The sequence below is a fragment of the Salmo salar genome, chromosome ssa09 (genome assembly GCF_905237065.1).
Source record: "Salmo salar chromosome ssa09, Ssal_v3.1, whole genome shotgun sequence".
Lineage (NCBI taxonomy): Eukaryota > Metazoa > Chordata > Actinopteri > Salmoniformes > Salmonidae > Salmo > Salmo salar.
Window position 1 is genome coordinate 71239377 of NC_059450.1, and position 576716 is coordinate 71816092.

At 43.9% G+C, this 576716-nt stretch overlaps 13 protein-coding genes, 2 long non-coding RNA genes and 1 other non-coding gene across 42 annotated transcripts; 7 read left to right on the forward strand and 9 right to left on the reverse strand.

The window, feature by feature from the left end:
• The first annotated feature begins 5886 nt into the window (after positions 1 to 5886).
• On the forward strand, positions 5887 to 7725 carry LOC123744786 (extensin-3-like). The gene is made up of 4 exons (XM_045724974.1): positions 5887 to 5935; positions 6309 to 7112; positions 7218 to 7409; positions 7688 to 7725. The coding sequence occupies exons 1-4, from the start codon at positions 5887 to 5889 to the stop codon at positions 7723 to 7725; spliced, it is 1083 nt and encodes a 360-aa protein (XP_045580930.1).
• Positions 7726 to 10674: 2949 nt separating this feature from the next.
• LOC106611719 (ensconsin) lies at positions 10675 to 58556 on the forward strand. Of its 19 annotated transcripts, none has more exons than XM_014212220.2 (21): positions 10675 to 10824; positions 25511 to 25633; positions 26228 to 26308; positions 26656 to 26819; positions 28063 to 28171; positions 28996 to 29076; positions 30447 to 30554; positions 33881 to 33991; positions 34504 to 34602; positions 39108 to 39230; positions 41089 to 41231; positions 47853 to 47983; positions 48135 to 48421; positions 50579 to 50705; positions 50792 to 50972; positions 51062 to 51166; positions 51406 to 51453; positions 51605 to 51698; positions 54280 to 54466; positions 54575 to 54858; positions 54999 to 58556. In XM_014212220.2, exons 1-21 carry the CDS (start codon positions 10779 to 10781, stop codon positions 55004 to 55006), a joined length of 2640 nt encoding a protein of 879 aa, XP_014067695.2. In that variant the 5' UTR covers positions 10675 to 10778; the 3' UTR covers positions 55007 to 58556. The 19 variants fall into 19 exon arrangements, with proteins under 19 accessions (XP_014067695.2, XP_045579875.1, XP_045579878.1 ...); XM_045723919.1 differs by having other exon boundaries at positions 41113 to 41231; XM_045723922.1 differs by lacking the exon at positions 39108 to 39230.
• Positions 57633 to 80002, reverse strand: LOC106611720 (four and a half LIM domains protein 1). Of its 2 annotated transcripts, none has more exons than XM_014212223.2 (6): positions 79699 to 80002; positions 67434 to 67615; positions 66781 to 66958; positions 66459 to 66628; positions 59568 to 59754; positions 57633 to 59380 (listed from the first exon to the last, which is right to left on the reverse strand). In XM_014212223.2, the coding sequence occupies exons 2-6, from the start codon at positions 67587 to 67589 to the stop codon at positions 59226 to 59228; spliced, it is 846 nt and encodes a 281-aa protein (XP_014067698.1). In that variant the 5' UTR covers positions 67590 to 67615; positions 79699 to 80002; the 3' UTR covers positions 57633 to 59225. The 2 variants fall into 2 exon arrangements, with proteins under 2 accessions (XP_014067698.1, XP_014067697.1); XM_014212222.2 differs by lacking the exon at positions 79699 to 80002 and adding an exon at positions 70837 to 70968 and having other exon boundaries at positions 58813 to 59380.
• Positions 80003 to 88444: 8442 nt separating this feature from the next.
• Positions 88445 to 108404, reverse strand: LOC106611718 (sodium/hydrogen exchanger 6). The gene is made up of 16 exons (XM_014212219.2): positions 107585 to 108404; positions 105331 to 105530; positions 104609 to 104686; positions 104065 to 104141; positions 103828 to 103940; positions 103329 to 103434; positions 100687 to 100828; positions 98107 to 98212; positions 97890 to 97978; positions 97654 to 97767; positions 97299 to 97410; positions 93498 to 93651; positions 93252 to 93282; positions 93069 to 93154; positions 92770 to 92875; positions 88445 to 92486 (listed from the first exon to the last, which is right to left on the reverse strand). The coding sequence occupies exons 1-16, from the start codon at positions 107874 to 107876 to the stop codon at positions 92208 to 92210; spliced, it is 2085 nt and encodes a 694-aa protein (XP_014067694.1). The 5' UTR covers positions 107877 to 108404; the 3' UTR covers positions 88445 to 92207.
• Positions 108405 to 110151: 1747 nt separating this feature from the next.
• On the forward strand, positions 110152 to 123890 carry taf7 (TATA-box binding protein associated factor 7). Its single transcript, NM_001140248.1, is given in 12 exon segments — positions 110152 to 110249; positions 110438 to 110514; positions 110847 to 110925; positions 111382 to 111515; positions 111867 to 111987; positions 113758 to 113816; positions 114259 to 114331; positions 114860 to 114973; positions 117257 to 117457; positions 122105 to 122217; positions 122983 to 123042; positions 123547 to 123890. Coding segments are annotated over 12 exon segments (1116 nt in total). The 5' UTR covers positions 110152 to 110209; the 3' UTR covers positions 123592 to 123890.
• A 19271-nt stretch (positions 123891 to 143161) lies between these two features.
• Positions 143162 to 381155, reverse strand: LOC106611717 (dystrophin-related protein 2). Of its 2 annotated transcripts, XM_014212218.2 has the most exons (25): positions 380785 to 381155; positions 326229 to 326361; positions 283700 to 283877; positions 254794 to 254950; positions 249164 to 249284; positions 248194 to 248305; positions 247732 to 247888; positions 241985 to 242131; positions 238119 to 238197; positions 237031 to 237091; positions 235181 to 235242; positions 234614 to 234688; positions 233323 to 233527; positions 217835 to 217920; positions 207456 to 207613; positions 169150 to 169316; positions 168873 to 168987; positions 167152 to 167288; positions 164950 to 165015; positions 159649 to 159714; positions 157958 to 158107; positions 149504 to 149753; positions 148426 to 148543; positions 148053 to 148142; positions 143162 to 147816 (listed from the first exon to the last, which is right to left on the reverse strand). In XM_014212218.2, the coding sequence occupies exons 3-25, from the start codon at positions 283744 to 283746 to the stop codon at positions 147797 to 147799; spliced, it is 2646 nt and encodes an 881-aa protein (XP_014067693.1). In that variant the 5' UTR covers positions 283747 to 283877; positions 326229 to 326361; positions 380785 to 381155; the 3' UTR covers positions 143162 to 147796. The 2 variants fall into 2 exon arrangements, with proteins under 2 accessions (XP_014067693.1, XP_014067692.1); XM_014212217.2 differs by lacking the exons at positions 326229 to 326361; positions 380785 to 381155 and adding an exon at positions 288289 to 288914.
• Positions 381156 to 389398: 8243 nt separating this feature from the next.
• On the reverse strand, positions 389399 to 403654 carry LOC106611716 (centromere protein I). Of its 2 annotated transcripts, none has more exons than XM_014212214.1 (20): positions 403392 to 403654; positions 402649 to 402786; positions 402386 to 402504; positions 402117 to 402224; positions 401969 to 402017; positions 401819 to 401865; positions 401401 to 401490; positions 401072 to 401203; positions 400196 to 400333; positions 398854 to 398974; positions 398327 to 398421; positions 397998 to 398115; positions 397720 to 397784; positions 397313 to 397422; positions 396654 to 396789; positions 396281 to 396405; positions 394451 to 394499; positions 391738 to 391953; positions 391235 to 391276; positions 389399 to 391062 (listed from the first exon to the last, which is right to left on the reverse strand). In XM_014212214.1, the coding sequence occupies exons 1-20, from the start codon at positions 403558 to 403560 to the stop codon at positions 390913 to 390915; spliced, it is 2217 nt and encodes a 738-aa protein (XP_014067689.1). In that variant the 5' UTR covers positions 403561 to 403654; the 3' UTR covers positions 389399 to 390912. The 2 variants fall into 2 exon arrangements, with proteins under 2 accessions (XP_014067689.1, XP_014067690.1); XM_014212215.2 differs by having other exon boundaries at positions 402649 to 402805; positions 403392 to 403642.
• A 520-nt stretch (positions 403655 to 404174) lies between these two features.
• On the reverse strand, positions 404175 to 407073 carry LOC106611715 (novel acetylcholine receptor chaperone). The gene is made up of 2 exons (XM_014212213.2): positions 406806 to 407073; positions 404175 to 405640 (listed from the first exon to the last, which is right to left on the reverse strand). Exons 1-2 carry the CDS (start codon positions 406923 to 406925, stop codon positions 405278 to 405280), a joined length of 483 nt encoding a protein of 160 aa, XP_014067688.1. The 5' UTR covers positions 406926 to 407073; the 3' UTR covers positions 404175 to 405277.
• Positions 407074 to 409483: 2410 nt separating this feature from the next.
• Positions 409484 to 411955, reverse strand: LOC106611795 (uncharacterized). The gene is made up of 4 exons (XR_001330164.2): positions 411244 to 411955; positions 410829 to 410934; positions 410426 to 410511; positions 409484 to 410238 (listed from the first exon to the last, which is right to left on the reverse strand). It is a non-coding gene; the product is annotated as an uncharacterized lncRNA (long non-coding RNA).
• Positions 411956 to 430124: 18169 nt separating this feature from the next.
• LOC106611714 (membrane transport protein XK) lies at positions 430125 to 439442 on the forward strand. The gene is made up of 3 exons (XM_014212212.2): positions 430125 to 431211; positions 437402 to 437661; positions 437747 to 439442. Exons 1-3 carry the CDS (start codon positions 430865 to 430867, stop codon positions 438583 to 438585), a joined length of 1446 nt encoding a protein of 481 aa, XP_014067687.1. The 5' UTR covers positions 430125 to 430864; the 3' UTR covers positions 438586 to 439442.
• Positions 439443 to 442034: 2592 nt separating this feature from the next.
• On the forward strand, positions 442035 to 453554 carry LOC106611713 (cytochrome b-245 heavy chain). The gene is made up of 13 exons (XM_014212211.2): positions 442035 to 442304; positions 442604 to 442699; positions 442954 to 443064; positions 443333 to 443417; positions 445110 to 445255; positions 448332 to 448513; positions 448604 to 448730; positions 448845 to 448937; positions 449045 to 449286; positions 449526 to 449688; positions 449952 to 450098; positions 450208 to 450332; positions 450505 to 453554. The coding sequence occupies exons 1-13, from the start codon at positions 442260 to 442262 to the stop codon at positions 450629 to 450631; spliced, it is 1689 nt and encodes a 562-aa protein (XP_014067686.1). The 5' UTR covers positions 442035 to 442259; the 3' UTR covers positions 450632 to 453554.
• Position 453555: 1 nt separating this feature from the next.
• Positions 453556 to 465666, reverse strand: LOC106611711 (cleavage stimulation factor subunit 2). Of its 2 annotated transcripts, XM_014212207.2 has the most exons (14): positions 465532 to 465666; positions 463986 to 464064; positions 463264 to 463433; positions 462830 to 462966; positions 462523 to 462642; positions 462185 to 462307; positions 461848 to 461947; positions 461032 to 461091; positions 457860 to 457959; positions 455146 to 455642; positions 454823 to 454947; positions 454670 to 454744; positions 454214 to 454359; positions 453556 to 453877 (listed from the first exon to the last, which is right to left on the reverse strand). In XM_014212207.2, exons 1-13 carry the CDS (start codon positions 465611 to 465613, stop codon positions 454237 to 454239), a joined length of 1791 nt encoding a protein of 596 aa, XP_014067682.2. In that variant the 5' UTR covers positions 465614 to 465666; the 3' UTR covers positions 453556 to 453877; positions 454214 to 454236. The 2 variants fall into 2 exon arrangements, with proteins under 2 accessions (XP_014067682.2, XP_014067684.2); XM_014212209.2 differs by lacking the exon at positions 461032 to 461091 and having other exon boundaries at positions 465532 to 465665.
• Positions 465667 to 471481: 5815 nt separating this feature from the next.
• trnav-uac (transfer RNA valine (anticodon UAC)) lies at positions 471482 to 471554 on the reverse strand. Its single transcript has one exon. It is a non-coding gene; the product is annotated as a tRNA-Val (tRNA).
• Positions 471555 to 475470: 3916 nt separating this feature from the next.
• On the forward strand, positions 475471 to 497096 carry LOC106611712 (BCL-6 corepressor-like protein 1). The gene is given in 13 exon segments (XM_014212210.2): positions 475471 to 475663; positions 486910 to 486997; positions 487125 to 489677; positions 490031 to 490154; positions 490262 to 490473; positions 490476 to 490743; positions 491149 to 491357; positions 491639 to 491908; positions 493626 to 493792; positions 494005 to 494150; positions 494273 to 494350; positions 494600 to 494762; positions 494975 to 497096. Coding segments are annotated over 12 exon segments (4506 nt in total). The 5' UTR covers positions 475471 to 475663; positions 486910 to 486991; the 3' UTR covers positions 495285 to 497096.
• A 28942-nt stretch (positions 497097 to 526038) lies between these two features.
• On the reverse strand, positions 526039 to 528631 carry LOC106611710 (mid1-interacting protein 1-like). Its single transcript, XM_014212206.2, has 2 exons — positions 528428 to 528631; positions 526039 to 527400 (listed from the first exon to the last, which is right to left on the reverse strand). Exon 2 carries the CDS (start codon positions 527305 to 527307, stop codon positions 526816 to 526818), a length of 492 nt encoding a protein of 163 aa, XP_014067681.2. The 5' UTR covers positions 527308 to 527400; positions 528428 to 528631; the 3' UTR covers positions 526039 to 526815.
• Positions 528632 to 563896: 35265 nt separating this feature from the next.
• LOC106611709 (uncharacterized) lies at positions 563897 to 568561 on the forward strand. Of its 5 annotated transcripts, none has more exons than XR_001330143.2 (6): positions 563897 to 563994; positions 564612 to 566799; positions 566975 to 567091; positions 567186 to 567414; positions 567518 to 567622; positions 567739 to 568561. It is a non-coding gene; the product is annotated as an uncharacterized lncRNA (long non-coding RNA). The 5 variants fall into 5 exon arrangements; XR_006771048.1 differs by having other exon boundaries at positions 567266 to 567414; XR_006771047.1 differs by having other exon boundaries at positions 566995 to 567091.
• Positions 568562 to 576716: the final 8155 nt, after the last annotated feature.

Consider the following 576716-nt stretch of genomic DNA (forward strand, 5'->3'; position numbering starts at 1 on the left):
CCACAAGTCTGGTTCATCCTTGGGAGCAATTTCCAAACGCCTGAAGGTACCACGTTCATCTGTGCAAACAATAGTAAGCAAGTATAAACACCATGGGACCACGCAGCCGTCATACCGCTCAGGAAGGAGACACGTTCTGTCTCCTAGAGATGAACGTACTTGGTGCGAAAAGTGCAAATCAATCCCAGAACAACAGAAAAGTACCCTTTGAAGATGCTGGAGGAAGCTATATCTATATCCACAGTAAAACGAGTCCTATATTGACATAACCTGAAAGGCCGCTCAGCAAGGAAGAAGCCACTTCTCCAAAACCGCCGTAAAAAGCCAGACTATGGTTTGCAACTGGACATGGGGACAAAGATCGTACTTTTTGGAGAAATGCCCTCTGATCTGATGAAACAAAAATAGAACTGTTTGGCCATAATGACCATTGTTATGTTTGGATGAAAAAGGGGACGCTTGCAAGCCGAAGACCACCATTTCAACCGTGAAGCACGGGGCTTGCAGCTTCATGTTGTGGGGGTGCTTTGCTGCAGGAGGGACTGATGCACTTCACAAAATAGATGGCATCATGAGGGAGGAAAATTATGTGTATATATTGAAGTGGCATCTCAAGACATCAGTCAGGAAGTTAAAGCTTGGTCGCAAATGGGTCTTCCAAATGGATAATGACGCCAAGCATACTTCCAAAGTTGTGGCAAAATGGCTTAAGGACATCAAAGTCAAGGTATTGGAGTGGCCATCACAAAGCCCTGACCTCAATCCCATGGGAAATTTGTGGGCAGAACTGAAAAAGCGGGTGTGAGCAAGGAGGCCTACAAACCTGACTCAGTTACACCAGCTCTGTCAGGAGTAATGGGCCACAATTCACCCAACTTATTGTGGGAAGCTTGTGGAAGGCTACCCGACACGTTTGACCCAAGATAAACAATTTAAAAGCAATGCTACCAAATACTAATTGAGTGTATGTAAACTTCTGACCCACTGGGAATGTGATGAAAGAAATAAAAGCTGAAATAAATCATTCTCTCTACTATTATTCTGACATTTCACGTTCCAAAAATAAAGTGGTGATCCTAACTGACCTAAGACAGGGAATTTTTACTAGGATTAAATGTCAGGAATTGTGAAAAACTGAGTTTAAATGTATTTGGCTAAGGTGTATGTAAACTTCCGACTTCAACTGTACATGTGGGTTGAATTATTAAAGTCACTTATGTATAGATAATAACAGAGAGTAGCAGCAGCGTAAGGGGGGGGGTCATTGCAAGTAGTCTGGGTAGCCATTTGATTAGATGTTCAGTAGTCTTATGGCTTGAGGGTAGAAGCTGTTTAGAAGCCTCTTGTACCTAGACTTGATGCTCCGGTACCGCTTGCCGTGTGGTAGCAGAGAGATCAGTCTATGATTAGGGTGGCTGGAGTCTTTGACAATTTTTAGGGCCTTCCTCTGACACCACCTGGTATAGAGGTCCTGTATGGCAGGAAGTTTGGCCCCAGTGATGTACTGGGCCGTACGCACTACCCTCTGTAGTGCCTTTAGGTCGGAGGCCGAGCAGTTGCCATACCTGTCACGTCCTGGCCAGTATAAGGGTTAATTGTTATTGTAGTTTGGTCAGGACGTGGCAGAGGGTATTTGGTTTATGTGGTTCGGGGTGGTGGTTTTACTAAAAGGGCATTTGATTTATGTATTCCGGGGTTTTTGGGCACTGTTCCTTGTTTATGAAATTCTATGTTTAATCTAGGTAATCTGTTTCTATGTTGAGTTAATTGGGGTGGACTTCCAATTGAAGGCAGCTGTGTGGTGTTGCCTTTGATTGGAAGTCCTATATTAGTTGGGTATGTTTGTCTGTGTATTTGTGGGAGATTTTTTCTTGTTTAGCGTGAGTGAGCCTAACAGGACTGTCTAGAAATCGTGAGTTCATTTTTGTTATTTTGTATGTTCATTTTTGAGTTCATTAAATGTTCAAAATGAACTATCTCAACTCTGCTGCATATTGGTCCTCATTTTCCGATGATGATTTCGCCATATCGTCTGATGACGAAGAAATCCCTGACAGAATCTCCCACCACCAAAGGACCAAGCAGCAGAGGAAGGAGCAAAGGGATTTTGAGTTGGACCATGGTGAGAGATGGACTTGGGAGGAGATCTTGGGGGGAGAAGGCTCCTACACTTGGGAGGATATCCAAGCAGGAAAGGATCGCCTTCCATGGGGACAGGTGGTAAGAGAGAGGGAGGAAAGGCGAAAGGCTGGTATGGACCGGGAACGTTTCCGAGGGACACGACTGGCGTTGAAGCACGAGAGGCATCCCCAATAAAAAAAATTGGGGGGGCACACGGGTAGTTTGGCTAGGCCTTGGAAGAGCCGGAAGCCAGCTACCCGTGGTTATATGGAGGAGCGTATGAGGTGGAGAGCGCCATGTTTCGCTGAGGAGCGCACTATCTCACCCATACGCACGCACAGTCCGGTGCGCGTTATTCCAGCCCCTCGCAGGTGCCGTGCTAGAACGGGCATCCAGCCTGGTAGGAGGATGCCTGCGCAGCGCATCTGGTCGCCGGTACGCCTCCGAGAACCAGGCTACCCAACTCCCGCTCTACGCACGGCTACCATCAGGCCCCTGCACAGCCCAGTCCGCCCTGTACAAGCACCCCGCTCGTACAGGGCTACTAGTTCCATCCAGCCAGGACGGGTTGTGCAGGAGGTAAGATCAAGACCGCCTGTGCGCCTCCATAGCCCTGGGTTTCCAGCTCCTGTCTCTCGTGCGGACCCGGAAGTGCGTCAGCCCAGTCCGACTCGTCCTGTTCCCGCTCCCCGCACTAGCCTGGAGGTGCGTGTTCCCAGTCTGGTACGTCCAGTACCAGCACCACGCACCAGGCTTCAAGTGCGTCATCCCAGTCCGGCGTCGCTAGAACTGCCCGTCAGTCAAGAGTCGCCAGAACTGCCCGTCAGTCAAGAGTCGCCAGAACTGCCCGTCAGTCAAGAGTCGCCAGAACTGCCCGTCAGTCAAGAGTCTCCAGAACTGCCCGTCAGTCAAGAGTCGCCAGAGCCGCCCGTCAGTGAGGAATCGCCAGAGCCGCCCGTCAGTGAAGAGTCGCCAGAGCCACCCACTAGTCAGGAGCTGCCAGAGTGGCCAGACTGCCCGGAGATGCCAGAGTGGCCAGACTGCCCGGCGATGCCAGACTGCCCGGCGATGCCAGACTGCCCGGCGATGCCAGACTGCCCGGCGATGCCAGAGTGGCCAGACTGTCTTCCGGGTCTGCCAGAGTGGCCCGACTGTCTTCCGGGTCTGCGAGAGTGGCCCGACTGTCCTCCGTCCCAGCCCGAGTGGCCCGTCTACCCGGAGCTACCGGGGTGGGTCGTCTGCCCGGAACTGCCAGAACCAGAGCCACCTCCAGATATAGGTGGGTTGGGGAGGGGGGGTGTAGCACAGTGCCGTCGTTGACAGCAGCCACCCTCCCTTCCCTCCCTTTAGTTTAGGGGGATTTTTTTGTTGTTGTTGGGGTTTTTGTTATTTTTGAGGTGCTTCCGGGGTTAGCACCTTTAGGGGGGGGGGGGGGGTACTGTCACGTCCTGGCCAGTATAAGGGTTAATTGTTATTGTAGTTTGGTCAGGACGTGGCAGAGGTTATTTGGTTTATGTGGTTCGAGGTGAAGGTTTTTCTAAAAGGGCATTTGATTTATGTATTCCGGGGTTTTTGGGCACTGTTCCTTGTTTATGAAATTCTATGTTTAGTCTAGGTAATCTGTTTCTATGTTGAGTTACGTTGAGTTAATTGGGGTGGACTTCCAATTGAAGGCAGCTGTGTGGTGTTGCCTTTGATTGGAAGTCCTATATTAGTTGGGTATGTTTGTCTGTGTATTTGTGGGAGATTGTTTCTTGTTTAGCGTGAGTGAGCCTAACAGGACTGTCTAGAAATCGTGAGTTCATTTTTGTTATTTTGTATGTTCATTTTTGAGTTCATTAAATGTTCAAAATGAACTATCTCAACTCTGCTGCATATCGGTCCTCATTTTCCGATGATGATTTCGCCATATCGTCTGATGACGAAGAAATCCCTGACAATACCAGGCAGTGATGCGACCAGTCAGGATGCTCTCGATGGGACCCATAAGATTTGAGTGAGAACACACTCGGAATAAGCATACAGGGAATTTAGTATGATTATTGTTGTTCTTTTTAATACTGGCTCATCTTCTTCTTTGGTGTTTATGGTACTGTGCAGACCAACGTTAAGGTGCATTAATGCCACCTACCTGGCATAAGTGTGATAGTGACTGGACTTTGGATATAACCGAAATTCTGAAATCAAATCAATATTGGCTTCAATGTAATTCATTATGAATTCACCTGTCATTGACAGAATGTTTGTGACATTTTGCCAAAAACCCAAGTTGAAACTCCTAGAGCAAGGGTATTCAACACTTTCCTGTCTTCCACATTCAGCAGCCAAGACTGTAGGACCACTGAGGGTCTGTCTATTTTACCTTTATTTAACTAGGCAAGTCAGTTAAGAACAAATTCTTATTTTCAATGACGGCCTAGGAACAGTGGGTTAACTGCCTGTTCAGGGGCAGCACGACAGATTTGTACCTTGTCAGCTCAGGGATTCGAACTTGCAGAGATGCAGAAACACTGGCCTCCGATGCAGAAACACTGGCCTCCATAGACGAGGCAGCAGGGTAGCCTAGTGGTTAGAGCGTTTTACCTTTATTTAACAAGACAAGTCAGTTAAGAACAAATTCTTATTTTCAATGACAGCCTAGGAACAGTGGGTTAACTGCCTGTTCAGCGGCAGAATGACAGATTTGTACCTTGTCAGCTCAAGGATTCAAACTTGCAACCTTTCAGTTACTAGTCCAACGCTCTAACCACTAGGCTACCCTGCCGCCTCGTCTATGGAGGTCAGTGTTTCTGCATCTCTGCTGTGTTATGTTGTGGGGGCATTTCACCATAGAGTTATGCCAATTAATGGTTTGTGTGTGTTGTGTTTCTCCACAGGCATCCTGTCTGCCGGCACTGTCTGAGTTCAGCTATAATCAGACACAGTTTCTACACTTTAATGGCAGTTGTGTGGCCTGTCCTGTCTGGACCTGATAACAGACGTAACAAATGGAGTTAGTCTGTCTGTCTGTCTGTCTGTCTGTCTGTCTGTCTGTCTGTCTGTCTGTCTGTCTGTCTGTCTGTCTGTCTGTCTGTCTGTCTGTCTGTCTGTCTGTCTGTCTGTCTGTCTGTCTGTCTGTCTGTCTGTCTGCCTGTCTGCCTGTCTTCCTATCTGTCTTTCTGCCTGTCTATGTATCTGTTAACCTACACCTGTGCTTACTGTCCCAGCACTGTGGCTATGGGGATGGGGAGAGGGGGGCTTCTGTGTGCCGTGTGCTGAGGGGCAATTCAGTGCCTAGACTGGGTTAGCCTCCTGCTGGCAGTGCATTCGGTGTATTCTGCTATACCGCCAGGAGAGTACAGCGTAGTCACCCACCAACAATGCCCAGTGTGACAACTGCCCCCCAGGGTTCGATATCTATAGGGTACTGGTGGCACCTTAACTGGGGAGGACGGGCTCATAGTAATGTCAGGAACCGAATAAATGGAATTGGTTCTAACACATCAAACATATAGTTTTTTATTCCAATAACTTTCAAGATAACCGAAGCCACTGTAATCTTAGAGAGCAGTAAGGAAACAGGATTGGTCATGATCATCCCTATAGGCCATTCTGCGTACATCATTATGTGTGGTGTTTATGTATGGTGTTTATGTATGGTGTTTATGTGTGGTGTTTATGTGTGGTGTTTATGTGTGGTGTTTATGTATGGTGTTTATGTGTGGTGTTTATGTGTGGTGTTTATGTGTGGTGTTTATGTGTGGTGTTTATGTGTGGTGTTTATGTATGGTGGACCTGTCGTGGACCTGTCGTGCATGCCCTCACAGCAGGCAAGGTCAACAGCCAGCCAACAGATTAATGCTGTTTAGCAAACAACTACAACATCACCGTAGCTTTCCACTGGTAGCTCCTGTTGATTTTTAAGTGATTCTTCTCAGAGTGAGAATTAGTCAACAGAATTTCATTTAATCAGAATTGGCCATCACTATTTCCAGGAGAAGTTCCAAAGGAGTTACAGAGAACACTGAGTAATAGTACATGAAGTCGTAAAACTAGTTGTGTAGATGAGGGTTATGTGTGTATTGTTGAGCTACAGTAGTGACACTGGATATGGTTCATGTCTCCATGGCTCTTATTGGTTCAGTGACTTCCACATCGACCTACCTACTACTTCTGTTGCTCTGGGCCTTTCTACTGTTCATTGAAAGATTCAGTGAGTTTTGCCTTTACTGAAAAGAGAACATTAGTACCCCCTCAGAGAGACTACCAGTACCCCTTCAGAGAGACTACCAGTACCCCCTCAGAGAGACTACCAGTACCCCCTCAGAGAGACTACCAGTACCCCCTCAGAGAGACTACCAGTACCCCCTCAGAGAGACTACCAGTACCCCCTCAGAGAGACTACCAGTACCCCTCAGAGAGACAACCAGTACCCCCTCAGAGAAACAACCAGTACCCCCTCAGAGAGACTACCAGTACCCCCTCAGAGAGACAACCAGTACCCCCTCAGAGAGACAACCAGTACCCCCTCAGAGAGACTACCAGTACCCCCTCAGAGAGACTACCAGTACCCCCTCAGAGAGACTACCAGTACCCCCTCAGAGAGACTACCAGTACCCCCTCAGAGAGACAACCAGTACCCCCTCAGAGAGACTACCAGTACCCCCTCAGAGAGACAACCAGTACCCCCTCAGAGAGACTACCAGTACCCCCTCAGAGAGACAACCAGTACCCCTCAGAGAGACAACCAGTACCCCCTCAGAGAGACAACCAGTACCCCCTCAGAGAGACTACCAGTACCCCCTCAGAGAGACAACCAGTACCCCCTCAAAGAGACAACCAGTACCCCCTCAGAGAGAACCAGTACCCCCTCAGAGAGACAACCAGTACCCCCTCAGTGAGTCCACCAGTACCCCCTCAGAGAGACAACCAGTACCCCCTCAGAGAGACTACCAGTACCCCCTCAGAGAGACTACCAGTATCCCCTCAGAGAGACTACCAGTACCCCCTCAGTGAGTCCACCAGTACCCCCTAAGAGATACCACCAGTACCCCCTCAGAGAGACAACCAGTATCCCCTCAGAGATGCCACCAGTACCCCCAATGTGAGGCCACCAGTACACCTTCAGAGAGACCACCAGTACCCCTCAGAGAGACCACCAGTATCCCCTCAGATAGACCACCAGTACCCCCTCAGAGAGACCACCAGTATCCCCTCAGATAGACCACCAGTATCCCCTCAGAGAGACCACCAGTACCCCTCAGAGAGACCACCAGTATCCCCTCAGATAGACCACCAGTATCCCCTCGGTGAGTCCACTAGGGGGTACTGGTGGTATCTCTGAGAGAGATCGTTTTCTTTACCCTGTTCAAATAATACACTACTGTGGCCCACTAAATGCTGTTACACAATCAGTTCATGCCCTTGGATTTTTACATGAACATACGACCAACTGTATGTTTTCTTAAACTGAAATCAGGTTTTCTGTGTCAAACTGTTTTCAACTCTCTATCACTGCGCTGACACCAATATTTAAGTAATTGACTGACACTGAATTCCTTGTCTTCTTGTGTCCTTGTTGGTCCAGATGAAGAGGCTGGGCTATTCCCTGGGTTTCTCCCCTGAGGTCCTTTCTAACCTCCATGGGTTCCAGGATCTGTTCCAGTACCTACACCCTACTGTCCCAAGCAGCCGCCCTCCTGCCCCGCCTTGACATCGTTGCTAGGATACATCGCGCTCTGGTGGCCACTCACACGGTGACGTCCAGGCCCTAGGGACATGTTGCCATGACTCCAAGCAATTAAAGCCCAACTTGGCCTTTGTGACATATACACTCCCCTACATATTTATTTGTACACTGAAGCTAAAACATTTCATTTGTCTCTATATTGCAGTATTTTGGATTTGAGATCAAATGTGTCATATGAGGCGACAGTACTTAATGTCACCTTTTATTTGAGGGTATTTTCATACAAAACTATTTTACCATTATGAAATGAAATCACATAATGTATTTAGTTCCCCCATTTGAAGTATTTGGATGAATTCACGTATTAAAGTAGTCAAAAGTTTAGTATTTGGTTTCATATTCCGATATATCAGCAATATTATACCCCCAGAAATATGACCCTCCCCTGTTATTGGTTATGGTGAGAGGTTAGCATGTCTTGGGGGTATGATCTTTGTGTGTCTAACTTCCTCACTCATCATTATTCCTGATTCACTCAGGATTATCTGTAATCATGGTAGCATCCACATTAATGTAGAAGTAGTAAAGTAGTCAAAAGTTTGGTATTTGGTCCCATATTCCTAGTACGCAATGACTACATCAAGCTTGTGACTCTACAAACATGTTGGATACATTTGCACTTTGTTTTGGTTGTTGCAAATTATGTTGTGCCCAGTAGAAATGCCATTTTGGACTCACTTTACGGAGCATCCTGAATGAATTGTGAATAATACTGTGTGAGAAAGTTACAGATGCACAAATATCATATAGCCAAGACATGCTAACCTCTCACCATTACAATAACAGGGGATGTTAGCATTTTATATCATGGGGGGGTATGATCTTTGTGCCTCTGTAACTTTCTCACACCTTAATATTTACTCAATATTTACTATTCATTCATGATAATCGGTAATCATGGTAGCATCCACATTAATGTAGAAGTGTTCAGAAACATATTATAGTCTTATTTAAAATAAAAGTGACTCCAAAATGACACTACATTATTTACCATTCATTTCTGTTGGCCAACATAATCTGAAACACAACCAAAACAAACTGCAAATGCTTCCAACAAGTTTGTAGAGTCACAAGCTTTATGTAGTCATTGCGTGCTAGGAATATGGGACTAAATACAAACATTTTGACTACTAATGAGTGAATTTGTCCAAATACTTATGACACCTTCAATTGGGGGGACTATATGCAGTACAGAAAGTGTTTTCATTTCTAAACGGTAGAACAGATATGTATGAATGAAAATATCCTCAAATAAAAGGTGACATTCTGTACTGTTGCCTCACATGAACCATTTTAACTCAATTCCAAAATGCTGGAGCATAGAGCCAAATCAAACGTTTTAGCTTCACCGTACAAATAAATATGTAGGGGAGTGTACTGTACGTAGCACTATGACCTGAATCCTCATCATGGTATGTCACACCATGGGCTAGGGACACCAGTATGGTGCAGAGTTTGACATGAGACTCCTGGATAATGTTCTAGTTCTGCAACTTATTGTTAGACAGTGGGGCTGCCAGCTTGTTTTATGATATCCAATTATGTCAATGTTCCTTTAGTAAAACAACTCAAACGGAAAAGGGAGCAGAACTTGACAGTTTGAAACTTGATTTTTTTGGGCTAGAAACTGCTATTGCTTGTTCACTGTGGGTTAAATGAATCCATTCAATGTATAGCCATTATATATGTAATACCCTTGAACTATTTTCTGTTGCGCAAGACAGAATGGTATAATTTGTCTGCATACTGTAAGGTGTGAATAGTCAGCATTGTAATGTGACCTAGATTACTTTTTCATCTGAGTCACAGGATGCAAAGCACAGAGACTTGGCAATGAGGCCCTTTATCTACCTCCCCAGAGTCAGATGAACTTGTTGATAAGATTTGTATGTCTCTGTGTCCAGTATGAAGGAAGTAAGAGGTAGTTTCGCGAGCCAATGCTAACTAGCTTTAGTGCAATGATTGGAAGTCTATGGGTATCTGCTAGCATGCTTTTCAATGCGAAGCTAACTCTAACTTCCTTCATACTGGACACAGAGACATACAAATACTATCCACAAGTTAATCTGACTCTGGGGAAGTAGACAAAGGGCCTCATTACCAAAATCTTTGAAGCATCCCTTTAATCATGTTAATGGGAAGGCTATGAGCCTATGATGAATACCGGTATAGAGTTTATGGTATCTCACAGCTATACCGGCCCAACCTCTCACTAACACTTCCATGATTTGTGATGGTTGTTAGTGTTAAATAACCTCTTCTGTATTATTCAGGGCAGTATAACTGAACCCACAATGTATTCTTTTTTTATCCTGTTTTCCATGTAAAATGAATGAGGTCCCCGCTGGCTAAGGCATGTGAGATGGGGTAGGACAGAAGCGTTAGTGTTAGATGAAAATAGACAGGACAGAGCGCAGGGAGGATGTGGTGTTTTCTTTATTTGAGGGGTTGGTTCACTACTGCTGCAAAGCAGTTCCTCCTGAAACTAACTCCTTAGACTCTTCAACTCTCTCCATAAGGTAAGTCCTCAAGGAAGCCAATGCCTTGACTTCTCTAAACTGCTTCTCTAATGTAATGTGATGACAGAAACAGAACAATATGATTGACACACAAATGCATCTCTAACTTTTATAGTGCATCTGACAAAGTTGAGTTTTTATGCTCTGACATAAATATTACTTCCTGTTTGAGTTCTAATTAATTGTATTCACACTATCATTCCCTGGGTGGTTTGATTACACTTTATATTCAACATGGAAAACTTTGATAAGCAGCTGTTGCCTCTCACAACCATAGATTTTCACGCTAGGTGGCGCAATTGCCTATCTATGGCCCGTTCCCTTGTTTTACTTGGATGTCCACGTAACCGCGTACGTATTATGCGCGCATCTGTTGTCCAAAAAACATTGAGAAGGAAAACTTAATAGAAATGGCGGAGGGTGCAACATCTCTGAAGGGGTTGCGAGCTCAAATGGGTAAGGAATACACTTAGCATAACTAATTATTGATGTGCCAATGTAGCTACTTAATGAAGTCGAATTTCCTCTACGTTGCTTGCTAAGTGACCCCTCTAACGGTAACCTACTCAGTTTGAACATGTTTTGTGGCTAGCGAGGTAACCTTATCCGCTGACAAAAGGGGTTGGAAGTCCGCAACTCTGATCCCCTCCGGCTAGTTTGAAAGCTAGCTGTACACCCTACTAAGCTAGCTGCATGAAAATCAACGTTTACCGGGTCGTTTATTTTGCACTATATGTAACTAGTACAACGTTCCTATTGAATGTACTTATTGTAAACTAACATTAAAACCTACTCTAACGGAGTTAGCCAAAGTAGCAGAACCAGAGAGCCAATCCTTGTTGGATCCAAAATTAAATGTAATCACCGGTTGGATCGGATCTGTGTGCGTGCGTGCTGTTGAGGCGCCATAAATTGCTACCTAGCTAACGTTACACATCAAACTTGTTGAAATAGTTGCCTAATTATTTAGCTAATTATTAACTAAATATTTTTTTTGCCAATAAGCATAGTTAACTTAGCTAGCTGGGTAGCGAATTTATACAGTTAGCTAGCGTCATAACAGTGCCTCTTTTCTGACTAGCTAATTTAACTAACATTAGCTACAGTAGCTACTTCATGGGTCATCTTTGACATCTCCAAGTTCAAGCTAGGAGTTAACGTTAGCTAATGACTTGCTAGCCATTGTCTGCGAAGGCGCAAACCGTATTTTGTGGTTGGCTAACTAGCCAGTTTAACCAGATGACCCTGGAGAGGGCAGTTTATTCGAGTAATTTTATTACATTACGGTAGCTAGCTGATTAAGGAAGCAATTTTCCAACTTGTCTAGCTACTAGGCTGCACGAAACTGTAGTGTAAACCACACAAATTGTCTGTTGTCATGTTAAATGACGCTAGGCTAATTCTAAAACAATTATGTGCAAGTAACGTTAGCTACGTAAGTATTGCAATTTTTTGTGCCTGTCTTAATGCCCAGAGAGGACGTTTGTTGTGGTATTCCTGAGGGCTTTGTATGAGAGTGTTCCTGTGGGCTTTGGATGTTGACAGGTTTTGACCTGGAACTGGGAGGTGATTGGTGGTTTCATGGGATTTGAGAGGAAGTTATGGTGTGGTTTTTGTGTTGCTTGCCTACCTAGCTAATTCCTCTCTAGAGACAAGTCACCAATGCACAGTTTCCCCTCATTGCATGTGGCTCATTGGTATTCAAGCAGTGAAGAGAATCTGAAATTAAAGCTATTTGTTTAAGCTTGTTGACATGTGACAGATTCTGTTGTCTTGGCAAGGTAGCTAGCTGCTACATTTATTTATTTAACCTTTATTTAACTAGGCAAGTCAGTTAAGAACAAATTCTTATTTACAATGACGGCCTATGAACAGTGGGTTAACTGCCTTGTTCAGGAGCAGAACTACAGATTTTACCTTGTCAGCTCAGGGATTCGATCTACATAACGATGTCTGATGTGGTTTTGCACTGAGTTCCACAGACACTGAACCAAAAGTCCACAAAGCTGCTCATGGGATGATAAGACTGTTTGTTTGTTTCTTGGGTATTTGGTTCCACTTTTTCACTGCAAAATTGCTGTATAAGCCAACACTTTTTCTATGTCTTAACATTGTTTTACACAGAAGTTATTTTACGTCGTAAGCTGGGCCTCTTCCTGAGTGGCAGCCAAATGCACAGATGTTTACTGTGTGTCTGCATCAGAAGGTCTGAATGCCCAGTTTGTTTTGTACTCAAACTGTTGGACTGGGCTGAAATGCTAGTCTTTCTTTCCGTCAACATACCAGGTGTGAAGGGGTGTTTCTGAAACTAGGTCGTATCTTTTCTTCATCCACTTTCTCATTCACTATTTTCACTCTGAAAGCTATATCCACTGAAATGTGTCTTTGTGAAAGTATTTTCCAGAGATATTCAATCTTGCCTGTCAGTGGACTGCTGAGAAAGAGGGTGATGTGGGGAGGTTTGAAAACCCCAACCGCACTGTGTTCATACATAGGAAGGCTAACAAAAGAATGGCTGGAATCCAGTACAGCGTTAAAACACACAAATACTTGGTTATCTCCGCAAGATTGTGGGTTGTACCTACACTGTCATTATGAGTGCAGATCAGATGATTGTGACTGGAACCTAGCAAGGCTATCTGAATCCTGGCTCTGCCTGGCCTGAAGAATCAAAAGCATGAAAAATATTTCTGAATTGTTCTGAGGGAACCGAAGGAGGAAATTGTTTAGCCTTTTTTTGTGCAGAAGCTTGTAGCAATGAAACAGAAACAACTAGTTAGGAGGAGCTCCTCTCATCCCTGCCTTCTACAGGAGGTTAACCCTGAGTTCAGAGGTCATGACCTGCTACAGTCTGAGATTGCAGAGCCCCCGACAGTGACACGGTTTGGTTCCATGGCAGGCATTACAGCACAGAGAAACGTGCCCCAGGCAGGTCAACTCTTTTTATAGGGTGAATAAGAGCTGATTCATGTGTTGCAGTAAAATATCATGGAAGTTTGGATGTGCCCACTCATGCAAAAGCCTCCCGTCCTCTCACCATGGTGGAAAGATTTGGGAAGTAAAAGTAGGCTACATTATTTGAATAAGAGGCCAGTCCATGGCCCTCCCATTCTGACTACATAGAGTAGTAAGTGACTCACTGAAAAGCAAAGATAGGCCTAGTTTATAAAATCAGCAAAAAAAGCAACGTCCCTTTTTCAGGACCCTGTCTTTCAAATATAATTCGTAAAATTAACAAATAACTTCACCGTTCTTCATTGTAAAGGGTTTAAACACTGTTTCCCATGCTTGTTCAATGAACCATAAACAATTAATGAACATGCACCTGTGGAACGGTCGTTAAGACACTAACAGCTCACAGATGGTAGGTAATTAAAGTCACAGTTATGAAAACTTAGGACACTAAAGAGGCCTTTCTACTTACTCTGTAAAACGGCAAAAGAAAGATGCCCAGGGTCCCTGCTCATCTGCGTGAATGTGCCTTGGGCATGCTGCAAGGAGGCATGAGGACTGCAGATGTGGCCAGGGCAATAAATTGCAATGTCCGTACTGTGAGACGCCTAAGACAGGGCGGACAGCTGATCGTCCTCGCAGTGGCAGACCACGTGTAACAACATCTGCACAGGATTGGTACAGCCGAAGATCACACCTGCGGGACAGGTACAGGATGGCAACAACTGCCCGAGTTGCACCAGGAACGCACAATCCCTCCAGTGCTCAGACTGTCCGCAATAGGCTGAGAGAGGCTGGACTGAGGGCTTGTAGGCCTGTTATAAGGCAGGTCCTCACCAGACATCACCGGCAACAACGTCGCGTATGGGCACAAACCCATCGTCGCTGGACCAGACAGGACTGGCAAAAAGTGCTCTTCACTGACGAGTCGTGGTTTTGTCTCACCATTGGTGATGGTCGGATTCGCGTTTATCGTTGAAGGAATGAGCGTTGCACCGAGGCCTTTACTCTGGAGCAGGATTTCTGAGGTGGAGGGTCCATCGTGGTCTGGGGCGGTGTGTCACAGCATCATCAGACTGAGCTTGTTGTCATTGCAGGCAATCTCAACGCTCTGCGTAACAGGCAAGACATCCTCCTCCCTCATGTGGTACCCTTCCTGCAGGCTCATCCTGACATGACCCTCCAGCATGACAATGCCACCAGCCATGCTGCTCGTTCTGTGTGTGATTTCCTGCAAGACAGGAATGTCTGTGTTCTGCCATGGCCAGCGAAGAGCCCGGATCTCAATCCCATTGAGCACGTCTGGGACCTGTTGGATCGGAGGGTGAGGGCTAGGGCCATTCCCCCCCAGAAATGTCTGGGAACTTGCAGGTGCCTTGGTGGAAGAGTGGGGTAACATCTCACAGCAAGAACTGGCAAATCTGGAGCAGTCCATGAGGAGGAGATGCTCTGCAGTACTTAATGCAGCTGGTGGCCACACCAGATACTGACTGTTATTTTTGATTTTGACACCGCCCTTTGTTCAGGGACACATTATTCCATTTCTGTTAGTCACATGTCTGTGGAACTTGTTCAGTTTATGTCTGTTGTTGAATCTTGTTATGTTCATACAAATATTTACACGTGTTAAGTTTGCTGAAGATAAATGCCATTGACAGTGAGAAGACATTTATTTTTTGTTGAGTTTAGATGCTTTGTATCAGTTGGCTGTATAAGCATTGAGCCTAGGCCTATCCACCCCATTGTGCTTGTTGGCCTGCCATGAGTGATGCTGATGAAACGTGATGTGTGGGTTACACATCTGAGACAGTCCTTGTGTGAACCCTAACGAGCCCAACTCTGGTCAGGGCATTCTGTCATTAGCCAGTGAGAATGGAGCTCAACCTGCTGTCGTCAAGGTGTCATCATCCCGGTGGCTCTGGAAATAGCCCCGGCTTACCTCTGAGTAAATGTGTCCCCAATAATCCTGGACAAGATCTGCTGTGTGTGTGTGCACCCTCCTCACAGCTGTGCCCGGTGAAGGCTGTCATTATTAGACAGTGTGGACACATTCCCCTCCAGTCATCTGCAGTACTGCACTTCCTGCTAGCCAAGAAACACCCAACCACTGCTACTGCTGGGCCCCAGAGGGAATGAGAGGTCACTTCACTGAACTCACTATTGTCTCTGACTGATATTTTTGTGTGTGTGGAGTGGTGGGTGGGTGTGTGGTTGTGTTAAGAGTGGGGTGGGGGGGCTGTAGTTGTTACTGTTTCTTTTTGCCCTGTCTACTGACGAGTGGCTGGACTCTATGCTTTATTTTTGGCTGACTGGTACTGAGCACTGAGGTGTCAATCTCACTGTGGCTTTGCACAAGAGGCACGAACGCAGCAGTCAGCATGTCTTCTTCAGCAGTGGCCCAATGTAAATTTATTGTGAATAGTATGTAATTTATGAACACAAGGTTATATGCCTCATACTCTTTTATATTGGTGTTCATTACCCATAGTGCTTTGAAGTTAGACATTTCCTGTTTGAGTACTGGTGGTTTTGTCCGGCTGTGAACAGAACTGCAGCTGCATGATGGTGCAGGCTGGCCTGCTTCCTGTTTATGACCAGTGACTGCCCTGTCTGTGGAGCCATGATGAGTGTTCCAGGACAAGACGGGAGCCCCCTGATGAGTTGGATTTTACTGCCTCCCCTAACTGCTCTGCTTGGGGGATGTTTCCTAGCCTAGCTAGCCTAATCAATATAGCCAGTCTATTTACTATGTTGTGTGTTATTATAGACAGCAAAGCTGTTGCAGTGCATACTGTACCCTAACTGCCTAATAGGATAAGTTAGGTACTACAGACTAATCGGTTGAGGTGTTTCCCCCATCGCAGCAATGTAGTGCCGCTGCATAGGCTAATGAAAATTGTATGTCCTCTATGGTTTGATGAAAAAAAAAGTAGGTTGTTTTTAAACATATTGTATTTTAGTTGTGGACATAAAATAAAACATATTTTTTCCCCAGGTTAGTATCATTGTTAATCTCAGTCTCTTTTACAAGAGAGACCTGGCCAAAATGGCAGCACACAAAGTTGCAGACACATTTACAACATAAAACACGAAGCACTACAGTTTAAAAAAAAACATACATTTACATACAGAAAAGCAAGATGGTGTGGGAAAGTGTGGTGCAACTGTGGGTCAAAACATTGATAGCCCTCTTTTATTTTCCATCATAGTGTTCAACCTAACTTTAAACACATTTTTAAATGGGATGAGCTCCTGTCATTTTAGGACCTTTTCAAGCATGTTCCAAGTGGAAGGGGCAGAGTCCTAAAAAGCTTTTTGACCTAGCTTTGTACAGGCCTTAGGCACAATCAACTAGACACATTCATCTGTGCACAGATTATAGTTTTCATTTGACTGCTAGACAATGTAGTTACAAAAGTAAAATGGTAGTTGTCTCAATATGGCCTTATAAATAAAAATGTACCAACGATTTAATCTCTGAAGAGCTAACGAAGGCCAACCCACTCTCATGTAGAGGATACAGTGATGTGAGAGCTTTGGAGTTAGTAACAAACCTTAGCTCCTCATGGCTTTTATTTGTATTTATTTTTTTATTGCAGAAAAACCAGCAGACAATGGCAAAATAAATGCAAAACTCTTTCTGGATGCTCAACACAAAGTACAGTTAATGTATTTTTTGTTTCATCGGGTAATGATTCGCAGGGTAATACTTATGGATCATTCTGAAAGAGACCTCTTTGACCTTGTTAACGAGCAGGTATTTGTGTGGTAATAACCAGACTTTTTCTCCAACAGATATTATTGACAAATGTATTCCAGTAAGTTGTGACATGAGAAATTGATTCTATATCCCTTTTAAATAAAGCAGGGATGGATCTGTTGTTCTGAGGGAGCAAGGAGAAACACATTTTTTGTATTGGAGAGTCAACTGGATTAAGTGAGGGTATGTCAAGAAGGTGAGGTCTGGTTACACCTCTAAACAACATGAGAGTTCCAGATGGAATAGCATCAGACTATGGTGAACTCTCTAGGTGTGACAGGGATATTGTAAAGAGAGAAATTCCTTATAATGATTGACAACCCTTCTGCATTAAAACGTTGACTCATCAGCAGGATATGATTATTAAACCAGTTCTTAAAAAAAATAGACTTGTTTCTATACAAAATATCCTTATTGTTCCAAATGAAATGCCTATGCTGGGAAAAATTGTTTATATATTAACGACCACGCTAAGAATAATTGTCTATGAAAAGCAGATCATTTTGTAGGAATCTAATCATTGTTATAGTTACAAAGTAACACAAAATTGAAGCCACCTAAACGGGAGAAGATATGAGGGATGAAATTCCAAATTGAAGTTGTATTCTTTAGGAAATGTTTAGCCCAATTTATCTTAAGTATTATTCAAAGTATGAAAACCCCAAAAAAATGAGACCACCATATTCATGTGTTCATAGCGACAGATTTCGTAATATAATGTGTATGATTTTTCCAGATGGAGTTGAAGAGCATCTAGTCAACCGGTTTACTTATTTTGTTAAGCTGTAGGGACTGGGCTGCATATGTAAGTCTGGAGATAGCTTTAGAAAGCAATACTTGACCTTTTCAAGGATAAATCCCTCAGCAACCAATGGTTAAACTTTTCTTTTCAAAAATAGGTATGACATTTAATGAGCATCTTGTCTGTTGATCCTTAGATCAACATGGTAATCCCAAGGTACGTTACTTTTTCCTTGACTGGAATATTGCATATAGAGAGTATCACACAGTCTTTAACAGCAAACAATTCACACTTAAGGCAAAGACCAGATGCTTTGGAAAAAATATTTATCACATCGACTGCTCTAGGAATCTGGTCAGCATCTTTCAAAAAGAGGGTGGTGTCGTCTACAAGCTTACTGGTGATATCTCTGTCAGCAATAGAGATCCCTTTTATATCGCTGGATTTAACAAAACTTGTAAAAGTTGGGTTGCAAGTAGGAAGAGTTAAGGTGAAATTGGGCAACCTTGCCTAGTTCCTCTTTTCAATTCTAGGGGGAGTGCCATGCTCTAATTTAATGGAACTGTTCCCATTCGCCCCATGTTAGTGTCCAGCATGCGTAATGATGTCACAGGGACAAACAAGTACAAGATATCACCATAATCAATTACAGGCACGAAAGTAGCGGAAACGAGCCTCTTTCTCTCTTCAAAAGAAAAACATGACTTATTATGAAAATAAAAACCCAACTTGAACCTTCGATGTGGGTTTTAAGGTGAGACACTCATCTATCAAGAGACCCCAAGTACTTGTAAGTTGCTTCTCTTATACTCTATCTGCATAGTGACTATACATGGGAGAGTCTGAGGTTTCATCTTAGATTTTGTGAAAACCATCAACTTTGTTTTTTTCAGCATTTTAAAAGCCACTTCAGCTGACAGAGCTGAGTCTGGACAATAGTAAAGGCAGATTGCAGTTCTTCAAAGGCCTTATTCAATGTTGCGGCACAACAATAAATAACTGTCGTCAGCATAAAAATGAAAACTAGCATTTGACACGTCATTATTATACCAACATTATTAAAGGGATTCTTCGGGATTTTGTCAATGAGGCCCTTTATCTGCTTCCCCGTAGTCCGATGAACTCATGGATTCCATTTTGTATGAGTGTGCGGTTTGAAGAAAGTTGCTAACTAGTGATAGCGCAAATGCTAACTAGCGTTAGCGCAATGACTTGAAGTCTATACCCATAGATTTCTAATTGTGCTAAAACTAGTTAGCATGGGCTCGCAAAACTTCCTCCAACGTTCTTCATACTGGACACAGAGACACAAAAATGGTATCCAGAAGTTCATCTGACTCATTGCCAAAATCCAGAAGTGTCCCTTTAATATAAATAGTGAACAGTGGTCCTGCCCCCTTCTGGACAGTTAACCTATCTGGTGACTTGCCATCAGAACTCTGTCCAGTTTCTGACACGCAGCTTTTGAACCAAGAGACTGCCTGATCAGATAATTCTGTGTTGGCAAGTCTTTGCAACATGTCGTGATCAACTGTGTCAAATGCCTTTGACAGATCGATTAATAAGGGTGCCGTTTCTTGTCCATGGCATCAATGATATAATTAACAACATTTGTTGCTACAGTAGAAGTGCCATGCTGTTTTCTGAAACCTGATTGAAACGTAGATAAAATACCATTGAAACGTAACTCCAATTGACATCGGCTAGGCAGGCAAATTTGTTGTGTGTGTGCTAATGGTTTTGCTTAATACCTTCACTCAGTCACCATTGCTGTTGTCCCCATTGTCATTACTGTTATAAAAACGCCACCCACGCTCTTGTCCGGCTTTGTGCTGCGTCATCCAGTCTGTCTGATTTACTGCAGCCAGCCCACTCGGGTCTAATGTATGCTTATCAATGCAAATCTCCATAGTGATGGATGCAGGTGCCCTCTCCCTCCTCTTGTCAGCTCCTTTCAGTGTGCACAAGGACACCTGGCTCTTTCAGTTCTACAATACGTGGTCCTGTGTGGCTCAGTTGGTAGAGCATGGCTCGAACCCAGGGTTGTGGGTTCGATTCCCACAGGGGACCAGTACGAAAATGTATGCACTCACTACTGTAAGTTGCTTTGAATAAGAGCGTCTGCTAAATGACTAAAATGTAAAATGCGTATAAGTCTGTGGTGAAAAGACCTGAATAAAAGCATTATATTCAATTGAAACCCCTATTGCATTGTCCAGTTAATGTAGGCTAGTCTATGACCAATATTAACTTAGGATAAATTGATGGTATCACTAGCCTCCCAGGTGTGGCAGGGTTAATGGGTATGGACTGGAGCATAGATGGTGTAACCAGGGACTCAGTCCTTTATTGTTGCTATGGTGTAATGTTATTTGCATGCTTTGTGCTGGAGGAGAGGGCTCACTGTTTGCCCACTGTCCTCCTTTGTGAGTGACCGAGAGGATGAGGACAGTGACTCAGACAATCCCTTTTGCATATTCTCTATGTCCTCTGGCCTGCTCTTTTAATCTGCGTCTGTGAGGGCAGGCTGCACCTACTTCTAATCACGCTATCACACAAGCAGGGAATTATTTCAACTTCTTTTAAAGATGACTGTCTTCAGTGGAACTCTTTTTGGATCGACAATCTGAATGACCACTACCTGGACCAAGAGTCTGTCTATGAATAGAGTATGAACACTCCAAAGGAACTCAGACCCCTCAAAAGAGCCCCAGATGTGAATTGAACTGAGACCATCTCGATAGGTTGTCTGAGTTTGGTTTGCTTGAATTCTGTGATCTGGTCCCTTTTTTGGGGCAATGTGAACACAAAGCTCTCCAGGTTCGCTTGTCATTATTCCCACACCACACAGTAGACTACTGCAACACCGTTTCCCCTGCCATAACCCCTCACACTGGTGAGAGAAGATGATGTGCAGGTTCGTGGGGAAAAAAGTGTGCTGTTTATGGATATTAATTAGAGATTGTCAAGGATGCACAGAAATTCAAAAATACCGCTTTGTACTGACACGATGTTAAGATTATTTCTTTGCAATATGTTGATCTATAGGCTAAAATAGCTTCATAAGCTGTTTATTGATTGTGGGGTTTGAATAGTGAGAAGACAACATATTTGGTGAGAATCCCTGTGGCTCAGTTGGTAGAGCATGGTGTGTGCAACGCCAGGGTTGTGGGTTCGATTCCCACGGGGGGCCAGTCCAAAAAAATACATGAAATGAAAATGAAACGTATGAAATGTATGTATTCACTACTAAGTCGCTCTGGATAAGAGCGTCTGCTAAATGACTAAAATGTAAATGTAAATCATAACATGGGTACAAAATCCGTTCTAGCTCTTAAAGGGGCAGTAGCCTACATTGGGTGTATAATTTTAAATTGGGCCTACAGCATTATTTAATCAGCAGTTATTCTACTGGTATTTTAATGTTAAAATTTAAATATTATTGTATCTTCTGATTACAATTGTCATCTTTTAACGAAATGCTATCTATTAGCTTCCAAAATGTAAGTAGGTACAGTATATCTAGTTGTCCGATAGCACATTCTGATGGAGTGGCTTGTCCTGTACTTTTACCCAGAGTGCATTGAGGGAATGTTGGAAAAATACACGAATATAAATGTAAAGTGTTGATCCCATGTTTCATGAGCTGAAATAAAAATATGCACAAAAATAATCTCAAAATTTTGTGCACAAATTTGTTTACATCCCTGTAGGTGAGCATTTCTCTTTTGCCAAGATAATCCATCCACCTGACAGGTGTGACATCAAGAAGCTGATTTATACAGCATGGTCGTTACACATGTGCGCCTGGGTACAATGAAAGGCCATTCTAAAATGTGCAGTTTTGTCAAACGACACAATGCCACGGACGTCTCAAGTTTTGAGTGTGTGTGCAATTAGCATGCTGACTGCAGGAATGTCCACCAGAGCTGTTGCCAGAGAACTGAAAGTAAATTTCTCTACCATAAGCTGCCTCCAATGTCATTTTAGAAAAATGTGTCAGTACGTCCAACTGGCCTCACAACCACAGATCACCTCATCCGGCTTCTTCACCAGCGGGATCGTCTGAGACCAGCAACCCAGACAGCTGATAAAACTGAGGAGTATTTCTGTCTATAATAAAGCCCTTTGGTGGAGAAAAGCTCAGTTGGCTGGGCCTGGCTCCCCCACCCATGGCTGCACCCTTGCCCAGTCATGTGAAATCCATAGATTAGGGCCTATTCAATTCATTTAAATTGGCAAATTACCTTACATGCACTAACTCCGTAAAATCGTTGAAATTGTTGCATGTTGCGTTTTTATATTTTTGTTAAGTATATCTTGGTTGCTTTCTAAACATAGCAATGTGAATGCAAAGACTATTCGGACCTAAAAAAGTTTAATTGAACTGGCAGTAAAGTTAAGTCCTCGTTCAAAGGCAAGGGCAGTGTGAATTCTTTACCTTTTTTTACCCAGAGCCCTGCCCAACTACATGACATGCTACCTCAGACCTGGCCCCTGATGACAGACCACAGACTTTCATTTGATAAATGTGGTCAATATATTTCCCAAGTGTTCATGTAAAGGAACTACTAACCTAAAGTTGGTCATTATGAAATTGACTGCAATCTTTTTAAAAGCATTGTTCTGGATTTTGGCAATGAAGCCCTTTTTATCTACTTCCCCAGAGTCGGATGAACTGGTGAATACCATTTTTATGTGTCTGCGTGCAGTTTGTAGGATGTTGCTATCTAGCGTTTGCGCAATTACTAACTAGCATGCTAGCTGTTCCCATAGACTTTCAATAATTGTGCTAACGCTAGTTGGCATTGGTTTGCAAATCTACCTCAAACCTCCTTCATACTGGACGCAGAAACGTAAGAAGGTATTCACAAGTTCATCTGACTTAGGGCTCCCGAGTGGCGCAGCGGTCTAAGGCACTGCATCTTAGTGCTAGAGTCGTCACGACAGAACCTGCTTCGATTCCAGGCTGTATCACAACTGGCCTTGATTGGGAGTCCCATAGTGCGGCGCACAATTGGCCCAGCGTCGTCCGGATTTGGCCGGGGTAGGCCGTCATTGAAAATAAGAATTTGTTCTAAACTGCCTTGCCTAGTTAAATAAAACAATAAAAATCCCACACTGAAAAGACTTTGGTGCTTGGAGTGAGTGTGAATTGAGGCTTGGATCGACAGTGAGTGAGATGCATAAGCCCTTGTCTGGTCTCTCAAGCTGTACTCTGCATTGCTGAACAACAGTTGCCATGTGACAGAACTGCCTAAGTATTGGCAGGGCGAGGAGGACACCAGATGAATGGTGTGTTGTAAGAGTCCCTTTTAGGCTGATTTGATGAGGTTTTGAACTTCGTCTAGTGGATGATTCCTTATCTCCCCCGACTTGGATCGGATTATATATTTTCTCCTCTGTTTCATACATTCAAGAGCTGTATATTGGCCTATGTTTTATCTCATTTCACACCCTCTCATTGTGTTTTGTTTATTCCCCTGAGGGCAGGATGGATGTTAGTTGCTAGCTCACGAGACACCGCTATTTAACCACTCACCCCAAATGTGTAATCTAATACTGCGCACCCCTCAGTTTCTACAGAGGCAGTGGGTTAGCTAATTTGTCTATTAGGCTTATCTGAGTCTTAGGAAGGTAATCAGACAGTCATAAGGCCGTTAGAACACTTTTCACTTAACTGGGATTCCCACTCTGTGAAGCGTGATGAGAGGAAAAGTAAACTGATGTCCACTTCCTATGGGATTATCAGCAGACTTTGACCGAGTCATTCATCTGTGACGACCTGAGTGAAACATATTGAAGACTAAGGTATTGATGCAGCTTTGTTTGTCATGTTGGTTTTGTCCTCCTGTTGACTTTTGCTATCAGCTCTGTAAAGGCCAATGGCTAAAGATATACATCAATACCAGTCCGTTTGGGAGTGGAGGACTGTTGAACTTAGAGATCCATTGTCTGTCTTTTGAGGTTTCTCTTCTCCAGTCAGAACCACACTGATATGGGCTAATGTAAAGAGCTGTAGTATGTCTTCTTCTGTAGTCCACTTCATGTTCCTGATTTTGGAGTTTCCACTCACTGATAACCTGCCTTTTGGTTTTATTGTGTATATCCGGCTGAGTTTTCTCCCGCAGATTCTCATCCTCTGTATATGAGCTTTCCTGTACTATTTATTTATTGATTTATTTCACCTTTATTTAACCAGGTAGGCAAGTTGAGAACAAGTTCTCATTTACAATTGCGACCTGGCCAAGATAAAGCAAAGCAGTTCGACAACATACAAAAACACAGAGTTACACATGGAGTAAAACAACAATCAATGATGCAGTAGATAAAAAATAAGACTATATACAATGTGAGCAAATGATGTGAGATAAGGGAGGTAAAGGCAAAAAAATGCCATGGTGGCAAAGTAAATAAAGTATAGCAAGAAAAACACTGGAATGGTAGATATGTAGTTTGAAGAAAGTTCAAAGTTAAAATATAAATAATATGGTGCAAAGGAGCAAAATAAATAAATACAGGGGAAGAGGTAGTAGTTTGGGCTAAATTATAGATGGGCTATGTACAGGTGCAGTGATCTGGGAGCTGGTGCTTAAAGCTAGTGAGGGAGATAAGTGTTTCCAGTTTCAGATTTTTGTAGTTCGTTCCAGTCATTGGCAGCAGAGAACTGGAAGGAGAGACGACCAAAGGAGGAGTTGGCTTTAGGGGTGACCAGAGAGATATACCTGCTGGAGCGCGTGCTACAGGTGGGTGCTGCTATGGTGACCAGTGAGCGGAGATAAGGGGGGACTTTACCTAGCAGGGTCTTGTAGATGACCTGGAGCCAATGTGTTTGGCGACGATTATGAAGCGAAGGCCAGCCAACGAGAGCGTACAGGTCGCAGTGGTGGGTAGTATATGGGGCTTTGGTGACAAAACGGATGGCACTGTGATAGACTGCATCCAGTTTGTTGAGTAGGGTATTGGATGCTATTTTGTAAATGACATCGCCGAAGTCGAGGATTGGTAGGATGGTCAGTTTTACGAGGGTATGTTTGGCAGCATGAGTGAAGGATGCTTTGTTGCGAAATGCTCATTACCTCATTCTGCACATTTTGCCATCGGGAAGAGAACATTTGACAATTTTATTTATTTAAAAAAAAATCTAGTTTCCTGTAATTCTACACATTTGTCATGTGGCTGAGAGCGAATTCTGTATTAAAACAAAGTAACTGCAATTCTACACATTTTACCATGGCTTATGCCTTGTTCATATGTTATCTTAGTGACTCAAACATTATAACAAAGTCAATGGTGGGCCCATGCCATGACATTTTTTTACATTTCAGGTTCTTCCTGGGATGTTTGTATAGAAAAGCCCAGCACTTAGTGTCGTGACCAAAGCCCATCTGACCCAGTGTGTCACAGAGCCCTGTGTACAGCTGCCTGGCTGACCATTGATGAGGGCGAGGCTAGTGGCTATAGGCTGACTAGATGGATTGTTCTGTAGTGTTAAATCATCTGGATCTCTCTAGAACATGCATTCCTATGGAGGATAAACAAAGCACAGTGTAAACTGCTTGCTCAGCAGCTCGTTATTCCAAAATCATTTTCATTTCGTTAGATGTCTTTTTTTATTTCTTTTTATTGATCATACTAGACCGCGTGACTCTGTCTCTCTCTCTCTCTGTGTGTGTGTGCGCTTACAGCTTCAGCTGCGCAGGCACAGGCAGAAGAGCGGCGCAGCCTAGCAGGGAGCAGCCCAGGGCCTGCATCCCCAGCAGCAGGTAACACGCCATCCCCAGCAGCAGCAGCGAAGTCTCCCCAGCCAGGTAACAAAACAGCCCCTGCCTGCTGCATCTGTATAAACTCACACAGTCACGCACACACACATGTACGAACATAGAGTACACACACATGTATATATTATGCACAGGTCTACACAAGCATACATACCACCAGAATGACTCCTATGTCACCCTAAGCCTCTGCCGTTCTTCAAGGAGGCCTAGCTAATGTTGTATGTTTTTATCATGCGCTAACATGATCTTAACCTCAGTAGTCATAAATTAGGCCTACCTGCTGTAATTCATTGCAGAGTAGCCTAATCAGTCCCTCCGTGATTCCGCGATCACAATTTTATTTTTGTGCAAAATCAATAATTCCCTGAATTATGCAAGGGCTTGGAAATTAGACCGATCTCCTCGCTATTTCCACGTAACACAGTTACAGTAATATAACTCAAAGTGCATTAATGTCAGGTAGGCACATGATGGACACATCTGCCTGTCAGGTGATTCACTCAGTGACACTGCAGCTCATTATAATCCACCAACGATGCTTCACCCATGTCCACACTTTCTCCACCGCATGTGTGTGAAAGTGAGTGTGTTCCCACTTACCTGTGTGTCTGTGTGTGCATGCAGTCATTGATGGTGCTGCACTAAGGATAGACGAACGTCTTCGAGTGGCGAAAGAGAGACGAGAGGAGGCCGATAGACAGCAAGGTAAGAGCTCAGTCTGAATGGTGGTTCAGAATCCAACAGAACATTCTAGTAACATCCTCTTTAATGGGCCCAGTCTCTGACCCTGACCATTTCAGCCCTAATCAAATCATTGGGTTAGCAACATACACAAGTACATACATTGCAAGTCCTCAGAGGCATTTCCTGTTAAGACAGGAAATGCCTTCTTTAGAGTGTAGAGGGACTTTACTGGGAGATTTAATGAGGTGACCTCTGGGCTGGTCACAAAGTAAACAAACCAATGTGTTTTCCCTTGTGTTTTTTTCACCACACCCTTTCACACTGACCCACACTTGCATCCTCACAACCCCCCCCCCACCCATCTTTAGCTACAAAGGAAACTCAGATTCTGGAGCGGGAGCGTAAGGCCAAGCTGCAGGTGGAGCGTCAGATGGAGGAGCGCCAGAAGAAGCTGGACGAGCAGCGCAGGAAGGAGGAGCAGAGACGCTCGGCCGTGGAGGGGAAGAGGAAGCAGAAACAGGAGGAGGAGAAGGTACGGGCCCCTGGGGTCATCCTCAACACCAGCGTGGCACTACAGATACAGCTGGTATTATTGGGATATATTCCAGTCAACTCTGGTGTGTGCTGGGCATGGAACCTTTTGGTCCACCAGCTACTGTGGCAGGTAGATGAGAAAAATGTATTTCCGCTACAATTACTGCTGCATTTATTTTGGTGATAAATGTTCTCGTACTTTACTTAATTCTTATTTATTCGCTAATGCGAGTGAAATGCTTGCACTGTGGGGCCCAGACCACCCGCCAACGCGGCTGACCGACCTGTATTTGGCATGTGTAAATTTTAGGCCCTGAGATGCAGTGGTTTGGGAATGATACAAATGTGTCTGAACCAGGCTATGCAGATGTACAAGTAAGCAAGAAGAATGTATTTAAATTGGTACTGGTGAACTTAACTCATCACGAGGTGGCCATGCTCACTGCTCAGGTCTGTGGTATTTTATGGTGTAGCCTAATTGGCAGAGTTAATGCTATGTCTCGGTTAGAGCATGGGTGAAGAACTTCAATAAAGTCTGCATACTTTGGTACTTGTTATGAATGAAACCATATCCTGTTTTAGCTTCTTTTCATGGGCGTCTGCTGCAGGAAGCTCAGTCCCTCAGAGTTCTTATTCCAGACACTTTGTTATTAGTGGCCTGCTGCTTTTCACCACTACAGCAACGGCCCCAGAACAATTTAGTGTTGGTCGTGACATCTGAAAGATTTCAGAATTTAAAAGATATTATAGTGATATGTGTCTTTGTTTCAAAGCAGAACAGACAATTTGGCTTGATCGCTCTCAAATATGATGTTATCTTACATCTCTCAAAATGATCTCCCTCACCCCCTCTCTCATCACTATGGTCATATTGTAGTGAACTGTTATTGTCAGCTAGTCAGACGGAAAATAGCATTTCACCTTGAGTTACCGACTCATCATTCTGGGACATATGTTCATGTCGTCATTTTTGTCCCATTATCTGTTTGACCTTGTTTATTTTGGTTTGGGAGACCAAGATTATTTCTGAATGACTTTGCATTCCGCCACTGTGCCATCTCTCTCTCCGTAACTCTTAAACTCCCCCTCTCTCTCTTTTTCCTCTCCATTCCCCCCTCTCTCATATCTCTCGCTCGCTATCCCCCCTCTCTCACTATCACCCCTCTCTCGCTCCCCCCGTCTCGCTCTCGCTCCCCCCGTCTCGCCCCTCGTCTCTCTCTGTGTGTGTGTGTATGCTGCAGGAGCACTATGAGGCGGTGATGCGGCGGACCCTGGAGCGCAGCCAGAGAGTGGAGCAGAAGCAGAAGAGGTGGTCCTGGGGAGGGCTTTCAGAGTCAGACAACCGACCTGGTAAGGAACCCTCCATCATACCATTCCCACTCTGCTCTCTATACCATATAGATAGGACTACAAAGTGTATAGGACTCCACGTGGTGTGTGTGTGTGTGTGTGTGTGTGTGTGTGTGTGTGTGTGTGTGTGTGTGTGTGTGTAAGAAGTTTCTGCTTGTCTGACAGCGGGACGCTGAATGACACAAGTCGGTAAAACTTGCTGATGCATCCTCACATTGACTGGCTCGTTATTGGTTGGCTGTCAGCTGGAGTTATGTTGATTGGCTCTGTGTTCTCTATGTAGGTTGTTACCGATGTTTCTCAATGTTTTCTGTTATTATTTGAAGTCTGACTGCCTTTAGTTAATGAAGCATTAATGTGCAGTGACATACAGTGAGGCAGCTATCACAAACATTTATTTTTTTGTTTTTGTTTCAGGCAAGGCATTTATTGTACAAATAGGGCAGTTTCCCAGGAATAGATTACACCTAGTTCTGGATTTAAAAATATGATAGTCTCCATTTGAAAGTGCTTTTCAGTCCAGGATTGTGCTTAATCTGTGTCAGGGAATCCGGCCCATACTGTATAAAACTAATGTACTTATTATAGGTCCAAAATATGTACGTTATCAGTCAAAAAAAATTGACATTTCTGTGGTCTGATCCATTAGAGCCTCTTATGATGTGAGCCTGTTTCCTAGCAGCTGTGTTGTGGGCTCTGATGGTCAGAGAGCTGAATCTATTGATGTTTGTCAGCCAGCCCTGTTCCTCTTCCACTCTGTCCGTGTGGGGGGGGGTTTATGTGTCTTCTCCCCTCTCCCTGCTGAGACCCTTTCTCGCCCACAGGAGACCCTGACGCAGGCGCCTCCTCTCCAGTAGCTATAGTTATCTCCCCCGCGTCTCCAGAAAAGCCCCCCAGGACACAAGGTGCTGGTTGATACCTGTACTATACATACCTACAGTACAGTAGCATGGACTGGCACTGTTATGTTAACCAACAGCCCTTTTCTTAGTCACTCACTGCCTCACTAATATCTTCCTGTTCTCCCAGGGATGGGTTGATGTTGCTTGTATGCACAGATCTAGGATCAGCTTACCCTCCCCCAATCCTAAAATGAACCTTCAGGAGGGAAAATGCAAGGCTGATCTTAGATCAACATGTAAGGGGAACTTCACTGTCGCTTCTGTCCCACATGCCTTGGGCTCGCTGAATGGAAACGCAGCCTGTGGATGTCCTCTCCTTCTTTCACTCTCTCTCACTCTCTAGCACTTCCAGGTCAGCTGTCACATGGAGGCACTGAGCACTCTGAGGAGCACTACTGTTTCACGCATGTGCCAACTACTGTCCACGTTCTCTTGACTGTTCACCTGTGGTGTCTATTCAGTTGATATTTTCTGGATTTTCAGTTCTTTCCACTAATTGCTGTGCCTGGCTAAGAATTTGAATGGCTTTGGTCTGGCCCTTGATGTTCATGTATAAAGAATGTATGAAGTAAAGATGCCGGTGTAATGCTATTTGCCAAGAAATGTCAGCACTAAAATATGCATCAATATTCAGAATTGCCTTAGATTGATCAATAGTAATGGGGGGGGGGGGATCTGTACAGTTACATCGCAATATTATTTAAATCCTATGACTTCTAGTATCGAATTATATATTTTTTGCTAGGTAGCATTAGCTAGTGCGAGTTGGCTGTACCTGCGCCAAAACGCCGTTATTTTTCATCCTATGGCTTGTTCTCCATCTTTTTAAATAGTGAGCAAACATGTTGTGCCTCACTTTTATATCCATGACTGATCTAAAACTCTCTCTTGTCTCTCTGCAGCAGACATATAGGCTGCATTTCAACAGGCAGCCCAAATCTGATATTTTTTCCACTAATTGGTCTTTTGACCGATCACATCAGGTCTTTTTCGGAGCTGTTCTGATTGGTCAGAAGGCCAATTAGTGAAGGGGGAAAAAATCTGAATTGGGCTGTCTGTGTAAACGCAGCCATAGTAAGCAATATGTTTTGGAACATCAAATTACAGTATCGGCACAATATCGTATTGTGAGGTCCCTGGCAATTCCCATCCCTATTGATCAATGTTTGGTTTAAATATTGCCCCACCAGTGCAGTATACTATAGACATGACTAAATTAGTGTTGAATATTAGCTGCAGGCAGGGCATTCGGACCCTGCAAAAACCCTGCCCCCATCTCCCTCTATTTCCTCTCCCCCACGCCCAGTCTCCTAGTGGTCCTCCTGTATAACTCCCTCGTCCCTCCCTGTCTGTCTGTCCCTGCCTCCCCTTAGCTGACAAGCGCTCTACCTCCACCATGAACCTGAAACAGACGGCCGATTCTGGCATCAACAAGCGCCTGTCCTCCTCCTCCGCCACCCTCATCAAATCACCTGACAAAAGTAAGTCCCTACCCACCCTCATGCCCAGCCACTGTCACAGTTGTTGTCAACCTTGTTGACCCTCTTCTTCCTATGTCCAGGAACTGAGTGACAAGCCGATCAGAGGAGCATTAAGAGACTGGTAAACAAATGCTGTGGCTCGCTGTCTCTGATCTCAACCAATGACAAACCCAGCATGAACTTGTGATTCCATTGCATCCATTTAGTGCTCCCTTCCACTTTTTAGCGCACTTTGTGACACAGGGAAGTGTCTCGGAATCATAAGGAGGGGTGCCAAAGGATCAGTAATCTGTTTATGGTCTACCTTCTCCCTCTCCTCTTCAGTAGTCATTGTACTGTACCTTCCTTTCTTATCCTAATGCAGTTCATCCTGATTTGATTCACAAGGAATTGCACTGTTTCTGACCTTTTTGAGAAGAATCATCATTCTGGGTCCAATCTAGGCTTGGGCAGTATAGTGTATATACTGGGATATTTTGAAATACCGGTGGTATGATTTTCAATACTGTCCCTATTTATTATTTTTATGTATTTTATTTATTTTTATTCACAAAAAATCAATTGAGCCAGTCACATGGTATGCTTGTTTACAAAGAGCACGTGGAGCCAACTGACGTTTCCTAACATGACGCCCACTGTTGAGCAGCACAAGAGAGGCTGATCAGGTTGCACTTGAAATTCACTACTATTGTTTTCCAGCTAAATATCTTAAATTCTAGTTCTAACTTTCTAAGTGCCAAATCATTTTCTCCAGCTCAGGGCTCCAGCTATGCGTTTGGTTTGCTAACTTGCTAGGAATAGGTGGCTAGCTTGCAAAATCAAAGTTCTGGGTTACAGCAGAGACAATCAATCCCCCCCTGGATCAATTATGAGTAGCCTTTTGACATAGTTTATAACTTGGGCTGGGTTGTCTGTCCTTGCATTTACTTTATGTTCTCTTGCGCTTGTTAGCATTTAGCTAGCGTCCGCTATGGCAATTCGCTACTACTTTTGTTCTCATCAATATATACAGTACCAGTCAAAAATTTGGACACCTACTCATTCAAGGTTTTTCTTAATTTGTACTATTTTCTACATTGTAGAATAATAGTGACGACATCAAAACTATGAAATAATACATATGGAATCATGTACAGTTGAAGTCGGAAGTTTACATACACCTTAGCCAAATACATTTAAACTCAGTTTTTCACAATTCCTGACATTTAATCCTAGTAAAAAGTCCCTGTCTTAGGTCAAAATGTCACAATAATAGTGTAGAGTGATTTTATTTCAGCTTTTATTTCTTTCATCACATTCCTAGTGGGTCAGAAGTTTACATACACTCAATTAGTATTTTGTAGCATCGCCTTAAAATTGTTTAACTTGGGTCAAACGTTTCAGGTAGCCTTCCACAAGCTTCCCACAATAAGTTGGGTGAATTTTGGCCCATTCCTCCTGACATAGCGGGTGTAACTGAGTCAGGTTTGTAGGCCTCCTTGCTCGCACACGCTTTTTCAGTTCTGCCCACAAATGTTCTATAGGATTGAGGTCAGGGCTTTGTGATGGCTACTCCAATACCTTGACTTTGTTGTCCTTAAGCCATTTTGCCACAACTTTGGAAGTATGCTTGGGGTCATTGTCCATTTGGAAGACCCATTTGCGACCAAGCTTTAACTTCCTGACTGATGTCTTGAGATGTTGCTTCAATATATCCACATCATTTTCCTCCCTCATGATGCCATCTATTTTGTGAAGTGCACCAGTCCCTCCTGCAGCAAAGCACCCCCACAACATGATGCTGCCACCCCTGTGTTTCACTGTTGGGATGGTGTTCTTCGGCTTGCAAGCCTTCCCCTTTTTCCTCCAAACATAACAATGGTCATTATGGCCAAACAGTTCTATTTTTGTTTCATCAGACCAGAGGACATTTCTCCAAAAAGTACGATCTTTGTCCCCATGTGCAGTTGCAAACCGTAGTCTGGCTTTTTTTATGGCGGTTTTGGAGCATTGGCTTTTTCCTTGCTGAGCGGCCTTTCAGGTTATGTCGAAATAGGACTGGTTTTACTGTGGGTGTTAGAGCCTATTTGGACATATTTGTATAAAAGACAGAACATTCAGAGCTCCATGTATATTTGTGTAAATATGAATGTATATGATGAAATATTAGGTACGTACCTTTATGATTTATATTTACCTGATTGAGATGTATTCATTTGTTGTTAGTGTAACTTAGTTTTGTCCCCCCCCTCTTGCCCATTCATTGTACTGCAGTAAGTGTGTTAGGATAAAAGCAGGAAGTTGGGCCTTTGGGGGGAGGAGTCCTTGCTAGACGCGGGAGCGGTATAGTTTTTTGACCATACAGACATACAGACAGGTCATATTGTGTATTTTCCATATCAAGTAATCTATGTTTTAAGTTGATTGGATATTCATTTTCCTGTTAGATATAAGAGGAATAAACATTTTTGTTGCACCATATCCCTGGATCACATTGAATGTTTGGCCTTTTGGAAACCTTGAGTGTGGACTGTATGCGTACCAAACAACCCCGCTTCAGGCTTGGGCAGTGGCTATGGTAAAGAGGAAAGGAAGCCACTACAGTGGGTATAGATACTTTTGTACCTGTTTCCTCCAGCATCTTCACAAGGTCCTTTGCTGTTGTTCTGGGATTGATTTGCACTTTTCGCACCAAAGTACGTTCATCCCTAGGAGACAGAACGCATCTCCTTCCTGAGCGGTATGACAGCTGCGTGGTTCCATGGTGTTTATACTTGCGTACTATTGTTTGTACAGATGAACGTGGTACCTTCAGGCGTTTGGAAATTGCCCCCAAGGATGAACCAGACTTGTGGAGGTCTACAATTTATTTTCTGAGGTCTTGGCTGATTTCTTTAGATTTTCCTATGATGTCAAGCAAAGAGGCACTGAGTTTGAAGGTAGGCCCTGAAATACATCCACAGGTACACCTCCAATTGACTCAAATGATGTCAGTAAGCCTATCAGAAGCTTCTAAAGCCATGACATAATTTTCTGGAATTTTCCAAGCTGTTTAAAGGCACAGTCAACTTAGTGTATGTAAACTTCTGACCCACTGGAATTGTGATACAGTGAATTGTAAGTGAAATAAAACAATTGTTGGAAAAATGACTTGTCATGCACAAAGTAGATGTCCTAACCAACTTGCCCAAACTATAGTTTGTAAACAAGAAGTTTGTGGAGTGGTTGAAAAACGAGTTTTAATGCCTCTAACCTAAGTGTGTGTAAACCTCCGACTTCAGCTGTAAAGAGAAATGGCTGTGTCACAGCTTCACCGTTTCAGTGGGTGTCTCCTCGTTGTCTCTCAGGTGCTCGTGTGAGGAGTTCGTCACTGAACCGGTTGCCTAGAAACAACAAAGTCGACCTAGACACTCAGCCCACTAAGGAAGGCAGAAAAAAGCTTCAGGTGGAACAGACAGGTGCATATTAAGGCCCCCCCCATACACCACTATCCTCGCCCAACACAGCCATCCTCTTCATGCTCTACACTCCATTTCATAGGTCTGAGCAAACGTTGCCTGGTGTGGCTCTGAAGCTTTTGACAACGCTCTTTTTCCACACAGGAAACGAGTGCCTTAGAGAATAACATAATTGTTCTAGAGAGTATTACGTAGACATTGTTTGCTTGTTAGAGAAACAAATGTTTTCTTTAAGCCTGAATAGTTGGCAGATGCAGGCTAACATCATACAGTACCGTGGTGCTAGACATGTAGCCCTCTATAGAGAGAGAGCAAGTAATCGGATTATGATCATAGTGTCATTTAGCTACACAGTCCACTAAGGTAGAATTCAAGGCATATTGATTTGTACTGTAATGATATAACAAAATTACTCTTAATGAAATCCATGTGGTTCATTAGGGCCTTTCGGGGGAACTTGCTCCTGGCCCCTCTGTCCTTGATAGGCTGTAACCCCACTCTCCTGTCTGTAGGCCCCTCCCTGAAGAAGAGAAGCTCCTCCCTGACACGAGCTGGGGGGGGCAGAACACTGACCCCCTCCAAGCTCGATAAGGGGACGTCAGACGACCAAGGTGGCTAGCATGAACCAAGTTTATATTTTATTTTCTTGTCCTTGTCTGCATTACTCAGGCCTCCTCCTTTTATAATAACATGAACGCATCTCCTCCAACGTTTGTCTGCTCACTCACTTCGCTCATATTCAGCTCCTAGTACTAATTTGTATGCGCAAGCTAGGGAGGTTTAGGCAGTTCAGGCTACTGTTGGTGCAGTGATTGTAAAGTGCAGCAAGCTAGTGATTTAAGACTTCCAAACCGACCTTTGTCCCTCTCCTCCACTCTTTCCCCGTCTCTCTATAGGTGTGCTCTTTTCCAGCCAACACTACACCCTCGACTGCCCCGAACTCCTGTGCCTTTGTCTGTCCCTGGTCTCTACCAGGGGTTCTCTCTGGTGCCTCATGTCACTAACTCACCCTGCTCTTTCTCTAACAGATCTCTCCTGTATTGTTGCTCGCCTGCTGTGATTAACTCCCAGCTAATCTTGTCTTAACCTCTCTCTCTCGCTCTCTATCAGCGGCTAAGCACCAGGAATGGCTCCTAACTAACACAATGTTTTGTTTGTGTGTCACGTTGTGTTTGTTGTTTTGCCTGCAGATGACGTTTGTAAGCATTGGGTTTGCCACATGGGGTCTCGTGCACTGCGCTGTGTCTCAGTGCCATCCCACTGTAGCTCCTAGGGTTTAGAGAGCACTGACATGGCCACTGTCTCTCCTTGTTGAAATACTGTGCTACTGCTACTAATTATGTTGTATGTCTGTGTTAACCATATCCCACTGCATCCAACATACTGTATGTCTGTGTTAACCATATCCCACTGTATCCAACATACTGTATGTCTGTATTAACCATATCCCACTGTATCCAACATACTGTGTCTGTGTTAACCATATCCCACTGTATCCAACATACTGTATGTCTGTGTTAACCATATCCCACTGCATCCAACAATACTGTATGTCTTGTAGTAGTTGTTCAGTGACTGTATTTACAGTATTCTCATTTACAGGACAAATAGTTTCTCAGTGATATGAGACGCCATGAACTGTTTAAACATCCTTTAGTCTTTTTAGTTTATCAACTCAGTCTTTGAATCTCACGTACTGAGCGGAATCCCACAACGAGCCATCCATGTCTGTCCTTAACCTGTATCCCTTCACTAACCAGATAGGGAAAACTCTCCCATCCCCAACCGTTCCCTGGCCGACCCTGACCTCCAATCAGTCTGGAGCTTCACAACTGGATCTGAAGCAGTATAAGGGTCTTGCTCCATGCTTTAAGAGGCTGGTCCACTCTACATCTAACATGAGTGTCTGCAACAGATGTCCCCTCTCTGTCAGGGAGCCTGAAGGAGGCCTCGACGCAAATCCCTTTAGAGCAACGGCCGATTACCTTAACATTTCTGTTTATCGACCTTTGTTACTGGGATACTGGGCTTCCATAGGAACCAAGGGGGAACTGTAATCCTTCATTTCGTGAGATCAGGAGCTTTTGGTTTCTACTGTCAGACTCCAGGTCTCCTGCTAATATGTACCCCACTGTCTATTCACATACAGTGCATTCTGAAACTATTCAGACCCCTTGACTTTTTCCACATTTTGTTAAGTTGCAGCCTTATTCAAAAATGGATGTTCCATCATCAATCTACACACAATACCCCCTAATGACAAAACAGATTTTAGCAAATGTATTAAAAATGTAACTGAAATATCACATTTACATAAGTATTCAGACCCTTTACTCAGTACTTTGTTGAAGCACCTTTGGCAGTGATTACAGCCTCAAGTCATCTTGGGTATGGCACTACAAGCTTGGCAAACCTGTATTTGGAGTTTCTCCCATTATTCTCTGCAGATCCTCTCCAGCTCTGTCAGGTTGGATGTGGAGTGTCTCTGCACAGCTATTTTCAGGTCTCCCCAGAGATGTTCAAGTCCGGGCTCTGGCTGGGCCACTTAAGGACATTCAGAGACTTGTCCCGAATCCATTCCTGCATTGTCTTGGCTGTGGGCTTAGGTTAGTTGGCCTGTTGGAAGGTGAACCTTCGCCCCAGTCTGAGGTCCTGAGCACTCTGGAGCAGGTTTTCATTAAGGAACTCTCAACTTTGCTCAGTTCATCTTTCCCTCGATGACTAGTCTCAGTCCCTGCCGCTGAAAAGCATCCCCACAGCATGATGCTGCCACCACCATGCTTCACCGTAGGGATGGTGCCAGGTTTCCTCCAGACATGACACTTGGCATTCAGGCCATTCAGGCTTTGGATGACTACTGGCTGTAAGGAACGAGTGATGCGCGTTTGGAGCAATAATGACTGTATCCAAGACTCAGCCAATCGTTCACATAACAGAATGCAGCACGTGACTGAAGAGAGAAGTGACAACCAATGTGCTAGTTACAGCATCAGCGCGTTGTGAAGGAGCGAAGAGGGGAATGGTAGTTCACCAGCTACAGCAGCGCGTTGTGAAGGAGCGGAGAGGGGAATGGTAGTTTACCAGCCACAGCAGCGCGTTGTGAAGGAGCGGAGAGGGGAATGGTAGTTTACCAGCTACAGCAGCGCGTTGTGAAGGAGAGGGGAATGGTAGTTTACCAGCTACAGCAGCATTGTGAAGGAGCGGAGAGGGGAATGCCAGTTTACCAGCTACAGCAGCGCGTCCGCTGAACGATAACGGAGAGGTAGGTGAGAAGCCTGACCACGGAGACCGGGGTGAGAAGGTGATGAAGCTTACTTCATGAGCTGTAACTGAAAAACAACTGGCATTTGGAAAGTTTGAGGTGAGCGAGAAAGTGTGGTGGAAGTATTGTTAGCATTAAGTATCTTGCTACAGTAGCTGGATTGAATTCTCCGTTAGCTAGCCAGAGAAATGTTGAGCAACATTAGCCAACTTAACTGATCAAATAATTGAGTTTATGGCGTGAAAATTAGCTGGCTAATAAGGTCAGACAGCTAACGTTACAACATCAGATGAGCTAACGTTAGTAACCTAACCATATAACAACTGTTATACGACTCCTTGCCGTTCCTCGAGTTATAACGCGTTAGTTGCTTACTGGACCCTGGCAATCTGTAAAATGTTAATAAATTAACGAACTGTCTGTGAACTAATCTTTTCCCTCTACAGTATGTGGAGAGTTAAATGAAATGGGGTGTTGCTTGTTAAACAAGTGGATTCAGGGATCAAGTGTAACTGGAGTTGGGACAGGCTTAAACTGGAAGCCACTATACAGTTGAAAGGAACACCACACAATTTCCCACTTTTTCAATACAGTGGATAAAAAAGGGTATGCCAGGTGTACTCTGCCTGAAGGATATCAATTATTCCAACGAAGGGTATCATCCTCACATTGTAGAATAGATGTCCACAGGCAGAAAGTGTACGATGTAATAATGTGCAATGTAGCCCAAATATATTGTTCTTGTGTGTGGTAACACGCGTTCTATTATAAAGGCTGTCATGGCTAACTGCAATATTAATGTTGTTTTTTGCAGTCAAGTCTAGGCAAAAATAACATCTTTCTTTAAAAAAAATGTTTAGCTGTAAGTTAGGTTCACATTAACCACTTTTTTTATTTTACACAGAGACTGATCATGTAGATTATATTCTTTGTTTAATTAGTTAAAACCTGCATTTCTCCCTAGCAGGGATTTTTTTTGCATGTTTCGGTGCAAAAAAAAGTGTCACCTTTTTGGGCCCTCACCAGTTTCCATCCCTGAGGAAGTCTTCTTGGTGGTTCCAAACTTCTTCCATTTAAGAATTATGGAGGCCACTGTGTTCTTGGGGACCTTCAATGGTGTTGACATTTTTTGGTACCCTTCCCCAGATCTGTGCCTCGATTCAATCCTGTCTCGGAGCTCTACAGACAATTCCTTCAATCTCATGGCTTGGTTTTTGCTCTGACATGAACTGTCAACTGTGGTACCTTAGACAGGTGTGTGCCTTTCCAAATCATGTTCAATCAATTGAATTTACCACAAGTGGACTCCAATCAAGTTGTAGAAACGTCGCAAGGATGATCAATGGAAACAGGATGCACCTGAGCTCATTTTTGAGTCTCATAGCAAAGGGTCTGAATACTTACATTAAGTTATTTTTTATTTATTTTTTTTCTAAATTTGCACAAAAAAATCCACCTGTTTTTGCTTCGTCATTATGGGTTATTGTGTGTAGATTCATTCGGAAATTGTTTTATTTAATCCATTTAGAATAAGGCTGTAACATAACAAAATGTGGAAAAAGTCAAGGGGTCTGAATACTTTAGGCCCTGCCCACTATGCATTTGTAGAGTGGGTGAAAGGACTAGGTTTCCTCAAGGACTCCCTTTAAGACTATTGAGACACAGCCTTGGTTTCTTATGTGGATTCTCTCCTGTTACTGGTTGAAATCATATGGTGACCCCCCCCCCCCCCCAAATCCTGCCCCCCTTCTGCCCCTTTCTTTGTGTTGACCCCCCCCCCCCTCGCCTCCTTCTTTTCTTCTTGTTTTGGCTTCTCCATTTTTTGGGGGGGTTCGGCTTGTTCCGGACGTGTAGCTCGCAAGCCCCTGGCGAGCCCCGTGGACGGAGGGTTCCTCAGTCGCCTTCTCACCCCCACCCAGGCCTCAATAGCTAGGAGCAAGAGCGCCGCAGCCCTGTCCGAAGGAGGCGAAGTCCCAGGTAACCCCCACAGAGGAGACCCCCTGTAGAGAGTGAGGACCCAGCAACGCACAGGGACCCACCCCACTGCTGTCCTCCATTACATCACTAGATACAGTATCATATAATTCCACCTCAATCCACACCCCTGCCCCCATTACATCACCAGTTAATAGCTATAAAACACTCACCCCAGGTCCCTACTATGTTCCTAGCTGTATAGACCTATATCTCTCTAGCCCAGAGCCCTGCTACTGGCTAGGCAAATCCTTTGAAGAAAACTGTCCCTTTTCTGATTTATTGTTTGGTGGTGGTGGCTAAAGGCTATAGTCCGGCGGTGGCTAAAGGCTATATCACTGTTGATGGGGCCTGCTTGCTCAGTGGTACATGTCTTGAACAGAATGGTTGTGCATACATATGTAGATGGGCGCCACACATACAGGTGCAGGACCTGCTCACATGCTCAGACACAATTGGCTGGGGTGTGTGTAGAGTCTTGTCTGGGAGCTGGTTCAGTGTCTGAGGAGCCTTGGGAATCAGAGTTCATGCTGGGTGGCTTTGCACTAAGCTAATTTCTTGTGGACCCAGTGCAGCGCGCAACTGGTTGCCTGAGAGATTGTGTGTTGTTTGTGCTGGTAACTGGTCAATGAACCCAGGGAGATGGAGACTTGCTAGACGCTAATAAGAACCTGAGTCTCAAACCACAGACCAGCAGTTTACACTGGCTCTCTGTATGAAAGACCTACTCATTAGCACCCTTATAGAGCTACTGCAACACGCAGGGTTGTAGCTGACGTACATCATTCTCTGTGAAGGATTTGTCCTATTCAACTTTTGGGTTTGGATTGGATTCTAGCTGGATATAATATTGTGTGGCATTGGCATACTAGACTAAGCCCCCAAAACTCTGTCTTTTAAAACACAGAAAATGCTAGAAAGCCTGAAATGACCTGATGAAACAAAAAATATGAATGAATAGGGATGGGAATTGCCAGGGACCTCACGATACCATATTGTCACAGTACTTAGGTGCCGATACGAAATACAGTATATTGTGACTCTCACGATTGTATATGTATTGTGATTCGATATTCCAAACATTTTGCTCACCATATGTCTGCTGCAGAGGGACAAGCGAACCATGGGAAAACGAGTTTTGATCAGTCATGGAAATAAAAGTGACGAAAACAAATTGGCTCCAAAAAATATACATACTGGAGTTTTGGTGCAGGTCCAGCCACTAGAGCAAAAATATTGTGATATTGTCAAAAATAATATTGCTATATATCTCTCGCTCTCTCTAAATGTATATCCCGACATGTAACTACCAATTTTTTTTCCCCCACCCATCACCATAAATGAATACTAGAAATGAATGCACTCCTCCAGCATGCTTGAGTGTTGCTATTGGGTTGTGATGGTTTAGGGTGTTTCTAGACTAATGTGTGTGTGTGAGCGCTGCCAGCGTTTTCTGCTTTGATGTGATGATTTTTTGATGGTGGGTTGTATGTGCGCTGTGGCGGTGTGCTCATTGCCGTGTTGTGTCGATGTGTTTTGCTATGAGCAGCACCGGAGCTTTGGCACCAATCAGGGGATGCCAGTCTGTCTGTCCTTGCCTCTCTCTGGCTCCACCCTCCAACCCTGCCACTTCCAGTTTAGCCCCAATGCTTCAACAACCAGCCGTGTGCTATAATCTAACAATAGGTTGTTTTGTGCTCTTATCCCCCAAACCATCGTCTTCCTCTCTTTCTACTCTCTCTCTCTCCATCGCTCTCTTTTTTTCCCCCATGCCTCTGCTTTGCTCACCCAACTCGGCTGCTTCTACCCGTGCTCCCATTGGCTGGTTTCCCTGCGCTGCGATGACTGTGTCCTTTACCAGAGTGTCACCTGTGTCCTCGTTCAGCCTCGCCCAGCCCCCTGCACCTGATGCAGCGAGGACCCGTGCGCAGCCGCAGCATCGACCGGCAGAAGAGCACCACCCTGCCCACCTCGGCCTCGGCAGACCAACTGAACCCCTCACTGGTGAGACGTCATGAATCTAGAAGACATAGAATTAGCATTCATAGAAGGGACAAATGGAAGACACAGAATTAGCATTAATAGAATGGACAAATGGAAGACACATAATTTGGAGTGGGGCATACGTAGAGCACTTAGAACTATTGTGTTCATGTGCATGATGACAAACTGTTAATGGGGTGTAATTAGGTCCTGTCTCGACTGTTTCATTTTTAGAGACTTAGCAGTCAGCTATGCGTGCGTCGTTTCTGTGTTCTTAGCAAGTACAGTCCCCTCCCAGGTCATCAAAAATTAATGAAGGAGACAGTGGAAATGTAGATCATGTAAAGGTGTGTGGGTTGTCTTTCCCAGAAGCCCTTTGGACACCAGGATTAAGTTACAGGAACAAGGTGATAACACACTCGCCAAACCTGCAATGATGTCGGACAAAATAACTCCAGTATACAAATGTCACTCAGTTATATGCGTACATCCTCTATAATTTGCCAGTCAAAGCAGCCCTGTAGGTTATCCATCCATGATACTGAGCTGTGTTCGCTTAGAATCCCACTGCTCTCCCACGACTCGGACCAAGTCGGAATTAAATTGAATACCTTCATTGTCCATTGGGGAGAAGACCATTGTTCACTAGAGAAATGCTTCTTTCACTCTTGCTGCATTAGAGATGTTTACCAAACAATTGAGTAAGACGAGGATGCCACTACTGCATTCAAGTGTTTTAGCCCCCAAGTAGATTAATTGGGCATCAGCAGCGTCATGTTAGCCTCGAGACATGTTCCATGCAGCCTGAGGCAAGCTTTGATTCGTTCAGTGTCCTCCACTGCCTGGCTCTCTCGCCATCCCTGTCCTTTCTCCATGGTCCTTCATGGATATGAAGGAGTGCCTTTGTCACAGACAGATGGACAAAGGAGCCCACAACAGGCTGAGTACAGTTGGAGTGGCTGGCTGTTGCTGGTTCAGGCCATGCAGAGCAGGACAGACAGACGGAGCAGGCAACACCCTGGGCCTATCAAATTGTATATGTCACATGAGCCGAATACAACAGGTATAGATAGACCTTACAGTGAAATGCTTACTTACAAGCCCTTAACCAACAATGCAGTTTTAAGAAAAGTGTTAAGTAAAAAATATATAAATAACAAATAATTAAAGAGCAGCAGTAAAATAACAGTAGCAAGGCTATATACAGGGGGTACCGGTACAGAGTTGATGTGCGGGGGCACCGGTTAGTTGAGGTAATATGTACATGTGCAGTAGGTAGAGTTATTAAAGTGACTAGGCATATATAGTAAGAGTAGCAGTGGTGTAAAAGAGGGTAGCCCTTTGAGCTGTTCAGGAGTCTTAAGGCTTGGGGGTAGAAGCTGTTAAGAAGCCTTTTGGACCAAGACGTGGCACTCCGGTACCGCTTGCTGTGCGGTAGCAGAGCGAACAGTCTATGACTGGGGTGGCTGGAGTCTTTGACAATTTTTAGGGCCTTCCTCTGACACCGCCTGGTATAGAGGTCCTGGATGGCAGGAATCTTGGCCCCAGTGATGTACTGAGCCGTATGCACTACCCTCTGTAGTGGCTTGCGGTCGGAGGCTGAGCAGTTGCCATATCAGGCAGTGATGCAACCAGTCAGAATGCTCTCGATGGTGCAGCTGTATAACTTTTTGAGGATCTGAGGACCCATGCCAAATCTTTTCAGTCTCCTGAGGGGGAATAGGCTTTTTGTGCCCTCTTCACAACTGTCTTGGTGTGCTTAGACCATGTTAGTTTGTTGGTGATGTGGACACCAAGGAACTTGAAGCTCTCAACTTGCTCCACTACAGCCCCATCGATGAGAATGGGGGTGTGCTCGGTCCTCCTTTTCCTGTAGTCCACAATCATCTCCTTTGTCTTGATCACGTTGAGGGAGAGGTTGTTATCCTGGCACCACACGGCCAGGTCTCTGACCTCCTCCCTATAGGCTGTCTCATCGTTGTCGGTGATCAGGCCTACCACTGTTGTCGTCGGAAAACTTAATGATTGTGTTGGAGTCGTGCCTGGCCTTGCGGTTATGAGTGAACAGGGAGTACTGGAGGGGACTGAGCACGTCCCCCTGAGGGGCCCAAATGTTGAGGATCAGCGTCGCAGATGTTGTTACCTACCCTTACCACCTGGGGGCGGCCCGTCAGGAAGTCCAGGATCCAGTTACAGAGGGAGGTGTTTAGTCCTAGTGTCCTTAGCTTAGTGATGCGCTTTGAGGGCACTATGGTGTTGAACGCTGAGCTGTAGTCAATGAATAGCATTCTCACGTAGGTGTTCCTTTTGTCCAGGTGGGAAAGGGCAGTGTGGAGTGCAATAGAGATTGCATCATCTGTGGATCTGTTGGGGAGGTATGCAAATTGAAGTGGGTCTAGGGTTTCTAGGATAATGGTGTTGATGTGAGCCATGACCAGCCTTTCAAAGCACTTCATGGCTACAGACGTGAGGGCTACGGGTCGATAGTCATTTAGGCAGGTTACCTTAGTGTTCTTGGGCCCAGGGACTATGGTGGTCTGCTTGAAACATGTTGGTATTAGACTGTCAGGGACAGGTTGAAAATGTCAGTGAAGACACTTGCCAGTTGGTCAGCACATGCTTGGAATACACATCCTGGTAATCCATCTGGCCCTGTGGCCTTGTGAATGTTGACCTGTTTAAAGGTCTTGCTCACATCGGCAGCGGAGAGCGTGATCACACAGGTCGTCCGGAATAGCTGATGCTCTCATGTATGTTTCAGTGTTGCTTGCATTGAATCGAGCATAGAAGAAGTTTAGCTCATCTGGTAGGCTCGTGTCACTGGGTAGCTCGCGGCTGTGCTTCTCTTTGTAGTCTGTAATACTTTGCAAGCCCTGCCACATCTGACGAGCGTTGGAGCCGGTGTAGTACGATTCAATGTTAGTCCTGTATTGACGCTTTGCCTGTTTGATGGTTCGTCAGAGGGCATAACAGGATTAGCGTCCGGGTTAGAATCCCGCTCCTTGCAAGCGGCAGCTCTGCCCTTTAGCTCAGTGCGGATGTTGCCTGTAATCCATGGCTTCTGGTTGGGGTATGTATGTACAGTCACTGTAGGGGTGACGTCATCTTTGCACTTATTGATGAAGCCAGTGACTGTACTCCTCACTGCCATCGGAATAATCCCAGAACATATTCCAGTCGGTAGTAGCAAAAAAGTCCTGTAGCTTATCTGCTTCATCTGACCACTTTTTTTATAGACCGAGTCACTGGTGCTTCCTGCTTTAGTTTTCACTGGTAAACAGGAATCAGGAGCATATAATTATGGTCAGTTTTGCCAAATGGAGGGAGAGCTTTTATTTGCGTCTCTGTGTGTGGAGTAAATGTGGTCTAGAATTATTTGAATTTTTTTCGTTCTGGTTGCACATTTAACATGTTGATAGAAATGTGGTAAAACAGATTTTTTTCCCCCCCTGCATTAAAGTCCCTGGACACTAGGAGTGCCGCCTCAATGAGTTTTTCTGTTTGCTTATGGCTTTAGACCGTACTCAATAAGCTGTATTAGTGCCAGCATCAGTTTGTGGTGGTAAATAGATAGGTACGAAAAAATATAGATGTAAGCTCTCGAGGTAAATAGTGTGGTCTACATCTTATCATGAGATACTCTACCTCAGGTGAGCAAAACCTTGAGACTTCCTTACTTTTAGATTTTGTGCACCAGCTGTTGTTTACAAATATACACAGAACTGCCGCCTCCGGTAAGGGGTGGAGGTCTATCTAGCAGATACATCTGGCAGGGTTTACGATGCATGTTATCCATGTCGTCGTTTAGCCACGACTCGGTGAAACATAAGATATTACAGTTTTTTATGTCCCGTTGGTAGGATATTTGTGACCGTAGCTCGTCTATTTTGTTATCCAATGATTGTACATTGACTAATAGGACTGATGGTAGAGGCAGATTACCCACTCGCCATCGGATTCTTTCAAAGCACCCCGACCTACGTCCCTGATATCTCCGTCTCTTTCTCATGCGAATCACAGGGATGTGGGCCTTGTCGGGTGTCTGAAGTAAATCCTTTGCGTCCGACTCGTTAAAGAAGAAATCTTGGTCCAGTACGAGGGGAGTAATCGCTGTCCTGATATCTAGAAGCTCTTTTCGTGTCATAAGAGACGGTGGCAGAAACATTGTGTACAAAATACGTAAGAAATAATGTGAAAAAACACACACAATTGGTTAGGAGACCGTAAAACGGCCGCCATCTCCTCCGACGCCATTATGTTATCTCTCAATAGCCTGAGGTGGCTTCTTCCCCTTGGCTCTTTTCCTCCACTAACTGGACAGGGAAAAGCAAATTCCTGGTAGGTAGCCGCCATCTGGTTTTGACCTAGTCTGTGTTTCCAGATCAACAAGAATGAATGAGGAGATAAAGAGATGAAGCCACTTTAGACTGTTGAGATAAACCCTTGTGTGTCCAATTCAAGGAGAGGTAGTCAGAGAGAGATTGCAGAGACAGACTCATGGGTAGGTATCTCCCCAAGGCTTGAGACGACAGCGCTGAGCTAGGGTATGTGAAAATGTATGGTTATCCAGAGTGCACATTAAAGGGAGACATGACGTGGGCAGACAGGCCAGTTTCTTTGTGTGTGTGGATGGGACGGCACTCCCTCGTATGAAACATCCCTCTCTTCTAGTCTCATCTCCTCACAACTCCTCTCCTCACAGTAGAATGATCATACATGGCATGCACTTTGTCTAGTGTGCTTTGTGAATGCTTTGAAAGCTATTTCTACTAGAGGTCGACCGACTATGATTTTTCAACGCCGATACCGATTATTGGAGGACCAAAAACCCGGTACCGATTTAATCGGACAATTTGTTAAAAAAAATGTATATATTTTTAAATGTTCTTTTTTTTATACATGTGTATATATATTTGTAATAATGACAATTACAGCAATACTGGATGAACAATGAACACTTATTTTAACTTAATATAATACATAAATAAAAAACATTTAATCATAAATAATTAAACATGTTAATTTGGTTTAAATAATGCAAAAACAAAGTTTTGGACAATGATAGTATAAGTGCAATATGTGTCATGTTACAAAGATAACATTTAAGTTCCTTGCTCAGAACATGAGAACACGAAAGCTGGTGGTTCCTTTTAACATGAGTCTTCAATATTCCCCGTTAAGAAGTTTTAGTTTGTAGTTATTACAGGACTATTTCTCTCTTTACCATTTGTATTTCAAACACCTTTATCTATTGGATGTTCTTATAGGTACTTTAGTATTGCCAGCCTAATCTCGGGAGTTGATAGGCTTGAAGTCCTAAACAGCGCTGTGCTTCAAGCATTGCGAAGAGCTTCTGGCAAATGCAGGAAAGTGCTGTTTGAATGAATGCTTACGAGCCTGCTGCTGCCTACCACCGCTCAGTCAGACTGCTCTATCAAATATCAAATCATAGACTTAATTATAATATAATAAACACAGAAATACGAGCCTTAGATCATTAATATGGTCAAATCCGGAAACTATCATTTCGTAAACAAAATGTTTATTCTTTCAGTGAAATACGGAACCGTTCCGTATTTATAGAACGGGTGGGTACCCTAAGTCTAAATATTGCTGTTACATTGCACAACCTTCAATGTTATGTCATAATTATGTACAATTCTGGCAAATTAATTCCGGTCTTTGTTAGGAAGAAATGGTTTTCACACAGTTCGCAACGAGCCAGGCGACCCAAACTGCTGCATATACCCTGACTCTGCTTACATTGAACGCAAGAGAAGTGACACAATTTCAGGCACCGTATTGATTATATGCAACGCAAGACAAGTTCGTTAAACTAGTAATATCATCAACCATGTGTAGTTAACTAGGGATTATGTTAAGATTGATAGTTTTTTTTTATAAGATAAGTTTAATGCTAGCTAGCAACTTACCATGGCTCCTCACTGCCTGCACTCGTAACATGTGGTCAGCCTGCCACGCAGTCTCCTCGTGGAGCGCAATATAATCGGCCATAATCGGCGTCCAAAAATGCCGATTACCAATTGTTATGAAAACTTGAAATTGGCCCTAATCAATCGGCCATTCCGATTAATCGGTCGACCTCTAATTTCTACCCCAATAGAAGCAAACAGTTTAGAACTAAATTCACCCTGCTCTTTTACTCAGCAGTGTTCAGATAAACCCTGATGAAATAGTTATACAGCCGTACACACACACCTCCTGAGTTTGGCATTCGTGTCAGTTTTCATGTGTGTCCCTCTGTGTTACCAGGTGTGGGTGTCCTTGCTGTGCCCGTCAGCATACCCCTCTCGTGGTACAGACTTTTTATAAATGGATTTATTTGAATCAGACATGCCCACATGGTAACCTTCATGGTGATGGTCAGTGCTGTGACGTTATTTAAAGCCTGCTTTGGGCTGCAGTAGGGAGGACACTCTGAGACCACATGGGGAGACTGTCTGTGTCATGGATCAGGTGCTATCTGGTCACTCCATGTTATCGATCCACTTCTACTGGTTCACTGTATTCTCATGAAGGATTGCTGTTCTAGTATTAATCCAATGTGTTATTTTAAGGATACCCTAGTCGGATGACGTAATGGACTGAATTGTCTCTCTCTCTCTCTTTGTGGAACGACAGAAGGAGAAACAGTTCTCATCGCCTGGAGGGAAACGCCCCGCCTCGCCCTCCAACATCGCGGGACGCCACCGCTCGCCCTCCCCCGCCCCCCTCCCGACCAGCAAGAGAACCCCCTCCCCCAGTGCAGCAAAGTAAGACATCACATCTCTCCCCCAGAAAATGTGTTAACAATATTGAATATAAAACAATATTAGATGTTTCTTGTTTAATTGTGTACTATTGAAATTGTTTAGATTTGTTGGATAATTGCTAAAACTGTCAAATCTTGTCTCCCCTCTACAGGCAAAGCCCCCGTAACCGTCCCCCGTCACCCGGAGGTACCAAACATCGCCCCCCGTCCCCTCAGCCCAACTCGGCCAAGCCCCCATCCCCTCAGCCCAGCTCGGCCAAGCCACCACCCATCCAGAGACCGGCCCTCACCCCCACTGGCCCCCCCACCCTGCGGAAGAAAGACTCCAAGCCAAAGGACCTGTGTCCCATCCAGGCTGTGGCCCCCCAGTCCCCAGAGCCCCCCCAGACCAGCTCAACACCGGCTCCTAATCCCACGTCCTCCAGTAAGACCAAGGACGGTGAGCAAAGAGAACCTACAACCTCACTGAGATCACCTTTCTCTCTGGGCTGAGTTAGCTATTTCCATCTGTTAGTACCACAGTCATGACATAGGGCCGAAATCTCACTTGAGTAAGGACTTTGCCGAGCTCAGGTTAAGCAAGAACAAATGCTGACAATCTGTCTTCTGAGACTCACTTTCTTCAAATAAGGGGAGAGGGGGCCTATACTGTAAGCCCCTGAAGCAGTGCGTTGGAAACCCTGTATTGTATTACTGAGTTCCCATAAAGGGCATCAGCCTCTGCTCTGTCCTCAATCCGGAGGTATCTAAATGATTTATGGCAGTGATCATCAACTAGATTCAGCCGCGGGCATGTTTTTGTTGTTGAGTGGATGGATCGGGGGCCAGATCATAATTATAAATGATTTGTAGACTGCAAATTGACCGCAAGAAGCCCAAACAGATATATGTGTATGATCTCTCTATTATACGTGGAAATACTTGGGAACAGATTTCCCAAATTAAATTCACTTGGACCTGATTTCCTTGTATAAAAAAAACAACTAATATGTCCAACATAGAGGGCCAAATAAAAACCCACGGGATGCCAGTTGGGCAACCCTGATCTATGGCTTAATAGCTGTTTCAACACAGTGTGTTAGTGGGCTCCTCTCCTGTGCGGTTCATTAGCAAGGGAAAGTGACATGGCAGCCCCAGTAGCAGCTTAGTGTGGAGCTGTAAATGCTCTGTGAACCAGCTGTAGTTACATCCTGTTAGCCCTAGAGGTCTAGTACCCCCTTCTGGTTGGAGTCCTGTACTACTACTGTAGAACTCATTAGGAGAGGGTTAATGCATTTGTGTGTGTGTGTGTGTGTGTGTGTGTGTGTGTGTGTGTGTGTGTGTGTGTGTGTGCTGAAGGTCCTCACTGCTCCCAATGGGACTTATTCTGAAGTAGGAGACATATCTTTTTATGACCAGCAGCCACAGAGATGGCTGTGTCACTCTCTGTGTGTGTGTAATCTGTAGTAGTGCTATGGCTGCTGTGTGGTTGTGGCTTGGTTATGTCATTAAAGGAAAGGTTCACCTATTTTGAATGTTTTGTGGTTTTAGTGCATCTGAGTGATCTATCGATTCCCTGGGTCATTTCATGTGTATCTGAGTGATTGGCGGTGAAGCAGGTAGAAATCCGTAGCGTTGTGATAAAGTCGCTATCACTACACTGGAAGTTCTAAGTTGCAATATTCCTACCTGGAGAAATGTGTCATTTAACAGAGGGTCTAGCACATTCTTCCTGTTTGTCTGCCTCTTTAGTCCAGGGTGCATTGCATGGTGACGCTGCCAGAGATATTATAGAAAGGAGATAGGAATCCAATGAATGAAGGAACGTATAACGCCCCACCCAGCAGACTGTTGACCAATCGCGTTGTCATGCTGTGTCACGCGGTTGCTAAGCTAATCGTCACGCAATCCCTTCTCAGCCTTTTTTCCTCAATGTCACGATTCCAAAGCTATACGATACTATAGATGGCAATTTAATTCTCACATCTCAGAAAAGATTTGTAATGATGTACTTCTTGTTGACGAAATTCGTGCTAATGTTGGGTGTTTGAGCTAGCGCCCAATAGACTCCCATTCACTCCTTGAAGGAGAGCACTCCTTGTTCCAGAATTGCCCAGAATGCACCGCGCGGCCCATTGACGTTTCCCATCGCCTCAAAAGTATATCTGCGGTTGTGAATGTCAGACTGCTGTGTGAGGCACATGGATCTGCAGGTTGAACATGGTGAGATTGTAGACTCTTAAATTGATAGTGCAGTTTGTTTAGGCGATTTCTACAGCTAACTAGCTACTTTACATGCTGATATTGTCTTTCGAGTTTATTGTGTGTAGCAACGTTTGCTAGCTAGCTACCTAGCTAGATAGCCAGCCAGCCCATAGAGAACATTGCATTGTGGATTTTGTAGTCGACTTGAGCTGCAACAGATTTCCACAACAATTTTCCTTGTTGCTACCAACCTCTATTATAACGCTGAAATGAAACATTTGTTCACAAAAAATATTCTCACATATTAGTGTTATTTAACACTGTAAATTAAAGCAATGGTTTTGGGTGGATTTTTCCTTTAATGAAACAATACATTTACTAACCTCCTGTGTGGCTGATATCTGTCTCTCAGAGAAGTCCATGGCGGGCACCAACTCCGCAGCCGAGGCCGCCATGATCCTTGCCGAGAACCGCCGTCTGGCGCGGGAAAAGAAGGAGCGAGAGGAGGCACTCCGAGTACTGAGAGAGGAGGAGGAGAAGTAAGGAGACATGCTGCTAGAACACTTTCAAGTGGTCTCTCCATCTTTCTGTGGGGGGGCATTGACCTTTCCTATCCTATCTACAGGCTGAGGAAGGAGGAGGAGAAACGCTTGGCCGAGGAGGCACGGTTGAAACGCCTGGAGGAGGAGAGGAGGCTGGCGGAGGAGAGGAAGAAAAAGGAGGAGGAGGACGCTCTCATGGCGGAGGCAGACCGAGAGAGACTGGAGGCTGAGGAGGCCTGGAGACAGGCTGAGCTACAGAAAGAGGTAGGGACACACACACATTCAGTGTTGTTGGTGTAATTTTATTGTTTGATTGGTTGCTTGTGATTGACCACCGGTTTGTCCAATCGCAGCGTGAAGAGGCGGAGGCACAGGCTGCAATTGATGCAGAGAAGGTCCGCATTGAGAGGGAGAGGGTAATGGCCCAGAACCATAAGGAACGCATGGAGAGGAAGAAGGTGGGTGGAGAATCACCATCACATCATGCATGCTTGATCATACACACTGCATACGTTGACTGGATGTTTCAGTAACCTGTTCATCATACACATTCAGTATGCACACTCAGTGAAAATAGCCCCTGCATCCACTCCCTGTATACCAACACTTGAACGTAAAGGCAGTCCAACCATTCAACCAGGGTGTAATTTGCCAGAAATTGGTCACGTCAATCTCCCTGTTGCTCTTCGACTTGCAGAGAATTGAGGAGATCATGAAGAGAACCAGAAAAGGGGACCAAGAAAAGGTGAGTTCACATTTCTCAAGCTCTGATATCTCCATGGAAACTGTGCTTTCCACAATAGCCAAATCAGCTTGGATTAAAAACATCCAGTAATCCTCCCACATACTAGTTGATACATATTTTAACCGGCGCTCTGTCCATGTGTCCTGTGTAGGGAGATGATGATGATGATGATGATGAGGATGAGAAAGACATACAGGATGGAGAGGAGGAGGGCGAAGAAGAAACCAACTGTGTCAAAACCAAGGGTAAGTGTCCACCATCACTTAACCATCCCTTTGACACAACGGGGTGTGTGTGAGACAGCTGGGCAGTATGGGCAAAAATCCCTATCATGAATGGACTGAGTTATAGCGATAAATAGAACAATTCACTTTAATGAGTACTTGCTGCTGCTGCTACTACTACTTTAGATATAACTATCAACTGTCGTGTTAGAAATGTCCCAAATTAGCAGACTTCTTTCATTTCAAACTTCACATTTCTCTGGTACAGGCTATTTATCCCAGTTATCGATATCAGTAAAATGCCTTTGGTAAGTGGTCGTCGTTGTTGATCATTTTCAGTATGTCATCCCAGCTCTAGCGTATGTTAGGGGTGTGAACTTTTAAACATTCAAATGTTTAAACAAAGTTGGGATCATTAACATGAAGTTTTTTTTTTTTGCCAAATTTAAATCACAATGCAGTTATCACAAAACATATTATTTTCTGTGTTATAGCCTAACTAGATGGTTGGCTATGAAGGCCTGGGGAATGTTGTCATTTAAATCAAAGCAGACGGGAAGAGGCCAACTTTGGGCTACTTTTTGGCGAATTTGCAAGGCATGAAAATCAAGACATTGTGAGACACAGATTTCCAAGACTTTCTTTCTGCCTGCCCCCTCCTCCCTCTCTCTTACCCTGGCTCGCCTGCTCTTGGCCAGAGTTCTGTGTATGATGACGAGACGCTCATGTCTCCGCCCTAACAATGGGAATCGTTGTCCCAAAGGCGGGAAAGCAGGCGACAAGCTCAGGTCCAAAATAAATAAGATTTTGGCAAGAGTGAACCTCTTGCTTTGCCTCTTCCTGTGTGTGTGTGTGTGTGTGTGTGTGTGTGTGTGTGTGTGTGTGTGTGTGTGTTTTCAGTCTTCGGTCTGTTGCACGTAGAATATCCTAGCCCCTTCATTGATGATAGGCCCTACTTTACTGAAGTTGCAAGACATTGCAAGCCAAGAAATTGTGGGATGCAGCTTTTTCTTGCCGATAGATAGGCCTGGTGCACGGTTCAGACTGTCTGGTGGCTGACCTGCCTATACTGATAGATAGACCTAGTACACGGTTCTGTCTGTCTGGTGGCTGACCTGCCTATACTGATAGATAGATAGACCTAGTACATGGTTCTGTCTGTCTGGTGGCTGACCTGCCTATACTGATAGATAGGCCTAGTACACGGTTCTGACTGTCTGTCTGGTGGCTGACCTGCCTATACTGATAGATAGACCTAGTGCACGGTTCTGACTGTCTGGTGGCTGACCTGCCTATACTGATAGATAGACCTAGTACACGGTTCTGACTGTCTGGTGGCTGACCTGCCTATACTGATAGATAGACCTAGTACACGGTTCTGACTGTCTGGTGGCTGACCTGCCTATACTGATAGATAGACCTAGTACACGGTTCTGACTGTCTGTCTGGTGGCTGACCTGCCTATACTGATAGACAGACCTAGTACACGGTTCTGACTGTCTGGTGGCTGACCTGCCTATACTGATAGATAGACCTAGTACACGGTTCTGACTGTCTGGTGGCTGACCTGCCTATACTGATAGATAGACCTAGTACACGGTTCTGTCTGTCTGGTGGCTGACCTGCCTATACTGATAGACCTAGTGCACAGTTCTGACTGGTGGCTGACCTGCCTATACTGATAGACCTAGTGCACGGTTCTGACTGTCTGGTGGCTGACCTGCCTATGCTGATAGACCTAGTGCACGGTTCTGACTGTCTGGTGGCTGACCTGCCTACTGATTTAGGCCTAGTACATGGTTCTGACTGTCTGGTGGCTGACCTGCCTATACTGATAGATAGACCTAGTGCACAGTTCTGACTGTCTGGTGGCTGACCTGCCTATACTGATAGACCTAGTGCACGGTTCTGACTGTCTGGTGGCTGACCTGCCTATACTGATAGATAGACCTAGTGCACGGTTCTGACTGTCTGGTGGCTGACCTGCCTATACTGATAGATAGACCTAGTGCACGGTTCTGACTGTCTGGTGGCTGACCTGCCTATACTGATAGATAGACCTAGTACACAGTTCTGACTGTCTGGTGGCTGACCTGCCTATACTGATAGATAGGCCTAGTACACGGTTCTGACTGTCTGGTGGCTGACCTGCCTATACTGATAGATAGACCTAGTACACGGTTCTGGGTGTCTGGTGGCTGACCTGCCTATACTGATAGATAGGCCTAGTACACGGTTCTGGGTGTCTGGTGGCTGACCTGCCTATACTGATAGATAGGCCTAGTACACGGTTCTGACTGTCTGGTGGCTGACCTGCCTATACTGATAGATAGACCTAGTACACGGTTCTGACTGTCTGGTGGCTGACCTGCCTATACTGATAGATTGTTGTGAATTGACAAAAATCTGTCTGAATTTTTCTTATAGTTTTAACGGAAACCGATACAAAAATGGCAGTTTAAACATTAAGAAAAATTGTCCATCTGTCACATCCCTAGTGAGTGCATACACTGTATGTGATTAACTTGTCTGTTTGCACAAACACCACTGTTTGTGAGTGTACATATTGAGTCATCTGCCATCTGCTTATTTGTCCCCGCAGACGACGAGTCAACCCAGGCCGGAGATGTTGCCTTGGAGACGGATGGCCTGGATGAGGAGGAGCGTGGACTGGCCCGCAGCGAACCAATGGGAGTGCGGGAGGAGCCGTTGGGATGCGTGAACGGGATACCGGAGGCAGACAACAAGGAGAACAACAGAACCACCGCTGAGGAGCCTCTGGCTGTTAGGTATAACACACCCACACACGGTATACCACTCCCAAATGCTCTAGACACAATGATATAGGATTATTTTGGCTATAGGCATCTTTCATTCACTCCCTCTCTCCCCTCCAGTCCAGTGCCTAAGGGTCATTTAGTGGGGGGCTCAGAGTTCTTGAACGAGGACTCTAACAAGCTGGCCCCGGGGCTGAACGGTAAGCCTGGCCCCTGGAGCTTTGAGGAGCTCATTGACCTGGGCGTCAACTCCAAGGGCTGTCCACTCATCGACGCTGACGACCACAACCAGGGCCTCATCGACTGTGACGGGGCCCCCAAGGGACCCAGGGTGGTCTTCGAGGACAAGGGGACCCCCGTGGCCACCCTCCACCCTTCCAGTCAGCCCATCGAAGCCCTGTCAGGTGTGAGAGTTATTTTGGAAACAACTGTTTGTATAGCTTATTTACTGTTACTGTACTGCACATGTTGTATAGAAAAGTGAATAGCTTTGTGGATATCAAATATTGACACTTGTTCTCTTTGTGTCCCTCTCTCTCTCTAGAGATGTGAGGCTGCAGCTCTCCCTTCAGAGGCCTGTGAATATTGCACTTCCAGAGTTCCTGTCCAACTGAGCTCCAGACCCCCCTTACCCCCTCCACACGTACACACCCGCCCTCAGCCAGAGGAAGAGCACAGGGGGGGACAGGGACTCCCAGAACGCTAACTTTGCACCCCCACCACATGAAAAGGAAAAACGGTTTAAAAAATATCTAAAAAGAGAAACAAAGCTTCAAGGGAAAATCTCTATTCCTCCTTCAATGTGCTCACTTCAAGGGCTCTCATCCTCCCATACTTACAACAGTTGACACTTGGTTATTTTTTAAATGTTTTGTTCATACTGTTGTTTTTTAAGTGTTGTGCAACGTAATTTATTAATTTTGTTGTCTTCGTTAAATGTAATTGCTGTTATCTCATGTCTGTCTAGTTTTAGGGGGGATAGTCTGGTTTGAGAATATTCCAGGACGTATGTACATAACACTTTGCTACATGATGGCTATGAGTTCATTACTTCTTGTGTCATGAGTGAGTCAGGAAACTCTAGTACTCCCCCAGATGTGATAAAACACATTCTGATTGGTGGGCTGGGGAACCTGGGTACTGTAGTCTCTCAGGGTCTGCCTACATGAGCCCTAAGTATCTCCAGTGGATGAGGGAGTATTTACACAAATGTGTGTTACGACTTGCAGGTTCCCAAACCAGAAGCGGCACTATGTAACTCTAATCCCATCCTACCCAAATTGTAATCCGACCTAGAATTCTGGATTTGACCCAGACTTGCTCTCCTTTAAACTCTCCAGGACTTATTCTCTCATGGTTTACCCCTCTCCCCTATGCCCCAAAGGGCTGGTCAGAGCCCCTCCGCCTTCCCTTGCCATCTCCAAGCAGTCTTCACTCCTGCTCTTCTCCTTATGGCCACTAGGGGGCACTCAGGTCTATGAATCAAACAAATGGTTTTATGAAATGACTGTTGCCTACTAACCTAAGGTAGCAGGCATAAAATAAATGTCTGAGCGGGGTCGGAAGTAACCGGAAGCATACGGCTTTCAAGCTTTGCCTCTTCTCAGCTTTTCCCCTGAAAACCGGATGCTTCCGGTTTCTTCCGACACTGCTGAGGGTGGTTGCCTACTATTTCAAATTTACAAACTGAAGGATGTAGGAATTTGACAAAGCTGGTGATTTAGTAAATATTTGTGAACTGTTGCTGTTAACTTTCGGTTCCTGGTCTTTAGGTTTATGTCCTCAGATCTTGACATGTTATGTTTTTACATGTATGTAGACTTAATGTTTAACTAACTCATATCAAATTTGAATGTAATTGCATCCTGAGCGCTGAGGTATAACTTGACCCTCAGCAATGACTGCATGAATTTATACTCTTACCATATGAATGGCTATAGCCCGTAACGGATTAACGTGTGTGTATGCTGGTTAATTGCAGTCAGACGAGGTCCATGAGTTTCATTTTACGTCACTTTTCTCTAAGGGGTGTACTAGTCCAGAAACTAACTTGAATGGTTGGACATTTTCTCTTACGACGCCCAAAGTTCCTTTTTCCAGGGCTAAAACACAGTTTTGACCTGGCTGTAGATGTATGGAGTGTCTCCTACATTCGCTGTCTGTCTGTCTAGCTCGTTCCATACAAATTCCAGTGCTTCTCCACTAAGCTTCTATGTTACTTCTCCTGGCAAAAAAAAAAACCTTGTTTCAATTATTTGTGTCATAATTTGGCCGTCTGTTTATATACAATATATGAAAATATATTTCCTCATATTTAAGTGTTATTGTATTATGTATGTAATCAGTATTGGGCCAATGCATCTGTGTGGGTGGTGTACTGGGAATGGATGTTACTTTATTTAAATGTTGGTTCTGTTAGACTCGTGCCCTTTGCCAGGGTAGTCAGTGCTGTTACCCTATGCTCTGTTCTAAATCAAGCCCTGTCTCCTACCCACTAGGCACTTTAGTAGTTTGGATTGGTGTAAGCAATATGGCAACGATTCCACAAGGTGAAGCTATTATATTGCTTATACCTATCAAATACTTACAAATGACCTCAAGTGCCAAGGGATAGGGCCTAAGGTTTGGTGTGGAATTGAGTCAGGTCCAGTTTTGGTGTTACCCAGGAGGCTACAGGAAACCCTCCTGTTCTCCAGTACTCTGAGCCTAGGGCAGGGGATCCTCATACTGTAGAGGGAATATGTCAGTGTATGTTGATTTGAGGGCATTTTGTGAAGTTCTGACTTTCATCCCCCGACCACCTCTGGCAATCGCCTTGGTTCCCGACAGGGGTGGACTGAGGGGTGGGAATGTTTCAGTGCTTTATCACATAGTGAAGGTTTGCAGGCATATGGTGTCTGAAGTTTGCAATAGGAAGGTAAACATGGACTCTGACTACTGCGCCACACACTTCTCTGTATAGAAGCAGTGTGACGGAGTGAGTCTACCGCTAAATGATGGAGATGGGCGCAAATGCGATTTGGTCAGTCTTGTTCTTGTCTAGTTTATGGGTTCCTTAAAATCTGTGTCGAGAAGCTTGAATTCCCTATGCTTGAATCGTCCAAACGGAGAGGTTTGGGGACCTTGTTTTTTGCTTCATAATAAACCTGTTGACTCTCACATTTAATAAACCAGAAGGTTTCTCTGAAATAGCTTTATATTTTACATACCTTATGTCTGGACATAGACCCATGAGCTTAGCTTTGAGAATGTAACTTTAACTAAACAAACAAGCCCTTAATCATTTAACATGCTTCTCTCTCTCTCTGAGGAGAAACCTTTTTTGTTTTCATGTGCAAACAGTTATATTATTCATCACAACATAAGACGCTTTGCACTGTGGGAGGTTTTCCACTTCTTGAAAGGTTTGAAAAGCTTTCTGAAATTAATTACATGGGGTTGACTTGTCACCAAGAAGTAACTTTACTGTATAGGCCTGTTAGAGAGATGTGTGTGGTATTCTGGAAAGATAAAGTTTTCTCTATCCTCTCCGGTCTCCTCCCATCCAGGCCTTTTATAAACTCACTTCCTTGACTTGACTAACCTTTTTATCTATTCAAAGTGCAGGGGATTGCTGTAGACTTGTTCAATATGAAACGCTTGTTCCTTGGTCAGGTCTACATGTGCTTAGCTAATGGCAGTGGCGCTGGCACATCCAGTCACATACTGTAGATCGGGCCAATACATGTCAGCTGCTTTAATACTAGAAATGTTCCAGGTCCTGTTTTGTTTTATTCCGATCCCTTTCTGCATCTGTGGGCCTGAATACAGAGCTAACTGTTCTTAATTGACCTCATGATTCAGTCGCTATGACGGTAGAATAGAATGCCTTAGATTGAGAATAGGCTGTATTTTTATTTTATAGTAATTAATAACTAATCAAATGTGTCACGTGTCCTTACATTGGCCATGACAATCATTCTAACCGACCAGGGCTACAATGCGAGTATCAATAGCTTTTTCAGACCCTAACCCAAGCCATGTCCACAAATTATATTTGTAAATATATCTAAAGTGTTCTGAGAAGATATGAACTGTTAAAATAAAGTTTTGTTAAATAAAAGTAGGCTTTTGTTATTTCTGTCTAGCAGGTGGAAATACTCAATTTTTTTATCACTTGCCTTTATTGAGCCATCATAATGTGCATTCACATCCTAAACTTTCACTCCATGTCAGAAAGTTACAGTATGAGTACATGATTAGATTACCATCTCATAACACCACTTGATACCTACAGAATACCTAGTTTGTCCATGCTGATTATTACAAGAAGCGTTCGTTATATGTGAAACCCTCATACGTCACTCTGCAAACACCACTTCAGAGATGCCATGACCGATTTATTTAGTAAAGCTAGTATATAATTCAAGAAGCAATGGGAAGCATGTAACTGCCATATTAGTATTATCAAAGCACTGTTCCAGTAAGGCAGTGAAAATAGCATTCCCTAATATGGCTATGCAGTGTTCAAGCTTGTTTAGTATTGTGTATCGCAGGCCCACAAAAGCAAACCAGTTGGCGTGTGTTAGTATTCAACAATGACAAAACACTGGAACAAGATTCATATTCGGCTGCTGTTCAAATTCACTCAGGTAATTGACCTTTCTCTCTAGTTTTAACCCTTGGATTGACCTCTCAACTTGAGTTAGTTGGCACTAATTTATGTTCCTGACCCTGTCAAAACACCCCAACATGAATGACAGAACTTTTTTGGCCCCCTGGCTGGCTGTGCTCACAGCTTCTTAGCACAGTCAGGGCAGTAGATGTTCTCTCCGTTGATGACAAAGCGCTTGTTGGCCAGGGAGAGGGAGCATTTCTTGCAGTTGAAGCAGTACTCGTGCCAGGAGTGACCCTCGTAGTTCACCACGTTGGTCCCATGGCCAAACCCTGTATTATGGGAGATGGTATGTAGAGCAGTCAGCATAGTAATGGGCAAGATATGATGACCAGTGCCGCTTACAGTCAAAATATAATCTCAACAAAACAGAATGTCACATAATTAAATCCTTTATCATAAAAACAGCATAATATCAGGCATACATGTTCATGTAAACTATGTGTGTGGGTGCCTGACCTGTGATGGGGTTCTTGCAGCCGTTGCACTGCTTGGCAACGGAGGTCTTGTAGCAGTCCACACAGTAGACGTGCTCTTCGTGGGAGGTGAAGCGGGTTCCGGCCAGGTTCTTACGGCAGGTACGACACACAAAGCACTCAGAGTGCCATGGCTGATCCTGGTAGCTTATACCACCTGAAGTGATGGGCTGAGGGGAGAGAAACACCATGGTAGTTGTATTGGAAGACAGACTTATTCTCTATGAATAATAACAGAAAGCATTTCCTTTAACTTGTACTTTAAGAATACTATAAGTAGGTCCACTGTAATTACACTGTCATAAGGGACAGATTGAAATGTATTGGGGGGAGGGGTGGTCCAAAATAGGGGAGGGTTGTCAATTTTATTTATTTTTTGCTTTGGAGAGGGTATTGTGTTTTTTGGGGGACTCAGGAGGGTAGTGTGTTTTTTGGGGAGGCACGGGAGGTTAGTGTGTTTTTTGGGGGGAACGGGAGGGTAGTGTGTTTTTTGGGGAGCACGGGAGGGTAGTGTGTTTTTGGGAGGAACGGGAGGGTAGTGTGTTTTTGGGGAGGAACGGGAGGGTAGTGGTTTTTGGGGAGGCACGGGAGGGTAGTGGTTTTTGGGGAGGCACGGGAGGGTAGTGTGTTTTTGGGAGGAACGAGAGGGTAGTGTGTTTTTGGGAGGAACGGGAGGGTAGTGTGTTTTTGGGAGGAACGGGAGGGTAGTGTGGTTTTGGGAGGAACGGGAGGGTAGTGTGTTTTTGGGAGGAACGAGAGGGTAGTGTGTTTTTGGGAGGAACGAGAGGGTAGTGTGTTTTTTGAGGAGGCACGGGAGGGTAGTGTGTTTGGAGGAACGGTAGGGTAGTGTGTTTTTTGGAGGAACGGTAGGGTAGTGTGTTTTTGGGAGGAACGGTAGGGTAGTGTGTTTTTGGGAGGAACGGGAGGGTAGTGTGTTTTTTTGGGAGGCACGGGAGGGTAGTGTGTTTTTGGGGAGGAACGGGAGGGTAGTGTGTTTTTTTTGGGAGGCACGGGAGGGTAGTGTGTTTTTTTTGGGGAGGCACGGGAGGGTAGTGTGTTTTTTGGGGGAGGCACGGGAGGGTAGTGTGTGTTTTGGGAGGCACGGGAGGGTAGTGGTTTTTGGGGAGGCACGGGAGGGTAGTGTGTTTTTTGGGGAGGCACGGGAGGGTAGTGTGTTTTTGGGGAGGCACGGGAGGGTAGTGTGTTTTTGGGAGGAACGGGAGGGTAGTGTGTTTTTGGGAGGAACGGGAGGGTAGTGTGTTTTTGGGAGGAACGGGAGGGTAGTGTGTTTTTGGGAGGAACGGGAGGGTAGTGTGTTTTTGGGAGGAACGGGAGGGTAGTGTGTTTTTGGGAGGAACGGGAGGGTAGTGTGTTTTTGGGAGGAACGGGAGGGTAGTGTGTTTTTTGGGAGGAACGGGAGGGTAGTGTGTTTTTTGGGGAGGAACGGGAGGGTAGTGTGTTTTTGGGAGGAACGGGAGGGTAGTGTGTTTTTGGGAGGAACGGGAGGGTAGTGTGTTTTTTTGGGAGGAACGGGAGGGTAGTGTGTTTTTGGGAGGAACGGGAGGGTAGTGTGTTTTTGGGAGGAACGGGAGGGTAGTGTGTTTTTGGGAGGAACGGGAGGGTAGTGTGTTTTTTTGGGGAGGCACGGGAGGGTAGTGTGTTTTTGGGGAGGAACGGGAGGGTAGTGTGTTTTTTTGGGGAGGCACGGGAGGGTAGTGTGTTTTTGGGGAGGCACGGGAGGGTAGTGTGTTTTTGGGGAGGCACGGGAGGGTAGTGTGTTTTTGGGGAGGCACGGGAGGGTAGTGTGTTTTTTGGGGAGGCACGGGAGGGTAGTGTGTTTTTTGGGGAGGCACGGGAGGGTAGTGTGTTTTTGGGGAGGCATGGGAGGGTAGTGTGTTTTTGGGGAGGAACGGGAGGGTAGTGTGTTTTTTGGGGAGGAACGGGAGGGTAGTGTGTTTTTGGGAGGAACGGGAGGGTAGTGTGTTTTTTGGGAGGAACGGGAGGGTAGTGTGTTTTTGGGAGGAACGGGAGGGTAGTGTGTTTTTGGGAGGAACGCGAGGGTAGTGTGTTTTTGGGAGGAACGCGAGGGTAGTGTGTTTTTGGGAGGAACGCGAGGGTAGTGTGTTTTTGGGAGGAACGGGAGGGTAGTGTGTTTTTGGGAGGAACGGGAGGGTAGTGTGTTTTTGGGAGGAACAGGAGGGTAGTGTGTTTTTGGGAGGAACGGGAGGGTAGTGTGTTTTTGGGAGGAACGGGAGGGTAGTGTGTTTTTGGGAGGAACGGGAGGGTAGTGTGTTTTTGGGAGGAACGGGAGGGTAGTGTGGTTTTGGGAGGAACGGGAGGGTAGTGTGTTTTTGGGAGGAACGGGAGGGTAGTGTGTTTTGGGAGGAACGGGAGGGTAGTGTTTTTTTTGGGAGGAACGGGAGGGTAGTGTGTTTTTGGGAGGAACGGGAGGGTAGTGTGTTTTTGGGAGGAACGGGAGGGTAGTGTGGTTTTGGGAGGAACGGGAGGGTAGTGTGTTTTTGGGAGGAACGGGAGGGTAGTGTGTTTTTGGGAGGAACGGGAGGGTAGTGTGTTTTTGGGAGGAACGGGAGGGTAGTGTGTTTTTGGGAGGAACGGGAGGGTAGTGTGTTTTTGGGAGGAACGGGAGGGTAGTGTGTTTTTGGGAGGAACGGGAGGGTAGTGTGTTTTTGGGAGGAACGGGAGGGTAGTGTGTTTTTGGGAGGAACGGGAGGGTAGTGTGTTTTTGGGAGGAACGGGAGGGTAGTGTGTTTTTGGGAGGAACGGGAGGGTAGTGTGTTTTTTGGGAGGAACGGGAGGGTAGTGTGTTTTTGGGAGGAACGGGAGGGTAGTGTGTTTTTGGGAGGAACGGGAGGGTAGTGTGTTTTTGGGAGGAACGGGAGGGTAGTGTGTTTTTGGGAGGAACGGGAGGGTAGTGTGTTTTTGGGAGGAACGGGAGGGTAGTGTGTTTTTGGGAGGAACGGGAGGGTAGTGTGTTTTTGGGAGGAACGGGAGGGTAGTGTGTTTTTGGGAGGAACGGGAGGGTAGTGTGTTTTTGGGAGGAACGGGAGGGTAGTGTGTTTTTTGGGAGGAACGGGAGGGTAGTGTGTTTTTGGGAGGAACGGGAGGGTAGTGTGTTTTTGGGGAGGCACGGGAGGGTAGTGTGTTTTGGAGGAACGGTAGGGTAGTGTGTTTTTTGGAGGAACGGTAGGGTAGTGTGTTTTTGGGAGGAACGGGAGGGTAGTGTGTTTTTGGGAGGAACGGGAGGGTAGTGTGTTTTTTGAGGAGGCACGGGAGGGTAGTGTGTTTGGAGGAACGGTAGGGTAGTGTGTTTTTTGGAGGAGCACGGGTAGGGTAGTGTGTTTTTTGGGAGGAACGGGAGGGTAGTGTGTTTTTGGGAGGAACGGGAGGGTAGTGTGTTTTTTGGGGAGGCACGGGAGGGTAGTGTGTTTTTTGGGGGAGGCACGGGAGGGTAGTGTGTTTTTTTGGGGAGGCACGGGAGGGTAGTGTGTTTTTTGGGGGAGGCACGGGAGGGTAGTGTGTTTTTTGGGAGGCACGGGAGGGTAGTGTGTGTTTTTGGGGAGGCACGGGAGGGTAGTGTGTTTTTTGGGGAGGCACGGGAGGGTAGTGTGTTTTTGGGGAGGCACGGGAGGGTAGTGTGTTTTTGGGGGGGCACGGGAGGGTAGTGTGTGTTTTGGGGAGGCACGGGAGGGTAGTGTGTTTTTTGGGAGGAACGGGAGGGTAGTGTGTTTTTTGGGGAGGCACGGGAGGGTAGTGTGTTTTTGGGAGGAACGTGAGGGTAGTGTGTTTTTGGGAGGAACGGGAGGGTAGTGTGTTTTTTGGGGAGGCACGGGAGGGTAGTGTGTTTTTGGGGGAGGCACGGGAGGGTAGTGTGTGTTTTTGGGGAGGCACGGGAGGGTAGTGTGTTTTTTGGGGAGGAACGGGAGGGTAGTGTGTTTTTGGGAGGAACGGGAGGGTAGTGTGTTTTTTTGGGAGGAACGGGAGGGTAGTGTGTTTTTGGGAGGAACGGGAGGGTAGTGTGTTTTTGGGAGGAACGGGAGGGTAGTGTGTTTTTGGGAGGAACGGGAGGGTAGTGTGTTTTTGGGAGGAACGGGAGGGTAGTGTGTTTTTTGGGAGGAACGGGAGGGTAGTGTGTTTTTGGGAGGAACGGGAGGGTAGTGTGTTTTTTGGGAGGAACGGGAGGGTAGTGTTTTTTTGGGAGGAACGGGAGGGTAGTGTGTTTTTGGGAGGAACGGGAGGGTAGTGTGTTTTTGGGAGGAACGGGAGGGTAGTGTGTTTTTTGGGGAGGCACGGGAGGGTAGTGTGTTTTTTGGGAGGAACGGGAGGGTAGTGTGTTTTTGGGAGGAACGGGAGGGTAGTGTGGTTTTTTTGGGAGGAACGGGAGGGTAGTGTGTTTTGGGAGGAGCACGGGAGGGTAGTGTGTTTTTGGGAGGAACGGGAGGGTAGTGTGTTTTTGGGAGGAACGGGAGGGTAGTGTGTTTTTTGGGAGGCACGGGAGGGTAGTGTGTTTTTTGGGAGGAACGGGAGGGTAGTGTGTTTTTGGGGGGGCACGGGAGGGAAGTGTGTGTTTTGGGGAGGAACGGGAGGGTAGTGTGTTTTTGGGAGGAACAGGAGGGTAGTGTGTTTTTGGGAGGAACGGGAGGGTAGTGTGTTTTTGGGAGGAACGGGAGGGTAGTGTGTTTTTTGGGAGGAACGGGAGGGTAGTGTGTTTTTGGGAGGAACGGGAGGGTAGTGTGTTTTTAGATTGAAAATGTACGAATTACCCTCCTGTACGTGAAAATCTGTAGAGCAGACACAGTACCCATCTGACAAAGAAAAGCATGTTGTCATAGCATGCTGCTGGCATATCTCTCTCTCTGGGGTATAAAATATTCATACCAGACAGTGGACACCTAAGCCTATAGGTTTTTGAATGCAATGTCCTGATGCATTTAGTGCTCAAATCTCTGACAGCTGAACTGTGAGGTGGACAATTATTGTTTTAGGAAAAGTAGCTCCCCAAAAAAAGAGGCTATAAAGTTTTGCATATGCTACACATCGAAACACAAGGAATAGTGCTTTTGTAATTGGTCCTCGTCTTTAAGGACACGTAAATGTGGCTCATTTGGCCAACATCCCTTGTTTATTGATGGCGCTGACTGCGCCAAGTTGGCTCTGAATGCATATAGATCTCCATTAAATTTCTCAATTGTCCGGTAAATTAAAATCTTCCCTGTCATGTCCGGTGCCAAATTTTCCTAAAGGAAACTGAAATGGCATATTGTTTTTATGAACATTTTAGAATATTCACATCAATCTGTCTACAATTGGATGGAAACCTCGCTATAGACCCTAAAGACTCTGGCAAGTGCGCTAGTCCAATGTCACTTTGATTATGCCTACACATCATGGTTTACCAGCAGCCCCAAACATCTAAAGATAAAGACTAAGAATAAAGAATAGGCTACCAGCCAAACAAGCTTGTAAGAATTGAACTTAAACTCCCTCCTCATACTCATCTGGAGGTTGAGCATTTTTTAGTCTGCATCTCTGTAATGTGTCTGTATCTCTGTAATGTGTCTGTATCTCTGTAATGTGTCTGTATCTCTGTAATGTGTCTGTATCTCTGTAATGTGTCTGTATCTCTGTAATGTGTCTGTATCTCTGTAATGTGTCTGTATCTCTGTAATGTGTCTGTATCTCTGTAATGTGTCTGTATCTCTAATGTGTCTATCTCTAATGTGTCTGTATCTCTAATGTGTCTGTATCTCTAATGTGTCTGTATCTCTAATGTGTCTGTATCTCTGTAATGTGTCTGTATCTCTGTAATGTGTCTGTATCTCTAATGTGTCTGTATCTCTGTAATGTGTCTGTATCTCTGTAATGTGTCTGTATCTCTGTAATGTGTCTGTATCTCTAATGTGTCTGTATCTCTAATGTGTCTGTATCTCTAATGTGTCTGTATCTCTGTAATTGTATATGTATTTATGTAAAACATAGGGACCGCAATGGAAGTAGGTCCCTGACTTTATTGTGCAATCCTGGCCACTATTAACATGTTTGTGTATATATGTATTTTTTTAACTGACAAATCAGATCAATCAATCAATGCAAACTGTGCAGCGGCCAATTGATGAAAGGAAAGGGACATCCTGTTACAAAACAAAAAGTGTAATGACATTCGGAGATTCAAGCCAAGCCTTCGATACTGGGTAAGACTACAAGGTGGGCAGGGATGTATTTTCTGTTTGTTGACATAGTCTATTTATTGTGGTGTTGAAAACGCAAACCATGATATTGAAATGCTTGAAGTCGGTATACTTTGTTTATTGGTTGTATGGGGCATTGGCACAGAAACCTGTTGGTGGAAAATTTGTTGCATATATTTTATATAATAATGAATATTGCATCAAAATGTTAAATCTGATTTTCCCCCTAGCTGATCATTGTCTGCTGCCGGCTTTGATCGTAATATAATGAAACAGGCAGGGAGAGTAAGCTAATCTGTGGTGGTCGGTGAACCATCAACCTTCTGGCCTGTAGCCCTAAGTGGCAGCCCTAAGTCAATATGCACGCTTATAAACACAAATTCACTCTAGTTATTTGTGGTAGTAAACATACTTTAGATTTAATTATATGATGGAAGGATGTTCAATTTATTTTACAGTACAAGAGGGTCATGTGAAAATGTATTTAACTTTGGGGCGGGGGTACATTTTTTTTGTTATGAAACCTTGAGTTGGATTAGTCCCCCCCCCTGTACATTTCTATCTGTCCCTAACATGAAATAACATGGCAGGATAAAATGAACCAAAATGTACCATCTAATAAAAACAAATCTGTATGTGGGTGTGAAGGGGAACATTTTGTTATTCACCTGCTTGCAGTGGAAGCATTTCTTGGCAAACTTCTTGTCGTGGCACGGGCCGCAGTAGATGTCATCGCCCTTGTTCAAGAAGCTCTGTGAGCGGATTGGCTGCTTGCACTCAAAGCAGGTGAAGCACTCCTCATGCCACACCTTCTTCTTATACTCCACGTTCTGGGTGCCTGGCAATGCAAGATACAGAAGAATAGAATTTAAAAAAAAAAATGTTTCATACAGTGTGGGAATTGAAAATGTCAACAGCAGCCACGTGCACAGCGCTAGGTCACTTTAAAGAAAAGATGAAGAGGTGCATTGTGGTTATGGTTAAGCCCACCTGGCATGACCACCTTGTAGCAGGCCTGGCACCGGTTGCCATCCTCGCGGGAGCCACACTTGCCACACATGATCTTGCCGTCGTCCCTGGCGCTGAAGGGCTCGTTGGCCAGGGGCTTGTAGCACTTGGCGCAGCGGAAGCAGTCCTCATGCCAGTGGCGGTTCTTATGGTTCAGCTCCTGGACAGGAAGGAGGGGAGAGGGTCAGGAGTGAGACACATTAATACACACGGGCTTCATACACACCTCATTAAACTGAGGCTCATTTCCCTATCAATTGTAGGCTACGGTATTCAGAGGAGTTTGCCAGAAAACAGACTATTTCCATCTGGAAAGAATTATTAGCATTGGAGATGAAGTGAATTTGAGTGCAGCGTAGCATGAAGGACTGACAGCCAATACAGACAGACTACAGCCATGGGGAAACGATCCTACGGGGTTAGTCAGTAATGATCGTGTCTATAAGACAAGTGTCCGTGACTGAACGTTGACTGTTATGTTGTGGAAGCTGCTGCTCATTGAGGAAGAACAGATATGAAACACTGGTCTTAATCTGGACATATGAACTGAAGCCAGTCAGCCTACTGAACACAAACACATTCACACATTGAAAGGCACACTCACAAGGACACTCCTACACACACACAATACCCACCTTGGCATCAGCCCCAATGGGGCGACGGCATTCTGCGCAGGTGTTGGCGCAGAGCTTGTCGAAGCACTTTGTACACACGTGCTTCTCATCCTTCTTAATATACTTCTTCCCATGCAGGTTGTCACGGCAGTAGTAACAGTCGAAGCGTTCAGTCATGGTGGAAGTAGCGTAGCTCCTGGGTCCTGTACCAACACACACAACAATCACATTTACTATTGAGGATCAAGTCATGTGTACATGATCTACTCATCACATTCATTGATTGACAAGTAAATAAATGTCATTGGAGATGAATTGACTGGAGGTACGTAAACTGTCAAGGCTCTGGTTCAGCTGGATGTGATGTCTCAGAGTCACCACAGGGAGGCAGTGTAGGTTACAATTTGATTGAATAGAGCCCTAGATCTCAATATGGTCCATGTGGGCCTAGGAGAGAGTAATACCTACATGACTTATTCATCATATTCTTATACTACAACGATGATCCTCAGCTATCTGCATCCCTGCCCTGTGTAATTCCTCACCTGCCATTAACACACACAGACACACACACAGACATAACACACACTTACATGTATTCATTGACAAAACACGGTCTTGTCTATGGAGCACCCAGACACACAAAATCCTTTCCATAATCCAACATCCAAGCTAAGAGGAAGACATGTTCAAGCTGGCATCCCAGCATGTGTCCTGTCCTGTAATCAGAACCAGCCAGGTGAGGGGCTTAGCGCCGGCATGCCAAACAGCTGAGGGAAGTGGAAAATGGCTGCCTCAAAATGGCCCACAGATGTCTGCCTGTCCTGAACAGGGCTTTAGCATGTAGTCATCACTCCATGTCGGACTCGGCCCCACGGGGGGCTTTGCTGTAAAGTTTAGGCCATATTTTTAGAGTGGCTGGTTCACTCACTACAACACACCCCATCCAACCAACTCCTCCTCTCTCCCCCTTTGTGTCCTTTTTGGCAGTGTTGTTTCATTGGCTGTTAGTGTAAACAAAAACGTCCCCCTGCTCCTCTCATCAACATACCAACATTCCCATCACAACGGGCAGAGACCTAGCTGTTTCCTGGAAGAGATTGGTGTGTTTATATGTTTGTGCTCTTGGGTCTTCCTGGAACGAACTATGCTCTTTCAACCTTTTAGTGACTTATGTTTCATCTGGGTCATCTAAATTACACCAAAACTACCAAAGGTCAATCAAAATGGATCTCTATGCTGGGTTTAGCCATTTGGGAGCCAGAATGAAAATATCTGTGATTTATGAGACACAACAGATGAGATATTATTGTGAGTTCTCAAGTATCTTAATCCAGTTTAATAAAATGAGCGTGATGGAGGGAAATACTAACAAGGGAATGACATTATATCCTGGTAGCCATGGGAACACTGCAAATATTTACGAAAGCCAATTGGTGCTCTTCGAGGTGTCTGGGGATGTGTGTGGTGAACTGAACGGGATGAGTTACAGACGCTGTGGTATGTGCTCTCTCCCAGCTGTAGTGTCCAGTGAGGATGGATGGGTTGGTGGAACAGGGGAAAGAGACAGGCTTGTCTTCAGCTGTGCCAGAGGGATAAAGGAGGCCGCCCGGCTTAAGCCCCTATACTGAGTCACCGGTGAGTCACCCCCATTCTTATCTCAGTGGTACGAGCCAGCCAGGATCAGTCCAACAGAATCTAACTTGCAGGATTGGATCAGTGGCTTGATTATGGGGAGTAGGGTAGCAAGGTATCACAGTCTCAGAAGCCCGAATTCATCTAAAACGGAGTAAACCATGCATTCCATTCTGAGTGTATAAGCACTGTGCACTTGTGGCAGGGACATCACTGGGGCTGAGCTCCTGCCATCCAGGACCTCTATACCAGGTGGTGTCAGAGGGCCTTAAAAATGGTCAGACTCCAGCCACCCAAGTTAGAGACTGTTCTCTTTGCTACTGCACAGAAAATGGTACCGGAGTGCCAAGTCTGGGACCAAAAGGCTCCTGAACAGCTTCTACCCACAAGCCATAAGACTCCTGAACAGTTCATAAAATGGCCACCCAGCTATTTGCATTGACCCCTTTTTTTGCACTGGCTCTATGCACACTCACTGGACTCTACCCACACACACACACATAGTACACTGACACTTAAACACACACATACACACACACTACATATGCTCACACATAACACACACATGCATATTGATGCCACACTCACAGATAGACACAGTTTCACACTCTTTCTTTCTCTTCACATACGCTGCTGCTACTCTGTTTATTATCTATCATGATTGCCTAGTCACTTTTACCCCTATGTACATATTACCTCAATTACCTCAACTACCACATATCCGTGTACATTGACTCCATACCGGTACTCCTTGTATATAGCCTCGTTATTGTTATTTTATTGTGTTACTATTTCCTTTTTTATTGAGCAAATTTTTCTTACCTTTTAACTCTGCATTGTTGGGAAAGGATTCATAAGTAAGCATTTCACAATCAGGTCTACACCTGTTGTATTCAGCAAGTGACAAATAAATGTTTGATTTGATTTGATCTAGGCCCACAAACTCAGAGGAGTGACTTTTGAGGACACTATGGGTGCCACTGTGCCACCGTGACCATTATAGGTCTAGATTCCTAATAAAAGGGCAGAGTAATTAAACACTAAGCCCTTCAGCTACCACCAATCACATAGCTCCCCCCCACAAAAACAGCTATGGTATGCACCAGCGCTCTGTAGGAGAGGTTGGGGTATACCACTTTGGTCCCTGTGGTGGGAAGCACTCTACATTGGAAAGGTCAGAGTAAGAGCACAGTAAGTGGTGAACCAGGATGGTGCCAGGGAGCCTGGCTCTCATCTCTCACTGATGGCAGATCAAAGCCAAACGGCTCCCAAAGAGAGAGTTATAGAGGTTAGGCAGATCAACTGTTAGTATCTACCATGTGATAACTCTGTCTGACTCATAATGTATCAATATTAAATGAAACATCTTTGATTCACCACTGACAGCCTAAATGATGCTGTCCCAAGGACTTAACTTCCATGAAGTGCAATAATTCTGCTGTAAATAGCATTGCCTTGAAAAAGGTCAAACTATCACTTTTCTCCCCAAAAACTCGTTTGACTTCTTTCTACCTCTATGGACCTTTTTTCTCCCTCTGTGTCACAAGACCTTCATTTTCCTTCCACCAAAAAAAGAATCAATAATCAGATAAAGTACTCCAGGTTCCCAAAATGTTTTCAATTCTGACCCACTAAACAAACCCATGTTTCTAACCAAGACCCAAGAGGAACTTCCCACAACCCACCAGTCAGTCTCTGACCGGACTTGAGAAAATCTCCCCAAACCACCACCACTATTCCAGCACTAGGTATCAGTAGTGGAATAAAATCATCTATCACAATTCTTTACCTGAAAGTCTGTAAGCCATGTTTAGGTCCAGGTAAGAGAGGTCAGGACAGAACCAAGGACCGGAGGAGAGAGTAGCATCCACACAGGGTGATCCACACACCCCACCAAGGTATAGGCTATATATACACCCCCTCTGATCCACGCCCTGAGGCTAACAGCTGCCCCTCACCCCGACACCCCACACCCCCTCACCCACACCCCCTAACCCCACACACAAACCCAACCATGAACCATTCCATTTTAGGATATGCATCAAAAGAATAGAGTGTAGGGGAGGGGAAGAGGGATTCCAAAGCTCTGGAATGAGGACCACGAGGAACAACAGATAGTACACCCCCACTACCACTATGATATTTGTTTGTTAGTGTGTAGAATGTGTTTGTAGTACATGAATGGATTAATATCAAGCACTGAAGGACTGCAACCGACCAGCATGTTGATATCATTACTCAGTGAAAGGCATTGTGCAAACAGGCTGAGTGTCAATCAAACCTTAATTTATGGTTTGTTTATTTAGTAACACTTTATATTACCATAAACACTTAGAACATGGTGGAAGGCTTTATAGGAAATATGAAAAAAATGTGTGTGTGCGTGCATGCCCATGTTGCGTGTGTGTGTGTGTGTGTGTGTGTGTGTGTGTGTGTGTGTGTGTGTGTGTGTGTGTGTGTGTGTGTGTGTGTGTGTGTGTACTCCCATAACTCAATGATGTGTGCTCAAAACTATGTCCTAAAGCGCTCCCAGCCAAGGTTATTCAAGGCACATGCGGATAATACATTTTCAAGCACTTAGTTTTTCAGTGTTGAATACCTCTGTGACCTCAGTGGCTCTCAGCAAAAATATTTCATTGAAAGTAGCGAAGATGACATTTGTAACACCAGGGATCATCAACTAGATTCAGCCGCGGGACGTTTTTTTCCTTGAGCGGATGGTCGGTGGGGCCGGAACATAATTACTGATCATTTGTAGACTGTAAATTGAACGCAAGAATTCCAAACAGATATAACATTTGACTACAACATAATAATTTCAAATTTTGTGTACGATCGCATACACTGAGTGTACAAAACATTAGGAACACCTGCTCTTTCCATGACATAGACTGACCAGGTGAATCCAGGTGAAAACTATGATCCCTTATTGATGTCACTTGTTAAATCCACTTCAATCAGTGTAGATGAAGGGGAGGAGACAGGTTAAAGAAGGATTTTTAAACCTTGAGACAATTGAGACATGGATTGTATATGTGTGCCATTCAAAGGGTGAATGGGCAAGACAAAATATTTAAGTGCCTTTGAATGGGGTATGGTAATAGGTGCCAGGCGCACCGGTTTGTGTAAAGAACTGCAAAGCTGCTGGGTTTTTCACGCTCAACCATTTCCTGTGTGTATCAAGGACATCCAGCCAACTTAACCCAACTGTGGGAAGCATTGGAGTCAACATGGGCCAGCATCCCTGTGGAACGCTTTCGACAGAGTCCACGCCCTGATAAATTGAGGCTGTTCTGAGGGCAAAAGGGGGTGCAACTCAATATTAGGAAGGTGTTCCTAATGTTTTGTGCACTCAGTGTTTATCTCTCTATTATGTGTGAGAAGACCTTGGAACAGATTTCCAAAATGAACATTTTGAGATGATTTGCTGGTGTTTTCACAGTTTTCTTATGTCCAAAATAAATCAATAAAAACTTGGAGGCCAAATAAAATCCCCTGTGGGCCGCATGTTGGGGAACCCTGCCATAGACAGACAGTACAACAGTATTAACTCAAATAAGGTTTGGAGGAGAGGGAGGGGAAGAGACAAAGAGAGGCAGAGAGAGGGAGAGAGAGAGAGAGAGAGAGCGAAAGAGACACAGAACAGAAAAGTATTGGAGGTAATGACGGAAACTTGGGTGGGAAGGCCAGTAACTGGATTGAATAATCAGGACTCATCATCAAGTCAATGACCTGAGTAAAGAGATCCCCATTGTTTATTGTTGCCCTAATGAGTCTACCATGTCTCCGCACTTAAATGACATCCTATCCTCTGCAAAGAGCACTACATTTGACTAGAGCCCTATGGACCATGGTCAAAAGCAGTGCACTATATAGGGAATAGGGTGCCATATAAACCAGGAGAATAAAAACACTCGGCCAGACAGAGGACAACAGATCCAACAGGAAGGAATAGGAAGCAGTGGATGTTTGTTTAAGGCATCTGGTCGTATTTTCAGATTTGATTTGTCCCATTACTGAGGATCGAACATCATGTTTTTTCATTCATTGCCTGGCTGTTTATATCATCTGTCCCTCAAACTAAACCCACAGAGAAACATTAATGATCAGGCAGGCGCCATGGACACCACACCACTTAAAGCCCCCTGAGGAAGAGTCCTGTCTTCTCTCCTCTGTTGAGTATATATATATAGGATCTTAATTTGAGCCAGTTTGCTACAGCAGGAAAGTAATCCTGCAGCAACAGGAAATGTGAATTATTATGTGGATTATAATGGATGGACATTTTTGTAGGGGTTGATGTTTTCGTAACGGAAAATCAAGTCCAAAATGTCCCTCTTCAGAAACCTTTTTAAACCCCAAACACATTACAAGATTAACATTTACTACGTTGCAGGAAATTTCTCCAGCAACAGGGTGATCAAATTAAAATCCTACATCTGTACACTCACCCCCCACACCTCCCCTTTCTGCCTTGTACAGCCTCCATTAGTTCTTCTCTTCATTCTTCTCTCCTTCTATCTCCCTCCACCTCTCCCTCCACCTCTCCCTCCACCTCTCCCTCCACCTCTCCCCTCCACCTCTTCCCTCCACCTCTTCCCTCCACCTCTCCCTCCACCTCTCCCTCCACCTCTCCCTCCACCTCTTCCCTCCACCTCTTCCCTCCACCTCTCCCTCCACCTCTCCCTCCACCTCTCCCTCCACCTCTCCCTCCACCTCTCCCTCCACCTCTCCCTCCACCTCTCCCTCCACCTCTCCCTCCACCTCTCCCTCCACCTCTCCCTCTGTCTGGACAGGCAGTTGTTTTGTTGATTAAAGCTTTAAAGCTGTTTATGGTTTAGTACTGTACAACAATATAAATCAGTGTTTGTGTGTGTGTGTGTTTGTGTGTGAATGTGCGTGTGTCCGTGCTTATCCCTGTGCACATGCGTGTGTGTAATGTTAACAGTGGTGTGACAGGCTCATTTGCAGGTACTGCTGAGACAGTGCCTATTATCCTGGTAGACAGTAGCAGAGGAACTCACGCCCACCTGCAAGTCCCTTAGGTCCTGCCCTATACAAGACAGAAATAGCACCACACACTCACCCTGGCTCCATCAGCAAAACCAAACCAGAACCACAAAGAGCTTTTCCAACTACAAGATGTTCTTGGTTAGTGGGCCAAAAGCCATACAGACGTGACACATACTGTAGGAAAATTGACTACCTTCAGTTTCCTATCTTTGTAATCTATTGCGTCATGTTGCAGTGTGTCAGCTTGTCCAACAGAGATGGGGACTCTTTAAAGTCTCAATACATCCAGAGTTCTAGAGCATGGAAAGCTATTTCCCACACAAATGAGATGTGATGTGTGTTGATGGAGTGTTCCTCACTCTGGGGTGTGGCCTCAATCTCTACTCTCTCTAGGAGAGATCAAAGAGGCTGTTGGGAGGAAATCCTGGCAGCAGTTCTGTAGTGGTGGTGGGGGGGATGGTTAATGGGAAAACTATGTGCATTAACATCACATATCTAACCAGGCAGAGTCTTATTGCTCATGTTACCAGGGGGATTAAATAGGACGCCTGGAGTGGACATTCTGACCAGACGCAGGAATAGGGCCCGACTGTGTCATTAGAACATACCTCCACCTCTTCTACTGTGCAGACTAGTGTACTGACAGAACCTAAGATCACCATGAGACAGACAGATATATCACTGAGGTCCATTGGCAACAGGCATTATTCATCTGGTGTTTGACTTGTCAATTACACACTTTCCGACCAACAAATGCCAGCCTCTGATCATGATATATCAGTTAATGGATGGTTGTTATAGCCCAGACAGAAACAAAAGGAAAGGCTTTCCAATGGTTCATTTCTCAGAATGTTCCCTCTGTGTGTCTCTCTGAGTTCTGTTGTGGCTCAGTCACCATCTGTTCCTGATCCTGGTCTCTCTGAGTTCTGTTGTGACTCAGTCACCATCTGTTCCTGATCCTGGTCTCTCTGAGTTCTGTTGTGGCTCAGTCACCATCTGTTCCTGATCCTGGTCTATCTGAGTTCTGTTGTGACTCAGTCACCATCTGTTCCTGATCCTGGTCTCTCTGAGTTCTGTTGTGGCTCAGTCACCATCTGTTCCTGATCCTGGTCTCTCTGAGTTTGTTGCTCAGTACATTGTTCCTGATCCTGGTCTCTCTAAGTTCTGTTGTGACTCAGTCACCATCTGTTCCTGATCCTGGTCTCTCTGAGTTCTGTTGTGGCTCAGTCACCATCTGTTCCTGATCCTGGTCTCTCTGAGTTCTGTTGTGACTCAGTCACCATCTGTTCCTGATCCTGGTCTCTCTGAGTTCTGTTGTGACTCAGTCACCATCTGTTCCTGATCCTGGTCTCTCTGAGTTCTGTTGTGACTCAGTCACCATCTGTTCCTGATATGTGGGCTCAGTCACCATCTGTTCCTGATCCTGGTCTCTCTGAGTTCTGTTGTGACTCAGTCACCATCTGTTCCTGATCCTGGTCTCTCTAAGTTCTGTTGTGACTCAGTCACCATCTGTTCCTGGTCCCGGGCAGTGGACAGGGTAGTGATAGGACCATCTTATCTCTGTCAGGGGAGTACTAAAGTATTACTGACTCACCACCACACACAGGGAGACAGTGACACAGCCACGGCACTACTGTACATCAACACACATTACCTAGCAACAGCAGAGGAGCGGGGAGAGTTGTGAGGTGTAGACTGACAGGGTCAAATATGTGTGATTTCTGAGTGGACACGAGGCTGAAATGCCACGGCCATTTTGTCAACAAATTGACATTGTCACATCTCACAACAGGACGTGGCACGGACATAATATCCACAGCACTCGATTCAGGAATGACTCGTAGTCGCGCACAGAGGTGTGTGTGTGTGTCCATCAAGGACAGCAGGGCACCAAACAAGGTGGGGTACGTGGGGGGATTACTGTATGTGTGTCCTTTTCCATTCAACAGCCACCAAACTTCTTCTCCCATGATGCAGAATTCAGACACACACACGCACACATTGATTAAGACTTCACGGTGGGCAGGCCAACACTTCAAGCTCTCGTTGCTTCTGTATGACTCACAGCTCTCTGGAACTCCGCAAAGGTCAACTGCTCCAATAGCTCAGTCTGCTCGGTTCGTAGGGATGGAGAAGTCTGTCCACAATATGTGTCAAGTTGACAAGATAGGACAATGGAAAGAGCACGTAAAGAAGGACAGACACATGTTCAATAGGTGTGAGTTTCCCGCTGACTTCATCCGTCTTTATAAGCCAGCAGACCACACTTAAAAAGTGGTGAGACCCCAAGTTGTAGAATATGGTTACATTCACAGTCATGGGATGGAGAAGCATGATTACATCAGTTTAGTGTTTGAAGAGCGACACACAGCTAATGGGAAAGAGGGAGATCTGGTCTGGGAGAGGGTTATGAGCTCTCTCTTTCTCTACCTCTTTACCTCTCTCTCTCTCTTTACCTCTCTCTCTACCTCTACCTCTCTCTACCTCTCTCTACCTCTCTTTCTCTTAATTCAATTCAATTTAAGGGGCTTTATTGGCATGGGAAACATATTTTTGCACTGCCAAAGCAAGTGAAATAGATAATAAACACAAGTGAAATAAACAATAAAAAATGTACAGTAAACATTACACTCACAGAAGTTCCAAAATAATAAAGATATTTCAAATGGCATAGTATGTCTATATACAGTGTTGTCAAGATATGAAAATAGTTCAAGTACAAAAGGGAAAATAAATAAACATAAATATGGGTTGTATTTACAATGTTGTTTGTTCTTCACTGGTTGCCCTTATCTTGTGGCAACAGGTCATAAATATTGCTGCTGTGATGTCACACTGTGGTATTTCCCCCAGTAGATATCAAATCAAAGTTTATTAGTCATGTGCTGTGAATACAACAGGTGTAGACCTTACAGTGAAATGCTTACTTACAGGCTCTAACCAATAGTGCAAAAAAAGTATTAGGTGAACAATAGGTAGGTAAAGAAATAAAACAACAGTAAAAAGACAGGCTATATACAGTAGAGAGGCTATATACAGTAGAGAGGCTATATACAGTAGAGAGGCTATATACAGTAGCGAGGCTATATACAGTAGAGGCTATATACAGTAGAGGCTATATACAGTAGAGAGGCTATATACAGTAGAGGCTATATACAGTAGAGAGGCTATATACAGTAGAGGCTATATACAGTAGAGAGGCTATATACAGTAGCGAGGCTATATACAGTAGAGGCTATATACAGTAGAGGCTATATACAGTAGAGAGGCTATATACAGTAGAGAGGCTATATACAGTAGAGAGGCTATATACAGTAGCGAGGCTATATACAGTAGAGAGGCTATATACAGTAGAGGCTATATACAGTAGAGAGGCTATATACAGTAGAGAGGCTATATACAGTAGAGAGGCTATATACAGTAGCGAGGCTATATACAGTAGAGAGGCTATATACAGTAGAGAGGCTATATACAGTAGAGAGGCTATATACAGTAGAGAGGCTATATACAGTAGCGAGGCTATATACAGTAGAGAGGCTATATACAGTAGAGAGGCTATATACAGTAGAGAGGCTATATACAGGCACCGGTTAGTTGGGAGTTTATCAAAATTAGATTTGTTTTTTAATTCTTTGTGGGTCTGTGTAATCTGAGAGAAATATGTGTCTCTAATATGGTCATACATTTGGCAGAAGATTAGGAAGTGCAGCTCAGTTTCCACCTCATTTTGTGGGCAGTGTGCACATAGCCTGTCTTCTCTTGAGAGCCAGGTCTGCCTACAGCGGCCTTTCTGAATAGCAAGGCTATGCTCACTGAGTCTGTACATAGTCAAAGCTTTCCTTAATTTTGGGTCAGTCACGGTGGTCAGGTATTCTGCCACTGTGCACTCTCTGTTTAGGACCAAAAAGCATTCTAGTTTGCTCACTTTTTTTTGTTAATTGTTTCTAATGTGTCAATTAATGATATTTTTGTTTTCTCATGATTTGGTTGGGTCTAATGGTGTTGCTGGGTCTAATGGTGTTCCTTGTCCAGTAACTGATGTGGTCCATACAGGAAGCACAAGGCTCTCCAGTAACTGATGTGGGCCATACAGGAAACACAAGGTCCTCCAGTAACTGAGCCCACTTGTCACAATGTGACAATGTGTTCCAATGGGCATCCTGTCTGTGAACATTGGGTCCTGCTGATATTGCTGGTGTGTCAGGCTTATGCGACTGGTTGATAAGACTAAACTTTGCATGAACAAATTCTTCATGAAGGCACAAATGCTCACTTTACAAACAAATGGAACTTCATCAATCAGTCTGATTAGAAACAAGGACTGTACAGTAAAGTACCATATCATTTATCTACCATATTCTGAAAAGCTATGGGCACTAAACCCAATCCAAAAGAGAATTTTTTTGTGTGTTTTATTGATTAAAATGGTGACGTCATTGTAACAATGAGAGCCAGTCACAGTAGAGGAGGAGGAGCCTCCCTGTGTGTTCTGAGGCTGCTGCTGCTGGGAGAAAATGACATCATGCATTTGACTTGGCAGCTGGCCAAGCCAGTAAAGTGTAGCAGGGCTGAGGGCAACCTATTGTACTGTGTGTTTCCTCGAGGGTTTTTGGGCTGACCTTGAATAACCCACTGGGGAAATGTAGGCTACTATTATGATGGTATTGTTGAGCACTGATGATTTTGACATGGGCTCAGGGCCCTATTCAATTAAAACAGGTTACCACATTTAAACTACAGGAAATGTCCAAAACAGCATTATTTGCAGTCCAGTTTATTTTTGTGTCCCGTTGTAAACAATACTTTGCCTGAGGTAGACAAATGCTGCTTTTGACTTTTGCCAGAAACCTGGTTTCGGGGTTTGATTGAATCGATGACATCATGCATGTACAGAACCATAATAATCCGTCTATAAAAAAGTTTTTCAGTGAATCATTTTTCCTTATGTCAGTAAAACTATGAAACTTGGAATAACAATCATTAGTAAATGTAATTTACTAAACTGCTCATGATAAACCATTCAAATCTGGCCACATAGGCTACAGTAAATTACCAAGTCACACACTCCCCATATGCATATAGACACTTACAAATCCTTGGTTTCATCTGAACTTTGAAAATCTATACATTTTTGGTCAACAAAATGTACTGCAGCAGCTACTTTACAAATAATACGTATGATGAATGATTGCCAATAGGCTAACATGCACTACGAATAAATAACAGCACATGCCTCCAGGGAAGGGAAATTACTTTATATCACTGACTATTAAAATTCCAGCCCTCCTTATCAGACCTCTTAAGCTGCTTCAACGCTATGCTGCCCACTACAAGGAATTTGATTCTGTAAACCAGCATTCAATGACCAAAATGCACATGCACATTGTGTATAATGTTTTTTGCATGGACCCAAAACCAAAATATTACAAAAACTGACAACAAATTAAATTCAAACATTTACTCATGTCATAGACAACCGGAGTAAAGAAATATAAAAACACGTTCACCTTTTACGCACAACAGTCGTTCCACTGAACTTTTCCCAGTCAAAGAAAAACTTTATTCAACCATTATAACATATTTTCAGTAGGTTTTAGATTGTTTTTTTTTTATTCTCAAAATATGGCATTTGACTCACCTATCTCCACACCGATGTGTCCAACGGCAAGATTTTTAGCGTGGATATACCAGACGCGTCGTTGACGCTCCTTAAAAGCGAGTGGAGCTCAGAAAAAAAACTGCAGGATATGATCCAAACCTCTCCGTTCATATCAACAATGACCTCAGCCAGGAATTTACAAGCTGTAGCTAATAGGTTCTCGCTGGCTAACACTGGAGGTAATGGAAGCAATACTGTTGCATTCAAAAGGGCCTCTGCTTCACAATGCGTAATAAGCTACTCTTTGAGAACAGGTATATGAATCAGTAAACTCAATAGAAGTTTGTAATATTTTAGTATGGCCTGCATCTCTTGATTTAGCACTAGCCCTATGCTTTCTTCATTACATATCGAGGTTACCTAGCCAGCTACACGTTCAAAGTCAACAACGCAGCCACTGCTAGCTAGCCTACTCCACCAGCCAGCAGTACTGTATCATTTTAGTCAATAAGATTTTTGCAACGTAAGCTTAACTTCCTGAACATTCGAGACGTGTAGTCCACTTGTCATTCCAATCTCCTTTGCATTAGCGTAGCCTCTTCTGTAGCTTGTCTACTATGTGTCTGTCTATCCCTGTTCTCTCTCCTCTGCACAGGCCATACAAACGCTCCACACCGCGTGGCCGCTGCCACTCTAACCTGGTGGTCCCAGCGCGCACGACCCACGTGGAGTTCCAGGTCTCCGGCAGCCTCTGGAACTGCCGGTCTGCGGCCAACAAGGCTGAGTTCATCTCAGCCTATGCTACCCCTCCAGTCCCTAGACTTCCTGGCGCTGACGGAAACATGGATTACCACAGATAACACTGCTACTCCTACTGCTCTCTCCTCGTCTGACTACGTGTTCTCGCATACCCCTAGAGCATCGAGCCAGCGGGGTGGTGGCACTGGAATCCTCATCTCTCCCAAGTGGACATTCTCTCTTTCTCCCCTCACCCATCTGTCTATCTCCTCATTTGAATTCCATGCTGTCACAGTTACCAGCCCTTTCAAGCTCAACATCCTTATCATTTATCGCCCTCCAGGTTCCCTTGGAGAGTTCATCAATGAGCTTGACGCCTTGATAAGTTCCTTTCCTGAGGATGGCTCACCTCTCACAGTTCTGGGTGACTTTAACCTCCCCACGTTTACCTTCAACTCATTCCTCTCTGCCTCCTTCTTTCCACTCCTCTCCTCTTTCGACCTCACCCTCTCACCTTCCCCCCCTACTCACAAGGCAGGCAATACGCTTGACCTCATCTTTACTAGATGCTGTTCTTCCACTAATCTCATTGCAACTCCCCTCCAAGTCTCCGACCACTACCTTGTATCCTTTTCCCTCTCGCTCTCATCCAACACTTCTCACTCTGCCCCTACTCGGATGGTATTGCGCCGTCCCAACCTTCGCTCTCTGTCTCCCGCTACTCTCTCCTCTTCCATCCTATCATCTCTTCCCTCTGCTCAAACCTTCTCCAACCTATCTCCTGATTCTGCCTCCTCAACCCTCCTCTCTGCATCCTTTGATTTCCTCTGTCCCCTATCCTCCAGGCCGGCTCGGTCCTCCCCTCCTGCTCCGTGGCTCGACGACTCACTGCGAGCTCACAGAACAGGGCTCCGGGCAGCCGAGCGGAAATGGAGGAAAACTCACCTCCCTGCGGACCTGGCATCCTTTCACTCCCTCCTCTCTACATTTTCCTCTTCTGTCTCTGCTGCTAAAGCCACTTTCTACCACTCTAAACTCCAAGCATCTGCCTCTAACCCTAGGAAGCTCTTTGCTACCTTCTCCTCCCTCCTGAATCCTCCTCCCCCTCCCCCCCTCCTCCCTCTCTGCGGATGACTTCGTCAACCATTTTGAAAAGAAGGTTGACGACATCCGATCCTCGTTTGCTAAGTCAAACGACACTGCTGGTCCTGCTCACACTGCCCTACCCTGTGCTTTGACCTCTTTCTCCCCTCTCTCTCCAGATGAAATCTCGCGTCTTGTGACGGCCGGCCGCCCAACAACCTGCCCACTTGACCCTATCCCCTCCTCTCTTCTCCAGACCATTTCCGGAGACCTTCTCCCCTACCTCACCTCGCTCATCAACTCATCCTTGACCGCTGGCTACGTCCCTTCCGTCTTCAAGAGAGCGAGAGTTGCACCCCTTCTGAAAAAACCTACACTCGATCCCTCCGATGTCAACAACTACAGACCAGTATCCCTTCTTTCCTTTCTCTCCAAAACTCTTGAACGTGCCGTCCTTGGCCAGCTCTCTTGCTATCTCTCTCAGAATGACCTTCTTGATCCTAATCAGTCAGGTTTCAAGACTGGGCATTCAACTGAGACTGCTCTTCTCTGTGTCACGGAGGCTCTCCGCACTGCTAAAGCTAACTCTCTCTCCTCTGCTCTCATCCTTCTAGACCTATCTGCTGCCTTTGATACCGTGAACCATCAGATCCTCCTCTCCACCCTCTCCGAGCTGGGCATCTCCGGCACCGCCCACGCTTGGATTGCGTCCTACCTGACAGGTCGCTCCTACCAGATGGCGTGGCGAGAATCTGTCTCCGCACCACGTGCTCTCACCACTGGTGTCCCCCAGGGCTCTGTTCTTGGCCCACTCCTATTCTCGCTATACACCAAGTCACTTGGCTCTGTCATATCCTCACATGGTCTCTCATATCATTGCTATGCAGATGACACACAATTAATCTTCTCCTTTCCCCCTTCTGACAACCAGGTGGCGAATCGCATCTCTGCATGTCTGGCAGACATATCAGTGTGGATGACGGATCACCACCTCAAGCTGAACCTCGGCAAGACGGAGCTGCTCTTCCTCCCGGGGAAGGACTGCCCGTTCCATGATCTCGCCATCACGGTTGACAACTCCCTTGTGTCCTCCTCCCAGAGTGCTAAGAGCCTTGGCGTGACCCTGGACAACACCCTGTCGTTCTCCACCAACATCAAGGCGGTGACCCGATCCTGTAGGTTCATGCTCTACAACATTCGCAGAGTACGACCCTGCCTCACACAGGAAGCGGTGCAGGTCCTAATCCAGGCACTTGTCATCTCCCGTCTGGATTATTGCAACTCGCTGTTGGCTGGGCTCCCTGCCTGTGCCATTAAACCCCTACAACTCATCCAGAATGCCGCAGCCCGTCTGGTGTTCAACCTTCCCAAGTTCTCTCACGTCACCCCGCTCCTCCGCTCTCTCCACTGGCTTCCAGTCGAAGCTCGCATCCGCTACAAGACCATGGTGCTTGCCTACGGAGCTGTGAGGGGAACGGCACCTCCGTACCTTCAGGCTCTGATCAGGCCCTACACCCAAACAAGGGCACTCCGTTCATCCACCTCTGGCCTGCTCGCCTCCCTACCTCTGAGGAAGCACAGTTCCCGCTCAGCCCAGTCAAAACTGTTCGCTGCTCTGGCACCCCAATGGTGGAACAAGCTCCCTCACGACGCCAGGACAGCGGAGTCAATCACCACCTTCCGGAGACACCTGAAACCCCACCTCTTCAAGGAATACCTGGGATAGGATAAAGTAATCCTTCTAACCCCCCCCCTTAAAAGATTTAGATGCACTATTGTAAAGTGGTTGTTCCACTGGATATTATAAGGTGAATGCACCAATTTGTAAGTCGCTCTGAATAAGAGCGTCTGCTAAATGACTTAAATGTAAATGTAATTACATAGATAGATTTAATGGCCTCATTAAAAGGATGACTTGTGTTGTTCAAAAACGAATTAAGGATGAACAGTTTGACATCTATGTTAACCATACAGTATGCATGCCGGTATTCCCCAGTGCATAAGCACCTCCATCTTTGGTAAGAAATATATTTTGCTGAAAGAGATTGCAACCAGATGAGTCACACTCAGCCTAAGTAGATACAGTAGGTGTTTTCTTGCTTACCCCTCCACCAGCCTGAACAGCTGTGTTACTACAAAGGTATAGCACAAGTAAATATTATTTAGGATACAATGGAACCACACACGTTCTATCATGTCAGGTACTGTATCAACGACATAAGAATAACCATATTTTCTATTCTTTCAGTCATATCAAAGCATCATTCTATCAACATAGATAGAAATTGCTTGACTTTACTATTGGCATTTATGGATGGGAAATCCCAGGGGGGTTCACACCCCTCTCCCAGTGGTTCTGTTACCCTGCTGGAAGGGCTCCTGGTTGGGCTGCCAGCCGCGCTGCCAGGTCCAGTATGATTAGCTGTCTCAAGGGCATGGCAGGAGGCTTGGCTGGCAGCTCAGCTTTTGTAAGGATCTACACATTTTTTTAATAAGCTAAAACGCTAAAGTATCCAGAGAGACCTGGACTCAATTTACACTGAACAAAAATATAAACACAACATGTAAAGTGTTGGTCCCATGTTTCATGAGCTGAAATAAAAGATCCCAGAAATGTTTCATACGCACATCAAGCTTATTTCTCTCAAATTTTGTACACAAATTTGCTTACATCTGTGTTATTGAACATTTCTCCTTGGCCAAGATAATCCATCCACCTGACAGGTGTGGCATATCAAATTAGCTGAATAAACAGGATGATCATTACACAGGTGCACCTTGTGCTGGGGACAATAAAAGGCTACTCGAAAATGTGCAGTTTTGTCACACAACACAAGTTTTGAGGGAGTGCGGAATTGGCACGCTGACTGCAGGAATTTCCACCAGAGCTGCTGCCAGAGAATTGAATGTTCATTTCTCTACCATAAACAGCCTCCAATGTTGTTTTAGAGAATTTGGCAGTACGTGTAACCAGTACGTGCAACCAATTTGGCAGTACGCCAGCCCAGGACCTACACATCTGGCTTCTTCACATGAGGGATCGTCTGAGACCAGCCACCCGGACAGCTGATGAAACTGTCAGAAACCGTCTCAGGGAAGCTCATTTCTGTGCTCGTCGTCCTCACCAGGGTCTTGACCTGACTGCAGTTCGGCGTTGTAACCGACTTCAGTGGGCAAATGTTCACCTTCGATGGACACTGGCATGCTGGAGAAGTGTGCTCTTCACGGATGAGTGCCTGTTTCAACTGTACCAGGCAGATGGCAGACAGCATGTATGTCGTCGTGTGGGTGAGAGGTTTGCTGATGTCAACGTTGTGAACAGAGTGCCCCATGGTGGCAGTGGGGTTATGGTATGGGCAGGCATAAGCTATGGACGACAAACACAATTGCATTTTATCGATGGCAATTTGAATGCTGTGAGATACCGTGATGAGATCCTGAGGCCCATTGTTGTGCAATTCATCTGCCGCCATCACCTCATGTTTCAGTATGATAATGCACAGCCCCATGTCGCAATGATCTGTACACAATTCCTTGAAGCTGAAAATGTCGTGTTCCAGTTCCCGCCAATATCCAGCTACTTCACACAGCCATTGAAGAGGAGTGGGACAACATTCCACAGGCCACAATCAACATCCTGATCAACTCTATGTGAAGGAGATGTGTCGAGCTGCATATGGCAAATGGTGGTCATACCAGATACTGACTGGTTTTCTGATCCATGCCCCTACTTTAAAAAAAGTTTCTGTGACCAACAGATATCTGTATTCCCAGTCATGTGAAATCAATAGATTAAGGCTTAGTGGATTTATTTAAATTGACTGAGTTCCTTATGTTGAAATTGTCGCTTGTTGCGTTTATATTTTTGTTCAGTGTAAATACCTCCAATTTTATTTTTATGGTGTCTTTTACAATTTCATAGGCAATGGATGCCTAACATGTTGGCTAAGGCTCCAGTCCACTTACAACAAGTCTATGGCAATAGTCAGCTAAACTTATCAACAAGAATAAAATGTTCTCTCAAACAGTTGTTACGTAACTTGGTTTCAGTTTGTGTATATCTCTACTCCAAAGTCACTAATCTGACCATCTTCACTCTTTAGAGATTTGAGAGTCATAAATGATCATTTAAGAGCCACAGATGGGGATTTGAGAGCCACAGATGGAGATTTGAGAGCCACAGATGGAGATTTGAGAGCCACATATGGGGATTTGAGAGCCACACTTTTCGCTGAGAGAAATTTGGTCGACTTGAATCTGTAATGTTTTCTAGGTGTCTGAGCTTACGTAGAGCTGGTGTTCCTTTCTACTGAAGGGGAGGGTAAAGGCAGACACACTAATCTGGTTACTGCCGTCTCTCTCGCTCTCTCTCTCTCTCGCACGCACGCACGCACTCTCAAGCAGAAACAAATGCACAGTATCACAGAGAAAGCTCCCATCTTCTCTAAGAGAGATTGACATCTCACTTAGTTGTAAACAAGCACTGGTGACACAGTTAATGAGAGTAAACACATACCTCTCTCTGGGCATTACTGGCATGACTAACAACACTTCCCTTCCGTAAACTGACGATGATGAGACCCTGCCATTGGGCCTCCTCTGTATGCTAATGAGGAGGATGATGAAGGTGATGCTATTGTCTTCCTGTAGAAACCAAGGGCATCAGTATTGAGATTCAACAACCACTCTGTAAATGAAAGCATGACATATTTCCTGGATGACAGCTTTTCCTGACATACTGCCACAAATTTAGCGGAAGAAGAATCTTAGACAGGTGTGCTATGTCTTCCATTGTAATTTGAGGGTCTGGCTGGCTAGCAGAGTTAGCTACCTCATGCCATGTGTTTGCCATGACATTTAGCTTTCCTGTCCCCGTTACAATTTAGTAGGTGAGGAGTGGTTGCTAAGCCACCATACACTGTGAAGACTCACAGACACTCCATACAGGGTCAAACTTACAAGAGGCTCAGCCAAGGAGATGCATTTCTGAGAGGTGTGTGTGTGAGAGAGAGAGAAAGATAGTCACAGAGGGTACTGGCATTCAAGAGAAGACAGGCTATGTGCACACTGCCCACAAAAAGAGGTGGAAACTGAGCTGCACTTCCTAACCTCCTGCCAAACGTATGACCATATTAGAGACACATTTTTCCCTCAGATTACACAGATCCACAAAGAATTTGAAAACAAACCCAATTTTGATAAACTCCCATATCTACTGGGTGAAATACCACAGTGTGCCATCACAGCAGCAAGATTTTGCGACCTGTTGCCACAAGAAAAGGGCAACCAGTGAATTGTATTTATTTATTTATTTCACCTTTATTTAACCAGGTCGGCTAGTTGAGAACAAGTTCTCATTTACAACTGCGACCTGGCCAAGATAAAGCAAAGCAGTGTTACACAGACAACAACACAGAGTTACACATGGAATAAACAATAAACAAGCCAATAACACAAAACAAGTCAATGACACAGTAGAAAAAAAGAAAGTCTATATACAGTGTGTGCAAAAGGCATGAGGAGATAGGCCATAGTAGCAAAGAATTACAATTTAGCAGATTAACACTGGAGTGATAAATGAGCAGATGATGATGTGCAAGTAGAGATACTGGGGTGCAAAACAGCAGAAAAGTAAATAAATACAGTATGGGGATGAAGTAGGTAGATTGGGTGGGCAATTTACAGATGGACTATGTACAGCTGCAGCGATCGGTTAGCAGCGATCGGTTAGCTGCTCAGATAGCTGATGTTTAAAGTTGGTGAGGGAAATAAAATAAATGAAGAACAAACTCCATTGTAAATACAACCCATATTTATGTTTATTTATTTTCCCTTTTGTACTTGAACTATTTGCACATCGTTACAACACTGTACACATGACATTTGAAATGTCTTAATTCTTTTGGAACTTCTGAGTGTAATGTTTACTGTTCATGTTTGTTGTTTATTTCACTTTTGTTTATTATCTACTTCACTTGCTTTGGCAATGTAAACATATGTTTCCCATGCCAATAAAACCCTTAAATTGAAATTGAATTGAAAGAGAGAAGAAAAGGGGGTGAGAGAGACAATGGAGGGAAGGAGGGAGGGAGAGAGAGAGAAAGTGGCAAAGACCCTCAAGAGAACATAAGGTCGTCCCAGTCTCCCTTTAATAAAGTTGATATTTCCTCCCTGTGCTTTAATGGAACCAAACAGGCATTCTGGAGTTGTGCCCTTATTAGGAATGTATCCTGATACTGAGGAAATGTGCTGGAGGGAGAACACCTAACAATCTGGCAGTAGAGAGTCGCCTCTCATCTGAAACACATCTCCTCTCTGGAATGGTGAATGGGAAATGTCTATCCCTAGACGATGGTTAGGGTCAGGACAGTAGTGTCTCGTGACTAGGGAAAACTCTGGGTCCTATTTATTCTTGGGTCGTCACTCGTCAGAAATTGATAAACCCGGCCTATTTCTAAAATGTATCTTCTTAAAATAGGACTTTTAAACCTAATCTTAACGAAGACCTAAAAGCTCATTTTTGTTTTCATCATTTATTTATATTATAGCCAATTTTGACTTTGTGGCTGTGGTAACTAGTGGCAATCTTATTTTTGGTCAGGAAAATCTCCAAGTGCACCTCCCATACCTACATCTGCTCTGGGAGGAAAACTTACCCCACCTCAGCCTGTCGGTCCATGAGAAGGATTCTCTATGGAGAGGTGAAAAAAGAAAAGAGATGGCTGAGACTCAGGGGTTGAAGGCCAATGCTGGTGGAGAAATTACTGGGATGAATTCAGTTTTTCCCTGTTCTCATTCCCAGCCAAACCTTAGGGGAAGGTCAGGACTGGACTTTCTGGATCTGGTAAGCTATTAGCTAACATTACATTCTTCCACCGGGACATGTTCAGAGACAAACCAGACCGTGTCAACATCATCATGTTGATGTGAAATCAGCAGGTCAATAAGGAGACATTACAGAGGGTTCAATCAAAAGCACAGGCTTTGTTTATTGACCATTGCACGCAACTTGAACAGGTGAGAATATTTACAGAGATGTAAACAGTCAGTACCGGCAACACTGAGGAAGCACAGTGCGACACACACAGCGAAGTAGCAGTATAAACACATCGCACAGTCTGAAAACACAGAGTACAACAAGCCCCTTTGGTCAGCTACTTCAGACTAGTGTCAACGTGTTAATTACAAGTTACCATAGTTACCATTCATCGTTCAAAACAATAGAACACATACTGTAAGAACAGTACAGGCAAGGTATAAGGTGACCTATAATGGGTCTTTTTTGACATTACATTACTTCATATGTTAGTTATAGACTGGTACACAGTCCTGATCTGGCTTGATTTCTTTTTTTCCTTAAAGTGAAGACGGAGTCAGAGTCAATGGCATGGAAAAGCAAGGAGGCCAATCTTGTTTCTCTTGGTTACATAGATCATAACAACCTGTACATCAATGGATACAACCCTTCCGTTCGTGACCTCTGACAGTTATGACATGACTCCATGAGTTTCTACTAAAAATCATAATTCACAGGATTCATGTCAATTCCTTCATAACCCCAACAAAAGCCGGTTAAAAACAGCAACACAAACATGACAAATGGAACTTACAAGACAAATCTAACTCAAACAAAGGTTTCTTAAAAGACAAGTGCAAATGCTGCGCCATCGCGGACACTCGCCGTACTTCCCTTCTTCCTCAAGAATAAACAAAATAGAGAGAGAGAAAAAAACTATATATAAAATGGTGGGATGAAAAAATCTTTTCCTGCACATTGTGGTGTCAAGAGGCATGCTTGATAAATAAAAAAACTCACACGCCGTCAGAGGTTCCTGCACAACAGGAGATAACACTGGGTGGTCAACAGGAGATAACACTGGGTGGTCAACAGGAGATAACGCTGGGTGGTCAACAGGAGATAACGCTGGGTGGTCAACAGGAGATAACGCTGGGTGGTACACTGCCCTCCTCTACCCCTCCCTCCCCAGGTGCAAAAGTGAATAACATTGAATATAGGTAGAATGTCAACTATTTCTCTCTCTACCTCCCTTTCCTCTTCTCCTACCCTGTCCCTCTTTGTACTTCCCTCCTACCCTGTCCCTCTCTTTGTACTTCCCTCATACCCTGTCCCCCTCTTTGTAATTCCCCTCCTACCCTGTCCCCCTCTTTGTACTTCCCTCCTACCCTGCCCCCCTCTTTGTACTTCCCTCCTACCCTGTCCCCCTCTTTGTACTTCCCTCCTACCCTGCCCCCCTCTTTGTACTTCCCTCCTACCCTGCCATCCTCTTTGTACTTCCCTCCTACCCTGTCCCCCCTCTTTGTACTTCCCTCCTACCCTGTCCATCCTCTTTGTACTTCCCTCCTACCCTGTCCCCCTCTTTGTACTTCCCTCCTACCCTGTCCCCCCTCTTTGTACTTCCCTCCTACCCTGTCCCCCTCTTTGTACTTCCCTCCTACCCTGTCCCCCTCTTTGTACCTCCCTCCTACCCTGTCCCCCTCTTTGTACTTCTTTCCTACCCTGTCCCCCTCTTTGTACTACTACCCCCCCCCCCTACCCCTCCCTCCCCAGGTGCAAAAGTGAATAACATTGAATATAGGTAGAATGTCAACTATTTCTCTCTCTACCTCCCTTTCCTCTGCTGCTACCCTGCTCCTACCCCCCCCGCTCTCTTTGTCTCCTCTGTAATGCTGTCTGGCACGGGGCCTGATTCCATCCACATCAACAGTGCGTCGTCAGGGTGGTGTCCGGTCAACACTTCCTGCTACACCACATTAACAGCCACCACTGATCCCAGACCAGTCACAGAGCCAACCCCCATGTAGCCAAGCAGCTCAAAGGAGCTACTCACTCTGGTGCCAGACTTCAGCTATAAATCAACCCAACACCCATACACTGTAGCGCGAGGCATATAGGAAACATTAGACTCTAATATAACCTACTGTATGATTATTTTACACAAATAAAGTATTGCACACATACATTTTTCTACAAGTGATCCCTACCAGCTTTTCTCTAAATATCTACTCTGAATCAGAAGTGATTGCTTCAAACATATCTTCGTATAATTTCAATAACAAATATGTCTGTAGTTTTGGATCATTTAAAATCGAAATGTTATGATTCCAACTGGCCTATTCAAGTTGTTTCTGATAGTATGTACCAATCCTTTGTCACATCATACAGTACTAGGGACAATATAATCAATAACTCAAGGCAGTTAACAGTTGAACTGCGGTCCACTACATACAATGTAGCTGCAGCACCTCAACAATGTTTGACATGGACATGCTCAGGCCATTTCCATAAATAATCCAACCAAGCAAATTCGATTTGAAATAGAATTGAATAAGAAATTAATGTTTATCCAGATAAATTTGCCAAAAACAAAGCAAATTAGATCCTTAATTATGAGCTACTGTAACATGTTCCTACTCCGGTGAATAAACCAGATAGATCTTAGCCAGTAGGAAGCAAGGGCTTAGCCCAGATGGAAGTACACACTAGGTTTGATTTGAGTAACATTTCAATCCCTAATGTCAAATATACACCATGTTACACGTGTATAGTATTAGAATTACAGTGAAAACGAGGATGTAGCTAAAGTACTTATAGTATGTTGCAAAATACATTAAAGTTTTTTCAGGCTGCCTGCACTCAATTTTCATCAAATGTCAATGAAGGAGGAATGGCACCAACTTTCCCCGTACAGGAGATTTAGAACTCGCACTCGAAACGACAGCCCTTCTTTCTGCTTCTGTGGTGAGTGACATCAGCTTCTAAAAGAAGGTGTCAAAACCTCCCAAAGTCACAGTCTGAGGTCATTGTGGGAGATCCAAGACGTGTGCTAGGTTACACAGAGCGAGCTGAATTATATTGTTAGCTTGGTTGAACCAGGCTAGAACATCGTTAACTATCTACAGACCAATGGCTCAAAAACACAGGCAGCCTGTCACCCGGAGAGAGGTCGCCACCCAGTGGACGGAGGAGTGTATCACTTCTAAAAAGGGAATATAAACTTGCGGTCACTCAGGCACTTGATTCTAACCGTATGCATAGCAACACAATGCAGCGCCGAGCCACTTAGTCAGCCAGCATCCCTTGGATCACACAGAGAAGGCAGAAACATTCAGAATCAGACCCAAAAACAGGGCTACAAAACTCAGTCAACCCCTCGACCTACCCACTCCCCACGCGTTAAAAAACTATGTTATTATGGACCCTGTGATACAGAGACAAATGGTATTAGCTAAGCTAGCTGTTGCACTGTGACCTCCACATCCAGACTAATGCATGCGTATAGACGACTCTGCAGCGCTACGGTGAGCGGATTGCCACGTGATTTCAGTGTGGTCCTGTTAGAAGACAAACTGACAAAAGCTATCGGTTTAACCAAATCAAAAGAAAAAGGAAACATGAATAAATAATTCATATTATAATGATGGCAACAGGAGTAGAAATGAACAAACAATAATGAGGTAGACATGGATTAACCACTTGAGAAACTCAAAGAGGAGAGGCAGTGGGGGAGAGAGAGAGAGACAGATGAGGAGCGGTATGAGAGAAGAGGAAAGACAGAGAGAGTGGAGAGAGAGAAAGACAGACAGAGAGACAGACAGACAGAGAGAGACCAGTCTCTTGCTGATCTTAGTTGATCTAATTCCTGCAGCCTGCGGGGAACAGGACGTAGAGTGAATTGGTCATCTGGCTAGCTGGCCTCTCTTTCGCCTCACATCCGCATGCGGTGACGTGGGTCGGCGAGCGGGGGCTCGGAGTCGTCCATGGGCAGGACCAGACGAGTACCCCTCATCACCAGCTCGTGGTCCCCGTACGTCAGCTCGCGGTCCAGGTCATCAGCGGAGATGATGGCGGAGGTGGTGCCCGCGGGCCCAGCACTGGTGTGGGCGCCGCTGGCGTCCGTGCTCACAGTGATGTCACCGTAGGTCAGGCTGATGTCCCCGTCCGTCAGGATGAGGTCCGAGTCGTCGTCCTTCAGCTGGCACTCGTTCTGGTGGCAGGAAAGAAAGATTTTAAAATAGGTTACCACTAGATGACATTCTGATTATGACAACTATCACTAATCAAATACTCCTGCTATAACTGAACTAATGCTTTAGCTTTGATGAAATCAGCAACTCTTCATTTGCGTTCATTCAAATATACACTATCCGCTGTGATACTCATTAAAACAAAGAAGAAAACACTTCCTCACACATGTCATCACGATTACCATAATCCCCCTAACAGGGTCACGGGGTTAATAGGAACACATTTGGTTTGTGAGGCCTGACCTCATAGGCCTGTGGGCTGGTGAGACATCTGGCCAGCGGTCCACAGCAGGCAGGCATGGTGACGGTGAGTGGGGGGCCACTGTGGGTCAGGATGGGCTTCAGGTAGCTGGAGAGGGCGTAGAGTCAAGGCCTCAACTGTGTCACATAGTAACAAAACAAACTGCTCAAATATGTAATGGGAGACTTACTATAGGAGAACCATCCGCCTCTTCTTCAGTACACCTCTGCTGTAGGCTAGTATGTTATTGCAGTAGTTACACATATATATATACAATCAAATATATGACATCAAAGGATACTTGTGGTCAAAGTTGTACCAGATCCTGAAGAGCCAGGCACTCTCGTGTTTGGTGCTCCGCCGCTCTGATCCCTCTGTAATGCTCATCTGATGAGACACACAAGACTGATACAGCGATCCACTCAGAACAGACAATTACAGCATTCAAGTCAAATAAGTCAACTTTCAGAGTCTTAATACTCACTGTGTTATCTGCGTCCGAATCGACTCCAACACTGTTACAAACGCAGATACACATAAATGAGTCGACCAGATCACAGTGGTCACAGACGATCATATTGAAGATGGACAGGCAACCTTATGTGCTTTGTGTATCCTCGATTAGAATAAACATCAATTCAACAAAGATTTCGTTTGAAGGCAACAAAAATAAATAGGCAGACACCAACACCGACATCCCCTAACCTTTGACCCCCCGCGGTGGACCTACCGTATGTGCTGGCAGGAAAGCATCTGAGTGGTTCCCCCTCCACAGACCCACACGGTGAAGAAGACGATGAGGAGTGTGGTGGTGAACATCATCTGACGGGCGTATGTAGCCGTGTCCCGGATGGAAAGGGCAAAGGTCATCGCCCCGCGCAGACCTGTGGAGGAGGACAAATCAAATTTGTATTGGTCACACATATTATTGCGGTTGTAGCGAAATGCTTGTGGATAATGTAAGAAATAACACACAAAAAAAACTAAATACTGCAAAGTTTCTTAGGAGCCTGGATTCTTCTGGAAACAAGGAGGGGTAATACTGTGTGTGTGTGTGTGTGTGTGTGTGTGTGTGTGTGTGAGTGAGTGAGTGAGAGAGAGAGAGAGAGAGAGAGAGAGAGAGAATCTCCACAAGTAATATCACTTAAAATAGCTTTTTGTTAGATAACGTCGCTGGTGTGGGAACTCTGAACATTTCCAACTATAGTGATCACATGACAATCAGTCAAAACAGGTCCATAGGGGTCATTGAAACAACAGGTGCTGGTATGACTCAAGTTACTACATTAATATTCTATAAAGGATGTACTGTATTAGCAAAACAGCATCTCCTAAATCACCGGACACACAAAAGCAGACTCATAAATCAACATATACATATATAAAAAAGCTCTAGGACAAAAATTGGGAGGATATTTCAAAAAATTCCCCAAACATTTTATATACAGTACCAGTCAAAAGTTTGGACACACCTACTCATTCAAGGGTTTGTCTTTATTTTTACTATTTTCTACATTGTAGAATAATAGTGAAGACATCAAAACTATGAAGTAACACATATGGAGTAACCAAAAAAAGTGTTAAACAAATTAAACTATATTTTATATTTGAGATTCTTCAAAGTAGCCATCCTTTGCCTTGATGACAGCTTTGCATAATATTGGCATTCTCTCAACCAGCTTCATGAGGAAGTCACCTGGAATGCATTTCAATTAACAGGTGTACCTGGTTAAAAGTTAATTTGTGGAATTTCTTTCCTTCTTAATGCGCTTGAGCCAGTTGTGTTGTGACAAGGTAGGGGTGGTATACAGAATATAGCCTTATTTGGTAAAAGACCAAGTCCATATTATGGCAAGAACAGCTCAAATAAGCAAAGAGAAATGACAGTCCATCATTACTTTAAGATATGAAGGTCAGTCAATACAGAACATTTAAGAGCAGTCAAAAAAAAATCAGGTGCTATGCTGAAACTGGCTCTCATGAGGACCGCCACAGGAAAGGAAGACCCAGAGTTACCTCTGCTGCAGAGGATAAGTTCCTTAGAGTTACCAGCCTCAGAAATTGCAGCCCAAATAAATGCTTCACAGAGTTCAAGTAACAGACACACCTCATCATCAACTGTTCAGAGGAGACTGCCTGAATCAGGTCTTCATGGTCGAATTGCTGCAAAGAAACCACTACTAAAGGACACTATTGTGTCTATGTGAGACGCAGAGTAGGTGAACGGATGATCTCTGCATGTGTGGTTCCCACCGTGAAGCATGGAGGTGGTGTGATGGTATGAGGGTGCTTTGCTCGTGACACTGTCAGTGATTAATTTAGAATTCAAAGCACACTTTACCAGCATGGCTACCACAGCATTCTGCAGCGATACGCTATCCCACCTGGTTTGCGCTTAGTGGGACAATCATTTGTTTTTCAACAGGACAATGACCCAACACACCTCCAGACTGTGTAAGGGCTATTTTATCAAGGAGCGTGATGGAGTGCTGCATCAGATGACCTGGCCTCCACAATGAGATGGTTTGGGATGAGTTGGACCGCAAAGTGAAGGAAAAGTACACAAGTGCTCAGCATATGTGGGAACTTCCTTTAACCTGTTAGGGCTAGGGGGCAGTATTTGCACGGCTGGATAAAAAAAAATGTACCCGATTTAATCTGGTTACTAATCCTACCCAGTAACTAGAATATGCATATACTTATTATATATGGATAGAAAACACTCTAAAGTTTCTAAAACTGTTTGAATGGTGTCTGTGAGTATAACAGAACTCATTTGGCAGGCAAAACCCTGAGACATTTTCTGACAGGAAGTGGATACCTGATGTGTTGTATTACCTTTAAACCTATCCCATTGAAAAACACAGGGGCTGAGGAATATTTTGGCACTTCCTATTGCTTCCACTAGATGTCACCAGCCTTTACAAAGTGTTTTGAGTCTTCTGGAGGGAGATCTGACCGAACAAGAGCCATGGAACGATGATGGCCCATTAGACACCTGGCGCGCGAGTTCATGTTTGGGTACCCTCGTTCCAATACGTTATAAAAGAGTATGCATTCGTCCACCTTGAATATTATTCATGTTCTGGTTAAAAAAGGCCCTAATGATTTATGCTATACAACGTTTGACATGTTTGAACGAACGTAAATATATTTTTTCCCCTCGTTCATGACGAGAAGTCCGGCTGGCTTAGATCATGTGCTAACAAGACGGAGATTTTTGGACATAAATGATGAGCTTTTTTGAACAAAACTACATTCGTTATGGACCTGTGATACCTGGAAGTGACATCTGATGAAGAGAATCAAAGGTAATGGATTATTTACATAGTATTTTCGATTTTAGATCTCCCCAACATGACGGCTAGTCTGTATCGCAACGCGTATTTTTCTGGGCGCAGTGCTCAGATTATTGCAAAGTGTGATTTCCCAGTAAGGTTATTTTTAAATCTGGCAAGTTGATTGCGTTCAAGAGATGTAAATCTATAATTCTTTAAATGACAATATAATATTTTACCAATGTTTTCTAATTTTAATTATTTAATTTGTGGTGCTGACTTGACTGCCGGTTATTGGAGGGAAACGATTTCCTCAACATCAATGCCATAGTAAAACGCTGTTTTTGGATATAAATATGAACTTGATAGAACTAAAAATGCATGCATTGTCTAACATAATGTCCTAGGAGTGTCATCTGATGGAGATTGTAAAAGGTTAGTGCATCATTTTAGCTGGTTTTATGGTTTTGGTGACCCTGTCTTTGAATTGACAAAACATTACACACAACTCTTGTAAATGTACTGTCCTAACATACTCTAAATTTATGCTTTCGCCGTAAAACCTTTTTGAAATCGTAAAACGTGGTTAGATTAAGGAGATGTTTATCTTTCAAAGGGTGTAAAATAGTTGTATGTTTGAAAAATTTGAATTTTGACATTTATTTGGATTCAAATTTGCCGCTCTTGAAATGCACCTGCTGTTGATGGAGTGCACCACGGGTGGGACGCTAGCGTCCCACCTAGCCCATAGAGGTTAAGACTGTTGGAAAAGCATTCCTTATGAAGCTGGTTGAGAGAATACCAAAAGTGTGCAAAGATGTCATCAAGGCAAAGGATGGCTACTTTGAAGAATCCAAAATATATTTAGATTTGTTTTAAAACTTTTTTGGTTACTACATGATTCCACATGTGTTATTTCATAGTATTTAATGTCTTTACTATTATTCTACAATGTAGAAAATAGCAAAAATAAAGAAAAACCCTTGAATAAGTAGGTGTCCAAAATTTGACTGGTAATGTGTGTGTGTGTGTATATATATATATATATATATATATATATATATATATATATATATATATATATACACACACACACACAAAAAGGATAGCGTATTTTCCTTCACACGCCTTTTCTCTTCAAGTAAATACAAAGTTATTTATTCTGGTGACTGAACTTAAGCTGCATTTTATGAGAAAAGGAAATTGACAAGCTGTGGCGCCAGATCTCTGTCTGACCACGTCACACACTGTACCAGCAAACATCATCATGTGTTGGAAGTTGGAGCTGATCTTGTTCCTGCGTCCCAGGTTGAGCAGGAAGGACAGGGGGTAGATGTTGGCTGCTCTTCCCAGGAACACTGCCAGCTGGGAGGGGAACACTGTCAAGGAGGCCTCCAAACAGTCCAGACAAAGAAAGAAACCACTTCAGTCTACTGAATATTTACACTCTAAAAAACAAAAGCTATAGAATTTTTGTTCTTACCATGAACTTTCTGGTTTCACCAACTTTACATGCAATATATTCGATACTCCACATTAACTCCCTACAGTGCTACTAAATCAAAAGTTGAATATTAATTGAAGTATTATAGTTTTGAGTAAAGATACGAAAGCCCCGACGATGAAGGTGGGGTTGAAGATGTGGTTCTTGAAGGTGAACAACGCCAGACCCATGTAGGAGAAGATGAAATTCTCCGCCAGGAAGTTCAGCAGCTCAAACAACTACAGGACAACACAAAAACAACCTTCCAGGAACACTGATGGAACATCAACATTTAGCAGATGACCTTGCTGTCCAAAGTAGCTTGCCCGTAAATAACTGCAATGGTAAACATCGTCCTCACCTGTTTGGTCCTCTCCTGGGACTCAGGGGACAGGTTGTTGAAGGTGTAGTGAGCCTGAGTGATCCCACAGAACAGCACCGCCACCACACCTGCACACACAACATCAAGCAGACACACCCACATCGTGATTAACCATAATAAGCTGGGTGATGGAAAAAATAACCCGTGGGGTGGGACCATGACCTGAGTGTAGCTTTGCAGTAAGATGAGGGTTTACCTGTGAAGCCACAGGCCTCAGCCATTAAGAAGGTGCTCCAGGACATGAGGAAGAAGAGAGCCGTCTCCAGTAGCTGGAAGTCTCTCAGCTTAGTGAACTTAGTGACGTGAGGAGAACAGTCAAGGAGACAATACGACATGAAACACTACACTGACATTAGGAACACCTGCTATTTCCGTGACATAGACTGACCAGGTGAAAGCTATGATCCCTTATTGATGTCACTTGTTAAATCCACTTCAAATCAGTGTCGACGAAGGGGAGGAGACAGGTTAAAGAAGGATTTTTAAGCCTCCAGACATGGATTGTGTATGTGTGCCATTCAGAGGGTGAAGGGGCAAGACAAAATATTTACAGTGGGGGAAAAAAGTATTTGATCCCCTGCTGATTTTGTACGTTTGCCCACTGACAAAGAAAGGATCAGTCTATAATTTTAATGGTAGGTTTATTTGAACAGTGAGAGACAGAATAACAACAAAAATATCCAGAAAAACACATGTCAGAAATGTTATAAATTGATTTGCATTTTAATGAGGGAAAAAAGTATTTGACCCCCTCTCAATCAGAAAGATTTCTGGCTCCCAGGTGTCTTTTATACAGGTAACGAGCTGAGATTAGGAGCACACTCTTAAAGGGAGTGCTCCTAACCGCAGCTTGTTAACTGTAAAAAAAACACCTGTCCACAGAAGCAATCAATCAATCAGATTCCAAACTCTCCACCATGGCCAAGACCAAAGAGCTCTCCAAGGATGTTAGGGACAAGATTGTAGACCTACACAAGGCTGGAATGGGCTACAAGACCATCGCCAAGCAGCTTGGTGAGAAGGTGACAACATTTGGTGCGATTATTCGCAAATGGAAGAAACACAAAAGAACTGTCAATCTCCCTCGGCCTGGGGCTCCATGCAAGATCTCACCTCGTGGAGTTGCAATGATCATGAGAACGGTGAGGAATCAGCCCAGAACTACACGGGAGGATCTTGTCAATGATCTCAAGGCAGCTGGGACCATAGTCACCAGAAAACAATTGGTAACACACTACGCCATGAAGGACTGAAATCCTGCAGCGCCCGCAAGGTCCCCCTGCTCAAGAATACATATACATGCCCGTCTGAAGTTTGCCAATGAACATCTGAATGATTCAGAGGACAACTGGTGAAAGTGTTGTGGTCAGATGAGACAAATTGAGCTCTTTGACATCAACTCAACTCGCCGTGTTTGGAGGAGGAATGCTGCCTATGACCCCAAGAACACCATCAAACATGGAGGTGGAAACATTATGCTTTGGGGGTGTTTTTCTGCTAAGGGGACAGGACAACTTCACCGCATCAAAGGGACGATGGACGGGGCCATGTACTGTCAAATCTTGGGTGAGAACCTCCTTCCCTCAGCCAGGGCATTGAAAATGGGTCGTGGATGGCTATTCCAGCATGCCAATGACCCAAAACACATGGCCAAGGCAACAAAGGAGTGGCTCAAGAAGAAGTGGCCTAGCCAGTCTACAGACCTTAATCCCATAGAAAATCTGTGGAAGGAGCTGAAGGTTCGAATTGCCAAACGTCAGCCTCGAAACCTTAATGACATGGAGAAGATCTGCAAAGAGGAGTGGGACAAAATCCCTCCTGAGAAGTGTGCAAACCTGGTGGCCAACTACAAGAAACATCTGACCTCTGTGATTGCCAACAAGGGTTTTGCCATCAAGTACTAAGTCATGTTTTGCAGAGGGGTCAAATACTCATTTCCCTCATTAAAATGCAAATCATTTTATAACATTTTTGACATGCGTTTTTCTGGATTTTTTTGTTGTTATTCTGTCTCTCACTGTTCAAATAAACCTACTATTAAAATGATAGACTGATCAATTTCTTTGTAAGTGGGCAAACGTACAAAATCAGCAGGGGATCAAATACTTTTTTCCCCCACTGTAAGTGCCTTTGAACGGGATATGGTAGTAGGTGCCAGGCGCACTGGTTTGAGTGTGTCAAGAACTGCAACGCTGCTGGGTTTTTCACCCTCAACAGTTTCCTGTGTGTATCAAGAATGGTCCTGGTCCACCACCCAAAGGACATTCAGCCAACTTGTCACAACTGTGGGAAGCATTGGAGTCAACATGGACCAGCATCCCTGTGGAACACTTGAAACCTGTTGAGGGCAACTCAATATTGGGAAGGTGTTCCTAATGTTTTATACACTTAGTGTATACATTACACAACTCACTATACACTAGCTATTGCCACCATGGCAGAGATGTAGAAGAATGGCTCAGACAGCGTGGCCAATTCTCAGTTCCCACATTTCATGGAGGAAGGGAAAATTGCAGTGAACTAGTTTTGAAATGGAAGAAGGCAGTTTTATCCGTTTTGTTTAGTTTTTTTTTTTTTTTACAGAGAAGCTTAGAGAATTAAGTTTTACATATAGCAACAAGCAAGTTGATCATTCCAAAAACCATAACTTCATACATTCTAATACAAGAACAAAAGCATTTCCATCTGTTTCTAACCTTGACGTTATTGCAATATCAATCTATATATTTCTAGACACTCAAATCACACAGGAAATATATCCCTGCATAAAGGATATGAGTGCTGTCATGACCCCGGTGGCCACCCCCAGGGCGAAGGATCCACTGAAAACACCCAGGAACACCCCGAAGGACTTCAACATGGCCATAACCTCAAAGGTGTGACTGTTGTCCCCCTCCGGCTGGTACGCCACGATGGATCTGGTACAAACACAGTCAATATTAGAAAAGGTACAACATAACAGAACAGTTCAGGTGGCCTACGTGGGTGGATGAAGTGTTATAAGGCTGGAAATGAAATACTGGTATGTACTGTAGCATTTCTGGAGCCTAGAAAGAATGTGCTTTGCTTGCAGAATACTTAAAGAAAACATTGGTAATTTGGTAGAATTACAGAACTAAAGAGCTGCTTTACAATGTGCTTCCATCCTGAGAAGGTGGAAAGTCTTGAATAATCTGCAACCCATTGATATCAGAACCAAGGTATGGTATATTCCTACAGACCAGGGGAGGGCTTAATCCTAGTGGCCCCCATAACTGATGATCAGAACGGTCCTAGTGGCCCCCATAACTGATGATCAGAACGATCCTGGTGGCCCCCATAACTGATGATCAGAACGATCCTAGTGGCCCCCATAACTGATGATCAGAACGAGCCTAGTGGCCCCCATAACTGATGATCAGAACGATCCTAGTGGCCCCCATAACTGATGATCAGAACGATCCTAGTGGCCCCCATAACTGATGATCAGAACGATCCTGGTGGCCCCCATAACTGATGATCAGAACGATCCTAGTGGCCCCCATAACTGATGATCAGAACGATCCTAGTGGCCAGAGACTACACTGTATAGTACTAAGTACTACCGTTTGCATGCCCAGTCTGTTTGAAGTGCAGATGGGTCTCTTAGGCAAATACGTTGTGGCTTGCTTTCATAGTATCATATGGAAATCATTAAGGAATGATGAGATCGTACTAAAGTATGTAAATATTTGTGTATGGACATCTGCTAGTAAGTACTGTACGTGATGCCATTCTTTTAGTAGCAATGTGCTACACTAGATCCATCTTCAGGTATTCCAGCTACCAAGTTAGATCCATCTTCAGGTATTCCAGCTACCAAGTGAGATCCATCTTCAGGTATTCCAGCTACCAAGTGAGATTCATCTTCAGGTATTCCAGCTACCAAGTGAGATCCATCTTCAGGTATTCCAGCTACCAAGTGAGATCCATCTTCAGGTATTCCAGCTACCAAGTGAGATCCATCTTCAGGTATTCCAGCTACCAAGTGAGATCCATCTTCAGGTATTCCAGCTACCAAGTGAGATCCATCTTCAGGTATTCCAGCTACCAAGTGAGATCCATCTTCAGGTATTCCAGCTACCAAGTGAGATCCATCTTCAGGTATTCCAGCTACCAAGTGAGATCCATCTTCAGGTATTCCAGCTACCAAGTGAGATCCATCTTCAGGTATTCCAGCTACCAAGTGAGATATATCTTCAGGTATTCCAGCTACCAAGTGAGATATATCTTCAGGTATTCCAGCTACCAAGTGAGATACATCTTCAGGTATTCCAGCTACCAAGTTAGATACATCTATCCCTAAGAACTTCGGCAGAAACACTTCAACAGCTTTTCATTCAATTCAAACTGGAGGAACTATTAGGCCTAGATATTGAAACTGGTAGAATATGGGGAACCACTCGTGAAAGATTAGCTGAAGCTTGGAATTAGTGATGTTAGATAACATGTTAAAATCCAAATGGAGTCAATGGAATGGAAACCACTTGTTTTATGTGATTGATACCATTCCATTGACTCCATTACAGCCGTTATTATGAGCCGTCCTCCCCTCAGCAGCCCCCACTGGACGTAACAACAAATTTGTATCACCCAAACAGCAAATCACCAGGATTCCATACCACCAGAACCAGGTTGCAGTTTTAATTGGTGCCTCAAGATTTTCCCTAATGCATACCTCTGGATCTAATATGGGCTCAATACTCAAAACTTTAACGTTCTGCAAACACCTGACGAACTTTGATTTGAGTGAACTATCCCTTTCTGGGTTGTACTCGTGCTGTGGTTCATATCTGCTATCTGGAGTGTAATGGTTGGTCATTTGCCGTGCATGTTCTAACGACGCAAAAAGAAACCACTGCAAAAGCGCTGGGCTAGCACACCAGTTCAGGGGAGTGTCTCGCGTCACCGCCACACCCTCTACCCACTGATTGGCTCCAGGGGCGTGCCGCACCCCCGCACTGAGCCAACCATAACACAACCGAATTCTGAAATAATAAGAGTTCCCAGCAGAGGGAATGTAGTGGTTAGGGTTACCAAAAGGTCAGCCTCACACATTCCACAGTATTAATACTAGGCTTGTTATTGGTATAGTGCCAGGTCACAACGCACAGGACAATTCATACCAACAAGTTGTTTGAGGGTGTCTGTGTGCACATGTCCATGAACCTGTGTGGGTGTGTAGGCCAAACGCCCCCTTATCCTGCCCAAATATATATAAAACTTAAAAAACGTTTAAAAAAGTTCCAAAGCACATCTGTTGAAAGATGAGGTTTGTCAGCCAAAGCTTCACAACAATGGATCGCAAAGACAAACACAAAACGTCACAACGTGAGTGTGTACATACAGACGCACAGACAGACGGTAGACAGGTGGGTCAGGTTAAGACGGAGGACTCACGAGGACAGCACCACGGCCACGGCGTCGTTGAGAACGCTCTCTCCAAACAGCAGAACGTACAGATCCACGTCCACCTGCAGCTCGTTGAAGATGGCCAGCACCGTCACTGCAGGACGAGAGACACAGTAACCCACTTTAGACTGTCTACAGAATGGCACAATGACATGCAGATGGACCCCCAAGACCACATTCTAGAATGTAAGACGGGCAACATATAGTTGGCAACATTCTACTAGAATGAACCCACAAACAGAGCCCTATAGGTTAGAAATAGTTGGTGGTGTGTGCAGTCATAACATTCAGTAAATCAGCCTATGCTATATTCCACAACTCACATTATTCCAGTCACTAAGATAATTAGTGGCAGTGCATGTATTTGCATCTTGTGAATCAGGAAAACCCCCTTTAAATAACTATGAATGACTAGGCATATTACTAGTGAAGCAAGCGGTTGACCATTATGTACTAAAGATGTGACTGAGGTGAACGGGGTCCGTACCGGGGTCAGTGGCAGAGACGATGGCTCCAAACAACAGGCAGTCAGTGAAGAAGAAGTCCCCGTCAAGCTGTCCCACTTGCTTCATCAGTGTGACACAGCCGTACATCAGCAACCTGTACAGAGATAGAGATCATACTTCTTCAGCTGAGCATTTCTCTGACATGTCACACAAAGGACTAACGGTGCATAAACACACAGAGGTAATGCATACATGTATAATACAGGGTATAAACTCACCCAATGATGAAACATGATATGACTGTTCCCAGAAAGGCATAGGCTAGGATGGACCCCATGTTCCTGAAGAAGTGTCTCTGGGAGATAGAATTAGATGAAGGATTAGGCCTAAATATTACCCAAGAACAAATCAACACTGTGATTTAACTATCGTTTAAAGCTACAAATATGTAACTTTTTGGGCGACCTGACCAAATTCACATGGAAATGCGTGTGATAGATCTGTCATTATCATTGAAAGCAAGTCTAAGAAGTGCTAAATCTGTTCTGTGTGCACTATTTCTATGCTCCCCATATTTAAGTTTAGTGTTTGTATCTTTTACTTTTGGTTTTGTACACCAGCTTCAAACATCTGAAAATACAATATTTGTGGTTATGGAAAATATTTCTCACTGCAGTTTAGATGGTACAATGATTATCTACACTATACTTGCTTGTTTTATCACAAACTGAAATTAGGCAAACTGTTAGCATTTTAGCAACCAGGAAATGGCAGAGCGATTTCTGCATAGAGCATCTTTAAACAACTAACTACATGTCTTACCCTCTTCAGACTGTAGCCGGCATGGAAGATGATGGGGGGCAGGAGGATGTTAAAGAACACTTCTGGGTCAAAGGTCACCTATAGAAAAGAGGAAAAACACAAGAGGGATTGTATTACATGACTGAACTGTAGTGTCCCACTGACTATGGAACTAATAGAACCTGTTATTATTAGTTAGAAACTAATTAGAACTACGTAATAATAACTAACAAGGGTTCTAAATCCCTTTTCAATTGTGTTGCTGGATGAAAATATTGCTAGTTGTTATGTTTGTTAATCTAATGTCCTACGGTTAGGCCTAGTTCTGATCAAGCCTCTTTAGGCTGACATCAACTCTAAGTCCTAAATGGCATCAAGGAAAGGTTTATTGTCTCTGACCAGGTGACACAGCGTTTGCATAGAACAGAGCTGAATAGTGCTCTGTAGGCTACCTCAGGACATGACTGATTACATATGCTATGCTCCGAGTTATACACAGTCTCATGAGTGTGTGTCAGACAGTGAGTAAGTGTGGAAAATGTCTAGGGAAAGATTGAGAATGAAATATGTCAACAAAGGCAACCTACTTGCCCGATTCGTACTAAGCCTTCCAAACAGCAATTCAGATATGAAGAAACACTTTCAGACAACAACAATTCCATCTGTAAGCATCCACTGTTTTGGTCAGTCAAGCCATTCATATGCGTCACATTAACAAGGACCACATCTGTTTGGGACTCTACCTTGCGAAGCATCTCGTTGTCTTGTACATCATTGATCTCAGAGGGGCTGATCTCACCCTTCAGACTGTACTCGTAGAACTTGCCACTGACGTTGACGAGCAGTGTGGGCGGGCTGGCGTTGACATGGCAACTGAGGGTGACGTTACTAATGTCACGGGGTACGTGGATACCATAGCGCAGGACCACCCCAACCAGCACACCTGGAGGGAGAGAGCGGGAACAGAGGGAATTAAATGGGGTGAACAAACACAGAATTGCACCTATGAAAGCCCCTACAGTACATGCCACAAGGCAACCCCTGCTAACTGGGTTCACAGTTGTCCTCTCCACCCTTAAAGCTGGTACAGCAGCACCTTGTGAATTGTAAATAAATAACCAGGTAACAGGCTTCAGGGAAGTGCATGGAGTGTAGTAGAGAGTATTATACTAAACTACAGTAAAACACTGAAGCAAGTTGGACCTTCCTGGGTGTATAACACAGAACGGTATGGGTTTAGTGCATGCACACAGTCGCAAAACTGATCAGGCATGAATATTGTTTCCCAACAACAGAGATGTACACTGAACAAAAATATAAACACAACAGGTAAAGTGTTGGTCCCATGTTTCATGAGCTGAAATAAAACATCCCAGAAATGTTCCATACGCACATCAAGCATATTTCTCTAAAATGTTGTGCACAAATTGGTTTACATGCCTGTTAGTGAGCATTTCTCCTTTACCAAGATAATCCATCCACCTGACAGGTGTGGCATATCAAGAAGCTGATTAAATAGAATGATCATTACACAGGTGCACCTTGTGCTGGGGACAATAAAATTGTGCCGTTTTGTCACACAATGCCAGATTACTAAAGTTGAGGGAGCGTGCAATTGGCATGATAACTGCAGGAATGTCCACCAGAGCTGTTGCCAGAGAATTTAATGCTAATTTCTCTACACTAAGCTGCCTCCAATGTCGCTTTAAAGAATTTGGCAGTACGTCTAAGCGGCCTCACAACCGCAGACCACGTGTAACCACGCCATCCCAGGATCTCCACATCCGGCTTCTTCACCTGCGGGATCGTCAGAGACCAGCCAGCCGGAAAACTGATGAAACTGTGGGTTTGCACAACCGAATACATTCTGCGTAAATTGTCGGAAACCATCTTAGGGAAGCTCATCTGCATGCTCGTCGTCCTCATCAGGGTCTTGACCTGACTGCAGCTCGGCGTCATAACCGAATTCATGGCCACTGGCTCGCTGGAGAAGTGTGCTCTTCACGGATTAATCCCGGTTTCAACTGTACCGAGCAGATGACAGACGTGTAAGAGGTTTGCTGATGTCAACGTTGTGTACAGAGTGTCCCATGGTGGCAGTGGGGTTATGGTATGGGCAGGCATAAGCTACGGACGACAAACACAATTGCATTTTATTCGATGGCAATTTGAATGCTGTGAGATACCATGATGAGATCCTGAGGCCCATTGTTGTGCATAATCACCCATGTTTGGGATGCTCTGGATCAACATGTATGACAGCGTGTTCCAGTTCCCGACAATATCCAGCAACTTCGCACAGCCATTGAAGAGGAACGGGACAACATTCCACAATCAACAACCTGGTCAAACTCTATCCGAACAAGATGTGTCGCGCTGCATGAGGCAAAAAATGGTGGTCATACCGACTGGTTTTCTGATCCATGCCCCTACTTTTCTTTTTTAAAGGTTTCTGTGACCAACAGATATCTGTATACCCAGTCATTTGAAATGCATAGATTAGGGCCTAATGAATTTATTTCAATTGACTGATTTCCTTCTATGAACTATAATTCAGTAAAATCTTTAAATTGTTGCATGTTGGGTGTATATTTTTGTTCAGTATAACATATTGATACAGCCATTCTAGGACTCACATAGACCTAGGCATTATGTTGTCTCTACCGCATCCCTATAGGAATGACAACACTGTCAGCATATTTCCAGGTAATGTTAAAGGAATACTGTGAGAGTTGGTCCTTGTTCTACTTACTCAGAGCCCGATGAACTCGTACATACCATTTTTTTATGTCTCTGCGTGCAGCATGAATGAAGTTAGCGGTAGTTTCGCGAGACAATGTTAACTAGCGTAGCCGCAATGACTGGAAGTCTACAGGTATATTAGAAATGCTACATAAACATGCAATGACCTGTATAGCTAACGACATAAACAATATGACGATGAGTAATAATATCAATGACATCATGCTGACAAGTGGGCCTCTCACCCATACTCACCATAGATCATAGCTAGTCCCGTTTCATGCAAAAACCTGAAACGACGGTGCTTGAATAACCATATAGTTAAAATCGTGAGGGTTAGGAGCATGATGAAAATCAGCAGGTCGGCACTGTCTTGTCTGTGGTTATCTTCAACCTTCCTCTCTGTTACGATGTTCTCCATGGCACTATCCTCTGCCCTGCAAACACTGATGCAGAACGACAAACAGGTTAGAACGGTCAAGGCTAACGTCTTCGACATCTTCCGAGTAGCGTTGACTCTGAATTTATTGTAACCCATGTTGAACATTCAATTTTCAAGATAGTGGCTGCGTTGTCGTTATTCGAGGTTTCTAGATATATATTTCACGCGAGATAACTAAGCGGAGACAGCAACAGTAGATTGATGTTTTCCTTCTCTTCCGTGGGGTTTATCGGCGGTTGGCATCAGACGTTATGGTGCATTATCGCCACCTTCTGTACTGGAGTATGGGCCAGAACTAGGGAGAAACTCAATTCTACCTGCCAGCCCCGTAGCTTTTAAAAAATATAACAAGATATTTGAGACTATATCTAATAATGTTCTACTCAATATAATGTTTAAAATAATTTCCTGTATCCCCTTCTCCCTCATACTAGATCTCATCTTCTCTCTTTCCCTCTGATACTGCCCACACTGTAGCAATACATGCTCCGCGGTCTCTGTTTCCTGGCAATAATCACACTTTCCTGTTGGATGCTTTCCTATCACAATTAAAATCTTATTCAATCGGCTGTGTCCCACTCTTAATCTTCTAAAAATAGCCTCCTCTCTTCTGTCCCTTCCTGGCGATGGATGGTTCCGGAAGGGAAAATGTTTTTCGTTTCCGTATTGCATTTTTTTGTTGTTCAAATTAAAAGTATTTTCGGGTTGATAAAAATAAAACATGATAATGCTGCTAATTGTATGTGCCCATATTGGTGATTAATGTGTCAAACTATATATTGATTTGTATATATTATTATTAACTCTTGAGATATAGTTTTTCTGGTCAGAACTCTTATTATGAAGTTTGCTTTGGATTTTGACCGGGAAGTTAAAGACGTCACTCCAGTAGTACGATGGTTACTAGTTACCACAGCCACAAAGTCATAAACCCCGCCCATACAATTTCTCTTCTTAAAATAAAAATAAAACCTTAACCCTAACCACACTGCTAACCTTATGCCTAACCCTAAACTTAAATTAAGATAAAAAAGCCTATTTTTGTTGTTATGGATTTTTGTCATACCCTCTTCACAACTGTGTTGGTGTGTTTGGACCATGATAGGACCTTAGTGATAGGTCCAGAGGAACTTGAAGCTTATGACCGTCTCCACTACAGCCCCATCGATGTGAATGGGGGCGTGTTTGGCCCTCTGTTTCTTGTAGTTTCAGCTCCTTTATCTTGCTGACGTTAAAGGAGAGGTTGTTGTCCTGGCACCACACTGCCAGGTCTCTGACCTCCTCCCTGTAGGCTGTCTCATCATCATCGGTGATCAGGCCTACTACCATCATATCAACAGTAAACTTAATGATGGTGTTGGAGTCATGTGCGACCACACAGTCGTGGGTAAACAGGGAGTAGAGGAGGGGGCTAAGCACGCACCCCTGAGGAGCCCCTGTGTTGCGGGTCAGCGTGGCAGATGTGTTGTTGCTTAGCCTTACCACCTGAGAGCGGTCTGTCAAAAAGTTCAGTATCCGTTTGCAGAGGTAGGTGTTTAATCCCAGGGTATTTAGCTTAGTGATGATCTTGAAGGGCACTATGGTGTTGAAAGCTGAGCTGTAGTCAATGAACGGCATTCTCACGTAGGAGTTCCTTTTGTCCAGGAGGGAAAGGGCAGTGTGGCGTGCAATAGAGATTGTCATCTGTGGATCTGTTGGAGTGTAACCGATGTGAAATGGCTAGTTAGTTAGCGGTGGTGCGCACTAATAGCGTTTCAATCGGGTGACGTCACTCGCTCTGAGACCTGAAGTAGTTGTTCCCCTTGCTCTGCAAGTGCCGCGGCTTTTGTGGCATGATGGGTAACGATGCTTTGTGGGTGTTAGTTGTTGATGTGTGCAGAGAGTCCCTGGTTTGAGCCCAGGTTGGGGCGAGGAGAGGGACAGAAGTTATACTGTTACAGGGGCTGTATGCGAATTAGAGCGGGTCTAGGCTAACGCAAAATGGTACGCAGCATCATCTGGATATGTGTGCAACAAAAGTTCAACATTCACCTTCTGCTACCATTTCTGTCAAACCATTCACACATACAGTTTGACTCATATGTTCCATAAATCCAACTTATGCAACACACAGAACGCACTACAACTGCCTCTGCAACCCAATGCTGGAAGGCAAACGCAGCGTTCCATCGGAAATGAATGTACTTCGGTGTATCAACTCTGTCGGTGTGATCGTGGCGTTATACTGCACTGTGTGTGCTGCAGTTACACTGCACTGACTGCAATATTTTTCCGGAAGGGATATACTACCGTCCTGCTCCCATTCTGACCAGTAGGTGGCGGAATAGTCCATTGAATTAGGTCAAACGTAATCAAAGAAGAGTCTTCCGGTTTGCTGTGTTGTTTCTAGCTGTGTGTGCATCGACAAGGCTATTTATTTTTCATTTCAAGTAGTCACCATGCAGAACAAAAAGACCAAATCGACCTCAAAAATAAAAGGTACGTTTTGTTAACATGTGGAATAGGAGATCGTCCGTCTTCGATGAAGCTAGCGTAACGTTAACGTTAATAGAAACTCAACCAGACAGCTAACTAGCCAGCTAGCTAACTAACCAGCTGGCTAGCTCGCTAGATAATCAAACCTACCAAATATGACTATTAATATGTTATTATGCACTGATTTGTAGTGGGGAAGGTCGGTTCGAAAAACAAAGATGATGCACCCCATGAGCTGGAGAGTCAATTTGTCCTGCGGCTGCCTACGGTAAGGAAACCGATGGAATAGAATGGGATGAGAGCATTTTTGGTTTTGTGTATTTTTTTAATAGCCATGTATCTCAAATTCAAAATGATGCTATTTTTTAACCAACTTAGCTACAGTCTACATGCTGAAACTTGTGAATATTGTATCAGAATGAATGTCACCATGATTGATTAATAATTGCCAACCATAATTAAACCTCAGACTCAAACACTCGTTTGCCTGTATTGTACCTTTCTGTGCACCCATATCTTGAAATAAAGGAAATTATACTTGACATGGCATAAACTGTTTCGGGATTGATGTATATCTTGACTGCATGATCTCTGTCAAAGGAATATGCCTCAACAGTGAGATGTATTGCCCAGTCTAGCAGCATGAACCTCAAAGACAGACTCACCATTGAACTGCACGGTAGGTATTGAGCCTTCATGTCTTGTTAGTTCAAGTGTACCTTGTTGATTTCATGGAATGGTCCTAACTGTTCACTCACAATATTACCATCTGCCGCAAAGGAAGTTGGTCACACTCTGTAATGTAGAAAGTTAGGCTTTGTCATTTGCATAATTCAAATCAAGGATAAGGTAAATTGGCCTCATTAATCATGCTAAAGAAGCAACTTCAAATGAAAGTAGAGAGAACCTTGTTTAACCCTGGTGCTCATTTAACCTTTTTTGGTTCAGAAGCAGTTATACCAGCATCACATTACAGAATGGCCATTCCTTCCCAAGAAAGCACCTATTGCCAACATAAGGATGAAATCATAGAAGTAGGATAATTACAACGGACATTCAAGTAAACCTGTGATAGGTGACCAGTAGTCAAATGTATTTTTCTATGTGTGAAATGACATCATATGATGTTCTGCAGCTGATGGTCGTCATGGCATCGTGAGAGTGGACCGTGTGCCTTTGGCGTGTAAACTGGTGGATCTGCCCTGCATCCTGGAGTCTCTGAAAACAGTGGACAAGAAGACCTTCTATAAGACTGCTGACGTCTGTCAGGTAGGACAGGAAGGATGCTCTCATACAAGCACCATATGGGAGTAGGATGGTGTATGAAGTCTCCAGACCATTTGTCAACGGCTGCAGTGTCTGCTCTAAGATTTAGAATGCCCTGTTTCTGTGTGACATTTCAGTCATTTAACAGACACTCTTATCCAGAGCAACTTACAGGAGCAATTAGGGTTCAGTGCCTTGCTCAAAGGCAAGCCGAGAGATTTTTCACCTAGTCGGCCCGGGGATTAGAACCAGGGATTATTGATAATGACCTCACATAGTGTTGGTTTATATATTTTCAAGCATTCTATAAGGTCGATTATTCATTGCTCTTTGACCCTGTTCTGTGTGGGGTAGATGCTGGTGTGCACGTTAGATGGAGACCTCTACCCTCCCTTGGAGGAACCCACCGGTACTGTAGACCCCAAGAAGAAGAAGGACAAAGACAAGGACAAGAAGTTTGTGTGGAACCATGGCAGTAAGTGCCTTGCGAAAGTATTCGGCCCCCTTGAACTTTTCGACCTTTTGCCACATTTCAGGCTTCAAACATAAAGATATAAAACTGTATTTTTTGTGAAGAATCAACAACAAGTGGGACACAATTATGAAGTGGAACAAAATTTATTGGATATTTAAAACTTTTTTAACAAATAAAAAACGGAAAAATTGGCCGTGCAAAATTATTCAGCCCCTTTACTTTCAGTGCAGCAAACTCTCTCCAGAAGTTCAGTGAGGATCTCTGAATGATCCAATGTTGACCTAAATGACTAATGATGATAAATAGAATCCACCTGTGTGTAATCAAGTCTCCGTATAAATGCACCTGCTCTGTGATAGTCTCAGAGGTCCGTTTAAAGCGCAGAGAGCATCATGAAGAACAAGGAACACACCAGGCAGGTCCGAGATACTGTTGTGGAGAAGTTTAAAGCCGGATTTGGATACAAAAAGATTTCCCAAGCTTTAAACATCCCAAGGAGCACTGTGCAAGCGATAATATTGAAATGGAAGGAGTATCAGACCACTGCAAATATCTAAGAAGACCCGGCCGTCCCTCTAAACTTTCAGCTCATACAAGGAGAAGACTGATCAGAGATGCAGCCAAGAGGCCCATGATCACTCTGGATGAACTGCAGAGATCTACAGCTGAGGTGGGAGACTCTGTCCATAGGACAACAATCAGTCCTATACTGCACAAATCTGGCCTTTATGGAAGAGTGGCAAGAAGAAAGCCATTTCTTAAAGATATCCATAAAAAGTGTCATTTAAAGTTTGCCACTAGCCACCTGGGAGACACACCAAACATGTGGAAGAAGGTGCTCTGGTCAGATGAAACCAAAATCGAACTTTTTGGCAACAATGCAAAACGTTATGTTTGGCGTAAAAGCAACACGGCTCATCACCCTGAACACACCATCCCCACTGTCAAACATGGTGGTGGCAGCATCATGGTTTGGGCCTGCTTTTCTTCAACAGGGGCAGGGAAGATGGTTAAAATTGATGGGAAGATGGATGGAGCCAAATACAGGACCATTCTGGACGAAAACCTGATGGAGTCTGCAAAAGACCTGAGACTGGGACGGAGATTTGTCTTCCAACAAGACAATGATCCAAAACATAAAGCAAAATCTACAATGGAATGGTTCACAAATAAACATATCCAGGTGTTAGAATGGCCAAGTCAAAGTCCAGACCTGAATCCAATCGAGAATCTGTGGAAAGAACTGAAAACTGCTGTTCACAAACGCTCCCCATCCAACCTCACTGAGCTCGAGCTGTTTTGCAAGGAGGAATGGGCAAAAGTTTCAGTCTCTCGATGTGCAAAACTGATAGAGACATACCCCAAGCGACTTACAGCTGTAATCGCAGCAAAAGGTGGCGCTACAAAGTATTAACTTAAGGGGGCTGAATAATTTTGCACGCCCAATTTTTCAGTTTTTTATTTGTTAAAAAAGTTTGAAATATCCAATAAATTTCGTTCCACTTCATGATTGTGTCCCACTTGTCGTTGATTCTTCACAAAAAATTACAGTTTTATATCTTTATGTTTGAAGCCTGAAATGTGGCAAAAGGTCGAAAAGTTCAAGGGGGCCGAATACTTTCGCAAGGCACTGTATATCCTCTCTGTATTGAATTATGCTGAATCTAGCACTTTGCAGCCCACAGAGACTTAACTTCAAGCCTCAGCCAATCTGAAAGTTTCCTTTCTGATGGTTCTGTTAACTTTAAATCATGATGTTTTGGTCTCCAGTCACCTGTCCTCTAAAGAACACAAGGAAGAGAAGATTCAGGAAGACGGCAAAAAAGAAGGTACTGACATCTTGTGTTTTCCCTAGAGCGCTCTCTCTCCCCCTCATCTTGTGAATATTTTCTTCAGATGATGTCGGGATCTCGTCCCAGGCCCTTAATTCAAACAACACATTTACATTTCATAAAAGAGGAACTGCAGCGGAAGTAAAAACTAAGATTTACATAAAAATAAAGGCCTTCCATCTTCATTTGCCCCAAAGGTTTCCAAGAGAGCAATCTAACTCTCTGCTTTGATCCAAGTGACAGAGAGCGAGTGAGAGGAAAGATTCCTACTTTGTCTTTGAATAAATCTTCTTTAAGGTGCAACACCATATTGGTTTGGCTCGCTGTTCTTAATCGCTAATGTGTTTGCTGGCACATGGCCAGCCATTCGCTAGGAATGGTGTGTGTGCGTGCAGTAGTCTGGAGGCATGAAGTAAGTCTAACCTGATTTCCTCTGCAGTACATCGAGTCTCCCGACGTGGAGAAGGAGGTGAAGAGATTACTGAGCACAGACGCAGAGGCCGTTAGTGTCCGTATCCTTTTAGCTCACTCACTGGGGCAAACGCGCACACACACTCTGTCTCTAACGCTGCACCAAACCGTCACAAGGTATTGCGGTACCCTTTTATACACACACTGTAAATGAAGCACAACACATCCAATAGCTGTTGACCAGCGGGGGCCTACTCTGCTCTGCTGGGCCTCACCTGAACTGACTTCTGCTAATGTGTTCATGTGAGACCTGCCCACCAACACCTTCGTCAATAAGCACCGTGATGAAATGATAAAGCAGGAGGAACTATTCCCCAGGTCGTTGCTGTAAATGAGATTGTGTTCTCAGTCAACTTACCTGGTGGGGGGGGGGCGACGAACACAGAACATGGGACAGCATCAACGGAATGCACCTCCCTTAGTGTTGATTTTAATGGACGGTGGTACATGTTAATATGTCCTTGTAGGCCCATAGTGAAGCCAGTTTTGAGTAGCTGGAACGTGACATAACTTAATGAAAGCAGTGAGGTAGTGTTTGGTGTACAACGTTTCCCTAACTTGGCGTTCAGGCTGGGAGGTGATAGCTGAGGATGAGACCAAGGAGGCAGACAACCATGGCTCTCTGGCCAACCTGGACTCATCACCTGGGACATCGGGACACAAGATGGGGCATGGCTCCTCAGGTAAGCAAATCAAAATCAAATCAAATTTATTTTTATATAGCCCTTCGTACATCAGCTGATATTCTCAAAGTGCTGTACAGAAACCCAGCCTAAAACCCCAAACAGCAAGCAAAGCATGTGAAAGAAGCACGGTGGCTAGGAAAAACTCCCTAGGAAAAACTCCCTAGAAAGGCCAAAAACCTAGGAAGAAACCTAGAGAGGAACCAGGCTATGAGGGGTGGCCAGTCCTCTTCTGGCTGTGCAGGGTGGATATTATAACAGAACATGGTCAAAATGTTAAAATGTTCATAAATGACCAGCATGGTCAAATAATAATAATCATAGTAGTTGTCGAGGGTGCAACAAGCACGTCCGGTGAACAGGTCAGGGTTCCATAGCCGCAGGCAGAACAGTTGAAACTGGAGCAGCAGCACGGCCAGGTGGACTGGGGACAGCAAGGAGTCATCATACCAGGTAGTCCTGAGGCATGGTCCTAGGGCTCAGGTCCTCCGAGAGAAAGACAGAAAGAGAGAAAGAGAGAATTAGAGAGAGCATATTTAAATACACACAGGACACCGGATAAGACAAGAGAAATACTCCAGATGTAACAGACTGACCCTAGCCCCCCGACACATAAACTACTGCAGCATAAATACTGGAGGCTGAGACAGGAGGGATCAGAAGACACTGTGGAAGTGGGCAAAATGTAGTAATTCTATAATATGATCATTTAGGAGATGCGTCGGTTCCATGCAGAGTGACTCTCAGTTAACTTAATACATGTATTCAATATGTGGACTATGTTTGGAATGAGAGTCATAACTGATATTACAGGCTCCTACTACCTTAGAGCCATCACACCCACACAGAAGTTAGAACATACAGTATGCCACATAGCCTTTCACTGTTCCAACGCAGTACAGTAGTACAGTAGGCCTTAGTGCAGGGTTTCCCTAACTTTTGGCCCACAACCCTATTTTGGTATCAACATTTTTTCGCGACCCCCCCCCCCACCATGTAACAAAGTGATGTCATCAACGGCCAATGTTAACTTTTTTAATTGGGGCTATGACAGTCTATTACAAATCAGTCTGACAGTACTTTTGACAGTATTTCAGTCTGAAGGAAGTATGGTTTGAAGTGACTGAAATGCATCAGAAAGGTATTGGGATGTTCAGATCATCAGACAATCATTTTGTTTGATCTTAATGATTGTTATTTCCCCCCCCCAGTCTGATGTAGTGCCTGGTCTTGTCCACTCTGTTCTAATGAGGCTTGTTGGGTATTGTAAAGAGAAACAGAAGACACATACGTGTTCCTGAGAGTCTAATCTTTCAGTGATGGGGTCATAATATGTAGTTTAAACCAATCAAAAGATAGAGCCATATTTGTAGGAAGGAAACAGAAACCTCTCTGTTTATTATAGTCACATCTAGCAGCTACCAGAGGTTACTGACATAACCCTGGTTCTATGAACCTAACAAGATTATTGTTATTATTTATTTATTTTTCGCGTCCACTAGTTTGGGATACACTGCTATAGCTTGTTCTCCATCTTTTAACTAGTGAGCCAACATGTTTTCAGCACTTATTTCCCTGACTGATTAAAACTTGTTTACTCGCGCTCTCGTCTCTGCAACAGACATACAGTTCCTTCAGAAAGTATTCACACCCTTGACTTTTTCCTTTTTTTGTTGTCACAGTCTGTATTTAAAATGGATTCAATATAGATGTGTGTGTCCCTGGCCTACACACAATACCCCATAATGTCAAAGTGGAATATTAAAAAATCATTTTTTTTAACGAATTAATAAAAAAGGAAAAGCTGAAATGTCTTGAGTCAATAATATTTTGTAGCTTAAAGCGGCAATCAGCAGTTGAATCACTGTGTACATATCATTCATTTATAGGTCTAAAATGTATGTACAGTAGCTACTGCATATTGCCCCTTTAAACCGTTCAAAAGATAGAGCCATATTTGTATTAAGGAAACAGAAACCTCTCTGTTTATTACAGTCACATCTAGCAGCTACCAGAGGTTACTGACGTTTTCCCGGTTTTATGAACCAAGTGCGAATGGATTTATTTTTTTTTTTTTCTGCGGTCCCATTTTCAAATTAGGTGACTGCACATGGGGTCCGGACCCCTAGTTTGGGAAAAGCTGCCTTGGTGTTTTTAAAACTGTCCTAAAGGGAGGACTGTGTTTTGTTGGTGAGGAGTGGTCGCAGTAAGAAGACTGAATTATTATTATTATTATTTTGATATTTTATTTGACAAAATGTGAAAATCAATGTTTTCTTCCAGCCCAACGTGACGAGCTGAGGGAGATCTTCAACGACATCAGCAGCAGCAGCGATGATGAGGAGGACGAGGGGGACCTTCGTCATGAGGACGAGGACCTGAACATCATGGACATGGAGGAAGACCTGGTTAGACAGCTCCAAGACAAACTCAACGAGTCATCAGACGGTGCCCGGGACGAGGCAGACAGGAACAACCAGATAGGTGAGGCCGGAGGGAGAAGAGGGGTGGGGGGAAAGAGAAAGAAGGGCAACGGAGAGTGGGCATCGCCGGGGCGATTGGAGGGGGTTGAAGATTGCAGTCATAGATATTAAGAGATTGGCATACCGTCCCCATGTTGGCGCAACATGTTCCTTGGCAATAACATTGTTATTTCTATTCTAAGTGGAGTGTGATTGTTTTGTAATTGGTGTAAACATGGCGCCTGTCTACAGTATTGGAATAGCAGCCAATGTGGGGAGAGGAGGAGCGGGGGGGGGTGGTATGTGGCTGTAATAGCAGAACAGAAGCACAGAGTACGGACAGACAGTAAGAGGACCTCAAATCACATGAACCACTCTCAATGTCCCCATGTCGAAACGGACGACGGCAATACCCCACCCTACACTAGTGAGCTTGAGTTGGAATGAAGCTGAGTTTTCTAGGTCAGAGAGACATCTCCCCCTATCCCTTCATCTCCAGTTATATCCCCATTCAGGAGACGGACAGGTACTCGCACTCTTCTCCTGGGGCTGGTTCAGCCACTGTGCTTTCTGTGACAGCTCACTGGCTTACATGGAGCCGTCTGTCACACAGCCAACACTGCACCCCCGTCCTGCAGCTCTCCCGACAGACTGTTGTAGGGCTGCCTCTTTCAAAGTCTGGCTGCGGCCGTCTACACGTAGTGCTTGTAATGAGGACCCTGTCATCTGAAAAAAGGTTTTCAATCAATACTGACTGTGTGGGGTGATGTTAGCTAAGACGGTGGCTCATTGTGTATTAGGTTTTGATTGAACTGAATGGAAGCCACATGACCGCTGTTCCTTAGTAATACGAGCCCCTGTGGACCAGAGAATGAGAGCAGTCCGTTCTATTCCTTCTATTTCTATGGAGCAGACAGCTAACATTCACCTCAGTCACGTAGCCTGGTCTTATATTTACTTTAAATTGGCCTATTGCACACTTTAAAACCCAAAGTAATCTGTCAGGCTGAATCCGCGTCCTATCACATCAGTTGTGTAGATCCGTCTAAATGCCTCAATCCCCAAATGAATGGAAAAGATAAGCACCGACTAAAATCAGGAAATTGATACCTGGGTTCTGTATTCTTAATTTTTTTATTTAACTAGGCAAGTCAGTAAAAACAAATTCTTATTTACAATGACGACCTACCCCGGCCACACCCTCCCCTAATCCGGAAGACGATGGGCCAATTGTGCGCCACCCTATGGGACTCCCGATCACGGCCGGTTGTGATACAGCCCGGGATCGAATCAGGGTCTGTAGTGACGCCTCTAGCACTGATAAGACTGAGATGCAGTGCCTTAGACCACTGTGCCATCTCAATAGTCTCACAACGTTGCGTCTTCTCTCATCTTTTTTTATACCCTGAACAAAAATCTAAATGCAACATGTAAAGTGTTGGTCCCATGTTTCATGAGCTGAAATAAAAGCTCCCAGAAATGTTCCACACGCACAAAAAGCTTATTTAAAAAAAATTCTCCCTGTTAGTGACAATTTCTCCTTTGCCAAGATAATCCATCCAACTGACAAGTGTGGTATATCAAGAAGCTGATTAAACAGCATGATCATTACACAGGTGCACCTTGTGCTGGGGACAATAAAAGGCCACTCTAAAATGTGCCGTTTTGTCACACAACACAACGCCACAGATGTGTCTGGTGTCGTGTGGACGAACGGTTTGCTGATGTCAACGTTGTGAACAGAGTGCCCCGTGGCGGTGGGGTTATGGTATGGGCAGGCATAAGCTACGGACAACAAACACAATTGCATTTTATTGACGGCAATTTGAATGCACAGAGATACCGTGACGAGATCATGAGGCCCAAGGTATCTGTAACCCTAATAGATGCATATCTGTATTCCCAGTCATGTGAAATCCATAGATTAGGGCCTAATGAATTTATTTCAGTTGACTGATTTCCTCATGAGCTGTAACTCAGGAAAATCTTTGACATTTTTGCATGTTGCATTCATATTTTTGTTCAGTAAATAATTTTTTTTACAAAACATCCACGTACAGAGGCTCACCAACATCCACTATATCATCCCTGCCCAGACCCACAGCCCAGTCTCCAGCGCCCGCATCACTCTCCACCACATGGCCTCAAACTGCACCATTTTGTTCCTCTCTGTCACCCACGCACTTAACATTTAGATAATAAAGCATTTGGACCTTTCCATTGTGCGATGGAGGATTGGTTGATTTCCAGTTAAGTACCGGTATATGTTTTTTTCAAGATGATATATGAGAAAAGTATCATCTAACCCAGCAGGTTTCTCACTACACCCCCATATGCCATGTCTTGAAATATGCAGACAGACGGATTAAAAGTTAATGTACATTGTAATACTACTGACAGCCAACGTTCTAACTCCGCCCATAACTTTTGGATTTTATAGTATTCCCAGAAGGCGTGCATAATTTAGTCATTGTTCGTTTTACACTTAAGTCATGACTCTGCCTTTGTGCTGTAGAATTGGTGAATTCTGTCTCTTGTATAATCAATTCTATACATTAGTTTATACTGGATTAAGCGTAGATTTTCATTACCTGGAATTTCATTAGTTCCAACATTCCCTCCATCCTGTGCAAATATCAGTTAATTTTAAGTCTTGGTTCCAATAGTTTATATTTATTTTTATTTTTGTATATCTTAACTATCATATGAATATCCTTTTCTTACTCAGATAGGGTTTCTTCAAATTTACTCTGATGTCCAAAAGATTTCAAATCGACATTTCTTGATAGGAAACTTTTAAGTTGCATGTGTTTGAAAATATTTACACTACCGTTCAAAAGTTTGGGGTCACTTAGAAATGTCCTTGTTTTTGAAAGAAAAGCAAAAAATGTTTGTCCATTAAAATAACATAAAATTGATCAGAAATACAGTGTAGACATTGTTAATGTTGTAAATGACTATTGTAGCTGGAAACAGCTGACAAGTCTTCAACTGGCAGCTTCATTAAATAGTACCCACAAAACACCAGCCTCAACGTCAACAGTGAAGAGGCGACTCCGGGATGCTGGCCTTCTAGGCAGAGTTCCTCTGTCCAGTGTCTGTGTTCTTTTGCCCATTTTAATCTTTTCTTTTTATTGGTCAGTCTGAGATATGGCTTTTTCTTTGCAACTCTGCCTAGAAGGCCAGCATCCCGGAGTCGCCTCTTCACTGTTGACGTTGAGACTGGTGTTTTGTGGGTACTATTTAATGAAGCTGCCAGTTGAGGACTTGTGAGGCGTCCGTTTCTCAAACTAGACACTCTAATGTACTTGTCCTCTTGCTCAGTTGTGCACCGGGGCCTCCCACTCCTCTTTCTATTCTGGTTAGAGACAGTTTGCACTGTTCTGTGAAGGGAGTAGTACACTGCGTTGTACGAGATCTTCAGTTTCTTGGCAATTTCTCGCATGGAATAGCCTTCGTTTCTCAGAGCAAGAATAGACTGACGAGTTTCAGAAGAAAGTTCTTAGTTTCTGGACATTTTGAGCCTGTAATCGAACCCACAAATGCTGATGCTCCAGATACTCAACTAGTCTAAAGAAGGCCAGTTTTATTGCTTCTTTAATCAGGACAACAGTTTTCAGCTGTGCTAACATAATTGCAAAACGGTTTTCTGATGATCAATTAGCCATTTAAAATGATAAACTTGGATTAGCTAACACAACGTGCCATTGGAACACAGGAGTGATGGTTGCTGATAATGGGCCTTGCTTTTTTAATTCTGTAATGGAAATGAATGTATTTCCTATGACCAAGTCATTTACAGTTTCTATGCCTTTTAGTTTTCCATGTGGACCATTTTATCTGTGAATTCTGATAAGCGATGCAAGTATTGTTTCGTGGGGTTGTGTTTTAGGGAGTGTTATTGGTTCTTGTGGAATACGTAACATTTTCTTCCATGTTGTTGTAGTGTTCATAACTATGAAGTTGTTAATGTGCTTAGCTTTAACCTTAGAAAATAGACACGTCAAAATATTCTTGGGATGAGCATGCTCATCTTCAATGTGTACCCATGTTCCTCTTTAGTGCGTTTAACCATGTCGCAAGTAAAAGCCCTGGGTGGCCGCTTCTCAATCTCCTTTTCATCATTCACACTCAAATTAAGGAGCTGGAAGAAGGAAGCTTGTCCGCTGTGTTCTGATCAGTGCAGGTCAAAGAGAGGAAGCACTGGTTGTTTTTTTTCTCAATTGGGCCTGTAGCAAATGGCTGGTCTTGGTGCTGCTGTGTGTGGAAGAGTCAGCTGGTTGAATCTCCATACAGGTTGCCTCCTTTCCTTGCTTCCTACGTTTCTTAAATTGATGCATATCTCGTGGTAGGCGTCCAGCGTATTGTTTTCACTCTAATGTAGGTTAAAGCAATAGCTATCTTTCTGTGTTTTTTTCCTTCTTCATTAGTCCACTATTGATACGGTCCTGACATGTTTTGCGTGTCAGCAATCAAGTTCAAGATATAGGACTTTCAAAATGCAAATTGTAACTTCGACATTTTGGGACGAATGAAGAAAATTTTGTGTGGGTGATTCCTTTCAAAAGTGGAGACAAGCAGAGGAATACACTTGATACTATGGAGATATTAAGTAGACTATGTGTTTTGTTGACGAAGATGGGAATGGTTCCTCTGTCTGTTCCTGTAGTGATGGAGTACCAGATGCAGATAGACGGTGTGAAGGCCAAGCTGAAGGAGACGCGCGCCCGCAAGAAACAACAGGAGGACCTCATCATGAAGGTGGAGAACCAGGCCCTGAAGGTGAATTATAGACACACACAACTTTTGACGTTACGTTTGATTCATTCAGCAGACTGAGACGACCACAAAGGCCGAGTCATAAATAAGGCCTTCAAAAACAAGTCTTAGTAGCAGGCTCATAGTCACACTTTCACTCACACACACACTCACTCACTCACACACACAGACACACACCGAGGCAACCTTGGAGGGAGAAGTCTTTATGCGGAATATAACCCCTCTAAGCGACTGAGTGTAAAACTTCCCAAACTCAGACCATAAAGAAGGCATAAATATTACATTTCCAACATCAGCCCTTTGGGAGGGGGGCATTAAAAAATCATTGTTCCGCCAACTGCTCTTCGGGGACAGATTTACACCGTGTGAGACACGGGTGGGGGACAGATTTACACCGTGTGAGACACGGGTGGGGGACAGATTTACACCGTGTGAGACACGGGCGGGGACAGATTTACACCGTGTGAGACACGGGCGGGGACAGATTTACAACGTGTGAGACACGGGCGGGGACAGATTTATTTTTTTACCATGTCGTTTCAGCTCTGTGCTCGGCTGGCCGGGCCTGGCTGTGATCTATCTTTCACCGTTATTGTCACAGCCACAGGAAAAGGTCACGGTTGTCTGCCTGGCATTCCAAAGGGCCATTCTGTCAGATGGAAGATGCGCTCTCCAGGAAACGCCAGCACGCTGAAATTTCAAACATCAAAACAAGCTAAGGGAACTGTCTAATGACTGAACTCTCTCCCCCCCCTCTTCTTTTTGCAGAACCGCTTTCAGGCTCTGCTTAATGAAATTATCCATCAGGAGGAGAGGGAGATGGAGCAGGTAATGTTGTCTGAGGAAGACGGGAAAGGACATTTTAAAACTGCAGCAGTTTATGAGCACATGTTGGTTATGAGTTATAAATGTAATGAATTATTGTCTTTGGTATCAAGCAGCATTTGCAGTAAAGGAATGTAAACTTGCAACTACGCTGCTTGAATAAGAGACAAAAACAAACCAAAACATGTTTGTTTGTAAGAACTGCTATTGTTTTCCTCTAGTGACTGAACATCCCTACACATCCAACTTTTAGAAGGATAAGGGTGGTTTTTATAGCTAACATCCAAGCCAATTGGTTTACTCAATCTTAATTTGAATTGTCAAGAACTCCTAACACCAATCTGAGTATTTGTATCAACTTGTGTCTGTCTTCACATCAGCTTGGTTTGCTGTTTGTATTGACAAATGAATAATGTTGCAAGATGTGTTAATCATCCACTTAGCCTACCAATTACACCCGGGCGTTCGGCATTAACCAATCTCTGCTCCGTTTCTCTGTTCCAACAGCTGGCCTCGCTTCAGGAGCAGCTGGACTCGCTGATTGAAAAGTGACCCAAGTGACCACCAGGGGGCAGCCAAGTGTCAAATAGGCGCAGTGAGAACCACTGGGAAGAGCGAAGAAGCATCTGCCACCTCTGCCAGCCCTCCTCAGTGACATGCTGTGTCATTCCATTATACATTTTCCCTTTAGCCTCCAGACATCATGACATAATTTGTTGAAGGATTCATTTTTTTTCCTTCTTTTGTATTGTTCCTATTTTAATTCTGGGATGTTGTCGTGTTAGTAGGATTACAGAATGAGGGTTGTCTGTCTGCTCCTGTATGAATAAACACTTTGTTTTACCATTCAATTGTGTGTCTGTATTTCACATTTTCTAGTGACACTATTTTACTTCATCTGAGTCTGACCATACCTATTACATACTAAGTCATCAACCCTGTTGACTGAACCGTGGTCTCCTATATCCTCTCTGATTACCCTCCTACCTTCTAGAAAGATTTTCTTCCACAGTGATCTCTCTCTACCTCGCCCTCACATGTTCCTCTGGTCACCCGCCTCTTTGCCTTCTTACAGGGGATTATTCTGAGGATTGGGGGGGGGGGATTAGCACACTCAGATTAAAATGACCATCTCCAAAACTCTGGTAATCCAGCCATCTGTCAGAGAGCAGGAGGGATGCCCCGGGCTGCAGCAGGACACCAACACAAACAATCCCGCCTCACTAGGCTAATTAGGGAGAGCAGGAGAGTGAGAGGAGAAAGACACACACTGGGAAGTGGCACACGCTCCACTGCCTTTCTCCCAGAGCCTGCAGTGTAGCCCCATGGTATGAAATACACCTTTATACCTTCTGACAGTTTACAGAAAAGGAGGTTTGGTCCCGAAATGGAGTAGACGTACCTACTGAACAGCCAAGAATAACGTTCTGGCTGGAGGGACTGGCCCAATGCCACGCTTAACGCCAGGGACCAAGCTAACACCCTGCATTCGTGATGGCATCGATTCCTTATAGGGCAATACTGTGGACCAGGGCCAGCATAAAGTGCTCGGGTCAACAGCAGCGTCCTATATACTGTACGGAATCGGTTGCCATTTCAGAAAACGCTGAACTCTAGATATGCCTAGGGATTAATGTGTGGAGGAAATGATGCAATGTATAATTAGCATTGTGTAGTAATTAATACTTCACAGACTGATGCATATTTTTAGAGAGCATTGTATCTCTCTGCCCACCTCAATTAGACTCTGTTGAATAATTCATGTAAGGAATTAAAATATTCTGTATCTGAGCGTAACACACCACAAACATTTGGTCAACGCAATTGCTACACAGCGTATTGGCATCTGTGGGGTTTGAACAGTCGCGGATCGGTGTGTTCGTGCACAGGCTTTGTGGTACTGATCTATGGCTGATGACGTCCCCTAACCAGACACCTCACCACATCCAGCCATATGGCCCCGGGCCTGAAGTCCAAGGATGACAAAGATTTTCCGGGACAATGCCAACATGAATATCTGGCCCGTTCCCCAATTGTGTTCTGTGCTGCTCCCATTCTGTCGAGGAGCCTCCCACTCGGTGCCACACAGTTCAAACCAACACAGCATACAAATGACTCACATTAAAGAGAGCAAAAGAGGTTGGGGCCATAGCACTCCAAATACATACAGACAGAATTGAGCTGAGGGTCAGCCAGAGTCCATAAACACACCCCAAATGACACTGTGTGTGTATGTGTGTGTTGACTGTGGAACGTTCTGGAACATATGACAACAGCCTCCTCTCCTCTGCTCTGCCACCTAATCCCCACTCTCTATTCCCCCCAACCCCCCAGACGCTGTTGGACAACTTTGAGCACAGGGTGATTGACGGCAGTCATAAAACCAAAGTGCCGGCACTAGATTTTTGTGGGGAAGATGTTCAAGATGGAGGTGTGGGAGACACTGCTGACCTTCGTGAGGATCGGAGAGGCGGCCGAGTTCTGGTGTGATGCCGTTGTGAGTCCAGCGACCGTTCAATCAAATACACACACACAACGTACCTCGACTGGCACAAACGCACAGACACACACACTTTCCCCTACCCGAGGTAAAACAGAGGTCAGAGACAGAAGACTCAGGGACTTTCCATTTTCTGGTAATTAGTGTTCACTGGGATGGGGCAGGAAGCTGCTCCTCTTCTCATTCTCAGGCAGATGAAGCAGCCTCCGGTGGCCACCTACATGCTCTTATTAAAAACTGTTTTTGTGCGCCTCAATTTCTCTATTTCTCTCTCCATCTGGAGAAACAAAGAGTAGGAAGCATTTGCAAGTCAAATGGGCTATTGATTGTGGTTCGTTAGTTTAGGGCCGCTGGTTCAGCAACCAGCAGGGGTGAGGTGAGTCACATCAATGTTTGTGTGGTGTTCCTGTCTCAAGTCAACTTACATTTTATTTGTCACGTGCTTCGTAAACAACAGGTGTAGACTAACAGTGAAATGCTTAATTACGGGTCCTTTTCCAACAATGCAGAGTTAAAGACTAAGAGGAATAAATACACAGAGAATAACAAATAAATAGTCAAAATAACATGGCTAGAGTATAAACAGGGAGTAGCAGTACAGAGTCGATGTGGAGGGGTATGAGGTAATAACATGACTACAGTATAAACAGGAAGTAGCAGTACAGAGTTGATGTGGAGGGGTACGAGGTAATAACATGGCTAGAGTATAAACAGGGAGCAGCAGTACTGAGTCGATGTGGAGGGGTATGAGATAATAACATGGCTACAGTATAAACAGGGAGTAGCAGTACAGAGTCGATGTGGAGGGGTATGAGGTAATAACATGACTACAGTATAAACAGGAAGTAGCAGTACAGAGTTGATGTGGAGGGGTACGAGGTAATAACATGGCTAGAGTATAAACAGGGAGCAGCAGTACTGAGTCGATGTGGAGGGGTATGAGATAATAACATGGCTACAGTATAAACAGGGAGTAGCAGTACAGAGTCGATGTGGAGGGGTATGAGGTAATTGAGGTAGCTATGTACATATAGGTAGGGGTAAAGTGACTAGGCAACTAGATAGATAATAGACAGTAGCAGAAGCGTATGTGGTGAAAGTGTGTGGTGTCAGTATGCATCTGTGCGCATGTTATGTGTGTGGGCGTATGTAGTGTGTGTGTGTATATGTGTGTGTTTTAGTCTCAGTGTAAGCATGTATGAGTGTGTAGGTTGAGTCCAGTGTGTCAATCCAGAAACTATCAAGCGCTATGATGAAACAGGCTCTCATGAGGACCGCCACAGGAAAGGAAGACCCAGAGATACCTCTGCTGCAGAGGATAAGTTCATTAGAGTTACCAGCCTCAGAAATGGCACCCCAGATAAATGCTTCACAGAGTTCAAGTAACAGACACATCTCATCATCAACTGTTCAGAGGAGACTGCATCAGGCCTTCATGGTTAAATTGCTGCAAAGAAACCACTACTAAAGGACACCAATAAGAAGAACAGACTTGCTTGGGCCAAGAAACATGAGCAATGGACATTAGACTGGTGGAAATCTGTCCTTTGGTCTGATGAGTCCAAATTTGAGATTTTTGGTTCCAACCGCCATGTCTTTGTGAGACGCAGAGTAGGTGAATGGATGATCTCCGCATGTGTGGTTCCCACCGTGAAGCATGGAGGAGGAGGTGTGATGTGTGGGGGTGATTTGTTGGTCACACTGTCAGTGATTTATTTAGAATTCAAGGCACACTTAACCAGCATGGCTACCACAGCATTCTGCAGCGATACGCCATCCTATCTGGTTTGCGCTTAGTGGGAATATCAATTGTTTTTCAACAGGACAATGACCCAACACACCTCCAGGCTGTGTAAGGGCTATTTGACCAAGAAGGAGAGTGATGGAGTGCTGCATCAGATGACCTGGCCTCCACAATCACCCGACCTCAACCCAATTGAGATGGTTTGAGATGAGTTGGACCGCAGAGTGAAGGAAAAGCAGCCAACAATTGCTCAGCATATGTTGGACCTCCTTCAAGACTGTTGGAAAAGCATTCCAGGTGAAGCTGGTTGATAGAATGCCAAGAGTGTACAAAGCTGTCATCAAGGCAAAGGGTGGCTACTTTGAAGAATCTAAAATCTGAATATATATTTTGATTTGTTTAACACTTTTTTTGGTTACTATATGATTCCATGTGTGTTATTTCATAGTTTTGATGTCTTCACTATTATTCTACAATGTAGAAAATAGTAAATATGAAGAAAAACACTTGAATGAGTAGGTGTGTCCAAACTTTTGACTGGTACTGTATATATAGGGGTAAGGTGACTAGGCATCAGGATATATGATAAACAGAGAAGCAGCTGCGTAAATGATGATTGTATGTGAGTGTGTGTGTCGAGTCAGTATAAATGTGTGTGGGTGTTATGTATGTGTTGGAATGTTAGTGTGTGCGAGTGTGTAGTGTCCTGTGAGTGTGCATAAAGACACAAATTAAAATAAAATACAAGGCTCAACTCAGACTTGTACCGCTTGCCATGCAGAAGCATAGATAACAGTTTATGGCTTTGGTGGCTGGAGTCTTTAATAATTTTCCGGGCTTTCCTTCCACACCACCTGATATAGAGGTCCTGGATGGCAGGGAGCTCGGCCCCAGTGATGTACTGTGCTGTCCGCACCACCCTCTGTAGCGCCATGCAATTGAGGGCGTCACTGTTGCCATACCAAGCAGTGACGACACTGAGGGTACAAAACATTAGGAACACCTTCCCAATATTGAGTTGAACCCCCCCTTTTGCCTTCAGAAAAACCTCAATTCGTCGGTGCATGGACTCTACAAGGTGTCGAAAGCGTTCCACAGGGATGCTGGCCCATGTTGACTGATGCTTCCCACAGTTGTGTCAAGTTGGCTGGATGTCCTTTGGGTGGTGGACCATTCTTGATACACACAGGAAACTGTTGCGTGTCAAACACCCAGCAGCGTTGCCGTTCTTGACACAAACTCGTGCGCCTGGCACCTACTACCATACCCTGTTCAAAGGCACTTAAATCTCTTGCCTATTCACCCTCTGAATGGCACACATACACAATACATGTCTCAATGGTCTCAAGGCTTAAACATCCTTCTTTAATCTGTCTCCTGCCCTTCATGTACACTGATTGAAGTGGATTTAACAAGTGACGTCAATAAAAGATCACAGCTTTCACCTGGATTCACTTGGTCAGTCTTTGTTACGGAAAGAGCAGGTGTTCTTAATGTTTTGTCTACTCAGTGTTCAGCTATGATTGGGGAAGGGTTAAAGGGAGAGGAGAAAAGAGGGGTTGAATGCATTACACACGACACACACAGGTTTAATAGGTAGTACACACACACCAGTGATAATACATACAACCCCCCCATCTCTCTCTCACACACACACACACACACACACACACACACACACACACACACACACACACACACACACACACACACACACACACACACACACACACACACACACACACACACACACACACACACACACACACACACACACACACACACACCTGTCCAAACAAACACATCTTGGCGCCCACAAATACATCTCCAGACGACCATTCCAACCAGTTACATTACAAGTCAACTCCAAACACAGCCTTCTCTCTCTGTCTCCAACAAAAAACATCTCATCCTGCCTCAACCACTCAGCTCACAAACAAAACGGGTTACGCAACCAGCCACTAAGCACCAGGGGTACAGACGGAGGCAATAACAACAACCTGGATCCTTGGGATGTCATTACCCCGTTTAAAATGATTATGGTAAGGGTTAAGTGTAGGGACGTCCTAAGGATCTCGGATACCACTAACCAACATTAAATCCTCAGCCAAGTGGAGCTGGGTCGTGTTCAGTAGGCACCAAATGAAGAAAACTAGGAGGGACCTAAAGGTCTTGTCCAATAAGAAATGCTAATTTTTGTTTTCAGTTGCAAAACTTTTTTGTTACTGTGTGCGTTATTAAACTAGACCCTGGATGACTTTTTCATTTGCTCTGCCTGTTGCCCCTGCTCTCCCCAGATGGGAGACCCCTTCTCCTACAAGCGGGATTTGTGGATATTGGACAAGGATGAGAAGATGAAGGAATTTCCACATTTCCAGGGATTAGCACTGTGCTGCCTTCTATGATTGTCTCCATAATCCTCAAGGAGTCTGACATGCACTATATAGCTCAGTACCCTATGAATCATACTGAACCCTGAGACCCTGAGAGGCTGTCTTGTCTTGGCTTCACTCTCTGTTCCACTGCATCGACTTATAGCGATGGCTGTGTGCGTGCGTGAGAGAGCGAGAGCGAGAGCGAGAGAGAGAGAGAGAGAGAGAGAGAGAGAGAGAGAGAGAAATGGTGCAATCCCTCCCAGCTCCAGTAGACCAGTAGGAACTGTTGAGTCCCAGTCCTCATAATGAGGCTTATGGGAACGGCCTGCCTGCTGGTTCCTATTGCCTTCCTTCTTCTCATCTATGAGAGCACCTTTCCTCCCTCTCTTCCTCTCAGTCTCCTCCTCTCCTCTCCCCTCCCATCCTTTTCCCCTTTGCCATCTCTCACTCTCTCCCCTCCTCTTGTCGTGTCACATTATCTTCTAGTCTCCATCACTTCCTGTCTGCCATCCACCTCTCCTTAGCGTCCCCTCCTTCACTCCTTCCCTCCATCTGGGGAGACATCTTCTTTCTGAGAGGGACTCTGAGTCGGCGGAGCCTCTCCGTGGACCACTGTTATTGCCAGAGGCTATGAAGAAATCTATTTAAATGTTGGAAGAATGAAAGATTTAGAGGGAAGTGGGGATGAAATAGAGCGGAAAAGAGAGGAGAGCCATCAATGGGGATCTAAACTGGGCATTCCAGCCCACTCCTCAGAGAGACAGGATTAGGTGGTGTTTCTGAGACAGGGGGCCTGAGTCAGAAGGACATTCTGTTTCTTTCTCAGTCTCTCTCTTTTATATTTCTCTCTTTTTCTGTCTCTCTCTCACTCCTCAGCTCTCTCACACGCAAACGCTCTATGTCTCTCCCTCTGTTTCTCTCTCTCTCTCTCTCACACATGGCATCTCATGTGCACACACACACCCACACACACAATAACACACACACACACACACACACGACATTAAATCCCTCAGTAGGTTTGACGTGTTCTGCGCTGATAAGAAAACACAGTAATTGGTGATGTACCATATTCAAGCATGCACAGGCCTAGATGAATAAAAATGACTATCACAGCTATTTCATATTGGTTAATGACACTACACTGGGGGATCCATTCTAATGAAGCCTCCATTTCAAAGATAGTAGGGAATATTGATGAATATTTCCATCGTATACCTTAATAGTGTCTCTCTGTCTCTCTCTCCCGTTCTCTCTCTCCACACTACCATTAATAACATCTATCTCGCTCTCTCCCGTTCTCTCTCTCCACGCTACCATTAATAACATCTTCTCTCTCTCTCTCTCTCTCTCCATGCTTCCATCTCCCCCTCCCCCCGTCCTACAGACTGTGTCGAGACCTACTATAAGAGGCCTAAAAAGCAATCCGCCTTCTGCGTTGTGGCAATACAGCTTTTACGGTGATACGGCCTCTGCAGAAGTCAGGGCATTCATAATTCTTGTGCTTTGTGTAGCAGATCAGCTGTTGTCAAGGAAGTGAGTTTGTGTTTATAAAGGACCTCCCGCCCCCACCTACCTTCAACCACACTGTTACAACATTTGGTAGGCGCACTGATATGCGGTTAAGAGCTCGATTTGGCCTCAGCATGCGTATGGAGGCTCCACGATTGCGTCACACCATTCATAAGGCGCCTCCGGACACAAATTTCTGATCAAGCATTTCAATTGGCTTTAAGGCCTAGGCTCAGAGCTGCCAACTGACAGCATTGGTCGTGAGACACATGCATTTGACACGCTTCTCACGTGCACACGCCACACCTCTTATATCTCACCTATTGGAAAGTACTGCTTTTATTATTTGTATTGGTCCATTGTATAGTGCGTATGCAATGTTTACTTTTCAACTGTGCTCCAAATCGTTTTGAAATCGAAACATCTGCGACCGCAATATAACACCACGCGCGGAACCTCTATCATTGTCCGGTCTTGCCACAGCGCACGTTGAAGCATATGATTGGTTTAGTTATGTAAGGGATCAAACGGGATTGGATGCGAGTATTAAAGAAATGCCCATCAAGATTAGAGTGGCGCTGAATGGAGAGAACGGAGAGAGAACGGAGAGAGAACGGAGAGAGAACGAAGAGAGAATGGAGAGAGAACGGAGAGAGAACGAAGAGAGAACGGAGAGAGAACGAAGAGAGAACGGAGAGAGAACGGAGAGAGAACGGAGAGAGAACAAAGAGAGAACGGAGAGAGAACGGAGAGAGAACGGAGAGAGAACGGAGAAAGAACGGAGAGAGAACGGAGAGAGAACGGAGAGAGAACGGAGAGAGAACGAAGAGAGAACGGAGAGAGAACGAAGAGAGAACGGAGAGAGAACGAAGAGAGAACGGAGAGAGAACGGAGAGAGAACGGAGAGAGAACGTTCTCAACTGAGATGTACAACTGTTAAAAGAGCAGGACTGTAGCGCTGTTTTATGTACAATGTTGTCAACACAATTAGATTTCCGTTACTCCCGTCCTTATTCAGCCTTTTGACAGCATGTACTAAAATCGATTTAATCCACACTTGCATTAGTCCCCTCATTTGGTGATTGGCATTTAGGCTGTGACAACGAAAAAGCAGCAGAAAGACCTACAGTCTGTTTTAGCAGGGAAGTTTGGAAGTGACCTGATTGGTAAATATCAAAATAATTTTGTCATCCCGAAAGTGTAAGTTTTGATTCTAGAGGGGGTACAATAAATATACAAATACTTTGGTTAAGTGTATGGGGAAGATTTATGTAATCTTGTCTTCGGGAGATTTCATTATCAATTTACATTATTTAGTCTGATCAGTGGGAACAATTCTCATTCTTACCAATGGGCTAAAATAGAGGGTAATTAGTGTGCTTCTCAGCAAGAACATTACTGCTATTCCCCACACTAACAGTATTTTATTATTACACTTCTCAATTTTGCCAGTGTAATCACATATTTGAAATCTGATAGGCTTACTTGTCTCTTTGAAAATGAATTACATGAGGCTATGTATTTTTACAGCCTTTCCTGGACAGTTTTGAATAAGTCATGCAAATAAGCATTGGATATTAAATTCTCCAGGCCTTGAATATCATTTTTGACATTTTAGTATTATTCGGATTCTAGTCCGAGATGGTAGGGGGACTCACAACTCATAAACACATCATATTCTGTCTATGTAAGATGATGGCAAGGATATTCAACTGGTTGGCATAAACCCCTAGAATATTGATGTTTATTAGATTTCTCTTCAAGGTTGGGTGATTTTGAGAAATTAATTGTTATGACAAGAACATTTTCAAACACCAATCATTTGGGAAACATAGATCAGGGGTGGCCAATCCTCCTGGAGAGGAAGCAGGATTTTCTTCCAGACCTATTTTAAAGAGATAGTTCACCAAAATGACAAAATATAAAAGGTTTGTATCCTTACCTTGAAAGCAGTCTATGGACAAGAAGACAGCAATCTCGGATTGGGTGACCCACTGCCATTAATACTACAATAGTATTTCATTTGCACAGCATTCCCACTGATCTTCCCTCTGTCTCCCCATCTCATTTCACTACTGTCTGAATAGTGTCAAACCACCTAAGAAATATGTTTAAAATAATATTTAAAACCTGTTTGGGATAGGGGGCAGTATTTTCACGGCCGGATGAAAAGCGTGCCCAAAGTAAACTGCCTGCTACTCAGGCCCAGAAGCTAGGATATGCATATAATTGGTAGATTTGGATAGAAAACACTCTAAAGTTTCTAAAACTGTTAAAATACTGTCTGTGAGTATTGTGGTGGCTAATTTCTGCATTACCAAATGAGGAGAGTTACAAACTTTACACACAAGTCAGAGTTATACTTAAAACTTCATCTTTAATAATTAAGATGCTTTTGCAAAAGCACTTGACCTTCAATGATGCCATTGAAAAGTGATTATACAAAAGTACAAAGATCTTTTATACCCAAGACCCACACCTCTCAACGTACATGACGAACAACAGATCTTAGGAACAGTTCACAAAGGTTTGTATGAAAGATATCTATAAAACATAGCAGACAGCAACTGCTGTATCAACAGTGTTCATTGTATAGACCAGTATCTGGTCCTCCTACCCGAAACTGGAACCGTCTCTCCCTGGTACGGTATAGAACAGAACCATTAGCTCATCCAATGGCATAAATCAATTGACAACTCTAGATACTCCCATCTCAAGTAAACCCCCTCTTGACTCCACTCCTGGACAAGCTCACTGAGGGGAGTGAGCCTCCAGGTCATACACTATCCCAGGATAAGTCCAAGATTTAGAGAGAGGACATACAATGGTCCCAGACACTGCCATACACCTCCTCACAACATAGAAAAGGAGGGAGTGACTTGCGCACAGACATTGTGGAGACAAGTAATTGGTTCCCCATTAATCATGCCATCCCTTCACATGGTTTAAGAATAGGTGAAGACACATTCACATATGAAGACAATGTTTCATTCTGACTTCTCCCCTCTCTGGGCCCCTAGCTAAGGGAAAAGTACAACTGTCAACACAAGAGTGGGCACGCCATCCTAATTACAAGTATCTCACATAAGCATATTATGCCAATAAAACATCTTAATTATCTATGTTACCCAACTAATTCTGATTCATCCGCCAAAGTATAACAGAACTTATTTGCCAGGCGAAAACCCGAGGACAAACCATCCAGGATTTTTGTTGTTGTTGATTTCACTGTGTTTTCAATTGGGTTTCTATGGGAACATAGATTTCTGTGGCACTTGGTTGCAGTTCCTATTGCTTTCACTAGATGTCAACAGTCTTTAGAAATTTGTTGATGTTTTTCTTTAGAGAAATGAAGAAGTACGGCTATTCAGAACGAGGGTCCAGCCTAGTGCACTCTTTTGTTTGGGGCGCATTGTTTTCGTCTGGTATTGAACGCAGTTTATCCCATCTTAAATTGTATCAATTATTTACATTTTAAAATACCTAAAGTTGGATTAGGAAAGTTGTTGGAAATGTTTGGAACAAGTTTACAGGTAACTATTAGATATTTTGTAGTCATGTTGGGCAAGTTGGCACCATTGATTTTCTGAATCAAACGCGCCAAATAAATGGACATTTTGGAAATATAACGACGGAATTAATTGAACAAAAGGACCATTTGTGATGTTTATGGGACATATTGGAGTGCCAACAGAAGAAGCTCTTCAAAGGTAAGGCATGAATTATATCGTTACTTCTGAGTTTTGTGTCGCGCCTGGCGGGTTGAAATATGATTGTCATGTGTTTGATGGGGTGCTGTCCTCAGATAATCGCATGGTTTGCTTTCACCGTAAAGACTTTTTAAAATCTGACATGGTGGCTAGATTAACAAGAAGTTAAGCTTTAATTTGGTGTATTGCACTTGTGAATGTATGAAAGTTAAATATTTCTAATATTTTTTGGGGAATTTCGCGCTCTGCCATTTCACCGGATGTTGTCGAAACGTTCCGCTAGCAGAACCCCTAGCCATAAAAGGTTAATCCCCCGAAAATCTCAAAGTAACAAAGTCATCGAATTTAAAAGTTTGTCTGAATACCCCTGACCTGTAAAATGTTCCTCCCCCAGACTCCATCTAGGCAAAGTCTCAATCCAAGCTTTCTTCAAAAGTTGGCAGTCCTGCCCATGCTGCAGTGTGGAACAAGAAGTAAGCCAATAAATGCTTTCACGTGGTGTCCAACCCGGACATACACTTGCCTCTCTGGTACACAAAGAGCGGAGGGCCTTCGCTGATAGAATGAGGGGAAAATACTGGGAGGAGAAGGAGAAATACTGCAACTGCCTGGAGCAGGAGGGGGAGGAAGAGGAAGAAGAGAAAGAGGATGCAGCGTAGGAATAAGAGCAAGGAGACCGAAGTGAAAAAGGAGGATGAATGCAAAGATGAAAAACCATGGAACATGGTTGTAACGAAGGGTGAAACAGTCATTACTGCTACAGTGAAAGATAAGGCTACAATGAAGGACGAAACAGCCAATAAGAAGGCAGAGAGCAGTCTGGGAACCCAGACCAATCAGAGCTCTCCGTCCGTGGGAGAGAGGATGGACTGGCAGCAGAAGTTAAGACATCACGTTCCTGCAGAAGGAGGGTAACGTCCTGCTTACAGAGAAATACAGCGAGGCCACAGGAAATTCCAAGGAGGCCCTGGAGCATGTGGACTTCATTCAGAACAAGGTGTGTTAGTTCATTCAGCGGTCAGTTCATTCAGTGGTCAGTTGATTCAGTGGTATTTTAATTCAGTGACGTGTTCCAATGGTGTGTCCATTAAGTGGAATATTCATTCATTCATTGGTCTGTTCATTCAGGGTAAGGTTTTCATTCAGTGTGAAACAACATTCACCTAGTCACAGAACTGATAATACACTTGGAAATAAGTATTCAGAGAGAAAGTCATGCTTTATTAGAATGGCAAGCTGAAAAACTAAATGAAATGTAGTTATGAAATGGTTAAGAATGACGACGACAATCCATAAAGGCAACAGGACATTTGTTGGATAATGCTTGTTTTTTTTAACACAAGGTGACTCCTCTAAGAGACCTGTTGCGTAAGAGCCATCGGTTCATGCCATCTCACAAGCTTTAATCATGTTCCGTTGTTGCCACTCCACTGAAGAGAGAAGAGCAAGGCTATAGGGTTGCAGGTACACTGGCAGAACAGAACAGGAACAGACAGAGGAGAGATGGAGCTAAAAATAGCAGAGACCCTTGGAGATTTAGTGACAGCGCCTCACCCAGGCATCTCTTACTCTTTGTTACCCCCCTCCCTCCCACTCTTTCTGTCTCTCCCCCTCGCTCTTTCTCTCTCTGTCAAGCCTTCTCCATTTTCTCTCTGTCTCCCTCTCTCTCTCTCCCCCCACACACTCTTTCCCTCACTCTATGTATCCGTCCCCTCTCTCCATCCCCCTCCCTCCCATCATCAATATATTTGCCTCTCCCTCCCTATATCTCTCTCTCTCTGCCCCCCTTCTCCCTCCTTTCCCATCCCTCTCTCATGGAGGTGGACTATAAAGACAGGAGGTTAGGACTGAGATTCTCTGGAGAAGGTGCGTGAGCCGAACACTCAACCTCAGCCAGTGTCTGCTGGAGCTCAGGGACTATCAGGAAGTTGTGGCGCTCAACACCAAGCTGCTCAAGAAACACACATGTACTTTCTTTCTCACACACACTACCTCTCATTCTGTATGCTTTTCTCTTCCTTTGTCTTTGTTTCTTACCGCTCCTCGCCTCTGTCGGTTTCCCTCTCTCTTCCTGCACCTGTCTCCTCTTCGTCTGTTTCTCTCTTCATCACCCTATCTCTTCCTGTACCTGTCTCCTCTTCGTCTGTTTCTCTCTCCATCACCCTATCTCTTCCTGTACCTGTCTCCTCTTCGTCTGTTTCTCTCTCCATCACCCTCTCTCTTCCCCCTGTACCTGTCTCCTCTTCATCTGTTTCTCTCTCCATCACTCTCTCTCTTCCTGTACCTGTCTCCTCTTCGTCTGTTTCTCTCTTCATCACCCTATCTCTTCCTGCACCTGTCTCCTCTTCGTCTGTTTCTCTCTTCATCACCCTATCTCTTCCTGCACCTGTCTCCTCTTCGTCTGTTTCTCTCTTCATCACCCTCTCTCTTCCTGCACCTGTCTCCTCTTCATCTGTTTCTCTCTTCATCACCCTCTCTCTTCTTGTACCTGTCTCCTCTTCGTCTGTTTCTCTCTTCATCACCCTCTCTCTTCCTGTACCTGTCTCCTCTTCGTCTGTTTCTCTCTTCATCACCCTATCTCTTCCTGCACCTGTCTCCTCTTCGTCTGTTTCTCTCTCCATCACCCTATCTCTTCCTGCACCTGTCTCCTCTTCATCTGTTTCTCTCTCCATCACCCTATCTCTTCCTGCACCTGTCTCCTCTTCATCTGTTTCTCTCTCCATCACTCTCTCTCTTCCTGTACCTGTCTCCTCTTCGTCTGTTTCTCTCTCCATCACTCTCTCTCTTCTTGTACCTGTCTCCTCTTCGTCTGTTTCTCTCTCCATCACCCTATCTCTTCCTGCACCTGTCTCCTCTTCATCTGTTTCTCTCTCCATCACTCTCTCTCTTCCTGTACCTGTCTCCTCTTCGTCTGTTTCTCTCTCCATCACCCTCTCTCTTCTTGTACCTGTCTCCTCTTCATCTGTTTCTCTCTCCATCACTCTCTCTCTTCCTGTACCTGTCTCCTCTTCGTCTGTTTCTCTCTCCATCACCCTCTCTCTTCTTGTACCTGTCTCCTCTTCATCTGTTTCTCTCTCCATCACCCTATCTCTTCTTGTACCTGTCTCCTCTTCATCTGTTTCTCTCTCCATCAGCCTCTCTCTTCTCCCTGTACCTGTCTCCTCTTCGTCTGTTTCTCTCTCCATCACTCTCTCTCTTCTTGTACCTGTCTCCTCTTCATCTGTTTCTCTCTCCATCACCCTCTCTCTTCCTGTACCTGTCTCCTCTTCATCTGTTTCTCTCTCCATCACCCTCTCTCTTCCCCCTGTACCTGTCTCCTCTTCATCTGTTTCTCTCTCCATCACCCTCTCTCTTCCTGTACCTGTCTCCTCTTCGTCTGTTTCTCTCTCCATCACCCTCTCTCTTCTTGTACCTGTCTCCTCTCTCTGTTGCCAAAACACTTGCATCATTCTCTAGGTACTGTTTTCTAAAGACAACAGTCAAGAGTGATATTCATTGTTTCCTTTTTATCTGAATTATTTATCACGGAGTGGATGTGATATTGATTTACTGATCATATCCTTCTCCTTCACTCTTTCTGTTCTCTCACTCCCTTTGTATTTTTCTTCTCTCTATTCCTCTCTTACCCACTTTCTGGGTCTGTCTCCTGTTCCCTCGCTCCTTCGCTCACTCTCTAACTACACATATTTTACTCTGTCTCCATCTCTCCCTATCTCTTCTAATATCCCTCTCTCATTTCTCTCTTCCTTCTCCCTGCTTTTTCTCCTTTCGCAATGTCCCTTCTTACTTCTTTCTGACTTTTCACTCTTCCATTTCCTTCTCTCTACAAATGTCTTCCTCTACTGTATCCTCTATCCCTCCCTCCTCTACCCCTCCTCTATCCCTCCCTCCTCTATATTTCCCTCCCTCCTCTACCCCTCCCTCCTCTACCCCTCCCTTCTCTATCCCTCCCTCCACTACCCCTCCCTCTTCAACCCCTCCCTCCTCTATCCCTCCTTTACCCATCCCTCCTCTATCCCTCCCTCCTCTATCACTTCCTCCTCTACCCCTCCCTCCTCTACCCTTAATTCCTCTATCCCTCCCTCCTCTATCCTTCCTTTACCCCTGCCTCCTCTATCCCTCCCTCCTCTATCCCTCCCTCCTCTACCCCTGCCTCCTCTATCCTTCCCTCCTGAATCCCTCCCTCCTCTATTCCTCCTCTACCCCTGCCTCCTCTATCCCTCCTCTACCCCTGCCTCCTCTATCCCTTCCCTCCTCTACCCCTCCCTCCTCTACCCCTCCCTCCTCTATCATTCCCTCCTCTACCCCTCCCTCCTCTATCTCTCCCTCCTTTACCCCTCCCTCCTCTACCCCTTCCTCCTATATCCCTCCTCTACCCCTCCCTCCTCTATCATTCCCTCCTCTACCCCTCCCTCTTCTATCATTCCCTCCTCTACCCCTCCCTCCTCTATCTCTCCCTCCTTTACCCCTCCCTCCTCTACCCCCCCTTCCCTCCTCTATATCCCTCCTCTATTACCCCTCCCTCCTCTATCCCTCCTCTATCCTTCCCTCCTCTACCCCTCCCTCCTCTATCTCGCCCTCCTCTACCCCTCCCTCCTCTACCCCTTCCTCCTATATCCCTCCTCTACCCCTTCCTCCACTACTCCCCTTCTCTACCCCTCCCTCCTCTATCCCTCCCTCCTCTATCCCTCCTCTACCCCTCTCCTCTACCCCTCCCTCCTCTATCCTTCCCTCCTCTACCTCTGGAACAAGCACGTCAGCAATAAGAAGAACTACTGGGAAGCTACAGAGGAAAAGTGGGGCCCTGAGGAGGAGAAAGTAAAGAAGACCGGTGGGGAGTGTTAGGAAAGAAGGGGAAGCAGACCCGACTGTAAAAAAGGAAAGTAGTGATGGAGTGAGAGAGGAGAAGAAGCAAGAGCAGCCACTGCTGAGAAAGAGGGAGGTGGTGGTGGAGTGGAAAAGGAGAAGGCTAGTGGGAAGAGAACAGAGAGTGTAGAGGTAGAGAGATGGACAGGCGGGGTAGATAACAGAGCAGGAGATAAAAAGACAGATATGGCAAGGAGATAACGTACAGTTGAAGTCGGAAGTTTACATACACTTAGGTTGGAGTCATTAAAACTCGTTTTTCAACCACTCCACAAATTTCTTGATAACAAACTTTAGTTTTGGCAAGTCGGTTAGGACATCTAGTTTGTGCATGACACAAGTAACTTTTCCAACAATTGTTTACAGACAGATTATTTCACTTATAATTCACTGTATCACAATTCCAGTGGGTCAGAAGTTTACATACATTAAATTGACTGTGCCTTTAAACAGCTTGGAAAATTCCAGAAAATGATGTCATGGCTTTAGAAGCTTCTGATAGGCTAATTTTACATCATTTGAGTCAATTAGAGGTGTACCTGTGGATGTATTTCAAGGCCTACCTTCAAACTCAGTGTCTCTTTGCTTGACATCATTGGGAAATCTAAAGAAATCAGCCAAGGCTTCAGAACAAAATTGTAGACCTCCACAAGTCTGGTTCATCCTTGGGAGCAATTTCCCAACGCCTAAAGGTACCACGTTCATCTGTACAAACAATAGTACGCAAGTATAAACATCATGGGACCACGCAGCCGTCATACCGCTCAGGAAGGACACACCTTCTGTCTCCTAGAGATGAACGTACTTTGGTGCGAAAAGTGCAAATCAATCCCAGAACAACAGCAAAGTACCCTATGAAGATGCTGGAGGAAACAGGAACAAAAGTATCTATATCCACAGTAAAACGAGTCCTATATCGACTTAACCTGAAAGGCCGCTCAGCAAGGAAGAAGCCACTGCTCCAAAATTGCTATAAAAAAGTCAGACTACGGTTTGCAACTGCACATGGGGACAAAGATCGTACTTTTTGGAGAAATGTCCTCTGGTCTGATGAAACAAAAATAGAACTGTTTTGCCATAATGACCATCGTCATGTTTGGAGGAAAAAGGGGGAGGATTGCAAGCCGAAGAACACCTTCCCAACCGTGATTCTCAGGGTAGCAGCATCATGTTGTGGGGGTGCTTTGCTGCAGGAGGGACTGGTGCACTTCACAAAATAGATAGCATCATGAGGGAGGAAAATTATGTGGATATATTGAAGCAACATCTCAAGACATCAGTCAGGAAGTTAAAGCTTGGTCGCAAATGGGTCTTTCAACTGGACAATGACCCAAAGCATACTTCCAAATTTGTGGCAAAATGGCTTAAGGACAACAAAGTCAAGGTATTGGAGTGGCCATCACAAAGCCCTGACCTCAATCCTATAGAAAATTTGTGGGAAGAACTGAACAAGTGTATGTGAGCAAGGAGGCCTATAAACCTGATTCAGTAACACCAGCTCTGTCAGGAGGAATGGGCCAAAATTCATCGTATTGTGGGAATCTTGTGGAAGGCTACCCGAAACATTTGACCCAAGTTAAACAATTTAAAGGCAATGCTACCAAATACTAATTGAGTGCATGTAAACTTCTGACCAACTGGGAATGTGATGAAAGAAATAAAAGTTGAAATAAATAATTCGCTCTACTATTATGCTGACATTTCACATTCTTAAAGTAATGTGGTGATCCTAACTGACCTAAGAAAGGGAATGTTTACTAGGATTACATGTCAGGAATTGTGAAAAACTGAGTTTAAATGTATTTGGCTAAGGTGTCAGGGAAGGCTGTTATAAAGACTAAATGTCAATCAACTGCCCCCCAGGAAGTAAACAAGGGTAGCACAGGGAACAAAGGCACCAATGAGACAAGTAGCAGTACCATTCAATCCGAATCAACCAATAGGAGTCCATTAGCCACCGCTGACCTTCCTAACCGGCAGGCCACAGAGGTACTTTCAGAGGTAGCTGAGGTGAGTCAGGTTAGACACACAGATGGACAGACCTAACAAAGGTGAGTCAGGTTAGACACACAGATGGACAGACCTAACAAAGGAGAGAGTCAGGTTAGACACACAGATGGACAGACCTAACAAAGGAGAGAGTCAGGTTAGACACACAGATGGACAGACCTAACAAAGGAGAGAGTCAGGTTAGACACACAGATGGACAGACCTAACAAAGGTGAGTCAGGTTAGACACACAGATGGACAGACCTAACAAAGGAGAGAGTCAGGTTAGACACACAGATGGACAGACCTAACAAAGGAGAGAGTCAGGTTAGACACACAGATGGACAGACCTAACAAAGGAGAGAGTCAGGTTAGACACACAGATGGACAGACCTAACAAAGGAGAGAGTCAGGTTAGACACACATATGGACAGACCTAACAAAGGAGAGAGTCAGGTTAGACACACAGATGGACAGACCTAACAAAGGAGAGAGTCAGGTTAGACACAGATGGACAGACCTAACAAAGGAGAGAGTCAGGTTAGACACACATATGGACAGACCTAACAAAGGAGAGAGTCAGGTTAGACACACAGATGGACAGACCTAACAAAGGAGAGAGTCAGGTTAGACACAGATGGACAGACCTAACAAAGGAGAGAGTCAGGTTAGACACACAGATGGACAGACCTAACAAAGGAGAGAGTCAGGTTAGACACAGATGGACAGACCTAACAAAGGAGAGGCAGAGGAAAGCAAAATGGATGAAGGGAGAAAAATAGAGGGAAAGAGTTCTGATGAACAGCCGTGTCCATCAGAGGGGGCAAGCAACACCAAGCCTGGGGTCTCGACTGGAAATATCCATCCCTCCACCAAGTCCAAAAGTTAACACAAGAAAAATAGGTAAAACATACACAGGCATTGATATGATTCATGACATTGATGTGATCAAGACATTGATGTGATCATGACATTGATGTGATCATGACATTGATGTGATCATGACATTGATATGATTCATGACATTGATGTGATCATGACATTGATGTGATCATGACATTGATATGATTCATGACATTGATGTGATCATGACATTGATATGATTCATGACATTGATGTGATCATGACATTGATATGATTCATGACATTGATGTGATCAAGACATTGATGTGATCATGACTTTGATGTGATCATGACATTGATGTGATTCATGACATTGATGTGATCATGACATTAATGTGATCATGACATTGATGTGATTCATGACATTGATGTGATTCATGACATTGATATGATTCATGATATGATATATGACATTGATATGATTCAAGACATTGATGTGATCATGACATATCATGTGGTGATTACCATAATTCAATTCAGGGTCATACTTGGTGGCATACACAAAAGACAAGCAGACGTTGTGTATAACAAATACAAATTGTATTTATTCTTTGTACATAAAGAGTAGAAAGCAGCCAGTAACCCACTCGTTATTAAAAAGCCTTTCTTTTTCAATCATTTTATACAGATTAAAAACCGATGGGGAGGACAGCAACATGGAGGAATGTCAGTACAGTACAAAATTAAATAAACAAACAAGTAAATAAATGACAGACACATTAGTCATAAACAAATGGACAAGTAATGAGGCGTGGTAACGTTGCTTTAAAAAAGACAGTAGAATAGAAAAGATGAGTCTGTGTTTTGGGGTGGCGGGCGTCTCTGTGTGCTAAAATAGGCTAGGCTAGTGTATGTCGTCGTAGCTCTGATTCCCATAAGAGGTTAAGTAATTCATGGCCCTGCCGTGTTCGAGAACACCAACAACCCCTCCCTGTGTCTCGTAACGATGCCAAGGTGCCCAGAACTCAGCGTGCACAGAAGGTCTCGCCATTAGGAATAATGAGTGTTGCTCTATAACGGGTTGACCAACTATATATAGCAAGGACACAGCCATACCCGTTGGCCATGTCCTCTAAACTGTCTCTGTCTCCGGCGACTAGGGCTTCTCCTCAATCACGCCGAAGATGATCGGACTGGTATCCAGCGTGAGGTCGCGCTGCGGGGAGCCCGGGACACTACTTGTAGAGCTCCACAGTGGTTTTATCTCGAACATTAGATGCCTCAGATGGATAATCACATGACTCCAGAGAGACGTGACGTGGCCAGTATAACGTAGTGTTCTTACAGAGGCTTCGCTTCGATGGGCTATAACACAATGCCACTACAAAGGCAGTATGGACTTCTGGGAGTTAAAGTAACAGGGACACAGTGAAGAGCTACAGTTTTCTGCTGCACTGTTACATATCGTTATATCAGTCTGCCAAACTACCTGCTACAGTGGTGTAATCATTCATTCCACCTACTCTCTCCTACCTCCAATATTGTCCAAAACACACAAAACATTTACAGTGCCTTCAGAAAGTATTCATGCCCCTTGACTTATTCAACATTTTGTTGTTACAGCCTGTATATATATATTTTTTTAATTCCCCTGAGCCATCTACTCACAATACCTAATAATGACAAAGTGAAAAAATGTTTTTAGAAATGTTAACAAATGCATTGAAAGTGAAATACAAAAATATCTAATTTAAGTATTCACACCGCTGAGTCAATGTTAGAATCAGCTTTGGCAGCGATTACAGCTGTGAGTCTTTCTGGGTAAGTCTCTGAGAGCCTTGCACACCTGGATAGGATTTGGCCGGAACATAGCTCTATTCCGTTTCTTTTTATAATAAAAAAAAAGGTCCCTGAGTCCTTGCCATTGACAAGCATTCCCATAACATGATGCAGCCACCACCATGCTTGAAAATATGAAGTGGGGCTCAGTGATGTGTTGTGTTGGATTTGCCCCAAACATAACACTTTGTATTCAGGACATAAAGTTGATTTCTTTACCACATGTTTTGCAGTTTTACTTTATTGCCTTATTGCAAACAGGATGCACGTTTTGGAATATTTTTTATTCTGTAAAGGCTTCCTTTCCGTACTGTCATTTAGGTTAGTATTGTGGAGTAAACATTTCCCAAAAAATGATTCCACTTTGACATTATGAGGTATTTTGTGTAGGCCAGTGACACAAAATCTAAATGTAATGGATTTTAAATTCAGGCTGTAACACAACTAAATGTGGAAAAGGGCAAGGGTGAATAGTTTCTATAGGTCTACATGACATATGGTTTCTAGGCCTAATCGCTGTAGTTGATAATTTCACACACAGAGAGCGAGAGTGAGAGAGAGTTGTGATGCATTCACAGCTGCGTATATTCAGAGCCAAAACTATGTTCAGGGGGCTCATCAATGTGTAATGAGACGTGTGTTTACAAAAAAATTAAATAAACACATTAAAGAGGTTTCCAAAGAGTAAACATTATTTGCGTTGCGTGTTTTTTCCACTTGAGCAATTCTTTGTTCCTGGATCCTGTAAAGAAGGATGCCGGTGCACATCAGCCCTTGGCAAAGGTAGAACAGATGCCAATGATAATGACTTTCTATGCCAGTTAAACACTAAACAGTGGCAGGCGTTGTTCAGCGGGGGTGGTTAAGGAGTGATCGGGGGATAAGGTGGCTGAGGTATGGAATCGAGGCGCCCTCTCTTCCCCATATGGTTATCATCATTTCCATTATGAACGGCGCCCCACCTTGCCGACTCTCAACCTGTACAGTGTTCAGTTCCCTAGCAACAGCAGCAAAACAAACAGACAGCCACGGCGGAACTCGACTATGTCAAATGTGAACGCTGGCGCCTGGAGGGGATAAAGTCTAACGAATACCGGGATGGGATTCAAACTGAAATCTGTTCTTGGCAATAAGGTCAGGATGTTCTCTGAATGAATACAAACGATTCACATCATGGCTCCCTACGACTGTGGGTGTAAGAACTTAACGGAAGTGGTACCTCGTAAAAAACAGAGCATCGGTCCTCTTTTTTTCTAGCAAACCACTCGCCTACTGTCTGCGTCCATCTCTTGGAGATTTGCTGTGGCAAGCACATCAAAGTGGATGGCTCCTCTCCATTCAGCCCAGGAGCACTAAATAGACTATTTTCTTCCCCTTTCCTTTGGTCTCTCAGATCTCCCCTCCTCCGAGCCTCCCTTCCACTTCGCTATCACATTCCCACCATCCTCCCTCCCTCCCTCCCTCCACCCCGCCAAAGCCCTATTTGACCCCAGCCTTTTAATTCGTCTCTCAGGTGCTAGGCCGCTCTAGCGCTGTCAATTCCCACTGTCTTCCCTGTCCTTACTCATAAAGGCTCTCTGATGCCTCTAATGCAAAATGCCACAGAACCCAGACCCCTAAACAGAACTAGCATCTCACATGGAATGACAGCCACATCCACCCACTACACCCAAATGATGCAATTTCCTCCTCTGATTGTGAAAACACTGAATGACAAAAAAAGGCATATGTGATCCAGTACTTTAACATCTGATACACACATGGATGAGTCACACGCATAAAAAGAGAAAAGAAGAGAGGGAGAGGGGGAGGAGAGAGAGAGAGAGAGAGAGAGAGAGAGAGAGAGAGAGAGAGAGAGAGAGAGAGAGAGAGAGAGAGAGCGAGCGCCAGGGCGAACTCCATTTAATAATGTTTGAGGCAGCAACATAAAACACACGTATTGGTCTGTGCTGGGCTCTGTCTGGGTTTAAGGCAAATAGACTGTGCTCTGTCTGGAGTGTCACATGATCCTGGTGTGATGGTAGCCCAACCCCCCCGCCAGCCTCGAGCTCCTACTATCCTAGGCATTTGTGTACCCCTGAAAGGTTTAAGCAACATGGGGCACTGAGGCACCATGCCTTCTCTGCTGTGCACGCAGCGGGAGCCAGAGGAGGGCCCGGCGTTTAAAGCTAGAAGCTTTCTCAGCTAAACACACTGAGCCACGACACGAATCGGCGTTGTCTCAAGACTCTCCTTCTGAACAGAGAGAGAGACGCAAAATCACAGCCCTTCTTTCGTCACTGATTTCTTTTCACAAAAGTTTGCGGCTGTGAGTGTAAGCGTATGTGCGTTTATACGTGTTTATAGGTGTGTATTCCGACTGTATGTGATATGAAGGTTGATATGAATCTGAGTATGAGCACGTGTGTTAATACAGCATGAGAGTTCATCTGAAACAACGTGTGACTGCGTGTGTGTATGATATGTGCACTCACTGTGACAGAGAGAGCGGGGAGCCATGCGAGAGAGACGACAGGCATCCCAGTTTGGGAAGATTAGAGGAGCTGTGTGCACAGAAGCAGCGCTGCATGCGCTGGCGGGCACTTTGGCTGTCTTAAATAAATCATAGGGTTTTACTGATGATGTGTCAGTCCCACAGAGTCAATAAGCTTGTTGTGGGTCCCGCTGGCTCCCCGGCAATCTGCTCTGCTTTGCTCTGGGTACGCCTGCCCCAGCCGCCTGATCACAGACGCATGAAACGCAGCCAGCCTGGCCCAAATTGAGTCAACGCTGGTGCGCATGAACGCCTCGTAAAAAAAAAAGAGAAGTTTGAAACGCATTAGAAAACAGGAAAAACACAAACGCACGCAGTTACTGGATAGAACAAACATGATGGAAATCCTCACTCATTTTTGCATTGTGTAAAAGTCATTTTTGTGGAAGGTCCTTGTGCTGTATGGATATAAAGCGTCACACCTTCGGACGACTATGTGGACGCTGGTTAGCACAGTGTCATGGCTGGGATGCTAGCGTTAGCCAGTAGTGGATTAGCTAGCTAAAACGGTTTCTGCCTGGCTGGGCTGCTAACGTTAGCCGTTAGCTTCCTTAGCCTCCTTAGCTGGTTAACACAGTGTCTGGCTGCACCGCTAACATTAGCCATAGCTTGTTAGCATAGTGCTTGGCCCGACCTGGACATTAGCATTAGCTGTTAGCCTTTGGCTCCCACAGGGGTGGTTAGTGCACAGAGGTCCAGGGGGAGGGAGAGGGGTCAGCTCTGGGTGAGCTGCTGTATGGGTCAAGAACCTAGTGCACTCTCTGTCCCTCTGACGGCAGCTATATGGGGCACGGGCCATCAGGCATCCCATCAGGCATCACTCTGCACTCCAAGCGTCGCCCTGGGTTAGATGAGTGACGTGGTTCCTGGAAGAGGAGAGAGGGGGAAAAGTGGCAATTAAGGGTCAAAATTAAGTTTTAGAACACAAGCAGAATGACCAGTCCTCAATGTGGGTCTTCACCAGGGTTTTGATCAGGCTAGTAAACTGTACATACCCTGCTTCTATCTGTTAGAAGTAGACTCACTACCTTGATGTGCACAAGCAAGTGGTTGTATCTGTGGCGTGTCTGTCTCAGGTCTGTAGGGTCAGAGAGAGACTCACCAGGTTCTGAAGGGAAGACGTTTCTCAGCTGCTCTATGACCTCCTGCAGCTGCTGCACTGTGTCCTGTTCATGATCCTCATCGCCATCTCCTGTCACACACAGCATCACACGGAGAGAGATGAGTGACAACAGAACACTCGATCATCTCATTCCAATGTTGTTATGGCCCACTAAATGAACATTTTGTTTTCAGTCAATAATCCAGCAGGAATTGCTTGGAACTTGCAACCCACCAGTGGGACCTAGCCTGATTGCTGTCTCTGTTCATTTGGCAAATTACAGGAGTGGCACGGAGTGGAATGTTAGCTAAATAGACTGGTACCCAGACTAGACAGGACCTAATATTCGGGAACATTTGCCTTAGTAGCTCACCTGCTGCCTCTGTGTCTGTGGTCTCTCTACTGGGTCCGTCCCCCTGATGGCCTCCCCCTGACACCGGAGACGACAGGGACGAAGGTTCCGACCCGTTGGCCTCTGAATCATCTTTGGGCTGGTGGAAAGTAAATAGTGTCATCAATCACAACAAAATTCCCAACGACAGCTACTTCAGAAAAGCACAAACGTTATTGGAATGTGTTGGTTGGGGTTGAAGGATACAGTAAACATGTAGACGCACTAAATAAGTCAAAGTGTTCCAGCGAAACTGAAGGCTGCGTTGGCTGGGGATTCAGACCTAGTTGTACGATGAACAAAGGAAAATCTACTTTCTACAGAGATGAAAACAGAACGGTTGACACTGACAGTTGACTGCCCACACCCACTCCACCACTCCACCACTCCACCACTTCATATTGGAACAATAGACTGAAGGAAATAAAGTATCTACGTGCAGGAACATTTCTTAAGAAGGGATTGAAAGGCCTTATATGATATGGGAGGTTCATGGAAGTGGTGAGAAAGTTCAAATCTGCAACTTTAGAATTCTTGGTACTCAGTCCCGCTGTTCCCAATCCCATTCCCCTCTTTCCACTAAACTGAACCATCTCTCCAGTCTCTCTTTCAATCTCCTCTCTCTATTCCCAATTTCCAAGTCTTTTCACCTGAGGAAATGCCTTCCTGTCACTCTCTCTTTCTCTCTCTCCCTCTACTGCAGCAGTACAAATTATTCCATTCCTTCCTCTCCCTCTCTTTATTCCCCATTCACATATTCCTATTCTCCTACAGCAGTGTCCTATTTTCTTTCAGTCCATCTATTCTCTTTGTTCCCCTTTTTTGCTTCCTTTTATCATTCTGCTTCTTAATCTCTCTTGAGTCTATCCCCCTCTTTCTTTCTCTCCTTACCGTAGGTATTTCCCTCAGTCTCTCATCAGCTCTATCCCCCTCCCTTTCTGTCTCTGTACCTGCAGTTTTAAGCCCTTATAGTTGTTCTCTACCTCACCCCCCCTCTCCTCTTTTCCAAACCATCTTTTTTCTTTCTTTACACTTTCCTTTCCCCTTCCTCCCTCCCTACCTGCAGCAGTAACTCTCGTAGCCTGTGCAGCTGGGACTCCAGCTGTTTGTTGTGGTCCTCCAGGATCTGCATGCGTGTCTCCAGGCGAGTCTTGTGCTGCCGGAGGACCCTTGCCTCGGCCAGGAGCTCCTCGTCCTGCTGGCCCTCCGTGGGAGATCCCGGAACCCCCTCACCTCCCTCCGTCAGCTGGGGCGCTGCAGCCGCCTCCTCATGCCTCCACTTCAGCCGCCGCCACTCCCCCTGCAGCACCCTGGGGAATAGGAGAGAGGACAGAGACATCAGCAGACAGCATTTTAAAGAGCTGGGAGTTTTCACTGACACACACACACTGTCCACAATAGGCTATGATAGTAAATGGTGTGAGCTGTCTGTAAGCGCCGTAGTGCGTGTAACTCAATGACTTTATTTCTACTGTATAGCACATTTCTAAAAGAGAATTCATTTCAAAGTGGTTTACAAATATAATAATAAAAGGAACGAAAGATAACACAAAACGTTTTCTATACAAATATACATTTAAGATAGACAAGAATATATTTTTTGAGACAAATTCAAAAAATAAAACAGTAAAATAACAGTGGACATGAGAATACAGTGAAAAACGTATAAATAAATGAAGATGGCACTATGGCTGAGACAACTAAAAGCACCGTAGGTAAAAGTGCAGCTAAAGAAGTATGTCTTAACCTTTTTCTTCAAATTGTCTACCATTTGTGAGGCCCTCAGATCCTCTGGCAGGCTGTTCCAAAGGCCAGCATCACAGTGACTAAAGGCAGGGCCGGTTCCAGGCATACAGTGCATTCGGAAAGTATTCAGACCCCTTGACTTTTTTCACATTTTGTTACGTTACAGCCTTATTCTAAAATTGATTAAGTAAAAAAAAATTCTCATCAATCTACACACAATACCCCATAATGGCAAAGCAAAGACAGCTTTTTAGCAATGTGTGCAAATGTATAAATAAAAAATACAGAAATATCACATTTACATGAGTATTCAGACCCTTTACTCAGTACTTTGTTGAAGCACCTTTGGCAGCGATTACAGCCTTGAGTCTTCTTTGGTATGGCACTACAAGCTTGGCACACCTGTATTTGGGGAGTTTCTCCTATTCTTCTCTGCATATCCTCTCAAGCTCTGTCAGGTTGGATGGGGAGTGTCGCTGCACAGCTATCAGGTTCAAGTCTAGGGTCTGGCTGGGCCACTCAAGGACTCAGAGACTTGTCCCGAAGCCACTCCTGCGTTGTCTTGGCTGTGTGCTTAGTGTTGTTGTCCTGTTGGAAGGTGAACCTTCGCCCCAGTCTGAGGTCCTGAGTGCTCTGGAGCAGGTTTTCATCAAGGATCTCTCTGTACTTTGCTCCGTTCATCTTTCCCTCAATCCTAACTTCTCTCAGTCCCTGCCGCTGAAAAACAGCACGATGCTGCCAAAACAGCAGGATGCTGCCACCACCATGCTTCCCCGTAGGGATGGTGCCAGGTTTCCTCCAGATGTGACGCTTGGCATTCAGGCCAATGAGTTCAATCTTGGTTTCATCAGACCAGAGAATGTTGTGTCTCATGTCTGAGAGTCCTTTAGATGCCTTTTGGCAAACTTCAAGTGGGCTGTCGTGCCTTTTACTGAGGAGTGGCTTCCGTCTGGCCACTCTACCATAAAGGCCTGATTGGTGGAGTGCTGCAGAGCTGGTTGTCCTTCTGGAAGGTTTTCCCATCTCCACAGAGGAACTCTGGAGCTCTGTCAGAGTGACCATCAGGTTCTTGGTCACCTCTTTGACCAAGGCCCTTCTCCCCCATTGCTCAGTTTGGTCAGGTGGCCAGCTCTAGGAAGAGTCTTGCTGGGTCCAAACTTCTTGCATTTAAGAATGATGGAGGCCACTATGTTCTTGAAGGACCTTCAATGCTCCAGAAATGCTTTGGTACCCTTCCCCAGATCTGTGCCTCGACTAAATCCTGTCTCGGAGCTCTACGGACAATTCCTTCGACCTCATGGCTTTGTTTTGCTCTGACATGCACTGGCAACATTGGAACCTTATATAGACAGGTGTGTGCCTTTCCAAATCACGTTCAATCATTTGAATTTCACACAGGGGGACTCAAATCAAGTTGTCAATTTCTTTTTTTTAGGAACTTAGTCAGGGTCTCAACTTACTACTGAGAGTAAGAATAATATAATACACCAGGTGCAATTTCAAAATTTGGTTGTGCATCATTAGTTATTCTCTTGTTATGTCTTCCACTGACAGTTACTAAAATTGCCATATCAGCTGACAATTGTTAGCTGGCAATCTGTCTAAATTTGTAGTAATTATGATTGAATACCGACCTAGCATGCAGGGGCCCTGACCTCCACAGGGCCCCCATTGATTTTGTTAGTCATTCTCACTCAGATCATATTAACATGGCATAAGTCAATACAACATGTGTCGAATTGCAGGATTTTAGCTTTAAAACTGCAAAAATGTATTGTTTTGTTTTGTTATAAACTTACAAAGTTCTTGCCGCCCCATGGCAAAATTTGTAAAATTGCAGGAAATGAACTTTAAAACAAAGCGTTTTCTCTCCACTGTCAAGAGGAGGCCATTAAAACGTTTTGCAGCGAGGTGACAAACTATTAAGTGCACTACTTTTGACCAGAGTACTATGGGTGGTAGGTAGCCTAGTGCTAGTGTTGACCAGAGTACTATGGGTGGCAGGTAGCCTAGCGCTAGTGTTGACCAGAGTACTATGGGTGGCAGGTAGCCTAGCGCTAGTGTTGACCAGAGTACTATGGGTGGCAGGTAGCCTAGCGCTAGTGTTGACCAGAGTACTATGGGTGGCAGGTAGCCTAGCGCTAGTGTTGACCAGAGTACTATGGGTGGCAGGTAGCCTAGCGCTAGTGTTGACCAGAGTACTATGGGTGGCAGGTAGCCTAGCGCTAGTGTTGACCAGAGTACTATGGGTGGCAGGTAGCCTAGCGCTAGTGTTGACCAGAGTACTATGGGTGGCAGGTAGCCTAGTGCTAGTGTTGACCAGAGTACAATGGGTGGCAGGTAGCCTAGCGCTAGTGTTGACCAGAGTACTATGGGTGGCAGGTAGCCTAGCGCTAGTGTTGGGCAAATAATCAAAAGGTTGCTGGTTGAAATCTCTGAGCTCCCTAAGTGAACAATCTCACATTATGCTATTTGCTGGTACATGCACAAACGCTAATTGCTCCTGTATGTCTGCTAAATGACTGAGGGTCCCACCAACCAAATCTAACTTAGGGCTGACTAAAGGCATTGTCACAAAATCTTTTGGAACATCTCAAACTCCAGTGCCAGAGGATCTAAGGGACCGACCGGACACATATCCTAAATGCATATGATACATGTGTTCAGGTGCAAGACCACATAGTGCTTTAAAAAGGTATAAAGCAATTTTAAAATCAACTGTAAAACGAACAGGCAACCAATGAAGGGACTTTAAAATAGGTGTTATGTGTGCAGTCTTAGTTAGCACAGGTGCTGCTGCATTCTCAATTAATTGGCAGTTGGCCAATATTTTTCTTGGGAAGACCAGACAGGAGACCATCGCAGTAACCAAGCCTGGTAGTAATAAAAACATGCATTAGTCTCTCAATGTTGGTCTGGCAGAGAAACTGACGCATTTTGGCACTGTTAAGTAGATGATAAAATCTAAGTTTATTGGTCGCCAGTTCTGATAAGAAAACTGATTTGGTCGCATTTCGGAGTCTAAAATCACACCTAGGTGTTTAGCCAGGTGGGTTTTATCTAATGTTCACTGTCTGCGTGCTGATCATGCGAACTGACTAGTGAAAAACTCCTATCGCTCTTAACATATACACTGTATGAAAACAGAAATGTTATCGACTTGAACTGTTGATCAGGATTAACTTGTGTTTAACATAAAGACGAATCCTGTGCATTCACCATTTACCACAGCTCATAATTCATTTCTGTCTGTATGGAAACAGAATGCCTATGTCTCTATAACATTTGTGATGACCCTCCCACTCTGTCTGCCGAATTCTTTCTCTTTGCTCTTGTTCTCCTTATTAGGATGTCGGTGGGCGGCACGGGAGGGTCGTCAGCGGAATGGGACACACCTGGGCTCGGGTGTGTCCTGGGGATAAATACACCTTTCCCCCATTCATTGGGGAGACTCTCTCCACGCAGACACACTGCTGAATTTTGGTTGTGGCATTTTTTTGTGGCTGTTTTGTTTGTTTGCATTATCACATCTATTCATGCAACCACTCACTTACACTACTGACTACACACACCATTGTTATTTGTTTATAGTTTACTTTAGTTAATAAATATATTTGTGTTATTCCTTGATCTCCATGTTGTTTCCCTTTCTGTTGCGGGCTACGAGTCGGTTCGTGACACATTTCGCACAGACAATAAAGATCACTTTTCTGAGCAGCGAAATTGTGCACGGGAATCTTTTTTATTCTTATTTTCCTGACAATTTTCACGGAGCTAAGAAAGTTGAGGCATGGGATGACGGTACTAATTCTACCACATATTCATGAGCTACACACTCATGACTTCCACAATGAGTCTGATTTTGGTCGTCAGGCCCAGATTCTGACATATCACATGGGGTCCAATAAGCCAATCAGAATAAAGGAGGACAGCTGCAGTGCTAAATGAGGATCACACAGGATATACCTCATCATAACAATACAGAAATAATACCAAACTAGGCTAAGGTTTCAGACACCAAAGGGCTGTGTGTATTTATGTTATTAATCTAGCTTTATTAACCTATTATTCATCGGTGACAAACGGAGAGCAAACAAATGTGTGTGTGTGCGTGTGTGTGTGTTGGCCCGAAGGTCAAGGGCACGTAGAAAAGACAAAATAGAATAAATCCAATGAATCATACCTTTTAAAGTTGCCTCTGGTATCAAATGAAGTGTATGGGAAAAGCATGATTCTCTCTCATTTCAACTTTTACTTCAAGGTCTTAAGGGTACTTAAGTAACACAGAATCCTATTTGGGCACGAGAATCCAATTTGATGTGTTCCAAAGCCATTTATTTCCCATCACACTCATGCATCATACAGTAGTATACTCTGTTCACTATACAGTCGTGGCCAAGAATGACACAAATATTAATTTCCACAAAGTTTGCTGCTTCAGTGTCTTTGGATATTTTTGTCAGATGTTACTATGGAATACTGAAGTATAATTACAAGCATTTCATAAGTGTTGTCATGACGTTGGCCCGTGGGTAAGGTTTATGACCCCCCCATAAATACCTTTCTCCCTTCCCCTCTTGTTTCTGACCCTACTGAAGGACTTGAATAGCCTGTGTTAAATATAGAGAGTCTGGGAACATCAAACAAATGGGGAAAAGGAACCATATTTTGGTAATAAAACCAGTTGGAAATATGCTTTGGAACGTAATGAGTATGGATGTCAGTTCGGTTCTCATCTGAGACATTATGACTGATGACAGGACGACATAAACTGCACCTGGGAAAGTATACACCCTCTAGTTATCAGAGTCAAACGAAGATACCACAACGTATCCAATTTACCACCAGAGACATTGTCACGGTTGTCGTAGGTTAGAGACCAAGGCGCAGCGGGTTGCGTGCTCATCCTTATTTTATTTATAAGTGAACACGAAAAAACAATAAACAAAGAACGACAGTTCAACAGTTTCGCAGGCTATACTAACAGCAGTGAAAAAACAATCTCCCACAAAGGGACAGGTGGAAAACAGGCTCCCTAAGTATGACACTCAATCAGAAACAACAATGTACAGCTGTTCCTGATTGAGAGCCACACCAGGCCAACAAAGAAATACACAACATAGAAACCCTAGAAACAAAACAAGAATATAAACCAAAAACCCCGGAACACATAAATCCAACACCCCTCTACATACACACACACCCCGAACCATATAAAACAAATACCCCTCTACCTAAATACATAGCCCAAACCACATGAAAAAAACACCCCCTGCCACGTCCTGACCAAACTATAATAACAAATAACCCCTATTACTGGTCAGGACGTGACAGACATTCTTCCGAGGACAGGAAGATCTCTCTTGGCCAACCCGGCCAGCATCTACGACCAATCTACCGAAGCGCAGCTCAGAGTAAATATTTATTGCATTTTCCTTTTCCAAATGTGCGGTAATTTAGAATGCATAAGATTCTGTATTTACGATAGCATAGTAGTATCTTTGTTCCTCAGTCTTCCCGCTCTTTCATTCAAGCCCAACCCCCTTTCTTTGTGTAACAAGCCGCCATGTCGGCTCCGTCCACCTGATTAGCTTAATCAGGTAATATTAATTACAGAGAAAGGATTTTATAGAATAGCATGCCATATCACTTAATCCGGCATAGCCAAAGACACGACAGTGTCAAAGGCTTTTATTGACAATTATATGAAGTTGATGCAAAGAGTCAAGCTTTGCAGTGTTGACCCTTCTTTTTCAAGACCTCTGCAATCTGCCCTGGCATGCTGTCAATTAACTTTTGGGCCACATCCTGACTGATGGCAGCCCATTCTTGCATAATCAATGCTTGGAGTTGTGGGTTTTTGTTTTTCCACCCGCCTCTTGAGGATTGACCACAAGTTCTCAATGGGATTAAGTTCTGTGGAGTTTCCCAAAATACCGCACCCAAAATATCGATGTTTTGTTCCCCGAGCCAGTTAGTTATCACTTTTGCCTTATGGCAAGGTGCTCCATCATGCTGGAAAAGGCATTGTTCATCGCCAAACTGTTCTTGGATGGTTGGGAGAATTTGCTCTCGGAGGATGTGTTGGTACCATTCTTTATTCATGGCTGTGTTCTTAGGCAAAATTGTGAGTGAGCCCACTCCCTTGGCTGAGAAGCAAACCCACACATGAATGGTCTCAGGTTGCTTTACTGTTGGCATGACACAGGACTGATGGTAGCGCTCACCTTGTCTTCTCCGGACAAGCTTTTTTCCGGATGCCCCAAACAATCGTAAAGGGGATTCATCAGAGAAAATTACTTTACCCCAGTCCTCAGCAGTCCAATCCCTGTACCTTTTGCAGAATATCAGTCTGTCCCTGATGTTTTTCCTGGAGAGAAGTGGCTTCTTTGCTGCCCTTCTTGACACCAGGCCATCCTCCAAAAGACTTCGCCTCACTGTGCATGCAGATGCACTCACACCTGCCTGCTGCCATTCCTGAGCAAGCTCTGTACTGTTGGTGCCCTGATCCCGCTGCTGAATCAACTTTAGGAGACGGTCCTGGCGCTTGCTGGACTTTCTTGGGTGCCCTGAAGCCTTCTTCACAACAATTGAACCGCTCTCTTTGAAGTTCTTGATGATCCGATAAATGGTTGATTTAGGTGCAATGTTACTGGCAGGAATATCCTTGCCTGTGAAGCCCTTTTTGTGCAAAGCAATGATGACGGGGTAACCATGGTTGACAGAGGAAGAACAATGATTCCAAGCACCACCCTCCTTTTGAAGCTTCCAGTCTGTTATACAAACTCAATCAGCATGACAGAGTGATCTCCAGCCTTGTCCTCGTCAACACTCACACCTGTGTTAAAGAAAGAATCACTGACATAATGTCAGCTGTTCCTTTTGTGGCAGGGCTGAAATGCAGTGGAAATGTTTTTGGGGGATTCAGTTAATTTGCATGGCAAAGAGGGACTTTGCAATTCATCTGATCACTCTTCATAACATTCTGGACTATATGCAAATTGCTATTATACAAACTGAGGCAGCAGACCTTGTGAAAATGTATATTTATGTAATTCTCAAAACTTTTGGCCACGACTGTACAATCACCCTGACAATAGTGGTCCATAGATAAGGATATCTGGGGAATGTGCCAACTGTTTAAGATTTTGGGTCCTAATTAACCTTAAACTAAGAATTGGATCTTGTTCTGAATTCCTTGATTGATTATTTGATTGGATCTGCTGCTGCTTCAACAGGTGCACGATGTAGTCGGAATGATGATAATAATCATCGTTTATTAACCTTTCAGTCTCAGAACCTGTAGGACTTACTGGTAGTGGATGAGGCGAGTTCAACCAGGAAATGTAAAGTGCTTTGACAATCTCAAAGCTCTTTACATTTCCTGGTGGAACTCACATTTCCTGGTGGAACTCACCTCATCTACTTCCAATGTGTAGTTCTCACACTGGGTGTCAGAAGCATGGTTAATTGATTAGGATGGCCATGGTAGTAACCCTGTAGGGTTGTAAGAGTTAAAGCTTGGAAGTCCTACAGGCTCTAAGACCTAAAGGTTCTAAGCCCCAAATGTTCTAAGGCCAACGGGTCCTATGTCCTACAGGTACTAAGACAAAACGGTTCTAGACCTTAAAGGTTCTAAGACCAAAAGATTCTATGTTTTAAAAGTTTTAAGACAAAAAGGTTCTACACCTTAAAGGTTCTAAGACCAATAGTTCTAAAGGTTCTAAGATAAAAGATTTCTAAAACCAAAAGGGCTCTATTTTCTCACCGGTTCTCGTTCTCCAGGCGGGCCAGCGTTCTCTGCAGCTCGTCCTTGTCCTGACAGTCCAGGTGGGCCAGCAGCATCTGCTGTCCGCTGGGGGAGTCCTGGTCCAGGGCGCCGGGGCTGGAGTGACGCAGGAGGTACTGATCTTCATCCCTGAGTCCCCCACATGACACAGCACAGGAGACACTCAGCACACTGAGCCACAACCCTGCCACCAGCAGCACAGCACAGCAAACAGCACAGGATAGGACAGTGTACAGCCACAAACAAGACAGCACAGGACAGGACAGAGCAGCACAGCACAGCAGCACAGACAGCACAGCAGAAGCAAAGCGCAACAGACACATTGGTATGGTGGAGCAGTACTGACACGGAATGGCACAGACACACAGACAGCAACAGACACACGGACGGCAACAGCAGCACAGGCAGGATAGACGCACATCAGCTCAAACACAGACAGTCTTCAATTCTGAGAACAAGTGGCCGCATAGACAGACATGACATAGACAGACATGACATAGACAGACATGCAGCAATAAAGGACATTAATGACGCCAGAGCACAGCCAGACATACTGCAGCACTGGGCAGCAAGCTAACAGAGTGACATAAGAACGAGGGGACTCAGCATTCACAAAGAGCAGCAGTAGAGACAGGAGACAGAGGACAGGAGACAGGAGACAGCGCAGTAGCCCTACTGACAAGAACAAAGTACAGAAACACTTGGAACAAACATAGCCACAGTGTCACAGTGATAAACCAGACACACAGAGCAAATAGCTTGCAGACAAACAGCACACTGAACAACTATACAAACAGCCATGTTGACACATCAAATAGGCAGCTTCACACACCATGCCAATGCCCTCCCTATCTCGCCAATACACACATGCACATACAGACACACATACACAGACATGAACGCACACACTGAACACACACACACACACACACACAGACATGAATGCACCCACACATATACACAGATATGAATACACACACTGACGTGGACCTATGCACACACACACATAAACACAAACAATCCCTCGCTCTCTTTCTCTCGACACTAAAAACAAACACAGTAAACCCTTTGATGGAGGCCACTACACCTTGGTGGTAAAATTCATTTTGTTATAGCAGTGCTCACAATGAAAACACCCACGCACACACACACACACACACGCCTCACCCCCAGAACACTCTCTGTCTCAGCCAAAGCCTTTGATCAGGGCCAACACCTGTGTCCAGTCAGTTTATATGATTCCTTAGTGAGGGGCTCACCTTATTGACTCCACCATTCACATCAAAGCTACTCCCCCTCTCCCCTCCTTTTCGCTCAGCCAGCCTCTGGCCCTTAACATCATGTTCTGTAGTATTTCAATGGGCCTCCCTCTCTCCCGTGCAGCAGCCCTTTGTATTTGGTCTTTAATCACAAAGACTGTTATATGACGAAGGGGGAGTGTGTGCACTGCCTCGGCCATGGGTCCTTTCATAAACTTGGTAATTATTTTATGTCACTGACCAGCCTTCCCTGAATGTGTGTGTGCACACTCGGGGTATACACACAGGCATACACATGCCGACACACTCCCTCAGACACATAAACACCCACACACACAAACACACACACACACACATACACTTGGTTGAAATGAAAGGGATCAGTGTGTGGGGAGGTGGGAGTGTACTCACAGACTCTCATCAGGTGACAGGCTATCTGTGAAGAAGGAACAATTCTGGTTCTCCATCTCTGCCAACCTGGACAACAGGAAAACACACAGGGAGAGAGAGAGAGAGAGAGAGAGAGAGAGAGAGAGAGAGAGAGAGAGAATAGGTAGGTACTCTGTAGTAAAAAGAGGTCAAGAGCAACAGATTGACAGATTTAATGTATTTTAGAAAGAAGTAGAGCTACTTTCATTCCAAGTAGAGCTATTCAGTACAGTACTGTATTGTAGTGTTTCAGGACCAAGGACAGCGAGTCTAGGTTTTCAGCCCTGCAGCAGTGACTGCTGTTTTTCAGTGCCATGGACAGCTACCCCACTGCACTTCTCTTTCTACTGCCTTACAGTGTAGTTGAGACGTTTGGCAGATCAGCACCATGGACAGCTACCACACTGTTACAGACTGTTATCAGAGACAGAAGAGGAAGTGAGACACCCCAATCACAGTTTTTTTTTCTTCTGGTTCAATGAAAGTCAATGAACTAAGTACACCAAACCCAGCTGCTATTGCATTTGTGTTTATGGGAGACACACCCACTGAAGTAAACCAGAACTGACCATTTTTTCCCAATGGTAAATGGCCAGAGCGAACTACCTTAATTTATCCACCATCTGTGCTGTTATACTCCTCCCCTATTACCAGAATCAGCTTAATTCACCAAATACATTTGCATGTACAGGAATTTGATCTGGCAGCTAAACAGGGAGAACTTTGCTTTTAGCGACACCTCACTCTCTCAGCAGTGGGAACGGGCTTCTGATGGAGCTGCCAGGAATGCTGTGTTGGAACCACCAGCCATGTACAACCTCCGCCAGAGACACTAATGAAATGTGTCTCATGCTAATCAAGCTCCAGGCCCCCCACAACACACACATATGCACACACACACACACACACACACACACACACACACACACACACACACACACACACACACACACACACACACAACCCACCACCACCAAAAAACATCTATGGATTGACGGATGGAGGGAGAGAAAAGAGGGATGAGGATGGAGTGATGAAGAGAAATCCATAAGACATCATTATGACCCCTCCCACCAAGGTCCATAGAGAGTACAGGCCATCCAATCATCATTATGACCCCTCCCACCAAGGTCCATAGAGAGTACAGGCCATCCACTCATCATTATGACCCCTCCCACCAAGGCCCATAGAGAGTACAGGCCATCCACTCATCATTATGACCCCTCCCACCAAGGCCCATAGAGAGTACAGGCCATCCACTCATCATTATGACCCCTCCCACCAAGGTCCATAGAGAGTACAGGCCATCCACTCATCATTATGACCCCTCCCACCAAGGCCCATAGAGAGTACAGGCCATCCACTCATCATTATGACCCCTCCCACCAAGGCCCATAGAGAGTACAGGCCATCCACTCATCATTATGACCCCTCCCACCAAGGCCCATAGAGAGTACAGGCCATCCACTCTGACTGTGGCCAGACCTGGCCCTTTATCCATCCACTCTGACCGTGGCCAGACCTGGCCCTTTATCCATCAACTCTGACCATGGCCAGACCTGGCCCTTTATCCATCCACTCTGACCGTGGCCAGACCTGGCCCTTTATCCATCCACTCTGACTGTGGCCAGACCTGGCCCTTTATCCATCCACTCTGACCGTGGCCAGACCTGGCCCTTTATCCATCCACTCTGACCGTGGCCAGACCTGGCCCTTTATCCATCCACTCTGACCGTGGCCAGACCTGGCCCTTTATCCATCCACTCTGACCGTGGCCAGACCTGGCCCTTTATCCATCCACTCTGACCGTGGCCAGACCTGGCCCTTTATCCATCCACTCTGACCGTGGCCAGACCTGGCCCTTTATCCATCCACTTTAACCGTGACCAGACCTGGCCCTTTATCCATCCACTCTGACCGTGGCCAGACCTGGCACTTTATCCATCCACTCTGACCGTGGCCAGACCTTGGCCCTTTATCCATCCACTCTGACCGTGGCCAGACCTGGCCCTTTATCCATCCACTCTGACCGTGGCCAGACCTGGCCCTTTATCCATCCACTCTGACCGTGGCCAGACCTGGCCCTTTATCCATCCACTCTGACCGTGGCCAGACCTGGCCCTTTATCCATCCACTCTGACCGTGGCCAGACCTGGCCCTTTATCCATCCACTCTCACTGTGGCCAGACCTGGCCCTTTATCCATCCACTCTGACCGTGGCCAGACCTGGCCCTTTATCCATCCACTCTGACCGTGGCCAGACCTGGCCCTTTATCCATCCACTCTGACCGTGGCCAGACCTGGCCCTTTATCCATCCACTCTGACCGTGGCCAGACCTGGCCCTTTATCCATCCACTCTGACCGTGGCCAGACCTGGCCCTTTATCCATCCACTCTGACCCTGGCCAGACCTGGCCTTTTATCCATCCACTCTGACTGTGGCCAGACCTGGCCCTTTATCCATCCACTCTGACTGTGGCCAGACCTGGCCCTTTATCCATCCACTCTCACTGTGGCCAGACCTGGCCCTTTATCCATCCACTCTGACCGTGACCAGACCTGGCCCTTTATCCATCCACTCTGACCGTGGCCAGACCTGGCACTTTATCCATCCACTCTGACCGTGGCCAGACCTTGGCCCTTTATCCATCCACTCTGACCCTGGCCAGACCTGGCCCTTTATCCATCCACTCTGACCGTGGCCAGACCTGGCCTTTTATCCATCCACTCTGACCGTGGCCAGACCTGGCCTTTTATCCATCCACTCTGACCGTGGCCAGACCTGGCCTTTTATCCATCCACTCTGACCGTGGCCAGACCTTGGCCCTATGGCTAACAGACATTTATTTAACCACTCTCACTGTGGCTAGATCTGTCCCCTTAATTCAATCAGTTAGGTCATTAATCAAATGGTTGTTAGGCAGGGTAGAGAGGAGAGGGAGCCTCACCCCAGTATTCTATGTGAGAGCTGTAGACTTGGCCCCTGTCCTCAGGACAGTCCTGGGGATGTGGGAATTTGTGAGTTAATTCCTATGAGTCCCACACTCTTAGAAAAAATGTTACTTTTGGTTCCAGGTACAACCCTTTTTGGTTCCTTTTGGAAAGCGTTCTACATGGAACCCAAAAGGGTTCTACTTGGAACCAAAAGGGTTCTACCTGGAACCATAAAGGGATCTTCAAAGGGTTATCTTATGAGGACAGCAGAATAACCCTTTTAGGTTCTAGATAGCTCCCTCCCTCCCTCCCTCCCTCAGAGTCTATACTAATGATAAAAGGAGAGCTCTCCACTGGCACCTTGGTGTGTGACACACCAGCAAATCTGGATCCAACCCAAAACATCAAATACCCACAATCCTCCTCTGGGACATCATATTATTACACTGGATTAACATGTACACCCCCTCATATGACTGAGTAGAGAGAGACAGACACTCTGTTCTTCTGCTGTGATGATGCCAGCCTCAGGAACCTTTTAATGTACGTAGTTGCATGGCATGGTTCTGACAGCCAGGCTTTTGCATTACTATGTGAATAAATATATATAGTCCCTCATTTGATGTGTTTTTCAAGAGGGAGAGAGAGCGAGAGGAAGCGAGAGAGAGAGCGAGAGGAAGCGAGAGAGAGAGCGAGAAAGAGAGGAAGCGAGAGAGAGAGAGAGAGAGAGAGAGAGAGAGAGAGAGAGAGAGAGAGAGAGAGAGTGTGTGTACTGGAGCCAATTTTGCACGAGGCAAGGTACAGATTGAATGGCATCTGTGCAATGTATATTATTAAAATAATCAGCTTTTTCTCATTTAGCGAGCTCTCAGATCATGTTGGAATATAGTTAAAGTATGCTTAAACTGTCCTCTGTTAGGCTTTCAGAATCCAATTCAGAGTCCTCTATGGTTGATAAACTTGTGAGGAGCTCAAGATGTTTAAGAACTGTAAGATGGCACACTACATCCAAAGTAGGTAAAAAGAGATAGAAACTGTAACGCCAGCAAAAAGCTACAAAGATACAACATCATCTCTGTCTTAACAGCAACTTCAGGAACACTGAGAATTCTTTGGCAAGTGTGCAAGCCAACAAATGAAGACATATAAGCATATCTCACTTAAGCAAATTGCATTGCTCCCTGCCCATTTCTCCATTTCTGTTTATCTATCAGTGAAGTTTTGTGGGTCTTCAGCTTGAGCCAAGGAGTTGTGCCAACTAAATTATTCTAATTGGCAGGAGAAGACTAATAAACGTGAGAGGACTTTGGAACAGAAGCAATTGATACAAGTCAATGTAAATAATGAATATGAATGACTGGGAGAGAAGAGAGTGACAACAATGACTTAACTAAACAGTGAAAGAGACTGAAAGGGAACAAATTCGGAGAGAGATAGAAGGTGTGAGAGAGAGAATAGAAGATATCCTGCCTCTGTTGGTGTGTGTCTCTGTCTTGAATAGTGGCAAGGTGTGGAGCAATACTGCCTCAGGTACGGTGCACTCTCACATACAACACACACACACACAAGAAGGTGATCTGTGTCCTGTCTCTCTCTCTCTCTCTCTCTTTCTGCAGTGATCTATGTCCTGCTCTGCTGTGGGCATGACTGCCCTGCGTGAGGGACCAGTCTGCCATGCCCTGGCTGTGCCCTCTCTGTAACGCTGTCAGACAGACTGCTGATCCACCTTCGCATCCTCCGGGTGACCAATTGACTCAGCGGCGTGCCACACTGCCATACCATGCCGCCAGGCATCGACAACCAGGAGACCCCTGCTCACCCCAGACCAAACATACCGCGCTCATGCCCTTTTCAGTGTGTGAGAGTGAGTGAGTGAGTGAGTGAGTGAGTGAGTGAGTGAGTGAGTGAGTGAGTGAGTGAGTGAGTGAGTGAGTGAGTGAGTGAGTGAGTGAGTGAGTGAGTGAGTGAGTGAGTGAGTGAGTGAGTGAGTGAGAGTAAGAAAGAAAGAAAAGATAGCTGGGCACAACAGTCTCCACTCAGGCCAAAGGTCAGACCAAGATGGATATCTCAATCAACTTGTGGAGAGAGAAGTGGGGAGTGCCAGGAGAAAGGAAGGAGGGAAGAACTGGAGTAAGCAGAGTTAGGTAAGGGGATAAGGAAAGACATGGGTCATTATTTTGGGCTGGTGTGTGTGTGTGTGTGTGTGTGTGTGTGTGTGTGTGTGTGTGTGTGTGTGTGTGTGTGTGTGTGTGTGTGTGTGTGTGTGTGTGTGTGTGTGTGTGTGTGTGTGTGTGTGTGTGTGTGTGTGTGTGTGTGTGTGTGTGTGTGTGCGTGCGCATAACACCCTACCTGCTAGCAAAGTGCTCGATTCTGCTGTGTGTGTCTGCATGGGGTAGCTTGGGAGAGGAGCACGGCCTGGTCAAACACAGAAAAACATCATTAATAACTCTATTACTGGTACTCCCTAGTGTTTGTGTTGGTGTGTGTGTCTGTGTGTGTGTGTGACTTGCAAGCCAGATGTGGCCTTTAAACCAGGAGTTTCAAACCAATGTATTGAGGTAAAATGACTCAGCCCTCAAAATAAGGCCTTATGAAATGTATATTGTATTGTCTTAAAGAATTGAATTATTTAATCTAATTGAATGATAACATATTTGCTTAGGATCGCACTTGGTGAAGACCACATGACTGAAAATGAATTAATGCAACCATGTCTCTGTCACTAACAAATACAGTCATAGGTGGTAACATTACAATTCACTCGAAAGACAAGGCACACTGGGAAATATGCAAATAAGTCTTTACACTAAGCAAACTGTTAATTTAACTCTGAAAAGTGTGGACCCATGTACAGTGCATTCAGAAAGTATTCAGGCCCCTTGACTTTGTTCCACATTTTGTCACATTACAGCCTTATTCTTCCATCTCATATTGCTCAAATAAACAGCAAACCTGGTTTCCAAAAACAGATAAAGCAACACCTCGCGGCACAACATCTCTCCCCTATTTGACCTAGATAGTTTGTGTGTATGCATTGATATCTAGGCTACATGTGCCTTTAAAAAAGATATGTAGTGCTGTCCTTGAGCAGTTCTTGTCTATTGATGTTCTGTATTATGTCATTCTGTATTATGTTTCATGGTTTGTGTGGACCCCAGGAAGAGTAGCTGTTGCTTTTACAACAGGTAATGGGGATCCTAATAAAATACCAAATCATCAAAAATTTATTAAATTGTTTTTTTCTTCATCAATCTGCAAACAATACCACATAATGACAAAGCAAAAACAGTTGTTTTACATTTTTTGCATATGTATTAAAAATAAAAAACGGAAATATTACATTTACATAAGTATTCAGACCCTTTAATCAGTACTTTGTTGAAGCATATTTGGCAGCGATTACACCGTTGAGTCTTCCTGGGTATGACGCTACAAGCTTTGTACACCTGTGTTTGGGGAGTTTCTCCCATTCTTCTCTGCAGATCCCCTCAAGCTCTGTCAGGTTGAATGGGGAACGTCGCTGCACAGCTATTTTCAGGTGTCTCCAGAGATGTTCGATCGGGTTCAAGTCCACACACACACACACACACACACACACACACACACACACACACACACACACACACACACACACACACACACACACACACACACACACACACACACACACACACACACACACACATACATTCTCAACTCAAGGATATTCAGAGACTTATCCCGAAGCCACTCCTGCGTTGTCTTGGCTGTGTGCTTAGTGTCGTTGTCCTGTTGGAAGGTGAACCTTCACCCCAGTCTGAGGTCCTGAGCACTCTGGAGCAGGTTTCATCAAGGATCTCTCTGTACTTTGCTCCGTTCATCTTTCCCTTGTTCTTGACGAGTCTCCCGGCCCCTGCTGCTGAAAAACATCCCCACAGCATGATGCTGCCACCATCATGATTCAACGTAGCGATGATGCCAGGTTTCCTCCAGACGTTACACTCGGCATTCAGGCCAAAGACTTCAATCTTGGTTTTATCAGACCAGATAATCTTGTTTCTCATGGTCTGAGAGTCTTTTAGATGCCTTTTGGCAAACTCCAAGTGGGCTGTCATGTGCCTTTTACTGAGGATCGGCTTCAGTCTGGCCACTCTACCATAAAGGCCTGATCGTTGGAGTGCTGCAGAGATGGTTGTCCTTCTGGAAGGTTCTCCACAGATTGAACACTTCAGTCCTGATTCAGTGTTGATTCAACACTGGAGAATGTTCTGTGTGTGTGTGTGTGTGTGTGTGTGTGTGTGTGTGTGTGTGTGTGTGTGTGTGTGTGTGTGTGTGTGTGTGTGTGTGTGTGCGTGTGTGTGTATACTTTTTACAAACTTCTTAAATCCACATGTACAACCAACTACCCTCCATGTCCCAAGTCTTCTCTCCCCTCAACATCATCTAATATAACACTTCATACACAAGCAGTCTCTCTCGCAACAAATAAAGTTAATGGCTATTTTTACAAGCTATTTTCCTGTCTTGTTGCCAGTCTGTCTAGCCGTCTGTGTCTATAGGGGTATGACTCACGTGTCAGAGCTCTCGGCCTCCAGCACCGACTGGACAGGCAGGTAGCCCCGCTGAGGGTGCTTACTGAAGTACTGCTTCGACCGGAACTTGTTCTTCAGCGTCTTGGCAAAGTCCCGCATCTTCTCTCCTGAGGTGGTCTGACACATGGTTTACATGAAGGGACCGGGATGGAGGAGAGGAGAGGGGGATGGAGGAGAGGAGAGGGGGATGAGGGGGAATGGAGGAGAGGAGAGGGGGGGTGAGGGTGGAGGAGAGGAGAGGGGGAGGAGGGTGGAGGAGAGGAGAGGGGGATGAGGGGGAATGGAGGAGAGGAGAGGGGGATGAGGGTGGAGGAGAGGAGAGGGGGAATGGAGGAGAGGGGGATGATGGTGGAGGAGAGGAGAGGGGGATGAGGGGGAATGGAGGAGAGGGGGATGATGGGGTGGAGGAGAGGAGAGGTTAGGGGCAGTGGGAGGACAGGAAGACAAAGTGAACCACTTTAGAATTCTCCATACTGCACATGCATGCACGCAGGGACGCACACACACTTATGCACCCAGACACATACACACACACGCATGCACACACACACAGACACACATTGACACACACGCGTACCCGCACACACACACACACCTTGTGTTGAACAAAACTTTGTGATAGAGTACTGGATTAGCCGCAGGGCCCTGTCTCCCTCGGACCTGACTACCCACATCCACTCCATCATACGACCCAGCTGTATAGGAGTCAAAGCCCAGGTGAAAAACTCCAGCTCAGCTCCACTTCAACCTTCCCCTGGTTGACATACTGCCCTGGGAGAAATGATTTGGATGCCATATCTCCCAGCCTCCATTGACTGGAGCTGAAGTCGTGTGCTAGTGTGGCCTCCTCTTTGTGCACTCTCTTAAAGGGGCAATCTGCAATTGCTATATCAATTTTTGCAGTGTTAAATGAATTATATATGCCCATTGATTTTTGAAGAATATAACTTATAAATGCCTTATGGGCTTAGTTCAGCTGTCTAACCCTATCAGAACCCACATTATAAACATGTCTTACTTCACTGTTTGTAAACAATGTAATTGCATGCAAACAATGTATTGCCTAAAAACATGGTTAAAGGGATAGTACACCCATATTACTAAATTACATATTGGTTTCTTTACCCTGTAAGCAGTCAAGGTATGACAGCAATCAATGATTTGGTTTCGTCCCCTTGGCACTGTTTCCACATGCTAACGTACTAGCATTTGTGGCACAAATCCCATTCAAGACATTGGACCGATACAAACATTTTTCGCACATCATGTTCGAAACATCTATAAGTGACTTTGTTGAGGTTCACAATCAATTTTAGATACATGTTGTATGATTTTGACATGTGTGAAAAATGCTAATATCGGTCCCCTGACTTGAATGCTTACAGAGTAAGGAAACCAATGTGTCATTTTAAAACAATAATTTTGATATCACGGACGGTCAGTCCTTGCATCCATAGCTCTGTCTATGTATTTGAGAGTGGTTACATATCTCCAGCCACAACCCTCAGCTGTCGACCGAAACAGTGGAGGGGTGGCCACTTTGTTATTGTTTAAACTGCATATTGCCTCTTTAAGAGGAAAGTGTAGGTTATAGTGCGGACTGTGTCTGAAATGGCACCCTATTCCCTACATAGTGCACTACTTTTGACCTTTAATAGGGTGACATGCAGGAGGCAGCCTGGGTGCAGTACTCTTTCTTACTGGGGTATAGTACTCCATGATGGGGTATTGGAGCTGCTTCTTTCCCTTGGTGGTGCGTCCCGTGAGGAAGCACGTCTGGCAGATGTCCACGTTGAATTGTTTCAGACTGCGGTACCTGTCAGGACAGATTGGCAGAATGGACGATCATATCACAGTCAGTAACATTAGAGAAGCCACAGTAATAGCTCTATCGTGTGTGTGTGTGTGTGTGTGTGTGTGTGTGTGTGTGTCACACATCCACCTTTCCTCATCTCTGATAGAGGTACAATAGACCTGCCTGAATCCCTTGATGGGGCACTGTTTACAGATGTAACACTTGGCCTGGTGCTTGGCTGACTCGGCCACAGCCACACGCTGTAGAACAGCCAGCCACACTACAGACTGGGGCTCCAGGCTCATCCACTCCAGGAAATGAGATACCTCGATGGCTGGCTTCCCCGGGGCCTACGGGAGGAAGAACATGGGAAACATTTTACCTGAGTATCTTGTGCTTGTTTTGTCTCCTGCTTGATTGTCTGTAAAATGCTACTATCCATTACAGTTATGCAGAACAATTTACCTACAGTACCACTTCATCAAACTACCTGTAGTTCCATAGGGTACGTATTACTAGGTAATTACATATTCCATTAAAGTTACTCTGGAAGAACTCTGTTAAAAGCACAAATACATAAACAGGAGGTTGATAGCAGCCAGAGAGAGGGGTGACTTGCATGAGGGCCGTGTTCACCTGTTTCTGTTCTAACGTTCCAAAGCAATTCCGGTGTTAGAGAGACAGCAGATAAACGGGATAACAGGAAGTCAGGTGAATAAAGGACAGCCTCACAAAGCGCAGAAAATCCATAATGTGCTAAATTCTCATTAAGTGTGCATCAGAGATGCATTAAAAGGTTGATTTCCCTGGAGCCTCGTCTCGGCTATGCCAAAGCAGGGTAATTAACGTGTGTGTGTGCGTGTTATGGCTGCTGGAGTGAGGTCTCTAGGGGAACGAGGCTCCTCTGCTCTTTTCTCCGCTCAGCTCCGCTCAGCTCAGTTCAACTCAACTCAACTCAACTCCTCTCCTCTACATGAGACTATCCTAACTAGAAGAACTGGACCCACTGACTGTCTACAGTATCAATAACTAATAGAACTGGACCCACTGACTGTCTACAGTATCAATAACTAATAGAACTGGACCTACTGACTGTCTACAGTATCAATAACTAATAGAACTGGACCTACTGACTGTCTACAGTATCAATAACTAATAGAACTGGACCCACTGACTGTCTACAGTATCAATAACTAATAGAACTGGACCTACTGACTGTCTACAGTATCAATAACTAATAGAACTGGACCCACTGACTGTCTACAGTATCAATAACTAATAGAACTGGACCCACTGACTGTCTACAGTATCAATAACTAATAGAACTGGACCCACTGACTGTCTACAGTATCAATAACTAATAGAACTGGACCTACTGACTGTCTACAGTATCAATAACTAATAGAACTGGACCTACTGACTGTCTACAGTATCAATAACTAATAGAACTGGACCCACTGACTGTCTACAGTATCAATAACTAATAGAACTGGACCCACTGACTGTCTACAGTATCAATAACTAATAGAACTGGACCTACTGACTGTCTACAGTATCAATAACTAATAGAACTGGACCCACTGACTGTCTACAGTATCAATAACTAATATAACTGGACCTACTGACTGTCTACAGTATCAATAACTAATAGAACTGGACCCACTGACTGTCTACAGTATCAATAACTAATAGAACTGGACCACTGACTGTCTACAGTATCAATAACTAATAGAACTGGACCTACTGACTGTCTACAGTATCAATAACTAATAGAACTGGACCTACTGACTGTCTACAGTATCAATAACTAATAGAACTGGACCTACTGACTGTCTACAGTATCAATAACTAATAGAACTGGACCTACTGACTGTCTACAGTATCAATAACTAATAGAACTGGACCTACTGACTGTCTACAGTATCAATAACTAATAGAACTGGACCCACTGACTGTCTACAGTATCAATAACTAATAGAACTGGACCTACTGACTGTCTACAGTATCAATAACTAATAGAACTGGACCTACTGACTGTCTACGGTATCAATAACTAATAGAACTGGACCTACTGACTGTCTACAGTATCAATAACTAATAGAACTGGACCCTACTGACTGTCTACAGTATCAATAACTAATAGAACTGGACCTACTGACTGTCTACAGTATCAATAACTAATAGAACTGGACCCACTGACTGTCTACAGTATCAATAACTAATAGAACTGGACCTACTGACTGTCTACAGTATCAATAACTAATAGAACTGGACCTACTGACTGTCTACAGTATCAATAACTAATAGAACTGGACCTACTGACTGTCTACAGTATCAATAACTAATAGAACTGGACCCACTGACTGTCTACAGTATCAATAACTAATAGAACTGGACCTACTGACTGTCTACAGTATCAATAACTAATAGAACTGGACCCACTGACTGTCTACAGTATCAATAACTAATAGAACTGGACCCACTGACTGTCTACAGTATCAATAACTAATAGAACTGGACCCACTGACTGTCTACAGTATCAATAACTAATAGAACTGGACCTACTGACTGTCTACAGTATCAATAACTAATAGAACTGGACCCACTGACTGTCTACAGTATCAATAACTAATAGAACTGGACCCTACTGACTGTCTACAGTATCAATAACTAATAGAACTGGACCTACTGACTGTCTACAGTATCAATAACTAATAGAACTGGACCCACTGACTGTCTACAGTATCAATAACTAATAGAACTGGACTCACTGACTGTCTACAGTATCAATAACTAATAGAACTGGACCTACTGACTGTCTACAGTATCAATAACTAATAGAACTGGACCCACTGACTGTCTACAGTATCAATAACTAATAGAACTGGACCCACTGACTGTCTACAGTATCAATAACTAATAGAACTGGACCCACTGACTGTCTACAGTATCAATAACTAATAGAACTGGACCCACTGACTGTCTACAGTATCAATAACTAATAGAACTGGACCCACTGACTGTCTACAGTATCAATAACTAATAGAACTGGACCCACTGACTGTCTACAGTATCAATAACTAATAGAACTGGACCCACTGACTGTCTACAGTATCAATAACTAATAGAACTGGACCCACTGACTGTCTACAGTATCAATAACTAATAGAACTGGACCCACTGACTGTCTACAGTATCAATAACTAATAGAACTGGACCCACTGACTGTCTACAGTATCAATAACTAATAGAACTGGACCCACTGACTGTCTACAGTATCAATAACTAATAGAACTGGACCCACTGACTGTCTACAGTATCAATAACTAATAGAACTGGACCCACTGACTGTCTACAGTATCAATAACTAATAGAACTGGACCCACTGACTGTCTACAGTATCAATAACTAATAGAACTGGACCCACTGACTGTCTACAGTATCAATAACTAATAGAACTGGACCCACTGACTGTCTACAGTATCAATAACTAATAGAACTGGACCCACTGACTGTCTACAGTATCAATAACTAATAGAACTGGACCCACTGACTGTCTACAGTATCAATAACTAATAGAACTGGACCCACTGACTGTCTACAGTATCAATAACTAATAGAACTGGACCTACTGACTGTCTACAGTATCAATAACTAATAGAACTGGACCCACTGACTGTCTACAGTATCAATAACTAATAGAACTGGACCCACTGACTGTCTACAGTATCAATAACTAATAGAACTGGACCCACTGACTGTCTACAGTATCAATAACTAATAGAACTGGACCCACTGACTGTCTACAGTATCAATAACTAATAGAACTGGACCCACTGACTGTCTACGGTATCAATAACTAATAGAACTGGACCCACTGACTGTCTACAGTATCAATAACTAATAGAACTGGACCTACTGACTGTCTACAGTATCAATAACTAATAGAACTGGACCCACTGACTGTCTACAGTATCAATAACTAATAGAACTGGACCCACTGACTGTCTACAGTATCAATAACTAATAGAACTGGACCTACTGACTGTCTACAGTATCAATAACTAATAGAACTGGACCTACTGACTGTCTACAGTATCAATAACTAATAGAACTGGACCCACTGACTGTCTACAGTATCAATAACTAATAGAACTGGACCTACTGACTGTCTACAGTATCAATAACTAATAGAACTGGACCCACTGACTGTCTACAGTATCAATAACTAATAGAACTGGACCCACTGACTGTCTACAGTATCAATAACTAATAGAACTGGACTCACTGACTGTCTACAGTATCAATAACTAATAGAACTGGACCCACTGACTGTCTACAGTATCAATAACTAATAGAACTGGACTCACTGACTGTCTACAGTATCAATAACTAATAGAACTGGACCCACTGACTGTCTACAGTATCAATAACTAATAGAACTGGACCTACTGACTGTCTACAGTATCAATAACTAATAGAACTGGACCCACTGACTGTCTACAGTATCAATAACTAATAGAACTGGACCCACTGACTGTCTACAGTATCAATAACTAATAGAACTGGACCCACTGACTGTCTACAGTATCAATAACTAATAGAACTGGACCCACTGACTGTCTACAGTATCAATAACTAATAGAACTGGACCTACTGACTGTCTACAGTATCAATAACTAATAGAACTGGACCCACTGACTGTCTACAGTATCAATAACTAATAGAACTGGACCCTACTGACTGTCTACAGTATCAATAACTAATAGAACTGGACCCACTGACTGTCTACAGTATCAATAACTAATAGAACTGGACCCACTGACTGTCTACGGTATCAATAACTAATAGAACTGGACCCACTGACTGTCTACAGTATCAATAACTAATAGAACTGGACCCACTGACTGTCTACAGTATCAATAACTAATAGAACTGGACCCACTGACTGTCTACAGTATCAATAACTAATAGAACTGGACCCACTGACTGTCTACAGTATCAATAACTAATAGAACTGGACCCACTGACTGTCTACAGTATCAATAACTAATAGAACTGGACCCACTGACTGTCTACAGTATCAATAACTAATAGAACTGGACCTACTGACTGTCTACAGTATCAATAACTAATAGAACTGGACCCACTGACTGTCTACAGTATCAATAACTAATAGAACTGGACCCACTGACTGTCTACAGTATCAATAACTAATAGAACTGGACCCACTGACTGTCTACAGTATCAATAACTAATAGAACTGGACCCACTGACTGTCTACAGTATCAATAACTAATAGAACTGGACCACTGACTGTCTACAGTATCAATAACTAATAGAACTGGACCTACTGACTGTCTACAGTATCAATAACTAATAGAACTGGACCCACTGACTGTCTACAGTATCAATAACTAATAGAACTGGACCCACTGACTGTCTACAGTATCAATAACTAATAGAACTGGACCCACTGACTGTCTACAGTATCAATAACTAATAGAACTGGACCCACTGACTGTCTACAGTATCAATAACTAATAGAACTGGACCCACTGACTGTCTACAGTATCAATAACTAATAGAACTGGACCCACTGACTGTCTACAGTATCAATAACTAATAGAACTGGACCTACTGACTGTCTACAGTATCAATAACTAATAGAACTGGACCTACTGACTGTCTACAGTATCAATAACTAATAGAACTGGACCCACTGACTGTCTACAGTATCAATAACTAATAGAACTGGACCTACTGACTGTCTACAGTATCAATAACTAATAGAACTGGACCTACTGACTGTCTACAGTATCAATAACTAATAGAACTGGACCTACTGACTGTCTACAGTATCAATAACTAATAGAACTGGACCCACTGACTGTCTACAGTATCAATAACTAATAGAACTGGACCTACTGACTGTCTACAGTATCAATAACTAATAGAACTGGACCCACTGACTGTCTACAGTATCAATAACTAATAGAACTGGACCCACTGACTGTCTACAGTATCAATAACTAATAGAACTGGACCCACTGACTGTCTACAGTATCAATAACTAATAGAACTGGACCCACTGACTGTCTACAGTATCAATAACTAATAGAACTGGACCCACTGACTGTCTACAGTATCAATAACTAATAGAACTGGACCCACTGACTGTCTACAGTATCAATAACTAATAGAACTGGACCCACTGACTGTCTACAGTATCAATAACTAATAGAACTGGACCCACTGACTGTCTACAGTATCAATAACTAATAGAACTGGACCCACTGACTGTCTACAGTATCAATAACTAATAGAACTGGACCCACTGACTGTCTACAGTATCAATAACTAATAGAACTGGACCCACTGACTGTCTACAGTATCAATAACTAATAGAACTGGACCCACTGACTGTCTACAGTATCAATAACTAATAGAACTGGACCCACTGACTGTCTACAGTATCAATAACTAATAGAACTGGACCCACTGACTGTCTACAGTATCAATAACTAATAGAACTGGACCCACTGACTGTCTACAGTATCAATAACTAATAGAACTGGACCCACTGACTGTCTACAGTATCAATAACTAATAGAACTGGACCTACTGACTGTCTACAGTATCAATAACTAATAGAACTGGACCCACTGACTGTCTACAGTATCAATAACTAATAGAACTGGACCTACTGACTGTCTACAGTATCAATAACTAATAGAACTGGACCCACTGACTGTCTACAGTATCAATAACTAATAGAACTGGACCTACTGACTGTCTACAGTATCAATAACTAATAGAACTGGACCCACTGACTGTCTACAGTATCAATAACTAATAGAACTGGACCCACTGACTGTCTACAGTATCAATAACTAATAGAACTGGACCCACTGACTGTCTACAGTATCAATAACTAATAGAACTGGACCTACTGACTGTCTACAGTATCAATAACTAATAGAACTGGACCCACTGACTGTCTACAGTATCAATAACTAATAGAACTGGACCTACTGACTGTCTACAGTATCAATAACTAATAGAACTGGACCCACTGACTGTCTACAGTATCAATAACTAATAGAACTGGACCCACTGACTGTCTACAGTATCAATAACTAATAGAACTGGACCCACTGACTGTCTACAGTATCAATAACTAATAGAACTGGACCTACTGACTGTCTACAGTATCAATAACTAATAGAACTGGACCCACTGACTGTCTACAGTATCAATAACTAATAGAACTGGACCTACTGACTGTCTACAGTATCAATAACTAATAGAACTGGACCCACTGACTGTCTACAGTATCAATAACTAATAGAACTGGACCCACTGACTGTCTACAGTATCAATAACTAATAGAACTGGACCCACTGACTGTCTACAGTATCAATAACTAATAGAACTGGACCCACTGACTGTCTACAGTATCAATAACTAATAGAACTGGACCTACTGACTGTCTACAGTATCAATAACTAATAGAACTGGACCCACTGACTGTCTACAGTATCAATAACTAATAGAACTGGACCTACTGACTGTCTACAGTATCAATAACTAATAGAACTGGACCCACTGACTGTCTACAGTATCAATAACTAATAGAACTGGACCCACTGACTGTCTACAGTATCAATAACTAATAGAACTGGACCCACTGACTGTCTACAGTATCAATAACTAATAGAACTGGACCCACTGACTGTCTACAGTATCAATAACTAATAGAACTGGACCCACTGACTGTCTACAGTATCAATAACTAATAGAACTGGACCCACTGACTGTCTACAGTATCAATAACTAATAGAACTGGACCTACTGACTGTCTACAGTATCAATAACTAATAGAACTGGACCCACTGACTGTCTACAGTATCAATAACTAATAGAACTGGACCCACTGACTGTCTACAGTATCAATAACTAATAGAACTGGACCCACTGACTGTCTACAGTATCAATAACTAATAGAACTGGACTCACTGACTGTCTACAGTATCAATAACTAATAGAACTGGACCTACTGACTGTCTACAGTATCAATAACTAATAGAACTGGACCCACTGACTGTCTACAGTATCAATAACTAATGGAACTGGACCCACTGACTGTCTACAGTATCAATAACTAATAGAACTGGACCCACTGACTGTCTACAGTATCAATAACTAATAGAACTGGACCTCACTGACTGTCTACAGTATCAATAACTAATAGAACTGGACCCACTGACTGTCTACAGTATCAATAACTAATAGAACTGGACCCACTGACTGTCTACAGTATCAATAACTAATAGAACTGGACCTACTGACTGTCTACAGTATCAATAACTAATAGAACTGGACTCACTGACTGTCTACAGTATCAATAACTAATAGAACTGGACCCACTGACTGTCTACAGTATCAATAACTAATAGAACTGGACCTACTGACTGTCTACAGTATCAATAACTAATAGAACTGGACCCACTGACTGTCTACAGTATCAATAACTAATAGAACTGGACCCACTGACTGTCTACAGTATCAATAACTAATAGAACTGGACCCACTGACTGTCTACAGTATCAATAACTAATAGAACTGGACCTACTGACTGTCTACAGTATCAATAACTAATAGAACTGGACCTACTGACTGTCTACAGTATCAATAACTAATAGAACTGGACCTACTGACTGTCTACAGTATCAATAACTAATAGAACTGGACCCACTGACTGTCTACAGTATCAATAACTAATAGAACTGGACCCACTGACTGTCTACAGTATCAATAACTAATAGAACTGGACCCACTGACTGTCTACAGTATCAATAACTAATAGAACTGGACCCACTGACTGTCTACAGTATCAATAACTAATAGAACTGGACCCACTGACTGTCTACAGTATCAATAACTAATAGAACTGGACCCACTGACTGTCTACAGTATCAATAACTAATAGAACTGGACCCACTGACTGTCTACAGTATCAATAACTAATAGAACTGGACCCACTGACTGTCTACAGTATCAATAACTAATAGAACTGGACCTACTGACTGTCTACAGTATCAATAACTAATAGAACTGGACCCACTGACTGTCTACAGTATCAATAACTAATAGAACTGGACCCACTGACTGTCTACAGTATCAATAACTAATAGAACTGGACCCACTGACTGTCTACAGTATCAATAACTAATAGAACTGGACCCACTGACTGTCTACAGTATCAATAACTAATAGAACTGGACCTACTGACTGTCTACAGTATCAATAACTAATAGAACTGGACCTCACTGACTGTCTACAGTATCAATAACTAATAGAACTGGACCCACTGACTGTCTACAGTATCAATAACTAATAGAACTGGACCCACTGACTGTCTACAGTATCAATAACTAATAGAACTGGACCCACTGACTGTCTACAGTATCAATAACTAATAGAACTGGACCCACTGACTGTCTACAGTATCAATAACTAATAGAACTGGACCCACTGACTGTCTACAGTATCAATAACTAATAGAACTGGACCCTACTGACTGTCTACAGTATCAATAACTAATAGAACTGGACCCACTGACTGTCTACAGTATCAATAACTAATAGAACTGGACCCACTGACTGTCTACAGTATCAATAACTAATAGAACTGGACCCACTGACTGTCTACAGTATCAATAACTAATAGAACTGGACCCACTGACTGTCTACAGTATCAATAACTAATAGAACTGGACCCACTGACTGTCTACAGTATCAATAACTAATAGAACTGGACCCACTGACTGTCTACAGTATCAATAACTAATAGAACTGGACCCACTGACTGTCTACAGTATCAATAACTAATAGAACTGGACCCACTGACTGTCTACAGTATCAATAACTAATAGAACTGGACCCACTGACTGTCTACAGTATCAATAACTAATAGAACTGGACCCACTGACTGTCTACAGTATCAATAACTAATAGAACTGGACCCACTGACTGTCTACAGTATCAATAACTAATAGAACTGGACCCACTGACTGTCTACAGTATCAATAACTAATAGAACTGGACCCTACTGACTGTCTACAGTATCAATAACTAATAGAACTGGACCCACTGACTGTCTACAGTATCAATAACTAATAGAACTGGACCCACTGACTGTCTACAGTATCAATAACTAATAGAACTGGACCCACTGACTGTCTACAGTATCAATAACTAATAGAACTGGACCCACTGACTGTCTACAGTATCAATAACTAATAGAACTGGACCTACTGACTGTCTACAGTATCAATAACTAATAGAACTGGACCCACTGACTGTCTACAGTATCAATAACTAATAGAACTGGACCCACTGACTGTCTACAGTATCAATAACTAATAGAACTGGACCCACTGACTGTCTACAGTATCAATAACTAATAGAACTGGACCCACTGACTGTCTACAGTATCAATAACTAATAGAACTGGACCCACTGACTGTCTACAGTATCAATAACTAATAGAACTGGACTCACTGACTGTCTACAGTATCAATAACTAATAGAACTGGACCCACTGACTGTCTACAGTATCAATAACTAATAGAACTGGACCCACTGACTGTCTACAGTATCAATAACTAATAGAACTGGACCCACTGACTGTCTACAGTATCAATAACTAATAGAACTGGACCCACTGACTGTCTACAGTATCAATAACTAATAGAACTGGACCCACTGACTGTCTACAGTATCAATAACTAATAGAACTGGACCCACTGACTGTCTACAGTATCAATAACTAATAGAACTGGACCTACTGACTGTCTACAGTATCAATAACTAATAGAACTGGACCTACTGACTGTCTACAGTATCAATAACTAATAGAACTGGACCCACTGACTGTCTACAGTATCAATAACTAATAGAACTGGACCCACTGACTGTCTACAGTATCAATAACTAATAGAACTGGACCCACTGACTGTCTACAGTATCAATAACTAATAGAACTGGACCCACTGACTGTCTACAGTATCAATAACTAATAGAACTGGACCCACTGACTGTCTACAGTATCAATAACTAATAGAACTGGACCACTGACTGTCTACAGTATCAATAACTAATAGAACTGGACCCACTGACTGTCTACAGTATCAATAACTAATAGAACTGGACCCACTGACTGTCTACAGTATCAATAACTAATAGAACTGGACCCACTGACTGTCTACAGTATCAATAACTAATAGAACTGGACCCACTGACTGTCTACAGTATCAATAACTAATAGAACTGGACCCACTGACTGTCTACAGTATCAATAACTAATAGAACTGGACCCACTGACTGTCTACAGTATCAATAACTAATAGAACTGGACCCACTGACTGTCTACAGTATCAATAACTAATAGAACTGGACCCACTGACTGTCTACAGTATCAATAACTAATAGAACTGGACCCACTGACTGTCTACAGTATCAATAACTAATAGAACTGGACCCACTGACTGTCTACAGTATCAATAACTAATAGAACTGGACCCACTGACTGTCTACAGTATCAATAACTAATAGAACTGGACCCACTGACTGTCTACAGTATCAATAACTAATAGAACTGGACCCACTGACTGTCTACAGTATCAATAACTAATAGAACTGGACCTACTGACTGTCTACAGTATCAATAACTAATAGAACTGGACCCACTGACTGTCTACAGTATCAATAACTAATAGAACTGGACCTACTGACTGTCTACAGTATCAATAACTAATAGAACTGGACCTACTGACTGTCTACAGTATCAATAACTAATAGAACTGGACCCACTGACTGTCTACAGTATCAATAACTAATAGAACTGGACCCACTGACTGTCTACAGTATCAATAACTAATAGAACTGGACTCACTGACTGTCTACAGTATCAATAACTAATAGAACTGGACCCACTGACTGTCTACAGTATCAATAACTAATAGAACTGGACTCACTGACTGTCTACAGTATCAATAACTAATAGAACTGGACCTACTGACTGTCTACAGTATCAATAACTAATAGAACTGGACCCACTGACTGTCTACAGTATCAATAACTAATAGAACTGGACCCACTGACTGTCTACAGTATCAATAACTAATAGAACTGGACCCACTGACTGTCTACAGTATCAATAACTAATAGAACTGGACTCACTGACTGTCTACAGTATCAATAACTAATAGAACTGGACTCACTGACTGTCTACAGTATCAATAACTAATAGAACTGGACCCACTGACTGTCTACAGTATCAATAACTAATAGAACTGGACTCACTGACTGTCTACAGTATCAATAACTAATAGAACTGGACCTACTGACTGTCTACAGTATCAATAACTAATAGAACTGGACCTACTGACTGTCTACAGTATCAATAACTAATAGAACTGGACCCACTGACTGTCTACGGTATCAATAACTAATAGAACTGGACCCACTGACTGTCTACAGTATCAATAACTAATAGAACTGGACCTACTGACTGTCTACAGTATCAATAACTAATAGAACTGGACCCACTGACTGTCTACAGTATCAATAACTAATAGAACTGGACCCACTGACTGTCTACAGTATCAATAACTAATAGAACTGGACCCACTGACTGTCTACAGTATCAATAACTAATAGAACTGGACCCACTGACTGTTTACAGTATCAATAACTAATAGAACTGGACCCACTGACTGTCTACAGTATCAATAACTAATAGAACTGGACCCACTGACTGTCTACAGTATCAATAACTAATAGAACTGGACCACTGACTGTCTACAGTATCAATAACTAATAGAACTGGACCTACTGACTGTCTACAGTATCAATAACTAATAGAACTGGACCCACTGACTGTCTACAGTATCAATAACTAATAGAACTGGACCTACTGACTGTCTACAGTATCAATAACTAATAGAACTGGACCCACTGACTGTCTACAGTATCAATAACTAATAGAACTGGACCCACTGACTGTCTACAGTATCAATAACTAATAGAACTGGACCCACTGACTGTCTACAGTATCAATAACTAATAGAACTGGACCTACTGACTGTCTACAGTATCAATAACTAATAGAACTGGACCCACTGACTGTCTACAGTATCAATAACTAATAGAACTGGACCTACTGACTGTCTACAGTATCAATAACTAATAGAACTGGACCTACTGACTGTCTACAGTATCAATAACTAATAGAACTGGACCCACTGACTGTCTACAGTATCAATAACTAATAGAACTGGACCTACTGACTGTCTACAGTATCAATAACTAATAGAACTGGACCCACTGACTGTCTACAGTATCAATAACTAATAGAACTGGACCTACTGACTGTCTACAGTATCAATAACTAATAGAACTGGACCCACTGACTGTCTACAGTATCAATAACTAATAGAACTGGACCTACTGACTGTCTACAGTATCAATAACTAATAGAACTGGACCCACTGACTGTCTACAGTATCAATAACTAATAGAACTGGACCCACTGACTGTCTACAGTATCAATAACTAATAGAACTGGACCCACTGACTGTCTACAGTATCAATAACTAATAGAACTGGACCCACTGACTGTCTACAGTATCAATAACTAATAGAACTGGACCACTGACTGTCTACAGTATCAATAACTAATAGAACTGGACTCACTGACTGTCTACAGTATCAATAACTAATAGAACTGGACTCACTGACTGTCTACAGTATCAATAACTAATAGAAATGGACCTACTGACTGTCTACAGTATCAATAACTAATAGAACTGGACCTACTGACTGTCTACAGTATCAATAACTAATAGAACTGGACCCACTGACTGTCTACAGTATCAATAACTAATAGAACTGGACTCACTGACTGTCTACAGTATCAATAACTAATAGAACTGGACCTACTGACTGTCTACAGTATCAATAACTAATAGAACTGGACCCACTGACTGTCTACAGTATCAATAACTAATAGAACTGGACCTACTGACTGTCTACAGTATCAATAACTAATAGAACTGGACCCACTGACTGTCTACAGTATCAATAACTAATAGAACTGGACCTACTGACTGTCTACAGTATCAATAACTAATAGAACTGGACCCACTGACTGTCTACAGTATCAATAACTAATAGAACTGGACCCACTGACTGTCTACAGTATCAATAACTAATAGAACTGGACCCACTGACTGTCTACAGTATCAATAACTAATAGAACTGGACCCACTGACTGTCTACAGTATCAATAACTAATAGAACTGGACCTACTGACTGTCTACAGTATCAATAACTAATAGAACTGGACTCACTGACTGTCTACAGTATCAATAACTAATAGAACTGGACCCACTGACTGTCTACAGTATCAATAACTAATAGAACTGGACCCACTGACTGTCTACAGTATCAATAACTAATAGAACTGGACCCACTGACTGTTTACAGTATCAATAACTAATAGAACTGGACCCACTGACTGTCTACAGTATCAATAACTAATAGAACTGGTCCCACTGACTGTCTACAGTATCAATAACTAATAGAACTGGACCTACTGACTGTCTACAGTATCAATAACTAATAGAACTGGACCCACTGACTGTCTACAGTATCAATAACTAATAGAACTGGACCCACTGACTGTCTACAGTATCAATAACTAATAGAACTGGACCTACTGACTGTCTACAGTATCAATAACTAATAGAACTGGACCCACTGACTGTCTACAGTATCAATAACTAATAGAACTGGACCCACTGACTGTCTACAGTATCAATAACTAATAGAACTGGACCCACTGACTGTCTACAGTATCAATAACTAATAGAACTGGACCTACTGACTGTCTACAGTATCAATAACTAATAGAACTGGACCCACTGACTGTCTACAGTATCAATAACTAATAGAACTGGACCTACTGAATGTCTACAGTATCAATAACTAATAGAACTGGACCCACTGACTGTCTACAGTATCAATAACTAATAGAACTGGACTCACTGACTGTCTACAGTATCAATAACTAATAGAACTGGACCTACTGACTGTCTACAGTATCAATAACTAATAGAACTGGACCCACTGACTGTCTACAGTATCAATAACTAATAGAACTGGACCTACTGACTGTCTACAGTATCAATAACTAATAGAACTGGACCCACTGACTGTCTACAGTATCAATAACTAATAGAACTGGACCCACTGACTGTCTACAGTATCAATAACTAATAGAACTGGACCCACTGACTGTCTACAGTATCAATAACTAATAGAACTGGACCTACTGACTGTCTACAGTATCAATAACTAATAGAACTGGACCTACTGACTGTCTACAGTATCAATAACTAATAGAACTGGACCTACTGACTGTCTACAGTATCAATAACTAATAGAACTGGACCTACTGACTGTCTACAGTATCAATAACTAATAGAACTGGACCCACTGACTGTCTACAGTATCAATAACTAATAGAACTGGACCTACTGATGGTCTACAGTATCAATAACTAATAGAACTGGACCCACTGACTGTCTACAGTATCAATAACTAATAGAACTGGACCCACTGACTGTCTACAGTATCAATAACTAATAGAACTGGACCTACTGACTGTCTACAGTATCAATAACTAATAGAACTGGACCCACTGACTGTCTACAGTATCAATAACTAATAGAACTGGACCCACTGACTGTCTACAGTATCAATAACTAATAGAACTGGACCCACTGACTGTCTACAGTATCAATAACTAATAGAACTGGACCTACTGACTGTCTACAGTATCAATAACTAATAGAACTGGACCCACTGACTGTCTACAGTATCAATAACTAATAGAACTGGACCCACTGACTGTCTACAGTATCAATAACTAATAGAACTGGACCTACTGACTGTCTACAGTATCAATAACTAATAGAACTGGACCCACTGACTGTCTACAGTATCAATAACTAATAGAACTGGACCCACTGACTGTCTACAGTATCAATAACTAATAGAACTGGACTCACTGACTGTCTACAGTATCAATAACTAATAGAACTGGACCTACTGACTGTCTACAGTATCAATAACTAATAGAACTGGACTCACTGACTGTCTACAGTATCAATAACTAATAGAACTGGACCTACTGACTGTCTACAGTATCAATAACTAATAGAACTGGACCTACTGACTGTCTACAGTATCAATAACTAATAGAACTGGACCCACTGACTGTCTACAGTATCAATAACTAATAGAACTGGACCTACTGACTGTCTACAGTATCAATAACTAATAGAACTGGACTCACTGACTGTCTACAGTATCAATAACTAATAGAACTGGACCTACTGACTGTCTACAGTATCAATAACTAATAGAACTGGACTCACTGACTGTCTACAGTATCAATAACTAATGGAACTGGACCTACTGACTGTCTACAGTATCAATAACTAATAGAACTGGACCCACTGACTGTCTACAGTATCAATAACTAATAGAACTGGACTCACTGACTGTCTACAGTATCAATAACTAATAGAACTGGACCCACTGACTGTCTACAGTATCAATAACTAATAGAACTGGACTCACTGACTGTCTACAGTATCAATAACTAATAGAACTGGACTCACTGACTGTCTACAGTATCAATAACTAATAGAACTGGACCCACTGACTGTCTACAGTATCAATAACTAATAGAAATGGACCCACTGACTGTCTACAGTATCAATAACTAATAGAACTGGACCTACTGACTGTCTACAGTATCAATAACTAATAGAACTGGACCCACTGACTGTCTACAGTATCAATAACTAATAGAACTGGACTCACTGACTGTCTACAGTATCAATAACTAATAGAACTGGACCTACTGACTGTCTACAGTATCAATAACTAATAGAACTGGACCTACTGACTGTCTACAGTATCAATAACTAATAGAACTGGACCTACTGACTGTCTACAGTATCAATAACTAATAGAACTGGACCTACTGACTGTCTACGGTATCAATAACTAATAGAACTGGACCTACTGACTGTCTACAGTATCAATAACTAATAGAACTGGACCCACTGACTGTCTACAGTATCAATAACTAATAGAACTGGACCCACTGACTGTCTACAGTATCAATAACTAATAGAACTGGACCCACTGACTGTCTACAGTATCAATAACTAATAGAACTGGACCCACTGACTGTCTACAGTATCAATAACTAATAGAACTGGACCCACTGACTGTCTACAGTATCAATAACTAATAGAACTGGACCCACTGACTGTCTACAGTATCAATAACTAATAGAACTGGACCCACTGACTGTCTACAGTATCAATAACTAATAGAACTGGACCCACTGACTGTCTACAGTATCAATAACTAATAGAACTGGACCCACTGACTGTTTACAGTATCAATAACTAATAGAACTGGACCCACTGACTGTCTACAGTATCAATAACTAATAGAACTGGACCCACTGACTGTCTACAGTATCAATAACTAATAGAACTGGACCTACTGACTGTCTACAGTATCAATAACTAATAGAACTGGACCCACTGACTGTCTACAGTATCAATAACTAATAGAACTGGACCCACTGACTGTCTACAGTATCAATAACTAATAGAACTGGACCCACTGACTGTCTACAGTATCAATAACTAATAGAACTGGACCCACTGACTGTCTACAGTATCAATAACTAATAGAACTGGACCCACTGACTGTCTACAGTATCAATAACTAATAGAACTGGACCCACTGACTGTCTACAGTATCAATAACTAATAGAACTGGACCCACTGACTGTCTACAGTATCAATAACTAATAGAACTGGACCCACTGACTGTCTACAGTATCAATAACTAATAGAACTGGACCTACTGACTGTCTACAGTATCAATAACTAATAGAACTGGACCCACTGACTGTCTACAGTATCAATAACTAATAGAACTGGACCTACTGACTGTCTACAGTATCAATAACTAATAGAACTGGACTCACTGACTGTCTACAGTATCAATAACTAATAGAACTGGACCTACTGACTGTCTACAGTATCAATAACTAATAGAACTGGACTCACTGACTGTCTACAGTATCAATAACTAATGGAACTGGACCTACTGACTGTCTACAGTATCAATAACTAATAGAACTGGACCCACTGACTGTCTACAGTATCAATAACTAATAGAACTGGACTCACTGACTGTCTACAGTATCAATAACTAATAGAACTGGACTCACTGACTGTCTACAGTATCAATAACTAATAGAACTGGACTCACTGACTGTCTACAGTATCAATAACTAATAGAACTGGACTCACTGACTGTCTACAGTATCAATAACTAATAGAACTGGACTCACTGACTGTCTACAGTATCAATAACTAATAGAACTGGACTCACTGACTGTCTACAGTATCAATAACTAATAGAAATGGACCTACTGACTGTCTACAGTATCAATAACTAATAGAACTGGACCTACTGACTGTCTACAGTATCAATAACTAATAGAACTGGACCCACTGACTGTCTACAGTATCAATAACTAATAGAACTGGACTCACTGACTGTCTACAGTATCAATAACTCATAGAACTGGACCTACTGACTGTCTACAGTATCAATAACTAATAGAACTGGACCTACTGACTGTCTACAGTATCAATAACTAATAGAACTGGACCTACTGACTGTCTACAGTATCAATAACTAATAGAACTGGACCTACTGACTGTCTACAGTATCAATAACTAATAGAACTGGACCTACTGACTGTCTACAGTATCAATAACTAATAGAACTGGACCCACTGACTGTCTACAGTATCAATAACTAATAGAACTGGACCCACTGACTGTCTACAGTATCAATAACTAATAGAACTGGACCCACTGACTGTCTACAGTATCAATAACTAATAGAACTGGACCCACTGACTGTCTACAGTATCAATAACTAATAGAACTGGACCTACTGACTGTCTACAGTATCAATAACTAATAGAACTGGACTCACTGACTGTCTACAGTATCAATAACTAATAGAACTGGACCCACTGACTGTCTACAGTATCAATAACTAATAGAACTGGACCCACTGACTGTCTACAGTATCAATAACTAATAGAACTGGACCCACTGACTGTTTACAGTATCAATAACTAATAGAACTGGACCCACTGACTGTCTACAGTATCAATAACTAATAGAACTGGTCCCACTGACTGTCTACAGTATCAATAACTAATAGAACTGGACCTACTGACTGTCTACAGTATCAATAACTAATAGAACTGGACTCACTGACTGTCTACAGTATCAATAACTAATAGAAGTGGACCCACTGACTGTCTACAGTATCAATAACTAATAGAACTGGACCTACTGACTGTCTACAGTATCAATAACTAATAGAACTGGACTCACTGACTGTCTACAGTATCAATAACTAATAGAACTGGACCCACTGACTGTCTACAGTATCAATAACTAATAGAACTGGACCCACTGACTGTCTACAGTATCAATAACTAATAGAACTGGACCTACTGACTGTCTACAGTATCAATAACTAATAGAACTGGACCCACTGACTGTCTACAGTATCAATAACTAATAGAACTGGACCTACTGAATGTCTACAGTATCAATAACTAATAGAACTGGACCCACTGACTGTCTACAGTATCAATAACTAATAGAACTGGACTCACTGACTGTCTACAGTATCAATAACTAATAGAACTGGACCCACTGACTGTCTACAGTATCAATAACTAATAGAACTGGACCCACTGACTGTCTACAGTATCAATAACTAATAGAACTGGACCTACTGACTGTCTACAGTATCAATAACTAATAGAACTGGACCTACTGACTGTCTACAGTATCAATAACTAATAGAACTGGACCCACTGACTGTCTACAGTATCAATAACTAATAGAACTGGACCCACTGACTGTCTACAGTATCAATAACTAATAGAACTGGACCTACTGACTGTCTACAGTATCAATAACTAATAGAACTGGACCTACTGACTGTCTACAGTATCAATAACTAATAGAACTGGACCCACTGACTGTCTACAGTATCAATAACTAATAGAACTGGACCTACTGACTGTCTACAGTATCAATAACTAATAGAACTGGACCTACTGACTGTCTACAGTATCAATAACTAATAGAACTGGACCCACTGACTGTCTACAGTATCAATAACTAATAGAACTGGACCTACTGATGGTCTACAGTATCAATAACTAATAGAACTGGACCCACTGACTGTCTACAGTATCAATAACTAATAGAACTGGACCTACTGACTGTCTACAGTATCAATAACTAATAGAACTGGACCTACTGACTGTCTACAGTATCAATAACTAATAGAACTGGACCCACTGACTGTCTACAGTATCAATAACTAATAGAAGTGGACCCACTGACTGTCTACAGTATCAATAACTAATAGAACTGGACTCACTGACTGTCTACAGTATCAATAACTAATAGAACTGGACCTACTGACTGTCTACAGTATCAATAACTAATAGAACTGGACCTACTGACTGTCTACAGTATCAATAACTAATAGAACTGGACCCACTGACTGTCTACAGTATCAATAACTAATAGAACTGGACCCACTGACTGTCTACAGTATCAATAACTAATAGAACTGGACCCACTGACTGTCTACAGTATCAATAACTAATAGAACTGGACCCACTGACTGTCTACAGTATCAATAACTAATAGAACTGGACCCACTGACTGTCTACAGTATCAATAACTAATAGAACTGGACCTACTGACTGTCTACAGTATCAATAACTAATAGAACTGGACCCACTGACTGTCTACAGTATCAATAACTAATAGAACTGGACCCACTGACTGTCTACAGTATCAATAACTAATAGAACTGGACCCACTGACTGTCTACAGTATCAATAACTAATAGAACTGGACCCACTGACTGTCTACAGTATCAATAACTAATAGAACTGGACCTACTGACTGTCTACAGTATCAATAACTAATAGAACTGGACCTCACTGACTGTCTACAGTATCAATAACTAATAGAACTGGACCTACTGACTGTCTACAGTATCAATAACTAATAGAACTGGACCCACTGACTGTCTACAGTATCAATAACTAATGGAACTGGACCTACTGACTGTCTACAGTATCAATAACTAATAGAACTGGACCCACTGACTGTCTACAGTATCAATAACTAATAGAACTGGACCCACTGACTGTCTACAGTATCAATAACTAATAGAACTGGACCCACTGACTGTCTACAGTATCAATAACTAATAGAACTGGACCCACTGACTGTCTACAGTATCAATAACTAATAGAACTGGACCCACTGACTGTCTACAGTATCAATAACTAATAGAACTGGACCTACTGACTGTCTACAGTATCAATAACTAATAGAACTGGACCCACTGACTGTCTACAGTATCAATAACTAATAGAACTGGACTCACTGACTGTCTACAGTATCAATAACTAATAGAACTGGACTCACTGACTGTCTACAGTATCAATAACTAATAGAAATGGACCTACTGACTGTCTACAGTATCAATAACTAATAGAACTGGACCTACTGACTGTCTACAGTATCAATAACTAATAGAACTGGACCCACTGACTGTCTACAGTATCAATAACTAATAGAACTGGACCCACTGACTGTCTACAGTATCAATAACTAATAGAACTGGACCTACTGACTGTCTACAGTATCAATAACTAATAGAACTGGACCTACTGACTGTCTACAGTATCAATAACTAATAGAACTGGACCTACTGACTGTCTACAGTATCAATAACTAATAGAACTGGACCTACTGACTGTCTACAGTATCAATAACTAATAGAACTGGACCTACTGACTGTCTACAGTATCAATAACTAATAGAACTGGACCCACTGACTGTCTACAGTATCAATAACTAATAGAACTGGACCCACTGACTGTCTACAGTATCAATAACTAATAGAACTGGACCCACTGACTGTCTACAGTATCAATAACTAATAGAACTGGACCCACTGACTGTCTACAGTATCAATAACTAATAGAACTGGACCTACTGACTGTCTACAGTATCAATAACTAATAGAACTGGACCCACTGACTGTCTACAGTATCAATAACTAATAGAACTGGACCCACTGACTGTCTACAGTATCAATAACTAATAGAACTGGACCCACTGACTGTCTACAGTATCAATAACTAATAGAACTGGACCCACTGACTGTTTACAGTATCAATAACTAATAGAACTGGACCCACTGACTGTCTACAGTATCAATAACTAATAGAACTGGACCCACTGACTGTCTACAGTATCAATAACTAATAGAACTGGACCTACTGACTGTCTACAGTATCAATAACTAATAGAACTGGACCTACTGACTGTCTACGGTATCAATAACTAATAGAACTGGACCCACTGACTGTCTACAGTATCAATAACTAATAGAACTGGACCTACTGACTGTCTACAGTATCAATAACTAATAGAACTGGACCCACTGACTGTCTACAGTATCAATAACTAATAGAACTGGACCCACTGACTGTCTACAGTATCAATAACTAATAGAACTGGACTCACTGACTGTCTACAGTATCAATAACTAATAGAACTGGACCTACTGACTGTCTACAGTATCAATAACTAATAGAACTGGACTCACTGACTGTCTACAGTATCAATAACTAATAGAACTGGACCTACTGACTGTCTACAGTATCAATAACTAATAGAACTGGACCCACTGACTGTCTACAGTATCAATAACTAATAGAACTGGACCCACTGACTGTCTACAGTATCAATAACTAATAGAACTGGACCTACTGACTGTCTACAGTATCAATAACTAATAGAACTGGACTCACTGACTGTCTACAGTATCAATAACTAATAGAACTGGACCTACTGACTGTCTACAGTATCAATAACTAATAGAACTGGACTCACTGACTGTCTACAGTATCAATAACTAATGGAACTGGACCTACTGACTGTCTACAGTATCAATAACTAATAGAACTGGACCCACTGACTGTCTACAGTATCAATAACTAATAGAACTGGACCCACTGACTGTCTACAGTATCAATAACTAATAGAACTGGACTCACTGACTGTCTACAGTATCAATAACTAATAGAACTGGACCCACTGACTGTCTACAGTATCAATAACTAATAGAACTGGACTCACTGACTGTCTACAGTATCAATAACTAATAGAACTGGACTCACTGACTGTCTACAGTATCAATAACTAATAGAACTGGACTCACTGACTGTCTACAGTATCAATAACTAATAGAAATGGACCTACTGACTGTCTACAGTATCAATAACTAATAGAACTGGACCTACTGACTGTCTACAGTATCAATAACTAATAGAACTGGACCCACTGACTGTCTACAGTATCAATAACTAATAGAACTGGACTCACTGACTGTCTACAGTATCAATAACTCATAGAACTGGACCTACTGACTGTCTACAGTATCAATAACTAATAGAACTGGACCTACTGACTGTCTACAGTATCAATAACTAATAGAACTGGACCTACTGACTGTCTACAGTATCAATAACTAATAGAACTGGACCTACTGACTGTCTACAGTATCAATAACTAATAGAACTGGACCCACTGACTGTCTACAGTATCAATAACTAATAGAACTGGACCCACTGACTGTCTACAGTATCAATAACTAATAGAACTGGACCCACTGACTGTCTACAGTATCAATAACTAATAGAACTGGACCCACTGACTGTCTACAGTATCAATAACTAATAGAACTGGACCCACTGACTGTCTACAGTATCAATAACTAATAGAACTGGACTCACTGACTGTCTACAGTATCAATAACTAATAGAACTGGACCCACTGACTGTCTACAGTATCAATAACTAATAGAACTGGACCCACTGACTGTCTACAGTATCAATAACTAATAGAACTGGACCCACTGACTGTCTACAGTATCAATAACTAATAGAACTGGACCCACTGACTGTCTACAGTATCAATAACTAATAGAACTGGACCTACTGACTGTCTACAGTATCAATAACTAATAGAACTGGACTCACTGACTGTCTACAGTATCAATAACTAATAGAACTGGACCCACTGACTGTCTACAGTATCAATAACTAATAGAACTGGACCTACTGACTGTCTACAGTATCAATAACTAATAGAACTGGACTCACTGACTGTCTACAGTATCAATAACTAATAGAACTGGACCCACTGACTGTCTACAGTATCAATAACTAATAGAACTGGACTCACTGACTGTCTACAGTATCAATAACTAATAGAACTGGACCTACTGACTGTCTACAGTATCAATAACTAATAGAACTGGACCCACTGACTGTCTACAGTATCAATAACTAATAGAACTGGACCCACTGAATGTCTACAGTATCAATAACTAATAGAACTGGACCCACTGACTGTCTACAGTATCAATAACTAATAGAACTGGACCCACTGACTGTCTACAGTATCAATAACTAATAGAACTGGACCTACTGACTGTCTACAGTATCAATAACTAATAGAACTGGACCCACTGACTGTCTACAGTATCAATAACTAATAGAACTGGACCCACTGACTGTCTACAGTATCAATAACTAATAGAACTGGACCTACTGACTGTCTACAGTATCAATAACTAATAGAACTGGACCCACTGACTGTCTACGGTATCAATAACTAATAGAACTGGACCTACTGACTGTCTACAGTATCAATAACTAATAGAACTGGACCTACTGACTGTCTACAGTATCAATAACTAATAGAACTGGACCCACTGACTGTCTACAGTATCAATAACTAATAGAACTGGACCCACTGACTGTCTACAGTATCAATAACTAATAGAACTGGACCCACTGACTGTCTACAGTATCAATAACTAATAGAACTGGACCCACTGACTGTCTACAGTATCAATAACTAATAGAACTGGACCTACTGACTGTCTACGGTATCAATAACTAATAGAACTGGACCTACTGACTGTCTACAGTATCAATAACTAATAGAACTGGACCCACTGACTGTCTACAGTATCAATAACTAATAGAACTGGACCCACTGACTGTCTACAGTATCAATAACTAATAGAACTGGACCCACTGACTGTCTACAGTATCAATAACTAATAGAACTGGACCCACTGACTGTCTACAGTATCAATAACTAATAGAACTGGACCCACTGACTGTCTACAGTATCAATAACTAATAGAACTGGACCCACTGACTGTCTACAGTATCAATAACTAATAGAACTGGACCCACTGACTGTCTACAGTATCAATAACTAATAGAACTGGACCTACTGACTGTCTACAGTATCAATAACTAATAGAACTGGACCTACTGACTGTCTACAGTATCAATAACTAATAGAACTGGACCCACTGACTGTCTACAGTATCAATAACTAATAGAACTGGACCCACTGACTGTCTACAGTATCAATAACTAATAGAACTGGACCCACTGACTGTCTACAGTATCAATAACTAATAGAACTGGACTCACTGACTGTCTACAGTATCAATAACTAATAGAACTGGACCTACTGACTGTCTACAGTATCAATAACTAATAGAACTGGACCTACTGACTGTCTACAGTATCAATAACTAATAGAACTGGACCCACTGACTGTCTACAGTATCAATAACTAATAGAACTGGACCTACTGACTGTCTACAGTATCAATAACTAATAGAACTGGACCCACTGACTGTCTACAGTATCAATAACTAATAGAACTGGAACTACTGACTGTCTACAGTATCAATAACTAATAGAACTGGACCTACTGACTGTCTACAGTATCAATAACTAATAGAACTGGACCCACTGACTGTCTACAGTATCAATAACTAATAGAACTGGACTCACTGACTGTCTACAGTATCAATAACTAATAGAACTGGACCTACTGACTGTCTACAGTATCAATAACTAATAGAACTGGACCTACTGACTGTCTACAGTATAAATAACTAATAGAACTGGACCTACTGACTGTCTACAGTATCAATAACTAATAGAACTGGACCCACTGACTGTCTACAGTATCAATAACTAATAGAACTGGACTCACTGACTGTCTACAGTATCAATAACTAATAGAACTGGACCTACTGACTGTCTACAGTATCAATAACTAATAGAACGGGACCTACTGACTGTCTACAGTATCAATAACTAATAGAACTGGACCCACTGACTGTCTACAGTATCAATAACTAATAGAACTGGACCTACTGACTGTCTACAGTATCAATAACTAATAGAACTGGACCCACTGACTGTCTACAGTATCAATAACTAATAGAACTGGACCCACTGACTGTCTACAGTATCAATAACTAATAGAACTGGACCTACTGACTGTCTACAGTATCAATAACTAATAGAACTGGACCTACTGACTGTCTACAGTATCAATAACTAATAGAACTGGACCCACTGACTGTCTACAGTATCAATAACTAATAGAACTGGACCTACTGACTGTCTACAGTATCAATAACTAATAGAACTGGACTCACTGACTGTCTACAGTATCAATAACTAATAGAACTGGACCTACTGACTGTCTACAGTATCAATAACTAATAGAACTGGACTCACTGACTGTCTACAGTATCAATAACTAATGGAACTGGACCTACTGACTGTCTACAGTATCAATAACTAATAGAACTGGACCCACTGACTGTCTACAGTATCAATAACTAATAGAACTGGACCCACTGACTGTCTACAGTATCAATAACTAATAGAACTGGACCCACTGACTGTCTACAGTATCAATAACTAATAGAACTGGACCTACTGACTGTCTACAGTATCAATAACTAATAGAACTGGACCCACTGACTGTCTACAGTATCAATAACTAATAGAACTGGACCCACTGACTGTCTACAGTATCAATAACTAATAGAAATGGACCTACTGACTGTCTACAGTATCAATAACTAATAGAACTGGACCTACTGACTGTCTACAGTATCAATAACTAATAGAACTGGACCCACTGACTGTCTACAGTATCAATAACTAATAGAACTGGACTCACTGACTGTCTACAGTATCAATAACTAATAGAACTGGACCTACTGACTGTCTACAGTATCAATAACTAATAGAACTGGACCTACTGACTGTCTACAGTATCAATAACTAATAGAACTGGACCTACTGACTGTCTACAGTATCAATAACTAATAGAACTGGACCTACTGACTGTCTACAGTATCAATAACTAATAGAACTGGACCCACTGACTGTCTACAGTATCAATAACTAATAGAACTGGACCCACTGACTGTCTACAGTATCAATAACTAATAGAACTGGACCCACTGACTGTCTACAGTATCAATAACTAATAGAACTGGACCCACTGACTGTCTACAGTATCAATAACTAATAGAACTGGACCCACTGACTGTCTACAGTATCAATAACTAATAGAACTGGACTCACTGACTGTCTACAGTATCAATAACTAATAGAACTGGACCCACTGACTGTCTACAGTATCAATAACTAATAGAACTGGACCCACTGACTGTCTACAGTATCAATAACTAATAGAACTGGACCCACTGACTGTCTACAGTATCAATAACTAATAGAACTGGACCCACTGACTGTCTACAGTATCAATAACTAATAGAACTGGACCTACTGACTGTCTACAGTATCAATAACTAATAGAACTGGACCCACTGACTGTCTACAGTATCAATAACTAATAGAACTGGACCCACTGACTGTCTACAGTATCAATAACTAATAGAACTGGACCCACTGACTGTCTACAGTATCAATAACTAATAGAAATGGACCTACTGACTGTCTACAGTATCAATAACTAATAGAACTGGACCTACTGACTGTCTACAGTATCAATAACTAATAGAACTGGACCCACTGACTGTCTACAGTATCAATAACTAATAGAACTGGACCTCACTGACTGTCTACAGTATCAATAACTAATAGAACTGGACCTACTGACTGTCTACGGTATCAATAACTAATAGAACTGGACCTACTGACTGTCTACAGTATCAATAACTAATAGAACTGGACCCACTGACTGTCTACAGTATCAATAACTAATAGAACTGGACCTACTGACTGTCTACAGTATCAATAACTAATAGAACTGGACCCACTGACTGTCTACAGTATCAATAACTAATAGAACTGGACCCACTGACTGTCTACAGTATCAATAACTAATAGAACTGGACCCACTGACTGTCTACAGTATCAATAACTAATAGAACTGGACCCACTGACTGTCTACAGTATCAATAACTAATAGAACTGGACCCACTGACTGTCTACAGTATCAATAACTAATAGAACTGGACCCACTGACTGTCTACAGTATCAATAACTAATAGAACTGGACCCACTGACTGTCTACAGTATCAATAACTAATAGAACTGGACCCACTGACTGTCTACAGTATCAATAACTAATAGAACTGGACCTACTGACTGTCTACAGTATCAATAACTAATAGAACTGGACCCACTGACTGTCTACAGTATCAATAACTAATAGAACTGGACCTACTGACTGTCTACAGTATCAATAACTAATAGAACTGGACCTACTGACTGTCTACAGTATCAATAACTAATAGAACTGGACCTACTGACTGTCTACAGTATCAATAACTAATAGAACTGGACCTACTGACTGTCTACAGTATCAATAACTAATAGAACTGGACCTACTGACTGTCTACAGTATCAATAACTAATAGAACTGGACCTACTGACTGTCTACAGTATCAATAACTAATAGAACTGGACCCACTGACTGTCTACAGTATCAATAACTAATAGAACTGGACCTACTGATGGTCTACAGTATCAATAACTAATAGAACTGGACCCACTGACTGTCTACAGTATCAATAACTAATAGAACTGGACCTACTGACTGTCTACAGTATCAATAACTAATAGAACTGGACCCACTGACTGTCTACAGTATCAATAACTAATAGAACTGGACCCACTGACTGTCTACAGTATCAATAACTAATAGAAGTGGACCCACTGACTGTCTACAGTATCAATAACTAATAGAACTGGACCCACTGACTGTCTACAGTATCAATAACTAATAGAACTGGACCTACTGACTGTCTACAGTATCAATAACTAATAGAACTGGACCCACTGACTGTCTACAGTATCAATAACTAATAGAACTGGACCTACTGACTGTCTACAGTATCAATAACTAATAGAACTGGACCCACTGACTGTCTACAGTATCAATAACTAATAGAACTGGACCCACTGACTGTCTACAGTATCAATAACTAATAGAACTGGACCCACTGACTGTCTACAGTATCAATAACTAATAGAACTGGACTCACTGACTGTCTACAGTATCAATAACTAATAGAACTGGACCTACTGACTGTCTACAGTATCAATAACTAATAGAACTGGACCCACTGACTGTCTACAGTATCAATAACTAATAGAACTGGACCCACTGACTGTCTACAGTATCAATAACTAATAGAACTGGACCCACTGACTGTCTACAGTATCAATAACTAATAGAACTGGACCCACTGACTGTCTACAGTATCAATAACTAATAGAACTGGACCCACTGACTGTCTACAGTATCAATAACTAATAGAACTGGACTCACTGACTGTCTACAGTATCAATAACTAATAGAACTGGACCTACTGACTGTCTACAGTATCAATAACTAATAGAACTGGACCCACTGACTGTCTACAGTATCAATAACTAATAGAACTGGACCCACTGACTGTCTACAGTATCAATAACTAATAGAACTGGACCCACTGACTGTCTACAGTATCAATAACTAATAGAACTGGACCCACTGACTGTCTACAGTATCAATAACTAATAGAACTGGACCCACTGACTGTCTACAGTATCAATAACTAATAGAACTGGACCCACTGACTGTCTACAGTATCAATAACTAATAGAACTGGACCTCACTGACTGTCTACAGTATCAATAACTAATAGAACTGGACCCACTGACTGTCTACAGTATCAATAACTAATAGAACTGGACCCACTGACTGTCTACAGTATCAATAACTAATAGAACTGGACCCACTGACTGTCTACAGTATCAATAACTAATAGAACTGGACCCACTGACTGTCTACAGTATCAATAACTAATAGAACTGGACCCACTGACTGTCTACAGTATCAATAACTAATAGAACTGGACCTACTGACTGTCTACAGTATCAATAACTAATAGAACTGGACCCACTGACTGTCTACAGTATCAATAACTAATAGAAGTGGACCCACTGACTGTCTACAGTATCAATAACTAATAGAACTGGACCCACTGACTGTCTACAGTATCAATAACTAATAGAACTGGACCCACTGACTGTCTACAGTATCAATAACTAATAGAACTGGACCCACTGACTGTCTACAGTATCAATAACTAATAGAACTGGACCCACTGACTGTCTACAGTATCAATAACTAATAGAACTGGACCCACTGACTGTCTACAGTATCAATAACTAATAGAACTGGACCCACTGACTGTCTACAGTATCAATAACTAATAGAACTGGACCCACTGACTGTCTACAGTATCAATAACTAATAGAACTGGACCCACTGACTGTCTACAGTATCAATAACTAATAGAACTGGACCCACTGACTGTCTACAGTATCAATAACTAATAGAACTGGACCCACTGACTGTCTACAGTATCAATAACTAATAGAACTGGACCCACTGACTGTCTACAGTATCAATAACTAATAGAACTGGACCCACTGACTGTCTACAGTATCAATAACTAATAGAACTGGACCTACTGACTGTCTACAGTATCAATAACTAATAGAACTGGACCCACTGACTGTCTACAGTATCAATAACTAATAGAACTGGACCCACTGACTGTCTACAGTATCAATAACTAATAGAACTGGACCCACTGACTGTCTACAGTATCAATAACTAATAGAACTGGACCCACTGACTGTCTACAGTATCAATAACTAATAGAACTGGACCCACTGACTGTCTACAGTATCAATAACTAATAGAACTGGACCCACTGACTGTCTACAGTATCAATAACTAATAGAACTGGACCCACTGACTGTCTACAGTATCAATAACTAATAGAACTGGACCCACTGACTGTCTACAGTATCAATAACTAATAGAACTGGACCCACTGACTGTCTACAGTATCAATAACTAATAGAACTGGACCCACTGACTGTCTACAGTATCAATAACTAATAGAACTGGACCCACTGACTGTCTACAGTATCAATAACTAATAGAACTGGACCCACTGACTGTCTACAGTATCAATAACTAATAGAACTGGACCCACTGACTGTCTACAGTATCAATAACTAATAGAACTGGACCCACTGACTGTCTACAGTATCAATAACTAATAGAACTGGACCCACTGACTGTCTACAGTATCAATAACTAATAGAACTGGACTCACTGACTGTCTACAGTATCAATAACTAATAGAACTGGACCCACTGACTGTCTACAGTATCAATAACTAATAGAACTGGACCACTGACTGTCTACAGTATCAATAACTAATAGAACTGGACCCACTGACTGTCTACAGTATCAATAACTAATAGAACTGGACCCACTGACTGTCTACAGTATCAATAACTAATAGAACTGGACCCACTGACTGTCTACAGTATCAATAACTAATAGAACTGGACCTACTGACTGTCTACAGTATCAATAACTAATAGAACTGGACCCACTGACTGTCTACAGTATCAATAACTAATAGAACTGGACCCACTGACTGTCTACAGTATCAATAACTAATAGAACTGGACCCACTGACTGTCTACAGTATCAATAACTAATAGAACTGGACTCACTGACTGTCTACAGTATCAATAACTAATAGAACTGGACCTACTGACTGTCTACAGTATCAATAACTAATAGAACTGGACCCACTGACTGTCTACAGTATCAATAACTAATAGAACTGGACCCACTGACTGTCTACAGTATCAATAACTAATAGAACTGGACCTACTGACTGTCTACAGTATCAATAACTAATAGAACTGGACCCACTGACTGTCTACAGTATCAATAACTAATAGAACTGGACCTACTGACTGTCTACAGTATCAATAACTAATAGAACTGGACCCACTGACTGTCTACAGTATCAATAACTAATAGAACTGGACCCACTGACTGTCTACAGTATCAATAACTAATAGAACTGGACCCACTGACTGTCTACAGTATCAATAACTAATAGAACTGGACCTACTGACTGTCTACAGTATCAATAACTAATAGAACTGGACCCACTGACTGTCTACAGTATAAATAACTAATAGAACTGGACCCACTGACTGTCTACAGTATCAATAACTAATAGAACTGGACCCACTGACTGTCTACAGTATCAATAACTAATAGAACTGGACCCACTGACTGTCTACAGTATCAATAACTAATAGAACTGGACCCACTGACTGTCTACAGTATCAATAACTAATAGAACTGGACCCACTGACTGTCTACAGTATCAATAACTAATAGAACTGGACCCACTGACTGTCTACAGTATCAATAACTAATAGAACTGGACCTACTGACTGTCTACAGTATCAATAACTAATAGAACTGGACCTACTGACTGTCTACAGTATCAATAACTAATAGAACTGGACCTACTGACTGTCTACAGTATAAATAACTAATAGAACTGGACCTACTGACTGTCTACAGTATCAATAACTAATAGAACTGGACCCACTGACTGTCTACAGTATCAATAACTAATAGAACTGGACCCACTGACTGTCTACAGTATCAATAACTAATAGAACTGGACCCACTGACTGTCTACAGTATCAATAACTAATAGAACTGGACTCACTGACTGTCTACAGTATCAATAACTAATAGAACTGGACCCACTGACTGTCTACAGTATCAATAACTAATAGAACTGGACCTACTGACTGTCTACAGTATCAATAACTAATAGAACTGGACCCACTGACTGTCTACAGTATCAATAACTAATAGAACTGGACCTACTGACTGTCTACAGTATCAATAACTAATAGAACTGGACCCACTGACTGTCTACAGTATCAATAACTAATAGAACTGGAACTACTGACTGTCTACAGTATCAATAACTAATAGAACTGGACCTACTGACTGTCTACAGTATCAATAACTAATAGAACTGGACCCACTGACTGTCTACAGTATCAATAACTAATAGAACTGGTCTCACTGACTGTCTACAGTATCAATAACTAATAGAACTGGACCTACTGACTGTCTACAGTATCAATAACTAATAGAACTGGACCTACTGACTGTCTACAGTATAAATAACTAATAGAACTGGACCTACTGACTGTCTACAGTATCAATAACTAATAGAACTGGACCCACTGACTGTCTACAGTATCAATAACTAATAGAACTGGACTCACTGACTGTCTACAGTATCAATAACTAATAGAACTGGACCTACTGACTGTCTACAGTATCAATAACTAATAGAACGGGACCTACTGACTGTCTACAGTATCAATATCTAATAGAACTGGACCCACTGACTGTCTACAGTATCAATAACTAATAGAACTGGACCTACTGACTGTCTACAGTATCAATAACTAATAGAACTGGACCCACTGACTGTCTACAGTATCAATAACTAATAGAACTGGACCCACTGACTGTCTACAGTATCAATAACTAATAGAACTGGACCTACTGACTGTCTACAGTATCAATAACTAATAGAACTGGACCTACTGACTGTCTACAGTATCAATAACTAATAGAACTGGACCTACTGACTGTCTACAGTATCAATAACTAATAGAACTGGACCCACTGACTGTCTACAGTATCAATAACTAATAGAACTGGACCCACTGACTGTCTACAGTATCAATAACTAATAGAACTGGACCCAAAGACTGTCTACAGTATCAATAACTAATAGAACTGGACCCACTGACTGTCTACAGTATCAATAACTAATAGAACTGGACCCACTGACTGTCTACAGTATCAATAACTAATAGAACTGGACCCACTGACTGTCTACAGTATCAATAACTAATAGAACTGGACCCACTGACTGTCTACAGTATCAATAACTAATAGAACTGGACCCACTGACTGTCTACAGTATCAATAACTAATAGAACTGGACCTACTGACTGTCTACAGTATCAATAACTAATAGAACTGGACCCACTGACTGTCTACAGTATCAATAACTAATAGAACTGGACCTACTGACTGTCTACAGTATCAATAACTAATAGAACTGGACCCACTGACTGTCTACAGTATCAATAACTAATAGAACTGGACCTACTGACTGTCTACAGTATCAATAACTAATAGAACTGGACCTACTGACTGTCTACAGTATCAATAACTAATAGAACTGGACCTACTGACTGTCTACAATATCAATAACTAATAGAACTGGACCTACTTACTGTCTACAGTATCAATAACTAATAGAACTGGACCTACTGACTGTCTACAGTATCAATAACTAATAGAACTGGACCCACTGACTGTCTACAGTATCAATAACTAATAGAACTGGACTCACTGACTGTCTACAGTATCAATAACTAATAGAACTGGACCCACTGACTGTCTACAGTATCAATAACTAATAGAACTGGACCTACTGACTGTCTACAGTATCAATAACTAATAGAACTGGACCTACTGACTGTCTACAGTATCAATAACTAATAGAACTGGACCCACTGACTGTCTACAGTATCAATAACTAATAGAACTGGACCCACTGACTGTCTACAGTATCAATAACTAATAGAACTGGACCCACTGACTGTCTACAGTATCAATAACTAATAGAATTGGACCTACTGACTGTCTACAGTATCAATAACTAATAGAACTGGACCTACTGACTGTCTACAGTATCAATAACTAATAGAACTGGACCCACTGACTGTCTACAGTATCAATAACTAATAGAACTGGACCTACTGACTGTCTACAGTATCAATAACTAATATAACTGGACCTACTGACTGTCTACAGTATCAATAACTAATAGAACTGGACCTACTGACTGTCTACAGTATCAATAACTAATAGAACTGGACCCACTGACTGTCTACAGTATCAATAACTAATAGAACTGGACCTACTGACTGTCTACAGTATCAATAACTAATAGAACTGGACTCACTGACTGTCTACAGTATCAATAACTAATATAACTGGACCTACTGACTGTCTACAGTATCAATAACTAATAGAACTGGACCTACTGACTGTCTACAGTATCAATAACTAATAGAACTGGACCCACTGACTGTCTACAGTATCAATAACTAATAGAACTGGACCTACTGACTGTCTACAGTATCAATAACTAATAGAACTGGACTCACTGACTGTCTACAGTATCAATAACTAATAGAACTGGACCCACTGACTGTCTACAGTATCAATAACTAATAGAACTGGACCCACTGACTGTCTACAGTATCAATAACCAATAGAACTGGACCCACTGACTGTCTACAGTATCAATAACTAATAGAACTGGACTCACTGACTGTCTACAGTATCAATAACTAATAGAACTGGACCCACTGACTGTCTACAGCATCAATAACTAATAGAACTGGACTCACTGACTGTCTACAGTATCAATAACTAATAGAACTGGACTCACTGACTGTCTACAGTATCAATAACTAATAGAACTGGACTCACTGACTGTCTACAGTATCAATAACTAATAGAACTGGACCTACTGACTGTCTACAGTATCAATAACTAATAGAACTGGACCCACTGACTGTCTACAGTATCAATAACTAAAAGAACTGGACCTACTGACTGTCTACAGTATCAATAACTAATAGAACTGGACCTACTGACTGTCTACAGTATCAATAACTAATAGAACTGGACCTACTGACTGTCTACAGTATCAATAACTAATAGAACTGGACTCACTGACTGTCTACAGTATCAATAACTAATAGAACTGGACCCACTGACTGTCTACAGTATCAATAACTAATAGAACTGGACCCACTGACTGTCTACAGTATCAATAACTAATAGAACTGGACCTACTGACTGTCTACAGTATCAATAACTAATAGAACTGGACTCACTGACTGTCTACAGTATCAATAACTAATAGAACTGGACCCACTGACTGTCTACAGTATCAATAACTAATAGAACTGGACCCACTGACTGTCTACAGTATCAATAACTAATAGAACTGGACTCACTGACTGTCTACAGTATCAATAACTAATAGAACTGGACCCACTGACTGTCTACAGTATCAATAACTAATAGAAGTGGACCCACTGACTGTCTACAGTATCAATAACTAATAGAACTGGACTCACTGACTGTCTACAGTATCAATAACTAATAGAACTGGACCTACTGACTGTCTACAGTATCAATAACTACTAGAACTGGACCCACTGACTGTCTACAGTATCAATAACTAATAGAACTGGACCCACTGACTGTCTACAGTATCAATAACTAATAGAACTGGACCCACTGACTGTCTACAGTATCAATAACTAATAGAAGTGGACCCACTGACTGTCTACAGTATAAATAACTAATAGAACTGGACCCACTGACTGTCTACAGTATCAATAACTAATAGAACTGGACCTACTGACTGTCTACTGTATCAATAACTAATAGAACTGGACCTACTGACTGTCTACAGTATCAATAACTAATAGAACTGGACCTACTGACTGTCTACAGTATCAATAACTAATAGAACTGGACCTACTGACTGTCTACAGTATCAATAACTAATAGAACTGGACCTACTGACTGTCTACAGTATCAATAACTAATAGAACTGGACCCACTGACTGTCTACAGTATCAATAACTAATAGAACTGGACCCACTGACTACACAAAGCAACAACTTACACTCTCCATGGCCTCATAGATTACAACAGACTGGTCTCTCTATACATACAGATCAAGGAGGGCCACAGCACAGACTGTCTACTGTAGTGTACCTCCCTCCCTCTGATCCTGTCATCCTCCATGTAGAACCAAACCCTTCTGTCCCTCTGTCATGGATGACTCCCCTACACCTCTCCACTACACCCTACACCCTACACCCACAGGACGTGCTATCGCGTGTCATCCCCTCACTTTGACTTCATTGCCATGCCAACGTGATAAATTGTTTATCTGGGCACTTCTGATTGGAACTACACTGATAATAAAATCTGCTTATAAAAGACATGACATACAGCAAATAGAGTTGACAAACAGGGTTTTAATCCCCTGTGGCTGATATCAGAAGCATGGGCGGGAATCGAGCGACATTTAATTACGGGTCGGCTGTAAAAAAGTGAAGATTTTTTTTTAGAAAGGTTTTAAAACGCCACCGCTCAAAAAAAAGTACCTACTCGTCCCAACTCTACCATTAAAGTGACTGCTTTAAAAATACATTTCTCTCCTGAGCTAAATGCCATGAGGCGGGATTTTAAAAAAAACGTATCCCCCATGTATGAGAGTGGAAATGACAATGCCCTCAGTTCTTCCATGTCTCCATCTGAAACACTTTGAAATGATGTTATGCCCATAGATTCTATATGGTTCCCCCAACAGTCCTTTAAACCAGATTGGTTTCACAAAAAACCTTAAAAACATGTCCACAGACCACATTGGTTCACACAGGATTTCACTCAGAATGAACAATTTGATCAGTAACACCTACGATCAATGACCCCAACATTATGATGCTTTAAAGGCCCAGTGGCGTCAAAAACTAGACTTGACTGTGTTTTATATATATTTCCTGTCTTGGTGGGATGCAGTTTTGGCCTGCCTGGTGACATCACCATAAAAAAGAGAATTTCAAACCTCTCTGCCAATAACAGCTCACTCAGACAACTCCCAGACAGTCCTAGCAAAATTCTTGCTTGAGAAATTGCGTGGTGTCTGCGTGCGTGCGTGTATGTATATGTTTGCGGCCTGCGCGTGTCTGTGTGTGCGTCTGTCTGTGTGTGCATTCTGTCTGTGTGTGTGTGTAGGTGATCTCACCATACGGAAGCAGCTGCGTACACTGGGCTCCACATTGCTCCCCCCGAAGGCGGCCACCTCTCCCAGCTGTCGGGGGATCTGGATGGCTTCATAGAGCAGCATAGTGAGGTAACGCTGGTCTGTCAGACCCCCTGGACCAGACACCTGCCTGAACAGGTCTGACAAAACATACAGGGTTAATAAAATATGTGTGAGTGTGTGACACTATGTTCACCCATGTGCAGTATCTAAGTCTGTGTGTAATGTGTAGTATCTAAGCCTGTGTGTAATGTGTAGTATCTAAGCCTGTGTGTAATGTGTGGTATCTAAGCCTGTGTGTAATGTGTAGTATCTAAGCCTGTGTGTAATATCTAAGCCTGTGTGTAATGTGTAGTATCTAAGCCTGTGTGAAATGTGTGGTATCTAAGCCTGTGTGTAATGTGTAGTATCTAAGCCTGTGTGTAATGTGTAGTATCTAAGCCTGTGTGTAATGTGTAGTATCTAAGCCTGTGTGTAATGTGTAGTATCTAAGCCTGTGTGTAATGTGTAGTATCTAAGCCTGTGTGTAATGTGTAGTATCTAAGCCTGTGTGTAATGTGTAGTATCTAAGCCTGTGTGTAATGTGTATTATCTAAGCCTGTGTGTAATGTGTAGTATCTAAGCCTGTGTGTAATGTGTATTATCTAAGCCTGTGTGTAATGTGTGGTATCTAAGCCTGTGTGTAATGTGTAGTATCTAAGCCTGTATGTAATGTGTAGTATCTAAGCCTGTGTGTAATGTGTAGTATCTAAGCCTGTGTGTAATATCTAAGCCTGTGTGTAATGTGTAGTATCTAAGCCTGTGTGTAATGTGTAGTATCTAAGCCTGTGTGTAATGTGTAGTATCTAAGCCTGTGTGTAATGTGTGGTATCTAAGCCTGTGTGTAATGTGTAGTATCTAAGCCTGTGTGTAATGTGCAGTATCTAAGCCTGTGTGTAATGTGTGGTATCTAAGCCTGTGTGTAATGTGTAGTATCTAAGCCTGTGTGTGTATACAATATGTCTGCTTGTGTGAACGAGAGTATATTTAAGCAATAAGGCACGAGGGGGGGGGTGATATATGGCCAATATACCACGGCTAAGGGCTGTTACTGTGCACAAAACAACCCGGAGTGCCTGGGTATAGCCCTTAGCCGTGGTATATTGGCCATATACCACAAACCCTTGAGGTGCCTTATTGCTATTATAAACTGGTTACAAAATGTAATTAGAGCATTAAAAATAAATGTTTTGTCATACCCGTGGTATATGCTCTGATATACCACGGCTGTCAGCCAATCAGCATTCAGTGGTTAAACCCCCCCAGTTTATAATACTACTATTCACACCTATACATATAGTACATTCGAAAAGTATTCATACCCCTTGACATTTTCCATATCACTCGGACAGAGCTCCAGAGGAACTTTCCAGAAGGACAACCATCTCTGCAGCACTCCGCCAATCAAGCCTTTATGGTAGAGTGGCCAGACCGAAGCCTCTCCTCAATAAAAGGCACGTGACAGCCTGCTCGGAGTTTGCCAAAAAGGCACCTTAAGGACTCTCAGACCATGACAAACAAGATTCTCTGGTCTGATGAAACCAAGATTGAAGTCTTTGGCCTGAATGCCAAGCGTCATGTCTGGAGGAAACCTGGCACCATCCCTACGTTGAATCATGATGGTGGCAGCATCATGCTGTGGGGATGTTTTTCAGTGTCAGGGACTGGGAGACTAGTCAGGATCGAGGGAAAGATGAACGGCGCAAAGCACAGAGAGATCCTTGATGAAACCTGCTCCAGAGTGCTCAGGACCTCAGACTGGGGTGAAGGTTCACCTTCCAACAGGACAACGACACTAAGCACACAGCCAAGACAACGCAGGAGTGGCTTCGGGACAAGTCTTTGAATGTCCTTGAGTGGCCCAGCCAAAGTCCGGACTTGAACCCAATCGAGCAGCAGTGGAAAGACCGGAAAATAGCTGTGCAGAGACACTCCCCATCCAACCTGAAAGAGCCTGAGAGGATCTGCAGAGAAGAATGGGAGAAACTCCCCAAAAACAGGTGTGCCAAGCTTGTAGGGTAATACCCAAGAAGACTCGAGGATGTAATCGCTGCCAGAGTTTTTTTATGTGCATTTGCTTTATCATTATGGGGTATTGTGTGTAGATTGATGAGGGAAAATAACTATTTAATCAATTTTAGAATAAGGTTCTAACCTAACAAAATGTTGAAAAAGTCCAGGGGTCTGAATACTTTACAAATGCATCCATGTTCTCAGTATTTCTCTATGTGTGTGGGTGATATTTCCCTCTGCCTGTATCTAGGTATGTTGGGGGGGGAGAGAGAGAGAGAGAGAGAGAAAGAGAGAGAGAAAGAAAGAGGTACAGTAGAAGAAGAGAGAGAGAGAGATAGAAAGAGATAAAGAAAGAGAGAGGTACAGTAGAGGAGAGAGAGAGAGAGAGAGAGAGAGAGAGAGAGAGAGAGAGAGGTACAGTAGAGGGAGAGAGAGAGAGAGAGAGAGAGAGAGAGAGAAAGAGCGAGGTACAGTAGAGGGAGAGAGAGAGAGAGAGAGAGAGAGAGAGAAAGGGGCAACCGTGCTGATCTAATTGCAGATAAAGAACTCGCTGCCTCGTCAGGCTCTGAAAGGGGCGTTCGTCTGCGAGTCGTGACTCTGCATGTCACTGAGGAGATGGATACTGACAGCTGTGTGAAGGTGCTGCACAATGCCATTATAAATAGCACCAGCCCCTGCCTGCCTCTCCCCTGCACATGACTCAGGGGGGAGTAGAAGACACTGACACCTGCATGTTAAACAGTAGTCTGATAATGTCAGCCTCTACCACACACACACACACACACACACACACACACACACACACACACACACACACACACACACACACACACACACACACACACACACACACACACACACACACACACACACACGCAAGTTGTCAGCCTCTCTACCCTAGTAATGTGGAGCCCTGGCACACACTCATGCACACACACACACACACACAGTATGTCTGCCATACTGCTACGCTGCCACGTTCACTCATTCACCAGATGTGCCCCTTGTTTACTAGCAGAATCAGGGATCATCTCTCCTCTGAGCTGAGGAGACAAAATGTGTGATCAATCACTGGGACAAACTGGCATGGCTGACATCACTGCCCCCCTCTACCCTCACAAGCCTCCAGCGGCATGTCGTTCCTGCTTTGTCGGCCATTTAAAAAAAAAACACTCAAAATCTGTCATTCAATTCTTTCGAGCAGCCCCAGATGGTGTGTCAGCTGACAGTGGGCCTGGCCTGACCTGCAGGGGCTGTCTAAAATCTTGTATCCCCTGACTTTCTGTTCCAGGTCTCACAATATGGATGACGCCGCTTATTCTCTCTCCTCTCCCCCTTCTTCACATATTTAAAAGGCTAAGTCGTAAAATTAAGCTGTAAAATGGTTTTAGTTCCCATGAGCTGGGCACCAGTGAAATATTAGAGCATAATTGAAAATCAAAAAGGGAAGCCAGAGGGGCCAGAAAGAGCGCTGAGTGTGGTGAGAGAGTGTCTTCTCTCTGCTTAAAAGTCCTATGTACTTTGGAGAGGGACTTGTATGTTTCCTCAGTGAAAACAATGTACTGAACAAATGTCAAATTGGCTTTTTACCAAATTACCGTACGACAGACCACGTATTCACCCTGCACACCCTAATTGACAAACAAACAAACCAAAACAAAAGCAAAGTCCTCTCATGCTTTGTTGATTTCAAAAAAGCTGTTCACTCAATTTGGCATGAGGGTCTGCTATACAAATTGATGGAAAGTGGTATTGGGGAAAAACATATGACATTTTAAAATCCATGTACACAAACAACAAGTGTGTGGTTAAAATTGGCAAAAAACACATTTCTTTCCACAGGGCCATGGGGTGAGACAGGGATGCAGCTTAAACCCCACCCTCTTTAAAACCTGTTGGGGCTAGGGGGCAGTATTTGCACGGCCGGATAAAAAACATACCCGATTTTAACTGGTTACTACTCTTGCCCAGAAACGAGAATATGCATATAATTTGTAGATTTGGATAGAAATAGAAAACACTCTAAAGTTTCTAAAACTGTTTGAATGGTGTCTGTGACTATAACAGAACTCATATGGCAGGCCAAAACCTGAGAAGATTCCATACAGGAAGTGCCCTGTCTGACAATTTGTTCTCCTTCTGTGGCATCTCTATCGAAAATACAGCATCTCTGCTGTAACGTGACATTTTCTAAGGCTTCCATTGGCTCTCAGAAGGCGCCAGAAAGTGGAATGACGTCTCTCCTGTCTCTGGGCGAAAAACAGCAGGAGATTTTGTGAGTGGTCAGGCTGAGAACAGTGACACTGGAGATGCGCGTTCATGAGAATTCTCAATTTTTTCTTTCAGCCTTTGAATGAATACAACGTCGCCCGGTTGGAATATTATCGCTATTTTACGAGAAAAATAGCATAAAAATTGATTTTAAACAGCATTTGACATGCTTCGAAGTACGGTAATGGAATATTTAGAATTTTTTTGTCATGAAATGCGCTCGCGCGTCACCCTTCGGATACTGACCTGAACGCACGAACAAAACGGAGGTATTTGAATATAACTATGGATTATTTGGAACCAAAACAACATTTGTTGTTGAAGTAGAAGTCCTGGGAGTGCATTCTGATGAAGAACAGCAAAGGTAATCCAATTTTTCTTATAGTAAATCTGAGTTTGGTGAGGGCCAAACTTGAGGGGTGTCAAATTAGCTAGCCGTGATGGCCGGGCTATGTACTCAGAATATTGCAAAATGTGCTTTCGCCGAAAAGCTATTTTAAAATCTGACACCGCGATTGCATAAAGGAGTTCTGTATCTATAATTCCTAAAATAATTGTTATGTATTTTGTGAACGTTAATCGTGAGTAATTTAGTAAATTCACCGGAAGTTTGCGGTGGGTATGCTAGTTCTGAACATCACATGCTAATGTAAAAAGCTGTTTTTTGATATAAATATGAACTTGATTGAACAAAACATGCATGTATTGTATAACATAATGTCCTAGGAGTGTCATCTGATGAAGATCATCAAAGGTTAGTGCTGCATTTAGCTGTGGTTTTGTTTTTTGTGACATATATGCTTGCTTTGAAAATGGCTGTGTGATTATTTTTGGCAGGGTACTCTCCTGACATAATCTAATGTTTTGCCTTCGCTGTAAAGCCTTTTTGAAATCGGACAATGTGGTTAGATTAACGAGAGTCTTTAAAATGGTGTAAAATAGTCATATGTTTGAGAAATTGAAGTTATAGCATTTTTGAGGTATTTGTATTTCGCGCCACGCGATTCCACGTAAACGTCCCACATTGCCCAGGGAGGTTAACATGTATATCAACGAATTGGGGCACTAAAACAGTCTGCAGCACCCGGCCTCACCCTACTAGAATCTGAAGTCAAATGTCTACTGATGATCTGTCACCACCCAAGGAGGGCCTACAGCAGCACCTAGATCTTCTGCACAGATTCTGTCAGACCTGGGCCCTGACAGTAAATCTCAGTAAGATAAAAATAATGGTGTTCTAAAAAAGGTCCAGTTGCCAGGACCACAAATACAAATTCCATCTAGACACCGTTGTCCTAGAGTACACAAAAAAATGATACATACCTCGGCCTAAACATTAGCGCAACATGTAACTCCACAAAGCTGTGAACGATCTGAGAGACAAGGCAAGAAGGGCCTTCTATGCCAACAAAAGCAACATCAAATTTGACACACCAATTAGGATCTGGCAAAAAATACTTCAATCAGTTATAGAACACATTGCCCTTTATGGTTGTGAGGTCTGGGGTCCGCTCACCAACCAAGAATTCACAAAATGGGACAAACAGGAAATTGAGACTGCATGCAGAATTCTGCAAAAATATCCTCAGTGTACAACATAAAACACCAAATAATGCATGCAGAGCAGAATTAGGCCGATACCCGCTAATGATCAAAATCCAGAAAAGAGCCATTAAATTCTACAACCACCTAAAAGGAAGTGATTCCCAAACCTTCCATAACAAAGCCATCACCTACAGAGAGATTAACCTGGAGAGAGAGCCCTAAGCAAGCTGGTCCTGGGGCTCTGTTCACAAACACAAACAGACCCCACAGAGCCACAGGACAGCAACACAACTAGACCCAACCAAATCATGAGAAAACAAAAAGATAATTCCTTGACACATTGGAAAGAAGAAAAAAAACAGAGCAAACTAGAATACTATTTGGCCCTAAAAAGAGAGTACACAGTGGCAGAATACCTGACCACTGTGACTAACCCACACTTAAGGAAAACTTTGACTATGTACAGACTCAGTGTGCATAGCCTTGCTATTGAGAAAGGCCGCCGTAGGCAGACCTGGCTCTCAAGAGAAGACAGGCTATGTGCACACTGCCCACAAAATGAGGTGGAAACAGAGCTGCACTTCCTAACCTCCTGGCAAATGTATGACTATACTAGAGACATATAGTTCCCTCAGATTACACAGATCCACAAAGAATTCGAAAACAAACCCAATTTTGATAAACTCCCATATCTACTGGGTGAAATACCCCAGTGTGCAATCACAGCAACAATATTTGTGACCTGTTGCCACAAGAAAAGGGCAACCAGTGAAGAACAAATACCATTGTACATACAACCCATAGTTATGTTTATTTATTTTCCCTTTTGTACTTTAACTATTTGCACATCGTTACAACACTGTTACAACACCAGGACGTGTACTCAAAGCATGCGCAGACCAACTGGCAAATGTCTTCACTGACATTTTCAACCTCTCACTGACTGAGTTTGTAATACCTACAGTTGATATCGGAAGTTTACATACACTTAAGTTGGAGTCATTAAAACTCGTTTTTCAACCACTCCACAAATTTCTTGTTAACAAACTATAGTTTGGGCAAGTCGGTTAGGACATCTACTTTGTGCAAGACACAAGTCATTTTTCCAACAATTGTTTACAGACAGATTATTTCACTTATAATTCACTGTATCACAATTCCAGTGGGTCAGAAGTTTACATACACTAAGTTGACTGTGCCTTTAAACAGCTTGGAAAATACCAGAAAATGATGTCATGGCTTTAGAAGCTTCTGATAGGCTAATTCACATCATTTGAGTCAATTGGAGGTGTCCCTGTGGATGTATTTCAAGGCCTACCTTCAAACTCAGTGCCTCTTTGCTTGACATCATGGGAAAATTAAAAGAAATCAGCCAAGACCTCAGAAAAAAGATTGTAGACCTCCACAAGTCTGGTTCATCCTTGGGAGCAATTTCCAAACGCCTGAAGGTACCACGTTCATCTGTACAAACAATAGTACGCAAGTATAAACACCATGGGACCACGCAGCCATCATACCACTCAGGAAGGAGACACGTTCTGTCTCCTAGAGATTAACGTACTTTGGTGCAACAAGTGCAAATCAATCCCAGAACAACAGCAAAGGACCTTGTGAAGATGCTAGAGGAAACAGGTACAAAAGTATCTATATCCACAGTAAAACGAGTCCTATATCGACATAACCTGAAAGGCCGCTCAGAAAGGAAGAAGCCACTGCTCCAAAACCGCCATAAAAAAGTCAGACTATGGTTTGCAACTGTACATGGGGACAAAGATCGTACTTTTTGGAGAAATGTCCTCTGGTCTGATGAAACAAAAATCTAACTGTTTGGCCATAATGACCATTGTTATGTTTGGAGGAAAAATGGGGAGGCTTGCAAGCCGAAGCACACCATTCCAACCGTGAAGCACGGGCGTGGCAGCATCATGTTGTGGGGGTGCTTTGCTGCAGGAGGGACTGGTGCACTTCACAAAATAGATGGCATCATGAGGGAGGAAAATTATGTGGATATATTGAAGCAACATCTCAAGACATCAGTCAGGAAGTTAAAGCTTGGTCACAAATGGGTCTTCCAAATGGACAATGACCCCAAGCATACTTCCAAAGTTGTGGCAAAATGGCTTAAGGACAACAAAGTCAAGGTATTGGAGTGGCCATCACAAAGCCCTGACCTCAATCCTATAGAAAATGTGTGGGCAGAACTGAAAAAGCGTGTGCGAGCAAGAAGGCCTACAAACCTGACTCAGTTACACCAGCTCTGTCAGGAGGAATGGGCCAAAATTCACCCAACTTATTGTGGGAAGCTTGTGGAAGGCTACCCGAAACATTTGACCCAAGTTAAACCATTTAAAGGCAATGCTACCAAATACTAATTGAGTGTATGTAAACTTCTGATCCACTGGGAATGTGATGAAAGAAATAAAAGCTGAAATAAATCATTCTCTCTACTATTATTCTGACATTTCACATTCTTAAAATAAAGTGGTGATCCCAACTGACATAAGACAGGGAATTTTTACTAGGACTAAATGTCAGGAAATGTGAAAAACTGAGTTTAAATGTATTTGGCTAAGGTGTATGTAAACTTCCGACTTTAACTGTACATGTTTCAAGCAGACCACCATAGTCCCTGTGCCCAAGGAAGCGAAGGTAACCCGCCTAAATGATTACCGCCCCATTGGTAGCCATGAACTGCTCTGAAAGCTGGTCATGGCTCACATCAACAGCATCTTCCCGGATAACCTAGACCCACTCCAATTCGCATACCGCCCCAACAGATCCACAGATGACGCAATCTCAATCGCACTCCACACTGCCCTTTCCCACCTGGACAAAAGGAACACCTATGTGAGAATGCTGTTCATTGACTACAGCTCAGCATTCAACACCATAGTGCCCACGAAGCTCATCACTAAGGTAAGGACTCTGGGACTAAACACCTCTCTCCGCAACTGGATTCTGGACTTCCTGGGGTTGGCAACAACACATCTGCCACACTGATCCTCAACACTGGGGCCCCTCAGGGGTGTGTACTTATTCCCCTCCTGTACTCCCTGTTCACCCACCACTGCGTAGCCAAACACGACTCCAACACCATCATTAAGTTTGCTGAGGACACAACAGTGGTCGGCCTGATCACAGACAACGATGAAACAGCCTATAGGGAGGAGCTCAGAGAACTGGCATTGTGGTGCCAGGACAACAACCTCTCCCTCAATGTAAGCAAGACAAAGGAGATGATCGTGGACTACAGGAAAAGGAGGGCCGAACAGCCCCCCATTAACATCAACAGGGCTGTAGTGGAGCGGGTCGAGAGTATCAAGTTCCTTGTTGTCCACATCACCAATGATCTATCATGGTCCAAACATTCCAAGACAGTCGTGAAGAGGGCACAAAAAAACCTTTTCCCCCTCAGGAGACTGAAAAGATTTGGCATGGTTCCCCAGATCCTCAAAAAGTTCTACAGCTGCACCATCGAGAGCATCCTGACCAGTTGCATCACCGCCTGGTACGGCAACTGCTCGGCATCTGACCTTAAGGCGCTACAGAGGGTAGTGCGTACGGCCCAGTACATCACTGGGGCCAAGCTTCCTGCCATCCAGGATCTATATAATTGGCGGTGTCAGAGGAAAGCCCATAAAACTGTCAGAGACCCCAGTCACCCAGTCATAGACTGTTTTCTCTGCTACCGCACGGCAAGCAGTACCGGAGCGCCAAGTCTAGGACCAAAAGGCTCCTTATCAGCTTCTACCCCCAAGCCATACCATAAGACTGCTGAACAATTAATCGAATGGCCACCGGACTATTACATTGACCCCCCATCCCCCCCATTTGTTTTGTACACTGCTGCTGCTCACTGTTTATTATCTATGCATAGTCACTTCACCCCTACCTACATGTACAAATGACCTCTAACCTGTACCCCCGCACACTGACTCAGTACCGGTACCCCCTGTATATAGCCTCGTTATTGCTATGTTATTGTGTTACTTTTTATAATTTTTTACTTTAGTTTATTTGGTAAATATTTTCTTAACTGTTCTTGAACTGCACTGTTGGTTAAGGGCTTGTAAGTAAACATTTCATGGTAAGGTCTACACTTGTATTCGGTGCATGTGACAAATAAAGTTTGATTTGATTTGTATATAGACATCCTATGACATTTGAAATGTCTTTATTCTTTTGGAAATTCTGTGAGTGTAATGTTTACTGTTCATTTTTATTGTTTATTTCACTTTTGTTTATTATCTACTTCACTTGCTTTGGCAATGTATGTTTCCCATGCCAATAAAGCCCTGGAATTGGATTGAATTGAGAGAGAGACAGAGCCAGAGAGAGAGAGAGAGAGAGACAGAGCCAGAGAGCGAGTAATTCCCTTCATTAGCCTAAGTGGTTGTCTTCATGTAATGCTTGCAATCAGGCTGGTTTAGTTTATTTCCTTTGTCAGGGGGCTGCAGGGCTGTGGTGTCTACATGAACGGGACTCATACTTACATTTATACTTCTCCTGAACATCCGCATTACACAGGCTCACCAGTCCCGTCTTGAAGGAGAGGACGCGCATCTTCCCATTGCGACCACTAGGGAGAAAGGAGGAGGGCAGGTCAGAGAGAGAGAGAGAGACATTTTTGTATATATACAGTGCATTCAGAAAGTATTCAGACCCCTTGACTTTTTCCACATTTTGTTAAATTACATTTTTATTCCAAAATTGCTTAAATACATGCTTTTTCTCATCAATCTACACACAATACCCCATAACAACAAAGCGAAAACAAGTTTTGAGAAATGTTTGCAAATTTATTAAAGATAAAAACAGAAATACCTTATTTGCATAATAGTATTCAGACCTTTTGGTATGAGGCTCGAAATTGAGCTCAAGTGCATTCTGTTTTCATTGATCATCCTTGAGATGTTTCTACAACTTGATTGGAGTCTACCTGTGGTACATTCAATTGATTGGACATGATTTGGAAAGGCACACGCCTGTCTATATAAAGGTCCCACAGTTGACAGTGCATGTCAGAGCAAAAACCAAGCCATGAGGTTGAAGGAATTGTCCGTAGAGCGTCGAGACAGGATTCTGTCGAGGTACAGATTTGGGGAAGGGTACCAAAACATTTCTGTAGCATTGAGGTCCCCAAGAACACATAGGCCTCCATCATTCTTAAATGGAAGAAGTTTGAAATCCCCAAGACTCTTCCAAGACCTTGCTGCCTGGATAAACTGAGTAATCGGGGGAGAAGGAACTTGGTTAGGGAGGTGACTAAGAATCTGATGGTCACTGTGATAGAGCTCCATTAGGTCCTCTATGGAGATGGGAGAACCTTCCAGATGGACAACCATCTCTGCAGCACTCCACCAATCAGGCCTTTATGGTAGAGGGGCCAGACAGAAGCCACTCCTCAGTAAAATGCACATGACAGCCCGCTGAGAGTTTGCCAAAAGGCACCTAAAGACTCTCAGACCTTGATTAACAAGATTCTCTGGTCTGGTGAAACCAAGATTGAACTCCTTGACCTGAATGCCAAGCGTCACATCTGGAGGAAACTTGGCACCATCCCTACGGTGAAGCATGGTGGTGGCCGCATCATGCTTTGAGGATGTTTTTCAGTGGCAGGGACTGGGAGACCAGTCAGGATCGAGGGAAAGATGAATGAAGCAAAGTACAGAGAGTTCCTTGATGCTCCGGAGCGCTCAGGTCCTCTGACCGGGGTGAAGGTTCACCTTCCAACAGGACAACGACCCTAAACACACAGTCAAGGACAAGACTGATCCCCCCCCCCCCCCACGGCTTAGACATTTAAAGGTTAATTAATAAAAAATATGAATAACATTCCACCCATAAGGCCACTCGGTCATTTGACTGCAAGAAAGGGCTACTGACAGTGTGGAATCCCAGGAAACAAGAGCTGCAGAGGCGGGTCCAGACTCTAGAGCTGTGCTGCTGCGGGCTCAAGTCACACTGGAGCATGTACACTGAGTATACAAAACATTAAGAACACCTGCTCTTTCCATGACATAGACTGACCAGGTGAATCCAAGTAAAAGCTATGATCCCTTATTCATGTCACTTGTTAAGTCCACTTCAATCAGTGTAGATGAAGGGGAGGACACAGGTTAATGATGGATTTTTAAGCTTTGAGACAATTGAGACATGGATTGTGTATGTGTGCCATTCAGAGGGTGAATGGGCTACAAAAAATATTTAAGTGCCTTTGAACGGGGTATGGTAGTAGGTGCCAGGCGCACTGGTTTGTGTCAATAACTGCAATGCTGCCGGGTTTTTCACGCACAACCGTTTCCTGGGTGTATCAAGAATAAAGGACATCCTAAAGGACATCCAGCCAACTTGACACAACTGTGGGAAGCATTGGAGTCAACATGGGCCAGAATCCCTGTGGAACGCTTTCGACACCTTGTAGAGTCCATGCCTCGACAAATTGAGGCTGTTCCGAAGGCTCAAAGGAGCGATAACTCAACGCTCCCCATCCAACCCGAAAGAGCTTGAGAGGATCTGCAGAGAAGAAAGGATGAAACTCCCTAAACACAGGTGTGCCAAGCTTGTAGTGTCATACCCAAGAATCACTGCCAAAGGTGTAATCACTGCCAAAGGTGCTTCAACAAAGTACTGAGTAATGGGTCTGAATACTTATGTAAATGTAATATTTCAGTTATTAATAATAAAAGAAAATTGCAAACATTTCTAAAAACCTGTTTTTGCTTTGTCTTTATGGAGTATTGTGTGTAGATTGATGAGGGGAAAAAACGATTTAATCCATTTTCGAATAAGGCTGTAACGAAACATTACTTTCTACATTGTAGAATAATAGTGATGACATCAAAAAGACGACACCAAAAAAGTGTTAAACAAATCAAAATATATTTCATATTTGAGATTCTTCAGATTCTTTATTTGAGATTCTTCAGAGAAGCCACCCTTTTCCTTGATGACAGATTTGCACACTCTTGGCATTCTCTCAACCAGCATCACCTGGAATGCTTTTCCAACAATCTTGAAGGAGTTCCCACATATGCTGAGCACTTGTTGGCTGCTGTTCCTTCACTCTGCGGTCTATCTCATCCCAAACCATCTCAATTGGGTTGAGTATGCGTAATTGTGGAGGCCAGGTCATCTGATGCAGCACTCCATCACTCTCCTTCTTGGTCAAATAGCCTTTACACAGCCTGGAGGTATGTTGAATCATTGTCCTGTTGAAAAACAAATGATAGTCCCACTAAGCACAAACCAGATGTAATGGCGTATCGCTGAAGAATGCTGTGGTAGCCATGCTGGTTAAGTGTGCCTTGAATTCGAAATAAATCACAGACAGTGTCACCAGCAAAGCACCCCCCACACCATCACACCTCCTTCATGCTTCACGGTGGGAAACACACATGCGGAGATCATCCGTTCACCTACTCTGCGTCTCACAAAGACATGGCAGTTGGAACCAAAAATCGCAAATTTGGACTCATCAGACCAAAAGACAGATTTCCACCGGTCTAATGTCCATTGCTCATGTTTCTTTACCCAAGCAAGTCTGTTCTTCTTATTGGTGTCCTTTAATAGTGGTTTCTTTGCATCAATTTGACCATGAAGGCCTGATTCACGCAGTCTCCTTTGAACAGTTGTTGTTGAGATGTGTCTGTTACTTGAACTCTGTGAAGCATTTATTTGGGCTGCAATCTGAGGTGCAGGTAACTCTAACGAACTTATCCTCCGCAGCAGAGGTATCTCTGGGTCTTCATTTCCTGTTCCAGTTTCATTATAGCGCTTGATTGTTTTTGCGACTGCACTTGAAGAAACTTTCAAAGTTCCTGACATTTTCCGGATTGACTGACCGTCATGTCTAATGATGGACTGTCGTTTTTCTTTGCTTATTTGAGCTGTTCTTGCCATAATATGGACTTGGTCTTTTACTAAATATGTATACCACCCCTACCTTGTCACAACACAACTGATTGGCTAAAACGCCTTAAGAAGGAAAGAAATTCCACAAATTAACTTTTAAGCACACCTGTTAATTGAAATGCATTCCAGGTGACTACCTCATGAAGCTGGTTGAGACAATGCCAAAAGCGTGCAAAGATGTCATCAAGGCAAAGGGTGGCTACTTTGAAGAATCTCAAATATAACATTTGTTTAACACTTTTTTGGTTACTACATGATTCAAAATGTGTTTTTTCATAGTTTTGATGTCTTCACTATTATTCTACAATGTAGAAAATAGTAGAAATAAAGAAAAACCCTTGAATGGGTAGGTGTGTCCAAACTTATGACTGGTACTGTATATATATATATTTTTTCTTCTTTTTTTTCTCCACATGTTTAACCCCTTGAGTTATGAGTTACCTTCATACCAGTCCCGCGACACTTGTGGGGGTTGTAGAGGAACACACCATCGTGTGCAAGACAAACTGTTTGGACGCTACAGACGTTTTCATGACAAGACAGATTTTCAGCACGTCTCATGGTCTGACAAACATCGCTGTAGCTCGGCCACCTTCCACCGCAGACGCGTTGGATTGAGACTGATATATCTATACTACTATCTCTAGCTTAAACTGACAGATTTTGAAGGGGGATTTTTTTATTATGTTACTTAGATTGACGCACGGGCTCTTAATGAATAAACTTCATAAAAATAAAAAAACACAAATCTGGCATTTCTATGTTAATGTCACGCTTGTCGTTGGAAATTGAGGACCAAAACGCAGCAGGTATGTGTATGCTCATCTTGTTTATTAACTTCCAAAAAACAAACGTACAAAAATAACAAAAAAACACGAACGATTGACAAACTGACAGTCTGGTAAGGCACTAGGCTAAACACAGAACAATCACCCACAAAATACAAGACAAACACACCCAACTAATATAGGACTTCCAATCAAAGGCAACACCAAACAGCTGCCTTCAATTGGAAGTCCAACCCCAATTAACTCAACATAGAACCAGACACACTAGACTAAACATAGAAATACCTAAACATAAACCAAAACCCGGAAATACTAAATCAAACACCCTTTTAACAAACACACCACCCCGAACCACATAAAACGAATACCCTCTGCCACGTCCTGACCAAACTACAATACTAATTAACCCTTATACTGGCCAGGACGTGACAGTTAAATGGTTTTGTTTTATTTCAGTCTTCTGTGATGTTTTTAAAGTGTAATATTGGGACGCAAACTCAAAATGGAATATATTTAAACTCTCTATCTGACATAGCAGGTGTCTTCTTTTTTTAAGCCCATGACAATATGTGTGAGGTGTAGACTTTTGTTTCAAAGTAGATTTGTTTAAGACTACCAAGAGACACTCTGTGTGGCCCTGATTTAGCCCATTGTAGTTTAATGCCTGCCCCAACAGGTAGTTTACTAGGCAGTCTATTCGCTTGTTGGCTACACTATACATAGGCCCTCCAACGTATAGGTCAAGAGTCCCAACTCCAGGCCTGCTGACCACCCACCCAGGACAGAAAACCCCACAGATGCTGCACTGTCTCCTCCTGCCCAGAGAGCAGACACCCCCTCCACACTGATGGATCAAGGTATGGCACGTATCTGTTCGTAGCGATAGCCCCGTGAATAAAGAGAGAGAGAGAGACAGAGAGAGAGAGAGAGAGAGAGAGAGAGTGAGAGAGAGAGAGAGAGCGAGAGAGATAGAGAGATAGACAGATAGATATAAGGAGAGAAAAAGAGAGATAGATACAGTAGATATATAGATAGATATAAAGAGAGCTAGAGAGAGAGAAGAAAGTACTATAAAAGTCAGAGTGACATGATTAGGGTTTCACACTCAGGGGCTTATGAAAAGTAGAGCAATATGCCAAAACAAACACACTTATGGAAGCAAACAGATACATAAACTAAGCCATTACACTGACAGAACAAGGGGATGACAAGTAAAGGCAGGAACAGATCCACTCAGCTGAATAAACAGTGTTCTCTGACCAATAGCAAGGCCATAGAGTTGGGTTGGGACTGGGAGGGCTGGGACCTGACCTAAATGGGTCACATTATATCTGTGTGTCTGGGAGGCACAGGGACACTCTTCCACTAGACGCAGGGGGAGGACTGCTGTTACTGGCTTTAGTTGGGAGCTTTGCTTTTCTCTGCCTTGAAAACATTATAGTCAGATGGAAGGGATTAGAGTCAGTGAAATAACATTAGAGACAGTGGTAGTCAATGTCAGTGTGAGAGACAGAGAGGCATGTAGTCACTGCCTTAACACAGCAGTCAGGCGATAACATTAGAGTCAGTGGGAGTCATCAGAATGGATGGAGCTTTGCAGCAAATCCTCTATAATAATATTGGAGTCAGTGGGAAAACATTAGTCGCTGAGAGAACATTACTGCCATTCCCTGTCATTATGGTCACTGTTACAGTGTGCCCAGAAGACCTAGGGGAGTCCTAGGGGGAGACAGGGGGAGACCTAGGAGAGGCAGGGGGAGTCCTAGGAGAGGCAGGGGGAGACCTAGGAGAGGCAGGGGGAGTCCTAGGGGGAGACAGGGGGAGACCTAGGAGAGGCAGGGGGAGACCTAGGAGAGGCAGGGGGAGACCGAGGAGAGGCAGGGAGAGACATAGGAGAGGCAGGGGGAGACATAGTAGAGGCAGGGGAGACAGGAGAGGCAGGGGAGACATAGGAGAGGCAGGGGGGAGACATAGGAGAGGCAGGGAGAGACAGGGGAGACTTAGGAGAGGCAGGGGGAGACATAGGAGAGGCAGGGGGAGACATAGGAGAGGCAGGGGGAGACATAGTAGAGGCAGGGAGAGACAGGGGAGACTTAGGAGAGGCAGGGGAGACATAGGAGAGGCAGGGAGAGACATAGGAGAGGCAGGGGGAGACATAGGAGAGGCAGAGGGAGACATAGGAGAGGCAGGGAGAGACATAGGAGAGGCAGGGGAGACATAGGAGAGGCAGGGGGAGACATAGGAGAGGCAGGGGGAGACATAGGAGAGGCAGGGGGAGACATAGGAGAGGCAGGGGAGACATAGGAGAAGCAGGGGAGACATAGGAGAGGCAGGGGAGACATAGGAGAGGCAGGGAGAGACAGGGGGAGACTTAGGAGAGGCAGGGGGAGACATAGGAGAAGCAGGGGAGATATAGGAGAGGCAGGGGGAGACATAGGAGAAGCAGGGGAGATATAGGAGAGGCAGGGGAGACAGGAGAAGCAGGGGAGACATAGGAGAGGCAGGGGAGACATAGGAGAGGCAGGGAGAGACAGGGGGAGACTTAGGAAAGGCAGGGGGAGACATAGGAGAGGCAGGGGGAGACATAGGAGAGGCAGGGGGAGACATAGGAGAAGCAGGGGGAGACATAGGAGAGGCAGGGGGAGACATAGGAGAGGCAGGGGGAGAAATAGGAGAGGCAGGGGGAGACATAGGAGAGGCAGGGGGAGACATAGGAGAGGCAGGGGGAGACCTAGGGGGATACATAGGAGAGGCAGGGGGAGACATAGGAGAGGCAGGGGGAGACATAGGAGAGGCAGGGGGAGACATAGGAGAGGCAGGGGGAGAGGCAGGGGGAGACATAGGAGAGGCAGGGGAGACATAGGAGAGGCAGGGGGAGACATAGGAGAGGCAGGGGAGACATAGGAGAGGCAGGGAGAGACATATGAGAGGCAGGGGAGACATAGGAGAGGCAGGGGAGACATAGGAGAGGCAGGGGGAGACATAGGACAGGCAGGGGAGACAGGAGAGGCAGGGGAGACATAGGAGAGGCAGGTGGAGACATAGGAGAGGCAGGGGGAGACATAGGAGAGGCAGGGGAGACATAGGAGAGGCAGGGGAGACATAGGAGAGGCAGGGGAGACACAGGAGAGGCAGGGGAGACACAGGAGAGGCAGGGGGAGACAGGAGAGGCAGGGGGAGACATAGGAGAGGCAGGGGAGACATAGGAGAGGCAGGGGGAGACATAGGAGAGGCAGAGGGCGACATAGGAGAGGCAGGGGAGACAGGAGAGGCAGGGGAGACATAGGAGAGGCAGGGGGAGACAAGAGAGGCAGGGGAGACATAGGAGAGGCAGGGAGACATAGGAGAGGCAGGGGGAGACATAGGAATAGGAGAGGCAGGGGGAGACATGGGAGGCAGAGGGAGATATAGGAGAGGCAGGGGAGACATAGGAGAGGCAGGGGAGACATAGTAGAGGCAGAGGGAGACATAGGAGAGGCAGAGGGAGACATAGGAGAGGCAGGGGAGACAGGAGAGGCAGGGGAGACATAGGAGAGGCAGAGGGAGACATAGGAGAGGCAGGGGAGACATAGGAGAGGCAGGGGAGACAGGAGAGGCAGAGGGAGACATAGGAGAGGCAGAGGGAGACATAGGAGAGGCAGGGGGAGACAGGAGAGGCAGGGGAGACATAGGAGAGGCAGAGGGAGACATAGGAGAGGCAGGGGAGACATAGGAGAGGCAGAGGGAGACATAGGAGAGGCAGGGGAGACATAGGGGAGGCAGGGGGAGACAGGAGAGGCAGGGGAGACATAGGAGAGGCAGAGGGAGACATAGGAGAGGCAGGGAGGAGACATAGGAGAGGCAGGGGGAGACATAGGAGAGGCAGGGGGAGACATAGGAGAGGCAGGGGGAGACATAGGAGAGGCAGGGGAGACATAGGAGAGGCAGCGGGAGACATAGAGGCAGAGGGAGACGTAGGAATAGGAGAGGCAGAGGGAGACATAGGAGAGGCAGAGGGAGACATAGGAGAGGCAGGGGGAGACATAGGAGAGGCAGGGGGACATAGGAGAGGCAGGGGAGACATAGGAGAGGCAGGGGAGACATAGGAGAGGCAGGGGAGACATAGGAGAGGCAGAGGGAGACATAGGAGAGACAGGGAGGAGACATAGGAAAGGCAGGGGGAGACATAGGAGAGGCAGGGGAGACATAGGAGAGGCAGGGGAGACATAGGAGAGGCAGGGGGAGACATAGGAGAGGCAGGGGGAGACATAGGAGAGGCAGGGGAGACATAGGAGAGGCAGGGGGAGACATAAGAGAGGCAGGGGAGACATAGGAGAGGCAGGGGGAGACATAGGAGAGGCAGGGGAGACAGGAGAGGCAGGGGAGACATAGGAGAGGCAGAGGGAGACCTAGGAGAAGCAGGGGGAAACAGGGGGATACCTAGAAGAGGCAGGGGGAGACTTAGGGGGAGACAGGGGGAGGTAGGGGAAGACAAAGGAGAGGCAGGGGAAGACAAAGGAGAGGCAGGGGAAGACATAGGAGAGGCAAAGGGAGACATAAGAGAAGCAGGGGGAGACATAGGAGAGGAAGGGAGACATAGGAGAGGCAGGGGGAGACATAGGAGAGGCAGGGGGAGACATCGGAATAGGAGAGGCAGGGGGAGACATAGGAGAGGCAGGGGGAGACATAGGAGAGGCAGGGGGAGACATAGGAAAGGCAGAGGGAGACATAGGAGAGGCAGGGGGAGACAAGAGAGGCAGGGGAGACATAGGAGAGGCAGGGAGACATAGGAGAGGCAGGGGGAGACATAGGAATAGGAGAGGCAGGGGGAGACATGGGAGGCAGGGGAGACATAGGAGAGGCAGAGGGAGACAGGAGAGGCAGGGGAGACATAGGAGAGGCAGAGGGAGACATGGGAATAGGAGAGGCAGGGGGAGACATGGGAGGCAGGGGAGACATAGGGGAGGCAGGGGGAGACAGGAGAGGCAGGGGAGACATAGGAGAGGCAGAGGGAGACATAGGAGAGGCAGGGAGGAGACATAGGAGAGGCAGGGGGAGACATAGGAGAGGCAGGGGGAGACATAGGAGAGGCAGGGGGAGACATAGGAGAGGCAGGGGAGACATAGGAGAGGCAGAGGGAGACATAGAGGCAGAGGGAGACGTAGGAATAGGAGAGGCAGAGGGAGACATAGGAGAGGCAGAGGGAGACATAGGAGAGGCAGGGGGAGACATAGGAGAGGCAGGGGAGACATAGGAGAGGCAGGGGAGAGATAGAAGAGGCAGGGAGAGACATAGGAGAGGCAGAGGGAGACATAGGAGAGGCAGGGAGGAGACATACGAGAGGCAGGGAGGAGACATGGGAGGCAGAGGGAGATATAGGAGAGGCAGGGAAGACATAGGAGAGGCAGGGGGAGATATAGGAGAGGCAGGGGGAGACATAGGAGAGGCAGAGGGAGACATAGGAGAGGCAGGGGGAGACAAGAGAGGCAGGGGAGACATAGGAGAGGCAGGGAGACATAGGAGAGGCAGGGGGAGACATAGGAATAGGAGAGGCATGGGGAGACATGGGAGGCAGGGGAGACATAGGAGAGGCAGAGGGAGACAGGAGAGGCAGGGGAGACATAGGAGAGGCAGAGGGAGACATGGGAATAGGAGAGGCAGGGGGAGACATGGGAGACAGGGGAGACATAGGGGAGGCAGGGGGAGACAGGAGAGGCAGGGGAGACATAGGAGAGGCAGAGGGAGACATAGGAGAGGCAGGGAGGAGACATAGGAGAGGCAGGGGGAGACATAGGAGAGGCAGGGGAGACATAGGAGAGGCAGGGGGAGACATAGGAGAGGCAGGGGGAGACATAGGAGAGGCAGGGGAGACATAGGAGAGGCAGAGGGAGACATAGAGGCAGAGGGAGACGTAGGAATAGGAGAGGCAGAAGGAGACATAGGAGAGGCAGAGGGAGACATAGGAGAGGCAGGGGGAGACATAGGAGAGGCAGGGGAGACATAGGAGAGGCAGGGGGAGAGATAGGAGAGGCAGGGAGAGACATAGGAGAGGCAGATGGAGACATAGGAGAGGCAGGGAGGAGACATAGGAGAGGCAGGGAGGAGACATAGGAGAGGCAGGGGAGACATAGGAGAGGCAGGGGAGACATAGGAGAGGCAGGGGAGACATAGGAGAGGCAGGGGAGACATAGGAGAGGCAGGGGAGACAGGAGAGGCAGTGGAGACATAGGACAGGCAGAGGGAGACATAAGAGAGGCAGGGGAGACAGGAGAGGCAGGGGAGACATAGGAGAGGCAGGGGAGACAGGAGAGGCAGGGGAGACATAGGAGAGGCAGAGGGAGACATAGAGGCAGAGGGAGACGTAGGAATAGGAGAGGCAGGGGAGACATAGGAGAGGCAGGGGAGACAGGACAGGCAGGGGAGACATAGGAGAGGCAGAGGGAGACATAGAGGCAGAGGGAGACGTAGGAATAGGAGAGGCAGAGGGAGACATAGGAGAGGCAGAGGGAGACATAGCAGAGGCAGGGGGAGACATAGGAGAGGCAGGGGAGACATAGGAGAGGCAGGGGAGAGATAGAAGAGGCAGGGAGAGACATAGGAGAGGCAGAGGGAGACATAGGAGAGGCAGGGAGGAGACATAGGAGAGGCAGGGAGGAGCATTGGGAGGCAGAGGGAGATATAGGAGAGGCAGGGGAGACATAGGAGAGGCAGGGGAGATATATGAGAGGCAGGGGGAGACATAGGAGAGGCAGGGGGAGACATAGGAGAGGCAGAGGGAGACATAGGAGAGGCAGGGGGAGACAAGAGAGGCAGGGGAGACATAGGAGAGGCAGGGAGACATAGGAGAGGCAGGGGGAGACATAGGAATAGGAGAGGCAGGGGGAGACATGGGAGGCAGGGGAGACATAGGAGAGGCAGAGGGAGACAGGAGAGGCAGGGGAGACATAGGAGAGGCAGAGGGAGACATGGGAATAGGAGAGGCAGGGGGAGACATGGAGGCAACATAGGGAAGGGAGACAGGAGAGGCAGGGGAGACATAGGAGAGGCAGAGGGAGACATAGGAGAGGCAGAGGGAGACATAGGAGAGGCAGGGGGAGACATAGGAGAGGCAGGGGGAGACATAGGAGAGGCAGGGGGAGACATAGGAGAGGCAGGGGAGACATAGGAGAGGCAGAGGGAGACATAGAGGCAGAGGGAGACGTAGGAATAGGAGAGGCAGAGGGAGACGTAGGAATAGGAGAGGCAGAGGGAGACATAGGAGAGGCAGGGGGAGACATAGGAGAGGCAGGGGAGACATAGGAGAGGCAGGGGGAGAGATAGGAGAGGCAGGGAGAGACATAGGAGAGGCAGGGGGAGACATAGGAGAGGCAGGGAGGAGACATAGGAGAGGCAGGGGAGACATAGGAGAGGCAGGGGGAGACATAGGAGAGGCAGGGGGAGACATAGGAGAGGCAGGGAGACATAGGAGAGGCAGGGGAGACAGGAGAGGCAGGGGAGACATAGGAGAGGCAGGGGGAGACATAAGAGAGGCAGGGGAGACAGGAGAGGCAGGGGAGACATAGGAGAGGCAGGGGAGACAGGAGAGGCAGTGGAGACATAGGAGAGGCAGAGGGAGACATAAGAGAGGCAGGGGAGACAGGAGAGGCAGGGGAGAAATAGGAGAGGCAGGGGAGACAGGAGAGGCAGGGGAGACATAGGAGAGGCAGAGGGAGACATAGAGGCAGAGGGAGACGTAGGAATAGGAGAGGCAGGGGAGACATAGGAGAGGCAGGGGAGACAGGAGAGGCAGGGGAGACATAGGAGAGGCAGAGGGAGACATAGGAGAAGCAGGGGGAAACAGGGGGATACCTAGAAGAGGCAGGGGGAGACTTAGGGGAGACAGGGGAGGTAGGGGAAGACAAAGGAGAGGCAGGGGAAGACAAAGGAGAGGCAGGGGAAGACAAAGGAGAGGCAGGGGAAGACAAAGGAGAGGCAGGGGAAGACATAGGAGAGGCAAAGGGAGACATAAGAGAAGCAGGGGGAGACATAGGAGAGGCAGGGAGACATAGGAGAGGCAGGGGAGACATAGGAGAGGCAGGGGGAGACATAGGAGAGGCAGGGGAGACATAGGAGAGGCAGGGGGAGACATAGGAGAGGCAGGGGAGACATAGGAGAGGCAGAGGGAGACATAGAGGCAGAGGGAGACATAGGAATAGGAGAGGCAGAGGGAGACATAGGAGAGGCAGAGGGAGACATAGGAGAGGCAGGGGGAGACATAGGAGAGGCAGGGGAGACATAGGAGAGGCAGGGGGAGAGATAGGAGAGGCAGGGAGAGACATAGGAGAGGCAGAGGGAGACATAGGAGAGGCAGGGAGGAGACATAGGAGAGGCAGGGAGGAGACATAGGAGAGGCAGGGGGAGACATAGGAGAGGCAGGGGAGACATTGGAGAGGCAGGGGAGACATAGGAGAGGCAGGGGGAGACATAAGAGAGGCAGGGGGAGACAAGGAGAGGCAGGGGAGTCACAGGAGAGGCAGGGGAGTCATAGGAGAGGCAGGGGGAGACATAGGAGAGGCAGGGGAGACATAGGAGAGGCAGGGGAGACATAGGAGAGGCAGGGGAGACAGGAGAGGCAGGGGAGACATAGGAGAGGCAGGGGAGACATAAGAGAGGCAGGGGAGACATAAGAGAGGCAGGGGAGACAGGAGAGGCAGGGGAGACATAGGAGAGGCAGGGGAGACATAGGAGAGGCAGGGGAGACATAGGAGAGGCAGAGGGAGACATAGAGGCAGAGGGAGACGTAGGAATAGGAGAGGCAGGGGAGACATAGGAGAGGCAGGGGAGACAGGAGAGGCAGGGGAGACATAGGAGAGGCAGGGGGAGACATAAGAGAGGCAGGGGAGACAGGAGAGGCAGGGGAGACATAGGAGAGGCAGGGGAGACAGGAGAGGCAGGGGGAGACTTAGGGGGAGACAGGGGGAGGTAGGGGAAGACAAAGGAGAGGCAGGGGAAGACAAAGGAGAGGCAGGGGAAGACATAGGAGAGGCAGGGAGACATAGGAGAGGCAAAGGGAGACATAAGAGAAGCAGGGGGAGACATAGGAGAGGCAGGGGGAGACATAAGAGAGGCAGGGGAGACAGGAGAGGCAGGGGAGACATAGGAGAGGCAGGGGAGACAGGAGAGGCAGGGGGAGACTTAGGGGGAGACAGGGGAGGTAGGGGAAGACAAAGGAGAGGCAGGGGAAGACAAAGGAGAGGCAGGGGGAGACATAGGAGAGGCAGGGGAAGACATAGGAGAGGCAGGGAGACATAGGAGAGGCAGGGGGAGACATAGGAGAGGCAGGGGGAGACATAGGAGAGGCAGGGGGAGACATAGGAGAAGCAGGGAGAGACATAGGAGAGGCAGGGGAAGACATAGGAGAGGCAGGGGAAGACATAGGAGAGGCAGGGAAGACAAAGGAGAGGCAGGGGGAGACATAGGAGAGGCAGGGGAAGACATAGGAGAGGCAGGGAGACATAGGAGAGGCAGGGGAGACATAGGAGAGGCAGGGGGAGACATAGGAGAGGCAGGGGGAGACATAGGAGAAGCAGGGAGAGACATAGGAGAGGCAGGGGAAGACATAGGAGAGGCAGGGGAAGACATAGGAGAGGCAGGGGGAGACATAGGAGAGGCAGGGGAAGACATAGGAGAGGCAGGGGAAGACATAGGAGAGGCAAAGGGAGACACAAGAGAAGCAGGGGGAGACATAGGAGAGGCAGGGAGACATAGGAGAGGCAGGGGGAGACATAGGAGAGGCAGGGGGAGACATAGGAGAGGCAGGGGGAGACATAGGAGAGGCAGGGGGAGACATAGGAATAGGAGAGGCAGGGGGAGACATGGGAGGCAGAGGGAGACATAGGAATAGGAGAGGCAGGGGGAGACATGGGAGGCAGAGGGAGATATAGGAGAGGCAGAGGGAGATATAGGAGAGGCAGGGGGAGACGGGGAGTTAAGGGGGGTAGGGAAGCGAGTGCATGTCAGCACCTGTCTGCTGTGTGTCATCTTCAATATGCGCCCCCAGCACCTCACCACGTGGGACGCGTTACTCCCTGCACACCCAAAGAGTGTGACATGCCCTCGGAGGAGCTAAGGACACACACGCACACACACACACACTTCTCCTGAATCAAAAGCGCTCTGACAAACCCACTCTCCAAAATAACCATAGAAAAGACAGGAAAAAAACTGCATTGGTTGTCTCTTTGGTGAGGACACCTCATGATGATTACCGCACACACACTGCAAACACACACACACACACACACACACACACACACACATATTTTACACACACACACACACTGCATTTGCAATGCCCCCCCCCTTTAACGCTGCTACTCCGGTTTATAATCTATGTATAGTCACTTTACCCCTACCTACATGTACATATTGTCTCAATTACCTCGACTATGCTGTACCCCCCGTACATTGACTCGGTCTTGTTATTGTTATTTTATTGTGTTACTTTTTTCTTACTTTAGTTTATTTATTTATTAGCAGCAGGTAGTTAAGGTCTGCAAAATACATTAATGGCATTTATTTAAAAAATGGGGCTGTTTCTTTTTTCTCTCTTTTTTTCATGTTCGCCGGGAATTGCGCCTCTGGGATTCTGTGGAGGGCTTGGCAGTTGACAGAGAGAGACAGGCAATCAGAATGAAACAGTTTATGCTTCTGCTGGGTCTCAGTTGCCCTGATTGGACGCCTGCCAGATTGATTGAGCTACAGCCTCTCTGTAATCTTACTCACGACGAAGCCTTCCAGCCACACAGCCTACTTCACCAACGAGACGCCCCGCTGAGAGGACTCTCGACCAATCCGAGCACTGGAGTAGCAGAGCGTGATGGTCCTTGATTGTGGGAAAAGGTTTTTATACTTGCGAGGTGGAGACAGGGTGAATTTGGCCAAGGATATGTGAGAGGTATATTGGCATGTCAATGATAGAGTGTCCCAGATAAAACAGAGCTGCATATGAAACAGAACTGACAAAAACAGATTTATTTGGTTCATTGGCTTAGAGTGGCACTTACAAGTAGCTAACAACACACCTGGCATGAACAGTCACTAATTAGGTGAGGATTAAACTTTATGTCTGAACCCAAAACCCCTCAAAGATAATACGCGGTCAGGTAATGTGTTGCTATGTGCTATCAGTGGCGTCCACGAGACATTGACACATTGAGCAGCCAGTTAAAAAAACATGACCTGGTTTTGTTGAGGCCATGTAAGGTTTAGGGTCAGGGGGCAAGGGGTCAAGGTGAAAGGTCAGCAGTGGTCAATTGTACCTGTCGTAGACGTTGAGCAGCCAGTTGAGACACATGTCCACACAGAGAGGGATGTTGACCACGATGGCCCTCCTCTCCTCCTCCAGCCTCTCATACAGGCCGGTCAGGGCCTGGATCATCTCCACCACATCCATCACATGTTCCCCATGCTGCAGATCCTGCTCCCTGAACACGTCCACCACACTCACCAGCCTCAGCAGGTCCACTGGATGGACGCACACACACACACACACACACACACACACACACACACACACACACACACACACACACACACACACACACACACACACACACACACACACACACCCCACCAGGGGACAGGAGAGTGAAGGAGAGAGTGCTTATTCACCTTCTCCCCCCCACTTAAGCGCTGACAGATGTTGCGAGAGCGCCAACCCAAATTAGATTTTGCTCCTCTAAACTAATTTGAATGGCCATCCCAGGCTGGGCAGAGGACTGGAGATAAGAGGGTGTCCTCTAATGACAAATGTGATTGGATAGGGAGATAAGGAGGTGGCAGAGCACAGGAGATGGCTGGAGTGGGTTAGGGTTGGGAGAGGAGTCACTTCTAGGCATTTTAGATGGACTTTTATAGAGCTCAATCCATACTTAGAAAGAGGAAGGGAGAGAGAGAGACATCTCCTCTCCTCTCCCAACCCTGAGAGAGAGAGAGAGAGAGAGAGAGAGAGAGAGAGAGAGAGAGAGAGAGAGAGAGAGAGAGAGAGAGAGAGAGAGGATAGAGAGAGAGGAGAGAGGGGAGAGAGAGGAAAGAAAGGAGAGAGAGAGGATAGAGAGAGGAGACTTGGTAGTTACTATGGCAGCCTGGCAATACATTCTCCTAATGACACAGACTAGCAGACCAGAACAGGATGAGGAGGGCTAGAGAGGGAAAAACAGAGAGACAGAGAAAGAGACAGCGTTTTCTGCAGTGCATTCATGCTGTGATTTCGCAGGCCATTTCCCTGTGTCGGAGGGACGGAGAGGGGTGGAGAGTTGAATGGAGAGAAAGCGAGAGTGTGAATGGAGAGAGCATGAAAAAGGATGTGAGCAGCCCCCTGTGGTAAAGCGTGGCCACAAGGCTGACTCAGGGTCAGGGGGAGCCAGAGCGTGGGGAAGGGAGGGATGGAGGGAGGAGAGGAGGAGACGTCTGGACTGTGGAAGATAAAGCTACTCCGCTTGGTCCTGGAGGGGGCACACACGCATTTATGCCTCACTCATCCACATGACCTTGGCTAATTACCCCCCCTCACGTAACTCAATTATCCTGCATGACAAACACAATACGTACATCTCAGAGCCTTCTGCACCCGCCGCAGCTTCATGGCTGTCCGGTACGCTGAGAACTTGATGTTGTTCAGATCCGCTAATGAAGAAAGGAGAGAGGGAGAGAGATAGAGAGAGAGCGAGAGAGAAAAAAAATCAAAAGTTAAATGATGGCAAGGACATCCTACTCGTCTGCTCTCATCCTCCCTGTGTTTATCAGCCCATCAGTGCGTCATTAGCAGGGGCCATGTTGCTTCATAATGCCGCTCCGTCAATGCCTCATAGCAAGTCTGTCTGTCGGTGTGTCTGTCTGTGTGTGGATAACACCCCCCCCTTCAGATCACATTAATAATAGCCACCCGATGCTGTTTAATAACAATTGATTAAAATGAAATGTAGGCAAAAGCAATCACAGAGCCGTCAAATTGTTCCCGCAGGTTAATGAGAATGGTGTCGTCGGTCTTGGGGGTTGTCTGAAATATGGGCCCTTAATGAGGTACGGGGTGATATGGTGGCAGGGGCTCTGCGGGCCTCTGGAGGCCCTGCGGAGGTGCACGGTAAGGGCCTAACTCTTTCATTGTCTTTATCTTACCCAACACCTGGTACAGCTCTGTCATTTTTGGATGATCCCAGCACGTCGTCTGGGTCTGATGGCTGAGGGAGAGTAGGAAGGGAGAGAGGAGAGGGGAGAGAGGGAGAGCGAGAAGGACAGAGTTAGACAAGAGTAAAGTGGGTAACAAGGGAGAAAGTAAGGACGGTGAAGAATTTCATTCCAAAACGCTATATATCCATTTTCAGAAATGTTCTAAATGAGCTTTTATTGTTTAAAGAAATGATGAAAGAGATTGGTGTGTTTTTTCACTATATAATCATGGCATGGGGTTGTTCAACGACAGCCATGCATTTGTTTAAAATCTATCACTTGATGGTTTCATTTCAGAGAGACAAATAATCATGTATTGTTCTGCTAAATGGTATATATCTGCCTCACTCTCAGAGAAATAAGTAGAACTGCTAGGTTTTACACAGTCAAATGTAACAAATGACATTTTTACAAAGAAATTTACGAATTATACATTTGTGACATAAATATTTAATAATAATTTAAAAAATGATATGTATGTAAAACATTTATGTTTGACATTTGAGTCATTTAGTAGATGCTGTTATTCAGAGTGACTCACAGTAAGTGCATTCATCTTAAGATAGCTACTGTAGGTGAGACAACCACATATCACATCAAATACACAGGATATGGACATTCCCTTCCAGCTAAACAACGGATATATATCGGCTTGCAACAACAACAACAAAACACTCTCACACACATCTAAAATCTATGAGTAAAAATCTGACAACATAATTATTTTACACACATATGAAGGTACCTATAAACAATCATGTCTGATGAAAACACAACTGTGAAAAATTGGTGGATGTAGTTTCCAACTATGACCTTACGGACCTGTAAAGGTCAGACACAAAGCAGCAACAAGACAGTAGGACCAATGTTCCATTACGATCACTCCTCACCCTTCACTGTGCACCAGTTATAGCGCTACTGCACTGACGGAGCTAAGAAAATGTGATATTTCCGATATATTTTTTTATTTTATTACATTTGCAAAAATTTCTACAAACCTCTTTTTGCTTTGTCATTATGTGTAGATTTATGAGGGGGGGAAAAAACGATTTAATAAATTTTAGAATAAGGCTGTAATGTAACAAAATGTGGAAAAAGTGAAGGGGTCTGAATACTTTAAAAATGCAGTGTATGGCGGACATGTAAGAGGTTTCACATAGAGAGTTGCTACTGTCTCTACACGTCATTAAACAGACAACCTACCCTAACACTCTACCTTCCCAGCCCATAGCACAAGGAGCAGCGCAGGAAAAGGAAAATGTACCATTGGAAAAAACGATAGCCAATAAATAATTGACGCGCTCAGCTAAATAAATGAGCGAGCCCCAAGCAGGAAGTTTGCCAGGACCCGGGGGCAACTCCAACGCCCGTCATTACCTGTATGAGACTGTTGGATTGATTAGGTGCCCAACAGAGTGCCCGTCAGATATTCCCCTCCAGTGGCACAGTTACACAGCCCATAAGAATTAATAGTCAGGCAGCAGGTGGGGGCAGGGAGGGGGCACAAGGGCTAACAGCAGTGGTTAAGAAAATAAACCCCCTTGTTTGTAAAAGAGATACGCTGACACTCACACACAGTACACATACATCATACACGCGCATGGATGCACACATACACAAATACACAAGCAGACACCTCAGAGCTGAAAGATAAACACAGCCCAGACAGGGACAATGGAGTATTGATGAAGTAAATAGATAAGTGTTCAGGAGGGACTTTTTCTAGGGATACCTTATGAATGTGTCTGCTGGTAACTCAATACTGCCATCTGAACAGTGACTCAATACTTCAGACTTACTTGATGTAGTAGGGCACTTTGTTTGGCGAGACGGCACGTTCCCAGGGTATCTGCACTGAACCTGTAACGGAAAATCAATCGCTAAGGCACATCAAGCATGAAAAGCCATTTGCACATAACCAGTGACCATGTTCACATCCCCAATGGCACCCTATTCCCTACTTAGGTCCTATTCCCCATAAGTCTCTGGTCAAGAGTAGTGCACTACATAGGGAATAGGGTGCCATTTGGGATGTGGGCCACGTGGATCCAGACAGTCTGTGACCATTCAGAGGGAGAGCTGCAGTACATAATAGATGGACTGAAGCTGAAACGGTAAACGCAGCCTTTTGTGTCTAGTCCCAGAGAGGATTATTGTTGGTAAAGGCTAACGGAAAATGGGAGGTGAAGGAGTCCCACACCCGGTCAATGTAGCATTTTAGCTGTAAGCTTAGCTAGAGGGGCAAAGCTAGCTGGGACTGGAATATGCTAGACTGGATGGATGGGAGATAAAGGGAGACGCTTGGACGCACACACACACACACACGTGGACACAAGGACACTGTCACGATAGACATAGTACTCGGTGAGGCAGCTACACACCTTCACAGACACACACAAACACACACAGGCGGGGAGAACCAGCTCAGCCCCAGTAGCATGACAGTCCTTACACAGCGTGACTGTGGCAGAGCTGGGGGGACTGAGGACGGCAGGAGTTCCCTTTTCATATTATACCACCATCACAGAGCAGCACACACACACACACACAGCATGGGCAAAATCAAACCAATCAAAGAGAACCACGGAAGCGTCTCTATCTCACTACTGCTGCTGTGACTCAGTGGCCGATAAAGGCTCAAAGCCTGCCCCCTCCACGCCCAACCCAGACACCACAGCCTCACACGTCCTCATACACAACCTTACACTGTGACCAACCATGTTGTAACCCCCTTCCCTCTAACAACCCCCCCCCACACACACACACACACACACACACCCTAATTTACAGCCTCCCACCCCCTCCTCCCCCCAGCCCCTATACAGGAATGGTACAGTGTGGCACGGCACCCAGTGCCAACTTTAAATGAAGGGAGAGGAGCCCTTACTGGACAGGAAGTGCTGGGATCCAGGACCAAAGTCTCTGTGAGCATCCTGCAGCTGCTTCAGACGCTCTTCAATGGAGGCCTGCGAGGCGACACACACATTTACATTACATTACACTTATACAATACACACACACACACACACACACACACACACACACACACACACACACACACACACACACACACACACACACACACACACACACACACACACACACACACACACACACACACACACAGAGCACGGGAGAAATCCAAGAGCACCATGGAACCGTCTCCATCTTGTCTCATTCCCCCTACGCACACACCCCCTCCCTCCCTCCCTCCCTCCCTCCCTCCCTCCCTCCCTCATCCTTCATTTGGCAATTAAATAGTGCTACGGAAAAAAGGAAACTTTGACGCACCTCCCCTGCCACCTTGCCTTAGCACTTTGAAGAGCGTCAGGTAGGGACAGACGACACGGAATCTACTCTGCTCTGTTCAGCTCTGTTCAAACGAGGACAGTCATTTCACAGTAAGCTCCGTGTGTGGGAATAGAGGTGTGGGGGCGGAGGAATGGGGAAGGTGGACCCATACACACGTCAACAAGCCAGAGGGATTTGAGTTGATGAAAATAAGTTGTGTCATTCATTGTCTCTGTATGTTGTGTTTTGTCGATGTGGCCGTCCCAAAAGGGATTTGTTGAGGACTAATCCTGGTTTATTTACAAGGTATTCGATTGAGCGTATAAATCATTGTCAGAGGATGTCGAAACGTCTCCACCAACAAAGGGCACTAAATCCACTCACACACACAGAGTGAGAGTGAGAGAGAGAGAGAGAGAGAGAGAGAGAGAGAGAGAGAGAGAGAGAGAGAGAGAGAGAGAGAGAGAGAGAGAGAGAGAGAGAGAGAGAGAGAGAGAGAGAGAGAGAGAGAGAGAGAGAGAGAGAGAGAGAGAGAGAGAGAGGCACAGTTATCCCTAGGTACAAGCCCAACGAGCTGTAATGAGAAGTTAGCGTTATGGAGAGGAGAACATTACCACCGCTCAGCATACACACGGCTGGGCAGGATGCACTCAAGTCGTACGCAGATTGCTTTGGACTAATTTGGATCCGTTTGAATGCGGCGTGGAGATGACTGTGCCAACACTGCAGCTGACCACCATCTATCGCTGCTACTGCTAGACTGCTAGGCTAACGGAGGTTCTCTCACAGCAGAAAGATTCAACTATTCAAGAGAAAAATATTAGAGAATCAGCCTTGAAAATGCATTACATCTGTGTCAGTGGAGACAGAGGAGCAGTAACAGATGTTACTCAAATTACATGGATTTAGCATTTAGCATCATATTATTCAATAGGAGAATGACGGAAGGAAGAGAGAGAGGGAGAGAGGGAGAGGGAGAGGGAGGGGGGCATTCAATATGCTGCAGTGTTCTTGCTTTGGCAACAGACTAATCACTGAATTTAATTATTGAATTGAGAGAAAGAGAGAGTGAGAGAAAGAGAGAGTGAGACAAAGAGAGAGTGAGACAAAGAGAGTGAGAGAAAGAGAGAGTGAGAGAAAGATTGTACAGCTCTTGACTATGGTAACACCAGCAGCCACCACTCTTGAACCTTTGGAGGCTGTCTACCATAGCGCTCTTCGCTTTACTACAGGTGACAGTTTTAATACTCATCACTGCATCCTGTATCAGAAGGTTGGCCAGACCTCACTGAAGTCCCGTAGATCACTTCCTTACTCCCTTCTTGTTTCCAAAGCTCAGCTCCACAAGCGTCTAACAAAACTCAATTCCCTATTGAAATATACAAATATGAGATACCCAATCCGTTCGCAGGGTTGGTGAACTCTTGAGATCCCGCTTGTCTCCATAAAGTTCGGTAAATCCGCCTTTAGTTTTAACGCACCAGTTATGGAATACCTTACAAAACAAATTACACCTGGATTCCCTGGTGCCAATAGAACAGTTTAAAACTGTTGTTAAATGAGTTCACTGAAGTGTGCAGTTGTTTCAGTTTATTATTATAACTTGTTGTAATGACCTGATGTAATGTATTTATAGCTGTCTTGTAGTTTTTATCTTTTTGTTGTTGCTGTATTGATGTAATTTTTGTCCTCAGGGCACCATTATAAATGAGACACTGGTCTCAGTTGGGGTACCCTGAATAAATAAAAGTTCATAAATACGAGAGCCCTGCCTTATTTGCTGACTCCTGGTATAAAGGACATCACGCTGCTTGCTTAGCGAGTACCACTTCCTCCCGATTCGGCAATTACCTGGCGTGAACTCGGGACCTCACAAACACGCAACCACACTCCTCAAGCATCTTATCTGATCAAGCAACTTCAAAAGCTAGCTGATCAGGCACAAGCGGGACACCTAAGGCTGAGGGGTGTCGCACTACGCCATGTACTACACTGCCATCCTCGCCACTTTCCCCTCAGAACAATCCAATAGCTTTCACTCAGGAGACAAAATTCATAATTTGTTGCAGCCACTTTAAACTGATGCACAGAAGAGGGGCCAAGGCAAAGCTCCGGATACGCTTAAACCACACCCAGTTGTACCTTCAACCCCCACACAGTTGTACCTTCAACCCCCACACAGTTGTACCTTCAACCCCCACACAGTTGTACCTTCAACCCCCACACAGTTGTACCTTCAACCCCCACACAGTTGTACCTTCAACCCCCACCCAGTTGTACCTTCAACCCCCACCCAGTTGTACCTTCAACCCCCTCACAGTTGTACCTTCAACCCCCACACAGTTGTACCTTCAACCCCCACACAGTTGTACCTTCAACCCCCACACAGTTGTACCTTCAACCCCCACACAGTTGTACCTTCAACCCCCACACAGTTGTACCTTCAACCCCCACACAGTTGTACCTTCAACCCCCACACAGTTGTACCTTCAACCCCCACACAGTTGTAACTTCAACCCCCACACTGCTGAGCCATACTGCAAGAAACTCTGTCAGCTGGTATTTGACTTTACATTTTTTTGGTAACACTTGGACAGTCCCAAGAAGATCATTTGTAGATGTTCAGTAATTGTCAACAGCATTTCAACTAACTATCCACTAACCCCAACCCTAGCATTAACCCTAACGTAACCTTAGCAAGCAGTTTCTTATCAACAGGTAGTTTGTTGATGGTAAGACCATCAGTAGAGCATCTGTATGGGACTATCAGAATAAAGAGACCAATTGGTTTTATACTGATATTTGTACTGCACTGTTGAGGAGAGCTTGCAAGTCAGCATGTCACTACACCGTTTACATCTGCTGTGCTGTATACTGTGTATGTGAGGAATAAACTTAGATTTTATGTGATTTGAGATGTCTTGTGCAGTGACCTCAGATAGACCATAGATGTGGTCTGTGGTGAACCATGGAAGATCAGATTAAAGGACAATTGGTTGTGTGGAGGTTGAGAGATGTTGTGGGAAGGTTGAAGTTGTGGGGAGGTTGTGTGGAGATTGAAGAGATGTTGTAGGAAGGTTGGGGTTGTGGGGAGGTTATGTGGAGGTTGAAGAATTGTTGTGGGAAGGTTGAGGTTGTGGGGAGGTTGTGTGGAGATTGAAGAGATGTGGGAAGGTTGAAGTTGTGGGGAGGTTGTGAGGAGATTGAAGAGATGTTGTAGGAAGGTTGAGGTTGTGGGGAGGTTACGTGGCGGTTGAAGAGATGATGTGGGAAGGTTGAGGTTGTGCAATGACCACAGATGAAGTGAAGTTAATATAACACAAAGTTATGAGCGAGGGTATTATGGGGAAGTTGAAGGGAGAGTTGAAGGAAAGGTTGAGGGGATTCTGAGGCAATGTTGAGGTGAGGTTGTGGGAAGGTTATATGGATGTTGTGGGAGGTGGTTGAGCGGGGTCCAGTTACCTGCAGTAGTTTCCAGCGGCTGTTGAGGTGCTCCAGGGAGCGGGAGTTTTCCATGGACAAATGGACGTCAGAGATGGCCAGCTCATGAGCCAGGTCATTGATGTGCTTCATGCCCTCTTTCACCTGAGTCAGCTCCTCCTTAAACAACTAGAGGAAAGAGGGAGGGAGGGAGAGAGGGAGGAGCGAAGAAGAGAAAGAGGAGAAGGAGAAAAGAGGGGGAAGGAGAAAGGAGGGGCAGAGAGCAATAGAGAGAGGGAGAAAGAGAACGAATGGGAGCAGGGGAGGGAGGAAAGAGAGAGAGAATTAGAGGCTAATAGACAGACACGTAATACATGGTGCTGGTATAGACAAACACATGGTACATGGTGCTGGAATAGACAGACACATGGTACTGGTATAGACGGACACATAATACATGGTGCTGGTATAGACAGACATGGTACATGGTGCTGGTATAGACAGACACATAATACATGGTGCTGGTATAGACAAACACATCGTACATGGTGCTGGTATAGACAGACACATAATACATGGTGCTGGTATAGACATACAGATGGTACATGGTGACGGTATAGACAAACACAGATGATACATGGTGCTGGTATAGACAAACAGAGATGGTACATGGTGCTGGTATAGTCACACAGATGGTACATGGTGCTGGTATAGACATACAGATGGTAAATGGTGCTGGTATAGACAGACACATGGTAAATGGTGCTGGTATAGACAGACACATGGTAAATGGTGCTGGTATAGACAGACACATGGTACATGGTGCTGGTATAGACAGACACATGGTAAATGGTGCTGGTATAGACAGACACATGGTAAATGGTGCTGGTATAGACAGACACATGGTAGATGGTGCTGGTATAGACAGACACATGGTACATGGTGCCGGTATAGACAGACACAGATGGTAAATGGTGCTGGTATTGACAGACGACATGGTAAAGGGTGCTGGTATAGACAGACACATGGTAAATGGTGCTGGTATAGACAGACATGGTAAATGGTGCTGGTATTGACAGACACATGGTAAATGGTGCTGGTATAGACAGACACATGGTAAATGGTGCTGGTATAGACAGACACATGGTAGATAGTGCTGGTATAGACAGACACGTAATACATGGTGCTGGTATAGACAGACACATGGTAAATGGTGCTGGTACAGACAGACACATGGTGCATGGTGCTGGTATAGACAGACACATGGTGCATGGTGCTGGTATAGACAGACACATGGTACATGGTGCTGGTATAGACATACAGATGGTACATGGTGCTGGTATAGACAGACACGTAATACATGGTGCTGGTATAGACATACAGATGGTACATGGTGCTGGTATAGACAGACACATGGTAAATGGTGCTGGTATAGACAGACACATGGTACATAGTGCTGGTATAGACAGACACATGGTAAATGGTGCTGGTATAGACAGACACATGGTACATAGTGCTGGCACGGTTCGGGTCAACTCCATTTCAACTCAGTCGATTATGGAAATCAATTGATTTTTGGTTCATAACGTTCATCAAAGAATGAGAAATTAACAATGCATGCTCAATTCCTTTCCTCCGTTGACTGAGTTTAATGGCACTAGACTCACTCTGCTATGGCTGTGGACCTAGTATTGGAGCAGCTGCCCGCACATACATCATCACCATGGGAGAGATACAACAGGGATCACTCATGGCTTACGCAACTTAAGAGTCAAATCAACCCAGAACAAACAGCACTAATGATCTAAGGGATGTGTGTGTTCATATGCGTGCATGTGTGTTCATATGTGTGTGCACTACAGACAGACAGAGCCTGCTGACATAGTAAAACAAGGAACATGTGCTGGCACTGACAGCAGGGCAAACATTTACATGATCATTGTGAAGTGCCTCTCTCTCTCTCTCTCTCTCTCTCTCTCTCTCATCGTAATGAAGAGCCATGTTAATTTAGCCCTGCCTGCCATGGTCAAGACAGTGACAAAACACTGTGTATTAACAAGTAAACAAATAACTGGCTGGGAATTCAACATCGGCCAATCAACTGAGGGGACTTGAGCTCCCATCTGTAATATCAACATGTCTCTGGGGTCGTCTGTCGTATTTCAGCAAGCCATGACACCCAACATCTCAGATTGTTCTGAAATCGTTTCTGTTTTTTAGAAACAGATACGATGAGCATTCCGGGAAAAATTATTTTCTTGAAATATAAATTTATCTCTGATAAATTAAGCGAATTGATTGTACCCAAATTGGCCATTCTAATTTATAGGATTCATATAATATTCAATAATTATAGTACCTAACATCCAATTTGGACCAAACTTTTTTCTAACAATGAGTAAGACATGATGAATCCAAAGAAGTGGTCAAAAGCCACACCCAGACCCCCGCACACCCCACGCCAATCCCACCACAGCATCGAGTATATGTATCAGTTCTCTATGTCTGATGAGTAGTATGGAGCTGTGCCTCGGAGTATTGTTTCTTCATCCTATGTAATGTATTCTCAGAGAAATGTGTAATTTAAATTGTAGGATTTATGTCCCATCCTGCATCCTGGTAGACCAGGGTCTGACCAGTAGATGGTGCTGTTCCTGCTAGGTGATTCTTTGTTCAAAGAACCCCACCCCATTCTTAAAGGGACAGTTTGTGTACTTTTTGCACAGGTCAGTGCCTATTGCCTATTGAACCAAAACAATTGTTTTTATTTTTGTTATGTATGTATTCACGGATAGATGGATGTACTGTATGTATGTATGTATGTATGTATGTATGTATGTATGTATGTATGTATGTATGTATGTATGTATATGACATTTTATTTTGCTACTCTGACACTCGTCGGATGTGGCAGGGCTGGCAAACTATTACAGACTACAAAGGGAAGCACAGCCACGAGCTGCCCAGTGACACGAGCCTACCAGATGAGCTAAATTACTTTTATGCTCGGCTTCAAGGCAAATAACACTGAAGCATGCATGAGAGCATCAGCTGTTCCGGACGACTGTGTGATCTCACTCTCCGTAGCCGATGCGAATAAGACCTTTAAACAGGTCAACATTCACAAGGCCGCAGGGCCTGATGGATTACCAGGACAGCTTCTACCCCCAAGCGATAAGACTCCTGAACATCTAATCAAAGAGCTACCCAGACCCCTCTTCTACGCTGCTGCTACTCTCTGTTTATTATCTATGCATAGTCACTTTAACTCTACCTTCATGTACATATTACCTCAATTACCTTGACTAACCGGTGCCACCGCACATTGACTCTGTACCGGTACCCCCTGTATATAGCCTCGCTATTGTTATTTTACTGCTGCTGTTTAATTATTTTCTCCTTTTATTTTTTATTTATCTATTTTTTACTTAACACTTTTTTTTCTTAAAACTTCTTAAAGCATTGTTGGTTAAGGGCTTGTAAGTAAGCATTTCAGTGTACGGTCTACACCTGTTGTATTTGGGGCATGTGAAAAATACAATTTGATTTGATTTGAGTGTCTTTTAAGTCCAAGTGGGCTGGGCATCCTGATGATGCAGGATACTATAATAATAAAATAACTCAAAATCAAATCGCCCAGAAACACTCAACCCACATTTAGTCAATACTAACAGAGCTCCAATGATAACAGAAACAGGGCTAGGAGAGCAGAAGGGTAGAGATACAGATCCTCCATAATGATAGTGAAATTACAGCCATCTAGACAGCACAGTGGAGGAGACTCTTTACAGCTGATAAATTAGTGAGCGTAGCAAGAGGGAATTTTCTAAGTAGTTTTTTTATCAATAACTTCAGAGCTTTGTCTCCATATCTAATCAATACAGCTGGATCTAGTCGTGTTTTCAGGCACTATTTCATCTGTGTCCATTCCACTGCTATGTCTTTTTTTTTTACTTCAAATCATTTCTGGGGGAAACGACATCCACAGATTTTGTCTGGTCCTGGTGGCGAGGCAGAGGGTAGACACAAACACACGCACGACACACACAACCACGTAGGCAGGCAGGCAGGTACGACACACACAGCTTACTATTTTAAGCACACACAGCTTGCTTAATATTTCGGACACACACACGCAGGTACTGTACGTACAGTGGAAGTCAGAAGTTTACATACACCTTAGCCAAATACATTTAAACTCAGTTTTTCACAATTCCTGACATTTAAACCTAGTAAAAATCCCCTGTCTTGGGTCAGTTAGGATCACCACTTTATTTTAAGAATGTGAAATGTCAGAATAATAGTAGAGAGAATGATTTATTTCAGTTTTTATTTATTTCATCACATTCCCAGTGGGTCAGAAGTTTACATACACTCAATTAGTATTTGGTAGCATTGCCTTTAATTGTTTAACTTGGGTCAAACGTTTTGGGTAGCCTTCCACAAGCTTCCCACAATAAGTTGGGTGAATTTTGGCCAATTCCTCCTGACAGAGCTGGTGTAACTGAGTGAGGGTTGTAGGCCACCTTGCTCGCACACGCTTTTTCAGTTCTGCCCACAAATCTTCTATAGGATTGAGGTCAGGGCTTTGTGATGGCCACTCCAATACCTTGACTTTGTTGTCCTTAAGCCATTTTGCCACAACTTTGGAAGTTTGCTTGGGGTCATTGTCCATTTGGAAGACCCATTTGCGACCAAGCTTTAACTTCCTGACTGATGTCTTGAGATGTTGCTTCAATATATCCACATAATTTTCCTTCCACATGAAGCCATCTATTTTGTGAAGTGCACCAGTCCCTCCTGCAGCAAAGCACCCCCACAACATGATGCTGCCACCTCCATGCTTCACGGTTGGGATGGTGTTCTTCGGCTTGCAAGCCTCCCCCTTTTCCTCCAAACATAACAATGGTCATTATGGCCAAACAGTTGTATTTTTGTTTCATCAGACCAGAGGACATTTCTCAAAAAAGTACGATCTTTGTCCCCATGTGCAGTTGCAAACCGTAGTCTGGATTTTTTATGGCAGTTTTGGAGCAGTGGCTTCTTCCTTGCTGAGCGGCCTTTCAGGTTATGTCGACATAAGACTCGTTTTACTGTGGATATAGATACTTTTGTACCTGTTTCTCTAGCATCTTCACAAGGTCCTTTGCTGTTGTTCTGGGATTGATTTGCACTTTTCGCACCAAAGTACGTTTATCTCTAGGAGACAGAACGCATCTCCTTCCTGAGCGGTATGACAGCTGCGTGGTCCCATGGTGTTTATACTTGCATACTATTGTTTGTACAGATGAACGTGGTACCTTCAGGCGTTTGGAAATTGCCCCCAAGGATGAACCAGACTTGTGGAGGTCTACAAATTTGTTCTGAGGTCTTGGCTGATTTCTTTTGATTTCCCCATGATGTCAAACAAAGAGGCACTGAGTTTGAAGGTAGGCCTTGAAATACATCCACATGTACACCTCCAATTGACTCAAATTATGTCAATTAGCCTATCAGAAGCTTCTATAGCCATGACATTTTCTGGAATTTTCCAAGCTGTTTAAAGGCACAGTCAACTTAGTGTATGTACATTTCTGACCCACTGGAATTGTGATACAGTGAATTATAAGTGAAATAATCTGTCTGTAAACAATTGTTGGAAAACGTACTTGTGTCATGCACAAAGTAGATGTCCTAAACAACTTGCCAAAACTATATTTTGTTAATTAACAAGAAATGTGTGGAGTGGTTGAAAAACGAGTTTAATGACTCCAACCTAAGTGTATGTAAACTTCCCACTTCAACTGTACCTTGGTGGCGTCAATGTGGTCCTGCAGGGAGTCGATGAAGAGGTCCCCTACAGGCTCCCATGCATCCCGGACGCCCTCAGCTTGCTCCAGGGCCATCGCCAGCTCCTCCATGGCTGCTTGCGTCTGCAGCAGTCGCTCCAGGGTCCGCTCCATGTGCCTGAGACACACACACAACTATTTAACTACAACAGTTATTTTCTACAACATCATTTTCAGTTTTAGCCACTAACCCGTTAACTTCAACCCAACAAATCACCCTAATACCTGCGCATTAACCCCAAGTCCCCAACCTAGCCTTATTTCAGTCATAGCATTTTCCTTTAACTGCCAGGTGGTGCACAATGCTGACAAAATACAGACCCAATGAAATTTGAGCATAGGCAGGGTAAAAAACATATCTAGCCAATCACAATCATGAGTATGTTGTAGCCCAATGGAGTGGGCCTGTGTGGTATATCTGACCTGTGTCGGTCCACGCAGCGGGCAGTCAGCTTCTCCCACAGGTCACTGGTTACATTGGCCTGCTTCCACACCGAGCGACTCACGTTCAGGATCCGTTTCCTCGGAGACACTTCTGGAGGGGGATGAGATGGTGAAGAGGGGCAAGGGGTGAGGGAATGGGCGGCCAGGCAGAGATAGTGTTAGACTCAATGTGTGCAAACATCAGTAGAAAGAAACTAGGGAGAAAGAATGAGTAATAAGGGTGGGAGCCAGGGAGTGTTGGAGGGTCTGAGAGGGAGTGTTATGAGTGTTGGAGGGTCAGAGAGGGAGTGTTATGAGTGTTGGAGGGTCAGAGAGGGAGTGTTGGAGGGTCAGAGAGGGAGTGTTATGAGTGTTGGAGGGTCAGAGAGGGAGTGTTAGTGCTGATGCCTGCCACCACCAGCATTGAAAAAAAAGGAAGAGGGGGAAACCGTGAGAAACATTTTGTTGGGGGCAGAGATAGAGTTCACCACCTGTCTTTTCCCCATGCCTGCCACAAGCGATGGAGAGCAAGAGGATGCTGGGTGGGGGAGGGAGGGAGGGAGGAAGGAGGGGGCAGTAAGCCTAGAATGCTGCATTATTGATTTGACCAGATGGTGTGAACTGGATTAATTGGTCCCGACCCAATTGCTCTCCCCAAACATACATCCTCTGATCCACTCTGATACAGCAGGACAGGTAGCTGCTAATCAGACCTAATGGTGGATACACACTTGCTGGCGACCAACTTAATGAACTCCATATTTCTCTCTGCTCTCACTACTCACGTCTGATTTAGGTGTGTGGTAGGGTGTGGTGCGTGTGGTGGGGTGGGTGTGCATGGTCGAGTGGGGTGTGTAGTGGGATGGGGTGTGTGTGGTAGAGTGGGATGGGGTGTGTGTGTGGGGGTGGTGGTGGTGTGTGTGTGTGGGGGGGGTGTGTGGTGGAGTGGGGTGTCCATGGGTGGCCAGACCTTTTCCGTCGGGCAGCGTCTCCTCGGGCTCCTGGAAGGGGTGCTGTGTCAGGAATGCCTGGGCAGACTCCAGCACCGAGTAGATGAAGGGCCCCCGAGACTTGACATCCTCCATGAAGACCTGGAGACAGACAGGACAGACAGGGGCCCACAGAAAGATGAAAGCATAGTACACCCACAACATGCAGGGGCTCATTATAATACATAAATGACGCATACACACGCACACATGTATACACTAATTTGAATACATACAGTGGGGGAAAAAAGTATTTGATCCCCTGCTGATTTTGTACGTTTGCCCACTTACAAAGAAATGATCAGTCTATAATTTTAATAGTATGTTTATTTGTACAGTGAGAGACAGAATAACAACAAAAAAATCCAGAAAAACACATGTCAAAAATGTTATAAATTAATTTGCATTTTAATGAGGGAAATAAGTATTTGACCCCTCTGCAAAACATGACTTAGTACTTGGTGGCAAAACCCTTGTTGGCAATCACAGAGGTCAGACGTTTCTTGTAGTTGGCCACCAGGTTTGCACACATCTCAGGAGGGATTTTGTCCCACTCCTCTTTGCAGATCTTCTCCATGTCATTAAGGTTTCGAGGCTGACGTTTGGCAACTCGAACCTTCAGCTCCCTCCACAGATTTTCTATGGGATTAAGGTCTGGAGACTGGCTAGGCCACTCCAGGACCTTAATGTGCTTCTTCTTGAGCCACTCCTTTGTTGCCTTGGCCGTGTGTTTTGGGTCATTGTCATGCTGGAATACACATCCGCGACCCATTTTCAATGCCCTGGCTGAGGGAAGGAGGTTCTCACCCAAGATTTGACGGTACATGGCCCCGTCCATCGTCCCTTTGATGCGGTGAAGTTGTCCTGTACCCATAGCAGATAAACACCCCCAAAGCATAATGTTTCCACCTCCATGTTTGACGGTGGAGATGGTGTTCTTGGGGTCATAGGCAGCATTCTTCCTCCTCCAAACACGGCGAGTTGAGTTGATGTCAAAGAGCTCCATTTTTGTCTCATCTGACCACAACACTTTCACCAGTTGTCCTCTGAGTCATTCAGATGTTCATTGGCAAACTTCAGACGGGCATGTATATGTATTCTTGAGCAGGGGGACCTTGCGGGCGCTGCAGGATTTCAGTCCTTCACGGCGTAGTGTGTTACCAATTGTTTTCTAGGTGACTATGGTCCCAGCTGCCTTGAGATCATTGACAAGATCCTCCCGTGTAGTTCTGGGCTGATTCCTCACCGTTCTCATGATCATTGCAACTCCACGAGGTGAGATCTTGCATGGAGCCCCAGGCCGAGGGAGATTGACAGTTCTTTTGTGTTTCTTCCATTTGCGAATAATCGCACCAAATGTTGTCACCTTCTCACCAAGCTGGTTGGCGATGGTCTTGAAGCCCATTCCAGCCTTGTGTAGGTCTACAGTCTTGTCCCTGACATCCTTGGAGAGCTCTTTGGTCTTGGCCATGGTGGAGAGTTTGGAATCTGATTGATTGATTGCTTCTGTGGACAGGTGTCTTTCTTACAGGTAACAAGCTGTGGTTAGGAGCACTCCCTTTAAGAGTGTGCTCCTAATCTCAGCTCGTTACCTGTATAAAAGACACCTGGGAGCCAGAAATCTTTCTGATTGAGAGGGGGTCAAATACTTATTTCCCTCATTAAAATACAAATCAATTTATAACATTTCTGACATGCGTTTTTCTGGATATTTTTGTTGTTATTCTGTCTCTCACTGTTCAAATAAATCTACCATTCAAATTATAGACTGATCCTTTCTTTGTCAGTGGGCAAATGTACAAAATCAGCAGGGGATCAAATACTTTTTCCCCCCACTGTAGACAAGAACATTCTTTACAGACATGCACATGTTGGTACACACACGCATAAAGACAGCGAGGAGCCACTGGCAGGGCCCCGTAGGACTGCCTGTCACTCTGTACTACTGTCTCAGGGCTGTGAGAGCCTATGGAAGAATAGAAGGCCAGGAGTACACAGAGTATTGGTCAGCTGGCCTCCTCACAAAGATCAGCCAATTAGCTAGAGAGGCTGGCTCCTCCTGGCTCGTTCCTGCAACTCTATTCATGTAAATCATGGAGACCTTAAACTGCCTGAGTACACGCACATTATCCAGATTTCTACTTCAGGTTTAGAAACCAACATATCCCCAATGGAATGAATGACTCCAAGACGGCCCCTGAAATGGCACCCTATTCCCTACATAGTGCTATACTTTTGACCATGAGGCCCACGGGGCTCTGAGAACCCTCTGGGTCACACCGTCAGCGTCAACCAGCCTCTCCCTAATCTCCATTCACTACTCATCTACACTAGGTAAAAACTTGAATCTTCATTCATTAATACAGTAGGAGAGTGACATATATTTCTTCCCTCCATGTCACTTATTTAGGAAAAGCCAGAGGCGCGATCCTCTTAGTATATGAAGAGATTACCATTTTTTTTATGTGAAATCTGCTAGACTACAAGCTTACTTTCCCCCGTGGCGAGCAGCGACTGTCTTTCAGTGCCTATTAAACCCCACAACCGCAGCCAGTCATTCCCCGATAACACCAGCATCCCTCCTTGCTGACTGAATTAATTACGAAGCCCCGCTGAACTGACAAATACAACTGACGCTAAGCAAACACGCAAAAAATCTGATCTGTGCAGGAGCTGTGGTTCTTCATAAGATTTCCTGCTGAGGTTACTAAGGAAAGTAGGATTTTACCTCGCTTTTCTCATTTTTCTCAGGGAACGGTTGCTACCCTGGGAGGAATTGGGGTGGAGGGGGTATCTTCCCTCCCTCAGGCCTCCGCTGCGTTAAAACTTTAATTCCAGTTAAATTTCACACTGAGAGGTTCCATCATTAGCTGAAGGAACATTCAAAATAAAGACTTCAGCTCCGATTAGGCTGCATTATGCATGCTGGAAGAGACGGAAAAGTCTGAGGAAATGGTTTCATTACCCCCTCCAAACATGTTGACAGTCCCCCATTTATGTTTGGGGCCCTCAGAGACCCCATTACACTGAGCTTTCTCACAACACAGAAGACATATCCAGCTTTCATCATCTCTCTGTTCTGTAGATGATTTGATTCTGCACTACACACACACATACTTAGAGCGAAGAATACACACACACACACACACACACACACACACACACACACATACACACACACACAAACTGAAAGGGACACATCCCTACATACCAAAACACAGCAGAATAAATCTACTTAAGATCAATAATTCTCATTTCTTAAAACCCTGTAATTCTCCACAGAAAACTCAATGCAATTTCACTCTCCACTTTGTCGAAAAGGTTTTAGAGCAATGGTGCGCTTGGGGAGTGGGAACATCTTAGATAGATTATAAAGGAATACTACATTTAAAATGGGGACATAGAGAAAAGAAAAGTGGTGGTGGAAGGAAACGGGGAGGAAAGAGGGGGGAGGAGAGAAGAGGAGGGGGAAGGAAACGGGGGAGGAAAGAGGGGGGAGGAGAGAAGAGGAGGGGGACATAGTTTTTGGCACAGTTTTTTCACAGTAGATCATACTGGTTCTTACTGATTCGTACTGGTTCATATTGAGTAACAGAATCAGCAGGATGGGAAACATAACATTAGAGAGAGAGACAGAGATCGAGATAGAGAGAGAAAGAGAGAGAGATAGAGAGAAAGAGAGAGAAAGCGAGAGAGATAGAAGAGAGAGAGAGAGAGAGAGAAAGAGGGAGAGACAGAGAAAGAGAGAGAGAGAGAGAAAGAGAGAGATAGAGAGAGAGAGAAAGAGAGAGAGATAGAGAGAGAGAAAGAGAGATAGAGAGAGAGATAGAGAGAAAGAGAGATAGAGAGAGAAAGAGAGAGAGATAGAGAGAGACAGATAGAGAGAGAGAGAGATAGAGAGAAAGAGAGATAGAGAGAGAAAGAGAGAGAGATAGAGAGAGACAGATAGAGAGATAGAGAGAGATAGAGAGAGAGAAAGAGAGAGAGAAAGAGAAAGAGAGAGAGAGAGAGAGAGAGAGAGAGAGAGATAGAGAAATAGAGATGGTGTGTGACTGGATGGTTTGTGTCCTGTTAATTGGGAAGTGGATTTCACAGTGCCAGTTGGTCGGGGTGGAGGGGAAGGAGAGGGAGGAGAGGGGGAGGAGGGGGAGGACCACTATCACTGTCAATACGACTCTCCCCCCTCAGAGACTCTGACAGCACAGAAAATTGGAACAAAGGTGGAAAGAGCATTCTGCTGTAGTACATGACCAATTATGGTGTGTATCTGTCTCTCTCTGTGTGTGTGTGTGTGTGTGTGTGTGTGTGTGTGTGTGTGTGTGTGTGTGTGTGTGTGTGTGTGTGTGTGTGTGTGTGTGTATATATATATATGTGTGTGTGTATATATATGTGTGTGTGTGTGTGTGTGTGTGTGTGTGTGTGTGTGTGTGTGTGTGTGTGTGTGTGTGTGTGTGTGTGTGTGTGTGTGTGTGTGTGTGTGGGTGTGCCTTCCTGCCTGCCTGTTTGTGTTCGGGGGAGAGCTCACACCGAATGGAGGTGTTTTTCCCGGGAAATGGATAAACAACCCAGGAACCATTGCTAGGAACGATTTTCTCAATGTTCTGCCACAGAATGAGGAGGAGTGCAGAACAAGCCCCTGAATGTGAGAGACTATTTCTCCCCATCTTATATTCTGCACCCTTCATCTGCTTGGCTCCACTACTCTCAGCTTTCAACCAGTTTCATTCCCCTCTCACACAGTAGCAGGGGCTTTTTAACATGTCAGTCAATTAAAAAGATTTCAGCTGAGGCACTCTTCTTACTTAACGGCAGTTTGGGGTATCTTTACAGCTTCACCACTGGGCGGCTTTAACACACACCACAGACATCTTGTTGCCTCAGATCTCTCCTGCAGATAACAGCCAGAGTCTTAAATGCTGAAATAGAGTTGTTATTTTGATACATGGCTAAATTAAGAGAGCCTCAAATGAAAGTGGTTGCTAAATGAAAGTAGGTAAATCGCTGAGAAGGGATGGATGGAGGGACGGAGGGATGAGGTATGTACTCCTATCTAACTACTTACCCTCTATCCTTAATGTTAATGGATAACCAGACGAATAGGTTAAACTAAGGATAGTGTCACAGCACTGAAACATAGCCTAGTGGTCCTATTCATTTCAAACAGGTAACTAAGGAGTTTCTAGGGAGAAACTGTGAAGGGTTAGGGTTAGGTGCCGTTGCATTCGTTTGATCAATACAACTCAACTGGATGGTAATTCTAACACACATTCTTGCAGCTCGGCACAAACGATGGGTTCCACTCAAGGAATTTCTAACTATAGCACAATCTGATTACTGTGTATCTGCCGATTAGTCCACTCATTCAGTCCTATAGAAGCCACAGAAACTGGAACCAAAGGATCATACTCATGGTCCTTAGTGCCACAAAAGATACTGGGAATAAAATAATGTTGGTTCGCCTTACAACAGAGCTCTCCAACCCTGTTCTTGGAAACCTACACAAGGGTTGAGGAACAAAGTTGGAGAGCTCTGCCTTACAAGAACATCCTGATTATATACTAGTTTGGCGTGTTTGTGTGATGTCGTTTTTTAAAGGGGCCCAACACAGTACCTGGTGGAACTCCCTTTGGTGTTGGACGGCCCCCACATCGCCCCCTATGGGCAGCTGTTCCGACAGCTCCTCGTCCTTGGCCGTCAGCCAGTCTATGATCTCCTGTAGGGAGAGCTGCAGCTTCCCACTGTTGTCGGAGAACGCCTCTAGCCGCACCCTGCAGACAGGCAGACAGACAAACAGACAGAGCAAAATGACAGTCAGATAATGGTTGCTCATGATACCCAACACATCTACCAATTGGGTGACATTGGTAAACTGCCATCCCACAATCCCCCCTATGAAAAGAGCTGTAACAAATGCAACTTTAAAAACAATACAAAAAAACGAAATGTATGAGATGGTGAAGGAACATATGAGAGGGGAGGGGCAGAGACAGAGAGAGAGGGAGGGGGTACAGAGAAGTGGAGAGAGGGGGGCCAGAGATAGAGAGGGGGGCAAAGAGAGAGAGAGAGAGGGGGAAGACAGAGATAGAGAGAGGGAGGGACAGAGAGAGAGAGAGAGAGACAGAGAGACAAGCAGCAGTGCCCACCTTAGCCAGGACCCTAAAGGACATCGCCCCCAAACGCTGCCCCAACACCTTACACAGAAGCAACAGATCAACAGACACCCAGCCCAGACCAGCGAGACATTCTCCCAGACCCTCCTTCCCCCCACCCCCTCCTCCCACCCCATGCCTTGAGGACCTATATCCAGACCACCAGCCACATCCACACACCCACCCCAACCAATCAATACCCCCCAAACCAACCATGACCACACCGCATATAGGCCCCCTCAGTTCAGACCTGTGAAGAATGCAAAAACCTAAGAAAGACATTTAGAAACCTATCCAACCAAAAACATAGAGACCCAGAAAACCGGAGCCTACGCCTTCACTATGGTGAATCACTAAAACAATACAGAAATACACTATGGAAAAAGAAGGAACAGCACGTCAGAAATCAGCTCAATGTAATTGAAGAATCCATAGAATCGAACCACTTCTGGGAAAATTGGAAAACTCTAAACAAACAACAACACAAAGAGTTATCTATCCAAAACGGAGATGTGTGGATAAACCACTTCTCCAATCTTTTTGGACCTATAACAAAGAACAAACAGCAAAAACGTATACAGTACCAGTCAAAAGTTTGGACACACCTACTCATTCAAGGGTTTTTCTTTATTTTTTACAAATGTTCTACATTGTAGAATAATATTGAAGACATCACAACTATGAAATAACACATATGGAATCATGTAGCAACCCAAAAAAAATTCTGCCTCTCAAAATATATTTTATATTTGAGATTCTTCAAAGGAGCCACCCTTTGCCTTGATGACAGCTTTGCACAATCTTGGCATTCTCTCAACCAGCTTCATGAGGTAGTCACCTGGAATATAGTTCAATGACAGGCCCTGACAGTAAATCTCAGTAAAACAAAAATAATGGTGTTCCAAAAAAGGTCCAGTTGCCAGGACCACAAATATAGATTACATCTAGACACCATTGCCCTAGATTATACAAAAAACTATACATACCTCAGCCTAAACATCAGCGCCACAGGTAACTTCCACAAAGCTGTGAACAATCTGAGAGACAAGGCAAGAAGGGCCTTCTATGCCATCAAAAGGAACATAACATTTCAAATAAAATTCGACCTACCAATTAGAATCTGGCTAAAATTATAGAACACATTGCCCTTTGTGGTTGTGAGGTCTGGGGTCCGCTCAGCAACCAAAAATTCACAAAATGGGACAAACAGCAAATTGAGATTCTGCATGCAGAATTCTGCTAAAATATCCTCATTGTACAACGTAAAACACCAAATAATGCATGCAGAGCAGAATTAGGCCGATACCCGCTAATTATCAAAATCCAGAAAAGAGACGTTAAATTCTACAACCACCTAAAAGGAAGTGATTCCCAAACCTTCCATAACGAAGCCATCACCTAGAGCGATGAACCTGGAGAAGAGTCCCCTAAGCAAGCTGGTCCTGGGGCTCTGTTCACAAACACAAACAGACCCCACAGAGCCCCAGAACAGCAACACAATTAGACCCAACCAAATCATGAGAAAACAAAAATATAATTATTTGACACATTGGAAAGAATTAACAAAATAACTGATCAAACTGGAATGCCATTCGGCCCTAAACAGAGAGTACACAGGGGCAGAATACCTGACCACTGTGAATGACCCAAAATTAAGTAAACCATTGACTATGTACAGACTCAGTGAGCATAGCCTTGCTATTGAGAAAAGCCGCCGTAGGCAGATCTGGCTCTCAAGAGAAGACAGGCTATGTGCACACTGCCCACAAAATGAGGTGGAAACTGAGCTGCACTTCCTAACCTCCTGCCCAATGTACGACCATATTAGAGACACATATTTCCCTCAGGTTACACAGACCCACAATGAATTCGAAAACAAATGTGATTTTGATAAACTGTCATATCTATTGGGTGAAATACCACAGTGTGCCATCAAAGCAGCAAGATTTGTGACCTTGTAATGGGAATTTTAATGTTTGTGCTTTTCTTATAACTAATTTCTTTGTTCTATTTATGTGCTGTTCTAATAACCAATTTATGTTTTCATGCAAGTGACTGATTGAACAAATCCTCAGTAGCTGCTATTTAGCAGGACGCCCAGACCTTGTTTTCAGAACGAAAGATATCTCAGTTTCAAGGTCTCAGCTTAGAGAGAAGAAGTGAGCTATTGGTCTGTCACATGAATGAAACAAAATGGTAATGATTAATTAATTATGCTAAATCATGCAAATATAACTTGTCTTTTTATAGCCGTATATAAGACAACTGCTGGGACTGCCCTTCTGTACTTTAACTATTTGCACATCGTTACAACACTGTATATAGACATACATTTACATTTGAAATGTCTTTATTCTTTTGGAACATTTGTGAGTGTAATTTTTACTGTAAAATTTTTATTGTTTATTTCACTTTTGTTTATAATTTATTTCACTTGCTTTGGCAATGTAAACATAAAGTTTCATATGCCAATAAAGCCATTTGAAATTAAATTGAATTGAGCAAGGGAGAGAGAGAATGTGCGCCACCTGCTACCGCTTTGACTGCCTCAAAGCTGCTGATACATTTTGGGGCGGCAGGTAGCCAAGTGGTTAGAGCGTTGGGCCAGTAACCAAAAGGTTGCTAAATTGAATCCCCGAGCTGACAAGGTAAAAATCTGTCATTCTGCCCCTGAACAAGACAGTTAACCCACTGTTCCTAGGCCGTCATTGTAAATAAAAATTAGTTCTCAACTGACATGCCTTGTTTAAAAAAAAAATGTTTTTTAACTAGGCAAGTCAGTTAAGAACAAATTATTATTTACAATTATTTCTTATTTAGTTAAATAGAGGTTAAATGAAATGTTTTACAATATATGTGAGCGAGCACCATGGAGCTAGTCATGGTGATGTGGTAGTGAACACTATGGAGCTAGTCATGGTGATGAGGTAGTGAACACTATGGAGCTAGTCATGGTGATGAGGTAGTGAACACTATGGAGCTAGTCATGGTGAGGTAGTAGTGAACACTATGGAGCTAGTCATGGTGATGTAGTAGTGAACACTATGGAGCTAGTCATGGTGATGTGGTAGTGGTAGTGAACACTATGGAGCTAGTCATGGTGATGTGGTAGTGAACACTATGGAGCTAGTCATGGTGATGTGGTTGTGAACACTATGGAGCTGGTCATGGTGATGTAGTAGTGAACACTATGGAGCTAGTCATGGTGATGTAGTAGTGAACACTATGGAGCTAGTCATGGTGATGTGGTAGTGAAAACTATGGAGCTAGTCATGGTGATGTAGTAGTGAACACTATGGTGCTAGTCATGGTGATGTAGTAGTGGTAGTGAACACTATGGAGCTAGTCATGGTGATGTGGTAGTGAACACTATGGAGCTAGTCATGGTGATGTGGTAGTGAACACTATGGAGCTAGTCATGGTGATGTGGTAGTGAACACTATGGAGCTAGTCATGGTGATGTAGAAGTGAACACTATGGAGCTAGTCATGGTGATGTGGTAGTGAACACTATGGAGCTAGTCATGGTGATGTGGTAGTGAACACTATGGAGCTAGTCATGGTGATGTGGTAGTGAACACTATGGAGCTAGTCATGGTGATGTGGTTGTGAACACTATGGAGCTAGTCATGGTGATGTAGTAGTGAACACTATGGAGCTAGTCATGGTGATGTGGTAGTGAACACCATGGAGCTAGTCATGGTGATGTGGTAGTGAACACTATGGAGCTAGTCATGGTGATGTGGTAGTGAACACTATGGAGCTAGTCATGGTGATGTGGTAGTGAACACTATGGAGCTAGTCATGGTGATGTGGTAGTGAACACTATGGAGCTAGTCATGATGATGTGGTTGTGAACACTATGGAGCTAGTCAGGATGATGTGGTTGTGAACACTATGGAGCTAGTCATGGTGATGTGGTAGTGAACACTATGGAGCTAGTCATGATGATGTGGTAGTGAACACTATGGAGCTAGTCATGGTGATGTGGTAGTGAACACTATGGAGCTAGTCATGGTGATGTGGTAGTGAACACTATGGAGCTAGTCATGGTGATGTGGTTGTGAACACTATGGAGCTAGTCATGGTGATGTAGTAGTGGTAGTGAACACTATGGAGCTAGTCATGGTGATGTAGTATAGTGAACACTATGGAGCTAGTCATGGTGATGTAGTAGTGGTAGTGAACACTATGGAGCTAGTCATGGTGATGTAGTAGTGAACACTATGGAGCTAGTCATGGTGATGTGGTAGTGCACACTATGGAGCTAGTCATGGTGATGTAGTAGTGGTAGTGAACACTATGGAGCTAGTCATGGTGATGTAGTAGTGAACACTATGGAGCTAGTCATGGTGATGTGGTAGTGCACACTATGGAGCTAGTCATGGTGATGTAGTAGTGGTAGTGAACACTATGGAGCTAGTCATGGTGATGTAGTAGTGAGCACTATGGAGCTAGTCATGGTGATGTAGTAGTGAACACTATGGAGCTAGTCATGGTGATGTAGTAGTGAACACTATGGAGCTAGTCATGGTGATGTAGTAGTGAACACTATGGAGCTAGTCATGGTGATGTAGTAGTGGTAGTGAACACTATGGAGCTAGTCATGTTGATGTGGTAGTGAACACTATGGAGCTAGTCATGGTGATGTGGTAGTGAACACTATGGAGCTAGTCATGGTGATGCGGTAGTGAACACTATGGAGCTAGTAATGGTGATGTGCTAGTGAACACTATGGAGCTAGTCATGGTGATGTGGTAGTGAACACTATGGAGCTAGTCATGGTGATGTAGTAGTGGTAGTGAACACTATGGAGCTAGTCATGGTGATGTGGTAGTGAACACTATGGAGCTAGTCATGGTGATGTGGTTGTGAACACTATGGAGCTAGTCATGGTGATGTAGTAGTGAACACTATGGAGCTAGTCATGGTGATGTGGTAGTGAACACCATGGAGCTAGTCATGGTGATGTGGTAGTGAACACTATGGAGCTAGTCATGGTGATGTGGTAGTGAACACTATGGAGCTAGTCATGGTGATGTGGTAGTGAACACTATGGAGCTAGTCATGGTGATGTGGTAGTGAACACTATGGAGCTAGTCATGATGATGTGGTTGTGAACACTATGGAGCTAGTCATGGTGATGTGGTTGTGAACACTATAGAGCTAGTCATGGTGATGTAGTAGTGAACACTATGGAGCTAGTCATGGTGATGTGGTAGTGAACACTATGGAGCTAGTCATGGTGATGTAGTAGTGAACACTATGGAGCTAGTCATGGTGATGTGGTAGTGAACACTATGGAGCTAGTCATGGTGATGTGGTTGTGAACACTATAGAGCTAGTCATGGTGATGTGGTAGTGAACACTATGGAGCTAGTCATGGTGATGTAGTAGTGAACACTATGGAGCTAGTCATGGTGATGTGGTAGTGAACACTATGGAGCTAGTCATGGTGATGTGGTAGTGAACACTATGGAGCTAGTCATGGTGATGTGGTAGTGAACACTATGGAGCTAGTCATGGTGATGTGGTAGTGAACACTATGGAGCTAGTCATGGTGATGTAGTAGTGAGCACTATGGAGCTAGTCATGGTGATGTAGTAGTGAACACTATGGAGCTAGTCATGGTGATGTAGTAGTGAACACTATGGAGCTAGTCATGGTGATGTAGTAGTGAACACTATGGAGCTAGTCATGGTGATGTAGTAGTGGTAGTGAACACTATGGAGCTAGTCATGTTGATGTGGTAGTGAACACTATGGAGCTAGTCATGGTGATGTGGTAGTGAACACTATGGAGCTAGTCATGGTGATGCGGTAGTGAACACTATGGAGCTAGTAATGGTGATGTGCTAATGAACACTATGGAGCTAGTCATGGTGATGTGGTAGTGAACACTATGGAGCTAGTCATGGTGATGTAGTAGTGGTAGTGAACACTATGGAGCTAGTCATGGTGATGTGGTAGTGAACACTATGGAGCTAGTCATGGTGATGTGGTTGTGAACACTATGGAGCTAGTCATGGTGATGTAGTAGTGAACACTATGGAGCTAGTCATGGTGATGTGGTAGTGAACACCATGGAGCTAGTCATGGTGATGTGGTAGTGAACACTATGGAGCTAGTCATGGTGATGTGGTAGTGAACACTATGGAGCTAGTCATGGTGATGTGGTAGTGAACACTATGGAGCTAGTCATGGTGATGTGGTAGTGAACACTATGGAGCTAGTCATGATGATGTGGTTGTGAACACTATGGAGCTAGTCAGGATGATGTGGTTGTGAACACTATAGAGCTAGTCATGGTGATGTGGTAGTGAACACTATAGAGCTAGTCATGATGATGTGGTTGTGAACACTATGGAGCTAGTCATGGTGATGTGGTAGTGAACACTATGGAGCTAGTCATGGTGATGTGGTAGTGAACACTATGGAGCTAGTCATGGTGATGTGGTTGTGAACACTATAGAGCTAGTCATGGTGATGTGGTAGTGAACACTATGGAGCTAGTCATGGTGATGTAGTAGTGAACACTATGGAGCTAGTCATGGTGATGTGGTAGTGAACACTATGGAGCTAGTCATGGTGATGTGGTAGTGAACACTATGGAGCTAGTCATGGTGATGCGGTAGTGAACACTATGGAGCTAGTAATGGTGATGTGCTAGTGAACACTATGGAGCTAGTCATGGTGATGTGGTAGTGAACACTATGGAGCTAGTCATGGTGATGTAGTAGTGGTAGTGAACACTATGGAGCTAGTCATGGTGATGTGGTAGTGAACACTATGGAGCTAGTCATGGTGATGTGGTTGTGAACACTATGGAGCTAGTCATGGTGATGTAGTAGTGAACACTATGGAGCTAGTCATGGTGATGTGGTAGTGAACACCATGGAGCTAGTCATGGTGATGTGGTAGTGAACACTATGGAGCTAGTCATGGTGATGTGGTAGTGAACACTATGGAGCTAGTCATGGTGATGTGGTAGTGAACACTATGGAGCTAGTCATGGTGATGTGGTAGTGAACACTATGGAGCTAGTCATGATGATGTGGTTGTGAACACTATGGAGCTAGTCATGGTGATGTGGTTGTGAACACTATAGAGCTAGTCATGGTGATGTAGTAGTGAACACTATGGAGCTAGTCATGGTGATGTGGTAGTGAACACTATGGAGCTAGTCATGGTGATGTAGTAGTGAACACTATGGAGCTAGTCATGGTGATGTGGTAGTGAACACTATGGAGCTAGTCATGGTGATGTGGTTGTGAACACTATAGAGCTAGTCATGGTGATGTGGTAGTGAACACTATGGAGCTAGTCATGGTGATGTAGTAGTGAACACTATGGAGCTAGTCATGGTGATGTGGTAGTGAACACTATGGAGCTAGTCATGGTGATGTGGTAGTGAACACTATGGAGCTAGTCATGGTGATGTGGTAGTGAACACTATGGAGCTAGTCATGGTGATGTGGTAGTGAACACTATGGAGCTAGTCATGGTGATGTAGTAGTGAGCACTATGGAGCTAGTCATGGTGATGTAGTAGTGAACACTATGGAGCTAGTCATGGTGATGTAGTAGTGAACACTATGGAGCTAGTCATGGTGATGTAGTAGTGAACACTATGGAGCTAGTCATGGTGATGTAGTAGTGGTAGTGAACACTATGGAGCTAGTCATGTTGATGTGGTAGTGAACACTATGATGCTAGTCATGGTGATGTGGTAGTGAACACTATGGAGCTAGTCATGGTGATGCGGTAGTGAACACTATGGAGCTAGTAATGGTGATGTGCTAATGAACACTATGGAGCTAGTCATGGTGATGTGGTAGTGAACACTATGGAGCTAGTCATGGTGATGTAGTAGTGGTAGTGAACACTATGGAGCTAGTCATGGTGATGTGGTAGTGAACACTATGGAGCTAGTCATGGTGATGTGGTTGTGAACACTATGGAGCTAGTCATGGTGATGTAGTAGTGAACACTATGGAGCTAGTCATGGTGATGTGGTAGTGAACACCATGGAGCTAGTCATGGTGATGTGGTAGTGAACACTATGGAGCTAGTCATGGTGATGTGGTAGTGAACACTATGGAGCTAGTCATGGTGATGTGGTAGTGAACACTATGGAGCTAGTCATGGTGATGTGGTAGTGAACACTATGGAGCTAGTCATGATGATGTGGTTGTGAACACTATGGAGCTAGTCAGGATGATGTGGTTGTGAACACTATAGAGCTAGTCATGGTGATGTGGTAGTGAACACTATAGAGCTAGTCATGATGATGTGGTTGTGAACACTATGGAGCTAGTCATGGTGATGTGGTAGTGAACACTATGGAGCTAGTCATGGTGATGTGGTAGTGAACACTATGGAGCTAGTCATGGTGATGTGGTTGTGAACACTATAGAGCTAGTCATGGTGATGTGGTAGTGAACACTATGGAGCTAGTCATGGTGATGTAGTAGTGAACACTATGGAGCTAGTCATGGTGATGTGGAAGTGAACACTATGGAGCTAGTCATGGTGATGTGGTAGTGAACACTATGGAGCTAGTCATGGTGATGTGGTAGTGAACACTATGGAGCTAGTCATGGTGATGTAGTAGTGAGCACTATGGAGCTAGTCATGGTGATGTAGTAGTGAACACTATGGAGCTAGTCATGGTGATGTAGTAGTGAACACTATGGAGCTAGTCATGGTGATGTAGTAGTGAACACTATGGAGCTAGTCATGGTGATGTAGTAGTGAGCAGTAACAGAGAGCCACTCTCACTGTTACTGACAATATGTTGACCAGGTCAACAGGTGTGCAAAACACACAGACAAAAATAAAAGGAGATCTATAGACAGCAGTCTGAAGTATAGGAATGGTACATTGGATTAGTTGTTTCCTGCAGAGACAAAGGCACTTGTTAAAGAACGCAACGTGGCTTGTCATTTCATGTGACATCTCCTAGACACGGATTAGTTGACAAAGAAGAGAGTTGTAGTGTCTCTTAAAAGCCCTCAAGGAAGGAAGTTTGTTATTTTGTGGGATAACACATGCGCACACACGGCGTGCGCGTGTGTGTGTGTGTAGAAAAAAAGTGTTCATTGGGGATGTACAGTATATACAACCTTTTGGTTCTTTGGTCAAAATGTAAGAACCTTTTTCAGAAAAAAAGTGAAATGCTCTACAGTTCTATCATTCAAAAACCAACTGCCATTTTTATCCAGCATAACAAGTCAAGGCAGTTGGAAATAGTGCCTACCAATGGAAATGTTTTAGGGTTAGCAAAGTCACTTTTTTAACTCAAACATATGAAGCCATAATCATATGATAAACTATAAGATAGATAAATAAGGCTCTTTTAGAGTTTGAACTTTATAGGCTACTGTTTGTTTGGTAGCTAGCTGAGGAGAAAGCCACCGCTAATTAGCCACTTTACAAGCTAGCTAACTCATCTTACAAATAAACTTCCATTTTAATTATTGAATATGCCAAATAGAACTACATACCCAGCCTGACATTGGCAATTAGCTCATTGTTGCTTTTATTTCAGTATTACAGTGTGGAGTCAGAGGCAGATTCCTCTTTCGGCTGCTGCTGACGACAACTGTAAGTTGGTCCTCAGCATGATAATAATGATATGTATGCATATTATTTTGTCTTCATTTTTGCGGATATACAATAGACTCATGTTTTGGCTCCTCATGTTCTTCTCAGGAACCAGCCAGGCGATACCCCATGCTGTAGCTGTACCATGAATAAGGCAGAAACCCTCTGAAGGTTGCTACCAAAACTGACGTGGGCCATTATTCAAATAAAGAGCCTCCCTGACCAACAGTGCATATTTCCAAACTATGTTTGCATTACTGTACCTAAACTGTTAGTTTGAGTTTGACTGTAAGGACAATACAATCTAAAAACTATGCTGGTATTTTTTGTGTGCATCATTTCATGGCATTATATTATCTTCTTAGCTAGTTCTATTGAACTAGTAGTAGCCTAGCCATAAATCGTACATGGTACTATACAGAGTTCTATATGGAACCAATTTGGTTCAGTGAAGAAGATCCCCTAGGGTTCTGATCAAAGAACCCCACAAAAGGGTTCTACTGAATACTGAACACAAATATCAGTGCAACATGTAAAGTGTTGGTCCCATGTTTCATGAGCTGAAATAAAAGATTCCAGAAATGTTCCATACGCTTCTTTCCTTCAAATTGTGTGCACAAATGTGTTTACATCCCTGTTAGTGAGCATTTCTCCTTTGCCAAGATAATACAGCCACCTGACAGGTGTGGCATATCAAGAAGCTGATTAAACAGCATGATCATTACACAGGTGCACCTTGTGCTGGGGACAATAAAGGACACTCTAAAATGTGCAGTTTTGTCAGACAACACAATGCCAAATGTTTCAAGTTTTGAGAGCATGTGCAATTGGCATGCTGACTGCAGGAATGTCCACCAGAGCTGTTGCCAGAGAACTGAATGTTCATTTCTAAACCATAACCAATGTGGTTTTGGAGGATTTGGCAGTACGTCCAACCGGCCTAACAACTGCAGAACCCGTGTAACCACACCAGCCCAGGACCTCCATATCCGACTTCTTCACCTGCGGGATCGTCTGAGACCAGCAACCCAGACAGCTGATAAAACTGAGGAGTATTTCAAATAAAAACAAATCAAATGTTATTAGTCACATGAGCCGAATACAACAGGTGTTCACCTTACAGTGAAATGCTTACTTACGAGCCCCTAACTAACTAAGCAGTTTCAAAACATACGGATAAGAATAAGAGATAAAAGTAACAAGTAATTAAAGAGCAGCAGTAAAAAACAATAGTGAGACTATATACAGGGGGGTACCGATACAGAGTCAATGTGTGGGGGAACCGGTTAGTGGGGAAAAACTCATTCTAATTGGCTGGGCGTGGGTCCCCAATGGGTTCCCTCCCAGGCCCATCCATGGCTGTGCCCCTGCCCAGTCATGTGAAATCCATAGATTAGGGCCTAATTCATTTATTTCAATTTACTGATTTCCTTATATGAACTATAACTCAGTAAAATAATACAAAATTGTTGAATGTTGCATTTCTAGTTTTGTTCGGTATATAAGTTTTAGTGGTTCCATATATGAAGCAAACGATGGAACCCTTTATAGTTCTACTAAAAACATTTTTTTTTCTAAGAGTGTACCATATATCCTAAATGAAACCTGTGCGTATTTGAGCGTACTGTCCCGTACCCCCTCTACCTACCCTCCAGCTCAGTGGTAACTGAATCAGAGCAAAGGTTATGGTGTGATATGAGGCCCCAGTGGAATAGGCTCCAGATCAGATTGATGGGTTCAGAGGGACACATGTGGCCTATACCTCCTGGGGATCCTCTGTCCTGAACATAACCACTGATCCGCAGCCACCACAGGGCAGTAGCACACACCTGTGTGTGTGTGTGTGTGTGTGTGTGTGTGTGTGTGTGTGTGTGTGTGTGTGTGTGTGTGTGTGTGTGTGTGTGTGTGTGTGTGTGTGTGTGTGTGTGTGTGTGTGTGTGTGTGTGTGTGTGTGTGTGTGTGTGTGTGTGTGTGTGTGTGTGTGTGTGTGTGTGTGTGTGTGTGTGTGTGTGTGTGTGTGTGTGTGTGTGTGTGTGTAATGAGTGGTGAACAGCTTCACAGCTCTCTCAACCTCTGCCCAGAGAGCTGTCTCTACACTGTCACACTGAGAAACACACGCTGAGTGGGTCTTTACACAAACAAATGCACACACACACGCACACGCAAACACACACACACACACACACACACATGCTGAGTATCTCCTCACACACACACACACTTATACTCACCACACAGTTTGAGTACTTGCAGACACACAGCACTCAGCATGGATGGAAGCCGGGCTGATTGGGATCAGAGAGAGCCGGTCGTCTAATACCTTTAGTAAGGTTGTCCATCATCAGGAAGCACCCAGGGCAGCTTTACTGGGTGGCTTCAAACACCTACAAATCAAGCCTCAGGGCACGGCCTCTCCTCTCACAGACAACCATCACATCACCAACTTTCATTTCACAGTGAAGGCGAAACAAATTGAGTGCTGTGCTGCTGTATTAGAATCATTGCTATACGCCGGGAGCTGCCTGCTTCAGCTCCAGACCAGACCAAGACTGGACTGGACTGGGTTAGACTGGTTTGGACTGGACTAGGCTGGAATGGGATAGGCTGGACTTGACTAGGCTGAGCTAAGGTGGGCTGGGCTAGGCTGGACTTGACTAGGCTGGGCTAAGCTGGGCTGGGTTAGGCTGGGCTGGACTAGGCTGGACTCGACTAGGGTAGGCTGGACGAGGCTGGACTTGACTAGGCTGAGCTAAACTGGGAGGCGCTAGGCTGGACTTGACTGGGCTAGACTGGGCTAGGCTGGGCTGGGTTAGGCTGGACTGGGCTGCGAGGAGAGAAGGAGAGAAGTTCTGGAGGCATTTCATCCTCGGTGAGCACACCAGGATTAATTGAAAGGCTTTTTATGGGTGCTTTCTGCTGCATTGAGATGCCAGATGCCAAGGAGGGAGAGGGGGGGAGAGCAGGGAACCCCTCCTGAAGCTGTCAGTCCCGATACACTCGTGGGTGTGGCCACAGTGACAGCAGTCAGGGGCTGTCACAGTCATACATTGCACAAGAGTGTGTGTGTATGAGCATTTGACAGGACTAAAGGGAATCAATAACAATGGCTTAATGGGATGTGTATCTACTTGGCCATGAGGTAGACAGATAGGCTTGTGTAGCTACTTGGCCATGAGGCAGACAGACAGGCTTGTGTAGCTACTTGGCCATGAGGTAGACAGATAGGCTTGTGTAGCTACTTGCCATGAGGTAGATAGACAGGCTTGTGTAGCTACTTGGCCATGAGGTAGACAGACAGGCTTGTGTAGCTACTTGGCCATGAGGTAGACAGACAGGCTTGTGTATCTACTTAGCCATGAGGTAGACAGACAGGCTTGTGTAGCTACTTGACCATGAGGTAGATAGACAGGCTTGTTTCCTACCCACTAGATAATAGAACCCAGGCCAATTCATCAGGAGCAAAAACAACAAATGATCACAAAAAGAGACCAAAGAAAGGGGCTTGCTTATGCAACATGGGCTACAGAGGCAGACACTAAATGTAACATTTCTTCATTATCACCTCCAAAGGAAATAAAGAGACATATAGAAATCTAACTCCTTAATCAGGTTGGGGGATTATCCTGAAGAGGTAGCTTCCTGGTTCAGTGATTCATTAATGCACAAGATATGAGTGGAGCATTTTTTTTTATGAAGGAGGGCGAGAGGGAGGGAGGGGGAGTGAGGGAGGTAGAGAAAGAAAGAGCGTGCCTGCGGGGTGTCTCAGAAGCATTTTCTTTGAGGCTTGTGTCTTCCTCCCACACTCCCACCCTCCTTACCATTGCAGATATGTCATACTGTAAGTGTGTTGGCACTTGGAGGCTTTTCACTAAACTAAAAAAAAAGAGACAGACAGAGTTGGAATGACTATTTTTTTTAAATATATATAACCTTTCGGTTACTGGCCCAATGCTCTAACCACTAAGCTACCTGCCCCCCCAAAAGGGACTAGAGACTATAGGGAGGGGGGTGGGGACTATAGGGAAGGGGGCTGGGGCTATAAGGAGGGGGCTGGGGACTATAGGGAAGGGGGCTGGGCCTATAAGGAGGGGGCTGGGGACTATAGGGAGGGAGAGCCCAAAGTCCAAAGTCTTAGGATATAATGACAGGCTAACTCTCCCCCATAGTGCTTCAGTGACTTACCTCACTCAGTAACCAACATTCACTGTCTCTCTGTGTGAATCACACACTTATTGAGTGCACACACACATACACTGCACACACACACACTGCACACACACTGTACACACACTTTATTTACATTTTAGTAATTTAGCAGAGGCTCGTATCCAGTGCATTCATCTTAAGGTAGCTAGGTGAGACAACCACTGTAAGTACATTTTTCCTCAAATAAGTTGCTATCAGCAAAGCCAGAGCTAGTAGGGGAAACAGAATCAAGTGTGAGTGTTAGTTCGCTAAAGGTGAGGGGGGATGAGGTTAGGCATGAGGAGGGGGTGCTGGGAGATTATTTAAGATACAATTTGAATAGGTAAGGTGTCAGATGTTTTCAGAAGATGAGCAGGGACTCTGCTGTCCTTGCTTAAGGGGGAAACTGGTTCCACCATTGGGGTGTCAGAACAGAGAAGAGCTTGGACTGGGCTGAGTGGGAGCTGCCCTCCCACAGGAGGGTCAAGACACCAGAGATGGCAGGACAGAGAGCTTGGGTAGGGTGTAGGGTTTGAGCGAGTTTGGGGTTGTCTGTGTGGGGATGAGGGCATTTGCATGTGTTACAGACACCACAGTGCTTGCTTAGCGAGTACCACTTCCTCCTGATTCAGCTCACACCTAGGCTCGAACCCAAGACCTCTACTTCGCTAGCACATGTGATCGCCCTCCTTGACAACGTTCCAACAGGTGGAGCCACCCAAACATTACTAATTGGATTGCTCCGTCCGTGACATTTCAAGCTAGCTGTGAAGTGAGCTTACGGCACGTTCTGAACTCTGTTTCACGTACATGTTTGCTTGCCTGTTTGTGTGTGTGCGTGTGTGTCCATCAGTGGGCTTTCCTGTAAGAGTGGAAGAGAAGGGCAACACATAAGGGAAGCCTCAGATCTGCCATATCTCATTGTTGGAGTGTTCCAATTCTGTATGTCTTCTCCCCTGAGGGACTGGGGAGCTTTTTATAAACCCCTGCTTCCTGGTACGCTCACATCTCTTCCTGGCAATTCAAAGAGACACTGCGGTAGTCCAAAACCTAACTGCCTCCACATTGTTTCTAATCTCACCAGAGTGTGTGATTTGTTCTGCACCAGCTGACTGAGAAGCACAGTTCAGGGCTCCTCCACAGCTTTGTGCAGTTTAATACCTAGCTCTACAAGGCGAACAGCGAGCAGCATGGTATTCTATTAAATAATTCATGGCTCCCTAATTCCCTGTCGTGTGTTCCATCATTAGTGTGTCTGAAAGTTAGTTTGCCTGCCAGCCCTGGCAAAAACAAAACGTCACCCCACTACGAGACTGTGGTGTCGTTCCCAAAAGATGCTGCAGCTGTGTCCCCTCCTTTACTAAATCTTCATCTTCTGTCTCCTCCTCTGCCCACGTGACGCAACTGACACTTTCCCCAGTGGTAACAGGAATTATGTACAGTTACACGCGCTTGTTTACCAGAGCCGCACTCGCCCCGTGCCAGCCACATCAATTCTGAGCCACACCCGATACCCGACATTAGGAGAGATTTTGCTCCGCAACCCGACTCACCCGCGTAGAATTGTTCCGAGAGTCGATCCATTACCCGCCAAATAACATGCATTTATTGTTTGTTTTTATGACTTCAGAGTAGTAGGCTATTATTCCCCTTTCCTGAATGAATGAATTTGTCTGCATGTCTATTCAACATTTGGATAAAAGGAAACCACATCATTAATTGAGAACAATATATATTTTTTCACACGCAAAGCGGCACATGGAGGATCAAACCACTTTAGAAAAAAGTGCCTTCTAATTAGCGTTCTTACCTAATGAAAGCCTATAGCCAACATAACAACACCTTTACATTCAATATTGTTTAGATAAATAAGTTGTTTAATTGAAACTTAAACAATCAATTCTCGGAATCTAATATAGGCTGCAAAAATACATTTATTTAGTAGGCTATATGCAAACTTTTACCAGCCTCGCCGGTTTAAACTTTATACGGCCTGTATTAACGCAGGCCTAATAATTAAATGATAGCTAACATCTACCTGTCTTTGTCCACAATGACTCCAAAATCCTTACAAACTGGGGATTTCAATCGCGCAGCACCTCTTTCCATAATGGTTTATTCCCCCATCATAACCTCAATTTTTATTTATCCGGTTACGTTAGCCTTTTTCATGTGAGCCAGGCTAGCCAGGGAAAGTCAACTTGGCAATGCATTCTCACTTCGGGGGACGGAACATAAGCTCTGCACGTGGACAAATTAGATAGTTCCACCTAGGGCAACGTTAATGGGGTATTCGGTTACTTGCAACAGTATTATTTTTTTTTTAAAGATATAGGCCTATATTTAACAATGAAAAGGCTTTGTATGAATTAAATACAATCATTCAGGGGCGGCACGCACCCCAAAACAATATGTAAGGATGGCTGGGGGGTGGTCCTTTGCATTTTTCAAACAACTAAAACACATTTTTCCTGCAATCTAGAGCCATAATCATTATGCTTAATTCTATGTAAAAAAATAAGTGTATTTTTCAGCATATCTAAGCATAACTCTTGAACTGTCTGTATCCTCCTGAATGGTGGATCTATTTTAAAAGAAACTAAATATGCTTCACTGCATCTCTGCTAAAATCTGCATAAAGATTGAAAGGAAAGTGGGTCTAATTCAGTACATTTAGTAATTGAGTGCTTTTCTAAAGTCTACCAACCTTGCCAGCAGGCATGCCAGCTAAGATAGTTAGACAAGCCACTCAAACTTCATTGATAGCCTTAAATTACTTTTTGGTAGCTAGTTATGAGGTTAGGAGATTGTGAACCTATCTGGGCTAGTTAAAGTTAAAGACAACTTCATAAAATTGCTAGGTGGCTAGTATTATTACAGAGACACAACAGCCCAAAAATGTAAAGAAAATAAAGAAATATATATACAGTACCAGTCAGAAGTTTGGACACACCTACTCATTCAAGGGTTTTTCTTTATTTTTACTATTTTCTACATTTTATTTTCTACATATTTTCTACATATATTTTATATTTGAGATTCTTCAAAGTAGCCATTCTTTGCCTTGATGACAGCTTTGCACACGCTTGTCATTCTCTCAACCAGCTTCACGTGGTAGTCACCTGGAATGCATTTCAATTAACAGGTGTACCTTGTTAAAAGTTCATTTGTGGAATTTCTTTCCTTTTTAATGCATTTGAGTCAGTTGTGTTGTGACATGGAATGGGTGGTATACAGAAGATAGCCCTATTTGGTAAAACACCAAGTCCATATTATGGCAAGAACAGCTCAAATAAGCAAAGAGAAATGACAGTCCATCATTACTTTAAGACATAAAGGTCAGTCAATTCGGAAAATGTCAAGAACTTTGAAAGTTTCTTCAAGTGTAGTCGCAAAAACCATCAAGCGCTATGATGAAACTGGCTCTCATGAGGACCGCCACAGAAAAGGAAGACCCAGAGTTACCTCTGCTGCAGAGGAAGAGTTCATTGGAATTACCAGCCTCAGAAATTGCAGCCCAAATAAATGCTTCACAAAGTTCAAGTAACAGACACATCTCAACATCAGCTGTTCACAGGAGACTGCGTGAATCAGGCCTTCATGGTTGAATTGCTGCAAAGAAACCACTACTAAAGGACGACAATAATAAGAAGAGACTTGCTTGGGCCAAGAAACACGAACAATGGATATTAGACTGGTGGAAATCTGTCGTTTGGTCTGATGAGTCCAAATGTGAGATTTTTGGTTCCAACCGCCATGTCTTTGTAAGACGCAGTGTAGGTGAATGGATGATCACTGCGTGTGTGGTTGCCACCGTGGAGCATGGAGGAGGACATATGATGGGGTGGGGGTGCTTTGCTGGTGACACTGTCAGTGATTTATTTAGAATTCAAGGCACACTTAACCAGCATGGATACCACAGCATTCCGCAGCGATACGCCATCCTATCTGGTCTGCGCTTAATGGGATTATCAATTGTTTTTCAACAGGACAATGACCCAACACACCTCCAGGCTGTGTAAGGGCTATTTGACCAAGAAGGAGAGTGATGGAGTGCTGCATCACATGACCTGGTCTCCACAATCACCCGACCTCAACCCAATTGAGATGGTTTGGGATGAGTTGGACCGCAGAGTGAAGGGAAAGCAGCCAACAAGTGCTTAGTATATGTGGGAACTCCTTCAAGACTGTTTGAAAAGCCTTCCAGGTGAAGAAGGTTGATAGAATGCCAAGAGTATGCAAAGCTGTCATCAAGGCAAAGGGTGGCTACTTTTAAGAATCTCAAATATAAAATATATTTTGATTTGTTGAGCACTTTTTGGTTACTACATGATTCCATATGTGTTATTTCATAGTTTTGATGTCTTCACTATTATTATACAATGTAGAAAATTGTTTAAAACAAAGAAAAACCCTTGAATGAGTAGGCTTGTCCAAACTTTTGACTGGTACTGTATATATTTTAAACAGGACAAACCTGAGGGGGCACGTGCCCATGTGCCCCCTATGGGCATGACACCTCTGCATGTGACATTGCGTCATACAAGTATATACCATGTCTATGACATTAGATTTGGGCAATCAAAGCACCACTACTGTCACAGGCCCCATATACTGTATAGCCTAGAAGGAGAAGTGGGATATTTCTGATCAACGCAAAAATGGAATAACAATTATGGAATTAAGTTACCTTAATGAGAAGGATAAGGCAACAATGAGCAACCAACAGGCTGTTGTCAAATCTGAATTGAGCTGTTGTAGACAAGAACGGGCAGCGCATCAAAACAGACTCAACTAACCTGGCTAGCTAGCTGCTAACTAAGCTGGCTAGCGTAGCTAGCTTCTTTACATCGATGTGATGCAGTCAAGACAGGCACTACCAGGTGGAATGATATGCACCAGCAACAAGCTGTCTCTCCTGAGTCGTGCAGCAAAGCGCCCAAGTTTATAAAAAGTTTCCAAAAATATATCTATATTTTCACTATCCGGATATCGCAAAAATGTACGATATTATTCAAAAAGTGACCCCTGTTGAGCTACACCCCTGACCCATGTCCACACACTCTCAATGCATGTGTGGGTGGTAGCCTACTGTGTCTTCCTCACCACTCACAGAATGGAATTCACAACACAATGCAACACAACAAGGGCTTGGGTTTGTACAACACGTATTATCTTGATTTAAATAAATTCTGACCAGCAATATACAGTGCATTTGTAAAATATTCAGACCCCTTGACTTTTTCTACATTTTGTTGTGTTACAGCCTTATTCTGATTGCCCTGATTGCCCCCCATCTATCTTCAGAGCTCGTGCTGCTAGGTGACCTAAACTGGGACATGCTTAACACCCCAGCCATCCTACAATCTAAGCTTGATGCCCTCAATCTCACACAAATGATCAATGAACCTACCAGGTACCACCCCAAAGCCGTAAACACGGGCACCCTCATAGATATCATCCTAACCAACTTGCCCTCTAAATACACTTCTGCTGTTTTCAACCAAGATCTCAGCGATCACTGCCTCATTGCCTGCATCCGTAATGGGTCAGCGGTCAAACGACCTCCACTCATCACTGTCAAACGCTCCCAGAAACACTTCAGCGAGCAGGCCTTTCTTATCGACCTGGACCAGGTATCCTGGAAGGATATTGACCTCATCCCGTCAGTAGAGGATGCCTGGTTATTTTTTTTTAAATGCCTTCCTCACCATCTTAAATAAGCATGTCCCAGTCAAGACATTTAGAACCAGGAACAGATATAGCCCTTGGTTATCTCCAGACCTGACTGCCCTTCAACAACACAAAAACATCCTGTGGCGTTCTGCATTAGCATCGAACAGCCCCCATGATATGCAACTTTTCAGGGAAGTTAGAAACCAATATACACAGGCAGTTAGAAAAGCCAAGGCTAGCTTTTTCATGCAGAACTTTGCTTCCTGCAACACAAACTCAAAAAGGTTCTGGGACACTGTAAAGTCCATGGAGAATAAGAGCACCTCCTCCCAGCTGCCCACTGCACTGAGGATAGGAAACTCTGTCACCACCGATAAATCCACCATAATTGAGAATTTCAATAAGCATTTTTCTACGGCTGGCCATGATTTCCACCTGGCTACCCCTACCCAGGTCAACAGCACTGCACCCCCCACAGCAACTCGCCCAAGCCTTCCCCATTTCTACTTCTCCCAAATCTAGTCAGCTGATGTTCTGAAAGAGCTGCAAAATCTGGACCCCTACAAATCAGCCAGGCTAGACAATCTGGACCTTCTCTTTCTATAATTATCTGCCGAAATTGTTTCAACCCCTATTACAAGCCTGTTCAACCTCCCTTTTGTGTCGTCTGAGATTCCCAAAGATTGGAAAGCAGCTGTGGTCATCCCCCTCTTCAAAGGGGGGGACACTCTTGACCCAAACTGCTACAGACCTATATCTATCCTACCCTGCCTTTCTAAGGTCTTCGAAAGCCAAGTCAACAAACAGATTACCGACCATTTCGAATCCCACCGCACCTTCTCCGCTATGCAATCTGGTTTCAGAGCTGGTCATGGGGGCACCTCAGCCACGCTCAAGGTCTTAAACAATATCTTAACCGCCATCGATAAGAAATAATACTGGGCAGCCGTATTCATCGACCTGGCCAAGGCTTTCGACTCTGTCAATCACCACATCCTCATTGGCAGACTCAATAATCTTGGTTTCTCAAATGATTGCCTCGCCTCGTTCACCAACTACTTCTCTAATAGAGTTCAGTGTGTCAAATCGGAGGGCCTGTTGTCCGGACCTCTGGCAGTCTCTATGGGGGTGCCACAGAGCTCAATTCTTGGGCTGACTCTCTTCTCTGTATACATCAATGATGTCGCTCTTGCTGCTGGTGATTCTCTGATCCTCCTCTACGCAGACGACACCATTCTGTATACTTCTGGCCCTTCTTTGGACACTGTGTTAACAACCCTCCAGACGAGCTTCAATGCCATACAACTCTCCTTCCGTGGCTCCAACTGCTCTTAAATACAAGTAAATCTAAATGCATGCTCTTCAACCGATCGCTGCCTGCACCTGCCCGCCCGTCCAGCATCACTAATCTGGACGGTTCTGTCTTAGAATATGTGGACAACTACAAATACCTAGGTGTCTGGTTAGACTGTAAACTCTCCTTCCAGACTCACATCAAACATCTCCAATCCAAAGTTAAATCTAGAATTGGCTTCCTATTTCGCAACAAAGCATCCTTCACTAATGCTGCCAAACATACCCTCGTAAAACTGACCATCCTACTGATCCTCGACTTGGACGATGTCATTTACAAAATAGCCTCCAATACTCTACTCAATAAATTGGATGCAGTCTATCACAGTGCAATCCGTTTTGTCACCAAAGCCCCATATACTACCCACCACTGCGACCTGTACGCTCTCGTTGGCTGGCCCTCGCTTCATACTCGTCGCAAAACCCACTGGCTCCAGGTCATCTACAAGACCCTGCTAGGTAAAGTCCCCCCTTATCTCAGCTCGCTGGTCACCATAGCAGCACCCACATGTAGCACGCGCTCCAGCAGGTATATCTCACTGGTCACCCCCAAAGCCAATTCCTCCTTCGGCCGCCTCTCCTTCCAGTTCTCTGCTGCCAATGACTAGAACGAACTACAAAAATCTCTGAAACTGGAACCACTTATCTCCCTCACTAGCTTTAAGCACCAGCTGTCAGAGCAGCTCACAGATTACTGCACCTGTACATAGCCCATCTATAATTTAGCCCAAACAACTACCTCTTCCCCTACTGTATTTATTTATTTTGCTCCTTTGCACCCCGTTATTTCTTTTTCTACTTTGCACTTTCTTCCACTGCAAATCTACCATTCCAGTGTTTTACTTGCTATAATGTATGTACTTCGCCACCATGGCCTTTTTTGCCTTTACCTCCCTTATCTCACCTCATTTGCTCACATTGTATATAGACTTATTTTCTACTGTATTATTGACTGTATGTTTGTTTTACTCCATGTGTAACTCTGTGTTGTTGTATGTGTCAAACTGCTTTGCTTTATCTTGGCCAGGTCTCAATTGTAAATGAGAACTAAAATGGATAATAAAAAAATCCTCATGAATCTACACACAATAACCCATGATGACTAAGTGAAAACAGGTTTTTAGAAATGTTTGCAAATTTATGAACATTTTTTTTTAAAATATCTTATTTACATAAGTATTCAGACCCTGGGCTCCAGAGTGGCGCAGCGGTCTAAGGCACTGCATCTTAGTGCTCGAGGCGTCACTACAGACACCCTTGTTCAAATCCAGGCTGTATCACAACTGGCCATGATTGGGAGTCCCATAGGGTGGCGCACAATTAACCCAGCATCGTCCGGGTTTGGCCGGCGTAGGCCGCAATTGTAAATAAGAATTTGTTCTTAACTGACATGCCTAGTTAAATAAACGTTCAACACATTGTTTTTTGATTTTAAATGAGACTCAAAATTGAGCTCAGGTGCATCCTGTTTCCATTGGTCATCCTTGAGATGTTTCTACAACTTTATTGGAGTCCACCTGTGGTAAATTCAATTGATTGGACATGATTTGGATCGGCACACCCCTGTGTATATAAGGTCCCACAGTTGACAGTGCATGTCAGAGCAAAAACCAAGCCATGAGGTCAAAGGAATTGTCCATAGAGCTCCGAGACAGGATTGTGCATAGGCACAGATCTGGGGAAGGGTACCAAAAAATGACTACAGCATTGAAGGTCCCCAAGAACACAGTGGCCTCCATCATTCTTAAATGGAAGAAGTTTGGAACCACCAAGACTTCCGAGAGCTGGCCCGCTCGGCCAAACTGAGCAATCAGGGGAGAAGGGCCTTGATCACGGAGGTGACCAAGAACCCGATGGTCATTCTTCAGAGTTCCTCTGTGGAGAAGGAAAAACCTTCCTGAATGACAATCATCTCTGCAGCACTCCACCAATCAGGCCTTTATGGTAGAGTGGCCAGACAGAAGCCACTCCTCAGTAAAAGGCACATGACAGCCCGCTTGGAGTTTGCCAAAAGGCACCTTAAGGACTCTCAGACCATGAGAAACAAGTTTCTCTGGTCTGATCAAACCAAGATTGAACTCTTTGACCTGAATGGCAAGTGTCACGTCTGGAGGAAACCTGGCACCATCCCTACGGTGAAGCACGGTGGTGGCGGCATCATGCTGTGAGGATATTTTTCGGCGGCAGGGACTGGGAGACCAGTCGGGATCGAGGGAAAGATGAACAGAGAAAAGTTCAGAGAGATCCTTGATGAAAACCTGCTCAGGACCTCAGACTGGGGTGAAGGTTCACCTTCCAACAGGACAATGACCGTAAGCACATAGCCAAGACAATGCAGGAGTGGCTTCGGGACAAGTCTCTGAATGTCCTTGAATGGCCTAGGCAGAGTACGGATTTGAACCCGATCAAACATCTCTAGAGAGACCTGAAAATAGCTTTGCAGCGACGCTCCCCATCCAACCTGACAGAAATTGAGAGGATCTGCAGAGAAGAATGGGAGAAACTCTCCCAAAACAGGTGTGCCAACCTTGTAGCGTCAAACCCAAGAAGACTTGAGGCTGTAATTGCTGCCAAAGGTGTTTCAACAAAGTACTGAGTAAATGGTCTGAATAATATTGTCAATGTGATATTTCAGTTCTTTATTTTTTATAAATGTACAAACATTTCTAAAAAACCTGTTTTTGCTTTGTCATTATGTGGTAGACTGATGAGGATAAAAAAAAAATACATTTTAGAATAAGGCTGTAACGTAACAAAATGTGGAAAAAGTCAAGGGGTCTGAATACTTTCTAAATGCACTGTCATTTTTTCTGAACCACGAGCCTGCCCTGCAGGTTGAAAGAATGTTTTCATTCCACCTGCCAGCTGATTTTCTTTGCAGGTCATCAGTGGGGAACGTGGGTATTGAACCCGATGCAGGACTTTAAGGGGAAGGTCTGAACTGTTCATATAGAAGAGAGCTGCACAAAATCACAAAATCCAACTGTTCAAAACCCTAACATTATCACAAGTATTTACTATCAAACAGGTACATATGTATTATCAAAGGGATAATATCAAGCACATACTGTATCAAGCACTTCTTTGTATGTTCAAACAGCATCAACAAACATGGTTAAGCTAGGCATCCCATCAGGGAACCAACAAGAAAACCTAAACACAACTGAGTCTACCAAAATCTCACTCTAACACTAAACAAACTACTGACAATATCTTCATATCTACTGACAATGACATTCCAGCCACACCATCTGACTGGATGATTGATGTTGAAATGGTTCAATAATGTTTGAGTTATTCCCACCTCTACCATCCCACTGGCCTGGGGGCTCGTTTAACCCTTGACCCCTAGTAATGTTGGACAGAGAGTCTACTCAGGTATCATTAATATTGTAGCTCAACAGGGCCTGTAGCGGCTCAGACAGGAAGTGCTGCAGGGAAGAGCTGGTGGAAGATAATGTGGGGCGCAACACGGCCACTGTAGTTAACACTGACTGACTATAGGGGGCACTGCCAGGAGAGAAGGGGAGGAAGGGTGCCAAGGACAATGGAGGGAGGAAGAGAGATGGGGAGAGGGAGAGGGAGAGGGAGAGAAAAAGACAGAGGACGATGGAAAGGGGAAACTGAAAAAGAACGAGAACTACTGAGAAAGAGAGAGAAATAAAAAAGAACCAGACAGAGCCCTGCCATTGACCAGACAGAACAGGGAGAACAGAGACAGGCTCAAAGTCTCTGGCCCTGCCCCCACACAGTAGATCCAAGCGCAGGCGAGTGGCACTCTGAAACCATCCCAGCCATGCCATGTGTCCCTCCCTCCACGGGCACATACATTCCCATCGTGCCAGTCTGCCACCCACGTCACCCCCAGAGGGCATTCTCCATAGGCCACTGCACACAGCACGGCAGTGTTACACACACAACACCAGAACAATAGCCCACTGTTTCAAGGACATCACAAAGACTACCTCTATAAACTTTGGTATTATGATGATGATGATGATGATAATTTAGGCAAAACTGAAAGGCAACAGATTATTCAGCCATCAATTATCTATGAATTGTATTGTTCACAGGTAGTATAATGGTCTTGTTCAACCAAGTAGCCTTTTCCTAAAGCTCTAGGTACTTTACATTGTAAGGGTTCATTCTTTAGAGTCTAAGACATTGTGGGAGAGGAGGGTGTTAAACTGATATTTAGAATTGTTTTAAGATGGTCATACTATGGATCATTTAGCTATTTGATTTAGAATTTTAGTACCCCTTTAGGTATAAAAAATATATGAAATATTGATTTTGGGGGCCTCTCGAGTGGTGCAGTGGTCTAAGGCTCTGTCGCAGCCGGCTGCGACCGGGAGACCCATGGGGCGGTGCACAATTGGCCCAGCGTCGTCTGGGTTAGGGGAGGGTTTGGCCGGCAGGGATGTCATTGTCCCATCGCGCACTAGCAACTCCTGTGGCGTCAAGGCACAGTGCGCGCTGACACGGCCGCCAGATGTACGGTGTTTCCTCCGACACATTGGTGCGGCTGGCTTCCGGGTTAAGTGGGCATTGTGTCAAGAAGCAGTGCGGCTTGGTTATGTTTTGGAGGACGCACGGCTCTTGACCTTCGCCTCTCCCGAGTCCGTACGGAAGTTGCAGCAATGAGACAAAACTTTAACTACCATTTGGATACCACGAAATTGGTTAAAAAAAAGAACAAATAACAAATAAAATAAATAACAAATATTGATTTTGTCCTTTACTACTAAAGCCCATAGAAACGCATTGAATAACACATTCATAAACGGCAAAAATATAGTCAAAACACAAATCATAAGAAACAAGGTTTTGAAGTGTCAGTCCTAAATCTAGGAGATATAAAAAAAAACTCAGGAAATATATATTTTTACACATATTTAACAAAACTACCTTCATACTTCCATTCGTAAAAAAAAATCCAGTACTGGTTACCTTCAGATGCGTCCCGTGATGCTAGTTTGTAAGTCAAACCGTTCGGACAATACAGGCATTTTTTGTGAAAAGACCGATTTTGTCATGATCTGACAAACACCGCTCTAGCACTGCCACCTACTACCACAGATGAAGGAAGTAAGACAATGGCGGATGCGATGGATTGAGACGCATCCAATGCAAAAAAACAGATATCTCTAGCCTAAACTGACGGATTTTGATGGGGATTGTTTAGTTGTGTAACTTAGATTGACTCTAGGGGGTTAATGTGTAGCAGTCGTAGTTCATCTGATCTATACCTGATTAATCAACGTGCCTGAGGAAATGAAGTGTTTTCCCATTCACATCCATAATCATTTAGAGTTCATTATGCCACATTATGTATACAGAATATTTATCATATGGAGCTGTGGCTTCACTGATTGGAGTCTTAATCATGACACACCTCAAGCAAACAACCAACAACTGTATAATAAACACAACACCAATAACAGACTGTACTCCGTCTAGTCCTTAGACTTTCTTTTGTTGAAAAAATATATACATATTAATGTCGACCTTCAGATTCTATGAATTACCAGGCTTGGTGATGTTGGATTAAGGCTTATCAACGTGTTTCAACGCATTGAGCATTCACAAGTAAGTGAGTAATAGCTTATACAGCTAGCCTATACAGGACCATGGTGTTAGGCAGTAGCAGTAGATTAGGGGTTGTAGTGTGGTTTCTATGGTGACAAGCAGGAGCAGGAGAAGCAAGAGAGGCCTTGGCCAGTTAGTCAGAAGGAGGACAGCTGCCTTTAGCTCCTCCTCCTCCTCCTCCTCCTCCTACCTCTGCCATTGGAACAGAAGTTCCACCACAACATATCCATCAAAACCTGACAAGCCATTAGATAAACCAACCTACAGTTGTCCAGGAGTTGGCACTCAGTTTTGTACACATCTCTCAGGGACATCTCTTAGCACTCGCTCTCCACTCCTTTAAAGACATGACCGTAGCGATCTGTCTCTCTCTCTCTCTCTCTCTCTCTCTCTCTCTCTCTCGCTGTGGGCCAAATGATGTCAGAAGGGGTTGAGTGTGTGCGTGCGTGCGTGTATGCCTGTATGCGTGCGTGCGTATGAGTGTGTGCTACCACTGCAGGCTATCCATAGTGATCTCATTACAAAACGCTGCAGGGGGAACTGTCTTAACGAATATCCCCACATGTCCCTGCTGGAAGCACCAGGATGATGAGGGTCAAGTAAGTCATTAAAGGGGCCAATCCTGTAAATAGGATGCCAGCTGAATTAAAGTCATACCAATGACATGCCAAGCTTGGGCGCCTTCCAATTAGTCATCAAAGCAGTACTACAGTTGTTCCTAATTGTTTTGCAGATGCAGACCTCAGTATTAACCCACATATTATTAATAATGAATAGGCCCACTTGGAGATGTGTCTGAGAATATTTCATTACGTGGCAGCACATTATAGAGACAATGTTTTTATAATTGTGGGAGCAGCAGTGAACAAATCAGAGCAACAGCTTAGAAATGCTAGTACACAGAGGATATTAGAAGTAGCAACACTGCACAAACGTCGGCGCATGAAAGAGTGGCTGGAAGACACTTGTTTGCACAGCATGTTTCAAAACCCGACATTGTGACAGCAGGGTTTTGAAACATTGTGTGTTTTCATGAAATTATTCTGTTGATACTCTCCCACTGCCTAAAGTAAATGGTATTTTAATCACATTGAAAAATAGTGTATATCACACTCCCATTGAAACCCAGTATACAGTATAACACATGCATACAATTGAAACTCAATATATAAAATATCCTATCTCCATTGAAACGCAATTTAAAACACATCCTACCCCCATCGAAACCCAATTTAAAACACATCCTACCTCCATTGAAACCCAATTTAAAACACATCCTACCTCCATTGAAACCTAATTTAAAACACATTCTACCTCCATTGAAACGCAATTTAAAACACATCCTACCCCCATCGAAACCCAATTTAAAACACATCCTACCTCCATTGAAACCCAATTTAAAACACATCCTACCTCCATTGAAACCTAATTTAAAACACATCCTACCTCCATTGAAACCTAATTTAAAACACATCCTACCTCCATTGAAACCTAATTTAAAACACATCCTACCCTCATCGAAACCCAATTTAAAACACATCCTACCTCCATTGAAACCTAATTTAAAACACATCCTACCCTCATCGAAACCCAATTTAAAACACATCCTACCTCCATTGAAACCTAATTTAAAACACATCCTACCTCCATTGAAACCTAATTTAAAACACATCCTACCTCCATTGAAACCTAATTTAAAACTTATCCTACCCTCATCGAAACCCAATTTAAAACACCTCCTACCTTCATTGAAACCTAATTTAAAACACATCCTACCCTCATCGAAACCCAATTTAAAACACATCCTACCTCCATTGAAACCTAATTTAAAACACATCCTATACCCATTGAAACCCAATGTAAAACACACTCCCATTGAAACACACGTATAACACTCCCATTGAAACTCAACGTGAAGGAGAATCCTAACCCCATTGAACCCCATTGTAAGCAACGTCTTACCGGATGTTGTGGGACTTGCGTTTGATCTCGTTCCAGCAGAGGTTCATGTCTCCAGATGTGTGGTGCCCTCCCAGCCTGCTACACTTCGTCCCCACCACTCCGTCCTCCTGCCCCTCAACATCCACCGTGGACTGGCAGGGCACACAGTGGCATCCCGGCCACCCTGGTCGCCCCGCAGCTACACACAATAACACAGAACACACACATTAGCCTATTTTTATTTTTTAATTTCACCTTTATTTAACCAGGTAGGCTAGTTGAGAACAAGTTCTCATTTACAACTGCGACCTGGCCAAGATAAAGCAAAGCAGTTCGACACATACAACAACACACATGGAATAAACAAACATACAGTCAATAATACAGTAGAAAAAATTGTATATATGTATATATGTATGTATATATATATAGGCAATAAAATAGCCCATAGTGGTGAGGTAATTACAATATAGCAATTAAACACTGGAGTGATAGATGTGCAGAAGATGAATGTGCAAGTAGAGATACTGGGGGTGCAAAGGAGCAAAATCAATAAATAAATACAGTATGGGGATGAGGTAGTTGGATGGGCTATTTACAGATGGGCTATGTACAGGTGCAGTAATCTGTGAGCTGCTCTGACAGGCTAGTAATAGGGGTTGCAACAATTTCGGCAGATAATTTTAGAAAGAGAGGGTTCAGATTGTCTAGCCCGGCTGATTTGTAGGGGTCCAGATTTTGCAGCTCTTACAGAACATCAGCTATCTGGATTTGGGTGAAGGAGAAATGGGGGAGGCTTGGGCGAGTTTCTGTGGGGGTGCAGGGCAGTTGACCAGGGTAGGGGTAGCCAGGTGGAAAGCATCGCCAGCCTTAGAAAAATTCTTATTGACATTCTCAATTATCGTGGATTTATCGGTGGTGACAGTGTTTCTATAACTTCTATAGCTTCTACAGCTTCTATAACATTGCATCGTAACGTATAATCACATCGTATCATATCATATGCAGGGTTGGGGTCAATTCCATTTAAATTCCAGTCAACTCCAAAAGTGAAACAAACTCCAATTCAAATTCAACATTTTCCTAATTGAAAATCATGAAGAGAATTGGAATTGAAATGTTTGTGTACTTCCTTAATTGACTGGAATTTAAATGACCCCAACCCTGATCATATGTGCACTGCGTTTTACCTGAACATTGTGACCTAACCAAGAGAAATTCAAAGCCCTACTCTTAGACACATGTCTACACTTGGATGTGTGAACAAATACACGTGGATACATCCAAACCTTTGTCAGGTTTGTGATGGCTTCAGCTCAGGCAAGTGAAGAGAGAGTGTTTGTGGGGTCGTGACATCTCTTCTGTCTGGCCACTGAGCTGTCAGGGAGCTTCCTCTTCATCTCCAATCAAGTCTAATCATCCTCCTAATCATCGGTCACCGCCTATACCTTCACTACAGCCTGCACTAAATTACTATTGCCCCGTAGCACTCACATCTGTAGCCATGAAATGCTTTGAAAGGCTGGTCATGGCTCACATCATCGCCATCATCCCAAACACCCTGGACCCACTCCAATGCACCCACTCCAATTCGCATACCACCCCAACAGATCCACAGATGATGCAATCTCTATTGCACTCCACAGTGCCCGTTCCCACTTGGACAAGAGGAACACCTATGTGAGAATGCTCTTCATTGACTAGAGCTCAGCGTTCAACAACATAATGCCCTCTAAGCTCATCCCTAAACTAAGGACCCTGCGATTAAACACCTCCCTCTGCAACTGGATCCTTGACTTACTAACTGGCTGCCCCAAGGTGGTAAGGGTAGGCAACAACACATCCACAAAGCTGACCCTCAACACGGGGGCCCCTCAGGGGTGCGTGCTGAGTCCCCTCCTGTACTCACAGTTCACCCACGACTGCGTGGCCATCATTAAGTTTGCAGACCACACAACGGTGGTAGGCCTGATCACCAACAATGATGAGACAGCCTACATGGAGGAGATCAGAGAGTTGGCAGTGTAGTGCAGGACAACAACTTCTCCCTCAACTTCAGAAAGGCTAAGGAGCTGATCGTGGACTACAGGAAACGAAACGGGCTGTTGTGGAACAGATCGAGAGCTTCAAGTTCCTCAGTGGCCACATCCCTAAGGAACTATCATGGTCCACACATATTAACACAGTTGTGAAGAGCGCATAACAACTCCTCTTTCCCCGCAGGAGAAAATAGTTATACATGGAACTGAAAAGGGTTCTACTGGAACTAAAAAAGGTTCTCCAATGGGGACAGACAAACATCCCTTTTGGAACCCTATTTTCTAAGAGTTTAAGCATATATCACCCTCACCGTCTCTCTCCTTTCTCTCTCCCCTCTCTCTCCTTTCTCTCTCCTCTCCTCTCTCTCCCCTCTCTCTCCTCTCCTCTCTCTCCTCTCTCTCCCCTCTCCTCTCTCTCCTCTCTCTCCCCTCCTCTCTCTCTCCTCTCTCTCCCCTTTCTCTCTCTCTCCTCTCTCTCCCCTTTCTCTCTCCTCTCCTCTCTCTCCTTTCTCCCCTTTCTCTCTCCTCTCCTCTCCTCTCCTCTCCCTCCCCTCTCTCCTCTCTCTCTCCTCTCTCTCCCCTTTCTCTCTCTCTCCTCTCTCTTCCCTCTCTCTCTCTCCTCTCTTTCTCCTCTCTCTCCCCTCTCTTACATTCTCTCCTCTCTCTCCTCTCTCTCCTCTCTCTCCCCTTTCTCTCTCTCTCCTCTCTCTCCCCTCTCTCTCTCCTCTCTCTCTCCTTTCTCTCTCTCCTCTCTCTCCTCTCTCTCTCTCTCTCCTTTCTTTACTCTCTCTCCTCTCCTCTCTCTCCTCTCTCTCTCTCTCCCCTCTCTCTCCCCTCTCTCCCCTCTCTCTCCTTCTCTCTTTCCTTCTCTCTCTCCCTCTCTCTCCTTCTCTCTCTCCCTCTCTCTCCTTCTCTCTCTCCTCTATCTGCTTGCCTCTCATTATTGAGAGAGCCCTCTGTTTGTTCAAGGGCAATTTCTCAATTTTGTATGAATCAGCATCTCTCTCCCTCCTCTGAATAATCCACTGGCTGGATGATTAATCCTCTCTGTTCATGGTTCTTCAGTTATGTGGATAGGAGCTCAGATACTGTTAATACCTACAAGCCACACAGGCTCACTGGAACTCCAGCTATTAAACATATTAAAATCACCAGCAGCAATGAGCAGCCAACAGGACCTTTTCCCCAGCTTAGCCTAATATCGGTGAGCAATTATGACTGCACAGACAGACCGTAATAACACACAACACAGCGATATGAAGCGGAGTGACCATGTTTTGTTTGTTTACTTGATGGTATATTGAGCTGAATCAACAGAAAGGCCATCAACGACAGCAGTAGCGGTGGAACTGCGCCCCTGTTTACAGCTTTGACTGAGGAAGGCGTTTTTTCCAACCATACGAAGGGGAGCCTTGTGTTAGTGATGCCAGAACACTGCGCAGGCCTGGGCTATCTTCCTTCCTCTCCTCTCTGTGTCCAGACCGGAGACAAGCACTGGCATCAGTACTGGCAACTGCGTCAGGCAGGACCACCAGCATCGGACCAGCATACTCATGCATGCACAAGAGTGATGCACACATACACACAAACCATTGAAAATCATGGACACACACACAAACACACACACTACATTCCCCAACACACTTACACAGAGTAATTCAACGACACATACCATCAACTCATGTTGCACAAATGGACACATGAGTTTCATATGCTGTACAGGTCCATCTTTGGACATGTATTATTGATGAGTGTGGTATCTGATAATCGCTGAAGCACTCTCCCATTTTCCCAAGAGGGCTAAGCCTGTGTGGGTAGCACTGAGGTTTACCGGTAAGCTCTTCACTTCGTGCTGCAGCACTAGGCTGTATTTATTTAGTTTCTTTGGCAAGGATTCTCGCCTTGACTGAATTGAATAAAAACAGTCTATCACTGACTCATAAAACACCAAGGTGTCTTTAAAAAAAATACACCACCTCCTCAAAACCTAGCTGATCAACACAGTTCATTGTGAAAAACGAATTACTTAATTACTTATTAGAAATTTGTGACAGGGACATCTTGTCTATATAATGCAGTCTTTAACTCATTTGTCAGCTCAAGCCATCTCCAGTGACCATGCACCCAGATTAGCTACAGGGAACTAGAGATGAGACCATGAAAACACAGAATTAAACAGAACACAAATGCCCTATTTGATAAGTATTAATTGCTAACTATTACTATCAAACAAACCAGGTAAATATGCCATTTTCCTATCACAGTATTTTCCCCAGATGAGAAATAAATCAGATCAAAGACTATCCAAGATAAGATAAACAGCTTTTCCTCATCTCCCAGACAGACGGCAACTGTTCAACTATGCAGATAAAACTGCCAGCTGATCAAAGAAGTGACAGTAGTTCTAACTTCCTTCTATACGCGTACATACGACACCTTGATAATAATCTCCAGGTATCACCACCACCACTTTTCTCAGATCAGTCTCTCTGAGAAGTAGCAATACGGTATCTACACTACTTCACTCTCATTATGAAACCATAACAGATAGTTGACAGTTACCGTGCTTACCTTGATATAATAGAATCCCAACAGAGAGAATCCCTCCAGGAGCTACAGTAGGGCTACGATAGTGTTTCCTCTCACACTGAAGTTCCTGGGATTTTAAGAGGGGTTCCTCACTATTCCCAGAGTGACATTTGTCCTGTCTATAGGCTGCAGAGAATGGAGAGAATGCTGTGATGACTGGTGATGAGGGTGTGGTGGGGACACACAGAGAGACAGAGGCTCCCTCTCCGGTCAATGAACTTATTGTCACTGCACATTCCTCATCACACCAACCTGGTCCTCTACTCCTACCCACTGGCACTGGAAAAGGCCATCTGCCCAGGGTCCAACCGGTCAATGCCCTTCAGTGACATACAGGCTACAGCAGTGGTTCCCAAAAGGTTTTGTTCTGTGGTCTATCAAAAGCTTTTAGGAATTTCCCTATGGTCCTTTAAGATGAACAGCGAAGGGAGCCTTGTGACATCACTGCCGAAACAACACACTCTCTTCTTTGGAGAAGAAACAACGGGCTGGAGCTCTCACATGGGTTAAACTGCATAGCTGCTTGAGATTGGGTATGTACTCTCCTCCTTCCTCTCCTTCCAGAACAGAGAAAGTGACTGGCAAAGGCACCATCAGAAGACTAATGCCATAATCCAGTCTTAAGCCAGTAGAAAGGGCTGTGAACCACCAATGGGTCCTGATCCACCATCTGGGAATAATGAAGAACTGACCACCATGCAACAACACACAGGGCTGAGCAACACACACAGTGACACCCAGAACAAATCTCCCTCGCACCACAGCCAGTTTCCACTGGGTAGCGGCTTAAGACTCTGTGGCTGTGGATTTGTGACACAGTTTAATAACACAACTTTGGCTAGGACAACTAAATGTCAGGCCAACACAGAGTTAGAGAATGGGCTTCAAGGGGGTACAGTTTGTGGGGGGGATCCAGTGTGTGTGTGTGTGTGTGTGTCCACATGTGTGTAGCAGCTGCCTGATGGGGGTTAGTGGTGCCGCTACCCCCTTCTCCACTGGCCTGTACCCCACATCCCCCCCAACGGCCACCAGTTTTAGCTAACTGAGTCGTCAAGAGAAAACACAGCAGCCATAGAGCTTACTGAATCCACTGCTGCTCACACAGGAGAGAAAATGCTCGCAAATGCTAACACACACACACACACACAAAGTAGGTGCCCACAGGCCACAGGCTGTCAAAATGGAGATATATTCCCCTGAAAGTGGCAGCAGCCCTCCCAGCTCTGACTGGTCCTTGGATGTGATTTGTGACGCGGGCCACCAAGAAGAGCAGTCAGGAGAGAGGAAATGTTGCCCCACCCCCACCTACTCCTCCCACTTTCCCACTGAAAGATTTTACCCTCCAGTCTCAATTGTGATCCTTCCAACACTATTTCAATGACAAGTTTATAGGCGCTCTGCCCTTGCTCCGTTGGTTACTGAAGAGCGCTGCGTTTTGAAATTAGACCCCCATTAGCATTAGCAGTCATTATCCCGTATTTAAGGCTGTCTGACTGCCTGGCGGTGCAGAAGAGATGTTATTGGAGCACTTTCACCCGACACTCTTCTCAACGCGTCCTTAACATCAGGTGAACATGTTTTATTCATATACAGTATCTGTGTGCTAAGCTCTGTGAAGTGCTTGAGGGGCAGCAGTCAAACTTCAACTGACTACGTGATGACTGTGTGTGTGTGTGCGTGTGACCTTTTCCCCTGCCCTCTCCCCACAGGTTCCCACTTCAGAGGTGACATTCAGGGGCCGGGAGGGGCTGGAGGGCCCTTCATTTTGTTGGAGGTCCACAAGGACCCACGGTGTGGATAGTCTCTCCAGTGAAGAGCCCCTCTGGCCTCACTCCTCCTCCACTCTTAGCCCCCTGGCAGAGGGTAGCTGTACCGTAACTGTCACTAGTAAGTCCCAATGGAGATTAATTTGTGATCTATGCCTTCACTCTGTAAATATATCAAGGTCTATCTCATAACGACTCAACATCACCTTATGAACCTAATAGAGCCGTGGCTCAGTAAGCTCAATGATACAACAGCGTTCATCACAATATCCTCATACACTCTGAGTGTACAAAACATTACAAATATTGAGTTGCACCCCCATTTGCCCTCAGAACAGTCTCAATTTGCCAGGGCATGGACTGTACAAGGTGTCGAAAGTGTTCCACAGGGATCCTTCTTAAACCTGTCTCCTCCCCTTCATCTGTGTGTGTGTGTGTGTGTGTGTGTGCGCGCCTGTGTGCGTGTGTGTGTGTGTGCGCGCCTGTGTGCGTATCTGCCTGCCTGTTTGTATTCGGGGGGAGATCTCACACCGAATGAAGGTGCTTTTACCGGGAACTAGATAAATGTGTGTGTGTATGCCTTAGCCCAAAACATTATCGTCCGTGTGTGTTCCTGCATTCCACAGTGCTCATTTTCTAGTTGGAGACTGTAATTTATGGTGATGCCAGCCATACATTATGCAGTAAAACACTGGATGCTTATGCAACTGTCAGAATGTGGGTCTGGGAAGATTCATGTAATCTTCTGTTTAATTATATTTATGACTAATGCAGTGAGCTTCTGTGAGTCTCTCTGCTGTCAAGCTGTGGAGATCTAAGCTACAAAAGGTTCTTAATAAGGTTGTGTCGTCGCCGCAATAAATGCACCAGTCTGGTGAAACCTTGTCTGTTAAGGATAGAGATGACAGCTGAAGTGTTATGTTATATCAAAGAGGAAAGGTACTGTAGTTCCTCCTCCAGGATGCTTGTATGATTAACAGCACTTTCTCCTCCTCTACATGTAAGATCCTTCCCTGAGTGAATTGGTGATGTGATTCTAGAATATATATTTTTTTATTTTTCCTTTATTTAACTAGGCAAGTCAGTTAAGAACCAATTCTTATTTTCAATGACAGCCTAGGAACAGTGGGTTAACTGCCTTGTTCAGGGGAAGAATGACAGATTTTTACCTTGTCAGCTCGGGGATTCGATTTTGCAACCTTTCAGTTACTAGTCCAAAGCTCTAACCACTAGGCTACCTGCCACCCCAATATCAATATCAAATTGAAACACAGTGAAAACACTCAGGCTTATAGCATTGCGGAAGAAAAATCACAAAACAAAATTATCGTATTTGTTAGCTCAAGTACAAGTGTAGAAGCAATTAATTTGGTGGATTAAAGTGCCTTTCTTAATTAAAAAGCAGATTCCTTCCGGAGTAAACGAGCTTTGGTGCACCTTGTGCACATTCAAATGATCACTGAGTGCAACACCGACCGTGGTGGAACTAAGTGGTGGAATCTGGGAGCAATGGAAGGCAGAAAAGAAATCTAATTCCACTGAGGGTTCAATGAGTCACACAGTGGACAATATCCAATCTGCTATGACTGAGAATTAGGTGCCCTGACAAAATCATTCTCCGAAGTGATATTTCTGTCAAAGGAAAACATGTTTTATCTATCAAAGTGCTATTAGGGTGCCGTGCAATACTCTCATCCCTGCTGAAATGGCAGCACTGTGGATATAAAGTAGCGCAAGAGGCAAAATAGTCTAATATGATTGGCAGCAATAGGATTAAAATAAAATTTCAATCCATCTCTCAAACAGATTGTTACAGCCTCCCCCCTTGCCTTTCTAATAGAACCAGAAAGCTTTTAGGGGATTAGTTGGAGAAATTAGACTATTCATATCATTGGAGTTGACATTGTCTCATTGTTGAAGTATTCAACATATTCATATTACATATTTCTTTTAAATATCAAAATGCATCAGACTAAAATAAGCTTTGAAGTGAGAAATATGGGTTCTCTGGGAAATCAGAAACTAATCAACAGTCACCCAGTAAATTCATGCAATCCTCTCATCTGAAAGAACTGTTTTCCCACAACAAGTGTGCACTCTGTTTAGACTTAATTAAAACAAAATTAATACAAATAAAAACATACACCTCAGCTGCGTGTAAGCAAGTCTGATAAAAATACTCTACCCTGCTGCTGCTACTTTCTAAGAGCCAGCCACGTGTGCAGAGGGAACACTTGATTCAGAAAATAGCTAATTTGCCAAGCCCCAATTGAGATGCTGGCTAATTAAGATGAGTTTCTCAACAAAGACTGTAAAGTGAAATGTTCCATCAACACCATACAATGCAAGTGCTGCACATCACAAAGACTTTCATTTTACAGCGCCATCCCACCACACTGACCTAGCACTCCTTCTGCTTTTCTATAGGAGGTCCCTGCAATGTTTAGGCAAACAGCATATTGTGGTAATGTACCTAAAAAGCTGGTCTGCACACCGACATTAAGCTTGAAAGATGAAGAAGGAAGAATAAGAAGAAGGAGGAAGGAGAAGAAGAAGGAAAAGAAGAAGAAGGAAGAAGAAGGAAGAATAAGAAGAAGGAGGAAGGAGAAGAAGAATAAGAAGGAGAAGAAGAAGAAGAAGAAGGAAGAAGAAGGTGTTAAGGCTTAATCTTGAAGCCGTTGCAGCAGACTATTGAGTACACAATAATAGGTACCACGTGCTAATGATGGATACCGTCACCCACAGAAATAAAAGTCACGGCTGCCAACAGCTCTAATCAGTGAGAAAGTGATTTTAGTGGCTCACACACACAAGTTAGGCTCATTTGAAAGCTGGGAATCTCATTAAAGTGGAGACAAAGGACTTGTGACAGGGTCTGGTGTGACATTTGGCTCTCCACTCGCCGTCCACACTGGCAGGCCTGTCAGCCTTGTCACTTCCTATTTGCTGAGCCGGCCACAGAGATTGTGAGAGACAGGAAGGAGCCTGGTGACAGCTTGTTGTTAAGTAAAAAGCCAACCATGAATTATGAAAATGGGTGAGAATACTGCATTGAACTGCCCAGTGCATCATTAACTGACAAACAGTTATAAATGGTAGGATAAGTGGTACTGTGATGTACTGCACCTTGTACTGCAATGTACTGCACCTTGTACTGTAAAGTACTGCACCTTGTACTGTAAAGTACTGCACAGTGTACTGTAATGTACTGCACCTTGTATTGTAATGTACTGCAATGTACTGCACCTTTTACTGCAATGTACTGCACATTGTACTGTAATTGTACTGCACCTTGTACTGTAATGTACTGCACCTTGTACTGTGCCTTGTACAGCAATGTACTGCAATGTACTGCAATGTACTGTAATGTACAGTATGTACAATCCTACTGTACAGTATGTACTGTTTCTAAAGAGGACAATGAACCACAGTGTTTGTGTCGAGATGCAGTCAAAATCAGAAAGATGAGTGAAAGACCCAAAGTTTTCCTAGTTAGGTCAAATGGTGAAAAATAACTCCTGGCCTTAATCATGATAGAAGTTACTACAATTGGAAAATAAGACATGAAGAAACCATGAAGGCGGCAAGAAGGCAAACGTGTTTTGCTGGTAGCATAAGACAAGACATAACATACACATTGCCTTACAAACTCAATCTAATTAAGACTCATACTAATCTGATGTTCAAGGAAATAGGGTCGTGTCTGTTTTCCTCTAATTACCAGAAACGAGTGTAGTCACACAGAAGAAATGTTTACTATAATTATTTATGAAAGTCATGACAAGACATACTGAAAGGGAAAGAAAACAAGATGCAGACTGAACGTAATTCAATGCACAAATCAAAGGAGTCACATAAGAATATCAAAGCACCAATCACTTGAAGCCTTCGGTAACCCCAATCGAAAATCACACTCCAGGGCCTCCTGAGTGTGGCAGAACGTGGGTTCAGACCCGGGTTCATGCCCGGGCTGTGCCATAACCGGCCGTGGCCGGAAGTCCCATAGGACGGTGCACAATTGGCTCAGGGTCATCTGGGTTAGAGGAGGGTTTGGCTGCGGGGGCTTTACTTGGCTCACCGCACCCTAGCGACTCCTTGGGGCAGGCCGGGCGCCTGCAGGCTGACACTGTTCGCCAGTTGAATGGTGTTTCCTCCGACACATTGGTGCGGCTGGCTTCCGGGTTAAGCTGGCGGGTGTTAAGGAGCGCAGTTAGGCGGGACATGTTTCTGAGGATGCATGACTCCACCTTCGCCTCTCCTGAGCCCATTGGGGAGTTGCAGCGATGAGACTAGTAAAAAATTGGGGAGAAAAAGGGGGAGAAAACAAAAAGTAATACACAAAAAAAATACAAAAAAAACATTCACACTCCAACATAATGTTCAAGGCCCTGCCTGGGGTTGATTTTTTGTGCTTTAGGAAAAGGGTGAGATGGAAAGAAAGAGTAATTTGTTTCTATGACATTAATTGGGTCTGTTTCAATGCACTAACGATGTGCTAATGATGGAGGAGAGCTTAAAATATTCAGGTAATGTTCATCCTCAGCATGTCTCTGAGAACATATAAAAATGTTCTAACTTCCTGTTACCCTCAGTTCAAAGTCTGGTAATTTGAAGACTCTTGACTATTTCTGGAATTTTTCCCAAAAGGGTAAGGACCCCCAGACCCCTCTCCCTCTACTTGACATGGGGCTACAGGTTTGGATGGTTGAGAGAAGTGTAGGCCTCCTCAACACATTCCTAAAAACACTGCCCTTTGGCAAAGGGAGAGTAGGCAGCAAGAATGCACAGAAAGTGACATTTAAGAACAGTCCTTTGGAAATGACATTCATTGTTTCCAGAGTTGAAGACACAGTTGTACACAGAGGGTGGTATTCAGGCCAGTCTCTGATAAAAAGGTCCAAAATGAGGCATGAAAGCTTCCGTTAAATTGGTACACAGGACTAGGAAAGAGTGCAACACAAGCACTAGCATGGAGGGATGGCCTGTCGTTAAGCAGAAGGAAAGACAAAACACCAAAGCTACAGCCTCTGAATGTAAACCGTTAAGAGTACATGAGAGAAAGGGTAGAGCACCGTTTACAATGAGGTGCAGGTACACCATGGGAGAGTTTAATGGAAAGAGCCCACAGCCACAGCCTGAACACCATGCGGTTACAACAAAATTAGTCAGATGAACGGCATTATTTTGTCTGGTAAAAAGAGTTTTATGTAACCCCCAAAGAAAGGAAAAGTGGCAGAGAAATAGAACAAGAAGAAGTGAGAAAATGTGTTGTAGCTCATTAGAATGTGAGAACTGAAGGACAGTTACTATGGCTACAGTGCCGTTATCTCATCTCCCTGTCATTATCCAACTCTGTATCGGACCTGTATGAAAATCACTCAGCTTATCCGCATCATTTGATGAGCTGCACATAACAATATAAAGCTCATTGAGACACATACAGTACAATGGTTATTGTATGAGGCAAACATTTACCTCCCACCAGACCAGTGGAGACTGCTGAGGGGAGGACGGCTTATAATAATGGCTGGAACGGTGTGAATGGAATGGTATCAAACACATGGAAACCACAAGTTTCATGTATTTGTGATCATCCCACTCATTCCCCTCCAGCCATTACCACGAGCCCGTCCTACCCAGTTCAGGTGCCAACAACCTCCTCTGCACCAGATTATTGGGTGTTTTGGCAACGGGTGGGGAGGGGGGTTGGATCTGCTTTCTAACAATGAGAATACAGTGGCCTGTCAAGCTGTCTAGCTGCATTTACTGGCTTCCTCCAAGCAGTTTACTCTGCCTATCCCCCTTCATGCCAACTCATCCTGAAGTCAGAACAAACACAGAGAGCACTGAGGTTAACGCGAGCGGAGAGATCATAGAATAACTATGGCCTGCTTTTCCACCCAAACCCACAAGGAAACCAAAGGGACATGTTATTCACCAAGCTACTTTGATATTCATACATTCAAACGGATGATGTCATAACATTGCAATACATTCCTGATAGGAAGGTTAGTTTAGAAACACTTGACCCTTCTGATGGCCTGAAAACAGAGGTTTTGGAATAAAGCGTTTGGTAAAACTTTGCTGTTGTGAATCAAAGGATATTGTAGCAAAAGTTAGTTAAAGCTGGTGTTGTTGCTGGGGCTCATGTCTCCAGGCGAGTCATCTCTTTGTGGGAGAGATAAAGAGGAGAGATAAGATGAATTTGATTAATGGCTCTTTGGCTATGGGATGCCACAGGCAATGCCTTTCATTGCAGATCTTTCGTTTGGAAAACCAGAAAGAGCACTGTGTTCCTTTCAACTTGGCCCACACCTGCAACGCTACAGAGAAACAACCAAATGATCAAGAGAATAAATTCCTCCTTTTCATTGGTTGATTCAACCATCCAACTACTGGGAATGTTGTTAAACTCGTCTGAAGCGAACTCAAATCCTCAATGATACTAAAACATACAATCCCCTCCGTATCTATTTGGACAGTAGCTAAAATTAACAATAACAGTTAGTTTTCAGTTTTCCCCTCCCCACTCAGACCAATCCCAGAAGGTCCTAGCAAAATTCTTGATTGATAAATTGCTTTTTTCCTTTTTGACCATTTTAATTGAAAACAATCACAGTAAGGTACTTAATTGTTATCCAAAAATGATTTGATATCGAGATTAAAAAAAACGGCAGCATTGGCCCTTTAATAGCTGAGGAAGAACATTTAAGAACCTTCATTTTGTTTTCAGTGAAGGCTACACATTGAAAGTTGAATCTTGTAACATTATACGCAAGCACAGTTCAAAATGTTTGTGCAAATCATCCATTGACATCCATGGCATCTGTGTATGATTTAAGCAAAACCCTGGGTTCTGTTGTGTGTTTCTAGGTGTTTCCAGCCCTGGGCCTTGGCAGAACAAGTCCATAATCATGTTTCTAAGCAGACTCATAAAGCACGGTGAAGACCTCCGCAGGGAACCACGCTGCGTAAACAATACCCTCGCTTTGTCATGCTGTTGAATTAGGGGATCACTACACGCATGTAATTAACATTTGTATTTGACGGAGGACAATAATTAATCTTTGTTAAATGGAAATCGAGCAAACGTCTCCTGCTGAGAAATGGAGAGAAATATGGAGTTGATATGGAGTCGTGGGGTTAAACTGAGAGAAGGCAAAAACAAGACTCATTTGGTTGTCAAGCACCAAATAATATCAACAAGAGCAAAATAAGCCAAAAATAAACAGCTAGTGTTCCACATTCGGTACTAGTGTTTCTTTAGGAGCAGGCTGGCAGTGTCTCTGGGAAAAGGCAGGAGGAGAGATGTCTACTGTAGGAGGGAGAGCGCTGACTGGTTGTGATCAGTCGTTCCTTGTCTTTCCAGGGAAAGTCTGTATGCTGCAGGAGATGTGGGTGAGCTGATGAAAAAGGTGACAGAGTGATACGTTGTGACTGCAGTGGTAGAAATTCTAATGATCTGTCCTAACCTTTTGGGGTGGTGTCTGAATGATCCCTGGATAAACTAAATACAATAGACAAAGTCATTTAAATACAGCAGAAAGAGGGAGAGAGAGAGGGAAAGGGGTAGAGAGAGAGAGAGAGAGAGAGAGAGAGAGAGAGAGAGAGAGAGAGAGAGAGAGAGAGAGAGAGAGAGAGACAGTGTGAAAAAGAGAGAGGGGGATAAAAACTTTGAAGCAGCAATGCCTTCCTGCCTGGAGGCAGTAGCGTGCCTGCTCTCCCTCTTCATTTCTCCTGAGCGAGGGGCTGTTTGAGTGGCTTTGAAGATCACAGTGATACCAGCCAAGGCAGCCCAGAACAAGACATCATCTCTCTCTCTTTCTCTCTCCCTACATCTTTCTCTCTTTCCATCTTTCTCAATCTCTCTCTATATATCTGTCAGTGGTGCTCTCTTCTCCCTTCTATCCTCATGCTCTTTTTCGCTCTTCCTTCCTTTCCATCCTCCCTCCATCTTCCCTCCATCTCTCTCGAGCCCTCAACCCTGGGGAAAGAAGAGAAGGGGTAGTTGTTTGGGAGTTTGTTTCAACATAATAGTGTCCACAGACCACCGATCACCACCATTACGATGCACTCAAAGACAAGGTAAAGGAGAATGAGATAGAAAGAGAGTGAGAGAGAGAGAACGAGAGAGATGGAGAGAGACAAAGAGAGAGAGAGCAAGAGGAACAGAGGAGGCTTAGCGGTAATCAGGCCGGCCAAACCCCACAGGAGGGTACAACAGATAAACCAATCAGGAGTTCTTAGAAGCATAAAGATAAAGATAGGGTAAGTGAGAAAAAGACAGAGAGAGCAAGAGAAAGAGAGGCAATGTGTGTGATAAACAGTGGGGGAGGAAGAGAGAGAGAGAGAGAGAGAGAGACTTTTTGACTTTCTTTACTGAAACATTCTCATTTCATTTAAAACTCACCCCCCCCCCCCTAAAAATAAAACCAAAAATATATCCTGTAATGCATACATGTACCATACTCACCTTTCCATCTACCACATGATACAAACCAACATCACACCTTTGACCCTGTTCCTCCTTGTTAGCCAAATAACTTTGCCTGAGCAAACAGAAAATTAAACAAAACACATTTGGCCTTCTCCTTGCTCGAATACCTGTATCCCATTATAAACACCCCAACAGTAAAAACCTCCCCCAACCTCTCACACAGACATTCCAACAGAGACATTAGTGACATTAACCTGGTGCACACAGAAAACACATGAATCACAGTTTCACTCATAACACAGAAAGGACACCCCTGCCTGACTCCCGGTTCAACCCGTGCCAGCCAGCTGTTAGTGGCCAGGGCTCCATGAAGAACCCTCCACTGAAGGTCCCCTGACCTCTTTGGTACTGGGGGTTTGTAGAGGCCCCTCCATCTAAAACCCACCATACTCTCTGCCCCACATACCCCCTGCCACTGTTAGGCTCCTAATGTTCCTAACCTTAACGCAGAGGTTGTAGAGGGCTTTACCTCCCACCCCTTCAAACTCCCCCAGGCTCGGAGTGTTAAAATCGAACAAGTCCTCCAGACCCCCTTGCCAGTCTCCAGTCTCTGCCGTCACCTGCAGTGGCGGAAGACTTGGTGGCCCTTCTCCCTTTGGCTGCTCAAACATCCCCCTTACCGACTCAGACAGTGCCTCCTGGACCTCCTCCAGGAATCTCTCCAGCAGCCTAAGAGACGTTATTCCTGTTTGCTGTGCCAAGACTTCCGGGCTTTTCCACCCCTCCTCTCCCAGCAGTCTCAGGTCACCCAGCCTTTGTACACCCCCTGCCATCAGTTGCCTCTGCAGGGTGGCCGACTGGACCGATCTCAAAGGAATGGCTGGGTTGTGGAAGATAGGCTCCTCCCACACCCACAGCCCAGGCTCCACACCCCCTTCTCGTGTGTGCCTTAGCAGCTGCCAGGCCCTCAGCATTGCAGAGTAAAAATCTGAGAGACCTGCTGTACTCAGCCTCTCCAGCTTCATGAGGAACAGCTGCCGGTCCAACCCTAATCCGCCAGCTCTCCTCAGCAGCGCGCATGCTGGTTCCCTCCAGCCATCATCTGTATGGTACAGCAGTCTCTGCACCGCCTTTAGCCAGAAAGCAGCCATCCTGCTCTCCATTTCCACCAGGCCCTGTCCTCCTTCATGGACGGTCATGTACAACACTGCCGCCCTCAGCCAGTGATGGCCCGACCAGAAGTCCACCAGCTTGCGTTGCAGGTCTGCGAGCAGACCGGCGGGGGGTTGAGGACAGCCAGTTTATGCCACAGGGAAGATGCCACCAGGTTGTTAATTATTAGCACCTTCCCTCTATATGACACTTGGGACAGGAGAAAACCTCCACCTGGCCAGTCTTGACACCACTGCTTGTGACAGCCCCTCCCAGTTCTTCCTGACCCACTTCTCATTTTGACATTTTTTTTTTTTACATTTTAGTCATTTAGCAGACGCTCTTATCCAGAGCGACTTACAGTAGTGAATACATACATTTCATACAATTTTTTTTTTTTTGGCGTACTGGTCCCCCGTGGGAATCGAACCCACAACCCTGGCGTTGCAAACACCATGCTCTACCAACTGAGCCACACGGGACTAAGCCCAGGTACACCCCCAACACTTTAAGCCCTTCACAACCCCACTGCAAACCCCCTGGAAGCAGAGCAGGAGCCCTATCCCCCCATGCCCCACATAACAGAGCTTTGCTCTTGCCCCAGTTTACCTTTGCTGATGAAGCTCCCTCGTTCAGACTGGTCTCTAGTGCCTGCATATCTTGACCATCCCTGACCATCACAGAAACATAATCTGCATATGCTGACACTGCTATTCCTGTCACCAGTTCCATGCCTGTCCAGCACACTCCCTGCAGTCTCCTGCGTAGCAGTCCTAAAAAAGGCTCAATGGCTAGTGTGTATAACTGCCCAGATAGAGGGCATCCTTGTCTAATGCCCCGTCTCACCCAGACTGGCCTACTGAGCCCCCCTCCCACCTTGACCATACATGATGCCCCAGCATACAACAGCTTCACACAGGTCAAAAAACTCTTCCCAAACCCAAACACAGACATCACATTAAACAGATACTCATGGTCCACTCTATCAAAAGCCTTCTCTTGATCTAAAGAGATCAGTCCAATGTTCACATTAGAACCTCTCGACAAGTCCAACATGTCCCTAATTAAGAACAAGTTGTCCATGATTGAGCGTCCCGGTACACAATATGTTTGGTCCTTATGTACTATCGAGTCCAAATGGGACTTCAGTCTGTTAGAGAGGACCTTGGCAAATATCTTGTAGTCCACACAGAGTAATGCCACAGGCCTCCAGTTCTTAAGTTCACACAAGTTCCCTTTTTTGGGCAGGAGAGTCAGAGCCGCCCGACGGCAGCTCATCGGCAACTCTCCTACCCCGACGCATTCACGCAACACGCAAAAGAAGTCCTGTCCAATTATTCCCCAGAATTCTTTATAAAACTCCACTGGGAGTCCATCGACCCCCGGTGCACAACCAGGGGACATCTGGGAACGGCCTCTGCCAGTTCATGGGACAACAGAGTAATGTCCATTTCATCCCTCTGTGCCAGAGAGAGCTTAGGGAGTCCTGTGAACAAGACCTGAGCACACAAAGGATCACACACTTCTGCACAATACAATTCAGTATAAAACTCCACAGTCCGCTCCCGCATCTCACCCACCACAGAGGTCACCCGCCCATCAGACAGCCGTAGACAATGCATACCCTTGGCTTCACTGCTCTGTCTTTCCAAACCAAAGAAGAAGGAGCTGGGAGCATCCATCTCCTTGAGCATGGAGAACCTAGCTCTTACAAGTGCTCCCTTTGCTTTAACCTGGAAAAAACTGCCCAGGTCCCTACGTAACTCAGCTAAATTAGCCTGGAGGCCTACATTGCCTTGCCCCACCATCTCTACCTCCATCTCTACCTCCATCTCGCTAATACACCGCTCTAGTTCCCCCAATACTCTCCTAGGCTCTGAGGATGAGAGAGCTGTGTACTGTTGACAGAAAAGGCGAATTTGGACGTTCCCCACATCCCACCATTGGCTCAGAGACTCATACTCCTCTCTTCACTGCCCCCACCTTTCCCAAAAGATCTGGAAACCTGAGCAAAAAGTGGCATCTTGTAAGAGCTTTACATTGAACTTCCAATAAGATTCCTGCCGGGGCCCTGGTGAAATAGATAGCCGAGCCATGGTTATGTGATGATCCGAAAACCCCACAGGGAGAATGGTAGCGCCCAACAGCCTATTGCTCCGATTCCTAGACATATAAAACCGATCAAGTCGGGCTGCACTCACCCTAGACCCAAAAACCTTCACCCATGTATACTGTCTTGTGTTGGGATGTCTAATTCTCCAAACATCCACTAGGTCGAACTGATTAACGATGTCCCTTAACACTCCCACTGACACTGAATGAGGCTCCTCTCCATTTCTGTCTTTTGTAAAATCTATTGTGCAGTTCCAGTCCCCTCCGACCACCAGAGTCTCCTCAGGCGCTACCTACGAGAGTTCCTGTCTAAGACTCCCAAATAGAACCCCTCTTTCTCTCCCTGTAGTAGGCGCATACACATTTATAAAGACAAAACCCATGTTGTTGATTTCTGCTTTAACAACAAGGAGCCTACCCCTGCACACCTCCTTTGAGGAGCAAATTTTTACAGACAGACCCGGTGCAAAAAGGACTGCCACTCCTGCATTAAGATTTGTCCCATGGCTCAACACACTTGCCCCTTTCCACCAGAGCCCCCAATCGACTTCATTCAACACATCGCTATGTGTCTCCTGCAGAAACAACACCTGTACTTTTTTTTGTTTTACATATTCACCCAACACACTCCTCTTTCCCGCATCTCTGGCGACATTTATATTGAGCGAGCCTACCCGAAGAATCTCCATAAGAAGTGGGAGAAAAGCCAGCAGAGAAACAGACCAATAGCAAAGCTCAAAAAGCCCCAGTGTCAGAAAGAAAATATCCATCTAAACAGTGTCTGAAGGTAAACCTTTACGCACTGTTGTGACCCACTTCCTCAACCTAAACCGTTTCCTGGGTGAGAGGACACCATGCCCCTCATTTTTCATTGCATGTTGTACTGATCGTACAAACTTTCTTGGATCAGAGAAAAAAGCCTCAAGATTTACTTATTTCCCCTTGGTCTCATTCAGGAACCTTGTCAGTTCTCTCAACGTGTACTTAGACCCCTCTGCTTGACTGGCTGTCAGCTCCGGGCCCATTGAAGAGGAGTCTGAAAAAAATAACTCCTCATCCTCTTCCTCAGACTCACTTTCCTCCTCATCTCTATCTCCCACCCTGAACACCTGCTCTTCCTCTCTGGTCAGGGCATCCCCCACAGCAACAGGCAAAGTTTCCATTGTGCCTTTAACCACACCCTTTTTCCTTTTCAGCTTGACACCCTCCTCCTCCCCCCCTAGTCTTACACTTCCCCACTATACTCTCCTCATCCACTAGCATAACCTGACTAGACCCAGCATCATCTACACCACACTCCATAGCATGACTAGGCCCAGCATCATTTACACCACCCTCCATATCATAACTAGGCCCAGTCTCAGCTACCCCACCATCTCTAGCCTGACTAAACCCAGCCTCCGCCACACCACCATCCATAGCCTGACTAGACCCAGCCTCCACTACCCCACCATCTCTAGTCTGACTAGACCCAGCCTCCTCTACCCCACCATCCCTGGCATGACTAGGCCCAGCCTCAGCTACACCACCATCCCTGGCATGACTAGGCCCAGCCTCTGCTGTCTGCATCTCATTACCCCCTGCACTTTGACCTCGATTTCCCCCACTGGCGCTTGTACCCTCACCTTGTCTACGGCCTTTATGTGGGCACGCAAAGCTCTTATGCCCCAAATCCCCACACTCAAAACACAGACTGTCTGTGCTGGCAAACCCTGCATAGAGCCCCTCCCCATGCCTCACTTTAAAATGCACATTTAGTTGTTGCTCATTGTTGTTCAGAAACATAAACACTTGCCTCCGGAACGAAACAACGTGCTTAACAGCATCTGCCTGAAAACCTGCTGACAGTACACGAAAACCGCTAGCAAATTTGCAACAACTACTCTTGTCGAAGGGGTAGAGAGAGGTAAAACTGGCACCAACACATCCCTTACAAATATTCCGCTAGCAATTAGCCTACCAACCAAATTTTCTCTTTTCATGAACACCACCACAGCTTTGTTCATTCTAGAAGCAGAATGTATAAATTCAGCTCCTACCTGTTCACCGACCGCGAGCAGAACCTCCTCCACCTAAACTACATTCTCAGGAACACACCTGAATCAATGCCGTATCGACAGCATCTCCTCCGCGCTAGGCTGAGAAGCCATCGCACACAACACACCTTGCAAACCCCAGGAAACTTACTCTGTCCTCTTCCACCCTAACTTTGAAAAAAAACTGAGGACACCGCTAAAACAAATAGTGCATTAACCCTCCACCATAGAAAATAAAATGGAAAGAAAAGACCAAGAAAATAATCTAGAAAGTTAGTTAAGACAGAGCCCTCCACACCAAACACTCAAACTCCAAAAAACTCCCAGCATGCACTGCGAGAGAGAGAGAAAGGAAGACAGTGAGAGATAGAGGAAGAGAGAGTGAGAGAGAGGAAGGAACAGAATGTGTGAGAGAGAGAGAGGAAGGAACAGAATGTGTGTGTGTGAGAGAGAGAGAGAGAGAGAGAGAGAGAGAGAGGAAGGAAGTGAGAGAAAGAATGAGAGAGAATGAGAGAGAGAGAGAAAGGAAGACTGACTTTTTTTTATGAAACATTCTCATTTCATTAAAACCTTTCCCCCCCTTAAATAAAACACCAAAATATATCCTGTACTGCATACATGTACCATACTCACCTTTCCCTCTACCCCATGATACAAACCAACATCACACATCACAATAACCAAAACCTCATCACTTCTACAACCATATATCCAAAACATCTTCCCCAGCTATACAGACAGCCCCCCTGACACACCATATCTCCTGAAACATCTTCCCCAGCTATACAGACAGCCCCCCTGACACACCATATCTCCTGAAACATCTTCCCCAGCTATACAGACAGCCCCCCTGACACACCATATCTCCTGAAACATCTTCCCCAGCTATACAGACAGCCCCCTGACACACCATATCTCCTGAAACATCTTCCCCAGCTATACAGACAGCCCCCCCAACACACCATATCTCCTGAAACATCTTCCCCATTTATACAGACAGCCCCCCCGACACACCATATCTCCTGAAACATCTTCCCCAGCTATACAGACAGCCCCCCTGACACCCCATATCTCCTGAAACATCTTCCCCAGCTATACAGACAGCCCCCCTGACACACCATATCTCCTGAAACATCTTCCCCAGCTATACAGACAGCCCCCCCAACACACCATATCTCCTGAAACATCTTCCCCAGCTATACAGACAGCCCCCCTGACACACCATATCTCCTGAAACATCTCCACACTTTTTATCATTCTATAGTACTCAAATTCCACCCTAAGATACACAGAGACCATCCCTTAAATAATAGTAAAGGGTCTGTTATCCCCCCACCTTTGACCCTGTTCCTCCCTGTTAGCCAAATAGACAACTTTGCCTGAGCAAACAGAAAACACACATTTGGCCTTCTCCTTATTTGAATAGTTGTACCCCATTATAAACATCCTGACAGTAAAACCCTCCCCCAACCTCTCACACAGACATTCCAACAGAGGCATTAGTGACATTAACCTGGTGCACACAGAAAACACATGAATCACAGTTTCACTCATAACACAGAAAGGACACCCCTGTCCGACTCCCGGTTCAACCCGTGCCAGGCAGCTGTTAGTGGCAAGGGCTCCATGAAGAACCCTCCACTGGGGATTTGTAGCAGTGGTGGAAAAAGTACTCAATTGTCATACTTGAGTAAAAGTAAAAATACCTTAACAGAAAATGACTCAAGTAAAAGTGAAAGTTACCCAGTAAAATACTACTCGAGTAAAAGTCTAAAAGTATCTGGTTTTAAATGTACTTAAGTACAGTGGTGGAAAAAGTATTAAACTGTCATACTTGAGTAAAAGTACAAAGTAAAAGTAAGTGCTATACATCAAATTCCTTATGTTAAGCAAACTAGACGGCACTATTTTTGTATTATTTTTAATAATGGACAGAAAGGGGCACACTCCAACACTAATTTACAAACACAGTAGTTGTGTTTTGTGAGTCCGCAAGATCAGAGGCAGTAGGGATGACAAGGCGTTATATTGATACTGTAGGTGCCATAATGCTGTCCTGCTGGAGCATTCTAAATGTAAAGAGTACTTTTGTGTGTTAGGGAAAATGTAAGGAGTAAAAAGTACATTATTTTCTTAAGGAATGTAGTGGAGTAAAAGTAAAAGTAGTCAAAAATATAAATAGTTAAGTAAAGTACAGATACCCCAAAAAAACTACTTAAGTAGTACTTAAAAGTATTTTTACTTAAGTACTTTACACTACTGGTTTGTAGAGCCCCTCCATCTAAAACCCACCATACTCTCCACCCCACATACCCCCTGCCACTGATGTGCCTTCACTCCTGATAGGCTCCTAATGTTCCTTGCATTCCGAGGCCCTGGTGAGATGGACAGCCAAGCCAAGGTTATGTGGTGATCCGAAAAACCCACCGGGAGAATGGTAGCGCCCAACAGCCTGTTGCTCTGATTCCTGGACATGTAAAACCGATCAAGCCGGGCTGCACTCACCCTAGCACCAAAAACCTTCACCCACGTATACCGTCTTGTTCTCCAAACATCCACTAGGTCGAACTGCTTAATGACGTCCCTTAACACTCCCACTGAGCCTGAATGAGGCTCCTCTCCATTTCTGTCTTAAGTAAAATCCATTGTGCAGTTCCAGTCCCCTCCGACCAGCAGCGTCTCCTCAGGCGCTACCTGTGAGAGTTCCTGTCTAGACACAATAGAAGTCCGCTCTCTCTCCCTGTGTTAGGGGCATACACATTTATAAAGACAAAACCCCTGTTGTTAATTTCTGCTTTTACTACAAGCAGTCTACCACTACACACCTCCTTTGAGGAGAACATTTTTACAGACAGACCAGGTACAAAAAGGACTGCCCCCAATCGACTTCATTCACCACATAACTATGCATCTCCTGCAGAAACAACACGTGTACTTAAAAAAAAAAAATACATATTCACTCAACACACTCTTCTTTCCCGCATCTCTGGCGCCATTTATATTAAGCGAGCCTACCCCTAGGGTCTCCATAAGAAGTGGGAGAAAAGCCAGCAAAGAAGAGACCAATAGCAAAGCTCAAAAAGCCCCAGTGCCAGAAAGAAACTATACATCTAAACAGTGTCTGAAGGTCGACCCTTACGCACTGTTGTGACCAACTTCCTCAACCTAAACCGTTTCCTGGGTGAGAGAACACCATGCTCCTCATTTTTCATAGCATGTTGTACTGATCTTACAAACGTTCCCGGATTGGAAAAAAAAGCCTCAAGATTTACTTATTTCCCCTTGGTCTCATTCAGGAACCTTGTCAGTTCCCTCACCGTGTACTTTGACCCCTCTGCTTGACTGGCTGTCAGCTTTGGACCCATTGAGGAGGAGTCTGAAAAAAAAGCCTCCTCATCATCCTCTTCCTCAGACTCACCTTCCTCCTCCTCATCTCCATCTCCCATCCTGACCACCTGCCCTTCCTCTCTGGTCAGGGCCTCCTCCCGAGCACCAGGCAAAGGTTCCTTGGTGCCTTTGACCATCCCAGCCTCTCCCCTCCCACCACCTTTCTTTTCCCCCTTTTTCATTTTCCGCTTGACACCGTCCTCCTCCCCCCTAGTCTCTTACCCTTCCCAACTATACTCTCCTCGTCCACTAGCATAACCTGACTAGGCACCGCACCATCTACACCACCATCCATAACATGACTAGACCCAGCCTTATCTACAACACCATCCATGATATGACTAGACCCAGCCTCAGCTACACCACCATCCATAGCCTGACTAGACCCAGCCTCATCTACACCACCATCCATGATATGACTAGACCCAGCCTCAGCTACACCACCATCTCTAGCCTGACTAGACCCAGCCTCACCTACACCACCATCCATGATATGACTAGACCCAGCCTCATCACCATCAATGATATGACTAGACCCAGTCTCATCTACACCACCATCTATAGCATGACTAGACCCAGCCTCAGCTACACCACCATCCATGATATGACTAGACCCAGCCTCATCTACACCACTATCTGTAGCATGACTAGACCCAGCCTCATCTACACCACCATCTGTAGCATGACTAGACCCAGCCTCATCTACACCACCATCCATAACCTGACTAGACCCAGCCTCATCTACACCACTATCCATAACCTGACTAGACCCAGCCTCATCTACACCACCATCTGTAGCATGACTAGACCCAGCCTCATCTATACCACCATCCATGATATGACTAGACCCAGCCTCATCTACACCACCATCCATAACATGACTAGGCCCAGCCTCATCTACACCACCATCCATGATATGACTAGACCCAGCCTCATCTACACCACCATCTGTAGCATGACTAGACCCAGCCTCATCTACACCACCATCCATAACAGGACTAGACCCAGCCTCATCTACACCACCATCCATAACAGGACTAGAACCAACCTTATCTACACCACCATCCATGATACGACTAGACCCAGCCTCATCTACACCACCATCCATGATATGACTAGACCCAGCCTCATCTACACCACCATCCATGATATGACTAGACCCAGCCTCATCTACACCACCATCCATGATATGACTAGACCCAGCCTAATCTACACCACCATCTGTAGCCTGACTAGACCTTGTCTCATCTACACCACCATCTATAGCCTGACTAGACCCAGCCTCATCTACACCACCATCCATGATATGACTAGACCCAGCCTCATCTACACCACCATCTGTAGCATGACTAGACCCAGCCTCATCTACACCACCATCTGTAACATGACTAGACCCAGCCTCATCTATACCACCATCCATGATATGACTAGACCCAGCCTCATCTACACCACCATCCATAACATGACTAGGCCCAGCCTCATCTACACCACCATCCATGATATGACTAGACCCAGCCTCATCTACACCACCATCTGTAGCATGACTAGACCCAGCCTCATCTACACCACCATCCATAACAGGACTAGACCCAGCCTCATCTACACCACCATCCATAACAGGACTAGAACCAACCTTATCTACACCACCATCCATGATACGACTAGACCCAGCCTCATCTACACCACCATCCATGATATGACTAGACCCAGCCTCATCTACACCACCATCCATGATATGACTAGACCCAGCCTCATCTACACCACCATCCATGATATGACTAGACCCAGCCTAATCTACACCACCATCTGTAGCCTGACTAGACCTTGTCTCATCTACACCACCATCTATAGCCTGACTAGACCCAGCCTCATCTACACCACCATCCATGATATGACTAGACCCAGCCTCATCTACACCACCATCTGTAGCATGACTAGACCCAGCCTCATCTACACCACCATCTGTAACATGACTAGACCCAGCCTCATCTACACCACCATCTGTAGCATGACTAGACCCAGCCTCATCTACACCACCATCCATGATATGACTAGACCCAGCCTCATCTACACCACCATCTGTAGCATGACTAGACCCAGCCTCATCTACACCACCATCCATGCATGACTAGACCCAGCCTCATCTACACCACCATCCATAACATGACTAGACCCAGCCTCATCTACACCACCATCCATGCATGACTAGGCCCAGCCTCTGCTGTCTGCATCTCATTACCCCCTGCACTTTGACCTCGATTTCCCCCACTGGCGCTTGTACCCTCACCTTGTCTACGGCCTTTATGTGGGCACGCAAAGCTCTTATGCCCCAAATCCCCACACTCAAAACACTGTAGACTGTCTGTACTGGCAAACCCTGTGTAGAGCCCCTCCCCATGCCTCACTTTAAAATGCACATTTTACTGTTGTTCATTGTTATCCAGAAACACAAACACTTGCCTCCGGAACGAAACAACATGCTTAACGGCATCTGCCTGAAAACCTGCCGACAGTACACGAAACCCACTAACAAACTTACCAACCCGACTCAGTTCTTTCCTGATTTGATCATCTGTAATAAACGGAGGCAAATTAGCTGTTACCACTCTAGTCGAAGGACTCGACAGGGGAGAAATCGGCACCAACACATTCCTTACAAATATCCCGCTAGCAATTAGCCTACCCACCAAATTCACTCGTTTCATGAACACAACCACAGCTTTGTTCATTCTAGATGCAGAATGTATAAATTCAGCTCCTACCGGGCCTCCTGAGTGGCGCAGTGGTCTAAGGCACTGCATCTGAGTGTTACATTTACATTTAAGTCATTTAGCAGACGCTCTTATCCAGAGCGACTTACAAATTGGTGCATTCACCTTACGATATCCAGTGGAACAACCACTTTACAATAGTGCATCTAAATCTTTTAAGGGGGGGGGTTAGCAGGATTACTTTGTCCTATCCCAGGTATTCCTTAAAGAGGTGGGGTTTCAGGTGTCTCCGGAAGGTGGTGATTGACTCCGCTGTCCTGGCGTCGTGAGGGAGCTTGTTCCACCATAGGGGTGCCAGAGCAGCGAACAGTTTTGACTGGGCTGAGCGGGAACTGTGCTTCCTCAGAGGTAGGGGGGCCAGCAGGCCAGAGGTGGATGAGCGCAGTGCCCTCGTTTGGGTGTAGGGACTGATCAGAGCCTGAAGGTACGGAGGTGCCGTTCCCCTCACGGCTCCGTAGGCAAGCACCATGGTCTTGTAGCGGATGCGAGCTTCAACTGGAAGCCAGTGGAGAGAGCGGAGGAGCAGGGTGACGTGAGAGAACTTGGGAAGGTTGAACACCAGACTGGCTGCGGCGTTCTGGATGAGTTGTAGGGGTTTAATGGCACAGGCAGGGAGCCCAACCAACAGCGAGTTGCAGTAATCCAGACGGGAGATGACAAGTGCCTGGATTAGGACCTGCGCCGCTTCCTGTGTGAGGCAGGGTCATACTCTGCGAATGTTAGCTGTGCCACTAGAGATTCTGGGTTCAAGTCTAGGCTCTGTCGCAGAAGGCCGTGACTGGGAGACCCATGGGGCGGCACACAATTGGCCCAGTGTCGTCTGGGTTAGGGGAGGGTTGTGTTTCGGAGAACGCACAGCTCTCGACCTAGTCCGTACGGGAGTTGCAGTGATGAGACAAGACTGTAACTAACAACTGGATACCACAAATTGGGGAGAAGAAGGGGTTAAAAAAATAAAATACCTGTTCGCCTAGGGCGAGCAGAACCTCCTCCACCTTAACTCCAATCTTAGGAACACAGCTGAATCCATGGCGTAACGACAGAATCTCCTCCGCGCTAGGCTGCGAAGCCATTGCGCACACCAAACCCCAGGAAACTAAAAATCTTTCCTCTTCCTCCCTAACTTTGAAAAAAAACTGTGGGTACCAGTAAACTAACAGTGTGTTAAACCACCATAGAAAATAAAAATTGAAAGAAAACACCATGAAGAAATTCAAGAAAACCGCCTCTCAACTACCAAACACTCCCAGCATGCACTACGAGAAAGAGAAAGGAAGGAAGAGAGAGTGAGAGAGAGAGGGAGGAAGAGAGAGAAAGAGAGAGAGAGCGAGAGAGGGGGAAGAAAGAGAGAGCGAGAGAGGGGGAAGGAAGAGAGAGAGAGTGTGAGAGAGAAAATCTTTGACTATGTACAGACTCAGTGAGCATAGCCTTGCTATTGAGAAAGACCGTCAAATGCAGACCTGGCTCTCAAGAGAAGGTGGGTAATGTGCACACTGCCCACAAAATGAGGTGGAAACTGAGCTGCACTTCCAAACCTATATTTATGTTAATTTATTTTCCCGTTTGTACTTTTTGCACATTATTACAACGCTGTATATAATACATTTGAAAAGTCATTATTCTTTTGGAACTTTTGTCAGTGTAATGTTTCAACTTTTGTTTATTATCTATTTCACTTGCTTTGGCAAAGTAAACATATGTTTCCCATGTCAGTAAAGCCCTTAAATTGAAATTGAGAGGTAGGAAGAGAGAGTGTGTGTGAGAGACAGAGAGAGAGAGAGAGAGAGAGAGAGAGAGAGAGAGAGAGAGAGAGGAGAGAGAGTGTGAGAGACAGAGTGAGTGTGAGAGAGAGGTAGGAAGAGAGAGTTTGAGAGAGAGAGAGTGAGAGAGAGAGGAAGGAAGGAAGAGTGTGTGTGTGAGAGAGAGAGAGAGAGAGAGAGAGAGAGAGAGAGAGAGAGAGTGAGAGAGAGAGGAAGGAAGAGTGTGTGTGTGTGTGTGTGAGAGAGAGAGAGAGAGAGAGAGAGAGAGAGAGAGAGAGAGAGAGACACACACACTCTGAAGGCTATGCGCGAGAGCCTGAGTGATGCTCATGACCTCAGCGCTTACAGAGAGAGAGGCGAGAGCTATTTCTGAATCCACCATGAATCTTTCACAATTAGACAGCCTGATTGCCAGAGTCCTCTGTTGCTATGTGATGACAAGCTACCTTCACAACACATCCATTTATCTGCGTTTCTTAAAGGCTCTCATAAACAAAGTACCTAGAAACTTAAGTGAAGAAACCAACAGCTAATTTTCAATTTGGTGCTTTAATTGCTTTAATTGTCCATTTTGTGCTACAAAGGAGATGTAATTGATCCAAACTGTCAGCTCTACGGGAATTTACAAAAAACCAGCCTCACCTTTCCCTGTGCCTTGTCAGAAAACAACTACTGTACACATCTCCCATTTAGCCTAGTACAGTTCTTTCCCTATCACTCAAACTAAACTCAGCGCTTTACTCTGGCCGGCAGTGGTGTGACCACTGGAGTAGGTTGCTACATCTCTATCCTCCGGTATGCGCGTGGTTGAGACTCCCGTCCACCCATCCGTCCGAGGTGCTTGTCACGTCCTGCTGCCTGGCGCCATTACAGCGGCCATCACTCAAGCATTATTCATGGCCCTGGAAGAGTTTGTCAGGGGCTGTGCCCGCAGGTGCTGTGACAGCCCTCTCAATCACCCACAATCCCCAGTAGCTCCCCGCCAGCCCGATCCTACCGACACCACCACGATGGCAACCCACATCCCAGCCGACCTCTCTGCCTCCCATCCCCAGTCGAAGGGGAATCGACATCCCTCTGTGAGTTACTTACATACATAAATACTGCGGTGAATACCTTCATTTGGAATCTATGTGTTTCTGATGAAAGCCCGCCTGGCATCTGTCCGCCACACAAATAACAGCCAGCGCCACACATTTCAATGCCTAGCCTGTCCACGTCAGCATACTCCCGGGTGAAAGATTGCCAGGGGATTGTATTAACTTGTTTGTTCAATTTCACAGAGCCACATAACTCCTAGCGCCATCAGGTGCTCTCCCCCCCAAACCATTACTTTCTCCCTGTGATAGCTACCTAGCATACGCTACAATACACCAAGTAGGCCCAGAAACGTAATTTATACACAGCCATGCAGGTGCCGCCTTCATCTTTCTGTTGACAAAGTGAGGAGGGATACGCAGGGGGACTATTTACCTAATATTACTGCATTTGATACATTAACATAGATCGTATCACGGCTGTCATCGCGCCCCGCTTCTCAGCTCAATCACAGATATTAGAGAGAGTCAAGGTGAGTTGTCGGCCCGGCTGTTATTTTCGACTCCCTCCCCGACTATGTGAATAAGGTCCGTCGCATTACATTAGCTATATTCCAACACTTGGCTCCCGCTCAAATACATGATTAACTCTCCCTAAGTAGTATGGATGTATTGCTGCTTACAGAATATTCTACAGCTAGCCGCTGTGAAGTCCTGTAATTATTTTTAGCCACGGCGACGAACACCCAAAGTTCTTTGAAGTTCTGTGCCTTCAGAAAGTATTCATAACCCTTGACTTATTCCACATTTTGTTGTGTTCAGCCGGAATTAAAAATGGATTAAAAATATATATATTCTCACCGATCTACACACGATACCACATAATGACAAAGTGAAAACATGTTTGTTTTTTATCTTTGAAAATGTATTTAAAATGAAAGATAGAAATATCTAATTTGAATAAGTATTCACACCCCTGAGTCAACGTTAGAATCACCTTTGGCAGTGATTACAGCTGTAAGTCTTTCTGGGTAAATCTCTAAGTGTCACGTCCTGAACAGTAAAGGGGTATTTTGTTATTGTAGTTTGGTCAGGACGTGGCAGGGGGTGTTTGTTTTATGTGGTTCGGGGTTTGTTGGGCTATGTGCTTATGTAAGAGGGGTGTTTGTTTTATGTGTTCCGGGTTTTTTTGGTCTATGTTCTATGTAAGTGTATTTCTATGTTAGTTCTAGTCTTTCTATTTTTATGTTTAGTTAACGGGGTTGACCTTCAATTGGAAGCAGCTGCTCCTCGTTGCTTCTGATTGAAGGTCCTATGTATAGGGGTGTTTTTGTAATGGGATTTGTGGGTAGTTGTTTCCTGTTTTGTGTCTGTGCACATGACATGACATGACATGACATGACATGACATGACATGACATGACATGACATGACATGACATGACATGACAGGACTGTTTAGTGTTGGTTTGTATACGTGATTTGTTTGTTTTTCCTTCTTTTGAGTTAATAAAGAAGATGAGTATACACGTTCCCGTTGCACCTTGGTCCAATCTTTACGACGCCCGTTACACTAAGAACTTTGCACACCTGGATTGTACAATATTTGCACATTATTCTTTTAAAAATTCTTCAAGCTCTGTCAAGTTGGTTGTTGATCATTGCTAAACAGACATTTTCAAGTCAAGCCGATTTAAGTCAAAACTGTAACTAGGCCACTCAGGAATATTCAATGTTGTCTTGGTAAGCAACTTCAGTGTATTTTTGGCCTTGTGTTTAAGGTTATTGTCCTGCTGAAAGGGGAATTTGTCTCCCAGTGTTTTCGTAAAGAGGAGACCAAGGTGCAGCGTGGTGAGTGCTCATGTTCCAATATTTATTTTAACTCAGAAAACTAAATCAAAACAATAAACAACAGAAAACGAACATCACGTTCTGCATGCTATACTAAGCTGTACAAAAACCAGATCCCACACTGAAGGAGGGGAAAAGGGCTGCCTAAGTATGATTCCCAATCAGAGACAACGATAGACATCTGCCTATGATTAGGAACCATACTCGGCCAATCAAAGAAAAAGACAACATAGAAATATAACACAGACTGCCCACCCCACACCCTGACCTAACAAAATAGAGAAATAAACCGTCTCTCTCAGGTCAGGGTGTGACAAGTGTCTGTTGGAAAGCAGACTGAACCAGGTGTTCCTCTAGGATTTTGCCCCTGCTTAAATCTATTTTGTTCATTTTTTTTTTTTTTTACTCCCTTGTCCTTACCGATGACAAGCTTACCCATAACATGATGCAGCCACCACCATGCTTGAAAATGCAAAGAGTGGTACTCAGTAATGTGTTGGATTTTCCTCAAATATAACGCTTGTATTCAAAACATAAAGCTAATTTCTTTCTAACATTTTATGCAGTTTTACTTGAGAGCATTTAAAAAAATATTGTTATTCTGTAGAGGCTTCCTTCTTTTCACTCTGTCATTTAGGTTAGTACTGTGGAGTAACTACAATGTTGTTGAAATTCACTGCTCAAATGAGGGACCTTACAGATAAATTGTATGTGTGGGGTACAGAGATGAGGCAGTCATTCAAAAATCATGTTAACTGTTTGCTTACAGCTATTAACCAGGCAGTAGCACTGTTGACCCTATGTTGTTTCTCCACAACTGAGAGTGAAATTGATTTTTTTTTAAATGTTTGATAGAAAATATGTTATAAGAAGACCTCTCTGTGTACCTGTCTGTCTGTCTGTCTGTCTGTCTGTCTGTCTGTCTGTCTGTCTGTCTGTCTGTCTGTCTGTCTGTCTGTCTGTCTGTCTGTCTGTCTGTCTGTCTGTCTGTCTGTCTCTGTCTCTCTCTGTCTCTCTCTGTCTCTCTCTGTCTCTCTCTGTCTCTCTCTCTCTGTCTGTCCGTCTCTCTGTCTGTCTCTCTGTCTCTCTCCGCCTCCTCCCTCCTTCCATCGCAGGCCCTCTAAATGCCCCAGCTGAGGATCATATCCGTGTGGATTTGTTTACTCTCTTTCCCACACATTGTTCGGGCTCACATGATCATGGCCTTGTCTCCCTCCCCACTCTCCCCCCTCCCGCCCCTAGACCTGCAACACACAATGCATTTAATAATTTTCATCCAGCCCCACACACACCCAGCCAGCAGTCAGTCAGTCTGACTTCCCTTCATGTTCCCGGCCCTATCAGACAAGCCATGGCTTCTCCTCTGAGGTAGATATCTACGTCTGCTCAGTTCCGGGTGTGTTGTCATTTAGGTATGTTTGACCTGCTGGAGCCAATTCAATCAGTTTCTACCCACAAGTAATATCCTCCCACCTGCCCTTATCTCTGGCTGTAAATTAGAGAGCACCAGCTTGTAGAGCCCAGAAGCAGAGCAGCACAACTATTCTCAGTGTTGGGGAGAATGGTAAATACAGAGTGTTAGCAAGGTTGTGGGGTATTGTGTAAGAGACTATGAGGCGGTGGGGACTTTGCCTTGGCGACGCAGCTGGGGTAGCAGCCCATGCCCCTTTATACCCAGGGCTGGCAGGCTGGCAGCACATCACAGTCTTAGCTTCACAGACTCTGGTTCTGGCACGCTCAGTCGGACTGGCCGGGCGGGGGGATGCTGCCTCGATGCTCCAGATCCGCCTCTGGAGTCGCAGCCTTTTAGAATCTTATCTTGCTCTGAGACATTTGAGGAGAGCTTGCTGTACTTTGCCAAGAAGTACACAGCAGTGAGATTGCGTCTCCCGCTCTCTCTCTCCTCTCCCTTATCTAGGTTGCTTTAGAACTCGGGACAGGAGATTGACAAAGGCCTGTTTAGGTTGGAAGTTTAGTTCCCTGCGCTTCCATGTTGTTGATACAAATGGGCATGAAAAATACTACTGCTCCTCAGCTGTGTGCCATAAGGCAATGCCTTAATTTCTTTGTGTGCAGGACAGATGAAATTACCCTCTCTTAAAGTAAATGTCTGTTGTTTCCAGATTTCTATGAAATATGACCTATAATTAATTATAAAATGAGTGAAATACGTTTCCTTCCAAAAAAATGTAATTAAAAACAGTACCAGTCAAAAGTTTGGACACTCATTCAAGGGTTTTTCTTTATTTTTACTATTTATTTTCTACATTGTAGAATAAAACTATGAAATAACACATATGGAATCATGTAGTAACCAAAAAAGTGTTCAACAAATCAAAAAATATTTTATATTTGCGATTCTTCAAAGTAGCCACCCTTTGCCTTGATGACAGCTTTGCACACTCTTGGCATTCTCTCAACCAGCTTCATGAGGTAGTCAGTTGTGTTGTGACAAGGAAGGGGTGGTATACAGAAGATAGCCCTATTTGGTAAAAGACCAAGTCCATATTATGGCAAGAACAGCTCAAACTAGCAAAGAGAAACGACAGTCCATCATTACTTTAGGACATGAAGTTCAGTCAATATGGAAAATTTCAAGAACTTTGAAAGTTTCTTCAAGTGCAGTCGCAAAAAACATCAAGCGCTATGATGAAACTGGCTAACATGAGGACCGTCACAGGAAAGGAAGACCCAGAGTTACAACACATCTCCAGGCTGTGTTAGGGCTATTTGACCAAGAAAGACAGTGATGTAGTGATGCATCAGATGACCTGGCCTCCACAATCCCCCAACCTCAACCAAATTGAGATGGTTTGGGATGAGTTTGACCGCAGAGTGAAGGGAAAGCAGCCAACAAGTGCTAAGCATATGTTGGAACTCCTTCAAGACTGTTTGAAAAGCATTCCAGGCGAAGCTGGTTGAGAGAATGCCAAGAGTGTGCAATGCTGTCATCAAGGCAAAGGGTGGCTACTTTGAAGAATCTCAAATATAAAATACTTTTTGATTTGTTGAACACTTTTTTGGTTACTACATGATTCCATATGTGTTATTTCATAGTTTTGATGTCTTCACTATTATTCTACAATTTAGAAAATAGTAAAAATAAAGAAAAACCCTTGAATGAGTAGGTGTGTCCAAACCTTTGATTGGTACTGTATGTTAAAAAGCAGCTTGTTGGAAGGGTGTGGGCGTTCCCCAACAACAGAATGGGCATCTACCGGTCATAAAAAATATTCATGCGAGTCGATTATTGATTGTCCAGCTTTGCCAATGAGGCAGGATGAAATCATTCTCTATGAGGAAGTAGCAAGCATTTTTTAAATAGTCTGTTTGATATCTAAGTTTAAAATTGTTTTTTTTATACCGTTTTTTTATCCAATAAAAAAATTGGCAATAAAGACGAGTCAACAACATTATTTGGGTATGAGTTAACAGAATATTGACTTTTAAAAGTCAGATTTTCACAGAATAATGACTTTAATGTCAAATAAAATAAAATGGTATTTGTCACATCTGCCGAATACAGCAGGTGTAGACTTTACCGTGAAATGCTTGCTAATGAGCCCCTGCTTATGAGCCCTTGCTTATGAGCCCTTCCCAACAATGCAGAGCAACAAAAAAATATATAATTAAAACGAAAATAGTAACACAAGAGGAATAAAATACGCAAGAATGGAGCAATATACCGAAAGTACCAGTACCAGATCAATGTGCAGGGGAATGAGGTATTTGAGGTAGATACTGTATGTACACTGCTGGCCTGCTTCTGAAGCTAAGCAGGGTTGGTTCTGGTCAGTCCCTGGATGGGAGACCAGATGCTGCTGGAAGTGGTGTTGGAGGGCAAGTAGGAGGCACTCTTTCCTCTGGTCTAAAAAAGATCCCAATGCCCCAAGGCAGTGATTGGGGCCACTGCCCTGTGTAGGGTGCTGTCTTTTGGATGGGATGTTAAACATGTGTCCTGACTCTCTGAGGTCATTAAAGATCCCATTGCACTTATCATAAGAGTAGGGGTGTTAACCCCGGTGTCCTGGCTAAATTCCCAATCTGGCCCTCATACCATCATGGTCACCTAATCATCCCTAGCTTCCAATTGGCTCATTTCTCGCCCCTCCTCACACCTGTAACTATTCCACAGGTTGTTGCTGTAAATGAGAATGTGTTCTCAGTCAACTTACCTGGTAAAATAAATAAAATAAAAAACATGAAGGCAGGGTAAAGTGACTAGGCATCAGGATAGATGATAATAAGAGTAAAATATTGAACAGATTAGCAGCAGCATATGATGAGTGTTAAAGTGTGCTGTGTTTGTGTTCTGTCGGTATATGTGTGTGTGTGCGCGCATATGTCCCTATTCTCCTGTGTCACAGAATGTTCAGAGCCAACTGTTTACTTTAGAGGGAGCTAATATAGTATGGCAGTCCTCCTGCCGGTATGCTAATGCTAACATCTCATGCTAATGCTAACCTCTCATGCTAATTTTAACCTCCCATGCTAATGCTAACCTTGCTGATGCTAACCAATCATAAACTAATCTCTAAAGATATACATAGGCTTCTAATCAAGCCTTTCCTGTCGCCTCCAAACTTCCTTTTCACTAGTCTTGGCTTCAACCGATATGTTTTAATCACAGATTTTTCTATAACTACCATATCATAATCCATGTGTTACTGTGGAATTACAGAAATTAGTATTTTTTTGTGACATTTAGAGTATTCTAGACATACTGATTTGTCATCATATTCTTTTTTATTTAGCCATATATTTAAACCAAGTAGTCCATTTCATTGATGCACAATTCTCTTTTCTGTGGGAGACATGGCTACGGGGGCAGATACATAGGACAATCAAATGAGATGATACAAATCACTTTGTAGAGGACCTAGAAAACTGCAGACCACAGAATCTCTGATTGTCCATTTATAGACCGTGACACTCTCACCACCACTGGTGCTCCACTGACCCGTAACTCACACCCACCAGCTGAAAACACCCAGTCACCCACTCTCTATGTCCCCAAAGTCACTCTCAACAACCCTACACCAGAATGTCTCAGAGGAGTTTTCTGCTTTACATGCCTCTCCCCTCTGCTCCTCCTCCCACCTCCTCTCCCCTCTCTCACTCCATTATAGGAGCCAGCGGCCCCAGTGCATGTGCACTCCTCTGGACGCCTAGTGGAGCGCAGCGGGCCTGAAGATGAGCTAATGTGGCGTTGTCTCCCCGCCAGTGCTCTCCCCGGATCCTACTGGCCCTCCGATCCTTCCTCTCTGTGCTTCTTCCTTCAGTTAGCATCCAGGCTTATCTCTATTGTCTCCTCTGCTCTAGAGGCTGGCTTTTAATCCGGTGGGATGGGGATGGGGGTGGGCATGAGGGTGAGCATGGCGATGGCAGGGAACAGACTGTGAATGTTGAGCTCTCAATGGAACGCCTGCCTGGCTATTTATTCACTCTCCCCCAGTGAACATTGTGTGTGTGTGTGTGTGTGTGTGTGTGTGTGTGTGTGTGTGTGTGTGTGTGTGTGTGTGTGTGTGTGTGTGTGTGTGTGTGTGTGTGTGTGTGTGTGTGTGTGTGTGTATATGTGTGTGTGTGTGTGTGTGAGAAGGAGAGAGAGAAAGAGAGAGCGAGAGATAGTGTCAGTATGTGTTTGTTATGGGGGTCAAATGTGATGCGTGTGTTGGTGTTTGCGTTTATGTGGGGGTGGAAGCGCGTGTGTGTAAGTGTGTGTATTTGGGGGATGCTGATGGATGTGTGTCTGTTAAGTTAACAGCCACACAACATTTGTCTGAGCTGAGAAATGTTTCCCGTGTGCGTATGGGCGCCCTCGTGTTCACTCACGCACGTCAGCCTGTGTACGCCTGTGTGAAATTAAATCCATGTCAGCAGGCAGGCGTTCAGATAAGATTAACAGGACTTGACATTTTCTAGTTTAGAGACAGATGCTTGCTCCAATTCCTCCTTCGGGAAACATCCCTCCTTTCTTCTGCTCTCCTGCAAATGAAATTCATTTCATATCTTTCTCACTTCGCCAATACAGTGATCAAAAGGATTTATTTTTCACCATTAAATAAAGTAAAAATATGTTCTGACACAGAGCCATGATTAGGAAGGCCTGGGTAAGTTCAAGACAGTCGTTTTATCCAATCTGGAGGTTCCAGAATGGCTGCCTTAGCCAGGATTCGCTGTATGGATTTACCTCAGGAGACAGACCATACAGTATACCAGTGATATTAGCCTCACTGTGATTCTCTGTCTCTTCCCTCCCACTGCAACAACTTGTTCCACTGAAATCCCCGGGGAGTCACTACCTGAACCTGCGACAAAAATAATCTACATATGGGCAGTACCAAAAATAAGCTATATATGGACAGTACCAAGAATAATCTACATATGGGCAGTACAAAAAATAAGCTATATATGGGCAGTACCAAAAATAAGCTACATATGGGCAGTACCAAAAATAAGCTACATATGGGCAGTACCAAAAATAAGTGATCTAACGATTTTGTATCTTCACACCAAAGTCTGCAGAGCCGGGATGGTTGTATTCCCCTTATATATAACATTCTATTGGTTGCAAGAATTTTGTATATGAATTAAAATAGAACTGTACGTTTTGAATCCAGCGTTGTTTTGTGTATCAGTTCATAAACCATGTGCCATGGAATTGATACATTGAAAATCTCCTCCCAACTTTTATGGCGCAGCTGTCAATTTTATGGTCCTTAAATTAAACTGGTATACTTTTTATTTATAACAATTTTCTTTAGCCAATTTTGGTCTTTAATGCAGGGCCGACAGACAAGTTCCCTACCTTCTCCCCCTTCCACTTACTTCTTCCATTTTCACGGTAATGCTGCAGTCAGTTTGTTTTCATTTTGAGTAGAGCAGACATCTCCATATACTTTTGTTAACTGCATTTGTGACATAACTAGGTCATTTACATATTACTGAGAATATGGATGTGTGACATAACTCGTTCAATAACTAGTTCATTTACACTCATCATATTACTGAGAATATGGATGTGTGACATAACTCGTTCAATAACTAGTTCATTTACACTCATCATATTACTGAGAATATGGATGTGTGACATAACTCGTTCAATAACTAGTTCATTTACACTCATCATATTACTGAGAATATGGATGTGTGACATAACTCGTTCAATAACTAGTTCATTTACACTCATCATATTACTGAGAATATGGATGTCGTTCTGAACTCTTTAAGTGTGCTGTTCTATCGAAGCTGGGAGCAGCAAGACATTTTTCTTGCTTACGAGCAGGGATTGCCTGCACTATAGTACAGCTCTGGGCCCAACCCTGTCTTGTTTAATCAGAGTAAATTGATCATCATTTTGAAATCGACCATCGAGACAAGAACCTTGAATAGCGTTAAAATAAATTAGATCATCATTGCATAAGTACAGTGGATGTAGTGTAGTGTGTCATCAATGAAAAGTAATATGGGTTTCTATTCTGCCTGCTGATGCGGATAGAGCTGTTTCAAATGTGAATCTGGCGTCGTTGGTTAATCTAAGTTGATGTGGCTGAAACACATTGGGGAGCCAATCATCGTAAGGGCTCGACGAGTCAGGATGAATGATGCTTTCTCAGCACCTTCGTTGTAGAACTGCTTTGGAGTGTGTGTGTGTGTGTGTGTGTGTGTGTGTGTGTGTGTGTGTGTGTGTGTGTGTGTGTGTGTGTGTGTGTGTGTGTGTGTGTGTGTGTGTGTGTGTGTGTGTGTGATGGAGAGTAGGGGAAGTGTGAAGCCATTGATCCGTGTGTGTATGTGTTGTGTTGGAAGTGTGATCAGTGGTGTGTGTGTGTGTGTGTCTGTCAGTGTGTGTGTTGGGAGTTTGGTCAGTGTTGTGTGTATGTGGTAGGAGTGTTGCTGTATGTCACAGCCAAAGGCAGAGAGTTTATTCACATTCTCCAGGTTTCCCAGCAGGCTTAGCACCTGATTCCTAATCCCAGGGAGCGCTGAGTAATTGTCAGGGAGGGATTGGAAACCAGGTCCACCCTCCGCTCTCTAAGAACACCACCAAATTGCCATTCATTAGCCAGGAACTAATCCCTTATGGTGCCAGACACTGCTCGGGAGAAGACTTCCTTGCCGGAGGGGTCTTTGCGATGAAGGACGTTGCTAGCAATCAATGAGGATTTTTGCATGTGTTTTCTCTGTGTGAGAAACTGAGGTTTCGTCAGTGTGGGTGTTTGTGTGTTTATGTGTGTGGTTAGCTATGTGTTTGTTTGTTTGTGTGTGTGTGTGTGTGTGTGTGTTCCACAGCTTGTCACATTTATGAATCTCTTCATCGTCATTTTTGGATTTGATTTGTCAGGTGGTCAGACGTGTCTCAGCCCTCCGGGGTGGAACTAATGAACGAATGCAATTATCCGCTGGATTGAACCTGTTACTGTTTTGATACACACTGTCTGCGCCACGCTTGATTAGCCGATGTACTTGACCACAAGCAACACTGTCTTTAGGGATGCTAAGGGTTTAGCAAGGGTCTCAAACACAAATATGACGCGATATTATTCTATATTGGCTGGTAAAATTATAAATGATAAAGGGGCTTGAAGAAGTGCTCAGCTGTTTTGGAAAGACTACGGATAGCATTCTGTTATTTCGCTGAAGTCACAGAACAGAAGTCTTATTTACAGTGCATTCAGAAAGTATTCACAACCCTTGACTTTTTCCACATTTTGTTGTGTTACAGCCTGAATTTAAAATGGATTACATTTAGGTTTGGCCTATAGACAATATCCCATAATGTCAAAGTGGAGTTATGTTTTTATAATCTTTTACAAATTCCTAAAAAATGAAATGCTGCAATGTCTTGAGTCAATAAGCATTCAACCCCTTTGTTAAGGCAAGCCAAAATAAGTTCAGGAGTAAAAATGTGCTTAACAAGTTGCATGGACTCGCTCTGTGTGCCATAAAAGTGTTTAACACACTGCAGACCTGACAATAACGCCTAGGAATGGCTGTCATGAGCCCTGCGCTCAACCCCTACTTTGACTGGCACTTGTGTGTTATAGTCGTTGCTACGCTTCACAGTCGAGGCCAACATTTCATATGGAAAATTGATATGTTATTGGTGAGTGTGATATTGGTGAGTTTATCAGGTGACACCTGGAGATTGAATGAAATGTCTTTCTGTTCGGTTGACTTTGAACAAGACAACATCACCGCTTTGATCAGGTCTCCGGGGAACCCAGTAACCCAGGTCCTGTGTCACATGCTTGGCTTGAGAAATCACCTCTCTCTCTGTCTTTCTGTCTCGCTCTCTCACTCACTCTTTCCTACTCTCTCTGTCTCTATCTCCTTCTCTTCCTCTCGCTCTGGATCTCTCCCTCTCTCTCTGTATCTGTATCTCTCTCTCTTTGTATCTATCTCTCTGTATCTCTATCTCTCTCCCTATAGCTCTCTCTCTCTCTCTCTCTCTCTCTCTCTCTCTCTCTCTGTAGCTCTCTCTATCTGTTTCTCTCTCTCTCTCTCTGTATCTATCTCTCTGTATCTATCTCTCTCTGTAGCTCTCTCTATCTGTTTCTCTCTCTGTATCTCTCTGTCACTATCTGACTCTTTCCCTCTCTCTCTCCCTCCCTCCCTTCCTCCCTCCCACTCTCTCTCTCTCCCTCATCTCTCCCCCTCTGCATCTATTTCCCTCTCTCTGTATCTACAGTTGAAGTCGGAAGTTTACATACACCTTGGCCAAATACAAACTCAGTTTTTCACAATTTCTTGACATTTAATCCTAGTAAAAATTCCCTGTCTGAAGTCAGTTAGGATCAACACTTTATTTTAAGAATGTGAAATTTCAGAATAATAGAAGAGAGAATTATTTATTTCAGCTTTTATTTCTTCATCACATTCCCAGTGGGTCAGCAGTTTACATACACTCAATTAGTATTTGGTAGCATTTCCTTTAAATTGTTTAACTTTGGTCAAACGTTTCGAGTAGCCTTCCACAAGCTTCCCACAATAAGCTGTGTGAATTTTGGCCAATTCTTCCTGACAGTGCTGGTGTAACAGAGTGAGGGTTGTAGGCCACCTTGCTCACATACACTTGTTCAGTTCTTCCCACAAATTTTCTATAGGATTGAGGTCAGGGCTTTGTGATGGCCACTCCAATACCTTGACTTTGTTGTCCTTAAGCCATTTTGCCACAACTTTGGAAGTATGCTTGGGGTCATTGTCCATTTGGAAGACCCATTTGCGACCAAGCTTTAACTTCCTGACTGATGTCTTGAGATGTTGCTTCAATATAGCCACATCATTTTCCTCACACATGTTGCCATCTATTTTGTGAAGTGCACCAGTCCCTCCTGCAGCAAAGCACCCCCACAACATGATGCTGCCACCCCCGTGCTTCACAGTTGGGATGGTGTTCTTTGGCTTGCAAGCCTCCCCTTTTTCCTCCAAACATAACGATGGTCATTATGGCCAAACAGTTCGATTTTTGTTTCATCAGACCAGAGGACATTTCTCCAAAAAGTGGCCTTTCAAGTTATGTCGATATAGGACTCGTTTTACTGTGGATATAGATACTTTCATACCTGTTTTCTCCAGAATCTTCACAAAATCCTTCTGTTCTGAGATTGATTTGCACTTTGCGCACCAAAGTACGTTCATCTCTAGGAGACAGAACGCGTCTCCTTCCTGAGTGGTATGACGGCTGCATGGTCCCATGGTGTTTATACTTGCGTATTATTGTTTGTACAGATGAACGTGGTACCTTCAGGCATTTGGAAATTGCTCTCAAGGATGAACCAGACTTGTGGAGGTCTACAATTTTCCCATGATGTCAAGCAAAGAGGCATTGAGTTTGAAGGTAGGCCTTGAAATACATCCACAGGTACACCTCCAATTGACTCAAATGATGTCAGTTAGCCTATCAGAAGCTTCTAAAGCCATGACATCATTTTCTGGACATCATCAAGCTGTTTAAAGGCACAGTAAACTTAGTATATGTAAACTTCTGATCCACTGGAATTGTGATACAGTGAATTATAAGTGAAATAATCTGTCTGTAAACAATTGTTGGAAAAATGTACTTGTATCATGCACAAAGTAGATGTCCTAACCGACTTGCCAAAACTATAGTTTGTTAACAAGAAAGTGTATGTGTATGTAAACTTCCGACTTCAGCTGTATTTCCCTCTCTCTGTATCTCCCTCTCTCTGTATCTATCGCCTTCTCTCTGTATTTATCTCCCTCTCTCTGTATCTATCTCCCTCTTTCTGTATCTACAGTATCTCCCTCTCCCTATTTCTCTGTATCTATCTCCCTCTCTCTCGTTCTTTCTCTCTCCCCAATTCAATGGTCTTTATTAGCATATGAAACATATGTTAACATTGCCTAAGCAAGTGAAATAGATAATAAACAAAAGTGAAATAAACAACAACAAAAAATGACAGTAAACATTACACTCACAAAAGTTTCAAAGGAATAGAGACATTTGAAATGTCATATTATGGCTATGTATTATGTCTCTGTCTCTCTCTAAACATCATGAGAGGATAGGACTTAGAACTATGGAGGGAAAACAACACAGAACAGCGATCTCTCCACAACCAAAGAAATTAAATCGGTCACTAGTGATAAATTACCCAGTGGTGAAGACGTGATTGACGTGGCTGCAGATTCAGCGTCTCTGTGGAATTGGGTCAACACGTCTCTTCCCAGAGGTGGGCCAGTCGCTGGTGTCCAATGGTGCTCTCCTTCTCTCCTCAGAGGGGGGACCTATGGAGGGAAGTGAGGAGGGTGAGAGAGAGACAGAGATAGAGAACGAGAGAGGGAGAGAGAGACCTTGATTTTGGCCAAAATTACCTGAATGGACTATCACTAGCAAGGACTATCAAAAAAATTAACTTTGAACAAACCAAAACCTGCAGAAAATACACAGCGGAACCTGGAAATACTATCCAACACAACACTGGGTGAGTAATGTTCCGCCAAAAAGTAAAAGACAATAATCTCTAGGCAATTGTGTTACTTAAAGCTTAATAAATAAGGCTCCTAAACGACCAAGCTGCTAGGAAAGAAACTGACCTGGCTGCAACTTCAATCAGCACTGAAGTTTGAAGTGAGATGTGTGAAAAGGAGGGCGGAAGGTGGAGATTGACGGCTGTCTGAGAGAGCTGTCTGCTCTACGGACTGAGGTGAGAGAACTTAAAGAGGCACACATGGCACTGAATGAAGAGGTGAGAAAGCTGAGGTGTGACAGAGAGCAGGACACTCCCCCAGACAAGCCAGCAGAACAGCCCACCTCAGACCTGGACCACAACACCACAATAGGACAGACAACACAGGATCCCCTAGCCACATCATAATTCACACAGGCACAAATGACCTGAGGGCCCAGCAGGAAAGGGTGGCAACAGCACTCAAGGTAGTGATTGAAAAAGCTTCTTCCACTTTCCCCAACGCACAAGTGGTTATCTCCACCCTGCTACCACGAAAATACTTTCACCCTGCCACAATATAGTAGGTGACCACCATACAGCAGGTGACCACCATACAGCAGGTGACCCCCATACAGCGGGTGTCCACCATACAGCGGATGACCACCATGCAGCGGGTGGCCACCATACAGCGGGTGACCACCATGCAGCAGGTGACCCCCATACAGCGGGTGACCCCCATACAGCAGGTGACCACCATACAGAGGGTGACCCCCATACAGCGGGTGACCCCCATGCAGCGGGTGACCACCATACAGCGGGTGACCCCCATGCAGCGGGTGACCCCCATACAGCGGGTGACCCCCATGCAGCGGGTGACCACCATACAGCGGGTGACCCCCATGCAGCGGGTGACCCCCATACAGCGGGTGACCACCATACAGCGGTTGACCCCCATGCAGCGGGTGAATGCAAGCATTTTGTGAGACTGTTCCTCAAAACCTAATGTCTACCTGGCCCACCACTCCACCCTGGCCTTTACGACCAGGTCCGCATCTACAAGGCAGCAATCCTAACTTTTGCCAGGACCGTGAAGGACATCACCCTCAACCGTAGCCCCAGCACCTCACAGAGCAACGGAACCCCCGCCCAGACCAGTGAGACACCTGCAACAAGAGAACCCACACCAAGAGGACTTACACCCAGACCACAGCATCACCAGCCACACCCCAACCAGCTAAGACCACCCCTAGCAAACCCTGGCCACACCCTATATAGGCCCCCCCATATCAGACCTATGCCCCTTCTGCCCACCGCATGCCCCCGCCCCTACGGCAAGGACCTCAGCATGACAGCAGGACATATGCCCAGGCCGTGAGCAGAGCTACAGGCCCAACCCCCACTAATACACCCACCCAAGCCCAGTCCTGTGACCGAAGAGGTATGTATCAGATGCTCAACATGCTCTGCTCACATCTACTGTGATGGTCTGTGCCTAAACCACACAAAAATAACACTAGACACTATGGAACACAAAGCTTTTACTATCTCATCCTGGAATATACAAGGTCTGAGGTCATCTGCCTTTGGCCTAAAGAGCAGGAACCCAGACCTCACCAAAGAAATTGTAAATGCAGACATGGTCATCCTACAAGAAACAAGGTATAAAGGAGACGGACCCACTGGTTGCCCGCTAGGTTACAGAGAGCTAGTAGTCCCACCCACCAAACTACCAGGTGTGAAACAGGGAAGAGACTCAGGGGGTAGGCTCATTTGGTATACAGCAGACCTAACCTACTCTATTAAATTAGTCAAAACAGGAACATTATACATCTGGCTAGAAACTAATAAAGGAAATGACCTCAACATGTGCTAAAAATGTCCTTGTGTGCTACCTATATCCTCCCAATAGAATCCCCATACTTTAACGATGATAGCTTCTCCATCCTAGAGAGGGAGATCAACAATTTCCAGGCCCAGGGACATGTACTAGTCTGTGGCGACCTAAATGCCAGAACTGGACAAGAACCTGACACCCTCAGCACACAGGGGGACAAACACCTACATGGAGGTGACAGCATTCCCTCCCCCATAGACACAACATCGACAACATAACCAACAAAAACGGGTCACAACTCCTGAAGCTCTGTCGGACGCTGTGTATGTGCACAGTCAATGGCAGGCTTCGAGGGGAGTCCTATGGTAGGTACATCTATAGCTCATCTCTTGGCAGTAGTATTGTAGACTACTTTATCACTGACCTCAACCCAGAGTCCCTCAGAGCGTTCACAGTCAGCCCACTGACACCCCTATCAGATCACACCAAAATAACACTCTACTTGAACAGAACTATGCTCAATCATGAGGCATCAAAGCTAAAGGAACTGAATAATATTAAGAAATGCTAAAGATGGAAGGAAAGTAGAGTGGAAATCTACCAAAAAACCAATTAAATCACTTCTAGACAATTTCCTGGACAAAATGTTTCACTGTAATAGTGAAGGTGTAAACTCGCCAGTAGAAAACCTAAACAGTATATTTGTCCTCTCAGCTTCCCAATCAAATCTAAAAATGTCAAGGAGACAACCTAAGAAAGTTAACAACAACGACAAATGGTTTGATGAAGAATGCAAAAACCTAAGAAATAAAATGAGAAACCTATCCAACCAAAAACATAGAGACCCAGAAAACCTGAGTCTATGCCTTCACTATGGTGAATTACTAAAACAATACAGAAATACACTACGGAAAAAGAAGGAACAGCACATCAGAAATCAGCTCAATGTAATAGAATCTAACCACTTCTGGGAAAATTGGAAAACTCTAAACAAACAACAGCATGAAGAGTTATCTATCCAAATGGAGATGTATGGATAAACCACTTATCCAGTCTTTTTGGCTCTATAGCAAAAAACAAACAGCAAAAACATATACATGATCAAATTCAAATCTTAGAATCAACTATTATAGACTACCAGAACCCACTGGATTCTCCAATTACACTGAATGAACTACAGGACAAAATACAAACCATGCAACCCAAAAAGGCCTGTGGGGTTGATGGTATCCTAAATGAAATGATAAAATATGTGACCCGTTTCAGGAAACCAGGCGTATGTCACGGGTCACTACTTCACAGGAGAGACGTTTGAAAGTAAACTTTTTTTATATCAAAATGCATTTTTTGCCAGAAATGCCTTCTCAAACATGTGAACTTTCATATGCCTTAATAACAAACTTGAATGCCATCTGTGAATACAAATACAACTGTTAAATTATGAGCCTAGTTGGTTTAGCCACAGAAAAAGTCAGCAACCTTCCCGCTAGCCATGATTGGCTGACATAATGAGTGGGCTGGACATGCCGAGAGATGAGTTTGGATTCGTCTGCCATATAGCACGCTTCTGTCTATTTGAGCTGTTCAGTATGTCTAGGTAATCTTGTCTAACGTGGCTTTTTAAAAAATGTATCATGTAGTAAAACTGCATAAGTGTTGCTCTCCACTTTCTGGAGGACCGAGTTTTGAAATCAGTGGAATTCGAGTATGATAGCTAAGGAGATGGAGAAAACGCCTGTTTCTGGATTACATCTTCAAACTAAGGGAGATACGTCCATCCATGAATGATGAATACGGATAAGATAGTCTAGCTAGCTACATTTTCAGATATTACACGTTTCTAATTTTGACAGAAAGTGGTTTCATTTCAAGTTAAAGTGTACTGTTAGCTAGCTAGCTAACGTTAGCTGGCTGGCTCGCTAGCTAACATTACATGTATGATCTTATTATTCGTATCTCTGAGCCATTTCCTTGGCTAGCTATAGCCTAATGTTAGCTAGCAGATTCATGCAGGAGGATACCTAGTCAGTTGTACAACTGAATGCCTTCAACTGAAATGTGTCTTCCAACCCCTCTGAATCAGAGAAGTGTGGGGGGCTACCTTGATAGACATCCACGTCTTCGGCGCCCGGAGACAGTGAGTTAACTGCCTTGCTCAGGGGTAGAACGACAGATGTTTACCTTGTCACCTCGGGGATTCTATCCAGCAACCTTTCTGTTACTGGTCCAATGCTCTAACCACTACGCTTCCTGCCTCCCCTAGTAACGTTATGAGTTGAGATTATGGTTCATTGTTTACCTAGCTAGCTAGCTAGCTAACATTAGCTGGCTGGCTCACTAGCTAACGTTACGTGTATGATTATTGTTTGTATTGCCGAGCCATTTGCTCTGCTAGCTATAGCCTAATGTTAGCTAGCTAAAAATGTACCTGGTTGGTTAGCTACCTGCAGATTCATGCAGAGTAGGAACGTCATGAGTTGGGATTATGGTTCATTGTTTACCAAGCTAGCTAGTTACATGTCTTAACAGGTGCGTTCGTAAATTCAGTCTGGCCATCTACTCCGATTTTCGAGCACTCCCGAGCTGACAAGGTAAAAATCTGTCGTTCTGCACCTGAACAAGGAAGTTAACCCACTGTTCCTAGGCCGTCATTGTAAATAAGAATTTGTTCTTAACTCACTTGCCTAGTTAAATTAAGGGTGCAATAAAAAAATTAAACAGTTACAGTCACCAACGCTCTGGATAACATGAAAACAGCCTAACCAGCTCTGCTAGGGTGAGTGAAATGGTCAGTTTGAGGTGATTTCTCATTTGTGTCTGGAAGTAGCAAGCTAGCCAATGTTAGCTTGGGTGCTTGACTGCCTTTGTGAGGTCAGAACGTTCGGATCAACCTTACTCATCGGCCAGAGCGTCCAGTTTGCACTCTGAACGCTCCGAGAGCAAAACGCTCTGAATTTACAAACGGACAATCTGACAGCACAGTTGCAGTCACCAACGCTCTGGATAACATAACAGCCTAACCAGCTCTGCTAGGGCGAGTAATGTTCAGTGAGCTCTTCTCTCATTTGTGTCTGGAAGTAGCTAGCAAGTTAGGTGGATGCTTGACTGCTGTTGTTAGTACAGAACGCTCGGATCAACCCTTAAAGAGATGGGTGGGTAAAGCTTAAGAGGGTGTGAACAATGCTGAATGGGTGTAGACAAAGAAGGGCTTTCCAGTAGTAGTACAAAAACATTCAAAGGCCATTTTCTCAAAAGTGAGTTTACAAGTTTATCAACTTTCAAAGCAGAATAACTTTCCCATTATTCCTCAACTGTACTGTATGATATACCATTTTATAGCTCTGAGTTTACTTTTATCCAATGTAAAAAAAAAACGATTTCAAATTTAATTTAAAATACATAACACCGATTTGAGTTGGTCGGTCATATATATACACCAAAAATTCCAATTGGCTTTACATAAACTCTTTACCATCATCCGCAGCTCTGGCATGTTCCCTAATATTTGGAACCAAGGACTAATCACCCCAATCCACAAATTTTGACCCCAATAACTACCGTGGGATATGCGTCAACAGCAACCTTGGGAAAATCTTCTGCATTATCATTAACAGACTAGTACATTTCCTCAGCAAAAAACAATGTACTAAGCAAATGTCAAATTGGCTTTTTACCAAATTACCGTACGACAAACTACGTAATCACCCTGCACACCCTAATTGACAAACAAACAAACCAAAACAAAGGCAAAGTCTTCTCATGCATTGTTGATTTCTAAAAAGCTCAATGGCATGAGGGTCTGCTATACAAATTGATGGTGGCATTGGGGGAAAAATATACGACATTATAAAATCCATGTACATAAACAACAAGTGTGATTAAAATTGGCAAATAACACACACATTTCTTTCCACAGGGCCAGGGGGTGAGACAGGGATGGAGCTTAAGCCCCACTCTCTTCAACATACATTACCGGTCAAAGGTTTTAGAACACCTACTCATTCAAGGGTTTTTCTTTATTTTTACTATTTTCTACATTGTAGAATAATAGTGAAGACATCAAAACTATGAAATAACACATATGGAATCATGTAGTAACCAAAAAAGTGTGAAACAAATCAAAATATATTTTATACTTGAGATTCTTCAAATTGCCACCCTTTGCCTTGAAGACAGCTTTGCGCGCTCTTGGCATTCTCTCAAAGAGAAATGACAGTCCATTATTACTTTAAGAGATGAAGGTCAGTCAATACGGAAAATGTCAAGAACTTTTAAAGTTTCTTTAAGTGCAATCGCAAAAAACATCAAGCACTATGATGAAACGGGCTCTTATGAGGACCGCCACAGGAATGGAAGACCCAAAGTTACCTCTGCTCAGAGGATAAGTTCATTAGAGTTACCAGCCTCAGAAATTGCAGCCCAAATAAATGCTTCACAGAGTTCAAGTAACAGACACATCCATTTTTCAGAGGAGACTGTGTGAATCAGGCCTTCATGGTTGAATTGCTGCAAAGAAACCACTTCTAAAGGACACCAATAAGAAGAAGAGACTTGCTTGGGCCAAGAAACACGAGCAATGGACATTAGACCGGTGGAAATTTGACATTTGGTCTGGAGTCCAAATTGGAGATTTTTGGTTTTAACCACCGTGTCTTTGTGATACGCGGTGTGGGTGAACGGATGATCTCCGCATGTGTATTTCCCACCGTAAAGCATGGAGGAGCAGGTGTTATGGTGTGGGGGTGCTTTACTGATGACACTGTCTGTGATTTATTTAGAATTCAAGGCACACTTAACCAGCATGGCTACCACAGCATTCTGCAGCGATACGCCATCCCATCTGGTTTACACCTCCAGGCTGTGTAAGGTCTATTTTACCAAGAAAGAGAGTGATGGAGTGCAGCATCAAATGACCTGGCCTCCACAAACCTCCAACCTTAACCAATTGAGATGGTTTAGGATGAGTCGGACCGCAGAGTGAAGGAAAAGCAGCCAACAAGTGCTCAGCATGAACTCCCTCAAGACTGTTGGAAAAGCATTCCAGGTGATGCTGGTTGAGAGAATGCCAAGAGTGTGCAAAGCTGTCATCAAGGCAAAGGGTGATTATATGAAGAATCTCAAATATAAACATATTTTGATTTGTTTAACCTGTTAGGGCTAGGGGGCAGTATTGACACGGCCGGATAAAAAACGTACCCGATTTAATCTGGTTACTACTCCTGCCCAGTAACTAGAATATGCATATAATTATTGGCTTTGGATAGAAAACACCCTAAAGTTTCTAAAACTGTTTGAATGGTGTCTGTGAGTACAACAGAACTCAAATGGCAGGCCAAAACCTGAGAAGATTCCATGCAGGAAGTGGCCTGTCTGACAAGTTGTGTTTCATCTTGGCTCTTTTTATTGAAGACTGAGGATCTTTGCTCTAACGTGACACTTCCTACGGCTCCCATAGGCTCTCAGAGCCCGGGAAAAAGCTGAACGATATCGAGGCAGCCTCTGGCTGAAACACATTATCGCTTTTGGCAAATGGCCGATCAGAGTACTATGGGCTTAGGCGCGTGCCCGAGTCGACCCCGTGCTTTATTTTCTTTCGTCTGTTTACCTAAACGCAGATTCCCGGTCGGAATATTATCGCTTTTTTATGAGAAAAATGGCATAAAAATTGATTTTAAACAGCGGTTGACATGCTTCGAAGTACGGTAATGGAATATTTAGACATTTTTTGTCACGAATTGCGCCATGCTCATCACCCTTATTTACCCTTTCGGATAGTGTCTTGAACGCACGAACAAAACGCCGCGGTTTGGATATAACTATGGATTATTTTGAACCAAACCAACATTTGTTATTGAAGTAGAAGTCCTGGGAGTGCATTCTGACGAAGACAGCAAAGGTAATAACATTTTTCTTATAGTAAATCTGACTTTGGTGAGTGCTAAACTTGCTGGGTGTCTAAATACCTAGCCCTGTGATGCCCGGCTATCTACTGAGAATATTGCAAAATGTGCTTTCACCGAAAAGCTATTTTAAAATTGGACATATCGAGTGCATAGAGGAGTTCTGTATCTATAATTCTTAAAATAATTGTCATGCTTTTTGTGAACGTTTATCGTGAGTAATTTAGTAAATTCACCGGCAGTGTTCGGTGGGAAAGCTAGTCACATGCTAGTCACATGCTAATGTAAAAAGCTGGTTTTTGATATAAATATGAACTTGATTGAACAAAACATGCATGTATTGTATAACATAATGTCCTAGGGTTGTCATCTGATGATGATCATCAAAGGTTAGTGCTGCATTTAGCTGTGGTTTGGGTTTATGTGACATTATATGCTAGCTTGAAAAATGGGTGTCTGATTATTTCTGGCTGGGTACTCTGCTGACATAATCTAATGTTTTGCTTTCGTTGTAAAGCCTTTTTGAAATCGGACAGTGTGGTTAGATTAACGAGAGTCTTGTCTTTAAAATGGTGTAAAATAGTCATATGTTTGAAAAATTGAAGTTTTTGCATTTTTGAGGTTTTTGAATAACGCGCCACGGGATTACACTGGCTGTTGAGTAGGTGGGACCCACCTAGCCCATAGAGGTTAAGACTTTTTTGGTTACTACATGATTCCATGTGTGTTATTTCATAGTTTTGATGTCTTCACTATTATTCTACAATGTAGAAAATAGTAACAATAAAGAAAAACCTAAAAACCTTGGTTCTAAAACTAATTGGTGAGGGCACTAGAACGGTCTGCAGCACCTGTGTCACGTTCTGACCTGTAAAGGTGTTATTTGTTCGTGTTTAGTTTGGTCAGGACGTGGCAGGGGGTATTTGTTTTATGTGGTTCATGGTGGTTGTGTGTATGTGTCCATGTAGAGAGGGGTATTTGATTTATTAGTCCAGGGTTTTGGTTATTGTTCTATGTTAGTTTATTTCTATGTTCTGTCTAGTCATTTGTATTTCTATGTTTAGTTAATTGGTGTTGGGGCCTTCAGTTGGAGGCAGCTGTCTATCGTTGTCTCTGATTGAAGGTCCTATAATTAGGGGTGTGTTTGTATTGTGGGTAGTTGTATTCTGTTTTGTGCTTGTCACAGAACTGTTAGTGTCGTTTCTGTTAATTGTATACGTGTTTATTTTGTTTCTCCTTCTTATATATTAAAAAGAGAAGATGAGTATACACTTCCCTGTTGCGTCTTGGTCCTCCACACACGACAACCGTTACAACCTGGCCTCACCCTACTAGGTGTCTACTATTTGCTGATGATCTGGTGCTTCTCTCCCCAACCAAGGAGGGCCTACAGTAGCATCTAGATCTTCTGCACAGATTCTGTCAGACCTGTGCCCTGACAGTGAATCTCAGTAAGACAAATATAATGGTGTTCCAAAAAAGGACCACGAATACAATTTCCACCTTGACACCGTTACCCTAGAGCACACAAAAAAACGATACATACCTCGTCCTAAACATCAGTGCCACAGGTACAGTGGCAAGAAAAAGTATGTGAACCCTTTGGAATTACCTGGATTTCTGCATAAATTAGTCATAAAATGTATCTGATCTTCATCTTAGTCACAACAACAGACAAACACAGTGTGCTTAAACTAATAACACACAAATTATTGTATTTTTCTTGTCTATATTGAATACATAATTTAAACATTCACAGTGTAGGTTGGAAAATGTATGTGAACCCCTAGGCTAATTACTTTTCCAAAAGCTAATTGGAGTCAGGAGTCAGCTAACCTGGAGTCCAATCAATGAGACGAGATTGGAGATGTTGGTTAGAGCTGCCCTGTCTTATAAAAAACACTCTCAAAATTTGAGTTTGCTATTCACAAGAAGCATTGCCTGATGTGAACCATGCCTCAAACAAAAGAAATCTCAGAAGACCTAATATTAAGAATTGTTGACTTGCGTAATACTGGAAAGGGTTACAAAAGTATCTCTAAAATTGTATCTCTAAAATTGTCTATAAATGGAGAAAATTCAGCACTGTTGCTACTTTCCCTAGGAGTGGCCGTCCTGCAAAGATGACTGCAAGAGCACAGTGCAGAATGTTCAATAAGGTTAAGAAGAATCCTAGAGTGTCAGCTAAAGACTTACAGAAATCTCTGGAACATGCTAACATCTCTGTTGGCAAGTCTACGATATGTAAAACACTAAACAAGAATGATGTTCATGGAGGACACCACGGAAGAAGCCACTGCTGTCCAAAAGAACCATTGCTGCACGTCTGAAGTTTGCAAAAGTGCACCACGATGTTCCACAGCGCTACTGGCTAAATATTATGTGGACAGATGAAACTAAAGTTGAGTTGTTTGGAAGGAACACACAACACTATGTGTGGAGAAAAAGCACAGCACACCAACATCAAAACCTCATCCCAACTGTAAAGTATGGTGGAGGGAGCATCATGGTTTGGGCTGCTTTGCTGCCTCAGGGCCTAGACTGCTTGCTATCATCGACGGAAAAATGAATTCCCAAGTTGATCAAGACATTTTGCAGGAGAATGTTAGGCTTTCTGTCTGCCAATTGAATCTCAACAGAAGTTGGGTGATGCAACAGGTCGTCACAGACAAACCAAGCTGCTCAGAAAGGACAGTCTGGCTATAGAGACCGGTCGTCACAGACAAACCAAGCTGCTCAGAAAGGACAGTCTGGCTATAGAGACCGGTCATCACAGACAAAACCTGGCTGCCCAGAGAGGACAGTCTGGCTATAGAGACCGGTCGTCACAGACAAACTTGGCTGCCCAGAGAGGACAGGCTGTGCTCACTCTGCTCCAGGGGAGAGGTAGAGACAGAGCTGCATTTCCTATTACACTGTGACAAATTCTCAGACCTAAGATAATCTTTCTTTCCCAAAATTATTATTTAGCACAAAGAGTTTGAAATTATAAAATAAAAAATATAATATTTATTTGGTGAAAAGCCTAAATGTGCAGTTTTGGCAGCCAAATATGTGCCCTCCTGCCACAACTTGAGGGCCAGCCAGTGAAAAGTGCAATGTCATGTCAATAATATTTCCCATTTTGGTTTTGGTTTGGCTGTCATGTGGCTTCTCACTCAGGTTGAGACTGGTCTACTGCTATTTCATTTATGTATTTTTATTAGTCCCATTAATATTGCTGTTGAAGCTGCTGTAATGGTAAACACATTTCCACTACTACTACTATTATTGATGCCTTATTGCTGTTGGTCCCACCATTTTTTGTTGAATGTATACTTTGACAATTTAATTAAGTAATTGAACTTGGCATGTAAATACATTCAATTGAAACTGAAATTGAGATAGAGAGAGACTGACTCCACCATCATCCTGTTGTAGGGTGTTTCTTATCAGCAGCCAGCACGCTGTCCCCTCGTCACGGTGGCTGCTGGGGAGCTGAATACTGAGCCCTGGTTGCCGCTAGGAAACAGAGAGGTGGACAAGGGACGAATGCCAATGAGCGTGGTCCCCTGGCCAAGCCAGCCCTGAGATTTCATTACTTCCCCAGACGAGGACATAGCTCTGGCCTGTGGAGCAATCTGACCCCGGCCCCCGGTCTGATAGCCATGTTAACATGCAACAGGAGCCCTCTCCTTACTCGCCATTGCACGAGACTTGACCTTTACACACATCGATAACTGCATAAATCCCATTTGATTTGGCCCCTACTGGAAGGTTTGGGGGTTAAAGGACTGGAATAGGCTAAGAGGGAGATAAGAGATAGACTTTTAGGGAGGTTTGGCAGCTACTAGTTCTGTGTAAAGGTGTGTCGAGCTCTCTAATAAATCAGTGTGGGGAAGAAAGTGCAGAGGTGAGCGAAAAAATGTAGTGCACTCTCAAGGAGTTCAAAACAGACCCATAAAAGTTTAATGCACAGCTGGCAGCTAGCAGCCCGGCAGAAAAAAGGGGAGAGAGCTATTTCCAGAGCTGAAGCTAGCATTCATAATTCACATTATAGTTTTAGGCAGAGGAATACAGGGTTTCTGTTCAGATTCATCGTCTTCCTCTCTAACTTCTCACACTTTGCGTCCTATAATTTGACGTGATTGGAGACCTGGTTTGACATGTCTGAACGTTTCATACCTCAGTCAAAATGATAACTGGCTGCAGAGATCCTCTCAAAAGACAGAGAGAGAAATCAAGATGACAGCTACCGCACACTGGTTGTACTTAACTCTGAGTGACAAGTGAAAAGGAAGCGTTCATTTTCCAATCTCCCAAAAATAACCACTCCCAGAACAGCTATTTTTTTACATTTCATCTGAACAAATTAAATCTCTCTTTAATAACATATTTAATCAAAGAATATTTATTCATATCTGAAATAATCCTCTGACATCGATGAAGTGATAAGGACAGAGGTGAGAAGTAAAGGAAAGACAGGAAGATAGACAGGAGGAAAGACAGGAGGAAAGACAGGAGGGAAGACGAGGATAGACAGGAGGAAAGACAGGAGGAAAGGAGGAAAAACAAGAGGATAGACAGGAGGAAAGACAGGAGGACAGACAGGAGGAAATACAGGAGGAAAGACATAAGGAAAGACAGGAGGAAAGGAGGAAAAACAAGAGGATGGACAGGAGGAAAGACAAGAGGATAGAAATGAGGAAATAAGTGGAGGAAAGACAGGAGGAAAGACATGGAAAGAAATAGACAGGGAGGAAAAGTAGAGGGACAGCAACCATGGGAGAGAGAGAGATAGATATATATATAGAGAGCGAGCGAGAGAGAGAGAGAGAGAGAGAGAAGAGTAAAGGAAGCACACTTCAAAAGCCCCTCTACATCTCACCTTTCCCCTAAAAGACTGGCTGTCACATTGTTTTTACCTCCTATCTCCACTCCCCCACCGCCCACCATCCATTCCATCGCCCTCTGCACCTGAGCGTTTAGCTGACTAGAAACGGTGTGAAGCATTTTAAAATAGCCCATCTGTGCACCCTTTCAAGGAGCAGTAGGAAGAGGGCCGGGGATGTCAATGCATCCATCCCTTGCTTAGGTGGACCACAGGACATATGGCAGAGAGAGCTGGGTGAGAGGCACTACACCAAAAACCACTCAGGCAGCCCACCTGATGCCCTATTCCCTCCACCAGGAAGGGACCTCAGAGTTTAGTCACAATTCGAGGAGACAGAGTTGCTTGTCACTTTGGATAGGACACCATGCTGAAGTGGCTTCCTTCACAACACAACGTCAATTCATCATCCACACTGTTAACCCCCCTGTCACTTCCCCTCCGCCCGGATAATGAAGCATTTTGTCACTGGAAATTGGTGTGCGCTCATTCAGATAAGCTTTGTCAACGTTCGGGAGCATGAAATGGCTTGTGATGGGGGTCGGGTGACGTGGAGGGCTGACTTGATTGAATCAGTCCTGTCGGGAGGGTTGTGGCGATTAGCGGGCTATTATGCAGAGGCAACAACAATAACAACAACAAATAACACTGACCACCACACAGACAGCAGGGAGACATGGGCACCTGGCCCTTTGTTGTAGTGGATCACACACACACACACACACACACACACACACACACACACACACACACACACACACACACACACACACACACACACACACACACACACACACACACACACACACACACACACACACACACACACACACACACTAACCAATCAGCATTTACACACACACACACACACACACACACACTACACACAATGAGTGTGCTCCAGTGCTCTTCTTGCCTGTGATTCCTGATCCGATGGCAGAATGTAGGTAGACAGAGCAACCTTGCTTCAGAGATAAAGAGAGAAAAATAGAGAAAAAGTGAGATAAAGAGAGAAAATTAGAGATAAAGAGAGATAAACCGAGATAAATAGATAAAAAGAGAGGGCAAATGAGAGAAAAAGAGAGATAAAGACAGAGAGAAGCAGAGAGAGGAGCAGCAGGCTGGCAGCAGCAGCTCTGGCCCAGCTCTTCCCATTAAGACTGCTGGGTGAAACGAGAGCTGAAGCACCAGCAGAGCCTGCTGTCACTCTCACTTAGTCCAGCCCCCGCCAGTGGTCCCATGGCAGGCCCCAGCCTCACAGCAGTGGTCTGTACACTAGCTAGGCCTGGATGAGCCATAACTCTACACACACTAGTATTACTGCACCATGTGACATGCTGCTGATTTAAAAAAGAGATTTAAAGTAATTTTGCTTGATTGATTTGATATTAGAACTAGGAAAGAAGCACTTGTCCATTCAAGATTTAAGATGGCAGAGTGTATATTTTTCTAACTGCAGGTATACTCTGGGTAATTAAGGTTATAAGGGAATGAGATCCTTATCTTAGGGTAAAGTAGTAGAGCGTAATTAAATAATATATATTTTGTTTGTGGTCTGTATGCATGGGTAATGCTATCTATTTCCTTTTGGTAAAAGGAAATCTATTTACTTTGTTAGCCAACTTGTTGTCATGCCAAACAACTACTGGACCTTGACAAATGTACAGTATAAACTAAGGCTACACTTTATCCACCCACACAATGATATATCTAACACATCATTCAAATACATATGCTTAAAACAATAAGTGAGTACAAGTACACTACATGACCAAAAGTATGTGGATAGCTGCTCCTCCAACATCTCATTCCAAAATCATAGGCATTAATATGGAGTTGGTCCCGCTTTGCTGCTATAACAGCTTCCACTCTTCTGGGAATGCTTTCCACTAGATGTTGCAACAATGCTGCAGGGACTTGTTTCCATTCAGCCACAAGAGCATCAGTGAGGTCGGGCACTGATGTTGGGCGATTAGGCCTGGCTCGCATTCGGCGTTGCAATTAATCCCAAAGGTGTTCGATGGGGTTGAAGTCATGGCTCCTGTGCAGGCCAGTCAAGTTCTTCCACACCGATCTCGACAAACCATTTCTGTATGGACCTCGCTTTGTGCACGGGGGCATTGTCATGCTGAAACAGGAAAGGGCCTTCCCCAAATTGTTGCCACAAAGTTGGAAGCACAGAAATGTCTAGAAGGTCATTGGATGCTGTAGCGTAAAGATTTCCCTTCACTGGAACTAAGGGGCCTAGCCCGAACCATGAAAAACAGCCCCAGACCATTATTCCTCCTCCACCAAACCTTACATTTGGCACTATGCATTCGGCAGGTAGATGGTGACTGTGTGTGAGATTATGTGTGTGTGTGTGTGTCTGCTTTATTCCTTCTGCGTGCTGCGGTGCATCTTTCTTCACCACATGCCTCCAGGATCACCTTGAATGAGCACGGGGGAGAGTCAGGATCTGCTGCTGAAGCTACTCCGCCACACAGCAAAGCACCGCCTGAACCCTGTGCAACTTCCAAATGGGAGGGAGACATTTTGAATGCTGTACATGTACACAGTCACGCGTGAAGGCTTTGGCCTCACACGTCAAAGAGCTGGCGGGATCTTTGGGGGGCTAAGTGCTTTGATGGCTTGTAGGTCATCTTATCAGGCAATGAACCCAGTCTGTAGTGTATCTGTACACCCAGGGTGATGCAGAGATAATGCCAGCATCCCAAATGGCACCCTATTCCCTACATAGTGCATCCATAGCTCTCTGATCAAAAGCCGTGCATTATGTAGGGAATAGGGTGTCATTTGGGATGTGTCCACTGTATCTGGCAGCATGTTTTCAAGCAACTCCTGCTGATAGCTCATCTTTAAGCCCCTTTTTTCCCAGTTATGAAACAGCAGCCACAAATGTTATGGCTGTTCCTGAATAGTTATGACGACCCCCTGTGTTAATGCACCTTAAGATCGTCCATCTTTGATTCCAAGGCCCATAAACATGACCATTGAATTTGCGTTTAACTACTTTTAAAGTGCCTCCATGACACAACGGTATCAGCAACTCATTAAGCTTGCTATACATGCATCGCAGCCCCGTACGATTTGGTCAAGCCAAATGTGTTTACTTCAAATCAAGTTTGAGAGCTGTGTGAATAAATAAACTCTCTTTCCTCACTCTCTGTGCGAAGCAGCCTTTCTCCTTAAGATACAGTCCATCTGTAATGCTGCAATAACGTACACTTCTGCTTCAACATGATTTAAAACTTAACTAAATGACTGCTGGGTTATTCAAGCATTCTTAGAAAGGTAATGCACAAAACCCATGACGTTGGCAAAGTCGCCACTCGTCGGGTATATTTACACGTACTGTAAAGTTGTGAAATGGAATTGCATTTTTTTATGACTTTGCCCAGCCAAACTGCTGCATCAAATCAATGGAAGGGTTCCCTCCTCTGTTTATTACCACTGTTGGTCTAGTGTTGAACAAGTCAGTCAGGTTGAGTTCATCTTAAAGAGGTCATACAGGTTAATTACTCTGTGGGTCACACCATTTCACACCCCGATGGACACATTGGAAAAGGAGAGGAGTGTGAATCCGCTGTATAAGACTCTCTATCTGATCTTAATCACACTCCACACTACCCCTAATGGGTTCTCTGTTGACTGTGGTAGATTGTTGTCTCTGTTAGGTTGATACTATAGCCTACCCACTACATGATTTATTAGAGATATATCAACCTAGGACCCGTTTGGGGTTGGGGAAAATATGGTGTACAAACACACACAGTGCCTTCAGAAAGTAAAGTATTCACACCCCTTTTTCCACGTTTTGTTGTGTTACAGCTGGAATTTCAAATTAATTAAATTGAGATTTTGTGTCACTTATCTATACACATCATCCCATAATGTTAAAGTGGAATTTTGTAAAAAATAATTTTGTTTTTTAAATACATCAAATAAAAAAAGTATTGAAAATTAAGTACAAATGAAAAGCTGAAATGTCTTGAGTCAATAAGTATTCAACCCCTTTGTTACAGCAAGAAGAAATAAGTTCATGAGTAAAAATGTGCTTACCAAGTAAGATAGTAAGACTCACTATGTGTTCAATAATAGTGTTTAACATGATTTTTGAATGACTATCTCATCTCTGTACACCACACATAAAATTATCTGTAAGGTTCCTCAGTCGAGCAGTGAATTTCAAGCACAGATTCAACCACAAATAACAGGGAGGTTTTCATATGCCTTGCAAAGAAGGGAACTGAATATCCCTTTGAGCATGGTGAAGTTATTAATTAGATTTGGATGGTGTATCAATACACCCAGTCACTACAAAGATACAGGCATCCTCCCTAACTCAGTGTCCAGCGAGGAAGGAAACCACTCAGGGATTTCACCATGAGGCCAATGATGATTTTAAAACAACTACATAGTTTAATGGTTGTGATATGAGAAAACTGAGGATGGATCAACAACATTGTAGTTACTCCACAATGCTAGCCTAAACGACAGAGTGAAAAGAAGGAAGAATAATTTACAGAATAAAAAATATTCCAAAACATGCATCCTGTTTTCAACATGGCACTTAAGTAATACTACATGGCAAGGAAATGTACTTTTTGTCCTGAATACAAAGTATTATGTTTGGGGTACATCACTGAATACCACTCTTCCTATTTTCAAGCATGTTGGTGGCTGCATCATGTTATGGGTATGCTTGTCATCGGCAAGGACAAGGACAGGGAGTTTCTTTGGATAACAATAAATGGAATAGAGCTAAGCACAGGCAAAATCCTAGAGGAAAACCTGGTTCAGTCTGCTTTCCAACAGAAATTAGACAAATTCGCCTTCCAGCAGGACAATAATCTAAAACACAAGGTCAAATCTACACTGGAGTTGATTACCAACACGACATTGAATGTCCCTGAGCTGCCTAGTTACAGTTTTGACTTAAATCGGCATGAAAATCTATGGCAACACTTGAAAATGGCTGTCTAGGCAGAGTTCATCTCAGCCTATGTTACCCTCCAGCACCTCGACTTCTTGGCACTGACGGAAACATGGATTACCACAGATAACACTGCTACTCCTACTGCTCTCTCCTCATCTGCCCACGTGTTCTCGCATACCCCGAGAGCATCTGGCCAGCAGGGTGGTGGCACTGGAATCCTCATCTCTCCCAAGTGGACATTCTCTCTTTCTCCCCTGACCCATCTGTCGATCTCCTCATTTGAATTCCATGCTGTCACAGTTACCAGCCCTTTCAAGCTTAACATCCTTATCATTTATTGCCCTCCAGGTTCCCTTGGAGAGTTCATCAATGAGCTTGACGTCTTGATAAGTTCCTTTCCTGAGGATTGCTCACCTCTCACAGTTCTGGGTGACTTTAACCTCCCTACGTCTACCTTTGACTCATTCCTCTCTGCCTCCTTCTTTCCACTCCTCTCCTCTTTTGACCTCACCCTCTCACCTTCCCACCCTATTCACAAGGCAGGCAATACGCTTGACCTCATCTTTACTAGATGCTGTTCGTCCACTAATCTCATTGCAACACCCCTCCAAGTCTCCGACCACTACCTTGTATCCTTTTCCCTCTCGCTCTCATCCAACACTTCTCACTCTGCCCCTACTCGGATGGTATTGCGCCGTCCCAACCTTCGCTCTCTCTCTCCCGCTACTCTCTCCTCTTCCATCCTATCATCTCTTCCCTCTGCTCAAACCTTCTCCAACCTATCCCCTGATTCTGCCTCCTCAACCCTCCTCTCCTCCCTTTCTGCACCCTTTGATTCTCTATGTCCCCTATCCTCCAGGCCGGCTAGGTCCTCCCCTCCTGCTCCGTGGCTCGACGACTCATTGCGAGCTCACAGAACAGGGCTCCGGGCAGCCGAGCGGAAATGGAGGAAAACTCGCCTCCCTGCGGACCTGGTGTCCTTTCACTCCCTCCTCTCTACATTTTCCTCTTCTGTCTCTGCTGCTAAAGCCACTTTCTACCACTCTAAATTCCAAGCATCTGCATCTAACCCTAGGAAGCTCTTTGCCACCTTCTCCTCCCTCCTGAATCCTCCCCCCCCCCCCCTCCTCCCTCTCTGCGGATGACTTCGTTAACCATTTTGAAAAGAAGGTTGACGACATCCGATCCTCGTTTGCTAAGTCAAATGACACCGCTGGTCCTGCTCACACTGCCCTACCCTGTGCTTTGACCTCTTTCTCCCCTCTCTCTCCAGATGAAATCTCGCGTCTTGTGACGGCCGGCCGCCCAACAACCTGCCCGCTTGACCCTATCCCCTCCTCTCTTCTCGAGACCATTTCCGGAGACCTTCTCCCTTACCTTACCTCACCTTGCTCATCAACTCCTCCTTGACCGCTGGCTACGTCCCTTCCGTCTTCAAGAGAGCGAGAGTTGCACCCCTTCTGAAAAAACCTACACTCGATCCCTCCGAAGTCAACAACTACAGACCAGTATCCCTTGTATCTTTTCTCTCCAAAACTCTTGAACGTGCCGTCCTTGGCCAGCTCTCCTGCCATCTCTCTCAGAATGACCTTCTTGATCCAAATCAGTCAGGTTTCAAGACTGGTCATTCAACTGAGACTGCTCTTCTCTGTGTCACGGAGGCTCTCCGCACTGCTAAAGCTAACTCTCTCTCCTCTGCTCTCATTCTCCTAGACCTATCTGCTGCCTTTGATACGGTGAACCATCAGATCCTCCTCTCCACCCTCTCCGAGTTGGGCATCTCCGGCGCGGCCCACGCTTGGATTGCGTCCTACCTGACAGGTCGCTCCTACCAGGTGGTGTGGCGAGAATCTGTCTCCGCACCACGTGCTCTCACCACTGGCGTCCCCCAGGGCTCTGTTCTAGGCCCTCTCTTATTCTCGCTATACACCAAGTCACTTGGCTCTGTCATATCCTCACATGGTCTCTCCTATCATTGCTATGCAGACGACACACAATGAATCTTCTCCTTTCCCCCTTCTGATAACCAGGTGGCGAATCGCATCTCTGCATGTCTGGCAGACATATCAGTGTGGATGACGGATCACCACCTCAAGCTGAACCTCGGCAAGACGGAGCTGCTCTTCCTCCCGGGGAAGGACTGCCCGTTCCATGATCTCGCCATCACGGTTGACAACTCCATTGTGTCCTCCTCCCAGAGTGCTAAGAGCCTTGGCGTGACCCTGGACAACACCCTGTCGTTCTCTACTAACATCAAGGCGGTGACCCGATCCTGTAGGTTCATGCTCTACAACATTCACAGAGTACGACCCTGCCTCACACAGGAAGGTCCTAATCCAGGCACTTGTCATCTCCCGTCTGGATTACTGCAACTCGCTGTTGGCTGGGCTCCCTGCCTGTGCCATTAAACCCTTACAACTCATCCGAACGCCGCAGCCCGTCTGGTGTTCAACCTTCCCAAGTTCTCTCACGTCACCCCGCTCCTCCGCTCTCTCCACTGGCTTCCTGTTGAAGCTCGCATCCGCTACAAGACCATGGTGCTTGCCTACGGAGCTGTGAGGGGAACGGCACCTCCGTACCTTCAGGCTCTGATCAGTCCCTACACCCAAACAAGGGCACTGCGTTCATCCACCTCTGGCCTGCTCGCCTCCCTACCTCTGAGGAAGCACAGTTCCCGCTCAGCCCAGTCAAAACTGTTCGCTGCTCTGGCACCCCAATGGTGGAACAAGCTCCCTCACGACGCCAGGACAGCGGAGTCAATCACCACCTTCCGGAGACACCTGAAACCCCACCTCTTTAAGGAATACCTAGGATAGGATAAAGTAATCCTTCTAACCCCCCCCTTAAAAGATTTAGATGCACTATTGTAAAGTGGTTGTTCCACTGGATATCATAAGGTGAATCCACCAATTTGTAAGTCGCTCTGGATAAGAGCGTCTGCTAAATGACTTAAATGTAAATGTAAATGTAGTAATGATCAACATCTAACTTGACATAGCTTGAAGAATTAAAAAAAGAACCTGGGCAAATATTGTAGAATCCAGGAGTGCAAAGATCTTAGACTTACCCACAAAGACTTACAGCTGTAATTGCTGCCAAAGGTGTTTCTAACCTGTATTGACTATTAAATACTTATCTAATCAAGACACAGTACCAGTCAAAAGTCTGGACACACCTACTCATTCAAGGGTTTTTCTTGCACACTCTTGGCATTCTCTCAACCAGCTTCACCTGGAATGCTTTTCCAACAGTCTTGAAGGAGTTCCCACATATGCTGAGCACTTGTTGGCTGCTTTTCCTTCACTCTGCGGTCCAACTCATCCCAAACCATCTCAATTGGGTTGAGGTCGGGTGATTGTGGAGGCCAGGGCATCTGATGCAGCACTCCATCACTCTCTCACTCTTGGTCAAATAGCCCTTAAACAGCCTGGAGGTGTGTTGGGTCATTGTCCTGGAGGAGACTTTCAGAAGGCACAACACACGTGGGGGAGCTGAGATGGAGTTAGGAGTTTGAAGATAAACTTAAAGTTGAATCAGTGGTTAGTAAGTCAAGACAGGGATCTCTATAGGATCTCTGTAGACATAGATATATATAGAGAGAGAGTCTGAAAGAGACTTCACTCACCGCTGGGCTGCCTCATATCCATGTGGTCCTACTGCTATGATGGAACAGCCCTATCCTTCCAAGTAAACTGATCTAGTATGGAGAAAAACTAAATGGCTAGATTATGTTTGGTTCTGACATCTAAATCCAGAATCTCCATTGTGTTATTATCATCGTGGAGAAGTTTCATATAACTATTGTTATGCACCAGCACTTTATAATACAGTACTTTATAATACAGCACTTTATAATACAGCACTTCATAATCATAATAATAATAAAACATAAACATAATCACTGCACCTGTACATAGCCCATCTATAATTTATCCCAAACAACTACCTCTTCCCCTACTGTATTTATTTATTTATTTATTTATTTTGCTCCTTTGCACCCCATTATTTCTACTTTGCACTTTCTTTTACTACAAATCTACCATTCCAGTGTTTTACTTGCTATATTGTATTTACTTCGCCACCATGGCCATTTTTGCCTTTACCTCCCTTATCTCACCTCATTTGCTCACATTGTATATAGACTTATTTTTCTACTGTATTATTGACTGTATGTTTGTTTTACTCCATGTGTAACTCTGTGTTGTTGTATGTTGTCGAACTGCTTTGCTTTATCTTGGCCAGGTCGCAGTTGTAAATGAGAACTTGTTCTCAACTTGCCTACCTGGTTAAATAAAGGTGAAATAAAAATGTTTTTAAAAAATAATACAGGACAATGATATTGTTACCAAATAATAGCGATATGAGACTATGTTGGTGTTGAGACTATGACATTACGCTCAAAATAGCAGTGGTCATGAGTACTGTCTAACATTTTTCTTCTTCCCTTGGCTGGTGAAACGCAGTGAAAAATTGTCTGTCAGCCCCACATCTATCAATCAGAATAGTATCCCTTACAGAAGAGGCAATTACCACCATTGAAAGACTGTATCTTAATATACGGTTCACACATGCACACACAGTGGTTATTATCGTATCACATTTAAAGTCTCTGTCTTCTGTTTCCTTTCATGAGTCTTGCCTCCCATCATGGCTGTCAGGTTCAATTTGAATAGAGCCGGCTCCGTTATCATGACAGCCCACCCACACTGTCACAACTTGATGCCTGGGCCGAGCTAGCAGTGCATAAGAGGAGACAGAGAGGAGGGCTGTGTGGTGACCTTGTCCTTGCTGTGAAGTATATGGCATTGTGCTGGCTGCCACTAAAGGCGTGATGTTCACAAATTTCATGCGCACTATTCTCTCCACAAATCACAGGTCATCTGTCCCTTCCTCCTCTCTTCCTCCCACTCCTCCTCCTCTCCTCTTCCTCTCCTCCCCACCTGCTACTCTCCTCCCCTCCTCCTCCCCTCCTCTCCCACCCTCCTCCTCACGGCCTCTCCTACCCTCCTCCTCCTATCCTATCCTCTCCTCCCCCTCCTCCCTTCCTCCTATCCTCTCCTCCCCCATCCTCCCTTCCTCTTCCCCTCCTCTCCTCCTCACGTCCTTTCCTCCTCCGCTCCCCCCTCCTCCCATCCTCCTCCCTTCCCCCCATCCCCCCTCCTCTCCTCCTCCGTTCCCCCTCCTCCCTTCCTCCTCCCTTCCTCCCCCCTCCTCTCCTCCTCACGTCCTTTCCTCCTCCGCTCCCCCTCCTCCCATCCTCCTCCCTTCCCCCCCTCCTCTCCTCCTCACGTCCTTTCCTCCTCCGCTTCCCCCTCCTCCCTTCCTCCTCCCTTCCTCCCCCGTCCTCTCCTCCTCACGTCCTTTCCTCCTCCGCTCCCCCCTCCTCCCTTCCTTCTCCCTTCCTCCCCCCCTCCTCTCCTCCTCACGTTCTTTCCTCCTCCGCTCCTCCTATCATCTCCTCTGCCCTCCTCCCCCCCTCCTCCTCCTCCCCTCCTCCACCTATCTCCCCCTCCTCCCCTCCCCCTCCCATCCCCTCCCCTCCTCCCCCCTCCTCCCCTCTCCTATTCCCCCCTCCTCATGTCCTCTCCTCCTCCTCCTCCTCCCCTCCTCCACCTATCTCCTCCCTCCTCCCCTCCCCTCCCATCCCCTCCCCTCCTCCCCCCTCCTCCCCTCTCCTATTCCCCCCTCCTCATGTCCTCTCCTCCTCCTCCCCTCCCTCCTCATCCCCTCTCCTCCTCCCCTCCCCCTCCTCCTCACGTCCTCTCTCCCCTCCTCCTCCCCTCAATTCCTGCTCAGAGCCTTCTGCTTTTATATTGAGGTCCTTGAGATAACTGGTGTTGAATGTTCGGCGGCTGTAGCAGAGGGCTAAGTGTGCGCTGAGTTATGTTGACAGAAACATTGCTTCACGGGAGCCACCACTGCCTGCCAGCTCCCTCCTCCCACACCTCTCCCAAGTTTCACAGTGACATTTCGGGAATGAATGATATTTAGGGGCCGGATGGAATTTCATTTGAGCAATGAAATTACCGAAGGTTAAAAGGAAAGAAAAACAAATGCAATCAAGCCATTGATTTTCAGACAAAAACTGTGGTGATCCATTGGAGGCTATAACGGCAGTCTATAAATAAGAAATCTCATGTCTGCCTTTGTGGTAGGCCCATAACAGTACAGAGCAAAATATTGACAACACTGTTTCAAGAATGGGGCCTGACCCGCCTCAGCAATTGTAAGGGAAACACTGTTTAATACTGCAGGGTATGTCTTGCCTATTTCCTATTCGTCGCAGATAAGAAATGAGAGGCATTTTCCACATGGGTTATTCATGACCAAACTATTGGTGACTCAGGTACTTTTTAGACAGTTTTCTCTAGTGCTTAAGTCATCATTCCCTTCCCAAGCAAAACAGGCTTGGTACAGTACTCCTCAACAGTTGACAGTTACTGTCACCTGGTGAAAAGTTAACTCTGCTCGCAGTCCAATCCTACTCCTGGTTCATCTCTCACCCACTGACAGCTAGGCCTATACCTATTCTTATAGTTGATTGCATACATATTTTATGTGGCAGTACTGTTGAATTGATTTACAACAAACAAGTCAACAGATTGTTTATTTTCCTAACCTATTGTTAGGCTTTTACTATAGTATGCAACCTAGCTGTTTGTATGTAGCCTACATAAACCAACTGGATGCAGACAGAGAACATAATAATAGAACTGACATCCGCTCTGTCCTTCTATTTATGAAAATCCCATCAACGTTAATGACAGGAGGAAAGGCGTTGCATTATACATGGGATAGGTACTTACAGTAACACAGCACTTTTACACATTACCGGAAAGAGTCTAACTTCAAAGTCTCCTCGTATCAGTAGAAAGTGAAATAGACAGAGAGCTATGATTTACCCCTTCCTGGACTGAAGCCCCAAAATATCCACATCAATAGGCTCCTTTCATTTAACTAAGAAATACATAGCAAGCAAGTAAAAAATTGGTGAAATCTTATGCCCCTGGGCCAGATATCTTGAGATGAATGGAGTTTTTCCGCCTCCAATTCCATAAAGCCTGCACAGCAAATTTCACACAGCCATTTTGCGCTCTACTGATAAAACACTTTGAAAGCCCAATGACACAGACAATGCCTTCAGATGGGGGAAGAGCGACGTTCTTTTTTCTCTCACTCCTTTTTCATGAATGTCCCCAAAAACCTAGGGAACTGCAGGACTGGAATACAAAAAAAACGCCACAAAAACGGACTACGGCGTTCACACCCACTCACTTCAAAAAAGACAAATCATTTGGCTGAAGATGAAGCTATCAAATAAAACGTGTTCATTTGCAGCTGATAGCCCTTGCGCCGCAAATGATTAAAGCATATTTGGCCTGGATGCCATGGTTTCAAGTGTTTGAAATAAGATGTATTAGGGGCCAACACAATGACTATGCACCTGCAAGCCACTCTCTCTCCCAGCCAGTGTTTTCAGCTCAGCTCATCTGCATACTGGCACTCACAGCTCTTTATTGATGAATAAAAGGACATGGCTGGAGAGGGGGCTTGCTTTTAATGCTTAATGTGAGGGAAAATGAGATGGATTATGGAGTCAGGTCCCTGTAAATCATTTCCCCACTTCCGGCTCAGTGCCTTTTGCTCATCTCCGGAGGAAACTGAGTTGCCTAATGAAGATTTCACATTTGGACCTCTCCTGGAAGCCCTCATATTTTACCTCAGCTCTTCACGTCATCTTCCAAACCAGTGGAGCGTGCTGTGTACCTCTACTGAAAATGGTCAAACCATTTTCCTCTGCGGTCCGTCTGGGGAGCTGTTGGAGGAGGACTTTCAATTAAAGAGTGCTTAAGGAAGTCATCTCTCTCCCCTGACTGGCTCTCAAACCCGCCGAGGTGCTTCATCAATTTGCTATCCATTGGCTCATTAACAGTTGCTGGCGACTAGAAGGAAAATAAAAAGGCTGTTTCTCTGTTCGCTTATCTAATCCATTTGGCACAGTGACAGCTGGTGATGTCATGTGTTATTAACTGAATGTGGGTTTGAATCCCAGGCCTATGTAGATTAAAGGCTCTGGTCCTGCTAGGAAGCCATTGGAGTGTCCCCGCATGCCCACACTAGAGGATGAGTAATGGTACTTCACTGACACACCGCCTCCCACAGGGAAAGAGAATGGGGTGGCGGGCGGTAGCGGGCGGACCACATCTGTGAGCTCACCGCAGTTGGCCTCCATCCCTTTTAATCCAGCCGATGCTTCTCCCCATGTCCCCTTGTCCCAAGTTCAGAGATAGCGCTTTGCCTATTACCCCCTCGGGCTGAGGCTCCCCTTCTCTGGACTAACCTGACATTCAGACGCTATTTAGAGCCATTAGGCCACTAAGGTCAGCATTTGACTTACAGCTTCGGGCTGAACAGTTTTTTTTTTGTGCCTTGCTGTTTTTTCAACAGACTGCACACATTCCATTACTCATTAGCTTTGGCTTGTGGTCCATTATAAAGCTGGAAAAGGGAAAGTAGGGACAAAAGTAGGGACATTCAAGCTGGCATTGCAGTTATTGTATTTGCAGCAGCTTTAAATGATGAATGGTCTGGTAAATATTCAGTAAATTAATGGAGGCCAATCTGTTTTCCTGAGGAAGAGATGGGGAAAAGAGCCTAGAGATGGCATTTTAATCTAAGGCCAATTCTTATAGGATGACGACTTTGAATAGCCAATGACAACTGACGACAGACGATTAACCAGTAGTGAGAATCTCAGAGGCTCCCCCAGTATTTACTTGATAGAAGAATCAAGCCTCATACATTTCCTGATGGAGTTGAGGTGAAGGAGTTCAAGAACGAGCGTTTAGAAAGTGGAGCGGTGGACGCATCAGCCGCTCTCTGACAGAAAGGGCAAAGACAAGCAAGGGAGGCCAAATTGTTCTATACAAACCTTCAAAAACATCAGAGGAAAATTACACATCTCCAACAACACATAGAAGCAGCATGGCTGTGAAAAACCCTGTGTAATTTTCAAGAGATTATATGTGTGAAAATACATTACTAACGGGGGGACAAAGACACAGCGACAATTGAATGGTTACAAATTGAAAATGGAATCAGGGGAAGGGTTAAGTGATGCACCACTCACAGTCAATAACTCAACACCGCTTCCTTCAACAGCAGCTTGCTGTTTCCAGGTAATGTTTTCAATGGGTATTCGTCTTTTGTCCATTGATTGGATTTATAAAGTGCTTTTGCTCTAGATGGTCTACATTGTATGGGGAAGCTGGGCATCTGCCTTGTGGTATCGAGATCTCCCTAGATCAGAGGAAAGAGTGTCCCTACTGGATCTCCAACACCCCTTTCAGTAGAGTCTGGACTTCCATCCAGGTGAGGTACCAACCAGGACCAAACCTGCTTAGCTGTAGAGGCCAGCAGTGCAACATATAGTTTATTTCTGTTAGATAAATATGTCCATGAAACAAAAATAAGCATGTTTTATATTTTTTTGTTAACATCTTGTTACAGTCTTCACAAACAGAGACCATGTTGATTATTGAGGACTATATGGGTGCCTTCCAATCAGACAAATGGATGCGTAAAACACAAAGCAACTCAGTGGTTTTCAATGGGTGGAGTGTGTGGAGTGTGTGTGTGTGTGTGTGTGTGTATGGGGGGGGTTGTTCTGTCCATCATAACATTTGCAAAGACGGTCCATCAACAAATAAAAAAACATAAAAGCGCGTTTTCCCGCACCAAACAGCTGCGTTGGACATGTGTTTCATGCATTTTCACACAGGTACAAACTCAGGAGGTGTCATAGGGGTCTTCAAATGGGGTCGAGAGATACAGGACAGACAAGAAAACACTCAAGAACAGCCTTATAAATATATATAACAGCTCTGGTCTGATGTCTCAAGAACATTACATTTAAGTTTTTGTTGTCTTTTACTGTGGACTTTTCTTACGTAAGAACATTTGAATTTGATACAATTTCAGCCTCGCGGTCTGTATCATGTGGGATTCATTGTGCTGTTTTTTTCTTCAGACACAATGAGGAGCCTGTAAATGAACTGTAATTGAAATGAACTTCTGCATGGTGTTGCTGGCTGCAGAGAACCCTGAGAGTAGAACACTCAGACACCTCATTAGAAAAGGATAACATGGCCATGTTTTTCAATGTTTTTCTATTTGTTTCTGCCCTGCCTGCTACCATAACATCATTGTCCTTCGATCAACACCTGCGGAACTAAGACTCGAGTGTCACTTTCCAGGGAGGTAGGCTCCGGCTGTAATTTCAATTCAAACTTTCAATCACAAATCCAATTCGAGAGTAGGGTAGAAAACTGCATTCATATTTGATCAGCAGCTAACAAATCAAAGGCCCCCCAATAAAGCCAGGCAGCTTTTCTGTGACTATACATCACAGCAATGAGCAGTAAAGAGGCGGCGGACTCCCTAGTACTCTAGCCAGCTCCCCAGCCCCCACTCATTCACATATCTGTGAAATGTCCGCCTCTTCCGCACGCTCGCTTCAAACTCGCCTTGACCTCGGGCGAAAAAATGACAAAAGTGCCTTGTCACTTCCACGCTGTGAAGAGCAGACTAATTAATCTGTGGAGTGTGGTCGCACCGTCCTCCCCGGCTTCAGCCTAGCGAGAGAGAGCGAGGACGAAAGAGAGGAGATAAGGAGAGAGAGGGAGTGTGGCTCTCCTTATTAAATTCCACCAACATTTATTCCTCACGTTAATTTCATTGAGTTCCAGGGGTGAGACATGAAGGCAGAGCAGGAACAAATTGCTTTCATGTTACAGAGAGCATTCCCACTGGATGGCAACGTGCAGGACGCGTCTCCTCTAATTAAATTCCCCCCCGTTGTATTTAAAAACCATAAGATGTAATTAGAACATTTAGTTCCATTAAAAACACAGACATTTTTTCCCCTCCTCCTCCTCCATGCCAAAATGTAATTACATTTGGGTTTGCTGCAGTGTCCCTGAGTCCTTGTTGGGAGAGTTGCTATAGAGATGACCACCACAACAGAGCCTGTGCCAGGCAATTCTTCAATGTTGCACAAACACGCACACACCTCTCCTTATCTATGTTTACCGTAATGTCCTGCACACACACACACACACACAAACCCCTTTAACTCTCCCTCGCTAACTGTTTTAACCACTCTCTCCTGCACACACACACACACACACACACACATTCTATCTATCTATATGTCTCTTCCACATTCACTGCAGACATGCATACAGACACACACAGCCTAACACACACACTCTCTATTCTTAATCAGGCACTGACCGATAGCCTCCGAGCTAGACATTCATATTTTTCCCGAAGATCTACCAAGATATGGCCACTATGCCAGAGTTCGCCCAAAATAAGACAGTTGCTGCGCCACATTGCCACCTTGGCTGCGCCACTGCGTAAAGGTTTCACAGCAAGGGAAACTGATATTCAGTAATGATAGAGTAACTTTGATCATCAATGTTGTGAATTGCGAAACAGGCCAATTCAGAGTGCTATCATGTTCCTCAATTAATTCAGCGCATTTCAGTGGTAGGCCTGCCTATCTCGACACAGAGCGCGCTCAGAACCCCGATTGTTGAATCATACAAACTTTGTAAAGGCAGTCAAACAAAAGCCAAATGACCAAAGTTGCTAAGCTTGCTAGCTAGATAACCTCCCATGAACGACAGAATATCTCCTTGTTGGCAAAATCTAGTTGATGATTGTACATTTAGCAGATCAGCTCATGAATAATGGGGATATGAAGACACAAAATTGTTTAATTAACCTGTTGTGGATAGGGGGCAGTATTTTCACGGCCGGATGAAAAAAACGTACCCGATTTAATCTGGTTACTACTCTTTCCCAGAAACGAGAATATGCATATTATTAGTAGATTTGGATAGCAAACACTCTGAAGTTTCTAAAACTGTTTGAATGGTGTCTGTGAGTATAACAGAACTCATATGGCAGGCAAAAACCTGAGAAAATTCCAAGCAGGAAGTGGTCTGTCTGAGAATTTGTAGTTCTTCTTTTGGTTCTCTATCGAAACTACAGTATCTGTGGGGTTACGTAGCACTTTCTAAGGCTTCCATTGGCTCTCTAAAGCCTTCAGAAAGCGGATTGACGCGTCTCCTGTCTCTGGGCAGAGTATAGTAGCTCAGTTTGTCAGTGGTCTGCCTGGTGACTAAGAGATTGGATATGCGCGTTCACGAGACCAAGCTGTTTTTTCTTTTCCTCTTTGAATGAATACACTATTGTCCGGTTGGAATATTATCGCTATTTTATGAGAAAAATAGCATAAAAAATGATTTTAAACAGCGTTTGACATGCTTCTAAGTACGGTAATGGAACATTTTGAATTTTTTGGTCTCGAAAAATGGAAGTAGCAGTCCTGGGAGTGCATTCTGATGAAGATCAGCAAACGTAATACAATTTTTCTAATACTAATTCTGAGTTTAGTGTGCTCCGAACTTGGCGGGTGTCAAAATAGCTAGCCCTGATGGCTGAGCTATGTACTCAGAATATTGCAAAATGTGCTTTCGCCGAAAAGCTATTTTAAAATCTGACATAGCGATTGCATAAAGGAGTTCTGTATCTATAATTCTTAAAATAATTGTTATGTATTTTGTCAACGTTTATGATGAGTAATTTAGTCAATTCACCGGAAGTTTTCGATGGGAATACAATTTCTGAACATCACACGCCAATGTAAAAAGCAGTTTTTTTATATAAATATGAACTTGATTGAACAAAACATGCATGTATTGTATAACATATGTCCTAGGAGTGTCATCTGATGAAGATCATCAAAGGTTAGTGCTTCATTTAGCTGTGTTTTGGGTTTTTGTGACATATATGCTTGCTTGGAAAATGCCTGTGTGATTATTTTTGGCTGCGTACTCTCCTAACATAATCTAATGTTCTGCTTTCGCTGTAAAGCCTTTTTGAAATCGGACAATGTGGTTCGATTAATGAGAGTCTTATCTTTAAAATGGTGTAAAATAGTCGTATGTTTGAAAAATTGAAATTATAGCATTTGTTAGGTTTTTGTATTTCGCGCCACGCTCTACCATTGGATATTGGCGAGGCGTTCCGCTAGCGGAACGTCTGTCCTCAATATCAAGGTATCTTAAATGGGACTAACTGTGTTAGAAAAAGGTGCCTTTAGGTGCCTTTTGGCAAACTCCAAGCGGGCTGTCATGTGCCTTTTACTGAGGAGTGGCTTCCGTCTGGCCACTCTGCCATAATGGCCTGCTTGGTGGAGTGCTGCAGAGATGGTTGTCCTTCTGGAAGATTCCCCCATCTCCAGAGAGGAACTCTGGAGCTCTGTCAGAGTGACCATTGGGTTCTTGACCAAGGCCCTTCTCCCCCGATTGCTCAGTTTGGCCGGGAGGCCAGCTCTAGGAAGAGTCTTGGTGGTTCCAAACTTCTTCCCTTTAAGAATGATGGAGGCCACTGTGTTCTTGGGGAGCCTCAATGCTGCAGACATTTTTTGGTACCGTTCCCCAGACCTGTGTCTCAACACAATCCTGTCTCGGAGCTCTATAGACAATTCCTTTGACCTCATGGCTTGGTTTTTGCTCTAGAAACATCTCAAGGATGATCAATGGAAACAGGATGCACCTGAGCTCAATTTCAAGTCTAATAGCAAAGGGTCTGAATACTTATTTCAATCAAATGTATTTATAAAGCCCTTCTTACATCAGCTAATGTCACAAAGTTCTGAAAAGAAACCCAGCCTAAAACCCCAAACAGCAAGCAATGCAGGTGTAGAAGCACTTATTTACTGTCACGTCCTGACCAGCAGATGGAGCTGGTGTAGTAGTTTGGGGGTCAGGACGTGGCAGTCTGGTGTGTGTCTTGTGACTCCTGATCAGGAACAGCTGGGAATCGTTGTTCCTGATTGGGAGTCGCATATGTAGGAGTTGTTTGTCACTGGGGTTTGTGGGTAATTGTTTCTTGTTTAGTGTGTTTGCACCTGACAGGACTGTTGGCTGTCAGTTTCCTTGTTTTGTTTGTTATAGTGTTCTTTCTAATTAAATTGAAAGATGAATACTAACTCCGCTGCATTTTGGTCCATTCCTGAAGACAGCCCTTACATTTACTTATAAGGTATTTCTGTTTTTTATTATGTATAAATTTGCTAACATTTCTAAAAAAAACAGTTTTTGCTTTGTCATTATGGGATATTGTGTGTAGATTGAGGGGAAAAGAATATTTCATACATTTTAGAATAAGGCTGTAATGTACATTTTTTTGGAAAAAGTCAAGGGTTCTGAACTTTCTGAATGCACTGTACAAGTTGTATACTCACTTATTTTTCAGTGGGCGTTGCATATACTCACTTCTTAATCCCTACTGATACGCATCTAAGTAGTGCAGTGGGGGTACACGCCGATCAATGAATAGGACTGATGGAACCGATTGGAATGGTTATCTTAAAATGTTGATAAACGATTATTTCTTCACATTTTAGGTCTGCTGTGTTGTTCTCAACACCAGTTTAAATCCATGTAGCCTACAGTTTTCTAGAAATCAGGCATTTTTTTTCGGGTTCAATTTACGTTTTTTTCGGGTTTAATTTACGTGATTTCGGACCAGGCCTGGGGTCAGGCTTCAGCTCACCGGGTTTGGGTCGGACCGAGATATAACTTTCAGTTCTGATGAGAATTCTGAAATGTATTTGTAACTCGTGCTGTTGATGCACATGTTGTGGATTTTGTGGAATTGCATTAGTGCGACATTGGGGGAAAATTTCCTGGGTCTTTTTTTGGGTGGGAGGAATGTGAAGAGTGGTCACGGGAGAGTCCCGGAATCCCAGTTACCTGTCTTAATCCCTAGTCTGAGTTTAGACGTTCACCTTTATCATCATGAGCAGTAGGGAGAGCCGTCTCCTCTCAACCTCCCTCTGCATCTGACTAACACTCCCTGCCTCCTCTGCTCCTCCCTCCCCACTTCCCTCTACAACTCCCTACCTCCTCTGCTCCTCCCTCTCCACTTCCCTCTACAACTCCCTGCCTCCTCTGCTCCTCCCTCCCCACTTCCCTCTACAACTCCCTGCCTCCTCTGCTCCTCCCTCTACAACTCCCTACCTCCTCTGCTCCTCCCTCCCCACTTCCCTCTCCAACTCCCTACCTCCTCTGCTCCTCCCTACCCACTTCCCTCCATCTCCACTTCCCTCTACAACTCCGTCTTCTCTGCTCCTCCCTCCCCACTTCCCTCTCCAACTCCCTACCTCCTCTGCTCCTCCCTACCCACTTCCCTCTCCATCTCCCTATCTCATCTGTTCCTCCCTCCCCACTTCCCTCTACATCTCCCTACCTCCATATCTCCCTTTCCCTGTGAACCTCCCTCACTTAGTCACTCTCCTCCCCCTCCCTCTATCTCTCTGCCTCCCTCCCCCTCTCCACCTCTCTCTCTCTAGGTAAGCTGCTGCGCCGTCCTGACTCCTCTATAGGACATGCCAGCAGAAATCAACGGCAATGTGATGGCCCCTTTTCACCATCATTAAGTCTCTCTTCTCCCTGGCTGAATGGAGTCATAAGTTAAGGACAACTCATTCTTTGGCACACATCAGCACCCCATCGATTAGGCCAGGGTGTGACTAGGGTGGGCATTCTATGTTCCTTTTTCTATGTTCTTTATTTTCTATGTTTTGGCCGGGTATGGTTCTCAATCAGGGACAGCTGTCTATTGTTGTCTCTGATTGGGAACCATACTTAGGTAGCCCTTTTTCCCTCCTTGGGTTGTGGGAAGTTGACTTTGTTTAGGGCACATAGCCTTTAGCTTCACGGTTTGTTGGGTAGAGTTTATTGTTTTGTTCGGCGTCTTTCCAATAAAGAGAATATGTACTCTCACCACGCTGCACCTTGGTCCTCTCCTTTCAACCGTTATTACACAACTTCCCACCAAAAACCCTGTTGGAAAAGGCTACCTAAGTATGGTTCCCAATCAGAGACAACGATAGACAGCTGTCCCTGTTTGAGAACCATACCCGGCCAAAACAAAGAAATGCACAAAACATAGAAAAGGGCACATAGAATGCCCACCCTAGTCACACCCTGGCCTAACCAAAATAGAGAACAAAACCCTCTCTATGGCCAGGGCGTGACATACATCAATAAAGCCCTTCATTTACGGTAGCAAATTTGGTTTTATATCCTGTATAGGCAACATAAGCTGAAATGTATGGTGATTTTGAATACACTGAACAAAAATATGAACGCAACATGGAACAATTTCAAAGATTTTACTGATTTACAGTTCATATAAGGAAATCAGTCAATTGAAATAAATAATTTACGCCCTAATCTATGGATTTCACATGACTGGGAATACAGATATGAATCTGTTGGTCACAGATCCCTTTTTAAAAAGTAAGCGCGTGAATCAGAAAACCAGTAACTATCTGGTGTGCAGCATGACATCTGCCTCACATAGAGTTGATCAGGCTGTTGATTGTGGCCTGTGGAATGTTGTCCCACTCCTCTTCAATGGCTGTGCGAAGTCTGGTGAGTATGCAGGCCATGGAAGAACTGGGACATGTTCAGCTTCCAGGAATTGTGTATAGATCCTTATGACATGGAGCCGTGCATTATCATGCTGAAACGAATGGCACTACAATGGGCCTCAGGATCTCGTCACGGTGTATCTGTGCAATCAAATTGCCATCGATAAAATGCAATTGTGTTCGTTGTCCGTAGCTTATACCTCCCCATACCATAACCCCACCGCCACCACGGGGCACTCTGTTCACAACGTTGATATCAACAAACCGCTCGCCCACATGGTGCCTTACGCGCTGTCTGCCATCTACCCCGTACAGTTGAAACTGGGATTCATCCGTGAAGAGCACACTTCTTCAGCGTACCAGTGGCCATCGACAGTGCGCATTTGCCCACTGAAGTTGGTTGCGACGCCAAACTGCAGTCAAACTGCGGTCATAATGAGCTTCCATGAGACAGTTTTTAACAGTTTGTGTAGAAATTCTTTCCTATGCAAACCCACAGTTTTATCAGCTGTCTGGGTAGCTGGTCTCAGATGATCCCACAGGTGAAGGTCCTGGGCTGGCGTGGTTACATGTGGTCTGCGGTTGTGAGGCCAGTTGGAAGTACTGCCAAGTTCTCTAAAACGACGTTGGAGGTGCCTTATAGTAGAGAAATTAACATGAAATTCTCTGGCAACATCTCCGGTGGCCACGCTCCCTCAAAACTTGAGACATCTGTGGCATTGAGTTGCGTGACAAAACTACACATTTTACAGTGGCCTTTTATTGTCCCCAGCACAAGGTGCACCTGTGTAATGATCATGCTGTTTAATCAGCTTCTTGATATGCCACACCTGTCAGGTGGATGTATTATCTTGGCAAAGGAGAAATGCTCACTAACAGGGATGTAAACCAATTTGTGCACAAGATTTGAGAGAAATATGCTTGATGTGCGTATGGAACATTTCTTGGATCTTTTAATTCAGCTCATGAAACATGGGACCAACACTTTACATGTTGCGTTTATATTTTCCCACAGTATATTTCAGATAATTTCACAATTCCAATTATTTCTATTTCTGCTTTTCTTCATTCCTGCTTTCCAAATCAATAGCGATGATGATACCTTGCATTCATTGACAGTCTGTGTGGTATCGAGGTCACAGATTTTAGCTAGGCTGGTCTTTGTATCATGCCAAGTGTATACATTGGTTTTATATAATGCTGGGATAAGCCAGGGGCTCTCAGTGTGTGAGCACACAGCTGTCTTGCTCTGAACACGGGCTCTATTCAAATTCACGGCGTGTTGCTGGCCAAATGAAATCACAAAGACCATTAAAAGTATCACTATAACTGCAAGCCACTGGTGCCTTCATAACGCCTTATTTGCTTGTGAGTAAAGCGAAGAAATCAATCGTTTATATTGATTCCAGTCGATCTATGATTCGTAAATCCAAAGCGTTTTCTTAGAGGCCTTGTGTTGAAACAATTGCATGTTTTTTTCCACTCAGCATATTAAATTGATGACTAGAGAAACAGCATCAACAAAGCTGTGCACAATTGAACGGGCTTCGAGATGGGTGCTAATAAAAGGCCTGTTAATAGCACTGGGGCCTAATGAGCAGCCTTTTAGAGCTGTGCTGTGCACACACAGGCTTCCTCTGTGTCTCTGTCTGTGTTCCTGTGAACTTCAGGAAACAGTGCCAGAGCTCTTTCTCACTCAATCAGTGTGCTCTGCAGGCTAACAACAGGGAGTGTGACATGTCAATGCCATCTTCACCGCGAGCCTGATGATGCAACTCGTTAGCGGAACACATTTAACAGGTGTGTGCTGGGTGGGAGGGGTGGGAGTGTGTTTGTGTGTGTGTGTGTGTGTACAGTCTTATGTCTTATGTGGGCGATGTTCTACAGGATAACAGAATACTTTTGGCGATCCTCTGCTTTGTTGTCAAGACTTGTCAAAAATGTACAATATATTCTTCCCCATCAACTATCAGCCCACAGACCAGACAAGCCAGGCAAGGCTGCGCTGGTAGGGCTGACATGAAAGGCCTCATGCCCTCGGGAGACCGTTCAACCCAACAGCCCTCTCTCCTTGACTGAATGCACCTATTCCCTCACTCTGCAGGACACCAAACTTCTAAAGCGCCACGCGCCAAGGAGAGCCGGGCACACGCGGCTTGTTGCATTCAGGGGCGATACCGAGAAATGGCTCTCACGCTTTCATTTTGACACACAAAGCCGACTCTTTTCTGTGACCAAAGGGGCCTTTCCAAATCACGCCAGTGCCCATACGGCAATCATCTGCAAAACCTCCCCCCCCCCCCGGAGTCAGCCTATTCCACTTCTGACGAGAGGCGAGCGCCCAACTACACCTCCTGCTGCTGACTCATTTGGAAGTGTGGCAGTCGCAGCACGCACACACAATTGCACTTCTGTGGTAACAGTCCCAGTGAAATTACGCCTACACTGCTAACACACTTATTTTCCTCCTGAAACTTGTCAGTGTTGCGGTTCCACAGTGACAATCACAGCATACCAAGAGAGGTTTAGAGGCAGGTGTGTGTGTGTGTGTGTGTGTGTGTGTGTGTGTGTGTGTGTGTGTGTGTAAGTGTATCTTAGTTTGTTTTTACAGGAAGTGTACATGTGATGTCAGGTCTCATTAGCCAGCTAGTCCTGAGGCTCATTACTCACAGCCAGGAGGAGGAGGATGCACAGGGAGTATCCACCACCTTCAGACACTCATCTCCACTTCCCTCTCACTTCAGAAGGGCGACAAGGCTTTGATAAGGGCACACACACCCTCTCTTGACCTGGTGTCACACCCCTAGAGTGCCACCCCTCTCCCATTCCTCCCCTGGAACCTGTTTGAGATGTGCGACATCAAAATCCTTCCTGCCAGTCCAGTGAGATGACCCCCACAACAGAATGTTTTATTTATCTGATTCCAGACAGCATTGGTAATAAGGTCTGGTAATAGGCTACATAACAAGTTTGTCCTTTAGTTCATTTAAAAGCAGACCAGTTATGTGAGTTGTTGTTGAGATAGGCTGTTGTAATCTGGGCAGAGAAAACGGCTGACATTTCAATATGTTTGAACAAGGTGTATATGAGTATTGGGTTTGGTTTTTGATTCCATGAGGAGACACGTGCACACTATCAAATTGATGGCTCTCAGGGGCTTTCCATTATCATATATCAACAGATAAATATATATATATATATATATATATATATATATATATATATATATGCTTTCTGTCTGAGCGCACATTCATTGCTCAACACAACAAAACAGCTGTCAAACAAAGAGGAAAGCCAGTATAAAAGTGGGGATGGACTGGTGACCTTAACCTCAGTGACCTTAACCTCAGTGACACACCTTGGAACCCGCTCATCTCATTTGGTTCTGATCCAGAATACTGATGCTCCTAGCCACCATATGCCCTCTGTTTAAGAGGTTCTGGAGGGGTGTGTGTGTGTGTGTGTGTGTGTGTGTGTGTGTGTGTGTGTGTGTGTGTGTGTGTGTGTGTGTGTGTGTGTGAGATCCCACCACTGCCTCCAGTCCTTTCTGCAGTCCAGACCCATAGTCTCACAATTCTCTAGTATGCCCATTCAGTCACTACTGCCGTCACTCCTCACCTCTAACTGGTGTCCGCACCCGAAGCACTGGACTCCACCTGGTCAGCCTAAGGGTCCAGCATGATGCAGATGAGCTGTCTCAAGCTAGATTGGGCCACACATACTGTATGGCTACTGTATAACCCTAGCCAAACTCACACAACTCCCTTCTTTGATTTCTAGAGTTATATCTTGACCACATTAGAGTGGTAGCGTGAAACAAGTCCTGCCAAATCTCTGTTCTGTATTGGCGCATGAAAGCCAATGGACAAGGGCTGCCTGTGTGAATTTGGGAGAGGTGTTGATGTTACGGCTCCAGCTCTGGCAGCCGTGATCAGAGTGGAGGAGAAGGGAATAAAAACCAGGCATTCAGATACTGGCAGCAGTGATCAGAGTGGAGGAGAAGGGAATAAAAACCAGGCATTCAGATACTGGCAGCAGTGATCAGAGTGGAGGAGAAGGGAATAAAAACCAGGCATTCAGATACTGGCAGCAGTGATCAGAGTGGAGGAGAAGGGAATAAAAACCAGGCATTCAGATACTGGCAGCCGTGATCAGAGTGGAGGAGAAGGGAATAAAAACCAGGCATTCAGATACTGGCAGCAGTGATCAGAGTGGAGGAGAAGGGAATAAAAACCAGGCATTCAGATACTGGCAGCAGTGATCAGAGTGGAGGAGAAGGGAATAAAAACCAGGCATTCAGATACTGGCAGCCGTGATCAGAGTGGAGGAGAAGGGAATAAAAACCAGGCATTCAGATACTGGCAGCCGTGATCAGAGTGGAGGAGAAGGGAATAAAAACCAGGCATTCAGATACTGGCAGCAGTGATCAGAGTGGAGGAGAAGGGAATAAAAACCAGGCATTCAGATACTGGCAGCAGTGATCAGAGTGGAGGAGAAGGGAATAAAAACCAGGCATTCAGATACTGGCAGCCATGACGAAGTTAGTTAATTAAACACTCAGGTGTTATTGAGGTCACTGTTCTGCCTACCCGCGTCTGGGCCATCAATGTATAGCTCTATGGTCCTCTACTGATTAAACAGACGCGATTGGTGCCAAGGATCATTACCGAGTATGGGCTATTGCTAGAGGGAGTTATTTGCATTAATGCAACATGAGAGATGTAAGGATACCAGGGCTGTTTTGAAGCGTTCCAAGACTTTGCCCACTCCACTGGGGATCTGAGATGAACCCATGGCATGAATAAAGATAGCCTACAACAACATTTTAACAAGGCATGATTTGTTGACTTAGAAATGCAAGGTGTTCTCTGTGAGTTTCTCCCCCAACAGGTTAACCAAGGTAGTGCACGTTGGATATATTTAGTCAGTGTTGTTGCTGGAGGACAGTTCCATGTAGTTGATTAGGAATACCCTAGAGATAAGCACTCACTTAGCAGTTCCTCCCAACAACTGCTTGTAATTGCAATTAATAACGATGAGCAAGGCAGCTTCCCGGACGGGAAATACCATCTGATGGATAGGAGTCCTTGTGGATGTTACTCTTAATCAGAGCCTATTTCAAATATTCACCACTGTACATTTTAGAAACCCTCCCTCATTGGCAACCGTTTTTCTGGAGTCGTATCTGTCATATGAACACAATTACCAAACAATATGTTCAAAAATATGTTTTGAATACATTTCTTTAAAATCTTTGATTTCACTTCTGGAAAGTATTTGTAAACAACACCTTCAGTTGCATCACAACAATTCAAAACAACCAAGAAGTATTGTTCGTGGATAAACTAGCTAACACAATGATGTTTCTTGATAGATGAGTGCGTGGATGGAGTGTTCAGCTCTAGATTTGTTTTGAGCCATGATACATAATAAAACAGCTTGATGGCAGTCAGTGTAATCCTGCAGTACACCGTGGCAATAATCCTAATTGACATGCATGCCAGAGACAATGCCAATGTTAGTGAATAGAGAATGGTTGCTTTAATACAAATACACATAGAAGCCCTGGCAGGATAAGGATTTAAAGGTTCCTGCCACTGTTGGCTTTGCCAAGTTCATATTTTTTGGTTTAAACATGATTCACTGCCTCCTCACTGAGGCAGAGCGCGAGAGGAGAGAGGAGGAGAGAGAGAGGAGTGAGGAGAGAGAGAGATGAGAGCGGAGGAGAGAGAGGAGAGAGAGGGGGAGAGAGAGGAGAGAGGAGGGAGAGAGGAGGAAAGAGGAGAGAGAGAGAGGAGAGAGAGGAGAGAGAGAGAAGAGAGAGAGAGGAGAGAGAGAGGGGAGAGAGCGGAGAGAGGAGGAAAGAGGAGGAGAGAGGAGGAGAGAGAGAGGGGAGAGAGAGGAGAGAGGAGGAAAGAGGAGGAGAGAGGAGGAAAGAGGAGGAGAGAGGAGGAGAGAGGAGAGAGAGGAGAGAGGAGGAAAGAAGAGAGAGAGGAGAGAGGAGGAAAGAAGAGAGAGAGGAGAGAGGAGGAAAGAAGAGAGAGAGGAGAGGAGAGGAGAGAGCGAGAGCGAGAGAGCACTCGGAGGAGATGGGCCCTAAAAATAAAGACCAGGAATGATTAGCATTTCCTCACATACTGTACATTTAGATGGCTGCCTGCTACTGACGCAGTCATCCACGGCACCAGCATCACAAAGATTTAGGCAGATTGTTCCATATTAGCCCCTCTCAGGAGGAAGCTCTGCTGCACATAGACAGCCATTAGGCGGATCACATCCCCAATGTCATTCACATCAAGTTTTTAGGTGTGTAACTCTGTGACAAGGAAAAAGGCTTTGCTCTGTCTTTTTACGGAGGTTGATTTTGTTGGGAGCCTGAGGACTAGCATCCGCTTGCTTTCTCAAAGGTCAAAGTGATTGGGACAATCTCGGAAAGTTCTGGTCATTGCAATGTTCGTCCAGCTGAATCATTGGGATTTGCTCCCAGGCCCGCGATGACCAATCGAAAGCCCCAAATGCTTGGCAGAAGCACACAGAAGGTCAGAGCCCTATTGGCCCACTACAAAAAGGAGTGTTTTACATCAAGAGTGCAATCCACAAGGGAAAAATGCTACACAATCTGAAAACTTCTCCCTCCTCACTATTGGAAAGACCTGAATAATGATTAGCTTGAACTTTTCCACTTCACTGTTTCCATAGGAACAATAACTAAGAAGGCAGCTCTCTCTCAATCTAAATTGATGAGGAGGTAGTTAGATGTCTAAGTACGTGCTGTAAAAGCACATCTGTGCAGACAATGTGATTTAGAGAAAAAAAAACACTTTGAGACGTAAAATAGAATTTGGAAACATGTAGGGCTTTGACACATACCTGGGTACAAGGATCTCCCTCCATTAAACTTGGTAATATGACTTTATGTGTTCCATTATTTTAGTAATTGCCTAAACAAAAGCAGGGTTGAAATTGAGTGTTGCCCTGGGCACTCTGCCAAGTTTGAAATGTAACAGATGATCTCCATCTTAATCATAAAAAATGAATCCAAGTTGAACGATAAGATATATGAGTATCATCCTAGATTTGCTGGAACCATACTTGTGAACATTAAAATCAATTTGAGCTTTTTCTTAGTCTCACAATGCGCAGCAGCCAACTAAATTAGTCTATGTATTTGCACTTGCTCAAATGCTACATATTAGCTTTTCCCTTCAGATAACCTGCCAAACTGAACCCTATGCGAACCGGACCCAGCTGGCAGTCATTATTTCCTGTAACAAATACCGCATCAGCCTATGAAAGATCTTGAACTTTATATCCACCAACCAACTTTTTTCTTAAAATAGGTCAACTTAGTCAGCAGAAGGATATTTTAAACCTCCAAATTCAAGGTTTAGTTTTGTTCCTCTTGTCTGCGTGTAGGCCAATATTGCATGATACATCCTTGACTAGGCTACTAGCTACTAACGTTAGAGAAAATTCAAAAGGGACGTTTTTGCATATATGACAAAATCCCACATTTTTTTGCTCATCCATTTCACACATATCCATCTGCTTTTATGAGAAAAAAAAAGATAAACAATGTCTATAAAACATTTAAGTTTACCGTACATAACATGTTCTGTTAAATAATTAAGAGTCTTGTGGACGTAAAATAGCTGTCATGTTCCACCACCATCATCATCATCATTATCATCACTTCCTGATGGCACACACCACTAAAGCAGTTGACTTGAAAATGACAGTGCACATTAACTGGGAATTCAAACCCACCTTGCATCAAGAATTTTTGTTAAGGAAAACCCTGTTCACTGCTGGCCCTCTGTGCTCAAATCGAATAACGCATACATGACATAGTGGATGATTCTAATAATGCATATAAAATGTTGTACATGTAAGTGAAGCCTACACATCTATGTAACATAGCCTATAGTAACAACAATTATTTGTGTAGCAGTGCCAGTAACCTGTGTCGGTCTGCAAGAAGCTCCTCATTAAATGTATTCATAATCTTCATTTACTAGGTTTTGGCTGCACTTCTCTTCTCAAAACACTGACACAATAAATGTAATTCTACATTTACAAAAGGGTGGGGAAAAAAGTTTAAACTTAAATGTATTATAATGTTTGCAAGTACTGGGTTTAATACTGTAAAACCAAATCAAATGTTATTAATCACATGCGCTGAATACAACAGGTGTTCACCTTACAGTGAAATGCTTACTTACGAGCCCCTAACTAACTACGCAGTTTCAAAACATACAGATAAGAATAAAATATAAAAGTAACAAGTAATTAAAGAGCAACAGTAAAAAATAACAAAATATACAAGGGGGTGCCGGTACAGAGTCAATGTGCGGGGGCCCTGGTTAGTTGAGGTAGTATGTACATGTAGAGTTAATTAAAGTGACTATGCATAGATGACAACAGAGAGTGGCAGTGATGTGGAGAGGGGAATGGGGGGGCAATGCAAGTAGTCTGGGTAGCTATTTGACTAGATGTTCAGGAGTCTTATGGCTTGGGGGTAGAAGCTTATGGCTTGGGGGTAGAAGCTGTTTAGAAGGATCTAGACTTGGTGCTCCGGTACCGCTTGCCGTGTGGTAGCAGAAAGAACAGTCTATGACTAGGGTGGCTGGAGTCCTTGACAATTTTTTGGGCCTTCCTCTGACACTACCTGGTGTAGAGATCCTGGATGGCAGGAAGCTTGGCCCCAGTGATGTACTGGGCCGTTCGCTCTACCCTCTGTAGTGCCTTGCGGTCGGAGGCCGAGCAGTTGCCATACCAGGCAGTGATGCAACCAGTCAGAATGCTCTCGATGGTGCAGCTGAAGAACCTTTTGAGGATCTGAGGACCCATGCCAAATCTTTTCAGTCTCCTGAGGCGGAATAGGTGTTGCCGTGCTTGCTTCACTGCTGTCATGGTGTGCTTGGACCATGTTAGTTTCTTGGTGATGTGGACACCAAGGAACTTGAAGCTCTCAACCTGCTCCACTGCAGCCCCATCGATGAGAATAGGGGTGTGCTCGGTCCTCTTTTTCCTGGAGTCCACAATCATCTCCTTTGTCTTGATCACGTTGAGGGAGAGGTTGTTGTCCTGGCACCACACGGCCAGGTCTCTGACCTCCTCCCTATAGGCTGTCTCATTGTTGTCGGTGATCAGGCTACCACTGTTGTGTCATCTGCAAATTTAATGATGGTGTTGGAGTCGTGCCTGGCCGTGCAGTCATGAGTGAACAGGGAGTACAGGAGGGGGCTGAGCACGCACCCCTGAGGGGTACCTGTGTTGAGGATCAGCGTGACGGATGTGTTGTTACCTACCCTTACCACCTGGGGGCGGCCCGTCAGGAAGTTCAGGATTCAGTTGCAGAGGGAGGTGTTAAGTCCCAGGGTCCTTAGCTTATTGATGAGCTTTGAGGGCACTATGGTGTTGAACGCTGAGCTGTAGTCAATGAATAGCATTCTCACATAGGTGTTCCTTTTGTCCAAGTGGGAAAGGGCAGTGTGGAGTGCAATAGAGACTGCATCATCTGTGGATCTGTTGGGGCGGTATACAAATTGGAGTGGGTCTAGGGTTTCTGGGATGATGGTGATGATGTGAGCCATGACCAGCCTTTCAAAGCACTTCATGGCTACAGACATGAGTGCTACGGGTCTGTAGTCATTTAGGCAGGTTACCTTAGTGCTCTTGGGCACAGGCACAATGGTGGTCTGCTTAAAACATGTTGGTATTACAGACTTCGGACAGGGATAGGTTGAAAATGTCAGTGAAGACACTTGCTAGTTGGTCAGCGCATGCTCGCAGTACATGTCCTGGTAATCCGTCTGGCCATGGGCCTTGTGAATGAGGACCTGTCTAAAGGTCTTACTCACATCGGCTGTGGAGAACGTGATCACACAGTCTTCCGGTACAGCTGGTGCTCTCATGCATGTTTCAGTGTTATTTGCCTCGAAGCGAGCATAGAAGTAGTTTAGCTCGTCCGGTAGGCTCGTGTCACTGGGCAGCTCTCGGCTGTGCTTCTCTTTGTAGTCTGTAATGGTTTGCAGACACTGCCACATCTGACGAGCGTCAGAGCCGGTGTTGTACGATTTGATCTTAGTCCTGTATTGATGCTTTTCCTTTTTGATAGTTCGTCGGAGGGCATAGCGGAATTTCTTATAAGTTTCCGGGTTAGTGTCCCGCTCCTTGAAAGCGGCAGCTCTAGCCTTTAGCTCAGTGCGGATGCTGCCTGTAATCCATCGCTTCTGGTTGGGGTATGTAGGTACGATCACTGTGGGGACGACGTTATCGATGCACTTATAAATGAAGCCAATGACAGATGTGGTGTACTCCTCAATGTCATTGGAGGAATCCCAGAATATATTCCAGTCTGTGCTAGCAAAACAGTCCTGTAGCTTAACATTTGCTTCATCTGACCACTTTTTTATTGATCTAGTCACTTATGCTTCCTGCTTTAATTTTTGCTTGTAAGCAGGAATCAGGAGGATGGAATTATGGTCAGATTTGCCAAATGGAGTGCGAGGGAGAGCTTTGTATGCATCTCTGTGTGTGGAGTATAGGTGGTCCAGAGTTCTTTTCCCTCTGGTTGCACATTTAACATGCTGATAGAAATTTGGTAAAACTGATTTAAGTTTCCCTGCATTAAAATCCCAGCTACTAGGAGCGCCGCCTCTGGGTGAGCATTTTCTTGTTTGCTTATGGTGGAATACAGCTCATTCAATGCTATCTTAGTGCCAGCCTCTGACTGTGGTGGTATGTAAACAGCTACAAAGAATACAGATGAAAACTCTCTCCTGGTCTGCAGCTTATCATGAGAAAGTCTACCTCAGGAGAGCAATAGCTCAAGACTTCCTTAGATGTCGTGCACCAGCTGTAGTTTACAAAAATACATTGACCGCCGCCCCTTGTCTTACCAGACACCGCCTTTCAAACCTTCTAGTACATTGTATAACCAGCCAGATGTATGTTCATATTGTCGTCGTTCAGCCACGACTTGGTGAAGCATAAGATGTTACAGTTTTTAATGTCCCGTTGGTAGTTTAATCTTCCCAGTAACTCATCCATTTTATTGTCCAAAGATTGCTTGTTTGCTAGCAGAATTGAGGGAAGCGGGGGTTTATTCGATAACCTCCAACTTCTCAGAAGGCAGTCTGCTCTCCGGCCTCTCTTTCTCTGCCTCCTCTTCACGCAGGTCACTGGGGTCGGGGCCTGTTCCCGAGGGAGCCGTATAGCCTCCGCCTCGGGCTCGTCAGAGTCATGAAAAAGGAAAAGGATTCTGTCAGTCCGTGGTGAGCAATTGCAGTCCTGATGTCCAGAAGTTATTTTCGGTCATAACAGACGGTAGCGGCAACATTATGTACAAAATAAGTAAAAAAATAAGTTACAAACAACGCAACTAAACAAACAAAAAAACACAATCGGTTGGGGGCACGTAAAACGTCAGCCTTCAGCTCCGGCGCCATCTTACAATGTACTTGACTCAAGTATTCTCCAGAAAGGCCTTACTAAACATATAAACACTTCCATTTAACTTTACATGCCATGGCAATTAGGCTGTTCTGTCACGCACTGCAGCAGTGAGTACACTCAACAAGTCCTATACATACGCTTACACAGCAGGCCCTCATAGACCTAACCTGCCTGCCCTAGACACACTACACAGGAGTCACGCATATCACCTCTGCCCCGGCTATGTGAGTCACATCCACCAACTACCATCCACCTTCCACCATCCACCTTCCAGCTTCCACCAACTACCTTCCACCAAACACCCTCCACCAACTACCTTCCACCAACCACCTTCCACCTTCCTCCTTGCCCCCGATGAGAGTGCATCATGATTGAAATGAAAACTGCCCCTTTCCTACGTGGCTGTCGCTGAGACAAACCATGTAATGTGCCACTAATAGAGAAAGCACTCCCATGCAGCACCAAATAAAAGCTGACAGAATTAATTACAGCCCGCCAGACTGACCTTTTCCCTTTTGATAAATCATACTGCCGGGAAGGCTAGGGAGGCTGGAGAGGCTAGGGAGGCTGCCATTAGGACTCTGTGGATGTGGGACGCCCAGCCTTGAAAAATGATCTCCTCCTGGGATCTGGGGCTGTTGTATTGACCGACCGGCCCAGCCCCTGGCACACAGCACAGTCGCATTACAACCAACACAATTCAGACCAAAAACTCACACTGGCACATTCCCTCTCTCTTTAGGAGGTCAAACAGTATCATTCAGCACACAGGACCTGTCCCTCGACACTCAATTAGACCATGGCTCCTTAAGTAAGTACTGAAGAGAGTCGGAGGTCTCTCTGGTAGGAACTAATGTAGCCATAATGCCCTTTTTGAGGGACATACCTTTCATATGCTCTCTAGGAGGCGGTCAAAAGCAGGCCTTTTCAACTGACATCTTCAAGGCCTGGTAAGCCTTTCATTCTCAAACATTATCTCCCTCCTTTGAATGACAAGGTCCAATTCACTGAGCAAATGAAAGGCCAGGGTATCATGGGAATCCCACACTCTTATCCCCTAAACAACCAGAGGCCCAACAATAGAACTTCCACTCCTAACTCTACTCATCAGGATTCATTCTCATGCAAGAGTTAGGCCCTACAAAGACTGGTGATTTGCCTATGAAATTGATAAGTTCCCCCAATTCAAATCTTGAAGATTTCCATCAAATTAACTCATTTCTATAGGCAGATCTCTCCAATCATGCATGTAGAAGGGGAGAGCATTACATAGCTTACTGTGTCTGTCAGAGAACAATAGATGAAACTGCTTCATCAATTTTTAAAGAGACAGTAGCTCCTTTGAAGACATGCCAGAGATGGTTTCCTAAAGCGCTCGCTCTCTCTACCCCTCAAAACACACAGAGACAGACACAAACTAGCACACACTCAGTCTTTCACCTTTAAATCCAGGAGTGTTTCATCACCTTGTATGTCGAAAAGAGTTCATCACCTTGTATGTGGAAAAGGACACATTTCAAATTTCCATAAACACTCCATCATGTCTCTAAAATGAAATGAAACCCTAGGACTCAAGGTAATCATCATAAACAGTCCCTCCCATTTCCTGATCCGCTGCATGTAGGCATCCATTTCCCTCATGAAAACCAATCATACAACAAAATTGCCCCCACATGTAAAGACAATGCATATTCAGTTGTTCACACACACACCTCTTCCACTCAGTGCGTAGTCTACCCTCTGCATAGAACCAATAGAATGCTCCATGAATATTAAGAAGCGGAGGGGAGAGAGGCGAGCCTCTACGCTATAATACAGGAGAGAGGGGGAGACAACAGAACAGAGCAGGGGACCAAACCCAGCTCCAGGTCGCGCCGCTAACCGTCGGATGAGACATTTTGAAAAGGCAGATGACGACGTGTCTGGTTTAATTAGAACACGTTAGCACATTACCAGATGAGAAGTGACTAACACCGACACTACTACTAATGACAGACCCTCCACATCAGACACAAGAAATACTGCTGGTCGCAGATTAAACAAAGATGATAGAAACAGTCACAAGGCTTTAAATATTCAGCAGAGTTTTGCAGACTAATAGTTCCTGGGGAATAAACGCAGAGAAAGACCATTAGGGCCTGGATAGTTGTTAGATGCAGAACTGAATTGGAGCCATTAAGACAAATTACAGGGGGGCCACTGCAGTAGCCTAGCCTGGTAAAGCCAGACTGCACTCACTTTTGTTTTACTTCACTTAAAGAGTTCAGTCTGGTTTAACCAGGCTAGCCGTAGTCTGCTCTAATTGTTATTCACCATCGGTCCTGGGACTGCACATTTGATAACAGAAACAAGAGGAGTTTTCATTATACAGTCCTTCTTTACACATAAATTGGGATTAGATGCACTTTTGTAAACCGGGGGCTAGAAAATGCAGCATTAAATTAACATTACCGTCTTTGCTGATTAACAACTAATTATACAGCCTTTGTAGTGGAAACGAGAAGGCCCAAGGACAACAATGGATCGGCGATAATAAATCATTAATAACTGATAAAAGCCTCAACAGTCAGGCATTTATTTGAACATTTACTCAACGCTTGTGAAATATTTATCCAGAAGGGGAAAACGTGCGTTCAGCCCCCTCTGTGTGTTTACGCCGAGGTAGAGACAAAAGGAAGGGAACCAAAAGCATGTGCATCAATATTGCTCAGGATGACAGGATAGAGAAATACAACGTCACCTTGCTGTGTGAAGCTTAAACAGAACAGCAGAGCACTGAAGCCTGACAGGCTAGACAGAACGTATGACCTCTTTTGGAGCATAGCTCACAAAGTCTGTGACAACTCACTCCCCCAGCCCCGTTGCACCAGCAAACATATAAATCACGCACACACACATGCACGCTCACGTGCATAAACACACGCACAGAAAACACACACACATACATGGAACACACAGTGCATTGAGAAAGTATTCAGACTCCTTCACCTTTTCCACATTTTGTTACATTACAGCCTTATTCTAAAATGGATTAAATAAAACAATTTACACACAATACCTCGTAATGGAAAAGCAAAAACAGGTTTTTAGGAATGTATGCAATGACTCTACCTAGAGCTGGCTGCCCGGCCAAACTGACCAATCTGGGGAGAAGGGCCTTGGTCAGGGAGGATGTCCAAGAACCCGATGGTCACTCTGAGGTCCAGAGTTCCTCTGTGGAGATGGGAGAACCTTCCAGAAGGACAACCATCTCTGCAGCACTCCATCAATAAGGCTTTTATGGTAGAGTGGCCAGACCGAAGCCACCCCTCAGAAAAAGGCACGACAGCCCGCTTGGAGTTTGCCAAAAGGCACCTAAAGGACTCTCAGATCATGAGAAACAAGATTATCTGGTCTGGTGAAACCAAGATTGAACACTTTGGCCTCAATGCCAAGCGTCATGTCTGGAGGAAACCTGGCACCATCTGTACGGTGAAGCATGGTGGTGGCAGCATCATGCTGTGAGGATGTTTTTCAGCGGCAAGGACTGGGAGACTCGTCAGGATTGAGGAAAAGATGAACGGAGCAAAGTACAGAGAGATCCTTGAGGAAAACCTGCTTCAGAGCGCTCATGACCTCAGACTGGGGTGAAGGTTCACCTTCCAACAGGACAACGACCCTAAGCACACAGCCAAGACAACCCAGGAGTGACTTCAGGACAAGTCTCTGAATATCCTTGAGTGGCCCAGCAAGAGTCCGGACTTGAACGCCATCGAACATCTCTGGAGAGACCAGAAAATAGCTGTGCAGCGACGCTCGATCCAACCTGACAGAGCTTGTGTCAATGGTGTGCGTACTGGGAACGGAGTCAGGTGCAGGAGAGCAGAGAGTTGTGAACAGACGCACACTTTATTTAGGCAGGAGAATCCAACAGACGGACGCACTGCGTCGAAAACCTCCAGCCAACATGCCAAAGTGCAAAACGCGCAAACAGTCACAATAATATGTACAAGCAAATAAACATACCTCGTGAAATAAACACGGAATATACGCACACCAGAAATAGCGCGTCAAACATGACACGTAACACGAAACTCTCACACACAAAGACATGAGGGGGAACAGAGGAGTAAATACATGTAGTGTGATTGGGGAATGAAAACCAGGTGTGCAGGGAACAAGACAAAACAAATGGATAAATTAAAAATGGAGCGGCGATGGTTAGAAAGCCGGTGACGTCGACCGCCGAACGCCGCCCAAACAAGGAGAGGAGCCGACTTCGGCGGAAGTCGTGACAGCTTGAGAGGATCTGCAGAGAAGAATCCGAGAAAATACCCAAATACAGGTGTGCCAAGCTTGTAGCGGCATACCCAAGAATACTCGAGGCTGTAATCTCTGCCAAAGATGCTTCAACAAAGTACTGAGTAAATGGTCTGAATACTTCTGTAAATGTAATATTTAACAATTTAATTTGTAATACATTTGCAGACATTTCTAAAAACCTGTTTTTGCTTTGTCATTATGGGTTATTGTGTGTAGATTGATGAGGAAATAAAAACAATTAAACCCATTTTAGAAAAAGGCTGTAATGTAACAAAATGTGGAAAAAGTCAAGGGGTCTGAATACTTTCCGAATGCACTGTATAGACACACACACATACAAACTATACAAAACACCCACCCATACCAGCAAACATACAAACACACACCCTCTTCACTCCCTGCTCTTTCGTAATAAGGAGTGGTAGTTTGGTTTGAACGCAGAGCCTCCACACTGAGCTTAGCTCTGTCAGCGGCTCAGAGAGCAAGGTCTGCAGTGCCAGGCAGTAAATAACAGGCATAAAGTTGTCACGGGAGACAACCGGCAGACGCCAAGCTACTCAATGTTAATAGGAGAGCATCGGTTACCAGATTCTAAATAATAGCTCCCAGTCACCATGGTCGGGGTTAGGTACCCAAGGTGCATTGGATTTATAGAGTTAGCCAATTGCTTTCTATCCCCATTCTTTCCCTCCCTATCCCCTGCCTTCATCTCCTTTCAGCCCGGGGTAAGGATGATGAAGAGGGGGCAGGGGTGAAGGCTGATGTGGCTGTTCTGTACTGCTTGAGTGCACACACTTGTCTGGAGGCCAAGGGAGCAAGGGAGCGTGCTCCAAGCTACAATACCAAAATCCCCTACAATCTGTGATTCTACCGGGGGGCTTGACACAGCACTGTCACGTTTTATTCGACCGGGCTAGGGTCGGTTGGCGTGACTGTCTGGTGTCTCTTTTGTTGGATAGAGTGATTACGATGACAGAGGACGTGACTCTGTGCCTTTGTCTCCAGTCCCCAGGCACTGTGGGGTTTGCTACAACACTATGTGTAGTTTACATGCCAGAAAAAAAGCAGCAGAGTGTCATCAATAGGATCAAGGCTGGTGTCATGTGTAATTAAATCGCAATGACACTTTGACCTCTTGACTCCACAAGGCACATCCTACTCTGCTGCATAAAGCCCCTGGACAGGAAGGGGAACATTATTGGGAAGATGATTATTCCCAGAAGCACTACAGTATCTGACTCAGTTTGAACAGAGACATCAAGCAAGAATATGTAATGTCAGAGAGTAACAGTTGGTAGATGCTCGTTATTAACGCTCGGCTAGAGTTCCTGAAGACCCCAAAGAGACTAACAGTGACTGACGTTTTCAGATCACTCTCCTGAATTAAGAAAAGCTGGAGCCTCAGACACTCGTTGGCACAGGCTGTGCCTACTACTACACACCCATATAAATAATACATGTTTAGGATCCATGCGTCTGAAGGGTCGACAGTAAACAAACTGTGAAAAGAAAGCAGATATATACTGTTCCCTGAGGAGCACGGTGCGTCTGTGGTTGACTTGAACATTACAGGGTAAATCCATTTGAATTCAATCACTTTTTGACAGTATCCCATTTGATCCCTTTCCATGCGTGTTTTCCCATGGAAGAAGTGGTCAGAAAGTAACTTTTTAGACCTGAATGTCAAAACATTCAGGAGATAAAGGTGCTTAAAGTTGACCCATTTTGTCTACCCCATTGTACCATGATGAGACGTCCATGTCTTCGTCACTGGAAAAGAGAACCGGTTGAGTTTGATATAATTAAAAGCTTGCAAACAGTGTTGTCAAACAATTGTATTCTTTTTTGAAGACCCTATTTCACATAATCTGGGTTTTTTGTGTTGTGCCTGTCATAGGTTGAGACACAACATGCTCTTGAAGACAGGGTGGGTGTAATTTAAATCATAGAAATATAAGTAATAGAATGGAACTAGCCCTTCAAACCACTGCAATTTATCCTGTACACCATTGACATTTAAATTTACATTTTTAATGTGCAATGTAAAGAAATTGCTCCGCCTTTTCCTGGTTGCTATTCTAATAGTTTGCCTAATTTAGTTTGTGACAAAACAAGCACTGTAGAGAATCATTGTACTATCTAAACTGCTGTGAAATATATTTTCAATAAACAAAAAAAATGAATTTTCAGCTACCAAACCGAAAGTAAAAGATGCAAAAACGAAAGGTAAGAACGGGAAGCATAGAAATAGTTTGTACATTTGCCCACTGACAAAGAAATGATCAGTCTATAATTTTGATGGTAGGTTTATTTGAACAGTGAGAGACAGAATAACAACAAAAAATCCAGAAAAAACGAATGTCAAAAATGTTATAAATTGATTTGCATTTTAATGAGGGAAAATTCTGCCACTGTGTCTTCTTATTGTCTTGGCCTTAGGTCTATACATCACGGGCTCAAGGCACATGAACTAACAGGATTTATAGAGCAAACAAGGCAATTATCACAACACATAGGATGTCATATGGCTTTTTTTCTGGCTTCCCCAGTGATTTTACCCACGCACCACTACTGGTAAATTATGACTCTTAACAGTTTTTACTTCATCATTCGCATGTAGGGTTTCCTGCGTACTCTAGGCATTGCTGATTCAAATGAACGAAATGAGCCAAACTTTCCATCACTAATGGTCAAGTTTGTTATGTATATTTCTATGATTTCCTAGACAGTATAATTTTAAACAACATATATTGTGGACCTCCAACCATCGCCAACCATCTTTCTGGCCTTGTTTGTATCACATTAGAATGATAAAACTGGGGGGAACAAAAATGCAATTTCAGAAAGTGGGGGGACATGTCCCCGTCCCCAGTGAAAGTTGCACCCCTGCCCTACACAGACTCTCACACCTGTCAAAAGGAATAATAATCTACACATAATGGCACCATCACTATCAGCATCAGCAGCTGTAGGGGGCTGACAGTTTGTGTTCTATAAAGAAAAGTAGAGGCTTGTACAATAATGAGCATGGTAATTTGGAGATATGCAGTATACAGTATGCATAGAGCAATCTAAATACAGATAGCCTAGGAGTGTGAAGAAAATGCATAGCCATGAAAACCTGTCCTCGGGGCCGCTGGAAGGGAGAGGCGTTGACTGCTCCTAATCCCTTTAAACATGTTTCAGATGAATACTGAGCCCCTATAGCCAACAAGTTTTTGATACACTGAATGCAGATAAAGCACAATAAACTATAGCATCACAAAACCAATTGTATTCTTTTGTATATCACACATACCACATCGCCCATTCACACATACTAGATCACCCATTCCCTCCTGGGTAGGATGGTGCTCTGTAGCTCAGTTGGAAGAGCATGGCGCTTGCAACGCCAATATGGTGGGCTCAATTACCGGGACCACACATACATGACGAAAAAAACGTATGCACGACTGACTGTAAGTCGCTTTAGATAAAAGCATATGGTAAATGGCATTTCTTCATGTCACACATACAGCCTACTTCCCTGTTTATGGGCATTATTCTGTTATTACTAATGCAGCACTTGGAGCTCCCAGACACTTTCATGTTCATCTCTCTTACTGAACTAAACTGCCACTAGCACAGAGAGCTTTTCGAGCTGTAGGATGATCAAAGAATGCTTCACAATGCAGCTTTATAAAGAACCTTCAAGCTCCTATTTAAGTACTGTCATCTATAAAATGGGGTAAAACGCATTGAATACAAACGGAAACTACTAGATTTTATCCCCAGTGTCAATTTATGTTTCTTCTCAGTAGAGTCAGACAAACCTCTTTACCTATATATTGAAACACTTGATTAGCCTTTATATTTGAATTCACCGGTGTCACAGGACATCGGGAAGCTTAATAGCCCGATGCCCAAATAAGAAACATTCTCCATTGAGACTACAAATAATGAAAATGCAACATGCCATGAAAATGTGCAAATCGAATGACATGACAAAACTGATCTTGGCATGTGCAACAGTTCAAATTTGGTTAAGGTGCTCGCACACATTTTTGGTTTCTGATTAAGTCGTCTGCTGCGCCCGTTGCCAAAATCACGCCGAACGGAAAGCAAGGAGTGTATTATTCTTATCTAATCAACATTGTGCCTACAATACCTAATGCAGACAGAAGCCTATATTCTGTGGTTTTTTTCTGAGTCTATTGAAAGCCCGGCAGCTCATCTAACCCGCACAACCGGGCACAACATCGGGCATTAGGCATGACGCCCGAATAAAACGTTGATTTAATGTTTTCCACAAAAATAAACTTAACACAAGAACCGAATATGTCGTGTTATGTCAGTGACTTATAGATAATAATATAATGCAAAACACATTTACTTGCTTTCACTGGTCTAATTAAACACAAATTGTAGAAATCCATACTTGGGATGCATGTAATCTTACCTTTCTCTTGTCCGGCAGAGATTTGGCTCAGGTAGTGTCTCAAAGTACCACGGAATAGCCTAATAGATTTGTCTCGCAGACTGAAATACCCATGAATTGGGGAAAAGACGAAAATTGCGCAGAGACTGATGCGAAGATAAACATTTCAAACCGCTGAACACTACTCAGGTCAGAGAAGCGCTATTACGCTGGAGACTCGCTCTCATTGCTGTTGACATCAGAGACCTGCTTAAGGTGGCCCGCGCAGCTATTCAAATGAGTTCGGCGCATAAAAAATCTGCCTTAAAAATTTTTACTTTTCACATTTTTGTCAACTTTTCGTACCAGAATGTAATATGAAATGTTGGAAATACATATCCACTGACAGTCATCATCCATGAAAGGCGACTTTAGTTGGAGTTTCCTTGTCCTGTGATATAGCTAGTCTAACTACAGAATACTGTACTCAAGGATCCTATGCATTCAGGCAATGTTTTCTACCTCCCTCAAAACAAGGGGCCAAACAAAACAGGCGCAGGATAGTTCCAGACACCAGGGAGACTATTGGTTCCAGAGATGGGAACAGTGACACAGGTCTCATAAAATCCGAGAATAAGGGTGTGGGGTATTCAAAGATTAAAAACACAATTAAAAGTCTGTCAGAGCTAAACTTTCAGCTGAAAAATCGAGGTACTTAGTTGCATAAAATGGGGTCTAGACACAGCAATGCTCAAATTACGGTCCCTTTTAATTTATCATTTATATGCATCTATGTATGCTTCGGGAAGATCCCGATTCCTCTGACACTCCCGGCGGGAATTTGTTTTAGGGAAAACACTTAATTATGATGGATCGATTGGTAAACTGTCGGTAATTCATGTGAAATGGACCATTACATTGACATTGCTATACCACTATGTTAGTGATGTGCGGGTTGACTCATAACCTGCAGGCCCCGTGGTTATATCCGCAGGGTGGGTTTAGGATCATTAAATATTGTGTGGATTAAGGGTGGGTGTAGAAAGGCCCATGGAGTTGGTGGAATCGTCCAATAATTCATGGACACTTGCTCACCTGGGCCAGGTGCGCTTTCAGGTGGAAATGTCCGACAGATCTCAACTCATTAAAAGGAGGAAATCGCCACCGCCCGACCTCGCTGTTTTCTCTTCATCAACTCCGTCTAATCCAGAAATTCCGTGTGTACATGAATCAACGTAAATCCACCGAATCTGTTACCTTTTATCTGAACTATCTGTTGTGATTGGGAGAGCTGGCCATCAGTTTATAGTTATTAACGCGGCGCGGTGCTTGGACCACCCGCTTCAAACCTATTGTGTTATGTCAATGGACAATGATCACGGCCCTATAGATCATCACAGGCCAATTATACCATTGACATATGGTTGAAATGTAACGAAATTACATGTAAATATGAAGACAAACCTGAAAAGATGAAATTGGAAACGTTCTGATTATTTGCTGAATTGATGTCCTGATATCAAATTGATTGAGATTGTAGAATGAATAATTGATAACTGATTTATTTATTTGTAGTATTATTCTCATGCTTATGATGAATAGTTGAGCCCAAATTGCTGTTGTTCTGTTTCCTTTGTTATGCAGCACAGACAAACTACCCAGTAAATATACCACTTTATGGTTAAAGGAATTCCTGCCTCAGGTGTCATCCATTCCTTTGTCACCTGACCCATGACCACCTGTTCACCTTCACTACTGTCAGTCATCCTACCTGTCCAGCTATCCACACAGATCACAATAATCTTTCAATGGTCCTTCGAGATGAATAATGACTGAACCAAAGAAAGGGAGTTGACCTGACCACCACTCCACATGGACCTGACCTGTCTGCCTTTCTTTCCCAATCTGCTCCTCTGGTACAGCATGGCACACAGTCCCCGAAGGCTCCGAGGTCAACAGCCAACACGGAGCACGGGGGACAGGCCGCTCAACCAATGCCCTCTATGACAGTGACACCAGTTAGCATTCCTCCTCCATCTAGCCAAAGCCCCTCTCCTTCGCCTTTCTGACAATTACCAACAATGGCAAATCGTTCCTCTCGTCCAGGGCCTGGGCCAGGCCAGTCATCAACCATCAGGTGGGGGAGCTCTCACTCAAGTCAGGCTGCCACCAACAGAGGGTCTGGGACAGTAGGGGACAGGCCCAATGAGGCCACAGTGAGCTCATCAGCAGTCCCGGGTTTATCCTTCACGCAACCATAAGAGGGAGCCAACATCATGAAACTGCTAGTAGCCTCAGCCTATGGAATTCCCAGACCGAAGCTGCCATACTTTGAGAGCGGGGAGTGAATTTGTTCCCTTTGGAAATTGCATTGAGTGCCTACTGGGTATTCACAGTCATCTGTCAGAACGCTACAAATACCAAGTACTGATGGATCACATGTAGTTTCCCAGTGCATACAAGCTGGCCAAATCCTTGATGCACTCTGTAACACCATGCACTGCCGCTCTCCAGGCCCTGAAAGCAAGATATGGTGAGCCACGCCAGCTAGTCCAGAATTAACTAAACAACATCCTGAACACATCTCCAATCAAAATGGGAGACCATGCTGCCTTCCAAGAGTTCTCCCTGGCTGTCCAATCCCTGACCTCGATGCTCCAATCCGTTGAAGGACAAGACAGGAACGAGCTGAAATGTGGCTCCCACGTGGACAGGCTTCTTAGGAAGCTTCCAGCCTACCTCAGAGACATTTTCATTGAACATTGTATGAACAAGGGCATCCTGAAAGAGGGCTCGAGAAGCACCTATGCTCTCAGAGAGCTGGCAGAATGGTTGCAGGTGAAGTCGAGGGCGAAGAGCATTGCTCACCAGGCCACAATCTCAGCCACAGCCTCCGGGGTAAGGAATGAGTTTGAACGCAAGGAGGGTCATAAAAGGCCAAATCCCACCACCATGTACTTAAATAGGGAAGCCGGGGAGGAACCCGGAAGGGAGGAACCCGGGAAGAAGACCTCTCTCAAGAGCAAGAACATCAAATTCCAGCCTTACTGCCCCTATTGCAATAGTAAGGGGCATTTCCTTGGCTCATAGCCCAGGGTACAAAAGCTCACTCAACCCCAATTGAAGGCCTGGATAACTTCCGGCGAGCGATGCTACAAGTGTGCTCATAGCCATAAAGCGGAGACCTGCACATTGAGGAAACCCTGCAATCGAGGAAATCCATCTCACAGTGTTGCATGATGTAATTCCCCAAGCACCAAAGGAGCAGATTATGCTCATGGTAGGAGCCGCAAAGGAGCTCTATCTCGACCAGCAGAACCGGTCTCCAAGGGTAATGTTTAAGGTGGTAAAGGTCACTCTGCAAGCGAAAGGAGGAGCATGGATACATTCAACGTTCTAGATGATGGGTCTAAAAAAACAATCATTCTCCCAGCTGCTGCCCGGCAGCTCAACCTGGAAGGGACACCCCGAGACCCTTAACCTCAGAATGGTGCGACATGATGTTATCCAAGTGAAAGGATCTGCCGTGATCCTCTGCATTTCACCTTCAGGACGTGAGGGACGTAGCCTATAACATCACAAATACCTTCACGGCAGATGTCCTGAATCTCGCAGAGCACTCCTGCCTGGTGAGTGTTCTACAGAAGCAATATTCTCATCTCCGAGGATTGCCTCTTCCTAACCTGGCCAGGGTTGCGACACTCATCCTGATTGGGTCAGACCACCCACATCTCATCACCCCGACCGAGCCTACACAAGCTGGACCAGAAGGAGGACCCGTTGCTGTCCATACATCCTTGGGTTGGGCTGTGCAAGGTCCAGCCCATCTACTTCTCTCCACCCAAGCTGTAGTCACAGCAAGTCCTCTTCACCAGGAGCAGTCCAGCTCTATCTCCCTGTCCAGCCACTGACCTCCTACGGAATGTGGCAATGCTCTGAAAGATGGACACCTTCTCCAACCGGAAGCTAAAGGAGGTCACCCGCTTGAAACATGACTCCTATGCATTAGAGCTCCTGGAGAAGCGCACCACCACCACTGAAATGGATGGCATTCAGAGGTACGCAACCCCGTTGCTACAGGTGCCCAACCATCCTCCTCTGGCAACCACGACACGGGCTGTACTCCCACTACTCTGTGGAACGGAGCAGCGCCTGGTGAAGAATCCTGAGTTTGCTAAAGTTCATAACCGAGAGATTCATAACCTTGTGAAGGCAGGCTATGTCACCAAAATGACAGCTCATGAAGAGGGAAGCCCACTCAGCGAATCCTGGTATCTCCCTCACCATGTTATCCAGCAACACGGTGGGAAGTACAGACTTGTCTTCAACTGTTCATTCCAAGCCGCTGTTCAAAGCCTGAATGACTGTCTACTCCCCGGACCAACCTTAGGTCCTTCCTTGTTCGGTGTCCTTCTCCGGTTCCGGCAGCACTCCACGGCCATCAGTGGAGACATCAAAGCCATGTTTTATCAGATTCGTCTGCTGCCTTCTGACACCACACTGCTCCGGTTCATATGGCGAGATATGGAACGAGAAGCAGAGCCCAACATCTATGAATGGCCAGTACTCCCATTTGGGACCACATGCAGTCCTTGCTGTGCCATATACACTCTGCAGAGACACGCACGGGAGAACCCAGACAGTGACGCAGAAGTCTGGGATTCAGTGGAGAATGCCTTCTATGTAGATAACTGCTTACAGAGCATCCCATCCACTGTGGAAACGAAAGCACTCCTTGGTAAAGTCTGGAATCACCTGTCCAAAGGGGTATTCAAGGTCAAACAGTGGGCGAGCAACAGAGCGGAGGTTATCCAGCACCTCCCGCCACAAGCCAGGTCAAGTAGCAGTGAACTATGGCTATCGCAGTCTGGTGCTAGCCCACAAGAGCCCACTCTAGGACTGAGATGGAGCTGTGTACCGAATACTCTGAGGTACAAGCACCGCTCAGCCCTGAGAACCGAAACCCCCACTCTGCGCACCATCTATCGGACCCTGGCCAGTCAATATGATCCCCTCAGGTATATCCTGCCATACACAACCTGGGCCAAAGTCTTAGTCCAGGACCTGTAGCAGACCAAGAGGGACTGGGATGAACCGATCCACCCGGCTGACCTAGTGGAACGATGGCTCTGTTGGGAAACAAGAGTTGTCGGAGCTATCTAATGTCCAGATGCCAAGGTGTATGTGGCACCCTGTGCTGACCAACTGGGATCAAGCCTGGAACAACATGTGTTCTGTGACGCTTCGGAGCACGCTTATGGGGCAAGTGGAGGATACGGCAGGCCACACCCATGTCTATTTTGTCATGGCCAGGTCCAGGGTCGCACCCAAGAAGGAGTTGTCAATGCCTAGGCGGGAACTCAGTGCTGCCCTTTCCGGAGTCCGGTTGGCCTCCACCTTGTGAGCCGTGCTCACCTTTCCAATCCAAAGGGTCATCTACTGGAGTGATTTGACCACTGTACTGACCTGGCTCAAGTCGGAGTCCTGCAGGTATAAGGTGTTCCTCTGAATCCAAGACCTAACAGAAGTCAAGAACTGGAGGTATGTTGACAGCGTAAACAATCCTGCTGATGACATCACTCGTGGTAAAACCCTTAAGGAACTGGCTCAACCCCATCGCTGGAGCTTGGGACCACCATTCTTGTCCCAACCAGAGAAAGAGTGGCCGACAGCCCCCAGGCCGTGAACCAACTAAAGCTCACGAGTTAAAGAAGTCCGCACCAATGCAACAGCATCGCTACGAAGCCAACAGCTCTTCCTGACCCAGCACAATCCCAGACACTGCAGGATCTGATCGCCGCCACAAACCAGACCTTAGATGGGGTAGCTTCCATACCCACTTCACCTGCTGCAGAGACACTACTCCTACAGCATGCACAAGCAGTCAGCTCCCCTGAGGAGCTAAAAGCTCTGAAAACTGGTAGGGAAGTGGCTAAGGACAACAGTCTTCTCTCTCTTACCCCAGAGTAACACAAAATCCTCAGAGTGATCAGAGTCAGAGGGAGGCTGCGCCAAGCAGAAGTCTTGGATCCCGATGCTATCCACCCAATTATCCTTGACTCCAGACACCCTCTCACCAGCCTCCTCATCAAGAGTTTTGATGAGAGGCTTCTCCACCCAGCCCAGAGAGAGTCTATGGGGAGATGAGGCGGAAGTACTGGATACTTGGAGGACGAGGAGCCATTCGGAAGCACAAATACGGCTGTATGGAATGTCAGAGATGGCGGGCCGGAGCAACTGTGCCCAAAATGGCAGATTTACCCCCGGCTCGCTTGCGCCTCCTCAAACCCCCCTTCTGGTCAACAGGAGTAGATTGCTTTGGCCCTTTTATGATCAAGTTAGGTTGTCAAGTGGAAAAGCGCTGGGGCATTCTGTTCAAGTGTTTGTCAACTAGATGTGTCCACCTGGACATACTGGAGAGTTTGGATACTGAAGCCTTCCTCATGGCCCTAAGGTGGTTTATCTCCCGACAGGGGAAACCCTAGGAGATCCTGGCTGACAGGGGCATAAACTTCAAGGCAGGAGAAGCCAGGTTGAAGGAAGCTTTCCAAGCAATAGAACCAAGTCTCCAGGGTCAACTGATGAACCAACAAATCTCCTTCAAATTTAACCCTCCAGGAGCTCCTCATTTTGGAGGAACATGGGAGCGAGAGATCAAATCTGTGAAGACGGCCTTACGAGTCGTTCTGGGGGACCAAACTGTCACTGAAACTGTCTTGCAGACCATCCTGATGGAGGTGGAAGGGATACTGAACTCCAAACCATTGGGATATCTCTCTGCAGACATCGCTGACCCCGATCCAGTTACACCGAATCTGCTCTTGATGGGGCACCGAGATGCTTCACTTCCTCAAGCCACGTATGCTGATACCAACCTCGTTGGCAGACGCCGGTGGCGATACAGCCAGATCTTGGCTGACCATTTCTGGGCCCGATTCATTCAGGATTGCCTACCAAGCCTACAGCACAGAGGAAAATGGCAGAAAGAAACAGCCAGCCTGGACACTGGCCAAGTAGTGATGATAGTGGACCCTCAACTGCCTTGAGCCTCCTGGCCGGCGGGCCATATCACCAAGACCATGCCTGGGACTGAAGGTCAAGTTAGATCAGTGGAGATCCAGGTAAAGAACCAGACATATGTCCGGCCAGTTGCCTGACTAATTCCTCTCCCTGAGAAGACAGAGGACGTGGAACGATGAGCCTTTTGAGGAGTGTGGAATTTAACACATTTCCGGGGTGGCTGTAGAAAGACCCATGGAGTTGGTGGAATCGCCCGTTAATTCATGGACACTTGCTCAGCTGGGCCAGGGGCGCTTTAATTAGGTCAGGTGGAAATGTCCGACAGATCTCAACTCATTAAAAGGAGGAAATCGCCACCACCCGACCTCGCTGCTTTCTCTTCCTCAACTCCGTCTAATCCAGATATTCTGTGTGTACATGAATCAACGTAAATCCACCGAATCAGTTACCTTTCATCTGAACTATCTGTTGCGATTGAGAGAGTGCGGGCCATCAGTTATTTAGTTATTACCCGGAGCGCGGCTTGGAGCACCCGCTTCAAACCTATTGTGTTATGTCAATGGACAAAAATCACGACCCTATAGATCATCACAGGCCAATTATACCATTGACATTTGGTTGAAATGTAATGAAATTACATGTAAATATGAAGACAAACCTGGAAAGATGAAATCGGAAACATTCTTATTTGCTAAATTGATAAATTCTGATATCACATTGATTGTAGATTGAATAATTGATTGATTAGTATTATTATTCTCATGGTTATGATGAATAGTTATGAGCCTAAATGACGATTCCTGTTGAATTCTTATTGAACTGAATTGCTCAATTACATAATTGTTAATGAGAATGATTTGACTTCTGATTATTAATTTGATTGGATACATGTTCTGTTTCCTTGTTATGCAGCACAAACTACCCAGTAAATATACCACTTTGTGGTTAAAGGAATTCCTGCCTCAGGTCTCATCCATTCCTTTGTCACCTGACCCGTGACCACCTGTTCACCTTCACTATTGTCAGTCATCCTACCTGTCCAGCTACCCACACAGATTACAATAATCTTTCAGTGAGTGTGGTTGAATAAAGAGAAAATACCTGTAAGAAAATCCATAACTGTATAATTATTGTGCAATTTATATCTACAGGCTACACTGAGGTTTTTCTTTTATTATTGCATGCTAACTGGCATTAGTGCGTAAGCCTATTGCCTAACTGTATGCGTGCAAAATGCTTTTGGGAACAGGCAGGAAAAGTTAAGGTTCGAGGCAAAAAGGACCATGTTGGAGTTTAATTCAATAAGAGAAATGCTGTGAAATGGAGAGTTGAAAACTAAAGAGAAGGGAGGGCCAGAAAAGTCATGTTTGGGAAAGATTTGGTGAAATGGTAAAAGAGGATGATAGCAGTGTGATTGAGGTGCTACACAAATTCAACAGTCACAAGATAGGGACTTCAAAGAGGCCTAGTGCAACCTAGGCAACTGTTCAGATGGACATGGAAACTGAAATCTGGACACTGACTTGATGTAGTCCATAACCCCTCAGTCGTAATATTAACTCCTCCAGAATTAAACATATCTTGCAGTAAAATGATACACAAAATGTAGGCTAATTTTTGACTTCGAGAACAGGGGTTGAGAAAAAGGATTTATTGAGATAATGCAAATGTCTGGAGGTGCTGTCTGTACCAGCATCATAAAAGCTGATAGTATTTCAACCACATAAAATATCCATCCAAGCTGATCTGAAATCTGTTCAGAAACATTTTGGGTCGTTTTCACAGCTTTCTATTTCCTTACAACCAGTCAAACTGATTTCAGTTGGACCTTTTGCACAGAAAATACTTTTTATATTGCATTTGATCCCCGGTCCCTAAACGTCTTTGCTCCGCGAAAGAAGCCAAGATGACAGAAAACTTTACCGATGTCAACTATACTGAGAAAATAAATAAACGCAACAATTTCAACTATTTTACTGAGTTACAGTTCATATAAGGAAATCAGTCAACTTAAATAAATTCATTAGGACCTAATATATGGATTTCAAATGCCTGGGCAGGGGTGCAGCCACACAGAATACATTTCTCCCCACAAGTATAGTTTGAAGCATTCATTGTATTGACATTTGACATACTGGCGAGCAAGGGTTTATTTAGCTTTCTAGGGCAACATATAGGCTAATGACAAGAGAAGCTGCATGTAGCCTAACTAACTATAGACAAGTTGACTTACAAATAGCCTACCAAAATGTCAGAAATAAGCAGAAACTTATCTAAATCAGGCAACAACAAAAATCCTTGTCTCTTCTATATTAGCGGGTTAGGGTCAGGTGCGGGCCTCAGATTTTCAAATTGGCTGTAGTCAGGCGGTTGCGGCATGGGTTACTCACAATTGCAGGTGGGTGCACAAACAGCTGACCCACGCACCACTACACTACGTTGAAAAATAAAAAGGAACAATGGGCTGAAGTATTGACTCGACATATTGACATGAATACAGCCATAATACATATAAAGCAGACCTGTCAGTAATGGTGATGCTCAGATGGGAAGTCTATGGTGACACCGTCAGAATGGAGTGTGTGTCTGGCGTGCAATGTGTTTCGCTGCACCCAGCAGGTTCCAAGTTAACTGGAAAAGCCAAGGGCCTATTAACTATCCAGATGGATCCTTCAATTAAGGGAAAATGTTTTCCAGAAGGTTGAGCCATTACCTGCAAAAGATACTGATGACTTCCCCATAATGAATTATACCAATGGCTTTTAATAGAAAATAGATTATAATTCTCACTAAGTTTGCATGTTCCAGCATGTTTAATGTTTGCTTTTTAGGAGCATTGGTGTAATTTAGTAAAAGACCAGGGGGGGATGCTTTAGTCTAAAAGAAAATCCTATTCTTATTAATGTGCAAGTTCCACAGAAATAAATCGATAGATGAGAACAGACAACACATGAGCACCAAGCGGAATTAAAATATGGACAAGACATAATAAAAATACATAAAGATTTTAAAAAGTGTCTATTTTCAGAGATAGTCTAGTAGGGAATTTTCTTGTGAATTTTGCCTTGGAGAAGATGGCAAGAGATAAAAACATGTACACGTCCTTTACAACAAGGAGAAGTTTCAGTCTTGTGTTTTGTCCTCTGTTGTTTAACTGCTTGTGGGTTGCCTGTCTCCCTGACCCTGGTCATTGGTTCCAGCCGCAGAGCGTCGGGTGATGCTACTCTGAACAAACTGTTGGAGGCCCTGAAAGCCCTGAGAGAAGAGGAACTCCAGGTACCAGTCCCATTGCTTCCCGGCCTACAGACAGACAGACGGACAGCGTTACAGACCATCCATTACAAAAGGACCATCCAGGACTGCTGATCAGTAGCATGAGGTCAATTAAAAATCAAACGGCACACTTTAAAATACACATCAGTGTACATACGTACAGTACATTAAAACGAAATAAGTGGTAAGACTGCGGTACCTTTATGGAATTGAGATCCACTTCCTTCCTCTCTGGCCAACACTGACAAAGAGAGAAGCATTAATATTCAACAGTTTCCCCCCCTCCCAGTAAATCTCAGTAGAACAGTCTACTGGGTTTGATTCTGACCAAAAAGAAGTACTTGGATAATTAAACATGATGAAAAATCAAGTCTCATGTAGCACCCATGAATAATAAAATGTGATTCTGTATTAATGGATCTTGTATAAAAGATACATTAATACGACATTCATCTCCTTGTCCAGCCTTAAAATGTATTCATTCAACTGGAGAGGATGGCTGCTCCCTTGTGCGTCAGGTGTTTCTCTTGCAATTTGAAAATTAGACTTCACATATAAACTGAGCACAAACATTTAGTGGACATTTATGAAAATGATATACAATATTAGTTTCACGGATCTGGACTTTAAATAATGCCTAAAAGAATGCAATAAGTAAATAATGGCCAACATTTTCTAAATTACATAAAAATTCTCACTCACCTTGTGATGAAAGTCGAGGGCGTAGCCGAGGAAGGCAGGGTGGTGGATGAGGTCGAAGCTGGTCCAGGGCTCGGGCACTTTGCTGAGAGACAGGAGCTCCTGGTCCACCACGATGGCCATGCCGGGAAGGAACATCTTGGCATTCCACAGGCAGCTCACCATGAAGGACAGGTAGTGGTTAAACTCCCGGTACGTCTGCCTGCTGATGTGAAACGCCTGTTGCAATGGAGGGATGACGAAAAAAAAAAAAAGAGCGATGGAGATGTAGTTTAAACACTGAATAAGTGTATGACACATGCTAAATAAATAGGCTCTCTCACAGAATATCACCAGGGAAAGGGTGTTGGGTGGTTAAAAGCCAGGTCCATTATGGATAATGTCTGCCCGCGCTGACCAATTTGCATTCCGCTTACCGGATCGATTTCTCTTGGTAAGACGCTGCCGGAAATATGAGGTAAACATATATTGTTTCGTACCAAGTGCCTTCGGAAAGTATTCAGACCCCTTGACTTATTCCACTTTGTATTAAAGCCCGTATTAAATCGTTTTTTCCCCCTAACCCATGTACACACAATACCCCATAATGACAAAGTGAAAACATGTTTTTAGAAATGTTAGCAAATTTATTGAAAATGAAATACAGAATTCTCTCATTTACATAAATATTCACACCCCTGATACAATACTTTGTAGAACCACCTTGGCAGCGATTAGAGCGGTGACTCTTACTGGCAAAATCTCTAAGAGCTTTGCGCACCTGGATTGCGCAACATTTGCACATTATTCTTAAATTCTTCAAGCTCTGTCAAGTTATCATTGCCAGACAGCCATTTAAGTCTTGCCATAGATTTTCAAGCCGATTTGAGTCAAAACTGTAACTAGGCCACTCAATATGGGCTACCGAGTGAGGCAGCGGTTTAAGGCACTGCATCTCAGTGCTAGAAGCGTCACTACAGACCTGGTTCGATTCCAGGCTGTATCACAACTGACCGTGATTGGGAGTCTCTTAGGGCTGCGCACAATTGGCCCAGCTTCGTCCGGGTTAGGCAGTCATTATAAATAATAATTTGTTTGTAACCGACTTGCCTAGTTAAATAAAGTTTAATAAACAATTTAAAAAATATAATCTTGGTAAACAACTCATGTATATTTGGCATTGTGTTTTAGGGCTATTGTCCTGCTGAAAGGTGAATTTGTCTCCCAGCGTCTGTTGGAGAGCAAACTGAACCAGGTTTTCCTCTAGGATTTTGCCCATACTTAGCACCTATTCCATTTATTATCCTAAAAAAAAGTTCATAGTCCTTGCCGTTGACAAGCATACCCGTAACATGATGCAGCCACCACCATGCTTAAAAACATGCAGTGTGTACCTCAATGAGGTGCTGTGTTGGATTTTCCCCAAACATAACACTTTGTATTCAGGACAAAAAGTTAATGTCTTTGCCACATTATTTTGCAGTTTTACTTTATTGCAAACAGGATGGATGTTTTGGAATATTTTATTCTGTACAGGCTTCGTTTTCACTCTGTCATTTAGGTTTGTATTGTGGAGTTACAATGTTGTTGATCCATCCTCAGTTTTGTCCTATCACTGTAACTGTTTTAAAGTCACCATTGCCTTTGGTGAAATCCCTGAGTGGTTTCCTTCCTCTCTGGACACTGAGTTAGAAAGGATGCCTGTATCTTTGTAGTGACTGGTGTATTGATACACCATCCAAAGTGTAATTAATAACTGCACCATGCTCAGAGATATTCAATGTCTGCTATTTTGTATTTTCTTTTACCCATCTACCTTTAGATGGGTTGCTGACAACATTATGAAAACAATGTGCGTGCTTCCATGGGGCAGAACTCAGCCTGTTGCTGTGATTCTGGAAGGCCAGATTGCAGGAATGATAAGAAACTGCCATGTTGGGAATCGTAAGTGGCTCGTTTCAGCTTGTTATTGACACCATGTCTTGTTTTGAGGTGTTTTGAGAGATTTCATGACAATGCTTATATGGCAAAAATTCGCTAGCTATCTAACCAACAACTGTAACGATGTATTTGAGAGACAACTAGTGCTTATGTGCAAATGTATATGTTTTCAATAAACATTGGAGACGAAATAAAGCTTATACATTGTCAACAATCTAAACCAACCTCATCTGTTTTGCCCCATGGTTGCGCATGTGTCGTTTTTTGTTGCTAAACAACCAACCTGTCTATAGGTGCCCTTCTTTGCGACTCATTGAAAAACCTCACTGGTCTTTGTGGTTGAAATTGAAATTCACTGCACGACGGAGGGACCTTACAAATAATTGTATGTGGGTTGAATACTTATTGACTCAAGACATTTCAGCTTTTCATTTTTAATTCATTTGTAAACATTTCTAAAAACAATTCCACTTTCACATTATGGGGTAGTGTGTGTAGATCAGTGACACAAAATCTCAGTCAAGGGGTGTGTATACTTTCTGAAGGCACTGTATACAAATGGCAGTATCTACTTCCAAATTCAATTGCCTTCATACACTAGAATTGGTTTTTTTGTTTGAACGAGTAACCACCATAATTGCAATTCTTTAATCAGCACTTAATTCTAATAGTTTCATTCATCATGTGGACGGGTAGAAGTCGCCTCACCAGGAGCCTTGAATTGCTTGATTATGCAAAAACACTGTTAGATTTGCAAAGCAGAAAACATATCTTAAAAAGGGAGTGCTTCTATTACCTTGGTCTCCTGTTGTTGGCACTTAGCAGAGGTCAGGTTCTTCTTGTACCTGGAAAAAAGAGAAACAACTTTAGTGGTCTGTATAAGGGTGGAAAAGCAACCACATTGCTTTCCATGTTATGTAAACATCTGTCCTAAAGGCCATTTATTGCGAGCAGAACATTTTACAATAACAAGCTTAAAAACAACCACCATAGTAGCAGCAGTTGCTAAGACCAGATGTTTGGCCTGTTTTAATAAAAGCAGTGGTCTTTTGTCATGCTATAGATTTTCCCCATACTCAACTAGTGGACATAAGTCCAGATCCGGACCCAGAAGGGGGTCAATATGGACCACGGATCCAGTCGAGCTTCAACCTCGGTATTATATGAACACATAAGACACGTAAATGTGTTGAATTGCGAGAAATGAGCTAAAAACACAAAGAAAACTGCAAAAACAATTCCCTGCCACATGCAAAATGTGTAGAATTGAGGGAAATTAGCTTTTAAACTCTCCACCAACAAGAGGGGTGTGAACAGTTTGGGGTTGCATGGGTTGTGAGGTGGGAGTTTGTTACTACGCCAATGAATGACAATATCCATCCGGACCTTTGCGACCTAGGGAGTGTGTGTGACCGGACCTTCTTAACTAGTACTAGAGTACCTCGCTATAGACGTATGCTTTAACTAGTACTAGAGTACCTCGCTATAGACGTATGCTTTAACTAGTACTAGAGTACCTCGCTAGAGACGTATCCTTTAACTAGTACTAGAGTACCTCGCTAGAGACGTATCCTTTAACTAGTACTAGAGTACCTCTCTATAGACGTATCCTTTAACTAGTACTAGAGTACCTCGCTATAGACGTATGCGTTAACTAGTACTAGAGGACCCCCTGCTATAGACGTATGCGTTAACTAGTACTAGAGTACCTCGCGATAGACGTATGCTTTAACTAGTACTAGAGTACCTCGCGATAGACGTATGCTTTAACTAGTACTAGAGTACCTCTCTATAGACGTATGCTTTAACTAGTACTAGAGTACCTCGCTATAGACGTATGCTTTAACTAGTACTAGAGTACCTCGCTATAGACGTATGCTTTAACTAGTACTAGAGTACCCCCTGCTATAGACGTATGCTTTAACTAGTACTAGAGGACCCCCTGCTACAGACGTATGCTTTAACTAGTACTAGAGGACCCCGTGCTACAGACTTATGCTTTAACTAGTACTAGAGGACCCCTGCTATAGACGTATGCTTTAACTAGTACTAGAGGACCCCCTGCTATAGACGTATGCTTTAACTAGTGCTAGAGTACCTCACTATAGACTTATGCTTTAACTAGTACTAGAGGACCCCTGCTATAGACGTATGCTTTAACTAGTACAAGATGACCCCTGCTATAGATGTATGCTTTAACTAGTACTAGAGAACCCCTGCTGTAGATGTATGCTTTAACTAGTACATCCCTGCTATAGATGTATGCTTTGTGTATTTGTGCGACAAGACATTCGTGCTTTGAGTTATGCATGCCGTTTGCATTCTTCATGGGCCTGAAAACTTATCCGGGAAAATGGATCTTAGCGCAATTCTGCACCCTTGACCCTTCATTATCATGAATGTAATGTTCTGGCTGGCGAGCTGTACCAAGACAGCTTACCATTCAATTGCGTCATCAAATATATACAGGAGAAAGTTTGACATACATGCAGATGATTTGCACACAGCATGGCAGTGACCGCACTTTGTTTGTGAAAAGATGACACTCTGACGTGACGGTGTTGACTTCCAACAGGCCCGGTGTTGACATGATAATACTGGCGTTGACGTCACCACTCCTCCTCACCTGTACATGATGTAGCCGAGGCGGTCCACGCTGACGGGGTCGGTGGCAAACAGGGCTGGGTAGAACACGCCCACGGGGGGCATGACCACCAGGGGGAGCCCGTACTTCAGGAACATGTCACACACCTGAATGGCACGCACAGGGGCACACACGTCAACACCCCCACAACGAACACGGTTGTCTCCTTTTCTAAACGGACCATGAATATGGAGCAACTGATCCAGTGCACTCTGGTTAAAGTGAATATGATTACGGTGGACAACCACAGGGTTCTAACAGTCCTGCATGGATGGGATCACTATAAGGGATCACTGGACTTTTTCCCCCCTTTATGTATTCAACGAAATGTACTAGCTTCATCTGGCTTGATTACCGTCTCGTAGAAGTCCAGGATGAAGCTGAGGAGCAGGGAGTGGCAGCCCTCTAGCTGCAGCCCCACGGCGGCCAGGCGGCCCACGAAATGCACCAGCTCCACGACAGAGTCCATGAAGCCAGACAGAGTCATGTTCCTGGGGAGGAGTTGAAGAATGGTCACGTAACGGAACATAAAACAAAGGCCTTAATAACAAGGAAACGGGTGAATGGTAATGATGCACGGGACTAGTGAGAAGCTCAAACGGGGGGCTTTGTCCTTGGATCATATTAATATCTCCTTCAGCAGCCCCGCCCACCCCGGTTAATGCAATAAAAGACAATAACCAAATCAGCGCTGAGTGTGCAGCAATGATGCCGGGCGGAGAGACACACACACACTGCAGTTCATTACGCTGCGGCGTTCCAGAGGACAGCGCTGAGGAGAAACCGAGGAGGTTGACAACCACACACCTCAGACATTGATTTCGGCACCGCTTTTCATTGAGTTTCTCTGCAGAGGTGAAGTTTGAAATGGGAAGGGAATAAACATGTATTGACAGGGATTGGCCGTTTGTGAAGAGTTAGAATACCGGCAAGGAAGACAGTGAAATGTGTCTTTAACTAAAGGAAGTTACAGGGCTTTGGTGTTGGAAGTGTGTGATGGACAGCGAGACTCACATGGGTGTGTGGCTGTGGAGACTGATGTCCAGGCCGTCCTCCAGGGCGTACACAGAGTGCCAGGTCAACCACTTCGACAGCATGTTGTTCAGACAGTCAATCACACTGCACTGGACAGACAACAGAGGGTTGGTACTTATTCAAAGTGGGAAAAAATACATTTACAATGACAACTGGGCACACAGTAGAAAAATGGTGTAAAACGTCTCATCAGAAAACAAAATGGTTCTCACTGAACAAGTAGTTCCTCCCTGTTTCAGTAAGTTCTCTTCCATTTGGTGCCAAATGAATACAACCCAGGATTAAAAGGGAGCTGATAACTGGACTGTAAATGGATATAGCGGTATGATGCAAACTTCTTATAATTTATTGAATGTGGGATCTGGAGGCATTCTGTTGACTATTACCTTGAAGAACAGCGTGGAGGTGAAGAACAGCTGCACGAGAGGCTCAAACAGAAGCTGGTTGATACCTGAGAGAGATGCAGGAGAGCAAGGAAATTTGCACAAACCATTTAATTCAACCACCTGACTACTTTTCCCAGGCTCCCTGGTATATGCTGCCAGCCTGCCATGTGCTGGGGATTGCATAGTCACGTGTCTTCCCGCAGTTACAGTTCAGCAGTTTAATTAGAGGAGAGAGAGTGGAGGAGAGCAAGGCAGCCAAGCGAACAGGGCCTACTCACAGGAACTGGGGACCACGGGGATGTCACTCAGAAGGCCCAGAATCTGGGGGCGGAGGAGTGAACCATCCCAAACATTCAGGAACTTGTAGAGGAAGCCCTCGGTGCTGGAGAAGCCCTCCTGAGGGGAGAGAGGGATGGAGAGACAAAACATACGCATCTCAAATGAGCGTTTGACTGTGGCATCATTTATTAACGAGCAGTGAGGGGGAAGAGAGTGGGAGCAGAGAAGAGTTTAACACGCTCTGACAGATCCAAATCTGGCATAAAAGGGAGAGGCGGGGACGGGAACTGGGGGTGACAGGGTGAGAGGAGCCTGGAGGGGGGCTCACCTGGAGGAACTGCTGCGTGGAGAGCAACCTGTTGAGGAGATGCAGGGCCTCGGACGAACTCCCGGAGCCCCCGTCCCCACTGCAGAACAGAAACTCTGAAATACAAAACAAAGAGAGGAAAATAAAGATATTTTAAATGTTGAAAAGGTCAGGGGAAAGAAGAGAACAAAAAACAAGGGGTGATGACAGAATCACATTGTGGATTTGTACAATCTTGACACCGAACCTTTTAATTTTCATAAAAGCTTTTCTACAGAGCGTTGCTTTGCAATGCCTACTGGGAATGGACGAGGGTTCAATCAGTAGAGCATTTGACAGAAGTACCCTGTAACAAAAATTCTACTACTGAACCATTTAGGGTTAAGTGGGAAGATCGACAGATTTTTTTCACCTAGTCGGCTCGGGGATTCGAACGACCAACCTTTCGGTTACTGGCTCAACGCTCTAACCGCTAGGCTTCCTGCCGCCACATTTCCGCAGCGACAGAGACAACTGAGGAAGACGTAGTGGTTGGTTAGTGATTGTACCCTCATGGAGGGCGTGGCCCAGCCAGAAGTTGAGTCGGAGGAAGGCGGAGTCATCCTGTACGTAGTCCAGGTAACAGAGGGCCAGATTGGACCCCAGTAGAGAACCCATCTGGGATGGGAGCTGTGGAAGGGAGACATGATTATTAGACACACATTTGCGGTACGCACATCAAACCCCACCATCCACTCACGCTTTAAACACACCCCCACAACACACAAACAAATACAATTCAGCATACAAAGTGGGGGGCCATCTAACACCAAGCCAGCATCATGTTCTAAATAGCTTCATGTCAGGATATTCGCAGCCCCTATTGAAGGAGAGAATCTGTTGCCCGTGTCCTTGTTTTCAATGAGTGAGCAATCAATCTGTCACTGAGTGACTGGACTAAATCTGTCACATCTACTTATACTCATAATACAGTAATCATGGCCATGTCTGTGGCAGGCAGAATTCAGACATTTCTCCACACGGACTGGCCTGTTTGTCTGTTGTGTGAATAGCTGCCCGGCAATATGAGAACTTAATAAATAAAGAGAGATTGTCAACGGACATGGCCGAGTCTTCCAATAATTATAAGGAGCAAACGCATCGTTCCTCTGATTTCTTTGAGCTGCATGATGGACAGTACTAGCTGATCTGTCCTGTCCACCCACAGCCATAAAAAGTAGAAAGTGCTGGCAGAACGGCTTGTTGCAAACGTTGGCTGCGTGTTGGGAATTTATGTAGCGTGAAGCGTAAATGTCCTTAAACCTTTTAAAGAAATGTATCTGGGTTGATCAGGTCAATGGATCTACCAAGCAAACCGTATTTGTGTGAAGCACTTTTGTAATTGTCAACGCTTTATAACCTTTTCAATGTGGCTCCAAGTTATACATCTCTGTTGGCCGGTTAATTAATGACTCGTTTGGGACAAACACACCCTGATGAAGTCTAAACAGAGCAATGACAAATTTAAAAAAACAAACGACATGGAGAGCGCTCATGAATCGGTTTTATGGCTCAGGGTAATAAACACAACACTGCCAGCAGTCAAATTGAGTGGCAGACGAGGTTGAGCCCTCGGTCTATTCTGTTATCCAACAAAACTGTGCCGGTGACATAGCACCCCCATGTGGCTGCAGAATGACACTAAAGTGAAATGGACAGTGCTGGGCACCTCCAAAACACAGTATTTTCCATCCTGCTTAAATCCACACCTTCTATCTGTTTCAAATCAAAGTACCTCTAGGCTATACAGCTGTGTGACTAATCAGACCGCTGAGAGAGAAGGAGAGGGGGGAGGGGGGGGGCAGACAGATAAAAAGACAGTGAGAGAGAGAGAGGGGAGGAGAGGGCTACCTCTATGCGGTGGAGGTTGTCCAGCAGCTGTGGGAAGGTGTGGAGTTGCTCCAGGGGGAAGACCTTCCTGCTGCTGGAGAAGGGGGAGTTTCTCTGGACAGATGAGCTCAGTGATGGCACCTCCAGGTGATGGTATTTCTGACAGATGGATCAGTGATTGGACAAAAGTTAATAAAATGTTTACAGTCTAACATACACAGAGTATACCAAACATTAGGAACACCTTCCTAATATTAAGTTGCACCCCCTTTTCCCTTCAGAACAGCCTCAATTCGTTAGGGCTCTATAAGGTGTGGAAAGCATTCCACAGGGATGCTGGCCCATGTTGACTCCAATGTCTCCTGCAGTTGTGTCAAGTTAGCTGGTTGTGATTTGGGTGGTGGATCATTTTTGATACACACAGGAAACGGTTGAAACAGAAAAACCCAGCAGCGTTGCAGTTCTTGACATAGTCAAACCGGCGCATCAGGCACCTACTACCATACAGCGTTTAAAGCCAAATCTTTTGTCTTGCCCATTCGCCCTATGAACGACACACATACACAATCAATGTCTCAATTGTCTCAAGGCTTAAAAATACTTCTTTAACCTGTCTCCTCCCCTTCATCTACACTGACTGAAGTGGATTTAACAAGTGACATCAATAAGGGATCATATCTTTCAGCTGGTAAGTCTGTCATGGAAAGTGTTCTTAATGTTTTGTATACTCAGTAGACTTTGAATGCAATAAATAGTGACTGACCCCATAATAATTAGAATTTAGCAAGCACCAATATTCTTCTAAATGCTATAAATTAGCACTAAGACCATAAAAAAAATGACACCATTAAGATCATTGGTCTCCCTGTTATGCCACAGCTCATCTGATCTCCATACCCTCTTCCTGGAGTTGGTCTTGTGTTTCACTCCTAGGGTCAGGCTGATGTCAGACGACACTTGGCCATTGTTCCTCTTCTGGACAGCACTGAGCGCTGCCTTCCACGTGGAGTTGTGATTCTTAAACCCACTCTGAACGACAGCAGAAAACATACACGTGACATGAAGTATGTTTGTCAGGGTTTCAATTAAGACAATTGGATTGGAATTAGAGTTTACTTCCGGATTTGATATGGACGAAATAGACCCCAACCCTGATGTTTGGTGAACGACAATGTGTGGTTTTGTGCAATGGACAAAAGTCACTAGGTGTGATCGATCATACTAACCCTCATTCGTGATGGAAGAGCAAGCGTCACCAATTCAGGGCAAAACACTTTGTACAACGACAGCAAGTGCAACAGGAACGGCTGCCTGCCCTGGGGAGACAGTAGACGAGAGGAAAATAATGGAACTCTCAGTGCAACATGCTCACAGTGGGGATTCCACTCTGTTTGATGGCTGTAACAATCATTCACAGAGTGTAACTACAGATAATAGTACTGAGGATAAACTATTTATGGGAATTATGTAGAGAAAGCTTCAAACAATATGTAAGTATTCTCCTCATGCCATTTATCAGCAAGTATTTAATAATGCTAATACATGATTAGATGTTTCCAATGCATTCACTTGTATTGAATTGCATTAAAATATTACAAGCATTGACCAAAAACACTTAAAAAGGACAATACTGTGTTTGTTTACCATTTTTGTTTGGAGGTCCAACAGTTTTCTGACTCTGAATGGCCGAACTATGACAGGGAAAAACCAAGAAAAGGGTAAGAGCAATGTTGTTCTGCAGAAACAACGTGTACCGTATCATAAAGGTTCATTGAGTAACAAAATGCCACTTACCACTCTCCCTCCTTGTCAAAAGGTAGAGCAAATGGCAGATGTAAGGAGACTGAAACACAAAACAAACCATCATGACAAATAGCAATGCAATCCATTGCCAATGTAAACATATCATTAGAGCAAGGGGGAATATGATTCCTGCACATACCAAATTCTCCTCTGTCACAAAGTGGAAGATGAAGCCATAGACGGCTCGAAGATTGTCCTTGGAGTCGATCATGTCGAAAACAGTCAGCACCCACCGAAGGAAAAGCACCTGGAAAACACCCATAACACCTGTTTCATTCAGTTGGAGGGAGAGGGCAGAGCAATTCTGATAACAGTATTATTGTAATGTTATGTCCAGTCTCCAGTGTCAACCTTTAAATCTGTGAGTGTGTGTGACTTGCAAAGACCTTTGACAGAGGAGCTCTTTACCTGTGTGCTGATGGCTATCTTGCTGACACATAACCACGCCACCGCTCGAACAACGGCCTCCTGCGGCACTACGGTGGCAGGGATCAGACACTTCAGAACCCGAACACACATCATACCCCCTGTTCAGGGCAAGAAATAGAGAGGAAAGCTGAAATGTTATGTATGGTCAAATTAATTTGTCATAGTGTAAATTGGTATTTCCAGTCAGTCTGTCTAAGCAAATGGTGGCAGTTTCCATTAAGTGTGAGAGTTGGTTGTTGTACCCATACGGAGGCTCATTGCGTAGTCCAGCATGACAGAGATCGCCTCAGGAGGAAGTCCTCGACTGAGCCCCACTCTCTCCACCTGCACCAGGTTCCTCTCCAGCATATCGTTTCCTACGCATGGGGTACCCGCCTCCACTAGGAAACAAACAGACAACTAACTCACTGTGAATCCAGGACATGTGGACGTGAATCCAGACACTGGTGGATGCCCTTTGGCTGCTGTAGTTAACGTTAGCTAGTTGGTTACTTTTAGTTAGCAATTAAATTCCAATGTATACAGTAGCATTCATAACAAACACTGTTAGTTAGTAACATCCTGCTGTAACATTTCCAGTCAGATGCTTCTAACCGTTTCTTATGAATTTCTTTAGGCTGCCTCTTCTGTTTGTGGATTAGCTATATACAGTTGTACATTCTAGTTAAACGATGACTAGCAAAATTGTGCGTGTACTGCAGGCACGTCTAGCCATAACGTTACTCCGCCCACACTTGTTATGCATTCGTTTGTAAATCAGCTAACGTTAGCTCGCTAGGTAGCAAAATAAGTTACAGTAAAAAGGTGTTTCCAAAAGAAGAAGTCTGAGCGGCCTTGAAAGTTTACATATGTTGACAAATATAACCTGGGCTGCCATTACGGTCAATTAGTTCACGTTGGAGTTTAAAAAGTAGGCAAAACATTCGCTACGTTTGACTTCTGCAAGCATTAGTAGCTATATGCTAACAGCTTCCTAGCTAACTACCTTCTGAGAAGTACTTCAGCGCAAGCAGAAATGGATCCCCAGGCTCGTTCTTTCTTCTTTCTTTCTCCACAACTCGCAAACTTCTGTTTGAAGTTCGGCTAGAAACTGACAAATCGCTTCCAGATGATGAGTCCAAATCTGACCTCGACAGGTTCGCACCTTTTGCCATTGCTACATAGCTAAAACAAATGTTTATTGTGTTTTCCTCAGGCACGAACTCTTTCAAACAAAACTCAAATCTTGCGCGCGACCGTTTGTTCTGCGCATGCGCACTTACTACTTCCGAGAGTGTCTTGCGTAGTTCACCGGGCATTGTAGTGCAACGGCCTTAGCAGGACTACATATAAACTGTGTGTAGGCTCATTCATCTCAAGGAGCCTAGTTCAGGTATTCTCATTTTGCAATAAACTGAATTGCAATCCAAGCATTCATTCTCCTTTCTACACATTGTATGTTTTGAATGATTTGTGAATAACTGCTAATTTCAACTGAATAAAAAGATACATAATAGAGACAACTTAGAGATCTCACCCATACATTTCTTTATTTAGCTAATTTTGTTTTAGAGAAGCATTATGAATGTTAAAGACCAACTGAACACTGCTCATCTGACAGAAACTTCCCCTTTGTCTACTCATCATCACTGAAGATATCATCACGTATATATTAATCAAATACATTTCTATTACAAGAATAGCCCAGTGGTAATGGTTATACTCATAGGAATACTTCTCTAACAGTAATTCAACAGAATACTGTTAAAAATTTCAGAGAAAAATAGACTCACAGATAAACATAAGCCTTTATTGTCATTGGATGTAAAGAGAGACAAAGTCCTTTATTAAGAGACAAAGATCAAGTCCTTTATTGGATATGTCATTTGACAAAGCAGCTGGACTATTGATTGTGGTCCAGAGACATAGAGAGCAGTAGGCTAGCAACCATAGACGTATGTTTAAACATAATTGCTAGAAAAATGCCTTCCCATAGGTCTCTCCTCCACATGAGTTCTTGAACAACAGTGTTGGGTCCAACAAAGTGATTAATCAATTTGAGATCAGTGAAAGACTTGCCATTTGACAGTTCGGTTTTTCTTTCAGGAAAAGGGGTACATTGTCATGCCTAAGAGTAGTTACAAGAAAATCTAATCATCAGGAAAAAGCTTGGACGAAACTAATATGAATTCACAAAAATGATTCTTATTTTACTAATACCAATGGAAATATGTGATACTGTATTTAAATAAATGTGAGTCAATGTTCAACTACATATGTCTCTGAACAGTGCTGATAAGCTATGAGTTTGTTTTAAGCCATATAATTATGAACCATGCTTAATTACTGTAAAATAACAATTGAATTCAAGAAATATCATTATCTCCCTACCTAAAATAAAAATAAATAGAAAAGTACCAATCTTCAATAGTGGACATCAGCATTCTCAAAACCAACAAAGTCCCTCAAATTGGTATTTGTGCCAAAAACGAACTAAAAACATAGGCATGCTGTATCTTATGTTTTGATAGATGCTAAATAAAAATGGGGGGGAATGAGAAAAAGGACCAATTGGCTGGTGAGACACAGGTCCTATATTTAAAAAAAAGAGTTCAGCTGATTACAGTTGCCACAAGTATGATTGTCCACTGTCAAGGTTGGGATACAGGACAAGGGGATTGCAGTTTTAGGATGAGAGTGCAGGGAAGCAGGTGAAACCAATAACCAGTCAGCCAAAAGGGTGGGAGAGGGGACAGGTGGGTGGTTGACTGGGTGGATATATCACTCCTTGTGGCGACTGTGTTTCTTTTGAATCTGAATTGCTACAATCCAAAGAAACGCACAAGGTTCCATTTTGCTGTCACTCTGCCCAGACTGGATGGTTGGACCTGATTAGGACTGCTTGACTTTGTTATTTTCCTGGGCATTGATGTGTTCTTCCCTGCTCTCCTCCCTCTCAGGTCGGTCCTCACTCTGTCGGGCAATGAGCAGTCGGCAGGTGAGCAGAATACCAAAGACCAGAGCATGGGCATATCGTTTCAGGGGGTCTCCTACTAACTGGTGGAAGAAGAGGACCGCCAGCATGACCAGCAAGAGCAGGAAGTTAGCCACATCCTTGGGTCTCCCTGGCACCAATGTCAGAACCACACCACAGCCCACCTCCAGTGAGCCAATGATCTTACGGAGCAGCACCGAGCTGATGCCCATCTTCTTTAGACCTGGCAAAGCCTTGGCATAGCTCTTGTATGCCCGTTTCTGAAAAACGAGGAGAGAGAACATTTCAGCATTCATTTTCATAGATGCAAAAGAGGTCATTTAATTTATTATTAGTGGCGCACTATAGACTACAGTATATCATTTCTCAGATTTGTAGAACCTTGTTCTAAGGAAGTTTCAGTTCCTCATGAGACAATACATTCGGAGCCAATAGGGACATGTCTAGGCCTACCAGTTTGTCTATAATCATGACACTGTAACATACGTTTTTGTTGTTGATTTTAACAAAATAGTCGACCTATACAGTTTTAAAAGTTAAAACTGTAAGTATTATATACAAGCATCACCAAAATACCTTTTTCCTATCGGATGGAAAATGTGGAATAAGGAAGGGCTTGGGCCTGATGTGGGCCTACTGCAGTAACACCACCAAAACCACTCTTTGCTATTCCTTAAAATACTAAATCAACAAAAACGTTCAAATGTAATGATTAGGCCTATTCGCCATTGAATAAGAATTTTGAGTAGAACATACATGGATGAGGAGCAGAGCACAGATGAGCATTAACAATTCTGGTAGCCTAATAAGGAAAGTCAATATCCGCACAAAACAGGCAGGTGCACCTCAGAATTTGCTCGAACGCGCCGCCATTGCCTATAGCCTAGATAAAAATGTACCTTCAAACAGTTTTTTAAAATTCATATTAGGCTAATAATAACAGATAATTTGCCATAAAATAGGCCTAGTACTGGACAAACGTGTAGGCCTACTGTTATATGCTTAGTCGCTATTTCAAATAAACAGGCCTATGTATTTGTAGCCGAATAAACTGTAGCCCATTCATTCGATTTTAATTATGCCTAAAGGTCATCTTTTATTTTATGTAATATTTCGTAGAAAAATAGACAAACGTAATATTTTCCTACCATTATACTTCAATAAAGAATGTATTATCGGCTATAATAACGCAGCAGGCTCCATCATTTCATTGCTTGCTTGGGTAAATTCATTCCCACGATTGAAACAATACATACAATCAAATCGTATTTATCAGTTAGATATTATAGGCTATTTTATTTCATGATCTTTTACAATTGTGGGTCAGCAGCGCACAGCACATTATTAGAGCCTGAATGCGTCCGTATTGGCAGAACAATGGCTTTCGCTTCCAGCTGCAGTTTATGGTCGCTAAGGTTTACTTACCATCTCACTATAAGCATCTTTGCTTAATCTTGGTGTGAGCTTTATGGTGCCCATGAAGACGAAAAAAAGACCAAGAGCGAAAGAGAGGGCCACAATGGTTATCGTCCTCGGTGAAGCCATCTTCGGTGTTGTATGTCCCGGTCTCGCCACCAAGCTAGTTTCTCCGCGGCCGCTATTCAGTGTATTCACTGAAACACTGACTATTCTTTCCTGTGAAGATGCTAGGGGGATGGGCTTCTGGAAGAGCGACAAAAATGGCGACAGGAAATTTGTACACAAGGTCCAAATGCCCATTTATGGGGGCCCTATACCGAGCAATATTATCTGGTCATCTGAATATTATTTGGTCGTAGGCAAACAAGAAGAAGAAAAAATTCCTCAAAAATGTAACATCAAAGTTAGCATGCATAAATAAATAATACCTAATAGCCTAGTAGTGAAATAGGAAACATGGGAACATACCTGTATGGCTAATAGTTTGGAGCTTGTCCTAATACTGTTTGAACTGCAGGGAGCAGTCCAGGTCAAGCAATGAAGCATTATCATCTTCAAGGTGAACAAGCACAGTGAGAACACTTTAAGGCATATGGTAAACTGTGAAGGATGCATGCCCATTGTACAGTTCAATGTTGTACTTGTTATTTCCTCAAATTGACCTGGTGTTGTAATCTCTCATAATGCTATTTTCCTTTCACTGACTTTATTTTCTGTGGGTAATGTTTTCAACAGTCATATAAATCAAATCAAAGTTTATTTGTCACGTGCGCCGAATACAACAGGTGTAGACCTTACAGTGAAATGCTTACTTACAGGCTCTAACCAATATTGCAAAAAAAGGTATTAGGTGAACAATAGGTAGGTAAAGAAATAAAACAACAGTAAAAAGACAGGCTATATACAGTAGCGAGGCAATAAAAGTAGCGAGGCTACATACAGACACCGGTTAGTCGGGCTGATTGCGGTAGTATGTACATGTAGATATGGTTAAAGTGACTATGCATATATGATGAACAGAGAGTAGCAGTAGCGTAAAAGAGGGGTTGGCGGGAGGTGGGTGGGACACAATGCAGATAGCCCGGTTAGCCAATGTGCGGGAGAACTGGTTGGTCGGCCCAATTGAGGTAATAGTACATGAATGTATAGTTAAAGTGACTATGCATATATGATAAACAGAGAGTAGCAGCAGCGTAAAAAGATGGGTTGGGGGGGGCACACAATGCAAACAGTCCGGGTATCCATTTGATTACCTGTTCAAGAGTCTTATGGCTTGGGGGGTAAAAACTGTTGAGAAGCCTTTTTGTCCTAGACTTGGCACTCCGGTACCGCCTGCCATGCGGTAGTAAAGAGAACAGTCTTTGACTGGGGTGGCTGGGGTCTTTGACAATTTTTAGGGCCTTCCTCTGACACCGCCTGGTGTAGAGGTCCTGGGTGGCAGGCAGCTTAGCCCCAGTGATGTACTGGGCCGTACGCACTACCCTCTGTAGTGCCTTGCGGTCAGAGGCCGAGCAATTGCCGTACCAGGCAGTGATGCAACCAGTCAGGATGCGCTTGATGTTGCAGCTGTAGAACCTTTTGAGGATCTCAGGACCCATGCCAAATCTTTTTAGTTTCCTGAGGGAGAATAGGCTTTGTCATGCCCACTTCACAACTGTCTTGGTGTGTTTGGACCATTCTAGTTTGTTGTTGATGTGGACACCAAGGAACTTGAAGCTCTCAACCTGCTCCACTACAGCCCTGTCGATGAGAATGGGGGCGTGCTCGGTCCTCCTTTTCCTGTAGTCCACAATCATCTCCTTAGTCTTGGTTACGTTGAGGGATAGGTTGTTATTCTGGCACAACCCGGCCAGGTCTCTGACCTCCTCCCTATAGGCTGTCTCGTCATTGTCGGTGATCAGGCTGTTGTGTCGTCTGCAAACGTAATGATGGTGTTGGAGTCGTGCCTGACCATGCAGTCGTGGGTGAACAGGGAGTACAGGAGGGGACTGAGCACGCACCCCTGGGGAGCTCCAGTGTGAGGATCAGCGTGGCATATGTGTTGCTACCTACCCATCACCACCTAGGGGCGGCCCGTCAGGAAGTCCAGGATCCAGTTGCAGAGGGAGGTGTTTAGTCCCAGAATCCTTAGCTTAGTGATGAGCTTTGAGGAGTACAGGAGGGGACTGATGGTGTTGAACGCTGAGCTGTAGTCAATGAATAGCATTCTCACATAAGTGTTCCTTTTGTCCAGGTGGGAAAGGGCAGTGTGGAGTGCAATAGAGAATGCATCAACTGTGGATCTGTTTGGGCGGTATGCAAATTGGAGTGGGTCTAGGGTTTCTGGGATGATGGTGTTGATGTGAGCCATTACCATCCTTTCAAAGCACTTCATGGCTACGGACGTGAGTGCTACGGGTCTGTAGTCATTTAGGCAGGTTGCCTTTGTGTTCTTGGGCACAGGGACTATGGTGGTCTGCTTTGAAACATGTTGGTATTATAGACTCAATCAGGGACATGTTGAAGATGTCAATGAAGACACCTGCCAGTTGGTCAGCACATGCCCGGAGCACACGTCCTGGTAATCCGTCTGGCCCCGCGGCCTTGTGTATGTTGACCTGTTCAAAGGTCTTACTCAAGTCGGCTATGGAGAGCGTGATCACACAGTCGTCCGGAACAGCTGATGCTCTCATGCATGCCTCAGTGTTACATTTACATTTACATTTTAGTCATTTAGCAGACACTCTTATCCAGAGTGACTTACAGTAGTGAATGCATACATTTCATAATCGAAGCGAGCAACATACAATAACATATAACATATAACATATAATATAATAAGGTCCAAGAAACTTTATAAAACCAAGTCTCACTTTCCATCAAAATTGCAATATAAACAGATAAACTCTATTTATATTTATGAGGAATTGAAATATTTTGTCCGTACATTGATCATGTTTGTAAACAATTGTTTACTTTTACTACAGATAATTAAATAACCACTAGTAAATAAATATTGACACTCTCATATAACATCTTTTGGTAACATAAAATAAACACACACTTCTCAGGGGTGTATTGGCTTTGTAATTCCTACACAGTGGCTACTAAGAAAAATGTGCCGTCAGGTCTTTTTCAATTCTCCTTCAAAAGCCGATGGAAACTCCAGTTGTAATCCATAAATTTAAGATGTGAAGTAATAGAACGAGGTTGTGGAGGGTTTGCAGGCAGGGCAGGCCTCCCTTCTTTTTCTTCATATTATCCTACAATACAAAATGTGTATCAGTTCACACATAACACCTTTACTGTACTTAAACTATAGGAATCTTTTCAAGATCATATGGATCTTGAACTAAAACTGTCAATGTCTCAAATGGGTTGTAGTAAGGGGGTCTTGGGCCTTTGGTCCTTTTCTTGAATGCGTTGTACTTTACCAAGGTTATTTTTGCTGCCACGTATCCTACACAGAGACAACATTTTACATGAAAAAATATCAATGCCACAATGCTTTAGCTAACATAGCTAAGCAATGTCTTTGAAATAGTGAATGGATACATGTTCTGTCACTGCAATCTCAACACATTGACCAAGACAGATGATTTTCTAGGAGTCTAACTGAAGGCACAGAGTTATAGTCTCTCTCTTACCTTTCCTTTTTGGGCTTGCTGCGGCCTCTCCATCTTCCCACGGTTGTCCCTCATCTGTTGCCAGAGGTCTCTTGTCCCTGATGTTCCTGATTATGAAAGAACAGAGTTCTGGGTAATCAGATTGACGGCATGCAGCAGCCAGCAAAGGCCCCACAACTTCTTCCTGTCTGTCCACCTCAGCTGGTCCATGAAGGCTGAGCAGGACTTCTTGAGCAGAAAAGCACAACATAATCAAATCTATTGATTTGTGTCTGTCTATGTATCTATCGGTCTCCTGTACATAATTAACATAATCTGTATCTCTGATTGGCTAGCTGGATGGCTGGCTAGCTGATTGGCTGTCTGGCTGTCTGTCTCTCTGTCTAGTTGTGTGGAGAGTTGTGTGTACGAGGACTAGACTCACAATGTGGCACAGACAGCGGCTCTGCTTCACCAGTCTCTCCAGAGACAGGATCTCGATTATCTCAATCCCCAGCAGGGCGTTCATCTTGTCCTGCTTGCTGGCCAGCCTAAAACACAACAACAGAGCAAAACATTTCATCAGTTGGTTCAAAAAAGGAAAAACTACATTGAAAGCACTAATCAGCTTTGCTGCTGTCCATCCTTGCCCACTGTAAATGGCAACACTGAGGTTTTAATGGGTTTAGATAATATAGATTGTCTGTCACCTCATGGGTTCCATACACCTCATAGAACCTTGTATAACAAAGTTATAAAATCAGCTGTAACTTTTATTTTGGCATCGATCAAATATTCTATTTACATTAATTCAAACTTGATATAAGAAGTAGTCCTTCCAACAGTTATGGTTTTCCCACCGCTTTATGCTGCTTCAGCAGGTCTGTCAGAAGCTCCTGGACCTCTTTAATCCTCTGCCGGTCACTGGAGTCCACCACAAAGATGAACCCATGGACCTCCCCATAGAGATCCCTCCAGGACCCCCCCCCACCGATGTCAAGCAGGGTGACCAGGAAGTTCTCCACTCTCAACTCCATCCGGACACACCCATGAGTCAAGCCCCTCATCCACCGGGGGCACTCCAGACAGAGACAGAACAATTTACGTCAGCCAACCCAGATTACTGTGTTATATTTCTATTGGTGTGTATTTCATTCACTGACAGTGGATGTTTTTCCTGCTTTGTCAAGACCGACCACCAGTGCATTGACTTTCCTGTGTGAAAATATGAGATATAGTCCTCGAGCAATTTAAGTGACAGTATTATATATTTGCAATCGCAAGTAATTGCAGACTGAGTTAATCCATTTGAGACAGTCATTCTTGCCTGATGGGTTGCTGGATCTTGGAGACCCAGCTGCAGAAGTTGGTCATCAGTTGTGGTGAAACAGAACAAGGTGAGCACAGCGGTCACCATCGTCTCCTCAGTTCCCACCTGAAAGAAGAACTCACTGTGATACAGAGCCAACGTGCAAACCATAGACTTATATAACGAACGGTGTCAAGTTAGCCAAGGTCACTGTCAGGTGACCCGGGTCAATAAACTCCAGAGGACTCCAGAGCCATAAAGATCATGGATACTAAAGGTCAGCAGACTGATTGGAGTTGGGCTGCCTGTGTAAACACATCTCATTAGCATCAGTTTAGATATAGAACATGTTTTTATATCAACACCAATGTACAGCTGTCTAACAACTTGACATTGTTTACGAAATTGGCATGCCTGTCCAACTACTGCTGTAATCCTGTTATAAGAATGTGTGAATTTTTTGTATGAGAAAATCCAATAAAATACATATCCTTAAAAAAAGTCAGACTTACAGATGGCCGCCACAGCCTACTTACAAACCAACATTTTTGCACCCAGTTTGTCTAACGGTACATCTAAACTTACCTAGAATCAGATGAAAAAAGTTGATCATGTCTTTACTCTTTGAAATCTTTTGGACAAAGGTTAGTGATATCTGTGTGATTATATAACCTGGGCTTTGGTACCTGGTTACTGAGGAACATGGGCTGTATCTACAGTGCATTCCTATCCCTTTGGGGAAGCACTATTCATTGGGTCTGTGAATTGCCTGTATACTGTGTATCTGCTGGATCGAATCCCCGAGCTGACAAGGTACAAATCTGTCGTTCTGCTCCTGAGCAAGGTAGTTAATCCACTGTTCCCCGGGTGCCAAAGACGTGGATGTCGATTATTAAGGCAGCCCCAAGCACCTCTCTGATTCAGAGGGGTTGGAATAAATGTGCAAGACACATTTCAGATGAATGCATTCAGTTGTACAACTGACTAGGTATCCCCCTTTCCCTTTCCCTTTTTCTATCCCCATAAAATGTCCGTAAGCCCATATGGTCTCCACCATTGGGTTTGTTTTACAATACACAGTATAAATGCATATGGACTCTTAATTACATGTCATGGAACTATGTGACTGACCTGGCTGGCATTCAGACACAGTAGCCTATCAGCTGTCTGACATCTTTAGACCTGTGTGTAGTCCGCCACAGTCTGGTTCTACACAGACAGCAGGCGTGTGAGCGTCAGTCTGTCTGAGGTGTGCTAAACAACTCCTGCAGGTCTCAGCTTTCTGCATCTGCTCAGTCTCCATGAAGCTGTATACACCCAGACTGAGTCATTCAGAGCATGAACATGCTGGTCCTCTTTCTTCCCTCAAGCTTGGTTGAACTAGATCCAGACTTCCACCTACGGTAGATCTTTTCAATATCCATATTTTTTATTGCTAAGTTTTCCTGTTTCAGGTGAATCGCTTTTTTTATTTAAAAATGAAAAAAGATTGCCTTTCTCTATACAAATTACAATGTAGCAATAAAAGGCAATTTTGAGTTCAGACAACTAGACCATAAAAGTGCAATAAGACACGTCACTGACTGCAATAAAAAAGATTGATATGGTTGAATCTGAAGACGACAGAGAGCGCTTTATCAATTAACAGTTGTAGCTACTATACACATGGTTATGTAAACAATGTTCAACAACCTAAATGCACTGGCCACCATAGAAATGATGCAAAGCTGTACTAGTCCATGACAGAATATCCAATTCACACAGCAGTGGTCACTCAAAAAGACTTCTCTCTTGTTCTCAGAGTAGCAGTTGAGTTCCCAAGCAGAACATGTCCACCGGTGTTCTCAGGAGAAAGCCTAGGAAAACAAAAGCCACATGAAATTCTAGATAGAATGTAAATGAAATTACATCTCAGCATACATACATTAGGATGGCAGCATCCATACATCTGTTTGTGTGTGTTTCTCTTGTTGCATCTTGTACCGGACAGCTAGCAACTAATCAGGGCTCCAATTATTCTGGTAATCCTGTGGTCACCTCATGTGGTGCAACCTGGGAAACACAGTGTTAGCCTCTCTACCAATCACACTGGTGTCTGTGAGATCTACCTTCCCCCAATGGATAGCGTGCTGTACTTTAACTGGGCCAGATTAGGGCTCTTGCCCATGCATGGCCAATTTTAACAAAGATGTGTATGATGTGATTTATCAGGACATCCAGTAGCGATAGACACCCTGCCTTCAAGTGTCTAAAATGGGAAATAATCATGAAGACACTCAGCGCATAATGACATCACGCTGTACTGTAGGTTCCTACTGGGCACAGACTTCAATTCAACGTCTATTCCAAGTTGGTTCAATGTAATTTCATTGAAATGACGTGGAAACAACGTTGATTCAACCAGTGTGTGCCCAGATGCAAAGTAGAGTAATCACATTGTTCGAATAAATGTGCAGCTGGTCAGTTTATGTTACAAAATATACACCCCTGAAATGACAGTAGTTTATCACAATAATGTTTCATGTAATCTAACAGTTAAAGTATCTTATCACAATAATGTTTTATATAATCTAATAATGACAGTAGTTTATCACAATAATGTTTCATGTACTCTAACAATGACAGTAGTTTATCACAATAATGTTTCATGTACTCTAATAATGACAGTAGTTTATCACAATAATGTTTCATGTAATCTAATAATGACAGTATCTTATCACAATAATGTTTCATGTACTCTAACAATGACAGTAGTTTATCACAATAATGTTTCATGTACTCTAACAATGACAGTATCTTATCACAATAATGTTTCATGTACTCTAACAATGACAGTAGTTTATCACAATAATGTTTCATGTACTCTAATAATGACAGTAGTTTATCACAATAATGTTTCATGTAATCTAATAATGACAGTAGTTTATCACAATAATGTTTCATGTAATCTAATAATGACAGTATCTTATCACAATAATGTTTCATGTAATCTAATAATGACAGTAGTTTATCACAATAATGTTTCATGTACTCTAACAATGACAGTAGTTTATCACAATCATTTTTCATGGGAATCAAACATGCAATATGAGGTAAATGTAGCTCTGTTACATTTTTTGTTACAATATTACTGCTGCCTTGTAACATATTTACAAGTTGATACATCATCACAATGGCCACTAGATGGCCTTGATGTCTATGGAACCATTCACACTACAATGGGCTGTGATGATGTGTCTGTGTATGGTTTTCTTACAGATGAGCTGACATGGGCAGGAAATCATTTGCAGTGCAGCCAAATCACAGTCTGTCTATTCATGACAAAATGCATGATTTTTCACAGCCAACCTTTTTAACCACAACACTACAGATGACATAAAATAACATGTTTATAAACAGTGAGTCCCAGTAGTAGGCAGTCAATGTAAAATGTGACTGACAAATATTTTAACTGTTTCGCATAACAGGAAGAACATATCCTGGAACTGTGTTTTGTGTACATGCTTCATCTCATTAAGTCGTTACCCCTGTATCCAATCAGGCATGAGCTTCACCTGCTGACTGGACTCCTCCGAGGCTCTGACCACAGCACACACACTTACGCACGTGCACACACATCGCAGCAGCAGCAAAAGCTTGACACAACAGCTGTACACCGTGCCTTATATAGTCATTCCCTCCACATACCACATAACATATCTCTGAGAGACCTGTCTTGCTTCTTTAAATTGTTCTACTAACTAGTGACTGTAATGACGGAATAGTACACCCTTTAACCTCTATGCCTCCAATGGCTGTGGGATGTATTGTTTAAGACTGTTTAATTGGTTTGAATCTGAGCCAAAACTGTCTTCAGCTTTTTGTTCAGTGACAGAATAGGGCGTATGTTTCGTCTGATCTGATTGGCTAGACCCAGCTAACAATAAATGTTCCCACAACTTTAGAGAACGTTCCCTTAAGAGTCTCATTAGGTCATTCTAGCCAATGAGAGGGCAGATACATGCATGAACAACAGGCACAACTAAGTTGTTTTTCTCAAAGTTACCGGAATGCCACGTACCTCCACATATATCAGTACATTTGTAACAGCCTGAAAATTACCAAACTTCCATTCGATCAAATAAGCCTCACGTAATTCAACACTCTCTCATAGACCTCCATACTAAAAAGGGCTTATCTCACACGGACAGATTTTGGGCAAAGTAAATTATCTTAAACCCTCTTTGGGTATAAAGACCTGCTGGGCCACTAATGACAGGGCCTCAGACCTACGCATGCTTCCAGAAAGTAAACAACCTCTACAGTCTCCAGCCACTGACCCACAGCGCTGTCTCGCCACACACATTCATTATTAATAGTAGGAGAGCCTCCAGCAGACTTTGTAAGCCCCATTCACAATGCAGCACTGCATGCCTGGGACCCATCTGGTTACACTGGGGGAGTGATGCTCATATTTTGGGGTGACTCATCATGGGTAACACTGTGCCTTTGAGCTGGTATTGTGCTGCTCTGGAAAAAACATGAATGTTTAATCTGGGTTTGGGCTTTCATATGAAAAACTATCACAATAATGTCACAATGCACTGTGATCATAATACGAATACAAAAATTAGATGGTTTTAATAACATTAGTTGTGATGATAAATCTATCTACAACTGTCTGCATTTTAAGTTCTCTGTTGTTGAGCACAAAATCTTAATTCCAAGTTTAGAGATAGTTTCAAATGACTGGCCAGATTGAAGTCAACATTAAATTAAAGACACCGCTTTAGCACTGACCAAAAGGCAAAGTCAAAAGAAGCAGAGGGATCCCTCTCAGCCTGAGAAAACAATAAACGATCCCCTGGGGTCCCTTTCATTTAAAGGATGTGACTTGGTTTGTCATTTTTTGTTTAGTAAAACATAGTTCCAAATTGAAATGTAAACCAAATGCAACACTATGTGTGTCATGGCTGTCGTAAGTCTACAACCAGACTGGTCTCATAGACTAGGCCATGTGTGAAACTCATTCCACGGAGGGCCAAGCATCTGTGGGTTTTCATTCCACCCTTGTAGTTGATCGTTTAATTCATGTTACTAATTAGTAAGGAACTCCCCTCACCTGGTTGTCTAGGTCTTAATTGAAAGGAAAAAATTAAAACCTGCAAACACTCTGCCCTCTATTGAATGAGTTTGACACCCCTGGACAAGACATAACCTAGTTGTTACGTGTGCTCCCTCTCCGGCGTCAAGGTCACCAGGCTGCTCGTTATGGTGCACACCTGTCACCATCATTACGCGGCACCTGCGCGTCATCAGACTCACCTGGCCTTCATCACCTCCCTGATTACCTGCCCTATACATGTCACACCCTTTGGTTCCTTCCCCAGGCGTTATTGTTTCTGTTCCAGTGTCATGTCTGTGTGCTGTTTGTGTGTCTTGTTTTGTATTTAGTTGCGTTTATTTATTAAAACACTCACTCCCTGAACTTGCTTCCTGACTCTCAGTGCACTTGTTACACTAGTAAAGTAAGTCATGGACACCAGCAACCCCTCAATGTTTGGATATGAGCTAGCCTGGCTATCTCACTACACATGTCCACATAGCAGCATTCCACATAGCAGCGCTCCACATAGCAGCATTCCACATAGCAGCGCTCCACATAGCAGACTTCCACATAGCAGACTTCCACATAGCAGCGCTCCATATAGCAGACTTCCACATAGCAGCGCTCCATATAGCAGACTTCCACATAGCAGCGCTCCACATAGCAGGATTCCACTTAGCAGCGCTCCACATAGCAGCATTCCACATAGCAGGGTTCCACATAGCAGACTTCCACATAGCAGGATTCCACATAGCAGCGTTCCACATAGCAGCGCTCCACATAGCAGGATTCCACATAGCAGCGTTCCACATAGCAGACTTCCACATAGCAGGATTCCACATAGCAGCGTTCCACATAGCAGGATTCCACATAGCAGGATTCCACATAGCAGGGTTCAACATAGCAGCGCTCCACATAGCAGCGCTCCACATAGCAGGGTTCAACATAGCAGCGTTCCACATAGCAGGGTTCCACATAGCAGACTTCCACATAGCAGCACTCCACATAGAAGGATTCCACATAGCAGGGCTCCACATAGCAGGATTCCACATAGCAGGGTTCAACATAGCAGTGCTCCACATAGCAGGGCTCCACATAGCAGGGTTCAACATAGCAGGGTTCCACATAGCAGGGTTCCACATAGCAGCGCTCCACATAGCAGACTTCCACATAGCAGGGTTCCACATAGCAGCGCTCCACATAGCAGGGCTCCACATAGCAGGGTTCAACATAGCAGGGTTCCACATAGCAGGGTTCCACATAGCAGCGCTCCACATAGCAGGGCTCCACATAGCAGGGTTCCACATAGCAGGGTTCCACATAGCAGCGCTCCACATAGCAGGATTCCACATAGCAGGGTTCCACATAGCAGACTTCCACATAGCAGGGTTCAACATAGCAGGGCTCCACATAGCAGGGTTCAACATAGCAGCGCTCCACATAGCAGGATTCCACATAGCAGCGCTCCACATAGCAGACTTCCACATAGCAGGGTTCCACATAGCAGACTTCCACATAGCAGGGTTCAACATAGCAGGGCTCCACATAGCAGGGTTCCACATAGCAGGGTTCCACATAGCAGCGCTCCACATAGCAAACTTCCACATAGCAGGGTTCAACATAGCAGACTTCCACATAGCAGCGCTCCACATAGCAGGGCTCCACATAGCAGCGTTCCACATAGCAGGGTTCCACATAGCAGCGTTCCACATAGCAGGGTTCCACATAGCAGGGTTCCACATAGCAGGGTTCCACATAGCAGGGTTCCACATAGCAGGGCTCCACATAGCAGGATTCCACATGGCAGGGCTCCACATAGCAGACTTCCACATAGCAGGGTTCCACATAGCAGCGCTCCACATAGCAGGATTCCAAATAGCAGACTTCCACATAGCAGGATTCCACATAGCAGCGCTCCACATAGCAGGGTTCCACATAGCAGGGCTCCACATAGCAGCGCTCCACATAGCAGACGTCCACATAGCAGCGCTCCACATAGCAGACTTCCACATAGCAGGATTCCACATAGCAGCGTTCCACATAGCAGGATTCCAAATAGCAGACTTCCACATAGCAGGATTCCACATAGCAGCGCTCCACATAGCAGGGTTCCACATAGCAGGGCTCCACATAGCAGCGCTCCACATAGCAGGATTCCACATAGCAGACTTCCACATAGCAGCGTTCCACATAGCAGGATTCCACATAGCAGACTTCCACATAACAGACTTCCACATAGCAGCGCTCCACATAGCAGCGCTCCACATAGCAGACTTCCACATAGCAGCGCTCCACATAGCAGACTTCCACATAGCAGGGTTCCACATAGCAGACTTCCACATAGCAGCGCTCCACATAGAAGACTTCCACATAGCAGGGTTCCACATAGCAGACTTCCACATAGCAGCGCTCCACATAGCAGGGCTCCACATAGCAGACTTCCACATAGCAGGGTTCCACATAGCAGACTTCCACATAGCAGCGCTCCACATAGCAGCGCTCCACATAGCAGCGCTCCACATAGCAGACTTCCACATAGCAGGGTTCCACATAGCAGACTTCCACATAGCAGCGCTCCACATAGCAGACTTCCACATAGCAGGGTTTCACATAGCAGACTTCCACATAGCAGCGCTCCACATAGCAGACTTCCACATAGCAGCGCTCCACATAGCAGCGCTCCACATAGCAGACTTCCACATAGCAGCGCTCCACATAGCAGGATTCCACATAGCAGCGTTCCACATAGCAGGGTTCCACATAGCAGGGTTCAACATAGCAGGGTTCCACATAGCAGACTTCCACATAGCAGCGCTCCACATAGCAGACTTCCGAAAAGCAGGGTTCAACATAGCAGGGCTCCACATAGCAGGGTTCCACATAGCAGGGTTCCACATAGCAGCGCTCCACATAGCAGACTTCCACATAGCAGCGCTCCACATAGCAGGATTCCACATAGCAGCGTTCCACATAGCAGGGTTCCACATAGCAGGGTTCCACATAGCAGACTTCCACATAGCAGGGTTCCACATAGCAGGGTTCCACATAGCAGCGCTCCACATAGCAGCGTTCCACATAGCAGGGTTCCACATAGCAGGGTTCCACATAGCAGACTTCCACATAGCAGGGCTCCACATAGCAGACTTCCACATAGCAGCGCTCCACATAGCAGCGCTCCACATAGCAGACTTCCACATAGCAGCGCTCCACATAGCAGACTTCCACATAGCAGGATTCCACATAGCAGCGTTCCACATAGCAGGATTCCAAATAGCAGACTTCCACATAGCAGGGCTCCACATAGCAGCGCTCCACATAGCAGCGCTCCACATAGCAGCGCTCCACATAGCAGACTTCCACATAACAGACTTCCACATAGCAGGGCTCCACATAGCAGCGCTCCACATAGCAGCGTTCCACATAGCAGGATTCCACATAGCAGACTTCCACATAACAGACTTCCACATAGCAGCGTTCCACATAGCAGGATTCCACATAGCAGACTTCCACATAGCAGCGCTCCACATAGCAGGATTCCACATAGCAGGGTTCCACATAGCAGACTTCCACATAGCAGGGTTCAACATAGCAGGGCTCCACATAGCAGGGTTCAACATAGGAGCGCTCCACATAGCAGGAATCCACATAGCAGCGCTCCACATAGCAGACTTCCGCATAGCAGGGTTCAACATAGCAGGGCTCCACATAGCAGGGTTCCACATAGCAGGGTTCCACATAGCAGCGCTCCACATAGCAGACTTCCACATAGCAGGGTTCAACATAGCAGACTTCCACATAGCAGCGCTCCACATAGCAAGGCTCCACATAGCAGCGTTCCACATAGCAGGGTTCCACATAGCAGGGTTCCACATAGCAGGGTTCCACATAGCAGGATTCCACATAGCAGGGTCCCACATAGCAGGGTTCCACATAGCAGGGTTCCACATAGCAGGGTTCCACATAGCAGGGCTCCACATAGCAGCGCTCCACATAGCAGGATTCCACATAGCAGGATTCCAAATAGCAGACTTCCACATAGCAGACTTCCACATAGCAGCGCTCCACATAGCAGGATTCCACATAGCAGACTTCCACATAGCAGCGTTCCACATAGCAGGATTCCACATAGCAGACTTCCACAAAACAGACTTCCACATAGCAGCGCTCCACATAGCAGCGCTCCACATAGCAGACTTCCACATAGCAGCGCTCCACATAGCAGACTTCCACATAGCAGGGTTCCACATAGCAGACTTCCACATAGCAGCGCTCCACATAGCAGACTTCCACATAGCAGGGTTCCACATAGCAGACTTCCACATAGCAGCGCTCCACATAGCAGGGCTCCACATAGCAGACTTCCACAAAGCAGGGTTCCACATAGCAGACTTCCACATAGCAGCGCTCCACATAGCAGCGCTCCACATAGCAGCGCTCCACATAGCAGACTTCCACATAGCAGGGTTCCACATAGCAGACTTCCACATAGTAGCACTCCACATAGCAGACTTCCACATAGCAGGGTTTCACATAGCAGACTTCCGCATAGCAGCGCTCCACATAGCAGACTTCCACATAGCAGCGCTCCACATAGCAGCGCTCCACATAGCAGACTTCCACATAGCAGCGCTCCACATAGCAGGATTCCACATAGCAGCGTTCCACATAGCAGGGTTCCACATAGCAGGGTTCAACATAGCAGGGTTCCACATAGCAGACTTCCACATAGCAGCGCTCCACATAGCAGACTTCCACATAGCAGCGCTCCACATAGCAGGATTCCACATAGCAGCGTTCCACATAGCAGGGTTCCACATAGCAGGGTTCAACATAGCAGGGTTCCACATAGCAGACTTCCACATAGCAGCGCTCCACATAGAAGGGCTCCACATAGCACACTTCCACATAGCAGGGTTCCACATAGCAGGGTTCAACATAGCAGGGTTCCACATAGCAGACTTCCACATAGCAGGGTTCCACATAGCAGCGTTAAACATAGCAGCGTTCCACATAGCAGGGTTCAACATAGCAGCGCTCCACATAGCAGGATTCCACATACCAGCGCTCCACATAGCAGACTTCCACATAGCAGGGTTCCACATAGCAGACTTCCACATAGCAGGGTTCCACATAGCAGAGTTCCACATAGCAGGGTTCAACATAGCAGCGCTCCACATAGCAGCGCTCCACATAGCAGACTTCCACATAGCAGCGCTCCACATAGCAGACTTCCACATAGCAGGGTTCCACATAGCAGACTTCCACATAGCAGCGCTCCACATAGCAGACTTCCACATAGCAGGGTTCCACATAGCAGACTTCCACATAGCAGCGCTCCACATAGCAGGGCTCCACATAGCAGACTTCCACAAAGCAGGGTTCCACATAGCAGACTTCCACATAGCAGCGCTCCACATAGCAGCGCTCCACATAGCAGCGCTCCACATAGCAGACTTCCACATAGCAGGGTTCCACATAGCAGACTTCCACATAGCAGCACTCCACATAGCAGACTTCCACATAGCAGGGTTTCACATAGCAGACTTCCACATAGCAGCGCTCCACATAGCAGACTTCCACATAGCAGCGCTCCACAAAGCAGCGCTCCACATAGCAGACTTCCACATAGCAGCGCTCCACATAGCAGGATTCCACATAGCAGCGTTCCACATAGCAGGGTTCCACATAGCAGGGTTCAACATAGCAGGGTTCCACATAGCAGACTTCCACATAGCAGCGCTCCACATAGCAGACTTCCACATAGCAGCGCTCCACATAGCAGGATTCCACATAGCAGCGTTCCACATAGCAGGGTTCCACATAGCAGGGTTCAACATAGCAGGGTTCCACATAGCAGACTTCCACATAGCAGGGTTCCACATAGCAGACTTCCACATAGCAGCGCTCCACATAGAAGGGCTCCACATAGCACACTTCCACATAGCAGGGTTCCACATAGCAGGGTTCAACATAGCAGGGTTCCACATAGCAGACTTCCACATAGCAGGGTTCCACATAGCAGCGTTCCACATAGCAGCGTTCCACATAGCAGGGTTCAACATAGCAGCGCTCCACATAGCAGGATTCCACATACCAGCGCTCCACATAGCAGACTTCCACATAGCAGGGTTCCACATAGCAGACTTCCACATAGCAGGGTTCCACATAGCAGAGTTCCACATAGCAGGGTTCAACATAACAGCGCTCCACATAGCAGGATTCCACATAGCAGCGCTCCACATAGCAGACTTCCACATAGCAGGGTTCCACATAGCAGCGCTCCACATAGCAGACTTCCACATAGCAGGGTTCCACATAGCAGACTTCCACATAGCAGGGTTCAACATAGCAGGGCTCCACATAGCAGGGTTCCACATAGCAGGGTTCCACATAGCAGCGCTCCACATAGCAGACTTCCACATAGCAGGGTTCAACATAGCAGACTTCCACATAGCAGGGCTCCACATAGCAGGGCTCCACATAGCAGCGCTCCACATAGCAGCGTTCCACATAGCAGGATTCCACATAGCAGCGTTCCACATAGCAGGGTTCCACATAGCAGGATTCCACATAGCAGGGTTCCACATAGCAGGCTTCCACATAGCAGGGTGCCACATAGCAGGGTTCCACATAGCAGGGTTCCACATAGCAGCGCTCCACATAGCAGCGCTCCACATAGCAGACTTCCACATAGCAGGGTTCCACATAGCAGCGCTCCACATAGCAGACTTCCACATAGCAGACTTCCACATAGCAGCGCTCCACATAGCAGACTTCCACATAGTAGGGTTCAACATAGCAGACTTCCACATAGCAGGGCTCCACATAGCAGGGCTCCACATAGCAGCGCTCCACATAGCAGCGTTCCACATAGCAGGATTCCACATAGCAGCGTTCCACATAGCAGGGTTCCACATAGCAGGATTCCACATAGCAGGGTTCCACATAGCAGGCTTCCACATAGCAGGGTGCCACATAGCAGGGTTCCACATAGCAGGGTTCCACATAGCAGCGCTCCACATAGCAGCGCTCCACATAGCAGACTTCCACATAGCAGAGCTCCACATAGCAGACTTCCACATAGCAGGGTTCCACATAGCAGGGTTCCACATAGCAGGATTCCAAATAGCAGACTTCCACATAGCAGCGTTCCACATAGCAGGATTCCACATAGCAGACTTCCACATAGCAGCGTTCCACATAGCAGGATTCCACAGAGCAGACTTCCACATAGCAGACTTCCACATAGCAGGGCTCCACATAGCAGCGCTCCACATAGCAGAATTCCACATAGCAGACTTCCACATAGCAGCGTTCCACATAGCAGGATTCCACAGAGCAGACTTCCACATAACAGACTTCCACATAGCAGCGCTCCACATAGCAGCGCTCCACATAGCAGACTTCCACATAGCAGGGTTCCACATAGCAGACTTCCACATAGCAGCGCTCCACATAGCAGACTTCCACATAGCAGGGTTCCACATAGCAGACTTCCACATAGCAGGGCTCCACATAGCAGACTTCCACATAGCAGCGCTCCACATAGCAGGGCTCCACATAGCAGACTTCCACATAGCAGCGCTCCACATAGCAGACTTCCACATAGCAGGGTTCCACATAGCAGACTTCCACATAGCAGCGTTCCACATAGCAGACTTCCACATAGCAGCGCTCCACATAGCAGGATTCCACATAGCAGCGTTCCACATAGCAGGGTTCCACATAGCAGGGTTCAACATAGCAGGGTTCCACATAGCAGACTTCCACATAGCAGGGTTCCACATAGCAGACTTCCACATAGCAGCGCTCCACATAGCAGGGCTCCACATAGCACACTTCCACATAGCAGGGTTCCACATAGCAGGGTTCAACATAGCAGGGTTCCACATAGCAGACTTCCACATAGCAGGGTTCCACATAGCAGCGTTCCACATAGCAGCGTTCCACATAGCAGGGTTCCACATAGCAGGGTTCCACATAGCAGACTTCCACATAGCAGCGCTCCACATAGCAGCGTTCCACATAGCAGGGCTCCACATAGCAGGATTCCACATAGCAGGGTTCCACATAGCAGTGCTCCACATAGCAGGGTTCCACATAGCAGGGTTCCACAAAGCAGGGCTCCACATAGCAGCGCTCCACATAGCAGCGCTCCACATAGCAGGGTTCCACATAGCAGCGCTCCACATAGCAGCGCTCCACATAGCAGGGTTCCACATAGCAGGGTTCCACATAGCAGTGCTCCACATAGCAGGGCTCCACATAGCAGGGTTCCACATAGCAGCGCTCCACATAGCAGGGTTACACATAACAGGGTTCCACATAGCAGGGTTCCACATAGCAGACTTCCACATAGCAGGGCTCCACATAGCAGGGCTCCACATAGCAGGGCTCCACATAGCAGACTTCCACATAGCAGGGTTCCACATAGCAGCGCTCCACATAGCAGCGCTCCACATAGCAGGGTTCCACATAGCAGCGCTCCACATAGCAGGGCTCCACATAGCAGGGTTCCACATAGCAGGGTTCAACATAGCAGCGTTCCACATAGCAGGGTTCCACATAGCAGCGCTCCACATAGCAGGGTTCCACATAGCAGGGTTCCACATAGCAGCGCTCCACATAGCAGGGTTCCACATAGCAGCGCTCCACATAGCAGCGCTCCACATAGCAGCGCTCCACATAGCAGGGTTCCACATAGCAGCGTTCCACATAGCAGGGTTCCACATAGCAGCGTTCCACATAGCAGGGTTCCACATAGCAGTGCTCCACATAGCAGGGTTCCACATAGCAGGGTTCCACATAGCAGCGCTCCACATAGCAGCGCTCCACATAGCAGCGTTCCACATTGCTCTGGTGCTGTAACAGGCCAAGTCTGTCCTAGTAGTTGTAGTGGAGCCTAAAAAGAGAAACCGAGGACAACACATCTCTCTGTGCTCCTGCCCTGTACAACACACAGGCACTGTGAAAGAGAAGAACCAAAAAACTGTCTAGTTAATAATGGTTTGCACACAAGCATTCAGTTAATCATGCCTTTCCTGTTCCAGCATGACAATGTCCCCGTGCACAAAGGTCCATACAGAAATAGTTTGACGAGTACGTTGTGGAAGAACTTGACTGGCCTGCACAGAGCCCTGACCTCAATCCCATCGAACACCTTTGGGATGAATTGGAACGCCGACAGCAAACCAGCAATGTTCCAACATCTAGTGGAAAGCCTTCCCAGAAGAGTGGAGGCTGTTATAGAAGCGAAGAGGGGACCAACTCTATCTTAGTGCCCAAGATTTTGGAATGAGATGTTCAATGAGCAGGTGTCCACATACTTTTGGTCATGTAGTGTAGGATTTGTAGTAGCCTCACCTGCTTCAACAACCCTCTGAAATTAATTGCCCAAGAGTTCTACTCTTTTCTATTTATTTTATTTAATCTTTATTTAACTAGGCAAGTCAGTTAAGAACAAATTCTTATTTACAATGACAGCCTAGTGCCTTGTTCAGGGGCAGAACGACAGATTTTTACCTTGTCAGCTCGGGGATTCGATCTAGCAACCTTTCGGTTACTGGCCCAACGCTCTAACCACGAGGCTGCCTGTCGCCCCGCTATCCTGTGATATCCTCTCATTGCCACTGAGTTTTCTATAATCCAAAACAGTGACAAGTATGACACTCTTATTGAAAATAGTGAAGTAAATTGGCTATAAGAATGCACTCTCGATGACATAGGTTTATTAGGCTACATACAGCTGCAACCATTTTCTAACAGTCCTTCCACAACTGTTGAACAAATATTGTGTACTGACAATTACTGTAGTTAACGTTAGCAGCCAGCCTAGTACTGCATGACACATACGAAAAAGGGTTTTTTACAGTCTATGAATGAACCAGTTCCTAGGTTTATTGTACTACATGACATGTACAGTGCATTCGGAAAGTATTCAGACCCCTTGACAGTGAAGAGGCAACTCCGGGATGTTGGCCTTCTAGGCAGAGTTGCAAAGAAAAATACATTTCTCAGACTGGCCAATAAAAAGAAAAGATTAAGATGGGCAAAAGAACACAGACACTGGACAGAGGAACTCTGCCTAGAAGGCCAGCATCCTGGAGTCGCCTCTTCACTGTTGACGTTGAGACTGGTGTTTTGCGGGTACTATTTAATGAAGCTGCCAGTTGAGGACTTGTGAGGCACCTGTTTCTCAAACTAGAAACTCTAATGTACTTGTCCTCTTGCTCAGTTGTGCACCGGGGTCTCCCACTCCTCTTTCTATTCTGGTTAGAGCCAGTTTGCGCTGTTCTGTGAAGGGAGTAGTACACAGCCATTTTGAGCCTATAATCGAACCTACAAATGATGATTTTCCAAATACTCAACCAGTCTAAAGAAGGCCAGTTTTATTGCTTTTTTAATCAGAACAACAGTTTTCAGCTGTGCTAACATAATTGCAAAAGGGGTTTCTAATGATCAATTAGCCTTTTAAAATTATAAACTTGGATTAGCTAACACAACGTGTCATTGGAACACAGGAGTGATGGTTGCTGATAATGGGCCTCTGTACGCCTGTGTAGATATTCTGTTCAAAATCAGCCGTTTCCAGCTACAATAGTCATTTACAACATTAACAATGTCTACACTGTATTTCTGATCAACTTGATGTTATTTTAATGGACAAAAAAGTTGCTTTTCTTTCAAAAACAATGACATTTCTAAGTGACCCCAAACTTTTGAACGGTAGTGTATGTCCACAGATGATATTAAAGAAAATATGATGGGAGGCAGAGTGATTGAGGCCAAAGGGTTCATCAGTAGGAAAGAGGGTCAAAGAAGTGAAAGCTTATCAGTGATGCTGAGGTAGGAAAAAGTCTTGCTGGGAAAAGTACAGATACAATTCCTTAGTTTCAATGTGAGAGAATTTGTCCCATATGCACTACAATGTTTTAAATGTCAGAGAATGGGACATGTACTGTAGTTGCTCAGTGTAAAGGAAAGAAAAGATGTGCCAAGTGTTGATGGGAACATGATGATGGTGAATGTAGAAGCAATGTGAAGGTTAAGTGCTGTACATGTTGGGGATAACAGAGTGCAGCATTTGGTGGATGCCAGGTACAGAGAGAGGCTAGAGAAGCTCAGGGATATAGGATCAGTCATGATGTATCATATGCAGAGGCCGTGAAACAGATTGGTAGAACTACAGTGGTGACTGATGGAGATTACATGGATGTACCTGTAGTTAGTGGACCTACTGTCAGGGCTTCTCATGTGTACCTGTAGTTAGTGGACCTACTGTCAGGGCTTCTCATGTGTACCTGTAGTTAGTGGACCTACTGTCAGGGCTTCTCATGTGTACCTGTAGTTAGTGGACCTACTGTCAGAGCTTCTCATGTGTACCTGTAGTTAGTGGACCTACTGTCAGGGCTTCTCATGTGTACCTGTACTTAGTGGACCTACTGTCAGGGCTGATGCTTCTCATGGTCCTGGCAGGGTTTTGAGGCCTGTTCAGAAATGATGTGCTCATGAATGTGCGGCGTCAAAGGACACTTTAATAATTCATAAAGTTGATTTAATAGCTTCTATTGGTAAGGTTATCAATATCAAAATGCCAGGTTGAAGGTTATTGTGGAGACGGCAAAATAGATATTGGGGGTAACAGATGTTACTGTTGAAATGGTTGTTTATATGCTGAACAATCCTAAGGGTGGAGTGTTTCAGTATCATATAGATAAAGTTTAATGGGGTTGGGGTGGTAGAAGTTAGGGATTTATTTGGGTTTGAATTATTATTATTTATTATTATATACGCTACTGGTCAAAAGTTTTAGAACACCTACTCATTCAAAGGTTTTTCTTTATTTATACTATGTTCTACATTGTAGAATAATAGTGAAGACATTACAACTATGAAATAACACATATGGAATCATGTAGTGACAAAAAAAGTGTTAAACAAATCAAAATATGTTTTATATTTGAGATTCTTCAAAGTAGCCACCCTTTGCCTTGATGACAGCTTTGCACATGCTTGGCATTCTCTCAACCAGCTTCACCTGGAATGCTTTTCCAACAGTCTTGAAGTGCTGAGCACTTGTTGGCTGCTTTTCCTTCACTCTGCAGTCCGACTCATCCCAAACCATCTCAATTGGTTGAGGACGGGGGATTGTGGAGGCCAGGTCATCTAATGCAGCACTCACTGCAAAATGCTGTGATGGCCATGCTGGTTAAGTGTGCCTTGAATTCTAAATAAATCACAGACAATGTCACCAGAAAAGCACCCACACACCATAACACCTCCACCTCCATGCTTTACTGTGGGAAATACACATTCGAAATCATCCGTTCACCCACACCGCATCTCACAAAGACACGGCGGTTGGAACCATAAATCTACAATTTGGACTCCAGACTAAAGAACACATTTCTCGTGTTTCTTGGCCCAAGCAAGTCTCTTCTTCTTCTTGGTGTCCTTTAGTAGGGGTTTCTTTGCAGCAATTTGACCATGAAGGTCTGATTCACACAGTCTCCTCTGAACAGTTGATGTTGAGATGTGTCTGTTACTTGAACTCCGTGAAGCATTTATTTGGGCTGCAATCGGAGGTGCAGTTAACTCTAATGAACTTATCTTATGTAGCAGAGGGAACTCTTGGTCTTCCTTTCCTGTGGCGGTCCTCATGAGAGCCAGTTTCATCATAGCGCTTGATGGTTTTTGCGACTGCACTTGAAGAAACCTTCAAAGCTCTTGAAATTGTCCGTATTCACTGACTTTCATGTCTTAAAGTAATGATGGACTGTCGTTTCTCTTTGCTCAATTGAGCTGTTCTTGCCATAATATCGACTTGGTATTTTACCAAATAAGGCTATCTTCTGTATACCACCCCTACCTTGTCACAACACAACTGATTGGCTCAAACGCATTAATAAGGAAAGAAATTCCACAAATGAACTTTTAAGAAGGCACACCTGTTAATTGAAATGCATTCCAGGTGACTACCTCATGAAGCTGGTTGAGAGAATGCCAAGAGTGTGCACAGCTGTCATCAAGGCAAAGTGTGGCTATTTGAAGAATCTAAAATATAACATATTTTCATTTGTTTAACACTTTTTGGTTATTACATGATTCCATGTGTTATTTCATAATTTTGATGTCTTCACTATTATTATACAATGTAGAAAATAGTCAAACTAAAGAAAAACCCTTGAATGATTAGGTGTTCTAAAAGTTTTTTTAAAATAATTTTGGTTGTGGAGAATTGGGCAGATCATGATTGATCGTACATTTCAGCACAGTAGGTGGCGACATGCACTTACACGATTGTTTGGGGACCGCCATTATATCATAGAAGAAGGAGCTAACGGAGCCTAGGACCCAGGAGCTGTGGTGGGCAGCACTGCCCCTACCATACAAACACGTCCATAGACCAAAAAATAATAATAGGAGAACTGTTCAGACACATGCTTTGCTTTCTTGACCACTAGCGGAGCTAACGAAAACATTCAAATTTGCAATGGGACACTACAGTGGATGGATTGTTTCGGTGTTGATAAGGATACAACATTTGACGTCGCTTTGGGGGTAAATGGGGGGCACTGAGCACAACATTTGCAGGCGGACATCAGCGGCATGCATGTCTTTGGCAAAGAAAGTTTCGAGCGCAATGCAAATCTTTGACATTGACTGGTGTTTACACGCACAACCACCCGGTCTTGACTTGGAAGGCTACCGGAGAGATACGATGCTGTTTTTATTTTATAGTGGCCACGGTGTCGAAACTGTCTGTAAACGGAATGAAAATAAGCACAAGAGAGCGCGTCATGCTGAACTGTAACGAGTTATTGTTGTGTGTTGAAATTTAACGAAAGCACAGGACCTACCGAAGCAAACATTTCACGAGGAAACAATTGTAAACGTTGTTTAACAAACTTGGTATGTTCATGAATGATAAAACTGACCTGCTTTGTTTGAAGAAAAGTATACATTATTTCTGAATAAGGATACAATGTGACACTGCAATCTATCGCCTACTTTCCTGCCTAAAACTGAGCCATCCATCCGCCCTACAGTTCTCAATTGTCTGACGTTGTTTTGTTCAGTGAGAGCCATGGAAGAGGGCGACCAAGTCGAAAATATCTCTGAAGTCGAGCAATCCCATCATGAATCCGCCTCTGAAAACGGAGTCGTGTTGGTTGTCAACCACAGTAACATCCAGCCCCCATTCAGCGTGGTGTTGGCCACATTGTTGTATTGTGCTGAGTTTGTCTGCGCCGCGGTGCTTTGCAACGTTTACCACAAGAGCGATGACGACATCTGGATGGGGTCAACCATCACCTTCATGTTGGTGCCCGCTGTATTGACTCAATTGGCGCTGACATTCATTCATAGAGACTTAGGAAGAGACCGCCCCCTCGTCCTCTTCTTGCATCTACTACTCCTGGGCCCACTCATTAGGTAGGTATAGTACCACAAGTAATCACAGTGCTGAGTAGCTTCGGACCGCAACTAGGATGACTTGAAGCATAGTGCTGAGTTGTACTGTAATGTGAGTTGTCTACTTCCGCCCAGGCTTTCGTGGTACAGGCAGTAGAGCGCTCACCTCTGCACAGCAGAATCTTGCCCCCAATCAGCTGTTCTTTCTCCGGCTCCATTGGTGAGATCATTCCAATCTGGTGGTCTCGGGCGGGGTGTTGGGGAAGCGTACCTGTTGTCAGGTGGGACTGTGCGGGAAGATGCTTCTCGAAGGAGAGAGGGTAATGTGTAAAATGTAAAATGGCTTATATATGAGCGTTCTACTGCCTGACATAGTGTAGAACACTATACCCCCGCCTTACAAAAAGTATTTCAGTTTTGACACTGCAGTAAAAGTGCAGTAACTGCAGTTGACTGTGGTGTTTTGGATGCAGTAATTTAAACAATAACTGCAGTGTACTGCAAAATTACTGCAGTAAAAAAATACTTAATTTGGATGCAGTATTTGCAACATACTGCACTCTGACTGCCTATCTTTTTTCGTAAGTGCCATATAATTGAGCCCTCACGGCATACTAAGAAACGCTCTACAATGTTTACTCAGTTATCCTATAAATTAGGCAGTGTGTTTTCTTGCCTCTTCAAACCTGTTTGACCAGATGTGAAGTTTGCTCAATGTTCAGATGGACCCTCTCATTTACACCTTTGTCAGACATGCGAGTCATGTAGTCTACTGTTGATACAGCTGCTTCTTTGTGTCAACCCACTTCCAATTGGGTTTGAACTGTCACTGCCAAGTGACAAGTTATAAGGAGTGGGACCCCATTTGAGGTCAATGCCATTGGTATACAGAAATGTATGGGCATGTCTTAGTTTTGATCAGACACTTTTTATTTAATTTGTTTCACATATCTAATTGGCTGAAATTAGAGAACCTTATCTCTCATTTTGCTTTGGTGTGAAATACCCACACTTTGAAGGCTTCCATTGCTGCTGAAACACTGAAAGTCCCGTCACTTAATTATTTAAATACAAATCACTCTTAACTAGACCTGTTGAACAAACTGTGAGCCATTTGTCACTTGCAAAATAAAGTTAAAGGGGAGTCTTTGGTATCTGTTTAGAAACTGGGCATATCTTGAGTGACACTGTTGGTGAACTTTGGTTTGTCAACCGTACCTTGGATTTTAATATTTGATCCATTGTAGTAGAGCTGGACGAAATGGGCAAAAACCCATATCACTGTGAATTTATGTGTTAACGATAAGTATATAACATTAATGTGCAAAGATTGTATTTATCTTTTAAACTACTAGTAGTTTGATGGTTGTAGCCATAACTTGTCACATTAATAATCACCCATATAGCAAACTTATTTAATTTCAAACGTCATGTTTCTCTACTTATTGCAATAAACAATATCAGCAAAATGTCTGCGATAAGTGGTCGGTGTTGATAAATGTCAGTTTATCGTCCCAGCTCTACACTGTAGGCCCTGTAGATAGCTGAGGGTGTGGCCCTTTAACACTGCAAGAAGTAGGCCTTTGGCATGTTGGCTTTAGCTCTGCGTGGCTTACCATTCCATATGGTGTACAATGGATAACATTACAGATAACAAAAGACCTAGAAAAGCAGAATAATAGTGTTTCCTATAATTCATTATTGTCGTTCTGCAGCGAATATTTTCCACAACAAGGAACTGCCTTGAATCTGTGAGGTGAATGTGATCCATTTAGTGAAGTGTGACCATCAGCCATGTGTGGAAGAAATCACTGTGTCAAGTATTCAAATTTCTAGTGGAGTCTCTGACTGGGATGTGGAAGCAGTGACCTGTGTCATATTCCTCTAGAGTAGCAGATTTACTGCATGAAAACACACTGTCAATGTTTTTTTAAATTGTTAAATGTTTTAAAGATTTTATATATCCTAAGATTAGAATACATCCCAGAATACCTTACTTTTACAGTGCAAATCTTGTCAATTCAAAGGTCATTTTTGGCATGATCTCTTTGGCTGTACTGGCTGCACCATTTATGGCCCCCATACTCAACTGGTGGACTGGACCCAGAATGGGGTCAATAAGGACCGCGTGTCCCGAGATAGGGAAAAAAAAAAATAAGTAATAATATGACAAGGAAGATTGTGTAATTTTTAATTTTTTTTACTTGGTTGTGCTTCGACCCATGGTATCATATAAGACATGGAAGAATGCATTGAATTCCAGGAAATTAACTTTAAAACTGCAACATTTTCTCTCTTCCAGCTAAAGGGGTGTGAACAGTTTGAGGTTACAAGGTTTGTTGCTATGTCGATAAATTACATTATCCATCCGGACCTTTAATACCTAGGAAATGTGTGACCGGACCTCCTCAAATAGTACTTGAGCACCCCTGCTTTATGACAAATCAAGTGACTGACTTGCAGGCATTTGCCAAGCCAGCACATGACATGACATTGGCACACTGTTAACAGCCCTGCTCCCCCACTCCCTCACTGTAGCAGTGCTAACCAGTGAGAAGCAGCCCTTCAGTTTCCAGTAGAACCAGATCAAGGTTTGGTTTCAGGGTTGTTGTGCTACAGCTACACAGTTCTATAGTTAGGTTGGCTTGTCTGGAGATGTGGTTCCCTTGGGCAGGAAGCTTCATATCATTAACTTCCTGCCTCAAACCCTATTTTATTTCTAAGTGGATGTTTAACTGTGTCAAACAGAGAGGCACTACATTAGCGGTCTCCAACCTTTTGTGGTATGAGAGCTACTTTAAAAAAATTATTTTTTTATATAGCTTTCAAATGGGCACAGTCTTCTGCTTGCAGTGTCTGATAGCCTACTTGGGAGATTTGTTTATGTCAGTTTGCAGTAGAACGTGAAAATTGCATATACTTCAGAATTGTTTGGCGAGCTACTCCTAGGTGGGCTGCGAGGTACTGGTAACTCGCGATCGACCTGTTGGAGACCCCTGCACTAGAGAAACAGCTGTGCATTAATTACAGTTACTCCCACTGTCCCCTCAGAGCTTTGCGCTGATCTTGGGGCGGCAGGTAGCCTAGCAGTTAGTGTTGGGTCAGTAACCGAAAGGTCGCTAGTTTGAATACCTGAGCTGACAAAGTGAAAATAATCTCTGTGCCCTTGAGCAAGGCACTTAACCCTAATTTTCTCCGGGGGCGGGGTAGCACTATGGCTGACCCTGTAAAACAGCACATTTCACTGCACCTCTCTTGTGTATGTGACAATAACACTTTTTTTTTTTTATCAGCTGTGCACTTCCTGTGAAGTTTGATGGATGATAAAATCACAGATCATTATCGGTGTTGACGCAGTTCGATATAGCAGGTTTCTTAGCAACTCTAACCAAGGGTTGACATGCTGCTGGCTGCATGGCTTGCTTTACTTTGTAATAGGCAAGGACTCTACCTCACAGGGTAGTGTTTGTCTTGTTACTCGCATATCTGTAAATTAACACAAAGTACAGTTTCACTATATGAATGTGTCTTGCAATCTATATCTTAGATAATCTGTTGACAAGATGTTGTGAAACATGGCCAACTGGGAATCTCTGTGGTGTCAGGTTGGTAAGTTGCTTGAGTGGACCTTGTCACAGCTTGTCTCTGAGAGAATATATTCCTCCCCTGAGGCAGAAGTAGCTACATGCTTACAGTTGATAGCAATCTCCCTTTCCCAGCATGCAGCACTGAAACAATGTTTACAGACAATGAAGAAAGGTTGGTATCTGTATGTCCTTAGGCCCAATGCATCTTGTGGGTCTTATGCCAAATCACGGTTGTTAACCAGAACGAGGTGAGAATCTCTACTGTCTCTCAAGGAGCATGCTGAGAGGATTTCCTGATGATGAAACTACCCTTGTGGCTTTTTTGATGAAAGACCACTGCAACGGTTGCTTGAACTGCATGCAATCAGCAGATGAAACAAAGCAAGCAATCTCACCGCCACTGTTTTGCTAAAAAGCTGAGGAATGAGGCTGGAGAAATGTAACCACTCAAATTCATAGACAGAGCTATGGATGCCAGGACTTGACCATCCATGATATAAAATTATAAAGCTAAACAATGTTTATTTACATTGGAGTAAAACAGGCTTATATTTTGGGTTCTGATGGGGTATGTCAGTTGAACTAAGCTCATGAGGCATTTGTAAGTTATATTCTTCAAGAATCACTGGGTAGGCTACATATCATTAATTTATAGCTACTACAGATTTAAGGTAGTTCCTTATTGCATGTGTGTTTTACTTTGTACTCTTTACAAGTACTGGTAGCCTAAGCAGAGAGCAAAGTGATTTTTATGGCCAGGGAGTAATTACCCGGCAGTAGGCACTTTTTGCTTCACTTGATGGTACCGTTTAGATGCTGCTGTGGACATCAGGCATATTGATTCTGTCAACCAAACTTTTCCCAAGCTGTGCTTTTTCCTCAAAGTGAAATACATTGTTTCTTAGTTATTCAGAACCTGAATTTCTGGCTGGCTGGACTGACTCCAGCACGCATTCTTAGCCGCATTATAATGCCAAGCTTCCCTGGAAATCAATCAGTAAATCATAGTCTTGTCACCGCTACCGCCTCCCATCTGTAGACCAGTCGTAAAACTCTGACAGTTTTTTGCATAGGCTACCAGTAGTACCACTGGAGAGATGAGGGGTGGCTTGTGCCCCTCCCTAATGTCTCTCGGCTCCGAGAGAATTGACGTCAAAGACGAGAGGCTCTTGTTTTGGTTGTGCACTGTAAGGTCACAGCGAACGTGATTCCACCAGCACCACAACAGCCACCGTCTGTAAATGGCTGACGGCTGAATGTGGTGTCCTGTAGCAGCCCACAGCTGAGCTAGCAGGAAGAGAATCCTAGTAGCTAGCCTGTCTGTGTTCTCTCCCCTAAGCCCATGTCCAAAGTAGATGTTTTGGTCTGAAAGACAAGGCAAACACTGTGATTTTACTTGGTTTAGTGTGAATACCTTAGACCAGGGTTCCCCAACTGGTGGCCCGTAGGCCGAATTTGGTTTGCGGGTGGTTTTATTTGGCCTCCCTAGTTTTCTGAACAAAAAATTTAAAATATTGTGTGTAATTTTCATTGTTGTAAAAAAAAAAAAAAAAAAAAAACACCAGGAAATCAGCTCCAAGTGATTTTCATTTAAGAAATCTCTTACGAAGTATTCCCATGCATAATAGAGACACAACGTGATCGTATGCAAAGTTTGAAAAGTTTGGGCTTCTTACAATCAATTTGCAGTCTACAAAGTATTAGTAATTATGTTCCGGCCCCACCGACCATCCACTCAAGAACAAAACGGCCCACGGCTGAAACTAGTTGATGATCCCTGGTTTAGAAGTTATGGATTGCCTTGTATACAGCTATCCACTGCACTGGTACTGCTCAACATAAGCAGGTTAAAGTAGTGCTAAACAACATGTTGGTGCTAATTGTGTGCGGTGTTAATGTCTTTCTGTCGTTTATCTCTGTGAAAGGGAAGGGAACACACTTCTTAGGTTTCAGTACTGAATACACTGAGTGTACAAACCATTAGGAACACCTTCCTAATATTGAGTTGCAACTCCTAATTTTGCCCTCAGAACAGCCTCTTTGTTGGGGCATGGACTACAAGGTGTCGAAGGCGTTCTACAGGAGTGCTGGCCCATGTGGACTCCAAGGCTTCCCATAGTTGGCTGGATGTCTGGACCTACTACCACCATACCTTTTCAAAGGCACTTTAAATATTTTGTCTTGCCCATTCACCCTCTGAATGGCACACATTTGACATGCATAATCTATGTCTCAATTGTCTCAAGGCTTAAAAATCTTTCTTTAACCTGTCTCCTACCCTTTATCTACACTGATTGAAGTGGATCTAACAAGTGACATCAGTAGCTTTCATAGCTTTCTCCTGGTCAGTCTGTCATGGAAAGAGCAGGTGTTCCTAATGTTTTGTACATGCAGTGTCAAAGGCTGTCAGTTTATTTTTTGCCCTCTGGTGGAGCCATATAGCAATGTTGCATTTTTTTACATTTTAAATATGAAGCAAAATGTAATATTTATTGATGAAAATATTGAATGATAATGCAAATCATGTGATTGTTTCTTTACTTTCAATCTTAGTTTTTTTGTTGTCAGCCTGTACTGCCCTCCGGTGGCAGTGGTATTACTCCATTCTGTCCTTTCCTCCTCAGGTGTTTCGAGGCTCTGGTGGTTTTCTTCAAAGCGGGTAAAGAGGAGGAGCCGTATGTGACCATCTCCAGGAAGATCAAGCTGAAGAAGGACCAGGCCACGCCCATGGAGTGGGAGATCGGCCACTCGGAACGCAAGCTGGCCACCCACCGGAACGCCTTCAAACGCACCGCCGTCATCCAGGCCTTCCTGGGATCCACCCCCCAGCTCACCCTGCAGCTGTACGCCAACATCCAGGAGAAGTACTTCCTCCCTGTCAGACGTAAGAGTCCTCTTGATGGCATTCATGGTGAATGCTGTTGTTTTTGGAGGGTCTAACGAGTGCTTTGTCTCTGTGTTCATTCCAGTGACTTTGATGGTCATCTGCCTCATCTCCATCACCTACGGGGCCCTGGTGTGCAGCGTGCTAGCCATCAACATCCGCTACGACGACTACAAGGTGCGGCTGCGCCCAGCCGCCTACCTCTGCATGATCTTGTGGCGGGGCCTGGAGATCGCCACGCGCATCACCTCCCTGGTGTTGTTCAGCTCCGCGCTCACCTATTGGGTGATCCTCGTGGGCCTGGGCAACCTGCTCTTCTTCTTCCTGCAGCCCTGGGCTGAGTTTTGGGCTCGACGCGCCTCGCTGCCCGACAATGTGGAGAAGAACTTCAGCAAGCTGGGCACCACGGTGGTGCTGTCGCTGGTCACCTTCCTGTACGCCTGCATCAACGTCTTCTGCTGGTCGGCCGTGCAGCTAGACCTGGGCCACCGCGACCTCATCGAGATGAAGCAGCACTGGGGCCGCCTGGCTGCATACTACGGCGGACGCTTCCTGGAGAACAGCACGCTCATCGCCCTCTGGTACTTCTACAAGTCAGACTTCTACTCGTACGTGTGCGCCCCGCTGCTGGTGGCCCAGCTGCTCATCTGCTACAGCCTGGCCGTGCTCTTCATGCTACTCTTCTACCAGTTCTGCCACCCATGTCGGCGCCTCTTCAGGCATAACGTGCACGACTGCCTGGCCTGCGTCTGCTGCTGTCGGAGGGGTGTGGGGGGAGCGGGGGAGGGGCATCCCCACTCCTATTCCACCGCTGCCACCATGGTGCTGGTGCCACTGGAGCCGCCAGACCTGCAACCCCCTGACCTCACCAGCCAGCTGGGGGAGCACGAGACGGCAATCGTTGAAGACACGGAGGCGGCTTGAGAAGGCCCCACATGGTGATTTGATGATATGGGGCCACTGCTTGGTGCAGCTACTGAACTAATGGCTATGTACACTCAGGACTGTTATACTGTGAGTGGTGCAGATTAGGAGATGGACAGAGCAGCTCGTTCTGCACTGCGGTGCACAGAGGACAATTTGGTCTCAAGTGGTTAGCTAAGCACATTTCAAATTGGTGCTATGATTTTATCGATGCTTCTTGTTTTAGAATAACACGTGCACACAGAGCCTTGGACTTTAAAAGATAAGCCATGATATAGACAATGTTACATCACTGTTGTTGAATGGGAAATGGGTTACTGACGAGTGCACCGTTTGTACTGGACATCTACTGTACAGGTAGAGAGACAGTGGGTCAAGGGAGTCCAAAGAATGTACTCTGTTAAGATATGCCGGTGTGATGCACAAAGGCAGCCTTGAGAGAGCAGCACAGGGTCAGATACAGTGGGGCCAGGTGTGTGGGAAGCATGCCAAGTGTCTCCGGCCCAAGAGGCCCGACTCGCCCTTTAAACTGGGACTTCCCCTGCTTACGTTCTCGGGGGTTTACTTAATGAACAAACTCCAGATGTTGCATTAGGGCCCTTTTTTCATCTGCACGCCCATATGTAAGATGGGGGAAATAAAAGGTTAGATGAAATCCGAGCTACCTTCCTCATACTCCACTCCACCCACTGTAATGAATGGTTTGTATTATACTGAACAAAAATGTAAACGCAACAGTTTCAACGATTTTACTGAGTTACAGTTCATGTAAGGAAATCAGTCAATTTAACTAAATTAATTAGACTGTAATCTATGGATTTCACATGACTGGGCAGGGGCACAGCCAGGGGTGGTCCTGGGAGGGCATAGGCCCACCCACTGGGAGCCAGTCCCAGCCAATCAGAATTAGTTTTTCCTCACAAAAGGACTTTATTACAGACCAGAAATACTCCTCAGTTTCGTCCCCTGTCCTGGTGGCTGGTCTCAGACGATCCAACAGGTGAAGAAGCCGGATGTGGAGGTCCTGAGCTGACGTGGTTCCACATGGTCTGTGGTTGTGAGGCCGGTTGGACGTACTGCCAAATTCTCTAAAATGACATTGGAGGTGGCTTATGGTAGAGAAATGAACATTAAATTCTCTGGCAACAGCTTTGATAGACATTCCCGCAGTTAGCATGCCAATTGCATACTCCCTCGACATCTGTGGCATTGCGTTGTGACAACTGCACATTTTAGAGGCCGTTTGTCTTCAGCACAAGGTGCACCGGTGTTATGATCATGCTGTTTAATCAGCTTCTTGATATGCCACACCTGTCAGGTGGATGGATTATATCTTGGCAAAGGAGAAATGCTCATTAACAGGGATGTAAACAAATCCGTGCACTTTTTTTAATGAGAAATATGGAACATTTCTGGGATATTTTATTTCAGCTCATGAAACATGGGACCAACGCATTACATGTTGCGTTTATATTTTTGTTCAGTGTCGTATCTGGCTGCTCAGTTTGCCCTTCTTTTTTTCCTTTGCAAACAGTGGTTAAAAGGCAAATTGAGTCTGACAGTGATCCTTTTGAAGTGGGTTAAAGCGCCAATAGATCTTATGTAATCACACTGTCCTTGTAAATATATTGTAATTTAAATGCAATTCAGAACATATCTTTTTACTTTCAATGATGACTTAATATAAAGAACTTGATGCCTTATTGGTACCTTATGTCTGTAGCATTGAAGTGCATTTAATCCCTGCTTTTGTTTTGTATGGTCTGTTTCAATAGTATGTTTAAGTGTATTATCTTTTGCATTGTTACTTGAATGTAAATTTTTTGAATAAAAAATGCTGTTATATATATATATATATCATAATTTGTCTTTAATTATTTTAATAGTAGCCTATGGTATAGCTTTCTGAAAAACCTTATAGATAGGAAGGTAAACATGAAAGGAAAGGGGGATACCTAGTCAGTTGTACAACTGAATGCATTCAACTGAAATATACAGATTTTTACCTTGTCAGTTCAGGGATTCGATCCAGCAACCCTTCGGTTACTGGCCCAATGCTCTGAGGTGTTCATCAGAGCTGGCACCACAGGTCCCAGAATGGTGGGGACATTTTCTTTCTCCTGATTGTAACTTGGCAAAACTCCTGAACCAAGTTGTAGCGGGGACCTTAAGGGTTGCACTATTGCCTGGGGCAAGTGAACTGAGCCGTCGGACAAGTTGAGCCTGCTCTAAAGATGCCCAGCTGAGAGAGAGAGTTGTTTTGTTTTGTTGGTGAAAAACTGGAAGGAATTCCAGTAGACCTAGCCTGGAACTTATCTTTCTGGTTCATCCCCATTGTTTAAGAGAAAGACGGACAATTTATGGCAGATGGGCTTTTAAAACTGAAAACCACTGCAAATCAATCATACTGTATTTATAGCCTAAGCCAATTGATCTGTGTTAAGATAAAATGTGAATGTGATAAAATGTGGTTTATATTTAAACTTCGGTTGGCTAGGATACCTAGGCCTTTTAAATTCAAAATGATTGACCAATAAATCAAATCAACAAATAGTAATGACAGGCTAGACTATATAGGCCTACACAGGGATGCAAATTAAGGGTTTTGGGCACAGGCCATTCCCATTCCTGGGCCTACATGATGCAACCCTGCTTAAAGCAAGCACAGCCCTGTTAGTTCTATTGACTAATCACAGTTGCCTGTGTAATGGAAAGTCCCCTGTTAGTCTAGTTTTAAAATATAATTCATATAAAAAAGTTCATGGTTTATGCAGTTTTACAGGGTTTACATCCTCTCTACAGGGCAAGGTGTTTTTCCAGGACTTTAAAACTCTGTTTTCATCATAGCCCATATTAAACCGTTTCGCAACTGATTTATCACTTTGGCTGCGTTTACACAGGCAGCCCAGTGTACAGTATCTCGGCTGGAGCAATAGGATAAAGTGGCTCGCGCTCTGCTCACCCTGACCAAAAGTTACTATTCCAGTGTAACAGGTAAAAAACGTATTAAAAAAATCCCCTGCCTAATGGGACAACCACAGAGCAACTTGCTCGGCTGACATAAATTGTCCGTCTTTCACTAAAACAATTGGGATAAACCAGACCTGGCTGGGCCCGCGAAACTGCGGTACTCCACTGTTTTCGAAAGTAGGCCTATATTATAGAATATATGAAGATAGTGCCTTAACCACTGCGTTGTTACATTACTTTAAAATGATGTAATATAAATCATATTTTGTCTTTAAAAAATGTACTAGTACCCTTGATATTGCTTTCCAAAAAACATATGAAAGTTTCCATGGGAAAGTTAACGTGAGGCCTATAGATGCAGACAGAGATGGATATAGTCGGGCGGACTGGCTCTTTCTCAATTGTCCAAAAAACCGCCCTCTTCTTGGAGCCCAAGAGCCAGCTACATTCAGTCAAAAAAATTAAATTCTTCCTCATTCCACAGACGTGAGGAATGGCAGGCTAACATTTCGCTTTCAACAAACACAAAGGATTACTTTACTCCTTGAGTAATGCAATTTTATGGACTGTACTTTTCCTCATGTCATAACTTGGACTAGTGGCTGACTTTAAATAGGCGGGGTGTGAACATACGCTGTATAAAAACAACAGGTAACGATGTAAAGACCAGTAGCGTCACTGGTGGAGGGCGAAAGTCCTTCAAAATGGGCAACTGGATCATTAACCATGGACTGTCATCCTTCATACTGGTAAGAACATGATTATTACCTTAATCATCTTCGACAATGTAGGCTATAGTTGTTGTATAATGTAAATGAATGAGATACATTTATTTGGGCTGTTATCTGGACTGCCAAACAAAGCCCATCTGAGTGATGACCCAGATGCGCAATATCTCTCCAAATGCGCAAAATAATATAACTAGGTTTAGCCTTACTGAAACGTTAAAATATATGTTATTTTTAAGAGTAATAAATACAATTAAATAACATACAATAGTCACGATCCTGCTGTTTGGGTTATGACCTCCTCCTCGCTGGATTTACAGGTGGTCTGGATGGCCATCAACATATTCCTGTTCCTTTGGTTCTATTTCTTCTACGACCTGGGGGATCAGTTTTTCTACACACGCCACATCTTAGGGGTGAGTCTTACCATATTATTTAGGCCTTAGGTAGTATAAACATAGTATGTGCTCAATGATCCATGCATTTGACTTAAATAGGACAAGTATCCAATTTTCTGATGTCCGTTGAGTTTTTTAATACTATATAATTGCAGTTTTAATTGAGTTCTACCTTTAGCTTACACCATTCCTAATGATAGGACATATGTCAACGAGAGTATGTATAGGATAACACATTACACAGGTTGACATGGGTGTCTTTGGGCTTTCAGTCTGCATTGGCCTGGGCCAGAGCCCCTGCAGCCGTCCTCAACTTCAACTGCCTGCTGATTCTGCTGCCCGTGTGTCGTAACCTGCTGTCTCTCATTCGCGGCTCCTTCATGGTAAGACTTTCTAGTGCCAAGGGCTGGGCCGAGGGTGGGGACATTCATTGTGCAAGTGTCTAATTTGTCATCAGAGAATATTGTGGCTGTAATTCCCTGTGTTCTGTAAATGACTGTGTAGTCATATTGTCTGATGAAACCTATAATGGAACAGACTTGTATAGTTGAATTGTTTTCTAATAGATAATAAAGGTTCATGGCCTTTAATTGACTTTGATTCTAATCTTCATTATGATTTTTCTTCAACTTTCTTGTGTTGCTGTTTTAGTGCTGTGGGCGAACTATGAGAAAACAGCTGGACAAAAATATCAGTTTCCACAAGCTGGTGGCCTACATGATTGGGCTGATGACAGGTATGGAACACTTGCTTGCTGGTCAGATAACCAGCTGAAAACCCCTAACCTGAAGCCTTTTGCACAGATAAATACTTTACTCAATTTTAGTCAACAGTACTTATGAAACATGCAAGATTTACCAGTTTTATTTAGTCACCACAAAATATGACACTTTCTCATTGTGATGAAGGCATATGCAATAATAAATCTATCTTTGTCTTTTTGACCCATTGACTTATGCTAGATAAAGGGATACTGAAGCTAAATATTGACTTAGGGTGTATTGTATTATATGGGAAAATCCTGGCCAGGAAGAGACTAGAGCCCTCACAAGGTCTGTCTCAAGAAGGACAAAGGAAACAGGCAAGCCTTTAGAAAACATACAGTGCCGTGAAAAAGTATTTGCCCCCTCTCTGATTCTCTACTTTTGCATATTTTTTTATACTGAATGTTAGCAGATCTTCAACCAAAACCTAGTATTAAATAAAGGGAACTTGAGTTTACATATAACAAAAAAGATATATCTATTTTATTTATTTAATTAACAAAGTTATGAAACACTCAATGCCTCTACGTGAAAAGTAATTGCCACCGTACACTCAATAATTGGTTGTGCTACCTTTAGTGGCAATGACTCCAACCAAACACTTCCTGTAGTTGTTGATCAGTCTCTCATATCGCTGTGGAGGAATTTTGTCCCACTCTTGCATGCAGAACTGCTGTAACTCAGTGACATTTGTCGGTTTTCAAGCAAGTCCTGCCACAACATCTCAATTGGGATTAGTTCTGGACTGTGACTAGGCCATTCCAAAACATATATATTGTTGTTGCTTTTTAACCATTTTCATGTAAACTTGATTGTGTATTTTGAATCATTGTCTTGCTGCATGACCCAGCTGCCCTTTAGCTTCAGCTCACAGACAGATGGCCTGACATTTTCCTGTAGAATTATCTGATACAGAGCAGAATTCATGGATTCTTCTATTAAGGCAAGTCATCCAGATCCTGAGGCAGGATCATGCCTGGCGAAAATCAAACACTGCATTCCACCAACGGTCAAACATGGTGGTGGTAGTGTGATGGTTTGGGGATGCTTTGCTGTCTCAGGACCTGGATGACTTGCCTTAATTGTGTGTAAGGGGGCAATTACTTTTCACACAGGGGCAATGGGTGTTACATAACTTTGTTTATGAAATAAATGAAATAAGTATGTAATTGTTGTGTTATCAGTTCCCTCAGGTTCCCTTTATCTAATACCAGGTTTTGGTTGAAGATCTGATGACATTCAGTATCACAAATATACAAAAGTAGAGAAAATTACAAAGGTGGAAAATACTTTTTCACAGCACTGTATGTGACACTTTCGATAGAACATGGGAACATTATTCCTCCAGTATCTTTAGATGTACTATTCAAGATAAACTACATGACCAAAAGTATGTGGACACCTGCTCGTCGAACATCTCATTCCAAAATCATGGGCATTAATATGGAGTTGGTCCCCCTTTGCTGCTATAACAGCCTCCACTCTTCTGGGAAGGCTTTCCACTACATGTTGGAACATTGCTGCAGGGACCAACTAATTAACCTTCATTGTCCTAAATGGATGTCAAATTTGGGTGTGGAATTATCCTGTTGACCAACTATGATGAATCTCTATTCTATGTCCTAATGGAAATGTTGCTGTTTCTTTTCCTTGTTTTGGTGCAGCTGTTCACACCATTGCCCATTTGCTGAATGTGGAGTGGTACTATAATAGCAGGCTTGGAGAGTACGATGACCTCAGCACGGCCCTGTCCAGCCTGGATGACTCAGGAAACACCACCTTCCTGAACCCAATCCGTTCTACAACCACTGTACGGCTTAACATTTTTATTTTATTTAATTTGTATTTTACCAGGTTGGTCTCATTGAGATTAAACATTTCCTTTGCAAGAGACCTGGTCAAAAAAGCAGTACCTAAAGTTTCAAACAATTAAAACACAAAGTACTACAGTTTAAAACATCAGTTTACACATTGTTAAGGGAGGATTGGTTCAGCTAGAAGTCAAAACATTGACAGCCCCCTACATAGCTTTCCACCATAGATTTTACCCTATCAGCTATTGGCCATTGGAATATATATATACACTGCTCAAAAAAATAAAAGGAACACTTAAACAACACAATGTAACTCCAAGTCAATCACACTTCTGTGAAATCAAACTGTCCACTTAGGAAGCAACACTGATTGACAATAAATTTCACGTTGTTGTGCAAATGGAAAAGACAACAGGTGGAAATTATAGGCAATTGGCAAGACACCCCCAATAAAGGAGTGGTTCTGCAGGTGGGGACCACAGACCACTTCTCAGTTCCTATGCTTCCTGGCTGATGTTTTGGTCACTTTTGAATGCTGGCGATGCTTTCACTCTAGTGGTAGCATGAGACGGAGTCTACAACCCACACAAGTGGCTCAGATAGTGCAGCTCATCGAGGATGGCACATCAATGCGAGCTGTGGCAAGAAGGTTTGCTGTGTCTGTCAGCGTAGTGTCCAGAGCATGGAGGCGCTACCAGGAGACAGGCCAGTACATCAAGAGACGTGGAGGAGGCCGTAGGAGGGCAACAACCCAGCAGCAGGACCGCTACCTCCGCCTTTGTGCAAGGAGGAGCAGGAGAAGCACTGCCAGAGCCCTGCAAAATGACCTCCAGCAGGCCACAAATGTGCATGTGTCTGCTCAAACGGTCAGAAACAGACTCCATGAGGGTGGTATGAGGGCCCGACGTCCACAGGTGGGGGTTGTGCTTACAGCCCAACACCGTGCAGGACGTTTGGCATTTGCCAGAGAACACCAAGATTGGCAAATTCGCCACTGGCGCCCTGTGCTCTTCACAGATGAAAGCAGGTTCACACTGAGCACATGTGACAGACGTGACAGAGTCTGGAGACGCCGTGGAGAACGTTCTGCTGCCTGCAACATCCTCCAGCATGACCGGTTTGGCGGTGGGTCAGTGATGGTGTGGGGTGACATTTCTTTGGGGGGCCGCACAGCCCTCCATGTGCTCACCAGAGGTAGCCTGACTGCCATTAGGTACCGAGATGAGATCCTCAGACCCCTTGTGAGACCATATGCTGGTGCGGTTGGCCCTGGGTTCCTCCTAATGCAAGACAATGCTAGACCTCATGTGGCTGGAGTGTGTAAGCAGTTCCTGCAAGAGGAAGGCATTGATGCTATGGACTGGCCCGCCCATTCCCCAGACCTGAATCCAATTGAGCACATCTGGGACATCATGTCTCGCTCCATCCACCAACGCCACGTTGCACCACAGACTGTCCAGGAGTTGGCGGATGCTTTAGTCCAGGTCTGGGAGGAGATCCCTCAGGAGACCATCCGCCACCTCATCAGGAGCATGCCCAGGCGTTGTAGGGAGATCATACAGGCACGTGGAGGCCACACACACTACTGAGCCTCATTTTGACTTGTTTTAACCTCTTACATCTAGACGTTCCGCTAGCGGAACACCTGCTCCAATATCCAATGATAGGCGTGGCGCGAATTACAAATTCCTCTAAAATACAAAAACTTCAATTTTTCAAACATATGACTATTTCACAGCATTTTAAAGACAAGACTCTCCTTTATCTAACCACACTGTCCGATTTCAAAAAGGCTTTACAGCGAAAGCAAAACATTAGATTATGTCAGCAGAGTACCCAGACAGAAATAATCAGACACCCATTTTTCAAGCTAGCATATAATGTCACAAAAAACAAAACCACAGCTAAATGCAGCACTAACCTTTGATGATCTTCATCAGATGACACACCTAGGACATTATGTTATACAATACATGCATGTTTTGTTCAATCAAGTTCATATTTATATCAAAACTATCAGAACTAGCATACCCCCCGCAAACCTCCGGTGAATTTACTAAATTACTCACGATAAACGTTCACAAAAAACATATTAATTATATTAAGAATTATAGATACAGAACTCCTTTGTGCAATCGAGCATGTCAACCGCTGTTTAAAATCCATTTTTATGCCATTTTTCTCGTAAAAAAGCGATAATATTCCGACCGGGAATGTCCATTTAGCTAAACAGAGGAAAGAAAACAAAGCTTTCGGTCGACGCGGGCACGAGCCTGAGTCTCACAGTACTGTAACCAGCCACTACCCAAACGCGCTACTTTGTTTCAGCCAGAGCCTGCAAAGCCACGATTCAGCATTTTGCCGCCTTCTGAGAGCCTATGGCAGCCGTAGGAAGTGTCACGGGACAGCTAAGATCCTCACTCTTCAATAAACAGAGACAAGAAGAACGACACCTTGTCAGACAGGCCACTTCCTGCATGAAATCTTCTCAGGTTTTTGCCTGCCATATGAGTTCTGTTATACTCACAGACACCATTCAAACAGTTTTAGAAACTTTAGGGTGTTTTCTATCCAAAGCCAATAATTATATGCATATTCTAGTTACTGGGCAGGAGTAGTAACCAGATTAAATCGGGTACGTTTTTTATCCAGCCGTGAAAATACTGCCCCCTAGCCATAACAGGTTAAGGACATTACATCAAAGTTGGATCAGCCTGTAGTGTGGTTTTCCACTTTAATTTTGAGTGTGACTCCAAATCCAGACCTCCATGGGTTGATAAATTGGATTTCCATTGATTATTTTCGTGTGATTTTGTTGTCAGCACATTCAACTATGTAAAGAAAAAAGTATTTAATAAGATTATTTCTTTCATTCAGATCTAGGATGTGTTGTTTAAGTGTTCCCTTTATTTTTTTGAGCAGTATATATAGACATCTAAAATTACTCTGTGCCAGGAGTTTCAGAAGAAATCAGAAGAAACTCCTGGCACAGAGTAATTTTAGATGCCTTATATAGGCATAGAGGTCATGTGACTGACTTGGGTGTATTCTGATTGGCTCCTTCTGTCTCAGACGCCGACCCTCCTGGTGTTCACCACCATTGCGGGGATCACAGGCGTAATCATCACGCTGTCACTCATCCTCATGATCACCTCATCCATGGAGGTCATCAGGCGCAGCTACTTCGAGGTCTTCTGGTTCACACACCACCTTTTCATCGTCTTCTTCGCTGGGCTGGTCATCCATGGAGCTGGGTAAGACTCTCTCAGTCCCAGCTCCTGTTAATTTCATGTAGAAATATTTGTTTTGGATCAAGAGTAAATGGCCTTGTCCTTTGTCTACAGACGCATCGTGCGAAGTCAGACCACCACCAATCCACCACATAATGCCACCTTCTGTAAAGATCGAATAGATGACTGGGGGAAGATTCAGGAGTGTCCCATTCCCCAGTTTGCAGGGGGGTTCCCACAGGTAAGAGATTCCTCATTGACACCTACAACCAAAAATAACTTCTGTGAATCCCAGGCCTCATGGTAAGAGAATTGTCTCTGAAACTGTATATCCTGTGTTCCCTTGTCCCTACAGACCTGGATGTGGGTGATCGGTCCCATGATCCTCTATGTGTGCGAGCGCTTGCTGCGCTTCATCCGCTACATGCAGACCGTCAAATACAGAAAGGTGTGCACTGTAGTAACAAGTAACTTTTCTTTGTAATTGACAATAATTGTGTTTTCCATTCCATTAACAGATAATCAACATCTGTCTCTACAACTCTCCTCTCTTAGATAGTTATACGACCATCCAAAGTGTTGGAGCTGCAGCTGGTGAAGAACGGTTTCAAGATGGACGTGGGTCAGTATGTCTTCCTCAACTGCCCAGCCATCTCCCAGCTGGAGTGGCACCCCTTCACCATGACCTCGGCCCCCGAGGAGGACTTCTTCAGTGTGCACATCCGCTCCGTGGGCGACTGGACCCAGAAACTCATCAGCATTGTGGAGCAGCTTCCTGAGGGGGCTGAGGGACCCAAGTAATTTACTCCTCTTTATAGAAAAGCAGACAATGGCTTATACTGTAGCAGCAAGATCCTCAGCTCAGTGGATAAGGATAAGGCGCATCAATGCAGGATTTCTGTGATAAATCGAAGTTACAGGCACAGATTTTAAATTGGAAACCATTCCTGAATGCATAGGAATTAGGCTTAGCTGGTCAAATCTTTCTGCCCTACCTTCCTGTTTGCCAGTGCTTGACCTTTGACCTGTCCCTCAGAATGGGTGTGGATGGACCGTTTGGTACGGCCAGTGAGGATGTGTTTGACTACGAGGTCGCCATGCTGGTTGGCGCTGGCATTGGAGTCACCCCCTTCGCCTCCATCCTCAAGTCCATCTGGTACAAATTCAAAGACTCCAACCCCAAGCTACGCACCAGAAAGGTAGGGAACACATTGATACTCTATGGCTTTCCATTGAAGTGACTAACCAGACAGCTTTAACGCTGCTAACCAGTCTAGCACGTTTACAAAGTGGAAAGATTCCATGATGCACCTGAATGTTGTCTGACACCAAGCATTTTTTGTTTCTTAAGTAAAGGGTCATGTAAACCTTTGATTCTTTCTATGTGAACATGCTCATGCTCAGCATGAAATGTCATGCCTTTGTTTGAAATCACATTCTCATGTTTACTTCCTGGTTGCAGATCTACTTCTATTGGTTGTGCAGAGAGACGCATGCCTTTGAGTGGTTTGCAGATCTGCTGCAGCTGCTGGAGAGGGAGATGGAGGAAAGAGGCATGGGAAACTTCCTCACCTACAAACTCTACCTCACTGGATGGGATCAGAGCCATGTACGTGAGGCAGCATACATACACCCACCAACAATCTGTATTACCATATTCCACTGTGAGACATGCAGTTGTTGTGGTAGCGTCTGTTCACTATCTTTCTTCCCCATAGGCAAACCATGTGATGGTTCATGCCGATGCGGACACAGATGTGGTCACTGGTTTGAAGCAGAAAACAAACTATGGCAGGCCCAACTGGGATAAGGAGTTTGAACAAGTGCGCAAAGAGAATCCGACGTAAGTTTGTTTACAACACATTTTGACATGACAGTATTCCCTTTATAAATCAATTTTGGACATTGCAGTTGGTAGTTAATAGCAGTGGTATTACTTCTAAAACATATAGCTTGGTGTGTACCCTACATTGACTAAATTACTATATATTTTGGTCTCTTATCAATGTCCACAGGTCAGTGGTGGGCACATTCTTGTGTGGCCCTGCAGTCTTAGCTACTGTCTTGTCAAAGAAATGTGTCAAATACACGGATGTCGATCCCCGAAAGACCAAATTCTACTTCAACAAGGAGAACTTCTGAGCAAAACAATGTCTAATCTGCTCCTCTTGAAGGAAAAGCTGGATCTTTGGTCTTCCAAAATGTTGGCAACATAGATGTTTTTAGACCATTCATCTGAACACAATGGACGATGACCGATCGTGGTACGTTGTCTAATATTTCTTTCACATAGGATTCACAGTATATATTTTTTTATTTGACCTTTATTTAATTAGGCAAGTCAGTTAAGAACATATTCTTAACTTGGCATTTCCACGCCCAGTGGCTAGCAGTGGGAGAAGATGGAATGAGATGGATTTTGTCCGACATTCTCTCGCATTTTCACATCGATGAAACATTTGATCTCAGCACAGTTTTATGTTCCAAATCTGTTACGAACTGAGTGGACTAAGTTTTGTAGATTTTACCCTTTGCCAAAGTTGTAAAAAATGGTGTTGTTTAGAAGGAGCGCAAAGGTGAATTGAGTTATTGCACACGCGCACTTCACAGAGTAGGCGTTCCCTAACGGAAATATGCAAATGTTTGTTAGAACGCACCAATAGGATCTCGCAAGCTCGTGCTTGGCTCTGCCCACCTCCTTCCTTGTTCTGCCCACTATAACTCATTTGGTCCCATTGGAAATGACAGGCTGTGGTTCATCTTGGGTTAGTTTTAATAATCTTTGTTAAACTTCTGGTTCATTCAGTCATTCCTATGCGGAAAATTAATGGGGAAAGAATAGGGTTTTGGGATAAATGCCAGAAATGAGGTTTGAGGTTAACACAGGCTTAGAAGATCTTATACATTTTGTTCTATGATATATTATCAGTCAGTTAACATGACCTTTATGCATCTTGCAGCCTTAATGTGCTTTGTCATAATTTTTGTTATTACATAAATGCTTCAAAATTCACAAAAACTTATGTTTGCTGATGAAGGTTATCTCATTGAACAAAACGTATAAGATCTCATAAGCCTGTGTTTACCACAGACCTTATTTTCAGCATTTATCCCCCCCAAAACATTTCCCCATAGGTGTTGGCCAACGAGCCATGGTGGACTCAGCCTCTGTTAGTGCCTACAAAAGACAACACTACTATTGCGCTCTATTGATCCAAATCTAAATTTCTCCGATAGGACAAACTACAATGCACTGCTTTCATTTGATCACATTCACAAACAGCAGTACCCAATTGTCATACTTGAGTAAAAGTAAAGATAACTTAATTAATAGAAAATGGCTTAAGTAAAAGTCAAAACTTGAGTAAGTTTCAAAGTATTTGGTTTTAAATATACTTAAGTATCAAAAGTAAATGTAATTGTGAAAATATACTGAAGTATCAAAAATAATACATTTCTAATTCCTTATATTAAGCAAACCAGATGGCATTGTTTTGTTTTTTAAATTTACGGATAGCTACGGCCACGCTCCAATACTCAGACATCATTTACAAACGAAGCATGTGTTTAGTGAGTCCGCCAGATCAGAGGCAGTAGGATGACCAGGGATGTTCTCTTGATAAGTGTGTGAATTAGACCATTTTCCTGTCCTGCTAAGCATTCAAAATGTAACACGTACTTTTGGGTGTCAGGGAAAATGGAGTAAATAGTACATAATTGTCATTAGGATTGCAGTGAAGTCAAAGTAGTCAAAAATATAAATAGTAAAATAAAGATACCCTAAAAAACAACTTAAATAAAAATACTTGAAAGTACTACTTAAGTACTTTACACCACTGACAAACAGTAAGTTAGAAGCTCGCCATACTTGTAAATAATTACTTTGTAATGCGTTAATTTTCCTGTTATGGTTAATAAAAAGTTGGCTACAGTTAAACTCAAAACATCAGATATGTTCTAGTAATTATTTGAACTGGCTAGCCAGCTAGAAAAACCCCATTCGTTTCCCTACAGGCTTTGGTCAACAAGCCATGGTGGAGTTGATACCTTTCAGAAAAGTCTGCAAAAAGTTGGGGGCATAAATCTTGGACTGAAAGCTGGCTGCCTCAGTGACTATATGGGTGGGTTTCGGCACTTGAATACCTTTTTGGATTCTACCTCTTCCACAGATAACCAACAAGCCTTGCACACAGAGACAAAAGCTTTGTTATAGCAGCACTACTCAGGGATTGGCTGGCTCCTTTGCTTCCCGCTTTTCACAATGAATCATGATGTATGAAGTCACTTACTGTTATTAATCGAAGACCTTTGTACAGAATAGCTCATCTTGTTAAAATGACTGCCATTAAATGACACATGGATGAGTAAGATATTCACTAAAGTGTAGGGAGTGGTTTGGTAGGTTACCTGTGATGGAATGGTGTTATACATGTGGCCCAGGCCAACCATTGGATTTTGTTTGCCCCCCCACATTATCTAAATATTGGATATTTTGATAAGGGAAATAAGATCTCTAGATAGCAGAGAAATCAAAGTCACTCTTCTTGGGGGCAATTTCTATACTACTTTATGGGGGTGTAACAAAATGTACACTGCCAATGTACCGAAAACTGTTAATTTGCTTTTACAGAAATGGTAGCCTGGGCAAGATAACTGATACACCCACCTTAAGCGTTGTTTTATGCTTTCAAGGGGTGTGGCCACAAAAAGGAAACAATACTCCTACATTAAAGCCCTATAGTATGATCAATCTCCATTTCCTTGTAAATGACAACCTGACTGGAAGGAAAGGAAGGTGAGGCATTGCCAGTCAGCCAGGGAATGTGTTCTAGATCAGATAGGAATGATGTTATTATGAAGTGTACAAAAGATACTTCCCTTACAATTATGTAACAGGGAAAACTCCCTGTTCCCCCTGACCCTGCACAATTATTTCACATTCTTTTTTGTATTGTTTCTGTTTCTTTTATAAGCAAATAGATGACTTTGTAGTCTACAATGACACTTTAATCCTCTTCTGTACATACCAACATCTCATCTGAATAAAATACAGTAATGCAAAAATGTGTGAACAGTATCTTTTGAAATGTTTATTTAATTCAACAAATATCGACAGGCAACAGGTTCCAGCCACAAAATGAAAAGGGTTGGGCATCACGTAACATCCAGCAACACTTCTCTCAGTTGAACTGACTATGAAGTGTTCCCCTTCAAAAGAATAACAGACATTCTTCAAATCACTAACACTCACTTCAGACTTCCATTTTAAAAAAACAACATATAATACAAAAAAAACAATCTACAAAATGTTTGAAGTGAGGTGACGTCTTCTGATCAATCCAACGTCGAGGTTACAGGGGGACAGGGATGTTGGGGTCCTGTGACAGTCTTGAAAACACAACCATGGAGATCACGTGTAGATTAATTAGAGGGTGTTCCACAACTGAGCCACAATGCAAAACATGCTGACATCTCCACTGAGAAGACAGACCGCTTGATCAAGGAAAACGGAATCTTGCATCACTCGTCATGGAAAGGGGGAATTACCCCACTTGAGAACCCAATGGTATATTCAGTGATGTAAAATTGTCCTGAATTGTTCAGATAGAAATGCAACGACTAGCGCTGCCACAATGCCCTGTCTATCATATATGTTCTACATCATACAGTTCCATCTGAACGTTCTGCAACGTTACATCTTTGTGAACAAACCCCATGTGTTACCTTGAGCCTATGGGTGTGGGTATTCAGGGTGCCCCGGTGGTCTTCAGGATCTGCTCTTTGAGGACGAGGATGCTCTGCCTCTGTTCTGGGGGCAGCATGGCGATCTGTTCTGGGGTCAGCTGCAGCACCTGCATGATCAAGGCGGCCTGAAGAACATCATAGACAGACTGGTGAACCACACTGCTCTCAGATCAGATAATAACAGTAATGTGAGAACAAAAGACTGCAAAAAGCATGATGCAGATGGAAAGTCCAATCTTTAAAAATAGTTATCAGCTAAAACTAGTTTACAAGGAAAATGTTCAGATTTTTCCATGGAATAACTACAGAATCTAGTGCAGACCTTGTCAATCTTGAAAGTCCAGTTTCTCTAGACCGCAGATAATCAGCCATTATCTTTTACCATCTACCCAGGCATTTTGATGTCATTGTGAACCAGTGACAAGCCACACCCACCTTCTCATGGTCCTGTGAGGTCACCTGGCTTTGCCCTGGGCTGAAGCTACCGCCGGACTGTGGCACACCAGGACCCTGAACAAACAGTTATTAGAGCAGTTTTATTGATATAGCATCTAATGTAGTAAAGACTTAGCTGTAGGTAGGCTGTACCGGTCTGGCAGGTGGAGGGGCATTAGTATTCATGGAGTGAGGGGGGGGGCCCTGCATTCCTTGTGCAGTGGGAACCCTCTGGCCCGACACTGGTCCACGGGGGTCCACCGCTCGGGGGTCCCGACCTTGAGAAACAACAGCCATTCCTCACCAGGTTACTCATTCATTGCTGATCAGACTTAACTAGTCTAAGCACAGGCGCTTGTCCACCTGTTTTGTACATACAGTTCTAAATGATGGCAAAAATGCTTCTTATAAAATGTCTGCTAAGAGAGGAAAAAAAAAGTTGTTAATTGGACTAGTTAATACTGTGATTTGGTTACCTCTGTTCTCCATGGGGGGTCCCCTGGGCTCCATCATGGGGGGTCCCCGCTGTTCCATCATGGGGGGTCCCCGGGGCTCTCCCATCATACCTCTGGGTTCACCCATGGGGGGTCCCCGGGGCTCTCCCATCAAGCCTCTGGGTTCGCCCATGGGGGGTCCCCGGGGCTCTCCCATCATGCCCCTGGGTTCGCCCATGGGGGGTCCCCGGGGCTCTCCCATCATGCCCCTGGGTTCGCCCATGGGGGGTCCCCGGGGCTCTCCCATCATGCCCCTGGGTTCGCCCATGGGGGGTCCCCGGGGCTCTCCCATCATGCCCCTGGGTTCGCCCATGGGGGGTCCCCTGGGCTCTCCCATCATGCCCCTGGGTTCACCCATGGGGGGTCCCCTCATGTCATGGGGCGGCCTCATGTCCAGAGGAGGCCCGCCAGCCATCTGGTTCATGTGCATGGGGGGCCCCTGGTGTGGTGGGGGGGCCCCGATGAAGCCTCCTCCTCGACTGGACACAAAAAACATGGAATAAGAGTCATTCAGACATTGAGAGGTGCTATAAGAATACAACAGATTAATTCAAATGACGATCTACACAACGGTGCTTCTGAGTCTATGGCTTTTCCCTAGGGCTGTTATGGTGACCATATTACCGCGTGGTACTCAGCGCTCTATTGTCTCTCTAATCACCGACTTCAAAACAAATTAAATTGAAAATCAAATCAAAAACACGAGAGCCCTGGCATTCAGAGTAATAGGATGACCTGTTGCACAGCGAGAGCCAGCACCTCAGCTAGTTGATGCATGGAATAAAGTGTTCCTGTTGTGCAACATTTCTATAGGCTATGCTCTGCAATGGCGTGAGAAAACAGAGTTTTGATGACCTCTATTAAAAAGAGGATCCATCAGCTTTCTATAGGCTAGACCTACTACATACAGTACCAGTCAAAAGTTTCAATTGACTGATTTCCTTATATGAACTGTAAATCAGTAAAATCATAGAAATTGTTACATGTTGCATTTACATTTTTGTTTGGTATACAAAGTATTGACTCAGGGGAGTGAATACTTACAGTACCAGTCAAAAGTTTGGACACCTACTCATTCAAGGATTTTTCTTTATTTTTATATTTTCTACATTGTAGAATAATAGTGAAGATATCAAAACTATGAAATAACACATATGGAATCATGTAGTAACAAAAAAAAGTGTTAAATCAAAATATATTTTATACTTGAGATTCTTAAAAAATAGCCACCCTTTGCCTTATTAAAGACAGCTTTGCACACGCTTGACATTCGCTCAACCAACTTCATGATGTCACCTGGAATGCATTTCAATTAACAGGTGTGCCTTGTTAAAAGTTAATTTGTGGTATTTATTTCCTTCTTAATGCATTTGAGCCAATCAGTTGTGTTGTGACGAGGTAGGGGTGGTATACAGAAGATAGCCCTATTTGGTAAAAGACCAAGTCCATATTATGGCAAGAACAGCTCAAATAAGCAAAGAGAACAGTCCATCATTACTTTAAGACATGAACTTTGAATGTTTCCTTCAAGTGCAGTCGCAAAAACCAAGCGCTATGATGAAATTAGCTCTCGAGGCTTGCTTGGGTCAAGAAACACGAGCAATGGACATTAGGCTGCTTTCAAAACAACTAGGAAATCTCAGACTTCAGTGCGTTCAAGACAACTGGGGTCATCCAACTCGGAATTTCAACTTGGGAACTCGGCCTCTTTCTATAGGTCCGACCTGAAGATCACAGACGTCAGGGTTTGACCTCTTATTTTCCCCAGAGTTCCACATTTACATTTTAGTCATTTAGCAGACGCTCTTATCCAGAGTGACTTACAGTAGTGAATACAGTTCATTTCATGCATTTTTTTTGTACTGTTCCCAGATGTCTTGAACACACCAGTAGCCTATAGGCCCAAGATCCCAATTGAGAGCCCATAGCCTACAGAGCCTAGTGAAATGTGTGCTTATAAGCCAATCATTGCACAAACGCATGTGAAAACAGTTTTGAATAGCCACTAATATAATAAGTGGATCCCAGCTTTCTCATGCTGCTATATTTATTACATTCAGAATGACAAAACGGTGTAGCCTACCTAGCATATTGAAAAAGTAACTGCAGGTAACCTCTATTCGAGTGCAGGCTATAGAATTTTTTTTTTAGGGGATGGCCACTAAATCTAAAATAATTCCACACAATAGTTGGCTAATGTAAAGACCAGATTAAAATTGAGAATACTGCATGGGAATATTATCAAGTGCTTGTCAGATTGTGAATGAGAGACTGATGCAGTGGGTGCAGCCTTCAAAAGAAACAGTGCGAAGTGCTTTCCTTTCATGACACTTTTTTCAAAATCACCATTCGTCGCAACATGCAGCCTTATAATGTATTAGGAATCAAAACATATCACAACTAAAGTTACATAAGTAACTATACATTTAGCATGTAGGTGGACCTGTTTCTTTGTTAACCACAGAATAGCCGCATGTGCACACTATGTTCAATTTTATTGTTGTTACTATAAAATGCCACTGGAATTCTAAGCAAATCTTGCCTGCTAAATGAACTAGTGTAGCCTACAGCCATATGGCATAGCCAGGTAGGGACTAGCATAAGGACGACTAGCATAAGGACGACTAGCATAAGGACGACTAGCATAAGGACGACTAGCATAAGGACGACTAGCATAAGGACGACTCTTCCCTCACCTGGGTTCGATGACCTCTCCTGTGACAGAGAGCAGGGTTCCTCCTCTGGGGTCGTTGGGGCCATCGCCAAGCAGGCCTCTGGGAGGGATACCACCTGGTCCTGAGGGGGGAACACACATCAGTCAAACATAGACATGTACGAGGGACACCACATCACTCACTAGACCGTAATGCTTCATTCTATGGTCATATCACATCCCTCCCATAGGTCACACTACAGACAGACACTACAGGTCACACTAACCACAGCAGCGACACCGCTCATGATCACACCACAGACAGGGAGAGGACCGAGGGACAGCGGAACAGGGTAGTACTCTACCAAAGAGGGAGGTCTCGCACAAAAGGAGCACGGCACATCTTTCGAAAATTATCTGCATTCAAGTGGTTTGCCTACTTGTGTCTTGTACGTCTGGTCACGTCAACAGAAGATGCGTTAGTGACATAAGACAGACCACGGGGGTGTCCTCATGCAATTACAAAAACAGCAGGTCAACGTCTACAACACAGATACGTGCTAGAAGAAATGCATTAATCCTATTCCTCCAAATGGAAAATATATTTGTTCATACGGACCTTCTTAGGAACATTGTGCAACTACAGCAATCAATCAAATCATTAATCGCCCTTGTACCTTGTGACTAATCAGTCATAATTTGCGGTTGCACCAAACTCATCTCCCTAACTATGACATGAGAGGTTTTAATAACAATGGGTATTGTTAGCCTGAAGCAAACGCATATTTCTGTAACATGACTATGGTTGTGGCGGGTAATTAACATAATATTTAGCGTCTACACAACCTACAAGCCAGTGATACAGATCTATGGAACATCTAGATTTTAAAAAGTCTAATAAATCCATGTAATTCCAGCCTACACCTTCACAATAAATCCATTATTTATTTTAGACAGGTCTAAAGAAACATGATATGAAGAAAATGTAGTCTATTTCAGAAGAACAGAATAGCATACTCAGTTGTCCTTATGTTAGGTCCTGATCTGGCTATGCCATATGGGTGTGGACTACACTAGTTCATTTAGCAGACAAGATTTTCTTAGAATTCCATGCCATTATTTTATAGTATGAAGAACACAATTGAACAACGCTGAATAAAATAGAAAGGATATTTTCTCCAAAACGATTTGAGGGAGTGCGATGTGCTATTCTGTGTTGAGTGGTTAACAAATAAATAGGTACTCATATGCTTAATTTAAAGTTATTAATGTAACTTTAGTTGCGATACAAACGTTTAGATTGTTTATACTTTGTAAGGCTGCATGATGCGACTCATGAGGATTTGGAAAAGGTCGCTTGATAGGCATGAGCTCTACTTTGTTTTTTTGGGGCAGGGTGTACAAACATCAGTCACTCATTCACAATCTGACAAGCACTTGCCTAAAATTTCACTGCGGCATCCCCTTTGTGGCCGTAATGCACCCTAAAAAAAAAAACATGACTTTTGCCGCCAGTGGCCGTTGTGCCCTTCTCCCTGCGCTCCGAATCACCTCTCACTCACATCGCTCTCCTTCGCGTGATCGGGTCTTTCTCACAGGCAACAAATGACAGACATCCGGGACGCAACTGCGCGCGTCCTTATCCAATTCCGAGGTGCATATTGAAGATTTTGTAAGAACTGTCCACATTTACTTTGTCAGCCAACACCGGAAGGCCTAACGAACAGTAAAAGCACTAGCCTATGTCAATCTACTATCCCCATAATACAAAAAAGACGACCTATTCTATTCTGTGTGAGAAATAAATATTCCAAACAGTCTGGGACAGTTGTGGGATGCAATAGATCTCAACTTGATACAACCACTAGCATCCCAAAACCTTTTTTTACGCAATGTCGCCCAGATCAAAACGTTTAGCTTAAAATGTTGATAAACTATTAGGCTATTTCTTCACACTATAAGCGCACATGGTAGTAGGCTATAAACGCGAATATTCCATTAGCAGGAAAACACTTATCAAAAGTGACCGCAAATGCAATTATGCATGTAATGCTTTTATTATAAAAAGGTGAATTTTTAAATGGTGAAAATTATCTTCCCCAAACTTTAAACTCACGCGCTGCTTATGTATGCCAGTTAATCCGCTTTACAAGGGGTGTAGAGCCTAAGGTGCTTAATTTTAAGACGTTTTTTGGCCACTTTTGTTGTGATACAAACCTTAACCAAACATAAAGGCCCATGGGTTAGGCTACATGAGGTGTGCAACTATGATTCGGAAGACTGTTTTATACATATTTTTAATCGAGAAAAAAAGGCATTGTTTCTTATGATGGGCATCATTCACAGGTGATAATATATAATTCACAAGTGATAGGCTAATATTGTCACCCATCAGACTAATCTTGATTTAATCTCACTTTACATATACAGTGTGAATTATTATAATTTTTTAAATATATTTTTTAGAATGGACCATTATGCACCTGTATCAAAACAGGGGCAGCGGAAAAAAATGTATGTCATCTATGGACTTTAATAGTGAATGGAGGATGCTTTTCCTGTGGTTCATAAATCATGATAATAAGCAATTTGCTTAATATTAGGAAAGTTAAAAAATAATATAGTGGGCCTAGCCTATAGAAAGCTGATTGAATCCTCCTCTCTTTACTAGAGGTCATCACTCTGTTTTCTCACACAATTGCATAGCCTATAGAAATGTTGTGCAACATGAACTCTCATCAAGCGATTTTCGATCACATTTGCATTGATGTCACAGTGATTAGAGGGACAATAGAGTGCTGAGAACCAGGCAGTTAGCAAGTTTGGTATGCTACTAATGTCCAGCAGCATCAGAGCTTGGAGATGCCTAATCACCAAATTCACATGGAATTTGACTGCCTTCGTGACAGCCGGTGTGGTGGTAATACGGTCACCGCAACAGCCCTATGCATGACCAGTCAGATTAATAAAACATTTATAAATGACCTAAATGCATTTATTCTGACAGGATGCCTACTCAACTACTGCTCTTGTGAGATGTTCCTCAAGTTCGACGTGCAACTTCTGCCCTCAAAAGTTCCTTGTGTTTTACATAGCAAATATAAGACATAAGAGCGCTCCAGCCCCGGTCGTCAGGCTGTAGCCAGATCATAACAGCCCTGTTGGCCTGGCTGGAGTCTCGGGAGGCAGGCCGGAGCCTAGGGTTAGGGTGATACCTTGAGGTCGCTCGATAGCAGCCTGCCCAGATGATCCTACGGGAGAGTGCTGGAGGTTTCCTGAGCCAGCATTAAGTGAAAAGAACAGGAGACACACAACTCAGAGAGCAAAGCAGCAACACATAGGAGCACACCATCACATGTCACACTGACAGAGAGAAGACCAGACTTCATAGCAACAGTTCAGAGCATACAGAAAGCAGCGCTAAATTGTAACTGATATGGATGGCTGAAGTGGATGAGGTGCATTTAGTGGTGAAAATTTAAACAAATGTATTGCAGAAAGAAATATACCTCAGTAGTACCCCCCGCCCAAAGTCTCATTGATATCTACATAGTTGGACAATCATATCTGATCCATTACGTTATATTTCTAATGGCAATTCTATGAGCATTTCTGACACCTGAGTTAACCCCAGGTCTGAAGCTCTTCAACCACTAGTTCCCACTGCCACCTAGTGTCAACAAAGAGCAATGGAGAAAAGGAAGACATGAAAATAAAATCAGAGGGCAAAATGTGTTTCAAAGCAAAGACTTAATTGGAAAATATTTCAATTGAAGCACTGGGACGCTGACCAGGAATGGATGGGTGGGTGGGTGGATGGCGATGCCAATTATATATATTTTTTTAAATAGCTTAATTGTAGACACAGGTATGTTAGATTACCTTGTCCCCTAACGATAAGAACGGGACCTCCCTGAGGAATTCTCATAGGTGGCTGTATCCCGCCTGGGGTGAAATGGCAAAGGGAAACACAACAGGGGTGCTCCTTTGACTTCCAGATACAGAGAGGCTGTGCGTGTGTGTCTCCTTACCTGGTGGTCCCACAGGTCCCTGTCCTGGCATGGGCCCAGGTCCCCCACCCATGGGAGGGGGCTGCATCATCTGAGGAGCTCCGTTCATGTGCATGCCCGGCTGACCAGCACACACAACCAGACATTAGCACAGGGAACAGCAGACTTGCATCATGTAACAATTATCAAAAAATAAATATTAAATGTGGATCCTAGATTTAGCTTTAGAGATTGTGTAGGTTGATCTAATAGATGTAGAAAACAGCCAGATGACTTAAGTTGATCTAAATTCTATTTAAATGACACAATTTTGCTAGCTATATGACAGTGTGTGAAGGTGTCTGCAAAGTGGATTCACCATGGGCTGTGACTGGGAGACTGGAGCATTGGCCGGGGGAATAGGCTGGTTGGCCACTGGCACAGCTCCAGCTTGACTGTTGGGAACTAATGGCTGCACCGGGGTTTGACGGTGAAGCATTTTCTGCAGCAGGGGTCAAACAAACAAAGGAACATCCAGGTTACACGTTGACACCTCTCTCGACGAGAACATGTGCGACCAATATCAGCTCTGAAGACTTCATGCTCAAAGAGAAAAGCATCTGACCAGTTATGCTCTAAAGTCAGTAAGACATCCACAACACTGATGCTTCCATCTAACCCCAAGTTGAACAATACTTCAGAATAACCAAGTCTCACCAGGGCAATCTCAGGGTCTACGATCCTCATGACAACCTGGGCCTGCAGCAAAGCAAAGGCCAGCTGGGGGTTCTGCAACAGCATGTTCCTGGCCTCCTGGGGACTGTTTTGCACACACAGCTGGAGGGGGTAATTACACCACAATGTGAGTCCAATGTATTCCAATTCATTTGTCTTTGGATTATCCACAAATGACCGTCTGAGCATTGACTGTCCTGCTATAATGTGATTATATACAATCTCAATATAAGGATACTGGGAAAACAGCAGCAGTCACTGTGCATAGAGTCAGAGAGAACAGACTCACCTTCATCTGTTTCATGAGCTCAAACATCTGCTCTGGGGGCAAACTGGCCACAGCTCTGCTAATAGACTCCGGAGCCTCGTCTGGCATGATGTTGTCCCCGTAGGGAGACTCAATAATGGGGGCTCCTGTCCCCAAACCTGGGGGATGACAACAGAAGATATGTCCTAAGAGTTATGCTGAAAGCTAACATCTCTACCAATTATTGAGAAGCAGCAAAACATGGCCCATCCGCTCTTCAAATTCTCTTTGTGGTTAATAGTGCGCTGCAGCGTGGTTAATAGAGCGCTGCAGCGTGGTTAATAGCGCGCTGCAGCGTGGTTAATAGCGCGCTGCAGCGTGGTTAATAGCGCGCTGCAGCGTGGTTAATAGCGCGCTGCAGCGTGGTTAATAGCGCGCTGCAGCGTGGTTAATAGTGCGCAGCAGTGGATACTTACTCTTGAGCTCCTCTTTGTTTTTCTCACTAGCAGCATTGTCGACACGGAGAGCTCGGCCGCTGAACTCTCTTCCGTTCAGGTTCCGCATGGCACTGAGGGCCGTCTCCTGGTCCTGATACTCACAGAAGCCATATCCCTTCGGCTTGCCTGTCTCCCTATCATACACCAACCTAGAAGAGAGCCTAGGCTTACAAACCATTTTCACAGGTATCATAAAAGCTAGCCCCTTCCCTCCGGGGGAGACCTGGGCTCATGTCGCTGAAGGCTAGGTCCTGTATCCCCAAAAACATTTACCGGCTCTTTGGTTTACCTACTTCCGATAAACTTTTCCTGTCACAGAAGGCAAATTACCATCCGGAATACCTTACCAGTTGGTACAGGTTATAACGTGTGAAAATAAGCATTTATATCCAACATTTCCAGAGTTTACAAAAATCTGAGATAGCGCATTAATCTCGCCCTAGCAACTACTACGGAGAACCAGGACTTGTGAGCGCCCGTTTCGTAAAATGCTGATTTGAACTTTTATTTTACCGTAGTTCACACATCATATAACTCATACCGACTGGTAAGGCCTTCCAGATTATAGAGTCTCCTTCGGTGATGGGAAGTTTCTCAGAAATAGGCCAACCAGAAGGCTGGTAAATATATTTTGGGGGCTAAATCAGGTGTTTAGTGGGGTAAAAAGGAGACAGAGTGACAATTTAAAACTGCTCACTTACCTAAAGCTGACAACGAGACCGACTTCTGAAAAAATGTCTTTCAGTTGCTCCTCTGTGGCCTCATATGGAATGTTTCCCACTGGGAAATTGAGTAAGAGTTCCAGTCAGCAATTTGACTGAGTTGTGGAGAAACTTATAGAATACAAGAATCCTTGGTACCTAGATAACAATAAATGTTAACCAAAAAAAATTGGGTACACAGCTTGGATCGCAGGACTTTGGCTAGTTAACGATGTTGGAAGCGCCAGACCTGTTAGTTCCCGTTACTGTTGTCTGTGAAACCTGGTGCAGACAGCACTGCTAGCTATGTGATATAATTATGACCAAGACTATTATGACACTATTAGCAAGATATATAACTAGCTAGCTAAGTGTAAACCTGTGTTAGCAAACTAACTATACTGAACAAAAATAAACAAAAAGTGTTGGTCCCATGTTTAATGAGCTGAAATAATATCTCAGAAATAAATGTTCCATATGCACAAAAAGCTTATTTCGCTCAAATTTGTTTACTTCCCTGTTAGTGAGCATTTCTCATTTGCAAACACACCCGATAGGTGTGTCATATCAAGAAGATGATTAAACAGCATGGTCATTACACAGGTGCACATTATGCAGGAGTCAATGAAAGGCCACTAAAATGTGCAGTTTTGTCACAACGCCAGAGATGTCTCAAGTTGAGGGCACGTGCAATTGGCATGCTGACTGCAGGAATATCCCCCAGAGCTGTTGCCACAGAATTGAATGTTCATTTCTCTACCATAAGCCATCTCCAATGTCATTTTAGAGAATTTGGCAGTATATCCAACCGGACTAAAAACCACAGACCACACCACGTGTGACCACGCCAGCCCAGGACCTCCACATCCAGCTTCTTCACCCGTGGGATCGTTTGAGACCAGCCACCAGGACAGCTGATGAAACTGAGGAGTATTTCTGTCTGTAATAAAGCCCTTGTGGGAAAAAAAACTCATTCTGATTGGCTGGGACTGGCTCCCCAGTTGGTGGACCTATGCCCTCCCAGGCCCACCCATGGCTATGCCCTCCCAGGCCCACCCATGGCTATGCCCTCCCAGGCCCACCCATGGCTATGCTCTCCCAGGCCCACCCATGGCTATGCCCTCCCCTGCCCAGTCATGTGCAATCCTGAGATTAGGGCCTAATAAATTAATTTCAATTGACTGATTACCTTACATGTGTAGTTAGCCACAGTTTCGTGTGAACTAGATCATGGGTTTTAGAGGAATCGCCATATAATGTCAACGTCTCCCGTCAACCCTGATTCTGGCTAAGGTTTCGTGGTACTGACAGAGATTAATAGTTTAGCTAACGTGAGGCATACTATAAAAATAATGTTGATACAGATCTTGGAAACATTTTAGTGAAAACGCGTTGGCTAAAGGAAGCTAGCTAACGCTACTGTAGCGCTTTTTGCAAACTAGCCAGCTCGCTAGACTAGCGGTCACACAAGTACTAACTTATTCTCCGACATATATATATATATACACTTTTGAAACAACTAGTATTACTCTATAAATAAACGTACCAAAGACAGAGCGCAATGAACGGTCAACAGCGGGATCTCTGCCAGCGGCAGCAACAACAGCAGCAGCTGCTAAAGTCGCCATTTTCGGGAATGATAACGGTGTAACAAGCGGAAATTCTACACTTTAAAGTGTAACACCATCCGGTTTATGAGTGGGCCTCGTTTGAATACCTATTTTCAAACGCATCCTTCATTTCTCCTTGCAGTGAGGAGTCATTGATATAATGAATGAAAGGAGCTAAAGGTTTCCAGGGTTGTCCAGATAAAATAAACGATTTCAATAAAAGTACTGTATAAACGCAAATATCTTACTATGACATTTGCATACGTGACTTCACATTTGGCGGGAAAAACACAGCAGTCTATTTGTCCACTAGGGGGCGTCGTTTGTTGCATACGCACGAAAGCTTTAGTTCAGAGACTGGTGTCGAATATTATTTTATTAACTGCTTCATACAAGTGTTTATGTAGCTAGCTAAACAAGTCAAGTGTGCGAACACAGAATGTATACATGTTATTATTTGGTAAGTAGGTAAAGTTCAAACGAATGATATGTGTAGGCATATGTTATTTTAGCGTAGTCCTGACTAGCTAACTTGTTACAGTCCAATCACAGATGAAAGTTATTCTAATCTTTGGGGTAACGTTACCTAACTAACTTCCTAGTAGAGACAAGGAGCTTGAAGTGATAACTTAAATTCAACACTTGTGTCAACTATTCTACACCTAGCAATATGTATCTATCCCAATTTTGCAAACCAGCTAGCTAGATTAGTTTACTTTTTGAATTATTAGATGGTTCCTCCACGTGAACTGGCTAGTACATTGCGAGACTATCACTAGCTGTCAGTATCATACTAACAGTAACGTTACTGTATCAGACAGTGGCAAATATCTTATTAGCAGTTAGCAAGCTAGTTTCAGTCATTGTTTCATTTTGTAAAGGGGCAAACATGTTAACTTGGGTTGAGCTTAGTTTATGAATGGCTGGCTTTTTAAAATGATGTCCTCATAGTTTCTTTATTCCCAAAATTATTTTAAAAATGACTGGCAATGGAGAATTGGTCACTACCTGCAAGATTTATCACATTTAAACGATTTAATGTGAAGTCAGTGTTTAGTCATGTGCTATACATTTATTAGGGCGGAGAGGAGAAAGTCTTTGCGAAAGTTAGAATGTGCATTGTGGCAGCAAAATTGGGAAGTATATCATCCTGCATCAGCTAGAAGTGGGTTCTGAAATCTGTATTACAAGACAGGCCTGAGAAAGTGATGTATCCTTCTTACCTCACCTCTTGGAAAGCCCTTGGACCCTGTAAAGAACAGATTTAACAGTAGGGGGTGCTAACTAACAAGATCAAATCAAATTGTATTTGTCACATGCACTGAATAAAACAGGTGTAGACCTTACAGTGAAATGCTTATTTACAAGCACTTATCCAACAATGCAGTTTTAAGAAAATACAAAAAAAAAAGGGTAAGGGATAAGAATAAGAAGTAATTCAAGAGCAGCAGTAAATAACAACAAAGGTTGTCCTTGCACCACACGGTCAGGTCTCTGACCGCCTCCCTATAGGCTGTCCCATATTTGTCAGTGATCAGGCCTACCACTGTTGTGTCATCAGCAAACTTAATGATGGTGTTGAAGTTGTGCCTGGCCTTGCAGTCATGAGTGAACAGGGAGCACAGATTGAACTGAGCACGCACCCCTGAGGGGCCCCCATGTTGAATATCAGCATGGCGGATGTGTTGTTACCTACCCTTACCACCTGGGGGCAGCCCGTCAGGAAGTCCAGGATCCAGTTGCAGAGGGAGGTGTTTAGTCCCAGGGTCCTTAGTGATGAGCTTTGAGGGCACTATGGTGTTGAATGCTGAGCTGTAGTCAATTAATAGCATTCTCACATAGGTGTTCCTTTTGTTCAGGTGTGAAAGGGCAGTGTGGAGTGCAATAGAGATTGCATCATCTGTGGATCTGTTGGTGCGGTATGCAAATTGAGTGGGTCTAGGGTTTCTGGGATAATGGTGTTGATGTGAGCCATGACCAGCCTTTCTAAGCATTTCATGGCTACAGACGTGATTGCTACGGGTCGGTAGTCATTTAGGCAGGTTACCTTAGTGCTCTTGGGCACAGGGACTATGGTGATCTGTTTGAAACATGTTGGTATTACAGACTCGGACAGGGAGAGGTTGAAAATGTCAGTGAAGACACTTGCCAGTTGGTCAGCGCATGGTCGGAGTACATGTCCTGGCAATCCGTCTGGCCCTGCGGCCTTGTGAATGTTGACCTGTTTGAAAGTCTTACTCACATCGGCTGCGGAGAGCGTGATCACACAGACGCGTGATCGCACAGGTGATGCTCTCGTGCATGCTTCAGTGTTACTTGCCTCGAAGCGAGCATAGAAGTTATTTAGCTCGTCTGGTAGGCTCGTGTCACTGGGAAAATCTCGGCTGTGCTTCCCTTTGTATTCTGTAATAGTTTGCAAGCCCTTCCACATCCGACGAGCGTCAGAGCCGGTGTAGTACGATTCGATCTTAGTCTGTATTGACACTTTGCCTGTTTGATGGTTCGTTGGAGGGAAAAGCGAGATTTCTTGTAAGCTTCCGGGTTAGAGTCCTGCTCCTTTAAAGCGGCAGCTCTAGCCTTTAGCTCAGTGCGGATGTTGCCTGTAATCCATGGCTTCTGGTTGGGATATGTACGTACAGTCACTGTGGGGACGATGTCCTCGATGCACTTATTGATAAAGCCAGTGACTGATGTGGTGTACTCCTCAATGCCATCGGAAGAATCCCGGAACATATTCCAGTCTGTGCTAGCAAAACAGTCTTGTAGTTCAGCATCTGCTTCTCTGACCACTTTTTTATAGACCGAGTCACTGGTGTTTCCTACTTAAATTTTAGCTTGTAAGCAGGAATCAGGAGGATAGATTTATGGTCAGATTTGCCAAATGGAGGGCGAGGGAGAGCTTTGTACACGTCTGTGTGGAGTAAAGGTGGTCTAGAATTGTTTTTCCTCTGGTTGCACGTTTAACATGCTGCTAGAAATTAGGTAAAACTGATTTTAGTTTCCCTGCATTAAAGTCCCCGGCCACTAGGAGCGCCGCCTGTGGATGAGCGTTTTCCTGTTTGCTTATGGTGGTATACAGCTCATTGAGTGTTGATTTAGTGCCAGCATCGGTCTGCGGTGGTATGTAGACAGCTACGAAAAATACAGATGAAAACTCTCTAGGTAGATAGTGTGGTCTACAGCTTATCATGAGATACTCTACCTCAGACGAGCAAAACCTTGAGACTTCCTTAGATATCGTGCACCAGCTGTTGTTTACAAATATGCATAGGCCCCCGCCCCATGTCTTACCAGAGGCTGCTGTTCTATCTTGCCGATAGAGTGTATAACCCGTCAGCTGTATGTTCTTAATGTTTGTTATTCAGCCGCAACTCGGTGAAACATAAGATATTACAGTTTTTAATGTCCCCTTGGTAGTATATCAGTGCTTTTAGTTCATCCCATTTATTTTCCAGCGATTGTACGTTAGCTAGCAGGACAGAAGGCAAAGGCAGATTAGCCACTCGTCGCCTGATCCTCACATGGCACCCTGATTTTTTCAGCAAAATCTCTGTTTCCTTCTCCAGTGAATGACGGGGATCTGGGCTTGGTCGGGTGTCTGTAGTATATCTCTCCCGTCCGACTCATTGAAGAATAACTCTTTGTCTAATCTGAGGTGAGTAATCGCAGTTCTGATATCCAGAAGCTCTTTTCAGTCATAAGCGACAGTAGCAGCAACATTATGTACAAAACAAGTTACGAACAACGCCAAAAAATATACCAAAAAGAGCATGGTTGGTTAAGAGCCGATAAGACGGCAGCCATCCCCTCCGGCGCCATCATTTGAAGATGAAAAACATGATGAAACAAGATGAAAAACAAACATTGCTTGATCATGACATTGGTTGTTTATTTTAGTCCACAAGGATTCAATTATTGTAACTACTGGTACTTTCTATCTATTGGAAAAACAGTTATACAACCACAATCTTAATACATTACTTGGGGTATAATGTTATTTTTGCTAAAACTTTGTAATAGGGTATTCTCCCTCTTGATATGAAATAAATTTTCAAACATATTTGAGATGACAATAATTGTGTGACAATTTGACAACTTTAATTGCTATTAATGTGGTGGTCTCTTGCGAAATAATTGACAACAGCGTTTCTGTTCAGTGCAGGTTACCTGGACTGCAGCAATGCAACAAAACACCTGGAGTGAAGAAACAAAAGTCACACTGGACAGAAGAGATGTAAGTAGGCTATCAGTTTGTTTTAAAATATCACAAGGTCAAAGCTTGACCTCATGATATTTACAGTATTATGCCATATGACAGATTTCATGTTACATTCTGAAATATGTCACCTGCCTGGACATCTTAAGTGTCATTTATCAGATAAATTGCTATGATTAACGATCTCATCCTGAATCAAGAGTTTAATACAATGCAGTTTACAATAGGCAGCTTGTTTGTTATTGAGATACACTACATGGCCAAAAGTATATGGACACCCCTTCAAATGAGTGGATTTGGCTATTTTAGCCTCACCCATTGTTGACAGGTGTATAAAATATAGCACACAGCCATGCAATCTCCATAGACAAACACTGGCAGTAGAATTGCCTTACTGAAGAGCTCAGTTACTTTCAACGTGGCACCATCATAGGATGCCACCTTTCCAACAAGTCATTTTGTCAAATTTTTGCCCTGCTAGAGCTGCCCCGATCAACTGTAAATGCTGTTATTGTGAATTGGAAACGTCTAGGAGCAACAATGTCTCAGCCGCGAAGTGGTAGGCCACACAAGCTCACAGAACGGGACCACCGAGTACTGAAGCACATAGGGCATAAAAATCATCTGTCCTCGGTTGCAACACTCACTACGAGATCCAAACTGCCTCTGTAAGCAATGTTAACACAATAACTGTTTGTCGGGAGCTTCATCAAATGAGTTTCCATGGCCGAGCAGATGCCAAGCGTCGGCTGGAGTGGTGTAAAGCTCGCCACCATTGGACTTTGGAGCAGTGGAAGAGCATTCTCTGGAGTGATGGATCACACTTCACCATCTGGCAGTCCGACGGACGAATCTGGATTTGGCAGATGCCAGAGAACACTACCTGCCCCAATGCATAGTGCCAACTGTAAAGTTTGGTGGAGGAGGAATAATGGACTGTGGCTGTTTTTCATGGTTCGAGCTAGGCCCCTTAGTTCCAGTGAAGGGAAATCTTAACTCTACAGTATACAATGACATTCTAGACGATTCTGTGCTTCCAACTCTTTCTGGAAACAGTTTGGGCAAGGGCCTTTCCTGTTTAAACATGACAATGTTGAAACAAAGTGAGGTCCATACAGAAATGGTTTGTCAAGATTGGTGTGGAAGAACTTGACTGGTCTGCACAGAGCCCTGACCTCAACCCCATCAAACACCTTTGGGATGAATTGGAACGCAGACTGCAAACCAGGCCTAATCGCCCAACATCAGTGCCCGACCTCACTGATGCTCTTGTGGCTGAATGGAAGCAAGTCCCCGCAGCAATGTTGCAACATCTAGTGGAAAGCCTTCTCAGAAGAGTGGAGGCTGTTATAGCAGCAAAGTGGGGACCAACTCCATAATGCCCATGATTTTGAAATTAGATGTTTGACGAGCAGGTGTCCACATACCTTTGGTCATGTAATGTATTACATAGTAGGTTTGGTAACTGGTATGTAGACTAGTGACTGACAACTAAATCTGTAATCATCTGAGAATGTATTTTTAAATTATGTTTTAAATTGTCATTAGATAATAGATCTTAGATATTGGTTTGTGATGAGTGTATTACATTCAGCTGGCATAAAAGCTATCAGTCAAAAACTGTATCAGTATAGAGCATTGAATGTTTTCTTTGGGTCATCAAAAAGTTGTGGTTCCACTGGGGCTCGAACCCAGGACCTTCTGCGTGTAAAGCAGACGTGATAACCACTACACTATGGAACCAGCTGAATTCGTTTGTCAAATGCAAGGGTATTATAGATGAAGAAATCTTGCCCGTTTTTAATGTTTCTCATTACGATGAATATTGTTTGATCTATACTATCTGTATTTAACTGTTAGACATATTATGTGATGTTAATATATTCATTTTTAAGACAAGCGTGGAATTTCAGTCTTGTTGTAATCTATTAGCTGTATAGGCCTATAATGGCGGGGAGTGCAGTCGTGTGTGCAACTGCATTTGCAATGGCAAGATATTTGGTTTACTGCTGAGTTGTGGCATATTAGTATTATCGCTACCTTTCTGCTTTGATCCAGCTCCACCTGCGGCATAGAAAGGGATACTAGTCACCAAATGTGAACTCGATCTAAAAATGACTAAATGTAACCGTTGCATGAACGTTAAAATGCTGGCCTATAATATACCACAGTTAATTCGCACCGATGTGTCTCTCATTGAGGCGGATCCATAATTTTTTGTTTACAATGTTGTGCAAAACCAAAACTTTTAACAGACTCAACTGACATCATGTTTCCGGAATGTCTGGAATGCATTGGTTGTGATTGTGCTATGGATCTGTAGAAATAATTTGAGGCACTTGGTTATTTATTTTACTGTGAATTTACCTATAATAACGGTTTTATAAATTGGAGAACATTTGACAGGCTCTCTATACAACAGGTTCGTCGGACCAACTCGTGCTGGTACGGTATGAAAAACTGTTATCCATTTCCGTCGCCTGTTTTGTTCAAGTGAGGAAAGCAGGGCACAGTGCGACACCCTCGTGACCACAACACAGTCTATCGAAAGGGCTCGCGTTTACCGGGAGGTAAAACTGGTTGTCTACCTACATTCTACTTGACTGGCTTCTTCGATTGCCGCTCTTGTCACTTGCAGCGAGTGTAAGGTTGAGGGTCTCTAATCCAAAGTAACTAAACGAAGTGTCTGTCCTCTCTTCGCAGCACATTGTAATATCGCAATTTTGTGCAATCGCCAATTAGTGTAAACATGACAGCAACATCGAGGGCACTAGACTCCTGACATATAGGAAATAGCAATATTAACTTGACAGAAAATGAAGAAAATGGACACTCCAAATCAAATGTTATTTGTCATATGCTTCGTAGACAACAGGTGTAGGCTAAGAGTAAAATGCTTACTTACGGATCATTTTCCAACAATGCAGTTAAAGATAAGATTTTAAAAAAATAGAAATAGTGGCACAGTGAATAATGAATAAAAATAACGACTAAAAATAGCATGGCTATACATAGGGAGTAGAAAATAACATGGCTATATATAGTGAGTAGAAAATAACATGATTATATATAGGGAGTAGAAAATAACATGGTTATACATAGGGAGTAGAAAATAACATGGTTATATATAGGGAGTAGAAAATAACATGGTTATATATAGGGAGTAGAAAATAACATGGCTATACACAGGGAGTAAAAAAATAACATGGCTATATATAGGATGTTTAAAATAACATGGTTATATATAGGGAGTAGAAAATAACATGGTTATATATAGGATGTTGAAAATAACATGGTTATACACAGGGAGTAAAAAATAACATGGTTATACACAGGGAGTAAAAAATAACATGGCTATATATAGGGAGTAGAAAATAACATGGTTATATATAGGATGTTGAAAATAACATGGTTATACACAGGGAGTAAAAAATAACATGGCTATACACAGGGAGTAAAAAAATAACATGGCTATATATAGGATGTTGAAAATAACATGGTTATATATAGGGAGTAGAAAATAACATGGTTATATATAGGATGTTGAAAATAACATGGTTATACACAGGGAGTAAAAAATAACATGGCTATACATAGGGAGTAGAAAATAACATGGTTATATATAGGGAGTAGAAAATAACATGGCTATATATAGGGAGTAAAAAATAACATGGCTATACACAGGGAGTAGAAAATAACATGGTTATATATAGGGAGTTGAAAATATCATGGCTATATATAGGATGTTGAAAATAACATGGTTATATATAGGGAGTAACAAAGAACATGGCTATACACAGGGAGTAGAAAATAACATGGCTATATATAGGATGTTGAAAATAACATGGTTATATATAGGATGTTGAAAATAACATGGCTATACACAGGGAGTAAAAAAATAACATGGCTATATATAGGATGTTGAAAATAACATGGTTATATATAGGATGTTGAAAATAACATGGCTATACACAGGGAGTAAAAAATAACATGGCTATATATAGGGAGTAGAAAATAACATGGCTATACACAGGGAGTAAAAAAATAACATGGCTATATATAGGATGTTGAAAATAACATGGTTATATATAGGGTGTAGAAAATAACATGGCTATACACAGGGAGTAGAAAATAACATGGCTATACACAGGGAGTAAAAAATAACATGGCTATATATAGGATGTTGAAAATAACATGGTTATATATAGGGTGTAGAAAATAACATGGCTATATACAGGGAGTAAAAAAATAACATGGTTATATATAGGATGTTGAAAATAACATGGCTATACACAGGGAGTAAAAATAACATGGCTATATACAGGGAGTAAAAAATAACATGGCTATATATAGGATGTTGAAAATAACATGGCTATATACAGGGAGTAAAAAATAACATGGCTATACACAGTGAGTAAAAAGTGACATGGCTATATATAGGATGTTGAAAATAACATGGTTATATATAGGGAGTAGAAAATAACATGGTTATATATAGGATGTTGAAAATAACATGGTTATATATAGGGAGTAGAAAATAACATGGCTATATATAGGGAGTAAAAAATAACATGGTTATATATTGGATGTTGAAAATAACATGGTTATATATAGGGAGTAGAAAATAACATGGCTATACACAGGGAGTAAAAAATAACATGGCTATACACAGGGAGTAAAAAATAACATGGCTATATATATATAGGATGTTGAAAATAACATGGTTATATATAGGGAGTAGAAAATAACATGGTTATATATAGGGAGTAGAAAAATAACATGGTTATATATAGGGAGTAAAAAATAACATGGTTATATATAGGATGTTGAAAATAACATGGTTATATATAGGGAGTAGAAAATAACATGGTTATATATAGGGTGTTGAAAATAACATGGCTATACATAGGGAGTACCAGTATATAGCCATGTACAAACTCTTATTTACATTTTCGTAATTTAGCAGACGCTCTTATCCAGACGCTCTTATCCATTTCATTTCATGGATTTTTTAAAATGTAATTATTATTAGTTTATTCTTTTGTACTGGCCCCCCCTGGGAATTGAACCCACAACCCTGGCGTTGCAAACACCATGCTCTACCAACTGAGCCACAGGGAATGCTCTTATGATAACGAGATAGGCCTATGCTTTTACCCCAAAAATATTTTACGTCATCACCATGATGGTCATGTGTTATGCATTTAATTAGAGAAGAAAATCCCAAATTAGTGCCACAATTATTGTATTGTTATAGTTTAGTAACTTTCCTAATATACATGTCATTTTCAGGAAGAAATATCCAGTAGCCAAATATTATGATAGGAATATGATAATATGATATGACATCATATTACATTTACGATTGTCATATTTGTAATTTGACTACCACTCTGTCAGCTATCTAATGATGGTTCAGAAAAAAACACACTTGGAAGCATGCGACCAAAACACCACTTTGGCCACCAGAGTTCGGCTGTAGTGGTAGACCTATTCATTATTTGTAGACCTATTCATTATTGGAAAAGAATGATTCCAAAGATGTCCATGTTTTGAAAAGGAATTTACAATTATATAATAAAAGGCTCGACTACGGTCACCACCTGTTATGCACCTCTAGGCCTCTGTCGGCGCTAGGACCCAGTGTGCGCGATTTTCATCTCCAGCTGCTGCGTTCTGAAAACGGGCGATGAGGGAAGATCGCGAGGAGAAGTCAAAATTTCACTCCGGAATTATTCTACCAAAAATTCATATCAGTGACACCTACAGAAGTCACCAAGTCTCAAGCAATCACTTGTCGCGGTGTGAAAGGCTCTATTTGCAAGCTTTGCGAGGGCAGTTTGGAGCGCAAGGTAAGGCGGTGCGATACCATGCGATTAATAACAAAGGCGTACTGGCGAGCAGGGGGCATTAAGGGGGGCAGGGTACTACGCCATGGAGGGCAACAGTCAACTCTCCCAAACTTTGCTGTCAATAATTGTGTACAGTAAAGTTTGTAAATACATGTACAGACCATAACAACCCTGTCTAAAGGTATTCAAGGTGTGCACTTGGTAATTTAAAGACGTCTTCAAGTCTCATGATAAACATGTCACATGTTTCTTGGGGTGAAATCCTGTCTCAGTAGGCAGTGGTCCATATTCTATTTTGCTAAGGCTACTACATCCCTAAAAAAATCTAAAGTGAATTCTAGTTTCACACTGTATTTTATTATAATATTATTATCCATCTGCCATGAGTTTACACCTCAGTGGCATCCTCAACCTGCCAACTCAGAGCATCGTCTCCAACTTGTTCTCTGCCTCCATGGTATAGGCTAGGATGATTTACTCCATTATCGACGTAAACATTATACCAGGTAAAGACAACCGCGAACTCAGACGTGACAGGACATGCCTTAGGCCTACTCTGTAGGGGCAGTTCCCAGGCCTAGGTTGTTTGGATAAGGCGTTAGAATATTCCATAAATCGACCAAATTTACTCAAAGTAGCCGAAGCCCCGTTTTGAAAGGGAACGATGGTCATTTTCACAAGGCCTTCAACAAAACACTGTGGCTTCATTCACTGTGAACTTGCTGTTTTAAGTGTGATTGTTTTGATCACCAGTCAGATTTACACTGGAATACTGTAATTCACTGTATTTAAGTTGTTTGAACCTATAGCTTCAAACGTCCGCTGGTAGTGGCAGTGACTAAAACTCGTCGATAACTGGAGAAGCCCCGAGCAGCCGGTCACTACCGGGATTGCTTTCGCTCTGTCGTTGAGGTCTCTGGGTAACCCCCGCTCCGACACAATGCAATGTGAACACTGCCGACAACCTGGTTCCGCTTATAGGAAGGCACATTCAAAATCAGGCGTGTTATTATGTAGCTCGGGCGGTGTGACGTTTATATTTGTCCTATTTTGATATTTGGCTATATGTCAATATTAGGCTGACCGCCGACATGCAGCACTCACTGCTGTTCGCGAGTGAACGGTGTTGGGAAATGGGCAAATTATCCTACACACCGAAAGCTATCTTGAGATGAAGCCTGCGAAATAGTTGAAAGACGAACGTGTGTCCGTCCGATGGGGGTGCATCACTGTGCTGCAACGGCTGCGGCCGGGAGACAGTGAAGAAATAGGTCATTGTTAAACAACCAACATAAATGTTTACTTCCATCATCATTTAGACTACCTGATATTTAGACATTTGCTATAACGGAATTTATATTTACAATGTCTGTCATTCATAAGTCGGTGATATTCTTTTCCAGATGGTTACTTCGTTTTTACCTGCATAAGCTATGATGCAGGTAAGAGTCCCGCGCCGGCCTGATTCTAGATAGACGAAATTGTTATAAGCCATGTGCCAAAGGCTTTTCTCTAGATATCAACTGTAAGAGCGAGTGGGCTGCTGAATGTTTTGGGGTAGGCTATTATGTTTATTCTGCATTAAGCAAAACAACCCAGTCTTCGAGACCTGTCTCTAACCGTTTTGACCTTGCAAGGTAATATAACTTATAGGTTCTCAGCCTTATTAAATCGCCCAAGTCTCCAAAGATTCCAATGTATTTTTTAGGACAGGTGCCTGTTCAAATGAACTGTAAGATGTATCCAGATAACCTGACACTCGTTGAAACTTGCATTCAGTGTTATATTGGTTGAACCTTGATCATTCACACCTATTTTACCTCAGCATTCTTTATAACTCTATGAAAACAATTAATCAATGCTCCAAAACTTTTAGTTTACTTGATATATGTGTTGTTAATTGCTAATTACCACCTGTAAAGGCTTATATGAGTTGAGTGCTTATTAACATAATATTTTGTCATAAAAACGTGTAGGTCACTTTACATGTTGAAATAATAGTCTCTTGGCTGATACACTTCTAAAACATCAAGCATGTCTCATTCTTATTGTATGCAGATATATTGATCGGCATGATAATTCTCAGTTAAAAGGCCTTCATGCGGGACACGGTGCCAATATTATATGAGATAAAGGTAGAATTACTCAACACATTATGCACATTTAAAAAAAAACAGTGATTCATCTCACCTTCTGTAGTATATTTCCAGAATGACACCGTCTTGCATGGCCTACAACCTACAAATTGATGTCCATGGTTGTCTAGAAATCAGTGAGACCAACAGAAGGAAATAGCCTATAGCATGATAAATGTAGGCCTATTGCACGTTTATGAAGGGTCAGATTGTCATGTGTTTCAAATGATGAAATACTGATCAGAGACTGAAATTATAAAATGTGATGCACCTCTATAGGAAATCACTCTTGTCTTATTTGAGTACTCTTGAGTGATGTAAATAAATAATTTTCCATATACACTGAGCGTACAAAACATTAAGAACACATTCCTCAGAACAGCCTCAATTCATCGGGCATGGAATCAACAAGGTGTCGAAAGCATTCCACAGGGATGCTGGCCCAAGTTGACTCGAAGGGTTCCCACAGTTGTGTCAAGTTGGCTGGATGTCCTTTGGGTGGTGGACCATTCATGATACAAGCGGCAAACTGTTGAGCGTGAAAATCCCAGCAGCGTTGCAGTTCTTGACACACTCAAACCTGTGCGCATGGCACCTATTACCATGCCCCGTTCAAAGGCACCTAAATATTTTGTCTTGCCCATTCACCCTTTGAATGGCACACACACACAATCCATGTCTCAATTGTCTCAAAGCTTAAAAATCCTCATTTAACCTGTCTTCTCCCCTTCATCTACACTGATTGAAGTGGATTTAACAGGGGACATCAATAATTCACCTGGATTCACCTGGTCTGTCTATGTCATGGAAAGAGCAGTTGTTGCTAATGTTTTGTACACACAGTGTATATTTGGAATTTTCCCTGTTTAAGTCATGAAGCACAGTGTGAATTCATTCGACCCATTCATCCTCAGAAATTAATTTTAATCTCAGAAAGTTTGTCTAACAGATAAAGCTATCCGCACAGTGATGAAGAAATGAATAACCATGCAAGACGGGTCAAAGAGGGACTGAAGGCCCTATAGGCTGTGCTGTGACTGTATGAATGAATTTGAGAAGGAAGGGACAATGGCATTAAAGAAGTGGAGGAGTTGGGAGGAGAGCAAAGGTCAATGTAAAGAGAATGGGGGAGAGACCAGGTAAATAAACATACAGGATACAGTACCAAGTCAAATAGGGGAGGGGAGACAGATGTGGGGTGTGAGATGGGGAAATTGTGCATTTCTGGATATCAGTCATTTAGGATAATGATTGGGGAGGGGATTGAAATTTAATGTGGATGCCTGGAATAGGCGAGAAAGGGGGTTGTAATTCAGGGAATTGATCAAGGTCAGTGTTTGGATGTTTGAAGTACAAGTTGGTTGGAGGCCTGGTTGTCAAAGGAGAGGCAGTGAGGGGCAATATGCACTGTTAAGTAGTGTAAGCAGGGCGTGTACAACTGGGCCTCGAGGGGTGATCATATAGTGTGGTCGTATTTTTCCTAATTCTTGTCGTCAAAATGTAATGTTTTATGCTTTATATGAAAGTCTGTCCAAATAGATTTCTGCCGCCTACAACAAGGCTATATTCTTAGACCATACATCAAATCCATAAAGGCTACAGTAAGTTGTTATGATAATGATGGGGACTCCATAACATAACTAAACCGTGAAATGTGAGTATTTCCCCTTCACACACCCGACAGGATCTCGGCCCCCTCGTGTTAATTCCTTTGAACCAATACCTCTCTCACTTTTTTTGTTGGCCCTCTTTAGTCCATAATGCAACCATCCGCAAGGGTACTTCCATTCATTGGATTATGAAAGATTGTTATTCCTGCATTCATTCATTATAAATCGGTGTCTTTATGATGAAAATGTCAATTTTCACTTTGTTACTTCGGTAAGCTTTTTCAGTTTAGCGCACCGCTGCGATCCCCCTTTCCCCTTGAGCGGCTGGAGTACCTCGTTGCATGCTGGTACTTGCAGTCCTTACTCCTCCCACCACAGGGTTTGTATAGTTTGCGGGTGGGTAACCAAACACTACAAATCCCAGACTATCAGTCCACCTTCTGCCCCTTCTCTCCCACCAGACCGTAGACCGAGAAACGGTACGGACTGTCTTGACAAAACCCCCCCGGACTTTCAGAACCGAAAACCGTCGAGATTAGTGAACAGCAACCGACAAGAACGAAAGACTTGATTCTCGCTGGAGCCGTGATATATACTGTTCATTTACACCCTGGACGAACGGGTTTGTAATTGTTTGTGCCATTTGACATCGTTATCTTGCTTGCTAAGTACCCTTCGAATTATTCAGTATCAGGGACGAGACGACTCGGTTCGGGTCGGACTCATGCATGTCTTTGAACACAGAAGCGGTTCGGTAAGGGCCGATGAAAGACAGTCAAATCAACATTCTGTGTCGCACGGCCGGAGATAAATACAGTAGCCTGTCTAAACATGCATAGCACTGTGTAATGCAGACCAATACTGGCTTCGCGGAGACTTTGCTGCGCAGCGATCTGACATTTTTTCGTGGTATTTTGAACCTGAGTTACATTTTGTTTTCCTTATTGTGTATGGTGCACGTTACAGTAGCCAACTACAAGTTCTGTGTAGATTGTTGCCCTACACTCTGTTAGTTCTGAAATACTTTTCGTCAGAAAATTAGCAAAGGAAACAGTCAGCTAAAGTGCAATGTATCCCTCATACAATCAATTTCAGTCTATTCAATACAGTCAGTCCAACATTATATCTTTACCTCGTTTCTTCAATTATGTTATTTATCAGTAAAATACGTAATGGACACTGTACCTCGTGGTCTATGGATTGATTAAATAATATGGGCATTGGAGTTTGGAATGTTTGTTCCGTGATATTTGGCTATCGATTGATGTTGGCAAGATTATGTGACGGTAGTTGTCCACATTGTGCAAGTGCGGATGAACGATGTAAGTATTTGATAAGGCAAAATAAATTATCGAGTCAGTGGTTTCGTTCTAGATATTGGAAATGCATGCTTTGTAGCCTATTATGCTGGTTGCTATCGCATCATTCTCGCTTCAAAAATCAAGGATACATTTGGTTCCATTTTGATCATGTGTAGTCTGTTTTGACTGATCACCTGAGAGGCAATAGTGTCGTCCTTTCCTTTTATGATACGACTGCTCTCCAGCTCTTTGGGCGAGTGGGATGCCCGGAGTTTTAGCGTGAATATGTTGTTTTTTATAGAGATTGAACACATTTTTCGATTAGTTGAACTAGTGGAATAAAACGACCCAGCTCGTCGACTGTCATTTCTGCATCATCAAACGCATATAGATTTGACTCACGGATGCGTCTCTTTTGTGCATGAGGGCTGTGCAGTCCATTGACCGGGAGCAGGTAACTAGTCTGGAGTCCGAGGGAGATTATTTTACTCCTCTTTTGGATGTAGCAGATTGACTCTGGGATAGCCACCTCGTTATAGTTGGGACAGATGTGACTCAGTTTTGCCAGCATGGTGTGCAGACTGACAAAATATATGTTTATCAAATACATCCATAGCATTCCAGTTGGATACTCAGCAGATGAGACGATTTAACTGTAGCACAAAGACAAACTAGCAGTATTAGCAAGTAGCAACATGATGTTATGCGATAATGAATGCAGAAGCCTCTCATATTCAGTTATGTACTTGCAACTATATCCAGCCCATGTTTGCCGACTTCAGCGGAGAGACATAGCCGACCTGGGCTGTCATTCACGTTTTACGTTACGGGTATGTTTCGGCAACTACAGTGATCTTAACACCTCGATGCATTGCCCTCATATTTACTGGTGGATAGTTATAAACGGACCCATTTGTAGTCGTCTCATTTATTGTCGGGTGGGGTGGCTCACCCTTTCCTCGCAGGGTGTGTTGACTGGATGTCTGAAAGCATTTGAAGTGTTGCTTTCTGTCAGATATTTTCATTAAGGTGCCATTATTTAGGAATACTACAAGATTCATATGATTGTGGGTGCATATGATACTTACATCCAGGGTTTGAGTTTCAGGGCGGTCCAGAAGGAGGGGTTGGGGGAGGCATTACTGTTCATTGATGTTCGAACAAACAGACATCAATGGAGCACACAGATGATCATATTATCACATTCACATGAATTGTTAGAATATTACTTACGATTCTGTATTAATATCAGTTATGTAGTGGTAAAATTGTTTTGTGTAATTTGCATAATTGCACACATAACAGAAAAAAAACCTCTGTACATGATTGCAAAGAGGCAGGCGAAATTAAAAGTCAGTCAGATCAATAATATAAGCATTATGAGCTTTGATCAACGCTGGGAGCAATATTTACATGTTGACCCGTAATAGATTTTCTTTATTGTGTACAAAATATACACTGAGTATGCAAAACATTAAAAACACCTTCGTAATATTTAGTTGCACCCTCCTTTTTGCCCTCAGAACAGCCTCAATTCATCGGGGCATTGACTCTACATGTTGTCAAGCGTTCCACAGGGATGGTTGTCTATGTTGACTCCGATGCTTCCCACAGTTGGGTCAAGTTGGCTGGATGTCCTTTGGGGGGTGGACCATTCTTGATACACACAGGAAACTGTTGAGCATGAAAAACCCAGCAGCGTTGCAGTTCTTGACACATTCAAACTGGTGCGCCTGGCACCTGCTACCATACCCCAATCAAAGGCACTTCAATCTTTTGTCTTGCCATTTACCCTCTGAATGGCACACATACACAGTCCATGTCTCAATGCTTGAAAATCATTCTTTCGCCTGTCTCCTGCCCTTCTTCTACACTGATTTGAAGTGGATTTAACAAATGACCTCAATAAGGGATCCTAGTTTCACCTGGTCAGTCTGTCATGGAAAGAGCAGAGGTTCTTAATCTTTTGTACACTCAGTGTATGTAAACTGAACAAAAATATGAACACAACATGTAAAGTGTTGGTCCCATGTTTCATGAGCTGAAATAAAAGATCCATGACTTTTTCCAAAATACGCAAAAAAGCATATTTTGTAGTTTTGTCACACAACACAATGCCACAGACGTCTCAAGTTTTGAGCGAGCGTGCTATTGGCTTGCTGACTGCAGGAATGTCCACCAGAGCTGTTGCCAGAGAATTTAATGTTCATTTCTCTACCATAAGCCATCTCCAACGTAATTTTAGAGAATTCGGCAGTACGTCCAACCGGCCTCACAACTGCAGACTACATGTATGGCGTTGTGCGGGTGAGCAGTTTGCTGATGTCAACGTTGTGAGTAGAGAGCCCCATGGTGGAGGTGGGGTTATGGTATGGGCACAACACAATTGCATTTTATTGATAACAATTTTAATGCACAGAGATACCGTGACGAGCTCCTGAGGCCTATTGTCGTGCCATTCATCCGCTGCCATCAACTCATGTTTCAGCATGATAATGCACAGCCCCATGCCGCAAGGATCTGTACACAATTCCTGGAAGCTGAAAATGTCCCAGTTCTTACATGACCTGCATACTCACCAGACCTGTCACCTATATACCATGTTTGGGATGCTCTGGATATCCAGCAACTTCACACAGCCATTGAAGAGGAGTGGGACAACATTCCACAGGCCACAATCAACAGCCCGATCAACTCTATGTGAAGGAGATGTGTCGCGCTGCATGAGACAAATGGTTGTTACACCAGATATTGACTGGTTTTCTGAATCATGGTATCTGGTATCTGTAATCCCAGTCTCGTGAAATCCATAGATTATGGCCCAATTCATTTTTTTCAATTGACTGATTTCCTTATTCATATAAGGAAATCAGTCAATTGAAAAAAATGAATTAGGCCATAATCTATGGATTTCACGAGACTGGGAATACAGATACCTGGACCGCCCTGTAACTTAGTAAAATCGTTGAAATTGTTGCATGTTGAGTAAATATTTTTGTTCAGTATACAAGTATTAACTCAAGTGGGAATACTTACAGTACCAGTCAAAAGTTTGGACACACCTACTCATTCAAGGGTTTTTCTTTATTTGTACTATTTTCTACATTGTAGAATAATAGTGAAGACATCAAAACTATGAAATAACACATATGGCATCATGTAGTAACCAAAAAAGTGTTAAACAAATCAAAATATATTTTAGATTTTAGGTTCTTCAAAGTAGCCACCCTTTGCCTTGATGACAGCTTTGCACACTCTTGGCATACTCTCAACCAGTTTCATGATGTAGTCACCTGGAATGCATTTCAATTAACAAGTGTGCCTTGTTAAAAGTAAAATTGTGGAATTTCTTTCCTTCGTAATGCGTTTGAGCCAATCAGTTGTGTTGTTTTAAGGTAGGGGTGGTATACAGAAGATAGCCCAATTTGGTAAAATACCAAGTCCATATTATGGCAAGAACAGCTCAAATAAGCAAAGAGAAACGACAGTCCATCATTGCTTTGAGACATGGTCAGTCAATCTGGAAAATTTCAAGAGCTTTGAAAGTTTCTTCAAGTGCAGTCGCAAAAACCATCAAGCGCAATGATGAAACTGACTCTCATGAGGACCACAACAGGAAAAGGAAGATCCAGAGTTACCTCTCCTGCAAAGGATAAATTAATTACAGTTACCAGCCTCTGAAATTGCAGCCCAAATAAATGCTTCACAGAGTTCAAGTAACAGACACATCTGAACATCAACTGTTCAGATGAGACTGCATGAATCAGGCCTTCATGGTTGAATTGCTGCAAAGAAACCCCTACTAAAGGACACCAATAAGAAGAAGATACTTGCTCGGGCCAAGAAACACAAGCCATGGACATTAGACCGGTGCAAATCTGTCCTTTGGTCTGATGAGTCCAAATGTGAGATTTTTGGTTCCAACTGCCGTGTCTTTCTGAGACGCAGAGTAGGTGAACGGATTATCTCTGCATGTGTGGTTCCCACCGTGAAGAATGGAGGAAGAGGTGTGGGGGTGCTTTGCTAGTGATTTATTTAGAATTCAAGGCACACTCAACCAGCATGGCTACCACAGCATTCTGCAACAATACGCCATCCCATCTGGTTTGCGCTTAGTGGGGCTATCATTTGTTTTTCAACAGGACAATGACCCAACACACCTCCAGGCTGTGTAAGGGCATTTTGACCAAGAAGGAGAGTGATGAAGTGCTGCATCAGATGACCTGGCCTCCACAATCACCCGACCTCAACCCAATTGAGATGGTTTGTGATGAGTTGGACTGCAGAGTGAAGGAAAAACTGCCAACAAGTGCTCAATCCTTCAAGACTGTTGGAAAAACATTCCAGCTGAAGTTGGTTGAGAGAATGCCAAGAGTGTGCAAAGCTGTTATCAAAGCGAAGGGTGGCTACTTTGAAGAATCTAAAATATATTTTGATTTGTTTAACACTTTTTTGGTTACTACATGATTCCATATGTGTTATTTCATAGTTTTGATGTCTTCACTATTATTCTACAATGTAGAAAATAGTAAAAATAAAGAAAAACCTTTGAATGAGTAGGTGTGTCCAAACTATTGACTGGTACTGTATAAATATATTTGTTTTGGGGGGGGGATCCTCATATATATCTACGGCCCTTGTTACTATCTGATGAGATGTCATTGCTAACTGCTCTCTTCACTTTGGAATGTAGGCATCATGGCAGGGAAACAAAGCTTGACGTGCATTTTGAGTCTTCTTTACTCTCCTGTGCTTTGAGATGTATCAACTGTAGGATTCATTCTTCATAATAGAGTATCTGTAGTTAAGAATTTGAATTACATTATAAGGCGTTATTCCTCGGGTTCTCTTCTCCTTGACTCTTGGATTGATTTCTTAAATGAGCTGGAAATGGGTTGAGGCCGCTTGAATGAGTTTGGTATAGGGATTTCAGAATGGTACCGCCACCTGCTTCCCATGTTTCTTCATCTCTCTGTGGTCTCAGACAGTCCACTATGCTGCAGCATGCATGGCTTGGTCAGCACTGACCGAGTCCATCCGTTCAACACTAAAGAGAACTGTGAGAGATGTCATAAAATATGGTTTCCATCTTTAAAGCAATATGTGCCAATTGTCCTTGGCTCAGAGTAGGGTTGTGACGATACCAGTATCGTAATATTTTTTCCATGGAATTAAAAAAAATAAAAACCACTGTATGTAAAATGGTGTGTGCTGTAGCTGGGAAAACAAATACATGTGACTCTGGATGACAACATAATGATGTTTTCAACATTAGGGCTGTTCTCCTAAAGAAGTCAAATCCGCTTCGTTGTTTTGTTTCCTTGCCTCGATACTAACGACTTTTATGATACTGGTATCATCAAGGCCCGAGTTAAGAGGGAAAAACATCAATGGCAATGTTCTTTATGTCCATGCAAATAGGCCTACTCATAGCTGAACTACAAAATATAAATATAGAGTAAGTGAAAGTTATTGGCAAATATGCCTTGTACCAATATTGCATTTTTCTTTATAAGGTTAACATACCAAAGAGTGAAAATAAATAAAAATAAAGTAATAATTAACGTATATATTTTTACTTCAACATCCAAGCCTTCCTGGTGTGTGTCACTGAGGACAGTGACACTTTGGGCTGAGACACACTAATAGCGTTTGCTGGCTGAGAGTACTTAGCACCTCTGAATGTAAGTGTGGGTAGTCGGACGTCTAGAACGGGTGGTCCCTAAATGCGTTGAAGGATTGGCAGACGAACGCTACATCCACATTCGATGTGATGCGTGTGCAAGCCTTTACACATAGAAAACAATCAAGCACTTTCTCAATAAATCCCCTGAAAATCGTTAAACAATTATGTCTAGCCTAAATGTGCCAACTTAACATAAATGTGTACTACTTTTATGAATATTTGGTAGCGTTAGCAGTAGGCTGGCTAAACGGTTTCGCAACACTACAAGGTTACTAATATTTTTCTAACCTCTTCAATGACAAGACTCATGAGCTAAAAATAATCAGCCATTTTGACCAGTTTCGGTTGTATTGAGCCAATGTTACCATGATGAAAATGTATGCAATATCTGTGCAATTGTCTCTCTTCCAGAATGTTTGACATTGTTTTTTATAATCTAATGCAGTTACAGCTTTGTTTTATGTTAATGAAAATATGCTCATCACAGATCATATGTCGTCTGTTCATTCAACAGCATAGCATCCTATACAGAGGAAGACCTTGCTGCAGACCTGAGGTCAACTACACCCAAGAAATGTTGTGTTAAGGAAACGCATATGCAGGTAATTGTTGTGCCTGATCACTGACTGAGTGAACTGTAAGCTTCACAGATGATGCTATGGTGCTTTACCTGAGAGATATTTGCATGAGCAGTGAACATGGGCTTTATGTACCTTTCTTGTTATCTAGGTGGATCCCACTCCAATGAATGTAGGGGATGGAGGCACGGTGAGCCGAGAGATCGGTGCTCCCATTAAAGTGTCTGTGAGCATGGTGGGGAATCCCCCTCAGACGCTGCCCCCTGAGCTCAGAGGAGATGTGCCCTTCAGTCAGCCAAATAAGACCATCACAGCAACAGACTGTAAAACGCAGATCAACGTCTGTTCAGACCCTAGCAACTTCAACCATTGCCCAGTGGTCCATCCCCCGCAAGAACACAACAATGCTCCAACGTCAGGCCCTCCCCTCATTAGCTCTGACAAGAGAGCCGACAAGAAGAGATCAGAGGTCCCTAAACCCAAGGCTGATGGTGCTGGGGTCGTTCCCACACATCAGTGGCCGTGTGGTACAAAGAACAGCCCTGAGGACCCAGTTAACCCAAGTCACAGCAGTGTGACGTCCAATATGAAACCACATACTCAGACCCAGCCAGTGATTGGTCTTCCAGCTGGGTTTCAGTGTTCAACACTATTTAAACCAGGCCAGCCTGTTGCTTTTCTTCCCTCCACTAACTTTTCATCCCCACTCTGCAAAATCACTCTTCCACCCGCGTTGGGTCAGATCGCAGCATTGCGAGAAGACACAGGCAGTCAGTTTCAGAAGGGGAGTCAACCACAAAGCGCAGCTGCTGGCGTGGCACCACTGCTGCGGACCTATCCATATCACTTCTCAGTGGGTCGAAGTCCAGCACTTGAAAAGAAAACACCCACCGCAACACACAAACTCAAAAGTAAGTCGACGTCCAGTAGCAAGAGCTCCAAAGCTGGAGGGGAGCAGAAATCGTCCATCGCCTCAGTGGTGGCCTCTCCCACTATCACTCTCCCAGCATTAGGCTCTTCCCCACCAACCCGCTTCACGTTGTCTCCCACCGCTGCCATCTGCTGTGGCCCTTCACTGGCCAGCATCACCACTCAGGGCAGGCTGCTGAACCATGTGGAGAAAGGCCCTCCGCACCGCAGTGCAGACAAGACATCTGTAGGCTTTCTAAAACTGAAGGCTTCGTCTGCTGCTAAGGACCATGCGCTCACTTGCCCGACTGAAGAAAGGGACGTGCCCCTCGACCTGTCCGCCAAGTCGAAGCGGCCAAAAGCGGTCAAAAATCCTCAAAACACGGTTGCCACCACAGAGCATCTCCATAACGAGGCATGTCAGAAAGTTGCCCTCCATCCAAAGAGGCCATACCCAATCCTACCCGACACCCACAGAAATGGAGCTTATCAAAAGCAGAGCAGCAGGCCCCTAAATCACCAGGGTTTGGAACCCAAATCATCCTGGGTCAAAGGTTGCTCTCAAGGCCCTATTAATAACCTCCCAGGAACCTATGTAGGTGTGGCCAGCCCCATACTTGCTTCCACCCTACGTAGCAAAGATGGGAAGGGGTCCTTTGAGGACGAGTTCCAGACTTTCGCTAGACAGGAGACTATCTCTATCATTGACCAAGGGGAACACCTGGCCTCAAGGGGAAAGAAGGCATTGTTCATGACGAAGGGCAACCAGCACGTTCATGTTATCAAGCACCCTAACAGTACCAGCCCAGGTGTAACACAAAGCTGTCCCTTTAAGGGGGCTTTCTCCACAGCTCTGCCCGGCTCTACCAACTCACACTCTTATCAGAAATCTGCAAGTGTCAAAGCAGCAATCCCATACTCCCTCACTGTTGTCAAGCCATTATGGCAGCAACCACCACTTCTTCCTTACCAAGGTGCTTCTGTTCAGAGAAAGATCAGTCCAGGGTCTCCCAAGGTCAAGGGGGCCACAGGTTCAGAAGGTCCCACATTTCAGAGTGCCCATCAAAGCCTGTCCAGAATGTCCCCGCTGTCCAACCTTGAGTCCATAGTGAACCAAAAAGCTCTAGAGACCACTGCATTGACCGGCGAGGGATACTGCCATCTATCGCCTATGGCATCCAGAAAGGCCGTGGTGAGCTCCCACACAATGGTCCAGGACACATTGTTCCGTCAGACTGCTGCCTTTGGATGTCCACCTATCAGATCTGTGGAGAACAAAGAGACACTTTCCTCTAAAGGGTATTCCACACAAGTTATGAACAAACTTGAGAAAACAGGTGTCTCTGAGTGCAGAGAAAAGAGCTCTGAGAAACATGTTAAACTGGGGGAGCAGGTGGGTGGAAAAGAGATACAGGTCTTTGGAAGTAGTGGTTCAGCTAACAGAAACAGGATGGACAGCAAATTAGCCCAGGAGTTAGAGGGAGGAACGGTGAAGGAGGAGAGGAAGGCTACTGCTGGTCTCGATCCCCGTGCTAAATTGGAGGGGATTGCCCTATCCATCCTCACTGGCCAGTGTGCAGGGGTAGCCGAGGTGGAGAAGAAGACTAATGGAACTAAAGAGGAGTCTCCCACCAAACCAAAAGCTGCCTTCACCAAACAGAAGAAGCCCCCTAGTCCAAGGAAGCCGGCAAAAGAGAAGTCATCACTGGACCCTTCAAAGAAGGCTGTGGTGCCAGTGAAGAAAAAGCCAGGCCAGGAGACCACTCCAGTTAAGAAAGAACCACGTCCCAAAAAGGTAAGTTGTTATTCTGCTTTTGTAATATTTACAATCCCATCAAGGTGTGTTTTGATTACGTGTTGTACAATGACATTATTCTCTTTTGTTGGTTGAACAAAGAAAGACGGGTATAACATTCACACACTTGACACACTTGTCCGCATTTATAATGAAGCAGAATTGAAAAAAAGATGTGAAATATCAATATCAACTTACCTGTCTGTATTATGATTCAAGTATACTGATTGAAATACAAAGGCAATTCAGTGCTTATACAGTCCGTATGCTCTCTGTTACCATCAAAGCTTTACGATCAATTGCCTGAATGGCCCATTTAGTGCTCTCACTCTGTCCCTTGTGTGTTGCCACAGAAGAAACCATGTGCACCTGTACTGGAGCACAGTCTGTCGCTGGCTGAACCATCCCCACACAGGGAGGAGGGAGAGAACACTAGCAGCCCCACTGATAACAAGCAGACTGCTCACAACAAACCAGGTATTTCTATCTCTTCTGATAGATTAGAACATCACATACTACATCAGCCAAAGATCTAATCAGAAATCCTTTATTATGATTCCTCTGTCCACGTTGTTTTGGAGTAGGTTTTGAAGTAGGTTTCACAGGTAATGGGAGCAGTCCTCTCCCCAGTCCCCAGTGCTCTGAGACCCCAGTCTCCTTCAGCAGCCCTGGAAGACCCAATAAGCAGCCAGCGTGCTCAGAGAGCTCCACCCCCAGGCTGAGGAGGGGCCGACGGAGGGGTGATGAGACTTGGCTGGACGACTGGGGCTTCGCTCCTCCACCTCCCCCCAAATCTCCCCCACCCCCCCTACAGCCCCTCCTCTCCAGCCTGCCCGCCGGCCCAGGGGCAGACCGCGCAGCAACCCCCTGCCTGAGAAGGCTGCCCAGGGCAAGGCCAGACCCGCCCCCAGCACTGAGGGAGACGCCCTCAAACACAAGAAACGGTCCCGCTGCCGGAACAGGAAATACCAGAATGGGGAGTACATCACTGGGAAGGACCGGGATGGAGACGGAGAGGGGGAGGAGAGATCTGTCACCACCAGGCAGGGCACTCAATCTGAATCAGGTACTGTTCACCTGGAAATGGAACAAATAGAAGCAGCTGCAGGTTTGTCTGGATGTGGTTAATATAACAGTGGGCCTTACACAAGGAAAAGTTGGTACGAGTTAAATGACTGAATAGAACTGTATACAGTGTAACTGGTTTCATATGCAGTAGCTTCCCATTATTTGCAGCTTATTATGTTAAAACATCCATATATCCTTAAAGTGCTGTTAACCCACAGTTTATTTTGCATGGCATACTTCAGGAGAGATTGAAGGCATGTTTAATGTGATGGGGGCTTTGGTTCTGGTCTCATTGTTTTCTTGTCTTGTAGCTTCATATGAGCCTGTCGGTACACAACATGTTTAAATAACATCCAATACACTGCTTAGAACCATTGAGTAAATATTTGCTGTGTTTCTGTAGATTTGACGGCTGCCATGTACCCACGCCTCAGTGCCACTCTGATCTGCCGTGGCGCCAGCCCAGAGCCTGATCCCAGGAGGCCCTCGTTCACCCGCTCAGGGTCGGTGCGGCGCCCGGACAGAGAGGCCTCCCCAGAGCCCAACGACAAACCCTCTGGGAAGAGGAAGTTCAAGAGCAAGCACTTGAGTGACACAGATGAGCCCAAGAAGGTAGGAAGTTCAGCGGCATCCATCGCAGAGGCCATAGGTCTGGACTTTGTGTTTCCTGCCAAACAGATCCTTGTTGTGAGATACAGCGTGCTGTGATAAGCCTAAAAGCTTAGCTCATGGTTCCCCCTTGTGGCGCAAATCACTACTACAACATATTTAAAAAAAAATTGTGCTCTGGCAGCTGATTTCCTCCAGCGCAGTGTGAGGCCGTTCGTCCTTGCTGTGACTCTCCGTCACACATTACTTTCTCATTACCCTGCAAAATGTTTATTTTTTTTAAGCAGCTCAAGACCAAACGTTGCAGCTTGGGAAAGCGCCCTGCCTCTGTGGCAACGGATGACGACAGCCCCGACGCTAAGAAACCAGCAGGCCTCCAGGCCACCCCTAAGTGCTCGTCCTCCCCTCCAGCCAGTAAGAAGGGGACCTCAGGGAGGGGAGGGGTACCAGAGTCTCCCCCTAGCAGACCTGTTCCTCCAGAGGTTCGCCGGCTCATTGTCAACAAGAACGCCGGGGAGACTCTGCTACAAAGAGCCGCCCGATTGGGCTACCAGGTACTGCTCTACTGCTCCACCCAATCACCTGCCTGCATTCATGCTCAGCGCTTTTCCCCCTACCATTACTCTGGTGTGGTGGGCCCCATACCAGACCTTAACCCAATGATGTTTCAGTTAATCACACATTACATTTACATTTGAATAATCTAGCAGGTGCTCTTATCTAGAGTGACTTACAGTTAGTTAGTGTACTCATCTTAAGATAGCTAGTTATATATCACGGTCATCATAGTAAAGACATTTTTCTCAATTAAATAGTTATCAGCAAAATTCAGTATGTTGTACACTGCATGGCCAAAAGAATGTGGACACCCCATCAAATTAGTGGATTTGGCTATTTCAACCACACCCGTTGCTGACAGGTGTATAAAATCGAGCACACAGCCATGCAATCTCCATAGACAAACAATGGTAGTAGAATGGCCCAAACTGAAGAGCTTAGCGACTTTCAACGTGGCACCGTCATAGGATGCCACCTTTCCAACAAGTAAGTTCATCAAATTTCTGTCCTGCTAGAACTGCCAGAGTCAACTGTAAGTGCTGTTATTGTGAATTGGAAACGTCTAGGAGCAACAGCAGCCCAGCCGCTAAGTGGTAGGCCACACAAGCTCACAGAACGGGACGGCAGAGTGATGTAGCGCTTAAAAAAAGTCTGTCCTCGGTTGCAACACTCACAACCGAGTTCCAAACTGCCTCTGGATGCAACGTCAGCACAAGAACTGTTTGTTGGGAGCTTCATGAAATGGGTTTCCATAGCCAAACAGCCGCACACAAACCTAAGATAACCATGCACAATGCCAAGCGTCGGCTGGAGAGGTGTAAAGCTCGCCGCCAGTGGAAACGCGTTCTCTGTAGTGATAAATCACGCTTCACCATCTGGCAGTCCGACGGACGAATCTGGGTTTGGTGGATGCTAGGAGAACGCTACCTGCCCCAATGCATCGTGCCAACTGTAAAGTTTGATAGAGGAACAATGCTATGGGGCTGTTTTTCATGGTTCGGGCTAGGCTCCTTAGTTACAGTATAGGGAAATATTAACACTACAGCATACAATGACATTCTAGACGATTCTGTGCTTCCAACTTTGTGGCAACAGTTTGGGGAAGGCCTTTTCCTGTTTCAGCATGACAATGCCCCCAGTGCACAAAGCGAGGTCCATACAGAAATCGTTTGTCAAGATTGGTGTGGAAGAACTTGACTGGTCTGCACAGAGCCCTAACCTCAACCCCACCGAACACCTTTGGGATGAATTGTAACGCCGACTGCAAGCCAGCCCTAATCGCCCAACATCAGTGCCTGACCTCACTGATGATCTTGTGACTGAATGGAAGCATGTCCCTTCAGCAATGTTCCAACATCTAGTGGAAAGCCTTCCCAGAAGAGTGGAGGCTGTTATAGCAGCAAAGGGTGGACCAACTCCATATTAATGCCCATGATGTTGGAATGAGATGTTCGACCAGCAGGTGTCCACGTACCTTTGGCCATGTAGTGTACATGAACATAAATATACTTCATTTATTTATTTTTGCCACAGCAAATACAGTGTCTTCTTAGTCCAAGTGTGCTGGGCATCCTGAAGATACAGGACAATGTAATAATAACATCAATCAACAACAAAAAATGGATCAGTCAGTGCTAGCAGGAAAAGACAAGTGTTGTTTATATATATTGTATTATTTATTGTGATGTTAAACCCCTGCTGTCCCTCCTGCAGGACGTGGTGCTCTACTGTCTGGAAAAAGATGTGCGGGAGGTCAATCGGCGTGACAACGCAGGTTACACGGCTCTCCACGAGGCGTGCTCTCGAGGCTGGAGCCACATCGTCCAGGTGCTGCTGAAACATGGAGCCGACGTCAACTGCAGCGCCCAGGACGGAACACGGTGGGCGTCTAATGACTTCTGAACACTTAACAAGGGCTCAGACTTGGAGAGCATATTGTATGCCATACACTCCTGAGCTGAAGGGTTATGCCTGCAATAAAGGACTTTCATTCTGGACATTCACGCTTGGCTTATATGAGATCCGTTGTAATGCATTTGATATGTATGTTGATGAAACGAGAAAAGTAACACGTGTTATTGTATGTTTTCAGGCCCATCCATGACGCAGTAGCCAGTGATAACCTACCTGAGCTGTGGATGCTGCTGAACCACGGGGCTGACCCCACCCTGGCTACCTACTCTGGACAGACGGCGGTCAAACTGGCCCAGAGCCCCAGCATGAAGACCTTCCTCAAAGGTACTCTAACCTGTCATCTTCACCTGTGACCCCTGTGACACACATCAGTCTGTCCTTTTGTGAACATCACAGAGGAGTGCTTGGTGGAGTTTTAATCTGACCCGGGATCTGCTTTGTTTCAGAATACTTCACAGACCTGGAGGGGAGAAGTGATCAGGACCCCAGTCTACCATGGGACTTCTACAGCAGCTCCGTGTTTGGTAAAAAGCCTTCGTTTGATTGGTTTCTTTTCCTCACCATTGACCTCTGCATCCACTGCTATGTATCCACTCTTATCTGTGCTATGACTTGTATATGCCATGATTAGAATGCGTAGTGTGGTTGGTATGAACAGGACAGTCCACTAGGGGGAGCCTTAAGCCCATGGTGAACAAGAGGCTTATAGTCCTTAGAACAAAGGTGAATCAAGTTCTCCTGGCCGTCCTGAGCTCACGTCAGTACATTTTCAGAGAATGGCCAGGAGGCATGCTGGGACTTCCTGCTCTCTCAGCGGGAGGAGGAGGAGGACGAGGGGAGGAAGGAGAGAGACTCTGATAGGGACTGTCTCATGTTTGAGTTCTCTTCGGAGCCCCTCTTACCCTGTTACCATATCCAAGTGTCATTAACCCAGGGGTGAGTCAACACCAGAGCAGAAAATCACCTGTCAACACAATCATTCACACACACACAGTCCCAGCTTTTCCACCCATAATCTAGTGCTTTTTGTTCCTTACTATTTTAAACCCTGAAGCACCTTTTGAAATCCTTCAAACCGCTCTTCAGCTATCAGCTTGTTGGATAGGCTCAGCTAGTTCTAATACCAACCCTGCGTTTGTCCCTGACAGCTTTTGCAATTGGTTCCTGTTGACGGACGTCCTGAAGCGGCTGAAGATGTCTTCCCGGATATTCCGGGCGCGGTACCCACACTTGGAGGTGGTGAGCCTGGCGCGAACAGAGATGTGTAGGCAGGTGTCTGTCAGCCAGGTGAGCACAGCCTCCGCACAGCCTCAGGAAGAGGGAGAGGGGCCGGTGGAGCTGGTCCGCTGTGTCCCGGAGCTCCAGGGACTGCTGGGTTCCTCCATTCACATCCTACAGGAGGACGAGGGGGAGGAGGAAGGGGACAGGATGGATACAGCTACGCCCTGCAGTCGGTAGCCCCCCTGCTCTCTCACAGCCCCTCACACATCCCAACTGTTCCCTTACACGTCCCCAGTCTCACCCTAACCTCCCGCAAGCAGCAGATTAAAATTAACAATGTTGGGAGGCTGCAGCTGTTGTAATGGTGGTTGTGGTATGGGAAAACCAAACAATGTCTACGCCACAGGAGGCTGGTGGCACCTTAATTGGGGAGGATGGGCTCGTGATAAAGGCTGGAGTGGAATTCGTGGAATGGTATCAAATGCATCAAACACATGGTTTCCATGTGTTTGATGCCATTCCATTTGCTCCGTTACTGGCCATTATTATGAGCCGTCCTCCCCTCAGTAGCCTCCACTGGTCTACGCCACTAGGAAGAACACACCTCACTAATGACCTGGGACTTCCACATTGAGGAAAAACGGGGGTCAAGGCAGCACCACCTTGAGGATGGGTGTGGGTGCTTGGTGCTGGAGAGCAGATTTCAGGTTCCAATCTGTAGGTCTTTTTCAGGACCCAAGAAATATTCTGGAAAGATCTTTTTTATGATTCTGTATGTATATGGTACTATATGTATATCTTGCCATCAAAGTGATCACATTTGGTATTAATGTATTCTTGTGGCAAGGGATGGATTATGTTTAGGATTTTATTTTTGTGGTTTTGTTCAGTTTGTTTGTTCCTGAAGAAAATATCATATTTTTGGGTGGGAGATAATCCAAGGCTTTTATCTCGGTGAACTCTTGCGTGCAGCTAAAAGGCTTACAGCCAGGCCAGCTAACAGTGGCAGGAAGGCCCCAGGCCAGATGATTCCTCTGTTAAAATGGGAGACCCAGAGACCCACAGAGAAGAGACCACGGACCCACACACACAGACACACAATCTGCCCAGCTAACAGAACCATAGTGATCCATTTCAACCACAAAGCACTCTCAAGTTGCTAAGTAGATGGCCATTCGATTTGTGTTACTTTTCTTTTGTCTTTCATTTTGCAGTGCACATGATTTCACCAAGCATCTACCTGTAGGCTTCTTACCCTCAGATCATGGATTGATTTAGTTGAACTTGAGAATAAATACTTGTTTACAGATCTCAACAGATGGAAAGGTGTCCCTGTAGTTTTCTTCCCTCCTCCTGCTTACCAGATGATGGGAGTGGGAATAGAAGTGCCACATACCGTCTGTGGGGAGACCAGCGTCCTCTGTTCTGACTGCCACCCTTCACTTTGCTGCATAAGAGAGACTCACAGGAGGGATAGGATAGGTATTGTTTTACTGCGCCTTGCTCATCCCTCCTCTGTCCTCCTCATGGGGCTATGGGCGGACTCCAACGTGCTATGTGGCGTGTGTTTTATTTACACTGTTGTTTGTGCTTAATTTAATAGTCATTAATATATTTGACCTCTTGTGTATCTGACAAACAATTTATGAAAAATTGCTTTGTATGTTTGGTGCTTCATTTGAAATGTACAATTCAGGATCCCTTTATCCTTCCTGAGATGTTTTTTTTTCTCCCCTTATTGCAAACAGTATTTTAACAAGCAAAAGTACAGTTTTATTGTACTGGTGCTAAGCTAGAATTTGTGTTGACAATCAATGAAGTTTTTGTTTGAAGTTAAAACCAATAAATTATATTTAATTAAGATGAAGTGACAGAAATGTAAAGAAAAAGTATAGTTTCATTACCTATGATGAAGAAAGTGGAATACATCTAGTCTGGAGAAGAGGACAATGTACTGCTTGTGTGAGTGCTGTTAAAACAGGTTAACCTTCTATTAAATTTTTATTTAATTTTTAAATCAACCAGAATAAAGCATGATTGTGAAGTATTGTTTGGGGGGTATTCATTTGGCTCATCAGAAAGCATATTCTATTTACAGTCGGTTGCTCTGTGCTCTTTTTAAGATAACGGTTACCGCAACCTTTTACATTGTAAACCGTATTATGTAAGGCTGAAGGCAGACGGATGTTAGCTGATCTTAATACTCAGACTGGTGATAAATCAATCTTTTGAAGAGATCATCAGTGTCAGGTATGTATGTATGTAGTCTATCCAATCTTATCATTAGTCATATAATACCCATGATGACCAATAACAGATAAAACCTTTACAGCCTAAATAGAGATTACCTAATCTGAAATGTTGTGCAGAATTTGCACTGTCAAGGAAATATCCATCTTCGTATGAGATTCAAAGGTACACAGCATGACTCAAACCCGAACATGGTGCTGTGATAAGGACGGGATGTCCACAAGAAGGAACCAGTGACCCAGTCTTGTGCCATGAAGTTGTAAAGCCGGAGGGGTGCAAAGTGTAGAAGCCTACATGCGTCAATTCCCTGCCGCCTTGCTCCACTACTTTTATTTAACTGGGATTTGTTTTTCACAATTGAAAATACTTGTATTTTCTGCTGCTGATGATGATATTTGCTCAATACACATTTCTCCTCAAATTCTGCATAACATTGCTACCTGAGTGGTGCAGTGATCTAAGGCATTGGATTGCAGTGCTTGAGGCGTTACTACAGACCCGGAGTCTCATAGGGCAGCGCACAATTGGCCCAGCATCTTCAGGGTTAGGGGAGGGTTTGGCCGGGGGGGCTTTACTTGGCTCATCTTGCTCTAGCACAGAAAAACCTTATTTACATAAGTATTCAGACCCTTTCCTATGAGACTCGAAATTGAGCTCAGGTTCATCCTGTTTCCATTGACTATCTTTGAGATGTTTCTTTGTATTATCTTTCACCAGATCTAATGTGTTATATTGTCCTACATTAATTTCACATTTCCACAAACCTGAAAGTGTTTCCTTTCAAATGGTGTCAAGAATATGTATATGTTTGCTTCAGGTCCTGAGCTACAGGCAGTTAGATTTGGGAGTGTTATTTTAGGCGAAAATTGAAAAAAGTGGCCGATCCTTATGAGGTTTGGTAGAGTGGCCAGACAGAAGCCACTCCTCAGTAAAAGGCACGACAGCCCGCTTGGAGTTTGCCAAAAGGCACCTAATAGACTCTCAAACAAGATTATTTTTCTGATGAAACCAAGATTGAACTCTTTGGCCTGAATGCCAAGCGTCATGTCTGAAGGCAACCTGGCACTATTCCTATGGTGAAGCATGGTGGTGGCAGCGTCATGCTGTGGGGATGTTTTTCAGCGGCAGGGACTGGGAGACTAGTCAGGATCGAGGGAAAGATGAACGGAGCAAAGCACAGAGATCCTTGATGAAAGCCCCAGTCTGAGCAGGTTAAGGTTCACCTTCCAACAGGATAGCGACCCTAAGAACACAGCCAAGATGACGGAGGAGGGGTTTGGAACAAGTCTCTGAATGTCTTTGAGAGGCCCAGCCAGAGCCCGGACTTGAACCCAATCGAACATCTCTGGAGAGACCTGAAAATAGCTGTGCGGCGACGCTCCCAATCCAACCTGACAGAGCTTGAGAGGATCTGCAGAGAAGAATGGGAGAAACTCCCCAAATACAGGTGTGCTAAGCTTGTAGCGTCATACTCAAGACTTGAGGCTGTAATCGCTTCCAGCTTCAAAGTACTGAGTAAAGGGTCTAAATACTTATGTAAATGTGATATTTCAGTTTTTTAGTTTTTTATACATTTTATACATTTGCAAAAAAATCTAAAAACCTGTTTTTCGCTTTGTCATTATGGGATATTGTGTGTAGATTGATGAGGGGAAAAACTATTTAATCCATTTTAGAATAAGGCTGTAATGTAACAAAATGTGGAAAAAGTCAAGGGGTCTGAATACTTTCCGAATGCACTGTACATCCCTGTTAGTGAGCATTTCTCCTTTGCCAAGATAATCCATCCACCTGACAGGTGTGGCATATCAAGAAGCTGATTAAACAGCATGCTCATTACACAGGTGCACCTTGTGCTGGGGACAAGAAAATGCCACTCTAAAATGTGCAGTTTTGTCACACAACACAATGCCACAGATGTCTCAAGTTTTGAGGGAGTGTGCAATTGGCATGCTGACTGCAGGAATGTCCACCAGAGCTGTTGCCAGAGAATTGAATGTTAATTTCTCTATCATAAGCCGCCTCCAACGGTGTTTTAGAGAATTTGGCAGTTCGTCCAACCGGCCTCACAACCGCAGACCACGTGTAACCACACCAGCCCAGGACCTCCACATCCGGCTTATTCACCTGCGGGATCATCTGAAACCAGTCACCCGGACAGCTGATGAAACAGGAGTATTTCGGTCTCTAATAAAGCCCTTTTGTAGGGAAAGACTCATTTTGATTGGCTGGGCCTGACTCCCAAGTGGGTGGGCCTATGCCCTCCCAGCCCCAACCATGGCTGTGCACCTGCCCATTCATGTGAAATCCATAGATTAGGGCCTGATGAATTTATTTCAATTGACTGATTTCCTTATATGAACTGTAACTCAGTAAAATCGTTGAAATGATTGCATGTTGCGTTTATATTTTTGTTCAGTATAGAATGATCTGACTGGGGCTGTCCCATAGGCTGAATTTAACTCTGTCATTAGTGTACAGGGTTCTCACCAGGATTTTTTAACAAGGTGGTGCTGCTGAATACATCGTGTAAAAAAATTGCCTTTTATTATAATAAATAAAGGGACGCAGTTGCGCAGCCAGTCAAGAAGTCGGCGCAGCGCTCTTACATTATTTGGTTAGAACCCTGGTGTAGCTGAATGGGGGATCTCCGAAATCAAAAGTATAGGATAGCCAATTGAGACAGTGTTTCTATAAATTGAATGTGTACCTTCACCTGATCTGTCTTACTTCTTTCAGAAAGTAAATAGTTATATATATCATGTTTGCATCGTTTGCTTGGAAGCTTTCTAGTAGCAGGGTATAGCTAAAGCTGCCCGTTAATATCTTCCTGTCATGTCAAGTGTTCATCTCACAGTCTCCAAGGGTGCTTTTCCAGACGCCTGGAGCGCCTGACAGCCTGCTGGATGTCATCCTGTTTAGGTTTCCAAGTATGTAATACAGGAAATATTGACTTACAATTAAGCCACGATAGCATATCTCATGAAGACATAAAATAATCTTTACAAGATATAAAATAAATTACAAGACACACCAATCACAATAATATGGAACAGAATTGAAAGCCTAGACCTACATGTCATGCATGTACATGTTCAACACACAGATTTAGCAACCAGCATGGCTGAAACATGACACATGGACATACCAAAAGAGCGAGCCCTTGTGGGCCCCATTGTACATTAAGTACTCTTTGTAACCCCCAAGGTTACTACAGTTCAGCACTTCTAGGCACTCACAGTCTGGCAGAGCCAGAATCAGTCAATTCCTTCTAGAAAGTAGGTTCCTTACAGATATTAAGAGTGACCCCAAGTCTAGGTTTCTTGGGGTACATGCAATGATATGATGATGTGTGATATTTGTTTTAGCTGCTCAAAACTTCTTTGAAGTGGTTTTCTCTACAATCATACTGTAAATATTTACACAATCCATACTGTGGAAATTATTATAGAAAATATGTCATTTGGATGTCAAAAATCACATCCATTTTAATGTTTTGACAAGGTTGAAATGCTCGGCTGCTTATAGCCCTGTAAATTGAGCCTCATGACATACACATACATGAATTCAGAGTTGAGAACCACCCATTCACCGAGCCCCTGGGATCCTGCTGCATTCATTGGCCAGCTGTTTTAAGGCTGTGGATTTTGATTGGTTTAAAACAAGGGCAAGTCTCTCGAAGACCAACTGACTGAGTAACATGGTAAAGAGGAAGAACAGAGAGCGCAGAGGGCACAGTGTTTTTGCATTGTTCCTGTATGCGACCTTGTTGACCCAAAAGGACATGCAGAATAGATAGCTTTTCTACAGAAGATGATGGGATACATGAGTCAAGCTTTAGGGGGAGGCAGATAACGGACTGCTACATCAATGCAATTGTTTAATTTTTACTTATATTCAAACTCAGAATTAAACTGAGATTCCAACTAAGAAAAAAGTTGATAATATCACAAACTCATCAAAATAACACTTTACATTACATTTGACAGTTTAGTCACTTAGCAGACATTCTCATCCAGAGCGACTAACAGTTGGAGCGTTCATCTTAAAATAGCAAGGTGAGACAACCACACATCACAGTCATAGTAAGTACATTTTTACTCAATAAAGAAGTTATCAGCAAACTCAATGCTTGTAGGAAAATACAGGGCTCTGGTCCCATGTTCTTTTTCCAATTGGTGTGGCGATCAACAAATTAGTTATGTATTAAATACATTTAAAACACACACACTCACTCTACTGTTACCTCTGCGAACAATATTATAATGTTAGGAGTCTTTCTCTGCAACTGCGCCCTGTTGTCCATTCCTTCAGAAACATTTGCATGTTTTTCCACACTAGAAGAAAATATTTTTACCCCAAATGTTCCTCTACCTAAACCACCCTTCCCTTTTGCCTCCTTTCTCAAGGTTCAAGGAGGTTGTCTTTAGTTTTTTTCACCAAGCATTGGGTTATGCAACAGTCTTCTTTAAAGCCACAAAGGGGAAGTCCCGTTCACTTGGCTTGTCTCCAGAACTCAGCCTAGATGCTCCTTTTCACCCGTTTCCTATTCAATACGACTTACCATATCACTCTGCTGAGAACCACTCCATGTTGCCCAGAATCTTAAATATGCCAGAGCAGACACTTTAATTAAGATACTGTTCAGTTCTCTTTGGTTTTCAGACATTCATTTTACTCCACCAGTCTGCAATTGAAAACATGAACGTGAAAGTTAAAAACTAGCGAACGAGAACATGAGTGAAAGTTCTATTTGTAGTCAAAATTATTCCTTGACTCATGATTTATAATGTAATTGCGTATTGCTGTCTTATTCTTATGTATTACATGACAAACTATTCCAATTAGAAATATACTTAAAGAGATTGAACAGGATCTTAAATGGGTAGTTCACCCAAATTGCAAAACGACATATTATTACCTTGTAAGCAGTCTATGGACAACGTATGACAGCAATCCATGCTTAAGTTTTGTTTCACAAACAACTTTATATACTTTCGGATGATTTAGACAGGATGCGCAAGAAATGCTAATATCTGTCCCATAATTTGAATGGGATTTGTGCCACAAATGCTAAAACATTAGCATTTGGAAACAGTGGCAGGGAAATAAAACCAAAGCAAGGATTGCTGTCATACCTTGTACATAGATAGACTGCTTACACGGTAAGGAAACCAAGGTGTCATTTTGTAATTTTGGTGAACTATCTCATTAAGCACTTACAAATTTGTTACATAACCATTTTGCAGGACGTAACATATCATATGAAATGGATGACGTTGTGCACAATTGTGGACAATTTCAGGGACCTGTTTTGGCTTGTGAGGGCTACTTTCAAAACCACTGGCAAAAATTATACAAAACCTCTGTAACATCACTTTAATCTTTTGGCATTTCATCTAAGGGTTTGTATGAAGGGGTTGTTTTGAACTTCCATACAGGTATAGGCCATATGGAAGCATAAAAAGCATCTTGCCCATCACCCTCATTATTTCAGAAATATTTCATATTACAGAGTATCCACTACAGATATAGGATCTTGAATTTGAGCCAGTTTGCTACAGCAGAGAAATAATCCTACAGCAACTGGAATTTTGAATTATTATGTGGATTATAATTAATGGAATTTCTTTGTAAGGGTTGGTACATTTTTAGTTAGGGCAACGTCTTTAGAAGCCTTTTTAAACCTCAAATACGCTACAAGTTTGCATTTCCTGTTGTGCAGGGAAATTCTCAGCAACAAAGGAGTAATCAAATTAAGATGCTACATCTGTACTACACAGTTATGCTGAGCAATGCACAGGTGACACTGTTGCTCATCATTGCAGGTATTAATACTCTGACCTCCAATGCTAGCTAGTTAATCTGCTGCAACAGTATCTTTGACTTAACGGACACATATTCTAAGCTCCAGAGGGCTAAATATATCAGGAGACTCAGGAGGGAGAGTAACGGCCTGTCACATATATTTCCACATCAGATTTCATACTGTAATTGACCGGCCTTGGACAGACTATTGCATTCAGATAGTCAATTGCCACGTGCACAGTAGGCTGTCTATAGTCTAGACATTTTTACAACACACCACCAGCAGGTCATGGATCACAGATACACTGTTGAACTTTAGAACTGTATTTCGTTCATGTATTGATGGAGCAAGTTTCCCGCATTTGTTTAAAATCTCACGTGCTACTTATAGCATTCTATTCTCTAATAGCTAGCCTATTCATGGTGGTTTAAATCTTTAAAATGACTTGATTGTGTTTCCTAGAATATAAGGACTAGAATACAACTCTTCCCTCGATGACCTATTTGGATTATCTTACAAGGGGAAAAGTGAGGCTGCAGTGAGAATTCAGGTCTTGTTGGAGAGTTCATGGTGGAGTCACTGACTTGCACAGAGCACACACGTTGCTATCGTGTTGTCCTTGTTTTGCAGATCAGATTAAATGAAATTGCCCTGCCAGGGATGGATGCAAGCACTGACCTGTGGAGAAGTCAGCCAATGAATCTGTCTGTGCATCCCCCAGGTTCTGTCACTGAGAACGAGCCTCCTCTACATGGGGGTTGAAAGGCCAGCGAAACTGATGCTTAACACTTACCTGACAATTACTGTAAGCTGATTCCTAGTAGAAAACAAAGACATTTGTGCTAATGATATATGTGATGGGCAAAGATAACCCTGGGAAATACCAAGAAATACTGAGTTTAAACAACAGGATACATTCCATGTGTATCTACTGTAGTCTGGTATATTTACCTCACATGCGGTACAGAATTGACATAGGATGAACGTAGGTACACAATACCAGTGAGAACGGATATTTTATTGATCTAATTAGATCAAGCTGATAGAGCAGTAGGGCTGAGTGGGCCGTCAGTGTGTGCAGGGCTGAGTGGGGCGTCAGTGTGTGCAGGGCTGAGTGGGGCGTCAGTGTGTGCAGGGCTGAGTGGGCGTCAGTGTGTGCAGGGCTGAGTGGGGCGTCAGTGTGTGCAGGGCTGAGTGGGGCGTCAGTGTGTGCAGGGCTGAGTGGGGCGTCAGTGTGTGCAGGGCTGAGTGGGGCGTCAGTGTGTGCAGGGCTGAGTGGGCCGTCAGTGTGTGCAGGGCTGAGTGGGCGTCAGTGTGTGCAGGGCTGAGTGGGGCGTCAGTGTGTGCAGGGCTGAGTGGGCGTCAGTGTGTGCAGGGCTGAGTGGGCGTCAGTGTGTGCAGGGCTGAGTGGGGCGTCAGTGTGTGCAGGGCTGAGTGGGGCGTCAGTGTGTGCAGGGCTGAGTGGGGCGTCAGTGTGTGCAGGGCTGAGTGGGGCGTCAGTGTGTGCAGGGCTGAGTGGGGCGTCAGTGTGTGCAGGGCTGAGTGGGGCGTCAGTGTGTGCAGGGCTGAGTAGGGCGTCAGTGTGTGCAGGGCTGAGTGGGGCGTCAGTGTGTGCAGGGCTGAGAGGGCCGTGTTGTGAGAGACACTCTGTGTCAGACACTGGCCGCTAGCATAGCCAGCTGGGCTCCACGCCCACTCGTCTGTTATATAATCTTCAACACTCCGCGCTGATACGTTCTGCACAGAGCAGGCATACTGATCATGCTCAGTCTGTCCAAGGCCGGGGAGAGGCCAAGCTCCTACTCACCTACTCAAATCAAATACAACAGGTGTAGACCTTCCCATGAAATACTTACTTACAAGACATTAACCAACAATACCATTTTTTTTCTAAAATAAATAAAACAACAGCCCAGCCCAGCTCCTATCAAGGCAGAGGGAGAGAAGGGAGGGGATTTGGGGGCATGGCTGGGTGCTGAAGGAGCTCAGTGTGAAAGCACACAGTGTTCCCGACTCCACAGCTGCCTCGCAAGCTGCCAGAACAAAAGATTTAGAATCAATCTGAGTGAAATGAGCAAATATGGCCTTCTCCACCTTTTTACTGATAAAGAAGTAGACAGCTTTCTGCTGCTTGACTTGCTGAAGAAAGTATTTGAATGTAGTATCTTGTGTTTTGTCTAAATGTAACTCAGTCTTGTCGACTACAAGCATGAATGAAATAAATTAAATCAGGAACCCTTCCTTCGCTGGGTTGCATAAATAAATAAAAAATGCCACACAAAAATATTGATCACTGAGGAACGCATAACAGTAGATGAGATCTCTGAGCAATTCATGAGTTAACATTATTATGCAGAATTTATTTTGTATCACCAACCAACATGCATAGTTAGCTAAATTGATGAACATAATCTGATAGTCGAGACAATTACCAGTCAATTTCGAGCATAAAGGCTTGAAATGCATTAACAGGAAAAAGTCATTTTATGGTTATTGTTCTCCACTGTGCATTGCTCAACGACAGGCTCTTTTTATGGCTAAAGATATCATCCAGATGAATAACTTGTAGAATGGACTTTCTGAAAAACTATCCACTCTTGTAAGGGAGGGAAACGCCCTGCAATTTTCCTAGCTATATTTTATGCTAACTTGTTCCTCTATTCACCATTTAAAGGAAAAGTCCACTCAAAAACTGTCTTTTGGTATTTGTTTCATTAGTCCATTGATGACATAGTCCCAAAATGTTTTGCTTGTCAGCAATCAAGATATGCAACTTTCAAAATACAGAAATCATCCCCATATTATGCATTTTGACATTTACATTTGGGACTATGTCAACAATGGACTAATGTAACAAATAGCAAAATATAGTTTTGGGTGGAATTGTCCTTTATGATGTTCCCATTGCCAGGAATGTTAGTAATGACTTGATAGAGCATGCTGGTTCTCATAAGACTGTGCAGTACAAGATAGAGTATTGTAAGGCTAAGCCAGGGCTGTTGTGTCACTCACTCTATAACCAGCTAAATTATTTTACGTAATGGTAATGCCTGGCAACACTAAGAGTAGACAGTCTGCCTGTATACATTACAGTACACAGGAGCACTAAACATGACTTCCAAGTAGAATGACCTGTTTACTTGCTGGTTGACCAATGTACTCCAAAGACCTGATTTGTTTATTTTCTCCCTGTGAACTTCAAAGTTCCATTAAGACGTGCCAGTACGTTTCAAGCAAACACATTCAGTATGCAGGTGTGTACTCTTGGAGCAGCACTGTTGCCATAACAAGGCGGGGACCTACCTGAGCAAGCAGCTGATAAAACCAGAAACAGGCCAGAGGTGTGGTGGCCATGCCAATCAGTTAAAGATAGACACCACTGCTTTGCAACTCAGTAAGGGCCTCTAGGTGTAAAATCTGACCTTCAGAACCAATCCAGGTCAGGTCATCCATTTGATTTGGCCATGCATTCGTCTACTCTACCTCGTAAAGATTGTTATCTGAGAGACCTGTCTGTGTGGTCGTGTGGTTAAAGTCCAGGCAGAAGATAATGGACCCCAACAGATATATACAGTGCCTTCAGAAAGTATTCACACCCCTTGGCTTTTTCCACATTTTGTTGTGTTACAGCCTGAATTCAAAATGTCTTACATTGAGATTTTTGTTGTCACTCTTCTACACACAATACTCCATAATGTCAAAGTGGAATTATGTTTTTAGACATTTAGTTTTATTCATTAAAAATGAAAAGCTTTGAAATCAAATCATGTCTTCATTCAATAAGTAATCCCTTCGTTATGGCAAGCCTAAATACGTTTAGGAGTAAACATTTGCTTAATAAGTCACATAATAACTTTCATGAACTCTGTGTGCAATAATAGTGTGTAGCCCTTTCCTTCAGTCAAATCAACTAGTGGCCTCATGGGTGGAACGTTCTTAATATTTTTCATAATTTCATTATTAATAAACATGATCATGTGTTTCTACTGTATGCCAAACGTTTTTTTATATATATATATTTCAGTCTTCTGTGATGTATATAAAGTGTAATATTGGGATGCAAACTCAAAACTGAATACATTTCAACTCTATATCTGGAATGGTGCAGGTGTCTTCTTATTTTAAGCCCATACAGTGCCTTGCAAAATAATTAATCCTCCTTGGCATTTTTCCTATTTTGTTGAATTAAAACATGTAATTTAAATCGATTTTATTTGGATTTCATGTAATGGACATACACAAAATAGTCCAAATTGGTGAAATGAAATGAAAAAAAATGGATTGTTTCAAAAAATTCCAAAAAATAACAAAGTGGTTCGTGGATATCTATTCACCCCCTTTGCTATGAAGCCCGAAATAAGATCTGGTGCAACCAATTACCATCAGAAGTCACATAATTAGTTAAATACAGTCCACCTGTGTGCAATCTAAGTGTCACATGATCTCAGTATATATACACCTGTTCTGAAAGGCCCCAGAGTCTGCAACACTACTAAGCAAGGGACACCGCTAAGCAAGCGACACCATGAAGATCAAGGAGCTCGCCAAACAGGTCAGGGACAAAGTTGTGGAGAAGTATAGATCAGGGTTGGGTTATAAAAAAGTATCTGAAACTTTGAACATCCCATGGAGCACCATTAAATCCATTATTATGAAATGGAAAGAATGTGGCACCACAACAAACCTGCCAAGAGAGGGCCTCCCACCAAAACTCACAGACCAGGCAAGGAGGGCATTAATCAGATAGGCAACAAAGAGACAAACGATAACCCTGAAGGAGCTGCAAAGCTTCACAGCGGAGATTGGAGTATCTGTCCATAGGACCATTTTCAGCTGTACACTCCACAGAGCTGGGCTTTATGGAGGAGTGTCCAGAAAAAAAGCCATTGCTTAAAGAAAAAAATAAGCATTTAAATGTCTTGGAATGGCCTAGTCAAAGCCCAGACCTCAATCCAATTGAGAATCTGTGGTATGACTTAAAGATTGCTGTACACCAGCGGAACCCATCCAACTTGAAGGAGCTGGAGCAGTTTTGCCTTGAAGAATGGGAAAAATCCCAGTGGCTAGATGTGTCAAGCTTATAGAGACATACCCCAAGAGACTTACAGCTGTAATTGCTGCAAAAGGTGGATCTACAAAGTATTGACTTTGGGGGGGGGGGTGAATAGTTCTGCATGCTCAAGTTTTCAGTTTTGTCTTTTTTCTAGTTTTTTCACAATAAAAAATATTTTGCATCTTCAAAGTTGATTTATTTTATTTTATTTCACCTTTATTTAACCAGGTAGGCTAGTTGAGAACAAGTTCTCATTTACAACTGCGACCTTGCCAAGATAAAGCAAAGCAGTTCAACACATACAACAACACAGAGTTATATATGGAATAAACAAACATACAGTCAATAATACAGTAGAAAAAGTATATATACAGTGTGTGCAAATGAGGTAAGATAAGGGAGGTAAGGCAATAAATAGGCCATGGTGGCAAAGTAATTACAATATAGCAATTAAACACTGGAGTGATAGATGTGCAGAAGATGAATGTGCAAGTAGAGATAATGGGGTGCAAAGGAGCAAGATAAATAAATAAATACAGTATGGGGATGAGGTAGTTGGATGGGCTATTTACAGATGGGCTATGCACAGGTGCAGTGATCTGTGAGCTGCTCTGACAACTGGTGCTTAAAGCTAGTGAGGGAGATATGAGTCTCCAGCTTCAGTGATTTTTGAAGTTCGTTCCAGTCATTGGCAGCAGAGAACTGGAAGGAAAGGTGGCCAAAGCAGGAATTGGCTTTGGGGTTGACCAGTGAGATATACCTGCTGGAGTGCCTGCTACGGGTGGGTGCTGCTATGGTGACCAGTGAGCTGAGATAAGGCGTGGCTTTACCTAGCAAAGACTTGTAGATGACCTGGAGCCAGTGGGTTTGGCGACGAGTATGAAGCGAGGGTCAGCCAACGAGAGCGTACAGGTTGCAGTGGTGGTTAGTATATGGGGCTTTGGTGACAAGACGGATGGCACTGTGATAGACTGCATCCAATTTGTTGAGCAGAGTGTTGGAGGCTATTTTGTAGATGACATCGCCGAAGTCGAGGATCGGTAGGATGGTCAGTTTTACGAGGGTATGTTTGGCAGCATGAGTGAAGGATGCTTTGTTGTGAAATAGGAAGCCGATTCTAGATTTAATTTTGAATTGTAGATGCTGAATGTGAGTCTGGCGGGAGAGTTTACAGTCTTGCCAGACACCGAGGTATTTGTAGTTGTCCATATACTCTAAGTCAGAACCGTCCAGAGTAGTGATGCTGGATGGGCAGGCAGGCAGGTGCGGGCAGCTATCGGTTGAAGAGCATGCACTTAGTTTTACTTGCATTTAAGAGCAGTTGGAGGAGCACGGGTGTAGAGTTGTATGGCATTGAAGCTCGTCTGGAGGTTAGTTAACACAGAGTCCAAAGAAGGGCCAGAAGTATACAGAATGGTGTCGTCTGCCTAGAGGTGGATCAGAGAATCACCAGCAGCAAGAGCGACATCCTTGATGTATACAGAGAAGAGCGTATGCCCGAGAATTGAACCCTGTGGCACCCCCATAGAGACTGCCACAGGTCCCGACAACAGGCCCTCCGATTTGACACACTGAACTCTGTCTGAGAAGTAGTTGGTGAACCAGGCGAGGCAGTCATTTGAGAAACCAAGGCTGTTGAGTCTGCCAATAAGAATGTGGTGATTGACAGAGTCGAAAGCCTTGGCCAGGTCGATGAATACGGCTGCACAGTAATGTCTCTTATCGATGGCGGTTATGATATCGTTTAGGACCTTGAGCGTGGCTGAGGTGCACCCATGACCAGCTCTGAAACCAGATTTCATAGCAGAGAAGGTACGGTGGGATTCAAAATGGTCGGTAATCTGTTTGTTAACTTGGCTTTCGAAGACCTTAGAAAGGGAGGGTAGGATAGATATAGGTCTGTAGCAGTTTGGGTCTAGAGTGTCTCCCCCTTTGAAGAGGGGGATGATCGCGGCAGCTTTCCAATCTTTGGGAATCTCAGACGATACGAAAGAGAGGTTGAACAGGCTAGTAATAGGAGTTGCAACAATTTCGGGCATTACATTTTAGAAAGAGAGGGTCCAGATTGTCTAGCCCAGCTGATTTGTAGGGGTCCAGATTTTGCAGCTCTTTCAGAACATCAGCTATCTGGATTTGGGTGAAGGAGAAATGGGGGAGGCTTGGGCGAGTTGCTGTGGGGGGTGCAGGGCAGTTGACCGGGGTAGGGGTAGCCAGGTGGAAAGCATGGCCAGCTGTAGAAAAATGCTTATTGAAATTCTCAATTATTGTGGATTTATCGGTGGTGACAATGTTTCCTAGCCTCAGTGCAGTGGGCAGCTGGGAGGAGATGCTCTTATTCTCCATGGACTTTACAGTGTCTCAGAACTTTTTTGAGATTGTGCTACAGGATGCAAATTTCTGTTTGAAAAAGCTAGCCATAGCTTTCCTAACTGCCTGTGTATATTGGTTCCTAACTTCCCTGAAAAGTTGCATATCACGGGGGCTATTCGATGCTAATGCAGTATGCCACAGGATGTTTTTGTGCTGGTCAAGGGCAGTCAGGTCTGGAGTGAACCATGGGCTATATCTGTTCCTGGTTAAAAAAAAATTGAATTGGGCATGCTTATTTAAGATGATGAGGAAGGCTCTTTTAAAGAATAACCAGGCATCCTCTATCGACGGGATGAGGTCAATATCCTTCCAGGATCAATTAGAAAGGCCTGCTCGCTGAAGTGTTTTAGGGAGCGTTTGACAGTGATGAGGGGTGGTTGTTTGACCACAGACCCATTACGGATGCAGGCAATGAGGCAGTGATCGCTGATATCTTGGTTGAAAACAGCAGAGGTGTATTTGGAGGGCAAGTTGGTTAGGATGATATCTATGAGGGTGCCCGTGTTTACGGATTTGGGGTTGTACCTGGTAGGTTCATAGATAATTTGTGTGAGATTGAGGGCATCATTCTTAGATTGTCGGATGGCTGGGGTGTTAAGCATCCCAGTTTAGGTCACCTAGCAGCACGAGCTCTGAAGATAGATGGGGGGCAATCAATTCACATATGGTGTCCAGGGCACAGCTGGGGGCAGAGGGTGGTCTAAGCAAGCGGCAACGGTGAGACTTGTATCTGGAAAGCTCAAGCATTGCTTGAGATGGGAGTATCTAGAGTTGACAATTGATATATGCCATTGGATGAGTTGGTGTTTTTGTACTATGAAGTACCAGGAACGAGATTAGAACCTTGTCAAGGGGACCAAACTGAACAATAATTTATAGCGAATGCTATCTGGCTGTGGATACTCCTCTCTCAAGTAAAAGTCTTTCTTTGTGAACAGTCCCTAAATATCTGTGGTTTGTCATGTCAGAGGGGGGTGGATCTTTGCTATAAAAGATCTCAATAGCCATTGTGTTGACACTCTCAATGGTTCATTAGAAATGGTGAATCGTTGAAAGTAGAGGTCGACCGATTATGATTTTTCAACGCCGATACCGATACCGATTATTGGAGGACCAAAAAAAGCCGATTTGTAATAATGACATTTTCAACAATACTGAATGAACACTTATTTTAACTTAATATAATACATCAATAAAATCAATTTAGCCTCAAATAAATAATGAAACATGTTCAATTTGGTTGAAATAATGCAAAAACAAAGTGTTGGAGAAGAAAGTAAAAGTGCAATATGTGCCATGTAAAAAAGCTAACGTTTAAGTTCCTTGCTCAGAACATGAGAACATATGAAAGCTGGTGATTCCTTTTAACATGAGTCTTCAATATTCCCAGGTAAGATGTTTTAGGTTGTAGTTATTATAGGACTATTTCTCTCTATACGATTTGTATTTCATATACCTTTGACTATTGGATGTTCTTATTGGCACTTTAGTATTGCCAGTGTAGCAATATAGCTTCCGTCCCTCTCCTCGCTCCTACCTGGGCTCGAACCAGGAACACATCGACAACAGCCACCCTCGAAGCAGCGTTACCCATGTAGAGGAAGGGAAAAAACTACTCCAAGTCTCAGAGCGAGTGACGTTTGAAACGCTATTAGCGCGCACCCGGCTAACTAGCTAGCCATTTCATATCGGTTACACCAGCCTAATCTTGGGAGTTGACAGGCTTGAAGTCATAAACAGCGCAATGCATTGCGAAGGGCTGCTGGCAAAACGCACGAAAGTGCTATTTTGAATGACCGCTTACGAGCCTGCTGGTGCCTACCATCGCTCAGTCAGACTGCTCTATCAAATCATAGACTTAATTATAACATAATAACACACAGAAACACGAGCCTTAGGTCATTAATATGGTCGAATCCAGAAACTATCATCTAAAAAAAAAACGTTATTCCTGTTACATTGCACAACCTTCAGTGTTATGTCATAATTACGTAAAATTCTGGCAAATTAGTTCGCAACGAGCCAGGCGGCCCAAACTGTTGCATATACCCTGACTGCGTGCAATGAACGCAAAATGACACCATTTCACCTGGTTAATATTGCCTGATAACCTGGATTTCTTTTAGCTAAATATGCAGGTTTAAAAATATATACTTCTGTGTATTGATTTTAAGAAAGGCATTGATGTTTTTGGTTAGGTACAGTCATGCAACGATTGTGCTTTTGCGCTTTTGTTAAACCATCCCTGTTTGGCGAAGTCGGCTGTCTTTGTTAGGAAGAAATAGTCTTCACAGTTCGCAACGAGCCAGGCAGCCCAAACTGCTGCATTTACCCTGACTCTGTTTGCAAGAGAAGTGACACATTTTCCCTAGTTAAAATAAATTCATGTTAGCAGGCAATATTAACTAAATATGCAGGTTTAAAAATATATACTTGTGTATTGATTTTAAGAAAGGCATTGATGTTTATGGTTGGAGCAACGTGTACCTAAGCGATTATATGCAACGCAGGACAGGCTAGATAAACTAGTAATATCATCAACCATGTGTAGTTAACTAGTGATTATGATTGATTGATTGTTTTTTTATAAGATAAGTTTAATGCTAGCTAGCAACTTACCTTAGCTTCTTACTGCATTCGCATAACCTCGTGGAGTGCAATGTAAAGCAGGTGGTTAGAGCGTTGGACTAGTTAACCGTAAGGTTGCAAGATTGAATCCCTGAGCTGACAAGGTAAAAATCTGTCGTTCTGCCCCTGAACAAGACAGTTAACCCACCGTTCCTAGGCCGTCATTGAAAATAAGAATGTGTTCTTAACTGACTTGCCCAGTTAAATAAAGGTAAAAAATATATATATATAATTAAAAAAAAAAAAAATACGGCCAAATCGGCATCCAAAAATACCGTTTTCCGATTGTTATGAAAACTTGAAATCAGCCCTAATTAATCGGCCATTCCGATTAATCGGTCAACCTCTAGTTGAAAGTCAAGTGCTAATGCAAAGCTCTTGTAATTAAAGATGTAGTTTAAGTATAACTCTGACTGGTGTGTGAAGTTTGTCTCTCCTCATTTGGTAATACAGAAATTAGCAACCACAATTGGTCACATACACATGGTTAGCAGATGTTATTGCTAGTGTAGCGAAGTGCTTGTGCTTCTAGTTCCGACAGTGCAGCAATATCTAACAAGTAATCTAACAATTCCACAACAACTACCTAATACAAACTGTCACGCCCTGACCTTAGAGATCCTTTAAATTCTCTATTTGGTAGTTCAGGGTGTGACTAGGGTGGGAAACCTATGTTAAAATTTCTTTGTTGGCCGAGTATGGTTCCCAATCAGAAGTAGCTGTCTATCGTTGTCGCTGATTGGGGATCATACTTAGGCAGCCCTTTTTCCCACCTTCAGTTGTGGGATCTTGTCTTTTGTGTTGCATGTGTTTGCACTCCTAGCTTTACGTTCGTTGTATTGTTTATTGTTTTTTGGTGGTACATTTCAAATTAAAGAAAATGTACGCCTACCACGCTGCACCTTGGTCTTCATTGAACGACGGGAGTAACACAAACAAATCTACGTAAAGGAATGGAATAAGAATATATACATATAAATATATGGATGAGCGATGGCCGAGCGGTATAGGCAAGATGCAATAGATGATATAAAATACAGTATATACATATGAGACGAGGAATGCAAGATATGTAAACATTATTAAAGTGGCATTATTAAAGTGACTAGTGACACATTTATTAAAGTGGCCAATCATTTCAAGTCTGTATGTAGGCAGCAGCCTCACTGTGTTAGTGATGGCTGTTTAACAGTCTGATGGCCTTGAGATGGAAGCTATTTTTCAGTCCCAGCTTTGATGCACCTGTACTGATCTCGATTTCTGGATGGTAGCGGGGTGAATCAAATCAAATCAAATCAAATGTATTTATATAGCCCTTCGTACATCAGCTGATATCTCAAAGTGCTGTACAGAAACCCAGCCTAAAACCCCAAACAGCAAGCAATGCAGGTGAAAGAAGCACGGTGGCTAGGAAAAACTCCCTAGGAAAAACTCCCTACAAAGGCAAAAACCTAGGAAGAAACCTAGAGAGGAACCAGGCTATGAGGGGTGGCCAGTCCTCTTCTGGCTGTGCAGGGTGGATATTATAACAGAACATGGTCAAGATGTTAAAATGTTCATAAATGACCAGCATGGTCAAATAATAATAATCATAGTAGTTGTCGAGGGTGCAACAAGCACGTCCGGTGAACAGGTCAGGGTTCCATAGCCGCAGGCAGAACAGTTGAAACTGGAGCAGCAGCACGGCCAGGTGGACTGGGGACAGCAAGGAGTCATCATGCCAGGTAGTCCTGAGGCATGGTCCTAGGGCTCAGGTCCTCCGAGAGAAAGACAGAAAGAGAGAATTAGAGAGAGCATATTTAAATTCACACAGGACACCGGATAAGACAAGAGAAATACTCCAGATGTAACAGACTGACCCTAGCCCCCGACACATAAACTACTGCAGCATAAATACTGGAGGCTGAGACAGGAGGGATCAGAAGACACTGTGGCCCCATCCGATGATACCCCCGGACAGGGCCAAACAGGCAGGATATAACCCCACCCACTTTGCCAAAGCACAGCCCCCACACCACTAGAGGGATGTCTCCAACCACCAACTTACCGTCCTAAGACAAGGCCGAGTATAGCCCACAGCGATCTCCGCCATGGCACAAATCAAATCAAATTTCAAATCAAATTTATTTTTATATAGCCCTTCGTACATCAGCTGATATCTCAAAGTGCTGTACAGAAACCCAGCCTAAAACCCCAAACAGCAAGCAAAGCATGTGAAAGAAGCACGGTGGCTAGGAAAAACTCCCTAGGAAAAACTCCCTAGAAAGGCCAAAAACCTAGGAAGAAACCTAGAGAGGAACCAGGCTATGAGGGGTGGCCAGTCCTCTTCTGGCTGTGCAGGGTGGATATTATAACAGAACATGGTCAAGATGTTAAAATGTTAAAATGTTCATAAATGACCAGCATGGTCAAATAATAATAATCATAGTAGTTGTCGAGGGTGCAACAAGCACGTCCGGTGAACAGGTCAGGGTTCCATAGCCGCAGGCAGAACAGTTGAAACTGGAGCAGCAGCACGGCCAGGTGGACTGGGGACAGCAAGGAGTCATCATGCCAGGTAGTCCTGAGGCATGGTCCTAGGGCTCAGGTCCTCCGAGAGAAAGACAGAAAGAGAGAAAGAGAGAATTAGAGAGAGCATATTTAAATTCACACAGGACACCGGATAAGACAAGAGAAATACTCCAGATGTAACAGACTGACCCTAGCCCCACGACACATAAACTACTGCAGCATAAATACTGGAGGCTGAGACAGGAGGGATCAGAAGACACTGTGGCCCCATCCGATGATACCCCCGGACAGGGCCAAACAGGCAGGATATAACCCCACCCACTTTGCCAAAGCACAGCCCCCACACCACTAGAGGGATGTCTCCAACCACCAACTTACTGTCCTAAGACAAGGCCGAGTATAGCCCACAACGATCTCCGCCATGGCACAACCCAAGGGGGGGCGCCAACCCAGACAGGAAGACCATGTCAGTGACTCAACCCACTCAAGTGACGCACCCCTCCCATGGACGGCATGGAAGAACACCAGTAAGCCAGTGACTCAGCCCCTGAATAAGGTTAGAGGCAGAGAATCCCAGTGGAAAGAGGGGAACCGGCAAGGCAGAGACAGCAAGGGTGGTTCGTTGCTCCAGCCTTTCCGTTCACCTTCACACTCCTGGGCCAGACTATACTTAATCATAGGACCTACTGAAGAGATAAGTCTTCAGTAAAGACTTAAAGGTTGAGACTGAGTCTGCGTCTCTCACATTGGTAGGCAGACCATTCCATAAAAATGGAGCTCTATAGGAGAAAGCCCTACCTCTAGCCGTTTGCTTACAAATTCTAGGGACAATTAGGAGGCCTGCGTCTTGTGACCGTAGCGTACGTGTAGGTATGTACGGCAGGACCAAATCGGAAAGATAGGTAGGAGCAAGCCCATGTAATGATTTGTAGGTTAGCAGTAAAACCTTGAAATCAGCCCTTGCCTTAACAGGAAGCCAGTGTAGGGAGGCTAGCACTGGAGTAATATGATCAAATTTTTTGGTTCTAGTCAGGATTCTAGCAGCCGTATTTAGCACTAACTGAAGTTTGTTTAGTGCTTTATCCGGGTAGCCGGAAAGTAGAGCATTGCAGTAGTCCAGCCTAGAAGTAACAAAAGCATGGATTAATTTTTCTGCGTCATTTTTGGACAGAAAGTTTCTGATTTTTGCAATGTTACGTAGATGGAAAAAAGCTGTCCTTGAAACAGTCTTGATATGTTCTTCAAAAGAGAGATCAGGGTCCAGAGTAACGCCGAGGTCCTTCACAGTTTTATTTGAGACGACTGTACAACCATCCAGATTAATTGTCAGATTCAACAGAAGATCTCTTTGTTTCTTGGGACCTAGAACAAGCAACTCTGTTTTGTCCGAGTAGGCAGTGGCTCGGGTGGTTGTTGTCCTTGATGATCTTTTTGGCCGTCCTGTGACATCGGGTGCTGTAGGTGTCATGGAGGGCAGGTAGTTTGCCCCTGGTGATGCGTTGTGCAGACCGCACCACCCTCTGGAGAGCCCTGCGCTTATGGGCGGTGCAGTTGCCGTACCTGGTGGTGATGCAGCAGGACAGGATGCTCTCAGGATGCTCCCATGTAAAGGTTTGTGAGGGTTTTAGGTGTCAAGCCAAATTTCTTCAGCCTCCTGAGGTTGAAGAGGCGCTGTTGCGCTTTCTTCACCACACTGTTTGTGTGGGTGGACCATTTCAGTCTGTCCGTGATGTGTACGCAGAGGAACTTAAAAAAATTTCATCTTCTCCACTGCTGTCCCGTCGATGTGGACAGGGGGGTGATCCCTCTGCTGTTTCCTGAAGTCCGCGATCATCTTCTTTGTTTTGTTGACGTTGAGTGAGAGGTTGTTTTCCTGACACAACACTCCGAGTGCCCTCACCTCCTCCTTGTAGACTGTCTCGTCGTTGTTGGTAATCAAGCCTGCTACTGTCGTGTCGTCTGCAAACTTGATGATTGAGTTGGAGGCGTGCTTGGCCACGCAGTCATGGGTGAACAGGGAGTACAGAAGGGGGTTGAGCACGCACCCTTGTGGGGCCCCAGTGTTGAGGATCAGCGAAGTGGAGATGTTGTTTCCTACCTTCACCACCTGGGGACGGCCAATCAGAAAGTCCAGGACCCAATTGCACAGGGCAGAGTTGAGACCCAGGCCCTCAAGCTTAATGATGAGCTTGGAGGGTACTATGGTGTTGAATGCTGAGCTGTAGTCAATGAACAGCATTCTTACATAGGTATTCCTCTTGTCCAAGTGCGATAGGGCAGTGTGCAGTGTGATGGTGATTGCATCGTCTGTGGACCTATTGGGGCGGTACAAGATGGCGCCGACATAGAGGTCCGCCTTGCTTCTAGTCCTTAGGAAACTTTGCAGTATTTTGTTTTTTTATGTATTATTTCTTACATTGTTAGCCCAGAAAATCCTAAGTGTTATTACATTCAGCCGGGGAGAACTATTGGATATCAGAGCAACTTACCAGCACTACGACCAGGAATACGACATTCCCGAAGCGGATCCTTTGTCCGAACCACCCAGGGCATCTGAACTGATTCCAGAGGCTGACCCAAAACAACGTCGCCGCAGAAGAGGTAGACTCGCTATATTACTCGCTAATGTCCAGTCTCTAGATAACAAGCTAGATGAAATTAGGGCAAGGGTTGCTTTCCAGAGAGACATCAGGGATTGTAACATACTCTGTTTCACGGAAACATGGCTCTCTCGGGATATGCTGTCGGAGTCGGTACAGCCACCGGGATTCTTTGTGCGTCGTGCCGGGAAGAAGAAGGGCGAGGGTGTATGTTTCATGATTAACGACTCATGGTGTAATTGTAACAACATACAGGAACTCTAGTCCTTTTGTTCACATGACCTAGAATTCCTCACAATCAAATGCCGACCATATTATCTCCCAATTTAATTCTCGGCGGTTATTGTCACAGCCGTGTATATCCCCCCTCAAGCCGATACCACAACTGCCCTCAAGGAACTTCACTGGACTTTATGCAAACTGAAAACCATATATCCTGAGGCTGCATTTATTGTAGCTGCGGATTTTAACAAAGCACATTTGAGAACAAGGCTACCTAAATTGTATCCCCATATTAATTGTAGCACTCGTAATGGCAAAACTCTGCTACTCTAACTTCTGCGATGCATACAAGGCCCTCCCCCGCCCTCCGTTCGACAAATCTGACCATGACTCCATTTTGCTCCTCCCTTCTTATAGGCAGAAACTCAAACAGGATGTTCCCGTGACAAGGACTATTCAATGCTGGTCTGACCAATTGGAATCCACGCTTCAAGATTGTTTTGGTCATGCGGACTGGGACGTGTTCCGGGTAGCCTCAGAGAATAATATTGATTTATACGCTGGTTCGGTGAGTGAATTTATAAGGAAGTGCATAGGAGATGTTGTACCCACTGTGACTATTAAACTTACCCTAACCAGAAACCGTGTATAGATGGCGGCATTCGCGCAAAACTGAAATCGCGACCCACCGCATTTAACCATGGAAAGTTGACTGGGAATATGGCCGAATACAAACAGTGTTGTTATTCCCTCCGCAAGGCAATCAAACAAGCGAAATGTCAGTACAGAGACAAAGTGGAGTCGCAATTCAATGGCTCAGACACGACACGTATGTAGCAGGGTCTAAAGACAATCACGGACTACAAAAAGAAAATCAGCCACGTCAGGGACACCGACGTCTTGCTTCCAGACAAACTAAAGACCTTCTTAGCACACTTTGAGGATAAACTGAGCAATCGGGGAAGAAGGGCCTTGGTCAGGGAGGTGACTAAGAACCCGATGGTCACTCTGACAGAGCTCTAGAGTTCCTCTGTGGAAATTGGAGAATCTTCCAGAAGGATGACCATCTCTGCAGCACTTCACCAATCAGGCCTTTATGATCTGTCGTTCTGCCCCCGAACAAGGCAGTTAACCCACTGTTCCCCGGTAGGCCGTCATTGAAAATAAGAATTTGTTCTTAACTGACCTGCCTAGTTAAATAAATAGTGGCCAGACGGAAGCCACTCCTCAGTAAAAGGCACATGACAGCCCGCTTGGAGTTGGCCAAAAGGCACCTAAAGACTCTCAGACCATGAGAAACAAGATACTCTGGTCTGATGAAACCAAGATTGAACTCTGGCACCATTCCTACGGTGAAGCATGGTGGTAGCAGAATCATGCTGTGGGGATGTTTGTCAGCAGTAGGAAATGGGAGACAAGTCAGGATCGAGGCAAAGATGAACGGAACAAAGTACAGAGAGATCCTTGATGAAAACCTGATCCAGAGCTCTCGGGACCTCAGACTGGGGCGATGGTTCACCTCCAACAGGACAACAACCCTAAGCACACAGCCAAGACAACATAGGTGTGGCTTCGGGACAAGTCTCTGAATGTCCTTGAGTGGCCCAGCCAGAGCCCGGACTTAAACCTGATCGAACATCTCTGGAGAGACCTGAAAATAGCTGTGCAGCAACGCTCCCCATCCAACCTGACAGAGCTTGAGAGGATCTGCAGAAAATAATGGGAGAAACTCCCCAAATACAGGTGTGCCAAGCTTGTAGCGTCATACCCAAGTAGACTCGAGGATGTAGTCTCTGCCAAAGGTGCTTCAACAAAGTACTGAGTAAAGGGTCTGAATACTTATGTAAATATAATATTTCATTTTTTTAAATTTTTATAAATGATCGAACATTTATAAAAACCTGTTGTTGCTTTGTCATTATGGGATATTGTGTGGAGATTGATGATGGAAAAAAACAATACAATACATTTTCGGATTCTGTGGGATGGGGCCACAGTGTCTTTTGATCCCTCCTGTCTCAGCCTCCAGTATTTATGCTGCAGTAGTTTATGTGTCGGGGGGCTAGGGTCAGTCTGTTACATCTGGAGTATTTCTCTTGTCTTATCCGGTGTCCTGTGTGAATTTAAATATGCTCCCTCTAATTCTCTCTCTCTTTCTCTCTTTCTTTCTTTCTCTCGGAGGACCTGAGCCCTAGGACCATGCCTCAGGACTACCTGGCATGATGACTCCTTGCTGTCCCCAGTCCACCTGGCCATGCTGCTGCTCCAGTTTCAACTGTTCTGCCTGCGGCTATGGAACCCTGACCTGTTCACCGGACGTGCTTGTTGCACCCTCGACAACTACTATGATTATTATTATTTGACCATGCTGGTCATTTATGAACATTTTAACATCTTGACCATGTTCTGTTATAATATCCACCCGGCACAGCCAGAAGAGGACTGGCCACCCCTCATAGCCTGGTTCCTCTCTAGGTTTCTTCCTAGGTTTTGGCCTTTCTAGGGAGTTTTTCCTAGCCACCGTTCTTCTTTCACATGCATTGCTTGCTGTTTGGGGTTTTAGGCTGGGTTTCTGTACAGCACTTTGAGATATCAGCTGATGTACGAAGGGCTATATAAATACATTTGATTTGATTTGATTTGATGATTTTGGAAAAAAGCTGTAACATAACAAAATGTGGAAAAAGTCAAGGGGTCTGGACACTTTCTGAATGCACTGTATATGCATTTCTGGCATTTAGAAATAAGTGCTACCTTGCTTTTAAATGTCTAGCCCGTGCCAGCTGAAACAGTTGAGCAACCGTCGTCAGCGACTGCCAGAAGGCCAAAGGAGGCACAGCCGGGGCAGCTGGCTGAGATGGGCCAGTCAACTGAACCGCTCCCTGCCAAGTCTCGTCTCAGTGATCACGCCGTCGCACGCTGGCCCACGGCATGGGCAGCAGATTCACCAGTCATGGAGATTCAGGGGGGTCTTGCAACACAGACACTCTGACACTATCACGTGTCTGCTGAAGTCGCGCCCCCATCCAATTCCCCCTTGGTCACATTGCACTGTGTCCATTCCCCTTTACAGAGAGAGAGAGAGTTTGAGAATCACTCATCTCCATAACCTTGACACCAGTATCAAGGGTAGAGTAAGATAGATGGCTTTGTTACTAAAAATACCTAACTCTTAGCTGACACTATCATGATGAATCTCCTGGTTGGATTTGGACAGTCACTGGATTCAACAGTCGCTGCATTTGTTGGACACTCAGTGGTCAAATGTAGACAAGAAATATTGCAGATTTTTTAAACTCAACTCTCGGTTCATAATTGTTTACCGCAAATTGCTGACAGACCATGGTGAAATGTATATAACCAGACCATGGGAAGCCTACACAAATATCAGAGGTAATGAGTGCGATCGCACCTCTTCGCTGTATAGTTTCTGAAGACATTTACAGTGCCTTGCAAAAGTATTCACCCACCCTTGGCATTTTTCCTATTTTGTTGCATTACAACCTGTAATTTAAATATATTTTTATTTGGATTTCATGTAATAGTCCAAATTGGTGAAGTGAAATTCTAAAAAATAACTTGTTTAAAGAAATTCTAAAAAATTAAAAACGGAAAAGTGGTGCGTTCATATTTATTCACCCCCTTTGCTATGAAGCCCCTAAATAAGATCTGGTACAACCAATTGCCTTCAGAAGTCACATAATTAGTTAAATACAGTCCACCTGTGTGCAATCTAAGTGTCACATGATCTCAGTATATATACACCTGTTCTGAAAGGCCCCAGAGTCTGCAACACCGCTAAGCAAGCGGCACCATGAAGACCAAGGAGCTCTCCAAACAGCTCAGGGACAAAGTTGTGGAGAAGTACAGATCAGGTTTGGGTTCTAAAAAAGTATCCAAAAACTTTGAACATGGGGAGTTTTCTGAGTGCCATTAAATCCATTATTATAGAATGGAAAGAATATGGCACCACAACAAACCTGCCAATAGAGGGCCGACCACCAAAACTCACAGACCAGGCAAGGAGGGCATTAATCAGAGAGGCAACAAAGAGACCAAAGATAACCCTGAAGGAGCTGCAAAGCTCCACAGCGGAGATTGGAGTATCTGTCCATAGGACCACTTTAAGCCATAGACTCCACAGAGCTGGGCTTTACGGAAGAGTTGCCAGAAAAAAAAGCCATTGCTTTACGAAAAAAATAAGCAAACACGTTTGGTGTTCACCAAAAGTCATGTGAGAGAATCCCCAAACATATGGAAGAAGGTACTCTGGTCAGATGAGACTAAAATTGATCTTTTTGGCCATCAAGGAAAACGCTATGTCTGGGGCAAACCCATAACCCCGAGAACACCATCCCACAGTGAAGCATGGTAGTGGCAGCATCATGCTGTGGAGGTGTTTTTCATCAGCAGGGACTGGGAAACTGGTCAGAATTGAAGGAATGATGGATGGCGCTAAATACAGGGAAATTCTTGAGGGAAACCTGTTTCAGTCTTCCAGAGATTTGAGACTGGGACGGAGGTTCACCTTACAGCAGGACAATGACCCTAAGCATACTGCTAAAGCAACACTCGAGTGGTTTAAGGGGAAGCATTTAAATGTCTTGGAATGGCCTAGTCAAAGCCCAGACCTCAATCCAATTGAGAATCTGTGGTATGACTTAAAGATTGCTGTACACCAGCGGAACCCATCCAACTTGAAGGAGCTGGAGCAGTTTTGCCTTGAAGAATGGGAAAAATCCCAGTGGCTAGATGTGCCAAGCTTATAGAGACATACCCCAAGAGACTTGCAACTGTAATTGCTGCAAAAGGTGGCTCTACAAAGTTTTGACTTTGGGGGGGTGAATAGTTCTGCGCGCTCAAGTTTTCAGTTTTTTTGTATTTTTTCTTGTTTGTTTCACAATGAAAAATATTTTGCATCTTCAAAGTGGTAGGTATGTTGTGTAAATCAAATGATAAAAATAAATAAATAAATAATGAATTTTAATTCCAGGTTGTAAGGCAACAAAATAGGAAAAATGCCAAGGGGGGTGAATACTTTCGCAAGCCACTGTAGGTGGTCCAAACAATCACTGCGTAGCAACGTGACTATATGGGCCTCATTCATTTTCAATTCATTAAAGTAATTTTCAATGAATTAATTGAATTTCAGTTCTCTTCCTGAATTGACTGAATAAGAAATTAACCCCATTTTGTTTAGATCAATGGATTAATCCAGTCACGCACCAAAGATAAAGGTAAAAAAGAATCTCTACATGAGTGATCAGTCCATTGATTATATAAATAAATGGTGCTAAACTGTGTCTCCCGCCGACAGACAACTTATCCTCTCTGATAGCCAACAGTTGTGGGGCGTAATATGTAGAAATCCAATTTCCATTCACATCAAGAGCCTGACCAGCTGTCCCACAATTGGTGGTTAACCCAGTTCACTTGAGAGGGCTGAAAGATTGACCAACTTTGCTACAGCGATTTTGTTGTTTGGATATTTCCCGGCATACATTGAGAGCATCTACAGAGAAGACTCAGGGACCCTGCCTTACACAACTGTGCTCTCGTAGGCATCCCCAAGTGCTTGGTGTTGGGTCAGAGCTGCCCTTGGAGCAGTGCTCTTTCACCCCTCCTGTCCCTCTCCGTCCTCCACTCTGCCATGTTTTAATCACTGCTGTGCCTTTGAAAGAGGAAAAAAAAGCTTTGTTAGCCTATTGGCTGCTGTTGGTGGAGCTGTTGCTAAGGGGAGGGGTTGAGAGAGTGATGGAGGTGGGAATGGGAGATGGCCATTTGAGGACGCTATAATTTGTGTTTGATATGCATGCCATGCATAGATTCAGATCTTATCTGTTGATTTTATAAATAATTGCAATTAATGGCTTAGTGTTGATTACTTTACTGACCCATATTTTCTGAAGAAAATTCTGAAAGTAAATGCTGTTGATTTAGAGCTTTGAGAATGGTGTCCTGAATGATAAAACAGAGTCAAAAACGTTATAATTGTGGATTTATGGTAAATTCCATGCTAATTTATTTCTTTATAGCTGCAAGCTACTTATTATTCATATCTCTCTGCTCAATTAGCTCTGCTCAATCAACCTAGATGCCCACAATGTGATGTGCAGGTTGAACAATTGCCAGCTGAATAGTGGCTTATGAGGTAGCCTACTTGTTAAACATTCAGCTATTGATTTAACTGTGGAACAAGAAAAACATACACTATATTTAAAAAAGTGTGTGGATTCCCTGTCAAATTAGTGGATTCTGCTATTTCAGCCACACCCATTGCTGATAGGTGTGTAAAATCGAGCACACAGCCATCCAATCTCCATAGACAAACATTGGCAGTAGACTGGCCTTACTGAAGAGCTCAGTGATTTTCATCATGGCACCGTCATAGGATGCCACCTTTCCAACAAGTCAATTTCTTCCCTAGTCAACTGTAAGTGCTGTTATTATGAAGTGGAAACATCTAGGAGCAACAACAGTTTGGTGGAGGAATAATGGTTCGGGCTAGGCCCTTTAGTTCCAGTGAAGGGAAATCTTAACACTACAGCATACAATGACATTCTAGACAATTATGTGCTTCCAACTTCGCGGCAACAGTTTGGGGAAGGTCCTTCCATTTCAGCATGACACAGCCCCCGTGCACAAAGTGAGGGCCATACAGAAAATGTTTATTGAGATCGGTGTTGAAAAACTTGACTGGCATGCAGAGCCCTGACCTCAACCCCATCAAACACCTTTGGGATGAATTGGAACGCTGATTGTGAGGCAGGTCTAATTGCCAAACATCAGTTCCGACCTCACTACTGCGCTTGTGGCTAAATGGAAGCAAGTCCCTGCAGCAATGTTCCTACATCTAGTGGAAAGCCTTCCCAAAAGAGTGGAGGCTGTTATAGCAAAAGTCCATACTAATGCCCATGATTTTGGAATGATGTTCAACAAGCAGGTGTCCACATACTTTTGGTCTTGTAGTGTATACCAAAGTTCATGAACTCATTAGTGGTCATACTTTGACTCAATGGCATACAAAAGCACTACATCCATTATAAAGCTCAGTTTCCTTAACCTGGTCCACTTCAGCAGAAATGTTGCCATCATTTGCATGAGAAATCAGGGATTAAACTATGAACTCAAAGCAGGAAAATGTCAAATTTTCCTCATCTAAATATTACTGAAAGATTGACAATCTACTGCGTCAAGTTTTTTTTTTTACCCAAGGTATTTTCTAGGGCAAGTGCCAGGGCTCTTACCACTTTCATAATGGTAAGTCAATTCCAAGACTTGCCCAATCTTACTTTACACCCACAAGGAGCCTGTAGTGGAATTAAAGTGCATCATGCAATTGTACTGCGCTGACAAATCAGTGCTCATGTTGGAGCACGTCACCCTCACATTCCTACCAGGAATCCGCAACAGAAAGTACAAGTGCGATCATACATTAAAACCTATATAGACAATTATATAAACCAGGGCTGATATGAAAATGGTATACACAGACCCTTGGCAATTACTCAATCAACACCCCTTGAGGTTAAGACATTGCAACACAAATTTGAACAAGTGAAGTTTAATTATTTTAGTTGTACTGCATTTCTGCCCAATATAAAAATTGAAATATCCAAGGACAATACATAGAAATTAAGTGCTGTTACAGTAGTTTGACAAATTTTTAAAAGTAGGTTGCCATTCAAACAATGTGGACCAAACAGTAGGGGGCATCTGAGCAGGACTTTGAGTTGTAAAAATGCAAGGCACACCATGCATCATGAGCAATACAATGAATAAACTATTTTTTGAAATAAAGGTGCTTAGACAAGCCCCGACATTAAAGTGTCCTTTAAATGTTAAGGAGGGACAGAAGAACCAGCATTCCAAATACTCCTAGTCAAACCTTTCGAGACAGACATCCAGTTCCACTGACATACATGTGAATCCACAAATTAATGTTCGGATTTGAAATGAAGACTATGGGAAGTTTGTACATCTACCAGAGCCAACTAGACTCCAAATACAATAACAGAAAATTCTAACAGGCAATAATCATAAAATATCAACCTGATGAACTTACAATCCACTGTTTACAGAATCAGATATGACCTTACAGTCAGGAACATATGCAAGTGTCAGATTGCTATACATTTATGATTAGCGGAGGTTTGGGAAGCAAGTGACAGAGAGGGGGGTGGAGTGTTACTACTCAAGACAGGATTCAAAGAAATCATAAGGTAGTTGCTCTGGTCAGTCCACCACCCAGTTGCACTAGGGGCAAAGGGTCTTCCATGACACCACTGTTTGAGAAAAGCAGACCAGGTTCGGGCAGATGTGACCCTATCTCATGAAGTTAGCACCTCCGATTTCCCTCTTGTAGCGGTTGGTGAGGTGGTCTGCTTGCACTGTGAGTTTTGACAGGACTCCAAACAGTCCCCTGAGGTGGTAGTGGAACTGGCCCTCCAGATCTGAGCTCTCGTCGACAGGGAGCCCCCTGGTTAACGACTGCTGCTCCTCTTGCTTGACTGCCATTTCCAGGAAGCTGGCCCCGCCGCTCATCTCCCTCTTCAGCAGGCCCCACTCCATGTCGTTTTTTATGGACTTGAGGAGGAGGTAGTGCTCATACATGTCCCTCTGCTTGTTAGGGTACGAAGGTTCATTGTTGTTCACCACCTCAACCTGCTGGCTCTCCTGTTCCTCCAGGGGCACGTCCCTCAACAGGCTGGGCACCATGATAGTTTCATCCATGTTGTTGGTTGCAGCAATGAAGCGGTGCATCACATTGATGAGGGAGTTCTTGTTGCTGGCTGGGTCACTGCTAATTTGCATCATTGCAGAGGTTTAGGGTAGACTTGGGTTTGCAGTTAACAGGTGGAGTAAGGCAGTGTTTCTTGATGTTAAGGCCGACTGAGGAGCCAAATGTCACTATGGGAATAGAAGCCATGAGAAAAAAGTTAGAAGAAAATTGCATCCTAGCATCTAGCATGAAAACCCGACGTTGAATTGCAGAAATTAGCGTTTTGTGATCAGTTCTCGGTAGGCGTTTTGATCAGTAAAGTTCACTCACGAAAGCCAAATATAAATATTTTTACTTTACCGGTTGTCCGTGTGGTCGGTCCTTTTGATGGGTAGGAATGTGACTACTGCCACAGGAAAGTAGAATTACGTCGACTTCTCAAAGCACTGTTAACCGTAGTTAGTTCAGATTTGTCTCCCGAAGAATGCGCACAAGATGGAAAATATATGCACGAGAAGAATGCATACTTACAGAGGGTGTGCTTCAGTACTGCACAGGCCTTAGGTGATAAATCTGAACGTACTACCAGCGCTTCGTAAAGTTGATGTAGCCCAATTTTACTTTCTTGTGGATACATAGTCTCACATTACTCCATGCAAAAGGACCAACCGGTAAAGAGTTAAATTACATTTTATTCGACATTCTGGCTCGTAGAGTTTCCGAGAGGATTTTCCAGACAAATGTATGGCATTAATCCAGATGTATCAGTCTTGGCAAATTGCGTCCTAGAGCTATAACAAAAGGCCTTTGGTCATAATAGGCATCTGTCTACGGAGAACGCAGTTAGTGCACGGCGCAGGATAATTTCAGCTGGTCAAACAGGAGCTAGCCCATGTCGTCTAGTTAACAGTTAATGGCGGAATGAACAGAATGAAGATAACCTGACTACCGCATCCCATCCCAGAGTAGGCTAAAACTATGGCGTAGGCTGCTAAAGATACAGAATATAACGTCTGCACTAGAGACATATTTCGATATGGCTCTGGTCAGCACTAAAACGAAGCAAGATAGCCTACGCTATCGAAAGCACTTTGTTCCTGCAATGTAACTAACCAGCAAGGCAAAGCATCATTTAGCGCTTCCTGTAAACGCTTGTCTAGCATCCATTTTGCAAAAAACTGAAACAAACAGTCTGTCTAAAACCAAAATACGGACCTGAATCAAACGGTGACCTGAGCAAATGTTTTCTTGATGGTGCGTTGGAAAATGACAATTCCAGTACTTGCTCAGGCTCCACCAGCCTGGAAGAAAAGTATAAACTTTCTCAGTTGTTGCGCTGACAGACAAGGCCCTTTATAGTGTAGGCGCGCCGTGCAGAAAAAAAAAGATATTTTCCCCTTCACGTTATCAATGGTACAATAGGATAGTATTGAGGAAATGGGGCGTTAACTTTAGGTGATTGACTGTGACAAAAACCAATCAGAGACCACATATTATTTCGTGAGCCTGCAACTAACCTAACGTAGCAGGCGTAAAGTAAACTGCAACTGTCGTCAGCAACAGACGCCCAGTAATGTTGTTACCATAGACATCCTACCTTGGGGTTACCATATCTAAGGATCAACAGGAAAGATGCTCATTAAATGTTATACCTATTATTGAAAAAAACGAAAAGAAGTTGAACCATTGGTTGCAGAGGGATTTATCCTTGAAAGGTCGAGTATTGCTTTCTAAAGCTGAAGGTATCTCCAGACTGACTTATGCAGCCCAGTCCCTATATCTTGACAACAAAATAGGCAAAGCGGTTGACCAGGTGCTTTTCAACTTCATCTGGAAAACTCGTACACATTATAATAGGAAATCTGTCATTATGAACTCATATGAATATGGTGGACTCAATTTTTTAGATTTTCCTACTTTGAATAATACTTTTAAGATAAATTGGGCTAAACATTTTTTAAAGAATCCAACTTCAATTTGGAATTTCATCCCTCATTATATCTTCTCCCGTTTTGGTGGCCTCAATTTTATGTTACTTTGTAACTATAACATTGATAAGATTCTTGCAAAATGATCTGCTTTTCACAGACAAGTATTCTTAGCGTGGTCGTTAATATATAAACATAATTTTTCCCCGCATAGGTATTTCATTTGGAACAATAAGGACATTTTATATAGAAACAAGTCTTTATTTTTTAAGAACTGGTTCAATAATCATATCCTACTGGTGAGTCAACTTTTTATCTCGTTACAATATCCCTGTAACACCTAGAGAGTTCACCATAGTCTTTGATGCTATTCCATCTGGAAGTCTCATGTTATTTAGAGGTGTAGCCAGACCTCACCTTCTTGACCTACCCTTGCTTAATCCAGTTGACTCTCCAATAGGGAAAATATGTTTCTCCTTGCTCCCTCAGAACAATAGGTCTATACGTGCTTTATTTCAAAGGGATATTGCATCCATGCCTTATGTCACAAATTACTGGAATACATTGGTCACTAATACCTGTTGGAAAAAAGTCTGGTTATTACCACACAAATACTTGCTTGTTAACAAGGTCAAAGAGGTCTCTTTCAGAATGATCCATAAGTATTACCCTGCGAATCATTACCTGAAGAAACTTAAAAAAGACATTAACATTGATTGTACTTTTTGTGTTGAGCATCCAGAAACAGTCTCACATATATTTTGGCGTTGTCTACATGTAAAATAATTATGGAAAGATATTCACAGTTTTATAATTGTTAATATTCTTGATGACTTTTGTTTTTTATGGGACAATGTGCTGCTCGGTTTCCTTAACCATAATAAAGATAAAGAAAAACAATTTGACCTTATAAATCTAATTGTGCTAATAGCAAAATTTCATATTCATAAATGTAAATTCACTAATAAAAAAAACACGCTTCTGTGTTTTCTAGAAGGAATTCGAGCACTACATTAAGACCATTTTACATTCTTCTAATAAGAAAGCTGTTAAAACAATCAATATGTGTGCATCTTTTAAGGTCTTTGTATAATCTGTCATTTGTTGTACCCCCTAGCATATGTTATCATTGTCTGTTTGTATACTTCTTATATGTATACTGATTTCTCTCCAATAAAAAAAAATATATAAAGTAAAAAATAACATAGACATCCTATACAAATATGTTATAGCATATTTTTTTCGATAAAAAAACAAACAACCTTTTTTATATTTTTTTCTATAAAATTATTAGAGGGTTTATGGCATGAACCCTTAACATTTTGAAATGAGGTCAAAATGGCAGCCATATTGGTCAGGGAGAAATCCAAACCAGTCTAATTGGAATGAATGGCAGTAGAGGCATAATCCAGATTTTACTTATGCAAGAAAATAGAAGACATGTATATCAGAAATTGTGTAATACAGTGGTCACCAACCTTTTGAGTCAAGATCACATTCTGAGTCAAAATGCAAGACTAGATCTACCACTCAGATTTTTTTTAAATGATTCAGAACATTTTGAAATTATATTTAATAGTTATATGATCACACTGTAATATATCATTTGTTTTATTACTTGTGAGGCACAGCTAAGTGAGCATAATAATTTGTGTCTTTTCTTTTTACAGGACTGATGGCCTGCTTCTGATGGACAGTCTGAGTGGAGGGAGGGAGCAGCGGTGAGGCTGCCTCTCATCCGCCTCAGTGTCCCTCCGCCTTCCTTCCCTGCGCTATAAAAAGGGGACACAGTCTTCCAATTGATGGCGAAACTCAAGTTGCACTGCATTATTTCTGTTTCATGCACCAATTCATGTTGTTACTCCTATGACCAGAGAAAGTGAAATATTCCTTGAAATTAAAAAAGACAAGCCACTAATACTTTACTATACTCATTCATTGCAGCTGCAGTTTATTTTTATGTATTTTTATTTCACCTTTATTTAACCAGGTAGGCCAGTTGAGAACAAGTTCTCATTTACAACTGCGACCTGGCCAAGATAAAGCAAAGCAGTGCGACAAAAACAACAACACAGGCAATAAATAGGCCATAGAGGTGAAATAATGACAATTTAACATTAATACTGGAGTGATAGATATGTGCAGATGATGATGTGCAATTAGAGATACTGGGGTGCAAAAGATCGAGAGGGTAAGTAATAATATGAGGATGAGGTAGTTGGGTGTGCTAGTTACAGATTGGCTGTGTACACGTACAGTGATCGGTAAGCTGCTCTGACAGCTGATGCTAAAAGTTAGAGAGGGAGATATAAGACTCCAGCTTCAGTGAAATTTTTGCAATTCGTTCCAGTCATTGGCAGCAGAGAACTGGAAGGAAAGGTGGCCAACGGAAGTGTTGGCTTTGGGGATGACCAGTGCTGCTGGAGCGCGTGCTACGGGTGGGTGTTGCTATGGTGACCAGTGAGCTGAGATAAGGCGGGACTTTACCTAGCAAAGACTTATAGATGACCTGGAGCCAGTGGGTTTGGCGACGGATATGTAGTGAGTGCCCGCCAACGAGAGCAAACAGGTCACATTGGTGCGTAGTATATGGGGCTTTGGTGACAAAACGGATGGCACTGTGATAGACTACATCCAGTTTGCTGAGTAGAGTGTTGGGGGCTATTTTGTAAATGACATCGCCAAAGTCAAAGATCGGTAGGATAGTCAGTTTTACGAGGGTATGTTTGGCGGCATGAGTGAAGGAGGCTTTGTTGCAAAATAGGAAGCCGATTCTAGATTTAATTTTGGATTGGAGATGCTTAATGTGAGTCTGGAAGGAGAGTTTACAGTCTAACCAGACACCTTGGTATTTGTAGTGGTCCACATATTCTAGGTCAAAACCGTCCAGAGTAGTGATGCTAGTCGGGCGGGAGGGTGCGAGCAGCAATCGGTTGAAGAGCATGCACTTAGTTTTACTTGCATTTAAGAGCAGTTGGAGGCCACGGAAGGAGAGTTGTATGGCATTGAAGCTCGTCTGGAGTTTAGTTAACACAGTGTCCAAAGAAGGGCCAGATGTATACAGAATGGTGTCATCTGCGTAGAGGTGGATCAGAGAATCACCAGCAGCAAGAGCGACATAATTGATATATACAGTGCTGGTTGTAGCGTGTGGAAGTAGGGAGAACTCATATTTTATGGCTTATAAAGGTGTTTGAACAAAGTGTTGACAGTGCTGAATAACAACTTAAACATGAACTTACACATAAAAACAGCAGCTCTTTGCTGTATCCGTTGAGTCTTTCTCGTCATGGTTTTAAAAGTTTTAAAATCTCACAGTAACTTTGCTGTGGTTCAAGGTAGGCCTATAGGTGCAATTGATTTGTTCTCCGGGCCTGCTGGGTAAGTGGAGTTCTACCTTCAGACACACGAAATTGTTCAAAATGGGAACACTTTGTTTTTCCGGCACCAGGGCTGCACCTACCACCAACAGCGAAATGAATCAAAAAAATAGGAACGCAAGGCTTTATTGTTGGGTTTTTTACAGAAATGTTTGGTGATTGACTAGGAATGCCTTGGAGATCGACCGGTTTGTGATCGACCGTTTGGTGACCACTGTTGTAATAGAATAATTGTCAACCTAAAATATTGTCATATAATTATAAATGCAGTTTACACAGGTTTTATATACATTTTCTGTATAAATAGCTTTTAAAATACATGTAAACAGACCATAAATGCCAACATTTCTGTTTTCTTGAAAAGTTATATGATACAACATCAGTACTTGTTGCATTTACAACTTGTCTAAGTCCTAACATCAATTAATTTCAGCCAGATATGGCTGTGATTTGACTGAATTGTTTTAATGGAATGTTGGCATTTTGGCAGTTAATTTGAAAACAATGTATGGAGTCATTCCTCTAAAACTCGCTGGCTATCTGTCACAACATCCACAGAAGGTGGCGCCGCTCCTCGGTCGAGCGGCGCTCGGCGGTCGTCGTCGCCGGCCTACTAGCTGCCACCGATCTGTGTTTCAGTGTCTATTAGTTATGTCTGTTTTTTGTTTGCACCTGTTTTGTGTTTGTCTTTAGTCTGTCTGTGTTTAGCTAGGATTTGTGCGGGATTGTTCGTTGTTACGTGTGGTGTTACTTATTATTATATAGGCATTAGGGTTGCCGGGCTGCGCCCCGTCTGCCTTTTGAGCGGAGCTTCTTTTTGTCATTTTTCCTGACTGTTATGCTCCCAGCCGTATGTGAAACTTACCCGTGGATTTATTAAATTAAGATTGTTCCAACGGACCTCAGTCTCCTGCGCTTGACTCACTCCTTAAACTGTTCATTCCGCTCGTGACACTATCTAACAAACACACTGTGCAGATGAATTCTTCAAATTCATTATTTTACACAAGCTTATTACAGCACTGGCAAAACATGGTTGACCAACTCCCTGACCAAAATGGCTGACATTTATCCCATCGTCAGAAGGTTAATGTCCAATCTAGTATTCTAATTCTATGGTTGTTACCATATTTTTAAGCTTGATACATTGATACAGAAGTCATAATGAGTGAATGCGGTATGTGTCCACTATATAAGGACAATGTAACTCCAGTCTGTTTTCATGAATGGTCATTGCAATCTACTTTTTTTTTTGTATATTTTATTATTGTTACCCCAGCATTACCTTTATGTAATAGTCTATACTGTAGGCCTTATATGACTATTTAGCATTAGCATACTTCTGCTCTAATAGGCTACTAAATAAGCACAAAAAGAAACAGCTGACAAAGTTAACTCCATAACCACAGGCCAAGCTACCCATATCCTTCCTAAATAATTAATGACATGCTGTAGTATGGTGGACTGACTTGAAAAGTTACCTTGGCGACAACTGGACGCCTAGGATGATTAGGTTCTATTTTCTAAAGGCTCTGTGAGTCACATCTTTTTACAAATCACTAGTGCTAGGCTTTCCAATACTGTCATCTGCTGTTCAGTTCAACACATGCCACATCCATGCTGAAAGGAAACTGGTAAGTTCAAGCATAGATGTATAATATGGTAGAAATAAGTCCAAAAAACGATTGAGCTTTGCATTTTATTAACATTTCATGGATTTAAACATGATATTCGTCAATTTTAATATTTCCAGACAGAGTAGCTATTTTTGTATAATATAATAACAAAAAGTGATTATTTATGAACAGTGGTTAGTTCTGATACTGTAGTTAGGTATTCATAGCTGAATTTAGTAAGAGATTAACATAAAAACCAGTGGTCAGGTTACATTTGCTTGATATTAAGTGGAGGGGTTTGGTTAGTACTTTATGCCATGTGGTTATATCTTTTGCTCCCTCTGTTATCGTTCTTCAAACTTATTATGAGGGCGTCGTTCACTCACTTGTCTCCTCTACATCCTCTGAGGTCCTGTCCTGAGTTACTGAATGTCTATCGTTCTCATTCAGTTTCCTTCTCTTCCTCTTCTTCCTCTACTTTAGGTTGAGAAGTTAAGCCCTGGAGAGGTGCGTCCTCTTCTTGCATTTCTATTGTGTCTTTCCCCATTTCCGTAGCTCTATCACTGCTGTCTTTCCCTCTCTGTCCCCTCTTCCTCTTTCTATGGACCAAAGCTATTACCAAGATAATACCAGGTAAAACGGCAAGTAGAAGGATTAATGTAACAGTTGCCACGACTCTTTGCATGTTATATCTCAACTCACACTCCTGCATGAGTTTATCTACAGATATTTCACCCTCACTGAGGACCAGCAGAAGATGGCCACACTCATGACTGAAGTTGACCCAGTTTCGCAGCTCTATGTCAACAGTAGTGTCGCCTAGTCCATAAAATATCAGAAACACTCCATCAAGTAGATATGAACAGTCAACAGACTTCTCAGACAGAGAGCGCAGGTACACAATGTCCGTGGCATTATCTGTGGCACAGTTGTCTATGATCACTGAGCCATGGTGGGAAACCATCATGTAAATGTCACTTCCTTCTCCTCCAATCAAGTAATCTCCTCCCACAAGGGACACTAGAATGTCGTTGCCGTCAGAGCCTTTGAGTAGGGCAGGTTCGTAGCCAGACACCAAGATATCTGAGTAGATAGTGCCAATCACATTCTCAACATCCTTCAACACGTCTCCCTCAGCATCTGCCTGACGGCATTCTCCGCTCAGCAGGTTGACGTAAACGCCCTCCCCCCTCTCATGATCCCCCTGGTACAGCACGGTGTCTCTCCCTGGGCCCCCGTCCACTAGATCAGCCCCTGGTCCGGGAACGAAGGTGTCAGAGCCTGAGCCGCCCATCATGGTGTCACTCCCTTCCTCTCCATAAAGAGTGTCATCTCCTATATTCCCAATCAGGATGTCATTGCCCTGACCCCCCAGCAAGGTGTCATGGCCGGCCCCTCCATCCAGTGCATCATCCTTGATGCCACCGAAGAGTACGTTTTCCTGCTCATTACCTGTAATGTAATTGGAGTCATGGGGACAGCCCTGCACAGTGTGAACCAATGATACATTTGATTGAGAACTCAGATCTATTTGGCAGTCTCCCAGTTTTCCTTTCATTGTCACTTTGTAAGCTTCAATCCAAGGCTTTTGAAAGCTACGCGTTTTGTTTCCAACTGGAGATCTCACCCAAAAATGCACTCCATCAGAGCTCTGGAAGCTAAGGTGTTGGTGTTGTTGCCCTGAATTATAGTTGAGCACTCTGACCTGAATTTTATGCCCCTGTGTACCTGTGCTCACAAGTACATCATGCTTGTCAGACTGAACTGTGAGTTGACCACCACCAAGGAAATCCATCTCTGTCACGGTTGTTGTCGGTGAATGAGGACCAAAACGCAGCAGGTACGTGAATGCTCATCTTGATATTTAATTATCTTTCAAAACGAACATACAAAATAACAAAAACACGAACGATCAACAAAAACAGTCTGGTAAGGCACAAGGCTATACACAGAATAATCACCCACAAATCACACATACAAACACACCCTAATATATGGAACTCTCAATCAAAGGCAGATAGACAACACCTGCCTTCAACTGAGAGTCCCAACCCCAATCAACCAAACATAGAAACACACAACCTAGACTAACCATAGAATACTAAACATAAACCAAAACCCGGAATTACTAAATCAAACACCCTTTACCCAAAACACACCACCCCGAACCACATAAAACAAATACCCCCTGCCACGCCCTGACCAAACTACAAAACAATTAACCTTATATACTGGCCAGGACGTGACAGTACCCCCCCCTTAAAGGTGCTACCCCAGAAGCACCTTACCAAAAAATAACCCCAAGCAACACCAACAAAAAGTCCCCTTTTAGAAAGGGAGGGAAGGGAGGGTGGCTGCCGTCAACGACGGCACTGTGCTACACCCCCTCCCCAACCCACCTATTTCTGGAGGTGGCTCTGGCTCCGGCCGTTCCAGGCTGTCGGGCCACTCTGGCTTCGCCCGGGGGGCAGTCGGGGCAGTCTGGCAATTCGGGAGAGTCTGGGCAGTCTGGCAATTCGGGACAGTCTGGGCAGTCTGGCAATTCGGGACAGTCTGGGCAGTCTGGCAATTCGGGACAGTCTGGGCAGTCTGGCAATTCGGGACAGTCTGGGCAGTCTGGCAATTCGGGACAGTCTGGGCAGTCTGGCAATTCGGGACAGTCTGGGCAGTCTGGCAATTCGGGACAGTCTGGGCAGTCTGGCCACTCCGGCAGTTCAGGGCAGTCTGGCCACTCCGGCAGTTCAGGGCAGTCTGGCCACTCCGGCAGTTCAGGGCAGTCTGGCCACTCCGGCAGTTCAGGGCAGTCTGGCCACTCCGGCAGTTCAGGGCAGTCTGGCCACTCCGGCAGTTCAGGGCAGTCTGGCCACTCCGGCAGTTCAGGGCAGTCTGGCCACTCCGGCAGTTCAGGGCAGTCTGGCCACTCCGGCAGTTCAGGGCAGTCTGGCCACTCCGGCAGTTCAGCGCAGTCTGGCCACTCCGGCAGTTCAGCGCAGTCTGGCCACTCCGGCAGTTCAGCGCAGTCTGGCCACTCCGGCAGTTCAGCGCAGTCTGGCCACTCCGGCAGTTCAGCGCAGTCTGGCCACTCCGGCAGTTCAGCGCAGTCTGGCCACTCCGGCAGTTCAGCGCAGTCTGGCCACTCCGGCAGTTCAGCGCAGTCTGGCCACTCCGGCAGTTCAGCGCAGTCTGGCCACTCCGGCAGTTCAGCGCAGTCTGGCCACTCCGGCAGTTCAGCGCAGTCTGGCCACTCCGGCAGTTCAGCGCAGTCTGACCACTCCGGCAGTTCAGCGCAGTCTGACCTCTCTGGCGACTGTTGACTGGCGGGCAGCTCTGAGCGACTGTTGACTGGCGGGCAGCTCTGACGACTGTTGACTGGCGGGCAGCTCTGACGACTGTTGACTGGCGGGCAGCTCTGACGATGACTGTTGACTGGCGGGCAGCTCTGACGATGACTGTTGACTGGCGGGCAGCTCTGACGATGACTGTTGACTGGCGGGCAGCTCTGACGATGACTGTTGACTGGCGGGCAGCTCTGACGATGACTGTTGACTGGCGGGCAGCTCTGACGATGACTGTTGACTGGCGGGCAGCTCTGACGATGACTGTTGACTGGCGGGCAGCTCTGACGATGACTGTTGACTGGCGGGCAGCTCTGACGATGACTGTTGACTGGCGGGCAGCTCTGATGATGACTGTTGACTGGCGGGCAGCTCTGATGAAGACTGTTGACTGGCGGGCAGCTCTGATGAAGACTGTTGACTGGCGAGGCTGGGTTGACGCACTTGTAGCCTGGTGCGTGGTGCTGGTACTGGGATTACCAGATTATGTACACGCACCTCCAGGCTAGTGCGGGGAGCGGGAACAGGACGAGTCGGACTGGGTTGACGCACTTCCGGGTCCGCACAAGAGACAGGAGCTGGAAACCCAGGGCTATGGAGGCGCACAGCCGGTCTAGATCTTACCTCCTGCACAACCCGCCTTGGCTGGATGGAACTAGTAGCCCTGTACGAGCGGGGTGCTCGTACAGGGCAGACTGGGCTGTGCAGGGGCCTGATGGTAGCCGTGCGTAGAGCGGGAGTTGGGTAGCCTGGTCCTCGGAGGCGTACCGGCGACCAGATGCGCTGCGCAGGCATCCTCCTACCAGGCTGGATGCCCGCTCTAGCACGGCACCTGCGAGGGGCTGGAATAACGCGCACCGGACTGTGCGTGCGTATGGGTGAGATAGTGCGCTCCTCAGCGAAACATAGCGCTCTCCACCCCATACGCTCCTCCATATAACCACGAGTAGCTGGCTTCCGGCTCTTCTTACGCCTAGCCAAACTACCCGTGTGCCCCCCAAAATTTTCTTGGGGGTGCCTCTCGTGCTTCTCCTTCAGCGCGTACTTGGCCTCGTACCACCGCCTCTCTGCCTTGGCTGCCTCAATTTCCCCCTGCGGGCGTCGATAATCCCCAGCCTGATGCCAGGGTCCGGCCCCGTCCAGAACTTCCTCCCAAGTCCACTTCTCCCGCCAGTCCAACTCGAACTCCGTCTGCTCCTTCCTCTGCTGATTGGTCCTTTGGTGGTGGGTGATTCTGTCACGGTTGTTGTCGGTGAATGAGGACCAAAACGCAGCAGGTACGTGAATGCTCATCTTGATATTTAATTATCTTTCAAAACGAACATACAAAATAACAAAAACACGAACGATCAACAAAAACAGTCTGGTAAGGCACAAGGCTATACACAGAATAATCACCCACAAATCACACATACAAACACACCCTAATATATGGAACTCTCAATCAAAGGCAGATAGACAACACCTGCCTTCAACTGAGAGTCCCAACCCCAATCAACCAAACATAGAAACACACAACCTAGACTAACCATAGAATACTAAACATAAACCAAAACCCGGAATTACTAAATCAAACACCCTTTACCCAAAACACACCACCCCGAACCACATAAAACAAATACCCCCTGCCACGCCCTGACCAAACTACAAAACAATTAACCTTATATACTGGCCAGGACGTGACAATCTCAAACAACACAGTATCCATTCTTTCATCCTCTGCAAAGTTTTCAATCATGATGTTGGTTCCATATCCAGTGTTCACTACGTAGGTATCCTCCCCATCTCCTCACACCATGCTACCACCTCCAGTAAAAGGATCCAGCATGTTATTTTGTCATTTCCTTCCATGCTGTCGAAACCAGATGAGCCATACATTTCCACCACTGAGGCAAAGTCGGTGTTATTCAACTTCATGATTTCTCCAGTCACCCTATTTCGGAAATCCACAGACTGAGGCAGCTTTAAGGAGCCATCGCAACTGCTGGCTTTGGACTCCAGTTTAAATGTTATTCCATCAGCTGATTGGATGTGGAGGTGTTGAGAGTTCCTTGAGTGAAACCAGCCCTTCAATAGGACTTCCTGTGAGCCATTTATCCAGAGATAAATGTCTGGTCCATTACATTTACAATTGATGAAATCATATTTTTCTCTAAGGAAAAGTACGTCAGTAGCCAGATCGGGCGACTGGTTCTCAATGGTTTTCAAGCCTTGACCTGGAGTTACAACATACCAGTCCTCCCCTCCTCGCCCCTGAAGAAAGTCTGTTCCTCGCCCTGGTACAATTGTGTTGCGTTGTGCGTTCCCTTTGATGATGTCATTGAAGGCTGAGCCTCGCACCTCTGTTACACTTTGGAAAGCCTCATCCTCCTGCAGATCCACATGTAGGGCAGCTGTGGACTTTCTGTAATCTAGATTCTGACTTATGAGGCATTTGCTCTTAAATGAGTCAATCTGCTCACAGGCAGCCTTGTTCTCAGAGATGCTGAAGGTGACCAGATCCTTTGTGATAACAAGCAAGTGCCTGTCCGCTTCTGAACGGAACCAGTTCATTAAGGTCACATCAGAGCTTTTATCATCAAAAGGCATCAGTTTGAGATGTTTTCCATCCACTTTAGCTTTGAATTCATGAAGGTTTGCCTCTATCACCAGTAGGTCTGTTTCATTGTCATTGGAGTGATTTTCGATGAATATCTTTGACTGTTTTTTCTCATAAACCATATATATGTCCTCTCCTTCTCCTCCCCTCAGGTGGTCCTGACCCCCTCCACCCTCAATCAGATTCTTCTGTCTATTTCCTATTAGTATGTCATTGTAAGGAGACCCCATGATATTAGTAACGCTAAGGAGAAGTGGTTCGGAAGCGTTCACTGTCTGGCCGAGAGTTTTAGACATTCTATTGATACCTCTGGCAATCAGTTGGACAGAGGAAATCACTGTGGTGGAGATGTCGAACAGGACTCCGTCCTCTGACATCATGTTCATGTGGCGATATTCGTCCCCCAAAAACCAGTTTATAATCCTAATGTTATGGTTACCAAGATATCTTAAAACAATATCATTTCCTGACTTACTGACAGAAATCTGACTGTAGTTAACGCCGAGGAGTAGGACATCTGTTGATTTGAAAGGATCATAGTTATTAATAATCGTGTTTCCTCCATAGACAGGAATGATGAAAGTGTCTTTGCCGCCACACCCCTCCACATAGCTTTTTTGAGGTCCCAAATAGAACACGTCATCACCATTTTTTCCATAAAGCTTGTAGTAATAGCTCAACATGACTTCAATGCCATGGTCGTCATCTGCCTTCTGAACGGCAAAAAAATTATTTGCTTCATTGTTTCCCCAATATGTTCCAAATCTTGTGTCTGACAAAGCCTCATAACCAGAAACGACAGACATAGAGCCAACTTTTATGAATAGGAATATTTTTATATCTATGTTTTTGTAAGTTAATCTATGTGATTCTCCAATGCCTAGAACAATGTCTTTAGTTCCATCTGTGTCAATAGTCCAACACCTTTTCCCCAAGTTTTCGTCACTGGATACAAAATAATCCATGCAGAAGTCAGATGGTCCCTGGTCTGAGAGACAAAAAGTGATACTCCCTCCATTCCAAGAATCCTCACCAGCTGTGAAATCAATGGCCTTTCTCCCATCCTGTACCTCCGTAAAAGAATAGTACTTTTGGTGGTCTGAAATTTGTTGAACAAGCCTTCGTCCCTCTTCAATCTCACGATAAGGAATGGTATAAAAAAAACTTGCCACATCAAGGATAAAGTTTAAAAGTCCTTTCCCAAAGCCAACAAAGAACGCTCTTATTTTTGCCAAAACTCCAACATTTGGTGGTAAATGAATGAGTTCAGTCTGAATTTCAAGATATACATCATCAAAGATCATTCGTATGGTATTTAGTGCCAGGTTGATTTGCACAATAAATGGCGCCAGTTCTGGTTGAACGATTTCAAGAAAATCCAAAGCAACTATTGCAGCATCGGAGGTGGCATCAATATACCCCAATGCATCTTTCCTCTTAAAGTCTTCCACAATATTGTAAATTCCAAAACCAACCCCTATGACTGGCATAACTACCAGGGCACGTTTCACCACACGGCTATTTGATTAATGTTACCATGGCTCTCATTGCCTTGCGCTTTAAAAGCTGGGGAACTTGTTTTCCAACTGCAGCCAAGGTCATTCCTGTGACTCCATGTACAGTCTGTAACGTGGCTATTGTACCATGTTCAATGTCTCCCTCTTCAAAAGCATGAACAGCTCCTTGCATCCCCAACATGAGTCCCACTGCTCCAATTGCCATCCCTGTGTGCTCTAGGTGCTTCAAGACCTGATGAGAATGGGTCCCCTCTGGAATCTCCAGGCCATGAACTGTCTCCATGTTTTTCCACATTTTCTCTGTGTATAGTTGTCCCTCTGGATGCAACTCCACCTTGAATTCAATTGTTTCCTGGAGATTTTTCTCTGATGTAAGCTGGCATCGAAATTGTCCATCCTCCAGCCTAATACTGCCTTCTTTGACATGTATTCCCTCCGAGTCCAGCCTGTCACCAAATTCTCTCCTCAACTGATTGTGAATCTGTTCAGCAAACATAGCAGACGGCCTGGCGTAATATGAAGAGAGCTTGAGTGAATGCTCTACTTCTGAAGCAGAATGTAGATCTTTCAATGTCACAGAGCCATCATGGGACCCACCCAAAAGTCCAGTGACCTCATTTAGGGTTGATTTTTTGCCAATTTCATTTAAGAAGTGATTATAATCCTTTATGAATGAACTTTTAGAAATCTCATTCACTAGTGCATACTCATTTGCAAGATTGAAGATCTCATCTGCTACCTTGTTGTTATCAATGTTTTTCCAGTTCCACCATTCTTCAAACACATTATTCTCTTTTTCTGTAAGGTCCATAAGATTATTTTTTAATTCCTCTGGGGTCTTACGTTTATTTTTGGATTTGTTTTTTAATTTGCTAGAATCTATGTCTGAGGACGAACCCAAAAATCCTCGCCTACTTGGATCCACCCAAGAACCACCTGTTGCCATTGGATGATTCTCCATGAGAAAACTCAAACCTCTCTCTTTGACATTATTGTCTGTGCTCTTGGCCATATCCAAGGCCATCAGGACAAGAGGAAATGTACGGAAATTTCTGGAGGACTCTGATATTATTGATGCCAAGAAATATGTTCTGTACCATGCCTCCTTCATCATACCTTGTGAGCCTTTATTAATGTATTCTCCCTTGAAGAGTTTCTTTCACAAAATTAGGATAACTTTCTTTGCCATCCCCTATATTTTCATGGATGGCTGGATAATGTTCTTTGCCAATCTGTGCCTCAACACAACTTTTTATCTCATCTATTCGGTTTTGATTTCCCTCTTCATTGTTGTCAAGCTTTTTTCCCACTGGATACACATATAAAGTTTGGGGGTTTATCTCATAAATCCAGTCATGTAACATCAGGTATGTGGTCTTATCTTCTCCAAGCTTTGCATTGTGATGGATCACACTTAGGATATCCTCACCTGACTTCATTTCAAAGCAGTTATCAAGAATACCTTTAATGACATTCTTATCTTCAATCCATTTTTTCTCCTTTATTGTACTTTTTCCGTCTATCATTTGCCTCTCAATATTGCATATCCGATACTCTTCATTGTCCAAATTTGTCTGTAACTTTTTGGAATTCTTATCACTTTTCATTGGTTCAAAAATTGCCCAGGTTAAGGCTTCAAGTTCATCAGTATATTTTCTACGTGCATAAGATTCAACAAATCTCTTTGGATTGTCTGGCCATGTGCCTCTGTATTTTTTTAAACGTTCTTGAACAGAAGTTTCCCCTAGAAAGTTTCTCTCATTTGAAAAAATCCCATCCCCCCTGTTGCCAATCTGTTCTCTAGTGACAACATTTCCATCTCTGTCTAACATTGCCACCACTTTCTTGCTGTCATCCTTATGTCTTATTTCCAATCCAGTGGGGGTTATTTCTACAGTTATCTTCTCCCCAGAGTGGCTGACTTGGAGCAAAGAGCTCCTCAGGTGTAGTTCTGTCTCAATAGACCTGGTGTGGAGCTCTTTTAACAGGGTGTTCTTGAAGGCTTCATCGGACCCAACTTCACAGGCCACCACACTTGTGGTTTTAATATGGTCACTAGTCCTGGCAGTACGTCCAATGATGTCAGCCACGTCTTCGGCTTTGTACCCTCCAACCCTCATCTGTCCTTCACTGTCTCTGCTCCCATGGCCTACAAGGACCAGTCTGCTCTCTTCTGACAGTGGCACCGGGTCGCCTTTGATCAATTTAGGCTGTTGGTTTTCGAGGATGTACACAGAGGTCACAGTGGGATGTTTCTCACATAGAAATTTAGCAGCTTCCCGAACAATGGGGTTATCTTCCAGTATTAGGATGTGTTGTTTATCATACTGTGTGGTGTGATCAATGGGTCTCTTTGGAGCATGGTACTCAGCTGCAGTGTCGGTGTGATCCATGATTTGGTAGCTGAGAAGATCTTCCGGGCTGGTAGTTTCCAAGACAGCATTATTGTCATGATACTTAAAAACCCTCATGAAGTCATTGTGAAATACAGAAGTGGTATTGATGTCAAGGGAGAAAACGGATGCTGCTCTCAATGATGGTGTCAACATTAGATTTGCTAGTGAGGAACCAGAGTAACCGGACAGAGTATGTCCATCCTCTGAGGCAGTACCAAATATCTTCACAACTGTGCCACTGTTAACGGTTGGGAGACATGAATCATTGTATATACAAGCATCACTGACCATTACTGAATAATGAGGATCTATGCTGTACTCCTGTTCTACTCTCTGACGAGTCCACTCTTCCTTGTCCATTATAAGGAGAAGTTTGTTGCTGTAGGTGTAAGACATTTCAGAAGCAGACAGCAGCAAATCTTGAATCTTTTGTCCATCAATTTCTTCCAGAAACCTTTCAAAATCCTGAGAAAAAAAACCCCCAAAAAAACCAAATTAAGATTAAATGGGCAATCTGGGATTCGAAAGATTTAACCACTCTAAAATGCATAGACAGAGGAAGGACTGACCATCCATGGATGTGAAGACTGACCCTCCATGAGATAAAAATGTGTGTTTTAACCATGTTTTGAAACTACAGTGGGGTCCGAAATGATTGACATCTTTGATAGGTAGCCTAGCGGTTAAGAGTGTTGGGCCAGTAACCAAAAGGTTTCTGGTTTGAATCCCTTCGCCAAGTAGGTGAAAAATCTGTGCCTTGAGCACGGCACTTAACCCTAATTGCTCCTGTAGGTCGCTGTGGATAAGAGTTTCTACTAAAATATAAAATGTAGAAAGATGAGCAATAATGACTGTACTCAAATACTGAGCTATATTGTATGCTCAAAATGAATAATTGTTTTTCTCAAAAAGGTAGGCGTCAAAATGATTGCCACCCCAAAAGATTTTTATGAATAAAATAGTAAAAAGTTTAGTATTTGGTCCCATATTCCTATCACACAATAACTACATCAAGCTTGTGAAAGTTGTTGGATGCATTTGATATTCGTTTTTGTTTTTTTCAGATAATTTTGTGCCCAATAAAAATGTATGTAAATAATGTATTGTGTCATTTTGGTGTCACTTTTATTGTAAATAAAACGTGAATATGTTTCTAAACACTTCTACATTAATGTGGATGCTACCATGATTACGGATCATCCTGAATGAATCATGACATGCTAACCTCCCTGTTATTGGGAATGGTGAGAGGTTAGCATGTCAAGTGGGTATGATCTTCGACCCTCTGTAACGTTCTCATTCATCATTGCTCATGATTCAATCAGGATGATCAGTTTTTGCTCATCTTTATCAAGGTTGTCAATAATTTCAGACACTATGGTTTACAAATGCATTGTTTACAAACAATGGAGTACAGCCAGGCTGAACAAGATTATATTTTGGGTTCTGTTGGACTACGACAGTTTGTTTAACACTTTTCTTGGTTACTACATGATTCCACGTGTGTTATTTCATAGTTTTGATGTCATAGGTGGCTCGTTTCAGCTAGTTGTATCTTGTTCTTGATACTATGTCTTGTTTTGTGGTGGTTTGACTGATTTCATGTCTATACTAATATGTCAAAAATTTGTTAGCTAGCTATTCAACAACTGTAACGATGTATTTAAGAGACTTCAAGTAATCATTGTGCAAATGTAATCATCTTTTCATTAAACATTTGCAGACTAAATATAGTTTACAAACCAACTGACATTCACTCCTGAGGTATCGAACTGTTACACCCTCTATAACCACTGTGGTTATTATTTGACCCTTCTGGTCATCTGTGAACATTTGAACGTCTTGAAGAACAATCTGACCTAAATGGCCATGTACTTTTTGGGGTGGGGGCCCCCTGAAGGTAGGTGCCAAAAAGAGTAGAAAAATCTCTCCCACTTTTACTCTATGATTTGACTATTAGATGTTCAATGTTTCTTTTGAAAAAAATATTTTAATAGGAATAGTTTCACCATATCAAAAGGAGAGTTCTGTTCACGTATCAGGGTTGACCTTAAAATGAGGGACAGACGTAAATTAATCAGTAATCCCATGAAATGAATAATAAACTTCAGAAATGACTTTGCCAAAGTTACAAACTAACTAGGGCTTTACACTGATGATGATAACATGGATACATTTTTGGGTTAAGTGTGTTATGTCAAATCAAATCAGGTGTAGACCTTACCGTGAAATGCTTACTTACAAGCCCTTAACCAGCAATGCAGTTCAAGAAAGACAACAAGTAAGTTGGTCCACAATTGTGTAATTATCTTGTATTTTTCAGAAGCATCCAGCTGCAGATGGAGCATGCTGAGGGCGCCTGGTCTGCGAATGTCTCAGATGGTATTTGCCTGTTAGATTTGTGGTTTGCTGTGATGTACTTTTGAATGTTATTGCTGAACAAATGAGTTAGCTAGCATGCTCTAAATGTAATGGTCGCATTAGCTCACTGCTAATACAGAATTGTTGTTACAGATTCATGCTATCTACAGCCATCAACAACATCTAGCCTTGCACATCTAATTTGCTGTCTCTTATCTACAGTGCCTCCGGAAAGTATTCAGACCCCTTGAGTTTTTCAACATTTTGTTACGTTACAGCCTTATTCTAAAATGGATCAAATAAAAACAAATCTTCAGCAATCTACACACAATACCCCATAATGACAAAGGCAAAACAGGTTTTTAGACATTTTTGCTAATTTATTACAAATAAAAAACTGAAATATCACATCTACATAAGTATTTAGAACCTTTACTCAGTCAGTACTTCGTTGAAACATCTTTGGCAGCGATTACAGCATCGAGTCTTCTTTGGTATGGCACTACAAGCTTGGCACACCTTTCTTTTGGGAAGTTTCTCCCATTCTTCTCTGCAGATCCTCTCAAGCTCTGTGAGGTTAGATGGGGAGCGTTGCTGCACAAGTATTTTCAGGTCTCTCCAGAGATGTTTGATCGGGTTCAAGTTCAAGCTCTGGCTAGGCCACTCAAGGACTTGTCCCGAAGCCACTCCTGCGTTGTCTTAGCTGTATGCTTAGGGTCATTGTCCTTTTGGAAGGTGAACGTTCGCCCCAGTCTGTTGTCCTGAGCGCTCTGGAGCAGGTTTTCATCAAGGATATCTCTCTGTACTTTGCTCCGTTCATCTTTGCCTCGATCCTGACTAGTCTCCCAGTCCCTGTCGCTGAAAAACATCCCCACAGTATGATGCTGGTGCCAGGTTTCCTCCAGACGTGATGCTTGGCATTCAGGCCAAAGAGTTCAGTCTTGGTTTCATCAGACCAAAGAATCTGTTTTCTCATGCTACCCACCACTGCGACCTGTATGCTCTCGTTGGCTGGCCTTCGCTTCATACTCGTCGCCAAACCCACTGGCTCCAGGTCATCTACAAGTCTCTGCCAGGTAAAGCCCCGCCTTATCTCAGCTCACTGGTCACCTTAGCAGCACCCACCCGTAGCACGCGCTCCAGCAGGTATATCTCACCGGTCACCCCCAAAGCCAATTCGTCCTTCGGCCGCCTCTCTGAAGCTGGAGATTCTTACCTCCCTCAATAGCTTTAAGCACCAGCTGTCAGAGCAGCTCACAGATCACTGCACCTGTACATAGCTCATCTGTAAATAGCCCATCCAATCTACCTCATCCCCATACTGTATTTACTTATTTATCTTGCTACTTTGCACCCCAGTATCTCTACTTGCACATTCATCTTCTGCACACCCTACCATTCCAGTGTTTATTTGCTATATTGTAATTACTTCGCCACCATGGACTATTTATTGCCTTACCTCTCTTATCCTACCTCCTTTGCACATGCTGTATATAGATTTTTGTACTGTATTATTGATTGTATGTTTGTTTATTCCATGTGTAACTCTGTGTTGTTGTATGTGTCAAACTGCTTTGCTTTATCTTGGCCAGGTCGCAGTTGTAAATGAGAACTTGTTCTCAACTAGCCTACCAGGTTAAATAAAGGTGAACTAAAAGAAAATATATGGTCTGAGAGTCTTTAGGTGCCTTTTGGCAAACTCCAAACAGGCTGTCATGTTCCTTTTACTGAGGAGTGGCTTCCATCTGGCAACTATAACATAAATGCTTGATTGGTGGAGTGCTGCAGAGATGGTTGTCCTTCTGGAAGGTTCTCCCATCTTCACAGAGGAACCCTAGAGCTATGTCAGAGTGACCATCAGATTCTTGGTCACCTCCCTGACCAAGGCCCTTCTCCCCTGTTTGCTCAGTTTGGACGGGCGGCCAGCTCTAGAAAGAGTCTTGGTGGTTCCAAACATCTTCCATTTAAGAATGATGGAGGCCACTGTGTTCTTGGGGACCTTCAATGATGCAGACATTTTTTGGTACCCTTCCCCAGATCTGTGCCTTGACACAATCCTGTCTCGAAGCTCTACGGACAATTCCTTCGACCTCATGGCTTGGTTTTTGCTCTGACATGCACTGTCAACTGTGGGACCTTGTATAGACAGGTGTGTGTCTTTTCAAATCATGTCCAATCAATTGAATTTACCACAGGTGGACTCCAATCAAGTTGTAGAAAAATCTCAAGGATGATCAATGCTCCTGAGCTCAATTTCAAGTCTCATAGCAAAGGGTCTGAATACGTATGTAAATACTTTTTTCCCGTTTTTTTATTTTATTAATTTGCATAAATGTACAAAAACCTGTTTTTGCTTTGTCATTATAGGGTATTGTGTGTAGAGTGCTGAGGATTTGTATTTATTTTATCCATTTTAGAATTAGCTGTAACATAACAAAATGTAGAAAAAGTCAAGGGGTCTGAATACTTTCCGAAGGCACTATATTATCATGTTCTTGTATTTTGTCATTGTTGTCACTGTTTATGTCCTACGCCAGGACATGGAAATCGATTCTATAGTAGTCCATTTGGGTTTTAATGGCATTATGAAGGGCAGCTCTGTTGAAACACTAATAGAAGACCCATCATATCTGGCCCTGTGCCCTCTCTGAATCGTGGCATTGAACGCTTTAGTGGGATTATTTTTCTTCACAACTGGCTAAGTGATTATTGTTGACAATTTCGATACCTTTTGGAAACAAAACACGTTTTATAAGGAGGATGGGATCCACCCGGATAATTTGGGTTCCTGGATCCTTTCACAGCATTATATGGCTGCGTTGAGACAATGACTTATCAATGAACCAAGCCCAGCTCAGTTAATCTCTACCATTGTGTCGTTGAGTTGTCATAATGCTTCAGCAAATGTACATTAAACCAGGGGCCTTGGTAGACACAATGTAAGTAACCTAATTTATCTCCCTCTGTCACGAATCCCACCGAAGGTGGCTCCCCTGCCTGCTCGGGCGGCGCTCGGCGGTCGTCGTCGCCGGCCTACTAGCCGCCGCTGATCCCTTTTTCCTTTTCGTTTGGTATGTCTGATTGTTTGCACCTGTTCCTCATTTGGTTCTCTTGATTTATGGTTATTTAAGCCTGTGTAGCCCGCCCAGGTTTGTGCGGAATTATTTGCGTCAGAGTGTGTTTTTGTTATTGGATGTGCTGGCGATCGACTAGTGTTGTTTTATGTGCGTGCTGTGTACCTGTTGTTTTGGGCACTTCGCATTTCACGCCGGTTGTGTTGGCGTCGACCGTTTTTGTTGTGTTACGGAATAAACACATTACTTCCTTACCTCTGCTTTCTGCACCTGACTCCTACCACCACTCCGAGCATTTACTGACACCCTTTAACTGCCGTGAACGCTTCTGCTGATCCTACAGCTATCGTATACAGGTATCATGTGCCTATGAACCAGAGTTATACTGTTAGCAATGAGAAGGTGTGTACTAGCAGGAAATCCACTGTGTGCAGCTCACCCTGCACTAACATAAATAACATGAGTATTTCTACTTCTGTTGAGCTTCCAAGTAAAGTAATGAAAACAATCAAGCATTCCAGAAAGGTGATAAAAAAAGCCCACATTAACATATGTATCTTAAGAAACATGGTTCATGAAATGAATAACTTGCTATTAACAGATGACATTCATATTCTGATTATCTCTGAAACTCACATAGATAATACCTTTGGTGATACAGTGGTAGCAATACATTGTTATAACATCTACAGAAAAGACAGAAATGCCAATGGTGGAGGTGTTGCTGTTTATATTCAGTACCACATTCCTTAGAGAGGATCTCATGTTAAATACTGTTGAAGTAATATGGCTACAGGTTAATCTGCCTCACCTAAAGCCCATTCTTGTGGGAAGCTGCTATAGACCACCAAGTGCTAACAGTCACTATCTGGAGAACATGTGTGAAATGCTTGATAATGTATGTGATATCAACAGAGAGGTATGTTTTCTGGGTGATTTAAATATTGACTGGCTTTCATCAAGCTGCCCACTCAAGAAAAAGCTTCAAACTGTAACCAATGCCTGCAACCTGGTTCAGGTTCAGTCAACCTACCAGGGTATTGATCACATGTATTGATCACATCCTTACTAATGCCTTCCCTGTAGCTCAGTTGGTAGAGCATGGTGTTTGCAACACCAGGGTTGTGGGTTCGATTCCCACGGGGGGCCAGCACAGAAGAAAAAAAAATGTATGAAATGTATGCATTCACTACTGTAAGTCGCTCTGGATAAGAGCGTCTGCTAAATGACTAAAAATGTAAAAAAATGTAATGCTGCAGCCACATCAGACCTCAACTCGTCCCAGTCTTTGTCCTCAAGTTCTACGGAAAGAAGTTAATTATTGTTAATATTTTACACAGTTTTTAAAATGTGGAATACAAAACAACTACACTAAATTAAACCCACTTTTAAACTTGCATTGTATTGTGAAAACAGCAGTTCTTACCAAACTCTTTTGTTAGTCCAAGGAGACACACAAGGAGCATGATCCTCAGTGCACCGTGAAATCCTTGTCCCGCCATTACAACTCCTACCAAAACATTTGACAGTGAAACATACAGGTCGAATACACTCTTAGTAAAAAGTGTTCTTCCACTGTCCCCATAGGAGAACTCTTTTAGCTTATACCAGGAACCAAAAGGCTCTTAAAAGTGTTTTCCTATGGGGACAGCCTGAAGAACCCTTTTAGGTTCTAGATTGCACTTTTTTTTCAAGAGTGTAGGCAGTGGGATCTGTCGTGGACGAATCAGAATTAGTTGGGTAACATAGATAATTAAGATGTTTTATTAGTATAATATGCTTATTTGAGGTACTTGTCATTAGAAAGTGTCCATTGGACTCTGGTGTCTTTTCAGGTGCACGTCTACCTTAGCTGGGGCTCAGACACTTGGGGCCCAGAGAGGGGAGAGGTCAGACTTGTCGTCATGGGAATGTGTCTTTACCTATTTTTTAAACCATGTGAAGGGATGGTGTGATTAATGGGGAACCAATGACTTGTCTCCACAATGTCTGTGAGCAAGTCACTCCCTCCTTTTCTTTATTGTGGGGAGGATTATGGTAGTGTCTGGACCCTTGTATGTCCTCTGTTAGATCTCGCACTTATCCTGGGATATTATATGGCCTAGAGGCTCACTCCCTCCAGTGAGCCTGTCCAGGAGTGGGGTCAAGAGGGGGTTTGCTTGAGATGGGAGTATCTAGAGTTGACAATTGATATATGCCATTGGATGAAATAGTTCTGTTCAATACCGTACCAGGGAGGGACGGTTCTAAGGAGACCAGATACTGGGCTATACCATTAATCCTGTTGACATAGCAGTTACTGTCTGATGTGTTTTATGGATATCTGTCATACAAAACTTAACCTTTGTGAACTGTTACTAAGTATCTGTGGTTTGTCAATGTACGTTGAAGGGGATGGATCTTGCTATAAAGATCTCTGTAGCCGTTGTGTAATTACCTTTTTCAATGGCATCATTGAGGGTCAAGTGCTTTTGCAAAAGTATCTTAAGTATTAAAGATGTAGCTTAACTCGGACTGGTGTGTTTGTAACGCTCCTCATTTGGTAATGCAGAAATTAGCCACCACAGATCACAATTTGTTAAACTCAAAGCAATCATTTTCACTGTAGTCCACAGATATCCCTTAGAACGTTGGTTTCACGTTTGGTTTATGTGGGAAATCCTCCAAAACCGGAAATAACACATTGTCTCTGAAGTGTGAGTAACACCTTAAAGTCCAGTCCAGTCACATACACCCCTTTTCTTTTTTTGTCTTCAGTTATGGTTGCAAAGTCAAATGATAAAGTTCAACAAAAAGTTTGGGTTACGGAAGTAACCTTGTTTCTCTAAGTAGAGTAACGGGTTGCCAATTGACCTATGGAATCTTGTAATATACATCTACAATTTATGCACAGTGGTGGAAAAAGTACCCAGTTGTCATACTTGAGTAAAATTAAAGATACTTTAATAGAAAATGACTCAAGTGAAAGTCACCCAGTAAAATACTACTTGAGCAAAAGTACTTGGTTTTAAATATACTTAAGTATCAAAAGTAAATGTAATTGCTAATATATACTTTGTATCAAAAGTAAAAGTATAAATAATTTCAAATTCCTTATTTTAAGCAAACCAGAAGGCACCGTTTTTTTGTTTTAAAAATTTATGGATAGCCAGGGGCACATTCCAACACCCAGACATCATTTTCAAATGAAGCATGTGTGTTTAGTGAGTCCGCCAGATCAGAAGCAGTAGGGATGATCAGGGATGTTCTCTTGATAAGTGCGTGAATTTGACAATTTTGCTGTCCTGCTAAGCATTCAAAATGTAACGAGTACTTTTGGGTGTCGAATATGTATGGAGTAAAAAGTACATTATTTTCATTAGGACTGTAGTGAAGTAAAAGTAAAAGTTGTAAAAATTCTAAATAGTAAAGTGCAGATACCCCAAAAAAACGACTTACGTAGTTATGTAAACAGAGAGGTGTACTTTCTTGGGGACCTTAATATTGACTGGGTTTCATCAAGCTGCCCATTCAAGAGAAAGCTTCTCACTGTAACCAGGTTATTAATCAACCTACCAGGATGTTTACAAACACTCCAGGAACAAGATCATCCACATGTATCGGATCACATTTTTACTAATACTGGAGAACTTTTTTCTAAAGCTGTATCCGTACCTATTGGATGCAGTGATCACAATATTGTGGCTATATCCAGGAAGCCAAAGTTCCAAAAGCTGGGCCTAAAATAATGTATAAGTGATCATAAAAAATATTTTGCTGTGACTCTTATGTGGATGATGTTAAAAAAAAAACATGTGGGTCTGATGTGATTAATAAGGAGCATCCAGATGCTGCACTTGATGAATTTATGAAATCACCTCTTCCAATTATTGATAAACATGCACCTGTTAAGAAACTGACTGTTAGAACTGTTAAGGCTCCATGGATTGATGGGAATTGAAAAACCGTATGGTTGAAAGAGATGAGGCTAAATGAGTGGCTAATAAGTCTGGCTGACTAAACTCAACAACAAAAAAGAAGAATCTGGTTTATGTGCTAACTGTGCCACTAGAGATCCTGGTTCGAGTCCAGCCTCTGTCGCAGCCAGCCGCGACCGGGAGACCCATGGGGCGGGGCACAATTGGCCCAGTGTCGTCCAGGTTAGGGGAGGGTTTGGCTGGCCGGGATGTCCATGTCCCATCGCTCTCTAGCGACTCCTGTGGCGGGCCGGGCTCATGCACGCTGACACGGTCGCCAGGTGTACGGTGTTTCCTCCGACACATTGGTGCGGTTGGCTTCCGGTTTTAAGCAGGCATTGTGTCAAGAAGCAGTGCGGCTTGGCTGGGTCGTGTTTCGGAGGACACATGGCTCACAACCTTCGCCTCTCCCGAGTCCGTACGGGAGTTGCAGTGATGGGACAAGACTGTAACTACCAATTGGATACAACGAAATTGGGGAGAAAAAGGGATTAAAAAATATTGAAAAAATAAAAAAGGAAGAGAAATTCAACTCCATCTTTCATCGAATCAGATGGCTTATTCATCACAAAACCATTTGATGTTGCCAATTATTTTAATGATTACTTAATTGGCAAAGTGGGAAAACTTAGGCAGGAAATGCAAACAACGAACAGTGAGCCATTGTATTCATGCATAAAAAAACAAATAATGAAAGAAAAGAATTGCAAATTTGAATTTTGTCAAGTTAGTGTGGGAGAGGTGTAAAAATGATTGTTAACGATCAATAATGACAAACCTCCTGGAATTGACCTCTTAGATGGAAAGCTACTGAGGATGGAAGCTGACTCTATAGCCACTCCTATCTGTCATATCTTTAATCTGAGCCTAGAAGAAAGTCTTTGTCCCCAGGCTTTGAGGGAAGCTAAAGTAATTCCTCTACCCAAAAGTGGTAAAGCGGCCTATACTAGTTCTAACAGCAGAACTATAAGCATGCTGCCAGCCCTTAGCAAACTGTTGAAAAAAATGGTGTTTGACCAAATGCAATGCTATTTCTCTGTAAACAAATTAACAACAGACTTTCAGCATGCTTATAGAGAAGGGCACTCAACATGTACTGCGCTGACACAAGTGACTGAAGATTGTTTGAAAGAAATTGTTAATAAGAAGATTGTGGGACCTGTACTGTTAGATTTCAGTGCAGCCTTTGATATTATTGGCCATAACCTGTTGTTGAAAAAACATATGTGTTATGGCTTTTCAACCTCTGCCATATCGTGGATTCAGAGCTATCTACAGTGAGAAGTTTACATACACCTTAGCCAAATACCTTTAAACACAGTTTTTCACAATTCCTGACATTTAATACTAGTACAAATTCCCTGTCTTAACTCAGTTCAGATCGCCACTTTATTTTAAGAAGGTGAAATGTCAGAATAATAGTAGAGAGAATGATTTATTTCAGCTTTTATTTCATCACATTCCCAGTGGGTCAGAAGTTTACATACACTCAATTAGCATTTGGTAGCATTGCCTTTAAATTGTTTAACTTCCCACAGTAAGTTGGGTGAATTTTGGCCCAATCCTCCTGACAGAGCTGGTGTATCTGAGTCAGGTACATTTACATTTTAGTCATGTAGCAGACACTCTTATCCAGAGCGACTTACAGTAGTGAATGCATACATTTCATACATTTTTTTTCTCCGTACTGGTCCCCCGTGGGAATTGAACCCACAACCCTGGCGTTGCAAATACCATTCTCTACCAACTGAGCCACACAGGACTAGGTATGTAGGCCTCCTTGCTCCCACAAATTTTCTATAGGATTGAGGTCAGGGCTTTGTGATGGCCACTCCAATACCTTGACTTTGTTGTCCTTAAGCCATTTTGCCACAACTTTGGAAGTATGCTTGGGGTCATTGTCCATTTGGAAGACCCATTTGCGACCAAGCTTTAACTTCCTGACTGATGTCTTGAGATGTTGCTTCAATATATCCACATAATTTTCCTTCCATGTGATGCCATCTATTTTGTGAAGTGCACCAGTCCCTCCTGCAGCAGAGCACCCCCACAACATGATGCTGCCCCCCCCCATGCTTCACGGTTGGGATGGTGTTCTTCGGCTTGCAAGCCTCCCTCTTTTTCCTCCAAACATAACGATGGTCATTATGGCCAAACAGTTCTATTTTTGTTTCATCAGACCAGAGGACATTTCTCCAAAAAGTACGATCTTTGTCCCCATGTGCAATTGCAAACCGTAGTCTGGGTTTTTTTATGGGGTTTTGGAGCAGTGGCTTCTTCCTTGATGAGGCCTTTCAGGTTATGTCGACATAGGTCTCGTTTTACTGTGGATATAGATACTTTTTATGCGAGTAAAGTACATGTCGGATAAAAAATGTAGACCAAAATGTCGACATTACAAAATGCGCTAGACAAGGTGCGATTTTTTGGTCTCTGTAAAATTAATTATGTGTGAAATGGCGGTGGAAATTATTTAATGCACAAATATTGAGATAACAGCCATCATATCGAAGTAAACTTGGATGGTCCTTCCACTACGACTCAGGAAAGCATGCAGTTTATTAGGCTGCAGATGAAATAAATTATAGTTCACTTCACAGGGTGGTGAAAATGCACAGTGATGAGCTTGATGCTCCTTTCAATAAATATCAAGGGTCTTATTCTGGTGACGTGATGATCGATTCTTGGCTGCCGTTTGACAAATAAAAATAATCTCGCACTTTTGTGCATAATAATCTCATCATGAAGTAGGCTATACAGTACAGTATACAGTACACTACAGTACAGTATCTGCAAGCTGTTGGCTAAAGTGCACATGCCAGTAGCAGAGTGGGCACATTGGCTATACCTATGCAACATTTTTTGTGACAACAATCAGTAGGCCTAGTTGAAAATGTGATGGAAACACATTTAACTTGTATTATTTATTCGTGCACTACATATTTACGCACATACTTTATCCTGAACAAGTCAGTTAGATAGAAACAGAACGCTGATGGGAAATTGCGCATATTTTTTTATGCAGATTTTAAAATATTCACATAAAAATAATCTGTTGCCAATCAGATGGAAACCTACCTATAGACCCTAAAGACTCTGGCAAGTGCGCTAGTCCAGTGTCACTTTGATTATGCGTGCACATCATGGTTCACCAGCAGCACTAAACATCTAAAGAATAAGCTACAAACCCGCCAAAACAAGCTTGTAAGAATTGTCCTTAAACTCCTCCCTCATACTCATCTGGAGGTCGACCATTTTAAGCAGCTAGGCTGGTTATCTAGGGTCAAAAAAGAGTAGTATTAATTCAACGTGGTCTGATCCACAAAATTATCACGTACTCAGCCCCCAGGTACCTATCCAACTATTTTTTATTTGTCAGAGATGTCCACCAGCATAATACCACAGAAGATACTCTAATATTCACTGTTTTAAATTAGTCTATCTGGTAAGAACACATTTTTATATACCGCCGCTTTTTAAAACAATGTAAAAAGTGAACAGTAGAACCTTTTATTGTCTGTATCTGTAACGGCCGTTGTCAAAATGAGACCAAGGTGCAGCGGAGGATGTGTTCATCATGAATAATTTTAATGGACCGAATGAACACTTTACAAAAATAAACCAAAAACGACCAGCAACAGTTCTGTCAGGTTTAACAAAACTAAACAGGAAATATTCACCCACAAAACCCAAAGGAAAAACAGGCTGCCTAAGTATGACTCCCAATCAGCAACAACGATGTACAGCTGTTCCTGATTGGGAGCCATACCCGGCCGAAACAAAGCAATCCCAAACATAGAAAAACAGACATAGAATGCCCACCCAAATCACACCCTGACCAAACCTAAATAGAGACATAAAAAGGATCTCTCAGGTCAGGGCGTGACAGTATCTCTGTAATGTGTCTATATATATGCAATTGTATATGTATTTATGCCAAAAAAATATGGACCAAAATGAAAATAAGTCCCTGACTTTATTGTGCAATCCCAGTCACTTTTAAAAATCAGGTCATGCAACACTCCATCACTCTCCTTCTTGGTCAAATAGCCCTTACACAGCCTGGAGGTGTGTTGGGTCATATTCAGGTAGAAAAGTCTCAACGTCAACAGTGAAGAGGCGAATGCGGGATGCTGGCCTTCTAGGCAGAGATGCAAAGAAAAAGCCATATCTCAGACTGGCCAATAAAAATAACAGATTAAAATGGGCAAAAGAACACAGACACTGGACAGAGGAACTCTGCCTAGAAGGCCAGCATCCAGGAGTCGCCTCTTCACTGTTGATGTTGAGACTGGTGTTTTGCGGCTACTATTTAATGAAGTTGCCAGTTGAGGACTTGTGAGGCGTCTGTTTCTCAAAGTAGACACTCTAATGTACTTGTCCTCTTGCTCAGTTGTGCACCAGGGCCTCCCACTCCTCTTTCTATTCTGGTTAGAGCCAGTTTGCGCTGTTCTGTGAAGGGAGCAGTACACAGCATTGTACGAGATCTTCAGTTTCTTGGCATTTTATAGCATGGAATAGCCTCCATTTCTCAGAACAAGAATAGACTGACGAGTTTCAGAAGAAAGTTCTTTGTTTCTGGCCATTTTGAGCCTGTAATTGAACCCACAAATGCTGATGCTCCAGATACTCAACCAGTCTGAAGAAGGCCAGTTTTATTGCTTCTTTAATCAGAACAACAGTTTTCAGCTGTGCTAACATAATTGCAAAAGGGTTTTCTAATGATCAATTAGCCTTTTAAAATTATAAACTTAGATTAGCTAACACAACGTGCCATTGGAACACAGGAGTGATGGTTTCTGATAATGGGCCTCTGTACACCTATGTAGATATTCCATAAAAAATCTGCAGTTTCCAGCTACAATAGTAATTTACAACATTAACAATGTCTACACTGTATTTCTGATCAATTTGATGTTATTTTAATGGACAAAAAATGTGCTTTTCTTTCAAAAACAAGGACATTTCCAAGTGACCCCAAACTTTTGAACGGTAGTGTATATGGCATAAAAAGTTTGAAAATCTGATTTCCCCTTTTCAATTTCCCCTTATTTTTATGACAAGTAAATAAAATATGTCTTGATTGCGTATGTCTTCATACCCCAGAGGTAATACTTGGTGGAAACACCCTTGGCAGCCATTAAAGCTGTGAATCATTTTGAATAAGATTCTTAGGGCAACATTTATCCATTGTTTTTGTAAAAATTGCTCAAGCTCATTCAATTTGGTTAGGAGTCATTGATGGACAGCAATATTCAAACCTTGTCTCTGATTTTCAAGCAAATTTACGTCAAGACTGAGATTAGACCCCTCAGGAATGTGTATGGGTATCCTCGTCACCAGCAGGGACTGGGGAGCTGGTCAGGATCAAAATAAATATGAAAGGAGCAAAGCCCAGATAAAAAGTTAGAGAACCTTGCCTCAGTCTTCTGAATACTTACCCCTGGGATAGAGTTTTATTTTTAAGCAGGACAATTACACACATTTTAATGCCAAGGACATATCAGAATGGCTTTCTAAGAAGCAGCAGTTGCATGTATTCATGGATGCCAAAAGAAGCCAGGCTTTCCCCAAAAATGTAACAATATATATATATTTTAAATAATATTTTGTTTATCTGTGTTTCAGAATTTTCTTTCAATTCGCAAGAGGCTGAATGTATCTCACCGAAGAAAGCATCCGGGGTTAGCAAAACCGCGCCCCTCTGTCTCTGTACATTCAAAACCGCGCATTGAATGTAAGGGAAGCCTGCGAGCATTTGGCCTCCATTGCTAAAAAAGTGTAAAATAATAGCCAATCAGCGTTGAGCTAAACTGGGTGAGCTCAGCTGTGAATAGTCCTGGCGCACCCCCCAAAAAAAGACAACCAAAACTAAAAGCCGTATGACGAAGTCATAGACCACTTCGTCAACATGAAAGAGAGGAGGATGGCATTGGCGTTTCTCTACAAGTGGGGTGAGTTGACATGTTTTTTCTGCTTGCATGAAAGCACACACACAGAAATCAGAACACACACACACACACACAGAAATCAGAACCCACACACAGACACACACACACACACACACACAGAAATTCGAACCATGGACAGCCAAATCATATTTAGCTTACATTGATTGAACTAAATTGTTTTTGGTATCTTTTAGTTGTCACTGTATTATATTAAGCATAGGTGATTTGATTGATGTTGAAATGTTGAAGTTGAAATGATGCTGGAATAGTGGAGGCAGCTCCTGTTTTCTTTGAGACTCCGTGGTTGTAAATCAATAGTTGTTTAGTAGTTAATAAATGTTGGAAATATTTACTTGGTTGACCATGTAATATGCTTTGTGGACTTCAATGGACAGAGGTTGCTCTCTGGTTTTGTCATGAAACAAAGGTGTGGGTGAATTTATTCTGCCACTGTCTTCTTATTGTCTTGGCCTTTAGGACTATATATCACAGTCGCAAGGCATATGAACTAAAAGGTTATAGAGCAAACAACGTAATTGTCACAACACATAGGTTGTAATATGGCTTTCCCTGGTGATTTTACCCACAGTTACTGAGAGGTCGTAAGTGTTCCTAAGTGGTCTATAATTTCATTCCTGACAAAGTTTAAATAATGCTATCCATCAATGACTCCCAACCAAATTTACTGAGCTCAAGCAATTTTGACATAAACAATGGATATAGGCGGAGTCAATCACCACCTTCCGGAGACACATGAAACCCCACCTCTTTAAGGAACACCTGGGATAGGATTAAGTCTAACCCTACCCTCCCCCCAAAAAATATATAGATGTACTATTGTAAAGTGGTTGTTCCACTGGATATCATAAGGTGAATGCACCAATTTGTAAGTCGCTCTGGATAAGAGCGTCTGCTAAATGACGTAAATGTAAATGTAAATGTAAATATTTGTTGCCCTAAAGAGTTTAGCAAAGTTGTTAGAATTTATTCAAAATAATTCACAGCTATAATGGCTGCCAAAGCCATTACTCAGATTTGAGTACGTTAACTCTGATTTCCACACATTGACTCTGTACCGGTACCCGTGTGTATAGCCTCGCTATTGTTATTTACTGCTGCTCTTTAATTATTTGTTGCTTTTATTTTCTATTTTTTACTTATCTATTTTTTACTTAAACACTTTTTTTTCTTTAAACTTCTTAAAGCATTGTTGGTTTAGGACTTGTAAGTAAGCATTTCACCTGTTGTATTCGGCGCATGTGACAAATAACATTTGATTTGATTCAAAGGTGTTTCCACCTAGTATTAACTCTGGGGTGTGAAGAAATATGCATTCAAGACTGCATTTTTATTAATTTGGACATTTTCTATAATTTTTCTTTCACTTTGGAAATGTGGAGTAGGTTGTGTATATCTGTAGAAAAACAATTTAATATTTCTTGGTTTTTTTTAAGCAGCTGACTTTCACTAGGCACTGCAGTAGCATAGAGATTCCCATTGAAGTTGATATTCAACGGTGGGTGGACCGGCGGCCATCTTTCTGGTGGTAATTGGAAGTTGAAATTTCAATTCAAATTGCAGTGGTCTGAAGTGATAGGTCCGTTCTATTGCTATTATTGAAATGACACCCAACATGTATTCAATAGCATGCTGTGTCTCAACCAATGACGGGCACAACAAAAACACCTCAGATTATGTGAAATAGCGTCTAAACTACAACATATCTGAAAAATACACAAATCTGAGTTTACACATTTTAAGATCATTGATGTCCAAAAAACAACAACATTGAAAACAATCTAGAATTCAAAAATAGTTTGACAACCCTGTTTGAAAGCTTTCAAATGATATCAAACTCAACTGTTTATCTTTTTCAGTGATGAAGACATGTCTCGTGGTGGCGTGGGGTATGCAAAATGGGTCAGCTTTGAGCACCTTTATCTCCTGAGTGTTTTGGCATTCAGGTCCAAAAAGTATCTTTCTGACCTCTTCTACTATGGGCAAACATGTATGGAAGGTTTGGATCAAATCAAAAGGGATGCGGTCAGAAAGGGATTGAATTCATATGGAACAGCCTTTTCGATTAAATATGCTGCAAAACCATCACATAAATCCCCATCACCTTGTATAGATATTCATGTGTCCCCATCACCTTGTATAGATATTCATGTGTGCCCATCACCTTGTATAGATTTTCATGTGTCACTAGGTTAATAAAAGAAGTTAAAAAAAATATGAAAATATTGTTACTTACCTTGATCCTGGCCTAGATTCGAAGATACATTCAGTTTGTCTGACAGCAGTTTCTCTGAATAAGCCTCCCGCAAACCATGCACTTACTTTATACTGTTCAGTCAAAACAGAAGTGAAAGTGGGAACCTAAAATAGAGCACACAGCGATGTAATCTCCATAGACAAACATTGGCAGTACAATTGCCTAACTAAAGAGCTCAGTGACTTTCAACGTGGCACCTTTCCAACAAATCAGTTCGTCAATATCTGTCTTGGTAGAGATGCCCCGGTCAACTGTAAGTGCTGTTATTGTGAAGTGGAAACAACTCAGTCGCAAAGTGGTAGGCCACAAAAGTTCACAGAACGGGACAGCTGAATGCTGAAGCACGTAGCGCTTAAAAATCATCTGTCCTCGGTTGCAACAGTCACTACCGAGTTCTCTGAAGTGATGAATCACGCCTCACCACTTGGCAGTCCGACAGACGAATCTGGGTTTGGCGTAGACCAAACATTTGCCAGCAATCAGTCATCACTTCTTCCATGTCTTTTAAAATCATCCCTTGGTGTGGACATTCTTCCGTCTTATGAGAGGGGTGAAAGGGGCATTCCTATTGGAGCATTATCTTTGGAGTGGATTGCTTTTGGTGATGGAGTTATGGTGTGACTGTCACGATCTTCAAAATGAGTGGACCAAGGCGCAGCATGTGTTGAGTTCCACATCTTTTTAATAGAAAGTGAAACTAAAAACAAAACAACAAAACTTACAAAGAACGTGACGTCGTAGTGCCCAAACATATTAACACAAACAATATCCCACAACCCAGGTGGGAACAATGGAGAACTTAAGTATGATCCCCAATTAGAGACAACGATAATCAGCTGCCTCTAATTGGGAACCATACCAAGCTCACCAACATAGAAAATTTAAACTAGAACACCCCCTAGTCACGCCCTGACCTACCACACCATAGAGAACCAAGGGCTCTTTATGGTCAGGGCGTGACAGTGACAAAGAGAATACAGTAGACGGCATGTGTCAAAAAGTGATTGACAAGGTATTTTATGGGTCACGTGTTTATGCCCATATATGTACATCCTGTCTGGAAGTTCTCACGGTATCGAGTGAATGTTTATGTAACCTGAGTGCAGCTGTTCCTTTGAAGTAAAGCCTGTGTTTACATTAAAGTTGTCAAGGTGATTGATGGGTAGTGACCTCGTTGAACTGTGGAATGCATTTGAAGCAATGTTTTTTTCTAATCAATTCAGCAGTAGGGGGCTATATGTACATAAGGAAAGCCATAAACAGTTGTTTTTTCCCAAGGATGTCATGACCTCTGTCTATCCCCCATGTGAGGGGGATGTGTGTGTGTGTGTGTGTGTGTGTGTGTGTGTGTGTGTGTGGGTGTGGGGGTGTGGGTGTGTGTGTGTGTCTGCAGGGGTGTTTGAAACAATGTTTTTTTCTAAACAATTGAACAATAGGAGGGCATATATACATAACGATACCCAAACAACAGGTGAGTTTTCCTACGGTGGGGATCAACAAAAAAAGGTTTATACCCCTTACACCCCAAGGAGAGCTGCTCTCCAGGGGGAGGCTGTCGCAGTCAATCATGCCATCTTCTTTTTGAAAGGGAAATTGTACTCTTTAAGTTGGGCCCTTATGACTTAAACAGATTCATTTTTACCCCCTTAGTAATTAATGCAGTGGGCTAAATCAGGTGTTTCTTGGTGGTCTTAAACAAATCTACTGTGAAACAAAAGCGTACACTTTACACACATGGTAATTGACTTAAAAAAAGACACCAGTAACATGTCAGATATAGTTTAAATGTATTCATTTTTGAGTTTGCAACCCAATATGCCACTTTAAATACATCACAGAAGACTGAAATGTAACAAAATGCCTATAGAGCTGTACACTAAGATGCTCAGTTGGTCAATATTCCCCCTCGAGTGATTCCCCAACATCTTGTCAACATGTCCCCCAAAAATGGAACAAATATCTCATACCAATCCATCTTTATAGACATTTGTACTTAACAAGGCCTAGGAGGCCCCTATAGTGTCCAAACATCTCTCCAGAATGTCAAATATTTTAAGCATCTTTATTTTCATGCATATAACTTGTCAACAAGTATTTTTATGACCAAATTCACATTCTTTAGTGTTGACATTAATTTTTGTATGATTTCATGACTGTTTGGTAGTAGATCCCTGAATGGTCAAAAATCTCTTCAAATAGAAGTATGTTTGTAGCACAAAATATCTTACAGGTAGGCCCTCTTTCACTCTCTCATCATGTCACAAGCTGACAGGCTCCCAGAGGCAGGGCCATAAAAGGCACACTCTCCAACAGCCAACAGCCCTGAACAGCATGAAGACAGAACAGATAAAAGATCATCTGGGAATCCTTCCTTCCTCATGGAGCTTTTTGAAGGTGAGTTGAATATTCAATGTGATGTTTGTAAATAGATATATATTATCTAAGAATGATATGTCTTAATTGTTTTCATTGACATGTATGTTTAAAAAAAATGAAGGCTATTTATCCTTTGAACCATTGTTTTTATTCATACTGTTTGTAAACAATAGCTTCTGCCCTCTTAGGGTCTATTTGACCCTCTTATTATATCAAACCTCTCAGACTAGAAAGTATGATTAGAAAGTATGATTAGAAACCATGGCCAACTATGTTCAAACTGTGATTAGAAATGATAATTAGAAAGTATGTCAAACTATGATAATAAACTACGAACAATTATGAAGACATGACTGTGTGAGTGAGGATCTATTATTTAATTGTGTAATATTACCTCTCTCTCTCTCTCTCTCTCTCTCTCAATGTATACCATTTCACTCAATACCTAAGTAACAAATATTTAACAATGTTTAAACATTTTGTATTGCAACAGTTCTGAAAGACAATGACATACAATTTTTAGGCAATTATTAATATAATGTGTTACATAGTGTACATATGTGATAACTTTATGTAATATATTCTTCTCTCTCTCTCTCTCTCTCTCTCTCTCTCTCTCTCTCTCTCTCTCTCAGGCTATGAAAAAGACAAAAGACATGACATTGACTCCTGAGTGTTGAACTTTTGCCCACTCTACAGCCGCCCTGGTTATTATATGACCCTGAGGGTCATCTACGAACGTTGGAACATCTTGAATAACAATAAGGGGCACAAGAGAGAATAAAGTAAACGGCATTGGTCAAAATCGTGATTTATGACCCTATGTCCGGATGACGCGTCCATGCCCAAATAAGGGCATCCGGTCAGGACATCCTGGCGGGAAGGTGTCTCGTGGTTAGGGCCATATAGTTGCATCCTGTTCTGTCAAGTGTTAGAGTGTGTGTTATTTTATATCTATATTGCATCTATTCCTTTGAAGTTGTCATAATGATTGATGTGTAGGGACCTCGTTAAACTGGGGGGGTTGTGTTTGAACATTTCAAAGAGGATGGCCCCACACCCCACCTATTTTATTGCTCTTAGGGTTGTTGTCTATAAAGTAGGAATGTCCGGGGGGGATTGTGTTGGCGGCAGACGCCTTATAAATAAGACCCAAAACAACACATGTGGCCTCAGAACACTAAACAAGATTTTGAAAATAAAACCCTGAACATTAAACAGAAAAATATGTCTCCTAGGCCAATTCTCGGGGTACTATGCGCCTCTTGCCGCGAGGCCAATGATAATAGCATCGAGGACCTATTGGGTGAGGCACCAGGATGTTTTAAAGCAGTTTTGGACACGAATGATTGCCATATGACTTACATATTCCAACCTGAGGATTCAACTGTGAAGATTTTCACAGACAGCGGTCCCAACCCCCTTTATCATGCAAAACCCGGGAGTTTTTCTCCTGCGCTGCGTATGAGAGAATGGCTTAAGATACGGCTGGCGCTCTGTCAAATTGAACAGGCCCTGAGTGGTACAACCGTGCCAGGCTATGCATTGGAAGAGCTTGTGGGTAGGCGCAATGATTTGAAAGCCCTAAGGATCTCTTCAATGGCTTATAGTCCCAACTCCAAAGTGACAATTTTAGAATGTGAACAATTTGATAGTACAAATGCGACGAAGTCTGTCAGTTCATATGTATTTTCCAAAGCCTGCAAGGATGTGAACTTTTTTATGCCTGTGTTTAGCTTTAAATGGATTGATTACCCTATATTCATAACCTTGATGAAAAACCTGGATAGTCTTTTCCAAAATCGTGAACAATTACGTCGCTGGCCGCTTCTATCCTTATTAAGACATACACAGAGTCTACATGCAAGACGTTTGATCTATCCATGGAGTGAAAACTTACGGAGTCTTGATGAGGGGGAATTGGAAACTGATGGGAGGGGTTAGGGACAATCCTATAACCGGGGCCCTTTATCTGTAAGAAAGGAACAGTAAAAATATATATATATTTTAAATAAACATGTTTTGTATTAATTATTAAAAGGTCTGTACTAAAGATTTAGAATTAAATAAAGGGTATTAATGCTACCCCTTAACGAACGGGAATCTGTAATTTCTCTCTCGCCCCGGTCTATCGCGGAGAAATGCAATGTCTTATGTTATACAAATAGTCTTTCAAATAGGGGGTGGGGATGTGTGTCTCTGCATGGGTGGCTTTTGAAACCAGAAAAAGTATGTGTGAGCCTGTTTAGGATTGTGTGCGTCTCTTCAATTGTGCTTGGGCACTTTCGATTTTATTACCACACAAGCCTTTCAAATGCGTATTTATCTCACCCCCAAGGATGTGGGGGCTAAAAAGTCAAACAGCTCAGGCAGAATATTTCTTGTCTAAACAACCTCCTATGGTTTAAAACATATGTTATTTCTAATCAGCGCATATACTAACGGTCCCCCACCCCGGGATATAAATTTACAACCGACACCCCCAAGCGGTGCTATGAAGCATAAATGCAATACCGGCAGACAGAATATGTCGAGACACCCGCCTGTGGTTTTTGGATCTCTAGACATTCGTGGGTACTTTATATGACAATTTTTGCATACAGGATGTCGCCCGAAAAAACTGCAACCCCGCTCTGTAAGCTCATTACAGAATATTTCTCGTTAGAGACACGACCTCGGAGCGAGGCTAAGGAAACAGATACTAGCCATACTGTACGACCAGCTAAAGCGCAACTCCAGACACCAGGCCAACAACCCCCGAAGAGTTATAACCCCCGGACAGCTAAAAGATCAGCTGTGAAACCGTCATCAAGCTTTCTGAAGGTGAGCTAGTGAAAATAATATATTAGATTTGGAGAGGTATTTTCAGGGAATTGTAAGGATATTAAAATTTGATGGACAACCATTTTTTAGGTAATATGTCAAATGCACGTATTCGTATATTTAAAAAATGTATATATAGTATAAATATATGTTAATATTAGTTTAACGTTTGTAGGGTCTCAATCCTTTACACAGATTCTGAGGGGAATAGATGATTTGGAACAGCCTTCGTTAGAGGGGGCTTCAGCGGAGCAAAACGCGTGCAGCCAGTCCCCATCACACTATTGTCGACGTAAATCCAATAATAAAATCCATAAGAATGTTTATACATTTAAAAACAAAAAAGTGTGAACCCTATATTAAAAGCAATTTTTTTGTGTTTACAGCTGACAGACCACAAAAAAAGGATCCCTGCTGCATTATGTACTCTGAATGATGACATAGATGCTATTCTCCCGTTCTGTAGGACCGGCTTTACCCTAACTCCCCCGGGAACCACCACACGCACCCAACGCACAACATGTGCGCAAGTGCATTGCGCAGAATCACCCCAGCCCGAAAAGTGTTACTGGTCCGGAAACTTACTGCTTCAAGAAACGGCGCTACATGGACAAGGTATGAAGCCATTATATATGTTATTAGTTATACATATTTTATTATAATTTATACATTTTTATGATTGAATATGTTAAAACAATGACAAATAATGTTTTTTCAGACTCCAACGAGACATGCCCGGCAGAATCTGGAAGGCCTGGTGAAAAAAGTCTAGAGCCCACGGTTTCCGCGATTCGTCAGAACAGCCCGCGTCAAAAAAGCCGAGGTAATTTAATTATGTATTGTTAATATATAGTATTATGTCTGAAATGTATTTGACATTTTTTACCTAAGATATTTCAATGTTTAATAATCTATTTTGTATATATTATTTTCTTTCAGACTCCTCCCCGGCGTATAACGGCACAGAAGACCATACACACCGAGAGCACGTGGAGGATTTCGGCACGCCGGACATTCCCAATAAAACAACGAAACCGGATGATTTCACCGTTTTAAATGACATTCCCGAGGTAGACGACTTGCTCCTCTGCGAATTGGCCAACCTTCTTGATTTCTCCAATTCTTATGTAGAAACCCCCAAACCTGAAATAGAACCAGCTAGGTTTATTATAGCCTTTTCCAGGGCTCTAAAATCCAGAAATGTCTTGCTACACAGACGAATGGGGGCTTTACTCGAGCGGCAGTACAGTCAGGATCTATCCTTCTGCCGTAGAACAATGCCCCGCGTGTAAACTTGGAATCAATCACACGCTTGGTCGAGGGGTTCATAAACGACCGGAATAGTGACTTGGAGATTTTGAGCTCCTACAAAAAAAATTGTTAGGCATATTGAGGGCTTCCATCTAAGGAATGCCCCACTTACTAAAAGATTCAGGGTAGTCTATGACAAGAGACTGCTTTTAACTAACGGGACCACATTGCCCTTTGGCTGCTGACTTATGCTACAAGCCCCAATGTGTCTTAAAGCTAAAGATATAATGGCTGCTGTAGAAGGTTTTGACCCCCGGTTGCAACTACCATTTTAGGTCTTAATCGCAGGCCCCTCCAACAGTGGTAAAACTTGTTTTGTAAAAAGGATTTTAGAGAATTCTGAACATGTGTTATCTCAAGAAGCCTGACAATATTGTGTGGTGTTATTCGTGTTATCAGCCTTTGTATGATGAACTGTTGAAGAAAATAAAAATCAAGTTTGTTGAAGGAATACCTGAATCCCTGTCTGATGATGAACTTTTACCTCCTCATAAAAACAATCTGCTGGTTTTGGACGATATGCTATTTACAGGTAGCGAACATCCTGAAATTGCACGAGCTTTTACCCAATATACTCATCATAGAAACCTGTCCGTGCTTTACTTGGTGCAGAATGTGTTTCACCAAGGTAAAAATAGCCGTACCATTAGTTTGAACGCCAATTACATGGTTTTGTTCAAAAACCCTAGAGACAAACTACAAATTAACACTCTAGCTCAGCAGATGTACCCGGGAAGGAAATCCTACTTTATGGAGAGCTATGAGGACGCTACCGAAGCGCCATTTTCTTATTTAATCGTGGATTTAAAAGCAAATACTCCAGAACACCTGAGGCTCTGAACCGGCCTGTTCCCGTGGGAGTGGCCGGCTGAGTACATTCATAAAAAGTAACCGCTATGTCTCTGCGTTTAAAAAGAAACCTGCCCCTCTTGAGAAGCCAAGTTGGGGCTACAGCTAAAGAACGGTCACTGTTCTTCAGATCTCATATTATCCCTATGTGAGATTGCTTTGAATCTTCTCAAAGGGCGCATTCCACTCACCCTGACCCAATTAAAAAAATTAAAGTGACAAAAGACCGCGATCAAACTCTTTGCCAATAAAAGAGCCAGTCTTCAAAAGAAAAGACATAGCCTACAACAGTCTGGGGGTTTTCTTCTGCCGTTGCTAACTATAGCTGTGCCCTTCATCACCAGCCTTATTGCTGCCAGACGTGGGAGTTGAACACAGAGTGTGATGGCAAATAAAATGTACTTGGTGCCTCAACAAGAGTTGGATAGACTTAAAAAAACAAATGCAGGGTCCTGAAAAAATCAGACAAACAGCGGAAAATTATTTGGATACGGCCATGAAGGATATTTTGAACCGAAAAGGATTGAACCCCTATGATAAGGTCCAAAAATACACAAACCTCTTGCAAAGGTATTTGGCCTTGGTAAAACAAGGTGAGAGAGAGACTAACCATTTAACGCTTTCCCTACTGGAACCTTTAAAAGATGACACGCCTAGAGAGAGCCAAGCCCCTGTAATGCCTGTACCTGCGATCTTACCGGCTGAAGATCAAATGCGTGTTGAAGATAATGTTATGCATGACATGTTGACACATGTTCCGGCACGTAACAGAAAATATTTTAAATACATTATGAACAAGCTAAAAGACTCAAAGGGGACCGCTACTTGGAATGACCAAGGAGAGTTTATCCTTCAGGGCGCTGTTGTCAAGGGTTCACATATGCTTGACTTCCTTAAAAGTACCACGACAGCCCACAAGGTTGCTGATGACCGAAGACCTCCAGGGTGGCGTCAGTTTCTTAAAGCCCTGGCAATCCTCAACCTTCCCCTCTCGGGAGTACCCAACTATAAACTTCGTCAACAGATTCAAGCTTTAAAACAAAACCCTTCACCGAGCTACAGCACCCCTAAAGATGTCCCAACAACCCCTCCCACCTATGAAGGGGATGATGATAACTCATTTACCCCCATGAACGCCACCGGACCTTTTCCTAATGCAGATCTCTCTGGGTGGTTAGACTTTTGAATGACTTTTGAATGACTATGATTAAATTCAATACATTTTATTAAAAAAATTAAGCAATTTAACATTTGTGGCATTCTTGAAACATTTGACGTGAGCATACGCCTTGATTACACGGTCTTAAAGGACACATATTTGAACACTTTTTATATTTTCTAACAAAACAAGCTACAACGGTATCATTACTTCTTAAATCATCATTATAAAGAGACATAACATCTTCAAAAGAAACTCCACGGGCTCTTTGGCATAGGTAGAATACACAGTGTTGACCACATGTAGTGGAAAGGTTATCTTGCACTTGTTTGATGCTGTAGTAGATCTTTGATCTGTTTTTGGTCAAAAATTCTTTAATAGATTTGGGGAAATGTGAAAATCCGGGGGGAAAGCCGTAGGAATCAAAAAAAGTTACGATTTTTCTTCCTCCTTCATCTTCTAAGGTCACAGCTAGCCAATGTTCACCAGGCATGTGTTTAGGATGGGTATTGACAATAAACATGGCCGGCCGCTCAGGCCATTTCTCAATAGGTAATTCATCACAAGCCCACACTCCACAAAATTGTTTTCCAATCAAGCGGGTCATGAGCCCTTCCAACTCTTGGGTATTCATGTCTTTGCTCAACGATCCCTAATAATAATCCACTAAGACTTGTCTTCGGGCATTAACCTCCAAGATTGAATCAGAGCATGCATAAACAATCATGCTAACTGTACAGGCTAAAGGTGTACGGAAACGCATTTCCAGCCTGAGGTTACCTTGGGACACCACAGACAGATTTCCTGAGGTGTCATCATCAGGGGCTAAATTGAAAGCATACAATGTGTAACCCTGTGCAAAATTATTTCTGTCAATAGGTAAAGAGAGATCTTTTAGATGCCTCCCGGTAGCCAGGAATAGATTGTAAAATTCTCGCACAGATATGTTGTTATTAAATTGCGGTTGGAAAGCCTTAGCAGGGACCTGACGCCCGTCCTGACAGAGAGCTACATACTCTGCATTGAAGTGTTGAATATTAAATGGGTTTTTATGTAAGCTGCCGTATTAGAGGCGTGATCAACCAAACCTATAACCACGTAGCGGGGTAAAGGGCCTAGGAAAAGGTTTTCTTGACTGCAGATTCTACTCCCCACAGGTATGCTGAATGTTTTCATGGTAATTCTTTGGAGAGGGTAAAGGGCATTTCCTTTCATCAAAGCCTGTGAGTGACCCAGACGAACTGCTGGAGATACAGACACTTTTTTTAATAAAAAGCGTTGCCCCCAACACTTTTAAACTAAAGTCACCGTCTTGAGCAGACATCAGATAAAACTCATCCTTGGCCCTGGTTAATTTTAGTGTTAAATCAACCGAATTTAAGAGTAAACGTTCTTGAAAGAAAATGTCAGAGTGTATAGGCCCTAGCAGATGAAACTCTCGAGATTCGGCACAGTAGCGAGCGCGTGCCTCCAGTCCTTTGTTTGCACCGGTGGAAGGGTCTATCGATTCCATAGAGACTCCTGCAGTATCCTTGCTAAACAGCCCGGCGCTGAATTGTGTCTTGAGAGTGTCTTCGGAGTAGTTGAGTAAACACACCATGATGGCCCTATAGGGGTATGTGGCACTGCTTTGACTGATTAGGCGTTCACCCAAAGTCACATCCACTTGGGAGAAGATGGTGGCCAAGGGGTAATTAATGAGACTCATTTTGGCATCATTTGCAATATTAGTACCATCTCTTTCGGTCACTTTTAGACGTAAATGCACCAAGGTGTTGTTGAGGTCCAGATAGTTGTCACCGTGGCCTGGTATGAAAAATTCTATAGGACCGTTGTCGGTAATGGCAGAGAGTGGGTCTATCTCCACATAACTGGACCTGTCTATTGAATGTTGGGTTAAGGGGGCCGTGAAAAGATCGAGCTCTGTCTTTATAGCTTCAGAGGACATGCGGTGTAAAAGAGACATGTTGCTTGTTCTTTTAGAAAATACTTCTGAATATTCTTTTTGCCATTTTTGGTCCAGACCTCCTCACTTTACCACGTCTTTGAGTTACTGAGTTTCTTTTAACGGTTAACCTCTGCTTTTTAGGGGCAGGCCTGCGCCTTATACCCTGAGGTCTCTTTTTTGGTCTTCGAGACAACATCATAAGCTCTGAGCCTTCTTGATGCTCGGCCTCTGGTGACTCCCTTCGGGTCATAGCATTGGCTGCAACCTCACTTACTATATTTTTAGCCGCTGATTTTAAATGGGGTTTGGCTATGCTGAGGCCTCTCTTCATAAACGGTAAAACCATGCTAAAGAGGTTACGAAATATACCTCCTATCCCTGAACCGTACATGGTCGGGGATCCATGATAGCCGGGTAGCCCATTACCCACTTGATCAACATAGTATGAGACATAACGGTTAGGGTCGAGATGGTGGTTGTGTTCCATAACCATTTTAATATATTTGTATTATGTTTATAAAAAAAACAATAATAATAATAATAATAATATATATATATATATATATATATATAAAATACTAATAATATATTATATATGTAGAGAGGCTTTGGAGGGCCTAAAGTGGAGTTTTACAATCGTTTTACCATAAGTAAATTCGATGTTTTCGTTCTGATCCGTTTTAAGCTCAACCAGAATGTTTTCAATATATTTCTTGCTTACAGGTACGTAGTGTGGCTTGTCGTAGGTGACAGTGACTATCCCTCCATCCTTTCCCTCTATATGAACTGTTCTCAGGAGGGGCACACAACTGTCTCCTACCCTCTGATATGATATGATGTCGGTATACACAAATATGTTGTAAAACCCTGCATGTATATTCGCAGGGAATGGGGCTAATTTATCTTTCACAAACGTCCATTTATTGGGAACCAGCCCCAACATGTAGGCTAAATTACCTGTGGTCTTTATACCCCTATCCGCAGCCCCTGAGATTTGTACACGTTTATGAATAGGGTTGTTGCTCAAGAGTATTTCCGTATTGTTCTGGGTTAGGAGTTCGTTAAACTCTGAGACGATCCTGTCGACGGTTCTATAGAACCCTTTTATAATCTTTATAAGTTTCGCAGGTTCCGATATCCTTTTGCAATAAAAATCCCGGTCCTTATCCTTGATATTATATCAACTATGTGGGTATGTAATCTCGCTGAGACCTACTTCCCACGCCTCAGATAACTCTATAGGCTTTGGAAAATTGGCTGTATAATTCGAACTCTGGTTATTGCGATATATATATGCTGACGCATTACTGGGGAGAGTCAGGTAGAAGCCGCTGTGTTCCATTATGCACTCCTGTGTACACGCAAATGATGTATTTATCATGCTTGAGGTTTTAAGTTAACCCCCGATGCCTCCACCACATCGTGCTCTAAAACCCAACTGTTGAACTTTTGGGGCCAGTTTTTCCAACGGACCAACACCCATTTTTTACCCTTTTCTCTCTTATGATCTAGAATCTCCTCCACGTGAAAGACTTTGTCTTTACCCATCTGTACCTTCTGTAGTTCCTTCTCATAAAACGATCCCGCTATAAGCTCCCCGTCATAATCTTTTAACTTGTAGACAGGGTAGACATTCGGTAACAGTGAACAACTCATCGCTGTAACCTTGCTCATATTTTTTGTCGAAAACACCCCTCAACTTGGATATACGTACCAAGTCCCCCACTATGAATTTAAAATCAAATTTTTTCTTAGAGCGAAGGGGGAACTAACCATACAGATTTTTAAAGACTTGAAAAGAGTTTTCAGAAAAGACCTCTGCGGGCTTCATCCTTATACTCTTATGGTAGCTGTAGTTGTAACCCTTTACTAAATCTTGAACTATATCGATATATCTATGCGTGTTGTGAGCTGTAAAATATCTCCACATCCGCTCCTTCAGAGTTCTGTTAAAGCGTTCAACAACTGAAGCTTTCAAATCCGAGCCTGTAGCAAAATGTACTATATTGTACTTCTTCATGAGTTTCTGAAAAGTATTATAAAAAAAATATTTTACGCCATCAATCCGCACTTTCTTGGGGACTCCTCCTTCCTTCAAGATAGCGTCAAAGGCCCTGGTCACCTCTGCCCTGCTCTTATTTTTTAAGACCCTTACAAATGCCATTTTAGAGAAAATATCTTTAACCGTTAGCATGTATCGATTTCTATCATTTTTATCTGCAAGGGCCTGCATGTCACATACATCCACCTGAAACTGGGACAAGGGATGAGTAGAAAAAACTATATTTCTTGGAAATTGTTATCGTACAGGTTTATGCAGAGTATAAGCATCCTACTCGGCTAACCACTCATTCACTTGAGCAATGCCTAACCGGCTACCTGTTTCTTCGGCTATAGCTCTCTGTAAACGCTCCTTACCCCCATAAGACCCCGGGTTAGAGGGGGTATAATACACGTTTTTCAACATCTGCTCCGCCATTCTTCTTGCCTCTCTGAGGTACAATAACGTTAATGAGCCACTTTCAAATAACGGCAACATGTCATTTTAATTTTGTAATTTTAATTTTTGCAAACATCAAGTATTACGTATACAGACAATTCAGGATTCGTTGCAGGATACTTGTCCCCGTTTTCTAAACGATCCAAGCATGCAACACCCTGTATATTTGGTTTAGATTTACAGGCTTGTGTCGATGAATTTTTAAAACACACACATCCGCTATATAAGTATATAAACAACAAATATGATACGTTACAATTAAACAGTGTTTCAAACAAATAAAATAAAATCTTAGACAAGGTTGTTTCTAGTTCTTCAGAATCATCCACAAGACGTGAGACCAGTTGTGTCCATTGTAGACTCTCGCCCGTATGTCGTACATGATTCATGATTTGCTCCATTTTTAGCACACGCTCTACATTAGCCCATATATTATGGGTTGTGTAGAACAATACATTGTTCACTTTATTTTCAATAATTTGATGCATCACATTTGTAAGTTCTCTCAAAACAAAAAATGTATTTATTCTCTCTAACATCGTATGTATATAGTTCCCCATTGCTTTACATCTAAATAACAAATATGTATTGTCATTCGTTCTCTTGTCTTTTGTTGAGCCAGAAATTCATCACATCCTCTACCACAGCTTCCCTGTATTTGTTGTCGTCCACCAGGGTGTGCCGGATTTCTTTGAGTTTCTCGTGGATGTAGATCGCCTCCTTCAGTTCATGTAGGAAAGCCTCGGTTACCCCGTAAACTCTGGGAATAGACGTCACAAGACCCATAGACTCCAGGGCTCTGACCAGCGAAAGTATAAACCTGCAGGACCACAGTCTTTTCACCAGCTCCTCAAAATGGTTGAAGAAGTAGTTTCTTGGGGGCTCGTATAAACACGGATGCCGGCGCTGGCTGGGGTGATTGATCTCACAACCGATGCATTTTTCTCGTATATACTCTCCAATCACCACGTTTAAAAGTGTGGCTACAGAGGCCTTGATGGTGTCCACAAACATAGTACTGACCACCCCATCAACCACATCCTCAGGCTGTGTACATGTAGGGGGTGTCGGGGGTCTTGGCTGGGGGGAGTAGAATGGTTGGCTGCGAGGCATAGAGTCCTTAGGGTCAGGCCCCCATGACATATCAGCGTCCTGGAATGTTGTATGAATATCCATGGTATATGCGGAAATGAAGAACCGGAGGATTTAAGGGCACTCCTTTTATTGTTGAACCAGTCCTTTGGGGGGTCAGGGTGTGGTTAACGCAGCAGCGTACTTAGTTTTCTTCGGGGGCTGACCCTTCTGAGGATGACCCTTCTTGGGGTTCCTTTGAATCATAATCCTCAGGATTCGTATATATTATGCACTTCCTTAGCCGAACAATGCTCTGACGCTGTTGGCTCTGTACAAAAAGAGCGTCCAACAACTCTAACATTTTCAATTCCATTAGATCCCAACTTTTAAAAGGAATAAGCATGCGCAACCTGAAATCCCCAGTCAGGCCACCATCACGAATGTTTTGGTTGCGGGTTTCCTCGTTGCTGATACAGAACTCCACGCAGCCACAAGGAAGTCCATTCTTTTTCTGTATTTTCACCCTGTGAAATACTCTTCCTGAGGAGTCTGGGGTACCTTCCCAACGGGTCTCGTAGCCCTTGAACAAGCTATACCCCTTGGTGATAACTCTCAGTTCGAGACACACAACCTTGCAAAAAAACCGACCAGTCTTCAACCCCGTAGTCCACTCCTAAAGTCTGGTCTGTATACTCTTCACCTTCGGCTACGGTATAAAGTTTCACTCTACAGGCCAGGTAATCAAATTGATACCCCCAGTGCTGTCCATTAGACATCAGCACTTGATCTTTCAGGGCAGTTGCGGGCGGTATTTGGGTTCTATACACACTTAGAAACCGCTTTTTTGGCGCATCGTATATTGTTGCTTTAAACTTGGTCTTTTCTCTGTTTCAGCCGCGGTCCTTCTTCCATTGTTACGGTCATCACTGCTTTGCCACTGATCACAAAATCCATGTTTATTTTTAAAATCTTCTTTAGTGTTCTGGGGCCGCATGTGTTGTTCTGGGTCTTATTTATAAGGCGTCTGCCGCCAACACAATCCCCCCCGGACATTCCTACTTTATAGACAACAACCC

Bases quoted from the DNA above. Each gene is read 5' to 3' on its own strand.
- LOC123744786 (XM_045724974.1), top strand. From the start codon at position 5,887: ATGGTGGACCTGTCGTGGACCTGTCGTGCATGCCCTCACAGCAGGCAA. The intron at 7,113-7,217 runs GTGAGTCCACCA...TGAGGCCACCAG, and splicing joins AGACTACCAGTACCCCCTCA to TACACCTTCAGAGAGACCAC. The intron at 7,410-7,687 runs GTGAGTCCACTA...TTGTTGGTCCAG, and splicing joins AGACCACCAGTATCCCCTCG to ATGAAGAGGCTGGGCTATTC.
- LOC106611719 (XM_014212220.2), top strand. From the start codon at position 10,779: ATGGCGGAGGGTGCAACATCTCTGAAGGGGTTGCGAGCTCAAATGG. The intron at 50,973-51,061 runs GTAGGGACACAC...GTCCAATCGCAG, and splicing joins AGGCTGAGCTACAGAAAGAG to CGTGAAGAGGCGGAGGCACA. The intron at 51,699-54,279 runs GTAAGTGTCCAC...TTGTCCCCGCAG, and splicing joins CAACTGTGTCAAAACCAAGG to ACGACGAGTCAACCCAGGCC.
- LOC106611720 (XM_014212222.2), bottom strand. The intron at 66,959-67,433 runs GTGGGTATTGTG...CTTCCTGTCCAG, and splicing joins CCATTGGGGCTGATGCCAAG to GAGCTGAACCATAAGAACCG. The intron at 59,755-66,458 runs GTGAATAACAAA...CTCTCCCCTCAG, and splicing joins AATGCTTCCACTGCAAGCAG to CCCATCACTTCAGGTGGTAT.
- LOC106611718 (XM_014212219.2), bottom strand. From the start codon at position 107,876: ATGTTCAACATGGGTTACAATAAATTCAGAGTCAACGCTACTCGGAAG. The intron at 104,687-105,330 runs GTAGAGTCCCAA...TCTTTTCTATAG, and splicing joins ACAACGAGATGCTTCGCAAG to GTGACCTTTGACCCAGAAGT. The intron at 93,283-93,497 runs GTAGGTCCACCG...CGTTTGTAACAG, and splicing joins CTTTCCTGCCAGCACATACG to TGTTGGAGTCGATTCGGACG.
- LOC106611717 (XM_014212218.2), bottom strand. From the start codon at position 283,746: ATGAACCTCTGCTGGAACGAGATCAAACGCAAGTCCCACAACATCCG. The intron at 148,544-149,503 runs GTAGGGAGGGAG...ACTTTCCACCAG, and splicing joins TACGAGAGTTACTGCTGCAG to CCCAAAGATGATTCAGAGGC. The intron at 148,143-148,425 runs GTGAGCTACTAA...TGTGTGTGACAG, and splicing joins CACAGACACAGAGGCAGCAG to GAGATGGCGATGAGGATCAT.
- LOC106611716 (XM_014212214.1), bottom strand. From the start codon at position 403,560: ATGGCAAAAGGTGCGAACCTGTCGAGGTCAGATTTGGACTCATCATCT. The intron at 398,116-398,326 runs GTGAGCCCCCCT...CTCTCCCCTCAG, and splicing joins CCACGCAGCAGTTCCTCCAG to GAGGGCTTCTCCAGCACCGA. The intron at 391,063-391,234 runs GTACCGCAGTCT...GTCTGTCTGTAG, and splicing joins TGGATCTCAATTCCATAAAG to GCCGGGAAGCAATGGGACTG.
- LOC106611715 (XM_014212213.2), bottom strand. From the start codon at position 406,925: ATGGCTTCACCGAGGACGATAACCATTGTGGCCCTCTCTTTCGCTCTT. The intron at 405,641-406,805 runs GTAAGTAAACCT...CTCGTTTTTCAG, and splicing joins AAGATGCTTATAGTGAGATG to AAACGGGCATACAAGAGCTA.
- LOC106611714 (XM_014212212.2), top strand. From the start codon at position 430,865: ATGGAAGAGGGCGACCAAGTCGAAAATATCTCTGAAGTCGAGCAATCC. The intron at 431,212-437,401 runs GTAGGTATAGTA...TTTCCTCCTCAG, and splicing joins CTCCTGGGCCCACTCATTAG to GTGTTTCGAGGCTCTGGTGG. The intron at 437,662-437,746 runs GTAAGAGTCCTC...TGTTCATTCCAG, and splicing joins GTACTTCCTCCCTGTCAGAC to TGACTTTGATGGTCATCTGC.
- LOC106611713 (XM_014212211.2), top strand. From the start codon at position 442,260: ATGGGCAACTGGATCATTAACCATGGACTGTCATCCTTCATACTG. The intron at 443,418-445,109 runs GTATGGAACACT...GTTTTGGTGCAG, and splicing joins CATGATTGGGCTGATGACAG to CTGTTCACACCATTGCCCAT. The intron at 448,938-449,044 runs GTGTGCACTGTA...CTCCTCTCTTAG, and splicing joins AGACCGTCAAATACAGAAAG to ATAGTTATACGACCATCCAA.
- LOC106611711 (XM_014212207.2), bottom strand. From the start codon at position 465,613: ATGGCGACTTTAGCAGCTGCTGCTGTTGTTGCTGCCGCTGGCAGAGAT. The intron at 462,967-463,263 runs GTAAGTATCCAC...GTCATCCCCCAG, and splicing joins AAACAAAGAGGAGCTCAAGA to GTTTGGGGACAGGAGCCCCC. The intron at 462,308-462,522 runs GTGAGACTTGGT...CCCCTGCTGCAG, and splicing joins TAGACCCTGAGATTGCCCTG to AAAATGCTTCACCGTCAAAC.
- LOC106611710 (XM_014212206.2), bottom strand. From the start codon at position 527,307: ATGATGCAAATTAGCAGTGACCCAGCCAGCAACAAGAACTCCCTCATC.